Below are 456,327 nucleotides of genomic sequence, written 5' to 3' on the forward strand. Positions count from 1 at the left end.
TTTTTAAAGTAATGAACGTCATGGCCGACACAAATCTCTTTAGCATTAACATTAGTAGAAGCATATTATGCAAGAAAGCAAGTTTATACAGCATCAGCCAAAAAAAAAAAAACCCTTCCCATTTCATCCATCCATTCACTCCAAAAGTTTGTCCAGTTTTTACTTGAATTTATTTAAGCAATCAACTTCCACAACAACAGATGGAAGTTCGTTCCAGCAATCAACTACCCACTGGCGAAGGCAAATTTCTGCACATATATTCTACAACTGTCTTTCCTCAATTTGAATGTATGTCCCCCTCAGGTTTGTAATCTGAGCAAGAGGAAGAATCCCATCAGCATTCAGCTTGTTCAAACCATTCAAGGCCTTATACACCTCAATCAAATCATCTCGCTGCACAGAGTAGTAACATACTCCGTGTGTGACCTTGCTGGTGCCTAGTCTCCAGACGATGCAATTTAAGCCTTTCTTTGTTCAGTGTTCAAGACGATTGCTGCTTCTGACCGCTAATTCGATAAATTCGTCGCTTTCCGAAAGTACTGGACAGTTTGCTATTTAGTCACACCTCACTGCCCTCGGCTATACGAGAACGTTGCTCCCCTGATCTTTATTGTCCCGCAATTCTATAAATATCTTCGATTAGCGTAGACACCTGCTCCACTACCAGAACTTACATTTAGGAGGGATTCATGAGCTGTTTTCGATTTAACAAATTATATACAGTACCTCTTTGTTTGCTGGCATATTGCTATCCTCTTCTCTTTCTTTTAAAAATTATCCAAGTTAATTTTCAAAAATTATTATTTATCTAATTCTGCTACATACCTAAAAAATTGAAGTAACAATCTGAAAATTTGAAATGATCTTATTTTGAAGTCTACTATCTCTTGTTTTCAAGTCTACCACCTGCTGAAGACCTAGATTTTCGATTGGACTCTCCTTATTTTCTTATGGCGATCCCACGATATAGTAAAGCAGTTTTGAAAGTTGTCTAATAACTGCTGATTTATTTCACTTAAGATTAACTGATAATATGGAGACTGAAAATGCCCGGGGAACTGTTCCGCCTGATAAAACGGACTTTCAGCCTTTGAGTACAAGACGGGGTCAATCTTCATCAGCTGAGATAACTCCAAGAGTAGAGTTGGGACATTTATAACTTAAACTTGATAATGAACAACGTAATGCTTCTACTTTAGAAGATTCCAGGTGCTTTATAAGTTCCTCATTCGAAAAAAACACATCTGGCGAGTATGGGCTTGGCACGCCCAGGATTCTGAGATATCATCATTCTTGTCTTTCTTGGTGATTCCTTTCTACTTCTCTCTCTCTCTCTCTCTCTCTCTCTCTCTCTCTCTCTCTCTCTCTCTCTCTCTCTCTCTCTCTCAGGGTAACTCAGGATTATTTTTTTTTTTTTTTTTGGCGGGTGCAGCATAAGCCTCAGGTTTCCTTGCACCATACGGCTAATAATAATAATAACTATATCTCCAGATAGGAAGATGAGAATGCCCAATAAAGGCACTATGATGCTGAACAAACTTCCGCCTCAAGATGCTGTTATTTTACTACCCAAAGAATTAGAGGTTACCTGCTCAATGATTATGAAATAGTAACCAAAACACAGATCAAAATCATTCTAAAGTCGGGAATGGCTTGAAACAAAAAGTTGCTCAATTACTTATTGTAGAATTCAAGTACAAATTATTATATTAAGGTAACCCATAATTTCTAACATTAACCTGTATTTGTATCTGTAAATTTCATGTTTTCTCTGGTCGATTTTGCCTGTTTTGCTGGACGAAACAACCTTGCTTTCTACGCCTGAGACCGACTAACTCAGCCACGGAGGGAAAAGAGCCCCTTAAAAGTTCCTCTCGTCATCGATGGGATTCGAACCCGGGCCTTCGAAGTTGCACAGTGGTATCGAAGTAGCCATTCGAAGTAGCACAGTGGTATTGTCACCGTCCTCCCCACACTCGGTGTGGGGAGGACGGTGACGATACCACTGTGCTACTGCGCAAACTACTTATTGTAGAAATTAAAAGACTCAAGGTTCATATAGATTTACAAAACCTCTAACCAGCTTCAACAAAAGCGCATCGAAAAACTAAAAATACAAAACATCCCTGAAATTACCTGAGAATACATTTACACAGACAGATGAAACAGTAACTAACACAAACCTACGTGCTCCTTTGCTCAGTTCTTCAAATTAGGCGCCTGTTAAAATACAGCCTACAAAGAGACCTCAGAGCCTCGTTATAAACCTTGTATAAACCTAAAAAGTGATCTGAAAATGTTTAAAATTAAGGCACTTCCAGCTATTAAGAACAATTAGATAATAATAGAGACAAACTCTAAGGAGGATATAAACGCTATTGCATTCTCTAAATTTATTTCTGAGGCTGGTCTGCCTTTAGAGGCACAGAAGGAATTAATCCTACAATACTTATTTATGATCTATATAACGATTTAACTAATGAAGACGTCTTTGGATGATTTCTACTTTAAAAATTTTAAAGACCTTGGGTTTACACGTGAGCAAATAGGAAATAAGATTGTATTTAAATTCAAAACGAAATCAAGGTTGTTGTTTTTTTTTTGTTAGTTGTTGGCGCATCGGCTTCTGTGGCCATAATGCACCTCCCAATGTTTTTGCATTTTATTCTGATCCAAGCCCGAGACGGGATTCGAACCCGCGACCTTTGCAAGGTCTAAGTGTACATCAAACTGTGTGCTTGCTCTTTCCCCACGTATTTTTTCACAAATTTCCACAATGGACAGGATATTTGTAGGGTTAATGTCTCATAAATTTAGGGCCTTTACGATAGCTACCAGATGCTTCTGTTGTTTATCATATGGACCCAAGTCTAACTTTTGCAAATATGAAGTAGTGACTTGTGGACACTGTGCTCCTTCGGGGCACATTTTTTCGAAGTGTCCCAACAAAAGTGACCCTCCAGTATGTGCCAAATGTAAACGAAAGAAGAAGACAGCCACTCAGTCTGTTAGAGAAGTCTCGTGTCCAGAATACCAGAGAACTATGGAAACAGTAAGACAAAGAACTATTCCCATCCAATCCTAATGATCATAACAGTGATGAGGGTGAAGAGTCTATGCTCTTGACCAACAAATTAAAAAATCAATGAATTAAATTCCCATAGATCCAAGACAATAATTGTGGAAATTCGAAAGCTTCCATATACCCTTTCTCCAAGCATTGTTGTTTACAAGAACCGTATCACTATCATGGTAAAATCGCAGGTTATCCTTTATCCACAAGAATAATAAAATTCCCTCATGAAATTCCAAAAACAGCTGTTATTGTATTCAATAGAAATCTGGACATTCTCACCGTCAGTTCTCTCTGCTCATAGTACAAGTATACAAGTACACTTCGTGTATACAAGATATTAATGATATCATATCCTTCTACTTGATTTCTTTATAAAATAAAAAAAAAAGTAAAGTGCAGCCATTATCAACCCACTGGAGGATGGAAGCCTCCTCAACAATTCATGCTGAGGGAAATGGACCATAATCTGCCACGCTGTCCAGTGCGGGTTGCCAGATCGACCATATTCAGCAGTCAGAGGCTTGAACCCCGGTCTACTCAAAGAGCGGGTGCTACTGCACTCCCGCTCCTGCCCACTCGGCTACGGAGGCCGTTGATTTCTTTATACTGTCCGCTATCTTCAGATATTAATCCATTCTTAAATTACCAAGAAACTGCTCTTAAACTTTTACCAGAACCTGTTATTATCCTAACAGATGCAAATTCCAAATCTTCACTGGGGCGCAGCGCAAATGCCGACCACAGGGGTCGGTTATTAGAAGATTTATTTTTTGCCCATCAATTACATGTTCTTAATCTCCCAAATAAGTCTTCTAACTTTTGTAACAACCTAGGGCAGTTTAAAATCGAGGTCACTCTGGCAACTAGCAATATCTCTTCTCTAATTTCTGAGTGGACCGTATATACAGATTGGACAGTTTCCGATCATCGACTTGTATCTTTAGCATTAGCAATTGTACTGGCATATGATGCAAGAAAACAAGCTTATACAGCATCAGCCAAAAAAAAAAAAAAAAAACACTTTCTATTCACCTCTCTATCTGCTCCAAAAAAAAGTTTGTCCAGTTCTTCCTTGAATTTATTTAAGCTATCAACTTTCATAACAGACTGAAGTTTGTTCAGCAATCCACCACTCGCTGGCTAAAGACAATTTCCGCACATCTCTTCTGCAACTGTCTTTCCTCAGTTTGAATTTATGCCCCCTCAACTGTGAAATATGAGCAAGAGTAAGAAGAGCATCCCATCAGCATTGGGCTTGCTGAAACAAATTAAAGCCTTATCTTTTGATCTGTCTTTTGACCTACCTATGACTAATCTTTTGACCTATATTCTTCTAAAATCACTGCAGCTCCACCCAATGACTTGATCAGATTTTCCCTACGAAATATAATATGGGAAAACTTTTATAAATCAATCTTTGAAGATCTTCCGTCTGATTCTACAGACTCTGTGGACCATATTGAGGATAATCAATTGGTAAATTTTGTTAAAAACACTATCTTTACAGCTATCACAAAATCTACCAAAAAGGAAGTTTACCGTACAAAATGTATCCCATGGTGGGCAAATGAGCTAACGATTCAACGTCACAAGGTTCATCACGCTAGGCGCCTATTCAAAAAGCGAAACGTAATGGACAGCCTTTACTTGGGGTCAATAGGTGACATTAAAATTATAAAAATGAGAAGAGGAAATATACTAAAACAATATATAATAGTAATATCAAATCTTGGCAGAATTTTATATACACAGCTGGAAACCAAGATCCGTGAGGTCTTATATATAAAATCAGCAGACATAAATTAACTCCTGGTGATAGCTTTAATACAGAAATCTCAAATAATACTGAAACTCTGAACTGAGCGTAAACTGCCAATCAAATACTTGAGAGACTTTTTCCCAATGATGATAGAACTCTTGATTCTGCCTACCATTCTGGAGTTAGGAAAGAAACTGAGCAATATGAGTCTCCCATTTCTACTCCTTTATTTTCTACGGAAGAGTTTAAAAATGCCGTTTCTTCAATAAGTAATGCTGAGGCACTGATCTATTAGAAAGCATGTTCATAAAAAGATTCTTCTCGATTAGGCCAAACCATATTTTGAAACTCTTCAAGTGTCGGGATGATGGGAATTTCCCTGTTATTTGGAAGTCTGCTCTCATTAAAATAATCCCAAAACCAAGTAAACCACTAAGTGATACTAAATCATACAGGCCTATTGCTTTATTGTCCCACTTAGGCAAATTATAAGAAAAACTCACGGCATACAAAAGTAATCAACTTCTTTTGGAAAATAATCGATCCTCCTCTCTTCAGTATGGATTTAAGCCCGATAGTAGTCGTGAAGATTGTTTTTTTTTTTTAATTGAAAAAGCTAATTGACAGCTCTACTTAGGTGTCCCCAGGGTTTAATTCTTGGACCCCTTGTGTGGAAGCTCGTCCTCGATGATTGACTGTTTTCTACCTCTGACACAGCCAATGTGCAAATGATTTCCTTTTGCCGACGATTTCTCCATCTCAGTACATGGTAACTCCAGGTCCCAATTGGAACAACGGGATAACTCTGTACTCGATAACTTGCTGAATTGGACTCTGAAAAATAAATTAAAGGTGTCACCATCTAAAACCAAGATGATGATATTTCACGGAAAACTAGCCACAATAGACCTTGGTTGTCAAGTTTAATGGAGTATCTTTGCCACTTGTTGCCACTCATCATCATCTTGGGATAATATTTGATGAAAAATTGTGATTCTTGCCACATCCACTCGTTCCAAAAAAGTAAAAACTTTTACGGCCATGTTATTCAAAATCTCTCCGAAGGACTGAGGTTTAAAAAGGAACTCTTAGCATTCTATATTACATAGATTTTATTCCAATTGTTACATATGCAGCCCGCATATGGTTTAACAGAACCAAACTTATTACAGTTCAAACCAAACTAGACAGTGTCCTTTTTGCTAGCTCTCCTTAGAACTTGTAGAACAGTTTCAACTGCATCTTTACAAGCAGGATTATTACCTCTGGATCTATATCTCATGTACAAAGGTCTTGCTTACTATACAGCATTCGTAAAGTATATCATCTAACTTCTTCTGATTTGACCTATGATCCCACTGCCAATCCAAAGAAAAAACCGAAATGTTGGGCTGAGCTACATAAAAGATGGCAAGTCAGATGAAATTCCTCAACCAAAGGAGCAGTAACCAAATGTTTTATACCTGATATTAAATTCACTGTGTCAAAAAGTAATCAGCTTTCATTCTACCCAAGCTATCTTACATCATATATTTTTACTGGCCATGGTACTTTGAAGGCTCATCTTCTTCAGTTCTATTTCTGCGGCGCGTCTGAAGATAAGAGTCGTGTCATATTCTTTTGCCCAGTTTACAAAGATTTAAAACAAACATTATCTAGTACAGTACATAATTTTTCTCCTGCAGATGAAAAATATCTAATTGCAAATCAAAATGCCTTCTCAGCGTTACAGGAATTTGCTAGACAGATTTTTAACAGACGACGAGGATTACTGAATTAATTTCTGTGCTTAACAAAACTGCTTGCACTACCTTCCTGTGTTTGAAGTTTAGGTCTATTTACTTGCGCTTCATTATTTCGGGACTCGCTACTCGTACCGCTATTGTATCGGAGTTTTGGCGCGAATATCGTAGTAAGTACCTAGTAGTGCAGAAGGAAACGGTTTTAATTGTGATTATTAAGAAGTTTGAAGGTTGAAATCACTTTTTGAAATCACTTGTATTTAGCTAAGGATAGAACTAATTTAACATTATGATCGTTATGATATAACGTGACTTGATAGCGTATATCGTTTAACTTCATAGAGTAAGCTGTAACGTAAAACTAAACAGCGTAATACGTGTCGCTGCATTATCTTGGTGTAGTATTGTCAATTGATCAATTAAATTCATTAACCGTATTAGTTTTCATTGTTAATTAATTAAATTGTATTTAAACGGAAATCATGACCAAGGCTAGAGCAACAAAGCAACGGGCACAAAGTAGAGTGTTGTGGCTCGGGGAAGAACTGAAGGGGACGATTCTCCAACGGATCACAGCCTAAAAAAATGTGCAACTTGTGAAATGTTTGCGGTGTTTCTAGAACAGGACATGATCTACCCAAGGAGGGTGTCCTATGTGCAGAAAGTGTCAAGAAATTAGGTGCCAACTGAGGTTTTTGAATGGCACTTATGAGAGTTTGAAGAGTAGAGCAGATGCCCTCAAAGGAATTAAAATGGGAACCCATCAAACTCTTATCTGCCCAACTCAACGCCAGAGCTCCCTCTTGTGTACCAGGCAATACAGTGGCAATCTTTAAGGCAGAATGCACTGGTCACACAAGAGCTATTTATTGTCAGTGACTCAATTATCAGGGAAATGGAAAATGTATTGTTCAAGCAGGATAAGTGGAATAGGACCGTGATATGTCTACCAGGAGAAAAAGTTGATGATGTTGTAGAATAGATATCATCTTTTAAGGACACAAAGGGTGATACTGATGTTCACGTTGGCACTAATGACAATAGGAGATCAGCGGATTTACCAAGCAAGTACAGGTCAATGTTGAAAAAAGGTCGCGAGATAGGGTTAAATTTGAAAGTATCTGCAATTTTGCTCAGACACGATAGGAGGGAGTGTATGATGTGAGCCTTGTCATTTAATTCAGTCCTGGAGAAATTGTGCAAGGCTCATGGGGCAGAACTTTTCACAGCGTAGTCTGTGCTTGTTAACAGATGAGATTGCTTCTACAGAGATGAGACACACTTAAACAGAAAGGGTGCAAAAATATTTGCTAATTCTATCGAGGCAGTGGCAGGTAGCTTGGAAAACTGCTAGCTTGGCGAGATCCACAAACTAACAGATTAACAGTAACCACAGGCAGAGGTGAAAGTGACTCTTGCACTGCTTCTCTTGGAATGAGGAGCAGCCTGGAAAGCAAAGGTGCTGGGGATTTTAAGGACTGCTAGTAGTCATTATGGAATAAATAAATACACGGGCTGTGTATTTATTTAGAGTAGGGTAACTAAGAGTATGAACAGGTGCATGAATACTTGAATGTACACCAGTGCTGGGAGTATAGTAAATAAACTTGAAGAATTTTATGTGCTGGTGAAAACATTAAAGGCAGATATTGTTGGGACATCAGAGACGTGGTGTCACGCAGATATAACGAATGCAGAATTAAAGTTTGGGGAGTACAATATGTACAGAAAGGATAGACAGGACAGAACGGGAGGAGGGATTATGCTGTTAGTTAAGTAACACAAAAAATCTAAGGAAATGCATCCAGTGGACATGGTTGAACAGTGCAATGTTCAGTCAGTTCGGTGTGATATAAGCAGTGGGAAAGCAAAATGGAGAGTAGGACTGTTGTCTACGCCTAATGACTCTGATGAATACAATGAACTGTACAGAGAAATAGTGGGCCAGTAAATCAGATTATCTTATAATGGGTGATTTTAAATTCCCAGATATTGACTGGAACTTGTGAGTTGGTCACTCGCACACTAGCAAGACTTATGGATTTATTGGACGATTGTTTTCTACAGCAACATATTCGAGAGGCACCCAGGGGAAGTAATATTCTTAATCAGATTATCAGCAGTGATTATTCATGCATTAAGAATCTGCAGATAAAGGAACTACTAGGTGGCAGTGATCAGAGTTCACAGTGTAATGATGTGGGATTTATTCTATGGTAAAGGGTAATGTTTTTTGCTTTCGTAAAGGTGACTACAGTGGTCTCAGTTAGTTTTTAAATTTTACACAGTGGGACCAACTGATGATGTTATCAACAGCAAATTATAAATGGGACGCATTTAAGGAATTAATCTTGGAAGCTACTAGACTTTTCGTACCAACTAAGAATACTGTTCAAAGTTTAGGCTAATGAGACTCATGGCAGAGAAGAAAAATGCATGGGATACCTATAAATTACGATGAGACCCAGATGCCTATGGCAGGTATAAGTTAGGCTGCAATCAAGTCACAAAGGAGGTTAGGCAAAGAAGGGCAGATTATAAGAAATCTTTGGCAATGAATGTTAAGAAAAACAGCAAAGGTTTCTTGACTTGTATAAACTCTAGAAGGAAGGGGGTGAATCAGATTGGTCCACTTGATATCGATGGTTCGAGTGTTGATGATCCTGCTCAGAGAACTGACAATCTGAATGAGTATTTTGCATCTACATTCACACATGAGTGATTAAGGGAGAAGAATACCAGAAGTTTATCAAACTGTAACAGGGTGCTTAATGATTTTCTGATTACTGAGAATAAATTGTTGAAGTTAAACATTAGAAAGACACCCAGCGAATGATTTTGATACTGTTGTACATTGAAGACTACTGTACAAATTGGAGCAGTATGTCATTAAACGCAAGTTGCTGCTATGGATAAATGGATGGTTCAGTGGGAGAAGACAGAATGGTAATCAAAAGACACTGCTATTCGCGGACTAATGTTATTAGTGGAGTTCCCCAGCGTTCGGTGTTGGACCCATTGTCGTTTTCTGTATTTATCAATGATATTGATCAAGATATATCCGATTTAATTTTCAAGTTTGCTGATGATACGAAGGCTGGCAGGGTTGTTAATGACCTGGAAACGTTGAGCAGATGGGCTGAGAGTTTGCAACTGAATTTTATCATTGACAAATACAAAGTACTGCGTACGGGTAGTAGTAACCCCAGAGTAACATACCAAATGTGCGGTTCTACACTCAAGGAGGTGGAGAATGAAAAAAACCAGGGTGTAATTTCGCAGTTAGATATGAAGTTTTCTTATCAGTGCAGACAGGCTGCAAGAGTAGTCTGCACGGGTAACCCAGTGGTATCTGCACCGTCCTCCCTACACAGTGGAAAAGGCTCGGATTCGAATCCCGTCGATGATACGAGGAACTTTTATGGGGGGTTTTCACCCTGTGGCTGAGTAAGTCGGTCTCAAGTGTATATATAAAGGTTTTTTCTCCCGAAACCCAGGGTTTTTCGTCCAGCAAAGCACGCAAATCAACCAGAGAACACACATAATTTATAGACACAATACACATGGTTAGAGGAAATAACTTTCCTGGTGACCCTAACAAATAAATAAATAGGCTGCAAGAGTAGCTCATGGGGTCTTGTCAACGATATACAGGAATTTTGCTAGCAGGGATAGGTGATTATACCCTTGTATAAGGCAATGGTCAGGCCAAACCTTAATACTGCATACAGGTCTGGAGGCCTCAATTTAAGAAGGCAGTAGAGCTACTGGAAAGAGTACAGAGGAGAGGAAGGAGACTGGTGAGTGGAACAACTGTGTCTCTCCTCCGAAGAGAGGCTTAAGTTCTGCAAATTCCAGTGTCTGTAAGCTAGGCACCTGCATGATGATCTGATTGATGTGTATAGGCCATGAATGGCTTCAGCAAGAGTGCTGATGGGATTCTTCCTCTTGGCAAGATTACACACCTGAGGCGGCATAAATCCAAATTGAGGAAAGACAGTTGTAGAATAGATGTGAGGAAATTTTCGTTTAGCCAGCAGGTTGTTGATGATGGAACAAGTTTCCATTTTCTGTTGGGAAGTTGACAGCTTGAATAAATTGAAAGCAGTATTAGACGTAATTTAGAAGTGAAATGGGAAGGTTTTTTTTTTTTTTTTTTTTTTTTGGCTGATGCTGTATATCACCCCAGCGGCTCTCATCTCGTGAGTATGGGCTTGACACACTCAGGGTCCTGAGCTGGATATCATCATTCTTTTCTGTCTTGGTGATTCTCTCTCTCTCTCTCTCTCTCTCTCTCTCTCTCTCTCTCTCTCTCTCTCTCTCTCTCTCAGGGTAACTCAATTTTTTTTTTTTTTGGCTGGTGCAGCATAAGCCTTAGGCTTTCTTGCACCATATAGCTAATAATAATAATAATAAAAATGGGGTGCGAAGGCCCAACTGGAGTACCAGCCTGGTGGACCCGAGCTCGAGTCCTGCCTTGGCGGAAGCGGACGCTGCTCCATCACACAAGGAGACCGATATAATTATAGTAGTAAATTAGAATAATAATAATTAATAAATTAATAGTAATAAAAAATTAATAAACATCGTTAAAGTTGTTCCAGTGGACCTACCTACCCCAAGGTTGGAGTGGCTGCTAAGGTTGATTGTGGTGCCATCTGATATCAATCCCGAGAACTACCACTGGACATAAGCCGAAGCTAAACAGGTCCACCTCCATAGATGGATGATGTCGCAGAGAAATATTATTCATACTGCATCGACTATGGCGCAGGATAAAAGCACTCGCCTTCAGGTCTTAGGCAGAGGGGTCGGTTCGAAAAATCAGAGATGGCCTCCAGAGGAAGACGGTGGAACAAGTGGCACCGTCCCCCGTATGGCTACCATAAGAGAAGGGCGAGACCATACACCCCCACCAACTGGAAGTGCTTCCTGCACATCTGTGCTAGTGACCACCAAGGAAGGAAGAAAACGGCAGCGCATGAAGTGGAGCATCGAACTAAATACGTACATCATGCAAGCATACTACGAAATAACGAAGCTGGAGACCAATATGACAACGTGCAGGGCGAATATTCCTGGATATTCAGGTCACCATACTGCGAATAGCGGACCAGAGAAGGACCATTGTCACCAAGAACCTGATAGCTCCAGCAATCTTGGAAAAAATCAAGCAGGGCGTGAGCGATCAACAAAGGATAAAGAATATGGTCAATACGGAACCAGAAGAGGAAGAATATGCCACCACCGAACCAGAGGAGGAAGAGCAAGAAGAAATACAACCCACAGCAGCTGAATGGAAAGAGACGAGGTCATGACATCCAGAATAGAGAACCAGTGGAAGAAGGCCCTAACAGAATTCGAAGGAATATACACCACAAAGACCCACATGATACCAAAGCAGAGGCCCAATAGAAATTTGTGGAGAGTCACAGACCACCTCAATTGGGATATAATACCACACTAACTCGACAACAACGGTGCAACACTAGAGGCCATCCATACAGCCGTGTGTTGTGCTGCCATTTCAGCCACTAGGATTAATGGAAAAGAAATGATAGACTAGCAGCAGAAGAACCGAAACCAGAAGAAACCCCCAGCTTCGGAAAGTAGACTTCAACAGAAGATAGAAGAATTAAGAGTCAAGATAGGCCAATTGACTCAGTACCAATGGGGTAAAGTGTAAAGTGTAAAGTGTTCATTGTCTAACGGCCCAAGGGGTTCCCCCATCTCCGTGTTGTGTACTCTGTTTGTGAAACACAGAACACTGTGAAGGCCAGAGATTTTAAAAAGTGTAAGGTACATGTTTATGTTGTGTAGTGTCATGTTGTGTTGTTCCTCTGACCTTTTAGCCGTTGGGCCCCTAGTGGGACCCCCCGTTGCCCACACTTAACCCTGAGGAGGCAGGTCAGGCATAGAGGGATCGCATTAGAAGTAATTACTCTGGCAGGCCCTGCCACTTAATTTCCTAAGATTTCAGTGGCAAGGGCCTAAAAAATAAAAAATAAATAAAAAAAAATAAATAAATAAAAAATAAAAATAAAAAAATAATAAATAATAAAAAAATAAAAAAAAATAATAATAAATAATAAAAAAATAAAAATAAATAAATAATAATAATAATAATAAATAAATAAATAATAATAAAAAAATAAATAAATAATAAAAAAATAATGGGGTAATGGGAGTAAGAAATTGAGTGGAAAAATGAAGAGCATCCTCAAGAAAAACAGCGTCCAAATCAAACATGGGATAAAAAAAATCAGCGCATAAGAGACTATGCCAATACAAAGAGAACTCCCATAGGAAAATAAACAACCGAATCTTCGATGAGGACCAAAGAGTCTTCTACAGGAGTCTCAGAGAAGACGAGAAAGAAGCAAACGGACCACCCGAGCAGAAGATGATTGGGGAGTTCTGGGACAACATATGGCACAGGGAAGTAATACATAACAGCTGAGCTTCCTGGATAGAACTAGAATGCAAGAAAACCAAGGGCGTACACGAGATGAGAGAGAGAGAGAGAGAGAGAGAGAGAGAGAGAGAGAGAGAGAGAGAGAGAGAGAGAGAGAGAGAGAGATGGGGGGGGAGGATATTCGGGAAGAAGTAAAACAGACGATCAGGAATTCTCACAACTGGCGAACTCCAGGAATAGATAACGTCCACAACCGGTACAAGAAGCTCACTTGCACACACAAGCGACTGGCAGAGCATTTCACCCGAATAATAAGGCACCGAGAGACAATTCCGAAGGTTCTCACTCAAGGAATCACATAATTGAAGCCTAAAGACGAAGATACAAGAAACTCGGAGAAATACAGACCAATCACCTGCCTCCGAGCGATGTACAAGATCCTGACCAGCTGCATAACGAAGAAGATATCAGACCACCTCGAGAGCCAGAACATAATGGCAACAGCAGAAAGGATGCAAGCGACTGAGCATATTATGCAAGGAGCGATTAACCATAAATGCCGCGGTTATAAGGCAAGCCTACAAGAAGCAGCGCAACATGTACATAGCCTACATCGAATACCGCAAGGCCTTCGACTCTGTGCCTCATAGTTGACTAATAGAGGCGCTGAACATCTACAAAGTCAATCCGATATTGACAAACTTCTAGGAGAAACGATGGCGAAATGGAGTTCCACCATTAAGGTCGAGAACAAATTTCAAATTACTATATTAGGGATTCCCGTAAATGACTACATAAACCCGCATTTGTGTCTGTAAATTGCATGAGTTCTCTGGTCGATTTGCCTGTTTTGCTGGCTTTATCTACAAATTCTTAATTTGCAGATTAAGGAACCGCTGGGTGACAGTGATCACAATGTACTGATATGGGAATTACTTAAAGACGTAACTACCATCAAGGCTAAAGAGAAGGGCTTTTGCTTTCGTAAAGGTGACTACAGGGATCTCAGACGGTTTTTAAATTCTGTACAGTTGGGTCAGCTGATGATGTTACCAACGTTGAATTCTAAATGGGAAGCCTTCCGGGTCTTAATCTTGGAGGTTACTAGGCTTTTCATTCCAACTAAGAAATACTGTTCAAGGTTCAGGCCTAAATGGATGTCAGATGAATTAAAGAGGCTCCTGGCAGAGAAGAAAAATGTATGGCATGCAAATAAATTATCAGGTGACACAGAAGCCTATGGCAGATATAAGCTTTTCTGTAATCAAGTCACAAAGGAGGTTAGGCAGGCGAAAGCATATTACGAGAAATCTTTGGCAAAGGATGCAAAGAAAAACAGCAAAGAGTTCTTTACTTATGTAAACTCTAGAAGAAAGGGGATGGATCAGATTTGTGATCCTGCTCAAGTAGCTGATAAACTGAATGAGTATTTTGCATCTACATTCACACATGAGGATCTATTCAAGGAGGGGAATGCCAGAAGTTTTTCAAACTCTTACTAACAGGGAGCTAAGTGACAGGGAGCTAAGTGATTGCGTAATAACTGAGAGAAAGTGGAGAAGAAATTGTTGAAGTTAAACATAAAAAAGGCACCTGGTGTGGATCAAATTTATCCAGTTATATTGAAGGAGGCAGCGAGGGAAGTCAGCAGACCCTTAGCCATAATTATGACAGCATGCTTAGATTCACGGGAGGTCTCCATGGGCTGGAGATGTGCAAATATATCCCCAATTCACAAAGGGGGTTCAAAGGGTGATGAAAATAATTATAGACCTGTTTGTTTAACTTCTCTTCCAGGAAAAGTAATGTAGTCACTGATTAAAGAAGTAATGCACGATCACCTAGACAAGACTGGAGTAATAGTTGCTACACAGCATGGGTTTGTTAAGGGAAAGTCTTGTCTGACAAATTTGATTGAATATCACGATGTAGTCACAAAGGAACTGAATGCAAACAATAATTTTGATATCATATACTTGGATTTCAAGAAAGCTTTTGATACTGTTGCACATGCAAGGCTGCTATACAAATTGGAGTGGTATGGCATTAAGGGAAAGTTGCTGCAATAAATAAAGGAATGGTTGAGTGGGAGACGGCAGAGAGTGGTAATAAATAGACTCCAGCTGTGCCTATTGTTGTTTTCGTGTATTTACTAATCACAAGTTTTAGAAACTTCCTTAAGTGCCCACTAATAGATTCAGCTATCACAATAATTAAATTAGAATCTAATTACAAAATTCTTCAAAATGAAGCACTAGTTATTGAATCGTTTCGGCGACATAAGTCATTTAACGTACTAAACACAAAACTCCCAATGAACCTTTCCCCTATTTGGAATTTAACACGCATAAAATTTCCACGTGCACTGAATTGCATTTCGGGAATCGACTTTTCTTTTCATTAAACCGTTCGCGTTTTCTCTTCACACAATGCGAATGAGGACGTAAATCTAAATTTGCTCGTGAGCAACTATCAGCTTGTTTATTAATCCATTCAGAACTATTTCCATCTTAATGATTTTAATTGACAACCGTGAAATGGAATATGCATTCCCTCCTCCTCGCGCATATTTTAATAGTTTTAATTAATTATTTCAAATCCTTAATAAATTCCAACTTGTAATCGCGTTTATAGCTATAATGGTTCTTATTCATATTAACTGTGTCATCTGCAATCACATTACATCCAAGTGGACCATTCAAGAGGTAAGTACTGTAAATTAAGCTATGCTATCTCAATACATTTCGTGTACTTATTGATGATATCGATAAAGGTATATCAGGCTTAATGTCCAAATTTGCAGGTGACATAGGTTGGAAGAGTTGTTAATGATAGTAAAGACAGTATGCTACTGCAACAGGATCTAGAAAAGTTAGGTAGATGGCCTGAGAAGTGGCAATTGAATTTTAATATTGACAAATGCAAAGTACTGCATATGGGTAGCAGTAACCCAAGAGAAACGTACCAACTGTGTTTTGGGTAGCAGTAACATAAGAGAAACGTACAACTGTGTGGTGGAGGGGGAGGATGAAAAAGACCTGGGGATAATTGTGCAGTTGGATATGAAGTTCTCTGACTGTGCAGACGGGCTGTCAGAGCAGGTCATGGAGTTTTGTCAATGATATATAGGAATTTTGCTAGCAGAGACAAGGAGGTGATTATCCCTTTGTACAGTGGCGGCTCGTGACTCTGATGTTTGGGGGTGTAGCGTCTTAAAGTTACATTAAATTGACTTGGTTTATAAGACATGTAGACATACGCAGTAATTATAATAATAAGCAAGTTCTAACCAAAGTCGAATTTTTCATTACTCAATATGTGCAAAATTCCAGTTGCTTCTGAAATCGTCTTATCTGCGTTTGCTGTCGCTTGTAGTTCCCCCATGCAATTTTTTAAGGATTCAAAATTTTCATAAACGCTGTTCATGGTGCGTATATTGAAGTTCCATCTTGTAGGGGAAGGTCGGGCAACACGGCTGTCCATATGCTTTCTGAGAACAGAGACGCTGTGGTGATCGCGAGAAAAATGTTGGTATCGACATGAGGTTCGAAAAGAATATCCTTGAATCTCTGGTACTACTTGCTGCATTTCTCATCAACAGATTCAATTGGTGTGCTTAGCAGTGAATAAAATGTGCTTCGTTATTCCGTCTGCCGTTTGATTTTACCGAGTGAAAACCCCAAAAACGTTCAAAAATATCTCCATTCAGTTCATATCTCAGAACAATTACCATTTGTATATGTTCTGAAACATCTGTTGTGTCATCAGCCCTGACAGCTACGAATGAAGCTTCTTTAATTTCTCTTTTAATTTCATCCCGGCATAATTGCAGCAAACAGTCAAGAATATCATTCTGAATAGCTTTTGAAATGCCTTTACATGCTGCATTACTTTCTAAATGGTTCTTTAAATTGGAATCTAATGTACAGGCAAAATTTACTAATCCTCTGAATACTCCTGGATTTTTAGAATCTTCTTTTTCGTCATCTCCCCGTAAAGGAATTTCAAACTGTCCATAATTCAATGCATTCTATTATTTTAAATAATACCTCAAGATTCTTGGTAACTTCTCTTATGTTTGCAGATCGAAAGTCTGCAGGCCTCACTAAGCTGTTTAATATTTACGCTTCCTAAAAGCGATAGTGAAATCATTATCAATATGTTTCTTCGAGCTCATGCTTTTTTTTCATTCTGTTTATGTTTGTAAAGCCACTTTTTGTCCATGTTAAGCCGCCTCCGAGCAGTAAACATAGATAACAAAACAATGCATTTTTAACTTCACAACTACAAAGCCAACTTTTTTTCTTTGGTACCATTCAGATTTAAAACTGCGGATATATTTCTTATTATTACTTATTCCCCGCTAAGAAGAAAATTGTGACAAACTAAGTAGCTGAAGTTCATTCACTGCTACGCGATTTACTTCATAGGGAAGCATGGAGGCCATGATCGAATCAAATTTCACAAAATCGTTCGTCGTAGAAATAATGTTTTACTTGAACATCACCTCATAATATAACTTCAACTTATCAAGCTCAATTCGCAATTAAGCTGTAATCACATAATTACACTTAGTATTGACTTAACAATGATATTATTTAGTTACTTAATGGGAATTCGGGCGAATAACAAAAAGACACCGACATTGTGGCTACACAACCGTCATGGTCAACCATGAAATCTGCACTGCGCGCTTTACAATGACTTTGAATCGTACAATGGCAAGTTTCCAATGTTAACCAACTACCAGATATTACTGTAATGCAAAATATCACTGCCTGGTGTACAGTGAGGCCTACGGTTAATTAAACGTCAAAGTTGGAAACGATTTCGTCTATTTATTCGTTTATTATTGAAATGATTGCTGAAAATAGGATGCGCGTGTTGTATGCGGTTCCTGTTAATAAAAATATTCAATGCGTTGCATTGTTCTTCACAAAATTCCATTCACTGTATATCTAGACTTAAATAGCTGGGATTCAACAGTGCCTATGGACGAGCCACCCCTGCCTTTGTATAAGGCAATGATCAGGCCACACCTTGAGTACTGCGTACAGGTCTGAAGGCCTCATTTTATTAAGGATGTAGAGTTGCTAGAACGAGTACAGAGAAGGGCAACAAGATTGGTGAGAGGAACAAAGGGTTCTCTTACCAGGAGAGGCTTAAATTCTCAGTTGCAGCATCTGGAGACTAGGCACCTACGAGGTGATCTGATTGAGGTGTATAAGGCCTTGAATGGTTTGAGCAGGCTCAGTGCTGACGGGATACTTCCGCTTGCTCAGACTAAGAACCTGAAGGGGTATAGATTCAAATTGAGGAAAGACAGTTGTAGAATAGATGTGTGGAAGTTTGCCTTTAGCCAATGGGTAGTTGATTGCTGGAACAGACTTCATCTGTTGTTGTGGAAGTTGACAGCATAAAATTTAAGGCTGAATTAGACAAACATTTGGAGTAACCGGATGGGCTAAATGGCAAGATTTTTATTTTTTTTTTTTTTTGGCTGATACTCTATAAGCTTGCTTTCTTGAATCCTATACCTCAACTAATGCTCTACGAGAGTACAACTCAACAATGGTGTTCGCATCAATGGGCGCAGAGATTAAATCACCGCCTGGAAATGGTCCGTACTGTTTTACAATATACAGCCAGATTTACCATTTGGTCTTACCGCTATATCCAAACGAGGAAAATTAGCCAGGATAACTACTTTATATTTTCGATTCTGCTGAAGCAACAAAAAAACAACAATCAAACCAAGGGTGTATTGCCGAAGTAATGCAACAATTGGACAAGATGGGCAAGAGACGATACGATGCACGTACATCCAAAACGAAGCTTGCTGCAATATTTGTTGGAGAAGATGGGGAACTAGGGCCCGATTTTCCAAAGGTGCTATAAGCACTGTGAATAGGGAGGACCTACGAAGGAGAGAAAAAAAAAAATAGGGAGGAGAAAGGGTTTCAGATTTAAACATAATGCAACTATAAATCTTCAACATTATTCTTGAAATTAAAAGGAAACAAAATCTACAACATCACTAATATCTATGTTAATTGTAACATTTCTTAATATCACAGAAGTTTTTTGCAATCGGCTATTCGTTGTAGCAAAATCTTTAATAACGTCCTCGAAGTCCATATGACTCGAAATATCGTTCTCGATATATAGAAGCACAGAGTAGTAATATAGAAGTGCCAACGACGATAAGCGATCTTTGCTCATAGTCAAACCCTTCTAAGTATATGGTCGAAGTGGGTGGTCCTTTAGGCACCTCAGATCACAACTTGGTGATTTGTCTCTTCTCCAATGGAGCCTTTATCTCATGGCTATTCCCAGCCTCGTGTTTGGCATTACAAAAATGTAAAATGAGATGAGTTTAAGTGCTGCGTACAGGTTTGGAGGCCTCATTTTAGGAAGAATGTAGATTTGCTTGAGCGTGTACAGTGAATGGCAACAAAATGAGTGGGGAACGAAGAGCACCTCTTACCAAGAGAGCCTAAGTTCTGCAAATTCCAGTGGCTGGAGACTAGGTACCTGCGAGGTAATCTGATTGAGGTGTATAAGGCCTTGAATGGGTTGAGCACGCTGAATTCTGGTGGGATTCTTCCCCTTGCTCAGATTACGAACCTAAGGGGGCATAAATTCAAATTGAGGAAAGACAGCTGTAGAATAGATATGCGGAATTTTCCTTTAGCCAGCAGGTGGTTAATTGCTGGAGCAAACTTCCATCTGTCGTTGTGGAAGTTGATAGTTTAAATAAATTCAAGGAGGAATTGGGCAAACGTTTAGTGGGAATGGTTGTAATTTTTACTATTATTTTTTTTTATTGATGCTACATAACCTCATACGCTTGCTTTCTTGCATCACATGCCACTATTACTATTACCTGTGAGATTTGTTATTTTTTTTCTTTTCCTTGGTACAACCAAGGAAAAGAAAAAAAATTACTATTTAAAAATTACTATTTGTATTACTATTTAAAAACTTCTGATGTTAATGTTTGCTCAGATCGTGTCAGTGAAATTATTCTTGTAGGTATCGAATCCTTTATTCCACCCTCCACTCTAAAATCTCGTCCATTATCTGAACCTTGATTTTCCAATAAATGTGCTAAGGCTGTTCAAGAGAAGAATGTTGCATATCGTAATTGGCTTGTTTTCAATTCTTCAGTTTCATTTTCTGCCTACACCAAAGCTCGCAACAATTGTAAAGTAGTTACTAATCAAATTTATTATCTATACTCCTATCATTAGTGTACATGCAAGGATACATGCACCTGTTTCTACTCTTAGTGACCCTAACACAGCCCATGTATTTACTTGTTCCACTATGACTCCCAGCAGTCCTGAAAAATCTCCATTACCTCGCTTTCCAAGCTGCTGCTCATTCTAATAGAAACAGTGCAAGAATCACTTTTCCTCTGCCTGCAGCCACTGCTAATCTTTTAGTCTGTGTATCCCCCCCCCCAAGGTAGCAGTTTCCCGACCCACCTAACACCGCTTCGATAGCATCAGCAAATATTTTTACACCCTTTCTATTTAAGTATACCACATCCCTGTAGAAGCAGTCTCTCCTGTCAACAAGCACAGACCAGTCTGAAAAAAATTCTACCCCTTGAAACTTTCACAATCTGTCCAGGGCCGAATTGATCGACAAGGCTCTCATCATATATAGATTTTGAACAGGCCGAGTAGAAAACTTCCTTCTTGCCCTGATGCTAGCCGAGCATTCCGGTCTCTTGCCAAAGCTATTGGCTCAACTTTTGTCCATCACTGTTCCCACCTCTGTAAAAACCAGATGGTTCTATTGTCACTTCAGCCAAGGATAAAGCTGACCTGCTAGCATCCCATTTTTCTTCCAACTCCTGTATCAGTGATCTTGGTAAAACACCTCCCATCATTCCCAGCACGCTCCATTCAATGCCGCCTGTGGTCTTCCATCAAAAGGATGTCAGAAGAATTTTCACGAATCTTGTTACTAAGAAAGCTCCAGGTCCTGATGGTATTTCTCCACTTGTTCTCAAAACCTGCGCCTGAATTTACTCCCGTTCTTTGCCGCCTTTTTTCACTTTCTGTTTCCAAAAGTGTTTTTCCTTCTGCTTGGAAATTTGCTCATATCCAGCCAGTTCCTAAAAAGGGTGACAAATCCCTCCAATCCAATTATCGTCCCATTGCAATTACTTCTGCTCTTTCTAAAGTAATGGAGAAATCAATTAACAGCGAACTCTTAAACTACCTTGAAACCTTCCGTCTGATCAACGATTGCCAGTATGGATTCCGTCAATGTCGATCCACTGGTGATATTCTGGCTTATGTTACCCATTTATTGACAAATTTAATGGAAAAGTTCGGTGAAACACAGGCAGTTGGTCTTGACATCTCAAAGGCTTTTGATCGTGTTTGGCATAAAGGTCTTCTAAACAAGGTTCCATCTTATGGTTTGTCAAACCATTTTTGTAAATGGTTATCCAGTTTTCTCTCTGACTGCTCACTGTGGGTGATGGCAGATGGCTCTAACTTCTGCACTAATCCTGGTGTCTCCAAGATTCAGTTCTTTTCCTCCTGTATACTAATGACCTTCTTCCATTGACTGGAAATCCTATCCATAGTTTTGCCGATGATAGCACATTGCATGCCATTTTCCATTTTGAGAAACCTTGCCCTGCTCAATCAGCTTCAACGTCTCGAATATCTGCTACCAATCCCTTAAATGCCGATCTCCAGGTAATTTTCCAGTGGGGCAAAGACAACTTAGTTGATTTCAACCCTTCTAAAACTGAGTCTTGTCTTATATCTCACAAAAAGGATTCTTCTGCCCCTATGCTTATCTTTAGTGACACTCTGATTTCTAGGCAAGATGATATATCTATTTTGGGGATTACCCTGACATCTGATCTCTCTTGGCACAAGCACATTACAAATATTGCTTCCTCTGCATTTAAAAAACTTGGTTTTCTCTTTCGCTCTCGCGGTTACATTTCCACCAAACAGCTGTTCACTCTGTACGAATCGCAAATCTGCCCTACCATGGAATATTGTTCCCACATTTGGGGCGGCGCCCCCAAAACGTCTTTCAGGCTTCTAGATTCCATTCAGAAGAGGGCAGTTAGGTTAATTAATGACTCCTCTCTAACAGTCTCTCCACTCGCTGTCTCATAGACGTACTGTTTCTGCTGCATTCCTTTTCTACTGATATTTCCATGGGCACTGTTCTTCTGAATTGGCTTCTATAATTCCCGCTCTCTCTTTCAAAACAGTTTCAACACGTGCCGCCAACATCCATTTACTTGGATGATTGTTTTCTGCAGCAGCATGTTCGAGAGGCAACCAGAGAAAGTAATACTCTTGATTTGGTTATCAGCAGTGATCATTCGTGTATTAAGAATTTGCAGATAAAGGAACCACTAGGTGGCAGTGATCACAGTGTACTGATGTGGGATTTACTTAAAGATTTAATTACCATCAGGGGTAAAGGAAAGGGTTTTTGCTTCCGTAAAGGTGAGTACAGTGGTCTCAGACAGTTTTTAAATTCTGTTCAGTGGGATCGACTGACGATGTTACCAACAGCAAATTCTAAGTGGGAAGCATTCAAGGAATTAATCGTGGATGCTACTAAAAGTTTCATACCTATTAAGAAATATTGTTCAAGGTTTAGGTCTAAATGGTTATCTAATGAGACTCGTAACAGAGAGGAAAAATGCGTGGGATGCATATAAATTATCAAGCGACTCAGAAGCCTATGGCAGATATAAGCTAGTCTATAATCAGGTCACAAAGGAGGTTAGGCAGGCGAAGGCAGATTACGAGAAATCCCTGGCAAAAGATGCTAAGAAAAACAGCAAGGATTTCTTTACTTATATAAACTCTAAAAGGAAGGGGATGAATCTGATTGGTCCACTTCAAATCGATGGTTCGACTGTTGATGATCCTGCTCAGATAGCAAACAAATTGAATGAGTATTTTGCATCTACATTCACATATGAGGAGTTATTAAGGTTTTAAAATGGCAGAAGGTTATCAAATTGTAGCAGGATACTTAATGATTTTGTAATAACTGAAAGCAAAGTGGAGGAGAATTTGTTGAAGTTAAATATAAGAAAAGCACCTGGGGTGGATGGGATCTATCCAGTTATATTAAAGGAGGCGGCAAAGCAACTAAGCAAACCCTTAGCCATAATTATGAGATCATCCTTGGACTCAGGGGAGGTCCCCACGGACTGGAGATGTGCAAATGTATCCCCAATTCACAAAGAGGGATCGAAGGGTGACACGAGTAATTACAGACCAGTTACTTTAACTTCTGTTCCGGGTAAAATAATGGAGTCACTGGTTAAAGATGCATTGCAGGATCATCTAGACAAGACTGCAGCAATAATTCAGACACAGAATGGGTTTGTTAAAGGAAAGTCTTGTCTGACAGATTTTATAGGATATTATGATGTGGTTACAAAGGAACTGAATGCAAAAATAATTTTGATATCATATATTTCGATTTCAGGAAAGTTTTTGACACTGTTGCGCATGGAAGACTATTGTACAAATTGGAGCAGAATGGTATTAAGGGTAAGTTGCTACAATGGATAAAAGGATGGTTAAGTGGGAGAAGACAGAGGGTGGTAATCAATGGGTGCTGCTCTTCGTGGACTAATGTTATTAGTGGTGTCCCACAGGGTTCGGTGTTAGGTCCACTGTTGTTTTTATATTTATCAATGATATTGATGAAGGTATATCAGGCTTAATGTCGAAGTTTGCAGATGATACAAAGGTTGGCAGGGTTGTTAATGACAGTAATGGCAGTGTGCTACTGCAACAGAATCTAGATAATTTGGGCAGATGGGCTAAGAAGTGGCAACTGAAGTTTAACCTTGACAAATGCAAAGTACTGCATATGGGTAGAAGTAACCCCAGAGAAACGTACCAACTCTGTGGTTGAAAAAGACCTGGGAGTAATTGTGCAGTCAGATATGAAGTTTTCTGAGCAATGCAGACAGGCTGCCAGGGCAGGTCATGGGGTTTTGTCAATGATATATAGGAATTTTGCTAGCAGGGAAAGGACGTGATTGTCCCTCTGTATAAGGCAATGATCAGGCCACGCCTTGAGTACTGCGTACAGGTCTGGAGGCCTCATTTTAGGAAGGATGTAGATTTACTTGAGCGTGTACAGAGAAGGGCAACAAGATTGGTGAGGGGAATGAAGGGATCCTCTTACCAAGAGAGGCTTAAGTTCTGCAAATTGCGGTGGCTGGAGACTAGACACCTGTGCGGTGATCTGATTTAGGTATATAAGGCCTTGAATGGGTTGAGCACGCTGAATTCTGATGGGATCCTTCCACTTGTTCAGATTACGAACCTAAGGGGGCATAAATTCAAATTTTTTTTTTTTTTTTTTGGCTGATGCTGCATAAGCTCATACACTTGCTTTCTTGCATCACATGCTAATACTACTACTACTGTCCAACTTCAAACTCACAGAACCAACTTTTCATCTTCCTCGTTTATTCATTCCACTTCCGTTTTCTGGAACAACCTTCCTTCATACGCATTTCCTGAAAATTAGTCTACAGAAGTTCAAGTCTAATGTCAACAAATATCTTCTTTCGTCTTCTCAACCTCCAACCCATGCACTGTATTAAGTATTATAGGTCCTAATACCTGTCGTGTTTGGGGTTTCCATAAAAAAAAAAAAAAAAAAATTGAGCTTTACACAGTTCATCTGCTTAAGTTTCGAAAATGAGCGCTCTCCTTCAGCATTCGATCCAATTATGCATAGATAAATTCTTAAAGCTATGTGTACGTTTGGGAAAATAGTAATCAGTTTATTTATTTTTTGTGCCTTTATTAATTCTGCCACAGTCGTTTTGTCCTTGTATAGTGCCGAAAACAATAGAAATTCATTAACTAAGTCTACTTCTAAGTCGGAAGTAGACTAATGCCGTGGTTTTGGATCGAATTTCTTCTTTTGACATAGATTTGTCTGTAAGAAAACTGAAGGTATCATGCAATGTATGCAACAAGTCGTTTTGTCATTTCTGTGACTAGTACATCTATAATACGATAAAAAAAAAAAACTTGAATTCGAAATATATTTTGCACTTTTTTCTGCTGGTGCCAATTCCTCTGGTGTTTCATCAAACGGTTTCTTCCCTTTCCGCTTCCGGCCTTCATATTGTCTGTAATCAGAATTTGGGACGAATTCCTTTGCAATTTTTTTAGAAATCATCAAATTTTTAATCGTCACGAACATCAAACCTATTACCCAGAAGAGCATCATGTAATTTCAATTATTCAGAACTTAGTTCCAGGTTCTTGAATTTCTTTATTCGCTCTGTGTTTTAGAAGATCTTCCCAAATGACGGTCATTAATGCTATTTCTAACATATTCAGTTTATTTATCAAAGCTTTTGCTTCATGAACGACTGTCGGTTTTTGTTCTTCACATTCTGAGATATGTGCTGCACGAATTTTACTGTAATTTTTTTTTTTTTTTTTCAATGATCTCGTAGCATCATAACGTGATGATCATCTTGTGTGTGATCGATTTTTGACTGGGACTGTATTCTCCATCGTACTCAATTTAGACCATCATTGTGGTGAGGCTGCAGAGAATGTGTATAGCGACCGTAAAATGCCGAAAAAATTAACGTCACCCAACAGCTTTCTGCGGATGTGGTTCCTATTAAATTAAGACTGTGTGGAGCACATGGAACCCATACTACTAGTTTGTAGTCTTCCTTTAATCTGGCTTGGACTCCAGAATACATACCACTCGTATTAGCAGCGTTGTCATATGACTGATATCTGCAATTTGCTACATCTATTCCATGTTTATCATGAACAGATGTTACCATGTGAAAAAGATATTTTGCTTCATGCTTTTCAATGGGAACAAACATCAAGAAACGTTCATGTACTTCATCTTTTGATACATAATGAATAATAGCCGACAACTGATCTGTGTGACTTATATCAGGGGTTGAATCTTCATTTTACCCAAAGCTTTTTCTTTTTGTGTTTTTGCATATATCCATCAGACATTTTAAATCACGTCACACACGGTTAACACAAATTATTCTACGATCAGAATATGAAAAATTGAAAATACAGCTCACCAGTCTTCTTTTAAAATTCACACTTTTCTTAAAATGTCACACCACAAATTTATTCCGCTATTTAAAAAATATAATAATAAATGTTCTAGTTTATTCCCCGGAACAACCACCAGCTCAAGACCCTGGGTGTGCCAAGCTCATACTCACCAGAAATGAGCCCCTGGGGTTCAATATAAATCAATCGATACAAATGTTAATCATATTTACTGGTCACGGGCTTGAACTCCAGTTCACTCAAAGAGCGTACGCTACCGCAGTCACGCTATTGACCACTCGGATAACTCACATGTACATATTTGAGGAACTGTTTTGAACAGGAGAATGCACGTTTAACTCTCTACGAAACAGTCACTATTGCAACACCAGGTACATGTTAGTCATTCTACCTCGTAACATGAGGCCTTTGTCCTTAAATATTTTATAGTATAATTTATTATAAGAAATATTTTACTCCTCTTTTACCCTTTTAAGAATAAAAGTGCCTAGAGCCTACAAACGTTAAAAACACTGGTCCTGCGGGGAACCATGTGCAAATAGAGACCTATGCATATATCCCATAGATGACTTCTGTAGAATTGTTTATTGCCGATAAACAAGAATGAAGACTGAAGGGTGTAATTTTGTAAACAAGCTTGACTTAATCATACTTTATTTATAAAAAATGAATGAAAATTTCTAATCATAGAAAATAAAAAACAGCTTTTTAAAAAATATACCTTAATTCCGATAAAATATAAGGTGTGGCCTTTTTACCCTTGCTTTCACGCCTCATTAAAAAAAAAAAAACGATGAAGACCACACCTTATATTTTATCGGAATTAAGTTATATTTTTTTTTGAAAAATTTGTTGTTTTTTTTATTAAATATTTATTTGATGTCATGCGTGAAATTATTTGCTCTCAAACATACGTTGATCCGAACAAAATAGACATTTTCATGTCAGCCCGGGCCATAGGTTAGACACTACTGCTCTAGAATCGTCTAAAATCTATAATAATGAGACAATACTCCCACTTTCTAGAATATTCTAGAATCATCTACAACATTTCTACCTAATTCAGGAATTTTCTACAATATTTTACCACACTCAGGAGTATTATACACCTATTTCGAATATTCCTGAATATTCGAGAAATTTCTTAAATATTATTTCTATTTTTTATACATAATAGAAAATACATTAATAAAAATTAATAAACAAGTTGGTTCCATTTTAATAACTTTGAAAATTAAGGAAAATCAAACGTGATTCCAAATTTTTAGGTGGGAGCGTATGTTAAATAGAAATATTTGTTATAATATAGCATATCGCTAGTATTAATTTTATTTCAATATCAATAAGGTTTTCGATACATCTTTGTTAATTTTTTGCCATCCCTGCTCCTAGTGGCTGCAGAATTCTTTAGCAAGGCAGGAGTAATGACCATTTACCACACTTGAGGAGGTAACTTCTACGAAAGGGGCGCCCACACTCTACAGCTTATCAATGTCTCTTGAGCAGTTATTGCTATATTGTTTTAGCGTGTTTGGCTTGCTGGCTGGCCCAGACTACTCTGTGGGCTGGTTGGCATTAATTTTCTAATTACCAAACTTGACCACCAGTTTGAGCATAGCCTACTACTGTATAGTCCTCAAACCATAGTCTACTCTAGTAGGCTATGGTTTGAACGTACTGGTTGGAATTATACTAAGTAGTGGACTTGGCACATACCAACTTCAGCTTTCAATGCTCCATAAAAATTCAAATCAAATAATAATTTATGTGGAGCAACAAAGCTATTTTTAAAAGCTACATATTTCATGTAAGGTGGTACGTTGGGGAGATAAAAATGATAAGAGATCATTCACAGATTAACACAAGGAAGAAGAGGGATCATATAAATATGGCGCTGCATTATCAAGTTACGTAGATTTTTTTTTTTTATATAAAAACAAATATTTGACTTAAACTGGTGTACTTCATTATATAATAATGGAAACAAAGCTGCCGTTGAATTGTTAGGAGATAAAAACATGTTTAAAATTTGAGTTACATAATTTATGAATTACCCCAATATAAAGATTTTGCTTTCATTACAACAGACAAAAGTAATGTAATAAAATATCTCTGCCAGAATTCCTTGTGTTAGTGCTGTGCTCTGTAGTGTGGACACTAAGGTCATACCAGATGTGCACTTTAGTCCTAGACCCAATTTAACCGGAATCGGAAACGATGAACGTGATCAGGCTTAAAAGCAAGGCTATACTTCCTAAGTCTAAACAAATGTTTGCTTTTTTATATACAAATATATTTACTGATAAATTATATTTATAACTATCGTGAATATTATTACATTTTCTGAGTAATTTATTACATATTTTTAACCCTCGTATTCTGGGGAGCACTAGTCTGTAGCCAACCGAATTTTAAATTCTACATTTAGTTATTACGAATTCAGCCCACAACTTTACTTATTATGCGGAAGTTGTGCTTAATAAATATGCGTACCGATCTCTCTCTCTCTCTCTCTCTCTCTCTTTGATTTCGTAAATTCCTTGCAATTGTCATAACAAACTGCAAAAGGTGACTCAGTCAAAATATACTCGTGTACACCTAGAATTAACAACTACGCCATTTCCTTCTCTGCTTAACTTATTATCATTTTCTCAGAATAATAACTTAGTTAAAAATTCCTGTTTTATTATTAGCGGTCCATTATGTTTAGACAGGTTATGTAAAAATTCTACGAGGGAAATTCCTAATTTGTATTCGATAATCTGAGAAAGTTGATGTTTCTTATAACGAACCCACCCACTCACTTATTCTCTTAGCAAGCACCTTAATAATAATTAATATCGAAACATTAATACATGAAAATAGGGTTGCCAACTGTACGAATTCTCTGGGACTGATATTAAGGAGAAATTTAAAATACCTAAAGTTTCAAAATATAATATACAACAGAACCTCACTGAATTGGACTATGAATACAATATATAAAAGAGCATAATTATTGGTAGGTATTTTCAAGTCGCACTTTAAAAAAACATTTTATTCAAAATCCGAAAACACATTAATGTGGGTGGTATCGGGACAAAATTATGATGAAATGGGGGAAAAAATTAAATATAAACATTTCATAATTTTTGTAAAAATATAAAAATTTAAACTTGAAAATATAATACAAAATTCAAATGAAAAAATAATTTTTCATGCACCAAGCACCACCCACATTTCACCCCATGCTACCAGTAGCCGTCAGGGAATGGAAAAAATCCCATAAGGAGAAAAACTCTTAATAATTATAATAATAAACTGTTTCCTTCAATATCAATGTTTACAACTGACATGACTCAGCTTCATGACTCTCTGATCGATAAACCGCAACAAGACCTATGACGCAGTAGCTTAGAAAAGGCAATTGATAATATTTCATTGGAAGGATTTGCAGGGGCAGCATTATCTGACAATAAAACGTGCTAATGTTTTCCTTTTCATTTAATTTTTTTAATTATTTTATGAAATGATTATGTAACCACTTCTGAAAGAAATTCGAAACTATATCATTAAATCCACGTTTAGGAAAAATCTCCGTTCTGCATATTTAAAATACACCCATTAAAATAAAGTCCCAAATTATAGAGGGCCCGAATTTGTGAGGTTTTACTGTATAAAGAGAAGAATGTTTGTCTTTTTTCTTCTTGGATATAAGACCCAGTACAGCCCAACTTGGCATGGTGTCCTTTTTAACTTACGGAAATATGTGTATGAATATAAAGTAGCTGCACCCTCCATATTTGGAGAAGACTATTTTGCGGTGTACATGACCCACTTTCGCTATGTTAAAACGAACCCGAGACTTTTATATCGTTTAGATTACTGCGTAGTAGTAAATGCTTTTGTATCAGCATTAATTAATAGCCCGTATATAGTATAATCTATATACACAATATATTGATCATACCTTGTGTGTTATTTGTATAGAGAAACCTGACAGAACTATAATCAGTTACCTTTGTGAACGGATTCGTTCACAAAGGTTGGAAGTTCATATTGCCTGGAAATATGAACAGTAGAAAGAAGAACAAATGTTTTTTTTTTTTTTATTTACTTTGAACCTTAAATATTTCATAGTTCCTTCATTCGTTCTTTTAAAATTCAGATACTCTTCTAAGTAAAAATGTAGACTCGAAGAACGGCTCTATCAGTAACATATCTGGAAAAGATGATTTTAAAAATCATCAAAAACCTTAAAATAGTCTTATCCAGCTATTTGCTGCACGAGAAAATTCACTACTAAAACTAGTGGCCGAATATGTGAAAAAGACACCAAACAAGTACTTTCGAATTGGAAATATTTTTTGTTTACTTATAGGCATCAGTATATTGTTCTAATTGGGTATATTCCTGTTGTTTGCGGATGAAAACCCAAGTTTCCAGCTCGGGAGCGGGTGGGTTGGGGGGGGACCGTACAGCCTTCCAGAGGCTGATAACTATACCGCGGTGTGAACAAGCCCATAGGAATTCCTTCAGCCTGGACAGAATTCTAACCTCTTCCACACAATGTTGAAGTACATCGAAATAGATGGATCCAGCACGTAGAGAGAATGGATGCTATCCAAAAGAGATTCTAAACTACAATCGCCCAGAGAGAGAGACCGAGACCACTAGGCCTGATTCTGGACAGGAAGAAGACAACTACTTTGTGGAGCACTTTTTGTCATTCTAAGCCAAGATCGCATTTGATTGGAACAAATTGAAATTCGTTTCCGATTGTTGAAACTTTCCACCTCAGACACAGCCAATGACCAGTAAAAACATCACAGGGTTTGGCAGAAGTTAAACTACAAATTCTAGGCTCACCCTCCTCTCCCCTACGAGATTCTTGAACGGCTCTCACACTCGCTTTTGCTATTTAACAACCATACCAAACCAATTCTCTTACTCTTTGCACTTTTCCTTTCTCTTCTCTCAGGACTGGAAACTAAAGGTATGGTAGTAGTTTTGCCACAGGGGATTAGCAAGTTTTAAGTCCAAAATAAATAAAATTTCTGTTTATGCAGCGGGAGACACGAAATTATAACCTTAAAGTTGTGAAACTACTTTTAAGTTATCCTATATATTTAGCATAGGATATTATGCCTATCTGACCCCAGGATTAACAAGTATTATCCTGAAGCAGTTTAATTATGCATGGGGTAATGCACACGCACATCATATTGTGAATACTTTCACAATGAGTAGCCACGGTATTGCCCTACCTCGAATAAGTAACGCTTCACCTATGGAGAAAACTCTTGTTACTTATTCTCGCCGGATACCACCACCCAGACGGACCGTTTCAAAGCTTTTTGGCCACTCTTCGATTATACCTTTTTTGTATTACTAGACAAAAAAAAAAAAATAAATAAATAAATAAAAATAATATATATACTGGATTTCTGTATTCTAAATAATTGAATGTAGTAATTAATACTAGTCTCTGCATGCAGCTTCGAAGTCTTATTTAGTAACTTGTGCAATTCATTTATTTCATGAACGCCCTTTGCACGCTCTGAACCCTGATGCATGACGTAAGCCTGTTAACTAAATACAGTGATGTTAGTGTATTCTCTGTCTCCGCCTTGTGAATTCCTTTGATCTTATGTGCCAGAATATGTAAACGAAAAATTTATTTTATTTATGTAGGTTACATTGTAAGTCATGCGGCCATGGAGACCGTGTGGTCGATGCGTTTAGCTGGTACTTCAACTGCGTTTACTGTTTCGCAAGGAGTTCCTCAAGGCTCACCATTGGGTCCACTCTTTATTGTTTATACTAATCTGTCAACCTTATTTCAGTCCGTTAATGTTGAGTGGAAACTATGCAGATGATATTAAACTTTACAAAGTTATTTGTTCAACTGACAGCAATGAACTCCAGTTCTGTCTTGATTCGATTATTATTATGCTATTATTAATTATATTATATTCAAATTTTATTGGAAATAAAACATTAATAGTACATAATATTTTTTATTTATTTAAAAAATTGGTTAACATGTATTTTTATTTTCCCTGTCTCTCTTTTTTTAAGGGGCCAATATTTTCTTCTGCGCCCGTGGCCTCAACCGACCTTAATCCGCTCCTGCTTTTGTTTTCCATTGCTCATCTTGCTTGTTCGATTTAGGATAGATTAACGTTTCATTTAATGTAGTACGCAGCACGGTACCTGTCCTTAGAAAATATAAATAATCACACGATCCTATTATTATCATTACACAACATTCATGACTGTGGTGAGTCATGATATATGTGTGAAACTAGTTTTCGGTCTTTGTTCTACTTTAAAAACAAGTTTAGAAATAGACTGAATGTCAAACGAGATTTCATTAAGGATAAAATTATATTTTGCTCCTGGCAATAAAAAAGTAAATAAATATCAGTTTATTATAAGAGAATGTACATCGAGTACTTCGAACTTATAATGCCCAAAGCTAGAGGAGTTTACAGTATAAAAGAATTAGAATAAATGTACACATGGTTTAGTCACACATTGAAAAAATAAAAATTAAGGATGCTACAATACCATGTAACAATATTTGAGGCAAAACAAAAGGAGGCATATTGCATCATCTTAAAACAGAAAAGAGGCAAAACAAAAGGAGACATTGCATCATATTAACAAAGAAAAGAGATCTAAAACCCAGTTATAAGTAACTCCACAATATTTATTTATTCAATTGATTGCTATTTACAATCGCCCCTTGTACAGCGTGTAAGCTAGAGGGGATAAAAAAAATTACAATTCAGAGAATAAATTTACAAAATTGATAGTTTAAAAATAAAAAAAAGGTCCTTCGTGCTGGGTGTATTAAAAGAGAAGTACAGTATCCACAACATAGGCTCAACAAACTACGAGCTTGATTGTGTGCGTAGTAAACTACGCAAAAATTTTTTTTTAATTTTTTTTTTTTTTTTTTTTTTTTTTTTGGCTGGTGCAGCATAAGCCATAGGCTTTCTTGCACCATGCGGCCATTACTAATACTAAATACTAATACTAATCTGTCATTGTGGAGTTATACTTCATAATTGGGTTGTTACTATTGCAACAACAGGTTACCTGCCCACCCACCGATGAGTAAGCCAGCAAGCTTCGAAACGGTCGCCAGGGGAGCCTGATATTCACCGTTTCGGAGAATAGGTAACAACAGTCTTCTCTACTGGGGAAGCGTTGCCTATTCGAGGAATTTGAGTTTTTGAGTGATGTAAGTATGAAGGGTAACTGTCCCTTTCGACGTTATTCCGTCTTCCTTACCATACCATTTTTCAAACTGTGCCGTCTGGGTGGTGATGGTATCAGCCGAAAATAAGTAACATTAGTCTTCTCCACTGGTGAAGCGTAACTTATTCAAAGCAGTGCAATACCTCGTAAACTCGTTGTGAAGGTGATCGTAACAACCCCAGGGGCTCACATCTGGTGAGTATTGGCTTGGCATACCCAGGATTCTGAGCTGGATATCATCATTCCTCTCTTTCTAGGTGATTCCCTTCTACTTCTCTCTCTCTCTCTCGGTAATTCAGATTTTTTTTTTTGCTGGTGCAACATAAGCCTCAGGCTTCCTTGCACCATACAGCTAATAATATGAGATATGAATAAACGATGCATTATTCTACCTGGATAGTAGAAATGATGGAAGTGCAGTACTCATGCATAAACAACCTCTTTCAAAAGGAGACATAGCATCATACTAACACAAAATGTACAAAATGAGAGGAGAAGAATAATTTAACAAAGGTGGTACACATTAGAAACTCATAAGAGGGGTTAGGAACCATGCAGAATAATCGTACCTTCCCCGATGCAACAGGATCCCGCCGTTCGCCGGAGTTACTTGTCTAAAGATGCCAGAGAATCATGAGGTAAGGGACCTAAGGGGAAAAAGGAGAGGAAGAGGTTAAGTTCTGTTAGGAAGATATTTTTGTATTAAAAAGTTTGACTGATAATTGATTTTGTCGCATGTACACAGAGCAGAAAATTGGTTGTTATCTGATTGTAGGTGGGTTTGTCGTGTTTGCATCAGTTAACATCTGTGACTGAAGTTGAGAGCCTTTATCTGTTATAAATATTGGAATATTAAGATTACCCAAAAAATCCTCATCAACCTACGTGTATTATGTTCATAAATTACATGGGTTCTCTGGTTGGTTTGTCTGTTTTGCTAGTGAGACAGTCACGGACTGAAAAAAGCCAAAAGTTCCTCCTGTCACTGACGGGATTCGAATCCGAGCCTTTTCCACCTTGTGTTGCGAGGTCAGTGGCCCATTCCCCCTTATCTTGGCATGGGCTTGCCTTTAACTTTTGTTATCCCCGACGTCAAGAATAAGAATGTGCTTCAAATTGATTGATTGACAGGTAATAAAATCGTCTGAGAAAATGATTGACTGATAGGTGCTACCAGATCAATGAATACATAACCCTGCAAAGTCTTCAGTCAGTTATTGCCAAGCACCTTATTTGTTTATATAATTATTTGTAGAGCTCACATAATAGGACTGCCCACTGAAAATAGTTTCCGAAATAATAAATTTTTATACTCGGCATATGAGTACAAATGTGACAAACGAGCATACGAAGACTAAAAGTTCTCTGAAGTATTGTCCTAATTAACGAGAATTATTTCCTGACCATTATAAAACTTCTGTTTGCTACATTTCACCCCTATACTCTCCCCTGGAGTTGCCAACTATACATAAATACATGCTAAAGTTGTTTTCTCATTAGGAGAGGCAAATCACAACTTGCATGGCAGCATGACAACCTTTGAAACTGAAAATCAGTATACAAACAAATTAAACTTATCGTGTGGAACCAGTGAGACAGTAAGAGGGGATGGGTTTTGGGGACATACATCCGCAACCTTGGCGAGAACCTTAGCTTTCTAGAAGGCACTGAAATGTAACAATGACTTTTGTTTAGTTTGCAATACGGACGGATGTTTCAGTTTTACTCGGCCCCACTGACCTTCATCGAACACTGGGTAGAATTGACCTTGAATTTAACACATGGAGATCACCTCAGAATGTCCCTAATTGATAAACAAATGTTCTCCACCACTCCCAGCAGTTTGTACGCCCCATCGGTGACCTTCTAACCCCACCTTAGCTCAGCAGTGGGCCTTTATTATCAGACTATATCTGAATCGGCCATTATTGCCTTCCTTTTATTTTATTTATTTATTTTTTTGAGGCACAAAATGCAAACGATATATAGAAAAAAAAAACGAAAAAATCTTCACTCTTTGTTTTAATCTCAAAACAGTAAGAATATTTATTACGTGCTCACTTTATAGCTTTTAAATTAATAACAGAATAAATGTGAACAATGATTTTGTTTAATGTCACATAGAACTTCATGTCAGGAGCAAAAGAAGAGTTACTTTATTTTATTTTATTCTTAAATTTTTGACATTAGCAGACAATTTCTATATTTGTTTTTGAAGAAAATGAAAGATGGGAAACTAATCTCACACTTATACAACGGCTGTTCAATCAGGAATGATCATCCATAGTTTGATGGTCCTTTTCAAAGTAGCCTCCCTTTGATGAAACGTTCTGCCATTCTTCAAAAACATGGTGGAAGCCATTTTTGACATGCGGTTGAGAATCGCCTCCGATGTCTCTACAATTTCTTCACCACGGGATACATTTACCTTGCGCCCCTTTTATTTGGAAAAAAAAAAAAATCGCAGAGTGCAAGGGCAGGGCGGATGAGGAACACATTTGATATAAATGTTAGCTAAGTACTCGACAGTATGAGCAATGTGAGCTCCCGTATTGTCATGATGCAACGTCCACCTGCGTGCAGGTGTAGTCGTTTGCAACAAATGTGATCGCGCAAGTGTGTAGAGGTGGCGCAATATGCTGATAACCATTCATTTAATTACAAAAAAAAAAATGACCATAACCTTCCCGAAGAAGACGGAACTTTTGCTTTTTCGGTGTTGGCAATGACGTAGACGTCCAAACAGAGCCTTGTTGTTTGTAATTGAATCACGTCCATCTTTAAACATTGTAAACTACCTGCGAGCTGTGCTATATGGAATGGTAAATTCACCATAAGCCTCTTTTAACATTTCATACGCTTTAGCTGATGTTTTCTTAAGACAGAAACAAAATTTCAGAGCAGTATCCGTTCCTCGCGTGTCACGTCCATTGTTACAAAGGCAAAACTGAATAGGCATAAACTTAGCAAACCAAAGTCACACCATGTGCACTAGTCAAATGAGCAGTTGCTATGCGATACAGCTTGGTTTGTTCATAAATTCCGCAGCTCAGCTAGAAATAGCAAGCAGTACGGTTGTTCATAAAAGATTATGATCATTCTTTATTGAACAGCCCTCGTATATTGAGATTTGCAGCATTTATTAATATTGCACAATAATAATCGGTTCAAGCAACTATTTCTATTTTTCTTAAACACTTTTTTTGTTCTTGGACCAGTACAGGGTCGCAGGCCACACTTTGGGATTCTTAAAGCGAAAAGAACAAGAAGTTTATAAAAAAATATATATATATATATATAGTTTTCGTTTTGGGTAAATATTACATTTACCCACTTTATTCAACATGCTTCTGTTGGAAGCGTTACAGTCGTTGGTCATCTCTGTTAGAATTCCAGAATTGTGCATTCAAAAATCATGCAAAACACATACCGATAGGAAAGGAGGAATTTTTTTTTCAGTTCTCTTATGAAGAGAAAATAAATGAAATGATAATAATCATATGTATACACATACAAGGTGTGGCAATAAAATTACCAGACTGGTGCAATGAAAAAAAAAAAAGCAACTAAAATCTCATTTTCATTCAGAGTAATCACCAACTGACTGCCTGCACTTATTACACTATTCTAAAAGTTTCTGAAAAGAGTGGGCGAAAGCGTTGACCGGAGAACACACAATTTACAGACAAAATAAATATATGGGTAGATGTACTCATTTACAGGGGACCCTAACATCATAATTTGGTTTGTTTTTTTTGTCCTTTAAGGGCAGTTTTCACCTTGGAAAAGAGGAAAAATTTGATGCTAAATCGGACGAGTAAGGCGGATCGTTGATCTGTGAAATTCCATGTTTCGTCAGAAATGTTCACAATGGGTGGGAGCATTGTCACGCAACAAGAACAACTCACTTTCTTTTGTGGCCTCACCCGGGAAATGCGCTTCAATAGTCTTTGAAGTACCTGTACATAGAATGCAGCATTGACGCTTTCCTCTTCGGGTACAAATGTCTTGTGAATCACACCCTGTTTGTCGAAAAAACATGATCAGTATCGTCCACATGAACTTCTGTGAACGAAACGCTTTGGTTCTTGTTGATGGGTTTAAAGTCTACTGCATGCTCTGACGCTTCGTCTTTGGATCGTACTAAAACACCCAACGCTCTTTTTCAGTGACAAAGTCGAGGAAATTAGGATTGCCTTGGCAAGTCTGGATGAAGTCTTCGCATGATGACACACTTTGTTGCTTCTGCTCATCCATAAGGCGGTGCAGCAGAAATTTTGCAGTGTCAAAAGTAGAAGGAATCGCCAAGAAAGAGAAGATATCCAGCTCCGGATCCTGGGTGTGCCAAGCCCATGCTCACCAGATGTGAGTCCCTATATCCAGTGCCAGATTAAGGCCAAGTGATGCCCTAAGCTAAGCACAGCCCAACAATGATTCCCTCCCCGACTTCTCCACTGCTTAACTTGCAAGACATTAAGACTCAATAAGTGCTGAATGTGAAATAAGAGTTTTTGAAAATTTATAACCCTTTTCAGTTTTCTTCCAGGCAAGACCCCACAACTACATTAAATAAAAACTTGTTTCTTAAAATATATTTTTTTTTAACAAAAACACTAAACAGCAGTAAAAAATAAGCAAATATTTAACTATTGGTTTATATTTTTTTACTTTTTAAAACGTTTTCTTCTTGATTTTTAATTGCAGTCCTCAAAATTAATTTGGTATAACAAATCTGCTTAGCAGAGACAATGTATCCAATCTGTCTTGTCGCATAGCTGTTCTCTTGGGATTTTTAAAGTGCTTGAGTTGAGAAAATGAACGTTCAGCTGTGCAATTTGTAACCATTAGTGTTAAAAAAATACCAAAGGCAATATCTACATTTGTAAACGCACAATCAATTTTGTCTTCTACAATTTTTTTTTTATAAAGTTTAGCACGCCTGCATCTGATTTTTACACTTTTTGTTGCATTGAACTTATGGCGCACATATGCGTGAAACTGCTGAAACTCAGCAGAGAGATTGTCCAAGTCTTTGGACAATCTCTCTGCTGAGGGTAAGCATCAATTAGTTTTTGAGCAGTGGGAGTACCTTTCAGTTTCAGCAGATGAAGTGACATTATTTGGCACATCACTTAGGAAGGAAAATCGGTCTGCTATTTCTTTATACACTGCTTTTCTTCTTCTCATCTTAGTTTTAGTTTGTAAACAATTGGGTAAAAGATGGTGATACGAAATTTATCTCTGACATTCAGATCTACTTCTGGTGCATCTCTGACATTCAGATCTACTTCTGGTGCATCTCCGTCATTCGGTACCTTCTTTCTGATACGTTTTGAATTTGAACGGCCTTATAATCAACATCTGGTAGTATTTCCTTTTCAAGTGCTTCAAATCTTTCAAAGTCATCTCTTAAAGCGCATAGTTGGCCAGCTAACGATCTATACTATACAGTCTGCACATGTTAAGTTCACATCTTCACTTTGCAGAACGTTACTTGCTGTATGAAACGTTTGCAAAATCTCATCCCACATGATCAGCATAAAAAAAAAAAAAAAAAAAAATTCTGCCACTTGCATCTTATTTGCAATATTGTCTGCTTCTCTTGTAGTGTCTCCCTTTTTGTGACTGGTCTTCAGCTAAACACTCTAAAGCTTCCAATACCTTAAAGAAACTCTTCAAAATTGCTGCTGTTGCCATGCTAGTGGTCTCCAAAGTGGGGTGCGCGAGATAATCCGCAATAAATAAATATTTATTAATTATGAAAACTTTAGTTTTTCGAAACGTGATTGAAAATAAAAATTATAAATTAAATGTTTTTTTATACTTCATTATGCGGCTTTGTTTGATCATGCCATCGATCATGCACATCCAAGTACATGCATTTCGTACTTGAAGTTCAATTTAATTTTGTTTTGTATTTTTTATTCCGGGGTGCGCGCTAGTCCTAAGCAAAATAAGGGTGCGCGACCAAAAAAGTTTGGAGACCACTGGCACATGTCTCCCATCTAGTACTTGAGGGGGATTTTAACACAGGTTCATTTCCAAGACAAGCTTTAAGAATTTTCCACCATTTAGTTGACACTGAAAAAAATGTATAGAGCAAATGCACTGAAGAGAGAATTAGCTGCCACTTGTCAGCAGTACTCCGGCCTACCAGATTTAGTGAATGGGCTCACAGGCACATATAGGGCAAACTTATTTTCTTCTAAAATATTTTGCTGTATCCCCTTATAACGACGAAACATGTTAGCAGCGTTGTCGTAGGACTGACCCCTACATTTTGAAAAATTTAGTTTGCAAATTTAACGTAAGTACTGCAATACCTGGTTTGCCATTTCCTCACCTGTATGGTTTTTTGGTTCCAAAAAGGTTAAAAAGCGTTCAATAGGCTGCCCATCTTTTAAGTATCGAAGTACAACACTTAACTGTCTATATATGATAGATCTGATGTTGAATCAACTAACATAGTAAAATAACCAGAAGAATTTACTTACTGAGCGATTAGTACAATGAGCTCCTCACAGGTAGTTTTGGACAAATAAGAATGATTTCCCTTTTCGTTAATGATATGGAAATTTGAAATCTCCATATTTCAAAATATGATCTGCTAAAAATGGAACAAATTGACTTCAAGCAGCCCTAAAAAAAAAAAAAAAAATTCCCATTCTGCAGCGAACCAAAATTTATCTGTTCCTCGAAAAGCTAGGCCATGTTCAACTAACTACGAATAACAGCTATTACATGCTCCAAAACATGTTCCCAGTAATTGCACTCTTCTTTAATTTGTTTTTCCAACTCTTGTTTCAAACTCAAACCTTATCTGTGAGTTAAGTATGTTAGTCTTGGTGAGTAGTGCTTCTTTCATGATAAGCAATTACACTAGTATTTCGCCAGTCACTGAACCCTTCTCTTTGAACAAAACACGAGGAACATTTAGGAGCAAAAAGGTTACAAACAAAGCAGTAAACTGACCCTGTTAATGGTGAATACAATAACCACTCTCTCTTTTATTGCCCACTATTGGCTTTTACCCCAAAGAAATGTTTTCCCACTTTTGAAAGTTCGGCAAGATTTGTCATGTGGCCCATTGTGGTGTGGACAGTCACTGGGTCCGCAAGCAATCCAATAAGCCACATCATCAGCAGAAAAATCTCGCCATAACCCCGGATCTTTGCTTTATTTCATCTTTTGCAGACTGAATCATTTCACTTTGGTCCAGTAGATTTTCATTTTCAGCAATCTTTTCAATTTCAGACAGTCCTGTAGAGCAACTTGCCTCAACACTTACACTAGACATATCAAGAGAATTTATGGGCAAATTGTGATCAGTAGTGAGACTCGTGCCAGTTGAGCCAGCCTGTGACACCTCAACATCACCATTATGTTTTGATCTTGAAGCTGACTGAGCGGTATTGGTAGGTGTGGTGTTTTGTTCATCTTGAATCTTGTCATAGATACGGTACGTATGTTTACGTCACAGAGTGGCACCTGGATCTACATCCATCTCCACCAATATAATTGTAGGCATATTACTCATCTAAATATGGTGGCCTGTGAAAAGGCCGCCGTAGCCTAGTGGTCAGGCGCGCGGGTGCATAAGTACACGTGCCTTGAGTGACCGGGGTTCAAGCCCATGACTGCTGAATACGGTGCTGTTTCTTGTATTCTGTCTATCTTGTGAACTCCTCTGATCATTTGGTCGTCCCGGAGTATAAACAGAAAATTTTAATTTAAATTTTAATGCAAGTGTGTGTAAAAGTGTGTATAGTATGTTATAGTGAACAGGCCACTCAGCCACCAAGTGATTGCCACAACTGGGCAAATATCACCCGGTGCCTGCCCAGGCAAGAAAGGTCAGGCCGGGGTCTGCTATCACAGACGGTACGATATTATTATTATTATTATTCATATGATGCAAGGAAGCCTGAGGCTTATGCTGCACCAAGAAAAAAAAGTTCCCGAGAGAGAGAAGAATGATGATATCCAGCTCAGGACCCTGGGTGTGCCAAGCCCATACTCACTAGATGTGAGCCCCCGGGGTACCTAACTCCCGCACCCACTAGTGAAGTGCAACACTAGTGGGTGCCAGCATCCCACCCATGGGATGCCCAATCCTAGGAGCTCGCAAAAAAAAATAAAATATATAATAATAAAGGAAATACATATATACATCCCAGGATAATCCACAGGAAGCCAGCAGGGGGGGACCGTACAGGCATAATTAATATAAACATATTAGTAACGTCATTAATGCAATTATTCAGTAATAGTACTAATTGACAACCTCCTCTTTCTAAAAATCATTCTACAAAAATGCTGTAATGCATCATAATTAACAGCTGAAGACAACACTGCCTCATTCCCCCTTCCAAAATTAGCCACCAAATGTATCAGCTCACATCTGAACTCATCATACAAATTACAATCGTATAACACATGATCCCATGACTCTACCATGCCACAAACACAGTAGGGCTCATATTCCAATCCTAACTGATGTAATTTCGCTTTCAGTGAACCATGTCCTGTAAGTATGTATGAACCCTCCATACAAGAATAAAACCACTCGTTTCATTTATTCTTATAATTAAATTGTACACTAGATATAAAAGAATATGTTGTCCTACCATTACACTTAAGTCCCAACGCTCCTATCACAAATTAACTAACTTAGATAATATATCCCGCTTGTTTTCTGTAATCATTAATGATGGATTTACAGAATACCCAAAAACGTTATTTGACCTCCCTTACGTAAATAATAACAGAATGATCTATATACAAGAAATAAATCCAAAGGCATCACCCAAGCTAAAACTTGCAATGCGTTGGTCTTTATAGAGACAGTAATTTCTGCTTAAATTTTCCCCGAGCGGTTCTTGCATACCAAATAGAGGCGGCATAAGTAACTATTGGTACAAAAATAGCATTATAATATAAATGTATAACCTTCTTACCTAAACCCCAATCATTTCTAGTTAATCTAATGATGGAAGTGATATAATTTTTAACCTTAGAACTCAGGTAATCCAAATGCAGTGTAAATTGCAATTTATCATCAAGAATTACTCCTAGGTATTTAACTTGAGAAACTAAAGGAATCTGTTTACCATTTATTTTTAATCTGAGTGGTCTATTGTAATCCAGCTTTCCTTTTAATAACATCATAACTGTTTTATGGAAGAGATCTTTAATTTGTTTAATTCAGCCCACTTGATTAAATTCGGGATAATCATATCTAACCTACTTTCCAAAACTGCCCTTGACTTTGCAGTCACGGTAAAAGTAGCTTCTGATGGCAGAGATCTGTTTTGATTTGGTAGATCAGATTGTGTAAATTTTGTGAAGAAATTAGTCAGCTTTCCCGTATTGGCCAATAAATCCAAAACCTTTTTTGTTGATTCCTTTTAGCCAGTTTTCTCTTTTTTGCTCCAATTAATTGAATCTTGGGTCTGAAAATTACAGAAGAATAAATGCTAAAAAATACACACGAAACTCTCGAAAGCTACTATTGAATTTTAAATTTGTAATAAAAACACAGAAAAGTCGGACACAGCAGGTGAGAACAAGTGCAAAAAATCAACTAAAGCAGTGTGTGGCAGTGAAAAAGTTAGCATGATAACTATGGAAAACACCGATGCCCCTTTCCCCTGGTGCTTGTTGATTAACTGCTTTTATACGATTTTTCGACTAATATTATTTTTTTTATAATTATTTAAAAAAATACATATTTGCAATATATGGGCCTATTTATAATAGAAACGCAAAGTAAAAATTATTCTTCGATACGTGCCTGGCGTTCCAAGGTGCCCTTTCAACTTTTGGCCATTGCGCCAGATTTTGACTAACAGCATATCTTAATATGGAAAATTTTAATGCAGACCCAAAGTCTCAATTTAGTTATACAATGTCTAAGATTCAAGTGACCACCAATCTTAACTCTCCGTTAATTAATGTAAACTTTGTAATGTCCTTTTGTAAACTGTATGTTCTTGTTGTTGTAGGATTTCAGGCGCATCATTAACTTAGGCCACATTACGCCATATATAATGTCTGTGAATTGTCTGTGGTCGATTTGCTGTTTGCTGGAACGAAAAACTCAACTTTCCCAGAGAAAACATCACGTATCCACACCCGAGACCGACTAACTCAGCCACGTTTTGAAAAAGATTCTCAAAAGTTACTTGCGTCGTTGAGAGGATTCGCACTGAGGTATTTTCCACCCCGGTGTGGAGAGGACGGTATTTATACCAACTGCGCTACCCATGAGGATCTAAACTTAGAAATTGATCATTGTGCACCTCTGTTAGGTCAGTAATGGCCTGGCATATCCCTCCTAGAAACACAAGGCAAAAACTTAAATTAGTTTTGCTAGAAATTCATATAAATTTATCGATAGAATGTTTCCTGGTCCCTCCCTGCAGTAAAGCAGAAAATAGCTCAATTTATTAAAAAATGTGAATATGATTGTTATAAACTAAATAGGTTAGTATAAAATACTGAAGATTTTGTATAAAAGTTGCTGTATTTTGAATAACAATGTAATAATAAAATGAACGAAGAAACGTATATTTAACACCGGCAGAAGAGAAAAGAACCATGGGACAAAAATATCAAGTTTTAGTATCCATTCATCCAGCTTGTAGAGCTGGATCTTATGAATTTTACTTTCGACCAGCGTGTTGTAGGTCACTGGAATGAATTATCGCAGTTGAGTTGGAGAGTCTGATAGACTTCAGAGGAAATAGCCACTTTGGCGACGGAGAGGGTATAAATGAAGAAATATTTTTTCATTTTTTTGGCAGATCTAGAAAGTCTGCATCTTTGTATTATTTAACCATTATAATACTAACTAATAATTTTATTTGTTTTTATTAAAATTAATTTTAAAATAGTAATATTAATATAATTTCCAATATTTCCTTATAATTGAGCAGATATTGGGAAAGGTACAAGATTTACTCCAGGGGCTTCCATCTGGTGAGTATGGGCTTGGCACACCAGGGTCCTGAGCTGGATATCATCATTCTTTCTTGGTGATTTTCTCTCTCTCTCTCTCTCTCTCTCTCTCTCTCAGGGTAACTCAATTTGTTTTGGCTGGTGCAGCATAAACCTTAGGCGTCCTTGCACCATATGGCTAACAACAATAATAATAATTTCAGTGCGCAGATATTTTTTCCAATATCAATGAAAAACTCAACCTAAAACCTAAGTAAGTTCTGTTTCCTATTAATAATAAATAAATAAAAAACTACCAGTTACAATAACACAAATTGTAAATAAATTATAAATTCCGCAAATTTCCTTACTCTTCTAAGAAAAGATTCAGAAGATAAAAAAAACAATAATAAAATAAATATAACATCTTTCACAACGAGTAAAACATATTCAAAGAGTGCACTAGTTTTCCATCTCACGCTTAACATACATGAAAAATTGAAGGAAAATTTAAATTTCAAATATAGATTAGATTGGACCAAGGCTATATTGCAGTAATAGGAGGCCCAGGAACTTTTGTACAGTATATGTAGAGTTTCCTTTCACAAAAGCATCCAAATGAAGAAACGAATTGTAAGTTACATGGAGAAAGCTTTCGTAAAGTAATAATGGAGAAAGGCTTAAACTTAAACGGTTTTATTTATTTTAGGAAATATTACAGGAAAGGGGTGGGATTCAATTTACAAACAACCACTAAGACAATTTCTTGCTGAAAGCAAAAGCATGTGTTATTGGTGCGTATGACACGTATGCGAGCACACGTATGCACCAATGACGCGTATGCGAGCACGAACCAGCAACCTAAAGAACTCCTCCCAAACATGTTATCACAGGTCCGTTAAACCAAACACCCTCCTAAAAGGGATAAAGCCTACTGTAAAAGGAAATGAGTCTGCGCACATGGTGAAAAGTGTTGTGACATCACATAATTGAGGCATGGTGTTGTTTTCATATCCAAGGGTCAGTTTGGTTCTTTGGGGTTTGTGTGCAACGTGGAATGATGGGTCGATTCCTTCCACGGTTAGATCTTTTGTCGAAGGCTGCTTTTCGTTTTCTCGTACAACGTTATATTGGCCATCTTTTGCAACACACACTGACTATTGAACAGTTGACTTTTGCACTGCGTGAAGGGAAAGGATCAATCAATGACTTATACTTAAACTCTGAGGTAGGACGTTAATAATATTGAACGAAAGATATTTCTTGGCTAAATGCCTAAGAGTATGGAGTTTAATTATGCATGGGTAATGCACACGCATCATTTCTACTACCAAGGTAGTTTTATTCTGATGATGTGTATGCATTACCCATGCATAATTAAACTCCAATATTGAACAAATTGTAATTTTTAAATTCTTTGATTTTTAAGGTTTATTTTAAGAAACAGTCCTTTATTCATGGACATTTCGATTAATTCTTTTTGCTACGTATTGATAAAGCAGGTTTATTGTTTAATAAGTGTCTTAAGTTTTAAAAAAGGCGAAAACACTGCTATTTAGAATTTTTTTTTTTTTTTTTTTTTCGCAACCCGGCTACATATTTAGCATTCAGAAAAATGTTAAATATGTAAGAAGAAAACCCGCAAAACTTATAACGCCCACTAGTATACGTGTCCCATTTTCGGTAGCTTTTAACACTTTCCCGTACGGATGTTTTTAATTAACATTATGTATATTATATTAAACCCCTCTGACCCTATATTGCCGTCCTGGTGTGTAAACAGACTATTTATTTTTTTATTATTATACTTATAGAATTAATGCGAATACAGTATATAATTTTATTAAAAAGGAGGACAATGTGATCTACTTTTTCCCATTGTTTACTTTACTGCGAATGATACTGCTCATTTCGAAGCGTTATCTTGTCAGCGAGAGCGGCTTAACCCTGTTCCATATAGTCCATTTATAGTCCATAAGCGGCTTAGTCCTGTTCCATATAGTCTAGGGACTCATTATTAATTAACTGGGTGCTGACTATAAATAAATGCATGGGATAAAGAAATGGCCTATAAATAAATGGGATAAATGAATACACGACGTAGGAATGACAAGACTTATAAACATCATAGAACATTAATTTCGCAGAAAAAAAGAGTAACCAGAAGAGAACTGTGAGGAGGCGAAGATGAAGGGAATAAGATATCGCACTGTAATAATGAAAACAGGCGCTATGGAGAAAAGGTCAGAGAGGACTTTCAGAAATACGATTTCCGTGATATGATATATCCAGTGGACAAACGATATCATTGTTTACACCGCGCCCAATTCCGGATTCAGGGAACCTGGGATCTCGGTGCACTTTTTTTTTTTTAGGTCCTGAAAATGAGAATAAACAGTACATGTATTGTTTTGGGACCTCCGCGATTTTGAGGACCTGGTGCAAATGCACCATTGTACTTCGTAAATCTGGTTATTTGCGAAAAGGAATGGTGTTATTTATCCTATACCGTGTCAAAAATTTAGACTGTCACACTCTTGAGGCTATTCGGAACTGGAGGACCACCTAACGGGTCATTGCAAATCCATTGGAGGGGGTCGATTTTGCAGTCAGCGGTTGCTAAACTAGCGTGCTCTAAAACTGGCTTCTAGCAAATGGTGCTGTAGGCGATTCATGAAAGCGGCGCCTTATTGCGAACTGTTCTGCGTCTTAGGCATTCTTACACCCAACACTCCCTAGGCGACAGCAGCCCCTGGCTGTACACTATTAGAGGAGGGATATAATCTATCAAATGATGCACCGTTTGTTTATTGACCACATACGAAATTTTTAAGATCGCCGCTGATTGGAATCTATCTATATCCACAGTACTACACCTAATTTGAATATACTAATGCGTGTTTCCCAAACTTTTGCTCGCGGACCCCTTTTCAACCCTTATCAAAAATAGGCATCGACAATGAGTATCCAAAATTAAAAATTTATATCAAAATTGATTTATTGCATGTTTACAATATAATAAATTGTAAACATATTGTAAACTCACTATTTGAGTATACAATCAATCGTACCTTACAGACTACTAGAAGAATGGTGTTGTTTTTTCGTCTCACAAAGTCCTTTAAAGTTGGAAGTGATTGTAGACAACTGAATTCTCATTTCGAGTGCGACATCCAGTCTGTAACGATATTTAGATTTTGTTTAAAAAATAAAATAGTAACGTCATAAAACATTAATTTCGCAGAAAAAAATAAAATTCAAAGTAGCCATTACAGAAATTATCCACGGATCCCATGGAAACAGTTTGGGAACCACTGTGTTAGTGGTGGTTGTTAGTGGAAAACGCATACATGCCCATTTTTCAACCCTGTACTGTGAAAGGTGGGTAAGCGACTCCCGTTCGCCATTTGACTTATCTAGATATAACACAACACAATTTAGGGATCATTTATAGGTATTTTATCTTTCCCCCAACCAATACCGCTTTCTTAATATTGTTTCCCAATAAGTTGCTACATTTGATTGTCGTGCCCGATTGCAAAAAGTCTAAGGAGAACACCTGGGGTCCAAAACAAAATTGCAATCATTTTCAGTGGATTTGAGTCTTAAATTTTTAATCGTAGGGAACTGGAGTGCTTCCATTTTAACTTACAAAGGTTTTAGGAAAAGGTACGTCGAATTTAACTACACAGTTTACGATCGAAAACTCAATTGAGTGTCCTGTGTGACAGTACGGGGCTTTCGCCACTTACCTCGTTTGCGTAAGTTCCAGTCTATAAAACTTTCTGAAGTCTTCTTCAATCTAGGCCAGTTAGTCGATCTCAGGCAGAGGAAGCAGGGTTTTCCCGCTGAGCTATTCCGAGTTTTTCTGCCCGCACAATATGCAGATGAACCCAAAAACAGAAATTTGCGTAGACATAATATACAGTAAACCCTCACTAACCCGGTTACAGTTAATCCGGATCGAAATATGAAATTCTGTTCACGGTTGAATACTTTGAAAGACACATGGGATTTAGGAAGATGAGCCACTCTGAAGTTACCAGACCATTACATAATCATCTAAAATTTGTTTTCAGTAGTAAATTATAAGAAACAGAATAATAAACATTCCGATAAAAGCCATTTTTATTGTAGTTGTGAGGTATTGCAACATAGTTGTAGGGTTTTTTAATTCTAAAATATATTTTGGTATGTGTTCATTGATCATTACGAAATGTATAAAAATAACTGCCTACAATTATTTATTCTTTTGTATTGGGGGCGCCGATTAAAACTTTTCACAAAGGCGCCTCATAGGCAAGCGGCATTCTTACCCAGCATCAACTCAACAGAGTATTATAGTTATTGGTATTATCTTCTCTATCAATGAATCATTTTAAAAGTATATACATAGTCTAATTAAATAAGCTTTAAAAATTGGTTTTATCAAACGTTTTGCAATATATGCAACAGTTGTGCTCCCAAATGTGGAATTCTCAGCTTCGAACCAAACTCTTCCATCTTCTCGAAAAAACAGATCAAACTGGAATCTTAAAATATATTCTACGTCAAGATAGACTTCGTTCATTTTAACGACAACCGCTATTTACAGTACTGTACAATGTTTAAAACTTATACATAAAAATATATTGTTAAGTCTAGGGCAAAAGCCTCAAACTATAAATGTCATTGTAAGTTTGGCATAGCTTCTTTCTTGTACATGCAGGTAAACTTAGTGCATCGCTCACATTGTGGAATCATTCGCCACGAGTTGTCTTGGTATTGTACTACTCTAAATAAAAGGAACTGTTCCAACGGAGAAGTATACTGCTTTTTATTTAAAGTATATGCTACTACCCAAGCCAGAGTTTCAATTATTTTTGGGATCTCATCGGTGAGCAGTAGGTCTTCACAATGCCTGCCTGCCTGCCCATTGAGATCCCAAAAAAGAACGAAACCGAGAGTAACTTTTTAATAAAAAGAAATTCTGTATATCTCTTCATTCGAGCAATCAGGGGTTTCTAGAGCTAACGCGAACCCCGATAAATGAATGACTTCTTCCCCCTCCCCCCATCTTTGTACTGTATGTGTAATGCAGAACCCGGTGCGAAATGCACGATGCTCGCCTTGTGTTAGTGTGTATATATACACATGTAGATGTGAGAGTTAAAAAGCATCGTCAATTCTGACACAAATCAATAAGATAAAAAAATTAATAGAATAAAAGCATTTTTATATTTTAAGTCTGTAGGATTTCTTCCCTATTATTAAACATTAATTTAATTATTAGGGGGCTTCGCCTCCTGCTCGCCCGCCCTCGCGCACGCTTTTCTACGTAAAATGTAATTCGCAGTAATTCAAATCTTTTTACGTAAAAGACACCTGTCGAAACGCACTTATTTACCTTAATTATTTACCTGTGCATTTCTAGTGCGCGGCATTCTCAAGGGCGAATAAATATCACTACAATAAATATAATTATTTACCTGAGTTTCCATAGGTCTACATAGGAAAAGGACTTTTGCTTCGGGTTCCAAAATGCGCGAAGAATATTGTTGCATCCGAAAAAGCAGGACGAAAATACTTAACTTAAATATTTACAAACTATACAAATATTTAAACTATTTACAAAATACAGTATTCATTAATATACAAAAAACGTTACAATGGAACATCAAATGTTAAAACAGTCAAGCACGTGCTCGAGTTTGGTGAACGTTAGGAAGGCAGTTTTCAATAATTAATTGCAATTGTATTATTATTGATGTAATTGCCTCGCTCTCTTCTCCCATTGGTTCGAATAAATATCATTAGGAGGAAAACCTTTTTAATGTATAGAGGTAATATTAAGGCACAGTATTTGCCATTCAAGAATTTCGAACCCGGGTTCTGCATGAAGCCTCTTCTCTACCCATCCCTCTCATCGGGTGGGCTGAGAGCAATGTCTTTTTTTTTTTTTTTATTTAGAGCAACGCGATACCAAGGCAACACGTAGCGAGTGCTTCCACAATATGAGATCGAGCCCTAAATAGCAAATCCGGTTTGCTCACAGATAGAGAAGGGGCTAAGTGGGACTCATGGGATCCCTTGTTAAAATTTTGGGGATTATCCAAATTGTTAAAAAAGGGGGGTTATGTCAATTGACTTTTCACATAAAATGACCTTTTACATAAAACACTTAACAATCAATGTAATAACCCTACCATCAGTGGCGTAGCCAGGATTTTTTGTCAGCAGGTAGTCACAAAACATGTGCTAATTGCCTAATGCTAACCTACCTGTTATTTTTGGTATTAATAAAAGGTGCTTGAATATCTGTATATGGCTGTATTACAAATTTTTTTATTAAACATGCAAATAACAACAGATTATTTGGTCCTTGAGGTTGTTGCAGACATTCTCTTAGATATGCCAGACAAGCTGTCCTTGCCACCTGGGAGTCTAAAACGCTGATGGAACTGATTCGGGTGACACTCAAGTCAAGTGGACCCAATTTTGGCAAAGTCTGGATGGTCTGTGTCAGCCAAATCCTCTGCTTGTACTTCACGATGGTGAGAATGTTAATAATCCTGAGTATAACCCCATGGGCAAGCACACTGTGGGTGACCACCCAGGTGTGAACCAACTTAAGCAGGGGTCGAGGTGTGGCGCCTATACCACATGGAGGAATGCTGCCCCTCTGTGTTACCAGGCAAAACTAGTTGGTAGATGACTCATCAACTGGTACAATACCACCACTTTGCTTAGTCTTCAGGGCTAAGTTCCGGTGTACCCTTCCCATCTCTTCCATCATGCAGTATGACTGATGACTTTTGAGGCCATGATGGACATCATGGCGAGATCCAATCCTCCTTACATTTCGAGGGTACAGCTCTAAAACGGTGTTTGTAGGCCAGCCGCTAGTTAGTACTCTGTCTGAACCTATTGGTAACTCTCTAGGAGGCTTCCGAATAAGCTAGTGTATAATCTTGCTACCTCTACTATGCCAGATAGTGACTGGAGGCAGTCCGAGTGATGTGTGTGTATGCGGGGAACATGGTCGAGGCAACGTTATGTCAAGGATCTGGGTATATTCTTACCATGTGTATGCCATATCCAAAAATTTCATTACTTCATACAGCATGTCTCCCCCAACTTTTTCTTATTATTGAATACACCATGAATTGTTAAACTAATAGAGTAAGCTTATCTGCGAAAAGATCTAAACCTCCCAAGCACTTCCTAATTCATTTCACAAATGTAAGTGGTCTCAGTTCTAATCTCAATGTCCATTTCCACTTGCAAATTATTATAAAAAAATCAAATTATTATATTAGGGTCTCCCGTAAATGATTATACATGTACCCGTTTATGTGTTATGTCTGTAAATTGGGTGTGTTCTCTAGTCAATTTGCCTGTATTGCTGAACGAAAAACCCCAGTTTCGGGGAAAAAACATTGCTATCTACCCCTGAGACCTAACTCAGCCACGGAGTGAAAAAAGCCCATTAAAGTTCTTCGCGTCATCGACGGAATTCGAACCCGGACTTTTTCCAATCAGTTTGGGTAGGACGGTGACTATTTCCACTTGCAGTCTGCCAAACCCCATGTACTCAACAATTACTGCTCATCTCAGTTGCCCAAATTATTCGCTGTAGGATTCTTTTCGCCTCAAGGGTGGTACTTGCGCATATGCCCGTTCCGATATTTCCTGTCAGAGACTTGGTAATTTGGAATCGCCTCTTTTCGATCCTCTCTGGCTTAATTTCTCTACCTCATTCTGTCAAATTCATCTTTTCTCTACTGTAATCCCAACTCCACTAATCACTTGGAGCTCTTTGACTTCCTCTCTTTGCAACTTTACTCTCTCCAACAGTCCAATTTTTCAAACAGTGCGGCAATTTACCTAGGTGATTTTAATGTTCACAACCCCAGCTGGCTTCCGTTTTCTAGTCACACCGACCCAGCTGGTCGAGATGCTGAGGCCTTTGCAATTGCTAATGACTTCGCACAGATTGTTCATTTACCTACCAGATTTCCAGACAATCATAACCATACAGTCAATACCCTTGATATTTTTCTCACAAACAACCCGTCTAAGTACACGGTCGAAGTGAGTGGTCGTTTAGACACATCACTTCACAACCTGGTGATTCTCTTCTCCAATGGAAGCTTTGGAATATTGCAAAAACAGGAATGGAAACTTGCAAAAACAGGAGACAGCCAAAGATGGCGACCCCTAAAGGGCCCGGAGGCAATTGCCTTGCCTAACTACATGGTAGCAACGCTACTGGTCTGAAGGATTTTGACGAAACTTGATGCTTAGAAAGCTCCAGGTGCTGATGGTATTTCTCCACTTGTTTTTAAAACCTGTGCTCCCAAACTTCCTCCCGTTCTTTGCCGCCTTTTTTCACTTTCTTATTCCAAAGGTGTTTTTTCTTCTGCTTGGAAATTTGCTCATATCCAGCCAGTTTCTAAAAGTCACAAATCCCCCCCCCCCCATCCAATTATCGTCCCATTGCAATAAATGGGTAACATTAGTCAGATTCACAAGTGGATCGACTCTGACTGAATCCATACCGGCGATCGTTGATCAGAAGAAAGGTTTCTAGGTAATTACCTCTACTCTTTCTAAAGTAATGGAGAAATCAATTAACCGCCAACTGTTAAATTACCTAGAAACCTTTCTTCTGATCAACGATCGCCAGTATGGATTCAGTCAGAGTCGATCCACTTGTGAATCTGGCTTATGTTACCCATTTATAGACAAATTCAATGGAAATGTTCGTTGAAACAAGTAGTTGCGCTTGACATCTCAAAGCTTTTGATCGTGTTTGGCATAGAGGTCTTCTAAACAAGCTTCCATCTAATGGTTTTCCAACTGTTTTCTGTAATTGATTATCCAGTTTTCTCTCTGATCACTCACTGAGGGTGATGGTAATTGGCTCTGTCTTCTCCACTAATGCTGGTGTCCTCCAAAGTTCAGTTCTTTCCCCCCACTCTTGTATATTAATGACCTTCTTCCATTGACTGGAAATCCTATCCATAGTTTTGCTGATGACAGCACATTGCATTTCACTCTCTAGTCTGAAAAACCTCGTCCTGCTTAATCATTTCTCGAATATCCGCTACCAATTCCTTCAATGCCGAGCTCCAGGTAATTCTGTTCGGGCAAAGACAACCTAGCTGGTTTCAATCCCTCTAAAACTCAGTCCTGGCTTATATCTCGCAAAAAGGATTCTTCTCCTATGCTTATCTTTGGTGACACTCCGATTTCTAGGCATGATGATATCTCTTTTGGGGATTACCCTTACTTCTAATCTCTCTTGGCACAAGCACATTACAAATATTGCTTCCTCTGCATTTAAAAACCTTGGTTTTTCTCTTTCGCCCTCGGCATTACTTTTCTTCCAAACAGCTGTTCACTCTGTACAAATCACAAATTCTTTTTATCATGGAACATTGTTTCCACATCTGAGGCGGTGTCCTCAAAACCTCTCAGGCTTCTAGGTTCCATTCAGAAGATGGCAGTTAGGTTAATTAACGACTCATCGCTAAACGAGTCTCTTCACTCTGTCTCATGGACATACTGTTTCTGCAGATGCTTCCATCGGCACTGTACTTCTGAATTGGCTTCTATAATTCCCCCTCTCTCCTTCAAAACAGTCCAAACACGTGCCGCTAAACATCTACTTACTGTCCAAAAGTCTGAGTATCGGCTCGGCACACCCATGGTCCTGAGCTGTATATCATCACTCTTTTATTTCTTTGTGATTCCCTTCTCTCTCTCTCTCTCTCTCTCTCTCTCTCTCTCTCTCTCTCTCTCTCTCTCTCTCTCTCTCTCTCTCTCTCTCAGGGTAATTCAGAAATTGTTTTTTGGCTGGTGCAGCATAAGCCTCAAGCTTCCTTGCACCATATAGCTCATAATAATAACTTCAAACTCACAGAACCAACTTTTCATCTTCGTTGTTTATTCATTCAACTACTGTTTTTTTTTTTTTTTTTTTTTTTTGGAACAACCTTCCTTCATACGTATTTCCTTAAAATTACAGTCTGCAGAAGTTAGTCTAATGTCAACAAATATCTTCTCTCGTCTTTTCAACCTCTAACCCATGCATGGTCCTAAGTATTATAGGTTCTAATACCGCTAGTGTTTGAGGTTTCATTAAAAAAAAAAAAAAAAAACGGATGAAAAACACCTGACCTCGAATTCTGTCGATAACTGTAGGAATTTTTATGGGTAATTTTCGCAAGGTAGGCTTACGTAGTTGAGTTAGTCGCTCTCAGACGAGGTAGCATTGTTTTTCCTCACGGAAATTCGGTTTTCATCTAGGAAAAAAAATCGACCACGACTTTCGGAACACGAAATTTCGGACAATAAAAAAATGGGAGCAATATGGCTTTAATCGCCGATGTTCCTAAAACTCAACATTACCTATTAATTTTTCATCTTAACTTGGTCCTTGTGATTGTGTTATTAGGAATATGGGGCAAAATTAGTCTTGCCTGCATCTATAATTTGTTTTGCAAATTAGCTAGAACTCTGGGGGGAGGGGTGGATCTCCCACCATTTTTCTCCCACTATGTCCACCACATTGCCGATCGGGCTAGCCGGGTGGGTAAAGTGCCCGCCTAGCAACCCAAAGGTCGCGGGTTCGATTCCCGCCTCGGGCTTGGATCAAAGTACTGCAAAAACCTTGGGAGGTTCATTATGGCCACAGAAGCCTATGCGCCAACAACTACCAAAAAAAAAAAAAAAAAAAATTTCCACCACTAATATAACACTGGATTGAAGAAAATTGTGTTTATGGTTAGCTTTGCAACTAATGAAATCAGGATACCCACGTAGTTCGTTGCATTTCGTCTACTATACAAAACAGACAAGGCCGGATTTACCAAAGTGCAGTTACCCCAGGAAACAAAGCAATTTCTGTTGATACAGACCCCCGTAACTTTAAGTGATAAGTATGTGTCCCAGACTACTTAAATCCTACATTGGATATAGTTGCAAAAAGTACGTGAAAATCGTCAAATGGTACTCGTCTAAAATCCCTGCAGAACAATCTGCAATGCTTGCATCTGAATCGCGAAATTTCTGAGAAGTGGGAAGAGAATTAAGGAAGAGAAGGAATTGTTCCGTTAAAAACTAGTAGTATATACCTTAAAAAATAATTAACAAAAATAAGAATTACTTAAAAACTTAGGTGTTCATATTTTATATTTTCAGTTTTTATGAGAGTGTCAGGTGTAGTTGATGTTGTATGCTATTTTTAGTCATGCCCTTGTGGGTAACAGTTGGTATTTTTATAGTTTTTTTTTTTTTTTTTTTTTTTTTCTAACGTGTTAGTTGGTTCCAGTCGAAGTCTTTTTCTCCCGAAAAATCGGATCGGTTTTTGGTCCTACAAACAGAAGATCCATTACAGAACACATGCATCTTTCAGATATAAATACATGTATATACCACGCAATATAGCCAGAGTTTCTGATGCGCCTAAAAAAACCCAACTTTTATTTGTATTAAATATTTTCCCCCAGGGGCTCGCATATGGTGAGTATGGGCTTGGCATACCCAGGGTCCGGAGCTGGATATCATTCTCTTTCTTGGTGATTCCCTTCTATTTTTGACTCTCTCTCAGGGGTAACTCTTTTTTTGGGGGGGGGGGACTGATTCAGCAAAAGTCTCGGGCTTCTTTGCACCATATGGCTATTATAATAATAATATATAATTTATTTAATGGTTGCATTATTATTATTTATTTTTTGGAAATTTCAACCATTTTCCCACCAACTGCAGTAAAACTAGGGTTTCTTTCCCACTATACTGCCGTCTCTTAAGTAATGAATGCATAATATATATGCAGTGCTATGTCAAGGTCTCGAGTACATGGAAGCTCCCATTAATACAGGATGACCAGAAGTCCCGCTTTTGAAACAAGTGTCTGTCCTAGTAAAGATGAAATCGGAAGCCAAATAGGTTTTTTTTTTTTTTTTTTTTTTTTTTTTTTGTGCCATTTTATTCAATAATACAGTACATACAAATTTTTATTTTACACATGCATTTGCAGCTTTAACCATATAACGTTTTCGGTTAAAGCTACTAAAAGAAAATAATCATGATAAAATTTTTACTGACTCATTTCTTAATAGATACAAACTTGTGCTGTGTTTACTGGGAATATCTATCTTCTGTGATAGATACTGGAGAGTGATAAGAAAACCTAAGTGGAAGTCATATGTTCACGATTCGCATGCGCATAGCCCAGTTCAGTGATGCATTGCCAGTTCAGAAGGTGTTCGGTTTTTTATCTTTTAAAATCTTGTCACCTATATTACTGTAATTCTATTTATTTTTGCCTCCTCTGAGAGCTGATATGTAGATGCGATAGCTTCAGGCATTCTTCTCACCACGGCTTTAAATATTTTCAATATTTGTTGGAAACAGATATGTACAGTATATTGAAATGCACTCTGCCCCTAGTGGCAATAGCTATAAGCAATAAAACGTCATCAACCTGAAGGCATGGTGTTCTGTTTATACTGGTCACGGGTTCAGTGGCTCTGTGATTGATCGGAGTTGTGTGTGTAATGTGCAATGAGTTAACTGCGTTTCTCCGTTTAAAAAGGAGACTCTTTTGTTTATTTATCCAATGTATGCTATTTTGTACATAATCCGATGAAATAGAAACGATGGCCTGGTGCTTCCCTTGGTCGGATTCAGTGAAAAAAACTACCTGTCGCTTCTTTTTACATTACTATATTGGCCATCTTTTGCAAGAAAAGTTGACTCTTGAACAGCTGACTGTGGAACTGTACAAAGGCAAAGGATCAATCAAGGACTTGTATCTCGACGTTGAGGTAAGATGTTTCTGCACCTACAGGGCCATTAGATTTCTTTCCTTTATGTGTACAAGAAAGAAATAATAATAACAAAACAATTTTCTTAATAGACAAAGAAGAGAATAAAAATTTCATTATTCATCCTTTATTTACTCTTCGTTGCGACATTTATTATGTACAGCTGGTATCGGAATAGTTGGTCAAGTTTTTGTGTTTAATAGCATATTTCGTAGAATACAGTATTTATATATTATGTAAACACTACTTTATGTTGGTTGTGAAATAAATTTCGATTTCAAGAACTTATGTTTCATGAAAATTTGAAGGAACTTAACTAAAATTTGCTTTTCTGTCATAATTTTAGTTACTTATGCGATGTGAATTTTCATGCTTGCAATGCTTGTTGTCTGAAAACTATTGATTAAAGACTTTAAGCTTCTATTTATACTTTTCATTGGTTGAACTTTGACATGTGGACAATTTCCTGTTTTGCTTTTTTTTAAAAAAATTTTTTCCAGCACAATGCAAAATAATACAGAATAGAAAATTCCTGCGATTTAGTTTTTATTTATTTTTATTATCAGTGCTTTTCACAAAGAAATATGTTTAGTTTTAAATAAATATATTATTCATATATATGGACAAGATGCTGCATGGGCGTCGAAAGATAAAAACAGTATATTTTGATACATTCAATTTAATTTTATAACTAGACTAATACAGTTGTCTTTAGTTTTCCTAAGCATGCATAGTTCAACTATTATTTAATAATAATAATAAATTCCGTTTATTAGTCTTTATTTTAGTATTTCTTTATATATGTAATTTCAATACATTTAATTTTTATCTAATAAGCTGTTTTAACTTAAAATAATTAGCACGAAGGCTCACATCTGGTGAGTATGGGCTTGGCACACCCAGGGTCCTGAGCTGGATATCATCATTCTTCTCTTTCTTGGTGATTCCCTTCTACTTTTGACTCTCTCTCTCTCTCTCTCTCTCTCTCTCTCTCTCTCTCTCTCTCAGGGTTACTCGGGAACTTTTTTTTTTTTTTTTTTTTTTTTTTCCTGGTGCAGCATAAGCCTCAGGCTTCCTTGCATCATATGGATATTAATAATAATAATTATCTTGCTCCCTGAATAAATAACTCATGCAGCGCAATGCACACTGTTGTTTTTGTTTTCAAAAGAAAGTAAACAGATATAGGAAAATCTTAGTGTGAGGAGTCTAGATAAATCAAGGCTGGTTATATTGTGAAGATGATGCTTTAATTCAGATAATTTTATTTACTTGAAGGGATTTGATAAATTTAAAAATTTTTTTTTCTTTCTCACTTACTATTTATGTTTTAATATTAATTGGAGATTTTTAAGTGCTTTTTCAAATCCATTTGCTGTTTTTTAGCCTGTCACCAGTAACAACAAAACTCAGTAAGTCTGAATCACTTTGGTCCTAATCACTGGAGAGTTCTTGAATATTTAGAGAAAACAAGAAAACAAGAAACAAGTGAAAGAAAAGAAAAAAAGCCAGTGAAAATATTATTATTACTAGCCGTATAGTGCAAGGAAGCCTGAGGTTTATGCTGCACTAGCTAAAAAAAAAATTTCAGAGAGAGGAGTGATATCCAGCTCAGGATGCTGGGTGTGCCAAGCCTATACTCATCAGACATGAGCCCCTGGGAGGGGAAGGATAATAAATGTAGGATTTAAAATTGTGTGCATTTTATGCTGCACAGCACTAAATTACATTGATTTTGAAAAAATATTTTGGATGCTTTCGTAGGTCTTTTCAAAATATTCCTTCAAAATCAGTGTGCATAGTGTAAAATGCATCAAGTAGTGAAGTAATAAATTACACTGTATGCTCATTTTTTGCAGGCAATTCCAATTTTCTATCTCATTTGGATGTAATTCTGTTTCATAGATTAATAAAATTGAGATGCTAGAGGTGCTTTTTTTTTATTTGAATGTTATGCACACTTTCTAGTCAGCAGTAAAAGATTCTTTTATGAACACACTTGATCATAAGAGAAACTTGTGTGGTGGGAATCTTATATGTTAAGTGCTATTCAGGACATATGAAGGAACTAATACCGCTTTAAAAAAAAAGCTCCTTTGGAAAAAAAAACAAAAAAACCCAACTCTGCTCTGTTTGTAAAATGAGAGGAGAAATTATAATTATCAAATGAACTATTAAAAAATGTAAGAAAATTCTTTCAGTAGGCATATATATAAATCTGTGTGGCAAGGAAAAGGATTTTTTAACATTTTTTTGCAAAGATTTTGGTGGTAACAGTTGGATACTTTGCCAGGCACAGTCTCCTATGAGTATAGTGCAGACTTTCCCAGTGTGCAGTATCCTCCTCCTCTCCAGGGGTTTGAATACTTGTTTTTTTGGGGGGGGGATGTGAAGTGCATACAAACTAGCTGATTAATCCAGGTATGAAGTATATTTAAATCTTTGAAATTAAATGTATCCAGGTTTATTAATTTATAAAAGTATTTATACTCTAGTTAAATTTTATGCAAGATCTGTTTATCTGCACTTCTGGAAAGGGGTAGGTGAAATTTATGAAATATTTAAGGGGGAACAATGTATAAAAGTTTGGGAACTGCTGGTATAGTGGGTTTCACCACTTCTAACTCATTTAGAAGGGTTTAAGTTTAGGTTCTGACAGAGAAATTATTGAAGACCTCTTTAATCAAGGCTGTAGTAGCTGGATCTCAGGCAGTGGATAAGGTTTTTTTTTCTCTACTCTCTCTGCCTGACACACACACACACACACACACACACTATATTTTGTCTCTAGTAGTTACACTATCAAGGGTTCCCTTGTGGTTATATTGGATTTGATATTGCCCATTAGTAGTATTTAGGTGCCTAGGAGCTGGACTAGTGACTCTGCATTGAGTTTGTCATATGTTGCAAACTAGTCAGCTAACATCAGAGTGAGCTGGTTGTGGTCTGAAGGTTTTCACAGATCATGGGATTGGAGAATGAGTGGAGAATTGTTACACCTACCACTTCAACTCCTAATGTGGAGTAGACTCCTCTTTGAACAGGAAATTGCAGTTGAGAAACTTGTTCTCTTGATGTTGAGTAAGAGTCCATTACTTTAATTTGTATGACTATGTAAAGTACTGTTCTGTACTTTAATTTGTATGACTGGTAAGTAGGGCTTGAGGCTAACACCTTCGAGTTAGTATGTGGCAAACAATGCAAGAAAACAAGCTTATACAGCATCAGCCAAAAAAAAAAACAAAAAAAAAAAAACCCTTCCTATTTCACTCATTCATCCCCTCTAATAGTTTGCTAATTTTGCTAATTCTTCCTTGAATTTATTCAAGCTATCCACTTTCACATCAAATGTAAGTTTTTTGTTCCAGCAATCAACCATCCACTGGCTAAAGGAAAACTTCCTCTCATCTATTTGCCCTTCCTCAGTTTGAATTTATGTCCCCTCATGTGCATAGTCTGAGCAAGAGGAAGAATCTATCAGCATTGAGCTTGCTCAAACCATTCAAAGCTTTAAACACCTCAATCAGATCACCTTGCAGGTGCCTAGTATATATGCAGAATTAAAGCCTTTCTTGGTAAGAGCACCTCTTTGGTGCCCTCACCAATTTCTTTGCCCTTCTCTGTACTTGCTCCAGCAGTTCAACATCCTAAAATGAGGCCTTCAGACCTGTAAGCAGTATTCAAGATGGGAGCTGACCACTGCCTTGATACACTAGGATAGCCACTTCCAAATTCCTGTATATCATTGATAACCCCAGGGGCTCACATCTAGTATGGGCTTGGCAAACCACCCAGGGTCCTCAGCTGGATATCATTATTCTTCTATTTCCTGGTGATTCCTTTCTACTTCTCTCTCTCTCTCTCTTTTATTTATTTATTTTTTTGGTTGGTGCAGCATAAGCCTCAGGCTTCCTTGCACCATATGGCTAATAATAAATTCAATGAGCTGTCCTGGCTGCCTGGCAATATTGTTCAAAGAACTTCATATCTGACTGCACAATTACCACCTGTTTTTCATTTTCTGCTACCCTGAGTGTATTACCACACAGTTGGTATATTACTCTGGGGTTACTGAAAGCTTTTGACACTGTTGTGCATGGAAGACTACTATACAAACTGGAGCAGAATAGTATTAAGGGTAAGTTGCTACAATGGATAAAAAGATGGTTGAGTGGGAGAAGACAGGATGGTAATCAATGGGTGCTGCTTTTTGTGGACTAATGTTATTAGTGGGGTACCATAGGGTTTAGTCCACTGTTGTTTTGTATATTTATCAATGATATTGATGAAGGTATATCAGGCTTAGTGTCGAAGTTTGCAGATGATACAAAGGTTGGCAGGGTTGTTATTGACGGTAATGGCAGTGTGCTACTGCAACAGGATCTAGAAAATTTGGGAAGATGGGTTGAGAAGTGGCAACTGAAGTTTAACATTGACAAATGCAAAGTACTGCATATGCGTAGAAGTAATCCCAGAGAAATGTACAAACTGTGTGGCACTACTCTTAGGGTGTTAGAAAATGAAAAAGACCTGGGAGTAAATTGTGAAGCAAAATATGAAGTTTTCTGAACAATGCAGACAGGCTGCAAGAGCAGGTCATGGGGTTTTGTCAATGATATACAGGAATTTTGCTAGCAGGGAAAAAGAGGTGATTGTCCCTCTGTATAAGGCAATGGTCAGGCCACACCTTGAGTACTACGTACAGGTCTGGAGGCCTCATTTTAGGAAGGATGTAGATTTACTTGAGGGTGTAGAGAGAAGAGCAATAAGATTGGTGAGGGGAATGAAGGGATCCTCTTACCAAGAGATGCATAAGCCGCTGCAAATTGCAGCGGCTAGAGACTAGGCACCTGTGAGGTGATCTGATCGAGGTGTACAAGGCCTTGAAAATGGGTTGAGCACGCTGAATTCTGATGGGATTCTTCCACTTGTTTATATTACAAACCTAAGGGGAGCATAAATTCAAATTGAGTAAAGACAGCTGTAGAATAGATGTGTGGAAATTTACCTTTAGCCAGCGGGTGGTTAATTGCTGGAATTAACTTCCAGGAACTGGACAAACATTTAGAGGGAATGGTTGTGGGAATTTTTTTTTTTTTGGTGATTCTACATAAGCCCATACACTTGCTTTCTTGCATCACATGCTATGACTACTACTACTTTGCATTTGTCAATGTTAAATCTCTCGCATTTCTTTATAGATCTTGTTGCAGTAGCGGACTCATTACTGTCATTAACCACTCTGCCAACGTTCTTATCTGCAAGTTTAGATATTAAGTGCAGTATTGCTTCATGCAAGTTGCTTTTGAGATTGGGGATCATAGTCATAATGCCTACCAAGCAGGCAGTATGTGAAGTTTGGACATTGATCAGCTTGCAGTGGGGGGGGGGAGCGGCATTGGAGGGTGCTAGCTGAGTGAATAGCAAGTTATTTGCCTGCTTGGCACATTATCCTTTGAGTAGGTTTGTGTCTTGTGATTGCCAGAGCAATGCTTGATATCAAGAACCAAATTTAATCTAAAGGAAGAGACAGGCCTGCAGTCTTCGTTTGTGGCCCTTTTCATTTACAGCTATACTACATATATGAGCGATTACCACATCTATGAGTGATTTATGTCTGTTTTTGGATCAGCTTTTCAAATGGAAAGAGGAAGAAGATTGTTCCATAGGTTACTTCTGTAGATACTTAGTTATGGCTTGCAAGTTATTTCTGCTGCTGTTGTTTGTAGGTTGGTTGGTCAGTGCTTTACATGTGTGGTTCTATGATTTTCATTTCCATTACTATTTTGTTTGGCTTGCTGTATAGGAGGCTTAGGTGGTACCAACATCTTAAGTGTTGTTGCAGCTATGGTGGTTCAAAGCTATGTCACTGAATAGCATTTGATTGGTGGGCAGTTGCTCAGCCAGCCATATCAGATGAACTAATGAGACATATGGCAGAGAAGAAAAATGCATGGGATACATATAAATTAACATGTGACACAGAAGCCTATGATAGATATATTGATCTGTAACCAAGTTACAAAGGAGGTTAGGCAGGCGAAGTGAGATGGTTCAACTGTTGATGATTCTGCTCAGGTAGCTTACAAACTAAATGAATATTTTGCATCAGCATTTACACATGAGTTATTTAGTGAGGGGAATGCCAGAGGTGTATTCAAATCTGGCAGTAAGCTAGATAATCCGGTAATAACTGAGAGTAAAGTGGAGGAGAAATTGTTGAAGATAAACACAAGAAAGGCACCTGGGGCGGATGGGATCTATCCAATTATATTAAAGGCAGCAGCAAAGGAAGTAAGCAAACCCTTAGCCATAATTACGAGAGCTTCCTTGGACTCAGGGGAGGTACCCATAGACTGGAGATGTGCAAATGTGACCCCAATTCACAAAGGAGGCTCAAAGGCTGACACAAGTAATTATAGACCTGTGAGTTTAACTTCTGTTCCAGGAAAATTAATGGAGGCACTGGTTAAAGAAGCACTGTACTGCAGGATCACCTAGACAAGACTTCAGTTATAGCTTGGACACAGCATGGTTTTGTTAAGGGTCTTGCCTGACCGATCAAATCGGTCTTGCCTGACCGATTTGATTGGATACTATGATGCAGTCACAAGAACTGGATGCAGGGAATAACTTTGATATTATATACTTGGATCTTAGAAAGGCTTTTGACACTGTTGCACATGAAAGACTGCTGCACAAATTGGAGCAGTGTGGCATCGGAGGCAGATTGCTGCTATGGATAAAGGGGTGGTTGAGGGGGAGAAGACAGAGTGGTAATCAATGGACACTGCTCATCGTGGACTAATTTTATTAGTGGAGTCCCTCAGGGTTCAGTGTTGGGTCCATTATTGTTTTCTGTATTTATAAATAATACTGATGATGGTATATCAAGCTTAATGTCCAAGTTTGCAGACGATACAAAGGTTGGCAGGGTTGTTAAGGACACTACTGACGCTATGCTGCTGCAACAGGATCTGGAAAGGTTGAGCAGATGGGCTGAGAGGTGGCAAATGAAGTTTAACATTGAAAAATGTAAAGTGCTACCTATGGGGGAAAACAGCAGCCCCAGAGCAATGTATCAACTCTGGTACTACACTGACAGTGGTAGAGAATGAAAAGGACCTGGGGTAATTGTGCAGGCAGATATGAAGTTCTCTGAGCAGTGCAGACAGGCTGCAAGAGTAGCTCATGGTGTCTTATCAATGATATACAGGAATTTTTCTAGCAGGGATAAGTAGATGATTATTCCCTTGTGTAAGGCAATGGTCAGGCCACACCTTGAGTACTGTGTACAAGTCTGGAGATGTCATTTCAAGAAGGATGTAGAGCTGCTGGAATGAGTAGAGAGAAGGGCAACAAGATTAGTGAATGGAACAAAGGGTTGCCTTATGAAGAAAGGCTTAAGTTTTGCAAATTAATGTCTGGAGACTAGGCACCGGCGATGTGATCTGATAGAAGAGTATAAAGCGTTGAATGGTTTGAGCATGCTCAATGCTGATGGGATTCTGCCTCTTGCTCAGAATAATCGCCTGAGAGGGCATCAATTCAAATTGAGGAAAGACAGATGTAGGATAAACGTGCGGAAATTTGCCTTTAGCCAGTGAGTCGTTGGTTGGTGGAACAGACTTCCATCCCTTGTTGTGGAAGTTGATAGCCTAAATAAATTTAAGGCTCAGCTGGACAAGTATTTCGAACAAACAGAGGGGAGGGGTGAAGTGGAAGTTTTTTTTTTTTTTTTTTTTTTGGCTGATGCTGCATAAGCTTGCTTTCTTGCATCATATGCCTCTGCTAATGCTAATCATAAATGCAGTTGTGGGTGCGGAAATTGGTTATTGCTGCTCATATGCTGTTCTATCTTAGTTAAGAGTACTCATCACCTTTCCTGTCTCTGAGTACTCAGACAGGAAATGTAATAATTGTTATTACCATAATTCTGCCTATTGGACGTAGTAGTAATTTGTTCTTTTCCTCTTTGGGAGTTTAGAAATGTGTGGGATGGAAGAATTCACTTCCAAGAGATTTTGTCATCACTTGGTAACATGAGTGACAGAACGAAAGACTGTTTGGCACCTGGCCTCTTTGGAACTAATATGCTTTAGAAATTTGAAAATGAAGGCTGTTGAGGCATTGTATAACAGCAGATATGAATACAGAGGGGAATCAAGTAATGTGCAATAGGATCACATTTTTGACAAAGAAATTTACTTTCCTAGGTGGGAGACCTTTTTTCTTTTCTGAAAATGCATTGATTAGAGTAGAGGAGATTATTGTCTCACAGTATAGATGGCCTGCTTAAGTGCCTCAGGGGTTGAGGTGTGATGAAATGGTGATTTCATTACACCGAAGTGCCTTGCTTATTACTCTTGACAATGATTTAAATGAATAATATGCTATCAAAAACTGTGTGTGCAATTAAAAATGTGGGCGAAATTTAAGGGGAGCATAAAAGACCCAGTATATCTGAAGTAGGTTTTGCACTCATAAACTGAAAACAACTAACTTGAACCTAAAATTGCCACCTATACAAAGCCTGACCTTGAGATGGTATGGGGGAAGGAGATAGTGAAAGCAATCCTGAAATTTTTCTTCTAAAATGTAGTTTTTAGATTACTTTCTAAAAAAAATTAATTTGTTAAATGTTATTGGGAAAGTAAACTACTAAAAGAACATTTTTCATAACCATTTACATGTACAGATTTATTATAATTTCTAGTTTAAAACTTTATCAATGCCATAGTTCAAAATAGGAGTCACAAATAGTTGATTGTGGTGCATAGAAATATAATTTTCTGGGGAATACTGATGCCAAGAGATTGATTTAGAAAATGTGATTTGGTTTTTAAGCTTCAAACTTATTTTACCTGATGTATTTTTTATAATAAACAAAATCATAATTCTACATGTAGTCTGTTTTATTTAAAATAGAGATACATGTGTAAAAAGACTGATAGGCTGGCTTCTGATTTTATATATTGTGGTATATGATTACTTTTATAATGTATCACATCTAACAAAAAAAGTATAACACGCAATATTGGAGGTTTTCAAAGAATTTAATTTTTTCCTCTGTTCTATGATCCAGAGTAATTGCAACAAAGCTCAGAGTCCAAATGGGCATGTGAAACTCAAAGATTTGGACTCTAATGCAATGTCAGCTTTATCTGAACCTAGTGCACTACCCGAAGCACCCTCAGTCATTGTGGGCTATCTTTCAGTGTTGTGAACTAAGCTTAGCATTGAGACTCCTTACAAAATGTATCCACACAATATTAACTATTCTCCCTCAAAGTTACAATTACCACACTTTCCAAAGCCTAGTGGATCTCACTTTTAAACAATTGTTTCTATACCAGAAAGCTCCTTCACATTAAGTGGAAACAGTATGGTAACATGCAAGATGTAATTGCCTTCTTAAATTCTTGAGCTATTTTAAATGAGCAGAGAGCAGTGGCATTCAAAAAGTCACTCAAGAAGTCTGGCCTATCCATAACACCTGCCTATGCATTATGGCAACCTGGAGACTTGATCTTGACAAGTGGGTGGAATATTGTTTAACGACAAGCTGAAGGCTGCTTATCATTTGATCTCCGAGAGAAGAATCATCTGATTGATCCAGTAACAACATTAAGATTAACTAGGCTTCCTGCTTCTGCCCTTATTTTGTTAATACCCTAGCCACAGTCGCGAATTCAGGGTAGGGGCACCGGGGCACATGCCCCCCATTGTTTTTCGGAGAATATACACCAATCATTTATATTCCCTTTAGCTACAAAAATATATATTTTTTTTTCCATTGTTAACATAGGATTTTATCTATTTTTGCATTGTGGCTCAGCTATTTTCAACTGGCTACAGTTGGCAACACTGATGCTGATGTGATCACTATTCTAGTTCAAAGCATCACACAGTCTGGTCATGCGTAATGTTTGCTACAAAGCAATTCTGACTTTAGCTGTGTCTGTCTGCCATACTTAAGAATATGCAAGAAAGAATACTTCTTACGATCTAACCTAAACCTCAACTCTTGTAATTTGAATTTATGGCCCCTAGTTCTGGAATTATAACAGTTTTAAAAGTCCAACTTCATTCATTTTAATAATCCCTCTCAGAGCCTTAGCCTCAGTCAGGTTACTTTGGAGGTGCCTGGTTGTCAAGCTCTGTAGCCACATAATTGGAATCTTTCTTTTATATGGTCGTCCTTTTGCCAATCTTACCATTCAAGTTGCTCATCTTTGGACCCTTTCAATGAACTCAAGGGCTTTTTTTCAGATGAGGTATCCATACTGGAACACATTATTCCAAATCGGTGTTATGGCTTATAATCACAATGTCATCTGCAAATCGTAAATGGTTTAGGTAACTCTCCATTCACATTGACTCCTTTTTGCGACCAGTCCAATCTGAAAGCTTCCTCAAGGGCAGCAGTCAACCTTAAGGTAATTTTCGCCTTAATGAGATTAAATTCTAATCACAAATTATTACTATATGAAGCCTTGGCTATTGAATGCTTCTGTCAAAACTCGCAAAATGAAATTCAATTATTATTTTGTGGCCTCTGAAAAATAATTTCAAATCTGAAATTATTGTTATACAGTGAGATTATAACCTATATTTACAGTTTGATAAATCATCAATATCATGGGCTTTCTTGGCTACCTGTTTACACTGTTCAGAAAACTTCATATGTGCCTGTATTGTAACTCCCTGATTACTTTCCTCTGCTGTTTTTAATTCAGCCCCACTAAGTGTATATTTTATTTGTGGGTTGCTGTTCCCCATGTCAAAAAGTGTAAGACCTTGCATTTAGCAGCATAAAAACATAGCTACTAGTTTTCTGACCATCTTTAGAGTCTGTTCATGTCGTTCTGCAGGATTGCTGCTTGGCACTGATCATTAACCATTCTACCAATCTTTACGCTGTCTTCAAATTTAAACATCTTGGCTTCTATACCTTTTGTCAAACTCATTTATGAAAATGATAAACAGTGGTTCAAGAACAGATCCTTGAGGGACCCCACTCCTTACACCAATCTGAAGAATATCTATTATTCACAACCTGCCTTCTGCCCTGCAGCTGGCCAGCAATCCATCTTAGAAACTTACCAGTAATCCGAACCTGTTCAAGCTTATACAGTAACCTCTCACGAGGGACAGAGTCAAATGCTTTGTTAAAATCCAAATAAACTGTCAAAATTGTTCCCTTCAACTGATTCATAAGTAACTGTGTCAAAATAGCCCACTAAGTTAGTTAAACATGATTTTCCCATACAAAGCCACATTGTGTGTCCTTCAGAATGTCATTTATCTAAATGTTCTTGGATTGCACTCTTAATCGTTGCCTTTAAAAATTTTCTATCACTGAAGTCAGACAAACTGGTCTGGAAAATCCCCAGAGTCCATAGATGCTCTCATAATCACTGAAGTCAGACAAACTGGTCTGTAGTTACCAACTCTATTCTTAGAACCACCTTTATGTATTGGTGATTTGTTGCCACTTCTCCAATTCAAAGGAAAATCCCCAGAGTCCATAGATGCTCTCATAATCAGTGGTTCAATACAGTCCCTGGTGGTCTCCCTCAAAACTACCACATGCCATCAACTCTGGAAGCCTTACTTGCCTTTATGCTCAAGTTTTTCTAATAAACAATATAATTATGAAATCACTAATTTCATATGGCTCTGCCTCACTCACACAGCCTCTTCTCAGCACGAAGTGTCTTTTACCAGGAAAGACCAATACAAAGTACCTATTCAATTTGTTCACAACATCAGCTGGATTATTTCAGATTTCCCCACACCCAGTGCAAGTGTGATCTGATTAGCTTTCTCTTTTGACATGCATTTGAGAATTGCTTCTGCTGTCTTTACAACTTCTTCTGATGACTGGAAACATTTTCCTTGCTGCTCATTTTTTAACTTTGGATATAAAAAAATCTCAGGGTGCAAGGTCAGGTCTGTAGGGCAGATGAGGAACACATTTTGACATTAATGCTGGACTAAGTATTCTATGACAGTATGAGCATTGTGAGGTCTTGTATTGTTGTGATGCAGCATCCACTTCACAGTACAGTTCTGTAGTAAGGTCTCATAACAATATGTGACACAACATGCTGATAACCATTACTTGAATGTCAAAAAAAAAGATGACAATAACCTTTCCTGCCAAAGCCACAACTTTTGTTTTTTTCAGTGTTGGCAATGAGCTTTGTTACTTACTCTGAGTCGAAATGATGAAGTGTCTCATCTGTTATTACCTTGTGCAGAACCTCACCATCTTCAGTAACTATCCTTTGTAGCTCCTGACAAACCTCCATGCGAACTTGCTGTTGCTCAGATGTCAATAGTCTTGGAACTCAGTGTGCACAAACATGTCATATGCAAATGGTCATGGAGAATACTATGTGCTTCTTACTGATATTCTCAGCATCTGTGAGTTACTTTACTGTTATATGATAATCTTCTCATGATTTTAGAAGCAGTGTTTGTTATTTCTGTGTTGACAGCAGTCGTTGGGGCTCCGGGACCACCAATTTTGTGATTGAATCATGTTCATGTGTAAACATTCTAAACTACCTGTGAGCTGTGCTGTTTGTAAGTGTAGGTTCACCTCTTTTAGCATTTCATATGCTTCAGCTGATGCTTTTCTTGAAGCAAACAAAATTTGAGAGCAGCATAATGTTCCTCATGTGTCATATCCATTGTTATGTAGGCAAAACTGAACAAGTATAAACTTGACTGAATTTATACATTTTCAGCAACTGCACAGTTGCTTTGTGATGCAGCTTGATTTGGTCTTAAATTTTGCAGATCAGCTAGAAATAACAAGTGTTAGTTGTTCACAAAAAAATATGATCATTCTTTATTGAATAGTCCTCATATATGTACTGTGTGCGCACGCGCGCACACACACACACACACACACACACACACACACACACACACACACACGAATTTTGTTAGCAGGGACAAGGAGGTAATTATTCCATTGTATAAGGTAATGGTTAAGCTACGCCTTGAGTACTGCATACAGATCTAAAGCCACATTTTAGGAAAGGTGTAGCTCTGTTTGCATGGGTGCAGAAAGAGCAACAAAATTAAATAGCAGCACAAAATTGTACTGTTATGCTCTTTAAGCAAGACTTTGTTCTGCAAATTGCAGTATCTGGTAACTAGACATTTACAGGGAGACCTGATTTAGTGATTCTCACTATAAATTGAGTAAAATGAATTGACACTAAATGCTGGTGGCATCCTTGTTCTTGGATGATACACATAAGGGGACATTTTTAAATTGAAAAAGGATGGTTGTATGGCAGATGTGCTTGCAGCCAGTAAGCAACTATTTGCTTGCAACCAGTAAGCAACTATTTGCTTGCAACCAGTAATTGATTATTGGAACAAGCTTCCATTTAGCATTGCGGAAGTGAATAGTTTGAATAAATTTAAGGAAGGCTTTGGCAAATTCAGAGGGGATAAGAAAATATAGGTAGTTTTTTCTTTTTTTTTAATAAATAATATTAATGTTGTGGTAAGATCTATTATAAGTGATGATCTCCATAATTATGAGGATTGTCATACAAAATTTGGAATAACTAGAGATTAAATATGCCTATGCCATATTAGTATATTTATGTTAATGCAATTTTTGGAACCTATTAATGCAATTTTTGGAAGCCTCGCTGGTAAGAGGATTCCTTCATTCCCCTCACCAATCTTGTTGCCCTTCTCTGTACACGCTCAAGCAAATCTACATCCTTCCTAAAATGAGGCCTCCATCCAGACCTGTACTCAAGGTGTGGCCTGACTGTTGCCTTATACAGGAGGACAATCACCTTCTTTTCCCTGCTAGCAAATTTCCTATATATCATTGACAAAACCCCATGACCTGCCCTGGCAGCCTGTCTGCATTGCTCATAAAACTTCATATCTGACTGCACAATTACTCCCAGGTCCTTTTCATTTTCTAGCACCTTAAGTGTAGTACCACACAGTTGGTACGTTTCTCTGGGGTTACTTCTACCCATATGCAGTACTTTGCATTTGTTTTTGCAAGGTTAAACTTCAGTTGCCTTGATGTTCCAGATTATTGGTAATCCATGTGCCCTCTTCGCCAGTCTGATAAAGATTCCTACACTTGATTTTTTATTAGCTAAAATTGTGGTGTGCATTTCAATATGGAAGATATTTCCATCTAGCTGGATGCAATCTTGCATTGCACATGCAGGAATCCCTTACCAACCATGGTGGCTATGTTCCTGAAAAGTACTGCATTTGGCAAAAACTAAAATTCTATACAAAATAGAGGCCTAATCTTTCATACATTACTATAAATAAAGGCACAAATAAATGCCTTTATAGTAAAAGCAATACAGATAGACTAAGTACAGAGTACTTCACTTAGCAGCAATGAGTCTCTTTGTACTTTGGCAAAGAGGCTTATTGCTTTTGGATATTCCTTTTATAGATCTCTCCCTCCTGAAGATTTGTGGTGCAGTGGCACAATCATTGAGGATTACTGATCTAAACCTTGGTTTTACAATAAGTGTGATAAGGCTGTTCAAGATAAGAAAAGAGTAAAGCATATTATATGTAACCCTCGTTAAAATCTTCAACTTCTTTTTCAGTTGTGCACGAGTACAACTTCTAATAGTGGCAGGCAAGTTATTTAATAAATCTGAAATCGATTTTGGAAAGTTAGAGTAGAAAATTTGTAGTCTGATCTTTTGTTAAAGCTGCAACACTTGGCCACCTTACCTTCCACTTTTTGTGTCTGGTTGGTTCTGTTGCAATATTATGAAGTGCAGTCAAATTATGACTTGAATGCACATTATATGTGAAAATTTGAATAATTGAAAAATCTTATTGATGTAATTTATTCAACCGAAATAATGCATGATAGATAATTAAATTTTTTATATAATCTTTTAATATATTCTCCAAGATGTTTTAACCATCTGCCTTTTTGACTGTCAGTTATTAAATTTTTGGAAGTTTGATCAGTGTTGATAAGAATATTTATCATATTTTAAACATCTGTTGCATTGTCATTTTTTCCAACAAAACGTTCTTTAGGTTTAGTCTGCTAATAAATTTTGCAAGATGGTGCAGATGCCTTCCTCCCATGAAGGAACTGGAAATTTCTGGTTGTCGATTACATATTTGTGAAATATAAAATAGAAAACCCTTAATTTTTACTTGAAGAGAAAACTTGCCTAATAATAGCAGTGTACTTTTAAATCAACCCTTTCACTGATAAAGGGTGCCTCCATAGCCAAGTGGGCAGGAGCAGCAACGCGTAGCGCACGCTTCTTGATTAGACCGGGGTTCGAGCCCGTGACCACCAAATACGGAGGATGCAGAAAGGTCAGGGAATGACCACCACATATCCCCGGAGTAATATGGCCTTAGTTGCTAATGCTCCTAAAAAAACCAAATAACATAACAAATCCGTAGCCAGGTGGGAAGGAGCAGCAGTGCGTAGCACACACTTCTTGATTAGACCGGGGTTCGAGCCCATCACCACCAAATACGGAGGATGAGGAAAGGTCAGGGAATGACCACCACATATCCCGGAGCAATATGGCCTTAGTTGCTAATGCTCCTAAAAACCAAATAACAAACATAACAAACAAACTTTCACTGATGGGCTCTTCAAATCTTTAATTTCCTGTCAAAGAGATCAGAGAAAACTTGAATTCAAGATCTTTGGGGATGTGCAATGTGCTGATGAGTGAAAGGAAATGTAAATAAGCAAACAGTGGAAGGGAATAAATCGGGAAAAATATGAACAGTGCTGCTCATATCATGGAGTAAAATAAGTTTGATGCAAAATAGATATAAGAAATTAGACTGTCAGTTATTAAATTTTTGGGAGTTCAAAAAAAAATTCTAAAAGGGTTTAAAATGTTTATGATGTTTCTGTTTTTAAATAAAATTTGTGGCTTTATACAGATCAACTAGAGAAACTACTGTATATCAGAAATTTTTACGCTAGTTAAAAATATATATAATGATTGCGTATAGTACCTGGGCTTTATTTTATTAAAAAACAGCATAAACAAGGTAATTTACATCTACCTTATATATTCAGAAGCAAACTAGACTTGTTTGCCAGAATATTTCAATGTTTATAGAAATTATTTAATTCCTTTTAAGAATTGTCAGTAGAAATGAAATTTTGGATTTGGTTTGAGCTGGAAGACAGCAAATCTTAATAAATGCACTACAATTTTCAGTAATTATCTTAGTGGTTTTTACTTAGTTTGATATTTAAAGAAGCACCTCATGTAACTTCATTTTCTTAACTGTTACTAATTTATACCATAATATGCCAATTGAATAATTTTGAAACCAAACTAGCTACATAAGACTTCATTCTTAAAAATCACTTTCAGGTAGTGTTACAAACATACTTTGCTGTTAATGAAACATTTAAAAGATTATCAGAAATTGAGACAGCAATCCTCAATAAATTTACAGGTTATATGCTGCAACTACCTGTCTTGGAGAGTCCTTCATTAGCAAAATGGGGTTATTTTAACATTTACAGCTACACATGGAATACATTATTGGACTGGAATGGATTAATATTAAAACCTGGTGTGAGTATACATAATTTACAGACTTCACTTGTTTTCAAAATTACACTGTAGAAGAAAGAACTTAAGTGGAAGACCCTCTAAGTATTCTAAAATATGGAAAACTTTTTTGCACAAAATTGGAAATAACATGACTAAGGAGAATTGGACAATGGCAAGGCTTCACAATATCAGGGAAAAACTATAATTTGGGGTGGGTTGAAAGAGAAGAAAGATGGGAATCCTCACATTAGTAGCAATTCAGTGGTCACAGATAAATTATATTTATATACACAAAAGTTGTACAAGTACTGATCACAGCAATCAAATCCAGGGGTTATTGATCAGAAGATTGATTACCATAGATAAATCTTTCCAGTGTGCTCAAGCTATTTACAAAGATTATTGCATGATCAGTGTATATTAATTTTGAAAAAAAAAAAATAAATAAATTTCAGTGGAGGCCTATGGACCAGAGGTGTGCAAATGAATCCTAACTCATAAAGTGGGAGGGGGGGAGATCAAAGTGTAACACAAGTAATTATAGACCTGTTAGCTTAAATTATGTTCCAGGAAAATTAATGCAGTTACTGGTTAAGAAGTAATGCAAGACCATCTGTATAGGAGTTCAGTTATATTAAAGGGTTTGTTAAAGGGCAGTCCTGTCTGACTGATCTGATTAGATACTGTGACACTAACAAAGAACTGGATGCAAGAAAATAATTGTGACATCATATACTTAAATTTCAGAAGAAAAGCTTTTGATAACTGCACCACATAAAAGACTATACAAATTGCAGCAGTGTAGTAATAAGAGGCAAGTTACTGCTATGGATAAAGGGATGGTTCAGTGGGAGAACACGGTAGATATCAAATTGACATTGCTCTTCTTGGACTAATGGAGTCCTTCAGGTTCAGTGCTGGGCCCATTGTTTTCTATATTTATTAATGATATTAATCAAGGTAAATGAGGCTTAATGTCTAAGTTTTGTTCAGATGGTTAATGATAGTAATCAAGCTATGCTACTGCAATAAGATCTATTTAGATTAGGCTGGGAAATGGAAATTTAAGTTTAATGTTGACAGATGTAAACTTAAATTTACTGCATAACCGTACTGCTTTTGGTTATGCAGTAATCCTAGATTACTGTGTTGACCCCCCCCCCCCCCCCCCCTTATCTCTTCGGGGTACACCTGTGACGTCTATCCTGCTTAAATTATGCAATCGGTTAGGACAAAAAATCTGAGCCCTTGGAAATCAAGGGTTTCAATGGCTCCGGATTTCTGTAGCAACAGATCATGTTGTGCTTTGTAATGGAAAGACCACTTAGTGTCTTTCCATCCCGCAAGATCCATTTTCTTAGTTTATTTACCCTGGCGTGTTTCAAGATGCTGACAGAGAGTGGGATACACAAATAACACTTAACAACATTTATTGTAAACAAAAGGTCAAGTATACAATCTACTTTCACACAATAATAGTACAATGAGTAAAGTATGCATCAATTCTACGTGCAACCATATCCTAACAACAGGACAAGTGTTACAAAATCCAAAGATCTAGTGATTTCGTGCAATTCTACATTCTGTCTTTCAAAACGAATCAGGTCTTTTGAGTTTTGACATCCTCTAATTAATACTAGAACATAAACTATGATATACCTTATTGAACTAATACTAATTTCCACATATAAAAGAGTAAGAAAGGAAGCATTGAGTTTAAAGTATATTTGGCTGTTTCACACATGTTTATTCATACATAAGAATGGTCTGCTTACTAGTTTAAGTTGGTTTGTCCCGGGGCTTGTTACAAAACTTCCTTCTATAGTGGAGTTGACGGCAGTCCTGTCTGGTCTTCACAATTCTATCTCTCCGGCCAGAATGGATGGTGCAGACAGCTATTGAAGAGGCTTGGGCGAGAAGCCGATTGTGACTTCGGCAGTGACGACGACCAGCATTAGACTACTGCAGGGTTCCATTAGACCATGGCAAACCGACAGCAACTATGTTGATGGTGGTGAAGATCTTCCGAGAAACATAGGAGCGATGTTGACCAGAACCAGTAGGGCCTTCGGCGGTAGCGATGGGGACACTCATTTGGGCTCATTTTGGGCCCTTTTTTATATTCTGTGCTTTCCTTTGTCTTCTAGAGCAAAAACTCATTGGTCACTGGAAGTCACAAGTTTCCTGCCCAAGATGGTCCATGGATGACTCATGCTTCCAAAAGGATCCCTCTCTCTCTGGTTAACTTATTTGGGTGCCATGGTGTTGGAGACATTAATAAAAAAAAAAAAAAAAAAACTCCCACCTACTTTCTCATGCTGGCTTCCCTTCTTGCCAACCTCCCACGACTTCCGTTCTGTTACCCCGGTTGTAAAATCTTTTGGGTATCGCGGTTAGCGAAGAGGGCTTGACCTACTGCATTCTTTCATTGTAGATTAATTGATGCAACTCTAGCTATACCCCTAGATAACATTCTCTCTGGCTTACCGTATCCCATGTTCGACATATGCTGCGAATGTACTGGCCTTTGGCTCGGGTGCTGTGATAGTCTTTGGGGAAGTTCTATCTTACTTCTCATCTGATATGGGGAGAGGGAGAAACTAGTTAGAGTGAGAAGTTTTCACATTCCCTGGGATACAAACTTTGCCTATCTACAATGGAAATATTCTTTCAACTAGCAATAGGTACCCAATAGTGACATGATTGGGGTTTGTTGTTCTGTTGCAATATTGATAACTGGGTATTAGTATGGATAACCATACCAGCTGTGTGGCATTATGCTTAAAATGGTGGAAAATGAAAAAGACCGGAGGGTTAATTGTGCAGTCAAATGTGAAGTTCTCTGAGCAGTATAGACAGGAAGCCAGGGCAGCTCATGGGATTTTTTCAATGATATACAGGAATTTTGCTAGCAGGGATAAGGTGATTATCCCAGTGTATAAGGCCACATCTTGAGTACTTCATACAAGTTTGGAGGCCTCAATTTAGGAAAGATGTAGATCTGCTGGAACAGGTGCACAAAAGGGCAATGAGACTTGAGGGGAAACACATGGATACTTTTACCAAGACTACTGCAGACTTCAGTTCTGCAAATTGCAACATCTGGAGACTAGGCACCTGCATGATGACCTGATTGAGGTGAGTAAGGCTTTGAATGGATTGAGTAAGCCCAATGCTGATGACATTCTTCCTCTGACAACATACACATGAGAGGCATAAATTCAAATTGAAGGATGGTTGCAGGATGGATTCAAGGAAGAACTAAAACTGATGGGCAGGTGATATGGGAGGTTTTTTTTTTTTTTTTTTTTGGCTGCTGTGTAAGTTTCTTTTCTTGCAACATTTGCCACTACTAATACCATTTGCAGATATTTTAATAAATCTTATTTACTATTTAAGTCTCCAGGATAGAGGTATGTGATGTATAGTCTTTTAATTTATTGAAGACTGTACAAATTTTAATAAGCCAAGTGGAGTGAAGTGTTCATAAAGTTTAATAAGCAATTTGGGTTAAGAGGAGATTATTTTGCATAGTTTTGTCTTTCTCATTTAGTAGCATGTTTGTTTTTTGCATAGGCATGCTATAAGCATGTGTGTATATATTAGTTGTTTAACTGTGATTTGCATTTAAAAATATTTTTGTTGAATTATTTCATAATACAGTATGAAAATTTTATATTCCAGGCTGTCAATACTCTTGTAGAAAATTATAATTTTCCTTTTGAAGTTATTGACGGCAAAATTGGCTCTATATCAGTTTCAATTCCGTGGAACTGCCTTAAAGGCAATGGATTTATGGAGGTTCATAGTCTTCAGCTTACTGTACAGCCAAAACAACGTTCAGAAGATGGTAAGCTTTATCTATTAACCTTTAGAAACAATTTTTAGGTGCATTTTTATTATTAAAATATCTTTTCAGATACTGTATATTATTGGTTGTTCAGATGTAATATCACAACAGTAGCATTGTTAGAATAAAAGCATTGTGAATCAGTTCAATAAAAATAAGATAAATAAGATAAGAACTGATAAAATATTATAATAAAAATTAAAAATCCATGGGTTAGGAACAAATAAAAGCAGTTACAAGAAGCTTTCAAGGCAAATTTATTTTATCAGCTTGTGGATGGCACATATCAGTTACAAGGGGGGGAACCAACAAATAACCTGATGTCTACTGCCCACTAAGTTGATAACGAATTCTGCCTTAAACTTGGTTTTATTTGTTTTTTAACTGATCTTATTCATTTTTACCTTTTTGCCTGTTTATACCTCATTATTTTGTCACTTAACTTATTTTTTATCCTATCTTTGTATTTATCATATTTTATTAGTTGTGTTGGTTGTTGCAAGAAATTGTTAGTATTGTTGCTAGTTAGTATTATTACTGCCATTACTGACGTTTAGCAGTTTTTTTTTTTTTTTTTTTTATATATACTGACCTTAAACTTATTAATGCACATATGGCAAGAGCAGAAGCCTTATTGATACCAGTCAGAGTAACTTTGTTAGTTGCATTCCATGCACTGTTATATGTGGAGCTTTTTTAATTTCATTTCATTAAATTTTTTTTGTGTTCATTTACTAACACAGCCCTCCATTATACGATGATCTTTTATGTATGTATTGTTACTTAATAGTATATCTTATTACAGCAGGCCCTCGTTATAATGCAGTTCGCTTTACGCTGATTTGCAATAACGCTGTTCTTATATTATAACCCATATCTTACTATAACGCTCTTTTACAGATTTAACGAAATCGTTTCATTTGATGGAGTTGACAGCTTAAAAATGAATAGCAAAACAGCAATAAAACATTTCCCACGCCGACTTGAGAAATTTTCCCACACTTCCCACGTGCAATTTTCTCGCACGCTAATTTAATTGCAGTACAGTGACTTTGACTTTAAAATATTGATTCAGAGGTCAATATTTTAAAAACTAATCAAGTACATTGCTTGTAATATTTGCATTATATGCATTTATCCAAAGTCTAGTCATTACTCAGTACACTCCAACAGTTTACTCCAACATTGTATCATAATTACTGCAATCAATGCAGTTACATTTTCAAAGAGTTAATAATGGCAGATAAGAATGAAAAAGCAACGTTTGGTTAACGTTTGGATGCAGTATGAAGACTATAAATGTAAGAAAAAGACTGAATTTGAAAATTAAATTAGATGTTTTGAAGTGAATAGATTCTGGTCAACGACAAGCAGATGTGTACCATAATTTAGGACTTGCAAGTTTAACTGTAAGAACAATTATAAAAAAATAAAGAATTAATTTTAGCAGCGGGAAAGATAGCTGTTCCACTGCAAGCAACTAGGGCTAGGCTGGCTATTAGGATTGAAATGGAGAGACTTTAACTAATTTTATTGAAGATAATATCCAATGCAGAATTCAGTTAAGTATGAGAGAGAGAGAGAGAGAGAGAGAGAGAGAGAGAGAGAGAGAGAGAGAGAGAGAGAGAGAGACCTATTATGATCTGAAGAAAGCTCGCCTAAAAAAAAAAAAGTGGAACCATTGGATAGATTGGCTGGTAGAATAGAATTAAAATCGAGGGAGAAGCCGCAAGTGCAGATCAAGGAGCCAGAACTTTCAAAATAGAACTTGTTAAAATTATTGAAGAGGGGTATTATGTGTTATACTTCTCAACAAGTTTTTAACATAGGTGAAGCAGGACTTTTTTTGTAAACGAATGCCTAAAAGAAGTATAATATTGAAAGAAGAAAAAAAAGCATGCCAGGTTTCAAAGCGGCGAAGGATCGGTTGACTTTATTGTTGGGTGGTAATGCTGCGGGAGATTTACCAAGAAGAGGGTCAAAGTACAACACATTTTTCATGATTAAATTTCATCAATTAAATTAAATCAATTTAGATCAAATAAATTCATGATTTTAATTGGAATTAAGTTTAATTTTGATATGTAAGTAGTTACGTATCAAATTATATATACGTATGCAATACAGAATATTTTATATGTATGAATATTAAATATTTTGACCGACATTTGTGCATCTTTTCAATACCGTTTATTATTGATTTGGAAATATCCTATTGCACCGACCGCAACTCGCAAATACATATGTTACCTTATGGGAACGTGGTGCTTAAAGCGGATTCACTTAGTGCTCTGTTTTTCCGGAACGAATTATCAGCGTTAAGCGGGGGTCACCTGTATATAGGCAAGACCAGAAGACAATTTATATATTCATTCTGACTATATACTCATAGGATTAGGATCTTTTTCTTTATTCCCCTTCCTGGTGCTAAGCTCATAGGCCATGAAATTTTTATGGCAACATGCTGACTCAAACTTTCAACCACCTTATTTGTGTCTGCTTGCTAATTTACTGGACCAAGGAAAGATTGAATTACTACCCTAATAGAAATATTTTTAGGTTTTTATTGGCCATAGAAGTGAAGGGTTTCAGTGAAAAGTAAGACACTAAGAGAATAACAGTATGTAACAAAACTGTTCATATTTAATCATTTCTTATATTTTGTGCACTGAATCCAGCAGTCAGTTAGTTTGTCTCCAACGTTGGCATTTGAAGAAGTTACATTTTTGCAACATTTATGACATAAGCGTACACCAGTATTGTGATAAGAGCATCTGGTATTTGTGTGCATGCATCCTTTTTTCAGTTTGCTATGGTTGTCAAATGAAGGTGTAAATTATATCCAGACTCAATCTGTTATGTTTGTGGATGTCATGTAGGACCAAAGCATAATATCATTGGTGGCACCAAGTTTTGCAGTGCATACAAAAGTTATTTTGGAATGTGTATGGGTGACCAAGACAAGCTGTGGCATCTCATATCTACAGTTGGGTAGTTGCAGGTCAACCTTAAAGGGATGGTTTCAGGGCAGTTGTAAGTTTATTCCTTTGTTATCCGAAATATGGAGAAAGCCCACAAACAGTTGTGTTGGTTTTTTAGATATATCAAAGTTTAAAACATCTGTGGATCAAAAAGCTGAAGTGTGTTCCAACATACTATCCTTTGTTGCTCCAGTACCATACAGTGAAAACTTGCCCATTCCACCTTCTGAAGAAGTCTCCAGAATCAGATGATGAATCTAGTGAAGAGGATAAGTGGGGTTACACCTTGCAAGCCTGTTCAAGTAAAAGTGCCGCAATTCCCTAATCAGCAAGGATGGTGTAGTGTGGGACTTTTGTTTAACCAATTCCAATACAAAGCTCCTGTTATGTCACTTAAAAGAGTGGAATCTGCTGCATTCCAGCTGAGTGACTTCTACACACAGAAAAAGACTTGTTACTAATTCACATTTTTACACTGTGTGCATGCATCCATAATTCCTGTACAATTCTTCTTTTGGTGCGATTGATCTTTATGAAGAAATTGTAATTGGTCACAATCCAGATGAGTGGCATCTTTACCTAGATACCATTCTTCTGGATTGTGATTATAGACTACCAAGTTCGAAAGTTGTATTGCTTCACAATGGGAATATAACCCATGGATTCCTGTTGTGCGCTATATTCTTATTAAAGAAGACTATGGAAATGTGAAGCATGTGTTAGATAATAAAGTAAAAATGGGATGTCTCTGGGAACTTAAATGCTGGAGTTCCTTCTGGAACTCCAACATTTTGCAGATGTTAATTTCTATTGCTTCCTCTGACTCTGAGACAGTAGATCAGCTCTATAAGAGAAGAGAATGGTCTGCCAGAACTAGGCTGCAGCAATGTAATAAATAATCCCTTAGTTCAAAGAAATTGCTGTACTTCCACCACTCTATCAAGCTGTGGCTGATCAAACAGTTTGTTAACGCATTGGATCCTTCCAATTAAGATCAAATTTATAATATTAATATTAAGTAATATTAAGAGCAAAAATTACAAAGAGTGGACAATTGTGGGAAAATGCTGGTGCAGAACGTCAGTCAATCTCCATTGCTTGCATCTCACCTGTATTTTTTTTTTTTTTTTTTAAGGCCAAATCTAGGCAATGTTATTGAAGAGCATGGAGAAAGAGTCCTCAGGACAGTCAGTGGAGAAGAGATGCCAAGGAAAGTGGGATGAAGCTTGGTATGATTGTGGCTATTATATCTGGTTCTTTTTCCAGGATGATCATACTGCCCAAGATACAGTGATGTCCAAATATATATATTTATAAGAAATTTTCCACTTTTTATTTTGGGATTTCTTTAGCTTAGTCTGTACTTGTAGAAAAGATTAATATTCTATTTTGTACAGAAGTGAAATGTTAATAAATCTGATATGTTTTATTGCACTTTTAGTTTTTGTTAATTTCTAGTAAACTATTGATGCTATGTAAAAACTAAGATCACGTTCATAATGAGCATTCAGAATCTGCCCCTACTCTTCAGCCTCCCTTCTTTGAAACTTTCCCTTTTCCAGTCCAACTTTCGTAACAGTTAGGTAATTTCCTTGGTGATTTTGATGTTCACAACTCCATCAGACTTCAGCTTTCTAGTCACATGGATTGAGATTGTTGAGATGTACAGGCTTTTGCAATTACTAATGACCTTTGCAGATTGAGCATTTACCTGCCAGAATACCAGATAGTCATAACCATACACCCATCACTCTTGATTCTTTTTCGCATGAACAATCCTTTAAAGTACACAATCGAGGTGAGTAGTCCTCTAGGCACCTTAGATCACAACCTGGTGACAGTTTTTTTTCTCCAGTGGAGCTCTTCTCAATTTCAGCCTCTGTTTGGCATTCAAAGAATGCAAAATGTGATATTTCTATTCTTGTTTTAAATCTTATGATGTCAGTGTTTGCTCAGATCATGGCAGTGAGATTATTCTGGTAGGGATAAAAGATAAAATCCTTTATTCCACATTCAACCATAAAATTTCGTCTTTGTCTTGGTTTTCAAATAAATGTGCTAAGGATGTTCAAGATGAACCAATTGCAATAAGCAACATTTTTTTTTTTTTTTTTTAAATCCAAATCTCCAGGTTCATTTTCTGCCTACACTAAAGCTCAACAATTTAAGCGGTTATTAATCAGTCAGAGCTAGATTTTGAACAGGCAGAGACTAGAAAACTTGCTTCTTGTTTAAATGGTAGTTGGGCATTCTGGTCTCTTAAATGCTATTGGCTATAACTTTTGTCCATCATTTCACCTCTCGATGAAACTTGATGGTTTTCATTGCCTCTTCAGCTAAGCTCAATCTGCAAACATAAAGCTGACTTAGTAGCATCCTACTTTTCTGATAACTGATGTATTGGCAAATTACCTCCTACTGTTTCCAGTATACTCCACTCAGTGCCTCCTATAGTCTTCCAACAAAGGGATTTCAGAAAAATTTTGCACAATATTGATGTCAAGAAATCTCCAGGTTCCGGTGGTATTTTTCTGCTTGTTCTCTAAACCCGTGCTCTTGAGTTTACTCCACCTTTTTTTTTTTTCCCCCTCTATTCCACTGATGTTTATCCTGCTTGGAAATTTGCTCATGTTCAGCCAGTTCCTAAAAACGGGTGACAGATCCTTCCCATCCAATTTTCAACCCATTGCACCTCTACTCTTTCGAAACTAATGGAGAAATCCATTAACTGCCACCTCCTAAACTATCTTTAAATCCTCCATCTGGTCAATATGAATTTCATCAATGTCAATCCGCTGGTGATATATTGGCTATGTTGCCCATATGGGGACAAATTCAATGGAAAAGTTGGTGAAAACTCAAGCAGTTTCTCTCAGTATTTTTCTAATGCTTGTGATCATGCTTGACATAATGGCCTTCTGAACAAGCTTCCATGTTATGGATTGCCAACTGCTTTTTTGCAGTTGCAATTGGATATCCAGTTTTCTTTCTGACCACTAGCTGCAGGTGATAGTGGATGATCTTTGTCTTCTAACTTCTACACTAATGCTGGTTTACCCCAAGGTTCAGTTCTTTTTCTCCCTCTCTTCCTCTTATATTTTAATGACCTTCTACTGACTGAAAATTCTATCCATAGTCTTGCTGATGATCACGTTGCATTCCATCTTCCAGTTTAAGAAACCTTGCCCTGCACAAACAGCTTCCACTTTTGCAACCAGTCAACATCCATTTGCTGTCCAAGTTCAAACTCACAGAAACCTTTTTTTCCAGAGGCTGTTCCAGAAAACAAGTTTTCTGGAACAGCCTTCACATGTATTTGCTTAAATACATGTGAAGATTTCCACATGTATTTAAGCAAAAGAACGTATGAAGAAGAATTCCATCTTCTACAGAAATTAAACTCTAATGTCAGTAGGTATTTTCTGTCTTCACAACCTTAAACCCATGCATGGTACTTTAGGTTCTAATACCTTTTTGTGCTTGGGGTTTTCATAAGAAGAAAAAAAAACAGTAACTTGCCTTAAATCAATATCATTTTGTCGAGGCATATCCTATATGCAGTGTCAAACCGGATCCTAGACATTAATCCAATAGCACATGCCTGGAATGCTCAGAGTAGGAAGTTACCAGTCATCCCTCACTACACAACTTCATTGAGCTTGCTACTCAGCCCTTACTTTCATTAGCAGTTTATTTTCATTTTTCAGCATGAGCATCAAACTTTCTGTGTGTGTCTGTCTGTTGTTATCCATAGATATCACATGCATTGTTATTAGTTTATACTTCCGATGATTGCTGATATATTATTTTTTGGCTGCTCATGATCTTATTTGCATAAATTTGAAATTTCATATTAATTTGTTCAGTTTTGTGTTAAGATACATTAAAACCAAAATGAATGGGTTGTCACTATCCAATTAATTTCTTCATGTATGTTTTTGTGCAAGATTTTTTTTTCTTTTGATACCAGGTTAATTTTTATGTAACAAACTTAAAAAGCAAAGTCCTGCATTAGTAGAGGCATTTGATGCAAGCTTATGAAGCATCAGCCAAAAAAAAAAAAAAAAAAAAAACCACTTCACCCCTCTGTTTGTTTGAAATACCTGTCCAGCTGAGCCTTAAACTTATTTAGGCTATCAACTTCCACGACAAGGGATGGAAGTCTGTTCCATCAACCAACCACCCGCTGGCTAAAGGCAAATTTCCACACGTCTATCCTACATCTGTCTTTCCTCAATTTGAATTTATGCCCTCTCAGGTGATTATTATTCTGAGCAAGAGGAAGAATCCCATCAGCATTGAGCATGCTCAAACCATTCAAGGCTTTATACACCTCTATCAGATCACCTCGCTGGTGCCTAGTCTCCAGACACTGTAATTTGCAAAACTTAAGCCTTTCTTTGTAAGAGCACCCCTTTGTTCCATTCACTAATCTTGTTGCCCTTCTCTGTACTTGTTCCAGCAGCTCTACATCCTTCTTGAAATGAGGCCTCCAGACCTGTATACAGTACTCTAGGTGTGGCCTGACCGTTGCCTTATACAAGGGAATAATCACCTCCTTATCCCTGCTAGAAAAATTCCTATATATCATTGACAATACACCATGAGCTACTCTTGCAGTCAGTCTGCACGAATTTCCAGTATATCACTGCAAAAGAAAAAAAAAAAAAATGCCAGTTTGCATATATTTTATTTATGTACACAAAATAAATAAAAGAACTGAAATAAATGAAAATTTAAGCACTTCCTCTCCCCTCTCCTGGCTATAAGGATTTTTGTCAATTATGGACTAGTCCCCTATACATTTAATGGACCCTTCTCTCTTTGTTATTAGTAATTAATATTGTGACTCTTATCATATATTTTAAAATTAGGTTATAATAATATATATGTAGAAAAGATTGATTTAGTTTTTATGCTTTGCAGCATCTATGTTTGATTCTGTTTGGGGCAGTATGACTACCAGTATGCAGTTAGCAGAAGAATGTTTACGCCAAGGGCAGGAAGAAAAAGATGTAGAAGTAACATCTACCTGTGAAGGGTTAGAGCTCTTTGCACAGATAATTGAAACAGGTAAAGTTAATTGATTATGATATATTTTTTAAGAGAATCTGAAAAGTACTTCATCCTCTCTTATGCATATTCAGCTATCAATGTTTAAATTGCCAGTGGCTTCATTCTGGCAATTTAAGCATTGATAAATGTTTAAATTGCTAGACTAAATAATGCCCACAGACAGCTTTCTTTCCATAAGTTGGTTGAAAAATCAGAGCATGAGAAAATTTTCAAAGTTATGAAATAACCAAATAGCGTTTGCTATTTTATAATTTTGAATTTCCAGCATCATATACCTCAAAGTATTTCACGTTGGGCAACTTCAGTTTTGTTAGGAAATTGTTGTCACTTTGTCTGAGGAATTAGCAATTCCTGAAACAGATGTTATTGTAATTTTATCTTTCAAACAAGTTGCAGATTTATCTCTCACTGATGCTATTTGTTTGGAAGTGGTGCAATATATAGTATTTACTAGGTAGCTTAAATTTTTCTTTTTATAAATCCTAATTTAGAAAATGCTAAATAGCATTAGTTCTATAATTACTGACCCTCAGAAAAGTGAAATTTTTTTTTTTAACCTAGACTTTGGCATCAAAATTAAATTGCACTCCTAACCTCCATTTCGTGGTTTTAAAATTAAAAAACATCACATGAAACAAATTTTGTTAGGTTTTCTATTTCTCTGTTGCAAAAACCTACTCTCTAAAATTGTTTAATTTTATCAGTCCCAATAATCTGGCTAATTGACCTGTGACTAAATAACAACAGTTAAGGACATTCTCTTCCAGTTCTCAGGATACTAATGCAGGTAATCCTTATCTAATTTAGTTGGGTATTAATTACTTTTGAATTGACACTGTCTGTATTTTAGATTGGGGTTTCCTAACAGTATTTGAATTCTTCTAAGACAATTGATTTCAGAGATGATTGAAAAACTTCTCTCTTATTTGCCTCCTTTTCTTTTACTACCATTTTGAACATCTCTCTCTCTTCCCCCCCCCCCCCACATAATAGCCACTGCTGCTAATGCACCAGAAAAATTCTAATCCAACCAACCAAATCTTTCTCTATCTCATACACGCTAACATAACATCTGTGGTCTCTAGATTCCTTTGACCTTGCCTACACTGGTTGGAACTGAGTTAGTATCAGTCTGTCTAGCAATGGCACTCACAGTAATTTACTGCAATTGGCAAGCTCCTTTTGGATCATATAGAAATGAGATTACCAAGTTTCACCTAAAGTAAGCATTAATTAACTATTAGTTTTTTTGCTAAACTTAAATTAAAACAGAAACTGAATTATCTTTGCACACATGTGCTCTTTATAGTTGCAACACTACAAATTGTATAGCACATGCTATGCTTTATAGAATGATGTAGAAACCTCCTTTTCTAAAATTGTTTACCAGTATAGTATGCTTTCAAATATTAAATGCACCTAAGGTTTTTCTGTTTTGAATTGTCTCTTAGACCTCTCCAACTCATTTATCATTGCTTCAAGGAAGACTCTGTTGTAAGCTTTTTTTTTTTTTTTGTTTATAACTGTGGTTTTGCTATCTAGATGTAGCTTTCAAAAGCATTTACAGAGTTTCATCAGAAAGATCTGAATTTTTTTTTTTCCCATTTGACTGAATGTTGTACTCAGCATTGCTATGAGGAATTGTTAAAATGCCAAGCATGACTCAAGATAATTTTTCATATTTCAAGTTTTCTTTACACTTATTAGTTCCCCAACCAAGAGTTATTGTACTTTTTTTTTTTTTTTTTTTCATAATAGCTTCTGAAAGGTTCACACACTGAAATTGACAGAAGTGGTACTAAAAAACATTTTTTACTTTGTCCATCTCTTGCTACTCCACTTTTTAGGCCAACTGTATAGCAGAATTATATGGTTGTTCTAAAAATGAATTACCACTGGACTATATAGAATTATCAATATGAAGTGCTAGACAGTTTCTAAATGAATTCCATGTGCTTTCATGTTGGTCAGCAGAAGATATCCATTGTTGGTGTTGTAGAGTCATTTTTAAATTTGGAACCTTTTTTGGGCAAGTTTCTCATTATTGTTGACGATAAAAAAAGAAAGCTGCTTCTGATTTGATGAGTGTGTGGGTTTTTTTAGGAATGGTCACTGCAGTGGGATATAACTTGAAATCATTTTTGTTACCACCATCTGTGTTAGTAATGGAAGTGGCTTATTTTTTTGGAAGCCATCAGCAATTTTCTCTCTCTCTCTCACTGTATATATATTTTTTTTCACTATTTCATTAAGAGGAAACTTATTTCAGAATAATGCTCCTGCACAATCAAGAGCTCAGAGGAAGATAAAGTATTTCATGTTGAAACTCAACTATTTTGCATTTCTTTGTGTGCATTGTACATTGTTATGCTTATTTGTTTGCAAACATTAAATTGCATTTCTTACCACTTGACTGAAAAATGATATTGGGATACTCTTCTTTCATTACACAAAGCAAAAGTGTAACCCTCTAGATTTTGTAGTGATTTGAAAATTTTTAGAATATTTCTTTTTAAATATGAAATTATATTTCTTTGGCATCTCACTAAGGAGCACCTATTAAATCAAATTTAGCTTTGCATCATCCAAACAAAGTATGAAATAACATTACAGTATATCTAACCTTTCATTCCATGTGTTTCACATTTTTATGCAATATAGACCAATCATACCCGATTGCCAATTGATAACTAGAGATGAGCAGAAAAATTTATTTCATGCACAAGTTTTCAGAACTTAAATTCTGAATTTAACAGCGAAACCATAATTTTGCAGCCTTTCTTTTATGAAAAAGAGGAAATTATAGGATGGTGAACAAGAGAATAGGTTAAAAAATGGAATCTCTTTCACAAAATATGTAATTATGATATGCAGGATTCGCCCAGACTGCTTGGTCTGCTTCTGCAGACATTGATCCTTGAACTGGTATTAGTCTTTGGTCTTTTAGTAGTATCCATCCATATAATTGAAAAATGTGATACCATATTTAAAATATCACATCAACCTTCCAATTTTATTTTGTTTTTTAGCTCCATATACACCTATTGTCTTCTCACTGTCTATCTGCAAGTAACAAGTTGACTTCCAGTGGGTGCATTTTTGGGAAATTTTATATTTGGGCCTTTTAAAAATATTTGTTGATCCTATTCCAAATTTCATTAAAATCAGAAAAATAGAAATCTGGCAGTTATTTTTATTTATTTATTTATTTTTTTTATTTCCATACAATTTGTATATAAAAAAAGAAATTCCTAGATTAGATGTAGTTTTAATGTATTGTTAGCTTTTGAAGCCTATACGTGCTTCATGTGTACTGTTATTTAGCATTAATGAATGTGGTGTCACTTGTGAAGAGGTACATATGTATAGATTCCTTGGTGATTTTAATGTTCACCACTCCAGCTGGTCAAGATGCTGAGGCTTTTGCAATTACTAATGACCTTGCACAGATTGTTCATTGTCCTACAAGAATTCTGGACAATCTTAACAATACAGCCAACACGCTTGATCTTTTTCTAACAAACAGCCCCTCTAAGTACACAGTCGAAGTGAGTGGACCTTTAGGCACCTCAGATCCCAACTTGGTGATTGTCTCTTCTACGATGGAACCTTTATCTCATGGCTATTCCCGATCTCTTTTTGTTTGGCATTACAAGAATGCAAAATGGGATGACCTGCTAGATTTCTTTTCCTTGGTCGGATTACTGTTTCAAAACTTCTGATGTCAGTGTTTGCTCAGATCCTGTCAGTGAAATTATTCTTGTGGGAATGGATTCCTTTATTCCACACTCCACTTTAAAATCTTGTCCTTTATCTAAACCTTGGTTTTCCAATAAATGTGCTAAGGCTGTTCAAGAGAAGAACATTGCATATTGTAATTGGCTTGTTTCCAATTCTTCAGTTTCTTTTCTGCCTACATGGGTAGCCCAGCATTCTGGTCTCTTGCCAAAGCTATTGGCCACAACTTTTGCCCATCTCTGCTCCCACCTCTATCAAAACCAGATGCTCTGTTGTCACTTCGGCCAAAGATAAAGCTGACCTGCTAGCATCCCATTTTTCTTCCTACTCACATATTAATGGTCTTGGTAAAACACCTCCCACCATTCCTAGCATGCTCCATTCAGTGCCTCCTGTGGGCTTCCATCAAAAGGGTGTCAGAAGGTTTTTGACAAACCTTGATGCTAAGAAAGCACCAGGTCCTGATGGTATTTCTCCACTTGTTCTCAAAACCTGTGCTCCTGAACTTGTGTTCTTTGCCGCCTTTTTCACTTTCTTATTCCAAAGGTGTTTTTCCTTCTGCTTGGAAATTTGCTCATATCCAGCCAGTTCCTAAAAAGGGTGACAAATCCCTCTCATCCAATTATTGTCCCATTGCAATTACTTCTCCTCTTTCTAAAGTAATGGAGAAATCAATTAACTGCCAACTCTTAAACTACCTGGAAACTTTGTCTGATCAACGATCGTCACTCTCGATCCACTGATATTCTGGGTTATGTTACTCATTTATGGACAAATTCAATGGAAAAGTTTGGTGAAACAAGCAGTTGCTTTTGATCGTGTTTGGCATAAAGGTCTTCTAAGCAAGCTCCCATCTTATGGTTTGCCAACTTTTTTTGTAATTGGTCATCCAGTTTTCTCTCTGTTCGCTCACTGAGGGTCTGTCTTCTCACTTCTCCTCCACCAATGCTGGTGTCCCCAAGGTTCAGTTCTTTCCCCCACTCTTTTCCTCTTGTATATTAATGACCTTCTTCCATTTACTGGAAATTCTATCCATAGTTTTGCTGATGATAGCACATTGCATTTCACTTTCTATTTTGAGAAACCTTGCCCTGCTCAATCACCTTCAACTTCTCGAATATCCGCTACCAATTCCTTAAATGCCGATCACCAGGTAATTCTCCAGTGGGGCAAAGACAACTTAGTTGATTTCAATCTTTCTAAAGCTCAGTCTTGTCTTATCTCGCAAAAAGGATTCTTTTTCTCCTATGCTTATCTTTGGTGACACTCAGATTTCTAGGCAAAATGATATCTCTTTTGGGATTACCCTGATTTCTAATCTCTCTTGGCACAAGCACATTACAAATATTGTTTCCTGTGCATTCTCTTTTTTCTCGCCATTACTTTTCTTCCAAACAGCTGTTCACTCTGTACAAATCGCAAATCTGCCCTACCATGGAATATTCTTCCCACATCTGGGTCAGTGCCCTCAAAACCTCTCTCTCAGGCTTCTAGATTCCATTCAGAAGAGGGCAGTTAGGTTAATTAATAACTAATCTCTAACAGAATCCCTCCCCTCGCTGTCTCATAGACATACTGTTTTTGCTGCATGCCTTTTCTACAGATACTTCCATGGGCACAATTCTTCTGAATTGGCTTCTATAATTCCCACTCTTTCAAATCAGTCTGAACACATGCCGCCACCAGCCAACATCCATTTACTGTCCAACTTCAAACTCACAGAACCAACTTTTCATCTTCATCGTTTATTCATTCAACTGCCGTTTTTGGGAACAGCCTTCCTTCATACGTATTTCCTTAAAATTACAGTCTACAGAAGTTCAAGTCTAATTTCAACAAATATTGTCTTTCATCTTCTCAGCCTCCAACTCAAGCACAGTACTAAGTACTATAGGTTCTAATACCTCTCGTTTCGGGTTTTCATAAAAAAAAAAAAAAAAAAAAAAAAAAAATAGTATGTGGGAATAGTATATAGTATAGTAATAAATATTATTCAATTGGAATTATTCTAAACAGCTAAGCTTAGAATGTAAAACTATAAACTGTAGTTCTGTGATATTTTTATAAACATCACAGAAAAAGAAGAAAAAATTCATTTAATTTAAGATAAAAAAAAAAAAAAAGATTTAATATACCTGAAATTTAATGCCTTGTGTACATTAACTAACTGGTTTTGGAAGCCATTGCTCTCTAGATATATACTCCAACTTCGTCTCAGGTTCACCTTTGATCAAACCAGGGACAGATATCTTCATTCAGTTTATTTTTCAGTCATGCCTTTTCAATTTGGGCTGAGTTTGCTGGTTTCATACAGAAGTGTATTGTTTCCTTGGGTATTTTGTCTTGCCAAAAGAATAGTTTTAGAACAAATGCTAATTTACAGACATTGATGTACTGAGTTATACTTGCCAAAAACAGTCTAACCAAGCATCTGTTTTAATCACATTTCTGAATTTAGATCAAGTCTATCTCTGACTGCCAGTATATTAAATCCTATTTGTGGTGTTCTTGTAATGTTATTCTCTTAGGCTTTCCATTCCTCATGTGCTCATTCCATAAGATTAAAAAAAAAATCTCCTTAACAGCATCAGTCAGTTTGCAATTTAAATTGGCAGTTCATTTTGGTTACTGGTTACTATCAGTTGAGCTGCCAAATATGAGTTAATTTCTATTCTCTCTTGTGTAACACATTATGGTTGCTTTCTTAGATAATTTCAGCCCTTCTTGCTGAGAAATACATTCTTCCATATTTTCTCACGTCTTCTGTCCTTCCACCTGTATTGCCATAATTTTTTTTTATTCCACTTAACCATTTATACTCACTGTCTTTCTGCAACTTCTCTACAATCTGCCACTTGATGTACTCATTCTATATTCTTTTCTTTATTTTGTATATTGACCATTCGTATCAACATCATTATCTTAGATATTTAGGATATCTGTGATGTGGTGTTCTCATTAGGAGTAAAGGCCAACTTTTGAGAAAATAAAGTTAATTCAGATTTATTTAATATAATTATCCAGAAATTCTGTATTAAAATTAATAAGAAAATTACTGCACCCTTGTGGTAAAAGTGCATTAGTTTTCTGTGTAATTTTAAAATTGTAAAACTAAATTTAAATTATTTTTCAATTTAAAAATTTTCTCCCAATTCAGTACTCTGCAAGATAAGAGTGAGGTGTTTTGATACAATTATTCGCATAGAACATTTACCAAGGGATGCAAAATCTGGAGTTGCCCTAGAAATGCATATAAAGCAGTAAGTATAAAAGTAACTGAAGTTCAATTTTAATTAAATTGCATGTCTTTTCTTTTATAAATTTAAATTGATCAAATTTAATATCAATTATAAAAATGTGATATTTCAACGTTATAGCAGAGAATAACTCTTTTGGCCTGCAAGACCATTGTATTCCCCAACCTCCCTCTACCTTCTACATAATACTTCCATTTAAGCTGTTTACTCCTTTGCTAATTGTTCTCTTAACCATTTCTTTGTAATATATACAAAGCGGTGGCTAGGTAAAATACATACCTTTTTGATATGTATCCTACATACAAAGGGGAGGCAAGGTAAAAGATATTTTTACTTTACACACAGGAGTAGTGAGGGTTGGTAAAAATGACCTCTACAGGTCAAAGGAGTTGATTCCTACTATAGTGTGATGTTAAAATTTGCAGATGTTGACAACATTGATGGAGTTAAATGATAGGACTGAATTGCTTCTTCAGACTTCCGTGATGGTCAGAAAAGTGACAGCTTTGCTGCATCAAAACATTTTGATACAGCAAAATATTACTTAGGGAATAGCAACCCTAAATACAATATGGATGGATGAAGTTCTCCAAGCAGTGTAGGCAGGTGGCAAGGAAAGTGTGTGGTGTCATATTGTTGATTTATTGAACAGTTGCTTGTAGAGATAGGGAGATCATAATCCCACTGTATAAGGCAATTCTTTCACAGGCCAGGTGCTAGCTGGCCTGAGAAAGCTATGTGATCAAACATAGTGGTCTGTCTCTGTCATTCAATCAGGTAGTATATTACCTTGCAGCCTCTACTCCACCAGCTAGTGACTGCAAGGAGTGTGAGTAGTGTATATATGGGAAGAATTGTTGGGGCCACATTGTCAAGAAGCTGGGTATAATCTTGCCATGTGTATGCCATCCAAAAATTTCATTAATTCATAAAATGAACCTCCACCCCTCTTGTTTTACTTGATCTACTGAATGCACCCTAACCAGTCAAACCAATCTGAAAATTTTTAAATTTACTCATTCATTTCCCAAATATATGTGGTCTCGGTTCCAATCCACCTACAATCTGTCAAGCTCCACTTTTCTGACAGAATCTAATTTCTTTGTCATCAGTTACCTCAACAATGAGTTGCCATAATTGTTCCTAAAGGTGGTACTGGTGTGTATATATACTTTGATATTCCTTGTTAGAGACTTCCTCATCTGGAATCTCCTCTTGCATAAAATTTCTCTGCCCCATTCTCTCATTATTCATTGACTATTTTTCTCCCAACTGTACCAATCACGTAACTCTTTGATTACTTTTTTGAAGCTTGATTTTCTCTAGTTAAACTTTGCTAACAGTGCACTAATTTTACTTAGTGGTGAACATTTTACGGTTACTCAGCTGGCCAAGGTGACTTGTTCATTTACCTACAAGAATACCAGACAATCCTAACCACACCAACACTCATTTTCTCACCAGCAACTCTTCAAAGTACATAGTCAATGTCAGTGGTCCTCCAGGCATCTCACCTCACAACTTGGTGATGGTCTCTTCTCTAATCTAGCCTCTCTTCAATGACCATTCTCAGCCTCATATCATTTAACATTACAAAAATGCAAAATGGGATAATCCATGGTTGCTTTACTAGTTTAGATCTTCTGATCCAAATATTTGCTAAGATTGTGTCAGTGAAATTGTGCTTGTAGGTATGAAATCCTTTATTAGCAATGGCCACATGGTGCAAGGAAGTCTACGGCTTATGCTGCACCAACCAAAAAAAAAAATACATAATAAAATTAAAAATAAATAAAATAAAAAGAATAAAAATAGTAATAATAAGAAAATTAAAAGAAAATAAAAAAAATAATAATTAATGAGAGAAGGAAATGGACAACCAGCTGGCCTTTTGAATTTCCCCAAAATGTTCAGCCTCTGCCACCCGTGTAGGTAACTTGTTCCAGTAATTTCTAACTCTCTGCCCGTCACCACCAAATACGGAGGATGTGGAAAGGTCAGGGAATGACCATTGCATATCCCGGAGCAATATGGCTTTAGTTGCTAATGCTCCTAAAAAAAACAAACTCTCTGGCTAAAATAAAACTTTCTGCAGTCCAGTCTAAACATCTCCCCCCGTAACTGGACATTATGGCCTCTAGTTCTAGAATCATTTATAACACTGAAATTTTGTCCTCATTCATTTTACTTATGCCTCTCCAGAGCCTTGAACGCCTCTATCAAGTCTCCTCTAAGGTGCCTAGTTTCCAATATACTCTCTTTCCTCATATGGATGCCTTTTTGCCAATCTCACCAGGCGAGTTACCCGTCTTTGGACCCTTTCAAGAAGAACAATGTCTTTCTTTAGGTGCAGTCTCCATACTTCCACACAGTATTCCAAGTGTGGTCTAACAATAGCCTTATATAATGGGATTATGACATCCTTGTCTCTACTAGTGATTGTTCAATAAATCATCAATAAGATACCATGGGCCTTCCTTGCAACCAGTCTACAATACTCATCCCTGACCGTATTGTAATACCCAAGTCCCTTTCCTCCACTACCGGCTTTAGTTCAACTCCACCCAGTGTATAAGTTTTTTGGGGTTATTGTTCCCCAGGTGCAATACCTTATACTTTTGCTGGATTAAAGCATAGCTGCCATTTTTCTGACCATTCCTGAAGTCTATCTAGGCCACTCTGAAGAAGCTCTGTGCTTGGCACGATCAATAACTACTCTACCAATCTTTACATCTGCAAATTTAGACATCATGCCTTCTATCCCTTCATTGATGTCATTTATGGAAATCAAAAACAATGGTGGTTCTAATACTGATCTTTGGGGAACCCCACTTCTTACATTAACTCAGTATGAGGAATAACCATTTATCACAACCCTCTCCCTCCTGCCCTGAAGCCATCCAGCTATCCATCTAAGGATTTTCCCTGTGATTCCAACCTGTTCCAGCTTATAGAGTAACCGCTCATGTGGGATTGAGTCAAATGCTTTGCTGAAATCCAAATAAACAATGTCAATTATTCTGTCAAGTCCAGCTCTTGAGTGACCCTGTCAATATTATTCTGCATTCCAACCCAAAGTGACCCTGTCAATATTATTCTGCATTGCAACCCAAAATCTCTTCCTGAATCTTGGCTTTCCTTGGTTTCCAAGCTAAGAATGTAGCATATTGCATTTGGCTTTTATCCAAATCTCCAGCTTCATTTTATGTCTTTACTTAAACTTCCAGCAATTGTAAAACAGTTATTAATCAGTCCAAACTTGATTTTGAAAAGTAGTAGAAAACTTAACAAGAAGCAAGTTTTCCTACCCTTTAAACAAGAATTTGAAATGGTGGGCAAGCACTCTGGTCTTTTACTAAAGCTATTGGCCACAACTTCTGTTCTTCTACACTGTCCTGTTATTCAACCTGATGGTTCAGTTGTGTCCTCAGTTAAAAATAAAGCCAACTTACTAGCTTTTTGTTTTTCTTCTCTCTAATTCTTGTATTGACAGTCTTGATAAATTGCCTCTTACTATGCCTAATAAACTGCTCTATGCCTCCCATGGTCTTACAACAGAAAGACATTAGAATTTGGGAAATCTTGACGTAAAGACCTTTACAGATCCTGATGCCATTTCTCCACTTTTCTCAAAACATGTGCCACTGACCTTGCTCTTGTGTTGTATTTTACTTTTGCTTATTTTATTGATTTTCCTTCAGCTTGTAAATTTGCTTATATCTAGTTAGTTCCTAAAAAGGGTGAAAATCCCTCCCTCCCAGTTATCATTCCACTGTGTTTGTCTCTACTCTTTCCAAAGTACTGGTGAGATCAATCAACTGCCAACTCTTAAACTATCTCGACCCTCCATCTGATCAGTGATTTCCAGTATAAATTGTGTTCTCTATCAGGGATATGTTTCCTGATAGAGATGTGAAATTGGCAATGTGCTTTTGTCAAGGAAGTCATTATTAGTTCCCTTTTAGAGATATGTGAAAAGCAATATTGGCAATGTTTAGAAGTCAGGATTTCTGATTTCTTATGACATAAGAACATTGCCAATATTGCCTACCCCTGCATAAAAAAAAACCTATTTTCTTTTTCTTTTTTTTTTTCTGTTACTTTTCTTATAGCCTGATCTGTAGGAATCTCAAATCTGCCCTACCATGGAATATTATTTCCACATCTGGGGGTGGTGTCCCCAAATCTTTCTCAGCTCCTTGACTCTATTCCAAAGAGTTAATGAATGACATCTCTTACCAAATCTCTCCTGTCTCAGATGCGCAGTTTCTGCCGTATAGATACTTCCAAATTGGCATCTGTTATTCCCCATTTCTCGTTCAAACATGTGCTAACCAGTTAGTATCAGCCTAAGCCTAACTTCCATTTCCTCTTCCTCATTTACCATTTCTACTTCTGTTCTCTGGAACAGCCTTCACTCATATTATTTCCAGAAAATTGCAATCCACAGAAATTCAAGTGTAATTGTCAAAATTTACCTTCTATCTTCTCAGCCTTCAACCCATGCACGGTGCTAAGTACTATAGGTCCTAAGATTCACCTCTTTGAAAAGAGCTCTGGTGCCATGGCTTATATATAAAAGAAATCACTAAAGTGGGGAGAGAATGTTTATTTACTTTCTGTTTGAATTTTGAATATAAGTTTTTGTCTGCTACAGTATGTTGTGTACAGAAAATGCTGAAATACCAAAATCAGTTTTGGGTAGACCATTATGCTCATGAAGTTGTTTAATTTAGCAAATTATATTAACTCTGCAGTGGTGTTACCTGCATTTATAACAAAGAATTTGGTTCTACACCTGTCAGATGTAAACTTTCTTTTAATTTCTGAAAAAGTGAGTTTTTTGAATTCATTGTATTATATCAATATTTCTGCTTTTTTTTTTAATAGATTGCAGTTCTTATTTTTATTAATTTTTTAATAAAAAATTAAATATTTAAAAATGCTCTTTACACCTTTATTTAAAAAAAAACAAAAAATATATACATCTATGTGTGCATGCACGCATATGTATACATTTTTTTATTTATAATTCTGATAATATGAGTTTTATAGAATTCTTAAAATACCGTGATTGCTATTTGGAATTTAATTCTGATAAGTAAAAAAAAGAAATTATAGGTACAGTGGTTTCCGGTTATTTGGGACACATCGGGACTAGTACATTTTGCCCAGATTAATAAGCTGCCCCAATTTGTACGATCAAATCACATTATGATGGACTCTCCATAGTAAAGTTGTTGTTGTTATTTGGTTTTTATGAGCATTAGTAACTAAGACCATATTGCTCCAGGAATATGCATTGGTCATTCCCTGACCTTTCCGCATCCTCCGTATTTGGTCACGGGCTCGAACCCTGGTCTAATCAAGAAGCGTGTGCTATGCACTGCCGCTCCTGCCCATTTGGCTACGGAGGCATCCATAGTAAAGTACTATTCACTATAAGATATGCTGTTAGCACTGGTCATTGTGATCACGTTTGTGAATTGAATTTTAATTCTTTTAAACAAAGATTCTAATAGGCAAAAATAGGAGGAATATTATCTACAGGCTATAAAAGTATATATATTAAGCAAATTTACACTTTATTACCTTATCAGTTAAAATATTAAATGATACTTGAAAATCTGAAAAATATTTTCCGCAGGTTAGCATTAGCAAAATAAAAGTAAAAATAAATTTACTCTTACGTGCATAGCTTAATACGTATGTACTAACTTTGATATTTATGTTCACTGGCATTTTGTGTGTGTGTGGGGGGGGGGGGGTTAAAATTTAATACAGTAAAAAGATAAGCAATCAATAATAGAGAACACGGCATGCACAAATTGCAGCTAACACAATATGTGCAAGTTAAGAAGCTTAAAAAATAGAAATGAAAAGAAGATTCTGAAAATTTATTTTTTTTATATGATTTGAAGATTTCATGGAAGGGGAAATGCATTTCATCATAATAATGTAAAAACCCACAATTCCAGCTTGTCTTGTTTTGTCTTCCTTCACAGATTAGGCAATCTGCCTGTTCTGATCTCAGAGGTCTGCCCATCTTTTCTTCGGTCTTCCTCTGTCTCTTTTTCCTTTTGCTTTATATGTGTAAGCTAATTTAGGGAATCTATCTTCCATTCTTTCTACATGTTCTTTCCATCTTTGTCTATATTCTATAATTTTTTCATTAATTGAGTAAATCTTTAATTCCTTTCTAATATTTACATTTGGTATTTTATCTAATTTTGTACATCCTTTAACATATCTTAATTTCATTTCTGCAGCTTGTATTCTATTTATGTCTCTTTGTTTCGGTATTCATGTTTTAGAACTTTAAAGAAGTGTTGATATTACCATTACTTTGTAAAATTTCAATTGTGTTTCTTTCCTTGTTTTCTTAGCCAGAGTTCTTTTTATTGTTCCACATATTTTGAAATTTCGCCCATTTCTGGTTCATATCTTCTTCGACATCATATGTTATATCACATCCTAGATATTTAAAATGTTTTACTTGCTCTAATCTTTTGTCCATAACTTTTTGTTCTCACTGTATTTTTCCCCTTAAAAGCCATTATTCTAGTTTTCATTGTTGATATTTTAACTTTATATTCTTGTTATTTGGTTTAATTTAAATACTGCTCTTTGTAAATTATCTTCACTATCTTGAATAATTACTTGATCATCTGCAAATAACAGTGTACTTGAATAATAAATTTATGCTTAATAAACTGTGTTAATACACTTAATTTGTTGTTCTTATTCTAAAAACATTACTACTAAAGTAACAATGTCAGGGAAAAAAACTTTTCAGTGTACTTTTCATATCCTTTTAATTTAAAATTTTCCCTGATAGCAAAGAATGAGTACCAGCACCTATATATATATATATATATATATATATATATATATATATAATTTTTTTTGCTTTTTTTTACAAAAAAAAAGCACTGCCTGTATTAATTTCTTCTTTCCATTTACATATCATATCCTCCATATATATGTTAAACAACGTTGATGACAAGCTACATCCCTATCTAACTCCTTGATTTATTATACTTTCTTCTGTTAATTTGTTACCTGTATCTTTTTACTATTTTTGTTCCTTGATATAAAGTCTATTATTTTTGTAAGATGCTTTGGGTATCCTTTATTACTTAATATGTCCCATAGTTTTCGTCTGTTTACTCGATCAAATGCTTTTTTCATAATCTTTAAATGCTAAATGCGTTTCTAAATTAAACTCTTTTCTTTTTTTCTATTTGTTTTAATATAAATATATTATCTGTACATCTTCTTTTTCTGAATCCTGCCTGTTCTTCTATTAATATTTCATCAGAGATAATTTTAATTCTATTATTTATTATTTTGCTATACATTTTTATATACTGTATTTAGTATGCTAATCCCTCTAAAATTCTTTATCATTTCTATTTCCTTTTTTAAATATTGAAATAATTTTTGCTATCTTCCATTCCTCTGGTATTTTATATTGTTCCCAACATTTATTAAATAAATTTAGTATCCCATCTTTTAAAAAACTTCCTCCATACTTGATCAGTTCTGCATTTATGCCATCCATTCCCACTGCTTTCCTATTTTTTGTAGCTTTCAATGCCTTTTCCAATTCTTCCTTCATTATCAGATCTGTCACTAACTGGGTCTCACTGTACCTCTTCTATTTGATATGTTGTGTCATTCCACAATTATTCATAATGTTTTTTCCATTGTTCTTCCTTTATTATATTTATTCTTGAAGTGTCTGTCTCTGTACTATTCACGTGTTTCATCAATTTATATGCCAAATTTTGTCTTCCATGAACATGTTCTATTGTACTTATAAATCTATCCCATGACTCTGCTTTAGCCTTCCTTATTATATCTTTTAGTTTTATTACATTCTTGTTTATATATTTATTTATTCTCTCTTGTCCTGTTTTGTATATATTTAAGATATTTATCTTGTTTGTCTTGTACTGCTTTAGCTATTTCTTCTTTCTGTATCTTTACCCCCTTCTTCTTATAGTTTTTCCTAAATTGTCCTAGTGTCTCTTGATATCTTTTGAATTATATTTCGTATATTATTCCATTCTTCTATTTGTTCTCTCTCCGATGTTTTACTTATTTCGTCTTTAAGCCTTTTTTTCACATAAATTTTGTATAGTGTCTCCTTGAAGTAGATATACTTTGTAACCTAACCCCTCCTACCTCTGTTTAATTAGCCCATAACTCCATTTTTGAAGCCACTAAAAAATTATCTGAATTAATATCATATGCTCTAAACATCTTAGTATCTTGACATTGTTTTGCTAATTTTTGATTTACTATTACTATTTAGTCTATTGATTGTGTACCTCTTGTTGACCATGTATATTTTTGTATATCACGGTTTTCTAAAAAATGTATTTGTTATCTTTAAATTATTAAATGTTGCAAAATCTCTTAATTTATTTCCATTTACTTTATTTTCTCCATAACATCCCATAATTTTTATTGGCTTATTCCCTACCCAAGCATTATAATCTCTCAAAATAACTACATGGTCCTTTTTTACATTCTCTTCTAGTTCTTTTTGTAACTCTAAATAAAATTTATTCGTTTCTTTCTCTTTTCCATCTTCTGGAGCATAAATTCCAATTATACATAAATAATCTGTCTAATTTAAATCGTACTGTTATTATTATATTATTTATAAATGTGTAGCTCTGTATTTTGGTTTTCCATTTCCAATCTGTTAATATTGCTACTCCTTCACTGGCTCTTTCCTTCTTATCTACTCCACTGTATATCTTTGTATAAGAATCATAATCTTTTGTACCTTTTTAATTTTTTCTTTGTGTCTGTTATGACTGCTATATTTACTTTCTTCTGTTTTAAGTGTTTAAGTAGTTCAACTTCTTCTTTATATCCTAATCCTCCTCTTTATGTTCCATGTTACAATATTTAAAATGTCCGTTATTCCTTTTCGTTTCCCTTTCATAGTCAGTCTCGTCCCTTTGTCCGTCCAGTTTTCCTCTTTGAGCTTTGAGTTAATTTTTTTTTTTACATGGGTAGGGAACCAGCCTCCCGCACAACCCCCAACCTGGAGGACCAGTATGTTACTCTTCGTCTGATCCCTACCCTTTGACCTGTCTGACTAGGGTGGCCCTACCAGTAGTCTAGCTACTACCAGCATAGCTCTCTGGGTCATCGGGATACTCAAGCCTCCCCACCACGACAAGGTGGTAACATTTTCGGGGGAGGACAATTCCAGCTGTCAGTATTATTGCAAATTCAATGAGATTGAGTTTACTGGCCGTTTATGATAGATTGCACTAACAGTAAACCCCCAATAAACCGGAAACTGATAATTGTTTTATGGCTGTCACCTTCAGAAATCCAACCGGACCACGTGGAGACAATAGTAGGGTAATTTTGAGTACTGCATTCTCCTGCCGGATTAAACGGCATGTTGTCCCCAATTAAGTGAAGAAAATCCTGGCAATTTTCTTGATTTGGTTCTGTTCTCTAAGATTTGAGCCAAATAAATTACTGCCCAAAATAACCTGTGTTCCAAATAACCAGAATCCACTGTATAAAATACAAAGATGAAGCTATTAGCCTCTTCCATTTTTCCAGTTTAAAAAAATAGGAATTTATTTATTATATATATATATTAGGTACTTATTCACATCCATTTTCAAAATTTATTTCAAATCTGGTGCAGCATTGTGCATGAAATTTGAACATTAATAACACACTCTCTCAATTCTGAGTGTTTCCGTTTTATTATTCAGAAGTAACTAAGAACCTTTCAAATGGATCTTTCTTTTTTTCAGAAATATATAATTTATGAACATTAGAAATGTTGATAATTGTCAGGTCATGGGGAGTTTTAAAAATAAACAAACAAACAATTCCAAGCATCATGGTGTCAGTGCAGTTATGTTCCTGTGTTTCTATAAGTTCACATTACTACAAGTTAAAAGTAGATGAACAAATGTGTGGGGCTGCACCTGCTGGATATACTAATGCTGTGGAAAAATGATAAAAAAAAAATAATTTCAAAAACCATGTAAAGTAAAAATGTGTGTATATTTAAGAAGGTATAGAAAATCAGATTTTTATCTTCGATCAATAATTCATGCAGGCGTGTTATACCTCACAGGTGTAATGCTGATATTTTAGTATTAAAAGACCAAGTTAATCTGGAAAAATGGTTAATTTCTCAAGTCTACTGTGCATCTCAGTGGTAAAGCAAGTGTTGTAGCAATGAGTGAAATGGCATGATTTGTTAATTACAATGCGGAAAAGTAAGTGTAGGGGGGGGGGAAGATGATTTTGACCTGTGCCGTTCATAGAAAAATTCACAAATTTTATGCCATACAAAAAAAAAATAAGGCTAACCATTAGAAAACTTCTTAATGCTTCCAAACTTAAGCTGATGAGTGTGCAATTGAATTTCCAATTGCAGAATGCTTGACTTATAATGGTACGTGCGGATGGAAGTGATGGTTTTTTCAACACAATGCCCTTTTAATGTTTAAATCGAATAAAAAGACTGATTATCGCAATGATATAAACTTCGAAAATTTCAGCAGATGGGCAGAGTAGCAACTATCGGTCATTATAGAAAACTTGATTTTTATAATGACCTAAAACCACCATGTAACGTCCTTCTCCAACTATATTAGATCTGCCCACTTTACCATATTTAGTCAAGTTAGGTTCAACTTTTTTGAAGCTTCAGGAGTTTTTTGCTTTTGTTCAGCAGTTGAGAGACATTTGCTCAGCTTATCTCTCCCACCATTACTAGACCTGACCACTGAGTCTTGATGCCACCAGTTGGTTAGTGACTACATGCACTTTGGTGCACTTGGATTTTATTCCTCCCTAATTAAGAATAGATAGAAGAGGAAAAAAAACAAAAGTAAATATATGTTAATTGTTTCTACTTTAGTGTAGAAAAAAAAAAGTATAATAAATGCACTTTACGCGGTCTGTATCTAATAGTTCATCACCTCCATCAGAAGTGAGTAACATTATCTTCTAATATTCCGTTTTGTAGAAAAAACATTGTCCATGTATGAAAATAAAATGCTATATAAATTGCATTATAGTTTTTGATCCTGAAATATGTCTGTTTATTTTTATTGTAGAATTGACTTTTTTGATGAAGCTGGTGTTGAGGATACCGAAAGTGTACTAAATAAAAAGAATATATATGAACCTGCAGCATTCTCAACAAAGAAAATACTTTTAAGAGAAACAAGTTTTTATGCTGAGGAATTTCCACATTCTTCCCGCACTTTTGCGCGGTCTGTATCTACTAGTTCATCACCTCCATCAAAGGTGAGTAGCATTATCTTCTAATATTCCTTTTTGTAGAAAAAAATTGTCCATATATGAAAATTTAGTTAATTACAGGACTAACCTAGTAATATCCACCCAGGGGCTTACATCTGGTGAGTATGGGCTTGGCACACCCTGAGTCCTGAGCTGGATATCATCATTCTTCTCTTTCTTGGTGGTTCCTTTCTACTTCTTTCTCTTTCTGGGTAACTTGGAATTTTTTTTTTTTTTTAAATCTAACAAAAGATTGAGGTTGCAAGTTAATGAAATTTAGTTTTGGAAAGGATATTACATGTAATTATTAACTATATAATATAATTAAATATGGTAGTTCCACATGATAAAAAAAATATATATATATTCTGGGACTAATCTTAAAAGAAATCATGAAAAAAAAAATCTGTCAGTACAAATTGCCAGTGTTGCTGGGGGTTGTTGAAGCAACTTTTGGAAGTCATTTTCGGGAAACATTGTTTATACACTGTCACAGCTGCTTCAGTGTGTGGAACATCTTCATGGCAGTGGCATTGTTACATTTTTCATGACAATAAATATGATAGGATTAGTTAAGATAGTGACTTGTGCCTAAAACTATTCAATAGACAGTGCTTGGTTCATGCTATCATGCAAGAGGGACCAATTTTTGGATTCGCACATTTCTGGACATCAGCAATGAATATTCATAAGTGCTGTAAAACAGTCACATAAAAGCCTTGATTAACAGTTATACCTGCAGGGATACTCTTCATGCACAAACCCTTTTGTATTTAAAAAAGCAGTCACTGGGTATTTCATTTTTAACTTTTGAGCACAAATGCATTTTGAGGGAGGTTATAGGGTTCTCATTTGCTCTTGACTCTTATTTTGTTGAACAGTCATTGAAAGCATCAGCTTTCATCACCAGTGATAACAAAAGTACATTGTCATAAAGTGCAAAATTTTACAGACAGTGTTGTCATAAAGTGAAGAATTTTTCAGAAATTTGTGTTCTATTAATATTCTTTGGTTCATCACCTCCATCAAAGTTCTGAGATTTCAGTTGGTAACCTAAAGTTGCCTATGATTGAGATTTTGGATGATGCTATAGGATACACAGTAATGTAACATAAATGTGAATGTAAAATTAAAATGGAAATAAATTGAAATAATGTTTATAATACATTCATAAACGAATTAAGAATAGTATTATGAAAATAATTTAAGTTAAATTAAAATAGTCTGGAATAGGAATGACAGGTTCACAAATGTAATTTAACGAAAACAGAAATAATGTAAGGGTGCAGAAAGACTGTTCAAGGGAGATAAGATTTAATATCAGATTGCTTCATACCCTACCAGATGCTCGGACGAATCCAGGACATCAATGCAGACTTACAGAAATTGGCTGTTAACCGATACTATAGGCACAGGATTCTGAGTCCCACACATCCCATGCCCTCCAATCACTCAGCATAGGCAGAGCATCTTTGAAACCATCTAGTCACATTGAAATTCACCCCAGGCTCCCTCCAGTAAGGAATAGCTAACGAAGGTCCATACAGTCTGCAAAATGAAAAGCCTTCTCTTTATTGCATCCAAGCCAACATGCCCTGCATTTGTCACTTTAATGGCTCTGGTTAATTACTGAGCATACTGGGGAAGGAGCCAGTGGTATGTGCATCAACTAACTTTGTTCATGCTGTTCTCTCCCACATGCTGTGAACACACGAATTGGGACTTTCAAGTGTCATTTTGTTAATTTAATTTAAATGTTAAGTTACACCAGTATTTATTTAATATAATTTTATTTAATGTCATTTTCATGGCATCTTAATATTTTATGATGCCATTATTGAAGTCATTGTATCATCTTACTAATGTCTTATGTCATTTGAAGTTATTTCATTTAAATGTCCTATATCACTTAATGGCAATTTATATCTGTAATATATCTGATTGTTATCATCTGTATAAGTGTTAACTTTTGGCCATGAAGGGACATTGCAACACTATCCCATCATGTAACTGTCACAATTGAAGGTGGTGCAATCAAAGATTTTCTCTCTCTCTCATATAACTTATCTTTTATCTAACTTATATAAAATTTTAATAAAAATAAGTTTTTTGGTCTAATATAATTTATATTAGACATTTCCAGTGCAAACATTTCCATTGTATAGATCAGCTTTCCTCATTGCTTAAAGACTATCATATCACCGTAGGATAACACAAGAAAATATTATAATTAGGACTTAAAAAAAATGTGGCCTTTATTACTCAGCTGAATTACAGAACCATAGCCCATTCCTACAGCCGTTTGTTAGAGATGGCCTGTGGTCCTGCACATTGATTGGTAGATGTTACATCTTTCTTATTAAAGGAATTGTAAATTCTAGCTGCTAGCCTCTGAGATTTCCATGGAACTGTCTGAAGGGAGGCAGCTTGACTGTTATAGTTGAGAATTTCTATAGTCGTCATGCTCACTTTCTGACTGCCTTCTGTTTCATTCCCTGTACTTTCTGTCCGTAATTGTACTGAAATTTTTGATGGAAATGTGTGGAATTGTTGCTTGAATGTGTTGCAGAATAGCTAGTGAATGAATTTGACTTGCCTATATAAATTCTTTCAGCTATGGTGACAGGAACTGAGTTGTTATCTTGAGGGCTGCTAGATGCTATGAAGGCGGTCTCTGCTTGGGAGAGTGCCATTTTGAAGAGATTGCTGTTAACTTGTCTTGTGATAAGCCTGGTTTTTCTGTGTTGCTTTTATGGTGTTGTCTACCCTTGAGTTAGGTCTGGAGAAAAGAGTGGGGGGAATGGAAATGTGGTGGTTGAGATTGCTATATATAGGTAATCCCCATTTTGTGCTGATTTGCAATAGAGCTGGCACTAACCACAAGGCCATTTTTATTATTATTTTTTTTGCAATTTTGAAAAATTATTTTTCAATTTTTTTTATAAATTGAAGTTTAAAATCATCAGACAGAGTTTATTAGCATCGTACTGTACTATGTATCATGCACTGTTTACATATCAAGAACAATCTGAACCAATCAGCGATTAGTGCACCGTAGCATAGCCAATCAGAGATGAGGAAGCTTCCCGTCCTCAAAGTAGCCACTTGTGGATGTGGGTGGTAAAGGTTCATGTGGTGAAGCATTCAGTTGGTTGTTGTTTACGCCATTTACATGTGTTGGAAATTTATTATGCTAGCATGTTTTTAAATAGAATAAAGAGACTGTCTGGTAAAAGAAGTTCAATGAATCCTAGTGCAAATGAAAGCGTGAAAAAGGCACATCGGTCTATCACATTGGAAAGTAATATGGAAAATTAGATTGGAAAATTATTCAGAGAATGGAAGCTGATGAAAGTTGCTCTAATGTAAGTCAGTGGAGGCTATGAATATGCCTCCATAGACTATTACTACAATTATGAACAATGCTGATAAAATAAAACAATCAATGTAAAGTGCTACCACTGTGCTACTTGAGTAAGTGCTACAGAAGTTAGTTACAGCAGAAGTAATCTTTTAGAAAAAAGGAGCAATTGCTGCTAACACTTTGGGTTGATGATTTGAACCAAAATTTTTTTTTTTTTTTAAAATTTCATTATAAAATCACAGGGTTAGGTTATAGGCACCATAATTAAACTTTTTGGTGGCTGGAATGTAACCCCGTGATTTTCATTGACCTCATGACATGCTTCCATTTGTGCCTGTCATCCTAGGAACCCAACCCCGGTGTTTACCTGTATTTTGTTTTTGTAAAGCCTTTGTTTGTGTAAAGGAGACTTCCCCCCCCCCCCCCCTCTTTATTCCCAGTGACAGTGCAATCTGCATCATGTTTCTTTTTTTTGAATTCTCTCTTTTTATGGTAATATGTTGTCAGGACCTGAATGCTTTTTAGATGAAGTGGGAGATGTTTTGTTACTTCACTTTTTTACTGTTTACCCTAGTCTAGGAACACACTACCCCCAATCTGTCTCAGAAATATGGATCAAGAATAAATTCGTTTCTTTAACCCTTTATCAGTCACTATGTATCTCTCAGATACATATTTCATATCTTTCTTTATTTCTGGGAACAAGATGTGCTGCGCATGTGTTCTTCTCAGTTGCTTCCTACATTGCTTCTTGAAAGCCATTGGTATTGGTTTTGTTTTCCCAAGCGTTTTGGTTTCGATTCTGCTGTTTGCATGTGTGAGATACAGTGCATCCATCCATGTAAATGGTGCTGCATTGCTTTTGATGGCCAGGATAGTAGTAATAGTGGCATGTGATGCAAGAAAGCAAGCATATGAGCTTATGCAGCATCAGCCAAAAAAAAAAAAAATAAAATTTACACAACAATTCCCTCTAAATATTTGTCCAGTTTCTCCTTAAATTTATTTAACCTATCAACTTCCACAATGACAGATGGAAGTTTGTTCCAGCAATTAACTACCTGCTGGCTAAAGGCAAATTTCCTCATCTTTTCTACATCTGTCTTTCCTCAATTTAAGGCCTTGTACACCTCATTCAGATCACCTCGAAGGTGCCTAGTCTCCAGCCGCTGCAATTTGCAGAACTTAAGCCTATCTTGGTAAGAGGATCCCTTCATTCCCCTCACCAATCTTGTTGCCCTTCTCTGTACATGCTCACGCAAATCTGCATCCTTCCTAAAATGAGGCCTCCAGATCTGTACGCAGTACTCAAGGTGTGGCCTGACCATTGCCTTATACAGAGGGACAACCACCTCCTTTTCCCTGCTAGCAAAATTCCTGTATATCATTGACAAAACCCCATGACCTGCCCTGGTAGCCTCTCTGCATTGTGCAGAAAACTTCACATCTGTCTGCACAATTACTCCCAGGTCTTTTATTTTCTACCACCTTAAGGTTAGTACCACACAGTTGGTACGTTTCTCTGGGGTTACTTCTACCCATATGCAGTACTTTGCATTTGTCAAGGTTAAACTTCAGTTGCCACTTCTCAGCCCATTTTTCCAAATTTTGTAGATCATGTTGCAGTAGCACACTGCCATTAACAACCTTGCCAACCTTTGTATCATCTGCAAACTTCAACATTAAGCCCTATATACCTTCATCAATATCATTGATAAATATACAAAACAACAGTGGATCCAATAGCGAACCCTGCGGGACTCCTCTGTCTTCTCCCACTCAACCATTCCTTTATCCATTGTAGCAACTTACCCTTAATGGATCGCTTATACCCAAGTAATGCAAATGATGCCGATATTATTTGTGCCGTGCTGTTTTCTGAGGAAGTAAGGGATGAAAGCATTGATGGGACAGAATCTGAGGATTACATTGAAAAAAAGAGAACTCAGAGAGTGCACAAGATGCTACATCAGAGGAGGAAAGTTGCAACGAAGAGGACAACACTGACAGACAAATCGACAGTTGGGCAAAATCAGAGATTCTGCACAGATCTCAAAATCTAACAAAATTGCCTGGAGTTATCGGTCAAGCAAGAAATGCTAGCATGGCCTCCGAAGCATGGAACTGCCTTATTACTGAAAAAATTTTAGATAAAATTGTTAAACACACAAATCAGTATATTCAAACTGTTCAGTCAAACTACAGCCAGGAAAGAGATGCCAAATTTACAGACAAAATTGAGACAAAGCATTCATTGGGCTTCTTTATTTAGCTGGAGCACTTTGGAGTAACAAGCAGATTGGAAGAATTATGGGGAACTGACTGAAATGGCATTGAAAAAGTTCACTTAGTAATGGACCAGAGACGTTTCAAGTTTGTCATCAGATGTATAAGTTTCGATGATCAAACAACCAGCAATGAGAGAAGAAAACACGATCACCTCACCCCCATAAAAGATTTTCACTGAATTTGTAAAATACTGCAAGACTTGTTACTCTCCGGGTCAGAATCTAAAAACTATTAATGAGAAATTAGAGGCCTTCAGAGGTGGTTTCAAACAGTATATACTTCAAAGCCCAACAAATATGGACTCAAAAATATGCCTTAGTAGATGTTAGGGTGCTGTACTCTTATAATCATAAAATTTATGCAGGGAAGCAAATCTGTACCAAACCAGCTGATGTTGTCAAAAACTGGCAGAACCTATCCATGGGACAGGATGGAACATTACAGCGGATAATTGGTTTACGGATGGCAATTGAGTTTTGGAACTCAGAAAGAGTTTGAATGATAAAAAAGAACAAACGACAACTCCCAGTTGAATGTGTCAGTTCAAGAGCCAACCTGAAAAATCGAGCTTGTTTGGTTTTGGTGAAGAAGCAATGGTTGTTTCCTATGTACTGAAGTACGTCATCTTGATTTCCTCCTTGCATTTTGATGATGCCATTGGCCGTGAAACAGGTGATCAGCTGAAACCAGAAATTGTAACCTTTTATAATGCAACCAAGTCTGGATGTAGATACCGTGGATCAGATGTGTGGTACTAGCAATGTGGCACGAGCTTGTCGTCGTTGGCCGATGGTGTTATTTTATGCCATGCTAAACATTAGCGGAATTAATGCACAAATGATCTACATGGGAAATGAAAAAAGAAGTAAAGAGCTACAGATTCCTCCTCATGCAACTTTCTGCATAACGGCTGAGGAACTTCATCAGAGGAACCAGGTCCTTCGAACTTCCCTTCAACTAAGGCAGCAGAGTACTGAGCACTCTACAGGCACAGAATGAGAGAGCAGTCACAAGCGGTGCACTAATTGCTGGCAAGCAACAAAGAGAACCAGACTGACGAGGTATTCTTGTACAAATTGTAAACAATACCTCTGCTTAGAGCACACAGAAATGATTTATGGACAAGGAATTTTTTTCTAAAATTTTTTTGTAAAAATAATTTATTCATAAATAAACATCTGAAACTCTTGTATATGTGGTTTTTGAACATAGTTTTTAATTTTTTGATATGAAACCTAGTATGTATCTGAGAGATACATAGCGACCAATTATGTTTGTTTTGCTGGTGCATACAGCGAAGGGTTAACACAAAAAAGCTGTGTGTGTACCCCTATACGTACGAACATTTGTGCTGGCACTAGAGTAAAACCATTTAAATTTTTGAACAGTTTGATCGAAACTTACTTACTGACTCATGCTTCTTAGAATGTTGATTTTGATCAAAATCTTGAGAAGCAAATTTTATTAAAGTCTGCATTTTATTCTTGCATAATATTACTACCCACTTTCTTGCATAATTTTACTACCTGCTGCTTACTCTACCAAATCAAAATCTAATAGGAAGTGACATCAATTGCATCATTTCCATTAAAAAAAAATTTCGTTACCAATTTATTTTACTCTAGTGCCTCCATTGATGTTTTCACATCAAAAAGGGATCAGACTAGTTGTAAGTGACAAGGACTACCCAGTCCAGGAAATAGTGCAATAGCTGGTTACTAGCACATTTGCGTTAGTAACTGCTGTCTAGTGCTGGTGTACTAGAACACATCATCCCAAAAAATTCTCTCCTGAAAAAACTATGATCTGCTACGAGAAACTACAAGAAGTTTTACAGGATGCCTTGACAAGCCTGTGACCTCATTGTTTACAAACATCCCCTTAGAAAAAAGGTGAACCACATGTAACTAACTGCATTGATGAAGAAATCAGCCCAAGACAACCAGCATCTTTATCAATGTATCAAACCCTTTGACCTAACATCTGACTGAAAAAATATTTTCAAGTTCTTTGGCACTTCCAAAAGAAGGGACTTAGTACAAGGATCCTCATCCCTGCATCTGAAGTATTCACGTTAAACTTCAAAATTAAAGCTCAAGGAGACATCTGCACCGCCCAGATGATGGGCCCAGTATGACTCAAATATGGAAAGAATCCATACTTGCCTTTTCTTCAGTGAGTGATTGAAAAGTGAATGAAATGTGCATTGTCTTTTTTTTTTTTTTTTTTTGCCAGTTCAATAGGAATAGCAAAGTATGAATTTTGCAAATTAAATATATTTTAGAGTATTTCATAGTACTTAAAAATTACTCAAATTAAGTAGTTTGGTATCACAATAAACTTTTTTAACGAATTTATATTATTTTCAACATTCTAGTCATCTGAAGCTGTAACACCAGGTTCACCAGAGATGCCTCCTCCTCATACATTTGTGAATAATGAGAGCAGTAGCTTAGGGACACTTCATCATCCGACATCAGATCGTGTTCTTATAGCACAAATAACCAAGCAGCATCAGATAAGGCTTAAATTGAAACGTAATGAGGCTGTGCCTGGGCCAAAGGTTTGTATTTGGTTAAAATGATACTTTTAGGATGAAATTTCTTTTTTTTTTTTTTTTTTTCTCTTTGAATGTTAAATATCTTTTGCATCACGATTGTTATATAATTGAGTGAAAAAAGAATCATGGGGGGGCTCTCTTGTCAGTACCCCCGGTAATTTGGACTCCTGGGATGTTGTATACTACATAGTTATAAGCTGTCAAAAGATGTAGTAGTTCACACTGCTAATACTATGACAGGATTGGCAGTGTACATTTGGTATGGATCAGTCAATAACATCAGTCCTTGACTGTATTTCAGGGTAGTGTTAATGCTACAGCCAAACCTTAGCATTAACATGGCCTTTTGGGGGCCGTGGCCATTTTCAGTGTAAATATTTTCTAAAGTAGTGATAAAAATTTCCAATAAGCATACTTAAACTCAACTTGTTAACTGTTTTAAATTTTATTCTTATGCCTGTTTATTGTACAATGTGTGTGTGAGGTAAAATATATATTATATACAGTCCATTCCGGTTATTTGGGACACATTGGGACTAGTGCATTTTGGCCCAATTAAGCTGCTGCCCCAATTATCCGAAGTTTCACATAAATAGTTAAAAATACAATGGACCCCCCCCTTTACAATTGGTTCACTGTACAATCAAATCACATTACAACGAACTCACCATAGTAAAGTACCATTCACTTTACGATGTATAGTAAGCGCCGGTCATTGTGATCACGTTTGTGAATTGAATTTTAATTCTATTAAACAGCAATTCTAATTAGCAAAAATAGGAGGAATATTATCCACAGGCTATAAAAGTAAAGATATATTAAGCACAAATTTACCCTTTATTACCTTACCAATTAAATAATACATGAAAATCGGAATAATTAATACGTACTGTAACATGGACATACTAACTAGTTGACATTTCTGTTCACTGACATTTTTGGGTGGGGTTAAAATTTAAGACAGTAAAAAGATATGCAATCAATAACAAAGAACAAGGCATACACAAATTGCAAGTAACACGATACGTGCAAGTGAGAATGGAGTAATGAGTTACAAAGCTTTAAAAATAGGAAGAGATCTGAAAATTAATTTTTTTATGATTGAAGATTTCATGGAAGTTTAAACACATTTCACCTTAATAACCCACAGAATTCCAGCTGTCGGTATTATCGTAAATTCAGTAAGATAGAGTTTACTGTCCGTTTATGATAGATTTCACTAACAGAAAAGCCCAATAAACAGGTGACTGCTAATTGTTTTATAGTTGTGACTTCCAGAATTTTGACTGAACCACATGGTACCGTCGGAGACAATCGTAGGGTAATCTCCAGTGCTGCGGTCTCCTGCCCCGATTAAACGGCATGCTGTCCCAATTAAGCGAAGTAAACCCTGGCTATTTTATCGATTGCGTTCTGTTTTTTAAGATTTGCCCCAAATAAATGGCTGTCCCGATTAACCGGTGGCCCAAATAACCGGAATCCACTGTATATATTAAAGGAGCCTGAAATATAAATATGGCTTTGGGGCCTATTTCATCCTTAATTAAAAAAAAAAAAAAAAAAAGGCCATGATTTAATTGAACCAGAAATGATAATTCTTGCCAAAAGTCGGTCTCAACATCTACTCCACTATTTAATAACTATCTAAGCAAAAATATGTCGAAGATATATTTCCCACTACATGGAAACTTGCAAACCTGAGATTAATATTAAAGAATCCAGCAAAACCTCCAAATGATCCTAAATCATATAGCCCAATAGCCTTGTTACCAGTCCTGGGCAAAGTGCTGGAAAGGCTCATGGTATACTGCTTAGAAGCACATTATCTGAATGCAACCCTTCAGTTGGACAGACAGTTTGGCTTCAAACCTGGATTTTGACTGAGGATGCGATGAATAAACTACTGACAGTAGCTCAAACCACCCAGAGGAATCCTACATGCTGTTTCAGTTGATTCTGCAAGTGCCTTTGATACCTTATGGTGGCCCAGCATCCTCAGGAGAATATGCCATGCTGGTATTCCATAGAACCTGTATAATTGTATCAACAGTTATCTTTAACAGAAAATAGCAGTGCAAACTAGATTTTAATGTATACAGCGAAATGTTACCTGTGAATGCCCTCAGGGCTCAGTGCTGGGTCCTTGTTTTTGGAACTTGGTGCTGGACAAGTTTCTGGAGACTATGGACAAGGTCTCCTTTGCAGATGACTGTTCTCCTTGTAAAGGGTAACACCAGAAGGGCTCTGGAAGACCAGGCAAATCATGCCCTAAACCTTCTACAAAACTAGTCACAAACCCAAGAAATTTCTAGTAAAAAACTAAATTCATCCTACTAAATAGCAAATTAAGAAAATCACCTGATAAAGATTTCAAGAAAAACAAATAGCCCTAACAACAGAACTTAAAAAAAAAAAAAAAAAAAAAAAAGAGTTCTTTGACTCCAAGCTAATATTTCACACTCATCTAACAAATGTTGGTTAAAAAGCGAAGGTATAATGGCAGAATACGTAGTGCTGACTGAGATTTAAAAAGGAAGACTTTAACCCTCATTTATAAGGCTATCTTCCTCCCAGTTATTATATATGGGGCAGCATTCGGTTCCCTAGAATGTTACTAGTCAACAATAGAGCTAAACTAGTAGCCTCCTTATCAGCGAGCGGGAGTGCAGTAGCAAATGCTCTTAGAGTAGATCGGGGTTCAAGCCCCTGATTGCTAAATACAGTCGATCGATCTGCCAACCCACACTGGACCAGCATATCAGATTATGGTTCTGGAGGCTTCCGTCCTCTAGTGGATTGATAATAGCTGTAATTTTTAGGACCCATCTAGCATATCATCCTACTTACAATTACCAAGGCATGCTGCACAGTCAGCACCCCTGCCCTGCAGGTTCTGCCATTAGATTTAGAAATTCGAAGAGGCTTCAACTATAGGTTTAGAAGGCAGATTCCTACTGATATAGGGGCCAAATAGATCTAACAGCTGATCCTAAACAGGAAAAGGAAAGGATACTGACCTGTGCAATGGTAAATATATGGGACCAATCAGATCACTAGGGACATCACTAGGAGGTTGCTGGCACAGGTAACTAAACTTCCACCCTGGTTTCCGACAGGCGTATGCACTACAGCTTGTCTTCCTGAATGCAAAACTATGTCAACTTGACTTTTTTTTTTTTTTTTGTAGTTTCATCATCAGCTTCTGTGGCCATAATGCGCACCTCCCAAGGTTTTTGCAGTACTTTGATCCAAGCCCTAGACGGGATTCGAACCGCGACCTTTGGGTTGCCAGGCAGGCACTTTACCCACCCGGCTAGCCCGGCCGGCACTTCACTTTGCATATGACTCAATGTACCTGTGATGCCAATGAGCATTGGGCCCCCATATCATGACTGTCCCAATTATCATTCCTGCAGATATATACTTGTGACAAAAATAGGACCCATAACTGGAAAGCTGAACAACTCATCTCTGATATGCAATACATGGCCTCTCAAAAAGCTTTTGAGACTAGAAGCAATCGTGCAGCAATAACTTAAATTGTGACACCTACCTCTACCCTGGAAAGTTCCTCTCCCTGACTGTGACAACTACTGATAATGACTGGCCTGCTAGAATGTTTCCCACCTAGTGCAAGTATGAAAGGAAATGTTTTTGATGGAGCATTCTTCAGTGTGATTAGTATGTAATAGTGTAGTTACACTAATAGTGTTGGTATGTGTAACTTTGTTGGGTGGGAAACGAGTCTACTTGGGCTAAAAAAAAAAAAAAAAAAAAATCTATAAAATGTGTGCGCTATCCCTATTATAAAAAGGGATTGGTGCATGCGAATGAGAATGTACAAGTATGTTAATTGTTGTGTGTGTGTAAAAAGTCTTTCCAGATTAAGATGTACAAATGAGAGTTCAAGTAAAATCACCCATGTAAAACTGTGACGTGGCCGAGTGAATACAATTGTGATGAGTCAAAAAAAAAAAAAAAAAAAAACAATTGCTCATGTCTTGATATTTTTGTTTATTTAGGTGGTACTTGTGTCCTGTCTCTGAGTGTATGATGATGTATGAAAAGAGGCACATGAGTGAGTGAACGTTGTCCATTGTTACCTACCAGTCTGCCTCTGAATGAGTAATAATAAAAAAAGTATGTATCTGTAAGAGTGGAAGGTATGCATAAGGTTTGAACATTTGAGTGTCTGGTGTTCTGGCTCCCCCCCCCCCCCCCCGAACTTGGACTGCAGTGGGGCTAACCCACAGGGAACCACCCCTGCCTTTCTGATGCCATATATCCCCTTGAGACATGGCGTGGGAACTATTGACACTAGCTATAGTTAAGTTTGGCTGGTGTGGGATTTCATGCAGAGCTGCACTGTGTCCATAGAATGGACTCCCCTCCCCCCACATAGAGCACTCTGACCTTATGACTTTCTTCCTCCACACACACCCATCCCAACTTTTTACCTGGTGGATCCTACCACCACAAACCTTTTACTTTTCCTTAACAGCCCCCCCAGTGTGAGGATGGTCTCCTCCCATAGGGTTGCCCCTTTATCCCTTTAACTTTCTGTTTTCAGGTAGATTGGCTTCCTGTTATACACCTTAATCTTCATCTGTTAGCTCCCTGTTCACTGTCATCCCCTTTCACGCTTTCCTCTTCTAGCAGTTTTTCTCCCCTCCCCTAGGGCCTTCCCTGGCAAGCCCACGTGCAGTCCAGGATTTACCCCTGCTAGAGAAATTTCTGCCTTACTACACTGGCTGCCTTCCCAAGGCAAGAACAGCCAATGTGAGGCCTCATTAGGGGCCCCTGGCTAAATGCCGGAGGAACAATAGGCCAACACTACACTATGCAAACTAACACTAAAACTTGCATTATCTCTGGTATTTACAGAGTAGGTAAGAAGTTTACACTATCTGGCATTTGTATCATTGCAATGTATAAAATGCAGTGTGCCATCTGACAACGTGCACGATGTTCTTTCTGTATACATTGAACTCCCCATATTCAAATTCTGCATTGCTTATCTGAATGACGCCATGTCTCCGAAATCCTAACATCTGCACTTGATGTCTTGACCAGCACTTCAAATTCATCAACTTTAATGATTAATTTATTATTAACAACCATGATATCCTTCTTTTAACACAAAAAAATTTAATTTTAAAAAGTCATTAGATGTAAGATTAATCATCTACTTTCAGGAAGATAGAAAACTTTTGAGCCTAATGGCAAATAAGGCTGCTCCTGGAGTTGATGGATATACCCGGTAACCTTGAATGATGGGGTTAAGAGTCCATTGTACCATTAAGGCTAATTACGAGGGCATCATTGGACTTGAGAGATATTCCTCAGGATTGGAGAAGTGCCAGTGTGTTGCCAATACATAAAGGAGGGTCTAAAAAGTGGCTAACTACATACAGACCAGCTAGCCTAAATTCAGTGGTAGGGAAAATCATGCAGGCAATGAAAAGAGCACAATTCAAGGACACTTAAATAGAAATATATAATACTGAAGACTAAAAGGTATGATTTTGTTTAGACAAAAACCATGTTTAACTAACTTGGTTAACTATTTTGACAGTTATTCATGAGCTGAATGTAGGAAATAATTCCAGCATTATTTACTTGAATTTTAGCAAATCATTTGACTCAGTCCCTCAATGAGAGGTTACTGTGTAAGCTGGAACATATTTCAATCATGGGTAAGTTTCAAAGGTGGATTGCAGGAAGTTGGTTATGATTGGTTGTTACTTTTCATGTTGATCTATAGAGTATTTTAGGGCAGAACCCCATGCTACGTAGAATAATGACTATCATATAGGTTAGTGCAATGGCATCAGTTTAATTCGTAGCCATCTACCAAAGTAGTTCAATTGACATTGTTTTAATTATATCTCATTGCTGAATAGCTTCACAACGAGTTGTGGTGCTATTACACTTCTTTGAATAAGCAACACTTCACTAGTGAACTAACATTAGCCTTCTCCACTGATGGTGTGCAGTAGATTATATATACACCGATGAGCCAAAACATTATGACCACCTACCTAAAAGGATGTTGGTCCTCCACGTGCAGCCAAATAGCTTGTACTCGGTGAGGCATGGATGCTACAAGATTTCTAAATGTATTTTGTGGTATCTGGTACCAACACGCAACCAGCAGGTCCTTTAACTCCTGTAAGGTCCATGGTTGAGATGCTGCAGATTGGAGTTGCTGTTCCAACACAAACCACGTTGATGTCTAGGAAATTGAGGCCAGGGCAATACCTGGAAGTCTTCCTCATGTTCTGCGAAACAGTCTCGAACAATCTGGGGCAGCGTGGCAGGGTGCATTATCCTGCTGAAAGATGGCACTGCCAGAGGGGAAGACCGTTGCCACGAAACCTGATCAGCAATGAGGTTTAGGTAGGTGGTAGACATCAGAGTGCCCGGCACATGGATGACTGGTCCCAGGGTATCCCAGCAGAACATCGCCCAAAGCATGAAACTGCCGCAACCGGCTTGTTTTCATCCCACGGTGCATCCAGGCACCATCACTTCCCCAGGTGAACGATGCATGGCTGTCCATGTGGTGCAACAGAAAATGTGATTCATCGGACCAGGTGACCTTCTAATCACTCAAGGTCCAGTTTCGATGCTCGCGTGCCCATTGTAGGCACTGTCGCCGGTGAACCATGGTTAACATGGACACTTGGAGTGGCCTGTGGCTATGTAGCCCTATTTTCAGCATGGTTCGATGTACTGCGTGTTGTGACACATTACTCCTGTCACCAGCATTCCAGTTACCAGCGAGTTGCACCACCTTCTGTTGCCACGTACCATCCAAGAGAGCCTTCTCGCATCAATGAGCCGTGGTCATCCAACACCTTGCCAGCGATTTGTGGGTTCCTCCTCCTAGAACCACTTTCGGTAGGTACTAACCACTGCTGACCGTGGGCATCCCACCAGCCGTGCCGTTTTAGATATGCTCTGACCTAGTCGTCTGGCCATTACAATTTGGCCTTTGTCAAACTCACTTAAGTCCACTGCCTTTCCTATCTGAAGAACAAGAGTAACACTGATTAATGGAGCTCAGTATCAGGTGGTTTTTATTCCATGTCCCAAAATGTGCACATGCCATAGTTCACCTGCAGTTGTTTCGATTTGCATAATGACTTGCTGGTCATAATGTTTTTGCTGATCGGTGTATATATTTTTTAATTTATTTATTGTACTAGTATTTCCCATCCAGCTTTCTTTTCATCCTCGCCACTAATCACAATACTGTATAGATATTTACAGACTTACCACTAATTCCCACTCCATTACTTCAAAATCTTGATTTTGAAGTTCTATGCTTCCTGTTCCTGCACCATTATAAGACATTGAAGTACTGTAGTTCATATAAAATTAATTTGGAGTCTTCACTAGGGTGTTTTAGGGCAAGAGCCTCATGCTACATAGAATGATTTAACATATAGGGTAGTGCAATGGCATTAGTTTAATTTGTAGTCATCTACCAAATTAGTTGAATTGGCATCGTTTTAATTCAAGGAAGTGCAATATCATGGCAACTTGCTGTGAAGGTATTCACAATGAGATATAATTAAAACCATGCCAATTCAACTACAGTCAGTCCTCGTATAACACTTGTTTACATTACACGAATTTGATCATACACGATTTATAAATAGGGGACCGATATCTTATATAACACGAACCGAATTCGCTTATGCACGATTCGCCTTTGTGTTAACAAGAAATGGCAGTCGAATGCAGAATCACCCCAACCGAACGCAACACGATAGGAATGAAGAGAAGATTCTGAAAATGTATTTATGTGTTTTGCATCAGTGAAGGGGAAACACATTTCACCATAATAACGTAAAAACCAACACAATTCCAGCTATCGGTATAATCACAAATGCAATTAGATCGAGTTTACTACCAGTTTATAACAGATTCCACTAGCGGAAACGCAACTGGAAATTGTTTTTATTGTTTTATGGTAGTAACCCCTAGAAATGTGAGGTGTTAATAGTATATCTGCCTTTACGGTGTTGTTTATTCAGTTGCTACATGCGTGCGCAGCTTTGTTTATGTGTATCAAGCGTGCCTCCTCGTTTTGTAATTGTGCTTTATTCCCTAAAAATGAGTAAAATACTTAAAAGGTGTGAAAAGGAAATGTCCTGGTGAAGACACTGCTGATTCACAGAGAAAAAAAAAAAAAAAAGCTTTATCGATAAACAGGCGGACTGGGTCAAAAATTCTTACCCGGGAAAATTTATAGTGGCCTCATACTATGGTTTATGGCCAAAATCACACCGGCCTCCGGCCCACCAGGGTTTCCCCAGTAAGGCTTATAGCCAGTCCGCCTCTGTAGATAGAGAAAAAATATGAAATTGTGAAACGCTTTGAGCGAAATGAAAGACCATGTGATATTGCACGTGCTACAAACCTAAATGAGGCAATGCCAAGAAAATAAAAACAACTTTCCTAGCAGGAACAACTCAAAGTGTAACTAAAATCCATTAGATTAAGACACAAAGAATTGGAAGAGATACAATGGCTCTTTTTTGTTTGATTTTTCTATCCAACTGTTTGGATAGAAAATCAAACAAAAAATAAGTTTGCTTACGATAGAAGAAAAAGCATTAGCAATATTTTATTACGTAATAGTCGTAATAAAATACGTAAGTATTTTATTACGACTATATATAGTCGTAATAAAATACTTATGTATTTTATTACGGCTATTACGGTGGTCGGCACCTAACCCTATTTTTCCCATAGGGCCTGCTGTTTATATTGCACGATTTTGCATTGCATGAGGTTTTCTAGGAACACAACTATTGTGCTATACGAGGACTGACTGTACTGTGGTAGATGGCTACAAATTAAATTGATGCCATTGCACTAACCTATACGTTAGTCTTCATGTTTGTGTAATTTTAGAATTGAAGTCCTCCAGTGATTAGGTCTGGTACCACTGTTGTTTCTAATTTTTATAAATGACATCAATAATGGAATAGAGGACACTATGTCAAAACTTGCAGATGATATGAATATTGGAGTGTGTTATTCTTCAGCACCAGGCAGCACTTGTTTAGGCTGACTTTGATAGGCTTCATGCCTATCAAAGTCAGAAATTTGATAGGCTTCATCATGAAGCTTATCATAGTCAGAAAGCTGGCAGCATATGTTTATATGCAGCAAAATCCCAAGTCTTACACTTGGGGGTATAGCAGCCCTAAAATAACATACTTGGTGTGGTTGAATTATAAATAGTTGAAGAAGAAAGGGATTTGAAGTTTTTGAGCAATGGTGGCAGGAAAGGCCCATGGTTTCCTGCCAATGATTTATTGAACATTTTCTTGTAGAGGTTCTAATTCTCCTAGGCAATAGTAAGCTTGCACTGGAGTACTGTGTCCAAGTATGGAGACAGCATCTAAAAAAAAAAGATTGAACTTCTTGAAAGGGTTCAGTGATGAGCAACCCTTTTGGTAAGATCTTAAAAGGGAACATGCATGAGGAAAGATTTTGAATATGTGAGCTACATAGCTTAGAAACCAGACACCTTAGTGCAGTGGTTTTCAACTGGAGTGCCACAACATTCTTGGGGTGCCATGTAATTTGGGTTTAAGATACTTTTGGGTTTAAGTGATTATTATTATTTTTTTGAAATTTATATATTTATTTCAATATAAAAAGGGTACAATATAAAGGGTACGATATATAATATCCATTGTACTGTATCTTTTTAATTTTGTGATCTATAATTGATCTTTCTTTAGTACCTCTATGTAAAGAATAAAACTATTATATAGATATTAAAATACCTATATAATAAAATTATTATACAGGTATTATATAATACCTATTATATTGAAAGGTCAAAAAACCACTGTTATGTATTTCTTTTGGCCTAGTGGTGCCGTGAAAAAATTACTGGGACAGTAAGGGCGCTGAGAATGGTTTGGAAACTCTGCCTTAGTGGGTATGTAATTGAGATCTGTGAGGCTCTGAGGAGCAATAAAATGAATGAAGCAAATTTTTCACTGCTATGAATGATTCCAGAACTAGGGGCCAGAAATTCGGATTAGGAAGCAAGTTTTACTGATTGTAGGAAGTTTCTTTTAGCTTAAGTTGTTAATTACTAATATAAGTTCTCTCCAGTAGTTGAGCTTGGGGATATTCTAGGGTCAGCTGGACAGTGACCTGCATGAAGAGGGAAATTTTATTTTCTTTTTCTTTTTGTTTTTATTTTAATTCTTATTATTTATTTTGATATTTTAAATTTATAATTATTATTATTATTATTTCTTTTTTGGCCAGTGCTGCAAAAGCCCAAAATTCTAAAATCTGATGAATATTCCTTATTTTTATAGGTTGATCTTCATTGTGAGTTTTCTCCATTAACTGCATTTCTTTGTCCAAGACAAGTTCATATTTTAGGCGAATTGCTCAAAGGAATTGCTCGGCCAGGTAAAATATTAAAATATGAATTTAATTCCTTGTTATTATGTGTCTAAATAAAGCTTCATGTCTAAATAGATTTTTGCCTACGAGTCGCACTAATTCTGCATTGAAAATAAATTTTCAAAATTAAATTCAAAAACTACTTGCAAACTTTTATATTTAGGCAAGTTATGAATGAGAGAAGGCTCAGTGGAGTCTCGTAGCATTCGCTCCTCAGACCATTGTTTTCTATATTTGTTAATGATGAAATTAATGTCGAAGTTTGAATATGATGCAAAAAAAAAAAAAAAAAGTCAGTCAGTCATGTCCAGGAGCAGGTGAGTAAGTTATGTTCCTACCACCCCAGTTGTACTAGGTTAATACAACTTCTTTTTGAATCGGCTATTAGATCAAGGCATTATATCCACCTTTAAAACTCATTACATCAGAAATCGTTAAAATGAATTTAGGAAAAATTGATTCCAAATCTATTGAAGTAATGGAGGCATGGAAACATATCTCGGTTGTGGACTGTATCAGAATCATAGCTTTATCACTGAAAGAAGTAAAGCCATCAACGTTAAATGAGTGTGGAAAAATGTATGGCCAGAGTCGGTTCATTCAGGGAATATGGTTGAACTGGCAGAAAACGGAATCTGTGCGATAGTAATTTTGCTACGTGGGTTGGAGGGAAGGTTTTGATGAGATGACTACTGAAGCCCTCATGGATAGCACAGTTGATAGAATCGCCCTCCTCCCTACAATGGGTGAAAAAGACCTCAGTTCAAATCCCATCGATGATGGGAGGAATTTTTATGGCTCTTTTTCACAACATGGCTGAGTTAGTTGGGCTCAGACGAGGGTCGCATGGTTTTTTCTCCCAAAAACTTTGAGTTTTCATCCAGCAAAACAGAAAATCGACCTCAGGGCACACAATTTATAGACAATATATGCAGAGTAACATGGCCTCAGTTGCTGATGCTCCTTAAAAAAAAAAAAAAAAAAAAAAAAAAAATGATTACTGAAGACATTCAAGAATTACTGGTGGGAAAAGAAAGGCTGGCGAAGCGGATTTGGTGGAAATGGCATCAGAGGTTAAATCCAAATCAATTCAGAGAATGATGATAGTGCAGATAAATTCTAAACTTCCAAATTTTACACTAAAAAGCATACGGGAAGGCAAAAAAGTTAGCCGAGTAATTTGAATGTTTTTTTTTTTTTTTTTTATTATTCAGATTCTTGAATGAAAGGAGCCCAAAGTTCAAAAGGGGCTCCAGAAATGACTAGTTCCATGTGATGAAATTCACAAAGATTTATAAAGCAAAAAAACCCAGATTACTGATTTTTTTTTTTTTTTTTTTAAGAGAGCAGAAGATATACAAAATCTAGAACATTATATTTTTGTTAGTTTTGTTAACATTTTGTTCGCTTTTGGAATATAATCCCCCTTTTTGTGCTTTTTCTTAGTCTCATATAACACTGTTTCGCACAACACAACATTTTATAGGAACCTAACTACTGTTTTATACGAGGGTTACCTGTATATCTAAATGAATCTTTTAAATTATTGGGGAGATGAGTTTCAGTACGGCTTGTATAATGTATTTAGGAAGGATAGGGTAGATAGAAGGGGTGGTGGGGTAATGCTTTTTATCAGAAGCAGCCTGATTGCGACGATAGCTTTCCCGGATTCAGATGTTTCACATGCTAATATAGAATCTGTATTGTGTAAGATAGTTGGAAACAAAGGTATAATGTGAGTAGGAGTAATCTATAGACCAGGTGCTTGTGAAGATTATGACGAAAGCCTCTACATGCAAATGGAATGGGCAAGTAAGCGTCAATGTCTTATTATGGGTGATTTCAATCTGCCTCTAATTAATTGGAGTAAACGGGAAGGAAACTCGACATGGGGAACAATTTTTAAGTCAACTAGATGACATGTTATTTGTATCAACATGTCAGGGAAAGTACTAGAGAAAAGAATATCTTAAACCACATCATCACCCGTGAATCAGATGACATAACAGGGCTGATAGTAGAGGAACCAGTAGCAGGAAGTGATCACGGAGTTCTACGGTGGATGATAAGAGAGGTAACAGTAGTAAAAGGCAAAGAAATGGGTTTTAATTGCAGGAAAGGAAATTATGATGCCTTAAGGTACTACATGGCCTCTATTAACTAGGTAGATATTGCACAGAGAATGAATACATTTGAACTGTGGTATGCTTTTAAAACATTAATCACAGATGCCTTGAATGTGTATTTACCATTAAAAAAAATACTCCATGAGGAGGGTTCCAAGTTGGATGAATAATGAAGTTGCCACATTACTTGAGCAGAAAAGGTGGCATGGAAAGGTTACAGAGCAATAAAAAGTACTGAAGCCTATAACAGCTACAAGATGATCTGTAATAGAGCCACAGAAAAGGTTCGACAGGCAAAGGCAGTTTATGAGAAATCACTAACAAACAGAGCAAAGAGGGGGGATAAGGAATTCCTCACATATATAAATGCCAAGAAGAGCAGGACAAACCAGATCGGACCTTTACGTGAGGGAAAGGGGATAGTATTAAACACACCACGTTACGGGGGGAAATGTTTAGATTGGACTGCAGGGAGTTTTATTTTAGCCAGCGAGTTATAAATTACTGGAATAAGTCGCCTTCGTGGGTGGTAGAGGCCGAGTTTGGGGAAATTCAAAGGTCATCTGGATAGTACTTTCGGGTAAGGGAAGTGCATACGATGATAGGTTTAATTTCCTTTTCTTTTATTTTATATATATATATTTTTTTATCATTGTTTTATTCGGGTTTTTTTTTTTTTTTTTTTTTTGGCTGGTGCAGCATAAGCCGTAGGCTTTCTTGCACCATGCGGCTATTACTAATACTAAAAAAAAAATTAAAATATCTAAAAGGACTCATAATTTCTTAATTTTTAATCTTGGATTCTAAAAGATCATCAGTTCAATACCATACTATTTTATCAATAGTATAGCATTGAATATTAAAATGTATTATTTGAATGAAATTCACAATAACAGAGTTCAAAACAACTGACATTTTTCTCCTATGCATACGAAATTGTGCAACAGGCCAGGAAACTCATTTCATTGTGGAGTGTTGGAATATTCAACATTGGGTGCTGTGCATGTTTCTCAAAAGCAAGTCTATTGTTACAACAGTGTAATTTTTCAGTAACATTTTCAGAAGTTTTATCCTTAAACACAGTCATTGTTCAAGAACTCAGTGCAGATGACAAAATGAATCAACTAAATTTTTGTATGCATTTTAAAGTGGGCAATACCTAAAAAAAAAAAAAAAAAAAAAAAAAAAATCTGAATAACAACACATTTTAATTTGAATGTTGATGCCAAGTGGAATTATTATTTCTGGGTTACTGATAATTCTCAAATTCGTGATTTGCTCTGTCATTCACTGAGGGTGACTGTACAGTGTGCTGTTTTAAGCTTTAAACTTTGTTCTTTTATTTCCAAGTTGAAAATGGCAAGCAGTTTCATTGTGCAGAATGCTACAACAAGATTTGAGGGTTCCGAACATAGTTTGAGAAAATTGACAACAAAGTATGGTATTAACATGATGTGGCAAGAGCAGGTATATAAAGTCTGCAATATAAAGAGTTAATCCACAACAGTTCAGACAATCAATCTGATAGTGCAGGTAACACTCCTGGCTGCAGTGTTCATTGCTCTGTGGAAACCACTGATATTCTTGACATTCTGAAAAGCTGAATGTGAAGGTACCAGAGATATCGATCAAAATCTGTCTCATTAAAGGAGACAGAGAAAGCTTTGTGGTGTATCACCGTCAGAAGTTAATTAATACTTGGGCCCTCTCTTTTTTTATTATTTTTTTTCCCTGGCAAATTGCAATTATTATTGGTAGCTAAAATTTTGAATTTCACATAAGTATTACCTGATATAATCTTGAGTGAGCAACGTTTCAGATTCAGTTTTGATATGACAACATTGACTATTCCTTTGTCCTGGGAAAGATGGCATATAGTTGAGGTTTTTTAAAATTTTTTTAAAAATTTATTGTAGCAGGTGCTTCCTGCCAAATTTTGGCATCCCTGCTGTATATTACAATACCATACATACAATATTATAGATACAGTTTACACTAATATGCAGAAAATCAGTTGCATACATTTAAAACTATGCAACAATCCAAAGTATATCCAGCTTACTCTCACAAAGATAAGAACTGCTGTCTATCCACACATTTTGTGCAGTTCAGAACTGAACAGCAAGGAGCTGCCCAGTCCAGATAACAACACCCACCACCACAAGGAGATGCTTAGATGATAACTCTTCTCCTTCTTCCAGATGTTCAGGAATGATGTTATTTAAGGGTAAGCAACCCACAGAACAGTACCACACATCCTATGCTAAACCTAATCAGTTGACACTTCTGTTCCAATATCTAGACGTCAACTGATATGTATTTTGCCATTAACCTCCAACTTTATTCTTTACAAAATCAGACCCATATAAGTCAATTCCGCTCTAGCGTAATCATCTGGGGTTTGCTCCAGTTGCAGATGTATATATCTCTTTGAAAAATCTTCAAACGAAAGGATTGAAACACTAAAAAAAGTTTCCTTCATTACAAGGTGTGTCTCACATCCTGGCCTCAGCGACTGAAGGTTGGGAAGTACATATGGTCCTTAATCCCAAGGACTGAGAGAAAAATTAGTGGGTTTTGTTTGTTTGATTTTAGATATAGAACATGTTCTTTATATTTATAATGTAATTAGAAGCACTGTGTGTATATGCACTATTGCCAAAAGTGTATGGATACTTGTGAGATTTGGAAAAAAAAAAAAAATAAAAATGAACTGTTACTATTCACATGTCAGGAATTGTTAAAAAAAGAAAAAGCAATTTGTACTTCAGTAAATGGCATTGAAATTGAATTCCTGTTGAAAGTCACTAAATTGTGAGAGAGCTACGTTAGGAACTATGTAGCATCAGGTTTTATGGAAGAGCTGCAGTGCATAATTCATAGGGTTGACTTGGCTGGTGTATAACCCATCATAACTGGTCAACTGGAATATGGAAAAGCAGGCAGATGCCCAGAGAACATTATTCGCCAAAGTGTGTATTCCACCTGTGAAGTTGGCAGAAGTGTTCTCTCTGTCTGAGATTATTTTTGTGCAATTGACCATTGTTCTTGGGAGGATGTAGGAGATGTGGTATATTGACATTATGGACCAATCTACTGTTCGTATGGCGTCTCCGTAGCCAGGTGGGCAGGAGCAGCATTGCATAGCACACGCTTCTTGATTAGACCAGGGTTCAAGCCCGTGACCACCAAATACGGATGATGCGGAAAGGTCAGGGAATGACCACCGCATATCCCCGGAGCAATATGGCCTTGGTTGCTAATGCTCCTAAAAACCAAATAACAACAACTACCATTCGTATATTGTGGCAGCAGTAGGGGGAAGGTCATACTGGCTGTGTTGTATTTTTTTTTTTTTCTGTTTCAACACGACAGTGCACTGTCATACTGCACAGCCAGTAGTGTCTTCATTTGAAGACTGGTGTTAGAAGTTTCATTGGTCTGCTCAGAGCCTTGACCTTAATCCCCACTGAATACCTTTGGGATAAACTGAAATGTTAACAGCTAGGCCAACATATCTGCAATCAATAGCTGAATTGATCACTGTTGAAGGAGAAATGGACCAAAATACCGAGTGGGTTGACACATTATTAAATTTTGTAGCAATAAAGTTTTTTGAAACATGCAAGTGTTTGGCTACTTTTGGCAATCTAGTGCATCTGTATTTATTATTTCATCAATTTATTTATAGACCAAGAAGACAGAAGTAATATTCTTAATCGCCAGAATTCACGTAGCAAACCTATGGAAGAAGCTGATTATGCTCTTGTTGAACAAGAGCTGCAAAGGCAATTAGGACAACCTCAACTTCCTAAGCATTCTCTTCATCCTCATCAAGGCTGGTCATCTCAGTCATTAGGTAAATTAATATTTGTATGTATCTCTGATCATTGAACATGTGGTATATAAAGATTGTGGTTTTATTTTAATGTGCAAGTTACTTTAGCTATTTTTCTAAATATTGAAAAGGTGACAAGCTTTTAAAAATAAACACTAAACTGAATTGGACAGATATAATAATTCAGCAAACTTTAATTAAAAATGAATAACAGAAAAATGGTATAACTATTAACACGCTTCTATGTTGCTGCTCTGGTGAATGTAAAGAAAAGTAAGAAATAAGCATCACAAGTCTTACAAAAAAAAATAGCTGGAGGTTCTCAGTTTGTTGGTCAGCATGAGAAGAGAAGTGTAAGTATGCTGCTGGTGTATTCTTCCCAACAAATCACACTAAGCATCTAGAGGTGAGGTGGGGGATCTTGGATGAAGATTCTGCTCTAGCTGTGTTGTACTTTCCTTAGAGAATGTCTTTTTATCGATTTTTCCCAGCTCTTGATAGAGCCAAGCCTCAATTCATATTTTCACCTCGTCCAGCACAACTTGCTTTGAAAAGTAAATCCACTTTAACATAAAGACAATCCCCTCAGATACCATTTTTGTGAACTGGTGGAGTTCACAAAAATGGTAAAGTAGTTGTCACCAATCTTGTGATGATTTTAACAAACTACCCACCTCCACAATACTAGGTGGAAATTTATTCCAACAATTCATTACTTTTTGTTAGAATGAAGTATAGGGAAACTGGAGTATTAGGCAATAGAAACCATGGGTAGAGACATTTCTTTGGAAGAGTTAGGATAATTATTCCAAATAATAGACCCCATTGTGGGGAGGGGGATGGAAACTACTTATGTTATTGTGTCTATTTAGGAGAAATACTGTTGTATATCTTATACTTCCAAAAAGTCCTTTTTCTTATGATAGTGTGCAGCAATTCGAAAATTGTAGATCTCTTAAAGTACCATTTATAACTGACACAATATCATATCATGAGATTCCCACGTGTATCCAGGAGCATCACGGGAACCTAATCTTCTTAAATACACGCGTTTACTCTCATTTTACCATTGCCAACTGAAGACGTGTAAAACGAAAGCCACTTCTTATGGCTATTGGCAACCAAGGACGAAGACATGCACTTCTACTTCCTTGCGCACATTTTAATTCTGTTTTTAAATCCTAACTTATTCATGCTAACTTAAATTTAAAATTATCATCCAATTTATTCCAACATCAATGCAGATTATAAAAAGGTGAGTATCATAATAAATTAAATTAAGCTACGCTATTATATTGTGTCAGTGTGCAGCATTAAGATTTTTTTGAGACGTTAAAGCTGTGATGCTCCATAATTGTGTAGTGCTGCATAATTTTGTTGGTTATTCCTCTTTATGTAGTTTACATCCTCCTCTGTTCATTTTTAACTAGTGAATAGTATACTGTACATAATATTTTTTGCAGTACAATCCAGCTTGTAGCAACTTTATTGGGGGGGGAATTCATAGGAACAGTGAAGTTGCTTAAGATTTTTGTCACTGCTGAAGTAAATGTTAACATTATCTTTTAGCTGTTATATTTATCTCCCTACCCCTGGTGGTAGGGAAATTAAGCTCTTTTTGAGGAAACTGTGCCATGCAGTTATATAAATGCTTTATATAATATTTATAATGAAACAAAGCTCATGGGTATTGATTCAGATTGAAAATTTTCTATAACATTAAGTTCATGTTTAAAGTGGAGATGCACACTCACAGAGCCATGTTTTTATTGATTCTAGTTTGACAGACGGCACTCAGCTGGAATGGTAATTAAGAATGGATAGCCTGTCAGTTAGCTTCATTAAAATTGAAGTGTTGAGCTGATTGTTGGATTTCTTTGATGTTCAGTAAAAAGTGTTCTATTAATTACTTTTTCAGTTGAGAATTTAATTCTCTTATCACAGTTACTGTTGTGATGATAAAAAGTCTCTAGTTCACCCTCATTGTGATTCTGTATTACAAAAATCTCATCTTTCCCATTTGTCCAAAGCTTGGGGGGGGGGAGATTGCTGTAGCAGAGGAATCACTTGGAAACCAGTGTGCAGTTGTTACTCTAAAAAAAATTACCGTGAGTAGGTGTGCTTATTCTCATTGTGCACCAGCAGACTAGCATGCACATTGTACATACCTAAAATTATTCAAAACCACATGTTTACAGTTTTAAAAAAAATTATTTATAATTATTCTAGTATAATGTTAAAATAAGGAATGATATAACAAATTTCAGTGTGTACACTACCAAACCTGTGCACATTTTTAAAAATATTTTTTTCCTTAAATTAATTCTTAAATTTATTTAAGAAAGAAAAGTTCAGTTAAGTTGATTCTTTTTTCTAATTAATAGAAGTAAAACTAAATGATTATCATATTAATTAAGATTCTAACTTTATAGAACACTTAATAAAATATAATTTTGTTCTCTTAGCTTAGCTGTTCACTTTAATTTCAATTGCATAATATTTATTACTCTTCTCCCATGTACTTTTTTGGATGTCTGTCTGTCTGTCTGTCATTTTATAAATGACAACCAGGAAAAAGTGGTGCACTTCCTCTTCCTAGAAACATGTTTTTAAATTAATCTATTAATATAATGGGAAACTTACTTTTACTCTCTTTACTTTCCTTTATGTAAATTTAACCTTAACCAATATGGATCTAGAGGTGAGCACCAAGATAATAAGCTTTGCTAAGAATCTTAATAGATAATCAACAGTACTTCAAGCTTTCAGATGTAAAATTAGTCATTACCTCATAAATACTTCTTGCTTTTGCTTGAATGGCCATTGGACTCAGGGGCACTTGCTTCTGAATCTGATTTTCCATCCATATTATTAATAGCTTTCCCATCTTCGATATAGCACCTGAACACTGTTTTGTGGTCGCTGTTAGGCAGACTGGCCCCAGTGTGAAATACGTTGATCCTTTAACATGTTTTTTTATACGCGCACTGTCCCTCAAAATGGTATTCGCTGTTGAAGCAGCGAGACCTCATTCTGTGCAATAGATGACAAACTTTGTCATGCTTCATACTTCTTAATTAATCATCTTCATTTCTAAATCAATTTTGTTTTGTTTCATTTCATTTCCTAGCACTGCCAGCACTTGCAACTTTTTGTTGGTCGCTTTTTCTTCCTCATTGTAATACGTAAATAGGAATGAAGAGAAGATTCTGAAAATTTATATATGATTGAAGATTTCAGTGAAGGGGAACAATTTCACCATAATGTAAAAACCCACAGAATTCCAGTTATCGGGATTATTGCAAATGCAATAAGATATAGTTTAATACAACCATTTATAATTGATTACACTAACAGAAAAGACCAATAAACTGGAAAGTGCAAATTGTTTTTATTTTATGGTATTGACTTCCAGAAATGTATATTTTGAAAAATATCACAAAAGGCTTTCAAAATTGATTCTTATAACAAACATATGATAACGATGAAAGTGTAGTGCAATTTCCATTATAAAAATGACCAAAATTTTAGAGAGATAAATAGCTTAGTAATATAGCGAAAATTTTCACTTCCAAGAACTTGGAACGAATTACCAAAAAAAAACAAAAAAAAAAAAACACATTGGATTCTCATTAGGATATTTTCACGATACCTCCATTTATTCCTATGGGATGCAAAATACGTTTCCACAAATTTTTTAAGTTTGTACCGGCCAGCAAAAACTTACACAAAGTCGAATTTGCGTAAGTCTAGTATTATGTAAGTCAGGGAGTTCCTGTATTTAGTTCTTTTAGAAAGATTTGTTGAGGCATCCCAAATTTCATTAAAATTAGTCAAATAGAAATCCAGCAATTATTATTTCTCTTCTTCTTTTTTTCCTGCATACACTGTATGGGGGAAAAAAAAAAATTCATAGATTAAACAGTTTTAATGCAGTATGGGTTAGCTTTAGATAATCCATGCAGGCTTCACATGTATTGTTACATAAATATGTGAATGTGGTGCCACTGAATATTATATGCACATGTGCATTTTATAAGGTATATTATTTAATTCAAGTTAATTCCAGAAACCATATTAGCTGTAAAAGAAAAAATTAATAATCCTCGTATTGATAACATTAGCACTGATCATGCACAAAATACAATAGTCACACTTCCGTATCATAGCCAACTTGCACCTCAGCTCCAGAATATTTTTAAAGGGGCAAACATTACACTGATTTTTTTTTTTTTTTTTTTTTTCATCATATAATAAACTAAGTCCTTTTTTCAGCAAATACAAAGAAACATATAAATACAATATTCAAGACATAAACAACAATATACCTTATAAAATGCCAATCTGGATGTAATGCATGCTACATAGGTAGCACCACCACCACCACAAAATATGGAACTTCCAGAACATCATACTATCATTATAATAGTTTCAAATCAGACCAGTCAGCACATACTCTTTTAATCATGATCCGTTAATAGATAACGCAATTACACTAATTAAACTTAAATCGAATTATAAAATATTCTAGTACAAAGCCCTAGCTATAGAATGGTTCTGCCAAAATAGATCATGTGAAATTTTAATTACCTAAAATTTAAAATTTTTAAAAACTTTAAATACTAAATTACCCATGAATCTATCACCAATATGGCAGCTCACACAAATCAAATTTCCTTGTGTTTAATGTAATGTATCTTGGGTACTACGATACTATAAATCAACACTTACAACTCATGTCATTCACCAACTGATCATGACGACTTCGAAAGCTTTTCTTCCAGCTCTTGGTTTTTCAAACACGCGAATCTTCATAATTTTATAAATGACAACCAATAAAAAGTGGTGCACTTCCTCTTCCTAGAGACATGTTTTTAAATTAATCTATTAGTATAACGGAAACTTTTACTCTCTTTAGTTTCCTTTATGTAAATTTAACCCTAACCAATATGGATCTAGAGGTGAGTACTAAGATAATAAGCTTTGCTAAGAATCTTAATAGTATTTGAGGATATTAAGGATAAGTACAGCAAACCCTAAGCCAAGTTTGTGGCAAGCAATGGGTGTTTAATATGTAAAAACATCGCGCTGGTTTCTAAGACACTAAAGTCGCCAATGCCGATTCTGCAGCTGCAGAGAAATTTTGTGATGTGTTGGAAAAAACCCTTTCTAAATCTCCACAGCCCTCAACTTCTGCAGCAGCATGCTTATCAGCTGGAGAGTTAATTCTGGCAATGATGCTCGAAAGGTAAAACTTGCTGACGTTATGCCTGTCTCCTCTCTTTTTGCAATTTTGTACACTTTTGTAATTTTTCCTGCACATGAGATAAAAAAAAAAAAAAAAAAAAAAAATTGAATTCTATTTACATGTTCATCGAACATCATTTTTGCTTCTATGAAATTCAGTATGCATAGTTGAGAGCGCGGAATTTCCCTAAATACTTATTTAGAGAAATTCCGACTTACGTAGTGTTCCACGGAACACAACCCTTATGTAAGTCGGGTGGCACCTCCGTAGCCAGGTGGGCAGGAGCAGCAGTGCGTAACACACGCTTCTTGATTAGACCGGGGTTAGAGCCAGTGACCGCCAAATATGGAGGATGCGGAAAGGTCAGGGAATGACCACCACATATCCCCGGAGCAATATGGCCTTAGTTGCTAATGCTCCTAAAAACCAAACAACAACAATGTAAGTCGGGGAGTTCCTGTATTAAATTTTATGAAAATCCATGTGGACAGAACAGACAGACATGGTAAAGACAATAGGAATGTGTGTGTGAACATGCTTAAAAATTGATTGCCATAGAGCAGGAGTGGGCAACTTAATTTGTGATGCGATCTACTTTTTTCCTTCAAAATGTGCCGCGATCTATCTCAAAAATTTCATTGCACAAGGTGCACAAATCGAGGCATGACTGTATATTTAAAATTTCGTTATGATCGACCGAAATTAAATCAGCGATCGGCTTGTTGACCATCCCTGCCATAGAGAATGCTCATGCTAAATTTTTGCATGAGAGTAATCAACACAACTGACATGCTACTTTAAAGTAGCATGTCAGTAATGGACTGAGACAGTATTTAAATTCTATACAGTGGGACCAGCTGATGATGTTACCAACAGCAAATTCAAAATGGGAAGCATTCAAAGAACTTATCTTGGAAGCTACTAGGCTTTACATACCAACTAAGAAATATTGTTCAAGGTTTAGGCCAAAATGGATGTCAGATGAACTAATGAGGCATATGGCAGAGAAGAAAAATGCATGGGATACTTACAAATTAACACATGACACAGAAGCCTATGATAGATACAAGTTGATATGCAACCAAGTTACAAAGGAGGTTAGGCAGGCAAAGGCAGATTACGAGAAATCCTTGGCAAGGGATGCAAAGAAAAACAGCAGAGAGTTCTTTACTTATGTAAACTCTAGAAGGAAGGGGGATGAATCAGATTGGTCCACTTGATATTGATGGGTCAACTGTTGATGATCCTGCTCAGGTAGCTAACAAACTAAATGAATATTTTTGCATCGACATTCACACATGAGGAGTTATTCAGCGAGGGGAATGCCAGAGGTGTATCCAACTCTAGCAGTAAGCTACAGAATCTTGAAATAACTGGGAGTAAAGTGGAGGAGAAACTGTTGAAGACAAACACAAGAAAGGCACCCGGGATGGATGGGATCTATTCAGTTATATTAAAGGAGGCAGCAAAGGAAGTAAGCAAACCCTTAGCCATAATTATGAGAGCTTCCTTGGACTCTGGGGAGGTACCCATAGACTGGAAATGTGCAAATGTGACCCCAATTCACAAAGGAGGATCAAAGGCTGACACAAGTAATTATAGACCTGTGAGCTTAACTTCTGTTCCAGGAAAATTAATGGAGGCACTGGTTAAAGAAGCACTGCAGGATCATTTAGACAAGACTTCAGTTATAGCTCAGACACAGCATGGTTTTGTTAAGGGGAAGTCTTGCCTGACCAACTTGATTGGATATTATGATGCAGTCACAAAAGAACTGGATGCAGGGAATAACTTTGATATTATATACTTGGATCTTAGAAAGGCTTTTGATACTGTTGCACATGGAAGACTGCTACACAAATTGGAGCAGTGTGACATTGGAGGCAAATTGCTGCTATGGATAAAGGGGGAGAAGACAGAGAGTGGTAATCAATGGACACTGCTCATCGTGGACTAATGTTATTAGTGGAGTCCCTCAGGGCTCAGTGTTGAGTCCATTATTGTTTTCTGTATTTATAAATGATATTGATGATGGTATATCCAGCTTAATGTCCAAGTTTGCAGATGATACAAAGGTTGGCAGGGTTGTCAAGGACACTACTGACACTATGCTGCTGCAACAGGATCTGGAAAGGTTGAGCAGATGGGCTGAGAGGTGGCAAATGAAGTTTAACATTGACAAATGTAAAGTACTACACATGGGAAACAGCAACCCCAGAGCAACGTATCAACTCTGTGGTACTACACTGACAGTGGTAGAGAATGAAAGGGACTTGGGGGTGGTTGTGCAGGCAGATATGAAGTTCTCTGAGCAGTGCAGACGGGCTGCAAATGTAGCTCATGGAGTATTGTCAATGATATACAGGAATTTTTCCAGCAGGGATAAGGAGGTGATTATTCCATTGTATAAGGCAATGGTCAGGCCACACCTAGAGTACTGTATACAGGTCTGGAGGCCTCATTTCAAGAAGGATGTAGAGCTGCTGGAACGAGTACAGAGAAGGGCAACAAGATTAGTGAATGGAACAAAGGGGTGCTCTTACGAAGAAAGGCTTAAGTTTTGCAAATTACAGTGTCTGGAGACTAGGCACCAGCGAGGTGATCTGATAGAGGTGTATAAAGCCTTGAATGGTTTAAGCATGCTCAATGCTGATGGGATTCTTCCTCTAGCTCAGAAAAATCACCTGAGAGGGCATAAATTCAAATTGAGGAAAGACAGATGTAGGATAGACGTGAGGAAATTTGCCTTTAGCCAGCGGGTGGTTGGTTGGTGGAACAGACTTCCATCCATTGTGGTGGAGGTTGATAGCCTAAATAAGTTTAAGGCTCAGCTGGACAGGTATTTGGAACGAACAGAGGGGTGAAGTGGAAGTGGGTTTTTTTTTTTTTTTTTTTTGGCTGATGCTGCATAAGCTTGCTTTCTTGCATCAAATGCCTCTACTAATGCTAATGCTAAAGTTGTACGTGCATTATTAAGTTAGAATTGGAATGTCATAATTACTGTTGTTAGAAAACATTAATTACATTAGAATTGGAGATATATGATGGCAACAGAAAAATCAGATAACTTTGCTCTTGCTGTTGGTTCACTCTACACCTAATGTGCCTAGTTGTAAATGAAATTTACAAATGGAACAAATACAGGTAACCCTTGTATAACACAGTTTGGTTCCTACAAATCTCGTGTAATGCAAAACCGTGTTATGTGGAACTAAGAACCAGTACAAAAAGAGGGGTTACGTTCCAAAAGCTAAAAACATACACTATTTTTTTTATAACTATCGGAAACTTAATTTTTATAGTAGTAATAACTTAATATTTTAACTTTATTTTTATAATAGTACTAACTTAAATAGTAATAACTGAACAAGCATCTTACCTTACAAACTGTGATACTTATGTCAGATAATGTATATTCATTTAAATTTGTTCCTTTTCATTGCTGCTAAGAACAATCTCCCGCAGCATCTAGATTGTGTACCTTCTACTCTTTAAAGGTCACAAACTGCATGCTTAAAGTCAATTTTTTATGGTCTCAAACAGGCACAAGTTCAATAGCACAGAACCTAACCCGGGGATCTCCCAACAAAATACAGTGGACTCTCGCTTTAAAGATATAAAGCAAAATTTTAACTTTATTTCCTTACCAATTAACAAAGTTAAATATTATGCAAAAATTGGAAGAATATTTTCCAGTTCGCTATTTCAGTTAACAAAATAAAAATAAATTTATGCTTACATACAAAGCTTAATTAATATGTACTGTTAATATGTACATACTAATTGATATTTCTGTTCACTGAATTTTTTTTTTGGTTGTAAAATTTAAAACAAAAGATGATAAGCAATTAATAACAAAGAACATGGCACACACAAGTTGCAACAAATATGATAAGCAAAAGAGAAATACAGAGTAATGAGTTTCTGAAATTTTATTTATGTTTTTTATACGATTAAATATTTCGTGAAAGGGGAAACTCATTTCACCATAATGTGAAGACCCACAGAATTCCAGCTTTCGATACTATAACAAATGCAAGAAGATTGAGTTTACAATTGATTTTACTTACAGGAAAGACCAATAAACTGGAAACTGCAAATTATTTTTATTGTTTTATGGTAGTGGCCTCCAGAAATGTGCTTTAGAAAATTATCACGAAAGCGATGACTAGTAAGTCAACAGCAGGGATTCAAAAAAAGGGATGAAAATGTTAAAAATTACATCTGACATAATAGCAGCGTTTTCCCAGCACAAAAGCTCAAAAATACTGTGTTATGCAATATTTCCCACAATTCTCAAATCACGTTAGAGCAAAACTCTATTATGTAAGTTCTGTGTTGTGCGAGGATTGCTGCAATTTATCCCTTATGTTAGAGCAAAACCATGTAGAAGTACCATGTATTGCAAACCACTCAGCCATGCACCTACTTCTGTAAAGTTGTTTCTGTGCAACTACATAAAATTTATTAGGTTTACAAAGTACATTAAACGATAAAACAGACTAGGAGTATAGTTAATCAAATGTGTTAGCTGACATACAAGTTTATGCAATAGCACCATGCTAGTACACAGCAAACTCTAAAATAGCTGAGAAGAGCATCGTTTTAGGTAAACTTGTACCTCAGTTAAACTTTCACGCAGCCTGTGGCTTAAGCCCTAAAAGCATTTTGGTTTGAAGTGTTAGTTAATTGCCTTTGCCATCCATATTGCCATAGAGAGAGAGAGAGAGAGAGAGAGAGAGAGAGAGAGAGAGAGAGAGAGAGAGAGAGACCAAATATGAAAGCTTATAATCTATAGCACTATGATATGGCATATGGGTTGAAAACACAGATGTTACTCCTTGATGTTACTTTTGTTTTTCTTTTAAGTTATAATCTTCAGAAATTCATGAGAAGACAGGTTATTCCAAAGAACCTGTGGAAGGAATAAATGAGAAAGCAAAGTTAGTTTGGTAAGCTTGACATTAAAAACAAGTGGCATGAAGAATCTAATGAAGAAAAATTTTTTTCTTCCCCACAGATGATTCAGATGATGAATTTTTGCCCATGACACCTGGTAGCACAGCCAACTTTCTTACACAAGATATGGAGTCATCAGTTAGTAGCACTGGGAGCAGCACAGCCAAAACTTTGACATCTGCAAGTAAGTTATTCAAATAATAATATTATATTAGAAAATGCATTTAATTATTTGTTCTAAACTGAAGTGTATTCCAGAAGAAATGTATATAATTTTTTATTTATATTTTATTAAAAGTTCATTATGTAGTTGTAAAAATAATTTTTTGAAAATTATGTCTCTTCCCACGCTGGCTTCCCCTGATTGTAAACAGTGTGCTGCCGATTGCATATGGCATTACTACCATTTTCTGTGGTGTTTCCTTCCTAGCCTGATCTTACTCCTAATCCACCAGTATTATCAAATGGTAGTACAGTCAGTCCTTGTATAGCATGATAGTTGTGTTCCTAGAAACCCTCGTGCAATGCAAAATCGTGCAATATGAACAACAGGCCCCATGGGGAAAAATAGGGTTAGGTGCCGACCACCCAAGATTGAACACACATTTGTAACCAAAACATTACCAAACACAATAAATAATCGTAATAAAATACATATTTTATTACGACTATTACGTAATAAAATATTGCTACTGCTTTTGCTTCTATCGTAAGCAGACTTGCTTTTTGTTTGGTTTTCTATCCAAACAGATGACAGCCGTTCCATCTCTTCCAGTTCTTTTTGTCTTAATCTAATGGATTTTAATTACACTTTGAGTTGTTCCTGCTATGAAAGTTGTTTTTATTTTCTCTGAATTCTTTGTAATTCTCGGCGTTGCCTCATTTAGGTCTGTAGCACATGCAATACCACACAGTCTTTCATTTCGCTCAAAGCGTTTCGCAATTTCATATTTTTTCTCTATTGACAGAGGCGGACTGGCCATAAGCCTTACCGGGGAAACCCCGGTGGGCTGGAGGCCGCTGTGATTTTGGCCATAAACCATAGTATGAGGCCACTACAAATTTTCCCGAGTAAGAATTTTTGATCCAGTCCGCCTCTGCTTATCGATATTGCTTTTCTTTTTCTCTCAGAATCTGCAGTCTCTTCACCAGGATGCTTCCTTTTCACACCTCAAAGTATTTTACTCATTTTTAGGGAAAAAAGCACAATTACAAAACAAGGAGGCACGCTTGATACATATAAACAAAGCTGTGCACGTGTAGCAACTGAATAAAGAACACCGTAAAGGCAGAGATACACTATTAAGACATCACATTTTACTAAAGCACATTTCTAGGGGTTACTACCATAAAACAATTTCCAGTTGCGTTTCTGCTAGTGGAATCTGTTATAAACTGGTAGTAAACTCAATCTAATTGCATTTGCGATTATACCGATACCTGGAATTGTGTTGGTTTTTACGTTATTATGGTGAAATGTGTTTCCCCCTTCACTGATATAAAAAACATAAATACATTTTCAGAATCTTCTCTTCATTCCTATCGTGTTGTGTTCGGTTGGGGTGATTCTGCGTTCAACTGCCATTTCTTGTAAACACAAAGGCGAATCATGCATAAGCGAATTCGGTTTGTGTTATATAAGATATCGTTCCCCTATTTATAAATCGTGTATGATCGAATTCGTGTAGTGTAAACACGTGTTATACGAGGACTGACTGTATTTCTTTCCATTAATCAGAACAAGCTGCACCAGGAAAATAGCAAGGAGAATCACTGGGGAGCTCATTAAGTTGTCAATGCATTTACTCGCAGATGAAAACAAATATTTGTTTACTAAGAAGGCCTTTTCTTTCCAATCTTACTGTGTTATTATTATGTTTGCACATCTAGTGCAAACATAGTAACATACTCATCTGTATGCTATATAATACATTTGGCAGTGAAAGTGTAATGAGGGGCCTGTCAAATTTATCTTTATAAATTATGCAAAGCTGTCTGTATAATTTTTAAAGGAAAATATGCTCCACTTATAGCAGGGGTGGCCAACAAGACGATCGTGGGTTTAATTTCAGTCGATCACCACGAATTTTAAATATACAGTTATCCCTCGATTTGTGCAATGTAATTTTTGAGATGGTAGATCACGGCACATTTTGAAGGAAAAAAGTAGATCACATCATGCAACCCCTGACTTATAGCATTTATAGATACTTTCAGCATAACCATCAATGCTTCAATAATTTCAGTGTAGAAGGTCACAATTGAGATCAAAATTATTAAATGCTATACTCCACTAGCTAGGAGAAAAAAAAAAACAGATACCAGTACTTCAGCATGCCATTGTTTTTTTATATCAAGTGTACTAATCAGCTTATACATAGCCTGAGCTATGTACTTTCGTTCAAAACACATGCTCAGTCTTGATTTAATTGCTATGTTTGTTTGTATTTGGAGCATGAGTCATTATACACCCAAGCACTTCTATTTTTAGCGGTCAATTGTTTAGCACCCAAGGAATCATTGGTTTTAATCCTGTTCATTTAACAGTGTTAAATGCAATATTTAATACTGTTTTGTATTATTGACACTGCATATAGCTGTATACTGAATTGATAATGATACCCAAGGAAGTTTAGTAGTATTCATAGATACTGTTGCAAAATTAGGATCACCTCTTCATAGGTGTCATTTTATAATAACCTTATTGAGCACAATATTTGTATAGTGTTCCTTTGTGATTACCTTGTAATACCTCCAGATTGGTAAAACAAGATCATTCTTTTAATAGAATGATGTTGTGACTTATATTACTTTATAAGTAACCCTGCACATTATCCTTAAGTTTACTTCTGTCCTTGGGAGCCAAATAACAGTGCAGTACAAGATAATAATGTTGTATTAGCATATTATACATAGTATTAAAATGACATTTGCGTGTGTGGAAATAAAGCTTATGTAGCATCAGAAAAGTAAAGAAAGTTGTAGCACAGAACCCTAAGGTATCTACCATCTTAATATTTTATGTAACCTAATGCCATTATGTATAAAATTGTATCATCTTATTAATGTCATTTGATGCTATATCACTTAATGGCAAGTTATTATTTCTGTAATATATAAGATTGTCATCATCTCTAAGTGTTGACCCCTGGCTGTGAAGGGACATTGCAACACTATCCAATCATGTAACTGTTATAATTGAAGGTGGTGTAAAAAAACTCATAAAACTGGTCCATTAAGAGCACTGCCCATTTATAACTAGTCTCTGCTATCAGTTAATCACCCCTTTATCCATTGCATCCTACATTCAATGCCATACTTCTCTACCTCATGCATAAGATTCCTGTGGGACTGTGTTAAAAGTTTACTCAAATTGAAATAAATTATGAGTTATTATAATTCTAGTTCCTTTTGTGATTACCTTATAATACCTCCAGATTAATTAAACAAGATCTTCTTTTATTAGAATGATGTTGTGACTTATAATATTACTTTAAGTAACCCTGCACTGTATCCTTAATCACAGATTTCATAATTTTTCTGTCACAGAATTCACAGATTTGTAAGTGCTTGGATTACCCACCCCTCCTGTTTATGGAGAGATTTGCATGTTTCTAACCTTCTGGAACTTCACCTGAGTCTGAGAATACCTTCATTATTATAGAAAGTTATTAGCGACAATTTTTGCTGCTTCTTTAGTATAATTTTGTAGATATCATGCTTGTTATGCTTCATTTTTTAGTTTCAATATTTCATAAATTTGTTTAATGCTGAATAATTGTTAGCTGAACTCTTCTCTCCTTGAAAAGAATATTCTTTTATAAATATACAATTGTAAAGTACTTCCTTTTTTTTTTTTTTTCTTTTTTCAGCCATCTGCTTAGGGAGCATCTATACTTAATCCTGCTGTTCCCCTGTAGTGGGGCAGCCTGGTTCATTCCTTTCCTTTTAGTGTTTACATATTCATAGAACTATTATAGATCTATAGAATTATAGAACTATTTTACTTTCTTTCTTTGGCTTCTCCACAAATTCCTTTTCGTAATCTGCCTTACCTTTCTTAGTTCTTGAGTAACTTGATTACAAACCACTCTGATACATTCCATGTTAAACAGGGTTGCTTGATGATCTTTAGATATTCCAAGCAACCTTCTTTTCTGATAATATCTTTCTGCCATATCTTTTTAAAGGTACAGAACTGTGTAGCATCTAGAATTATTTTCTAAAAATTTTCTATATAGCATGTACCTCTTAGAAATTTCAACTACTTCCACTATATTGAGCTCACACATGGATACTGATAATATTAAATGCAAATGAACTGAGGACTTGATTGAAAACTGTGCTAAAAAATGTTTGGGCATGTAGTTGTCTGCAATCCTACCCAGACATGATGGGAAGAATATTATAATGCAGGCCTTATCAATTCACTCTAGGCTTTTGGGGGAGAGTAGGATTTTATTAGTGTGACCTGATCCAGTTGGTAGAAGAAATTTATTTTGCAGGAATGGAATACATTTGAACAGAGGTGCAATGGTTGATATCAGATATCATTTAGGGAAGCATTAAGGATTGTTTACTGAGTGGGGAAAGTAAGTTGAAAGCAGGTAGTGTGCTGCTGTAGACTGCACAATAGAGATAAATATGTTAAGAGGCTCTACATGCAAGTTGATGATCATTCAGATTCTTCAGGTGGGCCAGGGTTACAAGCAAAATCTTTCAAAGTTGCATGTTAGAGCCACTTTTGTTTCAAGTTTTCTTGAAAGATATAGACAAGAGAATGAAGGGCATTATTTAAATTTGCAGTCATATAAAGATTGGAAGGGTTTTGAAAATTATGAATGAAGACAAGGCTGAGCTTCTTCTGCATTACTTGTTCAGGCTTCATGGATGATCAGAGAAATGGCAGTTAGGTTTTAATGCTGCCAAAAAGAAGAAAGAGACTTGTTTTGATACAGTCAAAATGAAGGTTAGCATGTAGTATAAGCAGGTACCTAGCCAAAAAGGCAAATGGTGTTTAATCATGTGATTTATAGTATCTTCGCATCTAGAGAAGAGAAGTTTAGTTCTGTTATACAAGTCAGTGGCGAGAGCACATCCAGAATATTATGTTAGGGTTTGATGGCCATATTAGAAAAGAATTGATCTTCTTGAAAGGTCCAAAGACACAGTCTAGTGTGGCCATTTTAGAGAGTGATTATAAAGCTATAGGTAACAGAGCATATAAACATGGCAACTTGGGGGGGGGGGGGGGGGAAGAGTGATTGCAGAATTTTCACATTGAAATGGGCCAAAAACCAGTAGTATAATTATGAGCTATTGAGAGAAATAATAGACTGGACCTTGGTAAGTTTTCATTTGGAGGTGTTGTTTTTCTACCACTGCAATAAATTACCTTCTTTGGTGGTTCAGGTTGGCAGTCTGGTGAGGTTTAAGGAGCAACTGGATTCGTACCTTGTAGTGGTTGGAAGAGTATGATAAAAGGAATATGGATTGTATAGAAAGATTTTTTTTTTTTGGCTGATGCAACAAAAGCTTAGCTTTCTTTCATCTTATGCACTATACTAATAAATAATATCCCCTTTAAGAGAAAAGCAGCCCCTTCTTTAATTTCTTTGGATGCTTTCCACACAAATGTTATGGTCATTGCCAGCTAATTTCTCCTTAACATCAAGACTTAATGGCAATTGAGTAATGACCAAGTCAAGAATATTGATCTCCTTGGTACTATCCCTAATGAGTTGATGTAGATAGCACTTGTTTAAATTACCATCCATATCAACTCCGGTTTGCATATAGTTGATTGTTATAAATACTCAGAACACCCATTAGGTGTGTAGCACCCTTCCACTCCATTTTGTTCTGTATTTATTAATTATAACTGCTATACCCTTTTCTAAAGCTGCCATTCTCACTGCTCTTTGCACTAACCTTTTCCAACAAAATTTTTTCAAAATCTAGTTTATAGTTACATATTGTTCATACAACTTTCTCAAATTATCTGTGGAAAACTTTGATAGGATGCATCTAGTGGTTTCAGATAATGTCCATCAGCAAGGCATACCTTACTTATCTTCATTTGTATATTTGATGACCTTGTGATTGATAAAGTTGAGTATAGATTCCTGGAAGTGATTTCATGCATTTCCAAATAACATTTATCTAAATTTTTGGGGGAAAGACATTTTATATAAATTATATAATTTTTACTTAAATAATTTGGTTAGGTTTCACAATTTTTTTTTTTTTTTTTTTTTTTTTTTTACCTGAGCAAAAGATGCTGGAATTTTCTAATTGGCGGTTTTAAAATTATATATATATATCAGTAGCATGACATATAATACAGTACTTTGTTTAAATTTAAATGAATAAATAATTAAATTTCTGTTTATTTGATTCAGCTACCAGTTTACAACCTTCATTGCAAATGCTTTTAATGGCATTCAATATACTAGCACTACAGCTAATACTGGGAAAAGCTTCTTTTTTTTTTTTTGCATACTTTTATTTTAAAAATTCTAAAATTAGTTTCTTTTTAGCTTCACCTTCTCAGACATCATCTTCAAAGAAAACCCCAACTTCCAGAACAAGAGGTAAATATTTCTACTTCTGAACTGAAAATTCATAATCAGATTTCAAAAACTTTTCCTTATTTATTTAAATAAGGAAACTAAACACAGGATGTGATTGACTTTACACTATGATGATACTTTTATTTAGGGCCAGTGTTATTAGTAACCATAATTGTTGACAAATGAAATTGAGAAAAAAATGTTCTGAAGAACAATTTACATAACTTGCACTAATGTACACCTATCAGGAATTAATGGAGTTGTTGCTAATAGATATATTCAAATTTTTTTTTAGTTTCAATATCATTCAGGAATTACTGTTAAATGTAAGGTATGTGACCTTAAGAATACTGTTTAAATTAGAATTTAGGCAGCATTCTAAAGGGCATAAGGTATATACTAATTGTTTGTTTGGCCAGACATTTGGATTTAAAGAATTTTAATCTCCCTCCAAAAAAAAAAAAAAAAAAAAAAAACCACATCCTTTACAAATTTTAAAAATATATATTCTTATAAATAACATAGAGAATATAAATATTATTTTAGAATGTGATCTATAAGTACTGATTTGGTTTGAGTAATAATTCAAAAAAAAAGCTATTTGCTTCATCTGTATATCACTCTTAACAGATTATCTAATTCTTCCTTAAATTATTCAGACTAACAATTTTCATAATACCAGATGGTCTTCTGGATGAAAATTTTTGCACATTCTAGGGGTTGCAATTTGCAGAACTAAAGACTTTTGTGATAAGAGTACCCTTTTATGCCCCTATCCAATCACGCAGTTTTTTTCTGTATTCTAATATGTCCTAAAATAATACTTCCAGATTGGGTTGTGGTACTCAAGATGACTCTAACCATTACCTTATTCAATAGGATAATCACCTTGTCCCTCGCTCTAAAATTCTTGTGTATGATTGAGAGAACCCAATGAAGAAAAGACCTAAAAGTAATTGTAGTCTGATATGAAGTTCCGAGTAGTGCAGACAGTGGACACTGTCTGCAATGCTCAGAAAACTAGTCAGACTGTACAATTACTCCTAGGCGCCTCCATAGCCAGGTGGGAAGGAGCAGCAGTGGGTAGCACACGCTTCTTGATTAGACCGTGGTTCGAGCCAGTCACCACCAAATACGGAGGATGCGGAAAGGTCAGGGAATGACCACCGCATATCCCGGAGCAATATGGTCTTAGTTGCTAATGCTCCTAAAAACCAAATAAACAAACAACCAACAAACAATTACTCCTAGGCATAATTTGTTCTTCACCACCTTGAGTCTGGTACTTAATTCTAACTTCTGGCTTGCTCAACCATTTCAGATGGCCTATTTGTAATATCATTAGTACCAGTTTGTACAACAGCATTGCCTTTTGTAAGATCTTCAATTTCAAGTTGTGTCCCTCTCATACTTACCCTAGTCCTCTTCCACCTATTGTGCATCTTTTTTTCACAATATATTTCCCATTTCCTTATAGTACTTGACCAGTGATTATCCACTTCCGGTGAGACCAGTGCTTTCTGCTTTTGTAGATGACACTTGTTTGATTCATGAGTCTAGACTCTAGTATTGAACTGGGCAGCTGAGTTCTTGATAGGTTCCTCATTTTAATTTCATTCGAGGACATCAACCCTGTTCTTCAGGATTTTATATTTGCCTATAGGAATTCTGAATTAAGCCAATTTTAAATTTTAAGAATATTTTGAAATTAAAAATACTATATTAAATTAAGAGATGTAAGTATAGTAGTAACACTATACTATTCCCAGGTTATGCAGCAGTAGTGCATTCTACACTATAAAATTAAGTTATAAAATAACTTTCATTTTGTTATAAATTTATAGTTTACAAACAAAAAATATTTCTTATATTTTACTAATTCAAAATTACATAAGAATATTAAATGTTTATATCATTCTTATATCAATGCAATGGCAGCATGATTCTTTTCCACTTTGACTCTTGTTTTCGAGCAATTTCCAAGGCCAGTTAAAAACAGTTTCACCTACTTTTAGGAAATAAATACCAATATTAACTGAACTTCTAATTTGAAATAAGATAGTAGAGAATTTTTATGTAATAAAATCTACTTAACAGCATTTAAAATTGGCTCCTGTTCAGTAGCTAGCATGGTGACCTGCAGACTGAATGGACTTATTTTACTGAAGTCAAGTAATTTAAGAATTAATAATCATTTTCTCTTTTGATATGCATAATAGCAACTCTACTCCTAGCAGGTGGATTTTCATGAAATTTTATATTGGATCTTTTAGAAAGCTCTGTTAGTACATTCAAATTTCATTAAAATCAGACTAACAGAAAATTGCAACTTTTTTTTTTTTTTTTTTTAAAAATAAAATTGAGTTCCCTATATACAATGTTTGAGATGCTAGACCCTATTTGATAAGGAAAAGTTAGATTGAAACCAAACAGATTTTCACATATCTTATGTGAAAATCTGTTTGGTTTCAATTCAAAATTACATTGAATTACAAAGTTACAAGTTTTAAATCAATTGATAAGATAATCCCTCCCACCCTTGTGCTTCCCTCCATTACAAATATGTTAGTTTCATAAGTTTATTTAGAGAAAATGTCAAATCAACACCAAATTTCAGTTCATATTTCATTGGTTCCTGGGAAAGCCTGCCTCATAACATAAATCTGCTCGCTCTCCTCTAATTTCATCTCTACAGAAGAATCACAATGAATTTGAAACAGCATCTCTGATCCTTTTCAAATTTTCAGGACTTGTTTTTAGAATATTCTTCAGAATCTATCAAGTTTGTAAGTTTACCCATTGAACCCCTTGCACCCTTCTCTTAAATAAATAAATTAATTAAAAAAAAAAAAAGAGAGAGAAAGAGGGGGGTGGGGGGGGGGTGCACAGCTCTAATGAACAAAACTGACCATCACTTGAAGATCATATCATGAAGTTAGGTTTGGTAAACAATCAAGTATAGTTTGATATAGTATAGAAGTTTTTAACCCCTAAGATACATTATTTGATAATCAAGTGCATCTGAAATGACTGAACTTTTTTCCTTTTCACATTTCTGCGTAGAAATAACATGACTTCATAGCTATGTATGATGGTGTAAAAAAGTATTTGAGTATTAATTCCTAAGTACTTCATAACCTTTGGGCTGCTGCTTTACACTGCACTTACAACTTTCAAAAAGCAAAAACTATATTCAGTAGTTGTAAATAGATGAAATCCTGTCATACGAATAGGAGCTACTTCATGTGATTTCCCTAATTTTTTGAAATCTCTAGTAAAGCAGTGGGACATTCTTTCCTCTGGCAACCTGCAGTTTTTATAAAATGGGAAATTATAATGTCCCCACTTGGATTTCACCCATATGATTTGTTGAAATTTAGTTGTGTTTTTTTTTTTTTTTTTTTTTTTAGGAGCATTAGCAACTAAGGCCATATTGCTCCGGGGATATGCGGTGGTCATTCCCTGACCTTTCTGCATCCTCTGTATTTGGTGGCTCACAGGCTCGAACCCCGGTCTAATCAAGAAGCATGTGCTACACACTGCTGCTCCTGCCCACCTGGCTACGGAGGCGCCTTGAAATTTAGTATCAAAACCGTAGGAAGCAGCTGCAGACTTGGGCCTTCATTACTTCTTGCACACTGAGCCTTTAAATCGATTAATTAAGGAAAAATAGGCAGGGTGATATAGTCAAGGATATATTGCAGTCTGAATTACATATTTTTTAATAATGCATTTCCTGTGGTGGAATTTTTTTGCAGTTTAGGCTCTGTGGGGAAAAAAAAAATCTAAATCTTTGGAGGTTTTTTTTTTTTTTTTTTTTTCAGTTTATCATTTATTAAAAACTGATCTTAGGGTTCTGTGGTACTAATGATAACATCAAAAGCAACAGTAATGATAATACTGTAAAGCTTACTTTAATGGACCTTGTGATCACTTTAATGGATAGCCAGATTGTTGTCTCGAATGATTATATTTTTGATTTTTGTATGCAATGTAATGTCACAATTAAAAATAGAAATTAAGGATAATAGTTAAAACAGTAATTTAAAATTTTCCCATTTTAAACTGTTTCTTGTCCTTAGTTTTTTTTGGGACAAAAAAAAAAAAATTCATAAAATTCACTAGTGCCTTTCTTGCCAATAGATTTTTATACAATTCTCGCCAAAGAAAAGTATAAAAATTCTTAATTCCATGCCTCCTCCCCGACACTAAATCTTTCTCTCATATTCTATCTAAAGAGTTTTTTTTTTTTTCTTTGAAAAATCTCTACCCATAGCTTTGATATGAGCTTAAAAAGTAATCAGCTATACTGCACTGAGTATTTGATGATAGGACCATAACTTTTTTATTTTTTTAATGACCACACTGAGCCAAAAGAGGACACTCTTTAAATGTTCCAGAACAATCTGCATTTTCTAACTTTCATAAAGTAAAATATTAATTGATAATTTATATTAATTCTATTACAATAACATTCAGTAATTTTTAACTTTGAGAGCATATAATTTCAACATAGATTATGATTTTTGATATTTTGATTTGGTTTTGAAAATAGCATTGTTTCATATTTTTAGGTTCAGTTCAAGGACTTCTTGAAGATTCCCCCACGGAGCTAACCCAGTTTTGCGCACAATTTAGTAGTATTTACATAATTTTATTACATGATGATATAGCAACATCGATAGCTGTTCCTCGCACGTCAGGTAATGTGACACCAACACCTCAACAACCAACAGTATCTGTCATGAAGACAAGAGCAGAAAAATTTTTTGAAGATTTGAATTGCATTACTGAATCATGTTCCAGTATGAGAAATTTTAGTTTCATGAGAGAGAAACTATCAAATATATGCAAATTTAACCATCTCAGGTAAATATAGTCCTTTGTCATCCTTTTGCTTCACAAGAAAAACACACTGCTGCAAACAATTAGGAGATATCTTAACCTCTGTTTTAATTATTTGGTGCCATTCCTTGCTGAAGAGCTAATTCATGCAGTTATGCAGTTTCATTTAAATATCATTCATCAATGAAACCATTTGAAAAAAAAAACCCACAATGGAATTGGTGATATCCAATCTGTGATAATTGATATATTCCTAATTGTTTTAAGCAGTTTGTGATGATTCCATTAAAACACATTCAACATGACTGAAACACTTCCTGAACAGGTGCAGAAACATGGAAAAACCAAATTTCTAATCTAAATATCCAAGTATATATAGGAATAGGCTCTAAAATTAAGAAATTGCCAAACCAGGAACTAAGTGGTACAGGTATGGTTTTATGCTTTAGGGGAAAGATGAGATTCTCCCTTCCCCCCCACATGATCAGTACTGATTGAAAAAATGGCATCGGTAAAAATAGGTTGTGTGTTTCTTTTGCCTGTAGTTGGAATAGTTTAACTGACTAGAAGTGCCATGGATGTGTGAGTTGGGGGGGGGGATGTGTCACAACTTGTTTGTCAACAAAATCTGGGAAGATTTTTCATAATTTTTTTAATGTGTTGGTTTATGAAGGTTCATGATAATGTTGATTTACAAAGGACTAAAAGCCCAACTGTTTTATTTTGAACATTTAATTTTCTGCAAATTGATTGCAATTTAATTTTCGGCAAAAACTGCACACTCTGCTACTACTTTTAAAGAAAACTAATGTTCTTTTTTAGAGATTGATTTTTAGTATTAAGCCCAAAAACTTTTTAATAATATGAAATTACCAATTTTTCTTAATAGTTTTTCATATTTTCTCAGTTAATGGTATTTAACCCTTGGGTTGTAAACATCTGCTTTTTTTTGGATTGAGAGAGTCTGCTTGTTTGCTGTTTAAATATCATAAACATAATGATTACCACCAGGTAGTTGTCCAGAATGATTTAGATAGGCTTCAAGGGAGGTCGATAAAATGACAGCTCTGTTTATTTTAATAGAGCAAATGCAAAGTTTTGCACTGAAGTGGAATTAGAAACAGTAGTGGAAGATAGGTATTTGGGAGTTACAATATGTAGTTGTGCCCCCATATCTGCAGTTAACCAGGGGAAAAAAACGATGCACTAAATCAAACACTTTTTTTTTTTTTGAGCAGTAGGTGTGATGACAGTGGAGGTTACACTAATTATCTTGCAACCCGCAAAATTATTAATCTTCCAATGACAACTTATAAGGCCGGTTCTTGTTGTTTATTTACCACTTGCAAAATATATTTTTATACCTATTCTAGTTTTACTTGAATTTTATGATTTCTGTTTTTTTTTTATTTGGGGTGTTGAAGTGTCCCGATTAATCCAATCCCGGTAAATCAAGAGTCTTCTGTACTTTATTATTACCATATTTAATGTTGGTAATGTCTTACTGTGTGTTTAATTTATCAATTAAACTTTATTATACTTATGTATGTACAAGAAAATCATGTTATATATGGGGTCAGCAGGTGTTTGCTTTTATATCTGCGGTTTCAGCCATCCACGGTAGGTCTTGGAACTTATCCCCTGCGGATACGGGGGTCTTACTGTAGTTGGATGGCAAGTTCTCTGAGCAGCGTAGACAGGCAGCAAGGAAGGCTCGTGATATCTTGTTAACAATTTATTAATGGAATGCTGTCCAAGTATGGAGACTGCAAAAAAAAAAAAAAAAAAAAATTGAGCTTCTTGAAGTCCCAGGGTGCCCATCTTCAAGAAGATGGGCACCCATATGAGGAAAGACTTATGCAGGCTACAGTGCTTGGCAACCAGGCAGTTTAGGGTGGGTGCCTGATTGAGGTCTACAAGGCTTTGAGAGGAGATAGTAAAATGATCAAAGGTGAAATTTTCACTGTTATAAATGACAGAGGAACCAAACTAAAGGCCATAAATCCAAAATACAGTGAACGATTTAGATTGGATCATAGGATGTTTTCTTTCAGCCAGTGAGGTTGTTAATTACCAGAATAAGTTACTTCTGAGGTATTTAGCTTGGGGAAATTCAAGTCGGTTGGATAGTTACCTACATGATGAGGGAAATTACATAGGTTTATTTAGGTTGTTTTCTTTTATTTATTTATTTTTGGCTGGTGCAGCAAAAGACTGACTTTTTTTTCTTGCACTTGCTCTGCCAATTTATTATCCTTTCCAAAGTCTTTCCAAAAACATTTATTTATACCTGTCTCATTTAATTCCACTGACTATTGACACAGAAGAAAAATGATCATTGACTACATCTTATAATTCCATTAGTACATATTTAAAAATTAAATAAAAATTGATAATAGAAAATTTTGCAGGACATAAATTACCTTCTTATCCTACTATTTTATTTTTTGATGTTAAATTATTATTTAATTTTTTTATTTTTTTTTATTTATTTATTTTTTTTTATTCCTGCGTATACATCTAAATATTAGATGAACAAAAACAAAAGTTCATATAACTGATCCTCATTTTTTGGGACTTACATATTAGTTTCAAAGTATTGATTGAATCTGCATATTCAGTTTTCCTGTACTAATGGTTTTCCTTTTTTTTTTTTTTTAATTTATCAGCCATAATCTTTGTCATTGTATCTTTAAATTTCATCATTATTTTGATTTAAATTTATATGATGTCTCTATATACATCTTCTATGCCTTTCTCACATCACTTACTCCAGTTTTATTTCCAGTCTCATGTATTCAAAAGCTGCATATTTACTTTTTCTTTCTGAATGGTTTTAATTTTAATCCATTCTCATAGTCCATTAAATAAAATTTTCATACTTGCCTGATATCAATTTAATAGCTACTTTAACTTAGTCTCTTAAAAAATTAATTTTAATTACTAGTTAAGAGATTGTGTGAAATAAAATTTAACTTCACTTCTGCTACAAGAAATTTTACTGCTTGTGAAATTTCTTCATTGTTGTCATTTTCTTTTATTTGAATATCATTAGTCAATATACTTAAGCCAGTTTCTGCCTCTTTAGTCTTTTAATTTACATTTAAAATTTTATTTTTTTATTTTACAAATTTTGGATATTAAGTTTTGTTAAGAAATTGTAGAAGAATCTTGAATGTGGAAAAAATTGTTTCAATATTATAGAAGATTGTAGATGATTCTAGAGTGTTTTGCAATAATATAAATTGAAAAGTTAGAGCTGTAACTTATAAAATTGAATACCCATCATTCAGAAAGAGTGTTCGGTATAAGTTGTGTGCTTGGTGATAAACATGGCAAGAAATGAAGAACTGAGTGTCGAAAAAAAGAAGTGCTATTATAACTCTGTATAAAGAAAATTATTCTGTGAGAAATGTTGGCAAAAAAACTAGGCATTTCATTTAAAGGAGTGAAAACTACCATTGGATGATTCAAGTTGACTGGCACTTTAAAGGAGAAACTACAATCAGAATGTAGACATAACAGAAGCACAATGCAACGCAAGGCAGGCCATAACACTGATTTCCAAATACAGTCGATGACTTACTGTACTGAAATCCAAGTTTTCAGTAAGAGCAGAGAAAATCCTATGTCCGCTGTAAAACTGTCTTAAACAACCAGGACTTCATGGTTGTGTAGCAATCCAAAAATCCTTATTAAAACCAGAAAATTGAAAGAAACAATTGGTTTGGGCTAAAAACTATCAACGTCGGACAAGTCTTTTTTTTTTTTAACAATGAATTCATGTTAAACTGATGAATTAAGCTGTTGTGTGATTAAAGCATCCAAGATAACTCATATTAATGAATACAAACAATATACTCAACTTCTACACTATTAAATGTACCTGTTTAAAATGTATTGTCCAAAAATTTTGAAATAAGCAGAAATTTTTATTTAAAAACATTTATTCACATTGAAGTAACTGAATGTATTAAAGATTGTAAGTGGTATGTTATTGTAGGCTCACAGCATATCCTGTAACACTGGAAGGAAGTATAAAGTCTTGCCATTCACAATGGCATCTAGTGAACTCGGTTACAATTGCAGGCTTAGAATTACTGGAGTGTCTCTTTGATACAACAACAGGAAAAGATGAACCTTCATTGCCTCACTATACAGAGGTAAGTTGAGACCACTTTTAATATAGTAGTTATCTAGTTTTATCTTCCATTTGAAGGGCTTAAGTTTATTTGAATTATATAAAAATTGCAAAATTTCCAAAATTTGTTTTAGATATTTTGCAGCTGAAGACACTAAAAGTAGTGAGTACACTTTCATTCTGTTCTAAAAGAAGATAGCAGATAACTCTCAGAATAAATGGTAACTTCGGACTTCCTCCAAAATAACATAACTATTGAAATTTAATATCACTGTATTTAATTCTGTTAGAGGTGCAGATGAAATTTGATGTATCAATGTGCTACCAAATGCATTTAGGATGGACCACACAAGAGTTTTTAGAATATACTATAGTGACACTGAAATTCATAGCTGGAAAGAAAGTCATGCAGTCAATTTTAAAAACTCAATCCAATTTAGAAATTATAGTAATATGAAAACTATAAATAGGACAATAGGAGAGCAAAATTCAGGCATCAGTTCAGTACATTACTGCTGAACATCATTAAAAGTACGTGCGCATTGATCCACAGCAGTGAATTTTTAATTGTAATGGGTGCTGAAGTGTTTTCAGTGAATTTTGAAATTTTATAGAGAATTTTGTGCATAAATACTCTAAAATATACTTTTACTTTGATTTTATTGCCCAAATCTAGAATAAAATTATTTTCATAGATCAAAACAGAATTTAAATAACACCCATTACTTTTTTGATGCAATAATATTCTCTACATCTATTTATGTATTACTTGGTTCAGCTTTATCAAATTGTAGATCTGAATTCCATAGAAATTCAGATCTAGAATTTCATCACATTGATTTTAAGCATCATGTCAACTACTGTAGATACGATGCTTAAGCACACTAACTTACATTGTGTAAACTACTGTAGACATGATGCTTAAGCACTGACTTATCAACTGCTACAGACATTCTTGAGCACTAATTTACTGTAGTTTATTTTTCTGCAGTCTTAAGAAAATATGCCTTGTGCTATAAAGATTTTTGTATATATCCATCAATATATGAATTATTGTATAGTTTAGGGCTGAAGCCTCAGGCTACGTAAATAGTTTAACTAATGTACGAGTTGTACATGAGTAAAAGTGTATTTGCATCATTTTTGTACATAGCCAACTACATAAGTAGTTATAAATTGGCATCATGAGGTTATTAGCTGAGGCTATATCATCAAGTATATCTCATATTGTGAATACCTTCACAACAAGTTGCCAAGATATTGCACTACCTCGAATGTATTGGGGGGGTACATACCCAAACAGGTATTCAACCTTGACAAAACAGTTTTATATTGGAAAAAAAATGCTCGATCACACTTATTTCCACTACTGAAAAGACTGCGCCTGGCTTTAAGGTGGCGAAAAATCGGCTAACGCTTCTGTTTGGTGTTAATATGGAGGGTCATAAACTGAAACCTGTGTTCATTTACCACTATCAGAATCCTCGTACCCTCAAAGGTTACAGCAGATCATATCACTATTTATATTTCACTCTCTCTATACCTCTGTCCTTCTATCATATTACTGCTATTTTTGTATTCTATGGTATTACTATTATTTCTAAATTTGATATGTATATATACGAGGGAAGTTTTTAGCCCAATATAGATTGCAAAGGTCTTTGTGAAAGACAATATTGACAGGTTCATAACTAGTTATATTTTTCTCTTTTACTGAGGGCATTGAAGTGTGGAAGGTGAATGAAGATGGCAATGTGCAGTCTATGAGTACCTTCATTTAAAGGAAAGATTGCTGAAAGAAATTCATTATATGCAGGAAATATTGCTGAAAGAAATTTATGATATGCAGGAAATATTAGGGAAATCTTGTCCTTTGTAAGTCACGATCAAAAACTGGGTTGCAGAATTTAAGCTTGGATGAGACAGTGGAAAGCCTGTTACAGTGTTGACACTTGCGTGTGTGGATGCCGTTTGTGACCTTATCATGCAAGATCGCAGAATAGTATTGAAACACATTGAGACAATGTTCAACATCTTCTATGAGCAAGCTCACAATATTGTGGTGAATGTTTTAGAAATGAATTTTTTTTTTTTTTTTTTTAGGTTTCTCCCTATAGCATTGAATGCAGATCAGGAGTGGTATAGAAATGGGCAGGGTGGAATTTCTGAGGATCTGTTTGCTGCTTAATTCCTGTGCTGTGTACTTTGATTTCCAAAATTAAAATAGTTAAATTAACACAAGAGTGAAGTGTTGTAATGAAATTGTGCAGCATTTTGAAACTAACGAAGCTGAGATTTGAGGCAGTATGTCACTATGGACAAAACACCAAACTTCCGGTTTCCTTTTTCCCTATTTGGAATCTCGCACAAGATAAAATACTACATGTTCTGCAAAACCTGTAGTACTTTAGAGTGACTCCTGTTCTTCATCTTATGTCTTCAGTGCCAACTGAAGATGATCGCAATGAAGTGAGTCGTTCACGACTATTGGCCTTTTCCCCTATTTTAATATACCATAACTTTTACAGTACTACAATTGACAACTAGAGGATGATGTGGTGCACCTCTCACTCCTCTGGGCTTAATCCTTTAATTTCCATTTTCTAGTTTGATTCTTAATTTCTGATTTTAGTTTTACAATTCCCTATACCATTTCACAAGACTTCCCTATACCATTTCACAATTTTATGTAACTAAAATGGATCATTGAGGTGAGTGTTTTTATTAAGCCTTGACTAAAGTACATATTTTCTGTGCAGTGGGACAATAATTGGATGGAAGAGATTTGTTGCCCCTTAAGAACTGGCTGGATACGATCAAATTTTCAAGCAGAAAATTTGATCATATTGCTTTGTTACACTGTCTTATTTCACCAGTGGAATAAGACAGTGTAACAAAGCAACACAGAACAGGAGTAGGCTTAGGAGCACAGGTTTTTAGAATAAGTGGAGAAATACCATCAGCACCTGGAACTTGGTTTGCATCAATTTAAAAAAAAAAAAAAAAAAAATTCTGGTATCTTTTTTGGCATAAAACCATAGGATGCATTCAGTGGAGTGTAGCAGGAATGGTAGGAGGTGCTTTACCAAGATTGTCAATACAAGAGTTAGGAAAAAAAGTTCGATCCTAGTGAGTGGGCTTTAACTTTAGCTGAGGTGGCAACAGAACCATCAGGTTTTAACAGAGGTGGAACTCCTGATGGGCAAAAGTTGTGGCTAGTAGCTTTGGCAACACAGAATACTTGATTACTGTTTACAGTAGAAGCAAGTTTTCTATCCTTAGCCTGTTCAAAATCTAGTTTTGATTGATTAATAATGGCTTTAAAATTGTTGAAAGCTTTGGTGTAGGCAGAAAATGAACCTGGATATTTGGAAGCAAGCCAGTTGTGATATGCAACATTCTTATCTTGAGCAGTCTAAGCATATTTAGGTTTTAAGTTGGGGAATGAAGGATTTTATTCCATAAAAAATAATTTCACGGGCATGATTTGAGCAAACATTGACAGCAGAAGATTTAAAACAGTAATCCAACTAAGAAAAAGAATTTCAGAGGTTATTCCATTTTCTTTTAATGCCACTATGCCTGGCATTTGTGGATTATGAAAAGGCATTTGATTCCATATAGCACAAGGCAATGTTTTGGGCAATGAGAAGACAAGCATAGACATTCCATACATTGATTTTGAAAAAAATATATGAGAACACTAACTACCTTCTTGTATTAGACTAGACAAAGATAGTATCAAATTTAAAATTGAGAAATTATTATTATACAATATCTCTGAACTTGTTTACTGCTGCCCTTGAAGAAGCTTTCAGAAGATTGGACTGGTCACAGAAAGGAGTCAATGTGAATGGAGAATACCTAAACCATTTATGATTAGCAGATGACATTGTAATCATAAGCCTTGATCCCAAAGAATTAGAGGAAAATCTTAATCAGTTATGCAGAGTTGGTAAGGATTTCGGGCTATAGATGAATATGGTTAAAACAAGTGATGATGAACAGGTATGCCACAGAAAGGGATATAATCATTGAAGGAACAGAAATTGAAAACATGGATTCATATACTTACCTTTGGACAAGTCATTAGCTGTAATAATGATAAATGCTGCAAGTCAAGAGAAGAATAAATTTTGGATGGACAGCATTCAGGAAATATAACCACAAACTGAGGAGTAGTATCCCAATTTGTCTGAAATGTAAAATAATGAACCAGTGTATACTCCCCACCATGTCTTATGGAAGTGGAACTAGGGCACTTGCCAAAAGAATGGAAGAGAAGCTTAAAACTACACAGTGATGAAGTGAACAAATTATATTAGGAATCTGTTGGAGAAGAACTAGTGGATTAAGCAGCAAACTCAAGTACAATAACGTTCTTATCAAAACTAAACTAAATGGACCTGGGAAGGACATCTCAAAGACATGACAGATGGACTAAAATAACTAAAATCCAGCTTATAAAAGAATCTGGAAGACAACAATGGAGATGGAAAAATGAATATTTACACCACAGATGAATATCTTCAAGAGTTTGTGGGCTGTAAATGGATGGCCATTGCACAAAACAGAAGGAATTGGAAAGTTGCTGGAGAGGCTTTTATCCTGCAGTGGATTGAAAATGGCTGATAATGATTATTTAATTTATTCTTGCTCCTAACTGCAATATTCATTAGTTGGTTTAATTATATTTTAAATATGCCACAAAAGCATTAAAATAAAGGAGGGGGTGTCACATTTAATGCTTGTACTTCATTAAAATTAAAACTTTTTTGTTTCATTTTAAACAGGAACATCATTTAAAATATCACTTTATCTGCCTGGGTTAAAATTAACTTGTAGTATCAATCTTTTCAGATGCTTTCTTTTCACAGTGATCGACTAAAATCAGGTGGTGCAAATGTAACCATATGGAGTGAGCCTTCTCTGAGACTTAAATGTCAACAGATAAAACGCTTTTCTCAGGTCAGTGTTTTATTTTGGTTAGGCAAAAAAAATCACTGTTTAATTAAATGTACTTTGTGATGTGGTTATTCTGTTATAATTTTAAAATAGCATTTTTACAAAATTTGTAATTTAAATTTTATTGAATTTAAATGCCAAAATCCATTTTGAAATGAAAATATATCATTCAGCTCAGTGATATTCATCTCAAAGAATACTAGTTTTGTTTCTGATTATTATAGAAATGGTTTGCTGATTGACATGAAGTAGTTTTAGAAAGGTAAATAATAAAATAGTGAACGAAAGTTGTTTGTTTGGGAGTTTTTTGGTTTTTCTGAATTACGCATCACATCAATTCAAATCAATAATCTGAACAAGCTGATTTGTGTGTTGTGTAGAATAGGAATAAGCCAGAATAACTTATAGAGAAAACTATTCATTCTCGGCCTGATACACCTAAAAAGCCTCTTCAGTTACCCTGTCAGAAATCACATGGGCTAAATGGTGAGGCCTTATTTTGGCCTATTGGCATGTACATAAAGCATCTGTTATCTTCACCATGTCAGTCTGCATCTAAAAACTCTCAGTGGATGGATTTTTCATGAAATTTTGTAGTTAGCTCTTTTAGGAAGATATGTTGAGACTTCCCAAATTTCATTAAAATTGGAAAGTTAGAAACCTGGCAGGAACCTAGGCTATCCACATAATTTGTAGCTGAAGCACTGAATATTGTTTGTTGCTGTGCACTAGAAGAATGAATGGGCAGTGTGGCAGATGCATAGAAAAGAAATGTTCTCAGTTCATGTATATGAAAGTTTTTTTTTTTTTTTTTGTTTTATTACTTTTTAGTAGTAAAAAGTAATTTAGTTAGTAAAAAGTTCTATACAGCAAAAATATAACTTGGTCAGTTATATTTTTGCTGTATAGAAATGGGCAGGGTGGAATTTCTGAGGATCTGTTTCCTGCTTAATTCCTGTGCTGTGTACTTTGATTTCCAAAATTAAAATAGTTAAATTAACATAGAAGTGAAAACAGAAAAAAGTGTGTTTTCCCTCTCAATAATTAATTTTTTTCCTAGTGTTTTCAGCAAAATAAAGAAAAATAGATAAACTTTAACCTGTTGAACTTTTTTCTTTATCTGAACATTTTTAAATCACATCTAGTTTGATTTCAGTTTTTCTTCAATTCATATTAAATATAAATATTTAAAATAACTACTTTTTTGTTTTATAGATAAGAGGTGCCAATCGCTCTTGCAACAGTTTTTCTTTCAACTTAGGGCCTTTTTATTCAGAGATTGATATTTCTGTTGTAGATCGTATACATTCCTTACTCCATCCACATCCTCTTTGTACAGTTGTGGATAAGCATCAGGATAAAATTAATTTAAATATTTGGGTGAGTATTGTTTGCATTTTGAACTTATGAAGATGCCCAAGTTTGGGAAAGTTTTGCTTGTTAGACTTCAGAATTTTATTTATTTATTTTTAAATAGGCTTGGTGATTCAAAGCTTTGAATCTAACAGGATATTACAAGCTTTTTTGTACATGTTGTTATACGAACAACATGCCTAGGATGAAATGTGCTATGAGAGGAGGAAAAAGTCATTGACCTGAGCTTGAAGACTATTTTTGAATAGGTATCAGCAAAATGCCAAAGTGGATATATTGTGACAAGAAATGTCATTCGTGTTGAAGAACTTGTGGGCAAAATCGAACTCACAATTAAGTCAAATTCAAAGGAGGTTTAAGTTGGTGCATACTTCACTGGGAAAAAAAAACAAAAAAACATAGGTATTATGCCAAAAGACAAAACTAGCTGAGAAACTAGCAAAAAATTGGAAAATAAAATTACTGATTTTCAATGATATATAATAAAAATGTGCAGGGAGCACAATATCCATTGTCAAACGTTGGAAATATGGATGAAAATCCCATGAATTTTGACATGGTAGGGAACCAAACTGTGAATTCAAAAGGAGCCATAAGTTTTAGTGAAGACAACTAGACACAAGAAAACTGTTTATAGTTATATTAATGTGCATGGTAGATGGAACAGTTAAAACAAATGGTAATATTCAAAAGAAAAACAATGCCAAAGATTACGTGGAATATTTTTTTTCATGTTCATGAAAATGGTTGGATGGATGAAGATGGAGTTAAGCTTTGGATCAAAAACATCTGGAAAAGGAAGTCTGGTTCATTACGAAAGGAATTTAGTTTATTGGTTTGAGATATGTTTAAACCACATATGACAGAGAAAACAAAGAATTATTCAACATTATTACAAAGATTACTGTTATCCCAGGTGGAATAACATCAGTTTTGTAGCCATTAGACAGATATTTGCCTGAACAAATCATTCAAAGACAATGTTTGTGCAGAATGTTTGGATTACGAATGGTTAAAAAAGTTTTACCTTTGGATATTTTGTGAGTTTCTGATAAATGCTTGGAACAGAATTGATGTTAAAACTGTTATGAACTAATTTTTAAAATGTGGTATATCAAATTTCATGTTTGGCATAGAAGATGATTTTTTGTGGTAAACGATGAATTGGATGTGTCAGATGTTGAGTGGGATCATTGACAAAAATTTTAATAAAATTGAAGAGGACATTATAAGACATTTTGTAATTCAATAGTGAAGATTTGGATATGTAACCATATTTTTGGTAGATCGTAATAGTGTGATAAGTGTATTGTATATTGAATTTTATTGTTTAATATAATCTATTTATAACTTTGTGCAAGTTTTTTTTTTTTTACACACATTTGCTCTAGATTTTTAGGTTCAGATTTTAGACCCTGCATTATAAGTTGGCTCACAATTTTAAGAGTCATATTTGAATCAAGTCTCGATTTATTTGCCAACCAATATGGTATATCCCTCCCCATATTTCTGTTTATCTTCCTCTCTTTAAATTTTCTCATATACAGCCTCAATCCTTTTTATAAAAATTCCCCCCAATTGTTTGAAATTTTTTATATTAAATGTGTAGTAGCATTTCTAAGCATGTTTCACTACTTCTGATTTCCTAGTATTTCTGTTTTCTACATATGGCAGTTTTTGTTTCAAATAATTTGTTTTACGATACATTTTCCTGCAGCCATGTTTCTGTATGTAACATGTCTTAAAATATTAGCAGTTGTGTTGATTGGTTTAATATTACATCTAATCTGTATTATTAATAAATTATCCTGGTTTTCTGTCCTGGTTTTTTTTTTTTTTAATGTATGGTATTGGGATTGCTTTTTTTAAATTTTACGCAATTTTGTACTTTTTTATGTGAAGTAGCATTCCTTTAATTTTACATGTATTTGTATATGGGTTTGTCAACCATGCTCTGTGGAAATACAGTTATTAAGGGTTGTAGCATTGTGCTTAAGTTCATCACCTGATTATTTTCAATTGCAAAGTCTTATTGTTCTGCATATTAGTGTTTAGATAATGCTCTTTTTTATATTCATCGAGCAGTTTGAATTAAAATCATGGTGAAGCCTGGAGTCTCTTTTATTTTAATTATATACCTGGTTAATAATGGAATTAACCAGGAAAAAAAAAATGTCCCCTCTCCACCAAGAAACATCTAAAAATTGCAGTTTCCCATCATATTTTATTCCATTTTAAGCCAAATAGTTTTGTTTGTTTTTGTGTACTCAGAAAATTGTTTTTATTGCAGTTCCCCATGTTTCTTTGCAAAAAAAAAAAAAAAAAAACACCCTACAACATCCACATATCTAATCTATGTGGAGGGCCTTGTAGCAAAAAAACCAATGGGTTTCTCTTCAAATTTTCCATAAAGATAATTAGTGGTAAGGGTAGGTTTCCTTACTTTACCTGTATTTATGTAAATTTTCACATAATATATGAAATACCAGTAATTTAAACATGATTTAAAAATAAAAGTATTCTGATACTTGATTTGTTTCAGCTATTCTAACTTGTTTATGGTCTTCTATGATTGACCAAGAGGAGTCATTTACTTCCATATTGCATCATCTCCCTTCAGTTACTTTCCTGGACACCATAAACCACTTATCCAAAATTTAAAACAAATACACCAACCGTTTAACTATAATGGTTTAATACTGAAAACTATAAAATGTACCAAATGATACTACACTGTAAAATAATATATGCAAAAAACTGATTTTATAAAATAAAATATACGATAAAAAATTTTAAAATATAATAAAATATAAATAAAATATTTAAAATACAATAAAATTAAAAGCGATAAAACATTGACTGAAGCTTTCAGGGGCTTCCGCCTCCTTTCTCAACAACAATATGTGTAATCAACACATCCTTAAGTAACAGGCTCACAGCACACGTGGCTGACCAGGCGCATGCTCAATATTTCTTCCATGTGATCCAGAACCGGAAGCGGCTCGGGAGTGTGGAAATATAAAACGCTCTTTTGCCAGAACCACGGCTTCTAGCAGGGGGTGAAATCGAACACCCCTGTCCCTATTCATACTATTGTTCTCAGACGAACCTATCCACAAACTCTCCAGCCACTTACGGTCTCAGAACCTATGCGCCCGGTCAAGGATGACAGCATTCACAGGGGAGACCTGATGTTTCTCCCAATAATGCTCAGCAATGGCGGACTTATTGAACTCTGCGGTCTGTATAGCTCGCATGTGCTCCCCCAGACGGTCTTTTAGTCGCCGTCCTGTCTCCTCCACATAACATTCCCCACAATCCGGGCATTTGACCTCATATACGACCCCACTACTGGAATCCCCAGGAATGGGGTCTTTAACCTGTGACAACACTGTGTGCATCCTCAGGCCCGGAAGTTGCACACAGCGTGCCTGAAAGTCACGTAGCATTCTAGAAATTCGATCTGACAAGCCCGGATAGTAGGGAATATAAACTGTGGCGACTGGAACGGACGGTGTTCCATGATTAGGCTCCCCGCCTCTATTATATTTATGTAGTATCGTTTGGTACATTTTATAGTTTTCAGTATTAAACCATTATAGTTAAACGGTTGGTGTATTTGTTTTAAATTTTGGATATGTATTACTCTCCCAACCTCAGAGGCCTTTTTTAAGATACCATAAACCACTGTTATGGTGTCCAGGAAACATGTTAACAAAGGTTAATAATTGTAGTCTATTGGAAGTAGTGGCAATGTCAGAATGTAAGTCTGTTCCTTGTTTCTTTATTGAATCCTGAACTCAAGAAGGACTCATAACCTAGCTCTGTAAGCCATTGAGTGATAGCATTAGTAGAGGCATATGATGCAAGAAAGCAAGCTTATACAGCATCAGCCAAAAAAAAAAAAAAAAAAAAAAAACTTCCACTTCACCCTCCGTTCGTTCAAAATACCTGTCGAGCTGAACCTTAAATTTATTTAGGCTATCAACTTCCACAACAAGGGATGGAAGTCTGTTCCTCTAAGGCGCCTCCGTAGCCAGGTGGGAGGGAGCAGCAGTGCTTTACACGCTTCTTGATTGGACCGGGGTTCGGGCCCATCACCACCAAGTGCGGGGGATGCGGAGAGGTAAGGGAATGAGCACCGCATATCCCAGAGCAATATGGCCTTAGTTGCTAATGCTCCAAATAACAAACAAACAAACTGTTCCTCTAAAGGCAAATTTCTGCACATCTATCCTACATCTGTCTCTTTCCTCAATTTGAATTTATGCCCTCTCAGGTGATTATTCTAGGAAAGAGGCAGAATCCCATCAGCATTGAGCATACTCAAACCATTCAAGGCTTTATACAACTCTATCAGATCACCTCGCCGGTGCCTAGTCTCCAAACACTGTAATTTGCAAAACTTTTCTTCGTAAGCGCAAACCTTTGTTCTATTCAATAATCTTGTTGCCCTTCTCTGTACTCATTCCAGCAGCTCTACATCCTTCTTAAAATGAGTCCTCCAGACCTGTATACAGTACTCAAGGTGTGGCCTGACCATTGCCTTATACAAGGGGATAATCACCTCCTTATCCCTGCTAGAAAAATTCCTGTATATCATTGATAAGACACCATGAGCTACTCTTGCAGCCCGTCTGCACTGCTCAGAGAACTTCATATCTGCCTGCACAATTACCCCAGGTCCTTTTCATTCTCTACCACTGTCAGTGTAGTACCACAGAGTTGATACGTTGCTCTGGGGTTGCTGTTTCCCATACATAGTATTTTACATTTGTGAATGCTAAACTTCATTTGCCACCTCTCAGCCCATCTGCTCAACCTTTCCAGATCCTGTTGCAGCAGCATAGCATCAGTAGTGCCTTTAGAACCTTGCCAACCTTTGTATTATCTGCAAACTTGGACATTAAGCTTGATATACCATCATCAATATTATTTATAAAAACAGAAAACAATGAGGAACTCCACTAATAACATTAGTCCACGATGAGCAGTGTCCATTGATTACCACTCTGTCTTCTCCTCCCAACCACTCCTGTATCCATAGCAGCAATTTGCCTCCAATGTGACACTGCTCCAATTTGTGCAGCAGTCTTCCATGTGCAACAGTATCAAAAGCCTTTCTAAGATCCAAGTATATAATATCAAAGTTATTCCCTGCATCCAGTTCTTTTGTGACTGCATCATAGTATCCATCATAGTATCCTGCTTAGGCAAGACTTCCCCTTAACAAAACCATGCTGCGTCCGAGCTATAACTGAAGTCTTGTCTAGATGATCCTGCAGTGCTTCTTTAACCAGTGCCTCCATTAATTTTCTTGGAACAGAAGGTAAGCTCACAGGTCTATAATTACTTGTCAGCCTTTGATCCTCCTTTGTGAATTGGAGTCACATTTGCACATCTCCAGTCTATGGGTACCTTCCCTGAGTCCAAGGAAGCTCTCATAATTATGGCTAAGGGTTTGCTTACTTCCTTTGCTGCCTCCTTTAATATAACCAGATAGATCCCATCCACCCCAGGTGCCTTTCTTGTGCTTATCTTCAACAATTTGTCCTCCACTTTACTCTCAGTTATTACAAGATTATCTAGCTTACTGCCAGAGTTGAATACACCTCTGGCATTCCCCTCGCTGAATAACTCATGTGTGAATGTCGATGCAAAATATTGATTTAGTTTGTTAGCTACCTGAGCAGGATCATGAACAGTTGAACTATCGATATCAAGTGGACCAATTTGATTCATCCCCTTCCTTCTAGAGTTTACATAAGTAAAGAACTCTTTGCTGTTTTTCTTTGCATTCCTTGTCATAGATTTCTCGTAATCTGCCTTCGCCTGCCTAACCTCCTTTGTAACTTGATTACAGATCAACTTGTATCTATCATAGGCTTCTGTGTCACGTGTTAATTTGTATGTATCCCATGCATTTTTCTTCTCTGCCATATGTCTCATTAGTTCATCTGACATCCACTTAGGCCTAAACCTTGAACAATATTTCTTAGTTGGTATGTAAAGCCTAGTAGCTTCCAAGAGAAGTTCTTTGAATGCTTCCCATTTTGAATTTGCTGTTGGTAACATCATCAGTTGGTCCCACTGTATAGAATTTAAATACTGTCTCAGTCCATCGTAGTCACCTTTATGAAAGCAATAACCCTTCCCTTTACGCCTAATGGTAGTTACCTCTTTGAGTAAATCCCACTTCAGCACACTGTGATCACTGCCACCTAGTGGTTCATTTATCTGCATATTCTTAATGCACGAAGAATCACTACTGATAATCAGATCAAGAGTATTGCTCCCTCTTGTTGCCTCACGAACATGCTGATGTAGAAAACAATCATCCAATAAATCCACAAAAGCCTTGCTAGTGTGCGAGTGACCAATCCACAAATGCCAGTCAGTATCTGGGAAATTAAAATCCTCCATTATAAGACTCTCTGATTTACTGGCCCACTCTATTTCCCTGTACAGTTTCTTATTATACTCATCATAGTCATTAGGCCTATAGCACACTCCTACTCTTAATTTTGATCTCCCAATGCTTATGTTACACCAAACTGACTCGACACTGCACTGTCCAGTGATGTCGACTGGCTTCAGTTCCTTGGATTTTATGTGTTTCTTAACTAATAGCATAACCACTCCTCCCTTCCTATCCTGTGTATCCTTTCTGTAGACGTTGTACTCCCCAAATTCCAGTTCTGCATTCCTTATATCTGTGTGACACCAGGTTTCTGATATCCCAATTGAGCAATACTCAAATTCATCAAATTTATTTACCAAACTCCTAGCATTTGTGTACATGCAAGTATACATGCACCTGTTCTTTTGCCGACCGGGCTAGCTGGCTGGGTAAAGTACCTGCCTAGCAACCCAAAAGGTCGCGGGTTCGAATCCCACCTCGGGCTTGGATCAAAGTACTGCAAAAAACCTTGGGAGGTGCATTATGGCCACAGAAGCCGATGCGCCAACAACTACCAAAAAAAAAAAAAAAACCTGTTCTTTTTCTTAGCTACCCTAACACAACCCATGTGTTTACTCCTGAGTGCCATACTATTCTCCATAAAAATAAATAGCGTCACAAAACAACTATCACCCACAGTGTCATATGCACTATATGTAGACTTCAGTATTTCATATCAAGCACAGAACATGGGAACAATAGAAAGACAACTACAATGTGTAATTAACAACGTCAGTCATTGGGCCCAGAAAAACGGGTTTAGAATATCAAAAGAAAAAACTGTCTGTGTACATTTCTGTAGAAAACGAAATTGACACCCTGAACCTGAGGGTTAAAGTGTAAAATTTCTTGGACTTATTCTAGACAACAAGTTCACCTTTGTAGAACATTATAAAAGAACTACGAATAAAATGTATGAAACAACTTAATATTCTTAAAGTCTTAACAACAACATCTTGGGGGGCAGACCGTTATACCCTGCTAAACTTGTATAAAGCACTAGTAAGGTCAAAAATAGATTATGGAGCACCGGTTTACGCATCAGCAAGAAAGTACCCTCAAATGGCTAGATCCGTTTCACCATAGTGCAATAAGAATAGCAACAGGAGCTCTCCGCACATCCCCTATATACAATCTCTGTACAGAGGCTAATGAATCACCACTGTTCCTGAGGAGAGAACAGTTGTCACTGCTGTATGCTTACAGGATTAAGACCCATAAGAGGCCATCCGACTTGGACAACTTTATTCTTGCCAAAATGGGAAAACATATATAGGAACCGCAAAAGAGCAAACTAGCCTCTAGGCATCAGACTACAGGAGCTACTGATAACATGATCTTAAATAGATAACATTGCAAACCAAGAACATATAGATCCACCATGGATAAACCATACCACAGCTCATGAACTCCTCACACAAAATTGGAATAAAAATACTTTATCAGACAGCAACTTTCAACAACTGCATGCAACACATAGAATGCAATATCCCAATCACATACCAATATATATACAGACGGATCAAAATCAGAGAACCATGTAGGAGCAGCAGCAGTATTCCCAGATGTTACATTGTCACACCAACTCCCAAAAGAATGCAGTGTCTACACTGCAGAAATAGTAGCAGCTCAGATAGCCCTGGAGCATTTCAGAACCACCTACCACTTGAGAACAGTAATATACTGTGATTCATTAAGTGTAATCCAAGCCATACAAAACACAAGCAATATAACCCATCCGGTACTCTGTCAAATTAAACAGATATTAACAGGCTTCACAAATAAAAAACAAGATATACTTTTCTGTTGTATACCAGGACACAAAGGGATAAAAGGAAATGAAGAAGCGGATAGAATTGCAAAATCAACCACTAACCTTCAAGAACAATATTTCACAGTTCCATATAAGGACTACAAGCCAATCATTAAAAATCGCTGTCTAACCCAATGTCAAGAACTCTGGCAAAAACAAACATGGAATAAGTTATATGAAATAAAACCAAAAGTTGAGCACTTGAAAACGAGCATAAGGAAATCAAGGAGAGAAGTTGTTCTGACCAGATTGCGGATAGGCCATACACATTTCACAAATGCTTATCTATTACGTGCAGAAGAACCCCCAAGATGCCAAATATGCAATACTATCCAAACAGTTAAACATATACTTATAGAATGCCCAACATATGAAAATGATCGACACCGAATTTTTTCATCATTATATAAAGGAAACCAAAACATCACCCTTAAAGATCTTATAGATGACAAAGAACACGTGTCAGATATTTTTAGATTCATACAAACAATCAACATATACCATCTGCTGTAAATAATAGTATAATACCACAGAAACAGTTAACCTTTTACATTCGAACAAGATTTATATAAAGAGAACATTGTATAACAAATGAACTGGCACACTATGATCTCCGTTGTCGATGTGCCAATAAACACCAAAACAACAACCATGTGTTTACTTGTACCGCAATGACTCCCAGCAGTCTCTGAAATATCCTGCATCTTGTTTTCACCAAATTGTTATCTGAGGTGCCTCTCACTTCCACCATCTGCCTAGAAGGGTTGTTTCTGAGAAAAAGATAAAGTGTGTTGGCTGTATGATTAGGATTGTCCGGTATTCTGGTAGGTAAATGAACAATCTGTGCAAGGTCATTAGTAATTGCAAAAGCCTCAGCATCTTGACCAGCTGGGTCGGTGTGACTAGAAAACGGAAACCAGCTGTCATTGTGAACATTAAAATCACCAAGGAAAATTATCTCACTGTTAGAAAAGTTGGACTGGAGAAAGTCAAGTTGCAAAGAGAGGAAGTCAAAGAGCTCAAAGTGATGGAGTTGGGAGAATGGTAGAGACAACAGATGAATTTGACACAATGAGTTAGAGATTTTAAGCCAGAGAAAATCGAAAAGAGGAGATTCCAAATTACCAAATCTCAGACAGGGAATATCGGAATGGACATATGCACAAATACCACCTTTGAGGCAAAAGGAATCGTACAGCAAATAATTTAGGCAACTGAGATGAGCAGTAGTTGAATCAACCTATAACTGAGATTCTGTCAGAAAAAGTACATGGAGTTTGGCAGACTGCAAGTGGAAATGGACATTGTTGAGATTAGAATTGAGACCACGTATATTTGTGAAATGAACTAGGAAGTGTTTGGGAATTTTAGATCTTTTCGCAGATAAGCTTACTCTATTAGTTTGACAATTGGTGTATTCGATAGTAACAAAAAGTGGGAGGGACATGCTGTATGAAGTAAGAAAATTTTTGCATACGGCATATACATGGTAAGAATATACCCAGATCCTTGATATAACGTGGCCTCGACAATGCCCCCCCTGCATACACGCTACTGAGCCCCCTCCAATCACTATCTGGCAGAGTAGATGTAGCAAGATTATACACTAGCTGATCTGGAAGCCTCCTAGATAGTTACCAATAGGTTCAGTCTGGTGTACTAAATAGCGGCCGGCCTGTGAACACCGTTTTAGAGCTGTACCCTCGAAATGTAAGGAATATTGTATCTCACCACGACGTTCATCATAACCTCAAAAGTCATCAATCATACTGCATGATAGAAGAGATAGGGAAGGGTTGACCGGAACTTAGCTCTGGAGACTAAACATGGGTTCCACCTCTTCAAGCCTCCAATAAGCAAAGTGGTGGTATTGCACCAGTTGATGAGTCATCTACCACCTAATATTGTTTGGTAACACAGGGGCCGGCATTCCTCCATGTGTTGTGGGTGCCACACCTCGACCTCTGCTTATGTTGGGTTCACACCTGGGTGGTCACCCGCAGTGTGCTTGTGCCTGGGGGTTATACCCAGGATTACTAACAGTCCTACCATCGGGAAGGTGCAAGTAGAGGATTTGGCTGTCACAGACCATCCAGACTTCACTGAAATTGGGTCCACTTGAATTGAGTGTCATTCGAATATCAGTTCCATCAGCGCTTTAGACTCCCAGGTAGCAAGTACAGCTTTTCCATCATATCTGAGAGAATGTCTGTAACAACAGAGGATCATGATCAACTTGAGAACACATTCACTCCAGTAATATATAATAATTTTGTTTGTGTTATTGAAATCTTTTCCAACTTTTTCCTAATTGAGCTCCTTCAGTCCACAGGACCTGTTAACTAGCTTAATAAAACTTGACATACAAAAATAGTTTGCCGATCAAAAAGCACAATTTTATCCTTAACCTTAGTTTTTTTCAGTGTGCAATAAAATATAGTCAACTCCTGGCAGTTGAAGGGTTGTAAGTGATAATTTGTGCTCACCAAAGTGACATCTAAAATTATAAGTGAAGTAAGCTGCACACTATAATGATTTATTACAGTAATTTTAATTGCTTTCCCACCTTTTTCTCTTTACAGTCACTGATGAAGTGATAGGAACATTCGTGAAACACTTGGTTTCCATCTCTATATAATTTCCAACTGGAAATAATTAGATATTTAGATATAATAGGTTAATAGTGCTTTCTTCATTCCTGTCATAAACTTCCATTTTTTATTGAACAGACTTGTGGTCCCAACTGAATGGTGCCTATGTAACCTCCAGTGAAGTAAAATTAAACATTTTGAACTTTTGTATGAGTCTTCTGATCCTGGAAACTACACATAATGCTAAATACCAAATGCAAAATAAATGGATGTAATTTTTTTTTTAGTTATGCATTTTTACTGCTTGAGTATCACTTAGACTGTATGCTCGTGTGCTACTTGCCATTACACCGAGAAAGTATTTCATGTATCCTTTATCACAAGAATTGAAAGGGTGTTTGAGACTAATATATTCTTATTTTTCTGTTGTTAGTCTTAAAAGCCACCCATAAGATCTTTTTATGAATATTTTTATATTATTATATTTTATTGTCACCCCTAAGTGATAACCACCTCTAAATCATCTTTATATTTAATTTAACTACTATGCTCTTATGTATGTCATTACTCTTTGTTCTTACGTTCTTTTTATATTGCTAACAATGGCTGCTACTTATGAATTTTGTCAACTCTCAGATTGTATGTTTAATATCATTTCATGGACATGTTTTTTTCAGAGCAATTAATGAAGGATATTTCTGTAATATATTCTTTCTAGAAGGATCATTCTGTAATAAATCCAAATGAAAAGTAAATGAGAAACTTCAAATTTTGGTCTTTTTCAACATTTTAGATTTATTAAAAGGAGCTGACATTATGATGTTATATTTATTGAAGCATTTTTTGTTTTATCTTATGCTTAAAATTCTTATTTCTTCAAAACAGTAAACATGTTAATGAGTATGTGCTTGTAGTATCAAACCTCCTACCAAGTCACGTGATGTATGGACCTTGTCTAGATTACCAATTAGTATTAAATTCATATAATGCCAACTTTGTCATACTAGCAGTGCAAATCAATTAATTAAAATGGAGTTCTCTTGAATTACATAACATTCTCTATTTTTCATTAACGCTGGACCTGTGCTGATGTTCTCAAATTTTAGGGGCCATAAGGGAAAAAAAAAGAAGGAAATTGACAAAGGCTTCTTGCATTCTTCATTAAAATACTTCTGTACACAAGTTCTATAAAATAATTGCTGCTGAGTAATTGCAGATTTCAGGAATAAAACCACCCACTCTACAGTCCTGCCCCTCATACCCCAGTGACCATTTCCTCTTGAGAAATCTGAAAAAACAGTTTGCCCAGGCATTAATTTTCAAGCATTGATAATCTATCTGAAGGAAGTTATAAATGGCACTGTCAGAGGCAAGAACAAAGGCTTTTTTCTTTCCCTCCATCCAACTACTTCCTCTCCGTTTTGAAAATGGAGGACACGAATCAAACGGGATATATGTATTAAGAAAAATTAAGTTACTTCAAAAAGTGATGTATTTATTAATTCTTGCATTTATATGAATTTTCTTCTAAATGAAATGTAGAGGGAAGTTGGTGATGGAATTCATGCTGTGTATGTTACCTGTCATATCTGTTTGTTGTTACATCACATGATTTTTGCGATCTTAGCTTCAAATAGTGCCCTTGCCTCATTAATTGTTCTTTTTTTCTGTAATGTAATTAATATATTGAGTTGTTTAGTATAACAAAACGGTATATATTTTGATGAGAGGAATTTATTTTAGAGCACCGATGAACACCCCGTAGAACCATTGCACAAAACTACTATATACATTGGAAGCCCGTATGCTGTTTTAAGTCTCAGGTAAGAGCAAAAGTATATATAATGAAAAGTTTTTAAACCTCTTGTTCTGGCTATCAAAGGCATTTTTTTTTTTTTTTTAGTTTTATTAAGTCCAAAAAAAGAATGATTAATTAATGATGATAACATGAAAACAGTCCCCAAACCATACCACCACCAGCCTACCGGACATGAACAGTGCATCTAGGTGCCGTGGCCTCATGTTTCTTTTTACATTAATACCGTGTAATCAATATGCTTGTACTTACACGTGAAATGGGAGGACTAATTGATGTTGTATCACTGAATCATTGAATGTTGTTTGGTTTTTAGTAGCATTAGCAACTAAGGCCATATTGCTCTGGGATATGCAGTGGTCATTTCCTGACCTTTCCGCATCCTCCGTATTTGGTGGTGACGGGCTCAAACCCCGGTCTAATCAAGAAGCATGTGCTCCTTCCCACCTGGCTACGGAGGCGCCATCATCATTGAATGAAAGTGGGTTATGTGTTGGTTAATTTCGTCTCTCTCTCACTTCAGGTTAGAAAATTCACAGTGCCATAAAACAGCTTTATAGGTTTCAGTAGAAATAAACTACGTATAACTTTGACTTGCAGCCTAGTGCAAGCTTTTGACTTGCAGCCTAGTGCTTTTTTTCTAGTAAAAAAAAGCAAGCTTGGCGTGTGCCAAGCGTCTGGTTTTTCCTACAAGAATAAGTTGAAATACTGAAATTATAACTATAATCCTTGTGTAGGAACAGTGTTTATTGTGGTATTTTATTGATTTCTAATCAAGAGAATCATGAGAAGGGAAGTAGCAGCAATTGGATTGAATGAATGTGATTGGCTCTTTGGAAATGTGCAGTTGTATCTAGAAATCAGAACTATTTACTTAGTAAATAAATTCCACATGATTGTGGACTTGTTATTGCCGAATTTCGAAACAATGGATAGTAATATCAGTCATTATTTTCCAACCAATACAATAGTTGCTCACAGCCATTCATCACAGTAGCTCATTTAATATTTCTTAGATACATATGGATCTAAGAAATATATTAGCTGAAGGTAAAACTACCATTAGGATTTATTTTTTCCAGTTACTGAAAGTGCTAAGAGGAGAGCAGTGGTAAAACTTTGTTCCGCCACCAGCTTTTGGAACATCGTTATTGTTCATATTCCTTTTATACCTTTACTGCCAAACAAATGAACCCTGACCTCTAAAATGAATGCATTCCCTTCCTTCTACTATCACTACCACCAAAAAATATTTGAAATATTTATGCCTATTACTTAGCAAACAGCATGGGAAATTGCAAAAGATAGGCTGTATTCAATCTCTTACTCTCATAACATAAGTAGCTCAGATTCCTAACATTCTGCCAGAGAGGTTGGTTATTAGACAGAAGGTAATATTTCAAACATATACTCAGTTCAACATTTTTGCATTTGGTTTATTTTTCCTAATTTGCACAACTTAGTAGTAGTAGTGAACAATGCAAGGAGGCAAACATGTACAGTGTCAGACTGTATATGCTTGCTTCCCTGCACTTCAGCCAGGTAAATCTAATTTTACCACTGTCCATTGTCTAATTCTACTTTCAATTTAAGGAAGAATTAGACAACTTATTAGAGAGCAGGTCTGTGCCAATAATCATGTGTTTCCTGAAAAAGAGTAAGAAAGCCATCAACATTTTACTCAATTTATTTAAAGCCTTAATTAAGCACTTCAGTTAGATTTCCTCCTGGGTGCCTAGTTTCCAGGCACTACAATTAGCAAAGCTGGTCTTTTTTTTTTTTTTTTTTTTTAATTTTGGTAAGCATGCCTTTTATGTCCTTACTTATTAGAAACTATTCTGATACTTTGATTTGTGCGTGTGGACTTGATTTTGTGTGTGTATGATTGATGAAGAGGGGCCAGTCACTCTTGTGCATCATCTCCATTCTCTTACTTTCCTGGAAGCTATACTCACCGAGGGGAGTGGTGCATGTGATCAAGGTAGTGGCAGATGTTCCAGAACATTAACAAAGGTTAATAATTGTGGTGTAATAATAATCTGTAAATACCTCTTAATGAAGTAAACAACTCTTTTAAAGCATGATTTTAAATGTGTTATATGTACAATTTGGTTTCAAATCTTTCATTGAAATGCTGCTATCTCTTACTATGTTTCCAAGTAATTGTAAAGACAGTTTGTAATAGATTACAGTTTGAGAATTAAAAAAAAAATTAATTTTTTTTAATTGAAAAAAAAAAAAATTAATAAAAAAAAATTTGTATGATTTTTGACAATTTTACTCTAATGATGAGAAAAGCAAGTCAGAATAAGATGAAATTAATATTTAATAACTAAAAGCATTTGTGCAGTTTTCATTTTCACAAATTTTAAAAATTAATTTCATGTAAAAATCATCCCACAAATCCTGCTATTAGTAGAATTCAGATCCAGATCCTGAATAAAATGAGGCTTCAGGCCTGTATGTACTCATGATGTGGCCTAACTATTACCTTATACAACAGAATTACCACCTTATCTGCAAAATTCTTGTATATAATATAGTGAACTGTCCTACCTTATCTGCACTGCTCAGAGAACTTCATAATAAATTGTGCACTAACCTGTACATCTTTTTTGTTTTCCACCAGATCAAATGTTGTAGGGTGTTTAAATGTTTCTGGAATTAAGCTACCTATATTCAGTACTATGCATTTATTAATGTCAAATCAGCCATTCTGATTAATTTTTTCTTTTTGCATTAGTATGCCTCGATTAATATATTGGGAATCAGACTGTTGGGAATCAGACCCCAACCTATATTGGGAATCAGACTGTTAGATAAGAAGAGAAACACATGGATTAGGCAGCAAACTCAAGTAAAGGACATTCTTATCAAAACTAAAGAACTAAAATGGTCTTGGGCAGGACACATAGCTCGAAGACATGATGACAGATGGACTAAGAAAATAACAGAATGGTACCCAAGAGGAGCTAGAAGAAAACCTGGAAGACAAAGGCGGAGATGGATAGATGAAATTCATGAGTTTTTGAGTAGTAAATGGATGGCCAGTGCTCAAAACAGAAGGAACTGGAAAGTTGCTGGAGAGGCCTTCATCCTGCAGTGGATTGAAAATGGCTGATGATGATGATGCCTCGATTCCTGTCATAACCGCTGTGCCAGCCTTTGCATATGATACAAACTTGAACATTAAGCATAATATGCCTTCGTCAGTATAATTTTTAAATATTGAAAGCATTAAGAAACCCAACACTGATCCCTGAGGAATAACTAAAATAGTTATTTTCCATCACTCAACCATCCCTTTACCCATAGTAGTAACTTGCCTGTAACGCCACTCTGCGCCAATTTGTACAGCAGTGTTTCATGTGGAACATTGTCAACATTCAGTTTCTTTGTTTCTGCATAATAGTGGCTAATCAGATTTATCAGCAAAGAATTCTCCTTAACCCATCCATGCTGTGATTCCCTTTAACTGCATTCTTGTCATGGTTATACTGCAATAACCAACAAAATCTTTAATACCTGACTTATTTTTTTCTGGAAGTCAATATTACAGGTCTCTAAATATTCACTTTGCCCCTTTTTGATACCACTTTTTTGATGAGGAGTGACATTTTCACATCTCTAATTATAGGAACCTCACCAGAATCCAACAGTGCTGGCGCCTACGTAGCCAGGTGGGCAGGAGCAGCAGTGCGTAGCACATGCTTCTTGATTAGACCGGGGTTTGAACCCATGACCACCAAATACGGAGGATGCAGAAAGGTCAAGGAATGACCGCATATCCCCGGAGCAATATGGCCTTAGCTGCTAATGCTCCTAAAAAAAAACAAAAAAACCAACAGTGCTCTCATAATTATAGACAAAGTTTTGCTTGCATGTCTTGCTGCTTCTTTTAATATAATTTGTTATATTAAACAAGGCTCAAGTGCTTTATTTATTTAAAATTTTCTTTTCAGTTATCACAGAATCATTTAGATATCAGTTAGAATTTAGTATTCTTCTGCTATCCCATCTCTAAAATATCTTCACCCATGAATGCATGTTCAAAATATTTATTTAGTTTGTCAGCAACCTGAACAGGACCATCAGTATGGCATTCATATCTAGAATTCTGGCCAATATAATTTATCCCTTTCCTTCTAGTGTTAACATAAGCATTCTTTCTTAGCTTGCAATAACCCCTTAGTGACTTGATTACAGACTATCTTATACTTCCTGTAGGCTTTTCTATCCTCTTATAATTTATAATCATCCCATGCATTTTTCTTCACTTGCCACTATTCTTTCAGTTCATCTGTTGTCTATTTAGGTCTAAACCTTGAACATCCCTTAGCTAGTGTTAAAAACATTAGTAGCTTCTATAATTACTTTCCTAATTGTTTGCCACTTGGAATTTGTAGTTGGTAACATCATTATTATCATTATCATGATTTCCATTGTAGTCACCTTTATAAAAGCAAAATCCCCTCCCTTTACCCTTGACAGTACTTATTCTTTAATTTAATTATTATTATTAGCCATATAGTGCAAGGAAGCCTGAGGCTTATGCTGCACCAGCCAAAAAAAAAAAAAAAAAAAATTCTAAATTATCCTGAGAGAGAGAGAGAGAGGCCCAATAAACAGGTGACTGCTAATTGTTTTTATTGTTTTATGGTTGTGACCTCCAGAATTTCGACTGAACCACTTGGTACTATCGGAGACAATCGTAGGGTAATCTCCAGTGCTGCGGTCTCCTGCCCTGATTAAACGGCATTCTGTCCCAATTAAGCGAAGTAAATTCTGGCTATTTTCTCGATTGGTTTCTGTTTTTTAAGATTTTCTTCAAATAAACGGCTGCCTCGATTAACCGGTGGCCCAAATAACCGGAATCCACTGTATATTTAATTACAGCCACAAAGGTAAAAGTGATTCTTGCACTGCTTCTATTGGAACATGCAGCAGTTTGGAAAGCAACATGTTGGGGGATTTCAAGCCTTTCTGTGGGTCATCATGGAACATAGACTGTGTTAAGGTAATTAAGAGTGAGAACAGGTGCATGTATACTTGTATGTACACTAATGCTAGGACACAGTAAACAAATTTGATGAATCTGAAGTACTGATTCAGTCATCAAATTCAGGCATTATAGGGATATCGAAGACATAGTGCCACTCAGACATAAGGGATGCAGAATTGGAATATGAAGAATACAATGTGCACACATAGGACACACAGGCTAGGAGATGGGAGTTATGCTTTTAGTTAAGAAGCTTATTAAATCTAAGGCAGCTTACCCAGCCGACATGGGTAGCCAGAGCAATGTTGAGTCAGTTTGGTGCAGCATAAGCACTGGAAAAATGAGAGTAGGAGTGTGTTACAGGCCTAACAACTGTGATGAGTATAATGAAAAACTATATAGAAAAAGAGGGTGGCCAGTTAAATCAGTATGTCTTAATAATGGAGAATTTTTTGTGGATTGGCTACTCACACACCAGCAAGATTTTTGCGGATTTATTGGATGACTGTTTTCTACAGCCGCATATTAGACAGACAACAAGAGGAAGTAATACTCTGATCCAGTCAGGGGTGTATTCAGGGATGGGCACAGAGGGCATATGCCCCCCAACAAAAAAATTTAAATTAAAGAAAAAGAACACAGGAGGTGTTCTAAAAAAAAAACTCAAAAAGCCTGGTCGCCATGGACCCCTTACGATGATACCTGGACCTGGTCACTGTGCACCCCCTTATGATGATACCTGGATACGTCACTGGATCCACTTAATAGTAGTGATTCTACATGCATTACGAATCAGTAGATAAAAGACCCACTGGGCAGCAGCGATCACAGTGTACCAAACATCTTAGAGGGAGATCTCTATCAGGATGAATGATAAATGAATGAAGGTGAAAACTTCGTAGTTGTAAATAATTTCAGAACTAGGGACCAGATTTTCCGATCACTGCCACCTAGTGGTTTCTTTATCTGGAGATTCTTAATTCACAAAGAGTCACTACTGTTAATCATATCAAGAGTATTGCTTCATCTTGTTGCGTTTATAACATACTGGTGCAGAAAACAGTTATGCCGTAAATCCAGAAAAGTTGCTACTGTGTGAGTGACCAATTCAGAAGTTCCTGTCAATATCTGGAAAGTTAAAATTGCCCATTCTGTTTGTCTGATTAGTTGTTATACTCATCAGTCATTTATTCTATAACATACTTCTACTTTCAATTTTATTTTCCTAGTGCTTATGTCACACCAAATTGACTCAGCATTGCACTGGCTCTTCACATCAAGTAAGAGCATAAATCCCCTTTTCCTGTCCTTTCCGTACACATTGTACTTAAAAAAAAAAAAAAGAGTGCAGCCATTATCAATCCACTGCAGGATGGAAGCCTCCTCAACAATTCATGCTGAGGGAAATGGACCATAATCTGCCACGCTGGTCCAGTGCGGGTTGGCAGATCGATCATATTCAGCAGTCAGGGGCTTGAACCCCAGTCCACTCAAAGAGCGTGTGCTACTGCACTCCTGCTCCTGACCAATCGGCTACGGAAGCTCACATTGTACTTACTATATTCAAATTCTGTATCCCTTATTTGTACAAATGAGTGGCATTGTCTTTCTGATATCCCTATCATGACATTTTGATGACTTTACCAGTACTTCTAATTCATCATTCATTTGTTTGCTTTACTCCTAGGATGGTGTATGTACATGCAAGTGAATGTGCATTTGTTTTTTTCTTGGTAACCTTAAAAGATGTACAAATGTTGCAGCCTGTATATTCACTTGTTCTTTTGTGATTATCACTAGCAGGTCCTGTAGTCCCCCCACACCTTGTTTTCCAGGCTGCTGCATGTTCCAGTGCAAGAATCAATTTCACCCTGCTTGTGGCTACTGTTAAAATATTAGTCTCTGTATCCCACCCCCTAAACTTGCAGTTTTCTAACCCAACTAATACAGCCTCAGTATCATCAGCAAACATTCTTGCACCCCTTTTTTTTAAGTGTATCTCATTTCTGTAAAAAAAACATCTCTTCCTAAAAAGCACAGATCATGCTGAGAATTTTTTTTTTCAAATTTAAATTTGCAGCTTGTTCTCAATATTGCCCTGTATTCATTGACACATTGGTATATCATTAGTACCAATGTGCAATTACAACAATATCACCTTAAAATACACTTAAAAGGTTATAGCCGTTCTGCATTATTAACTTTTATTTTTGCTTTAACTTTTGCTTCAGGCAGACATACTCTCACCCTGTTCCACCTATCCTTTTTCCATATATTCTACAATAGTTACTTCCTGAGACCAGTTCTATCTGCCTTTCTGGATGCCACTGTGTTGTCTGATGCATGTGTAGGCTCTAGTTTTGATATGGCAAGCTGAGAGCTTGATGGATGTATGGATGTATCAGGGCACAACTCTATTTTTCAGGCTTTTATATTGGCTTATTGTAATGCTGAATTTGCACTTAATCTCCTCAGTCTTTGCATCAAAAACCCACAAAGACATCTCTTCCCCCCCTTTGGCCATTTATATGTCTATAAATGACAGGGCAAATAATCTACAAATAGAGCATTCTATAAAGCCCTGATTTATAAGAAAACGTTTCTGGCAATCTCTCTTGAGCCTCTGCTGCTTTTAGCTTTGCTGCTCTAGTCTAAGGCATGTTTTTTGTCTAAATTTAATATTAGTAAAATAATAAGAGGCGTTTACCTCAATATAGTACGTATGATACCCTCCAGAAATTAAAACGGAAAAAACGAAAAAAATTGACAACTTACCGGTACATCAAAGTAAAATATAAATAATCAATTTAACACAATTCAAAATCAATTTGAAACAATTAAAAATCAAATTAACGCAATTAAAAGAATCTAACGAAAATATTCAAAACGATTTTCGTTAGATTCTTTTAATTGTGTTAATTTGATTTTTAATTGTTTTTAATTGATTATTTATATTTTACTTTAATGTACCGGTAAGTTGTCGGTTTTTTTTCGTTTTTTCCATTTTAATTTCTGGAGGGTATCATACGGAAGTGTTCTACGCACTATATTGAGGTAAACTCCTCTTATTATTTTACTAATATTATTATTATCAACGTAGAACATATTGAGTATTACAGCTCTGATTCATACTGTCTAAATTTAATTTATAAATACCACACAACTAAGAGATGAAGAGTATAATAACTGTATACTGTTCCCAAGTAATATTACAGCAGAAATTACTATACTATTATAACAGTATAGTAAGTAATAAAACATGTATGTAATACATTGGTATTCAAAGAAAGTGCATCACCCCTTAAAATTGTAATTGTCGCCCGAATAACATAAGTCTATGGCAATATTTCTTACAGATTGCAACAGATAAGATTGACATGCATAGGTGATGTAATATTGCATCAGCTGTTACTTTCAGCTATATAAGCACACTCTGCAAAAGTTGCAGTCATTCCTTATTTGTGTCAGGATGGCGAGTTACATGCAGTTTGTGCCACATATATAATAGTGCTATTGTTGCTTTACGTGAGGAAGGATGTTCTTCCCGTCATATTGCTTAGTGTCTTACAGTCGACAGTGAGTAGATTTCTTTCCAAACTCAAGAATAATGATTCTGCTGATAGGAATAAAGGAACTGGATGCAAATGAGTGTCTATGCCAAAACAAGACTGCGTTTTGCGCTTCTGCCTTAAAAACCATAAAGCTTCTTCGTCTGAGCTGAAAAGAGAATGGGAGGAATGTACAGGAGTGGTAGCAAGTGCAGTAACAGCCAGAAGAATGTGATGCTCTGCTATTATTACAAAATTGCATTTGTAATATTATAAATTTATGGTTTTTTTTTAGCTTAATAAAAACACTTCTAATATTATTTATACTCCTACAGAATTACATGAAAGAATACAGGTGACCCCCACTTAACGCTGATAATTCGTTCCAGAAAACAGTGCCTAGCGTGTGCCGTATTCCCATAAGGTAACATGTGTATTTGTGAGTTGTGGTCTATGCCATAGGATATGTCCTAATCAGTGGTAGTGAAGAGATGTACAAATGTCGGTCAAATATTTAATATTGAAAAATTTGTACATATAAAATATTCTACATTACATATGTATATAATTATGTGGTAAGTAACTACATTATTTATGAAAATTAAACTTAAAATGCCAATTAAATCATAAATTTATTGATCTTATGGCCCTGGGCTGTTGAGTTTTGTATCTTTGGACTGTAAAAATGTGTTGATTTTGGGTTGTACTTTGGCCCTCTTCCTGGTAACTAAAAGGGGTTTTAATTTAAAATCCCCCACAGCATTACCATAAACCAATAATAAAGTGAACTGATCCTTTGCCGCTTTTAAGCCTGACATGTTTTTCCTTCTTTCGATATGAAACTTTTTTTTTTGGAAATTAATACCTAAAAGGTCTTGTTTCATCTATGTTAAAAACTTGAAGAATAACAGCCTCTTCAATAATTTTAACAAGTTCTTTTTTTGAAAGTTTCGGCTCCTTGATCCTACCACTGTGGAATCTCCTAGATTGTTATGTTATGTAGGTTATAGTGCTTTTAAATCTATCAAACCAGTCCTTATTAGCTTTAAATTGTTCCACTTTTTTTCTGGGTGAGAGCTCTCTTCAGATCTTTGTATAGACTAATTGATTCTTCTTTAATAATTATTGAACGTAATGGATTTTTGGGTTGGATATTATCTTCATTAAAAATTATTTACAACTCTCTTCATTTCAATCAATCGTAATAGTTGGCCTAGCCCTAGTCAATTTGGTTGCTTACAGTAGAAAAGCTGTCTTTCCCGCTGCTAAAAATAATTCTTATTTTTTGTAATTGTTCTTACAGTTGAACCTGCCTGTCCTAAATTATTGCTCACATCCACTTGTCATTGACCACAATCGATTTGCTTTAAATCAAATTTAATTTTCAAATTCTATCCTTTGTAGGCTTTTTTTCGCATCAAGACATTGCTTTTTCATTCTTATCCACCTTCATTAACTCTTCAAAAATGTGACTGTTGAATTAATTATACAACGTTCGAGTAAACTGTTCATTACAGACAATGTCTAACACTGTACCGAGTGATGACTAGACTTTAGATAAATGCATATAACGCAAATATTACAAGCAATATATTTGATCATTTTTTTTTTTTTTTTTCAAATGTTGATCTCAGAACTACATAAGTCACTGTACTGCAATTAAATTAGCATGGGAGAAAATTTCACCGGTTTCTGAAGTCTGCATGGAAATGTTTTAATGCTGTCTTTGCTATTCATTATCAAGCTCTTGACCGTATCAGATGAAATGTTTTCGTTAAAATTCAATCTGTAAAAGAATTCAATTAAAAAATTCAAAATGTGCACTGGTAAAAGAGTGAGTTGACAACATTATAATGATTTGGGTCATAATATAAGAACAGTGTTATAGCAAATCAGCGTAAAGCAAACCAGGTTATAACGAAGGCCTACAGTACTAAATAGTGTTTATATCTTAAATAAATTCAGTGAACAACAGCGACAGAATTATATGTTTTGTGTGATACAATTACTTATAAAATCACATTTTTTATTATTATTATAAAATTATAGTTTATTAAAATTATAGACAATGAAAACACAAAAATTTCTAATGTTATTTTTACTCTTATGGGTTTATTAATACTAAATGGTATTTACATTATTTTCATCACACTTCAGAGTGAATACTGCCTCAGAGTAAAAAGGAGACAATATTCCCTCTGAAGACAAAGTAAGAAACAATTACAATAAAAAAATTATCTTACTATATAAGATAAACATAATCACTGCCTTTTCACTGCTGTATTTTCAAATTTTACAGAATATCTAAAACTTTCCATTATTTTCCATTTTTTTTTTTTTATGCTTTTGGCCCTTTTCTCTTGCTCAGAGATAAGAGCAAGAGAAAAGAGGCTTTGCTGCCTTTTGATACTGAATTGGTTCAGTATCAAACAGGAGAAAAGGAGGGAAGGAAAACTTAGCCATAATTATGAAGCATCCTTGGATTCAGGGAAAGGTCCCTGTAGACTGGAGATTTGCAAATATATTCAATTCACAAGGGGGAGGAGGATCAAAGGTGATATGAATAATTAGACCTTTCAGTTTAACATCTATTCCAGAGGAAAATAATGGAGTCACTTGTTAAAGAATTATTGCAGGACCATCTATACAGGAATGCAATTATACTGCAATCACAGCATGGATTTGTTCAGTGGCAGTCTTGACCACTGAACAAGACCTGACCAAATGATTGGATACTATGATGCAGTAACAAAGGAAATGGATGCAAAAAAGAAAATATATCAAGTATATGATATCAAAAAGAATTGATATCATATACTTGGATTTCAGGAAGGCTTTTGGTACTGTTGCATATAAAAGATTGCTCTACAAACTAGGGCAATGTGGCATTAAGAGCAATTTACTGCTGTAGATAAATGGATGGGGAAAAGAGTGGACACTACGCTTTGTGGACTAATATTAGTAGTGGATTCCCACAGAGTTCAGTACTTGGCCCATTGTTTTCAATATGTATTAATGGTACTGATGAAGGTATATCAAGCTTAATGTCTTAAAGTTTGCAGATGATGAAGTGGTTAATGATCAAAGTAAGTTACTTCAAAAAATCTAGAAAAATGGCCAGTGTACTGAGAAATAGCAATTGAAGTTTAACTTTGAAAAATGCAAGGTACCGCAAATGGGTAGCAGTAAATCCAGTTTAATATACCAACTGTATGGTGCTATATTTAAGATGGTGGAAAATTAAAAAAATCTGGAGTAATTGTGCAGTCAGATATGAAGGTCTTTGAACAGTGCAGGTAGGCTGCCTGCTCTTGGAGTTTGTCAGTGATATACAGAAACTTTGCTAGTAGGGATAAGGTGATTATCTTATTATACAAGGCCATGGTTAGGCCACATCTTGAGTACTGCATACAGGTCTGAAGGTCTCTATGATCTGGAGGTGGAGGCCTCATTTTAGGAAGTATGTAGATCTGTTGGAATGGGTGCAGGGACTGGCAAGGAGATTGGTGAAGGGAACAGAAGGGTGCTCTTACCTAGAAAAGCTTCAGACTGCAAATTTCAGCAACTGCAGACTAGGCACTTGTGAGGAGATCTGATTGAAGTGTTTAAGGCATTGAATGGATGAGTAAGCTCAATGTCGATGACATTCTTCCTCTTGCGTAACTACACACATGAGGGGGCATAAATTCAAATTGAGAAAAGATGATGTTTGCCTTCAGCCAGTGGTTGGTTGATTTTTATAAGAAACTTCCAACTGTTCTTGTTGAAGTGGGTAGTTTGAATTAATTCAAGGAAGAATTAGATAAATTCTTGGGGGGTGGGGGAAGGAAATAGTTTTTTTTTTTTGCTGATGCTGTATAAGCTCATTTTACATACTGATACTAAAATTCTTTCTAAAATGAGTCTTCCAGACCTGTACGCTGTACTCGAGGTGTGGCCTGTGGCCTGACCATTGCCTTATACAAAGGGATAATCACCACCTTGTCTCTACTAGCAAAATTCCTATATATCATTGACAAAAGCTGCTCTGGCAGCCCATCTGCACTGCTCAGAGAACTTAATATCTGACTACACAATTACCCCCAGGTCTTTTTCATTCTCTACCTCCCTGAGTGTAGTACCACATAGTTGGTATGTTTCTCTTGGGTTACTGCTACCCATATGCAGTACTTTGCATTTACATTTGTCAATGTTAAACTTCAGTTGCCTAACTTTTCTAGATCCTGCTGCAGTAGCATACTGTCATTAATAACCCTGCCAACCTTTATCATCTGCAAACTTGGACCTGAGATTTGCATTAATTGATTTGCACATTAATGTACAAATAAAACTAAATAGCGTGGCCAAATGGATAATCATTTACTAAAATGTATGTATATATTTTTATCTTCTGTTCTATATTTGTAACAAGAACACATGTTTGTTAGCCGAACGAGAAGCTTAGTTTCTTAGGTTGTGGTGAATCAGATTGCATCTACTTCCTTTACTGTTGTTTTGTCTTTGGATCATAGTGAAACATGCAAGTTTTATTGCAAGTTACTATTTGATTTAAGAAGTTTTAACCCAGTGTTTCAAAACAATCAAGCATTTCTTTGCACAAGTCTACTCTTTGCTATTTTTTTCTGGAGGGTGGAATCCAGTGCACACAGATTTGCACATTTTCAGGTGATCTTTCACAATATCACCATATGAAAAGGATATTTTAACAACTAATTCATGAAGTGTAATTCACCCATCTTCATCCAAGATTTCCTGGGCTTTTGCAAGTTGTTGAGGAGGAAGACTGACTGGGTCTTAGGTCATCTGCAACAAACTTGCAGCCCTCACTGAATCACTTGTGCCATTTAAATATGGCCATCCCACCAAGACACTCAATACCATACACTTCATTCATCTCTAATTGTTTCTGATGCATCTAACCCCTTACGACAATAGCCAATCAGATATCACTGTTCAATCTGCATATCCGGCATGATACTAGTTTCAAAACGATCATCAGTGACACATGGCTAAAAAAATTCTTCATGCAACACTAGCTCAACAAATACTGGCTTTCGCACACAGTCTGCTCAGTAGCGATCAGGGAGAGTGCCTCTAGCAGCATATATATATATGGCAGTAATAAAATATGTATTTTATTACTACTGCTATTATGTAATAAAATATTGCTAATGCTTTTGCTTCTATCGTAAGCAAACTTCTTTGTTAGATCTTCTATCCAAACAGATGTTCAATCTCTTCCAATTCTTTGTCTTGATCTAATGGATTTTGTTACACTTTGAGTTGTTCCTGCTATGAAAGTTGCTTTTATTTCTTCTGCATTCTTTCTAATTCTCGGTTTTGCCTCATTTAGGCCTGTAGCACGTACAATATCACATGGTCTTCATTTCACTCAAAGTGTTTCACAATATTATTTTCTCTCTATTGACAGGCGGACTGGCCTTACTGGGGAAACGCAAGTATGAGGCCACTAGAAATTTTCCTGTGTAAGAATTTGATCCAGTCCACTTCAGTTTATCCATATTGCTTTTCTTTTTCTCTCTGAATCTGTAGTGTCTTCACCAGGACGCTTCCTTTTCACACCTTTTAAGTATTTTACTCATTTTTAGGGAATAAAGCACAATTACAAAATGAAGAGGCATGCTTGATACACATAAAACAAAGCTGCGCACCTGTAGCAACTGAATAAACAACACCATAAAAGGCAGAGACACACTATTAACACCTCACATTTTACTAGCTAAAGCACATTTCTTGGGGTTTACTACCATAAAACAATTTCCAGTTGCATTTCTGCTAGTGGAATCTGTTACTGGTAGTAAACTTGATCTAATTGCATTTGCGATAATACCAGTAGCTGGAATTGTGTGGGTTTTATGTTATTATGGCAAAATCTGTTTCCCCTTCACCGATATAAAAAAACATTTCGGAGTCTTCTCTTCATTCCTATCGCTTTGTATTCAGTTATATATATATATATATATATATATACAGAGGACTCTTGATTTTCCGCGATAGATGGTAAAAAAAAGTTCTCGGCTAATCGATTTTAGGGTTAATGCAAAAATACAGGAAGTCCCCGACATACATAAGAGATACCTTCCAGGACTTCTTGCGCAAGTCGAGTTTTACGTAACTAACTCGGAAATGACTAATAAAATATTGCTGCTATATCCCTGATATGCAGAAATACTTATATTTTTAGTTGGTTCAATTAAAAACTTTATCTGGGGACAGCAGCGAAATAGCCAGAGTGGCACATAAGAAAAGAAAAAATGCATTATTGTACTGTAAAAACTGATTTGTGTTTCGTAGTGTTGGTTATTATAGTTGACCTCATTGGTGCTGATTGCTTCACCGCTTCTCATATTTTGTCTTTCTACTTTGTGTTCACTGTTGCCACTGACAAATCTGAATTCTGTGCCATACTTGTTAATGTTTTGGCCATTTTCATACATCCTTATTTTAATTTTCTGATACAATTTGATTGCTTTCCTTTTCTTGGTAGATTTACTAGTACCACTGTCACTTATTCTCTTAGTTGACACCACGATAACAGTCAAAATAAATTTTCTGAAAAGAACTTCACAGGGTTAAGGCGAAAACTGACTATCACACCCCACGCAAGCTCACATTTTACTAAAGCACATTTCTGGAGGTCACTGCCATATAATCAAAAATAATTTGCACTTTCCGGGTTATTGCGCTTTTCTGTTAGTGCAATTCATTATAAACGGGTAGTAAACTCTATCTTATTGCATTTACGATAATACCGATTACTGGAATTCTGTGGGTTTTTACATTATTATGGTGAAATGTGTATCCCCTTCACTGAAATCTTCAGTAAGTAATATAAGTCTGAAGCTACGTAAATTGGGAACTTACTGTATTGAAAAATGTTCAGCAACTATGTAAAAAATATGGCGATAGATAAAAAACATTATGGTTCTTTAGAGATTTAACAGATGAACAGTTTTCAAACTTTTGAATAATTTAAAGTTTTTGTTTAATTGAAAGCACAACTCTTGCATTTGCCCATCATTTTCGCAATTTCTAAAACAAAAGCAAAAAAAAAAAAAAAAAAAATAGTTACACTAAAAATTCCGACATCCCTGACATAAATAACGAAACAAAATTTGTCCTTTAGCGGTGCAACGGAACGCAACAATCAATGCGGCACACTAAAAGAAACTAAACATTTGGTCTCCTTTTTTTTTAAGCTGCGGGTGTGAAAATATCAGGATTGCAAGATATCACCACTTCTTGTCACTTATTTACGACTTGCAAAACATCTGTGTATACCTATTCTATTTATTAACTGTCAAACAGAAATCTTATGATTTCTGTTTGATTTTTATTTATTTATTTTTTTTTATTATTATTTGGAGTTGGTGTCCCGGTTAATGCGGTCCCAGTAAATCGAGAGTCTGGCGCGCGTGCACACACACAGTCATTTAAGTCCTTGTGCAGTTTTAAATTTTCTTAACTTCTGTTTTATTCCTGATAAAATCAGTCTGTTAAAAGGATTACAGTTTTATGTACATTTATTCTTTGGATTGTTATCTCAACATGACTTGCAGTAAAGGATTGTTCTACAGATGCCACACTTTCCTCACTTACACTTGGCCTACCTGATTGTGGTCTATCATTGACAGAACCTGTTTCTTTTAACTTTTTTATCCAGTTTAGTTATGGAATTCCTGTGTGGTGCATCTTTGTTTTAATGGGTTCTAAATCTGTTTTGTCCTACTATTACATACTTTATCTCTGCCAACCACAGCACACAATATACTTTCTCTTCTATTGAAGCCATTTGGTCAAGCCTAATTCTACAAAAAAATATAGTAATAAAATTTTTTCCGAACTATAATCAAATAAATGAATCACTCTTACTACATACTAAACTTCACTAAATTACATTTCCAATGATTTTTACAGATTGATTTTATCATGAAGTTATGAAAATTTAAAACTACACAAGGACTTAATTGTGTGTGCGTGCGTGCATGCGTGTGCACGTAATATTTAATATAAATGTTTCACCCCATCTCTGTATTTAATGTTACGTTATAGTGGTTTAGATCTATGACCAACCCGACATTTTAAAGTAACTTTGCGTATTTTCACTTTGTTTACAAAGTGTCAAGTGGTATTATATTCTTCCAATTCATACAATTTTTTTCAATTTTTCAATTTTATCATACAATTTTTTTTTTTTTTTTTTTTTTCAGGTTTCCCATACCCGACTTAAGGCCTTTGCATGATATGGACAGAGTTCCTTGGTGGCAGCAGAATTTACGAAAAGACATCTTATTTGCAGAATTAACTGAGGCATCCTTCAGTACAACTATAGACTCTAATGAAAGAGATACTGTTTGTGATATACAGTGCAAAGATTTTCATGGTAAATTGGGCTGATTTTTAACTACAGATCTATTTTTATTTGTTTTATACATAATTTACTAATTTATGCATATTTTGTTTCAAGTTAATACATTATGGCACAAATTAATTGATATAATGGATTAAACAGGTGATCAACTAACTACAGAATTATCATAGCATTATTTCTTCTTCAGCTGATAACTTATAGGTAAAGTTGGTTTTTACAGTTATCTCTCATATTAAAAGACCACTTCTTTCTGGTTGACTCCTTAACATGAATGACAGCAGGCTATGTAGGATGTTCTCAAAAAGTGAAACAGTACAGATTTGTAACAGGAGATAGCACTGTGATATTGTTATTATTGTAGGAGCATCAGTGACTGTATTGCACATTTACATATGTCAATAAAAATGTTTGTTTATGGGCTGTTTGAAAAAATGTTGTGCTGTTTGGAAAACCTAAAATAACTCATGAGAAAGATGCCCTACTCCATGTGCTTGAAATCGGCCAGCTACAGCTAGATTGAAGAAGCCTTTAGAAATTCTTACTTTCCGGTATACAATGGTACTTTAACCTACTCATTTTCAAATGAGTGGCAAGTGGCAGGATCACTATACTGCCATGTAGGAAAGCAGTTTGACATAAGATGATACAGTGAATCTTCCTTTCCTAAAAGATTTATAATTTTATTACTTTTTTTTAATATATCTACTCTTTCCATAGGTACTGTCAGATTATTTAAATAAGTATGAGACTGCCAAATGTGAAGGGGATTGCTCCAGAAGAGTAAATCCATTACAGTTAATATTATTCTTTCTTTCTGAAATTTCATGAATAATTGAAGACCAAACATTCTATTTTGTTGCTTAATTAAACATATGTTCAAAATGTCCTTAAACACGTATATTTGAGGATATGTTCATCAATGACTACTGCTTTCCTCAATGACCACTTGAGACTATTGATACTAGAATGCCATCTGCAAGAAATCATACACTTTCAGCCAAAGGTTGATAATTCGGTGGGTTTAAATCCATGCTGAGAAAATTTGAAATTCACCCAAAGGTACATGGCAAGGTTTGCCTGAAACGCATCTGTGCTAGTGCAGTTCATCATCCTCCAAAAAAATGAACAGCACTGGCATGTTAAAAAGCATTATTCAGCTGCTACCGTCATTTTACGCTACCAACTTAAAAAAAAGTGTGTATGCTGTGCTGCCATTTTACACTGATGCACACAGAAATGGTCTGTCCCACAACGTTACAAGTCACATGACTACAGTTGTGGATATAAGTGCAGCAGAAGTACCTTTCTAGTATGAGTTAAGCGCACAAACCGTAGCAGGAATGGGAACAAGGAGTGATCTAACAGACTTCAAACATGGCATGGCAGTAGGTGTAAGACTTTGTGGACAAAGCATCTCCGAAACGGTAGTTCTCTTGAACTTTTCATGCACCACAGTTTCAAAGGTGTATCCAGAATGGTGCAACGTACAGAAAACATCCTCTCAGTGGCACTCCTCTGGAAGAAAATCGCTTGTTGATGAGAGAAGTCAGAGGAGGATGGCTAGAATTGTACAAGCAAACAGATGGGCCACAATGTCACACATCACATCAGAATACAACCTTGGTGTGCAGAACAAAATACCGCAATGGACCACTGTACTGCTGCATGTCCTACAGAATTCCCATGCTGCGCATCCTACAGAATTCCATTTCCGTCTAAATGATCCTGAATTCCACCCTTGATCATTGCCTCCATGATTTTCCCTACTACTGAAGTTAGACTGGCCGGTAGGTAATTTCTGTATTAGATATCTAATACTATCTGTATTAGATAGTATTAGATAACATAGCTGAAGTTGCAGATGAACTCAACAGTTACTTTGCATTGATATTTACATAAAAAACCCTTTGTGTCAATGAGATATTATGGAAGTGAAGTTGAAAAAAAAAAAAAATGTAATTAATGATGTTGAAATTTCAAATGATTTAATGAGAACTTTCACACCTACAGGCAAGTAAGGCTCCTGTGGTTAATGGCATATACCTTATAATCTTAAAGGAGGCAGCAAGTGAGTGCATTGAACCATTAAGGCTAGTTATGAGAGCATCACTGGACAGGAGAGATTCCTTTGGATTCTCTCCTGTCCAGTGATGCTCTCATAACTAGCCTTAATGGTTCAATGCACTCACTTGCTGCCTCCTTTAAGATTATAAGGTATATGCCATTAACCACAGGAGCCTTACTTGCCTGTAGGTGTGAAAGTTCTCATTAAATCATTTGAAATTTCAACATCATTAATTACATTTTTTTTTTTTTTTTCAACTTCACTTCCATAATATCTCATTGACACAAAGGGTTTTTTATGTAAATATCAATGCAAAGTAACTGTTGAGTTCATCTGCAACTTCAGCTATGTTATCTAATACTATCCCATGTCCATTACATAAGAGTCTAATCTGATTTGTCCTTCTGTTCTTTGCATTATATATGTGAAGAATTCCTTAACTACACTCTTTGCTCTCTTTATTCCTTATTAGTAGTAGTAGTAGTAGTAGTAGTAGTAGTGGCACATGATGCAAGAAAGCAAGTGTAGGAGCTTATGCAGCATCAGCCAAAAAAAAAAAAAAAAAAAAAAAAAAATCATCACACCATTCCCTCCAAATGCCTGTCCAGTTCCTCCTTAAATTTATTTAACCTATCAACTTCCACAACGACAGATGGAAGTTTGTTCCAGCAATTAACCACCCGCTGGCTAAAGGCAAATTTCCGCACATCTATTCTACATCTATCCTTTCTTAATTTGAACTTATGTCCCCGTAGGTTCGTAATCTGAACAAGTCGAAGGATCCCATCAGAATTCAGCGTGCTCAACCCATTCAAGGCCTTATAGACCTCAATCAGATCACCGCGCAGGTGCCTAGTCTCCAGCCACTGCAATTTGCAGAACTTAAGCCTCTCTTGGTAAGAGAATCCCTTCATTCCCCTCACCAATCGTGTTGCTCTTCTCTGTACACGCTCAAGCAAATCTACATCCTTCCTAAAATGAGGCCTCCAGACTTGTACGCAATACTCAAGGCGTGGCCTGACCATTGCCTTATACAGAGGGACAATCACCTCCTTTTCCCTGCTAGCAAAATTCCTATATATCATTGACAAAACCCCATGACCTGCCCTAGCAGCCTGTCTGCATTGCTCAGAAAACTTCATATCTGACTGCACAATTACTCCCAGGTCTTTTTCATTTTCTACCACCTTAAGTGTAGTACCACACAGTTGGTACGTTTCTCTGGGGTTACTTCTACCCATATGCAGTACTTTGCATTTGTCAAGGTTGAACTTCAGTTGCCACTTCTTAGCCCATCTGCCCAAATTATCTAGATCCTGTTGCAGTAGCACACTGCCATTACTGTCATTAACAACCCTGCCAACCTTTGTGTCATCTGCAAACTTCGACATTAAGCCTGATATACCTTCATCAATATCATTGATAAATACACAAAACAACAGTGGACCCAACACCGAACCCTGTGGGACTCCACTAATAACATTAGTCCACGAAGAGCAGCACCCATTGATTACCACCCTCTGTCTTCTCCCACTTAACCATCCTTTTATCCATTGTAGCAACTTACCCTTAATACCATTCTGCTCCAATTTGTACAGTAGTCTTCCATGCGCAACAGTGTCAAAAGCTTTCCTGAAATCCAAGTATATGATATCAAAATTATTTTTCGCATCCAGTTCCTTTGTGACCACATCATAATAACCAATCAAATTTGTCAGACAAGACTTTCCCTTAACAAACCCATGCTGTGTTTGAATTATTGCTGCAGTCTTGTCTAGATGATCCTGCAATGCATCTTTGCTCTCTTTATTCCTTATACCCACTCTTTGCTCTCTTTATTCCTTATACCCACTCTTTGCTCTCTTCCAGTCTCAGTAAAGATACTATAGTGAAAATTGTACTTCGCTAAATAAAGCGTTTTTCTAATTCCGAAAAAGGAGTTTTTCTAACTCCTTCAGAAAATGATGAACATAATTCAACCATGGAAGACCAACATGGAACAGAACATCAGTGTTCTGCAAATTCTTTTGAAAATAAGAAATTGCCCGACTCCAATGAGATTTTAAAAGATGAACTTGAGTCAGAAATTAATGAAATACTTTAAACTATTTTTGCTAAAAAAGTTCAAAGCCTAGAAAATATGGACTGAAATCATCTACGATTATCTCAGTACAACAGTACCAGAATTGAATCCGAAAGGGCATTTTCTGCCGCTAATCACATACTAATCACGTACCAAAATTAGATCCATTTTAAACGATCATACTATTGATTGCTTATGTTTCTTAAGAGCTCACTTTATTCGGACATGCAGTGTGTATGCTTAAACATAACTAAACTTTGCAGTAACAATATGTATTTTTTTGTTTTTAGAATAATTGTATTTTAATGATTTTTTTTCAGACTATTATTGCAATAAAAGTTTATTTAAAACATGAATTCAAGTAATTACAGTACTTGTTTTTTCCTTACTTTATTGCACCTAATTGTCATCAAAATTTATTGAGAAAAATTTTTGTTTTTGGAATACCGGTATCCCGGTTCCATAAATTAAAAATACCGAAAGACCAGTATTGTAAGCCCTATGTCTGATTTCATCTGAGAGTAACACCAGGTGTATGCAAAACCTGACACCAAGCTGAACATGGTGACCTGTGCAGCAATACATACAAGTTTACAAAGCTTAAAAAATGTCAAATGTGTGATAGTTCCCATTTTCTGTAGTTGTATGGTTGGTGACACACTGTTATCATTCGCTTCATTCACAAGATAACACCTAATATTTTAGGTCTACTCAGAGAGAGAGAGAGAGAGAGAGAGAGAGAGAGAGAGAGAGAGAGAGAGAGAGAGAATCGGATCTAATAGGCAGAAAATTGAGTAGGGGTGTCACAAAATAAAATAAATTACTTAAGTGTACTATTATAAAAAAAATGATCAAACCACTGGCCTACCCTATAAAAAGTATTATTCAGACTAGTTTGTGGGTTTGCACAACCCACTAAGGAAGATAACACAATAAAATTCAAAACAGTGACAATTAATTGCACAATTATTCAAAATACAATTAAAACATTCTGATTTAAATAATTAAATAGATACCACAACAGTCTTAGATATCAAGACCTTAGATACCAATTTATTAACTACTTCGCTGTTCAATAAATTCTTAATGCAATGGATGGGCTAGATGAAGTAATACCATTTTCACATTGTCTGGTTTAAGGTCACTTATCAGGAGTCTTAAATTGCCACGTTTAGTAATCGAGTCTATTTCTTTGCTTTGAGAAAATTTGGATGACCATACAAAAACCAGCATGAAATATTTATATATCACTACTTACCAAACATGCACAGATATACAATAACTAATTTATAAGAAAATCAACAGCTATTACAAATAATTGAATATCTTGTGACAACTCTAAATTGTGTTAGTACAAACAAGTGACCACAGAATATAGCTCTTAAAGTGATGAGTAGTAAAACTAGAATATGAAACAAAGGTGTTTTACCCCAGGCTCTAGCCTGGTCAATTTTAAATATGCAGTCAATGTGCTTGAAGAGGTCCACCTTCTCCATCACAACCCTGTCACCCAAGCATCTCATCAATCCACATACCCCCAGGGGGCAGGTGGTATCACCCACTTTGTGAACCACTGTCTTAAGATGATTTGTTAATGATCTTACAGGCCTTAACATAACACAGTAGTTGATTTGTTAATAAACTAGTAAAAGAAAAGTTCATTTTCCCAAAAACCAGATATGATTGCAAACGTTCAAGCTCATATTCATGTTCAGCTTCACATTATTGGAGGCTTGAAATTGTGGAACCCATGTTTAGTCTCTAGAGCTGAGTTCCGGTCAACTCTTTCCTATCTCTTCCATCATGCAGTATGATTGACTTTTGAGGTTATGATGAACATCGTGGCGAAATCCAATATTCCTTACATTTCGAGGATACAGCTCTAAAACAGTGTTCGCAGGCCGGCCACTAGTTAGTACACCGGACCGAACCTATTGGTAACTCTCTAGGAGGCTTCCGGAGCAGCTAGTGTATAATCTTGCTACCTCTACTCTGCCAGATAGTGACTGGAGGGAGTCAGAGTAGTGTGTATGCAGGGAGCATTGTTGAGGTCACATTATGTCAAGGATCTGGGTATATTCTTACCATGTGTACGCCATATCCAAAAATTTCATTACTTCATACAGCATGTCCCACCCACTTTTTCTTACTATTGAATACACCATGAATTGTCAAACTAATAGAGCAAGCTTATCTGCGAAAAGATCTTAACCTTCCAAGCACTTCCTAATTCATTTCACAAATATACATGGTCTCAATTCTAATCTCAACGATGTCCATTTCCACTTGCAGTCTGCCAAACCCCGTGTACTTTTTCTGACAGAATCTCAGTTATCGGTTCATTCAACTACTGACCATCTCGGATTCCAAAATATTTGCTCTATGATTCCTTTCGCCTCAAAGCTGCTACTTGTGCATATGTCTGTTCTGATATTCCCTGTCAGAGACTTGGCAATTGGGAATCTCCTCTCTTTGATCTTCTCTGGCTTAAAATCTCCCTACCTCATTGTGTCAAATTCATCTGTTGTCTCTACCGTTCTCCCAACTCCATCACTTGGAGCTCTTTGACTTCCTCTCTTTGCAACTTGACTTTCTCCAGTCCAACTTTCCTAACAGTGAGTTAATTTTCCTTGGTGATTTTAATGTTCACAACTCCAGCTGGCCTCCGTTTTCTAGTCACACCGACCCAGCTGGTCGAAATGCTGAGGCTTTTGCAATTACTAATGACCTTGCACAGATTGTTCATTTACCTTCAAGAATACTGGACAATCCTAATCATACAGCCAATACGCTTGATCTTTTTCTCATAAACAAACCGAAGTACATGGTCGAAGTGAGATTCTTTAGGCACTTCAGATCACAACTTGGTGATTGTCTCTTCTCCAATGGAACCTTTATCTCATGGCTATTCCCAACCTCGTGTTGTTTGGTATTACAAGAATGCAAAATGGGATGATCTGTGAGACTTCTTTTCCTTGGTCGGATTGCTGTTTCAAACTTCTGATGTCAGTGTTTACTCAGATCGTGTCAGTGAAATTATTCTTGCAGAAATGGAATCCTTTATCCTACACTCCACTTCAAAATCTAGCCCTTTAAATAAACCTTGGTTTTTCAATAAATGTGCTAAGGCTGTTCAAGAGAAGAATGTTGCATATCGTAATTGGCTTGTTTCTAATTCTCCAGTTTCATTTTCTGCCTACACCAAAGCTCACAACAATTGTAAAGCAGTTATTAATTTTCTACTCTTAGCCTGTCCAAACTAGAGTTTGAACAGGCTAAGAGTAGAAAACTTGCTTCTTGCCCTAATGGTAGCCGAGCATTCTGGTCTCTTGCCAAAGCTATTGGCCGCAACTTTTGCCCATCTGTGCTTCCACCTCCGTCCAAACCAGATGGTTCTGTTGTCACTTCAGCCAAGGATAAAGCTGACCTGCTAGCATCCCATTTTTCTTCCAACTAATGTATTAATGATCTTGGCAAAACACCTCCCACCATTCCCAACACGCTCCATTCAATGCCTCCTGTGGTCTTCCATCAGAAGGATGTCAGAAGTATTTTGACTAATCTTGATGCTAAGAAAGCTCCAGGTCCGGATGGTATTTCTCCACTTGTAATCAAAACCTGTGCTCCTGAACTTACTCCTATTCTTTGCCACCTTTTTTCACTTTCTTGTTCCAAAGGTGTTTTTCCTTCTACTTAGAAATTTGTTCATATCCAGCCAGTTCCTATAAAGGGTGACAAATCCCTCCCATCGAATTATCGTCCCATTGAAATTGCTTCTACTCTTTCTAAAGTAATAGAGAAATCAATTAACCACCAATTCTTAAACTACCTAGAAACCTTCCGTCTGATCAACAATTGCCAGTACGGATTCCATCAGTGTCGATCCACTGGTGATGTTCTGGCTTATGTTACCCATTTATGGACAAATTCAACGGAAAAGTTCGGTGAAACACAAGTAGTTGCTGTTGACATCTCAAAGGCTTTCGATCGTGTTTGGCATAAAGGTCTTCTAAACAAGCTTCCATCTTATGGTTTGCCAACTGTTTTTAGTAATTGGTTATCCAGTTTTCTCTCTGATCACTTACTGAGGGTGATGGTAGATGGCTCTCTGTCTTCTAACTTGTCCACTAATGCCGGTGTCCCCCAAGGTTCAGTTTTTTCTCCCACTCTTTTCCTCTTGTATATTAATGACTTTTTTCCATTGACTGGAAATCCTATCCATAGTTTTGCCGATGATAGCACATTGCATTCCATTTTCCATTTTGAGTAACCTTGTCCTGCTCAATCAGCTTCAACTTCTTGAAAATCTGCTACCAATTCCTTAAATGTCGATCTTTGGGTAATTCTCCAGTGGGGCAAAGACAACTTAGTTGATTTCAACCCTTCTAAAACTCAGTCTTGTCTTATATCTCGCAAAAAGGATTCTTCTGCTCCTATGCTTATCTTTAGTGAAACTCTGATTTCTAGGCAAGATGATATCTCTTTTGGGGATTACCCTGACTTCTAATCTCTCTTGGCACAAGCACATTACAAATATTCTAAGAAATATTCTATTCCTCTGCATCTAAGAAACTTGGTTTTCTCTTTTGCTCTCAGCATTATTTTTCTTCCAAACAGCTGCTCACTCTGTATAAATCGCAAAGGCGCCTCCGTAGCCAGGTGGGCAGGAGCAGCAGTGCGTAGCACACGCTTCTTGATTAGACCGGGGTTCGAGCCTGTGACCACGAAATACGGAGGATGCAGAAAGGTCAGGGAATGACCACCGCATATCCCTGGAGCAATATGGCCTTAGTTGCTAATGCTCCTAAAAACCAAATAACAACAACAACAACAACATAAATCGCAAATTCGCCTTGCCATGGAATATTGTTCCCACATTTGGGGTGGTGCCCCCAAAACCTCACTAGGCTTCTTGATTCCATTCAGAGGGCAGTTAGTTAATTAATGATTCATCTCTAACAGTCTCTCCACTCGCTGTCTCATAGACGTACTGTTTCTGCTGCACGCCTCTTCTACAGATACTTCCATGGGCACTGTTCCTCTGAATTGGCTTCTATAATTCCCGCTCTCTCTCTCTTTCAAAATAGTCCGAACACATGCCGCCACCAGCCAACATCCATTTACTCTCCAACTTCAAACTCACAGAACTAACTTTTCATCTTCCTCGTTTATTCATTCAACTGCCGTTTTCTGGAACAACCTTCCTTCATATGTATTTCCTGAAAATTGCAGTCTACAGAAGTTAAGTCCAATGTCAACAAATATCTTCTTTCATCTTCTCAATCTCCAACCCAAGCACGGTACTAAGTACTATAGTTTCTAATACCCCTCGTTTGGGGTCTACATAAAAAAAAAAAAAAAAAAAACACATAGATAGCATTAGTTGAGGTGTATGATGCAAGAAAGCAAGCTTATAGAGCATTAACCAAAAAAAAAAAAAAAATCCTTCCCATTTCACCCATCCAGTCACTCCAAATGTTTGTCTTGTTCAGCCTTAAATTTATTTGTGGAAGTTATCAACTTCTACAGCTGATGGAAGTCTGTTCCAGCAATCAGTTACCTCCTGCTCCTAGGCAAACATCCACACATCTATTCTACAATACCTTTCCTCAGTTTGAAGCTATGTCCCCTCAGGTGCTTAATCTCAGCAAGTGGAAGTATCCCATCAGTAGTGAGCTTGCTCAAACCATTGAAGGCCATGTTCACCTCGCAGGTGCCTAGTCTTCACATGCTATAACTTACAGAAATTAAGCCTCTCCTGGTAAAAGAACCCCTTTGTTCTTCTCACCAATCGTGTTGCCCTTCTCTGTTCTAGCAACCCTACATCCTAAAATGGCCTGACCATTGCCTTATACAAAGGTAATCACCTTGTCTCTGCTAGCAAAATTCTTATATATCATTGACAAAACTCTATGACCTGCTCTGGCAGCCCTTCTGCACTTCTCATAGAACTTCATATCCAACTGCATAATTACCCCCACGTCTTTTTCATTCTCCACCTACCTGAGTGTAGTACCACACTGTTGGTACATTTCTCTTGGATTACTGCTATCCATATGCAGTATTTTTCATTTGTCAATGTTCATGTGTCAACTTCAGTTGTCACTTCTCAGCTCATCTGCCTAACTTTTCTAAATCCTGTTGCAGTAGCATACTGTCTTTACTATCATTAACAACCCTGCCAACCTTTGTATCATCTGCAAACTTGGACATTAACCTATATACCTTCATCGATGTTATTATTAAATACACAAAACAACAATGGGCCCAGCACAGAATCCTTGTGGACTCCACTAATAACATTAGTCCACGTAGAGTAGTGTCCATTTATTACCACTCTGTCTTCTGGCACTCAACCATCCCTTTATCCATTCAGCAAATTGCCCTTAATGCCATACTGCTCCAAATTGTACAGCAGTCTTCCGTGTGCAACAGTATCAAAAGATTTCCTGAAATCCGAGTATATAATATCAAAATTATTTTTTTAATCTACTTTTGTGATCACATCATAGTACGCAATCAAATTGTCAGATAAGGCTTCCCCTTAAACCCATGCTGTGTCTGAACTGTTACTGCAGCCTTGTCTAGGTGATCCTGCATCACTTCTTTAACCAGTGACTCCATTATTTCCTCCAGAACAGAAGTTCTGGTCTATAGTTATTTGCATAATCCTTTGAAACCCCCTTTATGAATTGGGGATACATTTGCATATCTCCAGTCCATGGGGACCTCTCCTGAATCTAAGGATGCTCTCATAATTATGGCTAAGGGTTTGCTTACTTTCCTCGCTGCCTCCTTTAATATAACTGGGTGGATTCCATCTGCTCCAGGTACCTTTTTTTTATGTTTAACTTCAACAATTTGAACTCCACTTTGCTCTCCGTTATTACAAAATCATTTAGCTCCCTGTTAGAGTTTAGTAAACTTCTGTCCTCCCCTTCCTTACAGAATTCATGTGTGAATATAGATGCAAAATACTTATTCAGTTTGTCAGCTGTCTGAGCAGGATCATGAACAGTCGAACCACCAACATCAAGTGGACCAATCTGATTCATCCCCTTCCTTCTAGAGTTTACATAATTAAAGAAGTGTTTGTTGTTTTTCTTTGCATCCTTTGCCAAGGATTTCTCGTAATCAGCCTTCACTTGCCTAACCTGCTTTGTGACTTGATTACAGACTAGCTTATATCTGCCCTAGGCTTCTGTGTCACCTGCTAATTTATATGCATCCCACACATTTCCTCTCTGCCACAAGCCTCATTAGTTCATCTGACATCTATTTAGGCTTAAAACTTGAACAGCATTTCTTAGTTGGTATGAAAAGCCTAATAGTTTCCAAGATTAATTTAGAATTCACTGTTTTTAACATCAGTTGATCCCACTGTATAGAATTCAAAAACTGCCTGAGACCACTGTAGTCACCTTTACCAAAACAAAAACCCTTCCCTTTACCCTTAATGGTAGTTACATCTTTAAATAAATCCCACATCAGCACACTGATCATTGTCATGGTTCCTTTATCTGCACATTCCTAATGCAAGAGTCATCACTGCTGATAATCAGATCAAGAGTATTACCCCCTCTGGTTGCCCCTCAAACATGTTTCTGTAGAAAACAATCCTCCAATAAATCCTCCAAGTTACTAGCATGCGAGTGACCGAGCCACAAGTTCCAGTCAATATCTGTAAAGTTAAAATCCCCCATTACAAGACATTCTGATTTACTGGCCCACTCTTTCTCTGCACAATTGTTCGTTATACTCATTAGGCCTATGACACACTCCCACTCTCATTTTTCCTCTCCAGTGTCTCAACTGGAGAGGAAAAACTACACTGACTCAACATTGCATTGTCCACCAATGTCAGTTGGATTCACTTCCTTAGATTTAGTTTTTTAACTAACAGCATAACCCCTCCTCCCTTCCTACCCTGTCTATCTTTTCTGTACACATTGTATTCCCCAAATTCATTATGATTTACTGACCAACTATTTCTCTGCACAATTGCTCATTATACTCATCAGATTCATTAGGCTAATAACACACCCACTCATTTTTCCTTTCCTACTGCTTATGTCACACCAAAAATACTCAGAATTGCATTGTCCACCAACATCAATTGGATGCACTTCCTTAGATCTTGTTTCTTAACTAACAGCATAACCCCTCCTCCCTTCCTATCCTTTCTATACACATTGTACCCCCCCCCCCCCAAATTCCAATTCTGCACTGCTTATATCTCTGTGACACCATATCTCTGATATCCCAGCAATATCTGCCTTTGCCTTGGTCAGCACTTCAAATTCATCAATATATTTTGTGAAAAAGCAAAGTTTCTGTTTGTTGACAGTGTTTTGTGCTTTTTCTTTTGTCTGCTATTGTGTTATCAGATTAAAGTTTTTTGAGTCTGATATTGTTATTAGTTATCCTATTTCATTTTTTATTTTTTGTTTATAACAACAGCTATATAATGCTATTGAAAGTTATCAATACTGATTTTAAGAGCAAATGGCCAGGCACAAGCTTAAGTATCAAAATATACGTTCCCATTTTTATCCTTTTTTTCTTTCTCTGACACTGAATTTTTTATTGCATGTTACTTTCCTTTTCTTTTAAAAATGAATTTAATGAAATAATTGCATTTCATTACAGAATTCCTTTTTTTGTTGAAAAGAACTCATTTAAATGTTATATCTTTTGTTGTTTTTGTAAGAAAACGGAACATGTAATTGCTCTCATATAACCAGCTGTTCTACATAACTAAATAGACCGGGGTTCGAGCCCGTGACCACCAAATACGGAGGATGCGGAAAGGTCAGGGAATGACCACCGCATATCCTGGAGAAATATGGCCTTAGTTGCTAATGCTCCTAAAAACCAAATAACAAACAACATCTACATAACTAAATGTGTGTACTGAAAAGTGAACATCACAACTTTGCTGAAATTGAATTGGTTTGTTTTTAGACTGAACCAAGAATCGGAACAACTTTCTCACTGTGAAAAAAATAATTGATTAGGCAAAAATTAAATTTACAAATTGTAAAATCTAAACAACAACACTTAACCCAAGTCCAGTTTTAATATTAAATTCATAAGTTTGAGCCCTAATTATGTATGACAAAGGTCCAGATAAGAAATATTCTAAACCTAAAAATGGGGAGTTAGGTCCCTATGCCTTTATATGAGGCGCATATATATATATATATATATATATATATATATATATATATATATATATATATCAAAGCATTTGTGCATTACTGTATCAAAATTATTTTTTCCATCCATTTCTTTTGTGACTACCTCATAGTAGCACATCAAATTAGTTAGGTATGTTTTGTTCTTAACAAACCATGCCTAACTAATTAGGAATTCCATGCTGTTTCTTGTGTAATTACAACCCTCCCCAAATGCCTATGAAATACATCCTAAATTATTGGTTCTGTAATTTTCCCTGCTGTAGAGTTATACTTGAGGGTTTGTAATGGCTTGTTTAACCTTCTTTCCAAATTAGAAAGGTAAACTCGTCTCCAATTTTTTAGGACTTCACCTGGACACATGTGGTCTGAATAATATCTGTATATGTGCATTGTCTATCTACCCTATTATAAACACTATTGATACCCTGAACAGATACACTTATACAGATATTTAGATTAGTTCATAAACCAGATTAGTTAAATAAGTTTAAAATTTAATTTCATATTATAAAAATTGAAATGATAATTAATCATTTTAAATAATACTTTAAATTTTCAGCTTTGTATCAGTTATCTCCCACAGAAGAACCAATATCTTTTCTGAGAGCATCTGTGGATCCTTTCACCAATGGTGACACTAAACATGAATGCTTTGATTGGCCAAGGTATGCATAGATGCTACATATTAGCTCTTAAATTGTTAATTTCTTGAATCTAGATAGAGAAATATTCAATATAAGGTATTCATAATTTCCATAAGTAGCTATAAGTAACAGAATATGGAATGAGTAATTAAAGAAGTAATAAATGTCATGCTGTTATTAGTATTAATTGAAAAACTAGGCAAGGAAACAAGTTTATATAAATTGCATATTAGTATTAATAGTGAAAAATGATGCAAGGAAGCAAATTTATGTAGTTTCAGAAAAAAAAAAAAAAAAAAATGCCAGATGGAAGTTTATTTCAAAAATGAATTGCATTCTGACTGAAAGCAAATTTTCATGTCTGCCCTTCCTGCAACCATCCTTTTTCAATTTAAATTTGTCTCCTTATGTGACATGTCCGAGAAAGAGTAAGGAAGCCATCAGCATTTAGTTCACTGAATTCACATAAAGCATTAGGCACTTTATATGCCTTATCAGGCCACCTTGCAGATTAGCATTAGAGACATGATGCAAGAAATCAAGTTTATACAGCATAAAAAAAAAAACCTTTCCATTTCACCCATCCATTCGGTCCAAAAGTTAGTTGTCCAGATCTTGAATTTGTTTAAGCTATCAATTTCCAAAACAAAAGTTGGAAGTTTGTTCCAGCAATCAACCACTCGCTGCTGAAAGGCAAATTTCTGCAACTGTCTTTCCTCAATTTGAATTTATGCCGCCTCAGGTGCATGAAGAAGAGGAAGAATCCCATCAGCATTGAGCTTGCTCAAACCATTCAAGGCCTTATATACCTCAGTCAGGTCACAACACAGGTACCTTGTCTCCAGACACTGTAATTTGCAAAACTTAAGCCTTTCTTGGTAAGAGCAACCCTTATATTCCCATCAACAATCTTGTAGCCCCTCTCTGTACTCATTCCAGCAGCTCTACATCCTTCCTAAAATGAGGCCTCGAGACCTATATGCAGTACTCAAGGTACACTGCCTTATACAAGGGGATAATCACCACTTTATCCCTGCTAGCAAAATTCCTGTATATCAATGACAAGAACCTGAGCTCCACAGTTGGTACGTTACTCTGGGGTTGCTGCTACCCATATGCAGTACTTTGCATTTGCATTGCAGTACTTCTATGTTAAATTTCAGTTGCCATCTCTCAGCCCATCTGCCTAACTTTTCTAGATCCTGGTGCAGTAGCGTACTTGTTTTGTCATTACTGTCATTAACAACCCTGCCAACCTTTTTAACGTCTGCAAACTTGGATGTTAAGCCTGATATATACCTTCATTAATGTCATTGATAAATATAGAAAACAATAGGCCCATGACCGAACCCTGGGCGACTCCACTAATAACATTAGTCCACAAAGAGCATTATCAATTGATTACCACTCTGTCTTCTCTCATTCAGCCATCCCTTTATCCATAGCAGCAACTTGCCCTCCAATTTGTACAGCAGTGTTCCTTGTGCAACAGTATAAAAAGATGCTTAGTTTCCAGGTGATGCAGTTTTCAAAACTAAAGCCTTTCTTGTAAGAGTAACCTCTTGTGTCCCTTACTAATCTTATTTTTCTTCTTGAATTTGATTCACTATTATTGCTAGTAAACAATACAATGGTTAGGCACATCTTGAGTACTCGCCCAAGATGTGCCTAACCATTGCTTTGTATACTGGGGTAATCACCTTATCCCTTGCCTTCTGGCATAACTCGGTATAATTATTAACTCCGAGCTGTACTAGCATCCTCTCTGCACTTTGCAGAAACTTCATGTCAGACTATAATTACCCCTAGGTCTTTTCATTCTCCACCACCTTGAATGTGAATTGAATAACATATCAATGGTATACCACCCAATTAGTTTGCTATGCTGCCATTACTGTTATCCTTATGCAATACCTTTCATTTATCAATTTTAATGATCACTTGCCACTTCTCAGCTCATCTGCCTAGTCTTTCTAGGTCTTGTTGCAGTACTATGCCATGATTCTTGTCATTTACCATCTTGCCAATTTTTGTATCATCTGCTTACTTAGACATTGAGCTTGATATGCCATCATCAGTATTGTTAGGCGCCTCCGTAGCCAGGTGGGAAGGAGCAACAGTGCGTAGCACACGCTTCTTGATTAGACCGGGGGTTCGAGCCCGTCACCACCAAATACAGAGGATGCGGAAAGGTCAGGGAATGACCACCGCATATTCCCAGAGCAATATGGCCTTAGTTGTTTAAAAATTCATTTGAGGAAAGTATGCTATCAAAAATGACTTTTAAGGTATCACTAATTGCATGACAATCAATAACACAATATTCATTTAGTAATTAACCTTAAAATTAATAAATTAGATATTTAAAATAATTATTCAGTTTTTCTGTTTTTACAAGGTATTTTGTTTTACTGGAATTAAAATAATTTCAGATTAACTATCAAAATCATTCCACCAGTACCACTTTCACTTTTGGAAACTGAAGTTTTGGATAATAAAGATGCTTCTACCCAAGCAGCTTCTATGGAAACAATGTTTTTACATGTTGAACAAGATGACATATCTCCATTTGCTTCAAGGAAGGTTGTGTATGAGACTGATATTAATACTGAAGGTGAAAATGTAGATAAACATCAAAAAACAGCTTCTAGCTGTGAAGTTGATAAGGTAAATTTAAGACCTTTTTATTTTCTTACTTTTTATTATTTCATTTTTTCAAAGTGCATTTGTCTTGTTTTTAAAAGCAAACCTACTGAATATCAAAGTTATGATCAATATATGTTTTTATTTATTGATATGAGCTTCAAAGTTGCCATTAGATGATGCCAGTTTAGCTTTATCTCTTACATATATTATGTGCAATAGCCAGCACATAATCTGCATTCAATGGTTTTGTAGTTTTGAATAGTAAGGTTGCTGTATTATTTATTTAATTCAATTAGAAATTTAGTGCTTTGCTAAAAAATCATGAATTAAGACTAGTCCTCCCGGATCCAGCATCTCATCTTCTGATGCCACCCATTTTTTTTTTGATATTTTTTAGGAACACTACAGTTCTTGCCAACTTTCTGGGCATAGAACGAAACATGCATAGAAGTTCATCCAATCAGAAATTAGTCTTTCATGCTGAAAGAGGTGATCGTATGTCCAATAATGCTTTTGTATTGGAATACTTTGTTTGCTAAAAGTGTGATAATTTGATTCAGATGTAAAAAGTCTGAAGTCTGTAAAAAGGTGATGATCACATTGAATGATCACATTTCATTGAAAATGAAAACTTATTATTCCTGTTTTTGCAGAAGTTAAACACCCTTCTACAGTGACTGGCTTTCCAGCACCAAGCATGCATCAAATAAGAAATTAAAAATTGAAATGTGATTAAACCTGTGAACGTTGCAATGGTCTTCATAATCACACACACAGCAAACTCTTATATGATGAGTTCCTAGGTGTTAAAACAAAAAGATATAATGAAAAGGCCGATGTGCCGTTTATTTGTTTCATATTTCTACTCATTTGTCTTATAGATAAATAGAAGTTTAAGGAAGGCCATGTTATTTATTTAAAGTAGTGCAATACATGGGCAATGCTTAGTACAAGAGTCAGTTTTATTGTGAGTAAAAAGTCCATTACAATATTTGCTGCAGTTTAAAATTAACTGTGGGGGGAGCAGTAGTCCAAGTGCTTTTACATATGAAGTACATTCATTTTATTAAGCTCTCATATCATGAAGATTTTGCTCAGAATTTTTACTTGAATCTTTATTTTTAATATATTTACTGATTTCATTGAATTATTTAAACAATGCAAGTTTCAATAAAGTTATTAGATTTTGATAAATTATTTTCTATCATAAGTTGAAGTCCTTATTAGAAGGAAAATGAGAGTACTATCTTACTACTGAACTCAGTGCTGAGAGTAATTTTACCAGTATAGCATTTTGGTAAAAATATTTCAGATTTTGTTTTGAGGAGAAGTGGGGGGGGGATTCAGTTTAATACAACTTTTAAAATGTATTTTTTTTATTATTATTATGAAAACTTTCTCCTTTATGGGATTTTTTCCACACCATGATGGGTACTGCTACCAAGTGCTTGAGGTAGTTGGCTGTGTCAGTTATTATTACTGTTGCTCAAGGAATTCTGTTGCTATCCTATGGGTGTTCAGGATCTAAGCTTTCTGTAGTTCCACATTGGTATTCACTGGTAGGCCTATTGCTGCTACGTTCTTATAGAGGCTCATTGGCACCATGCTAGTTGTTGACACTGATCAGGATGTTCATTACTTTTTCTGTGTGCCATATTTCTTTGACTTCCTGCATTAGGTCTGGGTATTTCTTGATCTTTTCCTCATAGGTTTTATGGAATTTGCTGTGTTGAACAGGTAGGCAACCATTTCTTTCTTGTTGATGAGGGTTATGTCTGGTCTGTTGTGCAAGATCTTGTCTGTAATTATGGCACAATCCCAGCATAGTTTATGAATAGGGATCTCTAGTACGGCCTGAGGTGTATACTTGTAATACAGTACACTTTCTTTGATCAAGTGCTATTTTTGCACTCGCTTCTGATGTATTTATCCTGGAGACTTGGTTGTGCATTTGAGTGTAACCATCTGAGTGATAAAATCTATACTGCGTAGTGATGTACTGGATTGTTTCTGGGCCAGGTGGCATCATCAACATGTCATCTGTCATTCTGGGGTCCTTGGCAATGTATTTCCTGTAGTTTTTAGTGCTGATTACCTGGTCTTGGATGGCAAGTGTGAATCATTGTCACAGGGAAGAGCTTCTAGTTCATGAGCCATGTATTGGAAGCCGTCTTATGTAGTCTTGATGGGTCATTGGAGTGCCCTCATCCATTTTTTTTTTTTTTTTTTTTGTTCTGTCTGTGTGAGTTGGGGCTCCTTGTGATGAAATAAGGTTGAGCACGGTGTGTGCTGTTTGTCTTTTTTCTGACTTGGTAGATTGGTGCTGTAATTTCCTGGAAGTAATCCCAACGGTTCTTAATCACCTTGTTCAGTGAGGTCAGTCAAAGGTTAGTCATCCTGGTTGACCTTATCTCCTCCGGCTTGGTGTTGGTCCATTCTATGAACCCAAAGGAGTACATCAATACTAGGACTGCATAGGTGTTTATGGTTCTGAGCATGTTCCTGCCATTCAGTTTTGGTTTTTAGAAATATTATATAATATATATATATACAGTTGAATCTCATTAATACAAAGTTCAAGGGACCTAAATTTTCACATTTTGTAACAACCAGGTTCCCCCAAAAGTGTCAATTTTACTGTCTTTTTTTGGTACATACTATATACAGGTAGTTCTTGACTTTATGAGTTAATGTTCCTAGCGGACGCTTGTAAAGCAAACTTGTAAAGCGGGAATTTGTTTCCCATAGACATAATGTTAAAAATAGGTGTTACGTTCTCAACAATGAAATTACTTAGCTAATTTGTTTGTTTAAACAATGATTTATTTATCCAAAGAAATGAAAACGTAGCCTGTAAAATCAAGCAAATTATAATAATAAAGAAATTATTTGACTTACAAATGTTTAAAGAATGTTTATTCTTCATCATCAACGAAATGCAAACTCATTGATCACTCATTATTGGCTCGGCACTCGTTGGTTTGTTGCACAAGGAGTTGTCTTCTTCAGAAATGCTTCAAGAAGCGTTTGTTTCCAAGATAATCTTCTCTTTCCTTTATAAATTTCAATAGCATGAATAAGCATTTTTTAACCAAACGCACAAATTGCAACTAACATGATTTGCACAGATTAACGAGTTTACAAAGCTTTAAAAAAAAAAAAATGAAGAGAAGAGAAGATTCTGAAAATTTATTTGTTTTTTACACAATTGAAGATTTCAGTAAAGGGGGAAACACGTTTCACCATAATAACGTAAAAAAAACCCCACAATTCCAGCTATCGGTATTTTCTAAAATGCAATAAGATTGAGTTTACTACCCATTTAGAATTGCTTGCAGTAACAGAAAAGTCCAATAAACTGGAAAGTGCAAATTGTTTTTGTTTTATGGTCGTGACCTCCAGAAACGTGCTTGGGAAAAATATCACAAAGCCATTCAGATTTGATTCTTATAAGGAGAACATATGATGGCGATGAAATTGTAGTGCGTTTAATGATTTTAATTGGCAACTTAGTTATATAGTGAAAATTCTGAGGTCATGGAATGAATTACCAAAAAAAACATGTTATCGGGTTCACATTATGATATTTTCGTGATACGATGGTAACGGATTAATATCGTAAAGCGGGGTACACTGTATCGTATAGCTAGGTGCTTGGTTTGAAATGCAGTATTTATGAATGTTTAACATTTAATTTTTTGCAATTAATGTTCATATTTTTGATTTTATTGATATTGAAAAAAAAAATTCAAAGCTGCCTTATCTAATAATAATCTAATTGCCTTATCTAATAATATCAAATTCATTTCAATTAAGAAAATAAAATATAATAAAAACAAAAGCCTTGTCTTAACAATACAATAATAGGAATAACACATTTTTTTAAAGATTTTTTTTTTTTTTTTTTTTTGTAAGATAAACTAAGAGAAGCAATTAAGGGAAATGAAAATATTGTACAGTATATATTTGATATTTACAATGTTTTAGTATCACAGTAAAAATAATTACAATCTTAATATAAAAGGAGACATACAAACCATTAACTTTTTAATAAATTAATATAATTTTAAGAAAGAATCCAATGTTTTCACAGTTTTAGTCCTATATGCATTTTTAACTACAGCATAAGTGTTATAAAATGCAATAGTTTGTTTATCAATGTTACTGCAAGCCAACACATTCTCTGTTATGCTCAATGCAACTTGAGCTATCTTATTTTGATAGCAGTGTGTGTGTGTGCTTCTTCACTTTCGCTGGTAACAAAAACATCATCGTTTTGCTTGGTGCTCAGCAGCTCTTCTGGTTTGGCATTGCTGTGGTAGCAACTTCATCATCCACCTTCACAAACTCTTCAAATTCGCCAACAAAATCCATATGCTCCTTCAAATATTGCTATCACATTCATCTGCTGAACCATGATTTTCAATGATATTCTCTCCAAAGCCACTTTTTCTGAAGCAGTTGATTATTACATTTGATGTAATACTGTCCCAAGCAGTAACAAGATTACAGATGTCATCCAAGATATTCCAGTTTCGCTGCAAATTGTTCCTTCCTATGTTGCGGATCAAGTATCTTATCAGGTGGGCTCTATATGCTCTCTTGAGGTTATAAATAATGCCTTGATCCAGTGGCTGCATAATACTGGTGGTATTGGGAGGTAAAAACAACAGCCGTATATTTGTCAAACTTAAGTGTCTCGGCAGAATGTGGTGTACAACGATCTAGAATCATCAAAATGTTCCCTTGTTTTTTTTTTTTTTTTTTTTTTTTTTCTGGAGCCATTCTTCTGTCCACTTTTGATAACCAAGACTGAAAAATTTTGACCGCATGCCAAGCACTTCTATTGGCCTCATAATCATAAGGAAGTTGGTTAACTTCTTAAAAACATCTTGACTTGGAAAACTTACCAATCACAAGTGAGTAGTTTTGTACTGCCATCTGAATTGCAGCATAACAGAACAGTGACTCTTTGTTTACTTAATCTTCTGGGCACATTATAGCCTTAGTTGCTATTGCACCAATAAAATCTAAACCAACCAACCAACCAACTTAATTTTCCACTATGACAAGACTTCTTGAACAGCAAATGTTGTTTGGCAGCAAATTATAAAATAAACCAGTCTTGTCAAGGTTAAAAATAACCTCATATTTTTCAAGAATGGACCTTACACAACAGAACGAGTCTGTAGCTTTTTCTTAGTTGAGTAATCCAGACTCTTCACAAACATTTGGCTAAACCAAGTTATTCCAGTTTTTAAATCTTTGGAGCCAGCCACTGCTGTATTTGAAGCTGCTAATTCCATGTTGCTGAGCTAGATATCGTGCTTTTTTTTTTTTTTTTGCAAAATTGGACCTGATATTGGCAAATTAGATGCACTTGTTGATACCACATAAAGTTTTGATTCAAGCTCCTTGTGTTTTATGCCACGAATTTGTTTCCCGTTTTTTTGGTTTTACAGTATTGTAGATAAAGGGATATTGTATTCGTTTGTAATGTCTGCTTTACTTTGATTTATCCTATCAGCCTCTTTTATAGTTTTTAGTTTTGTTGCCATAACACTGCTAGATAAGATTTAATATAAAAAAAAATTAAAAAATATAAAAAGTTAATTTAAAGACAATTCCAAAAAAGACATCAGCTCAGATAAAATGGCACAAAAATTGTATTACTCTATACTGTAGCAAAAGACTCCAACTGGCATAACAATTGCAACTGACTTTAAACTGTTTTTTGTTTTGTTAATTTAACTGCTCATCCTTCAGAAAGATTGTTTTCTGAGTGCACTTATGTTGTAGATACCACAAACTGGTTTTATTTACACAAGTCATTTCTAACAAGTCGGTGCAAACCTTCCAGAAGTAGGGAACTGGGTGGCTAGAGTCAAAAATAAAATTATAATTTATAAAATTTTCTCCCCCCCCCCCCACCCAAAATCAAAAACCTTTCAGTTAACACATACTCACAGTGCAATTCAGTCATTGGTTAATAGTGCACTGACTTTATTATTAAAATTATTATTTTAGTTTTTTTTTCCTTTTGGCAGGGTGTTCAAGGTGGAATATGCATTTTATATGTGAGATTAACCTTGTCCCATGCCTAATCATACCCTTATGTTCAGATTTTTTTGCCATTTTTATTCTTTTGATGGATGCAAATTCCTTTTCATCAATCTTATTCAACACATGCTTTTGTAAAGTGTATAAACTGAGTAATAAGCATATATAGTTAGCTTCTCAGAAGTGTAGTAGCTTATATGTAAGGTGTGGTGATAAAGTTCCCAGACTGCAATAAAAAGAAGTGAAGTGAAGGAGCTCAAAAATGGTTATATAGCATCAGCCAAAAAAAAAAAAAAAAAAAAAAAAAACATCACCCATCCCTACCCTCCAAGAATTTGCCTAGTTCATCCATGAATTCATTCAACCCACTCACTTTCACAACAACAGATGGAAGCCTGTTCTAGCAATCAACCACTCATTGACTAAAAGCAAACTATTGCATATTTATTCTGCAACCTTCCTTCCTCAATTTGAATTTATGCTCCCTTATGTGTATAGTCTCAGCAATAGGAAGAATATCATTAACACTCAGCATTCTCAATCCAGTCAATGCTTGCCCACAGGTGCCTGGTCTAGAGACACTGCAATTTGCATGCAGTACAGAAGCCTTTCTAGTTAAGAGCACAGTTTTGTTCCCTTCACCAATCTGGTTGCCCTTCTCTGCACCATTTCCAGCAGTTCTACATCCTTCCTAAAGTGAGTTCTCCAGACCTGTATACAGTACTCAAGATGCAGCCTAACCAAGGCCTTATACAAAGGGATAATCACCTCCTTATCCCTTCTATCAAAGTTTCTGTATATCATTGACAAAACCTCATGAGCTGTCCTGGCAGAAGAATGTCTGCACTGCTCAGAGAATTTCATATTTGACTGTACAATTGCCCCCAGGTCTCTTTCATTCTCCACGACCCTGACTATAGTACCACACACTTGATAAGTTACTATGGGGTTACTGCTACCCATGTGCAGGACCTTGCATTTGTCAATGTTAAAACTTCAACTGCCATTTTTCAGCCCAATCACCCAATATTCTATGATCCTGTTGCAGTAGATCACCCTGATGACTGGTGTTAACCACCCTGACAACCTTTGTATCATCTTCAAACTTAGACATTTTTTAAAATTTTATTTTAATTTTAATTCGGAGTAATCCTCCTGATTGAATGTACTTATTACACCACTCCAAAATCTTCTGAAAAGAGTCAGTGAAGGCATCCAGATAAATTATATTCAGTTTGGCAGTTAAGTTTTTCTTTACATCCTGAAATTATTGTCCTTTGAGGACAGTTTTCACTTTGGGAAAGAGGAAGAAGTTCACTGGTACTAGATTGAGAGCAGGGTGGATGGTTAATCAGTACAATGCCACATATCATCAGAAATGTCTTCACAACAAGTGCAGAATGGGGGGGGCATTGTTGTGCAACAAGAACCAGATGCCTTTTTCTTGAAATTGAAGCTTCACCCAGAAAATGCACTTCAAAGTCATTTAAGTATTTGTAGGTAGAATGCATCATTGATTCTCCACTTCAACTAAAAATTCCTTGTGAATCACACTGTCAAAAAACAATGATCAGCATTGACTTCCTGGATTTCTGTAAATGAAGCTTTTTGGACCTTGATGGTGATTTTGAATGCTTCTTCTCTCGGTTGTACTGAAACGCTGAACACTCGTCTCCAGTGACAGTACAGACGAGGCAATTAAGATGGTCTTGACAAATATGGTTGAATTCTTCACCTGACACTCTTCATTTTTGTTAATTCTGCAAATCTGTGATGCTGTGCGACACAAATTTTGCACAGACCTTCCCTTTCCCTAAATCTTCATGCAGAATTTGATGAATCTCTACTTATTCATATCCAAGTCGTCAGCCATCACGCTTAGAGTCAAATGATGATCTCTTGCCGCAAAAGAAATTGCGGCAAGAGATCATCTTTTGCAACTCTGTCCTCATTTTGAGAGGTTGATGGTGTCCACTTCTTCGGTCACTGTGAACATCCTCATGTCTATCTTGGAACCACTTATGTCATTCAAACTAACATATGACACATGAGGAATTATTCAGGGAGGGGAATGCCAGAGGTATATTCAACACTGGCAGTAAGCTAGATAATCTTGTAATAACTGAGAGTAAAGTGGAGGAGAAATTGTTGAAGATAAACACAAGAAAAGCACCTGGAGTGGATGGAATCTATCTAATTATATTAAAGGAGGTGGCAAAGGAAGTAAGCAAACCCTTAGCCATAATTATGAGAGCTTCCCTGGACTCAGAGGAGGTACCCATGGACTGGAGATGTGTAAATGTGACCCCAATCCACAAAGGAGGATCAAAGGCTGACAAGTAATTATAGACCTGTGAGTTTAACTTCTGTTCCAGGGAAATTAATGGAGGCACAGGTTAAAGAAGCATTGCAAGATCATCTAGACAAGACAGTTCTGACACAGCATGAGTTTGTTAAGGGGAAGTCTTGTCTGATTAATTTGATTGGATACTATGATGTAGTCACAAAGGAACCGGATGCAAAGAATAACTTTGATATCATATATTTGGATCTTAGAAAAGCCTTTGATATGGAAGACTGCTGTACAAATTGGAGCAATGTGGCATTGGAGACAAATTGCTGCTATGGATACAGGGGGGGAGAAGACAGTGTTGGTTGAGGGGAGAAGACAGAGAGTGGTAATCAATGGACACTGCTCTTCTTGGACTAATGTTATTAGTGGAGTCCTTCAGGGTTCAGTGTTGGGTCGATTGTTGTTTTCTGTATTTATAAATGATATTGATGATGGTATATCAGGCTTAATGTCCAAGTTTGAAGACGATACAAAGGTTGGCAGGGTTGTTAATGACACCAATGACAGCACAATGCTGCAACTGGATCTAGAAAAGTTGAGCAGATGGACTGAGAGGTGGCAAATGAAGTTTAACATTGACAAATGTAAAGTACTACATATGGGAAGCAATAATCCCAGAGTACCGTATCAACTCTGTGGTACCACACTGACAGTGGTAGAGAATGAAAAGGACCTGGGGGTAATTGTGCAGGCAGATATGAAGTTTTCTGAGCAGTGCAGATGGTCTGCAAGAGTAGCTCATGGTGTCTTGTCAATGATATACAGGAATTTTTCTAGCATTGATAAGGAGGTGATTATCCCCTTGTATAAGGCAATGGTCAGACCACACCTTGAGTACTGTATACAGGTCTGGAGGCCTCATTTTAAGAAGGATGTAGAACTGTTGGAATGAGTACAGAGAAAGGCAACAAGATTAGTGAATGGAACAAAGGGTTGCTCTTATGAAGAAAGGCTGAAGTTTTGCAAATTACAGTGTCTGGAGACTAGGCACCTGCGAGGTGATATGATTGAGGTGTGTAAAGCCTTGAATTGTTTGAGTATGCTCAATGCTGATGGGATTCTTCCTCTTGCTCAGAATAATTGCTTGAGAGAGCATAAATTCAAATTGAGGAAAGACTGTTGTAGGATAGATGTGTGGAAGTTTGCCTTTAGCCAGCGGGTGGTTGATTGCTGGAACAAACTTCCATTTGTCGTTGTAGAAGTTGATAGCTTAGATTCAAGGCAGAACTTGACAAACATTTGGAGCGAGTAGATGGGTGAAATTGGAGGTTTTTTTTTTTGGCTGATGTTATATAAGCTTGCTTTCTTGCATCATGTGCCTATGCTAATGCAACATTTCATTACTATAAACAGTTTTTAACAATTCATACACATTGCTGTTGCAGATTTTCTCAGTTTAAACAAAATCTGATATTTGTTCATAAATGGAATGCTGCTACTAATGAAACTTGTCAATTGCAACCTGTCAATATGGTGGACAATCTCTGTACTATCTGTTGGTGAGTTTGAACTACAACATTCCACTTCCATTTATTTTCAAACTCATTACATTGAACGTGACTCCAACAGCATCAGTCCAGCAACTTTACTGTCGTACCTCACACTAAACAGTGAAATGTTAAATATGAAATTAAATTATTTTGGTGCTGATTTGACTTTAATTTTATACTTTGCTGCTTTTCTTTTTTATTTTATTTTATATGTTTATTTATTTTTTTGTGATTGGGACTTGTTAAAAGTCAGTTTATTTAGAAATCATGAAAATTATAATATTTGAAGTGATAACTGTTATAAAATAAATGATATTAAAATAAATAAATAATATTAAAAAAGCGTCATTACTAATGTATATTTTTGTATTGTTAGGTCATAATGCCTGCTGATAAGTTTCGGATTCACGAATTCATTCAAAAGAGTGTACATAATGCAAGGTTTAGCTTGGAATTTAATATTCCTAGTCTTAATCTCTTCTTGCCAAATAAACATTTCTATGAAGTGCTTTATAATAGGTAAAGGAAGCATTTTCCTTTTTAGTTTTCTGCATTTAATTCATAATTCATTCAAATTATGAAAATGAAAATTCTTATTATATGTTGTATTTATTAGCATATGGGCAGATGTGAAAACATCTTTAGCGGCACCTAACAATGGAATGTAACAGAAATGTGAGACAGACGTGTATTTTTGTGGTCAAATATTTTACCACATCAATACTCATTGCAGTCATACTACATTGCAATCATGCTAGGGAAGTATGATGTCACAAAAGAACCATAATGGTTCTTTAGCGGCATATACTATTGTACGAATGGATTTCTTTAACCTCTTCCAAGCAAAGGATTTTTTTGCATAAAACATCTTGTGCACACAGTATACACAGTACTTTTTTTTTTTTTTTTTTTTTATAGCTACCTGTACTAAGATGCATTTCTGTCACCAGTTCAAATGCATTTCCTGAAACATTTTGTGGGATACCTCGAAATTACAACTTAGGGCAGTGCCTTTCAACCAGGGTACCATGTAATTTTGGTTTACATATTTATTTCTTTATAAAAAGGTGTACGCTATCCATTGTACTGCATATTTTTAATTTTATGGTGGGGTACTAAATAAACATTGATATTTATTTAGTACCTCTATATAAAGAATAAAATTATTAGATAAGTATATGTGAAAAGGTCAAAAACCACTGTCTTAGGTACAGCAATACCCCGAAGTTACGCGATAGGTGGGTCCGACGAAAATCGCTTGTCAAATTCACGTAAATCGGTGTACAACTTTGCATATAAATACATATAAATTTTGTTTAATTGGGACCAAGGACTAACAAAAACACTAGTTTAAAAGAAAAATATTTAATAAAATTGCAGTTATCTATACATATTAATACAAATTATGTATTAAAAAAATAAATGAGTTACGTAGAAAAGTTATTTCGATGTTGATGGTTTCATAAAATCTAACAAATTTGTCTGACAACACAGCGCCTTCTTTTTTTCACACAGAATTTCTTCGTAGCAAGCTAATAATTTTTTATTCCTTGCTTTGTAGCTATAATGCGTTCTTCGTTGGGGTCTGTTTTCTAAAATTTTTAAGCCCTTTTCAATTGAGCTGAGACCTTCTGTCAAGCTTGCAATTGTAATGTGCTTTTCTGGTGGAACTGGGTCTGAAGTGTCGGATAATTCAGTGACGTTTTGCTCACGCATCTCTATAAGCTCATTCATTGTCAGCTCCTCACTATGTGAATCCAACAGCTCGTTAACATCATCACCATTGACTTCCAAATCTAATTGCCTGGCAAGATTAACAATTTCTTCTATCATATGAGCGACATGATCAGTTTCTGGCGTTGTTTTCGTCTCGTTTTTGAAAAAAAAATGGAAAAAGTTTCTTCCAGACACCATTCAATGTTTTTTTGTGAATTTCATCCCAAGATCCTTCAATGATTCTTACGGCATCTAAAACATCGAATTGTTTCCAAAAGTCTATTTTGTCTCATAGCTTCATTCAGACGTGCAAATGAACGCCTCGTGTAGTAGGCCTTGAATGTTTTGATGACTCCCTGGTCCATTGGTTGAAGCAAGCTGGTTGTGTTTGGAGGCAAAAACACACAACTTTCACACGTCGGTCGAAATTAATTAGGGTGGCAGGAGGGTGACCGGATGCATTGTTAATAAGAAGGATCAATTTAAATGGAATCTGTTTAGACTTGCAATAACGTTTGACTTCGGGTATGAAGTGGTGACCAAACCAGTCCTCAAAAACGGAAGCTGTCAGCCAAGCTTTATGATTTGACTTCCAAATCACTGGTAAGCTAATTTTAGATATATTTTTTAAAACTATTGGGTTTTCGGAGCGATAAATTAAGAGGTTTTAACTTGCAGTCACCAGCTGCATTCCCGTCGACCATCATTGTCAATCGGTCTTTGGAAACCTTAAAGCCTGGAAAGTTTTTTTTTTTTTTTTTTTTTTATTTGTGAAAACGATGTAATTTCTGACAAAAGTTGAGCATGAATTCGAACGCACACATATAAATATGACAGTTGGAATGCAAATTCTTGTATATGTGTGCAGCTCGTGCAGCAGCAAAGTTGAATTTTGTTCATCTTTCGCTCTCACTCTCCACCGTGGCACCGTATATCGATAGCATATGAAAAATGACCTTGAAGATCATTGGCGGCAGTGTTGCCAAATGAAAAAAATCAAGAACCGTGTAACTCAGAGTTTGCATAAGTCAGGGTATTACTGTATTTCTTTTGGCCTAGGGGCACCCTGAAAATTACTGGGACAGTAAGGGCATCGTGAACTGAAAAAGTTTGGGAACCTCTGACTTATGGGAAGAAAGGCAGATAATCTGAAAGACAGAAGTCAGGATAGTGTTTCAGATGTGAACATTTTAAAATCCACATTGGCTTGCTATTCATGTGGCAGCAGTATGTAAATTTCAGTCACAGGCATTGCCATGAAGTAACAGCACACATTTGATGTTTCTCTATATTTTGCCTTTGCAGTCAGATGCAGAGGGAATGAAAGATTGGAGTAATATGTCCTGGTGATAGTGGTGCCCCCCTTTTTTAAAAATGAGGATCAGACTGTTTTGGTCCCAGAAAACCAGTTCACCTTTTTGCCTTCTTTGGGGATTGTGACCAAGAATGTTTTCTGTTTGGTTCCTTAGTTTTAAGGTCAAACTAGCAAATCAGTGTCTGACTGGCTGGCTGGTCAAAAGTTGTGCTTGTATAGTTTTCCTTTTGAATTGTCTATAAACGTGACAGTAGCTAACCTTTTTACCAGATTTCTGGTATTTATGTCTTTTAGTTTTCTGTGAAATTTATCGTTCTTTGGGAATTAATTCAAAGTTTCTTTCCTTCTCTTCCCCATATGCAAATATGTATGTTGTGTATTATTTATTGAAGTGAACTTAAAAGCCACCATTAGTCATGTTCTGATTCTAATCACAGTTAGCACAGAGAATTCACCATGTGATCAGTATACAACACAATTTCAGTTTCCTTTGCCTTGGACAGGAGCGTGGCATTAACAGGTTTGTATTTTTTTTTTTTTGCTTGTAAATTGATTCTTAAAATATGTTTTCAAAAATAATTTTGGAATCTTGTAGCTTGCCTAGGAATATAATTTTCTTGAGTCATTCTCTCCCCAGTTATAGCAGGGTTAAATACTGATGCAAGGCAAAACCCTTAATTTTGTGGTTGAAGAAAGTATTTATTTTTCATTCAAAGTGTTTATGCTCATGAACAATTGCATTACCTCAAATAATGTCAGGCAAACAGAGAATAGAGTGGTATTTTTCAAGAAGGTACCAGATACTGGTATCCAGAAAAAGCAAAAAAGTTTTATTTGCCAATCTGACACTAATATCACATGGTGAAACAAATATTAGTTTTTTGTGAAATGACTTCTTTTTTTTTATATAACCAGGAAAGTTGATTTGGATGTTTTATGAGCTTGAGAGCTTCACTTCATTTATTGTAGAACATAACTTAACTATGACTGTAACAAATCATTGATTTCTTATTTGTATGATCTGTTTCACATGTCCATCTAACTCAACCTTTCTATAAAAAATTTTTCCATCTTGATTGAGATTCAAACTCAGACCTTTTCCACACTGTGGAAGAAAAGAAGTTATAACTACTGTGCTACTTGTGAAGATTTGATGTTTCACTTGATAGTTTAATTTTTTTTAGATGTGCCATATGAATTATGGCACATCTAGTACATTTTTTTGTTTCTGCATATGTTATGTGATAATAATAACTATTTTCCGGATGTTGATGTATCACTTCAGTTATCATCCTTAAATAATACATGAAAATAGCAGCAATTAAGTTATATATATTTTGATTTGTGTGTGCGTGTATATGTTCAAGTCTATTCCATGATAGCAGGTATTGGTTGCCCTGATTGCATCCACAATGAACTGCTTGTGTCATTCTGTGACACTAGAATGAGCGGTCCTCACAATGAACAATACTCATTTCCTTGCAAATTGTTTTAAGTTTTTAAGTTAGAGAAATAATTAAATGGCAGAGCTGCACATTACTTTGTATATAGGCACAGTTCCCTCTGTTCTAGGCTCTGTATTAAAAAAAAAAAACCATTTAGTTATTATAATTTTGGCAACTACTACAGTAGAAACTATCAGATTTTTCATCCTCTGGATTGCACAGGATAAATATGTTAAAATATTATGTTATAGAGAAGAGAAAAATATGTACTGGATTTGTGTTGTGCAATTGAATGCATGGTGAAGCAGTAGGTAGTTGGTGGTACATGGCAATATGTTGCAATTTGGCACCGGCGCCTCCATAGCTAGGTGGGAAGGAGCAGCAGTGCGCAACTCATGCTTCTTGATTAGACCGGGGTTCGAGCCCGTCACCACCAAATATGGAGGATGCGGAAAGGTCAGGGAATGACCACCGCATATTCCCAGAGTAATATGGCCTTAGTTGCTAATGCTCCTAAAAACCAAATAACAAACAACAACAAGCAATTTGGCATTGGAAAATACACTCATCTACTGAGCACAGCTAGCCAATGCTTGTTTGCTTTGTGAGTAGATATTTTTTGATTGTGATTTATAAAAAAAAAGATTGTTTAATACTGCTATGTCACCAAAAAGAAAATGTGTTTTACTAATGTAAACATTCAATAATAATTGAAGCCTGGACATTGGCAATAATTTGACAATGTCAAGAAGCCTTGAAAAGGGGCAAATCGGATATTTTTTGGCTAAGAAGTATAGTTGGCATGTCAACAATGTTAGGCATATGAAAAATAGTGCTATAAATTTCTTAAAAGCATCAACTTAAAGGGCTCTTGCTACATGTTAGCAAAGGTCTGAATTCTAAAGATGTGTTAGTATTGAAAAAATCATGGAACAAAATGTTCAAAAGACAATTGAGAAGTTCTAACCAGTAAAACAAATGAAAACATAAAAGAATGTCATGGAAACATTAAAACAATTTTTAGTTAGTAGAAAATGCAAAGAAGATATCAGTGTATGTTTAAATTGTGATTTTTACTCCTGGATTCCAAATTTTGAATGATGGTGAAATAATTGAGTCCTTGTCAAACAGGGAAGTAGAGGAACTGGACCAAAAAGATGAGGAGGAGGAAAGTATTGGTCCTAATGTATTGAATGAGAGTTGCTTAATGTTAACAAAGTATTCAGGAGTTGGAAGAGAAGAAAACAGTTCACACCCAAAAGATTTAAATATTTTCTTTACACTTAGTTTTCTCAATTTGACAACTCCTTTCAGAACTGAATTCTGTAGCTGTCTTACTGTCATTAGAAGCTTAGTTTCTATCTTAACCCCCCCCCCTCCATCAGATATTCTTTGAATGAGGAAGAGAAATGACACTAGTTTCACTCATATTACTGTTTCATTCATATTATTTTTAAATATTCTTTCTGTAAGTTTGCCAGTGATGTGATGTAAGTGTGTATTTAATAGATAATTTTGCTGTTTTAAAGAGATGAAACAGATAATTTTTAGTTTGTGCTATTTTAATAGACTTGAAGCTTTACGAGGGCATTTTCTCAGGTGAAAATGTCCTTTTTTACCTTCTCATATGTACAAACTGGTCTAGAATACAATTAACAGTGCGACCTTTGATATAACAGACCATTAGGTGATAAAAAATTTAACTCTCATTATAGCCAAAAAAATTTTACCACCATTTCCCCCAGTTTTTTAACACAAGTATTAAGTACATATTTACTAAGAAACACTTTACTTAGTAATATATACTTTATTTACTGATGTTTTATGCATATACAGACAAAAAGACAAAGTATTATTAAAGGTTATGTTATTCCCTTTACATTCTATTAATACAGTGCTGTCATTGACTTGCCTTTTATGCATCGGTTCGTTGTTTTTTTTTTTTTTTTTTTTTTTTTTCTCCCTTTCAGTACATAATTCTTAATAGTAGAAAGATGCAATAAATGAAGATGTTTACTCTGGCATTTTAACCATGCCATCACCTCATTAATGTTCTCAAGCACTTTGTTAATTTCTGGTGCTTTTTCCTTACATAAGTTCACATTATCTTCTGTGCCACTCCCTATGTCACTGGTCTTCTGTTTGTCGATTGTCTTCCCACTGTTCACAGATGCTGCAATTTCTTCCCTGCTCAGATAATGTGCAGGCACCTACATAGCCAGGTGGGCAGGAGCAGCAGTGCATAGCACATGCTTCTTGATTAGACTGAGGTTCGAGCCCGTGACCACCAAATGCGGAGGATACGGAAAGGTCAGGGAATGACCACCGCATATCCCCAGAGCAATGTGGCCTTAGTTGCTAATGCTCCTAAAAAAAACAAATAACAACAACAGATAATATACAACTGGAGCTTTTGCATCCTCAATCCAAGCATCCAGGTCATTTGCTTCTTGTTCTAAAAATGCTGCTAATTCAAGGTTATTATTAGTGATTTTTTTTTTCTTTTTTTTTTAATACATATTTTCCAGCAGTTTTCAGTTGCTGCTGAGCTTACTTTCTCCCATGCTAATCCAGTATTGTATGTGATTTCTTTCAGTGTTAATGTTTTCAGAAATTCTAGAACTTTAATTTCTGAGTTCAGAACACCAGCAAGTAGATCACCATGATAGTAGGCTTCGAAGGCTCGAGTAATGCCCTGATCCATGGAGTAAATTAGTGCAGTTGTGTTCATTGGTAGAAGCATGACTCTAATCTTGCCATCTTTTGATTCCAGGATATCAGCTGAAGGATGAACTGGGGGCATTGATTCGACAATTACAAAGCCTTTTCTTCAAGTTTGTTGGAAAGCAAGTGGCATCTCACTGATGGTGCAAACTTACTTTCAAACCATGAAGCAAAAATATAATTTGTCATCCAAGCATTGGAGCAATTTTTATAAATCATAGGTAGAGAATTCATGTTGATGTGCTTAAAACACGAGGAACTTTGACTTTTGCTGATGCACAATGGCTTTAGCTTATGATTTCCTGTTTGCACACAGTAATTCTCTCTGTTAATTTTCATGCCTGCTTTGTTGGATGCCTTTTTAATACCCATTGACTTTTTGGGGTTTATAGTATAGGGCTATTTTGTCACAGTTGTACAATTGTTTATCTGTGAATTCACCATCTTTAATCACATTACACAGTAATTCAGGAAAAGCTTCCGCTGTTGTAATGACACCAAACGCAGATTGCTTAGAAGACTAATCTGGGATATCCCATGACAAGCCTTCCATCTCTAAAGCCACCCATCAGAAACTTGTATCATCTCCACCAAGTAGCTCATGAAATTTAAATGCTTGTGCTTTCAAAATTATCCCATTTATTGGTACTCCTTCCCTACATTTCTGTAGAAACCACTGGTATAAGCATTGCTCCACATCACTGTTTTTGCAGAGTCTAGTTTTCTTTCTTTGGAGGCCTACTTCTTTTTCTTCTTTCATCAAACTGTGGATCATTTCTTCTGGAATTCCACACTCATAAAATATACTGCATTTTGTTTTGTCACTCTTAACTCTTTTGATAATCGTTAACTTTTCTGCAGCTGTATAATTTTTTCTTTTGGTGGCCACTAGTTCAATGTTACTGATTTACTAATTTTGCCGTGTATTTATTTCTGATTCTTAGAATTTACCATGTTTCGAGAAAACTAATGAAAACTAAAATGCCTGTTACAGTGCTGAAGGGAAGTTGTGATTTCTCCATTTATCACTTCTCAGTTCATGTATATTTTTGTGTAGTTTAGCCCTCAACAGTTTTTGCTGTTCTAATTGTAACACAGTCAAAGAAAGGGTGTCATGTGCTTTTTACAAAAATTTACTTTCTAACTAATGTAATGTGCTTGACAAAAGGTAGCTGTATTCCACTCCAGTGGTAGCTGTTTGTAATTCGTATGTTTCATTGATATACTCTTTTATTGCATCTCCCTAGCTGAGGGGAGAAACTGTCTACAGTAATTAGTCTGAGTCCTGTTTACAGAAATTACTCTGCAACTGAATAGAGAATATATAGAAACAAATATACAGCCAATTTTTAGCTATCTTGGAAATATGGTTGTAGGAAGTTCAGTAGATATGAGTGTATATATAGTATTTACCTTTTCCAATTTCCAATATGAAACTACTAGTTCTTTGTACACTACTTTTTTTCCTAATTTTTTTGGGGGACATGATCATACCTATGGTATATTCGAAACCACAGTATTGAAGAGGTGCATAATATCAAGGTTATACTGTGTTTACAGTACATGTAGACTAGTATTTACTCCTCAATTGGAGTTTTTATTGCCATTCAAAAATGTAATAAATAAAAAAAAAATGATTTAACCTAAATTATTTTTTTTAACTAATTTATTTGTAGATGTCAATTATTTTGCTTTATTTAAGGTTGTCAACAGACCTGGTGCTCTGGGAACCAACAGCTCCTCGACTGATCCGATCACATGAATCTCTTTCTGTGAGAAACCAGTCTTCTGGTTTGGACCTAGCAAGCCAGATGATGAAAGAAAGTACGAATTTTCAGACTTTCTCCATGTGTAAATCTGGTCTTCAGTATGGTATGTTAGTTTCTTTTGCAGTAATGTTTGTTGTTTTAAAGACAGTTTTAAAATTATAAATAAGAATTGCTTAAGGCTGATATTCTCATTGACGAAACATTTTATTGAAGTAAGTTTTGTGAATGTAGCACTTTTCTAGTTCACTCCATAATAGTTAGACATTAATAGTAGTACTAATTGAGGCATGGAATGCAAGCTTATGTAGCATCAGCCAAAAAAAAAAAAAAAAAATTGCACATCCATTCCCTCTAAACATTTATCCAGTTCCTCCTTGAATTCGTTTAAGCTATCAACTACACAATGACAGAGGGAAATTTGTTCCAGCAATCAACTACCCGCTGGCTAAAGCCAAATTTCCGCACATCTGTTCAATAACTATCTTTACTTAATTTGAATTTATGCACTACTTTGCACTTAGTAGTAGTAGTGGTATGTGATGCAAGAAAGCAAGTGTATGAACTTATGCAGCATCAGCAAAAAAAAAAAAAAAAAATTAATTATTTAACCTATCAACTTCCACGATAGATGGAAGTTTTTTCCAGCAATTAACCACCTGCTGGCTAAAGCCAAATTTCCACACATCTATTTGAATTTATGCCCCCTTACGTTCATAATCTGAACAAGTGGAAGAATCCCATCAGAATTCAGTGTGCTCAACCCATTCAAGGCCTTGTACACCTCAATCAGATCACCTCGCAGGTGCCTAGTTTACAGCTGCTGCAATTTGCAGAACTTAAGAAGCCTCTCTTGGTAAGAGGATCCCTACATTCCCCTCGCCAATCTCGTTGCCCTTCTCTGTACATGCTCAAGCAAATCTACATCCTTCCTAAAATGAGGCTTCCAGACCTGTATGCAGTACTTAAGGTGTGGCCTGACCATTGCCTTATACAGAGGGACAATTACCTCCTTTTCCCTGCTAGCTAAATTCCTGTATATCATTGATAAAACCCCATGACCTGCCCTGGAAGCTGGTCTGCATTGCTCAGAAAACTTCATATCTGACTGCACAATTACTCCCAGGTCTTTTTCATTTTCTACCACCTTAAGTGTAATACCACACAGTTGGTATGTTTCTCTGGGGTTACTTCTACCCATATGCAGTACTTTGCATTTGTCAATGTTAAACTTCAGCTGCCACTTCTCAGCCCATCTGCCCAAATTTTCTAGATCCTGTTGCAGTAGCACACTGCCATTACCGTAATAACAACTCTGCCAACCTTTGTATCATCTGCAAACACTAAGCCTGTTATACTTTCATCAATATCATTGATAAATATACAAAACAGTGATCCAACACCAAACCTTGTGGGACTCCACTAATAACATTAGTCCACAAAGAGCAGCACCCATTGATTACCCCCCTCTGTCTTCTCCCAATCAACCATCCTTTTATCCATTGTAGCAACTTACTCTTAATACCATTCTGCTCCAATTTGTACAGTAGTCTACCATGCACAACAGTGTCAAAGCTTTCCTGAAGTATATGATTTCAAAATTTATTTTTTGCATCCAGTTCCTTTGTAACCACATCATAATATCCAATCAAATTTGTCAGACAAGACTTTCCCTTAACAAACCTTTGCCGCCTCATTTAATATAACTGGATAGATCCCATGCACCCCAGGTGCCTTTCTTATGTTAAATTCAACAGTTTCTCCTCTACTTTGTTTTCAGTTATTACAAAATCATTAAGCACCCTGCTACAATTTGATAACCTTCTGGCATTTTCATACCTTAATAACTCCTTATGTGGGAATGTAGATGCAAAATACTCATTCAGTTTGGTGTTTGCTATCTGAGCAGGATCATCAACAGTCGAACTATCGATATCATGTGGACCAATCAGATTCATTCCCTTCCTTTTAGAGTTTTTATAAGTAAAGAAATCCTTGCTGTTTTTCTTAGCATCCTTTGCCAAAGATTTCTCGTAATCTGCCTAACCTCCTTTGTGACTTGATTACAGACTAGCTTATATCTGCCATACACTTTTGTGTCGTCTGATAATTTATATGCATCCCATGCATTTTTCTTCTCTGCCACGAGTCTCATTAATTCATTTGACAACCAATTTAGGCCTAAACCTTGAACAATATTTCTTAATAGGTATGAAACGTCTAGTAGCTTCCACAATTAATTCCTTGAATGCTTCTCACTTAGAATTTGCTGTTAGTAACATCATCAGGTGATCCCACTGTACAGTGTTTAAATTTTTTTTTTTCTTTTGTGAAGTTTAACCTTTTTATAAATTTTAAAAAAATTTAATGGTTACAAATGTGTGTTCAATCTTGGGTGGTCGGCACCTAACCCTATTTTTCCCATAGGGCCTGTTTATATTGCACAATTTTGCATTGCACGAGGGTTTATAGGAACACAACTATCATGCTATACAAGGACTGACTGTATTATGTCCCTCTTCTAATCTGAATAGGGCACTCTCATCAAGAATCACTATAGTTCTACAAATTGCAGCATCTGGATCTGATTGAAGTGTTTAAGGCTTAAATGGCTTGGATAAATTAAATGATAATGGCATCCTTCCCTCTTGGATGTGACATATAAGGGGACATAGAGTTAAACTGGAAAATTATGGTTACAAGATGGATATAAAAAAAAAAAAAAAAACTTGCTTTCAGCCAGAGAGTAATAGATTTTTAGAACAAATTTGCATCTGGTGGGTACTCTCCAAACAGGCCTCTGCGGTTGGGTATATCCATACTGTTTTTTTGAGTCTTTTTTCACCAACCTTGCGTAGAATTAAAACACCAGGGAAACTAAACTTTTGATAACTGATTTATAATAAGTCAAAATACCCGCATCTACAACAAATTTAACTTTACAATAAACTCTACATATAAATTATTAAAATCTGCTACATTACAATCAATAAAATGCATAAAATATACTGATTAAAACGATAAAAACCGGAAAATTATCGTTTTTTATCGTTTTAATCAGTATATTTTATGCATTTTATTGATTGTAATGTAGCAGATTTTAATAATTTATATGTAGAGTTTATTGTAAAGTTAAATTTGTTGTAGATGCGGGTATTTTGACTTATTATAAATCAGTTATCAAAAGTTTAGTTTCCCTGGTGTTTTAATTCTACGCAAGGTTGGTGAAAAAAGACTCAAAAAAACAGTATCTGGTGGGTAGTTTGAATAAATTTAAAGGAGTGGACAAATTATTAAAAGGGATGGAAAAATGAAGTGGTTAATGTGGTTTTTTTAATATGTTCCAGGTGCTCATAACTAGTTTTTGTATGAAAATAAATGGACCTGTTGTACTGGATTCCATTGCATAAAGAGATAAATACTGTATAATCCAGTGAAAAAATTTTAATAACAAATGAAGGGCCCCTTCATCAGCAAATTCAAACAGGATAAAGATGTTAGAGGCAAAATTTAACAGATACAGATAACAATTAAACGCTGAGCAGCTGAATATTTTGACTGATTTAATGAATTTTGCTGTCTTGCCGTCAAAGCCACTTGCTATGGGAGTGGAAGCAAGCATTACCAACCTCAATGAAGAAGCTGCTAATGAAATCTGCTTCAAAATGGCCTCCATCCTCAATGCACATGGCCTGTTCACTCTAACCTTAACCACCGACAGCATGCTGCTGTTTCCTCCATAAGAAAAGACAGCACCATCGTCATGCTTCCTGCAGACAAGGGACGTTGCACTGTCATATTAGACTGGTCAGATTATCTAGAGAAAGCCCTCGTCCTCCTACAAGACCCCAACATCTACGAACCTGTGACAGATCAGTCTATCAAAGTCTTGGGACGCCTGGAGTCAAGTGTTAACAAACTAGTCTATACATGGTTTAAATCAGGGAAAATTTCTGGTTCGACTCGGTGGCTTCTGTATGCCATGGGTTGTCAACTGCCTCAGTTTTATAGCCTGCCTAAGATTCATAAGCCAGCTGTTCCCCTCTGGCCCATTGGTCCTGCTGCAATGCACCTACATATGAGCTATCTAAGTATATTGCATGACCGCTTACACACTTTGTGGAAAATACTGCCCACACTGTCACTAACAGTGGCGAGTTCATTCACCTTATTAAAGGGCTGTCAATCTCTGACAGCGAGATCATGGCGTCATTCAAGTAGTGTCCCTGTTTACATAGATTCCAGTCCAACAGGCCGTAAACTGACAAAGAGGCTTCTGGAGAATGACTCATATTTACCAAGCAGAACATCACTATCCACAGAAGACATCTGTACTGCCCTCAACCTATGCTTATCAGGCAGCGGCATTACCTTTGGGGATTCCTTATACAAGCAGGTGCACAGTACTGCCATGGGCACTCCTGTTAGCTCCGTCATGGCCAACATCGCCATGGAGAAATTGGAAGAACAGATATTCCTGGACCCGCCTGTACCTATTACAACATGGTGCAGATACGTCAATGACATCTTCACCGTCATACCACGTGGTTCTGAAGCAACATTACTGGAGTACCTCAATTCGTTGTCAGTGTTCATCCAGTTCACTTTAGAGTTAGAAGTGGACGGTCCCTTCCATTTTTAGATGTCCTGGTAAAATGTTTGGGTCCACACCTGGAAAATTCTGTATACTATAAGCCAATATGGTGTAGGCAGTTTACCAACTACAGATCGGGCTCTGCCTATAGCCATCTCAACAGCACCCCGGGCGGTGCTGTTGAGATGCTTGGAGCCATTCCAGCTCAGATGAAGCCAGGTGCACAGATTTCCAAGTGAAAACGTGGCCAATTGTGGCTAGCCAACTGACATATTAGACAAGTGCTTATTGCAAGCAGAAGAGCTCACAATCCCGAGACCATTGTCAACTCATGGTAATATGCCTACAGCCTACATTCCCTACTATCCGGGCATGTTGGGCCAAATTTCGAAAATCCTCCGAGAATACCGCATAAAATGCATGCAACTACACGGTAGGAGCTTGCGTTCTCTGGTTTCTAATGTGAAGACTCCGGTTGCCCCTCTTTTGCACAGCAGTGTGGTTTACCGGATAACTTGCAAAGATTGTGGCAGCTGCTATGTAGGGGAGAGCTCAAGACTCCTTCAAGACCACCTTGCAGAGCACAACAGGTCAATTCACCTTGGTAAGACTGACCAATCCATAATCACGGAACACTGGTCGACCCACCATGACCTTAACCCTAAGTGTGGTTATGAAGTGATTGACCAATCCCGACACTATCGCTCCCGCCTCTGGCTAGAGTCGCTTAACATATCATGCAATTCAAGAACTATGAATCGCTGCAAGGGCACGAGGCTACACCCTATCTTGAAACTGGATAAATGCTGGCAGCAAATCCACATGCATCCGCACAACAACTAGCAGCAATCTAGTAGTTGAATGATTAATCTCATGACCATGCACGCACAACTCTATCTGTTAAATTTTGTCTTTAATGTTTTTATCTGCTGATGAAGGGTCAAATGGGCAAATTTGCTGAAATTTGCCCATTTGACCCTGAACGCCATTTGTTATTAAAGTTTTTCACTGGATTATACAGTTTATCTGTTTAGTTTTTGTATAACTAATTTTCATCAAATTATTTCAACTTTTATTTAAGTTATTCAGATGCTTGAAGGTCCTGAAAGTCACTAAATAACAGTATAAACATGATCCAATTTTACTACTCAGCTTTATAAGTCTATTGTGAGTTTCAAAGATTTATATTAAATTTACAATCAACAGTATATATTTCTACATGTAATTGTGCAAATAATTTCCATGCCTGCAGTATATTTTTATACAACTACTATTTCTTATTATTTGTATGAACTATCATGCTAATTGCATGCACACAGGTGATAGATCACTTGTGTGCATGCATATATTTTATCCAGAGTTTTTTTGTTGTTGTTTTAATTTCTCAAAAGCTTAATTTTTTTTTATCAGATTCTAGTTCAGATGAAGAAGGCAATGGTATTTTCTATTCTGTATATGATCAGTGGAACAGACAACGCCACAAACAGAGAAAGACACAACAGCAAAGCATACAGACCAAAATTGCTATAACTTTAAATATTGCTCATGGCAAGGTGACTCTCTGTACACCTCTCAGGGTAAGTGTTATCAAGATTTAGGTATCCCTTCTCTATATCACCAGCATGAATAAAACTATTGAAATCATAGTTTTTATGTAACTCTCCAATTTATTTTAAAGAAATTTGGTTACACATACTTTTGATGAAGCTATCTACTGCTATATGTATCCATTAATTAATATTATCCAGTTCTGTATGTATCTTTTAATATAAGGTTGCTAATATTGTGTTTTGAAGGACATTTGCAATATGGGAATACTGGTAAATGAGATACTTATTTGTCTAGATGAAAATTCATTAACAGTTTAAACTAACTATTAAATGTTGCAGAACCTCTTTGTGTTCCTTCATCAGTAATACATAGATAGAAACTTTACATGGCAAGCAAAACAATGCTGAAAAGTCACTCTTACAATAAGGTCATAAAACATTTGTATGTAGAAAATAACTTTGACATTATTTACCTAGATTTCATTAAAGTTTTTGATACTTTCCTGTATGGTAAGTTATTGTATTAATTGGAGAAAATTAGAATCATAGGGAAAACCCATTTTCCCTAAAATGGGTCAGGAGGCAGAGGGTGGCCATTCTTTGTAGTGGACCAGTGTAGCAAGTGAATTCTCTGAGAGATTTATGCCAGAATCCCCCCTTACCTTCCTTAATAACATTTAGGAAATACAGAGCTAGCTGGCAAATTTTGATGATGATTTGAAGGTTAAGATGTTAATGGTCAAAACCAGGTTGCTGCTTCATAAGGATTGAAATGGATGGAAAGTGTAAGAATGCAGTTTGAGTGGGTGGCCAGGAAACTACATGGATATATCAAACCTTGGTAAGCAGGGCAAAGCATGTCATTATTCCTTTATATAAGAAAATGGTGAGATAAAACCTGGAATATTCTGTGTGGGTCTGGAGGCCACAACTGAAAAAGACTTAGTAGAATTTCTAAAGGTGGTTTAAAAAAGGCAGTTTAAGTAAGTAGCACTAATTGTCCTTACAAGGAAATGACTTACAAGGTACGGACTGCAGAGCTTGATAACTAGATGCTTTGGGAGTTGTTGATTAAGGTGTATAAGGTCCTGAAAAGGATGAGCAAAATGAATGAGGAGGTATATTCCCATCAGTGGGAGTGATATGAATAAGGGGAAATAAAGTTGGCAAACAAGATCTCTTGAAGTTATTGGATAACATTGTTGTTGATCATTTGAATAGATTACTGCCTTCAGTGGTGGGTGAGGCAACTTTGGTACAGTGTGCTATATTTTATTTATTTTTGGCACATACAGAAAGACTCTTCCTCACACCATATGGATATTCAGGCAAATTCAGTTATCAGATGACATACTAAGGGTTGAAACCTTCAGTGCGATATTCAAGAGGTACATATCACCTCATGTGGTTTGTATGATGGGAAGCAAAATGGTCCAGTTCTGATCATTAACCATCTTCCTACTTTAAATCATCATTAAACTGACATCTTCTCCTGCACTTGCTCATCAGTTACATTAAGCAAGATAAGAAACAGAAGTGACCCCAATACTTCCTGAGGACACCACTCACTTCACTGATCTGCCCTGAGCTATATCCATTTAACCACTCTCTCCTATCTTTTACTCAGCTCTTGATTCAACAAAGAACCTTTCCATTAATCTCAGTTTGCTTCAGTTCATATAATAGTCTTTAATGAGAACCATATCAGATGTATTACTGAAATCAACGTAAATAATGTCAAAAGATGTCGGGAGTCTGGGTACGAGGTTAGCCTGTGCGGACGAAGCTCTTCGACGCTCTTGGAACAGAGTTTTTCCTGATTTATTTTCTGATTTATTAGCTTAAATTGTCATATTAACTTATTTTCTAGAGTAGCTTTATATTCCTAGTTACGATACTTAGTTTAAAGTGTAACTTAGACAGAGATTTTGTAGGTATCGGTAACAGTATCAAATCCACGTGTTACAAATTGAACGAGAGGTCTTTTTTTTTTTAACCAAATTTAGTCGATTTATTAACCAATTGTTATATCAAATTATCTTCTATAAGTAGATTATAGACCTAGTCAGGATCCTTAGTTCAGGATCCTAAATTGAGGTAGCGAGATTTGGAAGCTAATCAATACTTAAGAGTCCGTAGAAGTACCGTTCGTGAATTCCCGCCATTTTTACACGATAGCATAAGCTTAGTGTAGTATAGTGCATAATATAATATTGTCAATCAATTAATCAGTAAATCTATTAATCTTGATAAACTTTATTGTCAATTAAATTGTACTTTTAACTATATATATATATATATATATATATATATATGTATATATAACGACTTGGTCGTAACAAATAATTAATACATAACTATAGTGGTACACGTGATACGGAAGTTGTATAAAGGGAACTCGTAGAAAACACGAGATACCGAAAAAATAAATATAGCGTTATAACTGTTTTGGGATATAACTTAAGGAATTAATTTTGTTTTGAAATTTTATTGAATAAATCGGAATCATGACTCAGACCAGAGCAGCAAAGCAAAAGGCTCAAGCTAATGGAAGTGCTGTGGCTCAAAGCAGAACTGAGAGGGCCAGTTGTCCTCTGATTCACAGCCTTATAAAATGCACTCCTTGCTTGATGTTTGCAGAGCAATCGGGTACGGGACATGATACTGCCAAGGGGGATGTCTTTGTGTGTGCACGATGTAAGGAGTGCAAGGAAATCAGGCGACAACTCAGCGTTGTTATGGGCCTTTTGAGAGCTTGAAGGACAGGGTGGATGCCCTCTAAGGAAATAAATTGAGGGGCCCATCAAGCTCTCAGCTGCCCACATCAACGCCAGAGCTTGCACTTGGTCATCAGGCAACACAGAGGCAGCCCCCTAGGCAGAATGCGCTGGTCCCACAGGAACTAGTAGTTGTTGGTGACTCGATTGTCAGGGAAACGGGGAACATGCTTTGTAAAAAGGATAGGTGGAATAGGACCAGGGTATGTCTGCCAGGGGCAAAGGTTGATGACGTTGTAGAGCGGATATCATCTTTTAAGGGCACAAAAGGTGATATAGTTGTACACGTTGGCACTAATGATATTAAGAGTAGGAGACCAGCGGAATTACTTAGCAAGTACAGGTCACTGTTGAAAAAAAGCCATGAATTAGGGTTGAATTTGAAAGTATCTGCAATTCTGCCCAGACACGATAGGAGGGAGTATATGATGAGAGCCTTGTCGATCAATTCGGCCCTGGAGGGATTGTGCAAGGCTCAAGGGGTAGAATTTTTTTCAGCCTGGACTGTACTTGTTAACAGGAGAGATTGCTTCTACAGGGATGGGATACACTTAAATAGAAAGGGTGCAAGAATTTTTGCTGATGCTGTCGAGGCAGTGTTAGGTGGGTCGGAAAACTGCTAGTTGGGGGGGGGATACAAGGACTAATAGATTAACAGTAGCCACTGGCAGAGGTGGAAGTGATTCTTGCACTGCTTCTATTGAAATGAGCAGAAGCCAGAAAAACAAGATGCAGGATATTTCAGAGACTGCTGGGAGTCATTGCGGTACAAGTAAACACATGGGTTGTGTTAGGGTAGCTAAGAATAGAAACAGGTGCATGTATACCTGCATGTACACTAATGCTAGGAGTTTGGTAAATAAACTTGATGAATTTGAGGTATTGCTCAAAACATCAAAAGCAGATATTGTTGGGATATCAGAGACGTGGTGTCACACAGATATAAGGAATGCAGAACTGGAATTTGGGGAATACAATGTGTATAGAAAGGATAGACAGGACAGGGGGGGAGGGGAGGAGGGGTTATGCTATTAGTTAAGAAACACATAAAGTCCAAGGAAGTGAGGCCAGTCGACATCGATGGACAGGGCAGTGTCGAGTCAGTTTGGTGTGACATAAGCATAGGGAAATCAAAATTGAGAGTAGGAGTGTGCTATAGGCCTAATGACTCTGATGAGTATAATAAGATATTGTACAGGGACATAGAGTGGGCCAGTAAATCAGAGAGTCTTATAATGGGGGATTTTAATTTCCCAGATATTGACTGGAATTTGTGGATTGGTCACTCGCACACTAGCAAGGCTTTTGTGGATTTATTGGATGATTGTTTTCTACATCAGCATGTTCGTGAGGCAACAAGAGGGAGCAATACTCTTGATCTGATTATCAGTAGTGATTCTTCGTGCATTAAGAATATGCAGATAAATGAACCACTAGGTGGCAGTGATCACAGTGTGTTGAAGTGGGATTTACTCAAGGAGGTAACTACCATCAGAGGTAAAGGGAAGAGTTTTTGTTTTCGTAAAGGCGACTATGATGGTCTGAGACAGTATTTAAATTCTATACAGTGGGACCAACTGATGATGTTACCAACAGCAAACTCAAAATGGGAAGCATTCAAGGAACTAATCTTATCTTGGAGGCTACCAGGCTTTACATACCAACTAAGAAATATTGTTCAAGGTTTAGGCCTAAATGGTTGTCAGATGAACTAATGGAGACATGTGGCAGAGAAGAAAAATGCATGGGATACATACAAATTAATGGGAGACATGGAAGCCTATGATAGATATAAGTTGGTCTGTAACCAAGTCACAAAGGAGATTAGGCAGGCAAAGGCAGACTACGAAAAATCCTTGGCAAAGGATGCAAAGAAAAACAGAAAAGAGTTCTTTACCTATTTAAACTCAAGAAGGAAAGGGATGAATCAGATTGGTCCACTGGATATTGATGGTTCAACAGTTGAGGATCCTGCTCAGGTGGCTAACAATCTAAACGAGTATTTTGCATCTACATTCACGCACGAGGAGTTATTCAGGAAGGAGAATGATGTAGGTAAAGTAAACTTTGGCAGTGAGCTGGATGATTTTGTAATAACTGAGAGGAAAGTGGAGGAGAGATTGTTGAGGATAAACATAAAAAAGGCACCTGGGGTGGATGGGATCTATCCAGTTATATTAAAGGAGGCAGCAAAGGAAGTAAGCAAACCCCTAGCCATAATTATGAGAGCTTCTTTGGACTCAGGGGAGGTACCCATAGACTGGAGATGTGCAAATGTAACCGCAATTCACAAAGGAGGATCAAAGGCTGACACAAGTAATTATAGACCTGTTAGTTTAACTTCTGTTCCAGGTAAATTAATGGGGGCACTGGTTAAAGAAGCACTGCAGGATCATCTAGACAAGAATTCAGTTATAGCTCAGACGCAGCATGGTTTTGTTAAAGGCAGGTCTTGTCTGACCAATTTGATTGGATACTATGATGTAGTCACAAAAGAACTGGATGCAGGGAATAACTTTGATATTATATATTTGGATCTTAGAAAGGCTTTTGATACTGTTGCACATGGAAGACTGCTGCACAAATTGGAGCAGTGTGGCATTGGAGGCAAATTGCTGCTATGGATAAGGGGATGGTTGAGTGGCAGAAGACAGAGAGTGGTAATCAATGGACACTGCTCAACATGGACTAATGTTATTAGTGGAGTTCCTCAGGGTTCAGTGTTGGGTCCGTTGTTGTTTTCGGTGTTTATGAATGATATTGATGATGGGATATCAAGTTTAATGTCCAAGTTTGCAGATGATATAAAGGTTGGCAGGGTTGTTAAGGACACTACTGACGCTATGCTGCTGCAACAGGATCTGGAAAGGTTGAACAGATGGGCTGAGAGGTGGCAAATGAAGTTTAACATTGACAGATGTAAAGTACTACATATGGGAAACAGTAACCCCAGATCACCGTATCAACTCTGTGGTACTACGCTGACAGTGGTAGAGAATGAAAAGGACCTGGGGGTAATTGTGCAGGCAGATATGAAGTTCTCTGAGCAGTGCAGATGAGCTGCAAGAGTAGCTCATGGTGTCTTGTCAATGATATACAGGAATTTTTCTAGCAGGGATAAGGAGGTGATTATTCTCTTGTATAAGGCAATGGTTAGGCCACATCTTGAGTACTGTATACAGGTCTGGAGGCCTCATTTCAAGAAGGATGTAGAGCTGCTGGAACGGGTACAGAGAAGGGCAACAAGATTAGAGAATGGAACAAAGGGTTGCTCTTACGAAGAAAGGCTTAAGTTTTGCAAATTACAGAGTCTGGAGACTAGGCACCGGCGAGGTGATCTGATAGAGGTGTATAAGGCTTTGAATGGTTTGAGCATGCTCAATGCCAATGGGATTCTTCATCTTGCTCAAAATAATCACCTCAGAGGGCATAAATTCAAATTGAGGAAGGACGGATGTCGGATAGATGTGCGGAAATTTGCCTTTGGCCAGCGGGTGGTTGGTTGGTGGAACCGACTTCCGTCACTTGTTGTTGAAGTTGATAGCCTAAACAAATTTAAGGCTCAACTGGACAGGTATTTCGAACGAACGGAGGGGTGAAATGGGAGTGGTGTGTTTTTGTTTTTTTTTTTTTTTTGGCTGATGCTGAATAAGCTTGCTTTCTTGCATCATATGCCTCTGCTAATGCTAGTTGTTTCTTGCATCCAACTATCTTATCATCATAATTAATTGCATTGGCAAAGAAATCTCCCCTTCATGAACCGATGCTGTAATCCATTAAGGATATTCCTCTATGTACTGTATTGTATCCTTTGCCACAGATTCCATGATCTTTCCCCACCACTGAAATCAGACTCACTGGTCTGTAATTGTCCATGTCCTTTGTGGAATTGGAATGACATTAGCACTCCTCCAATTCAGGGGAATTGCCCTAGTATCTAATGACCATTTTATTAACATTCCCATAAGGCTGAAACACTCATATTCAACCTTTTTAGTATAACAGGATTCTAACATTAGTTATGGTCCAGTGGCTGTGTCTATTAGTTATTTATCTTACTAATGTAATCCTAACTAAGATTAAAAATAGCAAGAGCTTATTTTTAACTAACTTACCTCATGTCTTCCATATCTCTGTTAGTCCTGTTATATCAGCATTGGTTGACCTAATCAAAAGTTCACATTTAATACTTCCTGGTGTTACTGTATAGATAAATTTGTCTCTTGTCTTTTTAGAACCCTGATGAATCCTTTATTTGTTTAAGCGCATTTGCACTTATTTCAATGTTTCTTTCTGTGTTGGTAATTGTTGCTTGGACACAAGTACTTGCAGGGAGGGTGCAAGTGGTGGTTTTGGTTTATATCACTAAACTGCACTATTCCAATGGCTCCCCTAACCTTCCAAATTGGCAGTTTCTTTGAAGACACTAGCAGAATCTCTTGCATCTGCTATATTTAAAGTTCCATATTTACAAAAATATATGATAACCTGAGTCCAACTACTTAAGTGGCCATAATGCATCTGGAGTCTGCACAATATAGTTATGTAAATCACACATTCAAATTGATGTGATGACTTGAGTGCATCTACAAATATTTATACTATTGAACTATTTGCAAATTGCACTGGTTGCAAATTCTATCTGGTTGTTACCATATAAACAGAATTTATTTTACTATAATAGACAATGAACCATAAACAATGTTTATGGTTCTAGCAAGGATGCAGTCACCTTTACCATCAGTAGTTAACTGATGGCATAGGATACAAGTTTTCTGTGGTATATAAGTAAAAGAGCTATTAAATGCATTTATGTCCAGTATTTATACTGTTTCCTTAATTTTTGGCAAAAATTAATGTGGAAGATTGTATTGTAAATTGATTATGAAGCCAAGTTATATAGGAGCTGAGGTATATTTGCAGAGGTATATTCCTAACTACACTCCTAAGTTCAGGTTAGGTTTGCCCTGAGTATAGTTAATTTTACTAACTTGTGTGTGTTTATTTTGAAATTTGCCTATTCATGATATCTAGTTAATTTTAATCTTTTTTTTTATTTTTATTTTTTTTTATTATGGTGACAGGGTTCTAACCATGTCACCATAATAAATCATTTAAAAAAAGTATTTGTGCTACAATACATTTGAACTTTCCTACTATTCAGGATAATAGTAGCAATGTCCTTCCTAGTCAGCATGGTGAATTACAGTTGTTTGTTGAAGATGCAACATTCTTTGCTTCATCACGTCACAGAGGTAATCCAAATGAAAGTTATATTTGCTTTCAGGCAAATAAAGGAGTTTTATATCACAATGGTAAGAATTTTTATAACTATTTTTAATCACCTTCTTGCTCTGTTTTTTTTTTTTTTTAAACAGATAAGGATATATAATAAATTATATGAAGTTGCTGGTTTTACTTCTAAAATTATTTTTTAATCTTTTAATCAAGGTTATAATTATCTTTTATTTTGAACATATAACCTGGATGTAACTTATGCAACAGGGAATTTAAACTAAAGTTTGCATGTCTGTAATTTTTTTTATTTCTTATTTGATTTGATTTTTTTAAAAACTATATCTGGAATGATGAATATCACAGTTGTGTTATAAATATGTAACTGGAGAATGAATCCTAAACTCCACATTCAATTCTAAAAATTAAAGATAGGTGAACAGCATCCATAGTGAAAAATGTGTTGCTCTTATATAGTCATCTCTTTATAATCTGCTTAATTTGTCGGACTGTCCATTAACTCAGGTTCTCAAACTGTGTGTCGTGATGCCCTGGGAAGGTGCCATAATTTACCAGGGGCATTGCAGACAATGTAATAGTTTTGTAAGACTTCCATGACAAATATTAAAAATGTATTAAGAATGATTTTTTTTTCTTTTTCTTTCTTTGATATCTACTACTATTTGATCTGTATTATTAATCTAAATAATTATAGAAAATATAATAATTATATTAACATTAAAAATAAGAAATTGCACAATTATCGATGTTTTACTTCAAGGGAGGTACCGGAAAAATTTTACAGGTCAAGGGAGGCGCAAGCTCAGAAAGTTTGAGAACTGCTGCATTGACTCAAAACACATCCACTCTCATTAACATCCATTTATTGGGAGACAAACGTTGCTACACGTCCGTAGGAATAACCTTAATTAGAGGATACATTATATATTATAGCAATTAGAGGATACATTATATTAATACTTAGAACATGGAACATTATCCTAATCTAAATGGCTCCTTTCAGAACCAAACAACAACAAAGAACATAGGACACCCTCTGAATATTCTTCAACTTAATATTGAGGGTATAAGCCGATCAAAAAGTGACTACCTCTTAAAAGTGCTTAACGACTACCATGTAGATGTTGTGCTGCTACAAGAAACACACTGTGAAGATCAAAACCAACTTTACTCTAGATGTAAATTACCAGGATACAGCCTTGTCGCGGCTACTTTCCATAAAAGCTATGGTACCACTACACATATCCGAAATAAAATTGACCAAATAGAAATTTTGGACATAAGCACTAATGACATTTTCACTACCAGGGTTGGGGTGATGGGCCTGGAAATAATAAATATCTATAAACCACCACCTCGACCTTGGTGTAAAGAAGCTATCCAGAATGTGCATCATCCATCAATTATTATGGGAGATTTCAACAGTAGGAGTACTCTTTGGGGCTATGCTGACACTAATGCAGATGGCCTTGGTGTGATGGCCTGGTCTGAAGTCGAGGATGTTTTCTTAATGTATGATGCAAAAGAGAAAGGTTCCTTTCACTCAGGCAGATGGAACAAAGATACCAACCCAGACCTCTGTTTTGTCTCAAGAGATGAGTGCGGAAGACCTTTGCAGTGTAGCAGGAAAGTTTTGAATAATTTTCCTCGTAGTCAGCATGGACCAATTCTTGTAAAAATTTGCACCGAAGTTCCAATAGTAAGATCAAAGCCTGTACCTCGCTGGAACTTTGGAAAAGCTCACTGGGAAGCCTTCACTAATGAAGTGGATCACAATATTCAATGGATCCCATCAAAAACCGACAATTATAAGCGATTTGTTGGTTTAATATGCTCCATAGCAAAGAAACATATTCCCAGAGGATATAGGAAAGAATACATTCCTGGCTGGAACAGAAGATGTGATGAGCTATATGAAGAATACCAACTTAGCAATAGAACAGAAATTGCTGATGAACTATTGCAATGCTTAGACTCTGCTAGGAAAGAAAAATGGAACATAATGACAGCAGGTATGAATTTCCAACACTCAAGCAGAAAAGCATGGACACTTCTGAGGAAACTCGGAAGTAGTACTCCCAAATATATTAATAAGAGCTCAGAAGTATCCCCAGGAAAAGTAGCCAAGAGAATTGTTAACATTTCCAAGAGACCAACTGATACTAACAAAGTTGAAGTCAAAAAACTTAAGAAGGAATTAAGAACTAGACTATCCTTGGCTGAACCAACCTCCCAATTCTCAGGAGAATTCACAATTGCAGAGATTTCAACAGCTCTGAAGGAAATAAAACCAGGCAAAGCAGCCGGAGTGGACGGAATATATCCAGAGTTCCTGAAACATTGTGGTCCAAGAGCTCTGAATTGGCTAGTTAAATTTTTTAATGACATCTTGCAGAATGGTAGGTTCCCGTCTTTGTTTAAGAGAACTAAAATAGTTGCCATCCTAAAGCCTGGGAAAAGTGGATCTTGCCCTGAAGATTATCGCCCAATTGCACTTTTAAATATATGTTATAAATTAATTGAAAGAATGGTTTACAATAGAATTTCATCCACAACCTTCCAACACATACCAATTGAACAAGCCGGATTCCGACCAGTCCGAAGCTGCTGCGATCAGGTACTGGCACTTACCAGCCATATCGAGAACGGATTCCAAGATAAGAAGAAGACCATTGCAGTCTTTGTGGACTTGACATCAGCTTATGACACAGTATGGCGACAAGGAATGATTCTGAAATTTTTGAAGATTATTCCTTGTAAGCCCCTCGCGATCCTACTTAACAATATGTTATGCAACAGAGTGTTTGAAGTACACTTAAACGGCAGAGTGAGCAAGCCCTATATATTAAATGATGGTTTACCACAAGGATCAGTTCTAGCCCCATTATTATTTAATATCTATACTGCAGATCTTCCAACAACTGCTTCTAGGAAATTCATGTACGCAGATGACATAGCCCTGACTGCCCAGTCTACTGACTTCAATGCAGCCGAAATTGTACTTACAAAGGATCTTCATAACCTGAATAAATATTTTCACACATGGCAACTTAAACCTAATTTAAATAAAACCGAAGTTAGCTGTTTTCATCTGGATAATCATAGGGCTAACTATATGCCACAAGTGGAATATAAAGGTCAACGACTGAAACACAACCCTTTCCCAAAATATCTGGGAATTATAATGGACCGAACACTGACGTATAAACAACACCTTTGTAATATTGCAGCAAAGATAAAAACTAGGAATAACATCTTGCATAAACTCAGTGGAACAGGCTGGGGAGCAAACGCAACGGTGCTACGAACATCAGCCCTTGCCCTAGTCTACTCAGTTGCAGAATATTGTTGCCCCGTATGGCTTAATAGTGCACATTTTGTAAAAGTTGATATCCAACTGAATGACACAATGAGGACAATATCAGGCACCATTAAATCGACACCTTTAAAATGGCTACCAGTGTTATCTAACATCTATCCCCCTCATATAAGAAGAGAAATAGCCTTGCTGAAAGAATGGCAGAAATGTCAAAGAAATCCTCACTTGCCCATACATCAGGATTGCAACCCCCAGAAGCCGGAGAGATTGAAGTCTAGGAACCCCTCATGGAAGCTAGGCGAGAAACTTACCAAGTCACATTTTAATGCTGACCAGACCTGGTGCGAAGACTGGACTACTTCAAATCCTGACCACCTGGGCTTAGTCAGTGATCCATGCAGAGCTATTCCAGGTTTCAACTTACCAAGAAAGGAATGGACATCCCTGAACAGAATCCGAACAAATCACGGAAGATGCAAGTTTTGGCTGCATAAGTGGGGAAAAACTGAAAACCCATTCTGCGACTGTGACAACGTGCCCTAGACCATCCAGCATGTCATCTCGGAGTGCCCAAAGAGGAGATTTGAAGGCTCCATTAAGCTCCATTGAAGGCTCCTTAATAATCCTATTAAGTGGCTGAATAAACTGGACATTACATTTTAATTCATCAAATGTTACTTATAATTTTTTTCTGTAAATATTGTTTTTAGGCTTATTGTAATTTATTTATTTTTTGACATTGTTACAAATGTATCCTCATTTTTTGCCATACGAAATAATAATAATAATAATCCATTTATTGAATTTGCTTTTTAATTTTCAAATTGTTATCAGTAATGTTGATCCTGAAAGTGGAGGCCAAATTCTTTTTTCTTAAGAGCCACCTTGGAAGTTGCAACTCATTTTGTTTAGTCTCATTTAAAAAATTATACAATAAATACAATAATCATCACCTGCTCATTAGTTAAATTTATACAAAAATTTATAAATGTGAAAATATTAAGTTGAAGTGTTATTGTATTTTTTATATATGTAATTTTTTTATTTATTTTTATACGCACATGTATATGTATGTAGTGGTCCACAAACTTTTTTTTTGATTTTTGTAGGGATCCGTAGATCTCAGTAGTTTGGGAACCACTGAATTAGAGTTATACTTACACATACAAAATGATCACCAAACTTGGTAACCAGATTTCCTAGCACAAAGGGAAGTTGTAAAAAAACAACATTAAATTTAATATACATTCAAAAGACAAGGTAATAAGACTTTGAATAGAATTTAACTTATAATTTCTTGACAAGGAACAATTAAGAAGCAAGTTTTCTACTCCTAGCCTGTTTAAAATATAGTTTTGACTGATTAATAACTGCTTTACAATTGTTGCAAGCTTTGATGTAGGCATAAAATGAAGCTGGATATTAAGAACAAAGTAAGTTGTGATGTGCAACATTCTTATCTTGAATAGCCTTAGCATATTTATTGGAAAACCACAGTTTAGATGAAAGATGAGATTTTAAGGTGGAGTGTGGAATAAAGGATTTCATCCCTACAAGAATAATTTCACTAACATGATTTGAGGAAATGTTGACATCAGAAGATTTTAAACAGTAATCTGACTAAGGAAGGGAGGAATAAAAATCTTGTAGATTATCATCGCATTTTGCATTCTTGTAATGCCAAAAAAACTTGAGGCTGAGCAATTGCCACGAGAGGAACCACAGTGTGGTTAGGATTTTTGGGTATTCTAGTAGTAAATGAACAACCTATTGAGGTTATTAGTTAAAGTCTCAGCATCTTGGCCATTTGGAGTTTTGAACTTTAAAATCACCAAGGAAAATTATTTCACTGTTAGGAAAGTTAGACTGGAGAAAGTCAAAGAAAGGAAATCAAGCAGTTCTAGAATTCCAAGTGATTAATGAATTGGGAGAATGTTAAAGACAGCAGATTAATTTGACAGAATGTGATAGAGATTTTAAGCCAGAGAATATCAAAAAGTGGAGATTCCAAATTACTGTCTCTGACAGGAAATATTGGAGTGGACAGATGCAAAAGGAACTGTAGAGGGAATAATTAGGATAACCTAGATGTGTTTGAATCAAACAGTAATTGGGATTCTGTTAGAAAAAGTAAGTGGGCCTTGGCAGACTAGGTGGATATCATTGAGATTGGAACTGAGACCATGTATATTTATGAAATGAATGAGGAAGCGTTTATGAAGTTTAGATCTTTTTGCAGTCAAGGTTCTATTAGTTTGACTGTTCATGATGTATAGAGTAGTAAGAAAAGGTGGAGAGGACACATATGAAGTAATTAAATTTTTGGATATCGCACACAACAAGACATCTCCTTGAGATAACTTAGCCCCTACAGCAGTCCCCTGCATACACATTACTTGGACTCCCTCTGGTCACTATCAGCCAGAGTAAAGGCAGCAAGATTATACATTAGCTTATCCTGATGCCTCTTAAAGATTCGGTCTGATAGACTATGTAGCATTTGACCTGCAAACAGTTATAGAATCGTACTCTCAAAATGCAAGGGAGATTGGATCTTGCCATGATGCTCATCATAATCTTTAACAGCATCAATCATACTGCATGATGGAAGAGATTGGAGGAAGGGGACAGAGCTTTGTTCTTGAGACTAAACATGGGTTTTACCATTTCAAGCCTCCAATAAGCAGTGGTATTGCAGTGGTCAATGAATCATCTCCCATCTAATCTACCAGCTCATTTCACAACTGTGGTGGAACAAGCAACTCTTAAGAACAAACTCTTAAGATATATGTAGGGGCTAAGTTATCTCAAGGAGATCGGCATATTCTTGCTGTGTGCCATATCCAAAAATTTCATTACTTCGCATAACGTGTCCTCTCTACCTTTTCTTACTACTCTATCTAGACATCTGGAACTATTCAGTTTGCAAATATTCTGGGAAGCAGCTTAGTCAACATGATCCCTCGTCTCTGTGGAACGCTTTTCACATGCCATTGAGTTCATACCAAGATGAATCCATGCTGTTCTGATGGCTGCACTAGGGTGAATAGGGAGCTACCTACTATTAAGTAGGTATATGCAATAAACTGGCCACTCAGTGTATATTCTATCTTATTTTATGTATGTAGTGCAGTATGTGTATCATAGTAAAAAGAAAGGATGATACAGTATTACTTTATGCAGTGAATGCATAATATACCTTCTTCATTTAGATACATTTGTCAATAATATCATCAGAATCTTCTTTACTCCACCTAGTGGTATAAAGAATTGAAATAAACATAAAACAGTAATGTATATTTAAACACAAAACTAAACTAAAATCTTGCTTTTACCTTAATTAAAATTAAGGTAAAAGCAAGATAAAGTGTAAGATAGAATTTTGGTAGAATTGAAACTATGATAAATAAATGATTTAATGAAGCAGTACCAAGTTAGGATGGGAGCATTTTGTGACCAGTAACTACTTGTGCAACATTCTATGATGCCATCTGCAACTCTTCTGATTTATTACATTTGTAAATGGGAGTTGATACAAAGGCCTGAACTATGATTGAAAGAAATGGGGTGTGGGGAGATATAAAATCTATCACATAAATAGCTGTGAGAACATGAATAATTTATAAGAACAGTACAATACATATGCTGTAATTTTACTGCATATGTATTGTAAGAGTCCAAAAATTTGACTACAGGAATGCATCTCACATTTTTAACATAAAAATGTACATATATCTGATTTACATTATTTCAGTATACAGTAACTGCCGGTTATAGTGATCACTGGTTATTAGAATCAGCCGCTTCGTAGAATCAAAATTCAAAGAACCGATTCAAATCAATAAAATGCACTATACTTCATTGTTTATTTTAATCACTTTTTTGGTTATACGAATCAATTTTGGAACATCTATTTTTCTGAAGGTCTGGAAGTCACATTTATAGAGATTACAACCATAAAACAAAAACAGTGTGCAGTTTCCAGTTTATTGGGCGTTTCTCTTAGTGCAATAATTGGGTAGTAAACCCTGTCTTATTGTATTTGCGATAATGCTGGTAGCTGGAATTCTGTTTTCACTTTACTGTGAAATGTGTTTCTCCTTCACTGAAATCTGCTCTTCATTTCTACATCTAAACTTCATCTCACTTGCATGTTTCGTGTTAGTTCCAATTTGTGTGAGCCATGTGATTTGTTATTGATTGACGCTTATCTTTTTTACTGTTTTAAATTTTACTATCCCCTCCCCCCCCCCAAAAAAAAGTCAGTGAACAGAAGAGTGAATTTGGGTGTAAAAAGTAAGTTACGAATTATAGAAACGTACGATAAATTAAACTTAGGCAATATTTAGGAGCAGGAAAAGTAGGAGTTCCTCAGTCATCTTTGCTATGGTTGTGCTACAGGGCTAACCTAGACCACTGCATGATTTTTAAAAATTCTTCTGTCTGCAGGAAAGAAGACAAAGGACAAGATTACAGTTCTTTTAATATGCAACATGACAGGACAATCCAGATGAAGCCATTAGTTATTGGCAAGAGTAAATCGCCTAGATGTTTTTAAGGAGTAAAACAGCTGCCTGTTGAATATGCCAATGCCATCACTTGGATTACAGCTTCTTTATTTGAAGATTATCTTTGTAAATTGGATAAGAAAAAAAAAAAAAAAAAAAATGCATTGGTTTTGGACACCTGCTCATCCAAAGTTGACTTTCAAAAACATCAAATTAGTTTTTCTACTTTTGAATACCACATCACTGATTCAAACTCTCGAACAGGGAATAATAAAAAATCTTTAAGACCTTTTATAGATACAAAGTGCTATATTTAATTAATATGTATATTAATTAAGCTATGTATGCAAGTATAAATTTATTTTTTTTTTGCTAACCTGTGGATAATATTCTTCTGATTTTCACATATCATTTAATTGGTAATAAACCTTTGGTAATTAAGTGTAAATTTTTGCTTTATATCTTTATTTTTATAGCCTTTGGATAATATTTGTCAATTTTTGCTTATTAGAATAGTCGTTTATTAGAATCACTTCAATTTGCAAACATGATCACTATTAACAGGCACTTACTGTACTTCACTGTTCATAGGAAAGACATCTTCAATGTAAATCACAGACTACCTGTACATAACTCACTTGTTGTGTATTGGTAATGTACATTGCTGAGATATTCCATTTTCTGTTTATTTTTTTTTTTATTATTATTATATCTGTGTGTGTGTGTGTGTGTAACATGCACATTGTCTCATATAACCAGAAGGCTGGCAAGTGTAAATTCCAGGAGTAAATATACAATTGTTTAAAAATTATAGATATTTATTTCATATTATCATTACTTGCAGAGTTTATTTGAGCATGTTTGTCTTATTTTGTTGAATTATTGATATTGTATTGAAGAATTTTATTTTGTTTTGGAAATAGGAATGATGCAAACTAAATTGGAGCATAACAAAGTACAGCCTTTTAACAAAACACCACCATCATTTCTTAAGCCTATAATATATTGTTCTGAACCTGGAGTTCCTCTCAAGCAAGGGATGGTTGTTGGTGCAGGTGGTGACAGCCTTGATGTTCTTACTATAGCTATTAATATTAGTGCTGATGAAGAACAGCTTCTTAAGGTGATGGTTTTATAGTGTTTCATAAGAATTAATGTTTTGTTGATGTTAAAAATATACTTACCAGGGTTTACTATTTCTGAATTAATTTATGCTATTGATAATGGAGTAATCAAGTGAGGTCTCAATTCACTAGGATCTTTTTGTTAGTATTAGCCGAGCTAAAGCCAAAACATTATAACCACCTACCTAGAGGATGTTGGTCCTCCACGTGCAGCCAAAATAGCCCGTACCTGGCAAGGCATGGACACTACAAGATTTCTAAATGTGTCTTGTGGTATCTGGTACCAACATGTAACCAGCAGATCCTTTAATAACTCCTGTAAGGTCTGTGGTTGAGACGCCACAGATCAAAGTTGCTGTTCCAACACAAACCACAGATGCTCGATGGAATTGACGTCTGGGCAATTTGGAGGCCAGGACAATACCTGGAAGTCTTCCTCATTCTTCTGCGAACCAAACTTGAACAATCCATGTGGTGTGGAATGGCACATTATCCTGCTGAAAGACGGCATCCCCAGAGGGGAAGACTGTTGCTATGAAAGGGTGTACCCGGTCAGCAGTGATGTTTAGGTAAGTGGTAGAAGTCAGAGTGCCTGGCACACGGATAACTAGACCCAGGGAAACCCAACAGAACATCACCCAAAGCATGCCACCACTGCCACCAGCTTGTTTTCGTCCCATGGTGCATCCAGGCGCCATCTCTTCCCCAGGTAAACAACGCACACGTACCTGGCCTTCCGCATGGTGCAACAGGAAACATGATTCATCAGACCAGAGTACCTTCTTCCAATCACTCAAGGTCCAGTTTTGATGCTCACATGCCCATCGTAGGCACTGTTGCCGGTGAGTCGTGGTTAGCATGGGCACTCAGAGCGGCCTATGGCTACACAGCCCCATTTTCAGCAGGGTTCAATGTACTGTATGTTGTGACACATTACTCCCATCACCAGCATTCCAAGTACCTTCACTCACCTTGAGCATCGATGAGCCGTGGTCGTCCAACACCTCGCCAGCGGTTTGTGGGTTCCTCCTCCTCAGCTCAGACCACTTAGGTACTAACTACAGCTAACGGTAGGTACTAACCACAACTAACCATGAGCACCCCACCAGCCGCACTGTTTTGGATATGCTCTGACCTAATTGTCTGGCCATTGTCAATCTGAAGAACCAGAGTAACACTGATTAACGGGGCTCAGTATCAGGTGTTTTTTCTACCATGTCCCGATCCGCACACGTTCACCTGCAGTTGCGCCAATTTGCATAACAACTCGGTGGTCATAATGTTTTCGCTCATCGGTGTATAGTGCAAGGAAGCACAATGCTTTTGCTGTGCTGGCCAAGAAAAAAAAAAATTTATTTAAAAATAATAAATAAATAATAAAATAAATTGTATTTGATCAAAGATCAGCTGGATAGACACCACATAGGTGGACAAAATTTGAGGGGCAAGCAGCACTGATGGTTTCCCCCAAATCCACTATCAATTCTCTTGTTGCGATCAAGTTTTGCAAGAAAACAATTTTTTGTAAATAGAATTATTTATTGTATTTATTCAATTTTTTATCTCGTGTAGAAAAATTTCTGCAGTAGCCCAGGTTATTTTTGTCCCCTCAGACAAACTTTTTGGTAAGGATCTGTGAACTTCTTGAATTTATTATACAGCATACTCTCGATTTACTGGGATCAGATTAACTGGGACACTTCAAGACTCCTAATTTAAAAAAAAAAAATCAGCCAGAAATCATAAAATTCAAGTAATAACTAGAATAGGTATAAAAAGATGTTTTGGAAGTCACAAATAAGCAACAAGAAGTGGTGTTATAAGTCGTGCCTATTATCTTAAACCCCCACTGGCTTCACACGCGTCACTCCAAAAAAAAAAAAAAAAAAAAAGAGAAACCAAATGTTTAGTTTGTTTTAGTGCATCGCGTCGATTGTTGTGTTCTGATGCACTGCAAAAGAACAAATTTTGTTTAGTTATTTATGTCGGGTATGTCAGAATTTTTTTATAGTAACTTTTTTTGTTGTTGTTTAGAAATCGGGAAAATGATGGGCAAACACAAGAGAATTAGACAAACTTTTTCAAAAAAGTTTTTGAAACTTTTGAAAAAAACGTTTTTCAAAAGTTTGAAAACGGTGCATCCATTAAAGCTCTAAAGAAGCATTATAATGCTAGTGACCAAACCATATGCGTCATCTTAAAAAAATAAGATAATAAGATTAAAAAATAAGGGAAGACATTAGATTTAAAATCGACATCTTAAAAAATAAAGGGAAGCATTGTATTGGACCTGCGGGCAAGTTTTTGGACGTGGTCAGTTTTTTATTTATCACCATACTTTTTACGTAGGTTGCTAAACATTTTTCTATACAGCAAGTCCACGACTTATGTCGACTTACATTACGTTATTCATTTTTTTTGTATGACTGAAGATTTCAAGTGAAGGGACACATTTCACCATAATGTAACAATTCACAGAATTCCAGCTATTGGTATTATCGCAAATGCAATAAGATAGTTTACTACCCATTTGTAATTAATTTCACTAACAGAAAAGCACATTGTTTTTGGCAGCGACCTCCAGAAATGTGCTTTAGTAAAATGTGAGCTCGCGTGGAGTGATAATAGTGAGTTTTTGCCTTAACCCTGTGAAGTTCTTTTAAGAAAATTTCATTTTGACCGTTATCATGGTGCTGACTAAGAGAATAAGTGACAGCGGTACTAATAAGTCTATCAAGAAAAGGAAAGCGATAGATTTGGATTAGAAAATTAAAATAATAAGGATATATGAAATGGCCAAACATCAAAAAATATTGCGCGGAATTCAGATTTGTCAGTGGCAATGGTGAACACAAGACAATACGAGAAGTGGTGAAGCAATTGGCACCAATGAGGTCAACTATAATAACCAAGGCTACGAAATAATAATCAGTTTTTACAGTACAATAACATGCACTTTTTCTTCCTTTTATGTTTTCTTTTCTTATGTGCCACTCCGGCTACCCCCCAGATAAATTTTTTAATTGAACTAATTAAAAATATAACTATTTTACTTCCTTCTTCTGAGGATCTTATGTGGTTTTTGTAATTTTGACATATCAGGGATATAGCAATATTTTTTTTTTTTTAGTCATTCCCAAGTTACGTAAAACTCGACTTACATAAGAAGTTCAAGAATGTATCTCTTATGTATGTCGATAACTTACTGTATTTTTGGATTAATGAGGAAATCAATTATTCGGGAATTTTTTTTTTTTTTTTTTTTACCATCTATCCTGGAAAATCGAGAGTCTATTGTACTTATTATTATTAATATCCATATGATGCAAGGAAGCCTGAGGCTTATGCTGCACCAGGAAAAAAAAAAGTTCCTGAGAGAGAAGTAGAAGGGAATCACCAAGAAAGAGAAGAATAATGATATCCAGCTCAGGACCCTGGGTGTGTGCCAAGCCCATACTCACCAGATGTGAGCTCCCAGGGCCAGGGTTGTTATTATTTCAGTAACACTACCTACCACTTTGGTAACTTCAATTTCATTGTCAGCCACAACTCATTTTTCAGCTCATTTAAACTTGCGGTTTGCTGACTGGGCAAATAAAATCAGCTTTCTGCAACATTTTCAGATGGCCACATGAATTTTATCTCAGAACACTAAATATTCATGCTGAGGTGATCCACTAGTGGGTCCCTCATTGACTTCATCAGGCAGGGCAATCCACTGTCATGTTGCTGAGTGTCTGGTTCTACAGGCAGGATGACCCACCAGTTTGTCACCAAGTATTACGATGTATTCTTTTGATTGCTTTTCTGGTTCCAAAATAAAGTTGTCTCATCACATTCCCCACCTTACAGATAAATTGCAGTTTATGTAAGAAATGTAGAGAAAAATATTTAATATTAATTAAAAATATTAAAAAATATTTTAATCAATTTTATTACAAAACCAGCATGTGTTAGCAACTACTTATAGTGTAGAGCAACCCACCAGTGGTGCAGAATATCTATTCCTGAAGCTAGAGTGACTGAAAAATTCCACATGAATGGGCTGAAATATTTCTCCCCTACACTCACTAAATTAGTATATATTAATATAAGAACAAACCTAACTTTTATTTTGACTGTGTTCTATTTACTGCATCAAGTTGTCCTTACAAGTTTTAGCAGCTGTAGTGATATGATCGGAAAATGCAGTATGCACTTCCTGTTATTTCTATGTTTTATGGATAGAAATAACAAATTTTTATTATCCAGGTTCAGTTATTTTTATTTTCCTCCTCCTTGTTTGTTCTTCTATACAGACATCTGTCCTGAAAGAAAAGTAATAGATTAGAAGGGGGTTTATTTTTTATTTTTTGAAACTGACTTTGAATAGTTTGTTTCTACATAGAAACAACAACTTCTTACAGTGGTGTGCATTAAAACAATGGATGAAAACAGTGATGTTGTATTGGAGTACAGAAAAGATAGTAGAAACAAGGAGATCTTTCTAACCATTCATCAAAGAAAATGATCACTCTTTTTGATGAACAAGATTTTTTAATAGAACAGTAAAAAAATTAATTCTAATTAAGCACAGTCATATGATTTCTCATCTCAAAGCCATACATTAAAAGAGGGAGACATAAAAAAAATATCCTGCCAGAATAGATGAATTTCCTAAAAATATTGTACTAATATTGTATTTTACTCGTATCACTGAGTAAAAATATTCAGTGATAAATGTGCAGTTTTCAGCCTGGAGTGAAAGTCTTAAAGCCATTGAAGTCTTTCAGCTAAGGATCTTTCTGTAAGCATTACACTAAGCCAAAATTTTCTACAAGCTCCCATATTTCAGATTTCAATAATCCCAGGAAATTAGTTGAATTATAAATTGTGTCTTTAATCATATACCATTGGGATTTCTCATTAAGAAATCTCAGTGGTTTATCAGTTATTAAATTTTTTTGCTGATAGCAAAATCTTTACTTCTGTGACCAGTCAGCTGTAAAATTTCTTCAACCTCTTAAGCCACAGAAATAGCCATTCATAGTTCATACTCAATCTAACCTGAAGTGCCAGAGAATAAACACCCCACACTATCTGCACATGGCAATGGTTATAGTGTTATCGATGGGAGGTGCTAAAATTTTATAATTGCTGTCATGCACAGATAGTAGTGTGGGATGTTGCATTTTTGTACTGATTATATCAAAAACACTTTCTTGTTGGACACTATAACCACTGTTATGCACAAATAATATGTCATACTCAATTGCGGATGAATTTTTGTGGGCTCAGTCCATGTGATATGTGGAGATCAGATAAATGTACACACTGTTTTTATTAGGTAACCTTTAGGTTTAATCACTTAACGTTAGCAAAGTGTACAGCACCTGTAACAAGAAAAAAAGAAACTATACATATGAAATTATAACCATGCATTCTTTTATTCATGTGGTTTACTATTAGAGGCAGTTTCTTCTCCAAACATCTATTATCCTACTTTTCAAACACCTGTTTTTCTTAAAAATAATAAAATAAAAAAAATAATAATAATAAATAAATATTATGAATGAACAATATATTTTTTTCTTCTGTGTTTTCATTTAAGACTTTCAAAGTTGCTTTGGGAATTCGTGGAGCCACTCTTCGCCATTATGTTATGACAAATCCACAGACTTGGCTAATGCAAATGATTGATTTCTTTGGTGTTGAAGATTATCCAGTGTCAGGTTATCATCCATTTGAAGTAGTAACAGAACTGCATTTACACCTCTGGAACTGTGCAATTGATTACAGGTGAGGTTCATAATGATATATATCATATATTTAAATTAGTGAGGAATTAAACTGAAATAACTGGTAATACAACTTGAAAACAGGTATGATGATTGTTTCTTATGCAGATAATTAATCCTCACTAGCTGCATTTGCAGAAGGGGGTATATACAGCAAAACCTCACACAGTGCAGCTTCAATCAGTACGGGATTCATTATAGTGTGGTTTGTAATCTGTGACTGATTATGTATTCCCCATTTAGTACTGATTCAGTACATGCGGTAGTTTTTCCCAATGCATTAACTGCACTATGCAAGGTATTGTTGTATATATTTTTTTCATTAGAGAAGTAGTAACACCTCCCCATTAGAGAAGTCTGCTTCTCTAATGGGGAAGCATTACTTCTTAAAAATAAAGTATAAGAGGAATCCAACTCGTGGATTTTCCAATATGAGATATAATGATGCCTAATGTACAAACTTCAGTTTGTCTGAAAATTTAATTGTGTAGTAATGATGCAAGTGCATCTGTTTGGGGCTACCCCCTCCTCCTGCTTATTCAGAATTTGTAGCACTTAACCTTGTTTTACAGCACTTGTGTGAAGTCATTGTCTCCTCTAACAAATTCAGTAAGACTTGCCTCTTCACTGACTTTGAGGCTTGATGCACATTAGAATCAGCATGACTCTTGTTTTTTCATAAGCAACATTGTGACCTAACTCCTGTGGTTCATCAATCATAAGGGACTCTCTATGGGAGATTAGCAGTTCTTCTGTGTCATCTGCATTGCCTCCCATGATCCTTGCTATTATTGCCATGTGGCTGATGTCTCTACTGGGTAGTTCATCTTCAAAACTGGTAACCCTATGTGACAGTCTCCATCAAACACCTTTCGTACAAATACGTGGGGGGACTTCATTATCTGGAAATTTTTCACTAGTCCCACATGTTTTTTTCTATATTGTGACCACCAGTTGTTCTTTACAGCAAACAATAATTTAGAGACAGTGCAAAAGACAGCCTCCCAGCACAAACTTCACAGCAACCAAAAGAATAGTGATTATGAATTGATGCTTAACAAACATGCACACCTAGGCCAGTGTGTTCCCCCCCCCCCCACACACACACACCACAATCTTTTACTACTTGTATACAGCTCCCTCCCAGCTATTTTTGCTTTTAAAATATAAACTGATTTATGACAAATTTGTATTGGCCAGGAATGTGCTAAGCAGGGATTAACTGTATTGAAGACCAGTAGAGAATCTAGCATATTCTAATATTTTGAAGAAGTTTCTTGCAAAAAAAACTCAGAGGAACTGCTATGAAATTGAGATATTATTTGACTATATTTCTATCTAAATTCAGCTATGAAATTCAATCTCCAGATTCAAAGGATAAATGGCAATTCAGAAATGTTTTAAACTATTAAAACATTTCTGAATTGAAAGTTTGAGCGATGATAACAAATATGGTTTTGATTAGATACAGTAAGAATATAATGAAACGACCTCAGAACTATTCTATTAAAAAACAACTGTTCTATTAAACTATTAAAAACTTAAGTTTTTAATACATGAATCTAATTTTGAAAAAATTAATAAATTAAAAAGTGTAAAAATAAGCTTTTTGTACAAATTGGTTTGTATTAGACAAAGTAAGAATTCTAAATTTCTCAAATATTTTTGCTTGGTCTTATGAGATAAATTGTATGCATAAATAAGCTATTTATTGTATGCATAAATAAATAAGTGATTTATGGAAAATTTGTTAATTAGTCACTTAGGAGTTGCAGATGGCAGGGAAAATAATGAATCCCTTCTGTCTCTCAGCACCTGGCTTATCAGCTCTAAAAATACATTAACAGATCAATATACAGAAATTCCACAGACATGAGTTATCCTCAGAAGTCCCATCAGTTCCACACTTCAGAAATAGGAGTTATCAAATCTTAGGTTCCCCAAGCTCTTGAAATTCACCTGAGTAGACCATGAAACAGGAACACCAAGCAATCAAAAACACAAAGAATAGACATGCTTATTCTTTTAGTGTCTTAAATAAAACATTTCTAGTACTATCCATAAATTCAACAGGATAGAGCCCTCAATACAGCCAACTTTCTGTTCTGCTCACCCTTTGATTCCAGTAATCATTGGTTGACTTGGTGCATTACAGCCTCAAATGCTGATGGGCCATAAAACGCTTATACCAGCAAACAAACAAATAATCCCTGATACAAATTATGTTTATCATAGGTTTTAATAAAAAGGTCTGTCATTTCAGTACAGTATAATTCATTATATGACAGTTTGGTGCATGACAGTCTGCTTTATGAGACAATTCGGTATATGATAGTTTGCTGTATGTGACAATTTGGTGCATAACTTTTCATTATATATGGTAATTTTGAGTGAAGTTTGATGAAAGACAATTTAGAGGGCACATCAATTCATCAAGTGTAATGATTTGGTGAAATTCTGGGCAACAATTCAGTGTATGAGAAAGCAAGATCACTAAATCACTAATTTAGTGATTCCAGTATGGTTCTTTCTTATTTTTTACAGAGCAAACCGGTGCTTTTTAGGGACGGTATGCAATGGTACAGCGTACCAGCACCTTTATTAACAGTGACGTGTGACATTTGGATGCAGTACACTTCGAAATTTATAATATTCCATAATTTTTTTTCGCATATTTACCTACTATTCAAATAAGCTTAAAATTATTTAACTAAATTTGCATTTTTTGCTGTCTATTTTTAAGATATTTTCTATATAAAACTGTCTAAACATTTTTATAATTCTAAATTACTCAGTTGGGCTGCTGTTTAACGAAGTCCTTTTATAGCGAATTATTTTGAATTCCCCTTGGAAGTTACATTTAAAATAGTTTCCGTTGAGTGAAGAAAATTTTCATATAGCGAACAGATTAAGAGAGAATTAACTCGGTATGCACTGTTCACATTTCTGGCCTTCAGGCAATTAGAGGTGCTGCGCGAATTAAGAGAGCTAATGCATTCTACAACTTAGAGTTACCTGGTAAAACCTATTCGACCACCTGTCCCACATATGGAGGAGTTGCACTAGTAAAGAGTGAGCAGATCAAGGTATATTCCCAATGGGCTCTGGCCCACCTTCTACTGCAGTGGTGTCCAACCTTTTCCTGTACAGGGGCCATTTCAAAAAAATTCAGTTAGATTTCTTTAGTGTGTTATATTTTCCATATCTTGTTGCATGTAAAAGTAAAATTGAAATATTTGAAGTATAATACACAATTACATTTACTGAACATTACATTTAATGAGAAAAATTTTTTGATAATTTTTTGTGAATTACGGTTGATTCACAATCCTTTGTGAATCAACCGTAAGCGCCCCGTTCGAGAATTAGAAAAGTGATTTTCTTTTACCCCAAAGTTCCGGTCAACCCTTCCCTATTTCTTCCACCATGCAGTATGATTGCTGACTTTGATGGTCAGCAATCATATGATGAATGGTCAGCAATCATAAGGTTATGATGAACATCGTGGCGAGATCCAATATTCCTTACATTTCGAGGGTACAGCTCTAAAACGGTGTTCGCAGGCCGGCCGCTAGTTAGTACACCGGACCGAACCTATTGGTAACTCTCTGGGAGGCTTCCGGAGCAGCTAGTGTATAATCTTGCTACCTACTCTGCCAGATAGTGACTGGAGGGAGTCAGAGTAGTGTGTATGCGGAGAGCATTGTTGAGGCCACGTTATGTCAAGGATCTGGGTATATTCTTACCATGTGTACGACATATCCAAAAATTTCATTACTTCATACAGCATGTCCCACCCACTTTTTCTTACTATGAATACACCATGAATTGTCAAACTAATAGAGCAAGCTTATCTGCGAAAAGATCTAAACCCCCCAAGCACTTCCTAATTCATTTCACAAATATACGTGGTCTCAATTCTAATCTTAAGGATGTCCATTTCCACTTGCAGTCTGCCAAACCCCATGTACTTTTTCTGACAGAATCTCAGTTATCAGTTGATTCAACTACTGCTCATCTCAGATGCCCAAATTATACGCTGTATGATTCCTTTCGCCTCAAAGGTGGTACTTGTGCATATGTCCGTTCTAATATTCCCTGTCAGAGACTTGGCAATTTGGAATCTACTCTTTGATCTTCTCTGGCTTAAAATCTCTCTACCTCATTGTGTAAAATTCATCTGTTGTCTCTACCGTTCTCCCAACTCCACTAATCACTTGCAGCTCTTTGACTTCTCTCTTTGCAACTTGACTTTCTCCAGTCCAACTTTCCTAACAGTGAGTTAATTTTCCTTGGTGATTTTTATGTTCACAACTCCAGCTGGCTTCCATTTTCTAGTCACACCGACCCAGCTGGTTGAGATGCTGAGGCCTTTGCAATTACTAATGACCTTGCACAGATTGTTCATTTACCTACAAGAATACCGGACAATCCTAATCATACAGCCAACACGCTTGATCTTTTTCTCACAAACAACCCGTCAAAGTGAGAGATCCTTTAGGCACTTCAGATCACAACTTTGTGATTGTCTCTTCTCCAATGGAGCCTTTATTTCATAACTATTCCCAACCTCGTGTTATTTTGCATTACAAGAATGCAAAATGGGATGACCTGCGAGATTTCTTTTCTTCTTTTCCTTGGTCGGATTACTGTTTCAAAACTTCTGATGTCAACATTTCCTAAGATCGTGTCAGTGAAATTATTCTTGCAGGAATGGATTCCTTTATCCTACACTCCACTTTAAATTCTCATCCTTTATCTAAACCTCGGTTTTCCAATAAATGTGCTAAGGCTGTTCAAGAGAAGAATGTTGCATATCGTAATTGTCTTGTTTCTAATTCTTTAGTTTTATTTTCTGCCTACACCAAAGCTCGAACAATTGTAAAGCAGTTATTAATCAGTCCAAACTAGAGCTTGAACAGGCTAAGAGTAGAAAACTTGTTTCTTGCCCTAATGGTAGCCGAGCATTCTGGTCCCTTGCCAAAGCTATTGGCCGCAACTTTTGCCCATCTGTGCTTCCACCTCTGTACAAACCAGATGGTTCTGTTGTCACTTCAGCCAAGGATAAAGCTGACCTGCTAGCATCCCATTTTTCTTCCAAATCAGATATTAATGATCTTGGTCAAACACCTCCCACCATTCAAACACGCTCCATTCAATGCCTCCTGTGGTCTTCCGTCAAAAGGATGTCAGAAGGATTTTGACGAATCTTGATGCTAAGAAAGCTCCAGGTCCCGATGGTATTTCTCCACTTGTTCTCAAAACCTGTGCTCCTGAACTTACTCCTATTCTTTGCCGCCTTTTTTCACTTTCTTATTCCAAAGGTGTTTTTCCTTCTGCTTGGAAATTTGCTCATATCCAGCCAGTTCCTAAAAAGGGTGACATCCCTCCCATCCAATTATCGTCCCATTGCAATTACTTCTACTCTTTCTAAAGTAATGGAGAAATCAATTAACCGCCAACTCTTAAACTACCTAGAAACCTTCTGTCTGATCAACGATCGCCAGTATGGATTCCATCAGTGTCGATCCGCTGGTGATGTTCTGGCTTACCCATTTATGGACTAATTCAGTGGAAAGGTTTGGTGAAACACAAGTAGTTGCTCTTGACATCTCAAAGGGTTTTGATCGTGTTTGGCATAAAGGTCTTCTAAACAAGCATAAAGGTCTTCTAAATAAAGGTCTTCTAATCTTATGGTTCGCCAACTGTTTTTAGTAATTGGTTATCCAGTTTTCTCTCTGATCGCTCACTGAGGGTGATGGTAGATAGCTCTCTGTCTTCTAACTTCTCCACTAATGCCGGTGCCCCCCAAGATTCAGTTCTTTCCCCCACTCTTTTCCTCTTGTATATTAAATCAACCTCTCAAAAATCTGCTACGAATTCCTTAAATGCCGATCTTCAGGTAATTCTCCAGTGGGGCAAAGACAACTTGATTTCAACCCTTCTAAAACTATCTTGTCTTATATCTCGCAAAAAGGATTCTTCTTCTCCTATGCTTATCTTTAGTGACACTCAGATTTCTAGGCAAACTGATATCTCTTTTGGGAATTACCCTGACTTCTAATCTCTCTTGGCACAAGCACATTACAAATATTGCTTCCTCTGCATCTAAAAAACTTGGCTCTCTTTCGCTCTCAGCGTTACTTTTCTTCCAAACAGCTGTTCACTCTGTATAAATCGCAAATCCACCCTGCGATGGAAAATTGTTCCCACATCTGGGGGGGGGGGGTGCCCCCAAAACCTCTCTCAGGCTTCTTGATTCCATTCAGAAGAGGGCTGTTAAGTTAATTAATCATTCATCTCTAACAGAGTCTCTCCACTCACTGTCTCATAGACATACTGTTTTTGCTGCATGCCTCTTCTACAGATACTTCCATGGGCACTGTTCTTCTGATTTGGCTTCTATAATAATAAAAAAAAAAAAAAAAACCATAGATAACCATCTGTTGTTTTGCAGAAGTACATTATCCACATTTTTCCGTAAAATTTCCCTATTTCTGTTTACATGGTCACAGTACCTGAATATCTGAATGACACCGACATTTTGGACAGCTTCAAAAAAAAAGAAAAGAAAAAATTCAAATTTAAGAACTAGTGACAATGCCAATGAGGAGAGAAGGAAAACGAGAACAATGATGGTATTAAACCTTCTAGACATGAATTGTTGGCATTTGTTGAAAGTGAAGTTAAAAAATTGTCAATTAGGTTACAGTTAAATGAAAGAGAGGCAATTCATGGATACCCAAATGATAAGCAAGTTTCAGAAGAATTGAAGCATTTGATGAACGCTCTGAGTACAATACCAATTTCATTGAGTGTATGTGAACAAGGATTTTCACAAATGAATCTGATCGCCAGCCCAACCAGTGCTTCGTTGATGACAAAAACAATTTCTTCTCTACTGTTTCTTAAAATTGTAGGCCCACTGCTGACCCTCTTCGATCCAGCAAAATATGTCGATTCATGGCTGCTTCGGAAACGTCATTCAGCAACCAACACACAGAGGAAGAAAAGAAGTCGGAATAGGACAGGGGTCGGCAATCTGCGGCTAGCGAGCCGCATGCAACTCTTTTAACATGTAACTGCGGCTCTTTAACTTTACAGCTCACATGAAGCGCAGTTTGAAATGGAGGACTGAAAAATCAAGGACATGTGGAGTGAAAGACTAAAATGCCTTAAAACTGAAATTGGGGGTTTGGAGAGGCAAAAGGCTGCCCATGCCATTCTACCCAAATGGACGGCGATAGATGAACTTAAAATGCAGACCAAATTGGGTTCGATGCATGGTGTAGCTTACTGGACCCATATGTAAATTTGAATATATTTGCTTTTGGACTTCTCTCAATTTTTGGTTCGATGTATTTCCACGAGCAAATTGTTTTGAACATGAACTATATTAAAAATAAATCAAGAAACCGTCATCTGAACAATGCGAGCATGTTTAATTACGACATACTCGCATGATGTTGGAAGACAGTTGCTCAAGAAGTTCATCGGCAAAAGTCACATTAATTTGTACCTAATTGGATGTTTGTTACTTTTTTTCAGTATTAATAAATAATATTTCAAAAAATTATTTTTTTTAATAAACACCTTCCTACTCTATTCCATTTCTTAAACAACTCACCCCCCCCCCCAGCTTGAGCTGAGGTGCGGCCCTTCGGATTCTGTTTTTTTTTTTTTTTTTTTTTATTAGATCAAAAACGATTGCCAACCCCTGGCATAGGGTGTCGGATGAGAACTTAATAAAAATTTGGAATATTCTACAAAAACTATGAAATTATTTTTACTTATGTTATTTTGTACTTATTTTACTCACATTTTACTTATTTTTTTTATATACTTGAATAATAAATTTATGCTTAATAAACTGTTTTATTACACTTAATTTGTTTTTCTTATTCTGAAAACATTACTACTAAAGTAACAATATCAGGAGAAAAAATTTCAGAGTACTTTTCATATCCCTTTAATTTTTCGTATCCACCTTCATGTTTGCGTACATTCTAATATTTTGAAGAAGTTTCTTGCAAAAAAAAAACTCAGAGGAACTGCTATGAAAGGTTAGATCCTATAAAAAAGTACTTTGAACAGGGGTTTTTTTTTTTTTTTGCACCAAAAAGCTAAGGCTTTGAAGCATTTGTATATAGTGGTTGTAAGTTGCATGTATTCTGTTGTTATTTCGCCTTGTTTTCTTTATTAAAAAAAATTATTTACCCAAGATGAAGGGGAGAAATATGGATAAAAATTTTTCCAATCACGAATTCAAACTAAGCTCTTTTTTTGTGTGGTACAGAAAGGTAGTTGCCCAAACCCTTGTTACTTGAGAGGGCATTGGTGTCAAGACCAGATATACTGAAAATAGGATAGTTTTTTTTGGGGGGGGGGGGGTCTGTTGAAACCCATTTTTTTTCTAGTCATATGGCCTTGGGTTGAGTGGTTGGAAAATAAGAAATCAAATGAAAAGAAATAAAAATAATCACATAGAATTGACTAAAAAATGAATAGCAAATGCTTAGAAAATCAAACAAAAAACAAGTTTGCTTACGATAGAAGCAAAAACATTAGCAATATTTTATTACGTAATAGTCGTAATAAAATACTTACGTATTTTATTACGACAATAAATAATCGTAATAAAATACTTACATATTTTATTACGATTATTTATTGTGTTTGGTAATGTTTTGGTTACAAATGTGTTCAAATCTTGGGTGATCGGCACCTAACCCTATTTTTCCCGTAGGGCCTGTTCATATTGCACGATTTTGCATTGCACGAGGGTTTCTAGGAACACAACTATCATGCTATACAAGGACTGACTGTACTACCATTTGATAATACTGGTGGTCTGAATAGGTGCATTATTTCATATTCACACTTTATCCATCTGTTTATACATAATGTCACAAGGTACAAGCTTGGGAAAATTTACAGGGGAATGTGGATGACTACACCTCCATGCTCCTGGAAGCACTCATTGGCCTGCTCAGGCTACTTGTTGTTAGGTTGGCGTATCTAATAAACTGGCCATTAGGTGTATATACTGTATCAGTTTGAAGCTAAAGTATAATAATTAGTGTATAAGTAAAATAAAGCAGAAAAGTATAATAATTTTATAATGATATACATTCTGAATGATCACCTGTGAACCAGTCATGAAGATTTGTCCCTATGATATTTTTATGTAAGAATTAAAAGAAATATCTTAAACAAAAGCATACTGTATATAATATTTATTAGGATCATATATTTCGTAGTAGTTCTTAATATGTAAGCTATATATAGTTTTATTTCTGTTTGGCATATTATTTTTGTTACCAGTTTATTTTTTAAACCAAAATAGCACTGAATTTTGTGTAAAAGTCTTCACCCGAACTGCATTTTAATATTTGATTTAATAATAATGTTTCAGTTTGTATTCTCCTCCCTTAAGTATAAGATCTGCATATTTTTAAGTAAAAGATTATATCTATATATTCATTCTTTCATTCATTTTAGGCCCCTCTACCTTCCTCTGAGATCGCTGTTTACAGTAGAAAATTTTAGCGTTTCCAGTAACATTGCAGCACGCACTACAACTCTTCTCATGAGGTAATTTTTACTTATACAAATAAGTTTACTTATTTTTACTTATATAATTACTTGTACAAATAAGTTCATGATGTTTGAAGTATTTAAAATAAAAAGCTGATATCAAATGAACGATGATAATCTCTAGTCTTGATTTTTACTTCATGGATTTGTCATCCAGAATATTACTCAAGAAATAAAAAGTTGGAAATTTTATTTTTCAGCTTATAAGCACTGAAATGAATAGAACCAAATTGGAATATTATTGATATTCACAATTAAAGCAGTTTTGATTATTGTGCATTTGAAAATGTTTTCTTGATTGTTTGTATGTAAAATATTTAATTTAAATTATCAGTTAGCTAATTAGCTTGTGTGTGGACACCTGAGCCATGTGGGATGAAGTCTCCTTTCTGCTCATCTGGAAATGATCACTTGGATGCAACTAACACTAACACAGTAACATAATTTTCGTAACTAACACTAACTATATAAAGGGTATGATAAAGACTATAGTGATAGATAATTAGGTATCTGACTCAGGGACCAAAAATATGACCAGAACTGATATGGCAAATGTAGTGGGGTGGGGGGGAGGGCCAAGACAGCTGAACTGGGGAAATGTAACAAGCATCATTGCCATTGATGTCTTCAGCTGATAAGTATGGCACTGCAGAGATTGAGGGCTGTAGAGATCTAGAAGGGGTCAGCCACTCAACCTTACAAAAGGACATTAATAGAAGACTGGATGGTGGCTTTTTCTTTTCATTGTAAATTTCTCTGTAGCAAGCAAGCATATCATTCACCCACCTGTTAACTTTTAAGTATCGTTCACTGTTAGGATCCATCTTCTCAAACTTCGCCACTGCCGATGCAATTTCATGAAATGCCATTGCCATCTGTCTGGTGACGAAGCATCTCAGCTCCTCATTTGGTTCATCTAGAGCTTCATCAGCATTTTATTCTTTCACTGTCGCTGCCTGCAAGTCAATAAGTTCTTTGTTAGATAATTCCTCTAACTTTGGCATCAACCTCTAACCAAAGTAGCTCTGCAATCTTTACAAACTTATCTCTAACCTCTTCATATGATTTGTCCTTTTCACATCCTTCAGAGCCTTTTACGTGCTGTGGGCATATTTTCTTCCATGCACCATTTAAACAACTTTTAGTAATTTCCGCCCAGGCCTTATTAATGTTTAAGATGGCATAGTAAATATTGTAAGATTTCCAAAAGCATCTTAATGTATGCAGTAAACAATGAGAAATTTTTCTCATTGTTTACTGCAGACAATGCCTGGGCAAATGTTGTGCATAAATAGTATTTGTTTAAATTCGATCCATAGATTGTACACCCTGATCCATAGATTGGATGAGTGAAGTTTTGTTTGGTGGTAGAAATAAGACTCTCACATTCAAATTGAAATCATCTAGATGCATAGGATATCCAGCAGCATTATCTAATAGAAGCAAAATCATGAAAGGAACGTCGTTGTCTTTACAATCTTTTTCAACCTCTGGAATGAAGCAGCATTGAAACCAATCCTCAAAGAGATATTGTTATCCCTACTCTCTGGTTCGATCAGAAAATGTATGGGTAGGGTGGCTTTATTGATGCCCTTAAATGCACAAGGATTTCCAGAAAGGTACGCAAGGAGTGGCTCTAGTGCACTATGGCCAAAGAAGCCGATGCGCCAACAACTACCAAAAAAAAAAAATTTATACATGCACTGTCCTTTGCAATAAATGACAAACTTTGTCTTGCTCCATACTACTTAATCATTTTCATCTTCATTTCTAAATCAATTTTGTTTTGTTTCCTGGTACTACCACCACTTGCACTTTTTTCTGGTCACTTTCCCTTCATCATTGTAATACATAAATAGGAATGAAGAGAAGTTTCTGAAAATTTGTTTTTTATATGATTGAAGATTTCAGTGAGAGGAACACATTTCACCATAATAGCGTAAAAACCCACACAACTGCAGTTATCAGTATTATCAAAAATGCAATAAGATAGTTTACTACCCGTTAATAATTAGATGCACAAACAGAAAAGCCCAATAAACCAGAAAGTGCAAATTGTTTTTGTTTAATGGTCTTGACCTCCAGAAACTTGCTTTAGAAAAATATCACAAAGGCGTTCAAAATTGATTCTTATAACGGGAACATATAACAATGAAAGGATAGTGAAATTTCTATTATAAATATGACCTTTTAGAGAGATAAATAGCTTAGTAATATAGCGAAATTTATCTTCCATGGACTTGGAACAAATTACAAAAAAAAAACTGTTATTGGGTTCACATTATGATATTTTCATGATACCTCCAGTTATTCCTATGGGATGCAAAATAAGTTTCCACAATTTACATTTGCAGTGGCCCTCAAAAACTTACATAAAGTCGAATTTATAGAAGTCCTGGAGTTCCTGTATTTGTTACATTCTCATAATTTAGCTTTTACGCGTGTGTGCATGTTGCCATACTCTGTCACATATTCTTACTACGTGTGAGTCAAGCTCTGAAGTGAAAGTTTTCCTGAACTTGATAATTGAAAAATTTTCTTATGTGCTTTATTATTTAACTAATTTTTATTAACTACTTCATTAACTAATCAAGTTTAAATTACAATTATCTTTAAATGTTTCTCTGTATTACATGATCTGATTAGAGTATCTCTCACCTCATCGGTCCTCTCAGTTACACCTTTGAAAGTGCAAACTGTCAGTTTACAATTTTATGCTTATATAATTTGAATGATTATCACGTTTCATGATTTATTTTGAAATGAAACTGGTATCACATAAGTATAAGTACCACAATGTTTCCATTATAAGTACCACAATGTTTCCTAAAAAATTTGCACTTACACCCACTTATATTTTTAGTATTTTGGCATACTTAAAAAGAGAAAAAAGTACACTTGTTTTCTATAGATTTTTTGTTCTGTCAACTTCTTTCCTGTTCCAAAGTGATTGTATACTTAAAGGTAAAAAAAAAAAACTGATGGCCTTCTAAGTGAAGGCAATAACAAACCAGGATGTAGACTACATCTAAGTAATGTTGATGACATGGTTATCTAATGCACTATGCTGAGGAAATTAACAGGTATAAAGCTTTAGATTTTTGCATTCAAAAGAAGTCTTTAAAAGTTGACATGCAACCTGTATTCATTTAATTCCAAAACAGAAGTGCCAAACTAAAGTTTGAAAACACCTGGTTTAATCAGGTATAGGCCCACAAAAAATAGCCCAAAAGCTATTTTTTGATGAGCCTTCAGCTAGAGAGAAGGAACAGATACAAGTTAACATTTTTAGAATTTAGATATCCACCAGTAGTTGCATAAACTTTAATTCTTTGCAAATAGGAATTTGTCAAGTTTCAGGAAGAAATTACTGAATTTCAACTTCAGCCTTTTGCACTGTTGTCATCCAGAAACTCGATCAATAACGGGGAAGGGGATTGACCTGCATGGCCATCTGATATGACACACATGTGGATTGACCTGCATGGCCATCTGATATTAATCCCTTAGATCAGAGAATTCCTAATCTTTTTTTTTTTTATAATTTGAGTGCAAACTATTGAGCAAATACATCTTTCTTTTAACACCATTCTTTACCAGTACTTTTTTTTTTTTTTTACCACTCATCTATTGTGTTCCTTTAATCAAGTGACTGGCACTTCTTCTAGTCTTTTAACACCATCTGTACCAGCACTTTTTGTTTTGTTTTGTACCACTTGTCTATTGTCTTCTTGGTATCAAGGGACTTGGCACACTGATAGTTCCATAAAATAGCACTTGCTCTAGACACTAAGTTATTATTTATTATCAATATTGTAGTATAATCTGTAATTTTACTCGTGTACTTGGACTGGTATATCTTTGACTCTATAGTTGAATATAGTTCTTTATTAATTATATATATTAACTCAGACTTTTTTTTTTTTTTTTATCTCACTCCCAAAGAATAATATCAGAAGAAATGTGCATGTTCATATCAAACAAAGTAAATGAAGAATCTGTGGATGTGAAGAAAAGTAAGTATTACTTTTTAACATTATTGTTAATAGCACTCTTAATTTTGAATGCATTTTTTATGATTATACGTGCTGTATTTTCTGGTATAAGATGCACTTTTTATTTAAAAAAATTATTGAAAATCAGACTGTCTTATACAAGAGATTGATGCAATGTAAAGAGAGCTGGCCGGCCATGGGAGATTTACATGCAACTCTGCACTCAGTCAGATTCATGACAATGCTGCAGTCTTCATTAGACATGCAGTTTGGCAGGTGTTCATCATTCCTGCTTATATTATAAAAATCAAGTGCTGTAAACTGTCACAACCTTTACGTGCACTATGGAGAAAAAATCCACAGCATTTTTCATACACTGTGGGATTTAAACTGAAAGTACACAGAAATTCTTGGGAATAGGGCAACTGAAAGACAACTTGGACCTCCTCCAACTGAAAAAACCATTAGAACTTGGGATGCTTAAATCCCTATTAAAGAAAAAACATGCTTTGCATGGTGAAGTTGCAAAAATGGCCAGAATTAGAAAGTGATTTATTGTGGGTAGAAAATTATAGACAATGGCATTACCATAACAAAAATGGTAAAAATTCAGGCTCAGAATATATATAATTTTTGATAGGGGTATAGCTGATTTTAAAGGGAGACCAACTTGGTGCTATAGGTTTATGAAACAATTGAAGTATGTGTGCCAAAACCAAGTTAGCGCAGAAAATACCTCTAGAATATGAAGAGAATTTTTTTATTTCATTGTTTTTCATCATTAGTGATTGATTGTATGAAAGAAAAGAATATTGAACTGAGGTAAATAGGAAATATGGATGAAACTCCTGTCACATTTGATATTTCTTCTAATAGGATAGTGTCAAAAAAAAGGTAAAAACGGTAACAGTAATAAAACAAGTGGTCACGAAAAAATGCATTATACTGCAGTCCCTGCATGTTTTGCAGATGGAACAAAATTACCTCCAATGTTAATTTTTATTTAGAAAAATGTCTAAAGACAAGATTCCACAAGGAGTCATTGTACATGTTCACCACAAAGATTGGTTGGATGAGACTGGGATGAAAATATGGAGAGAATGAGTGGGAAAAACAAAATGGGGCACTAAAAAAAAAATGCACTGCTTGTTTTTGACCAACTTAAAACCCATCTCATGGAGCCCATAAAACAAAATAAATGGCAATACTGAATTGGCTGTAATACCTAGAGGATTGCCATCTCAACTACAACCACTAGATGTTATCAATAAGCCATTTAAAGATCTGCTGAAAGAAGAATGGAATAAGTGGATAACAACAGTGTTTACTAAATATGGCAAATTAAAGAGAGAATCTATCACACAAGTGTGTGAATAAAACAGTGTGGGCAAATATGAGTCCAGATATTATAGTAAAGTCTTAGAATGTGGAATCAGTAATGCTTTGGATGGTAGCAAAGACAGCTTGATATGTGAAGATAATTCAAAAAAAGAGCTTTTGGAGGTTAGAGATCAAGGAGGAGGCTGAAGATACTACAATTGAAGATTTCTTACGCTTTAGTGGTGATAAAAATTAGAATTCAGAGGATGATTTCTTGGGATTCACTGGTCATTCCAATGATTAATATATCTATTATGCAACTCTTTAGGATTATAAATTTTATTTTATTTTTATTCTGCAATATGGAAAAATAATTAAGTTTACTAAAAATTCAACTCATATTCAAGGTACATCTTATACTCTGGAAAATTCTGTAATTTCAGAAAAATATGATTTCCTTTGAGAGATAGCTTTACTATTACCATTAGCAAAATTGCAGTTTGGGAGAGCATTCATTCGGTCTTGCAAATTTTCAGACATCACTGTCTTACACGTGTTTTCTGATTATAAACCTTAATTAAAAAGATTACATTTCCTTAGGGGATATCCTCAAAGTATAAATCTCAAAAACAGAGGCTATATCTGATGATTATAAAGTGAATTATTTTAAGTGTTCTACAAATGATAAGAAGATAACTGCATTTACTTTGTTTACTTCAGTTAATCACAGAAAAATCAGAACTAGATGCTACTATATAATTGATGCTGATCGCATAAATGGCCAAAGCTGCAAACACTATTCATGGGAAGGGGGTGTACATCACGTCACCAATATTTCCTTGCATCCAGCTCTGATTTTAAACACACATTTTCTTAATTATCTAATCTGATTTTTAATGTGTACTATATTTTATATCTTCATATACCTGACAACTTTATATCCAACGACTTGCTGCATTGTCCTAAGTTGCCTATCTATCATAAAAATTCAAATCACATTTACTCTTTGTAAAAAATAATTTTAATAAACAGTAAAAAATTAAAATGCACAAGATTTAGCATACATAACTAGTTAAATTTGGCATACATAAGCTACTTAAATTTTACAGTAATTTTATTGCAATGAATGCAACCATAAGTTAGTGTTCTTTTAATGAATGCAATGCTGTCGTGTACATGTGGGTTACCCAGATGCACCCGACCTGACAGGAATCTAATCTACACACCAGAAGATTGTGAAGATTAGGTCGAGATCCTCTATATGCTATTAGTTTCAGATAAATAGTTTGGTTTTAATTTTTTTTTATTAAATTTCAAGATTTGTATTTTAACATTAGTATGTACAGTCAGTCCTCGTATAGCACGATAGTTGTGTTCCTAGAAACCCTCGTGTAATATAAACAACAGGCCCTAAGGGAAAAATAGGGTTATGTGCCGGCCACCCAAGATTGAATACACATTTGTAATCAAAACATTACCAAACACAATAAATAATCGTAATGAAATACTTACGTATTTTATTACGATTATATACTTACGATAAAATATTGCTAATGCTTTTGCTTCTATCGTAAGCAAACTTGTTTTTTGTTTGATTTTCTATCCAAACAGATGACAGCCGTTCCATCTCTTCCAATCCTTTGTGTCTTAATCTAATGAATTTAAATTACTCTTTGAGTTGTTCCTGCTATAAAAGTTTATAGCAGGAACATATGTTTTTAACATATGTTTTTATTTTCTCTGCATTCTTTGTAATTCTCGGTGTTGCCTCATTTAGGTCTGTAGCACGTGCAAGCAATATCACATGGTCTTTCATTTCACTCAAAGCATTTCACAATTTCATATTTTTTCTCTATCGACAGAGGCGGACTGGCCATAAGCCTTACCGGGGAAACCCCGGTGGGCTGGAGGCTGGTGTGATTTTGGCCATAAACGCTAGTATGAGGCCAATCCAAAATTTTCCCGGGTAAGAATTTTTGATCCAGCCCGCCTCTGTTTATCGATATTGCTTTTCTTTTTCTCTCTGAATCTGCAGTGTCTTCACAAGGACGCTTCCTTTTCACACCTTTTAAGTATTTTACTCATTTTTAGGGAATAAAGCATAATTACAAAACGAGGAGGCACGCTTGATACACATAAACAAAGCTGCGCGCATGTAGCAACTGAATAAACAACACCGTAAAGGCAGAGATACACTATTAACACTTCAAATTTTACTAAAGTACATTTCTAGGGGTTACTACCATAAAACAATAAAAACAATTTCCAGTTGCGTTTCTGATAGTGGAATCTGTTATAAACTGGTAGTAAACTCGATGTTTACTACCAATTGCTGGAGAGGCCTTCATCCTGCAGTGGATTGAAAATGGCTGATGATGATGAGTAAACTCGATCTAATTGCATTTGCGGTTATACCGATGGCTGGAATTGTGTTGGTTTTTACGTTATTATGGTGAAATGTGTTTCCCCTTCACTGATGTAAAACACAAATACATTTTCAGGATCTTCTCTTCATTCCTATCGTGTTGCGTTCAGTTGGAGTGATTCTGCGTTCGACTGCCATTTCTTGTAAATACAAAGGCGAATTGTGCATAAGCGAATTCGGTTCGTGTTATATAAGATATCGTTCCCCTATTTATAAATCGTGTATGATCGAATTCGTGTAGTGTAAACACGTGTTATACGAGGACTGACTGTACCTAAGTACAAACTAATGATGGTATCGGGTTAACATTTTATTTTTAATACGTTATGCAATTTTAATAAATTCATTACATTCAAGAAGTTGTTTTAAAGTTTTATTAACTATTAAAAAGAAGTATCTTCAAACACTACTGTTACTGGGATTTCCTGATGAAGAGGTTTGCCAAGAGGAAATACATGGGTACCACTGCTTTACAGCATTAAATTTAAACTAGAATAGAGTGATTGTAAAGCCAAGCTTATCTGCAAAAAAAGATCTAGATCTAATCTTTTAAACATAAAAGATTATGCAATATACGACCCCAGGGGCTCATATCTGATGAGTACGAACTTGGCACACCCAGGGTCCTGAACTGGATATCATCATTCTCTCTCTCAGGGTCACTCAGAAATTTTCTTTTTGCCTGGTGCAGCAAAAGCCTCAGGCTTCCTTGCCCATATGGCTAATAATAATAATGATATGAGGACAGGTACGAAAATAATGCCTCCTAATTTTTTGCTCTCAAATGTGGTGCCATAGATCATTTTGTATATCACTTGAGTGGTCAGTAGAGGTCTCTAGTTTCACTAGAGACCTCTACTAGAGTGGCTCTGTGATTGGTCTTGAGTGCAATTCATGGATAGTTCAAAATGATCAATGTTAAAGATATATGTATCAAGCAAGGAGTGGTGGTTGAATTTCTTACCAAGGAAAAACTGTGCCTATTGAAATCCATGTGTGGCTCAAAACTGTTTATGATGACAATATTGTAGATGTGAGCACAGATGTTGGTAAGACACTGAGTGGGAAGTGACCCTGGGTGTGCCAAGTTCGTACTCATCAGATATGAGCCCCTGGGGTCGTATATTGCATAATCTTTTATGTGACATTACGGTGGACATATTGTGTGGTTCCCCACAAATCTGTGTTAAACTCTGTGATGCTGTAAAAAAATTGCAAAGCCAGTCAATGTGGGTTGTGTGAGTAGTGTTGTTTGACTGGCCTTTTCATTACTGGTAGGTTCAATCATCAGGAAGGAGCTCTCCAGCATCCGTCCACTGGCACAAGGAGCCAAGTCAGGGAGTAGAATAATATCTGAGATGCTGTCCACACTCTTGCAAGAAAAGAGTGGGGAGTAGCCAAGGAAAGAGCAGAGAAGAGACAGGAAAGTGGAAGACAGCAGGCAATGGTCAAGTGTAGGCACCACCCCCAGGCAAAAAGGAGCAAGCATCTTAGGCACAGTTGGGGGGAGTCCTGGAGAAGGACTATGGGTAGGGAAAAGAGAACAAGTAAAGTTCAGATTAAAGAGTCAGAGATTGTCACAATGGTCAACCATGGCATGGCACCGGTGGGTCACCTAGTTGGGTGGCTGCTAAGGATCTTCCTGCCAAAGGGTGTGCCCTGAGCCAGCAATAAGAGTGTGTTAGGAGCCCAATTTGCAGTTTCATGGCTGGGAGTTTCCAGTGCTGAGTGTCAGTTGCTGTGTTGAGGAGGTTGTCCAGGAGTAGTGCTAGGAAGTTGCAGGTGATGCCAGCAATGATGAAATACCTTGTTGGCATAATTGGTCAGTGCATAGAAGGCATTGTTAGACTCCAATAACTTGGTTTCTGGCCGAAGTGATGTGAAGGTCTAAGAGTAGTTGGGTTCTTAGATCTAAGTATATGTTGCATGAGTGCATCACATGATCCCAACCTTCAGGTTCTCTGCGGGTACAGAGGGCTTCTTCAACTAAGCCAAACTCTAGAAGGAGCAGTGGCCAGTTAATAGGAAGGAAGCATAGATGTTAGGAAAGCAACATTGTTGACAACCCCTGAAACAGCCAGCCAGCAACATCATTGACAACAGACGAGAAGGAGCTGGATCGATGCGCTGTTCAAAGAGGACCACTGCATCACAACACACGAATTGTGTGATGCAGTAAGTATAGAGAAACCTGCTGTGATTACCACCATAAAGGAACTAGGCTGCAACAAGGGTTGCACCTGGTGGGTTCCGAAAATTCTGACACATGAGCACAGAGAAGCCCGGAAAATCATCTGTACGGAACTTCTCCAGCATGAAAGGAAAGGTTTTCCTTTCACGCATAGTCACAGGTGATGAAATTTGGGTCAACCATTATGATCCCTAAACAAAGAGACAGTTGATGGATTGGCACTATTCACAGCACAAGTCAAAAAGACAACCTTCTGTCAGTAAAGTCATGACGACAGTGTTTTGGGACAAAGATGGGGTCTGTGGACTTCTTAGAGTGTGGCACCACAATCAGCTCAGATCAATATGTTGAAAAAGTTGAAAGCCTGCATCCATAGAATTCGACCGAACAATGAGGTGGTTCTCCCTGGCAGTGCACAACCCACACAATGGAGGCCATTGCAAAACTGGTGTGCACTGTCCTTCCTCATCCCTCTCATAGCCTGGATCTTGCACCTTCCAGCTATCACTTCTTTGGCCCACTGAAGATGTACTCTGTGGAACCTATTTTGTGGACGACAACCAGCTAAAGCACAGTGCTCACGAAGCCCTCCAGAGCAAGGGTAAGGACTTTTACAAGATTGGAATATAGTATCTGACTCAGAGGGAGGAAGTGCATAAAAAATGGTGACTTTGTGGAAAATATTAATGATTGAGGATTAATTGATGTAAAAGGCATAGTTTTAGAAATTAAATTTTCGAAAGGAAAAAAAAATAGGAGACATTACTTTCGTACCGTTCCAAGTGTTTTAGTTTATAACAGCAATAAAAAGAGTTTCAAAAGAATGCTTAGTATATGTGACTGAAGATGAAATGTGTTGTTACCTTTTGTGACCCGCAGATGAAATGGAAATTCTCTGAATGGAATGTTTCCCGTTTCTGCCAGGCAGAAAAAAAAATAAATTCAGATTTGGCAAGGGTAAAGATAGTTTTGCCAGAATTTTTTTTTTTACTATAAAGATAAAATCCACCTTTAATTAATATCAGGTTGCCATACTGTTAATAAGCCTGTGTACTTAGAAATCATTAAGCACTTGAGAAATAAGGTACTAATACATACAACTTTTATCTCCTTTGTCTTAAACTTAAAATTGCCCCATTTCACACTAATACTGAAAACTTATCATCAATTGTGCTTTTATATATGCCGTATATCAGAAATTGTTAAAAGGCCACAATTGTATCCCTTCGTACATACATTACGATGTAATCATCTTGTCTTCTACAAATATCCACTTTTGTTTTAGGGTAAACACATCTTCTCCATTTTTTTCTAGCACCCTTATCTTCTTTTATATCATCTTCATCTGAATGGGTGAAGAACAACAGATTTCATTGGCCACTTGTGATCACTTCTGATGTAACAAACATTTGAAAAGGTATTCAGAATTTCCTGTCACAATGGAACTTTGTCACAGAGTAGTTTCCAATTTTTGTCACAAAGAATCACAGCAGTGCTTGTGCTTAATTTTTTCATATTCTATGGGCTGTGGTCAGTATGTCTATTTTGTGAGATGAAGGAGGAAAAAAGACTTGCTGGGAATGAGGGGGACAAAATCTACATGTTTAGATAAGCAGATAAAATAAACTCGGCCACCAAATGAAATTTTATCAACAAGAATAAATTATTTCACTCTGAAATCATAACACAGACATTCTTGAAGAGAAACACTGTGTAGCCCTATATGGCTGAGATGTAACTTTCTTCTTTTTAGTTGTGGGTGCCACTGTCAGTTTCATTTTGTGTATTGTTATTTTTTTTTTTGACTTTGACTATTAATTTAATTTTTATCATTATCTAGTATTTAAAACTGAAATCATTTAAACCAGATAATCTATGAATGCTTTGTTTATGATAATCCCCCCCCCCATTTTTTTTTTTAGATTATGTATGCGTGATAGATACAGGACTATTTGATGTTTCCTTACGCATGACTGATGGAAAAGATGCCGTAAGAATTTCTCTTTCTTTATTTGTTAAAAATGACATTCACACTTCCTGCTGTTGATGTATCACTAATAGCATATTATATAAATAGCAGAAAATATGTAAATATAAATAACAATATAATTATATGATAATGCTCTTTGTATTTAGACAAGAAAAAAATGTCAAGTAAGACATTTTTTTGAGACAAGAAAAAAATGTCAAAAAAAAAAAAAAAACAGTTCTCCTAACCTAAGTCAGATTCATTATAGCCTAATTTTGCACCAACAGCTATCAAACAACAAAAGCACTTTCCTTCTGCTGCACCATGTTCCAATAAAAGCAATGCAAGAATCAATTTTGTCTCTGCTGCTTTCAGTTGCCATTAAATGTCCCCCCACAAAACTGGCACTTCCCCAACCTACCTGACACTGCTTCAGTAGCATTTTAAATATCGTATATTTTTGCACCGCTTCTGTTTAAGTATAAAAACAGTACAGTCTCTACTGTTAACAAGCACAGACCATGTTGAGAAAAATAAAGGATAATAGAATTTTTATTCTCTCTCTCTCTCTCTTAACATTGTTAGTACCAACACATGCATTAATGTTGCGTTTTTATGTCCTTTTTGTCCCTGGCAGGCATACGCTGGTTTTGTTTCATCTATCCTTCTGACACAATATATTTTCCTGACTTATGCAACATATACTTATGCAACAGATAACACAGTGGCATCCTCAAAGGGAGAAAGCACTGGTCCTATAGCTACTTCCTGTAGGACCAGTGCTTTCTCCCTTTGAGGATGCCACTGTGTTATCTGTTGCATAAGTATAGACTAGTATTGAGCCAGTCAACTCAGTGCTTGATCTGTCCCTTTATTTTAATTCCTCCTGGGACATAACCCTTTTCTTCAAGCCTCTGATATTCACCTGTAGGAATGTTGAATTTGCACATAATGCCCTCACAGGCTTTGCATCAAAACCTCCTTTTGGCTGTATCAAGCCCCTCTACAGATGGACATAACCCTTCAAACACGAAGGAAGCAGCTTCAAAAATGCAAAGCTGGTTTCTTCATGTTTGCAGCGCATTACTGGTCTAGAGGCATAATTTTAAAAATAGGCACTGAACCAAAAGAAATTTAATTACAACATTTAAAACAAAAAGTACATACAAAAGTATGTACTTCACCATGTTATAAAAATCACAATCATGTGATACAGGCAACCCCTGTATAACACGATACTTCTACAACTCTGTTTCACTCTAACATGATTGATAAATTGTGGCAAACCTCACATAACAGTATTTTTCAGCTTTTGTGCAGGAAGAACCGTGCTATTATGCCAGATGTAATTTTTCAACTTTTCTATCATTTTTTATGAATCTCTACTGTCGACTCACTAGTTATGCAAAAAAAAAAAAAAAAAAAAAAAAGCATTGGAAAATCCCCATGTTAGATTCTGTGCTATCAAACTTGTGCTTATTTGAGACCATAAAAAATTGACTTCGTAGCATGCAGTTTGAGCCTTAAGGTTTTTGTAAGGTTATTTCGGTTTTTATTTGATCATTTATAATTTTGCTGGGTATGTATTAAACATTTGTTCTTAAGAACCACATTGGAACAATTTCTTCGTTGTGAATTAAATTCCAGTCCTAAATTATGCCTAAAGAAAGTTTTTAAAAAAAAAAAAAAAAATGCACCACTCAAAAGAAACTATTTCTATAGAATCAAAGATAAAAATTTTGGATCATCTTAAAAAAGGGGGAAATGGTATCATACATTGCAAAAAGTTTTAAATTTAAATGAAGCTACAATCTGAACCATAAAGAAAAAAGAGAACTGCTGAACAACAGAAAATTAGAACTGCTGTTTCTCCAGGATCTTTCATTTCTTCAAATATGACAGTTTGTCTCAGAGTGCCAATAATTGAGAATGGAAAAAAACACTCAGTAATTGGATTGACTATAAACTAAAGGGACTAAAAATCTATAACCATTTAAAAGAAAATGGAGAGTCTTCTAATAACCGGAAGTTTGTTACCAGCAAAGGTTGGTTTGAGCAATTTAAAAACTGCTTATCATTACGTAACATGAATTCAAGGGGAGAATGCATCGGCTGATAATGAAGCTGCCGAGAAGTATGCAGAGGAATTTCAAAGAATTATTGAAGAATGTGGATACACACCACATCAAGTTTTCAATGCCGATGAGACAGATCTTTGGGAAAAAAATGCCAAACAGAACTTTTTATTTCAAAAAACAGAAAACTGCACCAGGTTTTAAGGCATCAAAAATTGTTTTGTGCTAGCCACGCAAAACTATTTTGTGCAGCTTTTGGATAATGCACCAGGCCATCCAAAAGATTTAAGTCATCCAAACATTGAAGTAATGTTCCTACCACCTAATACAACTTCTTTAATTTAGGCCTTAGATTAAGGCATTATAGCTGTCTTTAAAATTCATTATATCAGAAAATTGTTACAATGGATGTTGGAAAAAAAATGATTCGGAATTTATTGAAATGATGGAGGCATGGAAACATTTTTCAGTTGTACACTGTATTGGAATCGTAGATTTATCATTCAAAGAAGTAAAACCATCAACATTAAATGCATGTTGGGAAAATCTATGGCCAGAATCAGTTCATTCAGGAAATATGGCTGTACTGGTAGAAAATGGGATCAGAGCAATAGTAGAACTTGCTAAGTTGGTAGGAGGGGAAGGTTTTGATGATATGACTATTGACGAAGAAATGCAGGTAAAAAGAGGCTGGCGAAGCAGAATGGTGGAAATGGCATTGGCAGTAAACTAAATCAATTCAGAGGATGATAGCACAGATAAGTTCCAAATTTTATGCTAAAGAGCATATAGCAATTAGAATTTTTTTTTTTTTTTTTTAAATAGAGATCCTTCGACTGAAAGGAGCGCAAAGTTCAAAAGCAAGCTTCAAGCATGCTTAGCTCCATACCATGAAATTTACAAAGATCTATCAAGCAAAAGCAAACAAACCCAGATTACTGATTTTTAAAAGTAAGCAGAAACATGAAATCTAGACACTAGAAGAACATTTAGAAAATGAAGATATTCTGAAACAGAGTTCTTGTTTGATTGTGTTTAACATCTATGAAGAGGAAGAAAATTAAATGAACATACATTGACTGACCTATGTATCACAGTTTGTAAGACATCTGTTCAGTTTTTTTTTTATAAAAATTAAAGTTTCCGATAGTTTTAAAAAAAAAGGTGCATTTTGTTGGCTTTTGGAACGTAACTCCCTCCCCCGTCTTGTATTGGTTCTTAGTCCCGTATAACATGATTTTTACACAAGATTTTATAGGAACCTAACTACCATGTTATACAAGGGTTACCTGTACTGTTGTAAAATAAACTTATAATTTATAGACTTCATAAAAATGTGTATATTAATTATATACCTAGGGAATTACATAAAAGTATACTAATTGTATTTATATGATTCTTATATTAATGTAATGAGCACAGTTGAGGAAAAATCCCTTTCTACATTGATGTATTTTTGAGTAATTTCAAGACCAAGTAAGAATCAGCTTCACCTACTTTATCAGATAAATGTATAATAACTGTACTACTAACAGTAAGCAATAAAAAGAGTCTCTTACCAGCTTTCAAGAATGACTCCCACTCAGTAGCTAGTGCATGTGTTCTCCTCTGAAGTATTTGTCAGTTGCATGATTAAAAAGGAACATGTTGGCCATTGGCTTATGTCATCATTTCACAAGATGTTCCACATTGTGCAGTATTCAAGTCTAGTTTCTATTCCAGCCACATCAGTTTTTCAACCGTAGTGTTTGCAAACTAAGTGCCTAAACCAGTATAGCAAACAAAGTGCCTTGCAAGTATAGTCGTGCTAGTACTTACAATTTATTTCCATAAAATTGTCATAATGAGATTGTGAAGATTTGTTAAAATTGCTTGATGCAATAGTCAATTGTATTGGAAATGGATACTGCATTTTTCATTCATTTGTAACACAAGAGGTCAAGTAAAATATAGGGAAATTGTATCATACTACTTATTTTTACATTATGTTATATATGGGAATTATATAGTTGTCATCAAATATGAATTGAAGCAACTGTTTTACCAGCTGAGCAGTGTGGTGAAACTCCACCCGGCATAAAACAGTTGAACTAATATACTCTCTCTTGAAGGAAGGAATTGTATGGTGTGGGAGATCGTAACAGAGAAGAAAAATGCATGGGATGCATATAAATTATCAAGCGACTCAGAAGCGTGTGGCAGATATAAGCTAGTCTGTAATCAGGTCACAAAGGAGGTTAGGCAGGCGAAGGCAGATTATGAGAAATCCTTGGCAAAAGGTGCTAAGAAAAACAGCAAGGATTTCTTTTCTTATATAAACTCTAAAAGGAAGGGGATGAATCTGATTGGTCCACTTGATATCGATGGTTCTGGTTCGACTATTGATGATCCTGCTCAGATAGCAAACAAACTGAATGAGTATTTTGCATCTACATTCACACGTGAGGAATTATTAAGGTGTGAAAATGGCAGAAGGTTATCAAATTGTAGCAGGATACTTAATTATTTTGTAATAACTGAGAGCAAAATAGAGGAGAAATTGTCGAAGTTAAACCTAAGAAAAGCACCTGGGGTGGATGGGATCTATCCAGTTATATTAAAGGAGGCAGCAAAGCAACTAAGCAAACCCTTAGCCATAATTATAAGAGCATCCTTGGACTCAGGGGAGGTTCCACGGACTGGAGATGTGCAAATGTATCCCCAATTCACAAAGGAGGATCAAAGGGTGACACGAGTAATTACAGACCAGCTAGTTTAACTTCTGTTCCGGGTAAAATAATGGAGTCACTGGTTAAAGATGCATTGCAGGATCATCTAGACAAGACTGCAGCAATAATTCAGACACAGAATTGGTTTGTTAAGAGAAAGTCTTGTCTGACAAATTTGATAGGATATTATGATGTGGTTACAAAGGAACTGGATGCAAAAAATAATTTTGATATCATATATTTGGATTTCAGGAAAGCTTTTGACACTGTTGCGCATAGAAGACTATTGTACAAATTGGAGCAGAATGGTATTAAGGGTAAGTTGCTACAATGGATAAAAAGGATGGTTAAGTGGGAGAAGACAGAGGGTGGTAATCAATGGGTGCTGCTCTTCGTGGACTAATGTTATTAGTGGAGTCCCACAGGGTTCGGTGTTGGGTCCACTGTTGTTTTGTATATTTATCAATGATATTGATGAAGGTATATCAGGCTTAATGTCGAAGGTTGCAGATGCTACAAAGGTTGGCAGGGTTGTTAATGACAGTAATGGCAGTGTGCTATTGCAACAGGATCTAGATAATTTGGGCAGATGGGCTAAGAAGTGGCAACTGAAGTTTAACCTTGACAAATGCAAAGTACTGCATATGTGTAGAAGTAACCCCAGAGAAACGTACCAACTGTGTGGTACTACACTTAAGGTGGTAGAAAATGAAAAAGACCTGGGAGTAATTGTGGCAAGTTTTCTGAGCAATGCAGACAGACTTCCAGCCAGGTCATGGGGTTTTGTCAATGATATACAGGAATTTTGCTAGCAGGGAAAAGGTGATTGTCCAATTGTATAAGGCAATGGTCAGGCCACACCTTGAGTGCTGTGTACAGGTCTGGAGGCCTCATTTTAGGAAGGATGTAGATTTACTTGAGCATGTACAGAGAAGGGCAACAAGATTGGTGAGGGGAATGAAGGGGATCCTCTTACCAAGAGAGGCTTAAGTTCTGTAAATTGCAGTGGCTGGAGACTAGGCACCTGCGCGGTGATCTGATTGAGGTGCGTAAGGCCTTGAATGGGTTGAGCACGCTGAATTCTGATGGGATCTTTCCACTTGTTCAGATTACGAACCTAAGGGGGCATAAATTCAAATTAAGAAAGGACAGATATAGAATAGATGTGCAGAAATTTGCCTTTAGCCAGCGGGTGGTTAATTGCTGGAACAAACTTCCATCTGTCGTTGTGCAAGTTGATAGGTTGAATAAATTTAAGGAACAACTGGACAGGCATTTGGAGGGAATGGTGTGTTTTTTTTTTTTTTTTTGGCTGATGCTGCATAAGCTCATACACTTGCTTTCTTGCATCACATGCTACTACAATGTTTATCTGTAATAATGGTATATGTTCTGGGAACATATTTGATCCTCCTCAAGGAAGAGGTCTATCACAAAGTTTTCTGTGAACTCACATGAAACAGTAACACACACACATATTAGGGAGGGACATCATCAGTAACGCATGGAGGCAGTGTTCCCCCATTCCTAAAAATTATGGGTGTTTACAACGCTGCTTACCCTTAAATGTGCCTCATTTTGAGCTCTTGATGAATACTCATATGGTGGTCCATGAAATGTTCCTAGGTCATATGTCATCCATTTCCATCCTAACCAAAAACCATATTGTAAAGTCAGTACAGTGGAGATAATGTGATGTTAAATGCTCCAGAACATAAGTGCTCATTATTTCATCAATTTTCAAAAACAGCTAATAGGAGTTTCAGCTATATGGATGGAGCTCAGGGTTAAATTAGCATATCATATATAGTGATATTTTGCCTTTCAAAGATACCATTTGCAAGAGGGATCAGAGCACTTTGTGGACTTCTGCCATTGGTACATCTGGTTCTTGCAATTTCCTCTTTGTACTATCAGACCATTATACAATTTATATGATAAAATCAGCTATAGCCAACACAATCGAGCAATGTCCTTTGCTGGGAGTTATGAAAACAAAGCAACTGTTTTCTTCAAATTTACTCAATTTTTCACAATCCATTTTGAAAAATGGGTCCAATTTTTTTTTTTTTTTTTTTTTTTTTTTAAATATTATTTCTGAATCACACACACACACAAGATATTACAGTTGTTTTGGTAAAGAAATCTTGATGCACAAAGTGAAATCCTTCATTTCAATACCATGACTTTTGCTTACTACTCTTATTGGATATGATTTTATTACACCATGCATAAGATGTACTTTGCATACCAATTGATTGCAGTGCCAAGTGCTGGTGCTGCAGTTTTGGAATTATTGTTATTATTATTAATTTTTTTTTTTTTTTTTTTGTATCTTTAATTTCTTCATGATACAAATGCTGTCTGTTCTAAATCTCATCTCTAGTTTTGCCACCTACAGGCATCTAAAGTGGTGCAGTTTAATTATAACTATCCTGTATGGGTTACTGTTTCATCCGGAGGAAACCCCCCCCCACCCACCCACACACACTCCTAGGCTAGGCTTGTAGATAACCAACTGGCTATTGTCTGGATACAATGTCAAATCCTCCTCTTTTACCGGTGTAACCTGTCAGTGTAGAGTTAGCTTTGTAATAAATGATGAGTTACCTATATGGGACAAAATCAAGCTGATTGGATAACTTAGAATGAAACCTCTCATTATGGTAGGACAAAGAAGAGTGAATCATTATGATTAGTGACCCATTCATGCAGATCCATCCTCCTGGACCTTTTCTGTGCTGCCTTAGTGACTCATACACCCATGGGTTATTACAGGCTTGGATGATGATGGTATATAAGAAAAAGTGAAAAGGATATTGAAATTTAATTTTTTTTGGATAAAGCAGTCATCTTTTTTGATCATTGTTAAGAATTTAAGTATACAACAAAAAAGGTTAATGAATTGATCTGAAACCATTTTAGTTTATTTTTATTTTATTTCCTTTCTTAGTTTCTTTATTTACTTTGCAAATAAGAAAAATAACTTAAATATGCATGGTATTATTACCCAATGTTAAATTAAATTAATAATTTAATTTTTTTTATTTTTATTAAAATTAACACACAATTTAAATTAAAATTGTACAATATAAATGACTTATGATGTACATTGTATTGTACATAAGTGATTTTATTTTGTTTTTCTATGCTTTATCTGTAATAATAGTATGGGCCAATAGTAAGGGCCAACATTTTGTGCTAAATAAGATTTTAATTGCTAATTTTATTATATTTAACTGACATTTTAAAGTTTATTTTTAGTTTGAGATTAAATATTAATAAATAATTTCTTTCTCCTCACTTCCATATCCTCTACAGCCAGCATTTGATTTGAGAGCTTCTAACAATATAGTTCATATTAGGACTTGTGCTGATTCTTGTCATGCTTTATGCATTCTCCTTACCTACCTTGCAAGTTATGAAGATCTGCTTCCTGAGCCTACTGGCTATCGAAGTGCAGAAGTAAGTATAACACTCTTGTAAAATTTAATAGTCCCTCAACCCCATGATTCTGTGATTAATGAATTACAGCAAATGTAGAGTATGCACTTAAAATTATGTATGCTGAATAAGAAATTTGGTTTTTTGTGCAATTTAATTGCACAGTATTCTTGATAAAATTAATTTTGTTAATTTTATTATACATATATTTTGTTTCTGTAAACTGTAAAATTTTGCAGAATTTTCACTTCATATCATTGATGACCTTTAGTATTAGTAACGGCCGCATGGTGCAAGAAAGCCTATGGCTTATGCTGCACCAGCCAAAAAAAAAAAAAAAAAAAAAATCTGAACAAAACAATGATAAAAAATAAAATAAAAAACTAAATAATAATAATAATTAATAAAAAAAAAAAAAGAAAATTAAACCTATCATCCTATGTGCTATCCTTACCCGAAAGTACTATCCAGATGACCTTTGAATTTCCCCAAACTGTCGGCCTCTACCACCTATGAAGGCAACTTATTCCAGTAATTTATAACTCGCTGGCTAAAATAAAACTTCTTGCAGTCCAATCTAAACATTTCCCCCCCGTAACTTGAATTTATGTCTCCTAGTTCTAGCATCATTTATAATCTTGAAAATTTTGTCCTCATTCATTTTACTGATGCCTCTCAGAGCCTTAAACACATCAATCAAATCTCCTCTAAGGTGTCTAGTTTCCATACTGTGCAACCCACATATTCGAAGTTTTTCTTCATAAGGACGCCCTTTTGCCGATCTCACCAGGCGAGTTACCCTTCTTTGCACCCTTTCAAGAAGCTCGATGTCTTTCTTTAGTTGCAATTTCCATACTTCAACACAGTATTCCAAGTGTGGTCTAACATAAGCCTTATATAATGGGATTATCACGTCCCTATCTCTACTTGCAAAAGTTCGATAGATCATCGATAGGACACCATGAGCCTTCCTTGCAACCTGTTTACAATGCTCAGAGAATTTCATGTCTGACCGTATCATAACACCCAAGTCCCTTTCCTCCAGTACTGGGTTTAGTTGAACTCCACCGAGTGAATAAGTTTTTTTGGGATTACTGTTTCCCAGGTGTAATACCTTACATTTTGTTGGATTAAAGCACAGCTGCCATTTTTCTGACCATTCCTGAAGTCTATCTAGGTCTCTCCGAAGAAGCTCAGCTTGACAGTGATCATTAGCTACTCTACCAATTTTAACATCATCTGCAAATTTAGACATCACGCCCTCTATCCCTTCATCAATGTCGTTTATGAAAATTAAAAACAACAGTGGCCCTAATACTGATCCTTGGGGAACCCCACTTCTTACATCAACCCAATCTGAGGAATAGCCATTTATCACAACCCTCTGCCTCCTGCCCTGAAGCCATCCTTCTATCCATCTAACAATTTTCCCAGTGATTCCAACCTTTTCCAGCTTATAAAGCAACCGCTCATGTGGGACTGAGTCAAAAGCTTTGCTGAAATCTAAATAAACAATGTCGAAATTATTCCCTAAATCCAGGTCGTGAGTGACCCTTTCGAAATAGTGAACCAGATTTGTTAAACATGATTTTCCCTTTACAAAACCATGCTGAGTATCCTTGAGAATTTCAATTCAATCCAAATGATCCTGAATTCCACCCTTGATCATTGCCTCCATGATTTTCCCTACTACTGAAGTCAGACTGACAGGTTGATAATTTCCAACTTCACTTTTAGAGCCACCCTTATGTATGGGAGATACATTTGCACTTTTCCAATCCAAGGGATCTCCCCAGAGTCTCTAGTGATGCTCGCATAATTAGCCTCAATGGTTCAATGCACTCGCTTGCCGCCTCTCTTAAGATTATAGGGTATATTCCATCATCTCCAGGAGCCTTACTGGTCTGTAGCTCGAAGTTTTTTCATTAAATAATCTTGTGAAATTTCAATATCATTAATTACATATTTTTTAACTTCGCTCCCACAATTTCCCATTGCCACAAAAGGCTTTTCATTTGTAAATATCGATGCAAAATAACTGTTGAGTTCATCTGCAACGGCAGCTGGTGTATTTATTACTATTCCCTTTCCCTTACGTAAAGGTCCGATCTGGTTTGTCCTGCTCTTCTTGGCATTTATATATGTGAAGAATTCTTTATCCCCCCTCTTTGCTCTGTTTGCTAGTGATTTCTCATAAACTGCCTTTGCCTGTCGAACCTTTTCTGTGGCTCTATTACACATCACCTTGTAGCTGTTATAGGCTTCAGTACTTTTTATTGCTCTGTAACACTTCCATGCCACCTTTTTCTGCTCAAATAATGTGGCAACTTCACTATTCATCCAACTTGGAACCCTTCTCGTGGAGTATTTTTTTTAATGGTATATACGCATTCAAGGCATCTGTGATTAATGTTTTAAAAGCGTACCACAGTTCAATTGTATTCATTCTCTGCGCGGTATCTACCCAGTTAATAGAGGCCATGTAGTACCTTAAGGCATCATAATTTCCTTTTCTGAAATTAAAACCCATTCCTTTGCCTTTTACTTCTGCTACCTCTCTCGTCATCATCCCGTAGAACTCCGTGATCACTTCCTGCTACTGGTTCCTCTACTGTCAGCCCTGTTATGTCATCTGATTCATGTGTGATGATGAGGTCTAGGATATTCTTTTCTCTAGTACTTTCCCTGACATGTTGATACAAATAACAGTCATCTAGTTGATTTTAAAATTTTGTTCCCCATGTCGAGTTTCCTTCCCATTTACTCCAATCAATTAGAGGCAAATTGAAATCACCGATAATAAGGCATTGATGCTTACTTGCCCATTCCATTTGCATGTAGAGGCTTTTGTCATAATCTTCACAATCACCTGGTCTGTAGATTACTCCTACTCTCATTATACCTTTGTTTCCAACTATCTCACACCATACAGACTCTATACTAGCATGTGAAATGTCTGAATCCGGGAAAGCTATTGTCGCACTCAGCCTGCTTCTGATAAGCATTACCCCACCACCCCTTCTATCTAACCTATCCTTCCTAAATACATTATATAAGCCGTACTGAAACTCATCATCCCCAATTTCCGGGTGGCACCACGTCTCCTAAAGCCTTGCAGATTCCTTCAAGTCTTGAGTTAATCCACAGGGCTCTTAACATATAATCCCTCCTATCGTGTCTGGGCAGAATTGCAGACACATAGACATTATGGCCTAGCTCGCGACATTTCCTCAGCATGGTCCTGTGTTTTTCCAACAAATCGTCAGATTGTGTACGTTTAATATCATTTGTCCCCACATGAATAATAATATTTTCTTTACCCCCTTTAAAATCTGACAATCTGTTGATGACATCATCAGTAGTTGCTCCCGGCAGACATACCCTGGTTCTGCTCCACCTATCCTTATTACAAAAAATATTCCCCGTTTCCCTGACAATGGAGTCTCCTAATAAAACAATGTCCTTTTTAACCAGAGTAGTTTGCACTTGGTTTTTCTGTTTTGAGGCTCGAATCGGGTGTGCATCACTTGGTAGATTGCTGGAGTTTTGAGTCCCTGACGAGCTCCCAGATGCATTATTTTCCAGGGCAAGCACTCGTTTTTTCAGGGACTCAAATTGTTCCATCAATGCACCAAATTGTAATAGACTATGTATAAATATAGTGCAAATGCATCAGAAATACATAGCTATATCTGAATAGATCAGAATATTGGTAAAACGGCATCGTTTTAAGTTATATCTCATATTGTGAATACCTTCACAACGAGTTGCCATGATATTGCACTACTTCGAATAAGTAACGCTTCACCTAAGGAGAAGACTAATGTTACTTATTCTCAGATGGATACCACCACCCAGACGGCACCGTTTCAGAGCTATTTGGCCCTTCTTCGGTGGGTGGGTAGGTACCCGAGTGATGCAACGATGGCAAAACAGTTATGAAGTATAACTCCACAATATGAGAGATGCCTGATGGTGTATCATGTATTTAGACTCAAGCATTTAGGGCATAAGCCTCAAGCTATGAAGGAGTCTAGACTATGTATAAATATAGTGCAAATGCATCAGAAATACATAGCTATATCTGAATAGATCAGAATATTGGTAAAACGGCATCGTTTTAAGTTATATCTCATATTGTGAATAACTAAAAACGATGCCGTTTTACCAATATTCTGATCTATTCAGATATAGCTATGTATTTCTGATGCATTTGCACTATATTTATACATAGTCTAGACTCCTTCATAGCTTGAGGCTTATGCCCTAAATGCTTGAGTCTAAATACATGATACACCATCAGGCATCTCTCATATTGTGGAGTTATACTTCATAACTGTTTTGCCATCGTTGCATCACTCGGGTACCTACCCACCCACCGAAGAAGGGCCAAATAGCTCTGAAACGGTGCCGTCTGGGTGGTGGTATCCATCTGAGAATAAGTAACATTAGTCTTCTCCTTAGGTGAAGCGTTACTTATTCGAAGTAGTGCAATATCATGGCAACTCGTTGTGAAGGTATTCACAATATGAGATATAACTTAAAACGATGCCGTTTTACCAATATTCTGATCTATTCAGATATAGCTATGTATTTCTGATGCATTTGCACTATATTTATACATAGTCTAGACTCCTTCATAGCTTGAGGCATTATGCCCTAAATGCTTGAGACCAAATTGTAATTTAAGATCGGTGCACTCCTTACAACGATCACAAAGAAAAGAATCCCCAGGTGAGGTAGGATTAGTCACCAGGTCGACCTTGGAAAACATTCCACAGGTTCCACAACGGATTAAATCATTACTCACCTGTAAATTGCTGTGTGAGTCATGATACCCTGTAACGTGTTTAAGGCAGATCTCGTAACTACCATTATAAAATTAAATAAATATCAATGAAAGTAACTTTAAAAAATTATATCTATAATATTATTAAAATCAAACAGTTAAAGGAAAACCTATAACAAAATAATCCAACAATATCCAAATAAATCAAATATTTAAAAGCACTATCCAAAAGTAAACCACTTAACTGGGGAGCCCTGTCTAAGCGCGTCCGCTCACCTCGAATGCCAACAGTCTACCTTGTTGAGAGCTTGCAGACCACATACACACTGAAAGCTCTTTGGCTCTGCACTAGTGTGGTATTGCTGAAAGAAAAGATGTATACTCAGTAATTTTGTGTGGCAACCCTTATAGGAATACACATTCTTCAATCAAGTAGTAAAGTTTTTGGAGATTCACATAATTTGAAATTAGAACCACACCCCTTTTTTTTTTTTTTTTTTAAATATAATTGTAATCTGTATTTGCCTGCTCATAGGATGAAAATGTAGGTATATGCATATGTCTTGTGTGGAAGTGGCTCCTGAACCCAAGTTTGTCTCTGCTGTTATGTTGTGTGATTAATACAGAAAAATGAATAATGAAAATGATTTCATCAGTTTTTTTCTTATTCTTTTTGTGAGACTCGCTTCACGTCACATGGCCCCACTTGTCACTTTTGACTGTGAGAGATGTACTATATATCATAGTGCCCTTTACATTTATGCCATTTATTTCTATATTTGATAAGAGTTTAAGAAGTTGCATTGTGTAATATTTAAATAGGAATTATGTTTGCCTATGGAGAAAAATGATATAATTGGAACATGAGATATTATTGGATCTGCTCAGCCCAGCCTACCTATTTGAAATATCCATATGGTGCAATGGATAGGGAGAACCATAAGCGCTCTCTTAAAGTGCAAACTGACAAACAATAAGTGAAATGTTTTATTTAATCGGCTTTTGTGATATTCACAGTAAAAAAAAAGCGATAATATATAGACAAAGGTTTATGCAAGGACGTTTGCTAAGATAACACTTATTTTTAAAATTTTCTAAGGTGAAAATAATGCTCGCACTCCATTCTGTATTTGTCTTTAATGCTGGTAGGGAGGGAAGATAATGTTTCCACTGTCACCCTTGTGATACTGACAGAGATACAGCTTAGATTCTTTAGAAATAATTAGATTATCCACAAGTTGACTTAAAGCAACTAATATTATTTTTAATTAAATAACATCATCCAGTAGATGAATTTGTTATTCATTAAAATCTCAAAGACACTGTTGTGACTAGTTTTAGAACTATTTGGTTCCATCATCAGACAAAGGTAGGGAAAAAAAAAATGAAGTTGTTTCTAAAGATACCAAAATGGTATTGTCACAGGAAGGGACAACATGACATTCTCGAGCAGTGAGCATTATTTCAATAATTGTGTTGAAATACCACACTTCTTTACTTGAATTATAAAATCGACTTATGTGTTTCCTTCTTCATATATGTGTCTATCCAGCTAATCCTTAAATTTCCACCAAGCTCTCACCTTGGCTACCCATGGGAGAGATAACTTCCACTAATTATCAGTCACTGGCTAAAAGAATTTGCTATGATTCAGTGTAAACCTCTTCTCCTGTAATTTGAATTTACGATCCCTAGTTTTGAGAATTATTTATAACAGTGGGAATTTCTCCTTTATTCATTTTACTTTCTCCTTCTCAGAGCCTTATACATCTCACTCAAGTTCCCTTAATATGCCTGGTTGCCAAGCTCTATAACATGCATATTCAGTCTTCCTTTGTATCAGTATCTATTTGAAAATTGCCAAGTGGGTTGCCTATCTTTAAATCCTTTCAAGACGTTCTGTGATTCTTTTTTTTTTTTTTTTTTTTTAATAAGGCTGTCTCCATACTTGGACATAGTATTCCAATTGCCTTGTACAATGGAATTATGACCTCCCCCATCTCTAAAAGAAATGTCCTAGAGGACACCATGGATCCTTTCTGACAGCATGTCTACACTGCATGGAGAACTTAAACGTCTGTTCATAATATATCCCCCACTCCTCCAACCCCAAATTCCTCTACTGTTCATTATTCAAGTATTTCCACTATTTGGAAACACTAGATCTATAAGTGTTAGATCCAGCAGGATCCAGGATCTAGCATTTTTTTTTGCTGCATTAAATTACAGCTACTACTTTCTGGCCATGTTTGAAGATTATCCAAGTCATTCTAATGCATGCTGCTTATTACCAATCAGTAACCACTCCCCAATTTTGACATTACATCCTGTGTAATGTCAAAATTACACAGGATGTAATGTCAAAATTTTGACATTACATCCTGTAATGTCAAACTTTTGGTTTGCATTTGTGTTTTTAGCAAAAAAAAGTTCATGGGGCATTCAAGAAAATATAGCATTTTGTTGGAGTACAAATATTTTTATAAATTTTAAAACTTTTATGAGTTTCTTTTTATATATTTCAATTATTATGCTTAATTATATTTGCCCACTGTATTTTTCTCCCTCTAAAATATAACAAAGCATTTCAACAAGAAATTCTTGATAAATCAGCTTAATTATCTGTTAAATAGAGCCTAGTTATCTGTTAAATAGATGTGCACTACAGGGTAAAGCCATATTCAAGTTCCCTAGATCATATACTTAATCATTGTTATGATATGCACTGAGAGGCATCTCAGTGCATATCATATCATTTAAAATCCGACTCTTCCGGACTTTGATCCTGCCTATTCTCCTTTACGGATCAGAAACATGGATTTGTCTCAAGCTAGATTTAAACAAACTTGAGGTATTCCAAATGCGATGCCTGCGGCAGATTTTGGGCATCTCACTTCGTGACCGCATCACTAATGATACCATCCGCACCATATGCCAACAGCAACCAACCATTGCCGACCAAATCCAGAAGCGAAGGCTTAGATGGTTTGGCCACGTATGTAGAATGGGCACGAACAGAATACCATCCACACTCCTTTGGAGACAACGACCCACCCAACGGAGCATCCAATGGACTGCACCTAGCAAAACGTGGGCCAAGCAAGTGGAAAATGACTTGAAGAGCCGACGTCTCGACCTTAACCAGGCCAGGACTGACGCCATGGATCGTAAAGTATGGAAGAACATCACAGAGCAAGTCCGAAACCCTGCGGCACCTACAGCAGCATACTGGTTGCGTGGCCAATCGCCTCCCCCAGCTGCCAGCTAAGGACCAAGAAGAAGAAGAAGAGAGGCATCTGCTGTCTCACAGAGGTTGATGAATAAATGGTGTAGCATAGCAGGATGGACCTTAAGGCCTTTTGAATCGAAAAGACTGATATGTTGAGGGTTGTCGCATGGTATTTAGTATTAAAAATTTTTTTGAAATGTAGTGCATCACTTTTAAGTACAGCCATGTATCGCTATTTTTATATAGATATAACATTGTGACCCTTTAAAAGTTGATATCATTTGAGCTACTTAGCATGCATTTTAAGGCCTATACACAGACTTCTCATTTGCCTATGCTGTTCTAGCATTCTGACATGAAAATATATCTCCAAGGCATTATTTTGCCATATTGTGGGTACAATGCAGTATGCAACTTATGTTTGTAGTACACTTCAAAATTTTTGCTTCCTTCATTGGTATAATTCTGTAACAAGCTGCTTGGTTCTCTGTGGCCACCATTTAACTACTTTTGGATTTATTTGGTTCACACCTTTCATTACTACATTTTATCATGCACTGGGGCAGCATTTCCCAAATTCTGCGGAAAATCATAATTCATAATTTAAAAAATAAAATAAAATTTGCATATTTGCAGCATACACCAGTTTTATATCATAATTTAACTTTTTTTTTTTTTAATATACTGGGAAAGACCATGGAGGACTTTTTATTTTGGTAGGCTTTTGCATAGAGAAGTATGTGTAGAGGTAATGACATCTACGAAAAAGTAGCAATATAGTGATCTAATATGCCATTCGTATAAGATTTAGCCATGGAGTACATGGGTTGAAGGAGAGAGGGAAGCGAACCAGTATCATAACTAAACTCACTTTCCTTGTATAATTTTTTTTTGATAATTATTAGTATTTTGAAATTTTATTATTAAAATAAATTACCATGGATTTGTTGTTGAAAAAAGAACTTTAAAACGAGAAGCAAGTACTCCTATTAGTGCAACTATAATCGATGAAATCAAACATAATATTATCCCACTTCAAGGTGAGGATGAACAATCGCAGCATTTTGTTCCCCAAAAATCCAAAGTGAAAAAACAGGAACCAACTAATAAAAGACCAAAACGAAAATATGATGACAGTTATTTGAATTTCAGCTTTACATGTGTTAGAAATAAAGATGCTCCTGATGCACAGTGTGTTGTACATAATAAAATATTAGCAAACAGCTCTTTGGTCCCACTAAACTTGTGTTTTGTAAGTGTTCCATAAATATAAGAGATAAAAAATGTTCCGTAAATATACGAGATAAAAAATGTTCCGTAAATATACTGTGAGATAAAGTGTTCTGTGATTAAAAAGTTTGGGAAACACTGCACTGGGGTATGAGTAGATGAGTATTGATTTTCTGTTAGCTAACATCATCTGTTTACACTGAAATGACCATTTATGAATAGGTCACATCACTTTTTTTAATGATGAACTATTGCATACATTCTGCTGTATATTTCACTTTCTCTTTCTGGCAGTAAAATCAAATAAAATTTTACTCTTCCACAATCCGTATTCAAATGTATTCTGAAAGAGTTGCCATTTTGAAAAATGACACAGCTAACAAGGCACCTTCACATTTCAGAAACTAAGTAAATGTTAATGTGAGAAAATGACATGTAAAAACAATTTTAATAAGGAGTATACAGAGGACACTTGATTCACCTCATATATGTACTATACCATTGATGTATTTTCTTTTAAGGGTCCAGTTCTGGTCCCAGATGGAGTGACTGAAGGTGTAAGTACACTGTCAAAGTCCCAAGCAGAACATGTACATGATCTGATGGCAGAGGCTATGAGGGATTTATCACTCACTTCTCAGAGTAGCTCAAGTAAGTTTATGAAGTTAATATACGAGGGGTGATGATTTTTATTTGCTGACTGGTGCAAGATCTTATCTTGCACCATCTTATCTTACAAGGATCTTATCTTACAGGATTCATCAGAAAGGAGAGTTAGAGGTTATTATATGTAAAGAAATATTTATTAAATAACTTGAAATATATAAAATGAAATATATAACATGTTAACTGCTTCACGACACATCTATATTGTGATATTTGTAATCTCATTATGTACATTTTCTTTTTTTTTAATGAGAAGAAAGCCAAACAATGTCTGCCTTCTTCAGTCCAGATTGACTTAATCCTTTAGTTTTCAGTGTCTGCTTATATCATAGTGCCTGCCCTCCAACCCCAAATTCCTTTCTTCCTCTACTGTTCATTATTCAACTCCAAGTGTATAAGTTACTTCGGGATTATTATTTCCATATCTTGCATTTTTTTTTTTTCGCTGCATTAAATTACAGCTACTACTTTCTGGCTATGCTTGAAGGTAATCCAAGTCATTCTACTTTAATACCCACTTTAATCAGAAAGATGCTGCTACAATCCAAGAAAATCTTGACTGCACTTTGAGGAAAGGAAAGCCATTTTATGCTGCCCCACATGGTTGATTCAATCAAATGCTTGATCTTCAAAAATACATCGCCAGGTTGTCAAGTACAACCATAGTCCCATCTACATCTTGCTACCCACAATTACTCACCAAATCCTGCAGATGAAACCATCTAAAATCCACTCTGCCATCCCAGGAAAATCATCAGTCACAAACTTGGCAACCACCACAGAATTCATTCCCTCAACATTCAGAGCTTAGCTGGCAACCATATATCTCAACATAAGCGAAGCCTTTGATGCCATGTCGCAGCCTTTCTCCTTCTACTTAAGGAGAAATTTCATATTCGAGGTGATATGCTGTGCTTTTATGAATCTCTGCTCTGGCACAGAACACTTATTCTGCATCGGGAACAACACACCCTATCCTGTGACATTACCGCAGGGAGTTCACGGCTACTATCATGCCCATTACTGCCTCCATGAACGGTCTCATATGCTGTGCTTATCACCTCAAAGTGCTGATGCAAGTTAACCCTGGCAACAGCCCTGTTCAGCTCAGCAACAGGATCAGTTCTCACTTATGGATCTTCAATTGTACCTGGCAAGCTTTGATATAAAAATCAACCCATAGAAGTCTGCTCAGGTTATATTCTCCTTTACATCTGTGCCAATGCTGCTCAAGTGTTACTCAGAGGAGTACCAATACCAAACGTACCCTTGCACACAGACCTTGGTGTTCTGTTTGATCAAAAGATATCCTTTGTCAACCAAACCGACAAAATCAATACCGTTTTATCATTTACGGTGATCTCAAAACAGCAGCTGATACACATCCAACATCCCCTCACTGTTAAATTCATCACCTCCACGATCTATCCTGCCATTATCTATGGTGCATATGGGCTTCAGCTGCACCTACAAGTCTTAAGCGGGTGTACACCACTGAATACTGGTTATTGAAATGGGCCAGTATCAAGCTTCGTCTGCCTCCCGCTACCACAACCACCGATAGGTGGTGCTGACCAAGTATCGGAAGGCAGCATGAATATAGTGCTTTGTGATGTTTAGTAGTTCAAACTATGCAAATTGGATATATTTTATGTTCCTCAAACTCTCCAGGTGACGGCGAGTCCACACACTTTTTATGCCTAAGGCAGTTTTCAAATACATGTATCACGACATTCGATCCAGCGGTCTGCAAGAACAGCAGAAATTAAACCCTATAATCCAAACTCTTCCGTTAATCCATAAATCATGGATTAATTGAGCTCATGAAGAATGACAAGAAGAGACAGAAATCTTACTGAGACCAGAGCCATACGGACTGCTAACCAGACTGAAGATATAGACGACTTTAAACTTACTTCATGACAAAGGAAAAAAAATAAACTGGTGGTCCCAAAAAGTGATAGAAAAACCAGGAAGAACTCCTCAGAGCAGAAGGAACACCCTCACCTCCTTCCATCCTCATCTCAAATACTTGAGAGAAAAAAATAAGATATGCCAAATTAATAGATAGAATAACAAGAAAAGGACTGGACTCAAAAAATGCACACTAATACTGTATTATAAAGCCTGCTTCACCCCAGCGATTACGTACACTTCCCCCCGTGTGGTTAACAAAAAAACACCATACAATGCTCAATTCTCCTGGTCATCACCCATGCCTGCCATACTGTTAGTATGCATGCCCTCCAAGTCCTCCATGCCCTCCCTTGATCTAAAGTTATATGCTGCAGAATGACATACCACCTGACCAAAGGATTACCCTACACTCTGGGGAAATACACCAACTTAGCAGGGAAGAGAAGAAAGGACCAGACTTGAGAATCATGTGCAGCAGGCATAGGCGCCTCCGTAGCTAGGTGGGAAGGAGCAGCAGTGCGTAGCACACACTTCTTGATTAGACTGGGGTTCGAGCCCATCACCACCAAATACGGAGGATGCGGAAAGGTCAGGGAATGACCATCGCATATTCCCCGAGCAATATGGTCTTAGTTGCTAATGCTCCTAAAAACCAAAATAACAACAAATAAATAACAGCAGCAGGCATGGCAGGAAAGGTGGTCTGCTTCAACAAAAGGGAAAATTACCAGGAAGTTCCTGCCTACAGTCTGATGCGTGTATCCTATAGCCTCCTCTTGGTTCCACCTAGGTCTATTTACAACGTTTTTTTCCTGATGGGCCATTGTGCCTTCAATGCCAAGTTAACTTATTTTTGAATAACGGAAGACCCCCTCTGCACATGTGGAGAGATAGAAACATGGTCCCACATTATGTACAGCTGCGACCATTTTGAGTACCTCCACTTTCGACTTATGACGGAAATCTACCAGCAGGACTGGAGCATCACCTTCTAGATTCGAGGGAGGAGTTCCTGGCCTTCATGAAGTTTGCACAAGAGGTGTTTCTAGGTGGAGGACACTTATTGCTATTCATCACAACTAAAGCCAGTAACTGAATGAAAAATTCAACCTAATTGAACAGAAACATTCAAATGGAAAGATCACACTAAGGACCTTCTGCAACAGGACCCAGGACTGGACACAGAACTGATGCAGTCCACTGCTCACCTGTTTCAAGATCCCTCTGCTGTGGAAGACACCAGTGGCTGTGTCCTCTGAGACAAACTCACTGGATGTGACTATTGCTGCCAAGGCCATTGGCCACCACATACCAGTGCACTCTTGCATGGTACTTTCTTCCTACTTCATGGGTTGGGGAGAGAAGTATATTGTCTCCTCACCATATCATTTTCTTCCATCTGGTGGGGCATGGGCATGCCTCATTGACCATCTGGGGTCACCTTCTCCAAACTGGCTCCCCCCCCCCCCAGTATTTAGTCTCTCCACATACTAAATACCATTATGTGCAGGCCTTATGGATTCAGTCTCCCCACACACTCTAACTTTGCAACCACATCTAATGAAACCAAAATTATTCCAAACCCACACTCAAAAACTTTAAGTCAACCATGCAACAACCCTATTACCATTTGCTAATAGGCCAGATATCATCTCCAAATATTTGGAATGCTTGCTCTTGGAGGATCACACAGCCAGGCCTAAGATTGTCAGCTGCACTCACCGAGAGGTTTCTTCCCCCAAACAGATGCTCAGCACCCTGAACTGTGTGGATGTAGACTTTGAGCGTCTAATAAGTAACAAGGACAGATACAACTTTATCAAAGTCTTTGAACCCTGATCAACTAAAAGACATTGAATTATGGATGGCACAAAATAGATACACGCCAGCCACAAATCTGCAGCATACATTTCTGCCCAAAGCACAGAATGCATCCTAAACCTGAATTTTACACATCTTGGCCAATCACAGTCTACCAATGGTGAACACTTTGCCTTGTAGGGTTAATTTTTGATAAGAAGTTAAACTTACAGGAGCACGTCAAATGTCTAAGAAAATGAATATACAGGAATACTTTGCATAGCTCAGTTTACAAACTGAAAAAAAAAAAAAATAATAAATAACTGCGTTATGCACCAATACATTTGATATGTATGTATGTATGTATGTATGTATTATAATGCCAGCACATAGGCCAATGCATTGTGGATTCAAGGCCACACTGACTGTTGTCGCAACTTCCATTATATACGGTCTCTGTTAGCATTCATACATTAGTAAACAGTCTAGATCCTGAGCGGTGAGGTCGTTGAATATGCATAAGCTGTACAAATATTTTTCGCTGTGTAATTTTATTAAAGATTATTTTTTAAAAATGTTACACCTTTATATGCAAATATGAGTGGAAAGAAGAAAAAAAATGTAATAGCACTGAGAGTTCTTCTAGATCAGTGGTTTTCAACCTTTTTTTTAAATAACGGCACGCATAAGTAATTTATTTTATTTTGCGGCACCCCTACTCCTCAATATATGTAATATTAAAAAAAATATGTTATTTATTACAATAATATAATTATAAAAATTACATTTCATAATACAAATTATATTTATATATATATATATAGTATATAATTTTATTCTTTGTATAGAGGTACTAAGTAAACATCAATTATAGATCACCACAAAATTGAAAAGATACTGTACACCTTTTTATAATGAAATAAATATATAAATTAAAAAATAATAAGTTTCAGTAACTTAAATGCAAATTACGTGGCACCCTAAGGTGCCGCAGCACCCCGATTGAAAAGCAGTGTTCTAGATCCAAACATCGAACAAGGTATGAAAGTAAGGTAGGCGTTGCAAAATGACATTCGATGTTATAAAGAGATGTATGCAGATAAAAAGAAGAAAAAACTGTGCAAATCAAGCTGATCAGTTATTTTTCAAAATAAAAATACAGTACATACTTCACTTATATTCTTTTGGTATACATACTGCAATAAAAATCATTTGTACTGTACTTACTAGTATTTTTTATTTTTATCATTTTAATTTCTTTTTTTGCAAAAAACTTCGTGTGCATCAATTTATGGGAAACAAACACCTATATATTTTTGCAACTTGACCCATATAATCAAGTTGTCAGAACGCATTACATTCAAATACATACTAATAATACCCCTGGATCATCTCCAGTAGACCACCAAATACGGAGGATGCAGAAAGGTCAGGGAATGACCACCACATATCTCCAGAGCAATATGGCCTTAGTTGCTAATGCCCCTAAAAACCAAATAATAAAAACATCATCTCCAGTACATCTTGGGGTGCAGATCGTTATACCCTGCCCCCTTATATAAGTCCCAAATTAGATCTTGGCTAGACTACAAAGCATCTATTTATGACTCAGCTAGGGAGAGCACCTTAGCCCATCTTGCACCCATCCAACACTCTTCTCTTACATTAGTCCTAGATGCATATAGAACATCACCAGTTCAAAGTCTTTGTTAAGGCTCACAAACCTCCTTTGGCATCAGAAGAAAGGTGTTGTTGATGAACTATTCAGCTTCAAAGTTCAAAGTCTGACAATCGAGTGGATGCAGCTGCTCTCTTCTCTAATACATTAAAAGCCTGTCTACTCATCCTCGTCAGCCACTACTACATGATCCTCAATGTAAAATCCATTATGCAAATAAACCCAGAACAGTTCAGCCTACTGATATCATATTGCAGAATTTAAGGGAAAGCTTGTATATTCAGCTTGATAATATCCTCAGGTAATAAAAAGATCCAGATTCCCCATAGACTTCCTTCACACTTTCTTCTAATGAATACTTTGTCTGGAGTGACAATTTTTTTTATTTACTTTATTTAATTTTATTATTTTTTTCTATAGCAAATATTAACATGCAACAACTAAATTTTGCTCACACACAAAAGTACCCCCACTTTACCAAGATCTATACCGATGGTTCAAAGTCTGACAATCGAGTGGATGCAGCTGCTCTCTTCCCTAATACAACTGTTTCAATTTCACCACCAGCTGAATGCAGCAGTTATACTGCTGAACTCCATGCCATTAAGCTTGCTCTGAAAAACATCTCAAACGTCACTCCTGTCAATAAATAAAAGCATAATATAAACTGATTCACAGAGCGCTCTTTTAGCTTTGAAAAGCACTTCCTCACCTAACAGTCCTTTATTTTAACTCATGAGACATAAGCTTGATGCATCTTTATGTGCATCAGCAAACTGACATCCAGGAAATGAATGTGCAGATGCTGCTGCAAAGCTTCCTTCCAACGTATCCTCAACAAATGATACTGTCCCATATCCTGATTATAGACAATATATGGAGAACATCTATGGAAACAATGCTCACTTCTGTGGAAAATGCTGTTGTTGTTTGTTTGTTATTTGGTTTTTAGGAGCATTAGCAACTAAGGCCATATTGCTCCGGGATATGCGGTGGTCATTCCCTGACCTTTCCGCATCCTCTGTATTTGGTGGTGACGGGCTCAAACCCCGGTCTAATCAAGAAGCATGTGCTAGGCACTGCTACTCCTTCCTATCATTGGCTACAGAGGCGCCTGTGGAAAATGCAAATAAACTATTTCAAATAAAATCTGAACCACAATTATGGACTTCTAGCCTCCATAAAAATTGAAAAAAAGTAATCTTAGCCTGAATTCGAATAGGTCACACTCACCTCAAAAATCTATCTGCTTCCAGGAAATGATACTCCTCAGTGTGCACACTACTTACAACCACTTACAGTAAAACATACTCCTTGAATGTAGCCTGTTCAATACCCGATGAGCGTCTTTGATTTCAAATCTACAACCTGTCTCTTTCCTATTTAAAACAAATTCAAATGTATGACCATTTCTAACTGCTGCTTAAGCAGTTTTTATATGTAAAGTCAATTGATTTGGGAGGTGCAATATGGCGTATGTAGCCCTTGCACCAGAAAACACCACAACAACAACTTCGATATAGCACCTGAACGCTGTTTAGTGATCACTGCTGTCGATCTTAAATGCGTTGATCCTTTACCATGTTATATTATATGTACACTGTTCTTTAAATTCAATGGTATTCACTGTTGAAGCAGCAAGACTTAATTCCTGTGCAATAGATAACAAACTTTGTCCTGCTTCGTACTTAATAATTTTCGCCATTTTGAAATCATAGCACTGCCACCACTTGCACTTTCTGTTGATTGATTTTCTCTTCATCATTGTAATAAATAAAAGATATTTCTTGGCTAAATGCCTAGAAAGAGTATGAAGGAGTTTATTTATGCATAGGTAATGCACACATCATTTTTACTACCAAGGTAGTTTTAATGCATTGTTTTAATTATTTCTCATATTGTCAATAGCTTCACAAGTTGCCATGGTATTACATTACTTCAAATAAGTAACGCTTCACCTATGGAGAAGACCAATGCATGGGTAATGTACACGCTATTCACACTAGTCTTCTCCATAGGTGAAGCATTACTTATTCGAGGTAGTGCAATACTATGGAAACTCGTGAAGGTATTCACAATATGAGATATAATTAAAATAACCTAGGTAGTAGAAATGATGTGTGTGCATTACCTATGCATGAATAAACTGCTTCACTGTAATAAGTAAACAGGAAAGAAAAAAGATTCCGAAAATTTGTTTTTTATATGATTGAAGATTTCAGCGAAGGGGAAACATAGTTTACTACCCATTTGTAGTAGATTGCACCAACAGAAAAGAAAAGCCTAATAAACCAAAAAGTGAAAAATGTTTTATGGTTGTGACCTCCAGAAATGAAATTGATAAAAAATATCACAAAGGTGTTAGAAATTCTTATAACGCAACATATAATAATGACAAAGGTGTAGTGCATTCCCGTACCAGACTGCATAGCCCTTCCTGAATAGTAGCGTTTATAAACATGCTGGCCACGTGTTTTGTGTTTGAATCCTTAAGTAAAAAAAAAAATGATTTTTGTTGTGCTTGGACATAAATTTATAAATAGCTTAATTTTTCAAAACAAAATAAAAATTTCAACATTTTTGAAATTTTCGTTTAACAAAAATTTCAACTTCCAACGTCTTGGAATTAATTACCAAAAAAGAGGGGGAAAAAAAAGGGTTATTGAGTTCACATTACGGTATTTTCATGTTTTTAGTTACATTTTAATCTAACTTTTACAAAAAATTTACAATAACGGCTTTACAATAACTGGAAGACAAAATGACTAATGCTGAGCAAAATTCCTGGAAGTCCATTTTGACCTTGTGGTGAATAGCTTTCTTGGTAAAATTAAGAGTGAAGATAACAAAGAATCTGTTGGGGGGGAAAAAATGGGATCAAAAATGTCAATCAAATTCCAATATCTGCACTCTAACTTGGATTTCTCTTCTCCACATAGTCAGTGGAGAAGAGATGCCCAACCAGGCAGCATGAGCTAAAAACGCATGACTATATCTGATTCATGGTTCAGGAAGATCATACTAACCAGAAAAGACAAGTGTTGAAACTCATATTTTTTATTAACCCATGGAGAGTTTTTACTTCTTTATTTTGTTGTTTAATTGTATCAAAGATTTCTCTTCTGTACAGAAGATAAACATTGTTGATAAAATCCAATGTAGTATTGTTACATATGTACTTTTCCTTCACTTCAGGGTGGACTCACATCATGGGGGGGGAGAGAGAGAGAGAGAGAGAGAGAGAGAGAGAGAGAGAGAGAGAGAGAGAGAGAGAGAGAGAGAGAGAGAGAGAGAGAGAGACAAATTGTTGTCTCACTCACTCACACACAAATTTGTGTGTGGGGTCTAGTCTGACAAATTTGATTGGATACTATGATGTGGTCACAAAGGAACTGAATGAAAAAAAATAATTTTGATATCATCTAGTTGGATTTTAGGAAAGGTTTTGATACTGTTGCTCATGGAAGAGCTACTGTACAAATTGGAGCAGCATGGCATTAAAGGCAAGGTGCTGCTATGGATAAGGGGATGGTTGGGTGGAGAAGACAGAGTGACAGTCAATGGACATTGTTCTTTGTGGACTAATATTATTAGTGGAGTCCCCAAGGGTTCGTTTTGGATCCCCTTGTTGTTGTTTTCTGTATTTATCAATTATATTGATGAAGATATATCAGGATTAATGTCCAAGTTTGCAGACAATATGAAGGTTGGCAGAATTATTAATGACAGTACAACTACTGCAACTGGATCTAGAAAAGTTGAGCAGATGGGCTTGAGAGGTGGCAACTGAAGTTTTACATTAACAAATGTAAAGTACTGCATATGGGTAGCAGTAACTCCAGAGTAACATACCACTGGGTGGTACTACATGCAGGGTAGTGGAGAATGAAAAGGACCTGGGGGTAATTGTGAAATCATATATGAAGTTTTCTGAGCTGTGCAGACAGGCAGCAAGAGTAGCTCATGGTGTCTTGTCAATAATATACAGGAATTTTGCCAGCAGGGATTAGGCGATTGTCCCCTTGTATAAAGATTGGTCCAGCTATACCTTGAGTACTGCATACAGGTCTGAAGGTCTCATTTTAGGAATGCTAGAATGAGTGCAGAGAAGGGCAATAAAATTGGTGAATGGAGCAAAGGATTTCTGTTACCAAGAAAGGCTTAAGTTCTGCAATTTGCAGTGTTTGGAGATGAGGTGATCTGATTGACGGGTATAAGGCCTTGAATGGTTTATCAAACTCAATGCTGATATTTTATTTAGTAGTACAGGCAAGGAAAATTTTAAATGTCTAAAACATTTAGCTTTATTTCAGAACAGTTAATTTATTATGCTTAAATCCTAGAATTTCTTCCAACCACATTTCAGAAAAGATGGTTGCCAGCTCACAGGTGCCACATTGGACAGACATTCTAGAGTGCCATTGGGCACAAAATCTGATGTCTCCAATTCCACTTTAGTACCTATGTTAGAAGAAATAGCTTGAAAGGCATACTTCTAACATAGGTGCTAAAGTTGTATTAATGATTAGTGTACTTTTTTTTTTTTTTTTTTTTTTTTTTTTTGTTAAGGGATTGACTATTTAGAATTTTGTATATATATTTCATACAGCTTTATATTATGGGACCTACTTCACCTTATTTGGAGGCAAAAAATTAATCTGTAAAACATAATTACAAACAAAAAAACCAAATTAAGTGTTTACCTAAAAATCAAAAGAACATGTTTATTTTATTTTTTTCTATATAGGGAGAAAGGACGTACACCAAGTCAATAAAGAAATTAATTTCTCTTATTCCTGCATATTTTTAAACTACTGAAGAGTGATTCATGTTATAATGAAATGGGGAGAGAGAGAGAGGGGGAGAGAGTTGTTTAATTTGTGCCAGCAACAATCAAAGTTTCAACCACCCATCATATGGAAATTTTTCCAACCTTACTATTTCAGAAACATGAAACAATGTCTTGCTTGAAACAAATGTCTAAACTATTATAAACTTTTCATGCACAGCATTTATTCATGCTGGGCTACCAGTCTCTAAATGGAGATGAGGTTGCATGAGAGAATAGAATAGGAAATTTCTCTTATTTGTAGTTGAAAAGTAGAATTCTCTTATTTAACATGTCATCTGCAGTTGACAAGTGATTTGTAATGAATATGATTACTTGCTGAATTATTTTTATTGTTTTCAAGCCACCAAAGTATGCAACTCTAGAAAATTGAGTTCTCAAAATTAGCTGTTGCCTTACCAGTTTACACCGAAGTCAGTTTGCTGATGGATGAATCACCTTAATCCAAATCCAGTGGAAGCATCTCCAACTTTCTAGTTGGTGAAGCTTCCATTGGTTAAATAGTTTAATGCTTTTACCTGATTAAAATAAAAGTACAAACAAAAATTACTTCATGTAAAACTTGTCAGATTACTTCATGTAAAAAGTGTAAAATTACTTCATGTAAAAAGTGTCAGATGCCATTAGTATTATGGTAGAAATATTACTAAATAAAATGCACAGTGGTTTAAAATAGTATCTCATCTACAACTATAAAGAAACCGTTGAGATACGTTTTTATATCTAAATATTTTGAAAACAAATGCACTACAAAATATTAAATAAAATTAAGTGTGCATGTTTTATAAATGTGTATCTTTACATTTACAAAAGATCATTTAAATTATTCTGCTTTTATGAAATAATGCAATCAAGTCTTTGGTTCTGCAATAAATTAGTACATCAAAGAAGGAATGTTGATGCATTACTTTTTCAAATCCATTGGCTTCTTTCCTCTCCATTATTTTATACAAAACTCATGCTATTTCTTCCATTTGTTTTTGTTATCATATCAAAGTTTTTTTTTGATTTTCACATTGTTTTGGAACTATTTACAGATGAAAGCAAATTTGAGCCATCAGCTCCTTCTCTAGAAGATATTGGCATGCCCATGAAAAGTGAACAAGAAAATACAGAGTCAAATGACATATTGGATGATGTAGAAGCATTAACTGGAGATGAAGAGTTTTGTATTCTAGAAGATGATCCTGGCATTGGAATAACAGTAGGAAGAATATTTTCATCTAGAGTAAAAAAAAAAAAAAAAAAACACACACACACTTAAGTATCATTTATACAAGATGTAACTCTTAAATAACGAGACTGCACGCGCAACCATTACACACCAAGTGCCACCTGCAAAACAAAACCACAACAGTTGACCTTGAACCTTTCTCTAGTTGTCTACCAAGTCACGTTCCAACATGCCCATTTACTTTGCTGTGAGACAGATTTTCACTACCTTGCGTTTTCATAGCTTGCCAGGAAAATAGACAAAAGAATCGAACAACGAATTGAACTCAAATTTTTAACAAAACTGAAAAAAACAGCAGCCGAAAGTTATGAGTTGTGTTTCAAGTTTATGGGAAAGGTACTATGTATCACGTTTGAATGGCATAAAAAATCTTTAGAAGGAAGAGAGAATGTGAAAGATGATGAATGACCAGGCCATCAAGTATCCATGAAAACTGATAAATGTGGACTGGGTGAGGACATTGATTAGAAGTGATCATTGTTTAATCATTAGAATGGTTGCATCAGAACTCAATATGGACAAAGGAACAGTTAGACAAATTTTAACTAAAAATTTAAGCATGAGAAAAATGCATGGCAAGATGGTTCCAGGAATTTTGAATGAAGATCAACGGATGAGAAGACTTCAAAAACTTGAAAGAAGTTTTGAAAAAAAAAAAAAAAAAATCTGTTTTGACAAAAAGATCCAGACTTTGAGTACGGTAATTACTGCAATGAAAACTGTCTGGCAGGCTGTAACAATCTCCCAAAAAGCAAGAATGCTAAAATCAAAAATGAAAATGCTTCTCAATTTCTTTGATATTAAGGAATTATTATAGCTGAATATGTTCCATCAAATCAGACTATCAATCAACATGCTACATTGAATTTCTGACAAGGCTGTGTGAAAAAATTGAAAAGAAGATACCTGAATTATGGAAGAATGGTTGGATGCTCCATCAAGACAATGCTCTAACAAACAGTGCACTTTCTGTTTGGCAGTTTTTGGCCTTAAAACAAATCCCTGTGTGGGTGCACATGTACCCTACTTGACAGACCTACCTCCCTTATGACTTTTTTTTTCTCTTCCCTACACTGAAAAATGTATTTAAGGGAACCCATTTTCAGTCCATTAAAGACATTCAGAAAAAAAGAGTATTAAAAGGGCTTACAGAAGATGACATTCCACAAATGTTTCTGGGCTGGGAAGAATTATGTGGAACAGTGTTTGCAAGCCCGAGGCAATAATTTTGAAGGGAATAATTTGTAAGGTAGAAAATATTTCATTGTATTTATTTTGTTGCATATTTATTTTATATGCAGTCTCATTATTTAATAGCCGCACCTCGTATATATATATATTACTGATATCTGCTTATTTTATATGATTCTTAATTCTTTTAGCACTTAATTTTAATTAAGAATTCTTAATTCTTTTAGTACTTAATCTGCTAAACTTATGATTCTGTGTGATTCTTTTAGTACATTCTTTTGTAACAAGTGTCACATAGGTAAGTTCTGGCCGACCGGGCTAGCCGAGTGGGTAAAGTACCTGCCCGGCAACCCAAAGGTCGCGGGTTCGATTCCCGCCTCGGGCTTGGATCAAAGTACTGCAAAAACCTTGGGAGGTGCAATATGGCCACAGAAGCCGATGCGCCAACAACTACCAAATCAAAAAAAAAAAAAAAAAAAAAAAATAGGTAAGTTCTAAAAGATGGAAATTAGGGAACTATCTGCTGTGTATCAAAGGAGGTTTTATTAAAGCTAAATAAATAATCAAAATTAACAATAAATCCTAATCCTAATGTGCACAAAGTATTAAGAGGAATATTATGTAATATGACCCTTTTGCAGGATAGTCCTCTAGGCTATCTCAGGAAAGTCTCATATTTATCCCAGGAAAGCTGCAGCCTTTCAGTCTGCTACAGATAACTGGCATGTGGTTTTATCTCATTCGCACCACTAAAATGTCAGACATTCTGCGTGTTGGTCTGTTGGTTGGAAGGAGGAGCTCGCTGGAGGGAGGTACAAATTGAGCTGGAGAAAAGGTTTATTACAAACAGGTAATAAACCTTTTCTGTGTGATTCTTTTAGTACTTACTTTTGTGACAAGTATCACATAGGTAAGTACTAAAAGATGGAAATAGTTATTTATCATCCATTCATTATAAGATGTCCTAGCTGGTCAATTTAAATGCCATACCATTCTATGTTCTGCCAGTTTGAAACAATAGAGCCTTATGAACTGGACAATTGTCATATTGAAATCTCGAGTTTCCATTGGGTGTTCAGAATAAAAGCACAGCCTAATCATCCAGAAAATTTGTATTGCTCTTGATTCATTCCGGTTGGTATTTAAAGGAGGAGACCCACTTCATAATAGTTAAAATATCCCCAAAACATCCCTGAGCCAGGTTATGCGGCACGTTTCACATGGTATGGGTGAAATGTCTCTGCTTTTACTCAGTGCCTGGTATCATTAGAGCAAAATGTGGATTTGTCAGACCACATTACAGCTTTCAGTCATCAACAGTTTACTTTTTATGCCTTTTAGTCCATATTAGCTGGGCTATTTTTATGCAGAGGGGTTTTTTTTTTTTTTTGGAGGATGTGATAACAGGTTGCAACAATCACTGGACCTCCACTCTATAGCATCCAGAAACTTATTCAATAAATAAAAACTTTTAAAAGTATCCTTTTGATTTTCCAACTTATATGCAAGCAGTGAACTTGACTCGTACAGGTATTTCTGATAGCCATTCATGTCATGATATCCTCAGACGAAGTCACAATTCAATGTCCAGCAGTGCTCCTCCAGGATGACTTTAAGAATGGTTAAAAAAAATTCCTGCTATGTTTTAATTCAGCAAGATGCAAGGGAAATAGCAACCCAAAAATAACTTACACATTTGGTGAGGTTGAATTAAAAACAGAGAAACTATGGATTACTGTGTATTTCACTATGAATCTTGTAACAACCATTGTTAAATTTACAAAATATCACAGAAAGCAACTTTGTCAAAAGTATTAACATTAGCCGTACAGTGCAAGGAAAACACTTTTACTGTACTGCCCCCCACAAGGTAGATAAGAAAATACGAGTTATCTGCTTACCTCCTCATGTAGTTAATTGTTTAGCTGACTTTCAATTAATTCAAAGTGTCAACCCTCGACTACCTGTAGAGGCAACTTGTTCAGGTAATCAACATCTTGCTGGCTAAAAGGGGAAAAAATCTTTCCACATGTCTAAATTCCTTCCCCTGTAATTTGAATTTATGGCCCCCAATTCTGGAATTCTTTATAACAGTGAAATTTCTGGCTTCATTCATTTTACTAACCCTTCTGTAAATCTTAGTCAGGTCCCCTTTAAGATTCTTGGTTGCCAAGCTCTGTAGCCTGCATAATTGTAGTCTTTCCTCATATGGCCACCCTTTTGTCATATATTCACCATGCAAGTTGCTGGTTTTTTTGAAATCTTTCGAGAATTTTTTTTTTTTGTGATGAGGATGTTGAACTCCCCACTGTGTGATCACTGAATTATGACCACCCCTATGAAAACGAAATGGCGACCCACTGACAACCACGTGAAGTAAGAGAGTGCAGTCAGTGGTTCAGTAGGTAGTAAAATTCAGAGTGTGATGGGTAAAAGGAAGGATTTATCGGACTTTGATAAAGGACAGATTGTGGGTGCTCGAGAAGCTGGTGCCTCGATTTCCCAAACAACTGAATTGGTGGTGTGTTCGAGAGCCGCCATAGTTAGTGTACCAGGACTGGTGCCAAAATGGTCAAACAACAACCTGAATGCAAAACTGCAAAGGTCAGCAAAAGGTTGATGTTAGAGGTGAGCATCAGGTCTGACGACTCATACAGGTGAACAGGCACAGAACTGTTCGCCTGTATGAGTCGTCTGCAAGAGTTGACTACCCAATACAAACGGGCCAACCCTGAACAACGTCTGGCACAACTATGCGTCGCCCACTCGCACGTATGGGCTATACCAGCAGACGACCCCTATGGCATCCTCCCCTAACCAAGGTTCATTGGCGGAAAAGACCTGGCTGGTGCAAAGAGCATGGAAGTTGGACGATAGAAGACTGAAGGTGTGCTGGTCAAATGAGTTGTTATTTACTCCACACCGTGGATGGTCGTTTACGGATTTGGCATCAACAACATGGCTCTTGATCCATCATGCGTGGTATCAAAAGTGCAGGCCAGTGGAGACAGTTGTATGATGGGCATGTTTCACTGGCAGGAAATTGGACCCCCGGTGCATGTGGAACGTTTCAGTGGTCTGCTATCGTCAACTGCTTGTACACCCTGTTATGTTCCCATCATGTGTGGTATCAAAAGTGCAGGCCGGTGGAGGCAGTTGTATGATGTGGGGCATGTTTCACTGGCAGGAACTTGGACCCCTGGTGCATGTGGAACGTTTCAGTGGTCTCCGCTATCGTCAACTGCTTGTACACCGACTGTGTACACCCTATTATGTTACTTTTTCCCGAATGGCGATGGTGTCTTCCAAGATGACATTGAACCGAACCATCGGGCACTTGTTGTTCAGGAATGGTTTAAGGAACAGTTCTGACTTCCAGCATATCGATTGGCCTTCGAACTCCCCCAATATCAATCCCATAGAGCACTTGTGGGACACTATGGAAATGCATATCAGGCATCTGGATACACCAGTAACCTCCATACCTGCATTGCCAACCACATTACACACAGCTTGGTTGGCCATACTTCCTGAAAGCTTCCGACATCTTGTTGAATCAATGCCACGTCAGATAGCTACTGTACTGATGGCAAAAGGAGGACCTGCGAAGTATTAGATGGTCATAATTCAGTGATCACTCAGTGTATCTATAGGATATTGTTTGCTATATCATCAATAGGGCACCATGGACTTTCATGGCTGCTTTAGTGCTCAGATAACTTCATATGTCCCCGGATGCCAAGCGATCTTCCCTGCGACTTCTACTGCAATTATATTAGAGATAAGCTTTTCACTTTGAGTTCACACGTTTTTTCTTCCGTTATTCAAATATATAATAAGAGTACTCTTTCTTAAAGCATAAGGAAGAAGTGTCAGAAAGGAAAATAACCTTAATTTTTCTGAGTACTAACCTTCTATTTTACTCGCTTGGCCACTTGGTGGCACTATTCCTGCCTCCCCGTGGCGGGGCTGGACCTGGATGAAAAGACATCACCCAGGACTAGAATGAGTTGAAAATGGACCAAAAAACTAACACAAGATTGGAGAAAGTTAACTCCAATAAATGTGATGACTTACAGCTGAACATGTAAAGAACATAAATGTGATGACTTACAGCTGAACAGGCTAAGAGAATGAAAATAAACAGCTCTCAGCCTACTGTCCCCCCCCCCTTTTTTTTTTTTTTGGTGATACATTCGTTATCATCCCAATCCGTTGGGAAATTATCCCCTTTCTTAGTTCAGAAGACTATAGAGTCCATGGTTGGATCACCAAAAATGATAAAATGATTACAATCAGGTGATCTCTTAGTAGAAACCTCACTAAGTCACCAATCAGAAAAATTGCTAAAAACGAAAACTTTTGCAGGACTACCAGTTGAAATTACCCCACATAATTCCCTGAATACATCAAAAGGTGTTATTACCAAATGGGACCTATTGACTGTTTCAGAGGAAGAACTACTGCGTGAGCTAACAGAACAAGTGATACATGTTAGGAGGATAATGATGAAGAAAGACGGAATTCTCATTCCAACCCGATCAGTAATTCTCACCTTTAACAATCTTTCTCTTCCCCATTCAGTTAAAGCAGGATATTTAAATTGCAAAATCCGACCATATATACCAAATGCAATAAGGTGTTACAATTGTCAGCGATACGGACACTCTCGGGTGACATGTCACAGTGATCCCATCTGTCCACTCTGTAGATCAAAAGACCACAATCAAGCAAACTGCACATCCGCTACACCACTCTGTCCCAATTGTCATGAAAATCATCCTGCTTTTTCGAAGACATGCGAAATGTGGGTATTGGGAAAACAAAATACAAAGTAGAAAATAAAGTGTCTTATCCGGAAGCAAGAAAACAGATACTTGCCTTCACATTCCTATGCTTCAGCAGTGAAATGACAGCAAACTATAGCCACTCAAACAGAGGTAGCAATACCTCTAAATCAAATTATAGACTGGAGTAAAGTAATATTGATGACAAAAACAGTTTCACAAGAAACATCCAGTGCTAAAGAGCAAGATACTTCCGTTTCTGGAAAGCAGAAATCAGAAGTAACATCTTCAAAAACAAAGCAAACAGCATTTAGTAAACTGTGTGAACAGAAACAAACAAACAAACATAGACCAAATGGATACTGATGAACAGAGAGAGAACGTACTAGAACTACACCCTGCAGAAGATATTGATACACCTCGTCCTAATTTTCCGAAGAAAGATAGACCCAAATATGATAAACGAAAAAAACTCAAAAGCGCAGTCAGATTCAACAAATCGTCCCGGTACCTAAATAATGCAACATATTATTATACAATGGAACTGTGGTTTACGTGGAAAATTGGATGAAATAAAAGATATTATTCAGCAGTATAAACCGGCCTGCATTTGCCTTCAGGAGACCCATCTAACACTTCAATCTTCACCCACATTTCAAAATTATACACTTTTCCGGAGAGACAGGAATGATAACAGAACGGCCAAAGGAGGAGTGGCAATTTTGGTGAATACTCATATACCAGCTAAGCAAACAACATTAAGAACCAACTTAGTAGCAGTAAGAACAGCCATTGGAATTTCTATCACAATCTCGTCCATTTATCTTCCACCAAATATCCCTCTCTCCAGATCGGAATTAAACGATCTTACTATGCAGCTTCAACCTCCCTATTGCCTTATGGGAGGTATGAATGCCCATCATCATTTGTGGGGATCTGCTCACACAGACAGTAGAGGTAACATAATCAAAACTTTCATAGATGATCAACAACTGAATTTACTGAATACCGGATCTCACACTTATATCAGTTTGGGTACAGGTATCACCTCTGCAATAGACTTAACAATATGTTCTCCATCAATTTATCCTAGTATAGAATGGTTAGTGTTGAATGATCCTTACAACAGTGATCATTTTCCGATAGTATGTTCCATACAGACACAATCGACTCTTACAGAAGGAACCAGAACAGTATAGAATTTAAAAAAAGCTAATTGGAGTAAATACAGTAAACCCCCGCTATTCGCGGTATCTGTATTCGCGATCGCCGATTTAATATAAAATGAAACCTAAAAAAAATGTGAATTTTAAAACACCGTGAATATTTTCCGCCATAAAAAAACATGGGCGTGGCTAAAATTATCTTTCCTGGTCAAAACAGCCCTCAGTGGGTGGGGGGGGGTGACAATCGCGAGCGTGGATGTTTCTCGTTAATCCTTGTTCAGTATGTGTTATGCGCTTGTCATGGAAGGTTTCGTCGTTTGCTTTTAATTTATATGCTTATAAATTGAATAAATTTATCAATTTATAAATTGATATGCTTACAAAAATGATAAATCTACCATTTTGCAGTGTAAAACAGGCTTTTGTTAACGGAAGAAAGTGATTTATTGTGGACAAGTTTTTTCTAACCCCTACAAAAATATGGCTACAAATAACAAGAGAAATGTGAAAATATCAAAGAAGGTGATGACATTAGTGAATAAAATTGAGTTATTAGATAAAATTTGTAATGGTGAAAGTGTCTCCTCAGTAGCAAAACATTATAAAATCAATGAGTCAACAGTACGATCAATCAAAAAATCGGAAGAAAAAATCCTCCGTAGTGTCCGTGAAAACGCGCTAATTGCTTCAAAAATTTGCTCTGTAACTCGTGATGTTAAATTTGAAAAAATGGAAAAAGCTTTAAATCTGTGGATAGAAGACCGAACTCAAAATAAAATTCCGTTAAGTTCACTCATCATTCGTGAAAAGGCAAAACTCCTTTATCAACACTTGAGCGAAACTGGTGATAGCACTGGCGGGATAAGTTTTTTTGTTTTTTTTTTTGCTAGCAAAGGCGCTGGTTTGAAAGATTTATTTGAAATTTCTAATAAATATTACATTTAATATTAAATTGTTTCTTATTTTCATTTCAATGCCATATGCTTGCATTTCACTATGTACATAGTCATATTATGAAGGTACATAATATGACTATGTACATAGTCATATTATGTACCTGTCTATAATACATACATAGACAAAATTTTAGACATACATAAACAAAATAAGTTTTTCTTATATATTTCATACTGTGGAACGGGGAACCCCTTTATTACTATGGGAGCCATAACTCAGTATTCGCATTTTCGGTATTCGCGACATTTCTCAGGAACGTAACCCCCACGAATAGCGGGGGTTTACTGTATATGCAATTAATCAAACTGGATAAGCAATTAATAGAATCCCTGCCAATAGATGATGCTGTCTTATATATTAACGATCAACTATTAGAAGCTTCCAAAGCTACAATACCTCAAATAAGTAAGACAAGGCAGGCACGGTACAATTCTTGGTGGAATGCAGAATGTGCAACAGCAAAAACGAAACAAAATTGTGCATGGAATAGATTCCGCAAATATCCAACTACCCTCAATTTGATTGCATATAAAAAAGCCAAAGCTGAAGCGAGGAGAATTCAGAAAAAAGCAAAAATTAGGAACTTGAGTCCTGGTTTGGTGTGGAAAAAAATTCGAATTTTAAGTGGAAGATATCCAAGCACACAATCTCCAATCTTCCATTGGAAAGGGCAGGACATTTTTGCAACAGAGCAGATATCAGAAATTATGGCTGACTCTTTCGCTTCCATATCAGCAGTTACAAGCTACAACACTTTCAAAAATATAAAGAGCAAGCTGAACGGAGTAAGTTGAATTTCTCTACCAAGACATCTCATCCTACAATTCCTCTTTTGGTAATTCCTCTTTTAGAAATGGTAGATTATAATCTACCATTTCTAAAAGAAGAATTACTTACAACCATTAAAAAATTGCCTAATAGCACACCAGGTCTCAATGGCATTTATTATACTATGATCCAACACCTAAACTCTGATTGTCTGGAAATCCTACTATCTATATAATAGAATTTTTCTGAACAACCTGTATCCATCCATATGGCGGCATGCAATCGTCCTTGCATTTCCCAAACCCGGAAAAGATCCTTCCTATACATATAATTACCGCCTGATTTCACTGACCAGCTGCTTAGGGAAAATCCTTGAACGTGGTTGCTGGAAAAAGATAATGTTTTATCACCCCACCAATTTGGATTTAGAAAAAATAGATCGACACTTGATCTACATGTCAAAGTGGAAACAAATATTAGAAACTCATTTATAAGAAAGCAGCATATGGTGATGGTAAATCTAGATCTTGAAAAAGCTTTTGACACAACATGAAGATTCGGAATTCTACGAGATCTATTTCAATTAGGATACAGAGGACAACTTCCACAATTTATAGAAAAATTCCTTGCTGACAGAACATTTCAGGTACGATATAAAGGCTGTTTATCTACAATACATATTCAACAGGAAGGGGTTCCCCAGGGCTCAGTATTAAGTGTAACCCTGTTTGCACTGTATGTGAACAATATCACAAAGGTTATACCACCCTCATTGGAAATCTATATGTATGCAGATGATCTTTCTATTTCATTTCAATCACAAAGCATGAACACAATAGAACGACAGCTCCAATTATCCATAAACAAAATAGAAGTATGGACTAAAAATAATGGATATAGAATATCTGAGAAAAAATCAGCTGTTATACACTTCTGTAAAATGCATGGTCTTCATCCTGAACCAGTCTTATACTTAAATAAAATTGCTCTACCTGTTGTTCAAAATTTCTCCCTCTTAGGCTTAACATTAGATAGAAAACTAAACTTTCATGAACATTACTCAGACTTCAAATTAGTTGCCTCTTAAAACTTTATCTTCAATGGCCTGGGGAGTCGACAGGTCCACATTATTACTATTATATGAAACTTCGATTAGATCTCGTTTGGATTATGGATCTCCTATATATGCTTCAGCAAGAAGGAGCATCTTACATCGCCTAGATACCATTCATCATAATGCTCTTCGCATAGCTCTAGGAGCATTTAGAACTTCACCAATTTACAGCCTGTATGCAGATGCATCGGAAACCCCGCTGCACCTTTGACAAGATTATCTACTGTGCGTGTATGCAGCAAAAATATACAGTCAGCCATCACATCCAAATTGGTCCATTATTCACGATCCACCACGGACAAGGAATTATGATTCCAAGCCAAATGAAAATAAACCAGTAGGACTGCGTCTCAGACACTTAACTCAATTTTGGGAAATACATTTCCAGCACATTTCTGCAGTAGATATAAACTCAGAACCTCCTTGGATTCCAACTGTGCCTTTGTCCATATCACATCTTACAAACAGGAATAAAAAAGAGATCTCTCCAATCGTTATACAGAAGCTTCATGCACTGCACAGTTTTGAAAATAGAAACAGTCATCAGATTTACACAGATGGTTCAAAATAGAACAACTCAGTAGGAGCCGCAGTAGTTTTACCGGAATATATTATATCTGTCTCCTTGCCTCATGTTTGCAGTATTTTCACAGCAGAATTATATGCTATTAAACTAGCACTGGATGATATTACCAAGCATCAACTTCTACCTGCTCTAATCTATACTGACTCCCTTAGTGCAGTAGCACTTTACAGAACAGCAAATATTCCTCAAATTCCTTGATTCAGCATATCAAAAAACAACTCTGAGTTTTGCATAAAGCAAGAAAACAAGTGTCTATCTGTTGGATTCCCAGCCATGCTGGAATCCGAGAAAATAATCATGCAGACCAAGCTGCAAAAAATCCAGATCTTAATATACAAGATAACTTTCAGTTTGTACCATTTACAGATTATAGGGATGTATTTCGTACCAAATATACTTCCATCTGGAAACAACTTTGGAGGGACCAATCGTGCAATAAACTTCACAGAATAAAAAAATATCTATGTTTGTGGCGTTCAAGCTCACATACAAATAGACAGGAGGAAGTTATATTAACAAGACTGCGCATTGGGCATACCTTCCTCGCTCACAAATATTTACTTTTAAGAGAAGTTCCCCTGCTCTGCTCTGCTCTGTCTGTCAGATACAACTTACAGTAAGGCACATCCTGATTGATTGTCCAACCTATTCAGCTGTTCGTACCACATCCTTCCAATCATTAGCAAACTTGCAAGCTCCTCTAACCCTCTCTCATGTACTTGGTGACAAAGCAAACCTAAGTGAGTTCTTTATATATATTAAACATCTCGGAATAACAAATACACTCTGATATATCCATCCGAAATCATTAAAATGAACGTAATGACGCTGACAGACACATATTGGCCACAGTTGCTCTTGTGTCATGAAACTTTCATACCAACAACAACCAATAACTTCACATCTAATCATGTCATAACTCCTAGGCCCTTTGTTTCTCTACTGTTTTTAATTCAGCCTCACCAAATGTAAGTTATTTAGGGGTTGCTATTTCCCCAAGTGTAAGTCATCCTGAAGCACCACTGCTGGACATTGATCATTAGCAACTTTCCCAATCACTTCTGCACATTTGGATATCATGCCTTCTATTTCTTCAATGTCATTTAAGAAAATCAGAAATGACAATGGTCCAAGAACCGATCCTTGGGTTCTTCTGATATTACACCAATAATGAACACCAAAAGTGAATTTACAATATATTAAATAAATTAAGCAAAGGCTAAAATTAGTTTACTGAATTCATTATCCAGATTGCTTATCCTTGAGCCTTTAATCCACTTTCTCTATAGAATAAAGAGAAATGTTTGCTCTCTGTGACTGTCAACTGCTAGCGAATTAGAAGCATTTAAGAGCTCTTGTTTTGTGTCCCCATAAGCTACACATGACCAAACTAGGCTCATGAGTCACATGTGACTCTCGATGAAATATGCACCAGAAATAATCATTCCCTAAAATAATTTTTAATAACAGGAGATTAAAACACTTGCAAGTAACAACCAAATATCTAATGATTTTAATGCTACTTCACATTTGTTAAGAAATTCTAACTTCTGTTAATATAGAAATATAAAACAGCTTTATCTCGTCTTAGGAAAAGGCCAAACATATCCAGAAAGTTATTCATGTGATTTTTGATTATTGGGAATGGCATTTTCTATTCCAAAACACCTGCTCTTCTGCTTTTTAAGCAAATATTGTAATTTAAACTGCCCTTAATGAGGATTGTACATGATTTTGTAATGACTTCAAAATGTGCTTCTAAGGCTTTTTACTCTCAGGACTAACAAAAAAAATTAGCTTGTGTGGTTCTCAGAATTACTAAGATTAGCCACCACTTGTATATGCTGCAATTTTTTCCTTAAATCTTTAAAATATTATTAAATTACCCCATTTTTGCCTTATGTGGACGTTATGGGGAGGGGAATTTGTCATTTATGTGAACCTCTGTTGAAACTGCCACCTGGGCTCTTGCCCATATGCTGCATTAGAATGTGAAATTCTAACCTTTCTTGGTTAGAATTTCACATACACCATAGCTCAGTGACAAAAGGAGAGACATGACCTTTAGCCTCGCAGCAGGGGCAACATCTTTGCCCCACCACGAAGAGGTAGGTCACCCTATACAGGAAACCTTTTTCCTAATCGACTGACAACTCTTCAATCAACTAAATTTTAAACAATCTGTTCCACCCAATTGTAAAGTTGGGTGAAATAGATTTATAGCAAGACTTCTTTATGGATAGCCATTGCTACATATCCCCATAATGGGAACCCACTCCAGGATAGAGTGGGCCCCCCAATGCACAACCCAGCATCCACAACCTAAACAGCAGTCTCAGGCCACCAGCAAATGCAGCCATTCATCATAGCGTACACTTTTATTAGTGCTCTAATACTAACTCTCCCTGTGCCCTCTAAGCAATAACTGCAGCATCCATATCTAGTCGGTGCCTCCATAGCCAGGTGGGCAGGAGCAGCAATGTGTAGCACATGCTTCTTGATTAGACAGAGGTTTGAGCCCATGACCACCAAATATGGAGGATGCGGAAAGGTCAGGGAATGACCACTGCATCCCAGAGCAATATGGCCTTAGTTGCTAATGCTCCAAAAAATCAAATTATAACAACAACCATATCTAGTCATCATAATCCATTCTTCTTTTTGTGATGTCTATTGCCTTAAGGTACTCTGGACATTTCCTCTGCCAACAGTTAGCACACTTAGGAGGCTCATTTATCTTATCCTCCTTAAATGAGTGGCCACAAAACACACACACATCTGCTCAACAATATCTAGCCACATGACCATAAGTCATACATTTGTAATGCTGGGTCAGCATCAGGAGATGCCTCACCCAGTGCAAGCACCAATATTTTATTTTGAATTATCGAATATATATATATATATACACATACATACACCCTCGTTCAGGCTACTAAAATTCTTTTAATGGCTCCTGAGACTCTGGCCTTATTCTTGGTAGGCACAGCCACATCTTTTAGCATCTGTTCCTGAGAGATCCTACATTCTGCTAGATTCCTCTCCAGAAGCTCCTGAAGAAAATGATCTTTTGTTACACTCTTATCAAAGTCAAACACCACAAGTTTCGGATGCCCTGCTCTAATGGCACTTCAATTGCCACGGGTTGGTTCCTTATTGGTCTTAAGGCGATTTTTGTCTTTAGTACAACAGGTCTTATATTCTCTACCAACTCATTCTTAATTTGGTCACTGGAAGTAAATTGCAGGGAGGTAGCCAAATCTGGAGAACTACAGAAGGAGTAGGACCACAGTCATGTTATTTCAAGCCAGAAATTGTCACCCATTCAAACTTAATAAGTAAGAATATTGCTGACATAATAATCAATCTCAAGCATGTCATTTTCAGATATCTTCTTAGAACATTCCAGTGCCTACTATAAAATTTCTTTGTAGAAATACTAATTGTTAGTTACCCTCAGGGAAATAAATTCCCATTGGGAAACATGATCAATTTTCTTTTAACATTCAATTGAACCTGCTCACCATCAGCCTGAATGTGCAAAAACTTCTAATGAGGTGCAACATGTCCATGCTCTCTTTTCCATATTCTTCTTATCTAGCTCCCTATGATTTCTTTTTGTAATAGAAATTAAAATTTGCATTGAAAATTGGTACCCTAGAAACTGTCTTAAACAATGACAAAAAGTTTCTGGATTTTCTGCATCAACATGGGCAGAGATTTTATTACATTATTATTAGTCATATGGTGCAAGAAAGCCTGAGGCTTATGCTGCACCGGCTAAAAAAAAATTCCCAAGTACCCTGAGAGAGAGAGAGCAAGAGTCAGAATTAGAAAGGAATCACCAAGAAAGAGAAGAATGATGATATCCAGCTCAGGACCCTGGGTGTGCCAAGCCCATACTCACCAGATGTGAGCCCCTGGGATCTTAGTGATCCATAAAAGTTGAAAGTGATCAGCAGACAGGGATTCTAGAAATGCTTGCAATGGAATCAGAATTGCTGATGGAGGGTGACTACTCAGTGGTAATGGTATAGGACACCTAGTAAGTGATGTTTTTTTAATAGATTCTGGAAACTGATCATACTACATATAAATTTAAAAAATAAATAAAATACTTTTCACCAAACCCATTAGCTAATATAGTCCTGTAATTATTGTTTCCTTAGCCTAAAAGTGGAGAAACTCAAGTGAAGTTATTAACAACAAAGCCAATTCGATTGGTAGAAAACCATTTTGCTGTTCCTGCAGGAAAGATTGACCAGCTGAAACCTCCTAAACATTTTCCTCCAGCAGTTATGCGCTACACACTCAGGGAAATGTCAATTGTCTTGCATATGTATGGTGGGCATGATTTTGATTTGCCAACCAACACTGAGAAAGGTAATGAAATAACTATTGCTGATTGTGGACTGTTTCTAATAATAAAAATTTGCATCACATTTTATTAAAAGATAAAACTGAAGCTATATATATATGTTGATCAGATTGTGTGTGTGTGTGTATATATATATTATGTGAGGTAAAAGTTAGGCAAAAGTGATAAAAATAAATAAATATGGCTATGTTTATTTCCGTACTACTGGCTGATGTTTTTATTTTAAATATCATATTTATTTTAATTATCAGATATATATATATATATATATACACACACAATCTGATCAACATTATTTAATGTCATATTGTTAACTCCATTTAGCATATTTTGAAAAGCCAATTTTGAATTTTATTTATGAACATAAAGCTAAAGTGGTTTCAATAAGCATAATTTCAGTGTTTAACTATGTAATTTTTATCAACTTCAATATTTTTGTCCTATTTGAAATATTTTCAACTGCTCGTAGAACCAGTAGTAGATTAGTCCAGCTTTTTTTTTTTTGATCCTAAAAGTTTATAAGAGAATTTATAGAAAATTTTAAGGTACTATAGAACATTATAAAGCTGTGAACACTGAACAGTGACCCTGGGTATTCTTTCATCAATATGCAGGGAGGCATGAACACTGCCAACCTAGGTTCCTACTCATAATTCTAAAACTTAGAATTGATATACCAAGTGTCTGTATTAAACAAATCCTTTATGTAATTTTCTCACCTATCTGTCTTGTTAGTAAACTGGAGTATAACTTCAAACAAAAAACATTATTCTATCATTATATAACATATCTGGAGAGGGCGCCTCCGTAGCCAGGTGGGAAGGAGCAGCAGTGCGTAGCACATGCTTCTTGATTAGACCGGGGTTCGAGCCCGTCACCACCAAATACGGAGTATGCGGAAAGGTCAAGGAATGACCACCGCATATCCCGGAGCAATATGGCCTTAGTTGCTAATGCTCCTAAAAACCAAATAACAAACGAACAACAATATCTGGAGACCATCCAGATATGAGACAAGGTAGGCAGAGGTTGAAATGTGACACCAAATGTAGGCTAGCCTCGATTAATGAAATTAATTCGTCCCGCGAGTGCATCACGCAAAACTGAAACACGTTAATCAATTATAATTGGTCCATGACTTTCAGGAATGCCCGTAAAGAATTTTAAAAATACCTTTTAAACAACTTTTTAACTTCATGTAAAAGGTAATAAAGTTTATAGAATTAAATGTTTATTGCAGAAAATATATAATGAAGAAACTAAATATTTGATCAGTTTTGGCTTTCTTTTTTCCATCATACAATTTCTGATAGCTGACAATAAACTTCTAGGCCCTGGCAAAATATCATGCTTTTTTCGATGTTAGGATCAACATCCATTACCTTTTGTTTAAGATTCTATGCGATACGAAAGATTTTGCCTAGTTCTTTTACCGTTATCTCCTTTGTGGTAACATTTTCATCTGACTCGCACTTGTTTTCTTCAGCTTCTTCATGCACAGGCTGTTCCTCTATTTGAAGGAGATTGTTGTCACTTAGCTGTTCTGAATGTGAATTCAGTGATTCTCGAACATTAGCTGTATCCAAGCCTTTGAAACCAAGGTCATTACCAATATTAGTTATGTCTTCAATAACTTTTTGAACTGCATCTTTGAAGCCAGTAAAATTGTTTAAGCAATGATGTAAAAGATGCTTCCAAACTGCTCTCATATTGCTGGCTGTCACTTCTTCCCATGCTGTGTGAATGTATTCAATGGCCACTCGTATGTTATATTTTTTTCCAAAATTCTGGTACAGACATTGCACTGTCTCCTGTTGTAGCTTCAAGTGCCTGTGAAAATGTTCTATGGAGATAGTAAGCCCTGAAAGTGCAATCGTCCCTTGGTCCATGGGTTGCAATAACGAAGACATATTCACCAGTAGAAAAACAACTTTCACATTTTCATTTAAGTTGCCAAGTACAGAAGGATGTTCAGGTGCATTATCTAAAAGCAACAGAACTTTAAAAGTAAGATTATTTTTCTTGCAATAGGCTTCAACTGTTGTACAGAAATAAGACATAAACCAGTCTTCAAATAGGGCTTTGGTCATCTATGGTTTTTTATTTGAACACAGAATGACTGGAAGAGTTCGATGGCTGTATCATTTTAAAGCCATAGGATTTTGTGTACAGTACACAAGCATAGGCTTCAATTTAAAATCACCTTCAGTGTTACCTCCTAATAAAAGTGGTAGTCAATCTTTTGGGACTTTATACCCAGGTTGTGATGCTTCATTGGCAGCCAAATAAGTTTTAGTTGGCATCAGTTTCCAAAATAGACCTGTTTCGTTAAATATTTGCCGATTGTCGTAATCACCATCATGAATGATTTTTTGCAATTCTGCAGGAAATTTGGCTGCAACATCTTCATCAGCACTAGCAGCTTCCCCTGTTACTTTAACATTATGCAGTCCTGCTCGATTTTTGAAACATTCAAACCACCACGAACTAGCAACAAACTTTTCAGTCTCCCCTTGATATTTTGTTTCTTTGAGCTTAGTAAAAATGTTAATAGCTTTGCTCTGAATATTGTCCTTAGATAATGGAATTCTTGTTTGATTGCAATCTTCTATCCAAACTAATAAGACTTTCCATTTCAATCATTATTGTAGTTCTTTTTCTGGTATTTTGTAAAACAAAAGAAGTTGATGAAACTTTACCTTTCTCTTTATATTCGCCCTTACGGCTCAAGATAGTTCGTACGGTTGACTCACTGTATCCTAGATCTCTTAACGATTTTTGCATGGTTTGCACCACTTTCATATTTTTTAATAACTTTAAAAGTTTTTCAGCTAAAGTAGTAATTTTTTTTTTTTTTTTATTGCGATCATGTTTTTCACTTTCTTTTATCCAAAATTAACAGGGGTAGAAAATTAGAATTTTTAAATACATCTAAACGTGACTTTATTAGCTGGAGACAAATAAATAACACATCTACTTCCAATGATTAATAGAACATTTTGAGGCTGGGCAGTGGGCAAACACTTGTTTATTGGCTGTCAGACACTTTGGATGTCAGGCACACGATTTTAATATTTTTCAACTATCAAAAAAAAAAAAAAAAAAAAGATCGCATTAACTGGAAATTTGCATCACATTGATAATTGATACCTCTTTAGATTATTGATATCTCTTTAGATTATCTAAAGTTGAAAATGCCTTCTCACATATTTTCAATAACAGAAATCTTATTTATGACATGATTGTTATATTGAGATTGTAAAACCAGTTGAAAGATAAGAATTGACTCTTCCAACTATGTGTGGCAATGCTGGTTTCTTGTTGGTGAGTTGCACAGTAATTAAGCATGTTCTAAATTAACATTAGCATATGATTCAAGAAAGCAAGCTTGTACAGCATCAACCAAAAAAAAAAAAAATATATATATATATTCGATTTATATATATATTTTAAAGTGGGTAAAGATGAAATTTTCACTGTTATAAAGGATCCCAGAACTAAATCCATTTAGTTCTGGGATCTGTTATGGAAACTGATGCCAACTAAAACTTATTTGGCTGCAAATGAAGCATCACACATCCATTTGCTCTAAACGTTTGTCCAGTTTTTCCTTAAATTTATTTAAGATATCAACTTCGGCAACAACAGATGGAAGTTTGTTTCAGCAATCAACCACCTAAAGGCAAATTTCCGCACATCTATTCTTCAACTGTATTTCCTCAATTTGAGTTTATGCCCCCTCAGGTGCATAATCTGAGCAACTGAATGAATCCCATCAGCATTGAGCTTGATCAAACCATTCAAGGCCTTGCACACCTTAATAAGATCATCTCACAGGTGCCTAGTCTCCAGAAGCTGCAATTTGCAGAACTTAAGCCTTTCTTGGTAAGAGGATCCCTTCACCAGTTTCCCTCACCAGTCTTGTTGCCCTTCTCTGTACTCGCAACTCTACATCCTTCCCAAAATGAGGAAGCAACTCTTTGTTCTAGCAACTCTACCTCCTTCCTAAAATGAGGCTTCCAGACCTGTATGCAGTACTCGAGGTGTGGCCTGTCCATTGCCTTATACAAGGGGATAATCATCTTGTTATCCCTGCTAGCAAAATTCCTGTATATCATTGGAAAAGTAGTACAGTTTGGCAGGGGAAAGATATATAGTTTTTCAGGAATTAGCATATCTTCTTCATATGGATTTTCTTAAGTTCACCATTTCATTCTTTATACCCCTCTCAACTTTTATTATCTTAAATAACCATAAAAGCTAATATAACAGAACAAGCATTCCTGAAAAAAAAATAATAAAAAAAAATAAAACCTTCCAAAAAGTTTCCCAATTACTTCCAAGTAGAATCATCCTATACACTTGTATACAAGTGTATAGGATGATTCTTAATTACAGGCAATAAATTTAAGGATTATGTTCTACATGTAAAATCAACCAAAAAAATTCCTTAAATATGTAGTAGCAAATCCTTTGTATTAGATTGGGATACAATCAATTTGGGCATAAACATTGTTTGGAGCACATTTATTTCCGTTCAACATAGCAATACATTAACATTATTGAAATGTATACAAAAGATGTTAAATATATCCTCAGTTTGCTTCAGTGCATAACTGATCCTGTGGTGCAAAGAATTCCTGGTCTGCCCACACTTCAGGCATGTTTCCTATTGTTGCCATATTAGTCAAAATTAGTCCTATGTATTGGCTCTTTGCACGATAAACCATCACCATGATCACCCACTCCCATTGTGAGTGATCATGGAAGCTACAAAACCAGTCAACTTCATTCTGTACATTAATTTGGACAGTGAGGATCCAAAAAACTGCATTTCATTGCAAATAAGGGTATAGAACATACTGGAGACCATCCAGATATGAGACAAGGTAGGCAGAGGTTGTGACTTCACACATGACATATGTATATGTCATGTGTCAATTCATAAATAGACATATGTATATGTCTATTTATGAATTGTCTTAATTTTTCTTATGATGGCATCTGTTATCTGAGTTTCCAACTAATCGTTGACAGCTTGTAATAGGTGACAACACAAAACAATATTACATATTTCAAGGTTTATATTGTTGTTTATTGTATGACTTTCTATTGTTTTTCCCCCTCACCATACAGGTAACTGTCTAGTTGACCTGTGAATTTCTTTAAACTGTTAGCTTAAACCACGTGCAGAGGCAATTTGTTCCAGTAATCAACAACATACTGGCTAAAAGAGAACTTCCTATAATCCAGTCTAAACCTCTTCTTTTAGAATTTGAATTTATTGCATCTAGTTCTGGGATCCTTTATAACAGTGAAAATTTCATCTTTACCCACTTTAAAAGAAAGAAAGTGAGGGGGAAAAAAATATAAAATCATATGATAAAACAACAATATAAAATTGTAATATTGTTTTACAAACCTAGAGCTGGAGTAAAAAGCGAAGTAAGTGAGCTCTGCTGATAAATATATTATGCAAATTACAAAGGATTACCTGGGCAGGCTTAGTAGCTAGCTTACAAAACAGAACACCTGACTGACTTACACAAGGTGCACAGCCAAAACAATCCTTACAGTAAGACCATTGCAATTGGTGGATGTCATATAGGACCCTGTTAAAAAAAAAAAAAAAAAAAAAAGCATAGATTCCTGAGCTCAGATTGGCAGTTGAGTATTGTGGGTGAGGTGATGAAATGTGGCATTTCCCACTGGTTTTCTGTGGATGGTATAGATCAGATCCTATGCTGTCCAATTTTGTGAGGGAGGAGTCTGTTGTTAGATATAGGAGAGGAGGAAGTCATTAGGCTGTGTGACACTTCCTTCCAGGAATACTGAGTGGGTGGAAACAAAGGACAGCACTGAATTGGTGTCTGTGGGTTTCCTATATACCCCAGTCACAATGATGTTTTTTTAGTGTAATTAGAATGTCCAGGGGGTGAATTTCCCTTCTCCCTGTTTCAAGGGAAAGGTTGAGGTTAATGTTATGAAGATAATAATAGAACCATGTCCAGGATTTCATGCCCTTAAACAAGTTTTATTGTAATACATGACAGTCTATTTCTAGCCTGTATGCCAGCCTTAGTTCTCCTAGGTACATTTTTTCCTCATGCAAAGCAGCAACTAGAGACAATTTGGAAGGCCATTTTAGCCCCTGCATAATGCAGCACTCCAGTTTATCTGATGCGTTTATTGGGTTAAGGTCTGGGCACAGCTGGCCAGTCCATCTTTTCAATGTCACTGCTGTCATGGAAGATTGCCTGCCTGATACTTAGTGTCTGTTTCCATAGTACTGCCACAGTGTAGGTAGCCATCCAGAGCATCCACATGTCATGGATTTTGTAGTTTCAGAAACTACAATAAATGGGCGAAGTCCAAATCTGCTAAAACAGCCCCATATCATTAGAACACCTTCACTAAACTTCATGGTCAAGATAGTATACTTCAACTGGGAATGCTTTAAGGGAAATCTCCACAATCAAACATATCCATCAAAAAAAAACTTTAGGTAGTAATATTTGTCCCTCCGTACTGCCTTCTGCCACTGTTCAGATGAGTCGCAATTGCATACACAGAAAAGTTAGATGTGCGTCAGAGACCATGCCACTTCAAACATCTGAGTTTCAATCCAGCACCTGTACTGCCTTATAATACTGCTTCTGTACAAACCAGTGAGATTTATTTTGGTATGTATGAGCTGATTATGCATGCACATATGTCTGATTTGATTTCATTTAATCTTCTAAACTCCATTCTTCTCTTTTACCTTCTTTGATTGCCTGAAAAGGTAATGTCTTGTGAAAATTTGACAGAATAGGGACAAAAAAGGAACTAATTTGATTTTTGAACTTTATGAACTTCTCGCTATAATGCTTCATTCACCTCCCCAGATCCCCAAATACAATGAAAGATTTAACCACCTTCCCACCTTCTTCATACCTTGATATATAAGATATATGATCTTGTCCTGCAACAGAAGACCATGCTTTCACAGCGCCTCCCCGCAGAATTGGATGATATTTTATTTCAGAAATTTATAAAGAACATAGAAAGAAGAACAACTTTCGATTGATATTTATTGGAAACATGGATTTGTGATTTGTGACTCCACTGACTTTTGACATGCCAGTCAGCAAAACAATGAACAAAATGGCGGGAAAATGAATGATAAAGGAGATTTGCTGTTGTATTAACATGTATGGCTGATGGCACGAAACAGAGACCAATGGTAATTTTTAAGAGAAAGACATGACAAAAACACAAATTCCCTAAAGGAGTAGTCATGCATGTTCATGGAAAAGGTTAATGGACGAACAAGATTTGAAAATATGGCTCTAACAAGTGTGGTGTTCCCGACCAGCGGCACTGAGGAAAGAAAAAAATTTACTGGTCTAGGATGCGTTTAAATGCTACGTGATGGATAGTGTTGTTGCTCAAGTTAGATCCCAGAACACAGATATAGTATCGATTCCTGGAGGTCTAACCAGCATAATCCAACCACTTGATGTTTGCCTAAACAAACCTTTTAAGGATGCTATGAGAAACTGTAGAACAACTGGATGGCTGAAGGGGAAAAGACATTTACAAAGGGAGGAAGCATTCGGGGGCAGACACTAGAACTGTTTGTGAATGGGTTGTTCAGAAGTAGGGAAATATAAAACCAGAAACTGTGGTGTGTATTTATTTGAGAAATGTGGTATCTCCAATGCACTTGATGGGACAGACGATTTCTTATGGAATAATGATAACAGTGATGAAAAAGTTTCTGATGATCCTGTGATGGCTTACATATGTGTCATACAGGTCATCAGCACCTTCAGTAGAAAATGCTGATGACCTGGGTGATTATCAAGTTGAAGCTGAAAATTGTTATGTTATTTGGTAGTTAAGACAGTGATGAACAAGTTTTTAATTGCTTTTAGTTAATTCGTTTAGTTTAGTGAGAGCAGGTACTTATTTTTTGTTTTAAAGAATTTATTCCTTTGTCATATCTTGTGTATATCATTACAGTATAATAATTGCCCTCATAGCGCACCCAAATTATTGTTACCTCTTAATGACATTATTATTGTATGAGTAAAGGCATTAGAATTAAAACATTTTTTTACTCCTGTTCAAATCATGATTCATATCACTTTTTGTTAAATGTTTTAGGAATAAGATTGACTATATATATAAATATATTTGTACATACGGTAAATATACATGTACAAAAAATTTTACATATATATTTATGTACAATTCACATATAAAATTTGTATATACGGTAAATTGATTACGTAATTCAATTAAACAAGTAAATGTTTAGTAATAGTCAATTAAACATGTACAAAAACAGGAAAAATCTCTTACATATTTGCTACAAAATGAATCGGATCATACCCAATACTGACATGTACCACTAGTAGGCCTATCAGTACTACTTAAAAGCTGGTATCCCATTATACACAAGCTATATGAAAAATCAGGTTTTTTTTACCAAAAAATCAGGATCGCACTATACTGGAGTCGGTATAGTTTAGGTGTTTTTTTTTTTAAATTAAATTGGTACACACTCACATCACTCTTGCCTATTTATTATATTGACAATCATATAAAATGGGAATAGTTTGTGAATTAAAGTAATATCTGAAGTGAGGTGGCAGATGTAGATCAAGGTAAAAAAAAAAATACATACCAAATACAGTGAATGCAGATGATTTGATTAGCCCATTTACATGTTTGACTCAAGGGTTAATAAATTAATGAGAAGCACCAGTTTTCCTGAACTTAGTTCTTTAATTTCTCTGGGGAACCCACATATTTTCATGTTTCATATGTGGGCTCTGGGGAGTTATGTAGAACTATATTTTGGAGGTCGCTTCACACATGACATATGTATATGTCTATGTATGAATTGTCCTAATTTTTCTATTTCATGCTGGCATCTGTTATCTGAGTTTCCAACTAATCGTAGACAGCTTGTAATAGGTGGCAACACAAAACTAGCTTTGAAAGGAGAAGGACATTTCATCTCTTGACCTCAGTTGTTTGATCGCAGCTTTAAAAAAAAGCCAAAACTTAACTCTTGTGGAATTCATATCCAAAAAATGATCCAGAAGTTGATTTAAAAAAAAAAAAAAAAATTCTTGTTTATACTCCAGCATGAACACCAGGTCAGTGGAGTTTACAATAAATCAATCGATACAAATGTTAATCATATTTACCAGTCATGAGCTTGAACCCTAATCCACTCAAAGAGCATGTGCTACTGCACTCGTGACCACTCGGCTACGTCAGGCCTCAATAAAATGAAGTGATATACAGGGTGATTCACTACCAGTGCGACAAACATGCAGCAGGTATAGGGGGCACAAAGACGAATCAGAATCGCATAGCGTTGCAGGATCCGAAATGCCTTCGTCACGTGGTAGAGGATGTTGAATGGGAGGTTGCGTGAACAGCGATCCCGCTGGAAGTTAGCATTTGCGAACCGGTTCCCAAGGCAGTAGGATGGATGAGTATTCAAACGTTGAACTGGCCGACATGTACCTCGCGTGTGGAGCTGCGGGCTGTAACGGCGCGCAGCTCCACACGCGAGGTGCATGTCCCAGGAAACGGCTTGTACCAGGAACGTTTCCCGCACAGGTGTGCTCCTCATCGTACGATTTTTGCACGTGTGCACAGAAGGTTACGTGAGACTAGTTGTTTCACGAGAGGTACCATGAATTGAGAGCGAACGACGAGGACACCAGACAATGAGGAGGATGTCCTACGTCTTGCAGAAGGCAATCAGAGTACGAGTACTCGAGCGATAGGCCAACGATTGGGTATTTCCCAATCCACTGTATGGAGGATACTGTCAACAAATCAAATGAGTTCATACCCATCTGCAACATGTCCAATCATTGGAGCCTGCAGATTATCCACTCCGGAGGACTTTTGCTACTTGGTTTCTTCAACAGAAACGGTTCGCAAATGCTGACTTCCAGCGGGATCGCTGTTCACGCGACCTCCCGTTCAATGTCTTCTACCGCATGAAGGCATTTTGGACCCTGCAATGCTATATGATTCCAATTCGTCTTTGTGCCCCCTACACCTCCTGCAAGTTTGTCGCACTGGTAGTGAATCACCCTGTATACATACTTGTAAAGGGTACCTTTTCATCCAAAAAGGTAACAAGGGTTTATTTAGTTTCTTATCTTTTAAAAAAAAAAAGTACTGATTGCAATTATTGGACAATAATTTAACTCTGGTGTTGATGTCAAATAAGAGCAAATTAATATTTTAAAGTTTATATAAAAAGTTTTTTAATTTTTACAAAATGACTACAATGAATTTAGGAATTTCTTATGTACCATAATTTGACTTTTTTGCCATTTTAAACCAAGTTTTTACAAAATGTTAATTTCACAAAAAAATTCACTCCACAGAGCTTGTTGTTATAGGAAGCTGATAACATTTGGTAAACCAACCCTTGAAAGGATTAACATGAAAAATAGTCAGGTCAGGTAGAATAATTAATCACCAAAATAAATAGCAACTTCACTGCTGTGAATAATAGATTAAAATTTCTCTTCCTCCACCTGATCCCCATCCAGTGAAATGCTCAGAATTATTTTTATATTTATTAATATAATTTGTTTATTTCAGGACATCATTATGGCATCACTGTTGTGAAATTTAATTATTTCTAATTTGCACTTTATTTTATTCTTAATTTGTATATTAATTATTAATTTCTTATTGTTAATTAATTTTAGAAGTCAAGACAAAACATGTGAAAATTCAGGATGACAGGAAAGAAAGGTATGTATTACTTAATTCAGTTATTCAATCACTTTTGTTCTAAAAATTATAGAACTATAAATTTTATAAAATAGCTAAAATCTGTTGATTCTGAAAATTGGGCATTTCAGTATAATTTTAACGTGGATAGTAAAAGTACTGAAAAACATTAAATGATTAAGTTCTATTTTCTAAATTTGATTCTGCAGTTTGAATGAAATTTTAACAGTTACATTTGCCATTCAGAGTACATCATAATTTGTTAGAACAGAGGACAGATCTTGAGGATGAATGCTTGTCTGTGTGTTAACAAACTTCAGTGCAGTAAGAATCATCCTTCTACTACTTTTCTCAACCTGAGAAATAGTTTGCTCACTGATCCAGGTGCTGTTTGGGAGTTGGAGTCAATAAATTCTTGCTAGACAAAATAAAAAAAAATAAATAAATGTTTGCTCCTCTCATATAAATGAGAGATGCAAATGTTAGATGATTGTTGCTGCATAAGTCTAACCTTAAAGTGAGGGGGTGGTGATTGAAGTTGAATTCAGGTAGGAATTTCTTTCAACCGAGTCATGTTTAGATGACTGTCTGGACCAGTGATAGGTATAGTGTCTATTCAAGTTAAATGTAATAGCATTGTGTTAATATTCTAAGACAGAAGGGAAAGAAATTGCTATGGGAAGCTTACTAATTGTTTTTCCAAGAAATATTTTGGCAGGAGGCATTATAGAAGAAATAATATAATCACTAAGTACATTACCTAGTTACTTAACAAGTTAAATAGACAGTATACTTAAGTGATAAATTTACTTTAATGAATTTACTTGCTGCAAGACAAAATCCTCTACTCAGTACCCTCAATTATTAATCTTTCTCGCAATAAGATCCACTTGTCAGGCTTTATAGAGTAGGTCTACACTAAATACTAACACAGTCAATTCTGAATAAATTGACATATTAAACTGCTATAATGAGGAAATTATTTCTTACAAAGTTTTAAGAATTTTCTAATAAGACTCATGAGGCTCATAAAAATTTAAGTGATAACTTATATTATTGTAAATGCAGAACAGACTTTATTTGATACACAGCAGTGAGCAAACTAGATTTTATCCTCGGCATATCAATCTCATACTGTGGGGGTGCTTCAGCACAAGTTGCCTTGGCATTATTACTACTCTAAATAGAAAGCACTGCTCCTGTGGAGAAAAGTATATTCAATATATACCATTCTATTATTAATTTTATTGATAATATTAATATTAATGGTATACATATTCTATGTATACCATTATCCATTTTTTTTTTTTTTTTTTAAAGGCCCTTACTACTGAAAACTCTGGAAACTAGATGGCAAGGCCTGCCAGAGTACCAAAATAATCTATCTGCTGGGTGTGCCTGACCTGCCATCTTGTGGCTAAGTGTGGGCAATGGTGGGTCCCACTAGGGGCCCAATAGCTAAATGGTCAAAGAAACAACAGAACATAACACTACACAACTTAACCATATCCCACACACTTTTAAATCCCTGTCCTCCACAGAGTTGACAGCATCTACCCAGATTTTTGTTTCCTTTCAGGATCTCATTGGCAGATTAGTAGGAACTGTGAAAACCCAATGATGAGATTCTAATAAAATGTGAGATGCAAAATGGTGCAATAAGCAAATTTCACAGCAGAAGGCTCATGTTGCAAGGGCTATTGAACATTATTATAGAAGAGAACTTCATTCTGTAAACAGCAGTGAGCAAACTAGGCTTGTTATTTAGTGGATCAATCTCATATTGTGGTGAGACTTCATATTGAATTTAAGGGGGGGGAAAAAAAACCAAAGTGATGTTGGTCACTCTGTTACATAGCAGGGAATCATTCCCAATGAATTTGTTCTCCTGGATGATAAGGAGTACTATGCAGAAGTTTTGGATCATTTGATTAAAAGAATTTGCCAAGCAAAGGGGAAAAAAATGCCCTTTTGTGTTTATATTAGCATTAGTAGAGGCATACGATGCAAGAAAGCAAGCTTATGCAACGTCAGCAAAAAAAAAAAAAAAAACTTTCCCATTTCATCCCTCCATTCGTTCCAAATGCCTGTCCAGCTCAGCCTTAAATTTATTTAGGCTATTAACTTCCACAACAAAAGATGGAAACCTATTCCACCAATCAACTACCTGCTGGCTAAAGGCAAATTTCCGCACACTACGACTATCTTTCCTCAATTTGAAACTGTGCCCCCTCAGGTTCTTAGTCTGAGCAAGACAAAGAATCCCATCAGCATTCAGCTTACTCAACCCACTCAAGGCCTTATACACCTCAATCAGATAACCTCGCATGCGCTTACTCTCCAGGCGCTGCAGTTTGCAGCACTTAAGCCTTTCTTGGTAAGAGCACCCTTTTGTTTCCCTCACCAACCTTGTTGCCCTTCTTTGTACTCGTTCTAGCAACTCTACATCCTTCCTAAAATGAGGCCTCCAGACCTGTACACAGTACTCTAGGTGTAGCCTGACTGCCTTGTAGCTAACAAAATCCCTATATATCATTGACAAGACTCCATGACCTGCCCTGGCAGCCCGTCTGCACTGCTCAGCGAACTTCATAATTGGCTGCACAATTACCCCCAGGTCTTTTTCACTTTCCTGAGTGTAGTACCACCCAGTTGGTAAGTTTCTCTTTGGTTATTTCTACCCATATGCAGTACTTTGCATTTGTCAATGTTGAACTCCAGTTGACACTTCTCAGCCCATTTTTACAACTTGTCTAGATCCAGTTGGAGTAGCATACTGTCATTACTGTTGTTAACAACCCTGCCAACCTTTGTATCATCTGCAAACTTGGACATTAAACCTGATATACCTTCATCAATATTATTGATAAATATACAAAACAACAATGGGCCCAACACCGAACCCTGGGGAACTCCACTAATAACATTTGTCCATGAAGAGCAGTGTCCATTGATTACCACTCTCTGTTGTCTCCCACTCAACCATCCCTTTATCCATTGTAGCAGCTTACCCTTGATGCCATACCTCTCCAATTTGTACAGCAGTCTTCCATGTGCAACAGTGTCAAAAGTTTTCCTGAAATCCAAGTATATGATAACAAAACTATTTTTGGCATTCAGTTCCTTTGTGACCACGTGATAGTAAGCAATCAAATTGGTCAGACAAGACCTCCCTTTGACAAACCTATGCTGTGTCTTAACTATTACTGCAGTCTTGTCTAGATGATCCTGCAACGCTTCTTTAACCAGTGATTCCATTATTTTCCCCGGAACACAAGTTAAACTAACAGGCCTATAGTTACTTGTGTCACCTTTTGAACTTCCTTTGTAAATTGGTGATACATTTGCACACCTCCAGTCCGTGGGGACCTCTCCTGAGTCCAAGGAAGCTCTCATAATTATGGCTAAGGGTATGCTTACTTCCTTTGCTGCCTCCTTTAATATAACTGGATAGATCCCATCCACCCCAGGTGCCTTCCATATGTTTAACAATTTCTCCTCCACTTTGCTCTTAGTTATTGTTTTATATTGTTGGTTTTGATAATTGTGATGTGCTTATATTGCAATTATCAATTACCTTTTGCTTATAAATCACTATAATTCTTTTGAATTTAGATATAATGAGTCATACAGAAGTCCATCAGGTTCACCCATACATGCTGCACATGGTGCTGCACTCCATTTCAACTTGCAAGGATCAAATGTTGGGTATTCCAAAGGATATGCAAAGGAAGTGTATTGGAGCCCACAGTCTTCTCCACCACCATCTTTCAGGACCTTGCCACCAACTTGGCAGGCACAAGGTGGAAAACATAGACAGCATGATGTTTTAATAGAAATTCAAATGAATAAGGTATTTACATTTTTTTAAAAATTTTTATCAATATGCATTTATAATTGAACTCTTTTTAAAAAAAAAAAATAAAAATAAAAAGTACAGGCAACTCTCAGTTTACGAACAGTCACTATAACAAACAGTCACTATAACAAACGTCACAATTCGTTCAAAATTTCTTAAAGTTGCCAATAGATAGTTCCTTATAAAATGAAATGCCAAACTTAGTGAACATAACTGCAAGCTTTAAAAATCTTTTAAAAAATGTATTTATTACAATAATTATCAGAAAATTATTATATGATAATTTTACTGAACTGTTCTTGGTTAATAAAACTAATGTAGCCAGTAAAAAATGTTGGTTTTCATGTCGCTGCGTAAAATGTTTTCTCATGGGAGAAAATGGCTGCAGCTTTTAAATCAATTTTTGAGGGATCGGCAATCTTTGAAGAAGCAGATGCAAATATGGAAAATTGCAAAAGTGAAAAGAGATGTCTATGACTGTCTAGCATGCTACAGTGAGATTTTTGAAGAAAAAAAGAAACTTACTGTGCAGTCTTCCATAAAAACATTTTAAAAAAGTGGAAACCCAGCTGTTTCTTCATTATCAGATGCCCTTCCATCTACCTCATCTACACCTAGTGTCACTTATGTGGAAAATATTGAACTCTGATGAAGATATTGATGAGTAAAGGTTGAATACAGTGCATATTATATTAGTACTGTACTCATTTTCTTTATTTCTATTTTTTGACTCTGTTTTTAATTAAAATTAAAAAGTAAAAAAACATGTCCTTCTCCCAAGAAAGTAATATTATTATCTTGTTTTTTTATTCTTTTCTTATTTTATTTTACATTACGTATCGTATATGATAAACCATAATGCAAACCTACATTATGATAAAACGTATTGTATAGACCATTCGATGTTTAGTACATAGTTTTAATGCTTTAAAATGGCTGCTTAGAACAGAACTCGTTCGTAAACAGAGTTGCCTGTATTGTCATTTTTTTTTTTATCATTTTTTTGTACTACAAGGTGCATATCAATTTTTTGATATTAATCTACCACTTCCTTGATTAATTTAATTTTGTTTGTTTTTAATAGCACAATTTTTAAGAGTAATCATGTAAGTAGTTTTTCTTTTAGCCAGTGAGTTGTTAATTACTGGAATAAGTTACCTCCATGGTTAGTTGAAACTGACATCTTGGAGATATTCAAAGGTCAGCAGTATAGTTACTTGCATGAGAAAGGAAACACAGTTTGTTTATTTTTTATATATTTATTTTTTTAGTTTTATTAGCTACTTATTTAATTTTTGGTAAGGGCAGCAAAAACCTGTGGCTTCCTTGCATTATATAGCCAATACTAATTGAATGGTCTCTACATATTTTATTTTAAAAAGTTTTTCAGTCCCATAAATATTGAGTAATAATTTTAGTTCATGTCAAATATTTATTAGTAATACATCCCATGCAAATCATTCTTGTTGATATTTATATTACCATTTAAAAAAAAAAAAAAAAAACCTCTTAATATAGTCAGAAAAAGGCATGGTTATATGAAGACAAACAATTGGAAAACAACAGTTCACTACATGGAGGTGAAACATTTACTATTTACAGTAGCATATTTATGTTTAAGGTACATAATATTTAAGGGATATACAAAATAAATATTTACATCAAACGTGAAACTGCAGAGTTGTGTCCTAACATCAAGAGGAAAGAGTGAACACACACTGTTTCCTCTTGATGTGAAGAAACAGTGTGTGTTCATCAGAGCATTAAAAGGAATACACTGATAAGAGGATTAAAAGGATAATAAAATTGGTTTTTAAAAGGGCAAATCTGTATGATTAACTTGATAAATTGTGACATTGCTATAAAACTGCAAGCTCCTTAGGTGGAACATGAGGTGGCTGAATGACAGGAGACAGAGCAATTGAATACATTGATATACTGAATACAGCTCAGCACACTGCCAAAATTTGTAGACGATGTAAAGGTTGGGGGGTGGGATATGGCAGATTACTAGCCAGGCTATGCTGCTTCAAAACAATCCATACTCATTACAAATGTAAAGTCTTGTACCTGAGAAATAATTTTAAAAAATGGTATTAATTTGTTTAATTAATAAGGGATTAAACAACACTGCATTCTATGTAAATTGTAAAGGCAAAAAAATAGTTTTGAAACAAGCTGGAAACTTTCCAGCCTTTCAATCTTTTTTTGCCTTTCAATTTACATGGAGGAGTGTGTCGTTTAATCCCTAATTAGAATTAGTTAATTCCCACATGTCCTTCTCCCAAGAAAGTAATATTATTATTCTTATATTTTGATTCAAATGGTCAAGTTTTCCAGGCCATAGACAGCTGATCATGGTTTTGCCAATGATTTGTTTGACCTTTACATATAGAATGGAGAGATTATAAAACTATTATATAATCTGTTATTTGAAATGGAATAATCAGGTTATGAGGCCATATCTGAAAACGTCACTGCCCTTTTTTTGAAAGGGTCCAGATAACAACAGCAGCAGCCAAGCTAGTAGGAAGCAGAAAGGGTTGTTGCTATGATGAAAGACTGAAGATGCAGTCTATAGACTGATAATTGATAATTAGTCATCTTGGGGGGGGGGGTAATCTGATTGGAAATATACCTCCAATATACCTATTCCCTTTAGGAAATGAGTAAAATGAATAATGTGGTATATCTCCACTTGTAACAGTTACAAAGATTAATGAGCATAAATATGAAAGGGAGTATCAATAGACCAGATCTTAAGTTTGTCTAGCTAACAAATGACTGTCCATTGGAATTGAGAGTTTAGGTTAATTTAACTCTATCAGGAGTTTTCTTAGGAGCAGCTATGTACAACTGAATTTTTCATGTGTGGGCTCTGGGGAGTATATACATTTTGAAGGTAATTTCAAACAGTGTGTCTGTTTATGTACAGATTATCTCTTATCTGTGTTTCCCATTAATTGTAAACAGTAAGTGCTGGCAGCATGAAAATATCTTTGAAAATCAGAGGAAAAGATAGCCAGTTATCCAGTTTGGGCATACAAAAACCGAACTTTAAGAATTTCTGTGGAATTCAGATTCTAGATTTTATAAAAGTGAATGATATAATTCATAAATAGATGCAGAGTATATTATTTCATCAAAAGTTGCCAGGTTTATTTACAAATTTTTTTTCACATTTTTTTTAAAAAAAAATTCCAATTTGATTTTTTACAATTTTACTTTACTGTTGTTCAGTAAATTCAAAATAAGAACACCTTAAGGCATTCGTGCACAAAGTTCTCATTTTTACAAAATATCAAACCCCACGACCACTTTCATAAGTTACACAGGTTGGGAAATACTGCTCTGAACAAACCATGTGTTTCCAGTTACATCATGGAAATCACATGTTCATGTGCTTATGCTTCCTACAGTATTAGGTAGCCATTTTTTTATTTTTTGCAGAGAAGCATAATTTGCACTCTTCAACAGAGTAACATCGCCACACAGTTTTATTCATCATAACTCAAAGTTAAATACCATTCATTCAGTTATCAAACCAATAACATTGAAAAACTAAGGTGAATAAATATTTATATCATTTAAATACAATTATTTTAACCTTAACATCTTTAGCCAATATTACTTGATTTCATTAGTATGATTAGGCTTAACATTAGGCATGCATATGCCATATCAACGCTGAAATTATAAAAAACCTTTAAATTTATTAAATTAAAGAATTTCCTCTTGATTATTTTACTCATTAGTATTTGGAAAGACTCACTAGTTATTTTACCATTATGTAGAGATTATGCAGTTCATTAGTGGCTTCACTTTGAACCAGTCAACATGCATACCAGGTAAAGTGCTGCTGTCATTCTCTATAATATGTATGTCACTGTAATATAAAATTATATCATTTGATATATTTTTATAGCTGATTAAAACTAAAGACATAAATAATGTACAATATTATTTTATGCCACTTAAGTGACTCATTATGCAAATTGCAAAATAATCTGGTTCAGATAACTATTTTGTTGCTAATTTCAATTTGTAATCTGTAACAATTTGATTCTGTAACACTTATCTGTTATATAACTAAATTTTGTAAAGAAATAACCTAAATAACAAAGGTAAAGTGTCCTTATTTTAATTTAATTAGTTTGAGGCAGTCTTTGAAGATTATTTTAGAATTTAATATGGTAAGGTGGTGCTGACCCTGTTTGGGTAGCAATGAAGGCCAGATAAGCTTGAAAGAAAGCTGTAGTTTTTAAGGTTAACCATATATAAACCCATTTTTATAAGAATGGGATTGGTATCAAGATTTCACACAGGTCATCCCCATACACAAATAGCCAAATAGTTATGCATAGCATCTAATAGAAGGCGACTGCATAGCCAGGTGGGAAGGAGCAGCAGTGCGGGGGCGCCTCCGTAGCCAGGTGGGAAGGAGCAGCAGTGTGTAGCACATGCTTCTTGATTGGACCGGGGTTCGACCCCGTCACCACCAAATACGGAGGATGCGGAAAGGTCAGGGAATGACCACCGCATATCCCGGAGCAATATGGCCTTAGTTGCTAATGCTCCTAAAAACCAAATAACAAACAAACAAACATCTAATAGAATTACTTTTTTTTTTGTTTATTTTAAATAATTGCCTTTTGACATAAGAGTATCATTTAAAAAAATTTTTTTTTTTTTTAATTTTGCAATTTTTCATTATTCACAACAGGCATAAGTATTTTAAACACTTGTATCTTGAACTTTTGAATATTTATTAATTTAGTGTGGATTACAATTGATTTGAATACATAAATATTTTGATATTTAGGTGCGTGTCAGGTTTGAAATATATCCAGAAAATACTGAACAAGCTTCTCGACAAGTTTTGCTAATCCATGATGTTGAAATGCGGGATCGACTTGCCTCTTCGCAGTTTAACAAATTTCTTTACCAGTATGCTTCTGAAGCTATGCCACGTCAGTCACATGCAAACATGGTATTGTGCGGCAATTTTTTATATATATTTTATTTAATAAATCATTAACAAATGCCAAGAAGGTGAACGTTTTGTATTGAGTCTGTTATTCCACATGCTTATTAGGACCTGCTTTTCAAAATTATATTCCAAAGCTCATTCAGCTTGGTTTCCAAAAGGAAACTAGGCTGAATGAGATCAAATTAAATTTACTACAGTATATGTAAGATATTGTAAAGCAACAGGTGACTAGCTTTTCCAGCCTGCATACCAAATACAAGCAGGTACAAAAAATAATTTCTGCATACTGTAGAGGAGGGGGGGGAGAAGTTAATGTATACGGTAAGTTACATAAATGAATTTTTTCCTTTGTGATTAATTTAAGGGAAAAGTAAATATGGTTATCTTAAGATTAATACTTTACAGAAGTATTAATACTTCTACACTATAGAATAAAATTCTATAGTGTTTTTTTTTTTTTTTTTTACAAAGCTTGCCATGGCCTGGATCTTAAATTTGTGTTTTTTTTTTTTTTTATGTACAGACTGTACAGAAAAAAGAAATAAAAGAAATAATTGCTGGATTTCTATTCATCTAATTTTAATAAAATTTTGAATGGCTTGACAAATATTTAGAAATAACCAAAATATAAAATTTTATGAAAATGCATCTGCTAGTCAAGTTGTTACTTGCAGAAAGACATAGCAGAGAGAATGGGCACATATAAATGTATATATGCAAACACTCCTAAAACTGACTGAAATTAATAAATAGTTGTTTTTTTTAATACTATAAAATGGTAATAATACTTAATTTTCTAATAAGAACTTTGGTGCATAATTTTTTTTTTTTTTTGTCATTAGACTTATGGGTTTCACTGCTAGTGTGACTGGTAGATCACAAAACAAATTCGTCCTAAAAAATAAAGAATATTTCATATATGAAATATATGAGTAACTGCATGCAGGTATATATATATATTTTTCTGTGTGTATGTTCCTCACAGTATGCATGCTACTGGTTTGCCATTCCTGTCCCAAAGCTTCCCATCCCTGCATGCTGGTATGAAATAAGAATGAAAAAGAGTCCCTATTATTAATATGTTGGAAAAGTGGAAAATAGAACTTAATCTCTGAGCAAATGATGGAGAAATAAACATGGATAACTGGCATGGAAGGGGGGAAATAATGCAGATATTTTGGATTATCCATGTAGATTGTAATTGCAGGTGAACTCTTATTGCATATAATAATGGTGTGCATGAATAAATGTCAGAATATTAAATATCCAGTATAGAGAATTATAAATGGATAAATTTTGACAACTTAGATTTGCAGTGTAATCCTTTTGATTTATGTTTTCCTAATTTTATCTTTTATTCATAAATGTCAAATGAAATTCTTAGGATCGGTCATGGATTCTCATTCTGATTACTCTGTTAATTTAATGAAAATAGAGGACAGCTTATTGCAGCCATGAACAGCTTTCATGGCAGAAATCGTAAAGTCAAACTGCACTACAAGATTTAATAAACCTAAATTAAGTTTTTCGTGTAATAATCAAAATAAAAAGATGCCAAGAAGTTATGAAGTAATAATCCTGTTGCCTTTGATTACTTCAGACAATGAACCATAAAATTTAAAAATAAACCATTAGAAACATAAATCAGTGATCTGGTTCCTCTTTCTACAAGGGAAAATACCCAAAACAATCTACGAAGAAATGATCACCATTTATGGAGAATACTTCCCAGGTTACAGTGTTGTTACACATTGGTATAACCAGTGGTTTTGCACCTTAGGGTGCTGCAACAACATTCCAGAGGTGCTATGTAATTTGGGTTTAAGTTACTTAAACTTTTTTTTTTTTAATTTATATGTTACTTAGTACCTCTATATAAAGAATAAACTTATTATATACTGTATATATATATATATATATATAATTAGTATTATGAAATGTAATTTTTCTAACATTATTGTAATAACTATCATATAACATATATATTTTTTAATATTAGATATATACTAGTATATATGGTCTGAGACAGTATTTAAATTCTATACAGTGGGACCAACTGATGATGTTACCAACAGCAAATTCAAAATGGGAAGCATTCAAGGAACTAATCTTGGAAGCTACCAGGCTTTACATACCAACCAAGAAATATTGTTCAAGGTTCAGGCCTAAATGGTTGTCAGATGAACTAATGAGACATATGGCAGAGAAGAAAAATGCATGGGATACATACAAATTAATGGGTGACATGGAAGCCTATGATAGATATAAGTTGGTCTGTAACCAAGTCACAAAGGAGATTAGGCAGGCAAAGGCAGATTATGAGAAATCCTTGGCAAAGGACGCAAAGAAAAACAGAAAAGAGTTCTTTACCTATTTAAACTCAAGAAGGAAAGGGATGAATCAGATTGGTCCACTGGATGTTGATGGTTCAACAGTTGAGGATCCTGCTCAGGTGGCTAACAATCTAAACGAGTATTTTGCATCTACATTCACACATGAGGAGTTATTCAGGAAGGGGAATGTCGTAGGTGAAGTAAACATTGGCAGTGAGCTAGATTATTTTCTAATAACTGAGAGGAAAGTGGAGGAGAAATTTCTGAGGATAAACATAAAAAAGGCACCAGGGGTGGATGGGATCTATCCAGTTATATTAAAGGAGGCAGCAAAGGAAGTAAGCAAACCCCTAGCCATAATTATGACAGCTTCTTTGGACTCAGGGGAGGTACCCATGGACTGGAGATGTGCAAATGTAACCCCAATTCACAAAGGAGGATCAAAGGCTGACACAAGTAATTATAGACCTGTTAGTTTAACTTCGGTTCCAGGAAAATTAATGGAGGCACTGGTTAAAGAAGCACTGCAGGATCATCTGGACAAGAATTCAGTTATAGCTCAGACACAGCATGGTTTTGTTAAGGGCAGGTCTTGTCTGACCAATTTGATTGGATACTATGATGTAGTCACAAAAGAACTGGATGCAGGGAATAACTTTGATATTATATATTTGGATCTTAGAAAGGCATTTGATACTGTTGCACATGGAAGACTGCTGCACAAATTGGAGAAGTGTGGCATTGGAGGCAAATTGCTGCTATGGATAAAGGGATGGTTGAGTGGCAGAAGACAGAGAGTGGTAATCAATGGACACTGCTCAACGTGGACTAATGTTATTAGTGGAGTTCCTCAGGGTTCAGTGTTGGGTCCATTGTTGTTTTCTGTATTTATAAATGATATTGATGATGGTGTATCAGGCTTAATGTCCAAGTTTGCAGACGATACCAAGGTTGGCAGGGTTATTAAGGACACTACTGATACTATGCTGCTGCAACAGGATCTGGAAAGGTTGAGCAGATGGGCTGAGAGGTGGCAAATGAAGTTTAACATTGACAAATGTAAAGTACTACATATGGGAAACAGTAACCCCAGATCAATGTATCAACTCGGTGGTACTACGCTGACAGTGGTAGAGAATGAAAAGGACCTGGGGGTAATTGTGCAGGCAGATATGAAGTTCTCTGAGCAGTGCAGACGAGCTGCAAGAGTAGCTCATGGTGTCTTGTCAATGATATACAGGAATTTTTCTAGCAGGGATAAGGATGTGATTATTCCCTTGTATAAGGCATTGGTCAGGCCACACCTTGAGTACTGTATACAGGTCTGGAGGCCTCATTTCAAGAAGGATGTAGAGCTGCTCGAACGAGTACAGAGAAGGGCAACAAGATTAGTGAATGGAACAAAGGGTTGCTCTTACGAAGAAAGGCTTAAGATTTGCAAATTACAGAGCCTGGAGACTAGGCATCGGCGAGGTGATCTGATAGAGGTGTATAAGGCTTTGAATGGCTTGAGCATGCTCAATGCCGATGGGATTCTTCCTCTTGCTCAGAATAATCACCTGAGAGGGCATAAATTCGAATTGAGGAAGGACGGATGTCGGATAGATGTGCGGAAATTTGCCTTTAGCCAGCGGGCAGTTGGTTTGTGGAATAGACTCCCATCGCTTGTTGTTGAAGTTGATAGCCTAAATAAATTTAAGGCTCAGCTGGACAGGTATTTCGAACGAACGGAGGGGTGAAATGGAAGTAGTGGTTGGTTTTTTTTTTTTTTTTTTTTTGCTGATGCTGAATAAGCTTGCTTTCTTGCATCATATGCCTCTACTAATGCTAATATATACAGGGTGTCTCAAAAATACACGGCAAAACTACAGGAATGAGTTCCTCATATGTAGACAATAAAAATATTTTATATCAACATAGTTCCAGAAATGTTTGGTTCCCGGGTGCCTCCGTAGCCAGGTGGGCAGGAGGAGCAGTGCGTAGCACACGCTTCTTGATTAGACCGGGGTTTGAGCCCGTGACCACCAAATACGGAGGATGCAGAAAAGTCAGGGAATGACCACCGCATATCCCAAGAGCAATATGGCCTTAGTTGCTAATGCTCCTAAAAACCAAATAACATCAACTTGGTTCCCGAGTTGTTAACCGGAATGTCTTATCTCCCGCAGGTGATTTCCTTCATCACAAGGTACTGACAGAATCTAGCGGTTTTCCATTCCGACCATGTAATCAAATCAGGAGCAAGCGGATATGCACTTTATGTACGGTTTGGAGGACGGCAATGCACTGGAGGCTCGTCGTTTGTACTATGAAAGGTTCCCAGAACGAAGATGTCCAGACAAGAAAAAGTTTGAAGGTATCCATCGCCGCCTTTGTGAACATGGGACCTTTACACCTTGTGCTGCCCACAGAGGATGACCAAGATCTATGACTCCTGAAGTAGAGGGTGGACCAACTGCCTGGCCTCCATGCTCACCTGATTTAAACCCAGTAGATTTCTTCTTGTGGGGCCATTTAAAGTGATTGGTGTATTCGGCTCCAGTAGCTCATGTGGTAACTCTCCGCAATCGAATTGTGGCGGGTTGTGAGACGATACGAAATGTGCCAGGAATATGGCATCATCTTTGTGAGTCCATGAGACGTCGATGTGAGTCCTATATTCAGGCAGAAGGTGGACATTTTGAACAATTACTATAAGATGATGTGAACAGTGTCATAGACAGACTTTCAAAACTCTGAAACCAAGCATTTCCGGAACTATGTTTACATAAAATATTTTTGTCTACATACGAGGAACTCATTCCTGAAGTTATGCCGTGTATTTTTGAGACACCCTGTACACACACACACACACACACACACAGAATTGGATCTAACAGGCAGAAAATTGAGTAGGGGTGCCTGTGCCGCAATATAAAATAAATTACTTGCTGGTGCCGTTATTAAAAAAAAAGTTGAAAACCACTAGTATAACCAATTCAAATGTGGTAGAACCTCGGTGCATGAAGAAGAAATCCCAGGATCCCATGTTGGTGGATGACGTTCTCTGTGGAGAACATCATCCACCAACAGCTACATATCAGTTAACTGTCTGCTAGATGGGTTCCAGACTTCTGACCCCTTACAAGAAGGAAAGGGCACAATATGCACATGAAATGTCAATGTGCCAGGAAAAGCAAGAGGAGTTTTTCACCACTAGTTACCATGGTTGAAACTTGGATTCATTACCATGATCCAAATACTAAGCAGATGTCACAAGGAAAGCATGCAGAATCACTATCCCCTAAAAAGGCGCAAAGGTGCAACCAAGTTCTGCCAAGGTGATGCTATCAGTTTTTTTTTTTTTTTTTTTGGAATCAGCATTGTAATACTAACAGATTATCTTCAAAGGGGCTGTACTGTGACAGCAAAGTATTATTCCAACTGGATAAAGGGGCATGCCACTATAAAAGAAAAAAGATGGGGAAAGCCATCAAAAGGTATATGCCTGCTTCACGATAATGCTACTGTGCATTTCTTGGATGCTGCATGGGCCTGCTGGAACATATTGGACCACAGGTAATATTTTCATGTGTGGTGGCTGTAGAGCAGGAAGCAGAAATATTGTAGCATCCTGCCTTGCACCCCCCCCCCCCCCAGATTGCTTCCTCTTTCCTGCTGTGAAATCCTCTCTTTGCAATACATTTCCACAGGTCAGTTTTCTACAAAACTGACCTGTGGAAATGTATTGCAAAGTGGCAAAAATGTGTCACGGTGTCTTGTTACTATGTTGAAAAAGTGCAGTTAATGATGTTTCTTTCAACCTTCTATCACAACTACTTCAGGATGAATACAAATCTTTTTTTGTATTCATCCTGAAGTATTCAACCTCAGTGTTGAACCATTTTTACATTTTCCCTGATACTTGTTTTGCATATTTTTCCCCCAAACACTTCCAAAAAGTTTCCTTAGCCTCTCTCACACATCTTAGCTCTCTTGCACTTATCTTTATATTTCTGTAAATATTTATTAGAATTATTGAACAGAAATCTTATTTTTTCTTTTTTCTATTCAACTTTTGGGGTCCTTTGACATTCTGAATTTCCAGTCTTTATGGATCTCTCTCTCTCTCTCTCCCTCCCTCCCTCCCTCCCTCCCCCCTACACACTTCTTTTTGCAACTCTTCAGTTTTTTCTTAATTTCTCTTCAATTTTTTTTTTTACATTATTTGTTTAAAATCATATTAACACCAGGAATGCCATTTAACTCTTGAGCAAAAAAAGTTTCTATTTAATGGTTGTTATCAAATCTGAGGACTGCATTTTTTATAACTATATTTTGTGCTAATTACCAGTTTTAATTGCTCAGTGAAGACAGCCACTTCCAATCTCAGTTCCTCTATGTATTCTTGCATTATTGACTGGTTTCTCCATTATTATATAATGATATGGTCAATTATGCTTACCTTTTTTCTATTTTGCTCCTTCCACATGCACTTTTACTTTTATATAAAATACTGTTTGAATAGAGTGCATGATATGCAGAATTGTAGCATTTTACTGTTATTGTTGGGTTTACCTTTCTCTCCAAATTTTTCTAAAATATCTTTGTAGATCATCATTTCCTCTTCTGTTATTTAAGTCTCCAACTGGTACTACTCTTTCTTTGGCATCAGTTTCTCCACAACAAACAAATAACTCTGCTTGATAATATTTTCCAGCCAATCAAACTAGTTGTGAAAGTGTTGCTATTCTTTCCTTGCACTTTATCTTATTTTCAGAATAAATTAGCTGATAATTATTTTCTGTAGTGCACCTGTATTCACCATTTAGTAACCCATCTAGTTATAAAAAAAATTTTAACATCAAGTATGACTCCATGGGCTTTAATGACATAAACACCCTCTGTGGTGCGGGGAAGGGGAGAAGACTTGCATGTTTTTGGTACGTAGCAACTGAAATCTTGCTCCACTTTTTCTGTAATGCTGTTTGGCTCTCAGTTGTTCCAAAGCAATTATAGGTGCTTAGTTGGAATGAAATGTGCTGGAAATGTCAGGTTTCCCAATATTCTCCTTTAAAACCATCTTACACTTTGTGACATGGAGCTTTGTCAATGTGATACAAATGATTCCCCCCTCCAAAAGAATTGGCACAAGCACATTAGACATAATTGTTGAAAATGTCTCAGTAGGCAACCACGTTCATGTTTTCATTGATTAAAACCAATGAACCATGCCCAGCTAACATAAAGCAGCCTAATGCTATCACATAATGACCACCAAACTTGATTGTTGGTGTAGTGCAGTCTGAGTGAAGCCATTCTTGGGTATATGCACCACACCCAAGTGAATTCATATGATGCCTGGACTGTACGGTATGCTTCATCACTGTATCACATTCTGCCATTAGCTCGATGTGTCTTTATCATGCCATGCAGCTTGCTGCACATTAGCTTATTGGCAACTTTGCTACCACCACAATAACCCATTCTTATGGGTTATTGTTGGTGATGTTTATGATGTGCTTTTCTACCAGTTGTTGATTTTGCACTTATTACAGTTCTATTAACTCCCATCTTGGACCAGTGCCTTTGTAGTTCTTTTTGTTTCATTCTTGATGTGACTGAAGGCCATCAATGGTAGTCCACCTCACCTGGCTTGAATGACTGTTGGTGTTGCCTTTTGTCTCATTGTCCCATTCTTGTTCCACACACCTGTCATTGGCTGCACTTGCTTTTTATATTCTAATTTTCACTTAACTGGTACTGCTATCTACCTGTCATGTGACCTACAATTAACCATTACTTCCCAAGAAAGAGACATCTTGGAAGATAGTGTATATTAGAAAACAGGCCTTGCATGCTGCATATCATCCAAGTTTCATGCGACGACTGACTAACTGGTTAAAATAATAAATCTTTTATACATAAGATAAAACAGAAAAAAATAAGATAAAAGCGTTAAAATACAATAAGATAAAAGCATTAAAATACATAGAAGCTTTCGAGACAAAGTGCCTCTACATCAGCTAGTCAGTGAGTGGTGTACTTCAGTATATATTGATGGTTACGATAGCAAAAGTCAGCTGGGCATGATCATGTATCATGAGTCTGGTGTCAGTAGAATAGAATTACATACACATGACTGCCAGTGCTCATTGCGTTGCAATACAGTACATTCTATAATAGAATGTAAGTGCACTCCCCTCATGTGATTCATAGTACTATTATTGGTAGCTATGTGCAGTGCTTCAAGCCATGAGTGCTGGCGGCAATCATGCGAGTAGTCGACGATTTCAATATCCCATCAGGTATCAAGATTGTGCTGCTCAACCCAATGCTCGGTGACTGTGGAGCATTCAAAGAGGCAGTTCATCTCTTCAAAAGCTTCTATGTATTTTAACTCTTTTTATTAAATTATATTTTAACAATTTTATCTTATTGTAATTTAACAACATTTTTATCTTATTTTATCTCTATTTCATCTTATGTATATATCATTTATTTATTTTTATAAATTTATTTTAACCAGTTAGTCGGTCGTCACAAGAAACTTGGATGAGATAGTGTACATTTTACTTTTGTTTGTACATGTGCACAGAATATGCATTACAGTTGGATTTCATGTTTAAGTAAGAATATAAATGAATTGATGCATCATTAAAATTACTGCAAAAGATGTAAGTGCAGTAAATATTAATATGTATTATTGCTATTGTGATGTTACATACCATTACATTAGCATTACAAATCATGGATCTGAGCTTTTCATTATGTATAATTTAATTATACAGTATTTAAATTACCAAATACATAATGTGTATAGATTAATTTAATCTTCTTTGATACCTTATTACCAATAAATGCTAATAATACTATACTTGTCAGTAGCGAGTCTTCACTTATATAAACTTTTTTTTTTTTTTTTTAAAACTAAGTTTTTGTATTATTCCTCTATCTATTAATAGATTGTTATAAAAGCACTTCATATAAGGCCAGATCCAAACTTGCCAACCCAGGAATGCTCCTTAAGAATGTCAATTAAGCCGCTTAGGTTCAACATTGATCAGGTAACTGATTTTTGTACATTTTTTGTATTTTAATTAATAATATATGTATGTATGGGCTCATAGCTAAAACAAATCTAGTTTATTTTATTCATTCAGTTTGTCCTTTTGTGAAAATCATAGATCAAATTTGGGGGCACTCATATCATAAATAACAATATTAGTTATTTAAATTTAATTATTTAATAACTAAAGTTTACAGGTCAAAGGAGACCTCACTGCTAGTGAGGCTCTTTTAAGAAGAATTAGACAAATTATTAGAGGGAATGGTCAGATTGAGTTGGGATGTGGTTGTCTTTTTTTGGCTGGTGTTGTATAAACTTGCTTCCTTGCATTATTTACAACTACTAATACCAAATAGTGGCAAATGATGTAAGAAAGCAAACTTATACAGTATTAACCTAAAATAAAAAAGCCCTTCCCACATCACCTGTCCATTCCCTAAATAGTGTCTATTTCTTCCTTGAATCTTTTCAAACCACCAACTTCCACAACACCAGATAGAAATTTGTTCCAACAATCAACTACCTGCTGGCTGCAGTATATTTAATTTCAGGAAAGGGCTGCATCAGTTTAAGATGCCACATGACCTCAATTAACTTGGTTAATGAGAGAGAGAGAGAGAGAGAGAGAGAGAGAGAGAGAGAGAGAGAGAGAGAGAGAGTAAATACCTTAGAACTATGGGATTGTTTTTAAAACAATAGTTAAAGAGGCCACAAATACATGTATATCATTAAGAAAATATAGCACAAAAAGATGCCATGATGTAGGAATACAGCCAAATAGAGCAGAAAAAGACAGCACGAGAAAGAGTAATGAAAATTACTGATGTTCTCTACATAGCTACAAGTTGATCTGTAATGGTACCACATAAAAGGTTAGGTTTGCAAAGACAGAATATGGGAAATTACTGTCAATGATAGCAAAGAATGGGAACAAAGAGTTTTTGATGTCTGAGTACAAAAGAAGAAAATGAATCAGATCAGACCCTTGCATAATGGATGTGGAAAAGTCTTAGATAAACCAGCTGTTGTTGCTGATGAATTGAATGGGTACTTTGCATTGATCTTTACAGATGAAAAACCCTTCTTAGTGAGGAAGGCTGAGCCATATGAAATTATGGTACTGAAATTTAAAAAAAATATATTGTTTATTAAGAATAACTGTCAAACTTAAATGCAAGTAATGCTCCTAAAGTTGCTGGCTTATTTTAAGTAATTTGAGGTAGGCAGCAAGAGAAATGAAAGACCCTTCTTAGTGAGGAAGGCTGAGCCGTATGGAATTATGGTACTGAAATTTGCTTATTTTAAGTAATTTTAGGTAGGCAGCAAGTGCATTGATCCATCAAAATTAATTATGAAGGCATCGTTGAACTTGGGAGAGAATTCTCTGAATTAGAGGAGTGCCAGTATATCAGTATGTAATGGCAGTTCGAAGAGTGAAACAATTAACTGCAGACCAGTTATTTTTACTTAAGTGGTAGTGAGGATCATGGAGGCAATGGTAAAGAGTGCACTTTAGATAGAAATGGAACTCTGAAGGAAACAGAGCATGTGTTGTCTTCAGAATTCCATTATAGGAAATAATTTTGACATTGTTTTCTTGTATTTTAGCAAAGAATTGACTCAATACTGCAGGAGAGCTTATTGTATAAGCTGGAACATATTGGACCACAGGTAATATTTTCATGTGGTGGCTGTAGAGCAGGAAGCAGAAAGTTGTGATTAATGGGTCTACCATTTGATCTTACATTAGAAGTGGGGTCCCCCAAGGATCATTTCTGGTACCCTTATGTTTCTGATTTTCAAGAATGACTTCAACAAAGAGGCTGCCGTAGCCTAGTGGTCAGGCGCACGGGTGCATAAGTACACGTGCCTTGAGTGACTGGAGTTCAAGCCCGTGACTGCTGAATACGGTGCTGTTTTTTGTATTCTGTCTATCCTGTGAACTCCTGACTGTTTGGTCATCCCCGGAGTATAAACAGAAAATTTTATTTATTTATTGGGATGATGTCAAAATTTGCTGATGATGGGAAGATTTTATTTAGAAAGTGGTGAATAATCAGCACCAAGCAGTGCTCCTATAAGATGGCTTAGATGGTCAGATAAGTGGCAGCTATGTTTTAATGGTGAAAAAGGCACAGTCTATACTTTGTTACTATACTTGAGTATACTATACTCAAGTATAGTAACAAAGTATAGTAACAAGGAAGCCTATTTTATTTTATTTAGGCACACTGTGCTTAAAAAAAAATAAATTTTGGGAAATTAAAAGGTCAGCTAAAATAAAATAAAGCAGCAAAAAAGATACTAATTTGAGTATAGTAACCCCAAAATAATTTATACAATTGATGGGGTTGAATTAGCAATACTAGAGGAAGAAATATTTGGGAATTACAATACAGCTGGACATGAAGTTTTCTGAGCAGTATAGACAAGTGATAAGGAGAGGCCCATGGTGTCTTTCCAATGATTTATCAACAAAATGCTTGATAAATCAATGATTGAACAGAGATCAAAAGGTGATAATCTACTGTGTAAGGCATTGTATGATTTCACTTGGAATACTATTAAAAAGACATTGAACTGCTTGAATGGGTACAAAGATGGGTAATGTGATCGGCAAAAAGATGACCATATGAGGAAAGACTTTGAATATGCAAATTGCAGAGTGTGGTAACCAGACACTTTAGAGATCTAACTGAGGTGTACAAGACTCTGAAAGGAGAAAATAAAACATTTGCATGTGAAATTTTCAGTATTATAAATGATTCAATAACTAAGGGCATGATTCAAATTACAGTGAAAGAAGCTGACTGGTCTGCAGGAGGTTTTCTTTTAGTCAATGAGTTGTTGATTACTAGAAGTTGTCTCCATAGGTTGTTGTGGAAATTTCAGAAGAAAATGACATAAGCTGCTTATTTTTTATATATATATTTTTTATGTATTTTATTTAGTTATATTTTTTAGCTAGTGCAGAAAAGCCCGTGGTCTCCTTGTTTCTGGCTATATACTATTAAGCAAAATTAATGCTAATTTCAAAGTACAGACAGGATGGGAAGGGGTTATGCTTTTAGCTAAGAAGCATGTTCAATCTAACATGCTTCTTAGCTTTAAAAAAGTGTGCCAGTTGATATAGTATTAGCAATGGCCACATGGGGCAAGGAAGTCTATTTTATTTTATTGAGGCACACTGTGCTTAAATAAAATAAATTTTGGGAAATTAAAAGGTCAGCTAAAATAAAATAAAGCAGCAAAAAAAAAAATAAAAATAACTAAATAATAAAAAAAAAAGAATAGGAAAATAAAAAATAATAATTAATAAGAGAAAAGAAATAGACAACCTATGTGTTTCCTTCCTCCCGTAGGTAACTATTCAGCTGACCTTTGAATTTCCCTAAACTGTCGGCCTCTACCACCCATGTAGACAACTTATTCCAGTAATTTATAACTCGATGCCCCCCCCCCCCAAACTAGCAGTTTCCCTGAACCATTAAGGTATCCTCAATAATACTGGCAAAAACTCTTGCACCACCTTTGTTTAAATGTATCCCATCTCTACAAAACAGATTCCTTCTAACTACAGGTGTGCACCAAACTGATGGAAATTTCCCCTCAAAAGCCTTATTTCAAAAGTCTTAGTCTTGAATTAATCCACAAGGCTTTCAGCATGGAATCCCTCCTATCATGCCTGGGCAGAATTGCAGATACATAGACATTGTGACCTAACTCGTTGCATTTCTTCAGCATAGTCTTAATTTGTCTAACAAATATCAGATCGTGTATGCTTAATGTCATTAGTCCCACATATTCTCTTTACTCCCCCATCCCTCGCCGACCGGGCTAGCCGAGTGGGTAAAGTACCTGCCCGGCAACCCAAAGGTCGCGGGTTCGATTCCCGCCTCGGGCTTGGATCAAAGTACTGCAAAAACCTTGGGAGGTGCAATATGGCCACAGAAGCCGATGCGCCAACAACTACCAAATCAAACCCCCATCCCTTAAAATCTGACAGTCTGTTTGTGAAATCATTAATAGTTGCTCCCGTCAGACATACCCTGGTTTTAGCCCACCTGTCCTTATTACAAAAAATATTTCCTGTTTCCCAGACAATGGATTCTCCTAATAGAATTAAGTCCTTTTGAACCAGAGTAGTTTGCACTTGGTTATTCTGTTCTGGGGCCCGAATCAGGAGTGCATCATTTGTTAGATGTCTAGTCAGTCCCAGACGAGCTCCCAGTTAAGTTATTCTCGAGGGAAAACACCCATTTTTTCAGTGACTCAAACTGTTCTAGCAATGCACCAAATTTTAACTTTAGTACACTCCTTACAATAGTGACTCCAGGTGAGTTTTGATTATCTTGGTCAATCTTCGTATACATGCCACAGGTTCTGGAAAGGATAAAATAATGACTCAACTAGAAATCAACATCGGCTATATCCTTGAGTTGTGATACCCTCTGACAAAGTGTTAGAGGTGGATCTGGTAATAGCCATTGTAAAATTTACTAAATATTAATAAAAGAAACTTTCAAAAAATCAAACTAGAGAAACTCACTGACTTAAGTAAGGGTTGCGCTCCGTGGAATGCTGCGTAAGTAGGATTTTTACGTAAGTTGGGGAATTTCCCCACGATTGTGCAGCACTCGCAACTCTGCTTGCTGAATTGATTGAATCAAAAAAGAAATGTTCGAACTTGTAAATATAATTATTTATTGTATTTATTCAATTTTTTATCTCATCGCAGGAAAAATTACAAAGGCAAGCAATTTAAAAAAAATTCAAAATTTTAAAATTACAAAAAAAGAGGAGACTGGCATAATGACAGTAAGTTTTACCTCTCAAGCATCGTTGCCAGAATCTGTGTCTTCAGCTGAAAAGTACACCGCTCCGGAGGTTGAGGGCTGTGGAGATTTCGAAGGGGTCGGCTGCTCAACCTTACGAAAAAACATTAATGTTGACTGGACGGTGGCTTTTTTCCTTTCATCGTAGATTTCTTTGTAGCAAGCAAGCATATCATTCACCCCTCTGTTAACTTTTAAGAATTGTTCACTGTCAGGATCCATCTTCTCAAACTTCTCCATTGCCGATGCAATTTCACAAAATGCCATTGCCATCTCTCTGGTGATGAAGCGTTTCGGCTCCTCATTTGGTTCACCTTGAGCTTCATCAGCATTTTCTTCCTATCACTGCCTGCAAGTCAATAAGTTCTTCATTAAATAATTCATTCTCTTCCTCTATTAACTCCTCCATGTCTTTGGCTTCAACCTCCAACTAAATATAAGATTGTAAAGGTTGCTCTGCAACCTTTACAGTCTTATCTGTAACATTTTCATATGATTCATCTTTTTCAAATCCTTCGGCGGAGCCTTTTACATGCCGTGGGCATATTTTCTTCCATGCGCCATTTAAACAACTTTTAGTAATTTCTGCCCAGGCCTTATTAATGTTCAAGATGGCAAGGTAAATATTGCAAGATTTCCAAAAGTCTCTGAAAGTAAAATTTTTCTCATCTACTGCAGACAATGCCTGAGCAAATTTTTTGCATAAATAGTATGCGTTTAAATTCGAAATCACACCTTGATCCACACCTTGTGGATCAAGGTGTGGATCACACCTTGATCCACAGGTTGGAAGTCGTGTTTGGTGGTAGAAATATGACTCTCACATTCGAATTGAAATCATCTAGCTGCGCAGGAGCATTATATAATAGAAGTAAAATCTCGAAAGGAACATTGTTGTCTTTACAATATTTTTCAACTTCGGGAATGAAGCAGCATTTAAACCAATCCTCAAAGAGAGATATTGTTATCCATGCTCTCTGGTTCGATCAGAAATGCACAGTTAGGGTGGCTTTATTGATGCCCTTAAATGCACGAGGATTTTCAGAATGGTACACAAGCAGTGGTTTTAATCTGTAATATCCCACGGCATTAGCCCCAAGTAAGAGCGTGGCCCTATCTTTTGACGCCGTAAAACCTGGCATTGTATTTTCCTCTTTGGCAATGTATGTTCAATCCGGCTTTTATTTTTTTACAATACAGAGCAGTCTCATCAACATTAAAAATTTGCTGTGTTGAATAGCCTCCTTCGTCAATAATTTTTTTTCAATACATCACAAAATTTCTCTGCAGCTACAGAATCATCACTAGTGACTTCACTGCATACTTTCATGTTGTGGAAACCAGTGTGATGCTTGAACCTGTTAAACCACCTGTTTCTTACCACGAACTTGGATTGTGGTTCGCTGTACTTACCCTTGATATCTTTATAAATACTTGTTGCTTTTGCTTGAATGATCATTAGACTCGGGGGCACTTACTTCTGAATTGATTTTCGATCCATATTATTAACAGCTGTTCCATGTTCGATATAGCACCTGAGCGCTGTTTTATGATCACTGTTGATCTTAAGTGCATTAATTCTTTGACATGTTCCTTTATACGTACACTGTCCTTTAAAATAGTATTCACTGTTGAAGCAGCGAGACCTAATTCCCTTGCAATAGACGATAAACTTTGTCCTGCTTCATACTTAATCATTTTCCTCTTCATTTCTAAATCAATTTTGTTTCGTTTCCTGGCACTACCACCACTTTCACTTTCCGTTGGTTGCTTTCGCTTCATAGTAATACGTAAATAGGAATGACAAGAAGTTTCTGAAAATTTGTATTTTATATGATTGAAGATTTCAGTGAAGGGGAACACATTTCACCATAATAGCGTAAAAACAAACACAATTGCAGTTATCCGTATTATCGACAATGCAATAATATTGAGTTTACTACCCGTTTATAATTAGATGCATAAACAGAAAAGCCTAATAAACCGGAAAGTGCAAATTGTTTTATTGTAGTGAACTCCAGAAACGTGCTTTAGAACAATATCACAAAGGCATTCAAAATTGATTCTTATAACGGGAACTTATGATAACAATGAAAGGGTAGTGTAATTTCCATTATAAATATGACCTTTTTATAGATATAAATAGCTTAGTAATATAGCGAAATTTTCAACTTTCAAAGACTTGGAACGAATCACAAAAAAAGGGGGGGATAAAAGTTATTGGGTTCACATTACGATATTTTCATGATTCCTCCATTTATTCCTATGGGATGCAAAATAAATTTGCGTAGGCTGGGAAAAATTTATGTAAAGTCAAATTTCTGTAAGTCAAATATTACATAAGTCGGGGAGTTCCTGTATATGCTACTTTGAAATGGTATATTTATGGAAAAAAAATGTAAAGAAAGATGGGAGTGAACAGTGGCTAAATGCTATTGAGCCCAGAACAAAAGAGATAGCAAAGGTTAACAGCTAAGTAGGTAAATTTTTAAATAGCTTAGTGATATCGCAAAATTTTCAACGTCCAAGGACTTGGAATGAATTAAAAAAAAAAAAAAAAAAAAACCAGTGTTATTGGGTTAATATTACGATATTTTCACGATAGCTCCATTTATTTCTACGGGATGCAAAATACGTTTTCACGTTTTTTTAAGTTTGCATGGGCCAGGAAAAACTTACATAAAGTTGAAAATCCATAAGTTGGAGAGTATTACAGGAAAGAAAAATTTATCAAAATAAACTTTACAATATACTAAAACTCTGGAATCCTGCTCTAATCCCCTCTCATCTATACTTCTTTGCTATTGCTATGAAGAGCCCCAATAGGCACATCTCGCCAAGAATGCCAACAGTCAAATGTGACTAAGGTGGTCAGTTTGGTGTGACAAAAGCATTGGGAAAATGAAAATGAGAGTAGGAATTTGTTATTGGCCTAATGACTCTGGATGAGTGTAACAACTATACAGAGAAATAGTGAGCCAGTAAATCAGAATGTCTTAGTAGGATTTTAATTTTACAGACATTGACAGAAACTTGTGGGATCACTCACACAATAGCAAGACCTTTGTTGATTTATTGATTGACTATTTTCTACAGCAGCACATTAGAGAAACAACAAGGGAAAGCAACTCATGATCTAATTATCAGCAGTGATTTGTCATGCATTAATAATCTGCAGGTAAAAGACCCACTGGGTGCAGAGATCACAGTGTACTGATGTGGAATTTACTTAATGTAACTATCACCAAGGGCAAATGGAAGGGATTTTGCTTTCATAAAGGGGACTATAATGGTCCCATAGAGTTTTTAAATTCTGTACAGTGAGACCAACTGATGATGTTACCAACAGCAAATTCTAAATTAGAAGCATTCAGGGAAATAATCGTAGATACTACTAGACTTTTCATGCCAACTAAAAATACTGTTCAAGGCTTAGACCGAAATGGATGTCAGATGATCTAATGAGACTCATACCAGAGAAGAAAAATGCACGGGATGCATAAATTATCATGTGATACAAAAGCCTGTGGTAGATATAAACTAGTCTGATTAAAGCAGATTATGAGAAATCTTTGGCAAAAGAATGCAAAGAAAAACAACAAAGACTTGTTTACTTATGTAAACACTAGAAGGGAGCGAATGACTCATTTTGGTCCATCTGACATTAGTGGTTTAACTATTGATGATCCTATTCGAATTGGGAAGGGGATGCAAGATATTTATTATACTCTCACAGGGATTCTCATGGTTTTGTGATACTTAGTGGAAAGTGGAAGGGAAATTGTTGAAACTTAAAAAGTGCCCATTGTAGATGTGATCTCTTCAATTATATTAAGGGAGGCAGAAAAGGAGGTAAGTAGCCATAATTATGAGGGCATCCTTGGATTCAGGGAAGATCCTGTGGACTAGAGATATGCAAATGTATCTCCAATTCACAAAGAGGATCAAAGGGTGACATGAGTAATTATAAACCTCTTAGCTTAACTTCTCTAAAGGAAAAATAATGGAGTCGCTGGTTAAAGAAGTAATGCAAGAGTATCTAGACAAGAATGCAGTTATATACAGTCTCAGCATGGATATTTTAAGTGGCAATCTTGTCTGAGCAATCTGATTGGATGCAAAAAATAATTTTGATATCATATACAGTAGAACGTCAGTTATCCAGAATAATTCGAAAGGCTGATCTTCCTTTTTTTTTTTTTTTTTTATTAACTGTAGTAGAGTAAGCTCCGGTTATAGTGATCACGTTTGAATATTGAATTTATTATAATAAGCGAAAGATTGAGTTTACTACCTGTTTATAACAGATTGTACAAACAAAAAGCCCAATAACCAGAAACTGCAAATTGTTTTTGTTTTACTCGGCAACCACAGTAAGAATTTTGGCCTGAAACTGTGCGATTTATTGTTTTCTCAAGTTTTTAAGGTAAAATGTGAACAAAAAGAAAACACGTAGTTTTAACATTGCAACAAAAAACGGAAATTATTAATAGAATTAGAAAAGGTGAAAATTTCGGAAATCTCTCCAAAGAGTTTAATGTGGGGACTTCAACAATTAACGACATCATGAAAAATTCCAACACTATAACAGAATGTGTCAATTATGGATAGTGAAGAAGGATCTAGCAGGAAAAAGACTGTTGAAACCTGAAAATGCTACTTTATAGAGTGCACTTTATATGTGGTTTCTTCAGAAGCAAAGTTTAGGTGAACCAGTGTTGTGTGAAAAAGCATTCAATTTTAATCAAAAATTAAGAGGTAATGAAGATTAAGGCAAGTACAGGTTGGCTGAAAAACTTTAAACTGAGACAGTATATGTGAACTAGTACTATTTACTATTTTTTTTTTTAGCAATGCACCTCTGGATTTAGATATTCTGTAATGGATGAAATGGTATGAAATCAGAGGGTGCACTTACCAAGAAAGGCTTCAGTTCTGCAAGTCGCAGTGTCTGCTGACTAGGCACCTCTGATGTGATCTGATTGGGGTGTTTAAGGCTTTGAATGGATTGAGTAACCTCAGTGCTGATGAATTTTTCATCTTGCTCAGATCATGCACACAAAGGTCCATAAATTCAGATTCAGGAAGGATGGTTGCAATCTGTGGAAGTTTGTCTTCAATCAGCAGGTGGTTGATTGTCAATCAAACACTTCCATTTGTTGTTGAACAGGATAAATGGAATAAATTCAACCAAGAACTAAAACTATTGGAGGGATGAACAGGTGATATGGGATTTTTTTTTTTTTTTTTTAAACTGATGCTGTATTATCTTGCTTTCTTGTATCATTTGCCACCACTAATAATTAAATTAAATAAATTAGTCCCACTCAGGTCAGGTTTTTTCTTTTATTATTCTTCAGGATATATGTTGTAGTTTAGATATATTTTCTCTTATAAAAGAAAATAAATTCATGGTCTAGTGCAGTGGTTATATATATATATCCGATAATTCAAAATAAAACAATATAAAAAACATAAGCCAGTAGTATGGCAAAAAATGTAGAGCGAAAAATTAACATAAAAGTAACGTAAAATAAACCAAACAGGAAAGGGAAAGTAAAGGTAATAAGACATAAACCGTAGCCGATTGTCCCCTATATAATTTAGCACTTTAAATCCAATTAATAAAACCGATGTCAAATTTAAAATAATGCCAATTATAATATAATTTAGCGGTACCCCCCTCGAAGGTACCAGTTCCGAAAAACGTGAAATATCACCAAAAAGGGGTTAAAAGAACTACTAAAAGCAAAACAAAATATAAAAATAATAGACTGACCATTATGCCCCATATCAACAGAGGACCACGAGGCCAATAATGGTCATGGAATCGCTGCATTTCAATCGCCATACAAATCGTCGCAAAGGCGAAAAGATCGAAGAACCCAACCCCCATTCCTCCTCCGATCGATCCACCAATGCAGAGGATTTGCATGGTGGTGGTCCTTATGCAGCGAGAAATAATTTATAGAACAGACAGCACTCTAGATCAGAGCCACACCACTGACATAATGTAAGCTTAACCAGCTTATATAAAGGAAAGAAAGGAATAGATGGCGACACAGGCGCTGCTTATTTAGCATATCAACCCACTACTACCACTGATTTATATTTATTTATTTTCTTATTTTATGTTAAATTTTAAGCCATTATTTAAGGGTTCACGGCACCCTTATTGTCCCAGTAATTTTTTCATGGCACCCCTAGGCCAAAAGAAATGCATAACACAGTGGTTTTCGACCTTTTAATATATACCAGTATATAATAATTTTATTCTTTATATAGAGGTACTAAATAAAGATCAATTATAGATCACCACAAAATTAAAAAGATATGGTACAATGGATATTGTACTGTACCCTTTTTATAATGAAATAAATATATAAATTTCAAAATAATAATAACTTTAAGTAACTCGAACCCAAATTACACGGCGCCTCAAGAATGTTGTTGCGGCACCCCGGTTGAAAACCAGTGGTCTAGTATTTAAGAAATAATTTTTTAAAATCATATTTTAGACATTTTTATATACAAATAATATGCATTCATTTCAGGATGCACTTTTGTTTTTCTACAACTTTTTTTGTGAAGCAATTAGTGGCTCAAACACAACAGAAGAACCAGGTATGGAATTTTGCCATTCATTGTATAATAATATTTTTTATTCTATTAGTTATATTATTTTTATTATTTATGGAAGTTATACTTGTGTTCAAAATAAGGTAATGGAATTTGATTTTTAATTTTGACTCATATTAAATGCGATCTTAATTTCACTAACTAATTGGAAGAAATTTATTATACTACTCTGCGTTAGATGGAAACTTAATAAACCTAATTGATATTTACATGTCCAAATGTTTTGAAGTCACCCCATTGTTTAATGTTTCATTAATTTCTGTGGTAGAAGAAATATTACATAAATTAAGTGCTTACAGGTTGATTTTTGTTCCCTGATCAACTTTGTCTTAATAATGGATACAGAAGGTTAGGTCCACAAGAATACAATATTATTTAGTACATTGGGCTTTCCTTTTGGTAGAATGTTGATTTTAAAATTAAGTTATTTAAAAATGATTTATCTTTTCATGTTTAAACAAAAATTAGTTGTTCAGAAATTTTACCAATTGAAGAATTGAGCTTCTTGCACACATGCTTAAACTCTGTCTTTTCACAATACAAGTTACTTCAGTAATTTGCTAAGTTCAGTTAACTCATTTTGCAAAAACATTTATTAAATTTGATTATTGAGAAATAAATATAAATTTAAACCTTTGGGCTACCAAATGTTCTGAAACCCCTTTTGCAGGTGATCTTCAGTGGATTTAAGAATTAAATAGAGAACTTTTATTTACATTGAAAGAATAATCAAGCCATTTAACACTTAAAATCAAATTAAATTATCATTAAAATTAAATTATTGAATCATTAGATACAATTTGCACTGTGACATAAAAAAAAAATAGACAAAGCCGTCGAATCTGTAAGTTATGACCTACAGTTTCATCCCATTTATGTTTTTTTTTTTTTTTTGTGATGAAGTAAAAGTTCTCACTTTAATTTTTAATCCAATGAAGGAGACCCACAAAGAGGGAATTCTGAATATGGTACCCAATAGTTTAAATTTAAATGCATATAATTAATTTAGTAAATTATTTTTAATGAATACATCACAGCAGCAGAATTACCAAGAGTTCTACTGTTGGGATTTACAATCACCAAGTAAATCTATGGATTGTTTCTATACATGTTAGAGAGGCAACAAGTGGAAGCAATACTTTTAACCTGAATAGACTATTTGTGCATTAAGAATCTTCAGATAAAGGAACTACTAGGTGACAGTCGTGATAATGTATTGATTTATGTAAAGATATAACTAATGTTAAGGGTAAAATACAAGGATTTAGAGAGCTTTTAAGTTCTTTACAGTGGGACCACTGATGTTAACAAAAGCAAAAGTTAAATGAGAAGTGTTTGTGAGAGTTACTGTAGAAGCTACTAAGATATTTATACAAAAACTAAGATATTGTTAAAGAGTTAATGGATGTAAGATGACCTGATAACCTGATTATAAATTATTAGGGGACACAGAAGCCTACAATGAGTGTAAATTGGTCTGTAATCAAGTTACTCAGGGGCGTCAGGCATGTGAAAGCAGATTATGAAAAAGTCTGGCTACGAGTGCAAAAAAAAATAGCAAGTAATTCTTTGTGTATATATTAACAATACAAGGAAAGCGAGAAATCACATTGGTTCACTGGATATGAATGACCACTATTAATGATCTTGTTAAAATTGCTGATGAACTGAAACTGATATATTTTGCATCTACATTTGCACGTGAAGTTTTGGCGCCTCCGTAGCCAGGTGGGAAGGAGCAGCAGTGCGTAGCACGCTTCTTGATTAGACCGGGGTTCGAGCCCGTCACCACCAAATATGGAGGATGCGGAAAGGTCAGGGAATGACCACCGCATATCCCGGAGCAATATGGCCTTAGTTGCTAATGCTCCTAAAAACCAAACAACAAACAAACAACAACGTGAAGTTTTTGAGGCGGGAATACTAATCTCCCCTCCTCAAAAAACTTCATGTGCAAATGTGGATGCAAAATATTATATAATCAAATATTATAACCTGATATAATCAAATATAACTTATACCTTCTGAATTACCATAAAATCATCTAACTGGGAGTTAGATGGTTTCAGGTAACTGAGAAGAAGGTAGAAGAGAAACTGCTGAAACTAAAAGTAAATAAGGCACCTAGGAATGATGAAATCTATCTGTTTATGTTAAAAGAAGAAGCAAAAGAGGTAAGAAAAACATTAGCCATAATTATGAGAATATCCTGGGATTCTGGGGAGTTCCTACAGACCAGAATGTCTTTCCTATTCGTGAAAGGGGAATCAGAGAGCAAAGTGATTACAGACCTTTAAGCTTGTCTTCTATGCCTGAGAAAATAATAGACAGTGGTTAAAGAAATAATGCAGGATCTTCTTGACAGGAATGCAGTTCTATGGCAATCACAGCATGAATTTTGAGGGGGAATCTTCTCTGACCAATCTGATTAGCTACTAGAAGTTAGTCACAAAGGTACTACAGTCAAAGCTCTTTATAGCAACCTTCTTTTTAACATCCGAACACATTATATGGTCTATGTTGTTTGTCCCGGCCAATTTCTCATTAACCTAATGCTATTTTACAATCAGTATAACCTTGAAAATAAAAAAAGGATTTCTCTATAACAACCATAAATTTCTACTTCTTAATCTGAATTTTTACTTTTTTATTACAATATTAAAAATGACAGAACACTTCAAAATATATTGAAGTAATTGATGACCTTGCAGCCTGACCACGAGAAATCATTTGTTAAGATTTCCCACACTTGTTATTTGTTATTTGGTTTTTTTTTTAGGAGCATTAGCAACTAAGGCCATATTGCTCCAGAATATGCGGTGGTCATTCCCTGACCTTTCCGCATCCTCCGTATTTGGTGGTGACGGGCTCGAACCCCAGTCTAATTTCCCACACTCTTTTCTCCTAGTGCAGTAATGAAATGAACATTGGCTAGAAGTTAATTTTATTAGTTAGTGTATGTTTATTGGTATGGTTCCAAGAAACCAGATAGATTTGCAAATCACAGATAAAATTAGGATTATGCAAGCTGTAGATAATGGTGTGAATTCGGAGACTGACATCACCAAACAATTTGGCCTTTCTAACAGTACTCTGTTCACTATGCTGAATGATTGGAAAAAGATTGAAAGTTTAGAGAAATCAACTACACTGGGTAGGATTCAAGCACGAAAGGCAAAGTATCCGGATCATGTAAAGGAACTTTTGGAATGACCAATGATGATGTGTGCAAAAAATATTCCCGCAGATGGTAATCTTTTAAAAGCTAAGGCTCTGGAACCATTCAAAAGCTAAGCCTTTTGAATGATTCCAGAAATTTAAGCTCGTCATGGCCTGTCTTTCAAAAAAGTGTGTGGCCAAAGTGAACTTTCACATGGACAAGCTGACTTTTTTTTTTCTTTTTTTTTTATGCAAACCCCAAACACAAGAGGTATTAGAACCTATAGTACTTAGTACCATGCTTGGGTTGGAGGTTGAGGAGATGAAAGAAGATATTTGTTGACATTGGACTTGAACTTCTGTAGACTAATTTTCTGGAAATACGTATGAAGGAAGGTTGTTCCAGAAAACGGCAGTTGAATGAATAAACAAGGAAGATGAAAAGTTGGTTCTGTGAGTTTGAAGTTGGACAATAAATGGATGTTGGCTGGTTGCGGCACGTGTTCGGACTGTTTTGAAAGAGAGAGCGGGAATTATAGAAGCCAATTCAGAAGAACAGTGCCCATGGAAGTATCTGTAGAAGAGGCATGCACCAGAAACAGTGCGTCTATGAGACAGCGAGTGGATAGAGATTGTTAGAGATGAATCATTAATTAACCTAACTGCTCTCTTCTGAATGGAATTAAGAAGCTTGAGAGAGGTTTTGGGGGGTACCACCCCAGATGTGGGAACAATATTCCATGGCTGGGCAGATTTATATATTTATACAGAGTGAGCAGCTGTTTGGAAGAAAAGTAACCCCGAGAGTGAAAGAGAAAACCAAGTTTTTTAGATGCAGAGGAAGCAATATTTGTAATGTGCTTGTGCCAAGAGAGATTAGAAGTCAGGGTAATCCCCAAAAGAGATATATCATTTTGCCTAGAAATCGGAGTGTCACCAAAGATAAGCATAGGAGCAGAAGAATCCTTTTTGTGAGATACAAGAATGAGTTTTAGAAAGATTGAAATCAACTAAGTTGTATTTGCCCCACTGGAGAATTACCTGGAGATCGGTATTTAAGGAATTGGTAGCGGATATTCGAGAAGTTAAAGCTGTTTGAGCAGGGCAAGGCTTCTCGAAATGGAAAGTGGAATGCAATGTGCTATCATCAGCAAAACTATGGATAGGATTTGCAGTCAATGGAAGAAGGTCATTAATGTACAAGAGGAATAGGGTGGGGGAACGAACTGAACCTTGGGGGACACCAGCATTAGGGGAGAAGTTAAAAGACAGAGCCATCTACCCTCACCCTCAGTGAGTGATCAGAGGGAAAACTGGATAACCAATTACAAAATACAGTTGGCAAACCATAAGATGGAAGCTTGTTTAGAAGACCTTTATGCCAAACACGATCAAAAGCCTTTGAGATGTCAAGAGCAACTGCTTGTTTCACCAAACTTTCCATTGAATTAGTCCATAAATGGGTAATATAAGCCAGAATATCTACAGTGGATCGACACTCACACAATCCATACTGGCAATCGTTGATCAGACAGAAGGATTCAAATAGTTTAAGAGAACTGGCTGGATATCAGCAAATTTCCAAGCAGAAGAAAAAACACCTTTGGAATAAAAAAGTGAAAAAAGGCGGCAAAGAACAGGAGTAAGTTCAGGAGCACAGGTTTGTCGAACAAGAAGAGGAATACCATCGGGACCTGGAACTTTCTTAGCATCAAGATTCGTCAAAATCCTTCTGACATCCTTTTGATGGAAGACCACAAGAGGCATTGAATGGAGGGTGTTGGGAATGGTATGTGGTGTTTTACTAAGATCATTAATACATGAATTTAAAGAAAAATGGGATGCTAGCAGGTCAGCTTTATCCTTGGCTGAAGTGACAACAGAACCATCTGGTTTGAACAGAGGTGGGAGCAGAGATGGGAAAAAGTTTCAGCCAATAGCTTTGGCAAGAGATTCTCAGCTACCATTAGAGCAAGAAGAAAGTTTTCTACTCTTAGCCTGTTCAAAATCTAGTTTGGATTGATTAATAACTGCTTTACAATTGTTGAAAGCTTTGGTGTAGGCAGAAAATGACTCTGAAGGATTAGAAACAAGCCAATTACGATATGCAACATAAAGGTTCCATTCCTGCAAGTATAATTTCACTGAAACGATCTGAGCAAACGGTGACATCAGAAGTTTTGAAACAGTAATCCGACCAAGGAAAAGAAATCTTGCAGGTTATCCCATTTTGCATTCTTATAATGCCAAACAATATGAGGTTGGGAATAGCCATGAGATAAAGGGCTCCATTGAAGAAGAGACAATCACCAAGTTGCGATCTGAGGTGCCTAAAGGACCTCTCACTTCGACCATGTACTTAGAAGGGTTGTTTGTGAGAAAAAGATCAAGCATGTTGGATGTATGGTTAGGCTTGTCCGGTATTCTTATAGGTAAATGAACAATCTGGGCAAGGTCATTAATAATTGCAAAAGCCTCAGCATCTCGACCAGCTGGATCGATGTGACTAGAAACGAAAGCCAGCTGGAGTTGTAAACATTAAAATCACCAAGGAAAATTATCTCACCCTTAGAAAAGTTGGACTGGAGAAAGCCAAGTTGCAAAGAGGGGAAGTCAAAGAGCTCAAAGTGATTAGTGGAGTTGGGAGAACGGTAGAGACAAGAGATGAATTTGACACAATGAGTTAGAGAGATTTTAAGCCAGAGAAGATCGAAAAGAGGAGATTCCAAATTACCAAGTCTCTGAGAGAGAATATCGGAATGGACGTATGCACAAGTACCACCTTTCAGGCGAAAGGAATCATACGGTGAATAATTTGGGCAACTCAGATGAGCAGTAGTTGAATCAACGGATAACTGAGATTCTGTCAGAAAAGTACATGGGGTTTGGCAGACTGCAAGTGGAAATGGACATCGTCGAGATTAGAATTGTGACCACGTATATTTGTGAAATGAACTAGGAAGTGTTTGGGAGGTTTAGATCTTTTCACAGATAAACTTACTCTATTAGTTTGACAATTCATTGTGTATTCAATAGTAAGAAAAAGTGGGAGGGACATGCTGTATGAAGTAATGAAATTTTTGGATATGGCGTATACATGGTAAGAATATACCAAGATCCTAGACATAACTTGGTCTTGACAATGCCCCCCGCATACATGCTACTCGGAACCCCTCCAGTCACTATCTGGCAGAGTAGACGTAGCAAGATTATACACTTGATGATCTGGAAGCCTCCTAGAGAGTTACCAATAGGTTCGGTCCAGTGTACTAACTAACTAGCAGCCGGCCTGCGAACACCGTTTTAGAGCTGTACCCTCGAAATATAAGTACGATTGGATCTTGCCACGATGTTCATCATAACCTCAAAAGTCATCAATCATTCTGCATGATGAAAGAGATGGTAGGGTTGAACGGAACTTAGCTCTGGAGACTAAACATGGGTTCCACCACTTCAAGCCTCCAATAAGCAAAGTGGTGGTATTTCACCGGTTGATGAGAGTCATCTACCACCTAGTACTGCCTGGTAACACAGAGGGGCGGCATTCCTCCCTGTAGGATGGTCACCCACCGCGTGCTTGTGCATGGAGGTTATACCCAGGATTACTAACAGTCCCACCATCGTGAAGGTGCAAGCAGAGGTTTTGGCTGTCACAGACTGTCCGGACTTCGTCGGAATTGGGTCCATTTGAAATTGAGTGTTACCCGAATATCAGTTCCATCAGTGTTTTAGACTCCGAGGTAGCAAGTACAGCTTGTCTGGCATATCTGAGAGAATGTCTGTGACAACCTCAAGGTCATACGACCGCAATGACATTTTCAGTGCTGATGAAATTTCTACTGAATAAAAAACACATTTAAAGGTGAGAAATGAAAAGGCCAAACAACAGATTACCATTCTCCTAGCAGCAAACATATCTGGCACAGAGAAGCTTACTCTTTTAATCACTGTTAAAGCCCAGAATCCTCTGTTTTAAAGGTTAGAAGGCATTAATTTGCTGACGATGTATCACGCAAATGAAAAGGTATGGATTACATCACAGATCTATGAAGAATGGATCAGACTTAGCTCACAGAATGAGTAAGAAGAATAGAAAATTTTTGCTGTTTGTTCATAACTGCACCCCTCATTGTCAAGTACCTTGTGCAATCATTTTTGAGTAAAAGGTAAATTGCAGCCATTATCAATCCACTGCAGGATGGAAGCCTCCTCAACGATTCATGTTGAGGGAAATGGGCAGATTGACCGTATTTAGCAGTTAGGGGCTTGAACCCCAGTCTACTCAAAGATCATGCACTACTGCACTTCCTCTCCTGACCACTCGACTATGGAGGCCTTTCCAAAGAATGCTATAAAACAAAATTCTGCCATGTCTTGAAAGCAAAATTCAATGTGAAATTGACACTTGTAGGCAATGTATTTGTGTTTCAGCATGGGATGAAGTTTAAAAAGTGATCGACAACAGCTTCAAACATGCTGGATTTACTGCCTTGAACAATGCAATGTGTGAAATTTCGCATGCTTCTTCCTCTATTCATAGTAAAGTACAGTCTGATAATAGGATAGACATATTTGAAAATGTGTGTCATCACCTAAACTTACAAGAAAACTTAAGCTTCAAAGATTGTGCAGAAGTGGATGTGGACATCGAATGTTTTAGGATCTGCACAAATGAAGAGGAATTCATTGTAATGGAATTTTCTGAAATTTTAGTAATGAAGGAACCTACTGTGGCTAAACAAGAAATTTCAGTGAAAGATGCTCATCAAGGATTAGAACTTGTATATTGATTTTTTTTTTTTTTCAAGCATGGCCTAACTGCAAAAGTGAAATAACTGCTATTGTGCACCTTCATAATTCTCTTTTAATATATGCTGTACCTTTGAAACAGTTTGTTTTGACAGATTATTTTAAAGTATGAAACAATTCTCCTGTTAGTCTCAGGTGCCTCCGTAGCCAGGTGGGAACGAGCAGCAGTGCGTAACACACGCTTCTTGATTAGACCAGGGTTCGAGCCCATCACCACCACATACAGAGGATGCAGAAAGGTCGTGGAAATGACCACCGCATAGCATATAGTGCGTGAGCAATATGGCCTTAGTTGCTAATGCTCCTAAAAAAAACCCAAAAAACCCTGTTAGTCTCGATAGGTATATAGCTTATATAGTGAAATTTACAATTTTTTTTTTTTTTAACATTACTGCACTCTACAATCAGTGTGGTAAGCTTAAAAATTTACAATCATTTTCTTGTTTAATACTGGAGTACATATTATAAATATGATTAAAACTATATCATATTAATAGAATTACATTAAATATTCCAGCTTTTACTTGTTTTGTTGCTGATTTTATGAACGATCAATGTAATGTCCTTCCGTTATATCGGAAGGACATTACATCGATCCATTTTTCTCATTCCCCTAGAGGTCATATAGAGCTTCGATTGTAGATGCAAAATAATTTTGAAATGTACTTAGATTTCATTAATGATTTTGATAGAGTTCGATGACAACTGCTGTATAACTTGGCGGAGTATGGCATTAAGGACAAGTTACCATTCTAGGTAAAGGGATGGTTGCATAGCAGGAGGTAAAGTGATTATTAATGGCTACTGCTCTTTGTGGTCTAGTGTTATTAGTGGACTCACTCAGGTTTTTGTTTCTGAGGCCACTTAAAGTTATTAACAATTTTGATGAATGCATATCAAGTGCAATTGCTAAGTTTGCCAATTATAGAAAGGTTGTTTATTGGCAGTAATCCGTATGTGGCACTCCAATAAGATCCAGATATATTATATATGTGCTGAAAAAAAAAAAGTGGCAGTTAAGATTTAACATTCAGAAATGCAAGGTACTGCATTTGGGTAACATTAATCCCAAAAAAAAACATACCATTTGAGTGGTACCATATATAAGGTAGTTTGGGATGAAAAAGTCTTAGCGAGAAAACTGTACACTTCAAAATGAAGTTCTTTGAGCAGTACAGTGCAGGCAATCTGTTAGAAGAGCCTGTTAGTTCTACCAGTGATATACAGGAATTTTTCCAGCAGGGACAAACAGATGATTATCCCATTATATATAATGGGATAATCATCTGTTTATCACTGCCACCTGTATAAGGCATTTGTTAGGATGCATCTTGAATACCGTATATAGGTGTGGCAAGCTCACTTTTAGTATAGCAAGGTTTGTCAGAAGCACAAATGGTACTCTTACCAAGAAAGACTAGAGTTCTGTAAGTTGAAGCTTCTGGGAAACTATGGAGTGCTGTGAGTAAACTTGATTGAAATGTTTAAGGTTTTAAACATTTCAATGGCCTGGGCAAACTAAATACAAATGACATCCCTACTCTTTTTCATACATAAGGACACAAATGTAATTAGAAAAGGGTAGTTGTAGGATGGATGCACAAAAATTTGCTTTCAACCAAGAGTGATTGATTGTTCGAACAAACTACCATCTGGTGTTGTAGAAGTGGGTAGTTTAAATAAGCTGGACAGTGCAGTGTCGAGTCAGTTTGGTGTGACATAAGCATTGGGAGATCAAAATTGAGAGTAGGATTGTGCTATTGGCCTAATGACTGATGAGTATAATAAGAAACTGTACAGGGAAATAGTAGGCCAGTAAATCAGAGAGTCTTATAATGGGCGATTTTAATTTCCCAGGTATTGACTGGAATTTGTGGGTTGGTCACTCACACACTAGCAAGGCTTTTGTGGATTTATTGGATGATTGTTTTCTACATCAGCATGTTTGGGAGGCAACTAGAGGGAGTAATACTCTTGATTTGATTATCAGTAGTGATTCTTCATGCATTAAGAATCTGCAGGTAAATGAACCACTAGGTGGCAGTGATCACAGTGTGCTGAAGTGGGATTTACTCAAAGAGGTAACTACCATTAGGGGTAAAGGGAAGGGTTTTTGCTTTTGTAAAGGCGACTATGGCGATTTGAGATGGTGTTTAAATTCTATACAGTGGGACCAACTGATGATGTTACCAACAGCAAATTCAAAATGGGAAGCATTGAAAGAATTTATCTTGGAAGCTACTAGGCTTTACATACAAACTAAGAAATATTGTTCAAGGTTTAGGCCGAAATGGATATCAGACGAACTAATGAGACATATGGCAGAGAAGAAAAATGCATGGGAAACATATAAATTAATGGATGACATGGAAGCCTATGATAGATATAAGCTGGTCTGTAATCAAGTCACAGAGGAGATTAGGCAGGCAAAGGCAGATTATGAGAAATCCTTGGCAAAGGATGAAAAGAAAAACAGAAAAGAGTTCTTTACTTATGTAAACTCTAGAAGGACTTCCTAATTCATTTCACAAATATACGTGGTCTCAATTCCAATCTCAACGATGTCCATTTCCACTTGCAGTCTTCCAAACCCCATGTACTTTTTCTGACTGAATCTCAGTTATCAGTTGATTCAACTACTGCTCATCTCAGATGTCCAAATTATTTGCTGTATGATTCCTTTCGCCTCAAAGGTGGTACTTGTGCATATGTCCGTTCTGATATTCCATGTCAGAGACTTGGCAATTTGGAATCTCCTCTCTTTGATCTTCTCTGGCTTAAAATCTCTCTACCTCATTGTGTAAAATTCATCTGTTGTCTCTACCATTCTCCCAACTCCACTAATCACTTGGAGCTCTTTGACCTCCTCTCTTTGCAACTTGACTTTCTCCAGTCCAACTTTCCTAACAGTGAGGTAATTTTCCTTGGTGATTTTAACATTCACAACTCCAGCTGGCTTCCGTTTTCTAGTCACACCGACCCAGCAGATCGAGATGCTGAGGCTTTTGCAATTACTAATGACATAGCACAGATTGTTCATTTACCTACAAGAATACCAGACAATCCTAATCATACAGCCAATACGCTTGATCTTTTTCTCACAAACAACCCTTCTAAGTACAAGGTTGAAGTGAGAGGTCCTTTAGGCACTTCAGATCACAACTTGGTGATTGTCTCTTCTCCAAGAGACAATCACCTTTAGGAACCTTTATCTCATGGCTATTCCCAACCTCGTATTGTTTGGCATTACAAGAATGCAAAATGGGATGATCTGCGAGACTTCTTTTCTTCTTTTCCTTGGTTGGATTACTGTTTCAAAACTTCTGATGTCAACGTTTGCTCAGATCGTGTCAGTGAAATTATTCTTGCAGGAATGGAATCCTTTATCCCACACTCCACTTTAAAATCTCGTCCTTTATCTAAACCTTGGTTTTCCAATAAATGTGCTAAGGCTGTCCAAGAGAAGAACGTTGCATATCGTAATTGGCTTGTTTCTAATTGTTCAGTTTCATTTTCTGCCTACACCAAAGCTCGCAACAATTGTAAAGCAGTTATCAATCAGTCCAAATTAGAGTTTGAACAGGCTAAGAGTAGAAAACTTGCTTCTTGCCCTAATGGTAGCCGAGCATTCTGGTCTCTTGCCAAAGCTATTGGCCGCAACTTTTGCCCATCTCTGCTCCCACCTCTGTCCAAACCAGATGGTTCTGTTGTCACTTCAGCCAAGGATAAAGCTGACCTGCTAGCATCCCATTTTTCTTCCAGCTCATGTATTAATGACCTTGGTAAAACACCTCCCACCATTCCTAACACGCTCCATTCAATGCCTCCTGTGGTCTTCCGTCAAAAGGATATCAGAAGGATTTTGATGAATCTTGATGCTAAGAAAGCTCCAGGTCCTGATGGTATTTCTCCACTTGTTCTCAAAACCTGTGCTCCTGAACTTACTCCTATTCTTTGCCGCCTTTTTCACTTTCTTATTCCAAAGGTGTTTTTCCTTCTGCTTGGAAATTTGCTCATATCCAGCCAGTTCCTAAAAAGGGTGACAAATCCCTCCCATCCAATTACCGTCCCATTGCAATTACTTCTACTCTTTCTAAAGTAATGGAGAAATCAATTAACCGCCAACTTTTAAACTACCTAGAAACCTTCCATCTGATCAACTATCGCCAGTATGGATTCCGTCAGTGTCGATCCACTGGTGATATTCTGGCTTATGTTACCCATTTATGGACTAATTCAATGGAAAGGTTCGGTGAAACACAAGTAGTTGCTCTTGACATCTCAAAGGCTTTTGATCGTGTTTGGCATAAAGGTCTTCTAAACAAGCTTCCATCTTATGGTTTGCCAACTGTTTTTAGTAATTGGTTATCCAGTTTTCTCTCTGATCGCTCACTGAGGGTGATGGTAGATGGCTCTCTGTCTTCTAACTTCTCCACTAATGCCGGTGTCCCCCAAGGTTCAGTTCTTTCCCCCACTCTTTTCCTCTTATATATCAATGACCTTCTTCCATTGACTGGAAATCCTATCCATAGTTTTGCCGATGATAGCACATTGCATTCAACTTTCCATTTTTTGAAACCTTGTCCAGCTCAATCAGCTTCAAGTTCTCGAAAATCTGCTGCCGATTCCTTAAATGCCGATCTTCAGGTAATTCTCCAGTGGGGCAAAGACAACTTAGTTGATTTCAACCCTTCTAAAACTCAATCTTGTCTTATATCTCGCAAAAAGGATTCTTCTGCTCCTATGCTTATCTTTAGTGACACTCCAATTTCTAGGCAAAATGATATATCTCTTTTGAGGATTACCCTGACTTCTAATCTCTCTTGGCACAAGCACATTACAAATATTGCTTCCCCTGCATCTAAAAAACTTGGTTTTCTCTTTCGCTCTCGCCGTTACTTTTCTTCCAAACAGCTGCTCACTCTGTATAAATCGCAAATCCGCCCTGCCATGGAATATTGTTCCCACATCTGGGGTGGTGCCCCCAAAACCTCTCTCAGGCTTCTTGATTCCATTCAGAAGAGGGCAGTTAGGTTAATTAATGATTCATCTCTAACAGAGTCCCTCCACTCGCTTTTTCATAGACGCACTGTTTCTGCTGCATGCCTCTTCTACAGATACTTCCATGGGCACTGTTCTTCTGAATTGGCTTCTATAATTCCTGCTCTCTCTTTCAAAACAGTCCGAACACGTGCTGCCACCAGCCAACATCCATTTACTGTCCAACTTCAAACCCACAGAACCAACTTTTCATCTTCCTCATTTATTCATTCAACTGCCGTTTTCTGGAACAACCTTCCTTCATACGTATTTCCTGAAAACTACAATCTACAGAAGTTCAAGTCCAATATCAACAAATATCTTCTTTCGTCTTCTCAACCTCCAACCCAAGCACGGTACTAAGTACTATAGGTTCTAATACCTCTCGTGTTTGGGGTTCTCATAAAAAAAAAAAAAAAAAAAAAAAAAAAAAGGAAAGGGATGAATCAGATTGGTCCACTGGATATTGATGGTTCAACTGTTGATGATCCTGCTCAGGTGGCTAACAAACTAAAAGAGTATTTAATAAGAGTATACATTCACACATGAAGAGTTATTCAGGAAGGGGAATGCCAGAGTTGAAGTAAATCCTGGCAGTGAGCTAGATTATTTTGTAATAACTGAGAGGAAAGTGGAGGAGAAATTATTGAGAATAAACATAAAAAAGGCACCTGGGGTGGATGGGATCTATCCAGTTATATTAAAGGAGGCAGCAAAGGAAGTAAGCAAACTCTTAGCCATAATTATGAGAGCTTCTTTGGACTCGGGGGAGGTACCCATAGAATGGAGATGTGCAAATGTGACACCAATTCACAAAGGAGGATCAAAGGCTGACACAAGTAAGTATAAACCTGTGAGTTCTGTTCCAGGGAAATAAATGGAGGCACTGGTTAAAGAAGCATTGCAGCATCATCTAGACAAGACTTCAGTTATATAGCTCAGACACAGCATCGGTTTGTTGTTGTTGTTGTTGTTTGGTTTTTAGGAGCATTAGCAACTAAGGCTATATTGCTCCAGGGATATGCGGTGGTCATTCCCTGACCTTTCCACATCATGGTTTTGTTAAGGGAAAGTCTTGCCTGACCAATTTGATTGGATACTATGAAGCAGTCACAAAAGAACTCGATGCAGGGAATAACTTTGATATTATATATTTGGATCTTAGAAAGGCTTTTGATACTGTTGCACATGGAAGACTGCTGCACAAATTGGAGAAGTGTGGCATTGGAGGCAAATTGCTGCTATGGATAAAGGGATGGTTGAGGGGAAGAAGACAAAGTGGTAATCGGTGGACACTGCTCATCATGGACTAATGTTCGGAGTCCCTCAGGGTTCAGTGTTGGGTCCACTGTTGTTTTCTGTATTTCTAAATGATATTGATGATGGTATATCAAGCTTAATGTCCAAGTTTGCAGACGATACGAAGGTTGGCAGGGTTGTTAAGGACACTACTGACACTATGCTGCTGCTGCAACAGGATCTGGAAAGGTTGAGCAGATGGGCTGAGAGGTGGCAAATGAAGTTTAACATTGACAAATGTAAAGTACTACATATGGGAAACAGTAACCCCAGAGTAACGTATCAACTCTGTGGTACTACGCTGACAGTGGTAGAGAATGAAAAGGACCTGGGGGTAATTGTGCAGTCAGATATGAAGTTTTCTGACAGTGCAGATGGGCTGCAAGAGTAGCTCATGGTGTCTTGTCAATGATATACAGGAATTTTTTTAGCAGGGATAAGCAGGTGATTATCCCCTTGTGTAAGGCAATGGTCAGGTCACACCTTGAGTACTGTATACAGGTCTGGAGGCCTCATTTCAAGAAGGATGTAGAGCTGTTGGAACGAGTACAGAGAAGGGCAACAAGATTAGTGAATGGAACAAAGGGTTGCCCTTACGAAGAAAGGCTTAATTTTTGCAAATTACAGTGTCTGGAGACTAGCACTGGTGAGGTGATCTTGATAGAGGTGTAAAGCCTTGAATGGTTTGAGCATGCTCAGTGCTGATGGAATTCTTCCTCTTGCTCAGAATAATCACCTGAGAGCGCATAAATTCAAATTGAGGAAAGACAGATGTAGGATAGACGTGCGGAAATTTGCCTTTAGCCAGCGGGTAGTTGGTTGGTGGAACAGATTTCCATCCCTTGTTGTGGAAGTTGATAGTCTAAATAAATTTAAGGCCCAGCTGGACAGGTATTTCGAACGGTGAAATGGGAGTGGGTTTTTTTTTTTTTTTTTGGCTGATGTTGCATAAGCTTGCATCATATGCCTCTACTAATGCTAATTTAAATAAGGTTTATACAAATTATTAGAAGGGATAGACAAATGAAGTGCATAGTCCCCCCCCCCAAGCTGACACTAAATATGTTTTCTTTCTTGCAAACTTGCTTGTAGTTTTTATTATAGTCATCAATGATAGTAATAAAAAATACCTTTTTGCACCTTTACTATCATGATACATTGTTTTTATCACACCCAGCAATGATATCCACAAAATTGCATGTGTTAGTTTCCTCCCCTTCACCAAACTTCAAGATAATAAGGTTCTTATATTTATTTTTTACCTATCGTATTTTTATTTACAAATATTATGCCGTGCAAGTATATAGTTTACAAGGTAAAGTTTAGTTATTGATTTTATCATAATTTCCTTTCTAAAACTACAGTGATGCTCTATCTCTATATATTTTGCTAGACTGTGCGTCACCTGCAAAACCTAGCTCTTCACCTTTGCTTAATCACCACATACCTGTGATGGGAATAATAAGTCCTACGTCTTCTGGTTTAACTCCAACTGAACCAGAAAAGATGCTCATTATGCTACAAGAACAAGCAGAAGAGGCTCGAGATCTTATCAGTCCCTTAGAACAGTGGGATTTGCAAGGAGGAAGTGGTGGTCCCTCAGGTTCATGGTCATCTTGGGGGAATGCTTCAACTCCCATCTTTTTTAGGTACCTCAGTGATTTTATATTTATAGCTGGAGTTTTATTTATTTTTTTTTTTAATTTTATTTATTTGCATAATGAATACAGGATGATTCAAAAATGGATGTCAGTATTTTGTAAAGCACTGTTATCAAGTTATACTATCTCCAACTCTCAAAACATTTTCATTCAGGTATATGGAACCAGTAAACACAGCATAAAGATAAGTAAATAAGCAAAATAAAGTGTTGAAGATCTTGAATTTATACAAGATAATACAATATCTACATTAATTCATAGCATCCCATTTTGAATGCAATGCTATTCACAGAAGTTCAAAGTGAGAAATCTATAAGCATACATCACCCCATCGTTAGAGAAACTGTGGTCCTGGTTAGATTGGAGGGGAATTGTCCAGGTGACTGAGAGACAACCATAAAACTGTGCAATTATCATGAATATTCAACAGATCTGAACTTTTGCTAGTTACTATGAGCATTGTCAATGCTATATTTAGAACTGCATGCCAGAGCTAAACAAAATAGTAAGCTGAACCTACATTTTTTTAATTTAAAATATAACTTTGTTCACTAGAATCTCCTATTTTACTTTTGTAGTGAACAAACATAAGTGTCATGGAAGATGCTTTAAAAAGTCTTTCATAATATAGAATACGATGTAGTATAAATAAAGATTATAATCCCCTTGTTTATCAAAGCTTCAACTCGCTGTGTAATTAGAAGACAATTTTTTTGTAATTGTCTTCTAATTACACTTTATCATATAAAAGTTAACATCATTGCTTGACGAGGCTATATAAATGGCTAATACAACAGTGTAAGGTCTACTTTCTGCTCCTGACAAAATTCCAGCTCAGTTTTCTGTCTCCTGTTCGCTCAAATCCATCATACATGGTATTCACAACAATTTGTTTCATGCAACGTGCACCAAATGAGACTTGGGTTCAATCCCATTGTTTTTGCAGTCTGAATTGTGCTAATGGAAGCATTGGAAGGACTCAGCTTAGAAAACTTCATTCACTCACTGAGGTATTGGTGAATGGTGATAAATGCATAATTTGGAACATTGCTGTTGCAGAATTTGATACTGATATACATGTGCTGCAGCTGTTGAATTTTCTTAGAATTTACCATATGATGTGTCCTGATATACTTGGCTGATGTCATTTTGTACTCCATCGTTTTCTAAATAGTTTAGTGTCTGGGTACCTGAATGGTCTCTTATGATGGTTTTATATTCTGTTTGAATGTTAATGCAGTTGATGCATGTCATGTTAACATGCTGATTGTTACTCAGTAATGCCACACCACATTGATTCTCTCTCTCTCTCTCTCTCTCTCTCTCTCTCTCTCTCTCTCTCTCTCTCTCTCTCTCTCCCCCTCCATCTCTGATAGCAGATACATAGTTTAAAAGAAATTTTTCAAAATTGCTATTTCTAGCAAAGAATTCAGCCAATGTTTTGGTTGGGAAAAATCAGCATGTTTAAGAAAAATAAGTAGTTTATACAAATGCCTCTGATAACAGAAATAACATCACAATCATTTTAGGTTAACTGAGTAATGGTACTTTAAATCCAAAAGTACCTATACACTTTTTTTTTTGTGTATGTGGGGAATATCCTTGTGAGATATTGACCTCTGTTCTTGAATCACTCTGTCCAAATACAGTAAAACTCAGTTATTCAGACTAATGGGGAAATTCAGACTAATGGGGATTGGAGCCTGTCCTTGACTTAGTGTAATATTTTGGCTGTACAAGTCTCTGCTCCTCTCCCAGGTTTATCATTTGCAGGTTCCTTGTGATGATCTCGTCTTCCAGTTGTTTTGCCTTAATGGCTTTATCCACGTTGAAGATTAGGCTCAATGGGCCACGCCTTTTCGGAGACTCAGCCATGAGTCCCATCATAGCAATTTTGGTGTTTGTCATAATGTTATCTATGCCTTGTCTGGTTTCGGTCTTTATTAGGACTGCCATGTTCCTTGTTTTTCTTATGCTCTTTATTCTTATCCTTTTCAGGGAGTTAGTTTAGAGTCATCCATATCTTCAATCTAGTCAGCAGTCCATGTGGCTCTGGTCTGTTTTTAAGATTTCTGTCTCTTATTGTCATTCTTCTGTTGAGTCCATTATTTCTGGATTAATGGAAAGAGTTTGGATTATTGGATTTAATTTATGCTGTTCTTGTAGACGTTGGAAATGCCACTGTTTGACATACACCAGAAGTCCGTGGGTCTGATAATTCCGGAGTAATCCCTCTGCAAAGTTTTGGGCTATTTCCAATGCCCAGGTGAAGGAGTTGTCCCAGAGACCCAGGACTAATTTTTGTGGGGGGTTTTCTGGGTGCTAAGAACAATGGCAGCAGTTCGAACAACTTGGACTGTCGAGGAAAAAAGTTAGTCCTTAGCCACGCTAGGTCTGTGGTCAGAGTGGGGGAGGGAAACACAAATTCCTTTATGAAATATTATAACTCTTACATGAGTACTCAAGTCACGCCAGGAATAAGCTGGCTCTCTTCAGTATTGCAGCTACAGCCAATCACAACAGGGCCATATGGTCACGTGACCCAACAGCAAGGCCTTTGTTCTCAGCACCTGAAGAGGAAGCAATGGCTGCCTCCATGTGGCATAATTACACTACTTGAATTGTCAATCAGCCATAAATCAAAAATGGAAAATGCAATAATCATAAAAATGTTTTTTAATCAGAATAATCTACTAATGTTCTAGGCAAGTTTTAAACTAGTAGGAATAATTACAAGCAACCTAATTCAATCCCAAAAATTTCAATGTAAACCAATGGCTGAACTTATATGGCATTGCGATAGTGCAAACCGCTAGATCGAAGGGCGTGATACAGGGATTTGAAAATGTCCATATCTATTGAACACCTTAGAAGTTGGTGCCTCCGTAGCCAGGTGGGAAGGAGCAGCAGTGTGTAGCACACGCTTCTTGATTAGACCGGGGTTCGAGCCCGTCACCACTAAATACGGAGGATGCGGAAAGGTCAAGGGAATGACCACTGCATATTCCCCGAGCAATATGGCCTTAGTTGCTAATGCTCCTAAAAACCAAATAACAACAACAACAACCTTAGAAGTTTGGCATAAAATAAGTGTCTGTGGACTCACCGTCACCTCAGAGATCTTGAGGAACAATTTGAACTGTTAAAAACCGCAAAACTTCACAGAGCACTAAATTCATGTGGCATTCCAGCACCACCATTTTATGCATGGGTACTGCACATACATTTCTACTACTCAGGTAGTATGAATGCATCATTTAATTCTATCTCATATTGTGACTCAACGCAGTGGCTGAGGTATTGCACTAGTTTGAATAAGTAATGCTTCATCAGTGGAGAAGACTAATGTTACTTATTCTCAGCGGATACTACCACCCAGATGGCACAGTTTCGAAGCTTGCTGGCTTACTCATTGGTGCGGTGGGCAGTACCTCATTGTTGCAATTGTGACAACCCAGTTATGAAGTATAACTCAACTAACTTCACTAGTAGTAGTAGTAGTAGTGGCGTGTGATGCAAGAAAGCAAGTGTATGAGCTTATGCAGTATCAACCAAAAAAAAAAAAGAAAATCACACCATTCCCTCCAAATGCCTGTCCAGTTCCTCCTTAAATTTATTCAACCTATCAACTTCCACAACGACAGATGGAAGTTTGTTCCAGCAATTAACCACCCGCTGGCTAAAGGCAAATTTAGGCACATCTATTCTACATTGCAACAATTGCAATGCAATTGCAACAAAAGGGTACATGCCCACCCACCAATGAGTGTAAGCCAACAAGCTTCAAAACGGTGCTTTCTGGGTGGTGGTACCCGACGAGAATAAGTAACGTTAGTCTTCTCCACTGGTGAAACACTACATATTCAAAGCAGTGCAATACCTCGTCACAATATGAGATATAATTAAACGATGCATTCAATACTACCTGGGTAGTAGAAATTATGTATGTGCAGTACCCATGCATAAACATTCTCCTTCAAAAACTGATTATGTTGCATCTAAACACGTATTTCTATCTTTTTCTGTCATTCTGATATGATGGAACATTTTTTTCTAATTATGTATGTAAAAGCCATTGTTTCACTTATGTGTGAAATTCAAAAATTCACTTTCAGATCATTTGTATTTTCTCCTGATGTTCCAATCAGACTGGATTACAAAGGCAAGAGAGTTGATATGGATCAGGTAAATATTAGGATGAGTAATTAATTAGTTTAATAAACCTATTTAAAATATTAGGTATGATTAATTTACCTTAATCTAATTTTAATTTCTATAGATACATATTTTCTACTGTCAGCAAGTATCTGCTGTCGTCTCTACTGCAACCCATACATCCATGGAAGTATCTATGGATGCTAATTCACAAGAATGTAATTCCACAAAATGTATGGTTCAAACTGCAAACGCACTGAGCTAACCTTTTCTCCTCTGTATTATTCCTTCTTCTGTTGTCTAGAGCAACCTTCCTTCATGTGTAGGAGGGATATCAAAAAAATTTGTACCCTCCCTAGATATAATAGCCCCAGAAAGGTGAAACTTCGCAGGAACTTTAATCCTTTTCTAAGTCCATGTCCATGTATAGTAACAAATTTCTCCATTCTATGGATAAGTTGTTTAATGCCTTGATCATAGAAGTCTACACTTAAACCTAAAATCATGATTCTACTTCATCATTGATAACTTCCATAGACGAATCAGAATGGCATCCGTGCAATGGTCTTCTTCATTTCTCGAAACGAGAACTCCGACAGCACTTATGTCAGGAGAAAAATCTGGGTGCTGCAGTAGTTTGAAGCTGCACTGGGCAACAAAACTGGTGGAGGCAATGGCCGTGTGAGCCAGTGCATTGTCTGACAGACGACGGACACCTTTGGTTAACATTCCACGCCTTTTCACTTTCAAAACATCGCATAACTTTTTCAAAAGATTTCTGTAGTGTTCTCCAGTAAGCATGGAACCACGAGGTAGGTAATCTGTCAGGATAATCCCTTTCTGTCCCAGAACATGGACAACATCACCTTCTTTGCAGATGGAGTGATTCTTGCCTTTTTGGGAGGTGGGGAGGAGGTGTGCTTCCACTGCTTTGACATGTCTTTAGTCTCCAGATCATACTGGTACACCCAGCATTTGTCACCAACCGATCAAAAAGGTTCTCAACATCTGCATTACACAAATCCAACAGTTGGTGAGAACATTACATTTGACATTGCTTCTGCAAAGGCGTCAGCAATCTTAGAACTCGTCGTGCAGAAACCTTAGACATGTGCAGATGGTCATGTAAAATGCTGTGGGCAGACCCATAACTAATTCCCACTGCATTTGCAATGAAATTAATTGTTGCATGTCTACCACTTGGCACTAGCTGCTCAACCATAGCAACTGTCTCACTGTCTGTGGATGTTGATGGCTTTCCTTCTCTTGGAATGTCAGACACTTTTACAACCACACTGGAACTCCCATTTCCACTTTTTTATGGTGTCATAGGATGGACAATTCTGCCAATACACAGCTTTCATTCCTTCGTAAATTTCCTCAGTTTTCTTGCCCTGCAATTAATAATCAGTGATAACTGCTCGATACTCCAGTCTGTCAACCATGGTATCCTTCCTCAGATTCTGGGCTCCACCTCTGGAGTATGATCACCTACAGGAATGGAATTTCACAGTTATTGAACATGTAGACTACTTATATTAAAAACGGTTTTATCTAGGTCAGGGTATGAAATTTTTGATACCCTCCTCATATTTTCTGAAAATTATAGTGTACTGAAATTTGGGAAAACAATCTTTCCACATTTGTAAAACTATCAATTCCATAATGATGTGTAAATTCATTTGAATTTAACATGTAAAAGATTCTATTTGAATTTAACATGTAAAAGATTAATTTCATAATTTTCATTAAAAAATTATGAAAAGCTGATCAAGACAGAAATAATTTAAAATACTACTGAAAGCACTATTTGCTCCTAAATATGTTTCATTGTAATACTACTTATTTATTGAAGAAATATGTAATTTATTTTTTCAATAAATTATTATTTATATATTCTTCTGTAAAGGTATTTATTTGAATTTTAGAATATAAAAAATATATATAAATATAATTATGCATAAGCATAATAATTTTTAGTAACAATCCTTGTTATGTATGTATGTATGTATTCATTCATATCATGTAACATGGGTATTTTAATATCACTTTCCAAATCCTTTAAGATCTTTAATCCTCTTTCCCTATAGTGATTCTTATGAGACCCTCTTAAAAACAGAGAAGAATAATGTGTTAATTTGCATAGTGCAATCTTATTTTGCTCTTTAAATAAAGAAAAGTTAGCATAATAAAAATAAAGGGAAAAAAACACCTTTATTCTAATTAAATTAACTTAACTAACTCCACTGCCCACAAGGCACCTCCGTAGCCAGGTGGGAAGGAGCAGCAATGCGTAGCAGACGCTTCTTGATTAGACTGGGGTTCGAGCCCATCGCCACCAAATACGTAGGATGCGGAAAGGTCAGGGAATGACCACCGCATATCCCGAAGCAATATGGCCTTAGTTGCTAATGCTCCTAAAAACCAAATAACAAACAAACAAACTGCCCACAAACCTTTTCTTATTGCTTAGTGGTCAGTGGTAACATTGCAGAAAATGCTGGGACCAGAAACGTAGAGGGAAAATTCTTTAGTCTCAGGACCTAAAAGGGCAAATACTAACAATCTGCTGACTGGGCTAGCCAGGTGGGTAAAATGCCTGCCTGGCAACCCAAAGGAAGCAGGTTCGAATCCCGTCTCGGGCTTGGATCAGAGTAAAATGCAAAAACTTTGGGAGGTGCATTATGGCTATCTAGCAAACTGCATGATGACTACACCCAGTCCCCTATAAAGCACTAACAGCTGGATACAGTTAAACTGTGTCTTATCTCTTTCTTATACAGCAGACCCCCGCTATTCGCGGGGGTTACGTTCCTGAGAAATGTCACGAATACTGAGTTATGGCTCCCATAGTAATAAAGGGGTTCCGTTCCAAAGTATGAAATATATAAGAAAAACTAGTCTAAAATTTTGTCTATGTATGTATTATATGTACCTTCGTAATATGACTACGTACATAGACAGTATATAGTGAAATGCAAGCATATGGCATCAAAATGAAAATAAGAAACAATTTAATATTAAATGTAATATTTATTAGAAATTTCAAACAAATCTTTCAAACTAGCGCCTTTGCTAGCTAAAAAACTTATCCCGCCACTACTATCACCAGTTTCGCTAAAGTGTTGATAAAGGAGTTTTGCCTTTTCACGGATGATGAGTGAACTTAACGGAATTTTATTTTGAGTTCGGTCTTCTATCCACAGATTTAAAGCCTTTTCCATCTTTTCTAATTTAACATCACGAGTTACAGAGCAAATTTTTGAAGCAATTAGCACGTTTTCACGGACACTACGGAGGATTTTTTCTTCCGATTTTTTGATTGATCGTACCGTTGACTCATTGATTTTATAATGTTTTGCCACTGAGGAGACACTTTCACCATTAGAAATTTTATCTAATAACTCAATTTTTTTCGCTAATGTCATCACCTTCTTTGATATTTTCACATTTCTCTAGTTATTCGTAGCCATATTTTTGTAGGGGTTAGAAAGAACTTGTCCACAATAAAGTCACTTTCTTTCGTTAACACACTCAAAAAAGTCTGTTTTACACTGCAAAATGGTAGATTTATCATTTTTGTAAGCATATCAATTTATAAATTTATTCAATTTATAAGCATATAAATTAAAAGCAAACGACGAAACCTTCCGTGACAAGCGCATAACATATACTGAACAAGGATTAGCGAGAAACATCCACACTCGCGATTTTGTCACCCCTCTCTCCCCACCCACAGCGCTGTTTTGACCGGGAAAGATAATTTTAGCCACGCCCATGTTTTTTTATGACGGAAAATGTTCACGGCGTTTTAAAATTCACATTTTTTTAAGTTTCATTTTATATTAAATCGGCGATCGCGAATAGCGGGGGTTTACTGTATTATATTCTATTAGCAGTCAACCATTGAGGTCACTCACTATCTTCCTTATACCAAAAATTCGGGAAAAGTGTTGCCAGATCTCACAAAATGGTAAAACAGCATAAATGAGATACCTACTTATGTAAATGATAAACCATCATCACAATGAGAAGTGAGCTCTACAAGGAATACCCACATAGATCTCTTGTCTTGATACACCTAGTACCTCAGACAGTATAATCATGGAATAAGACTTGTGTAAATGCATTAGGTAAGGAAATAAAACTCATGTACAAGGGATAACAAAGAAAATGAATTCTCATTTTTATCAATAAATGAGATGAAATATTTGGCCCTAGTGAGAATGTAGTCCTCACCTTTAACTTGCATAATCTGCCAAGAACAGTAAAGGCTAGTTACCTGAATTGCAAAGTCAGACCTTTGATAATGCCCAAAATATGGGCATTCAAAAGAGTCTATGAAGAGAATAGCCATCTTTGCAGTTCCAAAGCATGTACACATACTGAATGTACCACTCAAACACCAAAATGACCAAGCTTGGCAGTTTGGATATTTTGATCAGTTTTTCCAAGGAATGCAGTCAGTCATACAAATTGATAAGTTACCTTATCAAGTAGTAAAAAATTAATACCCATACTCAGTGCAAGCAGTGAACATACCATTATTATTTCCTCTCGATGCAGGACATACCTCACAAACAAAGCCTAAATCTAAGGAAACTAAAGCAAGGAATGCAACACATACAGACACAAGACATGGACAGTAGAAAAGCAGTGTTGCATATTGGTATACATTAAGTGGTGTCCTATACAGGGTGTTTCAAAAGTGATGGTCAATAATTTAAAGGTTAACTATACAGACTACAATATGCAAAAAAAAAGCGTAGTAAACATGGGTCCTTAAGTGAATCACTTTCGAGATATTACACATTTCTAGTTGGGATCCACTACTGACAAGGTGAACTATACAGAGTTGGGATCCACCAACTTGTTTGTTTAGGTTAAGTTATGCTCATTCTCTCCCTTTCCCCACACTCAGTGCTCTGAGACGTAGCAGCATACTAGTACATGTCAAAGGATAGTCAACGTGGAAAGAGGTTACAGCAATGAAGAGTATGCGGTCATGCACTTCATGTATGGTAAAGCGAACGGCAGTCCACTCGAGGCTGCATGTTTGTACCAAGACGCATTGCCCCACCAAAGGCAGCTCAACAGGCACACATTCATCAGGGTATGTCAATGCCTTAGAGAACATGGGTGTTTCACACATAGAGTACGAGCAGGTAGGCCCAGAAGCAACCTGATGTTGAGGAAAAGGTGTTAGAAAGAACATCTTGTAACATGTAGCATCTATAAAATCCTGTGGCATTAAAATTAAAAATGTATTATCTTACATTTAATAGAACCACCCTTAGCAAAGGATTCACAGCTTTTTGGTAAACTAGTGCTCCCATAGTCAGTGGCAGATCTTAACAGAAAATGTGCATTATCTCAAACGGTTCATTTGTGGCCAGATGTTCATCCCAAAGGTGAAAAGTACAAATTTATTTTAGTTTGTACTTTTCATCTTTAAATTATTAACCATCATTTTTGAAACACCCTGTATATTCTTAATGCTAAAAACGTAGAGTATCATTACCACATGTCAATAAATGTTTTTTACTCAGTATTAATTCACATAATAAAATGCAAATATCTTCATTATATAAATGAAGAGAAAATAAATGGGGGGGGAGAAGTTTATCTCTTCTTCATTAAGAGCTCACTAATTTTTGTTTTTATCTGTATTTCTTTATCATTTATTTTTACAGGGTGCTTTGGCTGGTATTCTAATGGGCCTGGCTCAACTAAGTTGTTCAGAATTAACTCTTAAACGATTGTGTTATCGACATGGGTAGGTTAAAAACCATCCTTTATTCTTTTTTTTTTTTTTTTAATCTATTAAACTTCCCTTTCTATACAAAAAAAAAAAAATTATTTTTCTTTAATGTTTATTTCTTTGTAAAATAAAACAAGTATGTACTGAGTGTACATCATGAAATGCATTGAATATTTGGAATGAATAAATATTATTTCAATAAGAATACAATAAACTCTTTTTTTTTCATATTGCAGTGAAACATTGATTATTGTGCTTTTATTATTTGTGTGGGCTTCCTTTATTTTCTTTTTATTATGTTTGTTTATTTTTTTTACCTTAATAGTATGATTATTTTTCTTAGAACTTATTGAATAGTCTAATATTAACATCAGCAGAAATTTCTGTAGAGAAGTCTTAAATTTCATTTATTACTTTGTAGGGCCAGTCAAATCATTTTTATTACTTATTTCTGATTTTTGATATAAACTAAACAATAAGGCTAATTAAAAAAAAAAAAAAAAAAACAGGCAAAAAAAAAAAAAAATTGTTCCAATTCCAGGCTCCCCCCCCCCCCCCCCCAATTCTTAGTATTACAGTAAGCGCCAGTTATAGTGATCACGTTTATTACCAATAAATGATACATTTAATAGAACCAGGTGAATTACCTGAAGATCGGCATTTAAGGAATTGGTAGCAGATTTTCGAGAAGTTGAAGTTGATTGAACAGGCAAGGTTTCTCAAAATGGAAAGTGGAATGCAATGTTCTATCATCGGCAAAACTATGGATAGGATTTCCAGTCAATGGAAGAAGGTCATTAATATACAAGAGGAAAAGAGTGGGGGAAAGAACTGAACCTTGGGGGACACCGGCATTAGTGGAGAAGTTAGAAGACAGAGCCATCTACCATCACCCTCAGTGAGTGATCAGAGAGAAAACTGGATAACCAATTACAAAAAACAGTTGGCAAATCATAAGATGGAAGCTTATTTAGAAGATCTTTATGCCAAAAACAATCGAAAGCCTTTAAGATGTCAAAAGCAACTGCATATGTTTCAGCCAACTTTTCCATTGAATTTATTCATAAATGGGTAACATAAGCCAGAATATCACCAGTGGATCGCCACTGATGGAATCCATACTGGTGATCATTGATCAGGTGGAAGGTTTCTAGGTAGTTTAAGAGTTGGTGGGTAATTGCAATGGGGCGATAATTGGATGGGAGGGATTTTTCGCCCTTTTTAGGAACTGACTGGACATGAGCAAATTTCCAAGCAGAAGGAAAAACTCCTTTGGAATAAGAAAGTGAAAAAAGGCGGCAAAGAACAGGAGTAAGTTCAGGAGCACAGGTTTGTCGAACAAGAAGAGGAATACCATCGGGACCTGGAGATTTCTTAGCATCAAGATTCATCAAAATCCTTCTGATAGCCTTTTGACGGAAGACCAAAGGAGGCATTGAATTGAGTGTGTTGGGAATGGTGGGAGGTGTTTTACCAAGATCATTAATACATGAGTTGGAAGAAAAATGGGATGCTAGCAGATCAGCTTTATCCTCGGCTGAAGTGACAACAGAACAATCTAGTTTTGACAGAGGTGGGAGCAGAGATGGGTAAAAGTTGCGGCCAATAGCTTTGGCAAGAGACCAGAATGCTTGGCTACCATTAGGGCAAGAAGCAAGTTTTCTGAGGTAGAGATTTTAAGCCAGAGAAGATCGAAAAGAGGAGATTCCAAATTACCAAGTCTCTGACAGGAAATATTGGAACGGACATATGCACAAGTACCACCTTTGAGGCGAAGGGAATCATACTGCGAATAATTTGGGCAACTGAAATGAGCAGTAGTTGAATCAACTGATAACTGAGATTCCGTCAGAAAAAGGACATGGGGTTTGGCAGACTGCAAGTGAAAATGGACATCATTGAGATTATAACTGAGATCATGTATATTTGTGAAATGAACTAGGAAGTGTTTGTGAGGTTTAGATCTTTTTGCAGATAAGCTTACTCTATTTGTTTGACAATTCATGATGTATTCAATAGTAAGAAAAAGTGGGGTGGAAAGTGCTGTATGAAGTAATGAAATTTTTGGATATGGCATACACATGGTAAGAATATACCCAGATCCTTGACATAATGTGGCCTTGACAATTCCCCCCCCCCCACAGACACACTACTCAGACTCCCTCCAGTCACAATCTGGCAGAGTAGAGGTAGCAAGATTATACACTAACTCATCTGGAAGCCTCCTAAAGAGTTACCAATAAGTTTGGTCCAGTGTACTAACTAGCAACCGGCTTGAGAATACTGTTTTAGAGCTGTACCCTCGAAATGTAAGGAAGATCTTTATGCCATGGATCTCACCATGATGGAAGAGATGGGGAAGGGTTGACCGGAACTTAGCTCTGGAGACTAAACATGGGTTCCACCACTTCAAGCCTCCAATAAGCAAAGTGGTGGTATTGCACCGGTTGATGAGCGTCATCTACCACCTAGTATTGCCTGGTAACACAGGGGGGCAGCATTCGTCCATGTGGTGTGGGCACCACACCTCTACCCCTGCTTACGTTGGTTCACACCTGGGTGGTCACCCACAGTGTGCTTGTGCCAGGAGGTTATACCCAGGATTACTAACAGTCCTAGCCTTGTCAAGGTGCAATCAGAGAGGATTTGGCTATCACAGACCGTCCAGACTTCACTGAAATTGGGTCTACTTGAAATTGAGTGTCACCCGAATATCAGTTCCATCAGCGTTTTAGACTCCCAGGTAGCAACTACAGCTTGTCTGGCATATCTTAGAGAATGTCTGTGACAATCTCAAGGACCATGTTGCATGTTAAAATAACTGTAATCATGTCCTTGATCTTCTTTACTGTATACAGAGGGATTTTTAAAAATCGTGCAATGGTCTGGGGTAGCCCTGTAGTACAACCATTTTTTCATCTATATTAAAAATGTCTTCAGGATTATAAGTGCTTAGCACAGACTGCCAACAGGTTTTCAACCAAGTGTCAGCTGCAGAACCACCGGAATCCTGTTTTTCTCTGAACTTTTTTGTAAACAATATCAGGCTTCTCCTTCCATCTTGTCAGCCATCCGTCCTCTGCCTTAAACTCTGTGTAGTTTTTCAGCAAAATCATTAGCTTTTTGAAGATTGATTGATTGGTGCAGTAAACGAGATGGCCTCTTTGAGCTAAACAAACAGCACTTCATCTGCTGTTTGGCCTTTCCCTTCATGCTTCCTTTTTCTGGTTTCACTAATCTCATTAGTGTTTAATATGCGATGTGATTTTAATAATTTTGATAAAGATGACTGAGGCACTCCAAATTTTACTGCTGCTTCCCATTGAGACATATTGCCTACGTTTAATTTATCGCACATTTCTATAATTCGCAACTTATCTCTTACACCCAAATTCACTCTTTCTGTTGCCTGACTTTTTTTTTTTTTTTTGTGTAATAAAATTTAAAACACAATAAAAAAGATGAGCATCAATCAACAACAAAGCACATGGCACACAAATTGGAACCAACGTGACACATGCAAGTGAGACAATTTAGATATTGATATGAAGAGCTGATTTCATAATAATGTGAAAACAGACTTTCAGCTATTGTATTATCACAAATGCAATAAGATCTAATTTACAACCCATTTATTGCACTAACAGAATTTCATTAACAGAAGAGTCCAATAAACCAAAAACTGCAAACTGTTTTTATTGTTTTATGGTTGTGACCTCCAGAATGTGCTTTAGAAAAATATCAGAGGTGTTCACAATTGATTGTTATAACTGAAGATGCGATTCTAATAAATGATGCAAGTGCAGTGCATTTTATTGATTTGAATCAGTTCCTCGAAATTTGATTTTTATAAAGCGACTTAATCTAATAACCAGTGATTTTTATAATCAGCACTTACTGTACTTATTTTAGTCCCTAGCATGACATGGTAGAATTCTTCCACCAACACTTAACAGTGACAGTTGGAAACAATGAATTAGGTTCCACTCATTTCAGTATGAGTATTACGGCAGGTTTTCAAAAATTCTTTTTACAAACTTTCAGTTAACTCTGAAAGAAATCAACCCTGATTTTCACCCTAATTTAGAGATGTTGTGATAACATGAAATTTAAATCACTTACAAAAGAAAAAGAAAAAAGTCATCTGAAAAGAATTTTTGGTTGTAAAGAAAACTGCTTCAGATTTGCTCACATTTCATGGGAGGTAACACTTTATTTATAGTAGCTTTTCTTCCCCCCCCCCCTTTTTTTTGGAAAATGCTGTTTGTTAATATAAATCTCCCAAACACAGATCTTCTAATTAATATAAAATTCCTCCATTGCAACTACACTGCCCAAAAAAGAAATTCTGCCTTTTTGCATAAGAGTCCATCATGCAACAAAGTTCTTAAAATCGGGCACTCTTGGGATTGAGCGGTGCCAGATTTTAGAGAAGTAGGTATTAGTGATTTAGCAGTTTTCGAGAAGTACATTCAAAGAAGCATTCAGCTAACAACTGAATTTATTTACATCTGTTAACATTTATAGTGACTAAAAGGCAATGCTAGTAGTTAAAAATGTAAATAACAGTTCAGTTTAGTAAATGTTTTTGTGCACTGTAGTGTCATTTTTAATTGCATGCCTATAGTAGAAAATATCAACAGATGTGTGCTTCACAAAAAGAAAAATGCTTCGTTAGCGGATCAAAAAAAAAGAATAAACTGTTTATTTCAAGGAACATTCATAATGTGTCAATAAACATAAGTTAATGAAACATACATTTTCCCAGCTGAAACAGAAAAAACACTTGCATTGAGTATGTTCTATATGTCTTTGCTCTCAGCAGTTCCCAAGTGATGTCAAGCACGGGGTCATCACGGAACAAGTGAATATGGGCTTTGTAAGGGTAACTAAGAAAGAACATGTTTGTAAACTTGTATACACAATAATTCCAGGAGCATTGTAAATAAACCTGATAAATTTGAAGTACTGATTAATCAAATGTAGACATTGTGGAGATGCGGAGACATGGTGTCACTCAGACATAAACGATGCTGAATTTAAATATGGGCAATGCAGTATATACAGGCTCCTTAGTTAAGAAGCATATTAAATCTAAGGCAACACATCCAGTGCCATGTTGAGTCAGTTTGGTGTAATATAAGCACTGGGAAAACAAAAGTTATACCAAACAGCTGTACAGAGTGGGCCAGTAAATGAGAATGTATTATAATGGGGAAGTTGCGAGTGGACCAACTCACAAATTCCAGATGTTGACTGGAATTTGTGAGTTGGTCACTCGCATATTAACGAGACTTGTACATTTCTTGAATGACTGTTTTCTACAGGAGCATGTTAGAGAGGCAAACGAGGAAGCAATACTCTTGATCTTGTTATCAGCAGTGATTCTACATGCATTAAAAATCTGTATGTAAAAGACCCACTGGGTGGCAGCAATCACAGTATAATAATGTGGAATTTAATTGAAGACATGATTACTGTCAAGGGTAAAGGGAAAGACTTTTGCTTTAAGGGTGACTACAGTGGTCTTAGACAGTTCTTATATTCCATGCAGTGGGACCAACTGATGATGTTACCAACGGAAAATTCTAAATGGGAAGCATTCAGGGAAGCAATTATAGAAGTTACTGTGCTTTTCATAAGAAAAGCACATTCAACTAAGAAATACCCTTCAAGGTTTAGACCTAAATGGATGTCATATCAACTATTGAGACAAGTGGCACAGAATAAAATGCAATGGATGCATTTAAATTTATCAGGTGATTCAGATATAAATTCAAATTATGGTATACATTTAAACATTACAAATGCAATTGAATTATGGTATATCTTTAAAACCCTTAATCACAGAATGCATATATACCATTAAAAAATACTCCATTGGGAGGATTATAAGTTGGATGAATATTGAAATTACCAGATTACTTGAGCAGAAAAAGACAGAATGGAAAGGTTACAGAGCAATAAAAAGTACAGAAGCACATAACAGCTAAAAATTGATCCTGTAATAGTGCCACAGAAAATGTTTGTTTGGCAAAGGCAGATTATGAGAAATTGCTGGCAAATAGAGCAAAGAGTAGGGATAAGGAATTCTTAGTGAACACTTGGTGGAGTTTAAAAAAAAAGTCAGTAGTGGAAAAAAGGGATTTGAGAGTTATGTTAAGGTCAGACATGAACTTCTCCAAGCATTGTAGACAGGTTGCAAGAAAGGCACATAGTGTCCTATCAATGATTTGCTAGCATTAGCATTAGTAGAGGCATTTGATGCAAGAAAGCAAGCTTATGCAGCATCAGCCAAAAAAAAAAAAGTAACATAAATAAATAAAAATAACCACTTCCACTTCACCCCTCTGTTCGTTCGAAATACCTGTCCAGCTGAGCCTTAAACTTATTTAGGCTATCAACTTCCACGACAAGGGATGGAAGTCTGTTCCACCCACCAACCACCCGCTGGCTAAAGGCAAATTTCCGCACATCTATCCTACATCTGTCTTTCCTCAATTTGAATTTATGCCCTCTCAGGTGATTTTTCTGAGCTAGAGGAAGAATCCCATCAGCATTGAGCATGCTCAAACCATTCAAGGCTTTGTACACCTCTATCAGATCACCCCGCTGGTGCCTAGTTTCCAGACACTGTAATTTGCAAAACTTAAGCCTTTCTTCGTAAGAGAACCCCTTTGTCCCATTCACCAATCTAGTTGCCCTTCTCTGTACTCGTTCCAGCAGCTCTACATCCTTCCTGAAATGAGGCCTCCAGGCCTGTATACAGTACTCTAGGTGTGGCCTGACCATTGCCTTATACAAGGGAATAATCACCTCCTTATCCCTGCTAGAAAAATTCCTATATATCATTGACAATACACCATGACCTACTCTTGCAGCTCGTCTGCACTGCTCAGAGAACTTCATATCTGCCTGCACCACCACCCCCAGGTCCCTTTCATTCTCTACCACTGTCAGTGTAGTACCACAGAGTTGATACGTTGCTCTGGGGTTGCTGTTTCCCATATGTAGTACTTTACATTTGTCAATGTTAAACTTCATTTGCCACCTCGAAGCCCATCTGCTCAACCTTTCCAAATCCTGTTGCAGCAGCATAGTGTCAGTAGTGTCCTTGACAACCCTGCCAACCTTCGTATCGTCTGCAAACTTGGACATTAAGCCTGATATACCATCATCAATATCATTTATAAATACAGAAAACAATAAAGGCCCCAATACTGAACCCTGAGGGACTCCACTAATAACATTAGTCCACGATGAGCAGTGTCCATTGATTACCACTCTCTGTCTTCTCCCCCTCAACCACCCCTTTATCCATAGCAGCAACTTGCCTCCAATGCCACACTGCTCCAATTTGTGCAGCAGTCTTCCATGTGCAACAGTATCAAAAGCCTTTCTAAGATCCAAGTATATAATATCAAAGTTATTCCCTGCATCCAGTTCTTTTGTGACTGCATCATAGTATCCAATCAAATTGGTCAGGCAAGACTTCCCCTTAACAAAACCATGCTGTGTCCTAGCTATAACTGAAGTCTTGTCTAGATGATCCTGCAGTGCTTCTTTCACCAGTGCCTCCATTAATTTTCCGGGAACAGACGTTAAACTCACAGGTCTATAATTACTTGTGTCAGCCTTTGATCCCCCTTTGTGAATTGGGGTCACATTTGCGCATCTCCAGTCAATGGGTACCTCCCCTGAGTCCAAGGAAGCTCTCATAATTATGGCTAAGGGTTTGCTTACCTCCTTTGCTGCCTCCTTTAATATAACTGGATAGATCCCATCCACCCCAGGTGCCTTTCTTGTGTTTATCTTCAACAATTTCTCCTCCACTTTGCTCTCAGTTATTACAAGATTCTCTAGCTTACTGCTAGAGTTGAATACACCTCTGGCATTCCCCTCGCTGAATAACTCCTCATGTGTGAATGTTGATGCAAAATATTCATTTAGTTTGTTAGCTACCCGAGCAGGGTCATCAACAGTTGACCCATCGATCTCAAGTGGACCAATCTGATTCATCCCCTTCCTTCTAGAGTTTACATAAGTAAAGAACTCTTTGCTGTTTTTCTTCGCATCCCTTGCCAAGGATCTCTCGTAATCTGCCTTCGCCTGCCTAACCTCCTTTGTAACTTGGTTACAGATCAACTTGTATCTATCATAGGCGTCCGTGTCACGTGTTAATTTGTATGTATCCCATGCATTTTTCTTCTCTGCCATATGCCTCATTAGTTCATCTGACAACCATTTAGGCCTAAACCTTGAACAATATTTCTTAGTTGGTATGTAAAGCCTAGTAGCTTCCACGATAAGTTCTTTGAATGCTTCCCATTTTGAATTTGCTGTTGGCAATATCATCAGTTGATCCCACTGTATAGAATTTAAATACTGTCTCAGTCCATTGTAGTCGCCTTTACGAAAGCAATACCCCTTCCCTTTACCCCTAATGGTAGTTACCTCTTTGAGTAACTCCCACTTCAGCACACTGTGATCACTGCCACCAAGTGGTTCATTTATCTGCAGATTCTTAATGCATGAAGAATCACTACTGATAATCAAATCAAGAGTATTACTCCCTCTAGTTGCCTCCCGAACATGCTGATGTAGAAAACAATCATCCAATAAATCCACAAAAGCCTTGCTACTGTGTGAGTGACCAGCCCCCAAATTCCAGTCAATATCTGGGAAATTAAAATCCCCCATTATAAGACTCTCTGATTTACTGGCCCACTCTATTTCTCCGAACAGTTTCTTAGTAAAGGTAAGGACATTATATATAGAGATAATCTCTATATATAATCTTTATATATAGAGATTATCTCTATACATAAAGAACATTATATATGTTATATTATATATGATAAGGACATTATATATAGTGTCCTATCGAAAATTTGCTAGTAGAGATAAGGACATATAATCCCATTATACAAGGTGTTAGACCACACTTGGAATATTGAGTTCAAGTATGGAGATCATACCAAAAAAAAGCATCAAGCTTCTTGAAAGGGTCCAAAGATGGGTAATTCACCTGGTGATAGGACAAAAGAGCATCCATATGAGGAAAGACTTCAAATTGTGGGTTACACAGCTTGGAAACTAGGCACCTTAGAGGAGACCTGTTGAGGTGTTTAAGGCTCTGACTGGCAAACATAAAATGAATGAGGATGAAATTTTCACGGTTATGATTCTAGAGCTAGTGGCCATAAATTCAAGTTATGGGGGGGGGGCAGACTGAATTCTAGGAAGTTTTATATTAGCCAGCTAATTATAAGTTACTTAAATGAGTAGACTGACAGTTTAGGGAAATTCAAAAGTTAGCTGAATAGTTAAACTCATAGGTTGTCTATTTCCTTTGCTTTTATTATTTATTAATTATTTATTTTATTATTATTATTATTATTTTACTATTTTTAATTTTTATTTATTTTTTCTTATTTTTCCCCCTTTTGCCTTTTTTTTGGTTGGTGTAGCATGAGACTTAGCTTCGTTGCACCATATGGGTAATACTAAATTAATCCGTAATCAAGTCACAGTAATGAGAGGTCTCTGGCAAAGAAAAGCAACAGAGACTGCTTTGCTTATAATAACAGTAGAAGGAAGGGATTGAATCACATTTGGCAATTTGATGTCAGTGGGTTAGTTGTTGATGACCCTGCTGAGGTTTCTGACAAATTGAATAGGTATTTTGCATCTACATACACACATGAAGAATTCTTTATGGGTGGGGATACCAGAAATTAATTAAGCTCCAATGGGGAGCTAAATGACTGATTACTGAGAGGGAAATGGAAGAGGAATTGTTGAAGCGGAACATAAAAAAAGATATCTGGGGTGGATGGGATCTATCCAGTCATTAAGAGAGGCAGCAAAGGAGGTAAGCCAGCCTTTAGTTATGAGAGCATTCTTGGATTCAGGGGTGGCCTCTGTGGATACTGTATAAGCTACTTGCTTTCTTGCATGATTTGCCACTACTATTATGCATTCTGTCACCAGCTCATGCCACTTATGAAGTTTACTGAATGACTTCAATGAGTCCCTGTTTAAGGTACTTGGTTGCCAATCTCTGCAGTTGACATATTCTAAGTCTTTTTCATACAGGCACTCTTTTGCAGATCTCACCACGCTGAGCACACGTTTTTAGACTTTTCCAAGAAGCTCGATGTCACTTTTTAGATGCGATTGCCATACTTGGACCCAGTTCCAATATTAGATCTTACAGTAGAATCACTGTATCGCTATCTCTACAAGCAAATGTTCGATAAATAATCAATAAGATACCATAGGCCTTCCTCAGCACCTATAAATATATTGCTCAGAGAACTTCATGTCCAAAAGAGAAAAAACTGCAACCTTTTTCTTCTTATAGACGAATGCAATCATTGATGAGTAGAAAATTGCTTTCTTAATATTTCTGAATTGTGAGGGGTGTTTTTTTTTGTAAAATGTGCCACATTTTTAAGAACTCTGGATTTTTAAAGTACTGGATTTTAGATGATGCCCCAACTCTTAAGGCTGTTCTCATTGTGGACTCTGCAATCAGGTATGAATTTGAAAATCTGCAGCACCCACCTTATTCTTCTGACCTGTCACCTTCAGATTTCTTTCCTAAAATGAAGAAACCATTACAGGGCTGCAGATTTCAGATTGATGAGGAGGGAATTAATGAAATGGAAGCCTGGTTTTCTGCTCAGAGGGAGTTCTGTTCAAGAGTTATTTTTTACCATTTATTTAAAGATGGGACCCTGCTATGACAGCTCTTTTGACACTCCGATATATCGTCTCTCTCTTAAGTAAAAAAACAAAAAAGCAAAAAAAAATTTCTTGATACCATTTGTTTGAAAGCAGTATAGTAATGGAGCAACTCATTGCAAGGGTACAATTCTTCTGTTTGTTGGGAACAATGTATTAACTGCTGTAAATTCTACTAGCAAAATGAAAATTAATTTTGTGTACAGGAGAGAGTAAACAAAACATTGACTTATCTGTTTTCGCAATATTCTTGGTCAGAAAAGCCAAGAGCTCATCGAAGATACATACTGTCCTATCGTAATATGAAATTTTTTTAGATACTTTTCATTCATTAAAATTTATATGGGGCACAACAGTACTTATGTTCTCCTAAACACATTATCTTTTGTTATTTTATTTTTAAATAGACACAGATGCTAATACTTAACTGGATCTGAATGATATTCATTTTGGGAAAAAAAAAAAAAATGCTCAGGTAGTTTATAACATCATGTTACGCACCACATACAAAGTTTCATGTAATGTTAATACTGTTTTAAACACTTGTGTAGCATTGACATAAATGAACTGAACTATGGATTTCTTTGATATTTTGCTAATAAGGGCAGCTTTCTCCCCACCCAGAAAAGAAGGTATTACCTTTAATTAGATTGGTCTACTGTCTTCTTATCTGTTACTGTTTTTTTTCTAATTGATTAAATCATCATAAATTGCTTTTTTGAAACAATTTGTGATCATTTAATGAACATTTAATTAGAAATTTGCATTTTTAAACAAAAACAACTTAAGAGATTTTTTTTTTGTTTGTTTTAGGCTTTTAGGATTAGATAAATTATTTGCTTATGCTGCCAATGAATGGCAACAGGACATCAAAAGGAATCAACTGCCAAGTTTACTTGGAGGTGTAGGACCAATGTATTCATTTGTACAGCTCTGTAAGTGTTTTGGAATCATCTCTCTCACTTAATCACATCTTTTTTTTCCTTTGCATATTAAAGTTTATGTATTATTTTTTATTATTTTATTTTAAGTTCAAGGAATCCGCGATCTGTTTTGGATGCCCATAGAACAATACCGCAAAGATGGGCGGATAGTAAGAGGTTTGCAACGTGGGGCCAATTCATTCACTACATCGACAGCTATGGCTTGTTTAGAACTAACAAATCGGATAGTACAAACTATTCAGGTAAGCAGTATCTCACTTTCTCTTAAATAATTTATTGTTCTTTATTAGAAAAATATAGAATTTACTTCATTTTTCTTATTAGAACATGTAAAAATAATTTTATGCCTATTCAAAGAAAACAAATATAGAAATCCAAAATAAAATTCATATGAAATATATTGAAATACTAATTAAGAACTAGCTGAAAAAACAATGAGAAACCAACCTGATAGGCAGTTATCATAATATTGTAATGCACAGACTAACGATATGACAGGATTGACAATTTTAAATTTTGAGAATTTAAATAAACTAAAAAATGCATGGTACAAATTAGTGTATCCAAGGTTTGTTATCCACTACATACATATAGAAGGCTTTTCTTTTCTGCTCATACTGTTCAAAAAGCAATCACATGTCAGTTTTGGTGCTAAACACCCGTTGGTAAACTATGCAGATTTGGGTACTGATATTTATTGTTTTAGCCACCTCTTCAGTAGTGATGGGATAGTTTCCCCATAAAGCTATGTTGCCAGAGAATATAGTGATATTTTCCAACAACATGGGCTCACATCTAGTGAGTATGGGCTTGGCACACCCAGGGTTCTGAGCTGGATATCATCATTCTTCTCTTCCTTCGTGATTCCCTTTTATTTCTCTCTCTCTCTCTCTCTCTCTCTCTCTCTCTCTCTCTCTCTCTCTCTCTCTCTCTCTCTCTCTCTCTCTCTCTCTCTCTCTCTCTCTCTCTTTGGTAGTTCAGAAATTTTTTTTTGACAGCTGGTTGGTGCAGCATAAGCCTCAGGCTTCCTTGCACCATATGGCTAATAATAACATAACACATACCCACTTACAGAGCATCTTCAACTGTTGATGCTGTTTTTAAATTTATTCATGTGCTCATAAATTCATACACAATTCACCATACTGAACTGATAAATTTCAGGTTGTTTTACCCATTTTTTTGCATTCTACGTAGAAAATAAATTGCAGATTTCATATCAGTCTTCATGCATGAATGTAGTGCAGCTTGTCTGCTGAAAAAGGAAATCAGCTGCTGGAGCAATTCTTGTGCACAGTTTTGTCAGCAGACTTAAAGAAATAATGTGCCACAAATATTCATCATTTTTACTATAATTAACTATAATGTACATTATAGAAATACATGTGTAGTCATGAATCACCCATGTACATTATACTATCAAAAGCTTTGGATAAGCTCTAAAGCAGTGAAAATGATATGTATATATTGGCAAGACAAACTCAAAACTGCTCTTGATTTACATTCTTTCATATAGGCTTGGAGACTCAGTTTTCTACCGAGTATTTCTACTCGGTTCTAAGTATCAAGCTTGTAAGCTTATTAAGGAAGGCCATAATGATTACTGCTACCCATATACAGTTATGTTTATTACAGTAATACCTCGAAGTTACGCGATAGGTGGGTCCGACGAAAAACGCTTAAGTCGAATTCGCGTAAGTCGGGGTACAACTTTGCATATAAATACATATACATTTTGTTTAATTGGGACGAAGGACTAACAAAAACACTAGTTCAGAAGAAAAATGTTTAATAAAATCGCAGTTATTTATACATATTAATACAAAATATGTATTAAAAAATAAATGAGTTGCGTAAAAAAAGTTATTTCAATGTCGATGGCTTCATAAAATCTAACAAATTCGTCTGACGACACAGCACGATTTCTTTTTTTCACGCAGAATTTCTTCGTAGCAAGCTAATAATTTTTTTTATTCTTTGCTTTGTAGCTATAACGCGTTCTTCATTGGAGTCTGTGTTCTAAAATTTAAGCCCTTTTCAATTGAGCTGAGACCTTCTGTCAAACTTGCAGTTGTCATGTGCTTTTCTGGTGGAATGGGTCTGAAGTGTCGGATACTTCAGTGACGTTTTGCTCACGCATCTCTATGAGCTCATTCATTGTCAGCTCCTGACTATGTGAATCCAGCAGCTCGTTGACATCATCACCATTGACAATGTTTTTTTGTGAATTTAATCCCAAGATTCTTCAATGATTCTTACGGCATCTAAAACATTGAATTGTTTCCAAAAGTCTTTAACAGATATCTCACTATTTTACAATATGGCATACCTGCAAGCAGTATGCTTGCAAGTATGCCATATTGTAGTAATATCTACAATTTTAAAAAATCGAGAATCAATTTTAAATGCAATTGAAGGAGGAGCAGACAAGAAGCGAATTAAGTTGTGTATATACGAAGATGTTGATAAAGTTGTTCTAAAATGGGTGCAAATGATATGTGAAAAGAATATTCCAATATCAGACCTAATAATTAAGCAACAAGCTCTGAAATTTGCACAGTCCCTTGGACATACAGAATTTAATGCGAGCACTGGGTGGCAAGATAAATTTAAGAAGTGCCACAGAATTGTGGAAAAGGTTATTTGTGAAGAAAGTGTTAATGTAAGTGAAGAAGATTGCAACAGTTGGAGGAATAATACCTTAAGAAGATTTTGGAAGAATATGAGCGTAAGGATATTTTTAATGCTGACGAAATGGGTTTATTCTTTAAATCTTTGCCGAAAAGAACACTTGCTTTTAAGGATGATAAATGTTTTGGCTGAAAACAAAGCAAAGAAAGAATCACTGTGCTAGTTGGAGCAAATATGACAGGAAGTGAAAAATTAAGACTTTTAGTCATCGGAATATCAAAAAACCCAAGATGTTTTAGAGGCACAAAATCTTTGGAAATTGACTACACCTTTAATAAAAAAAAGCATGGATGACAAGTGATATTTTTGAAGAATGAATATTAAAACTAGACAAGTGTATAACAAAAGAAAGGAAAATCATGTTGGTAACTAACAACTGTCCAGCACATCCTGCCAGTATTTCTGCCAAACTTAAGTATGAAGTTGTTTTTACCACCAAACATGACATCAAAACTCCAGCCAATGGACCAGGGCATTGTTAAAAATTTTTCATTTCATTATCGAAAGAGAATAATAATAATGAAGATTGTCAATGCGTTATCAGAAAATAGAAACTTGGAGGTTACAATTAACCTTAGAGATTGCATCTCTGAACTGGCAAAAGTTTGGACAAACGATGTCATCGAATACACTATTCAGAACTGTTTTTCAAAAGCGGGATTTGCATTGAATACAGAAGTCAAACAACGACTGAACGAACAAGATGAACTGCCCCTTTCACAACTGAAAAACTTTTGGACATTATTAGAATCGTCCGGAAACTTCAAAAATGAAATAACACTGGATAGTTATGTTTATGTAGATCAAGATCTGACTACAACAGAACATCCAAATGAAGATGAAATACTGCTGAACAGTGTTAGATGCGACCATGATCATGAAGAAATTAACGATGACGCTGAATACTCATCAGAACAACCCGTAGAAAAGCCAACTCACGAAGAAATGATTCACACTTTTAAAACTGTTTCTATGGGTTTACAGTTTTGTGAAAATGTTCCTGATAATGTTTTTAATGCTCTGAACAAATGTGAGGTTTTCTTTGAGAATCAGACAATTTTTTAATTGTACTGTGCAAACTAAAATTAATTTTTTTTTTTTTTAATTTGTGATACTTACTGGCGAAAATTGTGTAAATGTAATTTAAATAAGTGTTTTTGAAATAAAATACATTAAAAATAAATGTAGATTCGCTTTCATTTTCTAATTAGATAACAATTTCTAATAAAAAAGATTCTCTGTATAATGAATTTTTTCACTCACTTTTCACTTTTTCGCTCACTTTTTAAAGTGATCAATTAAAAAGGGATAAAGTTTGCTATATCAATATTGTATAAAAAGCTAATTATTTAAATAGTTTACATTTAACTTTTAATTTTTTTGCTATCCTAACGAAATCTGGATGTAATTGATTGGGCTGGTATTCTGCATCACATTTCTTCAACCAGTGACATTTGTAAAAAATTTCTAGCTAAAATCAAATCTATTTTATTCCTGGCTTCCAAGTCAAGATGGCCTTTCAGAGATGAAGGAAAAATTGTAGAACTTAAGAGAAAAAAAATCGGGACCTTTGAAAATGCTTCCCACAGTGTTATTCATTGGATTCTAATACTGGAATATTCTGGGAATGACAGCATGGAATACCCCATAAGTATCTCCCCCCCCCATTCTTTTTAATGCCCTCTGGAAAGTTTGATCATACCGTGATCATGTCATAGTAATGTCTTATTAAAAAAATTATTGATGCAAAAAAGTGCAAAGAATTAAATGTATATCAACACACAAGAAATCTCTTCTTGTATCAAAAGTTCAGTAACTTGGTTATTGTTCAGTTTAAATTACTGATGTTTCACTCGCATGGCAACTAGATTTTCAGAAACACATGAGATCACCTCACCTGATAGCACTGCAGGGGGTACTGAGGATCACTGATATGCTCACCTACTCTGCTCTTCTCCACCTTATATTCAAAACATAATTTTGTAGCAGACTCAAGCTTCCTCTTCAAACTAGTGATGGTACAGTGGTATTTCTTCAATTTGATGATGGTAGAAGTTTATGCCTTTTGCACCCAAGTATCCTACAACCAAAGTTAGAGGTATCAGATCTTGCGATCATTTTCCACTCCTCAGTGTAGTACCACCCAGTTGATATGTTATTCTGGGATTACTGCTACCCATATACAGTAACTTGCATTTGTCAATGTTAAACTTCAACTGCCATTTCTGCCTAATTTTCTAGACCTTGTTGGAGCACTATACCTTTATTACTGTCATGAACTGCCGTGCTAACCTTTTTATCATCTGCAAATTTAGGCATTAATTCATATATATCCCTATCAATATCATTAATAAATACAGAAAACAACAATGGGCCCAAAATTAACCTTCTGGGACTCCACTAACAACATTATCAATGGACACTAACAATATTAGTGGACTAATATTGTAATATGTTGTTAGTGTCCATTGATAACAATTTTCTTCTCCCACTCAACCGTCCCTTTATCCATAGCAGTAACTTGTACTTAATGCCACACTGCTCCAATATGTACAGCAGTCTCTTAAATCCAACAGTATTAAAAGTTTTCCTAGATTCTAATTATATAATATCAAAATATTTTTTTTGCATCCAATTCCTTTGTCACTTTGCATCATAGTATCCAGTCAAATTGGTCAGACAAGACCCATACTGTGATTGAAGTGTAACTGCACTCCTGCCTAGATGGTCCTGCATTACAACTTTAATCAGTGACTCCATTTTCATTATTTTCCCTAGAACAGCAGTTAGACTAACAAGTCTAGAATTATTCATATCACCCCCCCCCATGAAAACCCCAAGCACGAGAGGTATTACTTAGAACATATAATACTTAGTATCATGCATGGGTTGAAGGTTGACAAGATGAAACAAGATACTTGTTGACATTAGATTTGAATTTCTGTAGATTGTATTTTACAATATGTATGAAGGAAGGTTGTTCCAGAAAATGGAAGCCTGAGAAAAGTTTTCAGGGCACCGCCCCAGATGTGGGAACAATATTCCATGGTAGGGCGGATTTGCGATTTTTACAGAGCGAACAGCTGTTCGGAAGGAAAGTAATGCCAAGAGCAAAAGAAAAAACCCAGTTTTTTAGATGCAGAGGAAGCAATATTTGTAGTATGCTTATTCTAAGAGATTTGAAGTCAGGGTAATCCCTAATAGAGATATATGATCTTGCCTAGAAATCGGAGTGTGATTGAAGATAGCATAGGAGTAGAAGAATCCTTTTTGCAAAGTATAAAACAGGACTAAGTTTTAGGACTGAAATCAACTAAGTTACCTTTGCCTCACTGGAGAAATGCCTGGAGATCAGCATTTAAGGAATAGGTAGTGGATATTCGAGAAGTTGAAGCTGTTTGTGCAGGGCAAGGTTTCTCAAACTGGGAGGTGGAATACATTGTGCTGTCATCAGCAAAACTGTGGATAGGATTTCTGGTCAGTGGGAGAAAGAACTGAACCTTGGGGAACACCAGCATTAGTAGAGAAGCTAGAAGACAGCCATCTACCATCACATGCAGTGAGAGGTCAGAGAGAAAACTGGATACCCAATTACAAAATAAATTTGCAAACCATAAGATGGAGGCTTATTTAGAAGACCTTTATGCCAAACATGATCAAAAGCAACTGCTGAGTTTCACCAAACTTTACCATTGAATTTGTTCATAGATGGGTAACATAAGCCAGTATATTATCAGTGAATCGACACACTGACAATACATATTGGCAATCTAGAAACCTTACATCTGATCATGAGTTCATAGTTAATAGATTTCTCGATTACTTTAGAAAGAGTAAAAGTAAATGCAATGGGACAATGACTGGATGGGAGGGATTTGTCACCCTTTTCAGGAAATGGCTGGATATCAGCAAATTTCTAAGTAAACAGAAAACACCTGAAGAAATAAAAAAAAAAAAAAAAAAAAGTGAGGCAGAACAGGAGTAGACTTGGGAGCACAGGTTTTGGGAACAAGTGGGGAAATATCACCAGGTCAAATACCTGATATGTCTCCCAATACATTCAATCCTCGTATAACACGTTTACACTACATGAATTCGATCATACAAGATTTATAAATAGGGGAACAGTGTCATATATAACACGAACCGAATTCACTCGTGCATGATTCGCCTTTGTGTTTACAGGAAATGGCAGTCCAATGCGGAATCATCCGCAACCAAACGCAACACGATAGATATGAAGAGAAGACTGATCGAATTGGCTGTTTTGCTGGATAAAAAAACCCAGGATTCCGGGGGAAAAGACCTTGCTGTCTACGCCTGAGACCAACTAAATCAGACAAGGAGTTTAAAAATGTATTTTTGTTTTTTTTTATATCAGTGAAGAGGAAACACATTTCACCATATCAGCAAATTTCCAAGTAAAGGGAAAACACCTGAAGAAATAAAAAAGTAAAAAAAAAAAAAAAAAAAAAAAAGTGATGCAGGAGTAGGCTTGGGAACAAGTGGAGAAATATCATCAGGTATGTTACCCCAAGCCATTGGGGGTCAAATACCTGATGATATTTCTCCAAATACAGTCAGTCCTAGATTCTAGTTTCTAAAAATCGACACAATTCCAGCTATCGGTATTATCGTAAATGCAATTAGATTTTTTAAGGAGTTTACTACCAGTTTGTAACAGATTCCACCAGTAGAAACACAACTGGAAATCATTTTTATTGTTTTATGGTGGTGACCTCTAATAATGTGCTTTAGCTAGTAAAATATGATCTAGTCAGGTGTTAATAGTGTCTCTGCCTTTACGGTGTTGTTTATTTAGTTTCTACACACGCCAGCTTTGTTTGTGTATCAAGCGTGCCTCCTCATTTTGTAATTATGCTTTATTCCGTAAAAATGAGTAAAATACTTAAGGTGTGAAAAGGAAGCGTCCTGGTGAAGACACTACAGATTCAGAGAGAAAAAGAAAAGCAATATGGATAGACAGAGGTTGACTGGGTCAAAAATTCTTAACAGGGAAAATCTGTAGTGGCCTCATACTAAAGTTTATGGCCAAAATCACACCGGCCTCCATCTTCTGGCCTCTGGCCCACCAGGGTTTTCCCGGCAAGGCTTATGGCCAGTCCACGTCTGTCCAAAGAGAAAAAAATATGAAATTCTGAAATGCTTTGAGCAAAATGAAAGAACATGTGATATTCCACATGCTACTGGCCTAAATGAGGCAACGCCAAGAATTAGAAAGAATGTAGAGAAAATAAAAACACTTTCATAGCAGGAACAACTCAAAGTGTAATAAAATCCATTAGATCAAGACACAAAATTGTCTTGATCTAATGGATCTAAACAGCTGTCATCTGTTTGAATAGAAAATCAAACATGGAACAAGTTTGCTTACAATAGAAGTAAAAGCATTAGCAATATTTATTACGTAATAGTCATAATAAAATACTTACATATACCCATAGGCCTGTTATTTATATTGCACGATTTTGAATTGCAAGAGGGTTTCTAGGAACACAACCTATTGTGCTATATGAGGACTAACTGTACCTGATGATATTCCTCAAATACCTGAGACTTGAGGGATACTTGGGGATTTTTAACGTGGGGACTCCCCTTGAATCCAATGATGCTCTAGTAATTATGGCTACGGGTTTGCTTTACCACCTTTGCAGCCCTTAATATGATTGGATAGATCCCATGTACTCCAGGTGCCTTTTTTAGGTTCAACGACTTCTCTTCAATAACTTAAACAAGCTCTTCAACTTCTCTTTTCCACTTTCCTCTCAGTTATCAGAAATCATTCAGCTTCCTGTTAAAGCTCGACTCAAACCATTTTGCTTTCAGATATTCACTTAACCTTGAATTAAAATCTGTGAAGTATTATCAAGTTAATAATAATACTTTATAAAATACATATAGCTAATATAGATTCTTTTATATTGCTTTATGGTTGAGCTATAGGTGTTATACAAAAAATTACATCTGTGATCTATATACTCTATCCATATAGCTAATGATGCAGAACCTAGCTGCAATTTTTTTCACTACTCAAACAGAATATAAATTCCATTACAAGAATAAATACAGATCTTGCATACAGTAATCAAGTTGCAGATTTTTCCAATATAAAAAGAATAGAATATCTTGGGGTGGGTGGGGGGTTTGGTGTCTAGGAGAGGAAGAATAAAAAACTGGATTTTGACGAAAAGGAAGCAAGAGTTTTATTTATTACTGCTTTTTTATATTCTTTCTGTAGAGTGCGGCAGAATTTGCATATGACATGGTATCTCCTGGCCCTAGCCTAAAAGCCCAACATCAGATACAAAGAAGACGGCGAAATCTCTCTCAGCCTGTTGATATCCGGGAAGGCATGACTACAGCATATAATGTTGTTAAAGAGGTTAGTTTCTGTATTTGAAATTACCGATTTCAGATTTTTGTTTTTCTGAAAATAGCACATTTAATTCTGCTTTTATAGTTAAACATAAGCACCCATGTCCTGTCAGAATTGAGCCAATATTTTTAAAGCGTTCAAAAATTTAAAGTCTGCAACACCTCTCCTTAATATAATCTTCTGTAAGATAATTGATCACTTAGATTCCTTCCACTTTTTTGGATATATATTAAACATTTTTAAATTTGTCATCAGATGCTAGACTGAACAAAACTAAACCTCTTTCCTCAAATTGCATACCTACCTTATTTTATTTTTTTATTTCCAAAAAAAAAATGGATGAATACATTCAGTTAGACTTCGTTTACTTTCATAGTTGTAAATCTCACAGGAGTTCGTAGAATATCAGCAAAAGCCATTTTCCTTCATCATTTAAAACATTTACTTTGCATTGCTTTCACTGCCTTGAAGCAAAAAAAGATTATCTCACTGACTCTCAGCCAACAAAGAAATTTTAAAATTGATTCAACACAGTGAAAAGGTCTTCAATATATATTAGAGCTAAAAGGCATAATTAATTTTATTATAATAAAGAAGCTTAACACCAATATTTTTAATATACAAGTAGTTCCCGACTGAGTTAATTCGTTCCTGGCGTGCACTCGTAAAGCAGGAATTTATTCCAATTCATGGCCACCACAGGAGTGTCAGCTCGTAGGAGAGAGTACCTGAATTGTGTAGACAGATGTTATGAAGATCCAATGCTTGTGGTGATATGTATTTTTTGCTTTTAGCCACATTTGCTGGATAGAGTGAATGGAGATACATATTCATCTGGACTTTCAATGATAACATCATTGAAAGTAATGGGGGAAGACGGTGTGCTATTTGGTATAGAAATGACATCCTGGACCCCCATGAAACCTTATTCATATTTAAGAGAGGATAATTTTACCTTATAACATTAATGGCTAACCAGGGGTGTTCTTGCCAAAGTGCTTGTTTGAGAAGAATTTCAATTGAAGGGTCATCCCTGGTTTAAAATAGTCTTAAAATTTATGAATTTTTTTTTTTTTTTTTTTTAGTAAGGGACTCAGATAATCACCAAAAAAGGCTTACACAATCCCCTCCATGTCCCTGCCTTCATTTGTATTGTTGAGGTCAGAATGACCTCTCAACCTCAATCCTATGGAGCAGTTATTCCCATTATTTCTCTTTGTGAAGAATCCTTTGAGTAATAATAGCTTTTGAAAATCTCTTTTAATAGTTGATATATTATTTTAAAATAAAATAACTTGTTGAATGTAATATTTTAATATTAAAAAAAATAATAATAAAATAAACCCATTCATAACATTAAGGCTTCTGAGTTCGTTTCAAAGAACAGTGCTTTTAAGTTCAGCTCTGCAGAAGAGATATATATATATATATATTAAACTGAATATCACAGGGAACTACACAACTGATGAAATTTAATAAGAATTTGGAATATAAGTATTAGGGGTGAAAAATAGACCCATAGGGCCAAGTATTTTGGTAACCTAATCATTGTTGGGCCCTATAAATAAACATAGATTATAATAAAATAGTAAAATTAAAATGTTGCAAATTATTGATTATTGCACTATAAGTGCAACTAGGGCTAACTGCACTCAATATATATCCTATCAATAATTGGCTGAGGCATCTGTTCCTGTTTGCCATGCCAGTTTGTCTAGGTTCAAATATACTGAGAATATAATTTCAATGTAGTTTTAAAGTTCTAATATAATAATGCAATATACATTACATTTAGCAGCAAACTGGCAGAATAACTGCTAGCCCGACAGATAGCAGTGAAAATTAATAACAACAATAAGGGAAGTGAATCAAGAATAATAAAAGTGAGTACCAACTATTAGTTAGTGCAATTTATGTATGTAGTGAAAAAGAAAGGCTTATGCCAAAATTAAGGCGAATAGGAGGAATAAGGATAGCAATAGACTTCAATCTCCCTCGAATTGCTCTAATAGATTGAGGTATAAAAATAAGCAAGAGTAAGCAAGCTGAAAGCAAAAGCATAGAAACAGCATATTATATAGATACTTTGGATTTACCGGGAGCATAACTGACCGACCTTTTAGTAAGGATCCTGGTATTACAGTATGTAGTGATATTTGAAGTAAATTAGAAGAAATTTTAGAATACCCAATGACTATATTTCATAGATCCTATAATGAATAGAAAATTACCTGATATAAGTTTTATGAATAAGATGAACTAAAAATAGAAGGTTACCTGATATAATAAAAGAAGTTTTATGAATAATATAAAAAATAATGAATATAAAATACCTGATATAATAGAAGTTTTGTGAATAAGATAAAAATAATATCGAACATTAGTTTTTTGAAATAATAAGAATAAATCAGCATTTACTGAAATAGCAGATCAAATAGAAAATCAAAATTAGTTTTCTGTAAAGATATTGAATAAATAGAAAATAAACAATACCTTCTTGCTGTGAACAACATAGCTAAAAGGATTTATAACTCAGTTTACTGCCTTATATATGATGAACTACCACGGCACCCTCTCACTTTTGGTTATTATGTGACATTAAAAATTTAATTAATTTAATAACTGAAAATGTGAAAAATGGAAATAATTAATTAAACTACCTACAATGTTAGAAAAAGGCAGAAAATAGAACTAGAAATTAAAAATTGAAAACCACAATAAATAACTGTGTATACCATATAATATTAGAAATTGCGCAAATATAAGAAAATGTAGTAAGATAGCTGCACCCTCTTATTATTGGTTACTTTAAGACCAAATTAAATAAATAAACAATTGTTTCCATGGAAGATAATGATAACAAATTACTGTAAAGGGTATAAAATGAAAATAGTTATAAACTATGTAAAAACTGAGTAATAGTTTGAAGCTAGTTAAACAACTGAAAATGTTGGAAAATTACTGAGAATAGGTAAATAAACAGCACTGAACTAATAACAGACAATAGTGTATATTTGTGGAAAGCAGAATTATAGCAATTACAGAAAACAGCTGAAAATGGCTGTTATTTTTTAACTCACTTAAAAAGAAATTAGTCGGTACCCTAATATGAGTGAATAATGCTTAATAATTCAAAAATTAATTACTGTCCCTAGAACAAATACATGTAAGGGAAGTGCATAATATATGCATATGTACAAGCTCTCAGAATGACCTTGGCAAGAACAGAGAATAAATGACTATCATATTTTATTTTTTATGTACTTCAGCTATAACTAATTTAGGGTTTATATTTCTGTGCCATTTATAATATTAATTGCGATAATTATAGCATTGTTAATATATTTTGCTATGAACTTTTCTGGGAATTCATTCCTAATCAGTTTGGCTTTTAATTCTGTTAGTGATTCTATAATACTTTTGATGTTATTACTTATTTTTATTAATCTAAAACTCTGAAATAATGTTACTATGAATCCTTTTTGCGAAATTGGAATGCCAATGCATTAAGCTTAAATAAAATAAATACATTTCTGTGTAAATACTCAGATGGCCACAAAGATCAGGGGAGATCTCACTCTGCATCAAGCTTGTTGGAATATTTTCACTTTAGTAGTGAAAAATGATGCAAGGAAGCAAGCTTGTAAAACATCAGCAAGTTGAAGATTGTTTCTTGCACATGTATGTAGTTGAAGAGAGGGTAGGAAGGTTCAACTAATTTTTCACAAAACAGTGGATATTCTTGATTTCAGCATATAAAAAAGCTGAAATATATCAAGCTGAAGTTTTCTTTTTAGATATTTTAATAAATAAAAGGAAACGATTATATTATTTGAATTAAATAAAACTATACAATATTTGAATTAAACAATGATACAGAAACTAAATGATGAATGGTAGAACATGAAAATGAGAAAGTTGCCATTACCAAATTTTTCTCAGGATCCTCTAGAGGTTTGTGAATTACTGGTTGGAAAACACTGCTATAGATTAAATGACAAAACTTGGGGTGTTCTTGAGAGATCTGCCACTTAAAGAATTTCTAAGAACTTAGAACTGCTCTTGTAGACTAGTGGACATTATTCAATTATATTATGTGTGTTACATCTTTGCAAAGCTATCAGGCTGATGTGAGAGCTTGAAGGACAGAGTAGATGCCCCTCAAAGAATCTGAAATGAAGAATTCATCCAGTGCTCAGCTGCCCAGCTCAATACTAAAGCCTATGCTCGGGTATCGGATAATATAATGACATCCTATATAGCAGAGATCTCTGGTTGCACAGGAAGTGCTATTATCAGTGAGTCTATTGTCAAGGAAATAGGAAATATATTGTGCTCAAAGGATAGGTAGAAAAGGACCAGTGTGTGTCTGCCAGCAGCTAAAGTTAATTGCATTGTAGAGCTGTTGTCATCTTTTGGCACACAAAAGATACCATTGTACAATTATACTACCATTTGCTACTACCAATTTTACAATGATACCATTGTAAAATTGATGGTAGCAAATGAGGTTTAACATTGATAAATGCAAGGTACTGCATAGGGACAGTGGTAACCTCCCGAGTAATCTACCATTTAGGTGGTACCACACCTAAGTGTGGTGGAAATGAAAGAGATCTAGGTGTAATTGTACAGTCCAGTAGTTTTCTGATTAATGCAGACAAGTGGTAGGACAGTCTGTGGGGTTATGTCTTTGATATACAGGAATTTTTCTACAGACGTAAGGAGGTGATTATTCACTGTACACCGATGAGTCAAAACATTGACCACCTACCTAATATGATGCTGGTCCTCCATGTGCAACCAAAACAGCTCATACCCGGCGAGGCATGGATGCTACAAGATTTCTAAATGTGTCTTGTGGTATCTGGTACCAACACATAACCAGCAGATCCTTTAACTCCTGTAAGGTCTGTGGTTGAGACGCCGCAGATCAGAGTTGCTGTTCAGACACAAACCACAGATGCTCGATGGGTTTGATGCCAGGGAATTTGTTGGCCAGGGCAATACCTGGAAGTCTTCCTTATGTTCTGTGAACTAGACTCGAACAATCTGGACAGTGTGGCATGGCAAATTATCCTGCTGAAAGATGGCACCACCAGAGGGGAAGACTGTTGCCATGAAAGGGTGTACCTGGTAAGCAATGATGTTTAGGTAGTTGGTAGACATCAGAATGCCTGACACACGGATGACTGGACCCAAGGTATCCCATCAGAACCCAAAGCATGACACTACCACTGGCTTGTTTTCATCACACAGTGCATCCAGGGGCTGTCACTTTTCCAGGTAAACGGTGCAATTGTACCGGGCCGTCCACATGGTGCAACAGGAAACGTGATTCATTGGACCAGACAACCTTCTTCCAATCACTCAAGGTCCAGTTTCGATGCTTGTGTGCCCATTGTAAGTGCTGTCGCTGGTGAACTGTGGTTAGCATGGGCACTCGAAGCGACCTGTGGCTATGCAGCCCCATTTTCAGCAGGGTTCAATGTACAGGTGACCCCTGCTTAACGCTGATAATTTGTTCTGAAAAAATGAGCACTAAGGGAATCAATCCATGCTAAGCAAGTGCCGCATTCCCATAAGGTAACATGTATTTATGAGTTGCGGTTGGTGCCATAGGATATTTCCTAATCAATAATAAACAGTAGTGAAAAGATGTGCAAATGTCAATCAAAATATCTAATATTCAAATATTTGTGCATATAAAATATTCTGCATTACATACGTATATAATTTTGTGGTAACTACTTACGTATCAAAATTAAACTAAATTCCAATTAAAATCATGAATTTAATTGATCTAAATTGATTTTTATTTATTTAATTTAATTGATGAATTTAATCATGAAAAATGTGTTGATTTTGACTTTGGCCCTCTTCCTGGTAAACTAAAAGGGGTTTTAATTTTAAATCCCCCCCCACAACGTTACCACCTAACAATAAAGTCAACCGATCCTTCGCCACTTTAAAACCTGGCATGTTCGTTTTTCTTCTTTCAATATGAAACTTCTTTTAGGCATTCGTTTCCAAAAATGTCCTGCTTCATCTGAGTTAAAAAAAAAAAAAACTTTTAAGTATAACATTCTTTCTTTTTTTTTTTTTTTTTTTTTGATGAGTTTTCTTCAGATCATCATATAGGCTAATCTCTCTCTCTTTTTTTTTTTTTTTTTTAATATTTAACTTAACTGAATTCTGCTTTAGATATTATCTTCAATAAAATTAGTTAGTCTCTCCATTTCAATCCTAATAGCCAGCCTAGCCCTAGTTGCTTGCAGTGGAACAGCTGTCTTTCCCGCTGCTAAAATAAAATTCATTATTTTTTTATAATTGTTCTTACAGTTAACTTGCCAGTCCTAAATTATGCACACATCTGCTTGTCGCTGAGTGGAATCGATCTGCTTCAAAACATCTAATTAAATTTTCAAATTCAGTCTTTGTCTTACATTTATAGTCTTCATACTGCATCCAGACTTTGTTGATTTTTCATTCTTATCCGCCATTATTAACTCTTCGAAAATGTAACTGTTGGTTGCATTAATCATGATACAATGTTCAATTAAACTGTCCACTACGCACAATGTCTAATTGTGTACTGAGTGATGACTAGACTTCGGATAAATGCATATAATGCAAATATTACAAGCAATATACTTGATCATTTTTTAAAATGTTGATCTCGGAACTAAACAAGTCACTGTACTGCAATTAAATTAGTGTGTGAGAAAATTTCACTGAGCATGGGAAAATTTCTCAAGTAGTCATGGGAAACGTTTTAATGCTGTTTTGCTATTCATTTTAAAGCTATCAACTCCAAATGAAACATTCGTTAAATATGCCAAAAATGCAATCTGTAAAAGAGCATTATAGTCAGATACGGGTTTTAATATAAGAACGGCATTATAGAGAATCAGTGTAAAGCGAACCACATTATAACGAGGGCCTGCTGTACTGTGTGTTGTGACACATTACTCCCATCACCAGCATTCCAATTACCAGCGAGTTGTGCCACAGTCTCCCTTCTGTTGCCACATACCATCTGGGCGAGTCTTCACTCACCTCGAGCATTGAGGAGCCATGATCGTCCAACACCTCACTGGCAGTTCATGGGTTTCCCCTCCTCGGACCACTTTCAGTAGGTACTAACCACGGGTGACCGCAAGCATCCCGCTGCCTTTCCCATCTGAAGAACAAGAGTAACTCTGATTAACAGAGCTCAGTATCAGGTGTTTTTATACCGTATCCCGACCCACACATGCACCGTAGTTCACCTGTAGCTACTTCGACTTGCATAACAACTCGCTGGTCATAATGTTTTGGCTCATCAGTGTATAAAGCAATGGTTCATATGGATCTCTTGGAATGGGTACAGCAAGGAGCAGTCAGAACAGCCAAGGAACAAAAGGGTATCCTTACCATGAAAGACTCCATTTCTGCAAATTGCATTTCTTTTTAACCATGCATCTACACTATACATTGACTTAAACATTGATAAATGCAAAGGTACATAAGTAAATTAAAATTAAAAAGGATGGCTGCAGGATAGATGTGTGGAATCAGCCAGATAATAATTGATTGTTGGAACAAATATCATCTGGTGTTATGGAAGTGGGTAGTTTGAATAAATTGACATAAATGACATAAAAGAATGACATAAATTACTAAAATGGGATGCAGGGTTTTTTGCTGATGTTGTATTAGCTTGCTTCCTTGATTTATTTGCCATTACTAATACTAAATGGGAAAGCATGTCATTCTGTATTTGTTGTACAAATTTATTTTATTAATGCTATTTGTAATTTTTCACATTTGTCTTTCTCCATTCCTCAGGGACTAGGTGATACAGCACGGACTATTGCTCTCGTGGTCACAGAAGAACATCATCACAAAGGAATGTCAGGAGCTGTTGGTGGTGTACTGAGACAAATTCCCCCTTCTGTAGTTAAACCTATCATACTAGCAACAGAAGCAACTTCAACTGTGTTGGGTGGGGTGAGGAATCAACTGGTTCCTGATGCTCGCAAGGAAGCAGTTGATAAGTGGAGAACTGACCCTAATCACTTTCAGTAATAGCCATTAAGAAGTAGTGAATTAATAAATGTAAAGGGTCTCTGCGTGCACGTGTGCGTGTATCTATATGTATTCACAGACAGCTAGACTGCAGGCAAAATACAAGTATACCTTCATACTCTCTGGGGCAACAAGAGATTCTATTTGTGAAATTCTGCTTTTACAAATTAAACACACCAAAGGCTATTCAGTTTTGTTTTGTTTTTTAATTTTTTATGCTTATCTTTTTAATATTAGCTTGAGTTTAAATTTGCTTGAATTATTTAATTTCATAGAACATTGAAACTTTAAATATCTCACTTTATTATCCTGTTTTAATATATTACACTAGGCTTTTGAAAGTGTAAGTTTATTTACCTTGAGACTGAAATTCATTTAAGTGCTTTCACACTAATATTAAAAAAATTGACAAGAAAATAATCTGACCAATTAAAAACAGAAGATTAGTTTTTTATGAGTCATGGGTTACAGATTTTAGCAGTCCACATTAACATTCCATCCTTGAAACATCCCTAACAAAATTCCTCTCCCAACTATTTTTATGCTTGTATTTTACCTGCAACACTGTATAAGTTTAGAAATTTTAAATATTTGAAAAAAAAAAAAAAAAAACTAGTATTTTGCATTTGCTTTTGTGTTGTATGCATCCTCAGCAAGACATAGCTATGACTGTGTAATATTATAAGGATGCATTTCATGACTTTTTCATTATTTTTAATAACCTTGTACATTGATTAATTTATTCTTCCCTGTATATCTGAAATGAAAAAGAAAAAAAAAAACTATTTTAGAGGTGTTTGGTTTCTTTAAGATTACCAATCACTAAAATGAATGTTTTAACTTAGAATTTATTAAAAAACAAAATTTGATCTACTTTTAAAAAGTTTAACAATGCTTTTCTCCCTCTTTGAGATTCAGCTGTGATCTTTAACCTCTTCGCTTGTTGATCGGCATTGCATATGGAAAGGAATGAAATCATTATGAAAGTAATTGCTCTTATTGACATTGTAAATATTTATATTATAATATTACAATTTGAGCATTTGTTTATAGAAGGAATGGAAGCTGGTTAAGATTCTAAGAAGTTGAAATTATTTTAGAATGACAAGTGAAAGGGTTAAACAATAGAGCAATTTTATATGAAATTTGCAAAATCAAACATATTTTGCACAACTTGAAAGTATATAGTTATGTACAGTCTGTGCATATGTACATATTTTTGATTACATATCTGGAGTTATATGATGTAACTACATAGCAGAAATTAAAATTTTGTTAAGATGTTCCCTAGCATTGATACTAGTCCTTGTTTTTGTTGTTTTTTTGTGTTTTGTTTTATTTATGTTTTTTGTTTTTTGTGAATTTCTTAAGGCTGAAAAACTGATATTTGAATGTTGCATCTCAATTTACAGTTTACTGAAATATAAATCTAGTATTTTTGAACAAATGGACTTCCCTGTTAAAAAAAGTGTTTTGTCTATATTTTTAACATCCCAGAATTGTCTTTTATGCCTTTGATACAACTAAGAGCAAACCCTGTTTTATTCACAATAATAAAAATCATGTTTTAATTTCATGACACTTGAATTGTTTCCTAGTGTGTGTTTAATTTATGTAATAAAAACATTTCCACTTCTGTGGAATAAATAATGCAGCAGTTATGAGCTATATAGAACTGAACAGTATATACTTCTACTATAAAGCATATAGTAATACAAAATAAATTTACCTTCGCTCAGTTGGTTTATTAACTTAATGACATTGTAATGCCAGCCCACAAAAATGTCTTTTGGTCTTCTAGGATGATTAAGAAATAATGTTGAACTTCGTTATCATCAGTAATAACTGTTAGCCTTTGACGAGAGATGACAGTAGACTCAGAACTAAGAGCAACTGACCGAAGAAATGTGGAAACAAAGGATAATGCAAGAACTCTGAATGATAATGATTATTTATGCACAGTAAATTTATAATTACTCTGTATAATTCATTCCATCTGAATTAGTGATGATACAGTAATGCCTCAATTATCAGTTTTAATTAACCAAGTTTCCATATAAGATCACCTGGTGATGAGAAAAATTATAAAATATACATAAAAATGAAATAAACAGTTTTCTAAGTAACTCTAATTATATCGATGAATACATATGGTGGGAGTACTCACACCAAGGGAAAAATAGTACTGATATATTAAAATATTTAAAAATTTTTTTGTTGTTGCCTCTGAATTGGTTCATGAGTGGTATGACAAAAATAAATTAGTAATTTGCAGTTTGGTTCAAGAAAGAGTCATTCTTACATAAAAAATTATTTGAATCAGAGTTTTAAGAATGTTTTTTTCACATGACAAAGTAGATTTTATGGATGAAAAATTTCCTAAGTTTTTTTTAACAAAATGTAAATAAAAATATTTGCAGATAATCTCCAATTTATGTTATTTGTTAAATATTTTATTTATTTTTAAATATAAAATATTACCTACATTGACAAAAATGAAATGAAATAAACATTGATAATACTTCATATTAGATATAAGTAAAAACAAGTATATAAACAAAACTATGATTTGTATGTCATATTAAACATAATTATGTTTTTGTAATAAAATAAGCATTGAAACTGCTATTGTAACTATTATTTGTTCAAGCAATGGGCAGAACTATTGCTGGTAGAGGTTGCTATGTGCATGATGTGGAGGTTTCAGATTACTCTGAAGCTATGTGCATGATGTGGAGGTTTCAGATAAACAGAATGTGTCACTCATTTTCCAGTTATTACCCTGATATCTTTGCCTGACTGCACTCTTTTAATTAACTCATTTGCGATTGAGTGACTACAGAAGTAAAACTATATATAACAATAAAATAGAACAAGTGAAAAGCATTTTGGATGCTCTTTCATATAAAGATGAGAAAAACATTGAAATGAAAAATTTTATTAAAGCTACAGGAGAGATGATATACACAGTGATCATTGAATTATGATCACCTACCTAATACCTCCTTTTGCCCTCAGTACAGCAGCTATCCGACGTTGACATTGATTCAACAAGATGTCGGGAGGTATGGCCAACCAAGCTGTGTGTAATGTGGTCAGCAATGCAGGTATGGAGGTGATTGGTGTATCTGGTCACCTGATATGCCTTTCCATAGTGTCCCACAAGTGCTCTGTGGGATTGATATTGGGGAAGTTCGGAGGCCAATCGATATGCTGGAAGTCAGAACTGTGTTCCTCAAACCATTCCTGCTCAACAAGTGCCCAACGGATCGGTGCATTGTCATCTCGGAAGACATCATCCCCATTCAGGAAAAAGTGTAACGATAGCAACCACTGATACGTTGTTCCACATGCACCAGGGGTCCAAGTTCCTGCCAGTGAAACATGCCCCACACCATACAACTGCTTCCCCCGGCCTGCACTTTTGATGCCATGCATGATAGATCAAGAGCCTCATGTTGTTGACACCAAATCCATACACAACCATCCATAGTGTGAAGTAAATAACATGACAGACCAGCACACCTTCTTCTAACGTCCAACTTGCATGCTCTTTGCACCAGGAGAATCTTACGTCAATGAACCTTGGTTAGGAGGGGTCGTCTAACATCGTGATGGAGGAGTTAGAGGGACGTGCGTTTGCACACGCACCTGATCACATCGCCTTTTGGAGTCGCTATGTTGACGATGTGTTCGTGGTCATCCCTAGAGACTCAGGTCAGCGACTTCTATCATACCTCAACTCACTATCGCCCTTCATAAAATTCACGATTGAGCTGGAGTCGAACAACTCTTTACCATACTTAGACACACTTGTCCGACGTGAAGGCACATACCTGAGGACTACAGTTTATCGTAAGCCCATGTGTGCTGGCCAGTTTACCAACTTCCGGTCAGCACACGCGCGAGGCCACCTCCTCTCCACGGCCCGAACCTTGCTTACTCGCGCCTGGACACACTCCAGCTCCGCTGATGAAAGACGCAAAGAGGTCACTAGGGTCAAAGTAGACCTTACGAGGTGTGGCTACCCCATTGACGTCCTCGACAGGTGTGATCTACAGACACGTGACATCGTGACGACCAGCTACAACACCAACAGTGACGAGCCATCCACAAGGGCATTCATCCCATACTACCCCAACCTGTCACAACAGATCGGTAGAATCCTGAGAACGCACGAATAAAGTGCATCCAGCTCCCAGGCAGGAAACTGCGTTCTTTCATTTCCAACGTGAAGACACCTGTCCCCACCCTTCTGCAGAGCGGTTTAGTCTACCGCATCTCTTGCCGTGACTGCACTAGCTGCTACTTCGGAGAGACTGGACGTCGACTCGAGAAACGTCTCTCGGAGCACAAAAGAGCGATCCGTTTAGCGGATATAGAACACTCAGCTATCGCCGAACATGTCTGGACAACCCACCACGACATCGACCCACACCGCGATGTCGTGGTGGTAGACAGATCCCACCATTACCTAAAGCGTACCTGGTTGGAATCGTTAAATATAAAATCTTCGGATAAATCCTTAAACAGGAACAGTGGTTGCCAAGTCAACCCGATCACAGAGTCAGTAGTTCTGTCATTGGACAAGCGCTGGCCACGTCATCATGCGTCACAGCCACAGACGTCAACAAACAATTAAACCTCGCGTCTCACGCACCTGGCAGTGCACATCTTCATTCCAACTGCCATTCATGTATTTTAATTCTGATGAAGGCTACCATATAGCCGAAAGCTCATATATTTCTGCTTTATCTGTACGCTCTGTGTTTAAGCTACAATAAATTCCTCAATGAATCCAGAGCGCGTAGGCCTGTTTCGTTAGGAAAAGACAGGTTATCAAAAGGAGGCTAATTCAGTTCTGGGCCCAGTATTGTTTTCTATGTTAATGATTATTGATGAAAGCATACCAGGCATAATGTTTTAAGTCTGCAGATCATACAAAGGTTGGCAGGGAGGTTAGCAACTGTAATCAGGGTATGCTACTGCAGGAAGATTTAGAAAACGTAGGCAGTTTGGTAAAGAAATGGCAATCGAATAACACTGACAAATGGAAAATACTGCATAATGGTATCAGTAATCCCAGAATAATATCCAACTGTGTAGTACCACACTCGGAGCAGTAGAGAATGAAAAATATCAGGAGGTAATTGTGCATGAAGTTCTCTGAGAGTGCAAATGAGCTGCTAGGACAGCTCATGGGGTTTTGTCAATGATATGCAGGAATTTTTCCATGAGGCATAAGGAGGTGACTGTCCCACTGTATTAGGCAATGGTAGGGACATACCTTGAGCACTTGAAGATGATATGAAAGAATGCGAGAAGAGCAGGAGATTAATGAGGGAAATAAAATTTGTGCTCTTACCAAGAAAGGTTTCACTTCTGAAAATTGCAGAGTCTGGAGACTAGGCACCTGCAAGGAGATCTGACTAAGGTGTTTAAGGCTTTGAATGGACTGCATAAGCCGAATGCTGATGGATCCCATCTTGCTTGGACTATAAATGAGTAGGCATAAATGCAAATTGAGGAGTGGTTGAGGATGAATGGGCAGCAGCCAGTGGGCAGTCTGAATAAATTTAAATAAGAATTAAACAAATTATCAGATGAGATGGATATGGGAAGGTTTTTTTTTTTTTTTGGCTGATGCTGTGTAAGCTTGCTTTCTTGCATCAGTCACATACTAATACTGATACTAATGCTTACAATTGGCCTTAGAATACGTATTACCAGAAAAAATAAAGTGTTATAATAGCTGCAAATAAATTATTTAATATGTAGGAATATTTATTTCAGTCACCATATCTCTGCCAAATAAATTATGTCTGTATTTACATTTACACAGATATTTGATTAAAATAAATCTCCATATAAGAGTGTGCAAAAAATATTTAGCACCCCTCCTTCTGCCAAATAGCTACCAGAAGCTATAGATGGAAAACATTTCAAAGAAATATTGAGGAGGAGATGTTTTAATCTTTATTCTGCAGAACAGCATTTCTTAAAGTGAGATTATTGGACTCCTACAGGGAGAGCCTGAGAGTTGTTGAAGGAGGTCCGCAAATAACGGTCTTGATGTAAAAAAGTAACTCATTAATACTTTTTTAAAGTAATTTCATGTGAATTTAAATTAAAATATCTAAATTTAAGCACACTTTGCAAAAATTAAACATTAAAACTGTTCCATTTTAGGCAACACATAAATATAGTAAGAACAATATACACTGAGTGATCAGGCGCGCCAGGTGGGAAGGAGCAGCAGTGCATAGCACACGCTTCTTGATTAGACCAGGGTTCGAGCCCATCACCACCAAATACAGAGGATGCGGAAAGGTCAGGGAATGACCACCGCATATCCCGGAGCAATGTGGCCTTAGTTGCTAATGCTCCAAAAAACCAAATAACAACAACACTGAATGATCACTGAATTATGACCACCCCTATGAAAATTGAATGCGACCGTTGACCACGTGAGGTACGAGAGTGCGCAGTTAGTCGACCTACATAGCATAGATAAGGTCAATGGTTCAGTAGGTAGTAAAATTACGAGCGTGATGGGTAAAAAGAAGGATTAATTGGACTTTGACAAAGGACAGATTGTGGGTGCTCGACGAGCTGGTGCCTCGATTTCCCAAACGGCTGAACTGGCGGGGTGTTTGAGAGCCGCTGTAGTTAAAGTGTACCAGGACTGGCGTCAAAATGGTCAAACGACCCGACGGCAAAACTGCAAAGGTCAGCGGGTCTGACAACTCGTACAAGCGAACAGGCGCATCACTGTTGAAGAGTTGACTACCCAATACAACGTAAGCCAACCCCGGAACAATATCTGGCATGACCATGCGTCGCATGCATGAGCTATACCAGCAGACGACCCCTACGGCATCCTCTCTAACTAACGTTCGTCGGAGTAAAAGGCTCACCTGGTGCAAAGAGCATGCAAGATGGACGTTAAAAGACTGGAAGAAGGTGTACTATTCGGATGAGCCACATTATTTGCTCCACACCATGGATGGTCGTGTATGGATTTGGCGTCAATAACATGAGGCATGATGCATGATATCAAAATAATCCATCATGCATGGTATCAAAAGTGCCGACCGGTGGAGGCGGTTGTATGGTGTGCAGCAAGTTTCACTAGCAGGAACTTGTACCCCTGGTGCATGTGGAACAACGTATCAGTGGTCTCCGCTATCGTCAACTGCCTGCTGACTAAGTTACACTTTTTCCCGAATGGTGATGGTGTCTTCCAAGATGACAATGCGCCAAGCCATCGGGCACTTGTTGTGCAGAAATGGTTTGAGGAACACAGTTCTGACTACCAGCATATCGATTGGCCTCCGAACTCCCCTCCCCTATATCAATACATAGAACACTTGTGGGACATTATGGAAAAGCTTATGAGGCATCTGGCTACACCAATCACCTCCATACCTGCATTGCTGACCGCATTACACACAGCTTGGTTGGTCATACCTCCCAAACGCTTCTGTCTTGTTGAATCAATGCCACGTCGGATAGCTGCTGTATTGAGGGCAAAAGGAGGACATACGAAGTATTAGGTAGGTGGTCATAATTCAGTGATCACTCAGTGTATAGTAACGGCATTACTGTTCTTCAAAGAAACAACACAAAATATTAAAATTAAATATTGAAAAAAAATACATTTTTCGAACATAAATGTAATTGAATAACCAATAAAAATAATCTGTATTAATAAATATACCCGTTCGTCGTCATACTTTTTTTTTTTTTTTTTGTTCTTCAAGTAAATATTACAGGCATGGACTGCAAAGAAAAATTTTAATGAAAAAGGTGTCCTTGAAATACTGAAGTTTAAGAACCGCTGACGTAGAAATTAATTCGGGACCGAATTGAGATTTTCAAGGGCAATTTTTTTTCTTATTTCGTGGAAATTTATCCAACCCCATGGGCTCACATCTGGTGAGTATGGGTTTGGCAAACCCAGGGTGCAGAGCTGGATATCATCATTCCTCTCTCTCTCTCTCTCTCTCTCTCTCTCTCAGGGTAACTCGGGAATTTTTTTTTTTTTTTTTTTTTTTTTTTGGGTTGGTGTAGCATAAGTAGGGCTTACAATACCGGTATTTCGGTATTTTTAATTTATGATACCGGGATACCAGTATTCCAAAATCAAACGTTTTTCTCAATAAATTCTGATGACAATTAATAAAGTAAGGAAAAAACAAGTACTGTAATTAACTGAATTCAAGTTTTAAATAAACATTTATTGCAGTAATAAATATTCTGAAAACAATCATTAAAAATACAGTTATTCTAAAAACAAAAAAATACATATTGTTACTGCAAAGTTTAGTTATGTTTAAGCGTCCACACTACCTGTCCGAATAAAGTGAGCTCTTAAGAAACATAAGCAATCAATAGTATGATCGTTTAAAATTGATCTAATTTTGGTACATATTTGATTAGCGGCAGAAAACGCCCTTTCGGATTCTGTTCTGGTACTGAGATAATCGTAGTCGATATTTTTTAGGCTTTGAACTTTTTTTGCAAAAATAGTTAAACGTATTTCATTTATTTCCGACTCAAGTTCATCTTTTAAAATCTCACTGGGGTCAGGCAATTTCTTATTTTGGAAAGAATTTGCGGAGCACTGATGTTCTGTTCCATGTTGGTCTTCTATGGTTGAATTATGTTCATCATTTTCTGAATGAGAAAGACGTTTTATTCAGCGAAATACAATTTTCACTGTAGTATCTGAGACTGGAAGAGAGCATAGAATAGGTATAAGGAATAAAGAGAGCAAAGAGTGCAGTTAAGGAATTCTTCACATATATAAATGCAAAAATGAGTAGGACAAATCAGATCGGACGCATATGTAATTGCGTGGGATAGTATTAGATACCCCAACTGATGCTGCAGATGAACTGGACAGTTACTTTGCATCGATATTTACAGAAGAAAAACCCCTTCACGTCAATGAGAAATTATGGCAGTGAAGTTGAAAAAAAATGTAATTAATGATGTTGAAATTTCACATGTTGATTTAATGAGAAAACTTTCGCGCCCACAGGCGAGTAAGGCTCCTGTGGTTGATGGCATATACCCTATAATCTTAAAGGGGGCGGCAAGTGAGTGCATTGAACCATTCAGGCTAGTTATGAGAGCATCACTGGACAGGAGAGATTCCGTTGGATTGGTGTAAATTGGAACATAAAGGCTGTTCTAGAAGTGTAACGGGAAATTACCGACCGGCCAGTAGTAGGGAAAATCATGGAGGCAATGATCAAGGGTGGAATTCAGAATCATTAAGATGGAAATGGAATTCTGTAGGATACACAGCATGGTTTTGTAAAGGGAAAATAATGTTTTTACAAATCTGGTTAGCCATTTTGACAGGTCACTCGTGAGCTGGATTTAGAAAATAATTTCGACATTGTTTATTTAGATATCAGCAAAGCATTTGACTCATCCCACATGAGCGGTTACTTTATAAGTTGGAGCAGGCTGGGATCATAGGGAAAATCCTTAAATGGATAGCACGATAGCTTGAGGGCACCAGGCAGGGGGTTGTGATAAATGGTTATTCCTCAGATTGGGTTAATGTAAGAAGCGGGGTTCCCCAAGGATCCGTATTGGGACAACTGTTGTTTTTGATTATCTTAAATGACATCTATGAAGGGATATAGGGCGTGATGTCTAAACTTGCAGATGATGCAAAGATCAGTAGAGTAGTTAATGATCGCCGCCAAGCAGAGCTTCTTCAGAGTGACCTAGATAGACTTCCGGGATGGTCAGAAAAGTGGCAGCTATATGCTTTAATTCAGCAAAATGAAAGGTCTTACACCTGAGGAACAGCAACCCCAAAATAACTTATACACTTGGTGGAGTTGAACTAAAGTCAGTAGTGAAGGAACGGGACTTACGATACGGTCAGACATGAAGTTGTCCGAGAATTGTGGACAGGTTTCAATGTTGCATGGTGTCCTATCGATGATTATCGAACATTTGCTAATAGAGATAACGACGTCATAATCACATAAAGGTGATTTTATAACCTTTATGTAATTAAATTATAAACTTCTTTTTTTTTAATTAGTACCGAAAAACCGGTATTTTTGTACCAATACCGGAAAAAAATGACCGGGATCCCGGTATTGTAAGCCCTAAGCATAAGCCTCAGGCTTTCTTGCACTATATGGCTAATAATAATAATAATAATAATAATACCTTGATAAATCATTACAATCCTCAACAAATCAAATTTATAGTTCTCTTCAGAACAGAATTAATCAAGATGTACCTGGGCCCCAAATAAAGTGTTCAGTCCTTGAACCCCACACTTTATTTGAGGTCCCTGAACCCCACACTCCAAATCTTCAGGGAGTCCCTTTTAGTTCGACATTTTTGTACAAAATTAATACTTCGCTTGCTATGGACTACATAAGCCATGTGCAGTTGTGCATAAAACTTTTTATGAAGGTTGGAGCAGAAGAGATGCAGGGAGCACTTCTCATCCCTGTCTAATCCAGGTACAGTATCTTTCAGATTTGCTGGAAACCTGAATTTGCCCTGTTAGTAGACATTATTGGTTTACACATTTTATGGATAATTGAGGACTTGTAACTTCAGTTAGGAAAATAATTTTTGCACTGACTACTTACTTAGAAAATCATGGCAGCAATTATACATAAAATTTCATTATTTAAAATAAATAAATGCACAAGGCATAATACTTTAAGAGTTTGGTATCTATATAATATCGGTGTTTAAATACACCATAGATAACTCTTAATAAACTACAAAGTAGTTGTGGTAGGCATCATTTGCTCTTTCTCATATTGTGCTCTGCCTTCACGACGAGTTGCCATGATATTGCACTACTTCGAATAAGTAACTCTTCACTAATAGAGAAGGCTATTGTTACTTATTCTCAGTTGAGTACCACCACCCAGACAGCACTGTTTCACGGCTATTGGCCGATCATCAGTGGGTGGACAGGTACCCTGGTAATGCAGACATGACGACCCAGTTGTGAAGTTAATCACACAATATGAGAGATGCCAAGAGGTGTAGATGTCAATATTTAAAATAAATAAATGCACAAGGCATAATACTTTAAGAGTTTGGTATCTATATAATATCGGTGTTTAAATACACCATAGATAACTCTTAATAAACTACAAAGTAGTTGTGGTAGGCATCATTTGCTCTTTCTCATATTGTGCTCTGCCTTCACGACGAGTTGCCATGATATTGCACTACTTCGAATAAGTAACTCTTCACTAATAGAGAAGGCTATTGTTACTTATTCTCAGTTGAGTACCACCACCCAGACAGCACTGTTTCACGGCTATTGGCCGATCATCAGTGGGTGGGCAGGTACCCTGGTAATGCAGACATGACGACCCAGTTGTGAAGTTAATCACACAATATGAGAGATGCCAAGAGGTGTAGATGTCAATATTTAAAATAAATAAATGCACAAGGCATAATACTTTAAGAGTTTGGTATCTATATAATATCGGTGTTTAAATACACCATAGATAACTCTTAATAAACTACAAAGTAGTTGTGGTAGGCATCATTTGCTCTTTCTCATATTGTGCTCTGCCTTCACGACGAGTTGCCATGATATTGCACTACTTCGAATAAGTAACTCTTCACTAATAGAGAAGGCTATTGTTACTTATTCTCAGTTGAGTACCACCACCCAGACAGCACTGTTTCACGGCTATTGGCCGATCATCAGTGGGTGGGCAGGTACCCTGGTAATGCAGACATGACGACCCAGTTGTGAAGTTAATCACACAATATGAGAGATGCCAAGAGGTGTAGATGTCAATATTTAAAATAAATAAATGCACAAGGCATAATACTTTAAGAGTTTGGTATCTATTTAATATCGGTGTTTAAATACACCATAGATAACTCTTAATAAACTACAAAGTAGTTGTGGTATTATATAGATACGATATTATATAGATACGATATTATATAGATACCAAACTCTTAAAGTATTATGCCTTGTGCATTTATTTATTTTAAATATTGACATCTACACCTCTTGGCATCTCTCATATTGTGTGATTAACTTCACAACTGGGTCGTCATGTCTGCATTACCAGGGTACCTGCCCACCCACTGATGATCGGCCAATAGCCGTGAAACAGTGCTGTCTGGGTGGTGGTACTCAACTGAGAATAAGTAACAATAGCCTTCTCTATTAGTGAAGAGTTACTTATTCGAAGTAGTGCAATATCATGGCAACTCGTCGTGAAGGCAGAGCACAATATGAGAAAGAGTAAATGATGCCTACCACAACTACTTTGTAGTTTATTAAGAGTTATCTATGGTGTATTTAAACACCGATATTATATAGATACCAAACTCTTAAAGTATTATGCCTTGTGCATTTATTTATTTTAAATATTGACATCTACACCTCTTGGCATCTCTCATATTGTGTGATTAACTTCACAACTGGGTCGTCATGTCTGCATTACCAGGGTACCTGCCCACCCACTGATGATCTCATATTGTGTGATTAACTTCACAACTGGGTCGTCATGTCTGCATTACCAGGGTACCTGCCCACCCACTGATGATCGGCCAATAGCCGTGAAACAGTGCTGTCTGGGTGGTGGTACTCAACTGAGAATAAGTAACAATAGCCTTCTCTATTAGTGAAGAGTTACTTATTCGAAGTAGTGCAATATCATGGCAACTCGTCGTGAAGGCATGCCACAATATGAGAAAGAGCAAATGATGCCTACCACAACTACTTTGTAGTTTATTAAGAGTTATCTATGGTGTATTTAAACACCGATATTATATAGATACCAAACTCTTAAAGTATTATGCCTTGTGCATTTATTTATTTTAAATATTGACATCTACACCTCTTGGCATCTCTCATATTGTGTGATTAACTTCACAACTGGGTCGTCATGTCTGCATTACCAGGGTACCTGTCCACCCACTGATGATCGGCCAATAGCCGTGAAACAGTGCTGTCTGGGTGGTGGTACTCAACTGAGAATAAGTAACAATAGCCTTCTCTATTAGTGAAGAGTTACTTATTCGAAGTAGTGCAATATCATGGCAACTCGTCGTGAAGGCAGAGCACAATATGAGAAAGAGCAAATGATGCCTACCACAACTACTTTGTAGTTTATTAAGAGTTATCTATGGTGTATTTAAACACCGATATTATATAAAACTTCATGAAATCCTTCCACCAGGAGTCGAATCATTACATGTGGACGGACGGACGAATGTGGTGAAGACAGTCGCTTTACGTATATAGGCTAACTACTTCTTAACTACTTAACTAGCCTTAAAACTCACAGATGTCAGTTGTGAACTTGACGCTTGAAGAGGTCAACAACTAGCGGACAATTATCGAATCTAAATGGAATAGCTGGCCACCTTACATAACTAAATGAGCTTATCTAAAATCACTTGCTATGAAGTGCATTCTCTAATATGTTCATTGAATAACAGAAGCCACACATCGATTTGCTAGTACTAAAAAATTTAATAAACAGGCAAACAAAATTATTTTTAATTTTATTAAGTCAAAGGTCACAAACACTTGATCGGCCAAAAAAAAAAAAAAACCTACCGAAAGAAACACACAATTAGTTAACCATTTATTAAGCCATAACAATGCAATTCATTCTGTGGCTTTTATCCATTCGTTTTTAATTACTTCAGCAATAGTTACCCTGCGATCGGCATCGGGTTCTAACATCAATCTAATAAGATTTTTCAACTCTTCGCTCAAAATCTGTTCCATACAAATGCTGAAGTGCCAGTTTCGCGTTACTTGGTTCTTATGTAAATTGGATATATTACAATCGTTAAACGGCATACGATTATTTACCATAACATACAGGCAAACTCCAGCACTCCACACATCAGCGATCATTGGGTTGTACAGCATACCTTCGATCACTTCAGGAGCCACATATGCGGCACTACCACAAAAAGTGCTACTCAGTTCTCTCTGATCATCTTCTGTCATCAAACAATATCTGGAGAAGCCAAAATCGCCTACCTTAATCTTCATGTTTTTATCGAGAAGGAGGTTTTCGCATTTCAAATCACGGTGAGCCACATCTTTACGATGACAGTAACGAAGGGCACACAGAAGCTGCGTGAACCACTGACGTGCCAAATCTTCAGAAATGGGACCATTTTTCTGCAAATACCGAACAATGTCACCATTTTCTGCTAGCTCCATAAATAAGAACACTTGATTCTGTATGGAGACTACAGAATGGATCTGAATAACATGGTGGTGTTTCAGACGAGGCCAGATGGTCAGTTCGCGGGGCAAAAAATTTTGGATGAACTTCGGACATGTTTTCAGACGATCAATAATCTTCACGGCTAAGTCCCGCTTGCTTCTACCAGCTTCCCAGTAAGCGCGGCGAACCACGGAAAAGGTCCCAACACCAATTTCATCACTCAACGTGTATCCATGGTTACTTAAAATCTGTTCGCTATCAACCCTCCACTGAGGTGTTCCATTTTCAGACTTCTTCAATACTCTTACGTTGTCCGGAATTTTAATAATGACGTCAGAATCTTCAAACTGAAAGCCATACTGGTCCATCATGATGTCCAAATTTTAAGTGTTTGATGACCCGCTAACTTATCGTCTTAAGTAAGACGAGGAACTTAGTGCTCCTCTAGATGTTATTTCAGGAACTTTGTTGTCCCGGATGTTCCTTGCGACTGTATAATTTAGCGAGTGCTTACAATGGAGCCCACGACAATACTATTTACTTCAATATGCCCATTGTTACAAAAAAATATGAAACTATGAACTGAGTCTTTATATTGTTGTATTTCCCCCATATAATTTCGACATGTTACATATTGGACATTTAACTCTTTTGACAGAACTTATTCAGATAAGAAAAAATATAAATATATGATATTCCACAAGCCTAATTATGTAGTCAGAAACCAAAATCTTTATATATGTGAGCCTTTGACATATTTCATGTCTTAAAATCTTTACATTAACAAAATAATATGACATCCAATATCGAACTTCTATTGTTATGAGTAGTATTGTTGAGTTTAGGCTTAAGATTCATTATTAAAAATGCGGTAGCTTGAAATTGGTCAAGTAACATCCGAAGGAAGTTCTGGTTGTTCACACCATCTTAAAAAAAACATCTAAGAGTCGCCACCAAACATCCAAAATTTATTGATTATGGAAGGACCTGGCTTTCACATTAGCGACTCAGATATTTTTGATCCAATACTAGACACCAAAAGGGTAGTAAGGAAAACTGGCAAACGAACACCTCAGAGTAAAATTGACTGCGATCGTATTCTCAGAGGTCAAGGATACATTCTGATGGAAAAAATAGGTATAGGCACTTTTTCAATAGTTCGTCGAGCTCAATGGGGCAATGGGAAAAGCAAACGGAATCTAGCTGTTAAGATAATTAATTGTCTGAAAGCATGTCCTAGATTCGTCGAAAAATTTTTGCCGCGTGAATTAACCATCTGGCCTCGACTGAAGCACCAACACATAATCCAAATTCATGCGGCAATTGCAATCAAAGATCAGGTTTTCTTGTTCATGGAACTTGCAGAGAATGGAGATATTGTTCAATATTTGCAAAACAACGGACCCATTCCAGAGCCTCTGACACGGATATGGTTTTCCCAACTAACAAGTGCTCTTCTTTATTGTCACCGTAAAGGAGTGGCCCATAGAGATGTTAAATGCGAAAACCTCCTTCTGGACAAAAACATGAAGATTAAACTAGCCGATTACGGATTTTCCAGATATTGTTCCAACGTGGAAGATTGCCAGTTAGAACTCAGTAGGACCTTTTGTGGAAGTGCGGCCTACGTGGCCCCCGAGGTGATCAGGGGTATTCCCTACAACCCAATGATCGCTGATGTTTGGAGTACTGGTGTTTGTTTGTATGCTATGTTAAATAATTGCATGCCATTTGATGACTCCAATCTCATCAACTTATACAGGAATCAGATATCCCGACATTGGCACTTCAGGTCATGTTTGGAATCAAATTTGAGTGGCGGTGTTAAAAACCTCATTCGATTAATGCTTGAACCCGATCATATCCAGAGGCTGACTCTTCCTCAAGTTGTCAAAAATGAATGGGTAACCAAACGGTGAATTTAGTTTTGGTTTCTACAGAATTTTGATGCAGCAAACTGGGTATTATTTATTTACTTATTATTATTTTTTTTCTTTTAAGCAGGTAGGTATCTATCGATAATGCAAATAGTTGAAGGATACCTATGGATGGTCGTATATGTTTATAGATATTTTCATATAGGCATTGCGAGTTGTAATCTTTGACCATTAAAATAGAAAATATCTTTACTTTGACACGTCTCTCATTATTCGGCCATTTTGTATCCTTTAAATAATTTTGTATCTATTACATAATAATCATGGTTACTTAGAAATAAAATTACACTATTGGACAAAAATTCAATGATAGTCTAGTTTGGCACACGTAAATCGAAGATATTCTGGAAACATCAAGGAACGATGCAAATACATGTCAATAATAGTTTTACGTAAACAGCGACGTTAGTTGCAAAATTTATTAAAACTGGAGAAAACCAACTAAAATAAAAACTGACCATTACTAAAATTAAACATAAATGTATAAAATTATAATAAAAGTTACTTAATTCGAAATATCGAACATTTACATGTCTGGTATTTGCTCAATTTGCTTACCACACAGTAAGCTCAAATATCGGACTGTCCGGTTCAAAACTGTACACTTTATTATTATTATTATTATTATTATTATTATTATTATTATTAGCTATATGGTGCAAGGAAGGTTCAGAGAATTTAAAAGATTACAAGGTTGAGATAACACAAGAAATAATGGTTAGTCTTTACAATCTGGTATCCTTTACAACCTGGTATCCAATCTGGTATACTTACAATTATGTGAGTAGCAGTGATTGACGTGCCTAGCCTACTATGGTTAGTCTTGGCGTGTTTATCTCCCCTTTGCCGCTGTTTTAAAATCGGAAAATGAGTTCCCGCGAGATAGAACCACGGTTTCGATTATTTTTGAATTTTGCAGTATTCTGTAATCTGTAAACAGCAGCTCCCAACTGTAACACTAATGTTTTGTGCACATTTGATCGAAACAGGCTGCACTCGGATTAGAAAAAAGGTAACACTTTTGGACATACTTTCCGCTCTGACAGAAAGTATGTTCAAATCATTTTCTGAAGGAGAAAGACGTTTTATTAAGCGAAGTATAATTTCCATTATAGTATCTTTACTGAGTCTGGGAAATAATTTGCTATCATATTGCGTCCCGCTTTGCAAATACTGTGATAAATTTGTACACCTCTGTGAAATATGGAGTTTCAATACCGTATGCAATACTCTGACTATTTCAGAATTTTGACTGCCAAGGGTTTTCATCATAAATTTTATGGCAGCATCTGCAGTTAAAAGATTTGCTTCTTTGCGGCAAAGCGCATCTACCTCTAACTTTATAGGCATTAGTGTAGATATAGCCGCAGATAATAAATTAAATTAATCCTCATAGAAATGAATACTTGAATCTAAATCAATTAAAGCTTTCTGCACACTATCTCAACTCAAAAAAGCTTTCAAGCATGGATAGTAGACTGTTCCAACGAATCTTGGAATCTTTTTTTAATTTTCCAATATACTGTATTAAGACTAATAAGACAAAGATATTGTAATTGCATTACAATATCTTTGCCGAATTCTGCTGCAATATATTTATCATTTATCATTTTTGGTTGGTGGTTATAAAATCACATAAAGGTGATTTCATAACCACCAATTTTATAAAATCACATAAAGGTGATTTTATAATCTTTATGTGAATAAATCATAAACAATTATTTTTTAAAAATTAGTACCAAAAAACCGGTATTTTCGTATCAATACCGGTATTTGAATACCATAAAAAAATGACCGGAATCCCGGTTCTGTATTGTAAACCCCTACTATGTTTATATGTACGAGATGTGCCTTGTGGCCTGCTGAATCGGCGGTCTTAATTGATTTTGTTTTACACTAATGGCCAAGTGTTGTGGTTGTTTTGCACTTCCATTTATAGCGGTTATTTCACGCAGTTCGGCCTTGGTACCATTAAGGGGGCGCCGCTAATTTTATTCAAATTAGTAATTTCTCTAAATTTAATTACTTGGAACACATTCCTTCTACAACTTCCTACTCCTAATTTATTTATTCCCACCCCTTTTGTTTGTTGATGTTGTTATTGCTGGTTTTTTTTTTTTTTTTTTTTTTATATTAGAATCCTACTTGGCTTGCCTTTCAGCTTTCCACTCACCAACTTATGTCTTAGTATTTTTCTTTTTCTTTCTTTCTTTCGTTATTTTTCTTCTTCAGAGTATGTTCGCGCCGGTCAGAGCATATTAATATGTAACAGCAGTTGGAATTAGTTTTGTAATTCTTTTTTTGCCTTATTCTGGCTTATTTAATGCACTTAGATTTCTGTACTGCATGTTATTTTACATTTCAATGTTGTGTATTACTAATATTAACTTATGATTGCTTTACTATAAAGTTAGCTAGCGCTATTCTAATAATAAATATAGGCTTCAAACATAATTTCGCATTATTCAGTCAAAACCCCCAAGGGCTCACATCTGGTGAGTACGGGCTTGGCACACCCAGGGTCCTGAGCTGGATATCATCATTCTTCTCTTTCTTAGTGATTCCTTTCTACTTTTGACTGACTCTCTCTCTCTCTCTCTCTCTCTCTCACACACACACACACACAGGGTAATTCGGGATTGGTTTTTTTTTTTTTGGCTGGTGCAGCATAAGCCTCAAGCTTCCTTGCACCATGTAGCTAATAATAATAATAATAACAAAAAAAAAAAAAAAAAAACAGTGATTTCACTGGACAATGGCTGATAATACATTGATAATACAAATAGGTATATAACCTATTTGTATTTGAATCTCGTTTATATATAATTCTACTATATATAAACGAAAATTAAGCTATCAACTGGCCCGCAGGAAAAATGTTTAGAAAATGCATTCACTGGCCAAAAAATTAGAAGCCTTTTGTACTTGGCGTTAATAGATAATTAAAAGTAGGGACGGTATGGATGTATAAGTTTTCACATGGTATACAAAAAAAAAAAAAAAAAAAAAAAGGTTTTTTTTTTTTTTTTTTCTTCTTTATGTAAACCCCAAACACGAGAGGTATTAGAACCTATAGTACTTAGTACCGTGCTTGGGGTGAAGGTTGAGAAGACGAAAGAAGATATTTATTGACATTGGACTTCAACTTCTGTGACTGTAATTTTCAGGAAATACGTACGAAGGAAGATTGTTCTAGAAAACGGCAGTTGAATGAATAAATCAGGAAGATGAAAAGTTGGTTCTGTGAATTTGAAGTTGGACAGTAAATGGATCTTGGCTGGTGGCGGCACGTGTTCGGACTGTTTTGAAAGAGAGAGCGGGAATTATAGAAGCCAATTCAGAAGAACAGTGCCCATGGAAGTATCTGTAGAAGAGGCATGCAGCAGAAACAGTACGTCTATGAGACAGCGAGTGGAGAGACTCTGTTAGAGATGAATCATAATTAACCTAACTGCCCTCTTCTGAATGGAATCAAGAAGCCTGAGAGAGGTTTTGGGAGCACCACCAAAGATATGGGAACAATATTCCATGGCAGGGCGGATTTGCGATTTATACAGAGTGAGCAGCTGTTTGGAAGAAAAGTAACGCCGAGAGCGAAAGAGAAAACCAAGTTTTTTGGATGCAGAGGAAGCAATATTTGTAATGTGCTTGTGCCAAGAGAGATTAGAAGTCAGGGTAATCCCCAAAAGAGATATATCATTTTGCCTAGAAATCGGAGTGTCACTAAACATAAGCATAGGAGCAGAAGAATCCTTTTTGCGAGATATAAGACAAGACTGAGTTTTAGAAGGGTTGAAATCAACTAAGTTGTCTTTGCCCCACTGGAGAATTACCTGAAGATTGGCATTTAGGGAATTGGTAGCAGATTTTCGAGAAGTTGAAGCTGATTGAGCAGGGCAATGTTTCTAAAAATGGAAAGTGGAATGCAATGGGCTATCATCGGCAAAACTATGGATAGGATTTCCAGTCAATGGAAGAAGGTCATTAATATACAAGAAGAAAAGAGTGGGGGAAAGAACTGAACCTTGGGGGACACCGGCATTAGTTGAGAAGTTAGAAGACAGAGCCATCTACCATCACCCTCAGTGAGCGATCAGAGAGAAAACTGGATAACCAATTACTAAAAACAGTTGGCAAACCATAAGATGGAAGCTTGTTTAGAAGACCTTTATGCCAAACACGATCAAAAGCCTTTAAGATGTCAAGAGCCACTACTTGTGTTTCACAGAACCTTTCCATTGAATTAGTCCATAAATGGGTAACATAAGCCAGAATATCACCAGTGGATCGACATTGACGGAAAAAGTAGAAGTAATTGCAATGGGACGATAATTGGATGGGAGGAATTTGTCACCCTTTTTAGGAACTGGCTGGATATGAGCAATTTTCCAAGCAGAAGGAAAAACGCCTTTGGAAAAAGAAAGTGAAAAAAGGCGGCAAAGAATAGGAGAACAGGAGTTCAGGAGCACAGGTTTTGAGAACAAGTGGAGAAATACCATCGGGACCTGGAGCTTTCTTAGCATCAAGATTCGTCAAAATCCTTCTGACATCCTTTTGACGGAAGACCACAGGAGGCATCGAATGGAGCGTGCTGGGAATGATGGGAGGTGTTTTACCAAGATCACTGATACAGGAGTTGGAAGAAAAATGGGATGCTAGCAGATCAGCTTTATCCTTGGCTGAAGTGACAACAGAACCATCTGGTTTGGACAAAGGTTGGAGCAGAGATGGGCAAAAGTTGCGGCCAATAGCTTTGGCAAGAGACCAGAATGCTCGGCTACCAATAGGGCAAGAAGCAAGTTTTCTACTCTTAGCCTGTTCGAACTCTAGTTTCGACTGATTAATAATTGCTTTACAATTGTTGCGAGCTTTGGTGTAGGCTGTTGGTGTAGAATTAGAAATAAGCCAATTATGATATGCAACGTTCTTCTCTTGAACAGCCTTATCACATTTATTGGAAAACCAAGGCTTAGGTAAAGGACGAGATTTTAAAGTGGAGTGTGGGATAAAGGATTCCATTCCTGCAAGAATAATTTCACTGACACGATCTGAGCAAATGTTGACATCAGAAGTTTTGAAACAGTAATCCGACCAAGAAAAAGAAGAAAAGAAGTCTCGCAGGTTATCCCATTTTACATTCTTGTAATTCCAAACAACACGAGGTTGGAAATAGCCATGAGATAAAGGCTCCATTGGAGAAGAGACAATCACCAAGTTGCGATCTGAGGTGCCTAAAGGACCTCTCACTTCGACCGTGTACTTAGAAGGGTTGTTTGTGAGAAAAAGATCAAGTGTGTTGGCTGTATGGTTAGGGTTGTCCGGTATTCTTGCAGGTAAATGAACAATCTGTGCAAGGTCATTAGTAATTGCAAAAGCCTCAGTATCTCGACCAGCTGGGTCGGTGTGACTAGAAAACGAAAGCCCGCTGGAGTTGTGAACATTAAAATCACCAAGGAATTATCTCACTGTTAGGAAAGTTGGACTGGAGAAGTCAAGTTGGACTGGAGAGTCAAGTTGCAAAGAGAGGAAGTCAAAGAGCTCCAAGTGATTAGTGGAGTTGGGAGAACGGTAGAGACAACAGATGAATTTGACACAATGAGGTAGAGAGAGAGATTTTAAACCAGAGAAGATCGAAGAGAGGAGATTCCAAATTGACAAGTCTCTTGACAGGGATTATCAGAACGGACATATGCACTGTACCACCTTTGAGGCTAAAGGAATCATACAGCGAATAATTTGGGCATCTGAGATGAGCAGCAGTTGAATCAACGGATAACTGAAATTCTGTCAGAAAAAGTACATGGGGTTTGGCAGACTGCAAGTGGAAATGGACATCGTTGAGATTAGAATTGAGACAACGTATATTTGTGAAATGAATTAGGAAGTGTCAAAGTGGATACTCCAAGAACGAAAACGCTGCAATTTAAAGGAATTATTCTTGAATAAGTGTGCAGAAAATAACTGAAAATTTAAACGATCACGTGGTCTGAGTCTCGATTTACACTATTTTGCACCAGTGAGTCGTTGGGTTAAAGTGTGGCGTGAACGACAAAAATTGTGTAACCACACTGTCATGTACATCGCTCAAGCTGCTGGAGGTGGTATCACAGTATGGGATACGTTCTGTTAGTACGGACTGGGTTCGTTCGTACCGTTAGAAGGTCGTGTTACTTTTAATGAATATTTTTTTGAAGTATCGGACTAACTTCCCTGCATTGCTTAATTTTTATCTAGATTGCGATGGATTCTTTCAAGATGACAACGCAACTGATCAACATATTTAACATATTCGTGCAGTGCTGACGTCTTCCAATGTCTGTAATATTTCAGTGCCAAAGTAATCCCATGACCTTTCGACGCGGATTTAAGTCACCAATCCAGATCTTTTAAGTGATTCCGGAAAGAAGATACAAGGTAAAAAGATATTTATGATTTTAATATTAAGCTATATCAAAAGTCAACAGCGCTCTACGTGCCTTTTGTGTCCCGTCCCTTAATCATTATCTTCTCTCAAGGTTGTCCGTGCGAGCTTCACCTCACTGCGTGGGCCGATTGTTTTGAAGCTGAAAGAACCCCCTATATTTGTCCTTGGGAGTCTCAACCTAACAGAGTGAATTCCTTTCTAGAATTTTCAACCAATCACTAACTAACAGCCCTATTCGGCAACATGAAAAAAGTGGCAAAGCGCCTATCGGGCATAAACACCGCAATGATCCCTCATTGCAACCACCCCGACATACCCGAAAGTAAGGGTAACGCCACCCAAGAGAACAAATCTTCCGATAGCCACGATATTTCAAGGGCATCTCGCAAGAGCGAAGTCTCGGAATGCACAACGAATCGTATGAAACACACGAGAATGGGTCGCAAACTCAAATCTGTCCGCAGCGAAACCAAATTAAAACGCAAGATTGAAATAACCCCCCACTCCTAAAAGAAAATAACTTGAATTGTAGTAGCCAAACCAAAAATATTAAAGCAGCACCGACTGCGAACAGCAGAACGTCAGCCACACCCAAACTACCCAGCTTAATGATGATACGGAAAGAAATAACACTGTTAAAAACTCATGTAGCAAAGAAAGAAAAAGAATTCGCGGAACAGATTTTGAAGGTGCAGGAGGCTGATCGGAAAAGAAAAACAATAGCAATCGAGGAAGCAACTACGAAATTGTGCGAAGCCCTCGGTACAATCGCTTGCATCCTATAGGAAATAAGTACTGAACGGTGTCTCTGCACTAATGACCGCAGCATAGTCACAAAACGAGATGCAGCCACGCAAACAACACTCCTGGAGTCTGGCGAACTGCTTACACAAAACGAAAAGATGCACAATAAGAATCCCTATAGGGTGGCTAAAGAAAATGAAAGCGCCCTTGAAACTCTTCTAATCAAATCAGATTACTGCAAGTTCCTGTAATCACTTCAGAATCGAGAAATTAGTGTCTAGGGCAGGGGTGGGCAACTTTTTTCGTCAGCGGGCCGAATGAAATTTTCGTATCATGATGCAGGCCGAATGAAATTTTCGCATCATGATGCGGGCCGGAATAGATTGAACGATTTAATAAAAAAATCAGAACCTAAAAAATGTTATATTACTTGAATTACCAAATTATTAATGTATTTTTAAAAAAAATATCTGAATGTCCAATTAACATTGAAAATGCGGCATTCGGCATCAATTTTTCTTTTTTTTTTAATTGGCTCATTTTATGGGCTATAAATTATATTAAATTAAAAATTGTAATAATTAGAAAAGGCATAAAACATAAAATATCTCGCACCAATATTATTTTTTTCAATAAGAAGTCAAACCCAAAGGAACTTCGTTCGATCGATGCTACAATAATAATTAGGAAATAACTCTTTGACGCTGCGTAGAATCACTTGGTTACTGTTGTACTGGCCGCGATTCCCGATTGAACCGAATTAAGCCGAACGTTTACGGCGAGTGTAGTCAGGTATGAATTTTCTATATTTATGCATTTACCGAGAGGGCCGGATTCAACATCGTCGCGGGCCGGATGTGGCCCGCGGGCCGGCTGTTGCCCACCCCTGGTCTAGGGGATGCCCACAGGGATCTGTGTTGGGTCCCCTATTTTAGAATTTGGTTGTGAACCAATTGGCTTAAATTGAGACAAACAGTTTGCCATAAAATAGCATTTGCAGATGATCTGCTTATCTGTGTGCCTGGTAACTCAAGAAGGGCTTTTGAAGAGAAGGCTGCAATGCTTCTTCAGAGTCTAACATCATGGGCTACTGTAAATAAATTAACAGTTTCAGAAGAAAAAAACAGTCATGATGTTAGTTAAAGGTCACCTTGATTTCAATCGATCACCAAAAATTTTGTTAAACTGTAAGCAAATTAAATTTGTTACCCAAACTAAGTATCTAGGTGTTTTTTTAGATGCTAGGTTAACTTTAGTTCCACATCTGAATTATTTGATGAACAAAATTAAGCGTTTTAGTGCAGCAGTAATACGTATTTCTAGATCAGAGTTGGGATTACGTAGATCAGTTTTAAATCTTTATTATACGGCAGTTTTTCTGCCAATAGTGACTTATATATCATCAGTGTTGGTAACTTGTGTGAATAAGATTAAGTTTAAAGCCAAGTTAAATTCTGTGCAAAGAACAAAGTTAAATTCTGTGCAATTTAACTTGGCAATTCAGAGGACTTGCAGAACAGTGTCAACAAATGCCGTTAGATCTTTTTATAATATATAGAGCTTTCTGTTACCATATTAGGAAGGATAATAATTTCACGTGCTTAAACATTGTGTGTGACCTTAACATCCACCCTAAGATTGAAAAGAAAAGAATATATGCGAAGTTAATGGAAATCTGGCAAGCCAGATGGACGGATAGTATTACTGGTGCGGTCATCAGATATTATTTTCCAAATGTTCCTTTTTCATGTTTTAATCTGAACAAGTGGTTTTTTCCTAGTATGGAGACTTCTTTTTTGTTAACAGGGCATGATTCTTTGAATAGTAAATTATATTATTTTGGATTAAAATCAACCCTTACTGTGTATGTGGTGTTGAAGAAACTTGGTGCCATGTATTGTATGATTGTTTGTTGTATGAGTATTACAGAGCTCAATTAAATAATGTAATTAGTGATTTGAGATATGGAAATGAAAATAACTACTTGTCAGATTATAATAAGTTTGTTGCTCTTCAAAAGTTTGCTATTTCTGTATTTCTGAAAAGAAGACAGTTATCAGCCTGGATATTTGTAAACTAATAGATGTTTACTGTATAGATTTTTTCCCCTCTCTCCTCCCATCCTATTATCCCGTTTTTTTTTTGTTGGTTTTTTTTAATTTAATTTATTTATTTAGTTTATTATTACTTTTTTTTTTGTTTGCTAGCACTGTAGAAATTAACATAGTGTGGGATAAGTTGCCAGGGTGAGGATTTGGGTGAGGGGTAGAGGTTTTTTTGTTTTTTTTCCCTTTTTTTCCCCTACAACACTGGTCCTCTTTTTTTTTATTTATTTATTATTTTTTTTTATTTATTTATTATTATTATTATTTTTTTCTCTCTGCCCATAGAAGTAGGAAGCTCTGATTCCTGAATACCTGTGCGGGGAGGAGAGATTTATTAGTTTAGTTTATTAATATATAAATACACTGGACTCCCTCTAGTCCGAACTAATTGGGACCGAGCCCTGTTCGGATTAGCAGAATTTCGGATTAGCCGAATAACGTACCCCAGATTTTAAAATGAATAAGGAGTGAGTGACGTTGATAGCTTGAAGTAACGCTTCAGGAAATCCCAAGCTACCTTTGATGATGATCATTATATCAGCGAAGCCGAGAGCCCTTTTAAAAATATGAACATTAACAATCTTCCAGTTCATTACAAATGTCAAAAAAAAGCTTGGATGAACGGACAGCTTTTCATTGAGTGGTTTCATAATCAATTTGTCTCAGCAGTGAAACGTTTCAGCAATGAAAATGATATGTCATCTCGCGCCATTCTCCTCATAGACAATGCGCCATCCCACCCAGACGTTTCCGAGTTTACATCAGGGGATATAAAGGCAGCTTTCTTACCGCCTAATGTAACACCGTTATTACAGCCCATGGACCAGGGGATGTTACAGTCTATCAAGCTTGCATACAGAAAGAAATATCTGAGGTCCTTGATAGAAGATAACACCAATTCACTTTCTTTACATGAGAAAATGAAAAAGTCAACTTAAAAGATGTTGTATATTGGGTTGCTGAGCTGTGGGAGAGTGTAACCGGTGGCAAAACATAGCATCTTCTAATCGATTTTCATCGTTACGTCAAAAGAAATTAACAGAGTTTGTTACTTCTGAAAAATGGCTTTTGTTCCTGTTTTGGTGTATAAGTATTGATCTGTAGTTTTAATAGGCCATATCAAACACTGATTTATTAATTTTGTATTAGTACAGTACTACAATAAAATACAATTTTTTGTGGAATTCTAAATGTCTTTGTACCATTAATACCATTTAAATTTAACGTATTTAACATATATTTTGCGAACTAAAAAATTTCCTCTCCGCTGACCGAAACGTGTTCGGATTAGGCGGACGTTCGGATTACCGGGGTTCGGATTAGCGGGAGTGCACTGTATATATTTTTTATTAGTTTTTTTTATTATAATTTTATTTTTATTATTTATTTATTTATTTATTTATTTTTTTTTTTTTTTTTGCTCCCAGGCTTGGGCGGCTTGGGGATGGGATTGCTGGTGCCCTCTGGTCTAGCACTTCTACCAGAGGGTGCAGGAATTTTGTGCGGTCAGCACAGACAGTACAGTAGACCTAGGCCCAGCTCCACGTTCATAAGGACGAGCATCAGGTAGCAGTTATCCTAGATGATGACTGCTCTCTGGTGGCTAGGTATCCTGTATAAGGATAATAAAATCAAGTATATTAGGTGGATTTGGACAAATGTCTAGGGGCCACCAAAGACAATAATAATAATAATAATAAAATAATAAATAATCAAATCAGATTACTGAAAGTTCCTGGAATCACTTGAGAATCGAGATGAGAAGAAAAGAAAACCAAGAGACAAACGTGCACAGGAAGTAACCAGAGCCATCCACATAGTGAACCACACTAATAAGTTGACTCAGTTTCACGAAAGAAATGATGATATTGTACCACACAACAACAGACATGACCAAGCTACTGAAATGAGGATCACTGACCAGAGATGTGTTTCGAGAAGCAAGAGTCCCCCCATTGCCCCCCCACTAGAAGGCAACCAAAGAATTCCAACAACACTAACAAACAAGCAATTATCAGACTCACCGCAGTAAACACGCTCGCAGAGAAATATGACATCTCTGTCGCCTTGCCCAGGACCAAAATTTTTGTCTCCCGGTTTGGACCCTCAACAAGCCCCGAATCCATAAAGAGAATGTTTCTTGTGCACAATGTTCCCATCGAAGTAAAACAGCTTAAAACTAAGCAAACAGGCTATGCCTCATTTCTAGTAAGGTGTTCCTTACCCTCTGCCTACGAAAAAGTTCTGGATCCCGACTTCTGGCCTCCAGGCATACTTATCAGACCTTTCTCTGAAGAAAAAAGGCCATCCCCAGCAATCCCTGCTAACTCGTCATCTACAATAGCAATCATCTATTGCAAAAAACCTCCATCCATGCCCCACATTCAGGGTCTTCTCGCAAAATGTGCGCAGTATTGTTAACAAATTGGCCCCTCTGCAATCTCTCCTCCTGCTCGACGAATATGGTTTCATCTGTATCCAGGAAACTTGGCTTAACCATGGAAGACAACCTACTCACATGGCCACTCCCCACCATTATGGAAATGTTTGCAACGGCAGGGACCACAGACGTGGGGGTGGCGTCTCCATCATTTACAAAAACATCCATCACCTTGTGTGTGCACAACTCAGCGACTCCCCTGCATTTGAAGCCATTTCTACAATTTTTAAAGTCAAAGAAGTGAGGACTCAAGTTGTAGCTGTATATTTACCTCCTTACCACTATCCCGACACAAGGGATGAGCTAACCACCTGGATTATAACCCACCTCAAGCTTCACATGCTCACCTTTGTTTTAGGAGATTTCAACATGCCCTCCCCAAGACACGAAGCTGCTATGAAGGACGTCGTATGCTCCTTCTCATCTCTAGGCCTTAGACTAACCCATACGCAACCTACAAGACGACATCCAAACCTCGACCTCTTATTCCTTAACCTCGACCATCTCACTCTCACAACGCCGATTTTTAAGTTTGCATCAGATCACCTCCCAATTGCCTTTGATTGTGAAAGCCTATGCTCTCCCCGACAACTTGAACAACATGACCATAAAGAATCCCAACTCAAGATCTTCTCATTAAAATATATGCAACCTCAAATCATCCTACAAAGACTAAAAGCTACAGATTAGAAAAAAATGCTGCTAGCCATCCTGATCAAACGCTTACCAATTTCTCTAACTTGTTAAAAGACATCGCCCGTGAAGGGGTCTCCAAATCTGTCCGCCTGTCTCCCAGGACCAAGAACTGGTTTACCAGCGACGCAAAACTCGTCTTCATCACGAAACAGAAACTATACAGGAAATGGCAAAGGACACGGGATCTAGCCCACTACCAACTCTATAAAAAAACATCGGGTACACTTCCTACACATTCGGAGGAAGGCGCAGAACGACTGGATTGCACACAGAATGAAACTTGGGGAAATAATCTACACCAACAAGAACCAACAGTCCCCCATAACCACTGACATCTTCCTCGCATGGGCTAACTCGCTCGCAACTAAGCCCCTATCTGCTCCAAACCCCTTTATTCTGGTTAATCCACCAGCTAACCAGACATCACTGGATAAAATAGCCATCACAAAGGAACGCCTTACTGAGGTCATCAACAGTCTTCCCAACAAGTCTACCACTGGCCCGGATGGATTCCCTGTTTTCATGATTAAACTATGAAGTGTATATATCATAGAACTCTTGCTTGATGCATTCAACTCCGTCCTCGTAACAGGAGTTTACCTTGCTATATGGAACACATATTATGTTTCTCCCGTTCCAAAAAGTCTAACCCAAAATCGCCTAATGACTACAGACCAATTTCCGTAGGAGGTACTTTCCTCAAAATCTTGGAAAAAGCCATACTTCCTGCTCTCACCCATTACATGTTCTACCACAAACCTCCATAGTGTACTATCTGGACGATCCACGATCACCAACCTCTTGGACACACTGTTCAGAATTGAAGTTACCTTAAGCAACAAAGAGCAACTGGATATTGTGTTCCTAGACATTAAGGCGGCCTTTGACAATCTGTCCACCCATGCATTATGTACCATACTGTGCAACTACTTCAAAATCTCTGGCAACATCCTAGTTCTCCTTCGGAAACTCCTTCAGTTCAGGACCCTATGGATCAGAAATCAGAACCATAATCACCGCATCTCTGCTCCAAAGGGCTCCCCCAAGGGGGCGTTCTCTCTGCCGCCCTCTTCAGATCCCTTCCTAGCAAACCGTACTAATTTTACCACTTACGCAGATGATATTAAGTTCTTCATCATCACAAAATGCCCCAGTCTCTCCAGTCTATTACTGTGAGCTCCAACCGACAGCTATATGAACTGGAAAACTACCTTCATGCGATTGGGCTCTCCATTAATAAAGAGAAAACTTCACCAAGTTTTCACTACCACCAAGAAGAAAAATACCAACGATGTGAACAACATTATAGCGAACTCTCCAGTTAAAAAGTAACCCAACATAAGGATTTGGGTGTCACCTGGGACAAAGACCTCACCTTCTTGACTCACTTTAATGCCACTCGAACGAAAACATATTCGGCTTTATGGGCAGTAAAACAAGAGATCTCCAACTGCCATAACCCGGACCTTGTCATCAAATACATTCTTCGTTGCGTTATCCCAATTCCTTTATATGCCCCGACTATATGGTCCTCAGTACCCTCATCATACCAAGCCAGGTTCCTTTCCCTGGAACACTGGATTTTGAAATGGCTAAATAGGGTTGCCGGGCTAACACCTATAATCTCAAAATCTGTTCTGGTCACCAATCTTAATACGTTTCCTTGGAGGTATCACATCATCTCTAGGAACCTTCTTACCCTCTCTCAGCTTCTATCCGGAAAACTGAGCTCACCTGATATATGGGATATCGTCGCCAGACAGGAGAAGATGCCAGTCCAACACCTCCCCATGCAGATCGAAGCTGCGCAGCAGGTCCTCCCTGGACAACATGTTTCCACATAACTCCTTCCAAATATTGAATAGATTAGCCAAAGACGTTGAGAAGCTCTGCAAGGACAGAACCTACAGATCTTCCATTCTTGCAGACATGTATGCCCTCCTCATGCTCTAGGTAGACTCTCTGTGATGCCGCACTGTCCACGCTCCGATGTATCCGTATGCACTTTTATTTGTTGTAACTTTATGTTTTTGTATCTTCACCAGTGGCTGTTTAAGGCTGTATATTATATCTGGGCTCTGTATACAATGTATTTGGCAGTCTTTTATGTTTTATCTCTGATTGCAACTCATGTCCTCCAGCTGAATAGCTGTAAAGGGACATTTAATACTATCCACTGTGCAAAAATTGTATTTGATTGGTTCCAGAAACACTCCCAACATTTGCAACATTTACCCCTGGCCGCCGAATTTTAATTTTCCAAATCTGAATCCAGTTTTAGAATGTCTAGGATATGTTGGAAAGGGTAGTTCTCATTCCTCTGATTTTTACAGATACAGCAGCTGGCAGATATCCTAAGGTAAAATGAGTGAAATCCAAGCCACGACGTGTAAGGACTGTAATTCGGGCGAAAGTGGCCCTAGTAAAATGCAGCCATTATCAACCCACTGCAGGATGGAAGCCTCCTCAACAATTCATGCTGAGGGAAATGGACCATAATCTGCCACGCTGGTCCAGTGGGGTTGGCAGATCAACCGTATTCAGGGGCTTGAACCCCGGTCTACTCAAAGAGTGTGTGCTACTGCACTCACGCTCCTGCCCACTCGGCTACGGAGGCCGGTTTACCAGATAGTGAATAAAGATTCCTAATTTTTTTCGCCAGTGACTGTATTTCCAGGCAACAATATTTTGTGATCGAAAATACATTTACCGCATCATTCTTCGATTTCACTTTAACCGATTGACTGTTTAAATATGCATCAAAATTAACTATATCTTACTGACAAAAAGTTAATTGTAATTAACAAAATTTCATATAGTTTGTTTTAAATCTTTTCGCATTCATATTCATATTAAAGTTCTGTAGCTCTTGTCAATGACCTTGCCAGAGATCTGCACAGGAAACACGTAATTTGTATTCTTCCTATTGTTATACAGTATATTGTTATATACAGGGTGATTCACTACCAGTGCGACAAACTTGCAGGAGGTGTAGGGGGCACAAAGACGAATCGGAATCACATAGCATTGCAGGGTCCAAAATGCCTTCATCATGCGGTGGAGGACGTTGAACGGGAGGTCGCGTGAACAGCGATCCCGCTGGAAGTCAGCATTTGCGAACCGTTTCTGTTGAAGAAACCAAGTAGCAAAAGTCCTCCGGAGTGGATAATCCGCAGGCTTCAATGATTGGACACGTTGCAGATGGTATGAACTCATTTGGTTTGTTGACAGTATCCTCCATACAGTGGATTGGGAAATACCCAATCGTTGGCCTATCGCTCGAGTACTCGTACTTGGATTGCCTTCTGCAAGACGTAGGACATTCTCCTCATTGTCTGGCGTCCTCATCGTTCGCTCTCGATTCATGGTACCTCTCGTGAAACAACCAGTCTCACGTAACCTTCTGTGCACACGTGCGAAAATCGTATGATGAGGAGCACGCCTGTGTGGGAAACGTTCCTGGTACAAGCACAGAGCGGCGCACCCGTTATAGTCCGCAGCTCTATACGCGAGGTGCATGTCAGCCAGTTAAACATTTGAATACTCGTCCATCCTACTGCCTCGAGAACCGATTCGCAAATGCTGACTTCCAGCGGGATCGCTGTTCACGCGACCTCCCGCTCAACGTCCTCTACCGCATGACGAAGGCATTTCGGACCCTGCAATGCTATGTGATTCCGATTCGTCTTTGTGCCCCCTACACCTCCTGCAAATTTGTCGCACTGGTAGTGAATCACCCTGTATTGGAGAAAACGTTACTTCTCTATTCTAGTGGTACTCAGAGACTTCCTTAACTTTATAAGAAGATTAGTACTTGGCATTTTTACTCTAAAAATGATTGCAACTTAAGACTTCACTTTTATTAGGAAAAAAATTTCTCAGAATTTAATAACCTTTAATAACCTTATTTAAATTTATCTTGATTACGTAATTCAATTAAACAAGTAAATATAGTAAATATAACCGTAAATATAAATAAATAAATATAAATATAAAATATATATATATAAGTAAATATAAAATATGTATAACCGTAAATATATATAACTAATATAAGTAAATATAAAATATGTATAACCGTAAATATATATAACTAATATAAGTAAATATAAAATATGTATAACCGTAAATATATATATACGGATTAGTTTTCTCTAAGTGGACATTATACCAAGCTTAATCAATCTTTGAACGGAACAGAACGTTCCCCGTGATCGGCCCAACGGAGTAATACACTTAAAATCTGACTGTATTTTTTGTATTAATATCCAAAGAACCCAAATCCAAAAAACGAAAGCTTAAAAACCTCAAGTAAAATTTCTGAATTCAGTGCTTGTACTATACATATCAGTGAACTCTAAAATCTGGCTCTCGGGAATTGAGAGATGTCAGATTTAAAAATTTCCGGATTTTAGAGAGGTATACACTAGCAGTTTTAAAAGTGCACACTTCAATAAATATTAAGCACAGACAACTGAACTTTTAACATTTTATGATTATCTTATCCTTTCGTCTGTTTTTAACTAGCAAGATTTAAACTGCACGAATTATGAAATGGTCTTAATTCTCATAGCAGAACAAAGTTACCTTTATAATAATGGGAAAATACGAGTTGCAATAGTATTGCACTACTTTCAGCAGAGAACTTTGGTCATATTGCAGCTTTGAAAACCATGATTTCGCTCATATCGAGTTCACCTGCAATCTAATTAAGGACTAGTTAGTCCTGAAATAGGCTGTTATAGCAGTTTCATATTTTGAACAAACGCCAAATTAACCTTTTGGCGAGACATTGTCTGAAAGTATTAAAATACCAAGAAACTCGTTGCAAAAGCTGTGAGAATTAAGACTATTACATTATCCGTGCAATTTAAATCCTGTTGAGCGCAAAAAAAAAACTCATTAAAGGACAGTGCAATGAAAGTGCTATGGTTTTAGAATTCACAATTGAGCAACTTGCTGGCGCCTCCGTAGCCAGGTGGGCAGGAGCAGTAGCGCATGGCACACACTTCTTGATTAGACCGGCGTTCGAGCCCGTACCCACCAAATAGGGAGGATGCGGTAGGTCAGAGAATGACCACCGCATATTCCCAGCCTGGATAAAGGGTGAGGGTTAGTGTCAGGAAGGGCATCTGGCCGTAAAAATTGCATGCCAAAACAATATAAACGCTGACCCCCATATAATAATGGGAAAAAGGCGAGGACAAAAAAAAAATTGAGCAACTTGCTCTATCATGAGCCGCCTAGATACTGCACTTTAAAAAAAGTGATATGTCCTTGACTGATCTGCCATTTATTTAAAAGATAATACAAATAAACGGAAATATGAGATAATAAATGACAGATCAGCATTTCCGTGATGTCATTTGTTTGAAAGTCGTGCAACACCTAGGCAACAGAACACAGTACTGTACTCTTGTTATACTAGAGTATTCTGTTGCGAGTACCAAGACTACGGCAATATTCATTCAGAAGTTATATAAAGCAAATATTTATTCTGGCAATAATAATATCAAGTAATATTAATTCAGAGGTTATATCATCATCTCATTCGAGTAGATAATTTATCTTCGTGTAAATAAAGTCCAAAAGTCCGCTCAATCATTATCTGTGCTTACAAAAGGGGAATCGTCGTTGAGATTCTTTCTTTACTATTGGACTCCCTATTCTCAAATTATTTGACTACTAATAATAACAGCAACAATAATAATAATAATAACTCACTGGGGCTGCGACACTGGACTACCCAACTTAATGGGCTGGGTTCAAGTACCGCTCTGGCGGAAGCGAATACGTCTCCATCATGCTGGGAGACCGACATAATAATAATAATAATAAATTACAATAATCATAATAATAAAAAACCATCGCGAAAGTCGCTACAGCGGACCTACCTCCACAAGGTCGAAGTGATAGTTGAGGAAGCTACTAGCGCCATCTAGTGTCGCTCCCAAGAACAAACACTACCACTGAACGTAAAATAGGTCCACCTCAGTAGATGGATGATCAAGTCGAAGAGAAGTCATAATCATACTCCATCGAGTGTTGCGCAAGATAGTCACTCACGTTCAGGCATTAGGCAGAGAGGTCGGTTCGAAAAGCGTGTTTAACAAAATGAAGCTGTGTTGTCGAAAATTTTTCCTATTATCGTTTTCTGAAGTTTCCGATTTAAAAAAATGAGATGAGTGATCTTATAGTGTTTTTACATTTTTTTAAAATTCATTTAGTTTTATTTTTGAAAGGAATAATGCATTGGCACACAGCTGTCTTATGCTGTGAAGTCCACTTTATGAGGTTTCAGACATGACTGATTGTGCGAAGTTAGGACTACTTATCCATCTATGTGTTTTTGCTGCTAGTAGGAATTACCGTATATACTCGCTTATAAGCCGACTCCAGTATAGTGCGATCCTGATTTTTTGGTAAAAAAAACCTGATTTTTCATATAGCTCGTGTATAATGGTTTTTTTTTGATTTTGATTTGGTAGTTGTTGGCGCATCGGCTTCTGTGGCCATATTGCACCTCCCAAGGTTTTTGCAGTACTTTGATCCAAGCCCGAGGCGGGAATCGAACCCGCGACCTTTGGGTTGCCGGGCAGGTACTTTACCCACTCGGCTAGCCCGGTCGGCTCATGTATAATGGGACACTAGCTTTTAAACAGTACTGATAGGCCTACTAGTGGTACATGTCAGTATTGGGTATGATCCGATTCATTTTGTAGCAAATATGTAAGAGATTTTTCCCGTTTTTGTACATGTTTAATTGACTATTACTAAACATTTACTTGTTTAATTGAATTACGTAATCAGTTTACCGTATATACAAATTTTATATGTAAATTGTACATAAATATATATGTAAAATTTTTTGTACATGTATATTTACTGTATGTACAAATATATTTATATATATAGTCAATCTTATTCCTAAAACATTTAACAAAAAGTTATATGAATCATGATTTGAACAGGAGTAAAAAAATGTTTTAATTCTAATGCCTTTACTCATACAATAATAATGTCATTAAGAGGTAACATTAATTTGGGTGCGCTATGAGGGCAATAAAGGAATAAATTCTTTACAACAAAAAATAAGTACCTGCTCTCACCAAACTAAACGAATTAACTAAAAGCAATTAAAAACTCGTTCATCACTGTCTTAACTACCAAATAACATAACAATTTTCGGCTTCAACTTGATAATCACCCAGGTCATCAGCATTTTCTACTGAAGGTGCTGATAACCTGTATGACACATATGTAAGCCATCACAGGATCATCAGAAACTTTTTCATCACTGTTATCGTTATTCCATAAGAAATCGTCCTCTGTCCCATCAAGTGCATTGGAGATACCACATTTCTCAAATAAATACACCACAGTTTCTGGTTTGATATTTTCCTACTCCTGAACAACCCATTCACAAACAGTTCTAGTGTCTGCCCCCGAATGCTTCCTCTCTTTGTAAATGTCTTTTCCCTTTCAGCCATCCAGTTGTTCCACAGTTTCTCATAGCATCCTTAAAAGGTTTGTTTAGGCAAACATCAAGTGGTTGGATTATGCTGGTTAGACCTCCAGGAATCGATACTATATCTATGTTCTGAGATCTAACTTGAGCAACAACACTATCCATCACGTAGCGTTTAAACGCATCCTAGACCAGTAAATTTTTTTCTTTCCTCAGTGCCGCTGGTCGGGAACACCACACTTGTTAGAGCCATATTTTCAAATCTTGTTCGTCCATTAACCTTTTCCATAAACATGCACGACTACTCCTTTAGGGAATTTGTGTTTTGGTTATGTCTCTCTTAAAAATTACCATTGGTCTCGGCTTCGTGCCATCAGCCATACATGTTAATACAACAGCAAATCTCCTTTATCATTCATTTTCCCGCCATTTTGTTCATTGTTTTGCTGACTGGCATGTCAAAAGTCAGTGGAGTCACAAATCACAAATCCATGTTTCCAATAAATATCAATCGAAAGTTGTTCTTCTTTCTATGTTCTTTATAAATTTCTGAAATAAAATATCATCCAATTCTGCGGGGAGGCGCTGTGAAAGCGTGGTCTTCTGTTGCAGGACAAGATCATATATCTTTTCACAAATGTGGTACACCAACCAACCCTAGCCTTGAAATCGGGAATGTTAATTTTCTTTACCTATTAAAGGACAAAGATCCGAATTTGTCCACGAGAAACACTGTTTCCTTTCTGCCGAGGTTCAGTGACAAATTTATTCACTTCATATTCCAACTGTTGCCACTTATTAGTCTTACCTCTATTTTCACATTTGTTCTTAGGCATTTGCCTAAGCTGCTTGGACAGTTCCTCCAATTCCTAATATCCAACTCCCTGGTATTAAATTGTCTTGCAGCTGCACAATTGTTTATGTTTTATGCATACTCGATCATTTTAAGCTTGAACTTAGCAGTATATTTGTTCCTTCTTGAATCCATTTTGATAGAAAATATGGGTTTACAGAAACAAAATAAAGGAACGCTGATGCAGAATATACACTAAACAGTACCGATGGGTCGGAAGTCGTAACATAATCTTCATTTGTATCAAGAATTAGTGAATTTAAAGTGGTACATATGAAAAAGGTTCTATTCTTCATGTAGCAAAATAAAGAACGATAAAGACCTTGCTGTTAAAGTTAGCCTACCATAAGCATGCATGCGCGTGGTATAACTTACGTTCACCTAAAATGCCCATGAAAACGCATGAATTTTAAACTCTCAAAAATACTAGGCGTGTATAATGCGATCTCCTCATTTTTTGCATAAAAATTTGGTCATAAAAAGTCGCACTATGCACGGGTATATACGGTAATCTACTGCATAGTTAATACTTGTTCACATTAGGACAAACGTTTTCTAACTATACTACTTTCAAACATTAGAATGTAGTGCCGTTGCCAAATTAACCTTCTATGTGATGTCGTTACTACGCCAAAAGGTTAATCTGCCATTTAGCAATTGTCTGGTCTTTTAAATAAATAACGGATTAACCTTCTACTGGTGCAGGCTAACGTCGCAAAGACAAAATTCGTTTTGCTGTGAGTTTGCATTAGTTAAGTAGTTTAAATCCCCCCCCCCAAAAAAAAAAAAGAAAAAGGACAGGCTATTCTTACTCCATATTTCATATAATTCAATAATTATTTTATTTTTATTTATAAATGAACTAATATTATGAATAATTAATTAAGATTAAAATAAATAAATACAACTGCGATTTCATTTTTTTTTATTAAAATTAATTCGTAACTTCAGTTATCTAATTTTACTCGGGAAATATAGAATGGTATACTGTATATTTATTTTACTTTTTTTTTCCATAGGTTTTTATGGAAAAAACCCTATCTGTAATTAAACCTTAGATCTTGCTGATTGAAAAAGAGAAAAAATGCCATTAGAGCCACATTGCCTCCAATTCATACAACAATCGTTCATGAGGAACAGCATCAGAAACTTTACTGTAATCTAAGTACAGTATCAAAATTATTCTTTGCATCCAGTTTCTCTGTTCGACTTATTCTATTTTCAGGAATGACCTTCCAATTTCCTTCGATGTCTTTCAACCTCATATAATAAGTTCTAAGTATATGTTTCGTTTTATTTAAAACAACATGTATTAAATAAAGTTTTATAAACTTACATATATATAATTTTAAAAACTTAATATAAATTCAAAGATTTTTATGTGGAATTTCAGTACTCTCTTTGGATCAATCTCCATCAGCCGCACTGAATGGTAAAAAAACTAAAAAAAAAAAAAAAAATGGCGGCTATTTTCTCATACACCCACCCTCTTATTACACGTCCTCCACATTAAATATACTAACAACGCCACCTGCTCTATTACCTCTACCTTGCAATAGCTCTGAGATAAAAAAATTTCCGTTATCTAGACTTCTATGAGGCAACCAAATTTCCGCTGTCTTGTGACATGAAACATCTTAATTTCCGAGTAGGAACAGACAGACATCTGTGATTCTGATAATATATTACAGGAAAAAATTCATATCAAAATTATACTGTATTCACCAGTTTGAAACTTTGGATCTAAAGTATTAGAGGCGCTGTATTTATTAAATTAGTATGCAACCAAATGGTACTATTGACAGCTGTCTTTAAAAATGAAATGCCATCTGCTCAAACTTTACTGATAAACTCGTTATATATGAAATAATTACTCACTAAAAGCAACTAGATGGAAAATTTTGTTCTCCATACAATATATTATCTAATTGCCATATACTAATAATAATTAGTATTAATTTATACTTTTTTAACTTTTTAAAGTACAGCAATTCATTTATTCCTTGTAGTTGTTGGTCTAATAGATACACAAACGTTTTGAACTTGCTGTTTGAAAACTATTCGGATTTTCCTTATTTTACTCAAAATATATTTGTTTACTACTGCAGATAACGAAACGTTGACTGGAAGATTACGATATGCGAATAACGTACTGTATTTTTTTTATCAAAGAGTTACATTTGTAATCGTTATTTTTTAAGTAGTTTGGTTATCTGAGGTAGTACAGTAAGTTATTTAATTCACTTTAGTGACAAAAATTTAATAAATTGATTGTTGTTATTGGGTTTTAGGAGCATCAGCGACTAAGGCCATATTGCCTTAGTCGCTGATGCGTTAGTTGCCTTAGTTCGTGTATACTATCTGTAAATAGCGTGTGTTCTGTGGTCGATTTTCTGTTTGCTGGAAGAAAAAAACCATGCTAACCTCGTCCGAGACGGACTAACTCAGCCACCAGAAAAAGGCCCATAAAAATTCCTCTCGTCATTGAAGGGACTCGGAACTCAGGGCTTTTCCACCCAGTGTGGGCGGGACAGCAATCCTACCAACTGTGCTTTAATAAACTGACACAAAATAATATATATCATAATTGTTTTTTTAAACAGATACAAGATATTTAAGAAACTAACACAAAAAAGTGACAAAAAACTTTTACGTTGAATCTTCGTCTAAACATTTTGATTTACTGCTTTTTCTCTAGTTTTATTCCCCCCCCCCCACCCGCTCTCATTTAAAGATGAAATTCCTTGGATATTCCTTGAGCAGCATGATTAGGTAAGCTGTGTTATTTGAAGATAATAATGCACTCACACCTACGTTGGTTTAATTATGTTTATTTCCGATATGTAAATACTGTATGTACATAATGGAGTCAAACGTTTCGTGGTATTTTCTTACTACCTCTTCAGTGACAGCTGTCTTTGCAATATCACCGTCACAAAAGATTACTTAGGTCACAAGAACTAATCGTGACCTATCGATAGGCATGAAAAAATCGCCAGAAAATTCACCAAACCCACGGAACAATTAGTTCTTGTGACCTAAATGATATTTTATGATAGTGATGTAGCAAAGACAGCTGTAACTGAAGAAGTGGTAAGAAAATACCACGACACGTTTGACTCCATTATGTACATATTTTCAAATCGGAAATAAACATAATTAAACCAACGTAGGTTGGAGTGCTTTATTATCTTCGAATTTCTCACGTATAAAGTTTAGAACATCTTTTTTGTTAATGTGGTCTAACAATCATACGTTTTGAGGATGTTTTCCTCTCCGCTTCTTAAATGATTATAACCTTGCTATTAGATCATTAAAATGAACACCAAAAGACTAAACTGAACTGAAAACTGAAAGTGAAACTAGTTTTGTCTTTTTTTTTTTTTTTTTATTACGGTGTAACAGCAGGCTTATAATCATGAAGACAGAAAAGATGAATTCGATTCTAAACTTGAAATAGGCGAAGTTCCTTCATTTCATTTCATTTATTTAAAGAAAGAAAAACTTGTGA

The 456,327-nt window shown here is 36.3% G+C and overlaps 3 protein-coding genes across 3 annotated transcripts; 2 read left to right on the forward strand and 1 right to left on the reverse strand.

Moving 5' to 3' along the window:
• Window positions 1–56,800: 56,800 nt before the first annotated feature.
• Atg2 (Autophagy-related 2) lies at window positions 56,801–416,364 on the forward strand. The gene is made up of 43 exons (XM_090386633.1): window positions 56,801–57,096; window positions 77,364–77,529; window positions 85,437–85,583; window positions 92,482–92,584; window positions 103,702–103,894; window positions 111,919–112,104; window positions 122,463–122,559; window positions 128,371–128,538; window positions 138,786–138,908; window positions 145,264–145,317; window positions 149,871–150,165; window positions 154,145–154,304; window positions 159,143–159,250; window positions 160,463–160,627; window positions 173,229–173,308; window positions 190,083–190,255; window positions 204,151–204,256; window positions 206,668–206,902; window positions 217,161–217,303; window positions 225,687–225,856; window positions 231,755–231,921; window positions 239,836–239,986; window positions 248,678–248,877; window positions 254,469–254,656; window positions 264,157–264,249; window positions 268,198–268,268; window positions 276,106–276,173; window positions 284,257–284,400; window positions 294,149–294,278; window positions 305,575–305,741; window positions 320,510–320,723; window positions 331,458–331,503; window positions 335,098–335,335; window positions 340,164–340,331; window positions 349,609–349,710; window positions 361,102–361,171; window positions 376,887–377,142; window positions 381,270–381,339; window positions 387,003–387,085; window positions 398,633–398,754; window positions 398,851–399,005; window positions 407,714–407,857; window positions 415,682–416,364. Exons 1-43 carry the CDS (start codon window positions 56,929–56,931, stop codon window positions 415,919–415,921), a joined length of 6,327 nt encoding a protein of 2,108 aa, XP_090242759.1. The 5' UTR covers window positions 56,801–56,928; the 3' UTR covers window positions 415,922–416,364.
• A 13,208-nt stretch (window positions 416,365–429,572) lies between these two features.
• On the reverse strand, window positions 429,573–430,520 carry LOC150077043 (testis-specific serine/threonine-protein kinase 3-like). The gene has a single exon (XM_090385766.1). It carries the CDS (start codon window positions 430,518–430,520, stop codon window positions 429,573–429,575), a length of 948 nt encoding a protein of 315 aa, XP_090241892.1.
• A 606-nt stretch (window positions 430,521–431,126) lies between these two features.
• On the forward strand, window positions 431,127–432,068 carry LOC150077044 (testis-specific serine/threonine-protein kinase 3-like). Its single transcript, XM_090385767.1, has one exon. It carries the CDS (start codon window positions 431,127–431,129, stop codon window positions 432,066–432,068), a length of 942 nt encoding a protein of 313 aa, XP_090241893.1.
• The last annotated feature ends 24,259 nt before the right edge of the window (window positions 432,069–456,327 follow it).

Source organism: Mastigoproctus giganteus, chromosome 12 (genome assembly GCF_048544385.1).
Source record: "Mastigoproctus giganteus isolate SK-2022 chromosome 12, ASM4854438v1, whole genome shotgun sequence".
Taxonomy (NCBI): Eukaryota; Metazoa; Arthropoda; class Arachnida; order Uropygi; family Thelyphonidae; genus Mastigoproctus; species Mastigoproctus giganteus.

Bases quoted from the DNA above. Each gene is read 5' to 3' on its own strand.
- LOC150077044 (XM_090385767.1), top strand. From the start codon at position 431,127: ATGGAAGGACCTGGCTTTCACATTAGCGACTCAGATATTTTTGATCCA.
- Atg2 (XM_090386633.1), top strand. From the start codon at position 56,929: ATGGCCTGGTGCTTCCCTTGGTCGGATTCAGTGAAAAAAACTACCTGT. The intron at 239,987-248,677 runs GTAAGAATTTTT...TTTTGGAAATAG, and splicing joins AGGAGTTTTATATCACAATG to GAATGATGCAAACTAAATTG. The intron at 248,878-254,468 runs GTGATGGTTTTA...TTTTCATTTAAG, and splicing joins ATGAAGAACAGCTTCTTAAG to ACTTTCAAAGTTGCTTTGGG.
- LOC150077043 (XM_090385766.1), bottom strand. From the start codon at position 430,520: ATGATGGACCAGTATGGCTTTCAGTTTGAAGATTCTGACGTCATTATT.